At 50.5% G+C, this 544,620-nt stretch overlaps 167 protein-coding genes and 2 non-coding genes across 169 annotated transcripts; 83 read left to right on the top strand and 86 right to left on the bottom strand.

Moving 5' to 3' along the window:
• Positions 1-516: 516 nt before the first annotated feature.
• On the bottom strand, positions 517-1,413 carry J4E90_006050 (uncharacterized protein; the record flags this gene model as incomplete). Its single annotated transcript, XM_051435599.1, has 2 exons — positions 517-1,193; positions 1,242-1,413. The coding sequence occupies 2 exons, from the start codon at positions 1,411-1,413 to the stop codon at positions 517-519; spliced, it is 849 nt and encodes a 282-aa protein (XP_051290457.1).
• A 777-nt stretch (positions 1,414-2,190) lies between these two features.
• J4E90_006049 (uncharacterized protein) lies at positions 2,191-3,610 on the top strand (the record flags this gene model as incomplete). The annotated part of the gene is made up of 2 exons (XM_051435598.1): positions 2,191-2,360; positions 2,407-3,610. 2 exons carry the CDS (start codon positions 2,191-2,193, stop codon positions 3,608-3,610), a joined length of 1,374 nt encoding a protein of 457 aa, XP_051290456.1.
• Positions 3,611-5,593: 1,983 nt separating this feature from the next.
• J4E90_006048 (uncharacterized protein) lies at positions 5,594-7,335 on the bottom strand (the record flags this gene model as incomplete). The annotated part of the gene is made up of 3 exons (XM_051435597.1): positions 5,594-6,589; positions 6,637-7,227; positions 7,279-7,335. The coding sequence occupies 3 exons, from the start codon at positions 7,333-7,335 to the stop codon at positions 5,594-5,596; spliced, it is 1,644 nt and encodes a 547-aa protein (XP_051290455.1).
• Positions 7,336-11,124: 3,789 nt separating this feature from the next.
• On the bottom strand, positions 11,125-12,422 carry J4E90_006047 (uncharacterized protein; the record flags this gene model as incomplete). Its single annotated transcript, XM_051435596.1, has 2 exons — positions 11,125-11,844; positions 11,892-12,422. The coding sequence occupies 2 exons, from the start codon at positions 12,420-12,422 to the stop codon at positions 11,125-11,127; spliced, it is 1,251 nt and encodes a 416-aa protein (XP_051290454.1).
• A 1,311-nt stretch (positions 12,423-13,733) lies between these two features.
• Positions 13,734-16,640, top strand: J4E90_006046 (uncharacterized protein; the record flags this gene model as incomplete). Its single annotated transcript, XM_051435595.1, has 5 exons — positions 13,734-14,332; positions 14,643-14,899; positions 15,020-15,668; positions 15,717-16,327; positions 16,465-16,640. The coding sequence occupies 5 exons, from the start codon at positions 13,734-13,736 to the stop codon at positions 16,638-16,640; spliced, it is 2,292 nt and encodes a 763-aa protein (XP_051290453.1).
• A 520-nt stretch (positions 16,641-17,160) lies between these two features.
• J4E90_006045 (uncharacterized protein) lies at positions 17,161-18,054 on the bottom strand (the record flags this gene model as incomplete). Its single annotated transcript, XM_051435594.1, has 1 exon — positions 17,161-18,054. One exon carries the CDS (start codon positions 18,052-18,054, stop codon positions 17,161-17,163), a length of 894 nt encoding a protein of 297 aa, XP_051290452.1.
• Positions 18,055-18,740: 686 nt separating this feature from the next.
• Positions 18,741-22,267, top strand: J4E90_006044 (uncharacterized protein; the record flags this gene model as incomplete). Its single annotated transcript, XM_051435593.1, has 4 exons — positions 18,741-19,550; positions 19,688-21,468; positions 21,622-21,743; positions 21,900-22,267. 4 exons carry the CDS (start codon positions 18,741-18,743, stop codon positions 22,265-22,267), a joined length of 3,081 nt encoding a protein of 1,026 aa, XP_051290451.1.
• A 978-nt stretch (positions 22,268-23,245) lies between these two features.
• J4E90_006043 (uncharacterized protein) lies at positions 23,246-24,965 on the top strand (the record flags this gene model as incomplete). Its single annotated transcript, XM_051435592.1, has 5 exons — positions 23,246-23,681; positions 23,738-23,822; positions 23,878-24,365; positions 24,416-24,663; positions 24,711-24,965. 5 exons carry the CDS (start codon positions 23,246-23,248, stop codon positions 24,963-24,965), a joined length of 1,512 nt encoding a protein of 503 aa, XP_051290450.1.
• Positions 24,966-24,987: 22 nt separating this feature from the next.
• Positions 24,988-26,193, bottom strand: J4E90_006042 (uncharacterized protein; the record flags this gene model as incomplete). Its single annotated transcript, XM_051435591.1, has 3 exons — positions 24,988-25,126; positions 25,176-26,052; positions 26,103-26,193. 3 exons carry the CDS (start codon positions 26,191-26,193, stop codon positions 24,988-24,990), a joined length of 1,107 nt encoding a protein of 368 aa, XP_051290449.1.
• A 683-nt stretch (positions 26,194-26,876) lies between these two features.
• J4E90_006041 (uncharacterized protein) lies at positions 26,877-32,116 on the top strand (the record flags this gene model as incomplete). The annotated part of the gene is made up of 2 exons (XM_051435590.1): positions 26,877-26,885; positions 26,936-32,116. 2 exons carry the CDS (start codon positions 26,877-26,879, stop codon positions 32,114-32,116), a joined length of 5,190 nt encoding a protein of 1,729 aa, XP_051290448.1.
• Positions 32,117-36,067: 3,951 nt separating this feature from the next.
• J4E90_006040 (uncharacterized protein) lies at positions 36,068-37,303 on the bottom strand (the record flags this gene model as incomplete). Its single annotated transcript, XM_051435589.1, has 1 exon — positions 36,068-37,303. One exon carries the CDS (start codon positions 37,301-37,303, stop codon positions 36,068-36,070), a length of 1,236 nt encoding a protein of 411 aa, XP_051290447.1.
• Positions 37,304-44,455: 7,152 nt separating this feature from the next.
• J4E90_006039 (uncharacterized protein) lies at positions 44,456-46,108 on the bottom strand (the record flags this gene model as incomplete). The annotated part of the gene is made up of 5 exons (XM_051435588.1): positions 44,456-44,983; positions 45,149-45,174; positions 45,253-45,854; positions 45,902-46,002; positions 46,049-46,108. The coding sequence occupies 5 exons, from the start codon at positions 46,106-46,108 to the stop codon at positions 44,456-44,458; spliced, it is 1,317 nt and encodes a 438-aa protein (XP_051290446.1).
• Positions 46,109-46,409: 301 nt separating this feature from the next.
• Positions 46,410-46,944, top strand: J4E90_006038 (uncharacterized protein; the record flags this gene model as incomplete). The annotated part of the gene is made up of 2 exons (XM_051435587.1): positions 46,410-46,842; positions 46,892-46,944. The coding sequence occupies 2 exons, from the start codon at positions 46,410-46,412 to the stop codon at positions 46,942-46,944; spliced, it is 486 nt and encodes a 161-aa protein (XP_051290445.1).
• Positions 46,945-47,284: 340 nt separating this feature from the next.
• On the bottom strand, positions 47,285-48,160 carry J4E90_006037 (uncharacterized protein; the record flags this gene model as incomplete). The annotated part of the gene is made up of 3 exons (XM_051435586.1): positions 47,285-47,780; positions 47,872-48,005; positions 48,065-48,160. The coding sequence occupies 3 exons, from the start codon at positions 48,158-48,160 to the stop codon at positions 47,285-47,287; spliced, it is 726 nt and encodes a 241-aa protein (XP_051290444.1).
• A 2,020-nt stretch (positions 48,161-50,180) lies between these two features.
• Positions 50,181-51,527, top strand: J4E90_006036 (uncharacterized protein; the record flags this gene model as incomplete). The annotated part of the gene is made up of 1 exon (XM_051435585.1): positions 50,181-51,527. One exon carries the CDS (start codon positions 50,181-50,183, stop codon positions 51,525-51,527), a length of 1,347 nt encoding a protein of 448 aa, XP_051290443.1.
• A 246-nt stretch (positions 51,528-51,773) lies between these two features.
• On the top strand, positions 51,774-51,869 carry J4E90_006035. The gene has a single exon. It is a non-coding gene; the product is annotated as a tRNA-Val (tRNA).
• Positions 51,870-52,416: 547 nt separating this feature from the next.
• Positions 52,417-53,407, bottom strand: J4E90_006034 (uncharacterized protein; the record flags this gene model as incomplete). The annotated part of the gene is made up of 3 exons (XM_051435584.1): positions 52,417-52,768; positions 52,837-53,145; positions 53,211-53,407. The coding sequence occupies 3 exons, from the start codon at positions 53,405-53,407 to the stop codon at positions 52,417-52,419; spliced, it is 858 nt and encodes a 285-aa protein (XP_051290442.1).
• A 718-nt stretch (positions 53,408-54,125) lies between these two features.
• Positions 54,126-55,913, bottom strand: J4E90_006033 (uncharacterized protein; the record flags this gene model as incomplete). Its single annotated transcript, XM_051435583.1, has 1 exon — positions 54,126-55,913. The coding sequence occupies one exon, from the start codon at positions 55,911-55,913 to the stop codon at positions 54,126-54,128; it is 1,788 nt and encodes a 595-aa protein (XP_051290441.1).
• Positions 55,914-56,480: 567 nt separating this feature from the next.
• On the bottom strand, positions 56,481-58,459 carry J4E90_006032 (uncharacterized protein; the record flags this gene model as incomplete). Its single annotated transcript, XM_051435582.1, has 2 exons — positions 56,481-58,093; positions 58,147-58,459. The coding sequence occupies 2 exons, from the start codon at positions 58,457-58,459 to the stop codon at positions 56,481-56,483; spliced, it is 1,926 nt and encodes a 641-aa protein (XP_051290440.1).
• Positions 58,460-60,563: 2,104 nt separating this feature from the next.
• J4E90_006031 (uncharacterized protein) lies at positions 60,564-62,475 on the bottom strand (the record flags this gene model as incomplete). Its single annotated transcript, XM_051435581.1, has 4 exons — positions 60,564-61,692; positions 61,742-62,106; positions 62,159-62,266; positions 62,323-62,475. The coding sequence occupies 4 exons, from the start codon at positions 62,473-62,475 to the stop codon at positions 60,564-60,566; spliced, it is 1,755 nt and encodes a 584-aa protein (XP_051290439.1).
• A 469-nt stretch (positions 62,476-62,944) lies between these two features.
• On the bottom strand, positions 62,945-64,688 carry J4E90_006030 (uncharacterized protein; the record flags this gene model as incomplete). The annotated part of the gene is made up of 4 exons (XM_051435580.1): positions 62,945-64,162; positions 64,214-64,480; positions 64,529-64,623; positions 64,676-64,688. 4 exons carry the CDS (start codon positions 64,686-64,688, stop codon positions 62,945-62,947), a joined length of 1,593 nt encoding a protein of 530 aa, XP_051290438.1.
• A 794-nt stretch (positions 64,689-65,482) lies between these two features.
• On the top strand, positions 65,483-66,082 carry J4E90_006029 (uncharacterized protein; the record flags this gene model as incomplete). Its single annotated transcript, XM_051435579.1, has 2 exons — positions 65,483-65,542; positions 65,603-66,082. The coding sequence occupies 2 exons, from the start codon at positions 65,483-65,485 to the stop codon at positions 66,080-66,082; spliced, it is 540 nt and encodes a 179-aa protein (XP_051290437.1).
• Positions 66,083-68,028: 1,946 nt separating this feature from the next.
• Positions 68,029-70,381, top strand: J4E90_006028 (uncharacterized protein; the record flags this gene model as incomplete). Its single annotated transcript, XM_051435578.1, has 2 exons — positions 68,029-68,217; positions 68,267-70,381. 2 exons carry the CDS (start codon positions 68,029-68,031, stop codon positions 70,379-70,381), a joined length of 2,304 nt encoding a protein of 767 aa, XP_051290436.1.
• A 3,912-nt stretch (positions 70,382-74,293) lies between these two features.
• DBP4 (ATP-dependent RNA helicase dbp4) lies at positions 74,294-76,796 on the bottom strand (the record flags this gene model as incomplete). The annotated part of the gene is made up of 2 exons (XM_051435577.1): positions 74,294-76,615; positions 76,674-76,796. 2 exons carry the CDS (start codon positions 76,794-76,796, stop codon positions 74,294-74,296), a joined length of 2,445 nt encoding a protein of 814 aa, XP_051290435.1.
• Positions 76,797-77,091: 295 nt separating this feature from the next.
• On the top strand, positions 77,092-77,791 carry J4E90_006026 (uncharacterized protein; the record flags this gene model as incomplete). Its single annotated transcript, XM_051435576.1, has 2 exons — positions 77,092-77,164; positions 77,223-77,791. The coding sequence occupies 2 exons, from the start codon at positions 77,092-77,094 to the stop codon at positions 77,789-77,791; spliced, it is 642 nt and encodes a 213-aa protein (XP_051290434.1).
• Positions 77,792-79,824: 2,033 nt separating this feature from the next.
• J4E90_006025 (uncharacterized protein) lies at positions 79,825-81,368 on the bottom strand (the record flags this gene model as incomplete). The annotated part of the gene is made up of 2 exons (XM_051435575.1): positions 79,825-81,147; positions 81,204-81,368. The coding sequence occupies 2 exons, from the start codon at positions 81,366-81,368 to the stop codon at positions 79,825-79,827; spliced, it is 1,488 nt and encodes a 495-aa protein (XP_051290433.1).
• Positions 81,369-87,016: 5,648 nt separating this feature from the next.
• DBP10 (ATP-dependent RNA helicase dbp10) lies at positions 87,017-89,806 on the bottom strand (the record flags this gene model as incomplete). The annotated part of the gene is made up of 3 exons (XM_051435574.1): positions 87,017-88,551; positions 88,599-89,183; positions 89,239-89,806. The coding sequence occupies 3 exons, from the start codon at positions 89,804-89,806 to the stop codon at positions 87,017-87,019; spliced, it is 2,688 nt and encodes an 895-aa protein (XP_051290432.1).
• Positions 89,807-89,980: 174 nt separating this feature from the next.
• On the top strand, positions 89,981-90,998 carry J4E90_006023 (uncharacterized protein; the record flags this gene model as incomplete). The annotated part of the gene is made up of 3 exons (XM_051435573.1): positions 89,981-90,059; positions 90,112-90,344; positions 90,393-90,998. 3 exons carry the CDS (start codon positions 89,981-89,983, stop codon positions 90,996-90,998), a joined length of 918 nt encoding a protein of 305 aa, XP_051290431.1.
• A 157-nt stretch (positions 90,999-91,155) lies between these two features.
• J4E90_006022 (uncharacterized protein) lies at positions 91,156-91,845 on the bottom strand (the record flags this gene model as incomplete). Its single annotated transcript, XM_051435572.1, has 4 exons — positions 91,156-91,373; positions 91,423-91,518; positions 91,575-91,681; positions 91,736-91,845. The coding sequence occupies 4 exons, from the start codon at positions 91,843-91,845 to the stop codon at positions 91,156-91,158; spliced, it is 531 nt and encodes a 176-aa protein (XP_051290430.1).
• A 215-nt stretch (positions 91,846-92,060) lies between these two features.
• J4E90_006021 (uncharacterized protein) lies at positions 92,061-93,037 on the top strand (the record flags this gene model as incomplete). The annotated part of the gene is made up of 5 exons (XM_051435571.1): positions 92,061-92,101; positions 92,155-92,215; positions 92,274-92,659; positions 92,710-92,821; positions 92,873-93,037. The coding sequence occupies 5 exons, from the start codon at positions 92,061-92,063 to the stop codon at positions 93,035-93,037; spliced, it is 765 nt and encodes a 254-aa protein (XP_051290429.1).
• A 1,114-nt stretch (positions 93,038-94,151) lies between these two features.
• Positions 94,152-98,795, top strand: J4E90_006020 (uncharacterized protein; the record flags this gene model as incomplete). Its single annotated transcript, XM_051435570.1, has 4 exons — positions 94,152-95,244; positions 96,044-96,544; positions 97,242-98,276; positions 98,329-98,795. 4 exons carry the CDS (start codon positions 94,152-94,154, stop codon positions 98,793-98,795), a joined length of 3,096 nt encoding a protein of 1,031 aa, XP_051290428.1.
• A 767-nt stretch (positions 98,796-99,562) lies between these two features.
• Positions 99,563-100,577, top strand: J4E90_006019 (uncharacterized protein; the record flags this gene model as incomplete). Its single annotated transcript, XM_051435569.1, has 3 exons — positions 99,563-99,869; positions 99,959-100,271; positions 100,388-100,577. The coding sequence occupies 3 exons, from the start codon at positions 99,563-99,565 to the stop codon at positions 100,575-100,577; spliced, it is 810 nt and encodes a 269-aa protein (XP_051290427.1).
• Positions 100,578-101,666: 1,089 nt separating this feature from the next.
• J4E90_006018 (uncharacterized protein) lies at positions 101,667-103,333 on the bottom strand (the record flags this gene model as incomplete). The annotated part of the gene is made up of 5 exons (XM_051435568.1): positions 101,667-101,911; positions 101,991-102,222; positions 102,273-102,753; positions 102,806-102,915; positions 102,965-103,333. The coding sequence occupies 5 exons, from the start codon at positions 103,331-103,333 to the stop codon at positions 101,667-101,669; spliced, it is 1,437 nt and encodes a 478-aa protein (XP_051290426.1).
• Positions 103,334-105,334: 2,001 nt separating this feature from the next.
• Positions 105,335-107,331, top strand: J4E90_006017 (uncharacterized protein; the record flags this gene model as incomplete). Its single annotated transcript, XM_051435567.1, has 5 exons — positions 105,335-105,785; positions 105,839-106,019; positions 106,067-106,433; positions 106,486-106,609; positions 106,670-107,331. 5 exons carry the CDS (start codon positions 105,335-105,337, stop codon positions 107,329-107,331), a joined length of 1,785 nt encoding a protein of 594 aa, XP_051290425.1.
• Positions 107,332-110,569: 3,238 nt separating this feature from the next.
• On the top strand, positions 110,570-111,640 carry J4E90_006016 (uncharacterized protein; the record flags this gene model as incomplete). Its single annotated transcript, XM_051435566.1, has 1 exon — positions 110,570-111,640. The coding sequence occupies one exon, from the start codon at positions 110,570-110,572 to the stop codon at positions 111,638-111,640; it is 1,071 nt and encodes a 356-aa protein (XP_051290424.1).
• A 1,411-nt stretch (positions 111,641-113,051) lies between these two features.
• J4E90_006015 (uncharacterized protein) lies at positions 113,052-114,781 on the bottom strand (the record flags this gene model as incomplete). Its single annotated transcript, XM_051435565.1, has 5 exons — positions 113,052-113,393; positions 113,469-113,825; positions 113,878-114,029; positions 114,122-114,374; positions 114,458-114,781. 5 exons carry the CDS (start codon positions 114,779-114,781, stop codon positions 113,052-113,054), a joined length of 1,428 nt encoding a protein of 475 aa, XP_051290423.1.
• A 1,336-nt stretch (positions 114,782-116,117) lies between these two features.
• Positions 116,118-117,232, bottom strand: J4E90_006014 (uncharacterized protein; the record flags this gene model as incomplete). The annotated part of the gene is made up of 3 exons (XM_051435564.1): positions 116,118-116,265; positions 116,319-116,933; positions 116,988-117,232. 3 exons carry the CDS (start codon positions 117,230-117,232, stop codon positions 116,118-116,120), a joined length of 1,008 nt encoding a protein of 335 aa, XP_051290422.1.
• A 1,586-nt stretch (positions 117,233-118,818) lies between these two features.
• J4E90_006013 (uncharacterized protein) lies at positions 118,819-123,066 on the bottom strand (the record flags this gene model as incomplete). Its single annotated transcript, XM_051435563.1, has 4 exons — positions 118,819-118,858; positions 118,909-121,173; positions 121,225-122,914; positions 122,967-123,066. The coding sequence occupies 4 exons, from the start codon at positions 123,064-123,066 to the stop codon at positions 118,819-118,821; spliced, it is 4,095 nt and encodes a 1,364-aa protein (XP_051290421.1).
• A 1,560-nt stretch (positions 123,067-124,626) lies between these two features.
• Positions 124,627-126,315, top strand: J4E90_006012 (uncharacterized protein; the record flags this gene model as incomplete). Its single annotated transcript, XM_051435562.1, has 1 exon — positions 124,627-126,315. The coding sequence occupies one exon, from the start codon at positions 124,627-124,629 to the stop codon at positions 126,313-126,315; it is 1,689 nt and encodes a 562-aa protein (XP_051290420.1).
• A 527-nt stretch (positions 126,316-126,842) lies between these two features.
• On the top strand, positions 126,843-127,903 carry J4E90_006011 (uncharacterized protein; the record flags this gene model as incomplete). The annotated part of the gene is made up of 2 exons (XM_051435561.1): positions 126,843-126,848; positions 127,010-127,903. The coding sequence occupies 2 exons, from the start codon at positions 126,843-126,845 to the stop codon at positions 127,901-127,903; spliced, it is 900 nt and encodes a 299-aa protein (XP_051290419.1).
• A 2,764-nt stretch (positions 127,904-130,667) lies between these two features.
• On the top strand, positions 130,668-131,294 carry J4E90_006010 (uncharacterized protein; the record flags this gene model as incomplete). Its single annotated transcript, XM_051435560.1, has 1 exon — positions 130,668-131,294. One exon carries the CDS (start codon positions 130,668-130,670, stop codon positions 131,292-131,294), a length of 627 nt encoding a protein of 208 aa, XP_051290418.1.
• A 1,270-nt stretch (positions 131,295-132,564) lies between these two features.
• On the bottom strand, positions 132,565-135,262 carry J4E90_006009 (uncharacterized protein; the record flags this gene model as incomplete). Its single annotated transcript, XM_051435559.1, has 3 exons — positions 132,565-134,623; positions 134,674-135,113; positions 135,164-135,262. 3 exons carry the CDS (start codon positions 135,260-135,262, stop codon positions 132,565-132,567), a joined length of 2,598 nt encoding a protein of 865 aa, XP_051290417.1.
• Positions 135,263-135,788: 526 nt separating this feature from the next.
• On the top strand, positions 135,789-137,138 carry J4E90_006008 (uncharacterized protein; the record flags this gene model as incomplete). The annotated part of the gene is made up of 2 exons (XM_051435558.1): positions 135,789-136,122; positions 136,171-137,138. 2 exons carry the CDS (start codon positions 135,789-135,791, stop codon positions 137,136-137,138), a joined length of 1,302 nt encoding a protein of 433 aa, XP_051290416.1.
• Positions 137,139-137,286: 148 nt separating this feature from the next.
• Positions 137,287-138,327, bottom strand: J4E90_006007 (uncharacterized protein; the record flags this gene model as incomplete). The annotated part of the gene is made up of 1 exon (XM_051435557.1): positions 137,287-138,327. The coding sequence occupies one exon, from the start codon at positions 138,325-138,327 to the stop codon at positions 137,287-137,289; it is 1,041 nt and encodes a 346-aa protein (XP_051290415.1).
• A 1,416-nt stretch (positions 138,328-139,743) lies between these two features.
• On the top strand, positions 139,744-142,141 carry J4E90_006006 (uncharacterized protein; the record flags this gene model as incomplete). The annotated part of the gene is made up of 2 exons (XM_051435556.1): positions 139,744-140,007; positions 140,060-142,141. 2 exons carry the CDS (start codon positions 139,744-139,746, stop codon positions 142,139-142,141), a joined length of 2,346 nt encoding a protein of 781 aa, XP_051290414.1.
• Positions 142,142-143,006: 865 nt separating this feature from the next.
• Positions 143,007-143,390, bottom strand: J4E90_006005 (uncharacterized protein; the record flags this gene model as incomplete). Its single annotated transcript, XM_051435555.1, has 1 exon — positions 143,007-143,390. One exon carries the CDS (start codon positions 143,388-143,390, stop codon positions 143,007-143,009), a length of 384 nt encoding a protein of 127 aa, XP_051290413.1.
• Positions 143,391-145,658: 2,268 nt separating this feature from the next.
• Positions 145,659-152,378, bottom strand: J4E90_006004 (uncharacterized protein; the record flags this gene model as incomplete). The annotated part of the gene is made up of 7 exons (XM_051435554.1): positions 145,659-146,591; positions 146,638-147,404; positions 147,452-148,124; positions 148,171-149,107; positions 149,159-149,285; positions 149,336-149,639; positions 149,691-152,378. The coding sequence occupies 7 exons, from the start codon at positions 152,376-152,378 to the stop codon at positions 145,659-145,661; spliced, it is 6,429 nt and encodes a 2,142-aa protein (XP_051290412.1).
• Positions 152,379-153,527: 1,149 nt separating this feature from the next.
• On the top strand, positions 153,528-156,210 carry J4E90_006003 (uncharacterized protein; the record flags this gene model as incomplete). The annotated part of the gene is made up of 5 exons (XM_051435553.1): positions 153,528-153,692; positions 153,770-153,867; positions 153,918-154,131; positions 154,179-155,036; positions 155,083-156,210. The coding sequence occupies 5 exons, from the start codon at positions 153,528-153,530 to the stop codon at positions 156,208-156,210; spliced, it is 2,463 nt and encodes an 820-aa protein (XP_051290411.1).
• Positions 156,211-157,738: 1,528 nt separating this feature from the next.
• J4E90_006002 (uncharacterized protein) lies at positions 157,739-158,277 on the bottom strand (the record flags this gene model as incomplete). The annotated part of the gene is made up of 2 exons (XM_051435552.1): positions 157,739-158,169; positions 158,271-158,277. 2 exons carry the CDS (start codon positions 158,275-158,277, stop codon positions 157,739-157,741), a joined length of 438 nt encoding a protein of 145 aa, XP_051290410.1.
• A 286-nt stretch (positions 158,278-158,563) lies between these two features.
• Positions 158,564-159,349, bottom strand: J4E90_006001 (uncharacterized protein; the record flags this gene model as incomplete). Its single annotated transcript, XM_051435551.1, has 1 exon — positions 158,564-159,349. The coding sequence occupies one exon, from the start codon at positions 159,347-159,349 to the stop codon at positions 158,564-158,566; it is 786 nt and encodes a 261-aa protein (XP_051290409.1).
• A 2,468-nt stretch (positions 159,350-161,817) lies between these two features.
• Positions 161,818-164,871, bottom strand: J4E90_006000 (uncharacterized protein; the record flags this gene model as incomplete). Its single annotated transcript, XM_051435550.1, has 2 exons — positions 161,818-164,816; positions 164,868-164,871. The coding sequence occupies 2 exons, from the start codon at positions 164,869-164,871 to the stop codon at positions 161,818-161,820; spliced, it is 3,003 nt and encodes a 1,000-aa protein (XP_051290408.1).
• A 794-nt stretch (positions 164,872-165,665) lies between these two features.
• On the bottom strand, positions 165,666-168,550 carry J4E90_005999 (uncharacterized protein; the record flags this gene model as incomplete). Its single annotated transcript, XM_051435549.1, has 5 exons — positions 165,666-166,409; positions 166,510-166,749; positions 166,798-167,289; positions 167,344-167,841; positions 167,888-168,550. The coding sequence occupies 5 exons, from the start codon at positions 168,548-168,550 to the stop codon at positions 165,666-165,668; spliced, it is 2,637 nt and encodes an 878-aa protein (XP_051290407.1).
• A 1,323-nt stretch (positions 168,551-169,873) lies between these two features.
• J4E90_005998 (uncharacterized protein) lies at positions 169,874-171,048 on the bottom strand (the record flags this gene model as incomplete). The annotated part of the gene is made up of 2 exons (XM_051435548.1): positions 169,874-170,043; positions 170,094-171,048. The coding sequence occupies 2 exons, from the start codon at positions 171,046-171,048 to the stop codon at positions 169,874-169,876; spliced, it is 1,125 nt and encodes a 374-aa protein (XP_051290406.1).
• Positions 171,049-171,930: 882 nt separating this feature from the next.
• Positions 171,931-173,600, top strand: J4E90_005997 (uncharacterized protein; the record flags this gene model as incomplete). The annotated part of the gene is made up of 3 exons (XM_051435547.1): positions 171,931-171,942; positions 172,052-173,435; positions 173,485-173,600. 3 exons carry the CDS (start codon positions 171,931-171,933, stop codon positions 173,598-173,600), a joined length of 1,512 nt encoding a protein of 503 aa, XP_051290405.1.
• Positions 173,601-174,881: 1,281 nt separating this feature from the next.
• Positions 174,882-175,644, top strand: J4E90_005996 (uncharacterized protein; the record flags this gene model as incomplete). The annotated part of the gene is made up of 3 exons (XM_051435546.1): positions 174,882-175,239; positions 175,300-175,377; positions 175,430-175,644. 3 exons carry the CDS (start codon positions 174,882-174,884, stop codon positions 175,642-175,644), a joined length of 651 nt encoding a protein of 216 aa, XP_051290404.1.
• Positions 175,645-175,901: 257 nt separating this feature from the next.
• On the bottom strand, positions 175,902-176,898 carry J4E90_005995 (uncharacterized protein; the record flags this gene model as incomplete). Its single annotated transcript, XM_051435545.1, has 2 exons — positions 175,902-176,372; positions 176,422-176,898. 2 exons carry the CDS (start codon positions 176,896-176,898, stop codon positions 175,902-175,904), a joined length of 948 nt encoding a protein of 315 aa, XP_051290403.1.
• An 827-nt stretch (positions 176,899-177,725) lies between these two features.
• J4E90_005994 (uncharacterized protein) lies at positions 177,726-178,745 on the top strand (the record flags this gene model as incomplete). Its single annotated transcript, XM_051435544.1, has 3 exons — positions 177,726-177,863; positions 177,910-178,304; positions 178,355-178,745. The coding sequence occupies 3 exons, from the start codon at positions 177,726-177,728 to the stop codon at positions 178,743-178,745; spliced, it is 924 nt and encodes a 307-aa protein (XP_051290402.1).
• A 574-nt stretch (positions 178,746-179,319) lies between these two features.
• J4E90_005993 (uncharacterized protein) lies at positions 179,320-180,205 on the bottom strand (the record flags this gene model as incomplete). Its single annotated transcript, XM_051435543.1, has 2 exons — positions 179,320-179,691; positions 179,747-180,205. The coding sequence occupies 2 exons, from the start codon at positions 180,203-180,205 to the stop codon at positions 179,320-179,322; spliced, it is 831 nt and encodes a 276-aa protein (XP_051290401.1).
• Positions 180,206-181,775: 1,570 nt separating this feature from the next.
• Positions 181,776-183,558, bottom strand: J4E90_005992 (uncharacterized protein; the record flags this gene model as incomplete). The annotated part of the gene is made up of 2 exons (XM_051435542.1): positions 181,776-183,169; positions 183,261-183,558. 2 exons carry the CDS (start codon positions 183,556-183,558, stop codon positions 181,776-181,778), a joined length of 1,692 nt encoding a protein of 563 aa, XP_051290400.1.
• An 824-nt stretch (positions 183,559-184,382) lies between these two features.
• J4E90_005991 (uncharacterized protein) lies at positions 184,383-185,183 on the top strand (the record flags this gene model as incomplete). Its single annotated transcript, XM_051435541.1, has 1 exon — positions 184,383-185,183. One exon carries the CDS (start codon positions 184,383-184,385, stop codon positions 185,181-185,183), a length of 801 nt encoding a protein of 266 aa, XP_051290399.1.
• A 1,182-nt stretch (positions 185,184-186,365) lies between these two features.
• On the bottom strand, positions 186,366-188,266 carry J4E90_005990 (uncharacterized protein; the record flags this gene model as incomplete). The annotated part of the gene is made up of 2 exons (XM_051435540.1): positions 186,366-187,503; positions 187,641-188,266. 2 exons carry the CDS (start codon positions 188,264-188,266, stop codon positions 186,366-186,368), a joined length of 1,764 nt encoding a protein of 587 aa, XP_051290398.1.
• A 1,203-nt stretch (positions 188,267-189,469) lies between these two features.
• J4E90_005989 (uncharacterized protein) lies at positions 189,470-191,695 on the bottom strand (the record flags this gene model as incomplete). Its single annotated transcript, XM_051435539.1, has 5 exons — positions 189,470-189,906; positions 189,959-191,054; positions 191,108-191,297; positions 191,356-191,472; positions 191,529-191,695. 5 exons carry the CDS (start codon positions 191,693-191,695, stop codon positions 189,470-189,472), a joined length of 2,007 nt encoding a protein of 668 aa, XP_051290397.1.
• Positions 191,696-192,699: 1,004 nt separating this feature from the next.
• J4E90_005988 (uncharacterized protein) lies at positions 192,700-194,642 on the top strand (the record flags this gene model as incomplete). Its single annotated transcript, XM_051435538.1, has 3 exons — positions 192,700-193,140; positions 193,571-193,785; positions 193,838-194,642. The coding sequence occupies 3 exons, from the start codon at positions 192,700-192,702 to the stop codon at positions 194,640-194,642; spliced, it is 1,461 nt and encodes a 486-aa protein (XP_051290396.1).
• Positions 194,643-195,904: 1,262 nt separating this feature from the next.
• On the bottom strand, positions 195,905-197,737 carry J4E90_005987 (uncharacterized protein; the record flags this gene model as incomplete). The annotated part of the gene is made up of 1 exon (XM_051435537.1): positions 195,905-197,737. The coding sequence occupies one exon, from the start codon at positions 197,735-197,737 to the stop codon at positions 195,905-195,907; it is 1,833 nt and encodes a 610-aa protein (XP_051290395.1).
• A 339-nt stretch (positions 197,738-198,076) lies between these two features.
• J4E90_005986 (uncharacterized protein) lies at positions 198,077-199,208 on the top strand (the record flags this gene model as incomplete). The annotated part of the gene is made up of 2 exons (XM_051435536.1): positions 198,077-198,553; positions 198,603-199,208. The coding sequence occupies 2 exons, from the start codon at positions 198,077-198,079 to the stop codon at positions 199,206-199,208; spliced, it is 1,083 nt and encodes a 360-aa protein (XP_051290394.1).
• A 2,671-nt stretch (positions 199,209-201,879) lies between these two features.
• J4E90_005985 (uncharacterized protein) lies at positions 201,880-203,937 on the bottom strand (the record flags this gene model as incomplete). Its single annotated transcript, XM_051435535.1, has 1 exon — positions 201,880-203,937. One exon carries the CDS (start codon positions 203,935-203,937, stop codon positions 201,880-201,882), a length of 2,058 nt encoding a protein of 685 aa, XP_051290393.1.
• Positions 203,938-206,172: 2,235 nt separating this feature from the next.
• J4E90_005984 (uncharacterized protein) lies at positions 206,173-208,277 on the bottom strand (the record flags this gene model as incomplete). The annotated part of the gene is made up of 5 exons (XM_051435534.1): positions 206,173-206,353; positions 206,418-207,389; positions 207,539-207,761; positions 207,905-207,933; positions 207,991-208,277. The coding sequence occupies 5 exons, from the start codon at positions 208,275-208,277 to the stop codon at positions 206,173-206,175; spliced, it is 1,692 nt and encodes a 563-aa protein (XP_051290392.1).
• Positions 208,278-210,300: 2,023 nt separating this feature from the next.
• On the bottom strand, positions 210,301-211,810 carry J4E90_005983 (uncharacterized protein; the record flags this gene model as incomplete). Its single annotated transcript, XM_051435533.1, has 3 exons — positions 210,301-210,884; positions 210,933-211,328; positions 211,384-211,810. The coding sequence occupies 3 exons, from the start codon at positions 211,808-211,810 to the stop codon at positions 210,301-210,303; spliced, it is 1,407 nt and encodes a 468-aa protein (XP_051290391.1).
• A 1,498-nt stretch (positions 211,811-213,308) lies between these two features.
• On the top strand, positions 213,309-214,561 carry J4E90_005982 (uncharacterized protein; the record flags this gene model as incomplete). The annotated part of the gene is made up of 3 exons (XM_051435532.1): positions 213,309-213,698; positions 213,751-214,303; positions 214,356-214,561. The coding sequence occupies 3 exons, from the start codon at positions 213,309-213,311 to the stop codon at positions 214,559-214,561; spliced, it is 1,149 nt and encodes a 382-aa protein (XP_051290390.1).
• A 449-nt stretch (positions 214,562-215,010) lies between these two features.
• CPD1 (2',3'-cyclic nucleotide 3'-phosphodiesterase) lies at positions 215,011-215,630 on the bottom strand (the record flags this gene model as incomplete). Its single annotated transcript, XM_051435531.1, has 2 exons — positions 215,011-215,179; positions 215,233-215,630. The coding sequence occupies 2 exons, from the start codon at positions 215,628-215,630 to the stop codon at positions 215,011-215,013; spliced, it is 567 nt and encodes a 188-aa protein (XP_051290389.1).
• Positions 215,631-216,120: 490 nt separating this feature from the next.
• J4E90_005980 (uncharacterized protein) lies at positions 216,121-217,935 on the top strand (the record flags this gene model as incomplete). The annotated part of the gene is made up of 3 exons (XM_051435530.1): positions 216,121-216,260; positions 216,328-217,114; positions 217,165-217,935. The coding sequence occupies 3 exons, from the start codon at positions 216,121-216,123 to the stop codon at positions 217,933-217,935; spliced, it is 1,698 nt and encodes a 565-aa protein (XP_051290388.1).
• A 403-nt stretch (positions 217,936-218,338) lies between these two features.
• Positions 218,339-219,096, top strand: J4E90_005979 (uncharacterized protein; the record flags this gene model as incomplete). The annotated part of the gene is made up of 3 exons (XM_051435529.1): positions 218,339-218,346; positions 218,415-218,667; positions 218,734-219,096. The coding sequence occupies 3 exons, from the start codon at positions 218,339-218,341 to the stop codon at positions 219,094-219,096; spliced, it is 624 nt and encodes a 207-aa protein (XP_051290387.1).
• A 2,240-nt stretch (positions 219,097-221,336) lies between these two features.
• Positions 221,337-222,747, bottom strand: J4E90_005978 (uncharacterized protein; the record flags this gene model as incomplete). The annotated part of the gene is made up of 3 exons (XM_051435528.1): positions 221,337-222,141; positions 222,196-222,494; positions 222,736-222,747. 3 exons carry the CDS (start codon positions 222,745-222,747, stop codon positions 221,337-221,339), a joined length of 1,116 nt encoding a protein of 371 aa, XP_051290386.1.
• Positions 222,748-224,736: 1,989 nt separating this feature from the next.
• Positions 224,737-227,659, top strand: J4E90_005977 (uncharacterized protein; the record flags this gene model as incomplete). Its single annotated transcript, XM_051435527.1, has 3 exons — positions 224,737-225,108; positions 225,161-226,180; positions 226,235-227,659. The coding sequence occupies 3 exons, from the start codon at positions 224,737-224,739 to the stop codon at positions 227,657-227,659; spliced, it is 2,817 nt and encodes a 938-aa protein (XP_051290385.1).
• An 801-nt stretch (positions 227,660-228,460) lies between these two features.
• Positions 228,461-229,198, top strand: J4E90_005976 (uncharacterized protein; the record flags this gene model as incomplete). Its single annotated transcript, XM_051435526.1, has 1 exon — positions 228,461-229,198. One exon carries the CDS (start codon positions 228,461-228,463, stop codon positions 229,196-229,198), a length of 738 nt encoding a protein of 245 aa, XP_051290384.1.
• A 5,179-nt stretch (positions 229,199-234,377) lies between these two features.
• J4E90_005975 (uncharacterized protein) lies at positions 234,378-239,740 on the top strand (the record flags this gene model as incomplete). Its single annotated transcript, XM_051435525.1, has 5 exons — positions 234,378-234,534; positions 234,592-234,915; positions 234,970-235,148; positions 235,196-239,104; positions 239,153-239,740. The coding sequence occupies 5 exons, from the start codon at positions 234,378-234,380 to the stop codon at positions 239,738-239,740; spliced, it is 5,157 nt and encodes a 1,718-aa protein (XP_051290383.1).
• Positions 239,741-248,365: 8,625 nt separating this feature from the next.
• On the top strand, positions 248,366-250,791 carry J4E90_005974 (uncharacterized protein; the record flags this gene model as incomplete). Its single annotated transcript, XM_051435524.1, has 3 exons — positions 248,366-248,518; positions 248,573-249,322; positions 249,373-250,791. 3 exons carry the CDS (start codon positions 248,366-248,368, stop codon positions 250,789-250,791), a joined length of 2,322 nt encoding a protein of 773 aa, XP_051290382.1.
• A 2,299-nt stretch (positions 250,792-253,090) lies between these two features.
• NAR1 (Cytosolic Fe-S cluster assembly factor nar1) lies at positions 253,091-255,036 on the bottom strand (the record flags this gene model as incomplete). Its single annotated transcript, XM_051435523.1, has 2 exons — positions 253,091-254,875; positions 254,932-255,036. 2 exons carry the CDS (start codon positions 255,034-255,036, stop codon positions 253,091-253,093), a joined length of 1,890 nt encoding a protein of 629 aa, XP_051290381.1.
• A 2,888-nt stretch (positions 255,037-257,924) lies between these two features.
• On the bottom strand, positions 257,925-259,303 carry J4E90_005972 (uncharacterized protein; the record flags this gene model as incomplete). The annotated part of the gene is made up of 3 exons (XM_051435522.1): positions 257,925-258,167; positions 258,220-259,104; positions 259,226-259,303. 3 exons carry the CDS (start codon positions 259,301-259,303, stop codon positions 257,925-257,927), a joined length of 1,206 nt encoding a protein of 401 aa, XP_051290380.1.
• Positions 259,304-259,923: 620 nt separating this feature from the next.
• CYP10 (Peptidyl-prolyl cis-trans isomerase cyp10) lies at positions 259,924-260,470 on the top strand (the record flags this gene model as incomplete). The annotated part of the gene is made up of 2 exons (XM_051435521.1): positions 259,924-259,935; positions 259,985-260,470. The coding sequence occupies 2 exons, from the start codon at positions 259,924-259,926 to the stop codon at positions 260,468-260,470; spliced, it is 498 nt and encodes a 165-aa protein (XP_051290379.1).
• Positions 260,471-260,786: 316 nt separating this feature from the next.
• J4E90_005970 (uncharacterized protein) lies at positions 260,787-262,362 on the bottom strand (the record flags this gene model as incomplete). The annotated part of the gene is made up of 3 exons (XM_051435520.1): positions 260,787-261,328; positions 261,379-262,174; positions 262,222-262,362. The coding sequence occupies 3 exons, from the start codon at positions 262,360-262,362 to the stop codon at positions 260,787-260,789; spliced, it is 1,479 nt and encodes a 492-aa protein (XP_051290378.1).
• A 1,040-nt stretch (positions 262,363-263,402) lies between these two features.
• J4E90_005969 (uncharacterized protein) lies at positions 263,403-265,118 on the top strand (the record flags this gene model as incomplete). The annotated part of the gene is made up of 2 exons (XM_051435519.1): positions 263,403-263,561; positions 263,607-265,118. The coding sequence occupies 2 exons, from the start codon at positions 263,403-263,405 to the stop codon at positions 265,116-265,118; spliced, it is 1,671 nt and encodes a 556-aa protein (XP_051290377.1).
• A 1,629-nt stretch (positions 265,119-266,747) lies between these two features.
• Positions 266,748-266,993, top strand: J4E90_005968 (uncharacterized protein; the record flags this gene model as incomplete). The annotated part of the gene is made up of 1 exon (XM_051435518.1): positions 266,748-266,993. One exon carries the CDS (start codon positions 266,748-266,750, stop codon positions 266,991-266,993), a length of 246 nt encoding a protein of 81 aa, XP_051290376.1.
• Positions 266,994-267,819: 826 nt separating this feature from the next.
• On the top strand, positions 267,820-268,886 carry J4E90_005967 (uncharacterized protein; the record flags this gene model as incomplete). Its single annotated transcript, XM_051435517.1, has 2 exons — positions 267,820-268,317; positions 268,383-268,886. The coding sequence occupies 2 exons, from the start codon at positions 267,820-267,822 to the stop codon at positions 268,884-268,886; spliced, it is 1,002 nt and encodes a 333-aa protein (XP_051290375.1).
• A 235-nt stretch (positions 268,887-269,121) lies between these two features.
• Positions 269,122-269,497, bottom strand: J4E90_005966 (uncharacterized protein; the record flags this gene model as incomplete). The annotated part of the gene is made up of 3 exons (XM_051435516.1): positions 269,122-269,219; positions 269,327-269,419; positions 269,479-269,497. 3 exons carry the CDS (start codon positions 269,495-269,497, stop codon positions 269,122-269,124), a joined length of 210 nt encoding a protein of 69 aa, XP_051290374.1.
• Positions 269,498-270,831: 1,334 nt separating this feature from the next.
• Positions 270,832-272,466, top strand: J4E90_005965 (uncharacterized protein; the record flags this gene model as incomplete). Its single annotated transcript, XM_051435515.1, has 3 exons — positions 270,832-271,038; positions 271,098-272,022; positions 272,081-272,466. 3 exons carry the CDS (start codon positions 270,832-270,834, stop codon positions 272,464-272,466), a joined length of 1,518 nt encoding a protein of 505 aa, XP_051290373.1.
• Positions 272,467-274,184: 1,718 nt separating this feature from the next.
• J4E90_005964 (uncharacterized protein) lies at positions 274,185-275,623 on the bottom strand (the record flags this gene model as incomplete). Its single annotated transcript, XM_051435514.1, has 2 exons — positions 274,185-275,303; positions 275,444-275,623. 2 exons carry the CDS (start codon positions 275,621-275,623, stop codon positions 274,185-274,187), a joined length of 1,299 nt encoding a protein of 432 aa, XP_051290372.1.
• A 393-nt stretch (positions 275,624-276,016) lies between these two features.
• On the bottom strand, positions 276,017-277,168 carry J4E90_005963 (uncharacterized protein; the record flags this gene model as incomplete). The annotated part of the gene is made up of 1 exon (XM_051435513.1): positions 276,017-277,168. One exon carries the CDS (start codon positions 277,166-277,168, stop codon positions 276,017-276,019), a length of 1,152 nt encoding a protein of 383 aa, XP_051290371.1.
• A 475-nt stretch (positions 277,169-277,643) lies between these two features.
• J4E90_005962 (uncharacterized protein) lies at positions 277,644-278,843 on the top strand (the record flags this gene model as incomplete). The annotated part of the gene is made up of 1 exon (XM_051435512.1): positions 277,644-278,843. The coding sequence occupies one exon, from the start codon at positions 277,644-277,646 to the stop codon at positions 278,841-278,843; it is 1,200 nt and encodes a 399-aa protein (XP_051290370.1).
• A 908-nt stretch (positions 278,844-279,751) lies between these two features.
• Positions 279,752-280,792, bottom strand: J4E90_005961 (uncharacterized protein; the record flags this gene model as incomplete). The annotated part of the gene is made up of 1 exon (XM_051435511.1): positions 279,752-280,792. The coding sequence occupies one exon, from the start codon at positions 280,790-280,792 to the stop codon at positions 279,752-279,754; it is 1,041 nt and encodes a 346-aa protein (XP_051290369.1).
• Positions 280,793-281,087: 295 nt separating this feature from the next.
• Positions 281,088-282,949, top strand: J4E90_005960 (uncharacterized protein; the record flags this gene model as incomplete). The annotated part of the gene is made up of 4 exons (XM_051435510.1): positions 281,088-281,174; positions 281,232-281,304; positions 281,353-281,396; positions 281,447-282,949. 4 exons carry the CDS (start codon positions 281,088-281,090, stop codon positions 282,947-282,949), a joined length of 1,707 nt encoding a protein of 568 aa, XP_051290368.1.
• A 344-nt stretch (positions 282,950-283,293) lies between these two features.
• Positions 283,294-283,919, top strand: J4E90_005959 (uncharacterized protein; the record flags this gene model as incomplete). Its single annotated transcript, XM_051435509.1, has 2 exons — positions 283,294-283,366; positions 283,420-283,919. 2 exons carry the CDS (start codon positions 283,294-283,296, stop codon positions 283,917-283,919), a joined length of 573 nt encoding a protein of 190 aa, XP_051290367.1.
• A 68-nt stretch (positions 283,920-283,987) lies between these two features.
• Positions 283,988-284,905, bottom strand: J4E90_005958 (uncharacterized protein; the record flags this gene model as incomplete). The annotated part of the gene is made up of 1 exon (XM_051435508.1): positions 283,988-284,905. One exon carries the CDS (start codon positions 284,903-284,905, stop codon positions 283,988-283,990), a length of 918 nt encoding a protein of 305 aa, XP_051290366.1.
• Positions 284,906-285,439: 534 nt separating this feature from the next.
• On the bottom strand, positions 285,440-287,287 carry J4E90_005957 (uncharacterized protein; the record flags this gene model as incomplete). The annotated part of the gene is made up of 1 exon (XM_051435507.1): positions 285,440-287,287. The coding sequence occupies one exon, from the start codon at positions 287,285-287,287 to the stop codon at positions 285,440-285,442; it is 1,848 nt and encodes a 615-aa protein (XP_051290365.1).
• Positions 287,288-289,329: 2,042 nt separating this feature from the next.
• J4E90_005956 (uncharacterized protein) lies at positions 289,330-290,814 on the bottom strand (the record flags this gene model as incomplete). The annotated part of the gene is made up of 2 exons (XM_051435506.1): positions 289,330-289,560; positions 289,615-290,814. The coding sequence occupies 2 exons, from the start codon at positions 290,812-290,814 to the stop codon at positions 289,330-289,332; spliced, it is 1,431 nt and encodes a 476-aa protein (XP_051290364.1).
• An 801-nt stretch (positions 290,815-291,615) lies between these two features.
• On the bottom strand, positions 291,616-292,827 carry J4E90_005955 (uncharacterized protein; the record flags this gene model as incomplete). Its single annotated transcript, XM_051435505.1, has 3 exons — positions 291,616-291,911; positions 291,969-292,200; positions 292,261-292,827. 3 exons carry the CDS (start codon positions 292,825-292,827, stop codon positions 291,616-291,618), a joined length of 1,095 nt encoding a protein of 364 aa, XP_051290363.1.
• A 371-nt stretch (positions 292,828-293,198) lies between these two features.
• J4E90_005954 (uncharacterized protein) lies at positions 293,199-295,282 on the top strand (the record flags this gene model as incomplete). The annotated part of the gene is made up of 5 exons (XM_051435504.1): positions 293,199-293,261; positions 293,315-293,485; positions 293,542-293,778; positions 293,834-294,482; positions 294,531-295,282. 5 exons carry the CDS (start codon positions 293,199-293,201, stop codon positions 295,280-295,282), a joined length of 1,872 nt encoding a protein of 623 aa, XP_051290362.1.
• Positions 295,283-297,069: 1,787 nt separating this feature from the next.
• J4E90_005953 (uncharacterized protein) lies at positions 297,070-297,359 on the top strand (the record flags this gene model as incomplete). The annotated part of the gene is made up of 2 exons (XM_051435503.1): positions 297,070-297,190; positions 297,244-297,359. 2 exons carry the CDS (start codon positions 297,070-297,072, stop codon positions 297,357-297,359), a joined length of 237 nt encoding a protein of 78 aa, XP_051290361.1.
• An 805-nt stretch (positions 297,360-298,164) lies between these two features.
• Positions 298,165-300,696, bottom strand: J4E90_005952 (uncharacterized protein; the record flags this gene model as incomplete). Its single annotated transcript, XM_051435502.1, has 4 exons — positions 298,165-298,225; positions 298,277-300,212; positions 300,549-300,566; positions 300,615-300,696. 4 exons carry the CDS (start codon positions 300,694-300,696, stop codon positions 298,165-298,167), a joined length of 2,097 nt encoding a protein of 698 aa, XP_051290360.1.
• Positions 300,697-301,274: 578 nt separating this feature from the next.
• SEM1 (26S proteasome complex subunit) lies at positions 301,275-301,649 on the top strand (the record flags this gene model as incomplete). The annotated part of the gene is made up of 3 exons (XM_051435501.1): positions 301,275-301,419; positions 301,469-301,571; positions 301,622-301,649. The coding sequence occupies 3 exons, from the start codon at positions 301,275-301,277 to the stop codon at positions 301,647-301,649; spliced, it is 276 nt and encodes a 91-aa protein (XP_051290359.1).
• A 259-nt stretch (positions 301,650-301,908) lies between these two features.
• On the bottom strand, positions 301,909-303,270 carry PGK1 (phosphoglycerate kinase; the record flags this gene model as incomplete). The annotated part of the gene is made up of 3 exons (XM_051435500.1): positions 301,909-302,675; positions 302,724-303,144; positions 303,205-303,270. 3 exons carry the CDS (start codon positions 303,268-303,270, stop codon positions 301,909-301,911), a joined length of 1,254 nt encoding a protein of 417 aa, XP_051290358.1.
• A 700-nt stretch (positions 303,271-303,970) lies between these two features.
• Positions 303,971-307,444, bottom strand: J4E90_005949 (uncharacterized protein; the record flags this gene model as incomplete). Its single annotated transcript, XM_051435499.1, has 8 exons — positions 303,971-304,042; positions 304,091-304,609; positions 304,747-304,863; positions 304,913-304,967; positions 305,662-305,727; positions 305,779-306,886; positions 306,935-307,201; positions 307,261-307,444. 8 exons carry the CDS (start codon positions 307,442-307,444, stop codon positions 303,971-303,973), a joined length of 2,388 nt encoding a protein of 795 aa, XP_051290357.1.
• Positions 307,445-307,627: 183 nt separating this feature from the next.
• J4E90_005948 (uncharacterized protein) lies at positions 307,628-310,132 on the top strand (the record flags this gene model as incomplete). Its single annotated transcript, XM_051435498.1, has 4 exons — positions 307,628-307,774; positions 307,826-309,064; positions 309,115-309,942; positions 309,998-310,132. The coding sequence occupies 4 exons, from the start codon at positions 307,628-307,630 to the stop codon at positions 310,130-310,132; spliced, it is 2,349 nt and encodes a 782-aa protein (XP_051290356.1).
• Positions 310,133-311,143: 1,011 nt separating this feature from the next.
• J4E90_005947 (uncharacterized protein) lies at positions 311,144-312,625 on the top strand (the record flags this gene model as incomplete). The annotated part of the gene is made up of 4 exons (XM_051435497.1): positions 311,144-311,473; positions 311,522-312,006; positions 312,059-312,432; positions 312,483-312,625. 4 exons carry the CDS (start codon positions 311,144-311,146, stop codon positions 312,623-312,625), a joined length of 1,332 nt encoding a protein of 443 aa, XP_051290355.1.
• Positions 312,626-315,445: 2,820 nt separating this feature from the next.
• J4E90_005946 (uncharacterized protein) lies at positions 315,446-318,577 on the top strand (the record flags this gene model as incomplete). The annotated part of the gene is made up of 4 exons (XM_051435496.1): positions 315,446-315,690; positions 315,937-316,112; positions 316,164-316,672; positions 316,850-318,577. The coding sequence occupies 4 exons, from the start codon at positions 315,446-315,448 to the stop codon at positions 318,575-318,577; spliced, it is 2,658 nt and encodes an 885-aa protein (XP_051290354.1).
• Positions 318,578-319,521: 944 nt separating this feature from the next.
• J4E90_005945 (uncharacterized protein) lies at positions 319,522-320,202 on the top strand (the record flags this gene model as incomplete). Its single annotated transcript, XM_051435495.1, has 1 exon — positions 319,522-320,202. One exon carries the CDS (start codon positions 319,522-319,524, stop codon positions 320,200-320,202), a length of 681 nt encoding a protein of 226 aa, XP_051290353.1.
• A 382-nt stretch (positions 320,203-320,584) lies between these two features.
• On the bottom strand, positions 320,585-322,472 carry J4E90_005944 (uncharacterized protein; the record flags this gene model as incomplete). Its single annotated transcript, XM_051435494.1, has 4 exons — positions 320,585-320,633; positions 320,702-320,885; positions 320,956-322,163; positions 322,264-322,472. The coding sequence occupies 4 exons, from the start codon at positions 322,470-322,472 to the stop codon at positions 320,585-320,587; spliced, it is 1,650 nt and encodes a 549-aa protein (XP_051290352.1).
• A 1,060-nt stretch (positions 322,473-323,532) lies between these two features.
• Positions 323,533-324,770, top strand: J4E90_005943 (uncharacterized protein; the record flags this gene model as incomplete). Its single annotated transcript, XM_051435493.1, has 3 exons — positions 323,533-323,578; positions 323,630-324,526; positions 324,580-324,770. 3 exons carry the CDS (start codon positions 323,533-323,535, stop codon positions 324,768-324,770), a joined length of 1,134 nt encoding a protein of 377 aa, XP_051290351.1.
• A 2,471-nt stretch (positions 324,771-327,241) lies between these two features.
• Positions 327,242-329,079, top strand: AMT1 (ammonium transporter Amt1; the record flags this gene model as incomplete). Its single annotated transcript, XM_051435492.1, has 6 exons — positions 327,242-327,355; positions 327,427-327,491; positions 327,554-327,808; positions 327,861-328,535; positions 328,590-328,833; positions 328,897-329,079. The coding sequence occupies 6 exons, from the start codon at positions 327,242-327,244 to the stop codon at positions 329,077-329,079; spliced, it is 1,536 nt and encodes a 511-aa protein (XP_051290350.1).
• An 846-nt stretch (positions 329,080-329,925) lies between these two features.
• On the bottom strand, positions 329,926-331,035 carry CKB1 (casein kinase 2 regulatory subunit; the record flags this gene model as incomplete). Its single annotated transcript, XM_051435491.1, has 1 exon — positions 329,926-331,035. The coding sequence occupies one exon, from the start codon at positions 331,033-331,035 to the stop codon at positions 329,926-329,928; it is 1,110 nt and encodes a 369-aa protein (XP_051290349.1).
• A 639-nt stretch (positions 331,036-331,674) lies between these two features.
• On the bottom strand, positions 331,675-333,992 carry J4E90_005940 (uncharacterized protein; the record flags this gene model as incomplete). The annotated part of the gene is made up of 3 exons (XM_051435490.1): positions 331,675-332,862; positions 332,908-333,806; positions 333,872-333,992. The coding sequence occupies 3 exons, from the start codon at positions 333,990-333,992 to the stop codon at positions 331,675-331,677; spliced, it is 2,208 nt and encodes a 735-aa protein (XP_051290348.1).
• Positions 333,993-334,277: 285 nt separating this feature from the next.
• Positions 334,278-339,547, bottom strand: J4E90_005939 (uncharacterized protein; the record flags this gene model as incomplete). Its single annotated transcript, XM_051435489.1, has 5 exons — positions 334,278-336,242; positions 336,291-338,741; positions 338,788-338,876; positions 338,929-339,135; positions 339,403-339,547. 5 exons carry the CDS (start codon positions 339,545-339,547, stop codon positions 334,278-334,280), a joined length of 4,857 nt encoding a protein of 1,618 aa, XP_051290347.1.
• Positions 339,548-339,971: 424 nt separating this feature from the next.
• Positions 339,972-340,596, top strand: SPM2 (Ubiquitin-conjugating enzyme spm2; the record flags this gene model as incomplete). Its single annotated transcript, XM_051435488.1, has 5 exons — positions 339,972-340,044; positions 340,098-340,177; positions 340,229-340,354; positions 340,403-340,482; positions 340,536-340,596. 5 exons carry the CDS (start codon positions 339,972-339,974, stop codon positions 340,594-340,596), a joined length of 420 nt encoding a protein of 139 aa, XP_051290346.1.
• Positions 340,597-340,978: 382 nt separating this feature from the next.
• On the top strand, positions 340,979-341,932 carry J4E90_005937 (uncharacterized protein; the record flags this gene model as incomplete). Its single annotated transcript, XM_051435487.1, has 3 exons — positions 340,979-341,027; positions 341,081-341,241; positions 341,291-341,932. The coding sequence occupies 3 exons, from the start codon at positions 340,979-340,981 to the stop codon at positions 341,930-341,932; spliced, it is 852 nt and encodes a 283-aa protein (XP_051290345.1).
• Positions 341,933-342,024: 92 nt separating this feature from the next.
• Positions 342,025-342,835, bottom strand: J4E90_005936 (uncharacterized protein; the record flags this gene model as incomplete). The annotated part of the gene is made up of 3 exons (XM_051435486.1): positions 342,025-342,587; positions 342,638-342,718; positions 342,769-342,835. 3 exons carry the CDS (start codon positions 342,833-342,835, stop codon positions 342,025-342,027), a joined length of 711 nt encoding a protein of 236 aa, XP_051290344.1.
• A 175-nt stretch (positions 342,836-343,010) lies between these two features.
• J4E90_005935 (uncharacterized protein) lies at positions 343,011-344,165 on the top strand (the record flags this gene model as incomplete). The annotated part of the gene is made up of 1 exon (XM_051435485.1): positions 343,011-344,165. One exon carries the CDS (start codon positions 343,011-343,013, stop codon positions 344,163-344,165), a length of 1,155 nt encoding a protein of 384 aa, XP_051290343.1.
• An 894-nt stretch (positions 344,166-345,059) lies between these two features.
• Positions 345,060-348,650, top strand: J4E90_005934 (uncharacterized protein; the record flags this gene model as incomplete). The annotated part of the gene is made up of 4 exons (XM_051435484.1): positions 345,060-345,091; positions 345,143-346,049; positions 346,099-346,214; positions 346,259-348,650. The coding sequence occupies 4 exons, from the start codon at positions 345,060-345,062 to the stop codon at positions 348,648-348,650; spliced, it is 3,447 nt and encodes a 1,148-aa protein (XP_051290342.1).
• Positions 348,651-349,565: 915 nt separating this feature from the next.
• Positions 349,566-350,964, top strand: J4E90_005933 (uncharacterized protein; the record flags this gene model as incomplete). The annotated part of the gene is made up of 3 exons (XM_051435483.1): positions 349,566-349,736; positions 349,808-349,919; positions 349,970-350,964. 3 exons carry the CDS (start codon positions 349,566-349,568, stop codon positions 350,962-350,964), a joined length of 1,278 nt encoding a protein of 425 aa, XP_051290341.1.
• A 584-nt stretch (positions 350,965-351,548) lies between these two features.
• Positions 351,549-354,716, bottom strand: J4E90_005932 (uncharacterized protein; the record flags this gene model as incomplete). Its single annotated transcript, XM_051435482.1, has 4 exons — positions 351,549-351,652; positions 351,706-352,419; positions 352,474-352,782; positions 353,402-354,716. The coding sequence occupies 4 exons, from the start codon at positions 354,714-354,716 to the stop codon at positions 351,549-351,551; spliced, it is 2,442 nt and encodes an 813-aa protein (XP_051290340.1).
• Positions 354,717-355,775: 1,059 nt separating this feature from the next.
• J4E90_005931 (uncharacterized protein) lies at positions 355,776-357,316 on the top strand (the record flags this gene model as incomplete). Its single annotated transcript, XM_051435481.1, has 2 exons — positions 355,776-356,899; positions 356,953-357,316. The coding sequence occupies 2 exons, from the start codon at positions 355,776-355,778 to the stop codon at positions 357,314-357,316; spliced, it is 1,488 nt and encodes a 495-aa protein (XP_051290339.1).
• A 6,664-nt stretch (positions 357,317-363,980) lies between these two features.
• Positions 363,981-364,760, top strand: J4E90_005930 (uncharacterized protein; the record flags this gene model as incomplete). The annotated part of the gene is made up of 1 exon (XM_051435480.1): positions 363,981-364,760. One exon carries the CDS (start codon positions 363,981-363,983, stop codon positions 364,758-364,760), a length of 780 nt encoding a protein of 259 aa, XP_051290338.1.
• Positions 364,761-365,606: 846 nt separating this feature from the next.
• On the top strand, positions 365,607-365,702 carry J4E90_005929. Its single transcript has one exon. It is a non-coding gene; the product is annotated as a tRNA-Leu (tRNA).
• A 990-nt stretch (positions 365,703-366,692) lies between these two features.
• J4E90_005928 (uncharacterized protein) lies at positions 366,693-367,545 on the bottom strand (the record flags this gene model as incomplete). Its single annotated transcript, XM_051435479.1, has 2 exons — positions 366,693-367,137; positions 367,193-367,545. 2 exons carry the CDS (start codon positions 367,543-367,545, stop codon positions 366,693-366,695), a joined length of 798 nt encoding a protein of 265 aa, XP_051290337.1.
• A 1,488-nt stretch (positions 367,546-369,033) lies between these two features.
• Positions 369,034-370,716, top strand: J4E90_005927 (uncharacterized protein; the record flags this gene model as incomplete). The annotated part of the gene is made up of 3 exons (XM_051435478.1): positions 369,034-369,409; positions 369,460-369,977; positions 370,033-370,716. The coding sequence occupies 3 exons, from the start codon at positions 369,034-369,036 to the stop codon at positions 370,714-370,716; spliced, it is 1,578 nt and encodes a 525-aa protein (XP_051290336.1).
• An 853-nt stretch (positions 370,717-371,569) lies between these two features.
• Positions 371,570-373,477, bottom strand: J4E90_005926 (uncharacterized protein; the record flags this gene model as incomplete). The annotated part of the gene is made up of 3 exons (XM_051435477.1): positions 371,570-371,731; positions 372,371-372,835; positions 372,884-373,477. 3 exons carry the CDS (start codon positions 373,475-373,477, stop codon positions 371,570-371,572), a joined length of 1,221 nt encoding a protein of 406 aa, XP_051290335.1.
• Positions 373,478-373,997: 520 nt separating this feature from the next.
• On the bottom strand, positions 373,998-374,708 carry J4E90_005925 (uncharacterized protein; the record flags this gene model as incomplete). Its single annotated transcript, XM_051435476.1, has 1 exon — positions 373,998-374,708. The coding sequence occupies one exon, from the start codon at positions 374,706-374,708 to the stop codon at positions 373,998-374,000; it is 711 nt and encodes a 236-aa protein (XP_051290334.1).
• A 372-nt stretch (positions 374,709-375,080) lies between these two features.
• On the top strand, positions 375,081-376,107 carry J4E90_005924 (uncharacterized protein; the record flags this gene model as incomplete). The annotated part of the gene is made up of 3 exons (XM_051435475.1): positions 375,081-375,431; positions 375,486-375,709; positions 375,765-376,107. The coding sequence occupies 3 exons, from the start codon at positions 375,081-375,083 to the stop codon at positions 376,105-376,107; spliced, it is 918 nt and encodes a 305-aa protein (XP_051290333.1).
• Positions 376,108-376,414: 307 nt separating this feature from the next.
• Positions 376,415-377,607, top strand: RHP51 (RecA recombinase Rhp51; the record flags this gene model as incomplete). Its single annotated transcript, XM_051435474.1, has 4 exons — positions 376,415-376,492; positions 376,543-376,622; positions 376,672-376,739; positions 376,787-377,607. 4 exons carry the CDS (start codon positions 376,415-376,417, stop codon positions 377,605-377,607), a joined length of 1,047 nt encoding a protein of 348 aa, XP_051290332.1.
• Positions 377,608-382,347: 4,740 nt separating this feature from the next.
• J4E90_005922 (uncharacterized protein) lies at positions 382,348-383,744 on the top strand (the record flags this gene model as incomplete). The annotated part of the gene is made up of 2 exons (XM_051435473.1): positions 382,348-382,350; positions 382,404-383,744. The coding sequence occupies 2 exons, from the start codon at positions 382,348-382,350 to the stop codon at positions 383,742-383,744; spliced, it is 1,344 nt and encodes a 447-aa protein (XP_051290331.1).
• Positions 383,745-389,309: 5,565 nt separating this feature from the next.
• Positions 389,310-390,375, bottom strand: J4E90_005921 (uncharacterized protein; the record flags this gene model as incomplete). Its single annotated transcript, XM_051435472.1, has 2 exons — positions 389,310-390,177; positions 390,233-390,375. The coding sequence occupies 2 exons, from the start codon at positions 390,373-390,375 to the stop codon at positions 389,310-389,312; spliced, it is 1,011 nt and encodes a 336-aa protein (XP_051290330.1).
• A 678-nt stretch (positions 390,376-391,053) lies between these two features.
• J4E90_005920 (uncharacterized protein) lies at positions 391,054-392,392 on the top strand (the record flags this gene model as incomplete). Its single annotated transcript, XM_051435471.1, has 3 exons — positions 391,054-391,660; positions 391,797-391,831; positions 391,952-392,392. 3 exons carry the CDS (start codon positions 391,054-391,056, stop codon positions 392,390-392,392), a joined length of 1,083 nt encoding a protein of 360 aa, XP_051290329.1.
• Positions 392,393-392,660: 268 nt separating this feature from the next.
• J4E90_005919 (uncharacterized protein) lies at positions 392,661-396,471 on the bottom strand (the record flags this gene model as incomplete). The annotated part of the gene is made up of 3 exons (XM_051435470.1): positions 392,661-392,873; positions 392,931-396,178; positions 396,336-396,471. The coding sequence occupies 3 exons, from the start codon at positions 396,469-396,471 to the stop codon at positions 392,661-392,663; spliced, it is 3,597 nt and encodes a 1,198-aa protein (XP_051290328.1).
• Positions 396,472-397,646: 1,175 nt separating this feature from the next.
• Positions 397,647-398,859, bottom strand: J4E90_005918 (uncharacterized protein; the record flags this gene model as incomplete). Its single annotated transcript, XM_051435469.1, has 3 exons — positions 397,647-398,012; positions 398,067-398,592; positions 398,645-398,859. The coding sequence occupies 3 exons, from the start codon at positions 398,857-398,859 to the stop codon at positions 397,647-397,649; spliced, it is 1,107 nt and encodes a 368-aa protein (XP_051290327.1).
• A 198-nt stretch (positions 398,860-399,057) lies between these two features.
• J4E90_005917 (uncharacterized protein) lies at positions 399,058-401,208 on the top strand (the record flags this gene model as incomplete). The annotated part of the gene is made up of 1 exon (XM_051435468.1): positions 399,058-401,208. The coding sequence occupies one exon, from the start codon at positions 399,058-399,060 to the stop codon at positions 401,206-401,208; it is 2,151 nt and encodes a 716-aa protein (XP_051290326.1).
• A 1,645-nt stretch (positions 401,209-402,853) lies between these two features.
• On the top strand, positions 402,854-405,659 carry J4E90_005916 (uncharacterized protein; the record flags this gene model as incomplete). The annotated part of the gene is made up of 2 exons (XM_051435467.1): positions 402,854-403,127; positions 403,180-405,659. The coding sequence occupies 2 exons, from the start codon at positions 402,854-402,856 to the stop codon at positions 405,657-405,659; spliced, it is 2,754 nt and encodes a 917-aa protein (XP_051290325.1).
• Positions 405,660-405,852: 193 nt separating this feature from the next.
• On the bottom strand, positions 405,853-407,556 carry J4E90_005915 (uncharacterized protein; the record flags this gene model as incomplete). Its single annotated transcript, XM_051435466.1, has 1 exon — positions 405,853-407,556. The coding sequence occupies one exon, from the start codon at positions 407,554-407,556 to the stop codon at positions 405,853-405,855; it is 1,704 nt and encodes a 567-aa protein (XP_051290324.1).
• Positions 407,557-409,736: 2,180 nt separating this feature from the next.
• J4E90_005914 (uncharacterized protein) lies at positions 409,737-410,882 on the top strand (the record flags this gene model as incomplete). Its single annotated transcript, XM_051435465.1, has 1 exon — positions 409,737-410,882. One exon carries the CDS (start codon positions 409,737-409,739, stop codon positions 410,880-410,882), a length of 1,146 nt encoding a protein of 381 aa, XP_051290323.1.
• A 3,259-nt stretch (positions 410,883-414,141) lies between these two features.
• On the top strand, positions 414,142-414,540 carry J4E90_005913 (uncharacterized protein; the record flags this gene model as incomplete). The annotated part of the gene is made up of 2 exons (XM_051435464.1): positions 414,142-414,295; positions 414,347-414,540. The coding sequence occupies 2 exons, from the start codon at positions 414,142-414,144 to the stop codon at positions 414,538-414,540; spliced, it is 348 nt and encodes a 115-aa protein (XP_051290322.1).
• A 1,239-nt stretch (positions 414,541-415,779) lies between these two features.
• Positions 415,780-416,510, bottom strand: J4E90_005912 (uncharacterized protein; the record flags this gene model as incomplete). Its single annotated transcript, XM_051435463.1, has 2 exons — positions 415,780-415,788; positions 415,851-416,510. 2 exons carry the CDS (start codon positions 416,508-416,510, stop codon positions 415,780-415,782), a joined length of 669 nt encoding a protein of 222 aa, XP_051290321.1.
• Positions 416,511-417,172: 662 nt separating this feature from the next.
• J4E90_005911 (uncharacterized protein) lies at positions 417,173-417,802 on the top strand (the record flags this gene model as incomplete). Its single annotated transcript, XM_051435462.1, has 1 exon — positions 417,173-417,802. One exon carries the CDS (start codon positions 417,173-417,175, stop codon positions 417,800-417,802), a length of 630 nt encoding a protein of 209 aa, XP_051290320.1.
• Positions 417,803-418,194: 392 nt separating this feature from the next.
• Positions 418,195-418,957, top strand: J4E90_005910 (uncharacterized protein; the record flags this gene model as incomplete). The annotated part of the gene is made up of 2 exons (XM_051435461.1): positions 418,195-418,249; positions 418,299-418,957. The coding sequence occupies 2 exons, from the start codon at positions 418,195-418,197 to the stop codon at positions 418,955-418,957; spliced, it is 714 nt and encodes a 237-aa protein (XP_051290319.1).
• A 799-nt stretch (positions 418,958-419,756) lies between these two features.
• On the top strand, positions 419,757-420,792 carry J4E90_005909 (uncharacterized protein; the record flags this gene model as incomplete). The annotated part of the gene is made up of 2 exons (XM_051435460.1): positions 419,757-420,162; positions 420,218-420,792. 2 exons carry the CDS (start codon positions 419,757-419,759, stop codon positions 420,790-420,792), a joined length of 981 nt encoding a protein of 326 aa, XP_051290318.1.
• Positions 420,793-420,956: 164 nt separating this feature from the next.
• Positions 420,957-422,113, bottom strand: J4E90_005908 (uncharacterized protein; the record flags this gene model as incomplete). Its single annotated transcript, XM_051435459.1, has 2 exons — positions 420,957-421,799; positions 422,102-422,113. 2 exons carry the CDS (start codon positions 422,111-422,113, stop codon positions 420,957-420,959), a joined length of 855 nt encoding a protein of 284 aa, XP_051290317.1.
• Positions 422,114-422,809: 696 nt separating this feature from the next.
• Positions 422,810-425,587, top strand: J4E90_005907 (uncharacterized protein; the record flags this gene model as incomplete). Its single annotated transcript, XM_051435458.1, has 3 exons — positions 422,810-422,984; positions 423,041-424,308; positions 424,361-425,587. 3 exons carry the CDS (start codon positions 422,810-422,812, stop codon positions 425,585-425,587), a joined length of 2,670 nt encoding a protein of 889 aa, XP_051290316.1.
• A 368-nt stretch (positions 425,588-425,955) lies between these two features.
• J4E90_005906 (uncharacterized protein) lies at positions 425,956-428,826 on the bottom strand (the record flags this gene model as incomplete). Its single annotated transcript, XM_051435457.1, has 6 exons — positions 425,956-426,190; positions 426,246-426,743; positions 426,799-428,224; positions 428,277-428,318; positions 428,415-428,598; positions 428,650-428,826. The coding sequence occupies 6 exons, from the start codon at positions 428,824-428,826 to the stop codon at positions 425,956-425,958; spliced, it is 2,562 nt and encodes an 853-aa protein (XP_051290315.1).
• Positions 428,827-431,590: 2,764 nt separating this feature from the next.
• On the bottom strand, positions 431,591-434,727 carry J4E90_005905 (uncharacterized protein; the record flags this gene model as incomplete). The annotated part of the gene is made up of 9 exons (XM_051435456.1): positions 431,591-433,029; positions 433,087-433,111; positions 433,176-433,198; positions 433,716-433,796; positions 433,847-434,091; positions 434,139-434,254; positions 434,389-434,499; positions 434,558-434,660; positions 434,711-434,727. 9 exons carry the CDS (start codon positions 434,725-434,727, stop codon positions 431,591-431,593), a joined length of 2,160 nt encoding a protein of 719 aa, XP_051290314.1.
• A 1,381-nt stretch (positions 434,728-436,108) lies between these two features.
• Positions 436,109-437,896, top strand: J4E90_005904 (uncharacterized protein; the record flags this gene model as incomplete). Its single annotated transcript, XM_051435455.1, has 3 exons — positions 436,109-436,193; positions 436,506-436,871; positions 436,926-437,896. 3 exons carry the CDS (start codon positions 436,109-436,111, stop codon positions 437,894-437,896), a joined length of 1,422 nt encoding a protein of 473 aa, XP_051290313.1.
• Positions 437,897-438,123: 227 nt separating this feature from the next.
• Positions 438,124-439,596, bottom strand: J4E90_005903 (uncharacterized protein; the record flags this gene model as incomplete). Its single annotated transcript, XM_051435454.1, has 4 exons — positions 438,124-438,381; positions 438,431-438,794; positions 438,844-439,336; positions 439,440-439,596. The coding sequence occupies 4 exons, from the start codon at positions 439,594-439,596 to the stop codon at positions 438,124-438,126; spliced, it is 1,272 nt and encodes a 423-aa protein (XP_051290312.1).
• Positions 439,597-440,231: 635 nt separating this feature from the next.
• On the top strand, positions 440,232-442,127 carry J4E90_005902 (uncharacterized protein; the record flags this gene model as incomplete). The annotated part of the gene is made up of 2 exons (XM_051435453.1): positions 440,232-440,467; positions 440,516-442,127. 2 exons carry the CDS (start codon positions 440,232-440,234, stop codon positions 442,125-442,127), a joined length of 1,848 nt encoding a protein of 615 aa, XP_051290311.1.
• A 1,315-nt stretch (positions 442,128-443,442) lies between these two features.
• On the bottom strand, positions 443,443-448,653 carry J4E90_005901 (uncharacterized protein; the record flags this gene model as incomplete). The annotated part of the gene is made up of 4 exons (XM_051435452.1): positions 443,443-447,643; positions 447,701-448,012; positions 448,064-448,187; positions 448,245-448,653. 4 exons carry the CDS (start codon positions 448,651-448,653, stop codon positions 443,443-443,445), a joined length of 5,046 nt encoding a protein of 1,681 aa, XP_051290310.1.
• A 3,422-nt stretch (positions 448,654-452,075) lies between these two features.
• On the bottom strand, positions 452,076-452,468 carry J4E90_005900 (uncharacterized protein; the record flags this gene model as incomplete). Its single annotated transcript, XM_051435451.1, has 1 exon — positions 452,076-452,468. The coding sequence occupies one exon, from the start codon at positions 452,466-452,468 to the stop codon at positions 452,076-452,078; it is 393 nt and encodes a 130-aa protein (XP_051290309.1).
• Positions 452,469-457,997: 5,529 nt separating this feature from the next.
• On the bottom strand, positions 457,998-459,449 carry J4E90_005899 (uncharacterized protein; the record flags this gene model as incomplete). The annotated part of the gene is made up of 1 exon (XM_051435450.1): positions 457,998-459,449. The coding sequence occupies one exon, from the start codon at positions 459,447-459,449 to the stop codon at positions 457,998-458,000; it is 1,452 nt and encodes a 483-aa protein (XP_051290308.1).
• A 459-nt stretch (positions 459,450-459,908) lies between these two features.
• J4E90_005898 (uncharacterized protein) lies at positions 459,909-461,148 on the top strand (the record flags this gene model as incomplete). The annotated part of the gene is made up of 2 exons (XM_051435449.1): positions 459,909-460,133; positions 460,195-461,148. 2 exons carry the CDS (start codon positions 459,909-459,911, stop codon positions 461,146-461,148), a joined length of 1,179 nt encoding a protein of 392 aa, XP_051290307.1.
• A 581-nt stretch (positions 461,149-461,729) lies between these two features.
• Positions 461,730-463,527, bottom strand: J4E90_005897 (uncharacterized protein; the record flags this gene model as incomplete). Its single annotated transcript, XM_051435448.1, has 6 exons — positions 461,730-462,121; positions 462,173-462,404; positions 462,457-462,763; positions 462,818-463,178; positions 463,229-463,267; positions 463,407-463,527. 6 exons carry the CDS (start codon positions 463,525-463,527, stop codon positions 461,730-461,732), a joined length of 1,452 nt encoding a protein of 483 aa, XP_051290306.1.
• Positions 463,528-464,078: 551 nt separating this feature from the next.
• Positions 464,079-464,807, top strand: J4E90_005896 (uncharacterized protein; the record flags this gene model as incomplete). Its single annotated transcript, XM_051435447.1, has 1 exon — positions 464,079-464,807. The coding sequence occupies one exon, from the start codon at positions 464,079-464,081 to the stop codon at positions 464,805-464,807; it is 729 nt and encodes a 242-aa protein (XP_051290305.1).
• A 1,881-nt stretch (positions 464,808-466,688) lies between these two features.
• On the top strand, positions 466,689-467,812 carry J4E90_005895 (uncharacterized protein; the record flags this gene model as incomplete). The annotated part of the gene is made up of 2 exons (XM_051435446.1): positions 466,689-466,771; positions 466,840-467,812. 2 exons carry the CDS (start codon positions 466,689-466,691, stop codon positions 467,810-467,812), a joined length of 1,056 nt encoding a protein of 351 aa, XP_051290304.1.
• Positions 467,813-467,962: 150 nt separating this feature from the next.
• J4E90_005894 (uncharacterized protein) lies at positions 467,963-469,583 on the bottom strand (the record flags this gene model as incomplete). The annotated part of the gene is made up of 3 exons (XM_051435445.1): positions 467,963-468,240; positions 468,311-468,884; positions 468,963-469,583. 3 exons carry the CDS (start codon positions 469,581-469,583, stop codon positions 467,963-467,965), a joined length of 1,473 nt encoding a protein of 490 aa, XP_051290303.1.
• A 3,405-nt stretch (positions 469,584-472,988) lies between these two features.
• Positions 472,989-474,758, bottom strand: J4E90_005893 (uncharacterized protein; the record flags this gene model as incomplete). Its single annotated transcript, XM_051435444.1, has 2 exons — positions 472,989-474,366; positions 474,520-474,758. 2 exons carry the CDS (start codon positions 474,756-474,758, stop codon positions 472,989-472,991), a joined length of 1,617 nt encoding a protein of 538 aa, XP_051290302.1.
• A 334-nt stretch (positions 474,759-475,092) lies between these two features.
• J4E90_005892 (uncharacterized protein) lies at positions 475,093-475,983 on the bottom strand (the record flags this gene model as incomplete). Its single annotated transcript, XM_051435443.1, has 1 exon — positions 475,093-475,983. The coding sequence occupies one exon, from the start codon at positions 475,981-475,983 to the stop codon at positions 475,093-475,095; it is 891 nt and encodes a 296-aa protein (XP_051290301.1).
• Positions 475,984-476,482: 499 nt separating this feature from the next.
• On the top strand, positions 476,483-477,067 carry J4E90_005891 (uncharacterized protein; the record flags this gene model as incomplete). Its single annotated transcript, XM_051435442.1, has 3 exons — positions 476,483-476,520; positions 476,567-476,747; positions 476,801-477,067. 3 exons carry the CDS (start codon positions 476,483-476,485, stop codon positions 477,065-477,067), a joined length of 486 nt encoding a protein of 161 aa, XP_051290300.1.
• Positions 477,068-477,590: 523 nt separating this feature from the next.
• On the bottom strand, positions 477,591-478,215 carry J4E90_005890 (uncharacterized protein; the record flags this gene model as incomplete). The annotated part of the gene is made up of 2 exons (XM_051435441.1): positions 477,591-478,085; positions 478,135-478,215. The coding sequence occupies 2 exons, from the start codon at positions 478,213-478,215 to the stop codon at positions 477,591-477,593; spliced, it is 576 nt and encodes a 191-aa protein (XP_051290299.1).
• A 1,923-nt stretch (positions 478,216-480,138) lies between these two features.
• On the bottom strand, positions 480,139-482,160 carry J4E90_005889 (uncharacterized protein; the record flags this gene model as incomplete). The annotated part of the gene is made up of 1 exon (XM_051435440.1): positions 480,139-482,160. One exon carries the CDS (start codon positions 482,158-482,160, stop codon positions 480,139-480,141), a length of 2,022 nt encoding a protein of 673 aa, XP_051290298.1.
• A 562-nt stretch (positions 482,161-482,722) lies between these two features.
• J4E90_005888 (uncharacterized protein) lies at positions 482,723-483,121 on the top strand (the record flags this gene model as incomplete). The annotated part of the gene is made up of 3 exons (XM_051435439.1): positions 482,723-482,728; positions 482,780-482,820; positions 482,887-483,121. 3 exons carry the CDS (start codon positions 482,723-482,725, stop codon positions 483,119-483,121), a joined length of 282 nt encoding a protein of 93 aa, XP_051290297.1.
• A 258-nt stretch (positions 483,122-483,379) lies between these two features.
• Positions 483,380-486,601, bottom strand: J4E90_005887 (uncharacterized protein; the record flags this gene model as incomplete). Its single annotated transcript, XM_051435438.1, has 1 exon — positions 483,380-486,601. The coding sequence occupies one exon, from the start codon at positions 486,599-486,601 to the stop codon at positions 483,380-483,382; it is 3,222 nt and encodes a 1,073-aa protein (XP_051290296.1).
• A 3,313-nt stretch (positions 486,602-489,914) lies between these two features.
• Positions 489,915-491,369, top strand: J4E90_005886 (uncharacterized protein; the record flags this gene model as incomplete). The annotated part of the gene is made up of 1 exon (XM_051435437.1): positions 489,915-491,369. One exon carries the CDS (start codon positions 489,915-489,917, stop codon positions 491,367-491,369), a length of 1,455 nt encoding a protein of 484 aa, XP_051290295.1.
• Positions 491,370-491,446: 77 nt separating this feature from the next.
• Positions 491,447-492,198, bottom strand: J4E90_005885 (uncharacterized protein; the record flags this gene model as incomplete). Its single annotated transcript, XM_051435436.1, has 3 exons — positions 491,447-491,554; positions 491,633-491,814; positions 491,874-492,198. 3 exons carry the CDS (start codon positions 492,196-492,198, stop codon positions 491,447-491,449), a joined length of 615 nt encoding a protein of 204 aa, XP_051290294.1.
• Positions 492,199-492,762: 564 nt separating this feature from the next.
• Positions 492,763-494,022, bottom strand: J4E90_005884 (uncharacterized protein; the record flags this gene model as incomplete). The annotated part of the gene is made up of 2 exons (XM_051435435.1): positions 492,763-493,574; positions 493,836-494,022. The coding sequence occupies 2 exons, from the start codon at positions 494,020-494,022 to the stop codon at positions 492,763-492,765; spliced, it is 999 nt and encodes a 332-aa protein (XP_051290293.1).
• Positions 494,023-495,135: 1,113 nt separating this feature from the next.
• On the top strand, positions 495,136-496,715 carry J4E90_005883 (uncharacterized protein; the record flags this gene model as incomplete). Its single annotated transcript, XM_051435434.1, has 2 exons — positions 495,136-495,560; positions 495,611-496,715. 2 exons carry the CDS (start codon positions 495,136-495,138, stop codon positions 496,713-496,715), a joined length of 1,530 nt encoding a protein of 509 aa, XP_051290292.1.
• Positions 496,716-497,017: 302 nt separating this feature from the next.
• Positions 497,018-498,001, bottom strand: J4E90_005882 (uncharacterized protein; the record flags this gene model as incomplete). Its single annotated transcript, XM_051435433.1, has 2 exons — positions 497,018-497,214; positions 497,266-498,001. The coding sequence occupies 2 exons, from the start codon at positions 497,999-498,001 to the stop codon at positions 497,018-497,020; spliced, it is 933 nt and encodes a 310-aa protein (XP_051290291.1).
• Between the last annotated feature and the right edge of the window lie 46,619 nt (positions 498,002-544,620).

Genomic DNA, 544,620 nt, shown 5'->3' with positions numbered 1-544,620 from the left:
AACCGTCTGCTAGCACAGACCTCTTATAACGAACGCACGCCCCATCGTTGTGGCAGAGCCCAGCCATGACGCATCTCTACAAAACCACGGACCCATGAAATGTATTTGCATCGGTGTCAAATGTCAGATCGGATGGTGGAGCGGAGACACATGGTTTCTCTTCTCTTTTCGCCATTGGAGTTTGTGTGAAGTACTATGACATTTCGTTTCTGGGATCGTTGGGAAATCAGTTCTCTGGTTACTTTACGTGGTACTGTCAAATTTGAGTCTCTTCTTACTAGCTGCTGTTTTGACTGCATGTGTGTGATGATCCGAGAAGTTGTTCAGAACTGTCCATTGCTCTATTCACATGTAGGGCTACATTGCGCAAATCGTAATACATGCCAGAACGCCAATCATCCCCTCCCAGACCCCTCACGCTACCCATGCAAGGCGATAAATGTTGATAGCTTGCTGATGTGGTGTTCCATGTCAAATGGCGCCCATTTCGTTACTTAAGTGGAATACTCTTGTCGCTCAAGACGCGGGTGCAGCCTGCTGCCCACCTGCCTCCTTGGCCGCTGTGATTGGCGGAAGCAGTCCCTTCTCAGCCCAGAGGTCGACCAGCGGCTGCATGGGCTCGATTTCCTTGTCGCCGATCAAGTTGAACAGCTTGCCGACGTTGATGAAATGGATGAAGCACGTGTTGAGCTCCTTGTACGCACTCACGTTCCAGAACGGGTCCAGCCAGTGGCCGTGGTAGATGTGTGCATAGCATCGCATCATCTGGCGGTAGATACTCTTGATGTCGCCCTCGAAAGTCTCAGGGAAGCCAGACGACTTGCCGAGCCACTCGCGCCCGGCGAGTTGGGACATTGAGGCATTGGAACTGGTTGGGCCGAGAGGCTGTGGCGTTGAGGTTGGTGTCATAGAACCAGATGCGTAGGTTGATGCTCCGATAGAGATGGCTGTGGTGTCTGTGGGGAAGATGTTGGGGTCATTGATCTTGCCCACGATCCACTTTTGAACGAGGTTGATGTACTGGATTGCGGGGATCTTGATGGGCTTCTTGTTGTTGTCCAGCCAGGTGTATGTGTGGCCACTAGCAGACATGGTAGGGCAGGTATCTGGGTTGCAGACAGGCTTGCCTGTCCGGTCGTCTGTTACCTTGATGATTTCAATCATTTGCTCGAGTAGCCTGTACTGCTCGACAACTGGTCACATGCTTAGCGATATCGGGGCATTGGAAAGTATAAACGTACCTTGATGTGCAAGCCATTCGCCCTCTTCGACTAGCTTCGGCTTCGCAGCCAAAGTCATAAAGTTACCCTTGACGATCAAGTTGGAGTACTCTTCGCGGAAGAAGAAAGGCGGTCTGCGGGAGCCAGACGGCACGGACCCGTCCGACGGAGCACCTTGGCTTTCGAACGACATGGCAGAGGAAAGAGCTGGAGAATGGGGCATAGGCGGTTGGCCTGGAGGTTGTTGGTTTGTTGGTGAAGCCGAGTATGGAGTGGTTGGCGACGCGGAGCCACCTTTGCCCTGCTGCTGTTGGCCCTTGTTGGATCGACCAGCCAATCCTTGGCGACTATCGGTGAAGTTGTTAGAATGAGGAAAAGACAACTTCAGGCTCCGACAGACGCAAGTTATAACACAATAAGACGGCAGGGAGATGCCGAAAAGTGGTGCATATCAGAAAGTGAAATCGTGAGACGACATGCAGCAAATGCCTGAATGTTTCAGGCCGTGGACTGGGGGTGGGAGGCGCGAGCATTTGAGGAAGGGGAGCATGTGCCAAGCAACTTACACGTTTGCGAAAAAAGAGGCCATGATTTGCGGATTCGTGGAATTTAGTGTGGGGGGTACGGGGCGGATACGTCCAATGCACCTAGAGAGGCCGGCTTATGAAGGTATGCAAGAGGATTGAGGGGGAGGATGTTGGTGATACGTCTCGAGCGGGCACGCTTTTTGGGCCCACTCTCCTAAGGGCTGCATCGAGAAGGGGCGGCACGCTAGCATGGATTGGGATAGCGCGATTCTCATGGGTTACTGGTCGCAACTTTGTTCATCGCGGCCATCAATCGGTGCGCGTACCTTTACCGCATCTATCTCGTCAATTTACTCGCAACTCTAGGTCTACGGTCGCATCGCTGTCTTGAAGAGTCTGGATACGATACCAACAGAGGTACCAGCAAACCACCAACCGCGACCATGTCCGACGCGGGCCAGCTCTCCGACGAAGAAGTCAATGGCCAGGCAACTCCTGCTGGGAACGCCGACGATGGCACGCCGCTAAACACTGTGGAGGATAACGGTCTCGAGGATGATGAAGATGACCTGTTTGGCGACGGAGACGGAGATGCAGGTGAAGATGCGCCAGCGTAGGTCGCGAAGAATCCAGTCCCAGTGTTAGACTGACGTGTTTAGTGAGCACCGAAAGCTTGATGATGCAGAGCTCGATTCAGGCGACGATGAGGGACGGGCAGATCGCGTCAGGGCACCAGAAGCTGTGGAGGAGGTCGAGCAACAGACATTTGCATACATGGACGCCGACCTGGCGCGACATCCCGTTCCCGAGCCCACCGACAACGAGCTTTACCTTTTGAAAGTTCCGCGCTTCTTGTCTTTCGAAGACAAAGCATTCGATCACAAGACCTTCCAGCCGCCGACCACAGACCACCACTCCAAGCTCACCGCGTCTGAGCACTTCTCAGCCTACAACACCGCCATGACCACGGTCAGATGGCGACGCTCACCCTCGAATAACGCCGTCCTACAGTCCAATGCTCGGATCCTTAGGTGGTCAGACGGCTCCCTAACCCTTCAACTTGCGACCGACCCTACAACCCAGTACGACATCGATGCGAACACCCTAGCCCCACCGCAAGTCAACCCCAAGATTCCCACGCCAACGGCTGTCAAAGACGAGAAGAATGGCAAGACAAGCGCGAAGAAGGAGAGCTACACATACCTGGTTGCGCCGTACGAGGAAGCGAACGTTATGCGCGTCACGAACAAGCTTACGGCATCCCTCAATGTCGTACCCACGTCGAACACAAAAGACGCCGCGCTGGAAAAGCTGCAAAACGACCTTGCCAAGGTCGCAGCAAAGGGCCGAGACGATGCCGACCAAGCCATATCGTTTATCAACGTTGACGAAGACCCCGAGCTCCGCCGACAGCGTGAGGAAGCTACATTCAAGGAGAAACAGAGGCAATTGCGCGCCCGCGAGAAGCACGAAGCGCGCCAGGCAGAGCGTGCAAACCGCACTATGGGCCGCACCGGCGGTCGCGCATCAGGAGGTCTCGACATTGACGGATTGGAAGACCGCCCAGCTCGGAAGAAGAACGCGCAGAAGGGTGGCTTACGGCGTGACTGGAGTGACGACGAGGACTACGGTGGCCCCAGGAGGAATCGCGAAGACGACTACGATGAGGAGGATGACTTTATTGCCGCTAGTGACGAGGAGCCGGAGATCGTGGACGACGACGATGATCCAGATGAGGGTATTGCGGCGAGTCCCAAGCGAGCACGGGGTGGTGTTGCTGCCGACGATGACGACGACGATGAGGTGGTTGTTAGCCGGACGAAGCGGAGACGTGTGGTGGACGACGATGAGGACGAAGAGTAGACTTCTGGAGGTACGCTGCCTCTGAAGACAGTGCTATTGCAGCACTCGTCCTCTAGAGTCTCGGCTTGGATTCAACAACAAACGCGAGGGAAATAGGATGTGGTGGATTGCCTTCACGGTTTGGTCGCGAGATGTATAAGCAGAACTATTGGAGATTGGTTCATCTACGATCATCAGCATAGCCAGGAGTTTGGGGTCCTCCATGCATCACTTGTACTATTTACATTATTCACAAAATACAAGGAATGGTATCATTCAGCATTGAGCTCTTGTTGCAAGCTACACTGATGGCGTGCAATGCAGCTGATCCTTTCGTAGTTCTACTTTTGCTGGCCTTACACAAGGTATCCCTACTCTGGTATACTAACATTGTGCAAGGCTGTAAGCTTTTTCCGCGACCACACTCTTCCTGGAATATCCGGTTATATCAGATAGTCGCTTGCCTAATACACACTAGTGTACTGCATACTCGATTCGTGTGCATGTATGCTCATACCTGCGTCTTCAAGTTGAGTCACTTCACCTAGGGATAAGTGTAGCATTCAACTATCAGAAAGTGCTCGTTTTTACACTCGGCCAACATGTCCACACAACCTTTACGACTAGGATGGATAGGTCTAGGATCAATGGGTCTAGCCATGGCGACCAACATCCAGAAACATCTTATACAACACAGTCTACCACCACTGAAGTACTGGAACCGAACTCTCTCACGGGGTGACACCCTGAAAGAAATCGGAGGCACGCCCTGTTCGGGGGTCAAAGACTTGGTTCAAAACTGCGACGTGATATTCATTTCCGTGAGTCATTCTTCATCAAATACCCAGCGTAAAGATATTGAACTCATAACTCAAAGGTAAGCGACGACACAGCCCTCCAAACCATAACTTCCACCATCCTCTCCAGCGGCTCCCTGACCACCAAAACCATAATCGACACAACAACCGTCCACCCCACCACCACATCAACCATAACAGCGCAGTTCACCTCCACAGGCGCATCCTACATCACCGCCCCCGTCTTCGGCGCCACACCCCTCGCCCAAGCCGGACGACTGCTGATGGCCATTGCGGGCCCCGCATCTGCCATCACCCCCATCCTGCCCTTCCTTGAAAACGTGATCGCACGCGCGGTGATTAGAGTGGGTGAAGAACCGTCTCAAGCGCTGCTGCTGAAAACAACAAGCAACTTCATAACCGCAGGACTCATGCTTCTCCTCAGTGAAGCTCACGTATTGGCTTCTAAAACCGGGCTGCCTGCTTCCGTCCTCGAATCCTTAATCGAAGAGAACTTCGGGATGTACGCACATGGCGTTTCGAAACGCTTGACGAGTGGAAGTTACTTCCCCGCGGAGGGCCAGGCGCCATCTTCGGGGTTGGAGCTTGGGATCAAGGATGTGGGTCATGGGGTTAGTCTTGCGAGGGAGAATGGCATGAGGTTGGGGATTGGAGAGATGTATCTTGAGGCTGCGGAGGAGGCGAGGGTTTATGGGGAGGAGAGGGGGAGGAGGTGCGATAGTAGTGCTGTTTTTGGGACTGTGAGAAGGAGAGCTGGTTTGGAGTTCGAGACTGAAGTGGTTAGGGAGAGGGATGCTAACGCAAAGGAGAGAGATTAATGTAAAGACCCGTTCAGTAGGTAGCTGAGGATGCGTTGGACTAGGATTTTCTCAACGAGTGCTGGTGAAGTGATATGTCTGGAGAAAACGAAAAGGACACCTATTGCAAGACAACTTTTGCCAATAGGGGATTGCTCAACGTCAGAAGGCTGGCAAGGCGTACGCAAGGTCGTCATTGCAGAAGTAGAGGCAGAACGACAAGCTGCGGAAAGGACGGGGGATGACTTACTTCAAGCATGGAGATTCGTGATTGCGTAAAGTTTAGAGCATGAACAACATAATTGAGATCTATTCTCAGGACAGCTACCATTTATGGTCTATGCAAAGATGCGTAAACAAAGCCTGTCTATACCCAGCCTATCTACCATCTACTGCGCACCGCTTTCCGCAGCTTGTCGTTCTGCCTCTACTTCTGCAATGACGACCTTGCGTACGCCTTGCCAGCCTTCTGATCTCTTGACATGGCTGACTCTGCGCGGCTTGTCCTCGAGACCCTTGAACTCAACTGGCAGTACCTTCTCTTGGAAGTACTCCTTCTGCTCTGGCAGCGCGAGTTCGACCGCATTCGCGAACTTGGCTGGGTGTGCTGTTGCGAGCGCAATGTGGTGTGTGGATGGAGGCTTGGACACCTCAGCTGAGCGGAGTGCTGCTGCGATACCGATGGCGGAGTGTGGGTCGAGGACGTAGCTCTTTGATGACTCTGCGTTGAAGACATATTTGATCATCTCGAGGGTCTCCTCGTCGCTGACGCGATATGAGGCGAAATCGGACTGTGCTGCTTCGAGGATCTGCTTGTCGACCGCGAAGCCGCCGTTCGTCTTCAGGTCGTTGAGCCAATTCCGTACATGGTCGCCGGCTTGGCTCCTTCGTTGCGATACGGCGTCTGAGTTTGAGCTGTACACGTCGTATGACAGGAACCAGAGCAACCGCTCGAAGTTGGACGAGACGAGAATGTCCATGGCTGGGCTCAGCGTCTCCTTGACTCCGCTCTCGTGCGCCTTGGCGCCGTCCTCGGGAATACCACCCTCAGCCTGCTTTCCATGTACGGGGTTCTTCTCGTACTTGCCAGTTTCCCAGAAGCGGTGTAGGATGTCGTTCGCGTTTGTGGCTATGACCAGCTTCTCGGCTGGCAGGCCCATGCGCTTCGCGAAGAAGCCGGCGAGGATGTCGCCAAAGTTGCCGGTGGGCACGACGAAGCGGACGGTGGAGGCGGGAAGGAAGGACTCCTGCTTGATGAGGTCGAAGTACGAGTAGAAGAAGTAGGTGATCTGGGCGAGGATACGGGCCCAGTTGATCGAGTTGACGGCGGCGAGGTGGTGCGTCTTGTTGATCTCGGGGTCTGCGAAAAGCGCTTTTACGAAGTCCTGGGCGTGTTAGTTGTGTCTGGGGGTATGATGGAAGATGCGCCTACCTGACAATCGTCGAATGTGCCGTCTACAGCCAAGTTGTGCACGTTGGCGTCCATGACGGTCGTCATCTGCGCTTCCTGGATCGGGCTAACCTTTCCATGCGGGTGCATGATAAAGACCGACACATCCTTCTTTCCGCGCAGGCCGTAGATGGCTGCTGAGCCAGTATCACCACTTGTCGCGCCAATGACGGTCAAATGCTCCCTGTCGCGTCCGGTCTTGCCCTGGTTCTTGCGCACGAGGAAGTACTCGAAGAGGTTGCCGAGGAATTGCAGCGCGACATCTTTGAAGGCGAATGTAGGCCCGTGAAACAATTCCAGCAGATGTATGTTTTTCTCCTTGTCGAGTGTGACGGTGGGTACGACATCTTGTGCGCGGAATGTGGAGTAGCTGCGGTGGATGATGTCCTTCAGGTCTGCGGCCGGGATCTCGGACGGGGAGATGTAGAGGGAGAAGATCTCGAAAGCGAGGTCTGCGAAGGAGAGGTTCTTCCACTTGGACGCCCAGTCGTCGGGCAGCGTGGGGATTTCTTCGGGGATGAAGAGGCCGCCGTCGGAAGCGAGACCCTTGAGGACAACTTCCTCGAAGGAGAACTATGCCCTGTTAGCAACCGTCTGAGCGCATTCTCGCCGGGTCGCTCTCACGTCATAGGATCCTCCTCGGGTACTCAGGTACCGCTGCGATGCTGTGTGGGAGGACATTATGTGTAATACCAATCAACAATCTAGCGAAATGCAAAGGCAAAAAGTGTAATTGGTGACGGCTGTCGTGTATGTCCCAAAAGCGATGTAAAGTTAAGGTCCCCGTGGGGAAAAATGTTGTGATGACTCCGGGATCGCAGTTGAGTCAAGGGACCGCGTCTCGCCCTGTCAAATTCCGGATCGCCTGCACGCGTCGACTAGGCCGCTGCATGATCACCATTGGCGTCGCCGTAGTCTGATTGATGATTGTCTACGAACGGAAACACACTGCGAAGGCATTTGTGTTTCATTGAATGCAATTGCGTTTGTCCTGCCCCGCCACACGCACAAGTCCAACCCCGCCATGCGCGGTGCCTGCGTCAATGGCGATGTCGGCGCCAACGAATGACACCATCGGCGAAGGCTCAACGTATACCATGCGTTACATTTGTAAGGTGATTGATCGCTGTTTCGCTAGAGCCAGATCGAATCTCAATGCTTTGCTCACGTGAAGCTCGTTTTCATGAGGTGCACGCATAACTAGGTACTCATCGTATTACCCATCCGAGGTGACGCCGTTCGACGATAGAAGAATTTAAAGGCGAGTAAAGTGGCGACGGATACATCTCGAAACCTTTGTAGTCATCGTAACCCTGTTACAATATGACTCTTGTGCAGACTCCATGGCATTCGAATCCATCAAACAGCGCGGTGCCCACCTTCATCCACGCCAATCCCCTCACTATTACGCTCGTAGAACCTGCCGACACGCGAAATACAAGATCACTGTTCATACTAAAACATTACATCGCTCGACCGACGCGGGAAAACAAGCGGGTCATGATGGGAATTGCGCGAATAGCAGTGGGCGCCTCAAGGTAGCGACAACAGCGCAGGAAGCTTTGCTCGACCAGACACACGCCGGAAACTGTCGATTAAGTACACCCTTGCACCATCGAGCTGCGACAGATCACTAAGCTCAACGAGCCTCCGACAAAGAATACCACCTCCTGACTCCACGCATCCGCCACCGGTATCCCCAACGAACTACCCTATTATGTCGTGACAGCCTACATACCCCTACTCAGCTCGGCCAAGCGAGAGGACTACAACAGACCCCTGGAGCAAATACGGCGGCTTGTACTGCACCCAAGCAGCTACAGATCTGAAATAAGCTACGACAGCCTACCAAACCCTGTTGGAACCGGTCAAGCGAGGGCACTACAACGAGATCCAGGTTCAAGTACGGCGACTTGTGCTGCACCCAGGCAGCTACAACAGCTTACAGCACCCTGCTCGAAGCGGTCAAGCGACGGGACTACAACAAGATCCAGACACAAAAACGGCGACTTATACTGCACCCAGGCAGCTACAGCAGGACTGGAATAAGGCGCGAAGCCTTTTGATCTCTAGCGAAGCGATGAGGCTACAGGAGGACTTTGGCGCAAGCATGACGGCTCATATCCAACCCGAGAGACTACAGCGAGAGACTACAGGGGAGTCTGGCACAAGGACGACGGCTCACATACGACCCTGATGACCTCGAATCGACTCTGGCGCAGGCCATAATAGCTCATGAGGTCTTGCCCGGCCTAGTGGAGCAAGGGGACTGAAAGAGGACTGTGCCTTAAGGACGACGGCTCATATGCAACCCGGGAGGCTACATCAAGGATCTCTTCCTCGAGCCACCAGCAAGCTGGAAGACCCGATGAAAAGCACCTAAGCGGCATTTAGGCCGACAAAGGAGGAGCAGTTGCTTGTTGGCACATGCGCTCCAGGAATTCATGTCAAAGACAATACCTCTCTACTTCCCAAAGGCGGTTTTTAGTCCGTCAATTCGTTGGAACACTGGCTGTGGGCGGTAGGCTTGTGTTTCCTTGAGCGGTTGGCTTTGTCCCGACTCGTAGCGGCATTGAAGCCGACTGGGTTGAAATCTAAGTGGCGCCTTGCGGTACCAGCTGTGTCAGTAGTAAAGGCGGTTGAAAGCCCTATACACCACGCTGGAAACGAAGGAGGCGTTCAATAGGTGTAAAGCAGCCTACCTGTTTGCCGCATACATAGACTTATCATGTCTTTGAGGATTAACCAGAGCAGAGCCTGGCTCACCTCAGCGTACGTTTGGATTGAGGAACTGTCGGTAAAGATATATCGGATACCTCAAGCCTCTACTTCATTGTAGGCTGCTCAACATGTCTTGGAGCAATTCTCTCTTGTCACGACCCATTGTTTGCATGCTGTATTCTAATAGTAATACGTGAAAAGACTGGATGGCGGTAAGTTCAAGGATGTACCTCTCAGAATAGCCGAACTGGTGTCAAGATCTCTAGCAAACCTGCTCAACTAGACGTATACGTTGGCTCAATATTTCCCACTCTCTGCGTTCATGATGGAGCCGGTAGCAATTCAATACGTTTTGTAGGTCATGAACGCAAAGTCAAAGTACTGCGAAGTCTCCGGGCTCCACTATCCGATGAGAGAAAAGTCAACCTGGTTCACGGTCCATGAAGAGGTCCCGTCCATCTTGGAGTGGGGCTAAGAATGAGATCAGATGCGCCAGGCAGTCCATCACGCTGGATATCGGCCAAATTTTTGATAGTCAGTGAGTTGAATGTAGGAGTAGTAGCGCGAATACATCCGGGCTATACTGTGGTTGCTGCATACATAGAAGCGCGTATTTGCAAACATGCAGACAATGATACGGCCTGGAGGTACACAGTACCTTTCGTAATGACACTCTATTACAGTAACGCATAATGTATACGTCCGGGGTAGAGTTCATAGCCAGCAATGTGTACAGCTAGAAGCAGCTTCTTCGTAATCTCAGAGCGGGTGATGCCGCTCCACAGAGGTATAACGAGAACTGCTGTTCCGAATGTGGTCGGTGAGGCTGCTGGATGAGAGGCGATATCCGGCAGTTGGCGACTACTGAATGAAGAACAGCGAGAGTGTAGTGGTATGAAAGCGCAGCACATCTCTGAACGTTGAAAATATCGTGCATTGCTCTGTACAGCAGCCGATGACGAACTTCGTCCTTCCTGAATCACAAGCTTCCGAAGGTAATCACTAGATTTCTGGTCATGAACATGTTGACAACGTGAGGTGTGTATATATTTACTTTGTGCTCAGGAAACGACGAGCGTTATTGTCCTTTGGTTGCGCACGGCCAGTCGGCAGCACTCCGGCAGCCCAGCTAGCAGGGCCGGCAGAACGTCGGCGGCAAATTCTCGGCTGCCGCCCCACAAAACTTCGAAAATGTCGCTTTCGGTCTGTGCGGCGCTAGCCAGCGCCAAGAAGTCGTGTCTATATCACCAGCGTCGCACCCGTACCCAAACCCTCTCTCCTTCATGTCGATCATTTAAGTCATCCCAACTCCCCTACGTTTTTCAACCACTAATAGTAGCGCAGACTTCATAGAATCATTTCTAATAGTATGCATCCTCTTCTGAGTTACTCTAAGTAGCCACAGAATCTCCAACCTGGTTGATGACTATCAGCCTCGACATCCAAGAGTGAGGCTTTATGACTGCTTCGGCGGTCATGGCGATGATCTCAGCTGACTGGTTGTGTGCTTCGGCCGCACTGGAAAGCAGGATGTTGATGGCAATCTGACAGGCTTTATTTATTTTCATTGATCCTTTCTGGCTTGCCAGTTGGTCAAGGAAGATATCTCACACCCTCCCATTACAGTTTGCAATACCGGGCTCACATTGCGCCCTCATCATCACATCAACGAGCTTGGAGCTATTCGACGGTGGCAGCAATGCATGGAAATCTATCAATCTATCGAATCCGGATCGCGCCTTCCGCTTCTCAACACCATCCGTACTTCTCATTCGCGACCCAGTCAATCTTGTCAGCAACCGGTCCGTCGTGTTCTGAAAACCACTGCAAGGCCGCGATGCTCTCTTGGTCTCTCTCAATGAGGTTCGCAGCCGGGTCCAGCTTTTTAGCAGCTGCCAGCGCCGCCGGCGAAGGCGCCCACATCTCCACGTTCTCCATCTTCCATTTCTGTGCTTCCTGCTGGGCCATCGCCATGAGGGCCGCGATAGCAGCTCCATGACCTTGGTTCTCCGATGCGCCGTTCGTGCTGCTCGAAGAGCCCTCGAAGCCATCGTCCTCAATGACCAACCGTAGGATATGCAGTGTGTTGCCCTTGGCCTCAGCTGGGTTCTCATTGTACCACATCCTTGTCCAGTAACACCAAACGCGCTTGCCTTTCTCCGTACCGACGACCGCGCCTTTGATCTCGGGTTTCTTGCCGTGTAGCTCGTTGCCGACGAATTCTTCACGCGCGTGGTGCCATTGGATCGTCTCGATGTTGGGAAGTATTGCGACTGCAGTGTTGCTATCCTTGGGTCGCGACTCTAGGCTCCGGCGGAGAAGCGCTTCGTCGATCTTGCATAGTTCCTCCAGATCCTGCGCGTACAGTGGCCGGGCGGTGGGTAAGCTGCTTGTGTCTTGAGATGTGCTCGCAGGGATAGAGACGTGTGACGAAGTAAAAGGTTCCCAGCCGAACTTGGCGTAGTATTTCTGTCTTTGTTAGCAATGTCCGTTTTCAGAATGTCAGAGCTACTCACTGGCCCGATGTCAGAGTATAGGATTGAGAACAGAGACTCCTGGCCATCTTCTGTCTGATATGTTCTTAAGCTCTTCCCAAGCTCCGTTAGCATCCTGCTCGCATACGAGGTGCCCCCCTTCTTCCCGCGGAGAGGTTTTGCGCAGAATACACTGCCGACCCCATGACAAATGACCTCCTTGAGTTCTCCGTTCTGCCATACGAGCGCCTTCTTCCGGATTGTTTCGCAGCTCGCTAGTGGTAGTCGGGTGCCTTTTGGTAGTTTGGTGCCTGCATTTGGGTTCCAAGGGTCTTCTGACACAGTTTTGTCAGGGTCAGCTAGGATCCAGTATGAAATGCCGCCATCACGTGTTAGGGTTGTTTGCGAAAGTGTGGCCTCGCGACGAAAGTATGCAGGTTTGGATAGAGCACCGCGCCATTCGTTCGCGTTTGCGTTGAACTGTATCTGCTTTTCGGCTTCGGTAGGGTGAACGAGTTCTAGGTCAGGAGAGTCACCAGCCTTGAGGTTTTCGAGAATGGATGCGATGGCCATGTTGTAGTATTTTATGTAAGGTAGATGTATGTTGAGTCTTGATCTAATAGGTTGTGGCCTTTGGCGAAGATAGCTAGGGTCTTATATCCAGCTATCGACTACGCTTGTCGTAGGGCGTGACAGGTGTGGATTCGGTCCTGCTCAGCTGCAGTCTTCCAGATCAAGTGGCAGTAACGATTCAGGAAAGAGTAAATAGCGGGTCCGAGTTACGTCGATTTCGCTGTAGGATGCGGATAGCTAAGGAAGAAGAGGAAGTTGGTACCTGTAGTTCTTTGTCTAGTCAAGGGCGCCCCGCGTTTTGGTGGCCCCATCCCGCCTTGAGCTCCGAGTGATCTTATAGCTGACTCCATGTGTCCCCCAGGCATTCCGAGCCAACATCATGTTGCTCGCGGCCCGAGGTGTGCCGTGGCAAAGCGAGGGTTGGATGTCACAGCTTCCCACGGGTCATGTGCGCCTGTCCGATTCGCGAGTAGCTCGGGCCTTGCATGAGGCCAGGCAGTAAGGCGGGAGTTTGCATGTCATGGTCTCAAAAGCTTTGCGCGTCCATTGGCAGCATCACCAAGACCGATGGCAGACATTGCTTCTTCTCAGCCCTGTGCGACGCGCGCGCAAGCTCGTGATGATGCGGTTAGCGGCAGTTGAGCTAGCGGAGCCCTGGGGCCGGCCTGGAGCGAACTGCACGATCATCTGGGCGAGACGCCCATCTCCCGCCCTGAGAGCGGCGCAGCATCCTTTCACGACGACACGCCATTTCTGTTTCGCTGAGCGCTGGCGGCACTGTAATGGCTTTTCATTGACATGCGCTGGTGTGGCACATAGCTACTGCCTTTGCTCTCTTACCTGACTGGTGCCCTTGCCCGTTCCGCTGGCTCAGGGCTGGCCGCAATAGCTCCTCGATCTCCCAGCGGCCTGCACCTGGAACACCCAAGTCTCACTCCGCTGCGAGCTGCAGTGTGAAACCTGTCACTCTCATACTTTCGCTTGTTCCTTTTTCTTCCCTTCAGCTAGTGCCTATCAGTCGGTGAGAGGCCTCCTCCGACAACTGGTGGGGTGAGCGACAAGGCTACGTCCGTGTGAATTGAGCTGGTCTGAATCACGTAAACACCACACGCGTTTGCAGTTCCATCGCCCCTCACTCCTTCCCCAGGTTCTCCGCTAGGTACAAATTAATGTTTATTATTTGGTTCTCCCCATTCAAGGTACCCAAGAAACTCTACATCGCTCGGTCTAGACGCACACCCGATAGCAACCCTTCAAGGTGGAGGTTTACTCGTCAACTAGCCTTACGACTATCACGACAGGACACTTGCGATGGCTCCAACTGGCATTCATCGCGATCATGAAGTTATTGATTTGCTCTCCGATAGTGAGACGGAGGACGAGGGTCTCGCAAGACACGAATTGGAGGCCTTCGACGCACGATCTGCAGCAGAATTCGCTCTTGACTTCCCGGATCTGGATGATCCTATCGCAGAGTTCCGCGCAGAATTCCAGGCAAATGACCGTCAAGTGATCGATTTGACCGACATTCCAGACATTGACGTTCCGCCGTCTGACGCTGTCGTGGCAGAAGACGACAGACCACCGCCAGAGGGACGAGCTCCCGATTGGGGTGAGGACATCGCATTGGTCACCGAAGCTGCCTGTTTGCAGATGGTTGTGAGCGTGCTGCCGGACATCTCGGTCGATTACGTCCTCAAATTGATCCAAGAAAAGATGACAGACACCACACGAACAACCGCACAATGCGAGCATTTACTCACGGAGTTATTGGAAGGCGAGCCGTATCCAAAAGAATCAGATGACGCGAAGAACAAGAAGAGAAAGAGGGATAACGAAGCCGAGGGTGAGTTGAGCACCTACGAGAAGGGCGAGCGTGACCCCGAGATCGGCGGTTATGAACATGACGCGTAAGTACAACTCCTTTACGGGCACAGCCCTATGAGCTTTATGGTTCAGTGATGTCTGAAAGCTTCAAGAGTCGGGGTTGATTGGCAACCATCATTCCAGGTGGATCGTGAAGCGAGCGTTTTATTACACCTGGAACCATGGAACGACTGTCGTGGACGTTGCACTTCGCCTATGGGCCAGCGCAGTAACAGCAACACAAACAACAATTCTGTAGTCATCCGCTACATTTTTTACGCACCTTCAACGCCTTGCGTCGTCTTTATACCTTCTCACCCCTTTCATTCGTTGTACTAACGATACTTTCCACAGAACAGAGCTACTCAAAGACGAATTCCTCACTGTACCCGTGCGGCATATCACGACCGTTCTCAAACAGCAGAAGACTCTTTACAAGGCCTACGGTGTCATTGAACAGCAAGTGCGTAACTACGGACAAATTGCCAGGACATATTCGAAGATAAACAAATCACGCATCAAGCGCGGTATTGAACTCCAGTTGATTGAACAAGGAAGTCAGATACCCAAGGAGTTGCACGCAGCGAAGAAGAAGAGCGAAGCTGAAGCTGGTAAGTGGAATGTCGTGACCATGACCTTCCAGGAGATCAATAGAGGACTTCGAACCCTATGTCTCAGAACAGCGAAGATCGTGTGGTCTCCTTCGTCTGCTCCCTACTGACAGGTTACAGCCAAACGCCAAAAGGTCAAAGACGCGGAAAAGGCGGAAGAAGACAACTTAAATCGAGCGCAAATGAACAATGAAATGGGTGAATGCGCATGTTGCTTCAACGACGTTCCTCTCAACCGCATGATAAGTTGCAACGGAGACACTACCCACTTCTACTGCGTAGACTGTCCCCGTCAACAAATCGAGACGCAGATGGGTCAATCTCGGTGCAGACCCAAGTGTTTCGGAGTCGACGACTGCAATGGAACGTTCACCCGGCGACAGTTGCAACAGGTTCTGAGCGACAAGACATTCGAGCGACTCGAGCATATGCAACAAAGAGAGGACTTGGAAGCGGCGGGTCTGGACTTCCTCTCGGAGTGCCCGTTCTGCGACTTCAAAATGGAATGTCTACCGGTTGAGGTTGACAAGGAGTTCCGCTGTCAAAACCCCAAATGCAGCAAGACGAGTTGTCGCCTTTGCGAAAAGGAGTCTCACATCCCACTCAGCTGCGAGGAATCTAAGAAGAATGGCCAAATTACCCTGCGACACATTGTCGAAGAAGCGATGTCAGCAGCCTTGATACGACACTGCAACAAATGCAAGCACCCTTTCGTCAAGGAACTTGGCTGCAACAAGATGACATGCACGCACTGTAGGAACGTGCAATGGTAAGTCACTAGCCTAAGAGATCCCGATATCAGCTGACAAAAGCCTAGCTACGTCTGCTCTAAAAACGTAACAGACTATAACCATTTCGGCGAGTCTCGTGCAGGCAAATGTCCACTACACGAAAACGTCGAAGACCGCCACGAACAAGAGGTCAAGCGCGCAGCCGATGAGGCCATGGCCAAAGTCCGAGTCGATAATCCAGGCCTTTCAGATGCAGATTTGATGGTCAAGGTCTCCGATCGAGTCAAGCAAGCAGAAGATGCACGAAAAGGTCGAGCAGGCATAGAAGCGCAAGCCTTCCCTTACCACATGGTTGGAGAGCAGCTCAGGCGAGCTCCCATGGTGCCCCCAGTACCTGCGCCGCCGGCTCACCTCAATGGAATAGCAGCAAATGTCGCCCCAGCAGATCGGTACGTCCACCCTCATCCAGTCATCCCGGCCATGCCAGCCTTTCCAGCCATGCCAGCCTTTCCAGCCATTCCTGCTATGCCTGCTATGCCTGCTATGCCTGCCATGCCTACCATGCCTGCGTTTGGATACCCCGTCCAACCATTCCCATTCTATCAACATCTCTATCCTGCTCAGCCCGTTCAGCCCGTTCAGCCTATGGGTTTCTACGGAGCCATTCCACAGCAGCCATATCAGCCATACATTCAACGTCCGATCCCAATGATCGCGCCATGTCCAAGATGTCACTTTTTTCATCCGTCTAACCAATATTGCTAGACCTCGGTTGTTCAATGCCCTCTGGGCCATGCTCCCACCCAACCCCCTCCCGCAACTTGGCATCGGGAGGGGACAAGTCAACGGACCAGGCCAACCAGCCCGCCTTCCCGAAGCCAATAGAGTTGATGATCGGATTAATGAACGGGTTCGCCAACGCAATGCCCGACCGGAATTGGGCGGCCCTCGTCGAATTGCCAACGGCGAACAGGCGCAGCGCGATGCTCGCGAGGCTTTCCGCTTCCTGAACAACGTTGGACTTGGCCAGGATCAGCAGCAGATAGCCGTGCGTCAGAATTTCAGAGCTAGACAGCAGGAGCTTGCAGCAGAGCGCGCGCGGTTGGGTGTTGGGGAACAAAATCTTGATGCTCTGCTTGAGGCTCGGCGGGTAGCGGCTGCGGCGATGGTAGCTGATAGGCGACGGCGTCGTGGCATGGCGCCCCAGGCTCCTCACAGATAGCGTGTTTTCGTTTGATGGGATTCATTCTATAGCATAGCATGGAGGTGGCATGGTGATCCAGGTATCTGCCTCTATCGACGTTGAGGCGGGACCATAAAACGCAACTTACTCGCGATAGAAATTCTGAAGGTCTATGTAGTAAGCCGACTTATCTTTGATGTAGAGAATATCTTGAATTCCGTCTTCGTAGCACACCTCGCTTTCACGAAATATAACAGCTTGCATTGACTCTTTACCAGAGGCAGGGAACATTCCATACTCAGTAGAGCATTGTAGTAATCAAATTCGAGTTGTTCAACCATCTACTGTCAAAAACTCGAGAAGCTCGATGGTATACTGTCTTCTGGGCTCTCAAATTTTGCCCTGCCCTCTTCTATCCAGTTCTCAAACCTGAAAACACCCGCCTGTACACTGCGTATGGGCGTGACCTTGGCCCCACCCAGATCTCTCCCTTCCTTCTCTCTCATTATCCCCAACTCAAACGCTTCCTCATCAAACACGTCCCTATCCCTAAACAGCGCACCCCTCCCCGTCTTCTGCAAACTAGGCTGGACCGGCTGCCAGACCTGCGGGTGTCCAACCGGCGGATCGATATCGCCCTCATCCTTGAGTTCCATACTAACATTGAAAGTGCACCCTTCAGGCAGAGGCTCCAGTCTAGACGTCCGCATCTCAAGCTGCAGAAACGCCGCGCGAAACTGCTCGCTGATGTTAACGTCCACACCCGTATCCAACGGCTTCGTCTTCTTCCTCTTTATAGTCCCATCATTATTGTATTCTATCTCCTTTTCCTCTTCCTTTTGCTTTCCCTTGCCCTTCGTCTCCAGCATAGGCCCTCCCTCAAACTCAATATCCAACATACGATCTCGCCGTTCCACAACAGGAAACTCGCTCACGTCGAACATGTAGCGTTCCATTATCTTGGCGCTACCTGAGCCTTCATCGTACTCATCGTAGGTGAATATGACGATGCCGATTCTGGAGACGACGCCCTTGAGGAGCTCTTCGCGCACGGCGGTTATGGCGTCGGTGATCCATTCGCAGACCATGGGGTGCCGCGATTGGTAGACGATGGCGTTGTGGAAACGGGAGCGAGCGAAGGAGGTGGTGGGGTAGATTTCGCGGTGGTGGAGGAGCGTGTGCGTGTAGGCGGTTAGGAAGGTGGTGAAGTGGTTGAGGGTTTCGAGGTAGGTTGCTGGCATTGTTGCGGTAGGTATGTGTGGTAGTAGGAGTGTGATTGTTCTATTCGTGGACGGAGTATGTATGCGCCTCAGGTACAAGATAGTGTTGTGCACTTTGAGTAGTGGATTGTAGTCATGACGCAGACGCGTCTCGTCGCGTGAAAGCCACTAGCGTATCCACGGATAACGGTCAAGTCTGTGGTAGGATCGCTCATCGGTATGGCAGACGTGGTGCGTATGCTGTGTCGAGTGCCCCTGGCATTGTTGAGGATAACAACGTGGCAGCAAGGGGAGGGTTGGGGAGAGGCGAAGGTGTAGGTAATAGTCGCGTTTCCACCGACCGGGAACTGGGAAGAGGCATCGTCGTCACCGCCTGTCGGGCAATTGGCCACCTCGCCCTTCGTTATAGCCCAGCTGCCATACTCCGCCTTACTCCTGTATCAGTCTCTGACGTCTATACCCATCTGCTACGTATATGCAGTCGTCGCGGCTTATTGCTTCAGCTATAGCCTCCGCTTAGCCACCCCACCACCCAGAGATTCACGGAGTTGCCCCGCATCTCCGAGCGCGTTCTTTTTCCTCGCGCTCAATCACCCAGCAGCACCCATCAACAAACGCGTCAACGCCCGATCCTTCTACCTCGCCAGCCGTTTTGGGGAGCGCTAGACGTGCCGACTAGCTCTATACGCGCATGCCCCACGTTGACCATGGAGGACCAACTAGTCCAGCTGCTATCAGCAACCCAAACCGCCCAGGAGGACACGCGCAAACACGCTGAGCAGCAGCTGCTCTCCCTCTACGGCCACCAGGAGCTCCCCCTCGGCCTCATTGGCATCGCCTGCCATGACAGCGTGCCGCTCAACATCCGCCAGGCCGCCGTCCTGTACCTGAAGAACATTGTGCTGGCGGGATGGAGTTCCAGCCTCGACGAGTGGAAGGGCCAGGCGCTCGTCTCGGAAGAGAACAAGGCTGTATTACGGCAGCAGCTGCTCAACCTCGCTACCCAGGACGGGCTCGACCGCAAGCTCAAGGCCGCCGCGGGCCTCGTCGTGAGCAAGATCGCAAGCGCCGACTACCCCATCGAATGGCCAGATCTCCTCGACAACCTCCTCGCACTGATACCGAACGCGACCGAAGGCCAGCTACATGGCGCTCTCAGGGTGCTCGGTGAGCTGGTGGAGGACTGCTTCAACGAGACGACCTTCTTCCAGGTCGCGCCTCAGATGATCAAGGTCCTGTTCAACGTGGCCACCAGCGAGCAAACAAAGCCGACGCTGAGGGCCTTGGCTGTGAAAGTCTTCCATGGCTGCTTCGATATCCTCGAGATGGTGCTGGAGGACCACAAGACAATGGTGAAGAGCTTCGCGGATGAGATACTCAAGGAGTGGATTCCCTTCTTCGTCAATGTCCTCAACAACAGGCTACCTGATCCGCCGTCAATCGACGAGGAGGACTCGGATGCGCCCAACGCCCTGCTCTACAAGGGACAGATCGCGCTCAAGCTACAGTCAGTCAAGGTAGGTCGTGTCAAAAGCTGAACATCCTGGAGGCTACATCGACGTTGGGTCACCCACTTTGCGTGTTCTCTTGATGTAGTCTCCAGGCCTGTTCAGTTTCTCCCGTTTGAGGTGTTTCCGATACTAACAGCTCGCAGGTCCTCATGCGCATACGGTCCGTCTTCCCCGCTATCCTCTCGCCGCAAAGCATCGTCCTGTTCCAGGCAACCTGGCAGGAGCTATCGCTGCTAGAACCCGCATACTCCCTCATGTACATAAAAGAGGATCGTCAGAGCAGGCTCGAAGATGCCGATGGTCTGCCGTACACGTTGGACTTCCTTATTCTAGAGGAGCTGGACTTCATGCAGGCGTGTCTTCGTGCACCCCCGGTCCGCGCGCAACTCGAACAGGAACTCCAAAACCAGACACCCGACAACTCATGGGTCACACAGGTCATGAAGCTGGCCGTGGCGTATGCACAAATTACTACAGAAGAGGAGGGCCTCTGGGATGTGGATGTGAACATTTTCCTGAGCGAGGAGACAAGCGTCACCGCGAACTACACGCCCCGCACAGCCTGTGGTGACCTCGTCATCAAGCTTGGCGAGTGGCTGCAAGAGCCTACTGTCAACGGCTTGTTGACCTACACAAGAGCGCTCTACTCCGAGTCTGAGAGCTGGAAAGCTAAAGAAGCCGCGCTTTACGTGCTGAACCAACTGTTGAGCGATTTCCAGGACGTGGACAAGCAGATCAGTCCAGATGCTGCAAGCGGCTATGTGGACTTCATTCGGTATGCCATGCAGCAGCCCGACGCTTTCCTGAGAGCACGCGGTTACCTTGTCGCTGGAAGTTTGACAAGGACATCCGGAGACGCTCTGCAACAGCTCGGCACATCCTTCCTCGAAGCATCCCTACAGGCTATTCCATCTGACGAGTCCGACGTTGTCCAAGTGTCGTGTATTCGGGCTTTGCAATACTATCTCCAAGCGCTCCCACCTGCGACAACACAACCCATGCAAGCACCTATCATCATGGCCATCAGCAACTACCTGGCTGCACAAGATATGTCAGAGCTTAGCGACAGTGAAGACCTTATGGTCACTCTCGTCGAAACACTCCGAGACGCTATACTTATTGATACGCGGATATGCATTACAGACAATGGTCTCGACACGCTCTTCCGAATCGCTAGTCATCAAGCTAACAACTTCCAACTCACCATGCTAGTCACCGAGGCCTTCGAAGAGGTGACGGAGACTATCGCGCGAATGGGCGGGGATGCGTACGTTCAACTGTGCGCAAGGGTGCTTCCATCACTTATGGGTGCCTTTGATGTCGGAAGCTTGACCGAGGAGAATGCTTTATGCAACTTTGCTGCTGATCTTCTGGCTGTCATGGCTGAGCATGGACCAGAGCCGCTACCCGCTGGCTTTGTCGCTACGACCATGCCAAAGCTCACAAGAGTCTTGCTAGGCTCTGCCGATGAGGAGCTGCTGAAGTCTGCCACGACTGCCGTAAAGAACATCATCTCGCACGATCACCAACAGCTCTTCGAATGGCGGGATGACACCGGAAAGGCAGGTCTTGAGGTAACTCTCATCATCGTCTCACGTCTGTTGTCTTCGTGCAGCGACCATGCTGCTGGCGAAGTCGGTGCGCTTGCCGCAGAGGTAGTAGAGAAGGCCGGTCACGAACGACTTGGACCTTACCTAGAGCAACTCCTACGAAGTGTCGCTGTCCGTCTAGGCCAAGCAACACAAGCACAGTTCATCCAAAGTCTGACGCTCGTATTCGCGCGTCTAAGCTTGAACCATGCCTCAGAGGTTGTAGACTTCTTGGCTGGCCAGGACATCGAGGGTCAAAACGGGCTTCAGGTTGTGCTAGCCAAATGGCTCGAAAACTCCATCAACTTCGCGGGCTACGACGAGATCCGACAAAAGTACGTACGAACCTCTCCGGAAATCGAGCAGTTCTCTTACGAACGGAGAAAGCCTGTTGGAAGGCTTGAGATCGTTCGGAATAAGTTGAACTCCCCCTTTTTCCTTTTATGTTTACTCGATGACTGTGCATAATTGCTGACTTTGGTTTGTAGTGTCATCGCTCTTTCAAAACTGTATGATTTGAAGGACCCTCGTCTTGCACAGGTTCAAGTGCAGGGTGACTTGATACCGAATACCGATGGCCGCATCATGACCAGGAGTCGCGCCAAAGCTAGTAAGTCTTCTCTTTTCACGTTTACCTCCCTGTCTTTGCCACTGAACGCAGTGAAAGTCATGTTGTGGAGCAAACTTGTAGGCCGTAGTGTCGTTGTCGCGAACCAGTGCGATAAACTCCTCTTACGCCCATCCACAAACTGACACACGAATTCAGATCCTGACAAGTATACCATAGTACCCGCACCCCTCAAAATCCTCAAAGTCCTCGTCGTCGAACTCCAATCCGCCTCTGGCGCACCTCTCGACGCACAAGCAGCTGCTGAGCTTGCCGAAGAAGAATCTGATGACGGTGAATGGGAGGACGAGGCGAACCCTTTCATGGACCTTGGCAGTGGTTTCAGCAAAGAGCAGCTCATGGCTTTTGCTGCTGAAGAGCCGGGCGGTGGCCGTCAGCGCGACGATGAGACGCAGGGTTTCCTGGTTGATTTCTTCAAGCGTGCGGCGACTACGCAGGGCTTTGCGGAGGAGTTTGGGCAGCTTACTGAGGAGGAACAGCAGAGATTGAGGGATAGCGCTGCATGATCACTGGATTTGTGAATGTGCTGTCAGAAAGACGGGTCAATGGTGTCTCCGGGGTGTCGTGACGCAGTCTTACTCGGAGGTATCATCTTCTCGTTGCTGTGTGTGTCCGACAGGAGATACCGCACTGCCGGGATTAATAGATAGGAGGGTTGGATGAAAGTCATGATTCATAGATGATAGTATGAAAAGTCACGCTTAGCAGCGACTGGCTATACGTGAGTATAGCTAATGGTATCAACGTATACATACAAGCAACGCAGTTACCCGCGTGAACCTCACCTCGTGCAACTTGTTAGATACCAATGACATGAGATGCGGCCGCCTTCTGTGGGAACTTGCTCCAGGTCCCGAGAGGGCTTGGAAATACAAAACATGTTGGTTATTCATGCGGAGTGCCGCGACAGGAACAATGGCCTTCATAGTCTCTGTAAGTGCCTTTGATCTCAAGCTTGATGTTCTCATCATGACATGCAGCCGCTCTCTCCAACTTCAATGAGTGTGGGTGCTTGCGATGCGCGCTAGCCTGTCAAGACATGAACTAAGTGGGGCAGTCTGGGGTGGCCGTGGGCTACGAATCGAGAGCTTGTCCATCGTGCAACACACCTCAGAGTACTCATGCCGCGATCACAGAAGCATTCCCATCGTTCATGAATGCAGACGGTGAGCTTGACAGTATTCGATTAATGCCGATAGGGGCAGCCGAGACTGGTGCCCCCCGTGGAGCCGGTGCTGCTAAAATGTGTCGCAACGCGGCGCAGTCGCGTTACACACACTCAGCATGCCGTTTGCCTAGGAACAGCCTCGGGTAGAGGCACGAACAGCGCGTCATATGATCTGCTCTGGTTGATCCCTGGAATGGCGAACAGCCAGCTGCAGCGTGTTGCCACCAATCGGTACAGCATGGCGCGCAGGGCCAATCGAGAGATAACACACCAAATCCTTTGGATGCAGTCATAACCGACCATCATCACAGCCTCTATGGCCGCTCCAACAAGCACACCCGGTATGAACGAAAAGCCTACGATTGTCGCTCACATTCCAGAGCAGGAGATAACACCCGACACACCACCGTACTCCATCTTTACTCCCGGCGAGAAACGATGGATCGTCTTCCTGGTAGCATATGCGGGCCTCTTCTCCCCTCTCAGCAGCTTCATCTACTATCCCGCACTGTTCAGTCTTGCTGAGGATTTGAACATCACGTTGACAATGGCCAATCTATCGATCACGACATACATGATTGTATCTGGAGTAGCGCCTTCCATCCTAGGTGACATGGCTGATACCATCGGCCGTCGACCATTGTACCTGGTCGCTATACTCACATATACCATTGCCAATGTGGGGTTGGCTGTTCAAAGATCGTATCCAGCGTTACTAGTGCTACGGATGCTTCAAAGTGCTGGCTCGAGCGGTGAGTTTCTAAGCACATTCTCAAGCTGGCGTGCCTGCTGACATATACGTGTTCAGGTACGATATCTTTTGGTTACGCTGTCGTTAGCGACATTGCCACTCCTGCTGAAAGAGGCGGATTTGTCGGAACAATTCTACTGGGGTATGCTATCATCCCGCTTTGGACATGCCAGTTGGTCCTGGTTGACATCTTCTAGCCCGAACGCAGCGCCCAGCATGGGTCCTGTCTTAGGTGGCATACTCGTCCAATACGCTGGATGGCCTTGGATCTTCTGGACCCTTGCGATACTATCCAGCATCAACCTTTGCATACTCGCCGTTACGCTACCAGAAACCGCTCGGAAGATTGTAGGAAACGGATCAATCATGCCTACACGACTCTTAAACAGGTCTTACCTAACGCACGCAAAGCTCAAGTCGAACAACTCATCAACAACAAGCTTTGGAGGCGAAGCTCACGTTCAACCGATGCGATGGCCCAGCCTCAAGCCCTGTTTCAAAGCACTCTGGCAGAAAGAGAACGCATTGATCATGCTCATCAACGGCTTATTCTACATGACTTACTGCTGTGTTCAAGCGTCGCTATCAACCCTGTTCATAACAATTTATGGCTTCGAGGAACTGTATGCTGGCCTGATATACATCCCATTCGGGGTTGGCTGCGTCTTGGCTTCCTACACTTGCGGTAAGATGTCTCCAGCACGCTCATATAGACTGGTAGCTAATAGTGATAAGGCTATATCATGAACTGGGAATACCGCAGAGTCGCCTCTGGTTTGGGTTTCGCAATCGATCGAACACGCGCCGACGATCTTCTAGACTTTCCTATCGAGAAGGCTCGCTTGCGCGCCACATACTTCTACATGAGCGTTGCAGCTGCGACGACAATCGGCTATGGATGGGCTTTAGATAAGCATACGCATTTCGCCGTGCCACTGGTTTTGCAGTTCTTCATCGGCGCCTCAATCACCGGTGTGTTCAATGTACGTATGTCAAAAAGCGCACTAGATCACTGTTCTCACATCCCTAGGCTTGTGGAACTTTACTTGTCGACGTCAATCCGATTCGACCTGCAACAGCTAGTGCGGCCGCCAATTTGTTTCGTTGCCTTCTTGCAGGCGCAGCTCTGGCAGCCTTGGACGTCATGATCTCAAAGCTAGGAGCTGGATGGACCTTTACCCTATTGACAGGGCTCACTTTACTATCTGTACCCATGGTTGTTCTATTACAGCGCTCTGGCAGGAATTGGAGACAGAAAAGCCAGAGTCAGTCATTACATCACTAGGAAATCCTGGCCCATTCCTGGTTTATGTCGACAACGCAGAACTTTCTGCACCTTTCCACATGGCTGCAGGCACCTCTTTCTGCATTTTACTCTTTGAAGGCTCTTCTCCGTGTGGATATGGTGCGTACTTGTCGACTAAGTAGCACATGTCGTTGTAAATCCTACGACTATGTGAGTACATTCCATCTCACGCTCTTGACTATGACTTACGTTTCTCTGACGATGGATCCAGGATTATGCGCTGAGTGGATGACATCCATCTTGATACAGTACAAACGATTGCGGTCTTCGAACTCTTCCGCCGGCTCACTCACGGTCATGTTGCGCAGATACTGTCGCTTATACTCTCGCGATTTGATCTTTTGATACTCACATCGCCACATGCCGATCTCCATCTCATGATGGGCGTAGTACGCGCCGGCATCGAAGATGTAGATCTTGCCATTCGAAAGTTCGGTTCCAATATTGCCTTCCCACAAGTCTCCGTGAATAAGCGACGGCTTGATCTTGCGGCCGTCCTCTTCGAGCGCTCCTAGGAGCCTTGGAACCACATGGCTTAGTATACGGTCTGCGACTGTGTCGTACTCCGGCCACGGACTACACTCCTGCTTCTCGAATACGAAACAGCCTCGAAGCAGTTTGGTGAAGAAGCTAGTCCAACTGGGGTCCCAAGCCAGTTCTTGGGGGTATCTACCATGGCAGGTCGTAATGTGGAAGCCAAACATCCCAGTCGGAGATTCACTCGTTCTATGGAGTTCTGCAAGCTTGGCGCAGAACTGAACTGGATCCGGCATGTCGTTGGTCATGTTAATGAAGTCGCACAGAAAGAAGTACGTCTCAGGCGCTTTGATCTTGAACTTGCCCCAAGTCAGAGGCCTGGGAATGAATTCCGGTAAAGACTGATAAAGAGAGCTCATTGAGTTGAACTCTCCCTCCATCATCACGCGACCAGGTTCCTCGGTCGCAATCTTGAGAAAATACTTCTTCTCTGTTCCGCCGGAAAGCAAAACGTTCAGGCGGGCTGTGACTGTCCATGCGGAGGAACCATAGCTATGCGCTGACAGAACCTTGCTACCCTCCGGTAGAGCTGTCCAAGACTATGAGCTGTGGACTGAAATCCTTCCTGTAAGGACTTACCTTGAACCACACCCTCGTCGAGAGGGAAATCACCCTCAATACCAGCGCTAGGCCCTTCCTTCTCCGCAATCGAGTGTACTGAGGTTGACATGCTCCTTAAGAGTAAAGCGAAAATGGTACAAATGTCTGGAACCGTCTGCCTGCGACTAAAAGCAAAGCCTCTTATTACACAAGCATGTATAATCCGAACAGCGACGATAACTCACTTACTTATCGCATGCAGTCACCCGCGTCAGTGGCGATCCGGTCAGCGGCTAATCAAAGAATTGATTCGCTGCAATAGATGAGGAAGTGCTCGAGCCGAACGTGCAGCATGGGGGTGCGCCGCAGCCTTGCAGCAGATACGGGATCATTGGCCACGCGCGCGGGGTCATGGATGCTGACTACATCATCAGGCAACAGAGGCTGCAGTCATGCTGTTCTTTTCCTTACTCGTCAATATCTGAACCCGCGGGATGCTCATACCGTCTGTAATTGGTGGGCTTCTTTCCGGGCCCGTCTAGCCTGTTGCCGAGGACGGGATACCACTGTAGATGTCCTGGACGTGGATTAGCATCAGCAAGTTCCGCATCCGGCGAGCGGCTGACTATCCCTGCGGTAGTTGTATTGCCTTTGGCGGGGGACTTGGATACCCACAGCCCCAGTCGTTCGTCGTACCATTCCTGATCACGATTCACGTCATTCACCCTACCGCACCCAGGGCCGAACTGTGGACATTTGCCGGACTCGGACAGAAAAAGCGGGTGGGATTTACGACTCTTATGAGGCCCGACCATGGACCGAGTGAGTGACATCAACGTGTCGATATTGCGACAAAGTCTCATTAACTCCAGTTACTGAAGAGAATCAGCAACAAGTACAAAGGTCGTGGCCAGAATGAACAGATCGGCACCTTGAATGATCCGGCAGCCGATGTCACCAATGTCGAAGCCGCCCAGCGTCGCCAAAGCCTAGAGCGCAACAGACATTCGGGACCTTCCGATGCGATCGCGGGCGCACAGGAACCAGAGTCTGCTCACGCTGATGTTGTTCAAGATGGACAAGTCGGTTTCCAAGATGGAGTTAGAAGAGGACGACTGCATAGCAACAGTCAGGTTGTCTCATCTAATCTTGTCGATTCTGAACGCCGTCGCAGCAGCAACCTTAGCCCTCATTCAACCTCATCAGGACTTGAGCAACGTTCAAGTAGCTTCCAGAGTACTACGTCAAGTTTCGCCGCTGTGAACTTGTCGCACGGATCTCACACAAGATCGAACTCCGCACATAGACGTACGAATCCTCTAGGACTCACTGTCATTCACGAGCCCGAGTACGGACATTCGCTAGACATCGTCTTCGTACATGGTCTGGGCGGATCTAGTCACTCTACGTGGTCCAAGGACCATGATCCGAATTACTTTTGGCCCCATCTTTGGCTCCCCACTGAGCCTGTCATTGGCTCAGCACGGATCTTAACATTCGGATACGATGCAGATTGGAAGTCGACCTCATCGCGTACAGTGCTCAACATTACAGATTTCGCAAAAGAACTGTTATTTGCTATGAAGTTCACAAAAGACGAGAACAGGGATTTAGAGGATCTAGGTCTAGGAGATGTCCCAATCATCTTCATAGTTCACTCGATGGGGGGTCTCGTAGTGAAGAAGGCCTACATTCTGGGTCACGGTGATGACGAGTATTCCGAGATGGTCAAATCCATCAATGCTATCATTTTCTTATCCACGCCGCATCGCGGCTCCAATCTGGCCGAACTACTCAACCGCATACTCTCGACCTCACTTCTCAGGTATTCCCCCAAACAGTACGTCGCAGACTTGCAGAAAAATTCGGCAGCATTAGAAGAGATAAATGAGCAGTTTCGGAAGTTTGCGCCGAAGCTTCACATTGTTTCCTTCTACGAGACCCTGGAGACCGCTGTCGGTCCCAAAAAGATCAGGATATTGGAAAAAGAGTCTGCCATACTTGGATATCCGGGAGAAATATCGAGAGCTATGAATGCAGACCACCACGATGTTTGCAAATACCATAGTCCTCGTGACGCAAATTACATCGGTATGCGAGATGTGTTGAAAACCTTGGTGGACCGCGTGCGGCACATGGGTATCAGCTTCCGGAGATCTTCTTCGGCCTCCTCAGACGCTTCCGAAGCCGTAGAAACTCTCCTCTCCATTCAGGACTCACCAAACAACGATTTCAGCTTTTTCCGCGATCAATGGATGCCGGGTACATGTGAATGGATACTTGAGGAGAGTATATTCCAGAAATGGATGCAAGATACTACCCAGAGCTCGGTACTTTGGTTGCATGCGCTACCAGCTAGTGGGAAATCAGTACTCTCGTCGTTCATCATCGACAACATCAAAGCAAGAGGAGAGACGTGTCAGTATTACTTCTTCCGGTTTGGCGAACAAGCCAAGCGATCAGTCAACGGTTGTCTCCGATCAATAGCCTTCCAGCTGTCTCAAGATATACCCCAATACCGCAGACGTTTGAGAGACCTATCGGAAGATGGACTACGCTTAGAGAAGACAGACGTCAGAACTGTGTGGAACCGACTGTTCGTTACGGCACTCTGGACATTGCGACAAACGGCCCCATTGTACTGGGTCATAGACGCTCTGGACGAAGCGGACTCACCTCAATTACTACTTGGTCTGCTCAATGGCTTACGAAACTCTGCAATACCCATCAAGATATTGGTAGTAAGTCGCGAGACCCCAGAGTTGCGCTCTGAGGTCGAGCAGCTGGGGATGTCAATACCGGTCGAGGTCTTTCCCATAACATCCAAGTCCCAACAGGATGTTCGAGCCTATGTCGAGAGCCGTATGACTGTACCAAGGTGGAATGAAGAAGTCAAGAAGGAAGTAACAGACCTGATCTTACAGCGCGCGGAAGGCAACTTTCTCTGGGTGCATCTTGCCATCAAGGAAGTACTCAAACGTCACACCAGCGACGACATCAGGCAAACATTGGAGAACATGCCCGCTGGTATGGAAGGCATGTATCATCGCATGGCCTCTGATGTAGCTAAGAACATGAGCCCGACAGACAAGCAACTTGCACAGCGCATACTAACATGGGCGATGTTTTCTCGTCGAGCGCTCAACTTGAGAGAGCTGGAACAAGCTCTCCGGCCATCTTTCGGCAAGATTCTCGATCTTCGCAGCACCATCACTGCCACCTGTGGCTTCTTTGTGGTTGTGGACATGAGCGAAAACGTCACGATGATACATCAGACTGCGCGCGACTATCTCACGCACGCACCTGAGCTGGATCTATACATCGATGCTACGCAGACTCATCTTGAGTCCTTTCGTCAATGTATGACTTGCTTGATGGATACTGGAGTCCGCGGCAAACTCAACCAGACCAACGCAGAACTCAAACGCGACTTCATTGACTATGCAGCAACATCCTGGCACTTTCATTTGGGGCTTGCTACGCGTATCAGTTCTTCTGCCTTGTCAATTCTTGTGCAATTCCTGCGCAAATCTCATGTGCTCACCTGGATCCGCATACTTGCGTCTCTGCGGCAGCTCAAAGTCCTCGTGTACGCCTCGCGAACATTGACGGAGCTGATCAGTAGCAAGAGAAGCACAGATTTCGAGCTTACCCTGGATGACGATCAGCGAGATCTACTGCGCTTCTGGGCAGTTGACTTCACCAAGCTCGTGGGGAAATTTGGTTCTACACTCTTGTATGATCCCGCGTCTATCTACAACTTCATCCCAGAGTTTTGTCCTCGGAGCTCGATGATACACAGTCAATTCGCGAAACAGAGGACGTTTCGCTCCATATCAGTTTCCGGTATCACGAACCAAAGATGGGATGACTCGGTTGCGCACATGTCAGTCAGGAGACACCGACTTTTGAAGCTGCTTTGCTCTCGTGGCCATATCGCTGCAGTCGCCACAGACCATCAGTCACATGGAGTAACGCTGATCTGGAGTGCTGTCAACTTCGAAAAGAAGCTCTCGCTCGTTCAAGGCGAGTACGTCACAGCATGTTGTTTCGACCCCGCCGGGACGAGGTACCTTTCGTGTGGGGTATCGCATACCAAGATCTGGGAAATTCCATCTGGTCGCCACATTCTCACAATCGGTAGTCCCAAAGACACCACGGTCCTGGGCGTTATCTTCAGCGAGGACAAGACCAGGGTACTGGCGGCGTGCGAAAACAAGACTATCCAAATGCTGGCGATAGATACGCAACGCCCAGAATGGCAACAGCTCAGTTCCTTGCAAGAATCTGATACCGCTAGTCTGGGCAATGCCAACTCACCCTGCGCCATGGTCTTTAGCCCTGATGGTACACAGATCGCTGTTGCCTATCGCGGCTTTCCATTATCAGTGTGGTCAGTTGAAGACTGTCAGATGATCGGAAGAAATTCTCGGCCTGTCGAAGGTAGAGGCTTCAACGGAGTAGTTTGGTCAGGAGTTAATGAAGTATCCTGGAATGCACGCCATGGTAATATTCTTGGGAGGTATAGCGATGGATGCGTCTTCAAATGGGACCCATACGAACAAACAAACGAGGAGCTACGTACACCTGCTAGCCTGCTCCAATGTAGTCCCGATGGGCTATCGTTTGCGACATGCGACAACAATGGGGTGGTTCGGCTTTTCAACTTCCAGAACTTTGCTCTGCTATACCAGTTGAGATGCGACACTACCCCAAGAGCTCTGGCTTTCAGTCCAGACTCTCGTCGCTTCTACGAGATACGCGATGCTGTATGCACTGCATGGGAGCCAGCAGCACTCGCTGACTTGCAGGAGACGGGCGACATATCTGAGGACCAATGGGAGACGCAAAGTGATGTCTCAACACTCAACGACTCCACTCAGATCGTTGTACAAGAAGATCGAATCACGGCTTTGGCTGTGGCTTCACATAGCAGATTCTTTTGCGCCGGGAACGAAGCTGGGGAGGTTCATCTGTTCAATGCGGAAGGCATGAAGACTCTGAACGTCTGGAACTCCCCAAGATACATGATGATAGACTTGCTAGTTTGGGATGACAGCGGTGAGCATCTAGCCATTGGGGAATTGGGCGGGGACGTCAGCGTCAAGAAGATCTCACCGTTATCGACCACCGACAACAAGACGACATGGAAAGTTCAACCGCTTCTCAATCTCACCATGTCATCACAGCTAGGTACTGCTCAGCAAGTACTATTCAGTCCGGACGGAACCCTTCTTCTTATGGTTAGGCAACACGCTGTACAAGTATGGTCATTGGACGAAAAGAAAATGCGCGTTCAACATCAAAACGAGAGCGACACAGGCCAGCATTGGATCAACGATTCTAGCGACTCGCAATCATTACTTGCCTTCAACCACGTTGGCGTGAGGCGCTTTTCCTGGATCACCCTAGAGCCAACGAAACTGATACATTACGATTACAAGTCTGATAACAACATCACCGGGAAGACTGGCCAACTATCAAACGCCGACTCCGCAGAAGAAGATCGAATTAGAGTGAGCGCAGGCCCAGAGTCAGGCTACCAAACCGTGCACGTATATCCAGCTCAAGATCGATCTCACATCGTCGTGGAAAGGACGTTGAAGCCTGGTTCTCAATCTTACACGATGCTGAAGGTTTCTGAACTCGATTCAATTCCTAGGCTACGAGAGAATGAAACAGCAATGTGGTCGGTTCCGAACACGGCTATGCGACGTATTCCAGACGAAGTCACGAAGCTAGTCGAAGTCTCGCTCGGCGTGCTAGCAAAAGACAGATTCGTCTTCCTTGATCAAGATTTCTGGATCTGTACCTGGAAGATTGGATCTGTTTATGCAAAAGACGAGCCAGCAACTTCAGGAGCTGTGTCGCCCTCAAAGCACACGCAGAATGCGGAAAACGCGGGTATGGTTAAGAAACACTTCATGTTGCCGCGTCATTGGCTCAACGAGGAATCTTTGCCTTTACTTCGGTTGGTTGAGTCTGGCAAATTGTTCTGTCCAAAGGGCGATGAGGTCGCTGTGATAGGTACTCGATTAGCTCTCGCATGGTAAGCATCTTACGAAATACATGGATAACGTTGCACTTTCGAACCATTCAGAGCATCGGTTATCTGATAGCTGTCTCTGTTCACCTAGGGTTAATACCTAGAGATAGTGCTGACTACACTATTTCCCACTGCCTGTCGTGTAACCACACCTCTCCCCCTTGCATCGCTATCGATCTCCATCCGGTTAGTTCAATACAATACACTCATCACATAAGCCGGGAATGCAGCCTCGTCTTTTATCCCGCTCGCATGTGATGACTGAAATAGAAACAAACAATCGGCACGCTAGAAGGGTGTTCGCATGCGCAGTGCATGCAGTTCACGGCACAGGAATAGCAAAGATAGTACCTGATAAGGGACGATCTGTGACGCACAGTAAGCCTATACAATGGAGGGGTTGTTTGGTATGGACAAAGGACTATTTTGACAGTGCCTTGCGGCAGGGTGATGGGAATGGAATGGGTGTTGGAGGGGTAGTGGATGCATGGAGGGGTGGTGTTGCGGGCGCTTATGCGCAGTGAGGGATTGGTGACGCTGGCGAGAGCACGTGGGAGGTGGAAGGGATATCGCTGTCCTGGCCTGGCGGAAGGTTGCGCTTCGGATCGAGATTGTTTTGGTGTTGCTACGTTGGTCGTGGGGGGTACTTCGCGGTGTACCCGCCAGGTTGACAGTCGTCCTTGGAACCCACGTCTGCGACTTGAGGTTACATCATACCTGCCTTGTCACCTGCCCATAGCCCAGCGGTTAGTGTTTCTCGGTGCAAGTGCCGCTGAAGAAATAATGCGCGTATGCATACGCCTATCCGAGTCTGCCTCCCAGCGCGCATTTCTCCGGCATTTCTCAAAAGAACCCCAATCACGCAGAGGATACAGCGCTTAATGGGCCATTTCGCAGCCCGAAGCCACCCACCAGCAAACCAAAAGGCGCAGCTGACCACACCCACGATGCATACAGCCAGGTCGCTCATTCGTCAATGTAACGAGAACAGAACGCCAGAGGGAGCGGTATAGACGTGGCATGTCTCTGGCTCAAACTTTTCGACCCCTCCACACCCCTCACCATGAACGTACTGTACCACACAAGCGACGCATCGGCCGCCTCCGATAATTGTAGCCAGAAACTTGTCAACAGCCACGATCTCGATGCTCGCACAGTATGAATGATCTCGCATTGACCGATGTATGACGATAGACGATCTTGTGACCACGCGTCCATCTACCCGCCATTACAATTCCCCTGTTCCGCTCCGGCACCGTGACGCGGTAGGTGAAAAGAAAACCTTGGAAGTAGGCGAAACAGTGACATAGGCAAAGGCGGTTCACGCGGAGTGGCAGCGGGGTACAAAAGTGGATAAGCAGGAGGGGGAGAGGAACTGGACGGGTGGGTCTAGGCGGGGTTTAGTCTGGCATTCGTCATATGCCGCGGCTTGCCTGATGTACTCGCTTCGCTTGCTGCTTGGGTGTGCTTGGGTGCGAAGGGACGTGGAATAGGGGACCGGTTCATGCACGATGGCACCGGCCACGTGTTTTGAAACACCGTAGTCGCTCGCCGATGGGCATGGCCTGTGTGTGTATATGTCACGCTTCTGCATGAACTGCTGGTAGGTTTGACGATAGCGATAGTGTAGGCATCAGGTGTTCTGCGAGGCATGCACATGCACCCCGGATTCGCGTTTTCGCGACCCATTGCATTGACGCGATTGGGACTTTCAGGCAAAGTGCTCGCCCATGGTGATGTGATGGGCTTGCCTGTTTAGCGGAATGATGTCGTATAGTTGCGACGGAACGCGATCCGGCGCGACGGAGAAAGGTCCAGAAGCAGACATGTTTGCTGGGACGCAAAGGTCATCTGGAAAGCGATCGCATGTGCTACGCCGGAGTAGAACAATGCTATTCGTTCGTTGGAGCGATTCGCACAAACGATCCAAGTACCACACTCATTCAGCCGTGGAAAGCACTGAGCACAAAAGAAGGAAGATGCGATGCCGCACCCAATTAACACGGCGCACCCCAACAGCGCTCACTCAGCTCGTGACACCCACCAAAACCGAAAAGCTAAATGACGGTAACTTAGCAGAGACTGTCGTGGAAGCCGATAGCCCTGGTTCTAGCCAACAGATCCCGTGGAACCCTTCCTGCCCCAACCTCGCGTCTTTTGTCATACACGGAGTACTAGCCACCCACCATCCTTCCCTTCCATCCGAGCCTCCCGACGACGGGCGATGTCTCTGTGCCTGTCGATCCCAAAACGCGATATGATGCCAATCCTGCAACTCTATCAAAACTGTTGCCTAATCACCCCATGTCAGGGTGCCCTTGCGCAACGTTGACTCGTGTTATAACCGGGGATCAAGGCAGAGTGTGCCTATCAAAGGAGTTCCCGTGCCCAGGGATAACGCGACGCCTCTTAATCTTGAAATGGGAAGGAACGCGTGCGCTAAGCTTCGGGATGGGGTGGCATGGAACTTTATGAGGAAGGCGAGGCAGGGAAGGAGCCTGATAACGTTGAGCCGCATATGTGCCCGCTATTAAGGGGTGGTTTACTGTGTTGTCATGGCCGCGAGAGACCCTGGATGGAGGGACGGTAGGTAGATTCGCTGTAATGTCATCGTTGCGTGCGATGCGCGCGAGCTGTAGGTACTGTGCGACGGCCATCCCAAAGCCCTCGGCCTTACCACCCACAACGCATTCGTAAATAGCACTTTGTGCACACATGTCTAACCCAACCATTCCTCCACGCAAACGTGAGCAATGCCCTATTTCTTTTCCCGGCCCGGATCGATATCAAGATAGCAAACCGCTGTCGTTCCACTCTACCAATCTAGAGGGCCAGCGCCAGGCGGGCACGAACTCATCTGCACGCCGTCGGATTGGATAGGTGGCAATCCTTCCCGCCTTCACACGCCACGTTCAAGGCCATGGGGGTCGCGGAAAAAGCAAACATCGTGACCTTGCCTCTTTGACGCAACCTGCAGCAGCCTTCCATGCACAGCGCTTCTTCTATGGTAAGGCTGAGGACAGCCCGAAACAGCCAATGAAGTTGGCCATGTGCATGCGCAAGCGCCCGTTGGCTGCAACAAGGCACCATCGTGCGTGATGATTCACTAAAAGGACTGTGATGAGTCTGCGACTCACAGTGCGACAGCGCCTCCTGGGAGCCTGGGAACGTGGCAACCCAGGCAGAAGAGGGTGTGTGAAAGCATGTGAAATTCAGGTGTTGCAGACGCAAAAGCATGTGTCCGAGACTGATCTGAGGTGTTCGATAGGGTTACTTGTGTCTCAGATTGCCCATGTGTGGCTGGCATGCAGGGGTCGCAGCTTTTGGAGATCGCCGCCGTTGGAAACTTTGATAATGGCTGTGTAGGAGAATGCGACGCATGCGGGTTTGATAGGCGGACAGGGCTTGTGAGTCACGGAAGAAGCAGTTGCACGAGGACATGGGAAGTAGATGGTTCGATAATAAGTAATAAAATTTGTAGATAGCAATAGAGTGGTAAGTGGGTATAGCTAGTTTTGACCGTGAGGTACCGATCTTTCTGATAGAGATGTTCCGTAGAGAATCTCTCAAATCTAGTGGACTAACCCAGAAGACAAAGTGTAGTGGTATCCCAGTACCCCCAGAGTAACAACCTGAACACCATGCGTGCCCGAAACCCAAACAGCAAATAACGATAGTAGGCTAGAAAAACAATACAAGAGTAAGAAGGGGGATATCATAGTAGAAAGCAGACTTTTTCCTGTGACCCGCCCAATGCGTGAGAAAACCCGGTAGTGTTGTACATTGTTGTGAACGTGCAAAGCGAATAAGATGCAGCAAGATTAACAATTACGAAATGCAAGAAAGGGTATCTCGCGGTAACATCAAATAATGCGCAAAGCAATGACGGTAAGGGAAAGGGTATACCAAGACAGAAAACGCCAGCGCCAAAGCGTCGAGGTATGAAAGGTAAGAGATCCTAAGCAGATGGGTATCGTAGGATGTCCTCGCAGTTGGCATCGAAGCGCATGGACCAGAGACGCATTCCGGTCATGAGCTTCTCGGTCTTCTCTAGTTCTCGGTCGCGACCGAAGATGGATTCGACAAACTCCTTGCCGCTGTTCTTGCCCATGGAAACAGGCTTCTCCTTGCCGCTCTCCTTCTTAGCGGCCTTCCACATGTAGTCCTCGCAGACCTTGAGGAGCTTGGCGAAGCGGACCCAGAGGCGTTCGCCACTCTCGAGGAAGTCTTCGACCATTTCGTGGTTCTCCTTCTTGCGGATCTTGGGCATGGTCTCGTCGGCCCTCTTGACTTTGCCGGCGAGTTGGATGAGCAGGAGCCAGAGCTCGCCTGCCATCTCGGCGAGGGGGGTTGCGGGGCCGTAGTGGAAGACAGTCCAGTCGTAGATCCACTTGCCGAGGGAGTTGGCGTCGAAGACGGATCCTAGGAGCATGATGGGTTCTTCTGTGGGGTCCCAGTTCTTGTACGAGTAGCCGGCGGGAATGCCAGCGCGGCGCGCATCTTCTTCGGTGGCCTTAGGGCTGGTCTTGGGGGCAGCTGCTGGGGCGGGCTTCTTGGGGGAGGCGGCTGGCTGTCGGCTGGTTGCTGCGGAGGCGCGTCGTGGACGGCTGCTAGCCTTTGGCTCTGGATCATAAATAGGGACCTGATCGTAGTAATATTGATCAGCATCCCTCCCGTACATGTCGTGGCGCGCATACTGTTCGTATGGCGGTGGTGGATAGTCGTAGACGTCGTAATCGCGCTCGTAGCCGTATCCTTGGTCGTCGAAGACAACTTTGGTGTAGACGTGACGTGCCGACTGCGACGGTCGACGCTTCCTCTCGCGATTGCTGCGCTTGAGAGGCGGGACGTCTGTGTCGCGGCGTTGCCGACTTGGAATATTGTAACCGAAATAACTTACATATTCAGGGGTGCCTCTCGGCGTCGCGTATGTGCGCGGGTCTGCAGCGCCATACTGAGGCATGGCCCCTCCACGAGGTGTGGGTGCGTACGAGTAGTTGGACGGTACGGCGTGCGATGCCCGTCGGGAGTGGGCCGCAACCTTGGGACTCGCTCGTGGGGTCGCCATCTGGGGCGCGTGCCGCGGCGAGTAGTAGGCGTTACCGGGACCGGGCGACATGGGCGGTGTCGTGCGGAAGTGGTCGTAGGGCATGTTGTAGCCCGGGGGTGGCGTGGGATACTGTTGTGCGTACATGTTGGTGGATATGTCGCTGTGCGGCTCAATGGATGGCGGCGGTGAGGTTCGTGTGCGGGATCGATGGGGAAGGAGCCCAGGCCGGTGCCTGCTTCACCTGGGGATGTGCAAACCGAAGGCGGGTCTTCGTGGGCGTTGGTAGTGGGCGGATGTGAATGGGGGTGCAGCGACGGAGGAGAGAGAAAGGGAAATCCGGCTCTGTCTACTGCACATTGGGTGTAGGATCGTTTAGTTGCTAGAGGGTGCCAGAAGGATCCAGGGTGGAGGATCCTAATCGAGTGTAGACGTTGACGTCTGGTGCTTGGTAATATGTGGTGATGATGCTCGAGTGCGCAAACGAGGAAGCGACGGCGGGCTGCGCCTGCTTTTGAGACGAGCCTCTTTCGCTCTTTCCGCGCGCGGACCACTGTGGATGCCCATCCACCCTAACGCCGCCCCCTGTCGGCGCCATGCATGCACTACCACAGCCCAAGGGACCCCGGCTGTTAGCAGTCCCTCATCTACGGGTCAGATTGACCATGGCACCATGCTGTGCCTCCTGCCCATATTGCCCACGAGTATTCTGGGAAGCTAGCCCCGAACCCTACACTGTCCAAGCCGCTCTCTGACTCTTCTCTCGCACTCGACGGGACGCCTTCTACAGTGTGTATGCATGTATGAGCTTCTCTCCCGTTGATGCCTAACGAGCATTGCGCCCAGCCTGTTTTATATTTGTTCTGTTTTGGGTGTGTAATATTGGAAACATCATGTTGCTCGCTATATACCCGTAATCCTGGACCCCCTCAGAGATGCCCCTTCGAGCGTGGCTAGCGTAAGCAGCGCAACTCTGTACCTCCCTTCATTTGCTGTCCTACATGTCGTGCAGCATCGTCTTCGATCCAGCTGTCACCGTTTTCAGCGTGTTTCGTTTGCTGCCGAACGCTCTTCAAACGGCCCTCCTTGCAGCCAACAAAGCTCCACCACACCCTTTCACCCTCCAGATGCGTCGTTGGGCAGGACTCGCGGCTCGCTGCAGCGCGGATGCAAAAACACGGCCCATTCTGCCTGTGCTTCTCTGGCTGCGAGCACCTGCTGGCACCGGCGCAGCTCCTCCCACATGGTCGTCGTACGCAGCTAATCCTGCCGTGACCGACCAGCTACCGAGCGACATATAGCTCGAGTTGATCTCCAGACACCTTCCCAGCGTCGCCATCAGCTCGCGACCATTTCCTAAACGTACCCATAGGCAAACTACCTTTTGCCTAGTACCAACGCTACATGGACCATCGTCGCGGCACACGGCTGGTAGGTTTTGGCTGGAGTCCTTCCCTCCGAAACAGCGGAAGGTCCACCATTCAACGTCGTCCCGCGTCGCTTGGGGCCGATTATCACTGTTAGGGAGGCCCTGTCCACTGCTCAGAGCCGCACTCTATTGCTCGGATCCCTTCTCGAACTTCCCTCTGCTCATGTACCTAAGCTAATTTCCCGCCCGTGAAAATTTTCTCGAATGTCTCACAGCCTCTCCAACTCGCTGGCCTGGGGCGCGCAGCTGTTTACCGCTACTTCGTTGTCTGCAGTCGTCTTCCAAGGCATATGGTACTGTCGATGTCGGGCCCACTCGCGGCTGCATAGCGCTTCGGCGGCGCCGTTTTGATTCGATCAAAAGCGTCAACAACAAAGTAAATGGTCGCGGTTACATGGTTTGATCTCCCCGCTCGCACCTACTACGGCTCGATAAAGCAAGTTCGCAGCGCAAGTACCTCGCTCTTTCAATTTGACTGGCTCCGGCGGAACGCCTGTATCCGTGCTGTGCATGAAGCCTGCGCCTTGGACGCATACAGCCTGGTATCTCCCGTCAACACGCTCCTTGTAATCTCTCGGCACACAGTTCTCATTTGTATTTTGACCCCGATACTCGGTCCTTATTGGACTACATCGGGCCTTGTCCTTGGGGCTCATCGGGTTGCGTTCCTACCGAGCTTTCCCACAATACTTTCTCGAAGTGTCAAAATTCCCAGTACCCACTTTGCTATCAGACAACTCACCTTGCGTAATCCTTCGCACCCACCAACATCATGCGTTGCTATGACTCCCCATGACCTGCAGAACTGTTTTCTCCGCACCCGCATGCTACTATCGTCATGGACTGATTTCAGAACGAGGCTTTCTCACCAAGTGGACCTGCGAGATACGAAGCGCCGTCGATTCTACACCGTATTCCCACCTGTCTCCAAGACGACCACTAGGATGAGACAAACGCGGCGGTATGGAAGCAACTGCGACACCCGCGAGTACTAACCACAATCGCTATGACGCATCACTCAGGTTTGCGCAGCCCTATCGCATGCAGTTTCATGTCTGCAGCGCTGCGGATTCGCCAGGCATTGCAGGCAACCATGTTAGTTTGCCACGACGCAAGCTGAGCACCGCTGTCGACGACATGCGAGCGCTCTAGCTGCATGACGCACTTCCTAGAATAAATTCCTCGAGCCCAACGATTCGCTCGTGTATTGCAAATTCAATACACCGTAATTGCGAGTATCCGCAGACTCGACGATGTGTGGCGGTGCACACGCTTGGCATGGACGCTCCGAGTCACATGCGCACAACGATTCGCGTTGCAGGGGTGTGGCAAGCGAAACGGTGGATTCCCCTGTGGCGGAATGTCGCCTCAACATCGCGGACGTCGGACGAATTATCACAAGCAACGCGCAATACACTTTATCATTGATCACTCTAGGGGTCCGGACGCGTTCGCGATGGGGCTCGTCCGATGGCAAACATCACCATCGCCTTGGTCCGCTTCGTCTTACATTTCATTGCCATCGATCGGCCAGGTCACCGCCGGCGGCCTTACTGCGTCTCCGATTTGACCGCTTCCGTCAAACCATAGCGAATAATTGAAACACTTAGCGACTCTCGCCACACGGACGATGACTCTTTCGACGAAACAGCTCGAGGCGATCACGCGAGCAATCCAGCTCTCTATCCTGTGAACACTGTTGATATATTCGCCACACATTTCCATTGCAATAGACTCCGCGCTTCCGCAGCCGTCCGCTCATCGAAAAAGCACCACTTCAGCGGTGAGTCATGGTATAGGGAAGAAGCCTGTCCGTTTAGCGAGCCACATGGAAACCAGGCTTCTCCCAGCAGCGCGCTGCATTGACGAGCAGTTTAGACAGGTGGACTTTGTCCTGCGTCATAGCTTTCGCCCACCGCCATATTTGCTTTCAAGCAAGGTTGAAGCATGGATAGTGCATGAGGCTCCGCGAGAATGACAAGCCAACCCCGACGTCGTCCGTCCGCTGCGTGCGTCGTTCAGGCAACGCGTACGAGGTCCGATCAGCGTGTTGAGGTATCGATAATTTTTTGGTCAATCGTCGGTGAGAGGGGTCCTGCGTCTCCGCCTTCCGCTTCGCTGCTATCGTGAGGCGGTAGATCCAGTCTCATGCGTTTGCTTTTGCCCTATCGTGGTAGGCGTCGCTGTGATATCGGAGGACGATTTGCGTAGCTCTCCAATCGCTACACATAAATGCTATTGCGCCACCCCGGGACTGCGATTTCCATAGCCGTCTTGCCGATGCTTGAGACGCGTATAACGGTCTTGCTTCCTTTTGCGGCTGCCGGGCGGGTGGAAAAAGGACAGTGCTTCAGCTCTACCGTGCCTGCTGCCTAGAGAGACTATCTCAACGACATCGACTGCGGATGACGAGGCTTGCGTCGATCGACGTACGATCGGATAGACTATACAAAACGGTTAGTCAACTCGACCATACAGTCAAACGATCTTCACGGATATTAGGTATGCCGCATGCATGTCTACCGTCGAAAAGAGCCGCGGAAGGGGTGTTGAGTTGCCACGAAAAGCAGCCATAGACTACGCTTAGTGTTTGGTACCTGAGCCTCTGCACAGGTACTTGCTGCGCCGATGGCTGACCGTTCCGAGGGGTAATCGGTACCTGATCACAGCCCAAGGTGTTTATCCGATGTTGACATGGGAGCTTGTACTTCAAGGTGATGTACCCGCCCGGTATACGGCCCTTTAGGGAGGGGTTAGAGTTGTCGCGTGAGGGGACTGACTTGCGCTTATGTACTGCATCGCGAGGCTAGATGCGACCTCCGATTATTGGTGGTGTAGGAAGCTTTTTGCTTGTTGCCTCATTTTTGTATCCAGGTATTCTGTGTTTGAAAATTTTCGACCTGCTTACTTCTTGACCGCTTAGGTAGATCTTCACGACCAGGACGAAAGGATTTACGTCTTGCTACAGCCCTGCGAATTTACTTCTTCTGAGTAATGGTACATGCCAGTGGTATTCCTGTTGGTACCCACTCTGCAATATCTGAGTAAGTTTTCTGGGCTGGTTTTGGGCTTCGACAATGCCTGGAATCAGGCTGTGAGGTTTCAGAAGCTTTATTCTGGAAGACAAGGTCGTGCTGATAATTTCATTCACTCTTGAGGCATAACAACACTATTCAAGCTCGATGAAAAAACGTGTATGCGAGATCGTCCAGAGCCTTTTTGTACCCCGATCACCGCTGAGAGAAATGCGTCTAGAGGCCTCGACATTTCTCAAGGTCGTTCAATTGATGGAGCTCCCTCATTGCCTTGATTATGATAACTGGCACTCGGGTACAGCGCACAAAGTTTCGTCCGGATTGTCACAGAGCTTTCAATGGTTACTTTACGTACGTAAACCAAATCCGTCAACTATGCCCAGCACGATAATGCACGACGTACAGCTCGGTGTTTTGTTCTAGTCTTCTTCCATGGGTAAAGAGTATCCTGTAGTGTAGGAGCACATTGGCAAGTTTTGCCCCAAGTACCTTTACCTTACGTTTTCGTCGTAGGTACAAGCCAAACTATTAGGTTCCTGGTAGTATTCACCCTTGTGTGGTCTAGCTGAGTGCTCAGCCGCAACTTCGGGATGGAGGACTTCCACGTGACGGCGGGGCAACTTTAGGCTCCCTCGAGGCTGAACTCATACCTTGCCTTTCAACCTCAACTCTCTGCGATACGTTCTACATAGTGATCTGGTCTACATTTTGCCCCAGTCTTCCCCTTACGTCTCGCCATATCAAAGGTGGCGATGTCCTGCCGCTCACAAAGTGGCCATTACAAGTCAGCTTTAACTGATCGCTTCACTGATCACGCACGCTTGCGACCCTTCGATATCCATAACGCTCAACCGTTCAAGCCAACTCCCCTTCGCAACCCTCACACACAGTGTCGGTACTTATATCTGCTTCCCAAGCAATCCAATGTCATCTTCAATGGACAAACTATAGTCCGTTGCGAACTCCGAACGCAGACGTACGCACCTTTTTACATCGGTTTATCGTACACATGGGGCGATCCTCAGTCACAACGCCCAATAGCAGTCGGAGACAAGGTTTTCCAAGCTACCGAAAACCTTGCAATTGCTCTAGAGCATCTACAAGAGGAGGACAAGACCATAGTCTTCTGGATAGACGCCATCTGTATCGACCAAAGCAACCTGGACGAGAAAAGCGTACAGGTTCAGCGAATGGGCAATATTTTCGCGTCTGCCGCTCTTGTTGTTGCTTGGATTGGACCTGCAGCAGATGAGAGCGAAGTGGCACTACGAGAATTGATTTGTTACATCGATAACTATACGGATTCTCATGGAAAGCTGAAACGAACATTTGGCGAAGGATTTGCAGCTCTACCTCTTGAATCAATCAACGCTTTTTTCGATCGCCCATGGTTCAAGCGCGTATGGGTCGGCCAAGAAGTTGCGTTAAACAAACATGTTATATTCGTCTGTGGCCAACTCGACATTGAACGAGACGAACTACTTGCATGCTTCACGAACTTCGCGTTCTCCAGAATTTCATTGGGAGAATCCAAAATCCCTGCGAGTTACGCCAGATTTAAGGCAATAAGGCCCCTTCCTTTACACGACTTCCTGATCCACGAGCATGCCGCTATTCACTTGTCTTTTGGCAGTAATCTCGAGTCCTCTGATCCAAGAGATTTCATCTACAGTTCATTGGGGAGGATCAGTAGCCTTGGAGATTGCGTGCTCGATGTTGATTACACCAAAAGAGTCCAGGACGTATATACAGAATTTGCTGTAGCTGTGATTCAGATTGGGATGATCGACTGGCTGAGCCAAGATTGGCGTCCATCGGTGAACTACGAGGATCTTCCATCGTGGGTTCCCGATTGGTCTAATACAGAACTATGTCGCAATCCTCGTGACGACGTGTTGCTTGAGTACAATATTGTGGAGGTTTACGGGATCGAAAGAGGTGGCAAAGCTCTTAATATCTCCGCTCGACGCATCACTCGGATCAGTCGTATTGTTTGGAGCCTACAACCTCAGCAAGAGACATCCGCTTTCGATCTTTCAACTCCTGCGATGGCCACCCAGCAAGATGAAGAGAGAGTCATGTTATGTCTGGACACGATCCGACAAGCGCTTGATGACAAAGAGCGATGGGGCCATGAGGATGCTGAAAGGGCTGTATACGAACTCTCATGTGGTATGTCAATGATGAGGTATTTCAGTTACGATGATACGACATTGGAAGGCGATTTGTACGAGTCATATAAAGCTTTCCGAGGCTTTGAGACTTCACCCAGCGATGTCGCAGATCCAGATAAGTGGCGAAGAGATGAGAGCCGTGCCTACCTGAACGTTCTTCAAGAGTCGAGTGTCAAGAATTTCTTTGTGACCGCTACAGACATTGTTGGTACAAGTCGGGATGAGGTACAGCCTGGTGACTGGGTATGCGTACTCGGAGGTGCTCGTAATGTATGGGTACTTCGGGAGGTAGAAGGGGGCTTTTATCGGATTGTTAGTCTTGCTAATGTCTTTCCTTTGGAAGATGTTGAGAACAGCGATGCGCCGGTCGAGACCATCACTATCATATAGTACGATGGACTAAGAACACTGAGAACGAGATTCTTCATATCACGTATCATCCTGCGTACAACATAGACATCTCGCATTTCATAGATAAAATACAACAGTGTCATACGGTGTTCTCGTTATGATACTAGCAACTGCAATATTCTGATATGAGAACGTCCCAAGCCCTGCCCTTCCCTTCGCCTTCCAGTGATGACCATCCTCCAATCCTAGTATAAAACCGTCTCAAACCCTTCCCTATCCGATGATGACCACTCTCATAACCCTCTTCTTCTCACGGCACGTAATCCTTGTCTCCTTCATCATGGTGACTTCCCTCGGCCGATTCGGGTGTGTTGGTCTCGGGGGTCTCACATGAACCGCTCGTCTCCGGCGTGCTGTCTGAATGCTTCAGCATCCGAGTCTTCTCGCGTGCCATCTGCTTCCTCTCGGTGTCACGGTACGGTGGCTGTAGGTGTTCAGGAAGAACCCCCTTCTTGGTAGGGATTTCTTGTGCGACGCCTTGAATCTCTGCAACGACTGCATCGTCTTTCGCCTCCGGGTGAAGAGCAGCAATATGGCCCATCATGTCGTCGAGTTCCACCTCCTTCTTTATAAGGTCCTGTAGCTCCTTCCGCTTGGGGTCGTGCTCTGAGATGTTGTCGACTTGGTGATTGATGAAGTAGGTGAATTTGGCGAGGTCTTTCTGTAGCGTGGCGGTGTGAGCGTATGTCCATTTAGGAGGCGGAAGTTGATCAGTTGACTGCTCGATTGACTGTTCGGGTGACTGTGGAGCCATTGTGCGGAAGCTCTTCGGAAAGTCCTGGACGCAGCGGTCACTCGTTCCCTAGTGCCTCTGTTCCTCGTCAACAAAGGTCCTGACAAGAGACATCCGCGCCTCAGAGGATAGACGCGGAAGAGGTCTGTCCACGCCAACCTAGGAAACAACTGAACACCCTGGAGCCTACGTTGACGTTGGGCCACCTACTTTGCAGGTCTTTGTCTTGATGTAGTCTGCAGGCCTGTTCAGTTTTTTTCCTGTATGAGGTGTGTCCACACGACAGAAGCCTCGGCAAGCTCAAGTTGACGGACCTGCCTGAGTACCGTATCCTCCTCTTGGAGCGAAGCCTCGTCCGCCGCCTCTTGCGGGTCCTTGTGGCTGACGAACAGGTTTCTCTTGTGTGTTCGGTGTAGATGGGCGACTGATACCAGATTCTTTCTTCTGTATGAATACGGAGCCGGGCTTTGGGGTGTAGGTAGGGTCGAAGAGTTGGCGCGCAGGAGCTGTATGTGCTGTACGTGCGGGCGACTGCTCGTTGCTCGATCTCGGTTGGCTGTCCCTTCCACCGCGTCCTCGTCCTTTCCCTCGGGTAGCTTTGTTAGGGGAGTTGCTGCGCGAATCCTCTGCGGCGGAAGCAGCTGGTGAGCCGAAGATGCGCTCTCGTGCTTCTGCGTACTTGCGCTCCTTCTCTGCTCGTTCCTTCTGCGCGCGTGCTTTGCGCTCTTCGAAGTCTGCTGCTGCTTTCTTCCGTCGCTCCTCTTCACTATCGTCGTCGTCGAGGCTCATGCCTGCCATATTGCGGGAGAGAACTTGAGGAGTGGGCTTGCGTGCAAGCATCGTGACTTTCGGCTTGAAGGTTGCTGCGACGGGCGCGGGGTGGACTTCAGGGTACCATTGAGGCTCTGGGTTTTCGCTGTTTCAGTCAGGTCGCGTCGCTAACAATGAAAGGTAGCAACCTACGCCGCCTGCCAGAGCTGCTTGTTGAGCTCAGCGTGTTGAGCTTTAAGTTGCGCTTTTGTGAGCTTCTTTGGCTGCTCTTCTACGGGCTTCTCATCTTCTTTCTACACAGTGTGAACGATTGCTATCAAAGAAGAGGGGCATACGTACGTCGGCGAGTGATTCCCAGTCGTCCTCCCAAGCATCGGCGGGTGTGTTCTTGGGCGCCATGATCTCTATGTGTGGTGCTCTGTCTGGCGATAGTAGAGGGGGTATTAGTTCAAAAGCCTGAGTCGCGTGGAGGAGTGATCAGTTCCAAGGTATGATGTCGCCAATATTTCGAGAGTCCCCACCTTGACCCCTGCGGCGGGCCGCGATTAGCTCCTCCACCGCTATGTCATTCACTGTTGCCTTCCACCGCGACGAACCACACGCGTCGCAAACCCTTTCACCGCCGCTATCGCCCTTGAACTACCCCGGCAAATTACTCAAACATGTCTGGTAAGCCTACACTGCGCGCCAACCACTCACCATGGCCAACAAACGACCGCGCATCCAGCTAACCCACCCCTCAGACCGCGACGGCGACTCCACCATGCAATCGTCCCCCGCCAATGTTCCCTCGGACGATGAAATGTTCCCCGACGAAGCTCTTCCAAACCCAGCCACACCGCTCAACGCCAACCTCGCAGGCGTAAACGAAATCTCACCACCAAACTCACAATCCACAACTCGCGAGACTCTCGGCGTCAACTCAAACGGAAAGCGACCACTGTCTGGCGGTATGGCGCAAGCAGCGACGAGTAACGGTGCGGGTGGGAGTGGGACACATCAGGATGCTGAGACAGGTTATCAGTGGAGCAAGCAGGAGGACCAGCCGGGCTATGAGTGGAAGAATACGAGGGCGAGGGAGGAGGAGGCTAGGGCGTTGGACAACATTGTTGACAAGGGCTCAATGATCAGGCGTAAGTGGCTTCTAACCAACCACGAAGAAGTATGCTAACAGATATGTAGTGCGATACGGTGACCCGCTCGATGCTAGCATACCCTCGAAGACGAAGCGTTGAAGACAGTCCATGAACATGCTGGAAGAGCGCTGAAACATACACGCGAAGACTATGGTCACGACGGGGGCTGCGCAAAGCATATGGTATCATGGTTGCAAGTTGCGCGTGACACTCTGGGTATCCGACGTTACGAGCCATACGGAGATGAGCAATGCGACGACTTCATGCATTGAGATCATTGGTAGGCTTAATAGCTTCCAAGTAGTATCTCAGGAAGAATAGAACATATTCAAGTCCATTTCTCGACAATTCTTGTGCCAACCAATACTTCCGACCATCCCATCCTAAACGCCGCCCATGCAGTGATATCTTTCCATCCAGACTCAGTACGTCTAACTTCTCAATCGCTCTCATTCCCATCATCGTCATCGTCATCATCCTTGTTGTCCTCCTTCTCCTCCAGCGGATCCTCCGTCAACTCCTCCCCAACCACCTCCTCCTCAATCTCGTCGTCTTCAACCTCTTCATCCTCCACATCCTGTGTCTCGTCCCCCTCTTCTTCCGTAACCTCTCCATCCCCAGCATCTCCACTCTCCCTTCTAACCCTCTTCGTCGCCCTCTCACCATCGTCCGCACCCTCCATGACCACATCCCCGTTTGCCGCTGACTTGGCCGGTGTAGAGGTAGCTGCATCGGTGGAAGCAGTAGTGCCTTTCTTCTCCTCGCGCACCTTCTTCCTGTACGTGTTCCGCTTATCGGCTTGTATCGACGTGAACTTTGTGACTTCGGCTTCGAGGCGGGGTAGCATAAAGGAGAATTCTAGGTCCGTCATTGCATCGAAGACGTCTTTCGGCATGACGGTTTTCTTGCCGCTGGCGAGGGCTTTTTCAGCGGCGCTGCATGCTTGTTAGTGAATGTCCATTTATGGGAACTCGCATGCCATTGGCGCGTAAGTCTTCTGTCGCCGGGAGAGAGAGGGGATCGTACGTTGATGTGATGTAGTTAACAAACACAGTTGCGCTCTTGCTCATAGCAAGTAGCGCATCTTTTTGTATTTGGGTGTTGGGTGGTAGGACGCCTTTTGCCAGGCGCTGGACTATAGACTTTGGCAGGTTTAGGTCCTATGATCGCGTCATTAGTACTAGTCTTTTCCAATTGATCTCAGTCGCATGCGACGTACCTCAACACCCAAGCTCTCCTCTCTGGGTACTGATCTAGGTGGTGCGGGACTCTCTTCGTTTGACACCGCCGATACATTGCTCTTCCTAGGCGGCATTGTGTCGTGTGATGCTGTATGTGAGGACCTGAAGACGACGTCTTTCGAAAGATGGCGAGTATGCGATTGCGGGGCGGCTATCTTAGGAGTGGTGAGCGTGAAGGTGCGATGCGATCGTGGATAGTTTTAGTGGACCCTGACGCGTGAGCACGCGTTGAGGTCTGGGCGCGACTACCGAAAGACGACTGGAGGCATTCCTGCGTCACCAGAACCACCAATATCACATACTTGGAGCAATCTGTGACATGAAATAGGGCTCGATGTTATGCCCCTGAGCTACAACAAAAGTAGCACACGAATCAAGCTTGCGCAAAAATTACACTTTTGTGAGTTTAGGTACTCCAGATTTCGCAACACCTGGTAGGCGCACACAAGTTCTGTACGGAGCAAAGGCTACCGAATTCTATATACAATTTGCTGGAAATTTCATTGATTGAGTGACGTTCTTCACGCATCAATATCTGGGCCAGACATCAGTTGGTGCGCATCATTTCTACCTCGACGCGGCCAGGTATGCCCAAGCGATGTTGGTATCAACACCACAGACGCTGAGGATGAATCGCATTTAAATCGATGCAGTCTAGTTTGTGTCTTCGAACTGTCTTCTCATCAACACCAACCTTCGATTACTAGAATTACGTGTTCTCAGTGACGCTTTCTCATTTCCCTCAAGTTTCTTGTAACTAAATAAGGTTTGGGGGTAGCGTCAAACACAAATCTAGGTGCGAACAGTATGGAAGCAGGATTTTGCGATCCTAAAGACCAAGGCAATCAGTGCAATGCCAGCCGCATGTTCAGATGGCACGATGGCTCCCGAGGTCTTGTCCCTTATCGATACCTCGCCACGTGCGGCTCTAGTGCGATCTGAAAACCCCACTAAACTAAAGCCCAGAGTGGTCCTTCCTCCACATCTACACCAACGCTACGCCGTCGCCGGATTCAGCTCACAACATTCCTTTCATGTTCGCCAGAGGCGCACTTCCCGTGTTTACGCCAGGACGCCGTTGTCGTGGCACGAGGCGAAGCGGGCAACAAACCCGCCTCCGGAGAAGTGAGCAGCTGGACTCTCGTTCTCCCCGAGCAGCGCAGGCAAATCGGTCCGCCAATCGTCGTCTTGTGGAGGCCAAGAGCCATTCGAGCGTACCCAATCTCGAAGCGAGCACCTACCGCGGCGCCGTTGCTTGATGTGGCACGCCTCGAGAAACCCCGCCCATTCTCTGTTTCTCTCCAAACTTTTGACCTTGATCCCTCATAACAGCCGGTGCAGTGTGCGTCGCTAACAGATCGCTTGATCTCCAGATTTTGGATCGCGGAGTACATGTGGAGACAACCATTCCTCTGCTACCATGTCGAAGGTTCTTCTACAGATGCTAGCGGGGCGGATCTGGGGTATCAGCGTGGCTGAATCCAGACTACCAGCCAAGACAACATGGCCTGCTTGGCTGCATCCCGCTGTCCAGCACTCTGCGGAAGAATGGCTGCAAAGAGCTCTTGGGTATTCGGGCCTGTAAAAGTGATGCGGCGTAAGTTGGACAATTCGTGGACGATCGATATGATCAGGATAGGGATGAAACGGGTAGCTTGGTTCACGATTACGCCTACCACGAACATCCTTTCCATCTAGGGTTTGACAGCGCAGCCCTAACAACGTGTGCGCATATATCATGCCTTCAACCCAAAGGCTTCAAGGTAGATCCTTGGCAACCAGATGACGTTCGAAATGGCAAGGTACGCGCGAAGCCAACGGTAAGCAACATATAGGCCCAATATTCTCATGCACTCAGCCTCCCTTTCTTGGGCGGATTGCACCTTTCACCTTCCGTTATCACTATCGCAGTTGCATGCCCAGCAAATCCTCTCATCCTTGGCATACCTCCTACCCCGGCAAACGTTCTCCTAGTCTGGATTGCACCGATAACCGCGTGCCTGAAACCTGAGCGAATCGTCCACACCCACCCGTCCGCTATTAAGCCCTGCGAGGTCCCTGCATTGCTGATCATCTCTTCTTCTCCCCAGCAAAATGACGGTGCCAGCTTTGAGGGTTGTTATCGATGGCGATAGCAGCAAGACGTATAGGAGCGGAGAAAAGGTCACTGGAAAGATATGTTTGGCAGTAGAAGAGCAGGAAGACATTGAGTCGCTGAAGGTGGTTTTTGCGGGTAGTTGTGTCACCAAGACATCCAGACCTCTACACGTGAACTCGAAAACCCACCCATCTGCACAAAGGCATGATTACGAGGAGAAGATACGGCTCTTCAACCGCGAGAAAGAGCTGGTTTCCTGTCGTAATCTTGGACCGCGGAAGTATTCATGGGACTTTGAGTTTGTCTTTCCAGAGTCGACCGAACCCCAAATGAAGGGCATGGTACGCGGCTGCAACTATCTTCGCGAGCCACATCCCCTTCCGCCGTCCTTTCAGCTCAAGACCAGTGGGCCAGGCGGTGCGGCACAAATATCATACTTCGTCCAGGCCAGACTCATTCTCAGTGGCTCGACAGAGACTAAGAGGTGTAAACATATACTACGATACCATCCAAGAACGGTAGCGGACATACCACGAAGGGCGCAGGTCAAATCTTCTGTGCTCCACGGCCAAGTCTGGAAACCGAACAAAGAGAAGGATGGATCTCGAGTCAAGAAAGTCTTCTCCGGCGTCTCTATGAACTCAACGCCACGGATCGTTCCCACGCTGAACCACCCCGAAAAGGTGTGCCCAGGACAGCATATGCCGTTGTCACTCAGCCTACTCAACGCGCGCGACCCCGCCAACCATGCCGAGCGGGAATGCATCATCGACTCCTTAACGGTCACCATCTCAACATACTCAACGACAAAGTGCGGAAACACCGTAACGGACCCCGAGGACGTTGTATCCAAGCACATCACCTGCATATCGCGGACCGGCATGAACAGACCAATACCGTTCAACAAAACGACGACGTTGACGTCGAACTTTCGTCTCATCGACGACACAGAGTGCGTGCCAACCTTCAAGACATACACAATAACCCGGCGCTACGCCCTTGCTATATCCATCGGCATCAAATACAACGATCAGCACTTCACCATCCGTTCCAACACACCCCTCGAAATTCTACCTCGCATACCCCGCGAACGCCTACCACCGCCAGAAGACAGAGAGGACTTTGATCAGCTACCAGAGTACACACCCAGAGAGCCATCGCGAGAGTTTGCGCCAGATTACGAATCCCTATATGCGCTGTCGCGAACGCCATCCAGTTCGCACTCAAACCCATTGTCCTTGGCGGGGTCAAGAAGTTCAAGTCTCTTCTCCGGGGGCTCAGCACCAAGTTCTGCAGTGTCAACACCGGGTATGGAAATCGAGCAGCCTGTTTATCGTTTGTAAGTGTTGGAGTGTAGTTCGCTGTCGCGATGTGGAGTTGGTGGGGCTAGGTCAGTTTTGATAGGACGCCATGTTGACGTTTGCCGAAACTTTTCCCTTCCCGCGTTCGCACCCCGTCTTACCTGTATGGATAACTTTACCTCATAGATTTACTGCTCTTTTTGAGTAGAAATGAAGCTGTTGCTACCGTCGTACGATCAAAATTTTGGGGTCATTTATTTTCTAAAATCCCATTCTTGCATCAAACAAGGCTCGTTGGTGTAGTTGGTTATCACGTCAGTCTAACAAGAGCTTCACAGCTCGTTAGGACACTGAAGGTCCGGAGTTCAAACCTCCGATGAGTCAAGCTCGTCGGCGCTCGCAAGAGTGCATCGAACATTTTTTGTTTTTGGTGGTGCTGGGGTATCTTTTTTCCTTTGCAACCGTACTTTTTGGTCGAGAATGCGTTCACGCTAGATGGGCGTAATGCTAGTACAATGAGAACTACGAGAGTCTCTCTTTTACTTAGCTTTCGCATAAAACGCCGGTTCAAGGCTGGCGTCAGTCCAAAGATTTGGCTTCGTGGCTGGATGGAATGCAGCAAATACAATGCACACGACTAGAGTCTCTTTTACCTGGCTCTCAGACAAGCCATGTACGTTCCTGTGTGAGCAGGTCCTTCTTGTGCAGTTTTCAAGCTCAGTGATAGTCCAGGTGAACAAGTGATCAAAAAGAGTGTTCGCAGCAACATCACGCCGCACAATACATTGAAGAACGAACCGGCCGTGGCCTTTCCGCATGGAAAAGCAATGCGTCTATACTCTATATGCGTACACATGCTATTATCGACATGTACCGACACTTCTCGCACCGTCTATATTCACCACATACACACCCCTTAGAGGCAATGCACTTAAGCCTTAACACCGCACTTAAGATCAAACTTAGTCTTGCGGTCCGCAGTCATAGCACCCCAAGTCGTCTCATCAGCGACCTTTCCGTTATCACCAATGGAAGCAGGCTTCCAGGGCTCGTCAAACGCCTCAAAGTAGAAGCCGTTGAAGCCCCAGTCGAGCAGCGCGCAGAAACCGGTTTGGTAAAAGTGCTTTGCGTTGTCCAGACCACCCTTCGCCTCATCGTAGTCGGTACCAACAGCCGTGGGCCAGCCAGTTTCGCCAGTCCAGATCTCAGGGGCCTTCTCGCGGCCGCCGGCCATTTTCTCGATGTGTGCGGTGGCTTGGAACATGTCGTCGAGGTAGACGTGGCTGCAGTCATGTTAGTTTACAGTTCCTTTTCTCATGTGTATGTGTATGTGTAATGAAGGGATGCGTACGTAGCGTTATCGCGGCTGGCGCCCTGCCAGAAGGCAAAAGCGTTGACCATGATGATATCGGCGGTGCCGATGATGGCATCACCGGTTCCGTCGGCGAACTTGTTCCACGAGTCTGCTGTGCCGACCTTGATGCCGGAGGGCAGCTTGGACTTGACCGTCTTGATCTTGCCGGCGAGCTCCTCGCCGGTGAAGTTGCCGCGGTAGAGCGTCTCGGAGCCGACGGTTACGGCGTAGATGGTGTCGGCGTATTGCTGGGCTACGTCGGTGATGGCCTTGAGGTCCTTGTTGAAGGACTCCTCGACATCGGGCCTGTGGTTTCACATGTTAGTATACTTGATCGTGATAGTTGAGGTTTGGAGAGAGGCGAAGCTTACCAGATACCAAGAACGACCTTGAAGCCTGCTGACTTGGCGGCCGGAAGAGCGGTCTTAGCCATATCGCAGTCCGAGGCAGAGTAACCACGGACAATGGTCGAGCCAGAGTTATCCTTGATAGCCTTGAGGTCGGCCGAGTAGTCTGACTGCGTCTTGCACTCTCCGCTTCCCATCTTCGTTCCAAGGGCCCATCCCATCTTTCCCTTCTCCGCAGCCGAGACAACTGCGGGAGCAGCTGCAAGCGCAGCGGCAACGATCGAGAAACGCATCTTCGATTATAGATAGTAATGTAGTGGGTGGTGCGAAAGTTGCAAAACGGGCGGATCTATGCGGGAGTGAAGAGTTCGACTGAGGCCCGTAATATGAACAGCAAAAGAACGAGTGTAGGTATTTACTCTCCAACCGAAGAAAGAATGACCGTGACGTAGAGTCGTGGGGATATTGGTTAAAGAGAGATGAAGAGGGAAAAGAAAGGTCTTGGTGCCTGGGGTTGGAAGGGGATGATTCAAGGGGGCCGCGCATCCACGCGCTAGGCTCGTGTGTGTTCCTGGTTTAGAAACATCGGCCGCGGTCAGGTACACCAATCATGGCGTGCGCCGCCACATGCTTGACATGCTTGAAGAGTGGGGCTGCGGAGTTGCGGCATGGGCTCTATGGGCGTCGAGAACATTGAGGGCGTAATGTGCGTAGGGGGTTTGGGTGTTGTGCAAGATGGAGGGTGAAGTGTACGCTGATTGTAGTTGGCGATGGTCTTTGTTTTTCTCGCCTATTCTAACGTCGCGTTCGCGTCTTGTTGCGAGGGTTCACGCAATTTTGCCGATCACAGCATGTGTCTTCCATGGATGTTGCGGGCACATATGGGACTAATACGACAACAAACTTCCTCCATCATATTCAGAGCTACATACGCGTCACCTACCCCCTAGATAGCCGAAAGGGATGCGCTTCAGTGTTCAACACAAAGTCATCCAAGCTAATCAAGTCCGTATCGGCAAAGCACAGGTAAAAGTACTTGAGCGTCTCGGCCATCCAGAAACTCTCCATGTAATCCTCCTTCTTCGATCCGATGACTGTAACGTCCAAGATTGCTGCATTCGCGAGTTCGGTGTCTGTTGCACTGGATACGGCTTCGAACATCTGCCATGCTGTCTCGCGCCAGATGGGATCGCCTGTAATACGCCATAGTATGAAGACTGATTCAATGGCCTCGGGACGCAGGATATAGCGGGGATCTTTGGCAGTGGTGAAGCCTTTGGGTAGATGGGGTTTGTGTTGTGGCCGTGCTGCTGCATCTACAGCATAGCGCTCTTCGTCCCAAGCGCAGGGTTTGCGATGATCGGAGTTGGGGCATAGAACCATGTTGTACCTTTCTGGCATGATACCAGTGGGAAATGCCTTGTAAGCATATGCGCAGCCGCGGGCAAGCTTCGCTCCAGTATCGAGGTACTCGTCGTTATCGAACAGGCGCCCGCCAAGCGCAAAAAGACCACCAATAAAGCAAGACAGATGCTCGCTTTCAGGGTCGAGACTAGGACCATCCGCGTGAACGTCCACATTACCAGAAATCAGAATGTCCTCCTTCCCTGGTATCATAGGTGCGAAGAACAAGCTGTTCATCGCTGTATCCATAAAAGCGCGTGACATGGCCTCATATTTGCTCGAGCTGGGTTCCTTCGAACCAAGCAGAGCGTGCGCCTTTGGCAGGTACTCATACAGGGAGTCTGCATTCCCGCCTATCGTGAACTGATACCCAGAGACGACGTCCTTCGCGCTCATGTGTACCATCATGGGCCACATGCCCGGCAGCTTCGTCGCATTTTGACTCTCCGCAAAGACATCCATCAGATTCGACACGGCGGCATAGTACTTGTCGTGTCCGGTAATCTGGCTCAGCCTGCTGAACTCGAGCGTAATGGTACCAGGACTAGCACTGACCACTTGGTTCTCAACTATCAAACCAGTGCCTTGCTTCGCGTTTTCGAAGTTGATAAAGTCGACAGGCATGCCATTCTCGGTGTTGAAAGCGCCATACAGCAAGTCGCCTACTTCAATTGCCTTCGCCTTCAGCACCTCGTGTCCGCTCAAGTCGTATGCAGCGAGGAGCCCGCCCAGATACCGTATACACGTCTCGAACGTATTGACAGTTGGTGCCGTAGACTTGCCAAAATCGATCGTCGCTACTGCTTCGACAGCTTCGTAGAATTCATCGCGCATACCGAGCATCCAAAGGGTGTCTAGTGAATCCACCAGAGTTGCAGCCCAGCCAGAGAACTGGTCGACGTACTCCCCACTTATAGGCTTCAGGGCATCCTTCATCCATGCCTTGCTCCTGTAGCTTGCCCAGCTCTTCTCGAACACTCTCTTCACGTATCGTCGTCTCCCTTCTTGTATCGTATGTACATCGTGCGGGTCGGGTTTGAACTTGTGTTGTATGCGAGGACGACCCGTGAAAGGTGGAGGAAGTTTCGGGCTTTGTGGTGGTGGGAAAGTGAAGTTCACAGAACTCCAGTCGAAGCTACTCGGCGTCGCAACGATATGCGGAATCTGAGATGGATCGTTCATGTGGCGCGCCAACGCGGCGGTGGACCCATGATCGTGTACGGCATGGCGAGACGGGAAGGCTTCGTCTTTAGGGAGGAAATAGTATATCCAGCAGAGGATGGAGACGCTGAGGACGACGTGTCGAGTGCGCACGCGTGGCATTGCTGATGCGCGCTCAAGGAAGGCGTCTAGAAGCTAAGTGAATATACATAGACGCTTTCCATGGCCAGAAGCGATGGGCGAGATGCGCGGGGGAAGGGCCGATGCGATTGCATATTGCGCAACGTGTTACGTGTCTAGAAGAGTGCTGTGCGGACGGTTTCTGATACGACACTTGCATGCCTTGGCCGCGGCTGATGATGATCGCCGAGGATGAACCATGCAAGGGCGATCTCACCATCCCAATGAGGGAATGACAGGAGTTGTGTTGCAGCATACACAGTGCCACGTTTTGACAAGTAGACGTTACACGAGGCAATGTGTATCTCTACATTCATATGTAGTACTTGGTCAAGCATATTGGCAAGATGCGAGAAATCCAGCCATCCTAGTGTCACCACTACGCATGTAAGCACAATCACGAGAAAGAAGCAAAGGAGCATATTCAGAATATCGTGGATCTTGTATTAACTAATGATAATAGGAGAGGGGTATACAATGCTGATGCCATGCGTCAAAATGCACCTTCAACTTTTCGACCGTAAAAACGCTACAACAAAACACAAACATCTATTTCCTGCTACTCGCCCGGCTGTTCGTCCTCGGCCTAGTAACAAAGCTTTCCCTTGTGTTGACGCGGTCGATATCGAACGGGTTGGGGTTGAAGTCGAGATCCCTGACTGTTCTCCGACTTCTTGTTGAGCGCCCAGTCTGAACCTTCTTGAGACCCTCGCCATCAGTCTCCTTCTCAGTCTTCATCTCCTCGAACTTGGGTGCGGACTCTTCCTCGTGTGCCTCCTCCTCAACTTCCTCTTGAGGTGTAAGAGTGTTGGCGCGCGAGGTGTCCTCTGATTCGACACCCTGGGCTTGTCGTGCGGCCTTTGCGGCTTGTTGGTTGCGAATGCGCTCCATGAAGGCCTCGGATTGTGCGGCGTACTTGCACTTTTCGCGGATGGTCTTGCCGTACTTGTAGAACAGGAAGGGAAGCGGGAGACAGGCGACAGCGAGGAAGGCGGGTACAGATGAAGCCCAGTGGATACCGAGGCCCTTGTACATCTGCGAGGTGAACAGAGGGAAAGCAGCACCGAAAATTGAACGGATGATACCGTTACCGGCCAGGACGGATGCGGCGAAGATGGTGTACGAGTCGATGAGGTAGTTCATGATGGACAGGAAGATGAGCACCATACCGAAGCCGAATGGAATGGAAGCGACGACGCTGGCGGCCCATGGCAGATCAGGCGAGTTGGTCCAGGCGAACCAGAACAGACCAATGGGGAGTGCAATACCGCCGATGATGCACATGGGCAGACGTGCCTCTGGAGCTGCGAATCCGCGGCCGGACTCGTTGACCTTCTTCATGTACATCTTGTTGTCGACCGTAATGACGTATGTGATGGCGAGTAAGACACCGATAGCGACAGCGACGAAAGGCAGACCACTAATACCCTCGTTCCAACCACGGCCGATACGGTAGACGATGGGGAAAGCGCCGAAGAGCATGTAGAGGATACCGTAGATGATGGCGTGGTAGAGAGAAAGGAGCAGAACGATGGGCTCGCAGAAGAGCAGGATCCAGGGACGCTTGAGACCAGTTGCGAAAGCCTCTCCGAGCGAAACCTTGCCTTGATCAATATCAGTGCGGGAGCGGTAGACCTTTCCAGAAAGCTTCGAGAGCTTCTCAGCACGTTTCCTGAGCAGGACGGGAGCATATGTCTCAGGGACGAGGAAGGAGGTGACGACGAGAATGACACCAGCCCAGATAGCCATGAGTCCATTAACCCATCTCCAACCTTCAGTCATGCCCAAGAAGCCACCAATAATCGGACCGAGGACGGGACCCATAAACGGCGCAGCGGAGAAGATTGACATGGCCAGTCCGCGCTCATTTGCGGAGAAGAGATCGGCAATGACACCTCCAGCGTTGGTAAGAGGACTAGAACCGAAAGCGGCAGCGAAGAATCGGAGGATGAGCAGGCCGTAGATGGTGGGCGCACCGGCGGCACCAGCGTTGAAGGCCATGAAAGCAGTGTATGTTCCGACAAAGACAATTTGGCGACCGTACAATTCCGAGAAGGGAGCCCATAGCAGAGGGCCAAGGGCGAATCCGAGAACGAAGAGCGATACACCGAGTGTGACGATTTCCTGGCTGACGCTGAACTCAGCCATAATTTGTTGGATGCCTATCAGATGTCAGATGTTGTTCCATATCCATCTCGGGTTGCGCAATACATACCTCCAGAGAAAGCCGATGAACAGAACGATACGACGAGAACCGAGTTGGCGACCGCAATGGCCATGATCCACTTCTTCGTCTTGGGCCAGGTCATTGGATTCCTGGGGTCGTTGTCGATCCACTCCACAACATAGGGATCCTCTTCTGTTCCCTCGCCCTCATAGTCGTAGTTGATGATCTCCTTGGTCACAACACCCTGATCCGTGATCATCTTCCAATGCGAGATGCCTTCTCTTCCAGACTCGACGTCCATATTGCTTCCGCTACTGCTGTTCGCCGCAGAGCGATCGGCGACCTGTTGGTCCTTCTCCATTGTGACAATGCTTTCGATTCGATGTGACGGTGTCGTAGATTGATCGATGATATTCGTCGAAAGGGTAAAACGGAAGCGACGTAGGGACGAAGCCCAGGTATATTAAAAGGATATCTAAGGGAATAAAATAGACGAAAAGTAACCTCGGAGTAGGAAAGTAGGGAGATCACCGCGGGAGACGCTACATATAAAGGACCACACACACGGCGGGCGGCGCGCACAAGTCATGCGATGCAGCGGTAAGAGAAGCCACTAGCAAATGCGTAACCAGGACAAAACAAACCGGGCGACTGCCCAACCATCTGGATGCGTCCCCATTCCCGACTCGCGCGCACCGCTCCAGAAATCCGCTTGCAACGTGCGATCCATGAGGCGATGACACCATGATCAAAAATCTCATGTCTGCTCGGCCGAAGCGTTGCGCTAGGCTCGAAGCAGCCACGTCATTCGAAAGCTTGGCCCGCGGAGCCAATCACAGCAACTGAATGCAGAGCAGGCGCCGAACACGGCAGGGATGGCGGCGCTGGGAAAAGGTGCCGCTATGCATGTTGCAGATCGCGGACAGTGCGTCATAAGGCTCTGACAAGGGTTTTCGATCTCGAAGGAGAATGTACCGAGCTGCCGAGGTTACCCTGTGGGTGTTCCAGGATTTACTTTTAGAAGCTCGAGATTTTCGTGCTGTTTCCGCTGTCTGGAGTTAACGTGCGGATGGTGGGCGGAGAGTCGGCGTCGGCATCTAAATTCTCCTCTCCTCCAAGATACGAATCTGAAAAGAGGGGCGTACGCGTGTTTGTTTCCATGGATATGGAGATGCTTACTGATGGTTGAAGCTGATTCATCGTGAAGAGTTGCTTAACTCCATCACCACGACCGAGGTGATTCAACAGCGCAGTCTTCACTAAGCATGTATGCATACGAGGCTCATCTCGTCTCACACTCGCTACATGACACCGAAACGGTACCTCGCACGATAGATAAGATGCGGCATTGATTCCTCAGCACAATCCGCTCCGCTCCACCCTGGTCGCTGGTTCGGACCAAGATGTGCTGTCCCGATTCCGACCCGGAATTCGGGGTATAATCGCATCACAGTCTCATCGTCACGTAGACCAAAAATCCATCTGTTGGATAGCTTCACGTCACACAAACATTGCGTTCGCCAGGCCGACCCGACAATGCAAATCACGATCTCAACGGCCGTATCCTCACCCTATCTTCTGGAAATTGCTCGAACGCCCCCGTGCATTGCGGCTCCAAAATAAGGTTGCAAGGTTCGCTTCGAAACGAACGGGGCTCCCGATAGCTGGTGGGTCGATGTCACGACTCATGCAGGTTCTAGAAGGTGCGTTGAGCCGCGTCGTGAGATTGGACCCATCTCTCAACGTTTTCTGTGTTCTTGTTGCCGAGGCACATGTACATGTTGTTGCTTTGGATAAGTCGTGTGAGGGTTGGAGTCGCGTTTCTAAACGTAGGCTCTCACCCCGTTCTTGGACGAAAGTCAAATACCCACCTACATCGCGTCACGCTTTGTCAACATTCAGTTTGATAGCAATGCAGACTACAGCGCATCTATTCAACGTCTTCTTCCAATGAAATCCTCTAGTCGCTGAAGTCTAAGGCAGCTGTCTAGTATCCGCAATTTCGCCAAGTTCAAGCCACAGAAAAGGTAGGCCAACTTTATACAGTAGACACCTTAATGGACATGCCGAACCGTGCATCAGCATCTACATTTGTAATATATCAGGCTTTTACGACGCCACTAGAGCTAGTTGTACACCGCAATAGGGGTGTTTCCCTTGTAGACTGTTGCAGACCTGGTGTTTCGTTCTGTGCTCTCAATGATGGAATTTATGAGCCCCTACGAACGAGCATTTGTCTGCCACGATCCATTAATTTGTGTTTTTCATATGTATTTGCAGTATCATATGCCAGAACCACACATGCAGACTTGTGACACAATTTCTGATACATGACTTATGTCATTCTTATTCTATACAAATCTTTCCCTTTTGTCATAAATCGTTTGTATCCAATCCAACGCCAACGCCAATGCTAGCTGAACATGCGATGCTTTTCTCCATCAATCGAGACTGCGTAATCCAACTTACACCTCGTTGCTAGGATATGTAACCTTCTCCGTAGGCATAAACTCCTCCTTAATCGCCCTCATATTGACGAACCTCGCGAGCAAGTTCGCACTACCAGCCTTGTCATTCGTTCCACTAGCCCTCGACCCACCGAAAGGCTGTTGACCAACAACCGCACCTGTGCACTTGCAGTTGATGTAGAAGTTACCAGCCGCATCCCTCAGCTTCTCAGACGCGTACTTGATAGTCTCCCGATCCTTTGCGAACACAGCGCCCGTCAACGCGTACTCAGATGTGTCGTCGATCTGCTTGATGATGTTGGCGAAGGCGTTGGGCGCCGCGTCGTCATAGACGTAGGCTACGAGGACGGGGCCGAAGAGTTCGCGGGATAGGAGGGGGTGGTTGGGGTTCTTGGTACGGTAGATGGTAGGGTGGATGTAGTAGCCCTTGCTGCTGTCGTACTTGCCTCCAACGACGAGCTCGAGCTCGCTGTCGTTCTTGGCTTCGTCGATGACGCCGGACAGCTTCTTGAAAGACGCTTCGTGGATGACGGGGCCGATGAAGTTGGAGAAGTCGGTGGGCTCGCCGATCTTCAGGGCTTCGACTTCACGGACGAGAATCTCTTTGAATTCGGGCCAGGCGGACTCGGGTACGTATAGACGGGAGCAGGCGCTGCACTTTTGACCTTGGTACTCGAATGCACCGCGGACGGTCTGGATAGCTGCGTTGTGGATGTCGGCATCTTTGTGGACGAGATGGAAGTTCTTTCCTCCTGTCTCACCAACGATCCTGGGGTAGCTCTGGTACTTGCCCTCAGCCACACCGTTCGCGATCTTTCCGTATAGTTGACGGAATACCGCTGTGCTACCGGTGTAGTGCAGAGATGCGAATTGCTTGTGGTTCAGGACTTCCTGGGTTACCTCCACAGCATCACCGGGCACCCACTGGATCACGTTTGGTGGAAGGCCAGCTTCGATGAGAATCTGGTAGAGAAGCCAGTTCGAGGCGATCGCAGATGGGGATGGCTTCCAGACAACGACGTTGCCCATCAGGGCTGGGGCTGCAGGGAGGTTACCGCCGATGGCTGTGAAGTTGAATGGTGACACTGCGTAGACGAAGCCCTCGAGAGGTCGGTACTCAACGCGGCTGCACCTGTTAGCTTCGTTCCCGAGCTATAACCAGATACTTGACTTACTTCCAGACTCCTGGCGAGTTGTGCGTGGGCTGGTGTCCGTATGTGTCTTCCGCGTACTTGACGTTGAACCTCAGGAAGTCGCACAGCTCAGCCGCTGAGTCAATCTCAGCCTGCCACGCGTTCTTGCCCTGTCCCACCATGGTCGCAGCCATGATCTCGTATCGGTACTTTGTGGCGACGAGGTCGGCCGCCTTCAGGAACACGGATGCGCGTTCGGCGAAGGGAAGTGCCTCCCATGCTGGCTTAGCAGCTAGGGCTGCGTCTATGGCCTTCTTCACATCGGCTGCGCTGGCATTGGAGTATTTGGCGATAACGTCGGCGTGGGAGGAGGGGTTGTTCTGAGTGAGGATTGAGGAGTTGTTGATCTGAATGGTGTTAGAGTGACATGAGACTCGTATGTGCGTGTGGAAGGCCTACGTATTCTCCTCCTACGGCAAGAGGTACTTGTACTGGTCCTTGCTTCTTCATACGTGCAACCGCATCTTGAAGCTTCTGGCGGTCTACCGAGCCTTTGGCATAATGTTGCTATAATTTTGAGTCAGCAAATTGATTCTGAGCATATACAACATCTCTCATCTTACGTTGGGCTCATTGTTGATAGTGGGAATCTTGAAGTTTGCGAGCGTCCCCGCATACCGTCTCGATGCGATCTGCGCGCCAGCATAGGCTGCGGGCAGCGCATTCAAAGTCTTGGAAGCAGAGCGCAGAGGCTGAAGACCCTTTGAAGAACCCATTGTGTGTGTGATGATAATTGTGACTGTCCAAAAATCTAAAGGGACGCGTCGTTATGTATCTTGAGCTATGAAGCTTGACGTGATGGAGCTCTCGGTTTCCGTCGGCTCTCACCCCAAAGTGTGGGGCGGCGAAACCTACCTATGGGAGCGAACATATCGCCGAACACTCCCATCGGTGTGGGGTTGCAGCTTGGAGAGAACTTTTTCGCTTGTACTATGGTACGATGCGGATCCGATATCGCAGAAACTGATTCGGTCAGTAGCGGTACACGATCTACATACGCTCATCGCAAGGCTTGCATCGGAAGGCTCTAAAATGTCTAGGATCAGGAAAGTAAGATCGTCTTCATGAACATGTATCATTGTTAGGCCCGATATCTAGTCGGAACTTTTTCCTATGTGCGAGTCAAGTACACTAGCACTACAGCCTTACGAACGCCATTTCGCCATAACAGTCAACACGAGCTGCCTACTCCTCCATAGCCTCTGGTACCGCCGTATCATTTGAATCATCACCCCATAGACCATCAAGCTTGAACTCTGCAGCCCATTCCTTGACGATCTCCTTCTGATCGCCAACGAGTCCGCCCTTCGTAGCTGGTGCAGTCTTGGTGGTATCAGGCTCGGCAGGTGTGTACTTGGGAGGGCTGGTCCATCCTTGAATGCGACCATCTCTCCAGTCAATGATGACGGTTTGTGCCGCGGCGTGCATGTTGGGTACACCGCCCTTGCCCAGACGGCCTCTCTTCCTTGCCACTTGAACCAAGAAGTCGGTCGTCCTGTCGTTGCCCACAGCGTGTAGGGGAGGTAGATCGTAGACTGCCATCAATTTCGAGAAAAGCTCCTCCGAGGACGACAGTCTCTTAATGAGCAGACTGACAGCGGGAACAGGGTCGTCAATCTCTTTCGGGGGTACGGCGTTTAACAAAATCAGGCGCGCCTTCTGTTGTACTTTGCTGTCCTTGGAACCTTCGGTGTTGGGGAAAACGATACCAGGCGAGTCGATAAGTTTCAACTTGTTGTCGATCTTGACTTCGCGCAAACTGGTGGTAACTCCCGCCTCAGCACCGGTAGGACATCCAGCAGCCTTGCCGCCTACTCTCGACGTCAAGGCATTGATGACGGATGATTTGCCAACGTTGGGAAATCCAATAATTCCAACGTGGACTGCGCGCTTCAACTGACGGGACTCAGCGAAGGTCTTGAGAGCCTTGAAGAGTGTCTCGGATGTTCCCTTGATTGAGAGGTCCTTGTGCTCGAAGGTTTGCGCGTTGGGCGCAGATTTCGACGCACGTAGAGGAAGAGTAGGGAATGAGCGACGTAGATGAATCAACCATGCGCGTAGTACCGGTGGTGGGACCAAGTCGATCTTGTTGAGGATGAATATCAAGCGCTTGCTTGAACGGTCGGCTGCCATGACGGCCTGCTCCACCTCTTTCGATCGCGTTCCCATTGGGTCGCGAGCATCGAGCACGTACAGAACAACATCCGCGGCGTCGACGACCGTCTTGTACACCTTGTCGAACTGTTTTCTTGACGCATCTTTGCGGACCTTGACTGCATCATCGCCATCCGACTCGTCGTCATCGCTGTCTTCCATGGCATCTGGGTCGTCGTTCTTCTCGAATTCTGCGGCGCGCGCTTTGGCGGAAGCTAGGAGAGCTGCCATAGGGTTGAACTTGTTGTCCTGCATCTCATTAGTACGGTCGCGCATCGTATACTAGCCACTTAGACTTACCACCTGCATCGAATCCTCGTCTTCGCTGTCGTCAGCGAGTAGTTCGTCGCCTTCAGCGTCGAATTGCTCAAACTCTTCGTCGTCCTCCATGACGTCCTCGGCGGTTGCGCCCTTCTGTTGTTGCTCCTTCGCTAGCTGGCGTCGGCGCGCATTGTCTTCTTCCTTCCTCCTGCGCTGCTCCTCCACTTCTGCGAGAATCTTATCTTTGTAGGGAAACAGGTTGGGAATGCCGGGTTCCTTCTTGGTCTTGGAGCGCCATGTTGGGTCCTATGTGCGTCAGAATGCGAGCGCTGTAGTCGCGCATGGTGGCAGTACCTTCTTGGCAAGCTTCTTCGCCTTCTTCTGCTTCGCCGCTGAAGCCTTCTCGATCTTGTGCCTTAACCGCACGGGTACGCGCTTCGACTTTGGCTCTACAATGATCGTTAGTTCTATAACGAGGCTGAATCCTGTGAGAAGCCTTACTTCCGACCTTCATATTGAATTGTTGGCGTGGTGTATGTTATCGCAATCGTCCACAGAAAAGTTCTGGCCGATCCAGAAAAAGTTCGGCACGTGAAAAGTTCTGCCGCTTGTGTCCGCCTACCTAGCTTTGGCCCCACCCCCGCGGCGCTGGCCATGCTCAACCCTTACGCTCTACAACAACACAAATGAAAATAGCTCCATCTGTAGCCTCTATTCATCTTCTGGAACGTCAAGCGAAGGCCAGTCTTCGCGGCTGTTCTCCAGCGTCGCGACTAGCATCTTTTAGTTGTCGTCATCATGATTGGCTGCATCATCGGCAGCTGTCGGATCCGATACCGGAACGAGTTAGCGCGATAATGTATTCTCTTTCCCACCAGGTGTACATCTATAATAGTCCGCTCGGGTACTTCACTATATCATTGCGACATCTTGACTTTATTGACTGAGATCCAGCTCATCGCATCTCTAACTTCAAACCATGACTGTATCGGAGCCTTCCTTCTCGGCACCTGCCAAAACAATCCCCTTCCATGGCTTGGTAAGACGCACGCTCACTTGCATCGCAAATTGATACTAATATCTCATCACCTGCAGCTCTTTGATATGGAGTGCGTTATACTCATTGAAAGCATCTTACCAGTCAGCTAATATAGGTAGTGGGACTATCATCGATTCCACAGAGGCCATTGTAAAACATTGGCACAAGTAAGTAATAGCCGAGCATGCTCACGTCTACAGGCTTACATGTCTGCATCAGGATTGGGAAAGAGATAGGTGTCGATCCTAATGTCATCCTCGCTTCATCACATGGTCGAAGGTCGATCGACGTCCTTCGGATCTATGAGCCAAAGCTCGCAAATGAGGAGTGTAAGTGCCATATCTTCACTTTGACAAAAGCACGCATCTGACAGATAAGATATCTCCCAGGCAGAGGGGTTGATTCCGAAAGAATTCGGACAAGACGCCATTGAGATTCCCGGTTCACGAGCTCTGTTGGACAAGCTCGAAGAGCACCTTGTCCCATGGTCCATTGTTACCTCAGGCACGCGACCTCTTGTGCAAGGCTGGCTCGATGTCATGAAGCTGGCGCACCCCAAGAATCTCGTAACGGCAGAGGATGTGCCCAACGGCAAGCCAGACCCGGCGCCGTACCAGATGGGTGCAAAGAAGCTGGGGCTGCAGGAAAACAAATCTTCTATCATTGTCTTCGAGGATGCGCCTGCAGGCGTCAAGTCTGGAAAGGCAGCAGGGTTCGTCGTGGTGGGACTTTACACCACACATACGCTAGAACAGCTGATAGAAGCTGGCGCAGATTACATTGTCAAGGACATGCGCAGTGTCACGCTGACATCATGGGACAAAGCAACAGGGCAAGGAGACATACAGATCGCAGATGCCTTAGTCTAAGCGAAGAGAATCAACACCGACTGTTACCTTACTCGTCTTTGTGTGGGCGATTCAGTATTTTGCCAGGATCGTGAGCCTGCTTGCTCGACATTTTCAGGTTTACTGCAAGCTCAGCTTACACCGGTGACTGAGCTGCAGTCAGACGGTTTAAGCTTACGATAAGCCGTAGATTGGATGGAAGATGAGGTCGGAGACCGATTGTGCGGCGAAGCAACAATGTTTGGAGGTTGAAATCTACTTCATGCGTGCACAGCCTCGCGACCCTTAAAGAGCATGCAGGAGTGTCGCTTGGAGTGCTAGCCTTGTTCGACTCGCCGTGTCATCCTCCCTGTACGGGAATCACGGAATGCAGCGCATCGCATGAAATACTCCATTTCGAGCAGTCTGCGCCCCATCGAACTGTTTTCTGGAAAGACGACGGCACCACAAGCTACTGCAGTCGAAGACGTCAGCTGGGTGTGCCGTCTCTGTGGTGCGACACGACCAGCTGGCGTAGCAGACTCGCAAAGAAGACTAAGTTCAGACGGGTTGGCGAGGACGTCTGATAGTCGGCAGGGTGCAGCGCATGATAGGGACGCCCTTGCAGCACGAGGTTTTTTGGTTTGGGCCAGCGGGTCCCCCAGCTGGGGGCGCACTGAGTCTTCCGAGCTAGGCTGGGATTATCCGTCGCCCAAGTCAGTCAACACACGAAGTTTGTAGGACAAGCTGGGGCCAATTTGAGTTTCGCAGGTGGTACGGAAGCCCCTTTGCTGCAAGGTACGCTCAGGAACCGTCGATATGTTGCCAAAACATGTGCGCCGACTTCCGAGCCAGCAGATCAGCGGCGCGATATGCCCCTTGGCCATGCGCCCGGGGGGCATCTCGTCACACAGATGGTCGACTCGGACCGGAAGCGGTTACTGACAAAGAGCTACTCGGCGAGTCGTGAGAGGCACAGGATGTCGGCACGACGGCGAGCGCAATGTTGACGCCATCAGCTCAAAACAGCGCTCGAGCCCGTTGCCCACGTTGAAGCCATGCCGGCACCGACGGTGACTAGACATTTGACGTGGAACGTGGTTGAGCAGGCAGGCTGCGTTGGCATTAACCTGCACTCTCACACGCTCATGTATATTCTCCGAACGGGGGAAGGCCCAAGCTGCAGCACCATCCATCGCCTTCAAATCAGTGGGACATGTCTCCCGCCCGAGGGCGGATCACAGCCGCCGCCGCAGCTCGCTCCACCGCCGGACCAATTGGCGTGAGGCAGGAGAGTGCCCCTGGGCGCGCTTCACGATTGCGCGCCGGGGTTGGGCGTGCCGGCCAGTGCTGTGAGTCTATGTGTATGCGAGCGTGTGGCCGCCCTCCACGGAGCACGAGGGCGAGCAGGTGCAAGAAACAGAAGATCGAATCATCCGATGCGTCTTCTCCAGGATTCAGGTGTGCTGAGCGGAGACGACGAGTGTCACGAAACTATTTTTGTGCCGGAGCAGCATAATGCATGCTGGGGGGTTCAGTGGCTTAGCAAGTTAGCACCTCCGACCAACCAAGCGGCACCTGGGCAGCCAACAACCTGATCGCTCCTCCTGCTCTTCTTCTCCGTCGTCGTTCGCTTCGTGCCTTTCCCTACCGCGCCGTCGCGCTGAATACCCTCGTTTTTCTATTGTAGATATAGAGTCTACTGCTGTTGTTTTCGCTCCCCTTCGTAATCGTCGCTCGCTACCATTACTGGCATCTTCCCTCGACACATATCTATCCCAGCGCCGACCCGTCTCGGTGCATCCCGTGCATCCGTGCTCTACGCATTATCGCCCATCACCAGCGCCCCAGATTCCGCCGTCCACAGCTGCACCCACCTGTCACTACCCGAACGCGCCCACGCCGACGACTTTATTGCAGCCCTCGTCGCCCTTGACTCTGCGCCCCTCTGAAGCCGCTCTGCCTGTATTGCCGCTGTGCGCGCCGCCATGGATTCTAGCGGGGCCTCGACGACGGCACCCTCTGCTCCCAAGCAGCCTGGCAGCGATGTCAAACCCCGCCTCACCAAGGACCAGCACGACATCCTCGAGCAGCACTTTCTGGCGCAGCACAAGCCCAGTACCAATGTAAAGAAGGAGTTCGCGACGCGCCTCGGCGTGCCACTGGACAAGATCAACGCAAGTGTCCTGTCATGATGTATGCCTCGCGTCGCTAACACGACTGCAGAATTGGTTCCAGAACCGCAGAGCCAAAGTCAAGCAGGACCGCAAGAAGCTAATGAACCAGTACAACATGACCATGAGCCTTCCGTTTGGACACCAGCACGTGCCCGTCATGTCTAACCACTACGCGCACCCGCAAGAGCAGCAACATCCGCATATGCTCATGCAGCCGGACTTTTATCCGAACGCTGACATCAGCCCTGCAACGCTTCCCGTGCAAACGGGCGAAGGACCATCAGCCCTCGACCTGGGCCCTCAGCTCATACTGCAGCACCCGCACCAGCACCAGCACCAACACCAACACCAACAGCATCAACAGCAGCAGCAACAACAATACGACATGCAAAACGCCCTCCACGCAGTCCCGGAGCCCGACCGTTCCGCATCGTACCGCTCCAACGACCTCATGCACTCGATCATGGCTGCGACCAACGGTGCCTACATGCACAACAGTGGCATGGGTCTTAATGCGCAAGAGCAAGACTTCTCTTACGACAACAACGGTGTCAACGGGCTGCCCAATGCGTACTCGAGCGACCTAGGTGCCTTTTCGGTTCCCGCGTCCATGCCCAGCGACATCGCACCTTCACACCCGGAATTCGACAACTTCGCCGACTTCCAGATAGACTACTCGGCACTTGCTGCGACCAACACCACCAACTCTACATCTGCAGAAGCTCAGCAAAGTACAGGATCCATCTCGTCGGACGCGTCCCCATACAATGGCACCCAGTCATCTGGCACCACGCAATCACCAAACGGGCCAACACCCCCATCCATCGCCTCTTTGAACTCGGTTTACACCGGCTGGACAGAAGATCCCTCGCAAATGGCACAGCCCAAGCAGGTCGAGGAACCAGAGGATCAATTCGCACCATACAGTCTTGCTCAGGCTTCAGCCTCCGAACAGACGCTTCCATTCTGGCCCCAAGATGGCTCAAACCAAATGTACCCGCAGTCGAACTTCTACCAACAGCCAAACTCGTCTGCACACGCCATCCTCACTTCACCGGAACAAGCACGGAAGCTCAGTGCTGCGCCCTCTGATCTCGACATTCCACTGCACTTCCGCGAGGATGCGTTTGCCCGAAGAAACTCTTCAAGCAGCAATCTGGCCAACAACATGGACGCGATTCATATCCGAAACGGTACTCCGGAGGGTTTCCAACAATCAGATCAGCACTCAAGCATCGCTGCGAGAAGACAGAAGCGTCCAGTCAACCTGAACTCCAGCGCAATGAGGAGCGCCTCGTATTCTGCCCCCATGCCATCGCCAGGAGGCAACAACGACAAAGTCATCCGCCGAATTCGATCAACTGGAATTGCGAACGCTGGAGGTCGTGTTCAGAAATCGCAGCCAGGTTCAGCGCAACGCTCACCTATGGCTATGAGCTTCTCGGATGCTGCTGCGTCGCCGAAGTTCGCACGAACGTTCTCGACTTCGAGCACCACCACAATTGGACAAGGCGGTAGTCTAGCACCACCAACTCCACTGACACCACAAGATTTCGGCAACTATTGGGGTGGTGCTGCCGTGATAAGACCGCATTCCGCGATGCCGGATCACAACAGCCCAGAGAGCATGCACGCGAACTGGTCCAACGACCAATCTGGAAACGTGATTGCGAAGAGCACTTCACCGCCATCTTCGTCCATGGATTTGCAATCGCGCTTTGTAAACGACGCTTTGTACCGCGACACACCGCCGCAGTCAGCACCAGCGACACAGCAGCACTTCCCTCGAACGTCATACATGCAGCAACCCCAGATGCGTGCAGCCTTCCATTCCACGACCGATCTTACGATTCAACAACCGAAGCCCTCACACTTCAGGCGACCATCGCTACCTGACACAGCTCAGACGCAAGGCGATGACAGCAATGTCCAGTACATGCAGGGCGGAAACATGTATGATGACTATAAGGACATGTCATTGAGTGGCATCCATCACAACGTTCCCTTCGCGCCCCAAGTCTCCGCCATGCCCGACTTCCTCGTACACCAGTACACACCACCTCAAGGCACGGATCCGCATGGAAACCTCATACGGCGAACGACCGAACCCCAGCCCAAGAGCTACATCTTCGCCAACCAGGGACCAGGGGACTTTAGAGGGTAGTAGCTTCAACCTTGATAGCATCCTTATCGCAACGTTGACCTTCGCTTCTTGACTATACCCGGACTTTTCGTCGATGCGTTTTTTATTCTTTGCCAGTCTGTTATGGCGATACGGCATACTCTTTCCACTTTATTTCTTTCACTCTCTCATTCATGGGCACACATGAAAGCATAATCTTAATACGGCACACAATCTTGGATACTATCACGATTTGGCGCAGGGCGTTGCCACCAAGGAGTTAAAAGCGTTTACTTGATCTCACACCCCGGATTCCTTTGTATTTACGGAGGACTGGATATCACGAAACGTCGTTTTGCTCAACGTAGTACATTGTTTTTCCTTTCACTCTGTATGTTTTTCTCATTTGTTCGAAGGCTGGGAGGGCATGGTGGCTTCTGTGTCTTTGGATATGTCTTGTCTGACGGGAGTCAGCTGGAGTAATGGAATAATGAATCATAGGGACTGGGTGTATTAACACCCCATTAAGTCTAGAAGAATGCAGCTATGCAGACTTGCAAATGGAATCAATATGCTTCGGCATGAGTTCACACCTCTTGGGCTTCGTTCACTTCCGTGCAGTCTAATCTTGACGGTTAACCAAACAACTACACTCTCTACATCAACATCCGCATTCGTCATGCTCATATCGTTCCCACACGCCCAGCCACATTCCAACCCACGATCCAAAGACCCGGCAATCCCCTTCGCGCAACCTTCCTTCCCCCCGCGGAAACGTCCCTAGCAGCAACCCACACCCCCTCTACCTCGCTACTAACCGTTCGCATAAACCCGTGACGTTATCGTTATGTCGTTTCCCTCTCTCGATTTCCCTATTTTCCTTTTTCACGTCGTTCCTTTTGGCGCCTTCTTCCGAGCTGCGCCGCATCAGCCAACCCCTGAGCCCCTGCATGGCGCGAGCGATGTGGGCTAATTTTCCTTACCCGCGGACGTTGGGTGTGGTTTTGAGAGGCATTACTCAACGGACCAAACTTTTGGAGGGTGGATGCCGTTGCTTCGTGACGGGCCGACCGTATCGATACGGTAGGGAAATGCGCCGGAGCGATGGAGTAGGTAAGAGGAGGGTGGATGCTGTGTGAGATAGTGGGGAAAACGTTGGAATGCAGGAGTGATCATTTCGTGCAGTCGCTGCATGCATTAGTGAGTGATGGAGAATTCTTTGTGCATTGCATAACACTGCAGCCGCGGGAGGAGAAAAGCAGTTGTCTACAAGCAAAAGGAATGTAGATGAAGCATAGAGGGAGGATGAGGTACCCGCTACCCGCATATGGTCGGCTGCAGACACTTGTGCTAGGTACTTAACACTGCTTCTTCCAGCTCCGCAACCACATCCGCTTGCTTTTCTTTCGCATCGAAGCCTCCATGCAAGTAGGATGGACTATGTTTGTTTTGCTTCGGTGCAATTTCTCCGCTTCTTGCTCCTTCATGCGTTCCAAGGTTGTGATTGTGATAGTGGAATTGAGGGAGGTGGCACGGTACCGCGGAGATTGACCGAGGCGTGCACATTCTTGCTCATTGCTGTAAATCATGTGAAACAAACGGGTGAGGACACGTTGTGCCGTTAGCCGTTTAGATACGTTCACGCGGTACCTGGATCGCTATCGTCATGTCCTCAGCGTGGCTTACAAGAACAGTTGAAACACCAACCCCCAACTAAAATCTCCGTAACGATCGCGACCATTCCATCGCTTAGAAGGCAGGAAACAGCCGGCGAGACTATAGCCCGAGAGCTCTAGCCAGGAACTTACCCGCGATCGGACATAAGTTTGCACTTCCGTACCGTGGTTCGTGACATTCTTCGGTCCCAGAAAGTCAAACACGTTGAAATTACGATGGGCAGTCTTAGCCGAGCTGCATGTAAGTGTACTCTGGTACGCTATTTCGGAGCGAAGGAAGCCAGGCCAGGTTCAGGAACGGGAAATTAGGTGTGGAGTAGTTTGTCTTGATGATCTACGCTCGCGGGTGTGGAGAGCTGGAACGCCAAAGCGACTATTACCGGAGGTGCATATCCAGGGATGGATGGCAATGAGATCTTGGGAATGTAAATTTTCGAAATGTTCTGGACGAGGCAAGTTAGACGAGATCTGTCATGTACGTCATAGTATGCGGTTCTACACTCTTTCTGCAGGATGTTTGCTGTTGCACACTACCTAGGTACCAACATCTGGTATCTCCACTGCACCCGCATGTCTCATTGCAACTCTCGTGATAGAGGATACAGCAGGATTACTGTGTCTCCCATACTCAATCCTACCCCGTGTACTTGTTGTTGGCCTTCCACACTGATCCGGTCTTTCTATGTGCTGCTTTCATTCTTCCATCTTCCATTACAGGTTCACGACCCTAGCGATAGATACGACTATACTCCACCTTTCCTTCACATACGACCACAGGCCAAGGATAAACACTGGATCCCGTTCGCTCTCCACACGTTAAGCCTTTGACCGGCGACCTAGTAGTAAGGTGGGTGACCACTTGCGAATAATCGCTGTTGTATGTTTTTGACTTTTTTTTGCCTGCATGAAGGCTGCACAGTAAGGGTAAAAAGACTTTTTTTTGTATGTAGCAGGAACTCCCGAATGCTTCATGGTGGTCACGTTGCCCCAAAGTTGTGAGTAGAACTGGCGGTTTGCTAACCATTGCTACTTATCAAGAATGGTAAGACATCCGGCAAGTTCAAAGCCGAATTTCGAAGTCTCTCATAAGCCTTACTTCCAAAAATGCATGTCAATATACGTCCAAAGACCCAATCCAATGTCATGCACTACCTCCTCCCTCCCAACCTAAACCCCCACACTCGCACACCAAAACTCGGCCACACAAACCGTCGTCTCCCCACTATCCCCCACAACCCCACTTCCAAACCGAAACGTACTTACTCCATCCCTAAAGCACACAAACTCCTCCTTGCCCCCATCCGTACCACTCAGCGTTGCCGACCCAGCTAGTTCACTCTTCGCAAAAGTATCAGCACTCTGACTAATCTTCGACTCAAACACCCCAGATTCGAGATCGACACGCCGTGTGAAGCCGGCCCATTGGATGGCGCGCGAGGATGAGACGGTGCCGATGTCGGTGGGGGAGGTGCTGGAGGCGGGGCCGGTATAGAGGATGGCGGAGGAGAGAGTGGAGTCTGAGAGGAGGGAGCGGGTTGTGCAGGTGCTGAGGTAGATGTTGTGGGGTGTGCCGATCGGGGCGGCGCGGGGGTGAACTGGAGTACTGGTCGTGATGGTGAGGAGGGAGGATAAAGCGATGAGGAGCGGGGTGGGAAGATGCATTATGAGGGATATCTTTCGGGATGACAGAGGCCACAGAGTAAAAGTAGAGTAACACCACACGGGGCTGTTATAAGATGTTGCTTTGTATCCGATGCCTTACATCGGTCGAAGAGACAAGAAAACCCAGGAACGCAGGCCCTGTATATAGTATATACCCCATGCTACTCTTATATCCACCGCCTACACCAAACACGAGCTGTACTCCCAGATATTCCCTCGTACCACCGCATTCCCAAGATAGAAACCCACCAATGCGCTTTCATCTACACGTCATATAAAGCCTCGTATTGTAACCGGGAGACGGATGGAAGAGGCTCAACAAGTATGTATTTAGCCTACCGATCCAGCACTATACAGTGCATGCGAGGTTGTATACCGGCAATACCAACTGCATGGTAAGCCACCCCTGCTAACGGCCGGGTACGAGTTTCGGTAAGGAAGCGTCGTCCGGGGCGAAGGGATGGGTCGACCGATTGGACGTTTTATAGTCGTGGTAGATGAGCCGACTTTTCAAAGCCGCATAATCGTAGTTGTGGGAAGTGTAAAGCGAAACCTTCAGTGAGAAGTCGATAACCATATGGCATTACAAAAACATCTACACGCCGATGCATGACAGCTAGTTCAGCAAGCCTGCAGCAAGCGCCTCCATATCCTCCAGCGTCTCCGGCTCCTCCACTCTATGCGCCGCCTTAGCCTTCTTCTTCCTCCTCTTCTCAGTCTTCTCCTCATCCTCGGAATCAGACTGGAACCACTTCTTCTGCTTCTTGGGCTGCTCTTCTTGTTCTTCGTCTTCGTCGTCACTGTATTCTGCGTCCGCCCTGAAGTTTGCCAGAAGGTCCTCACCGGGATCGGGAAGCTCGACACCCGCATCGTCACTATCGTCACCAGCTTCACCAGCTTCACCAGCTTGCTTAGCCCTCTCTCTTTCTTTGCGTTTGAGCAACTTCTCCTTCCTCTTCGCTTTGGCAGTCGCTTTGTCTTCGACATCGGCGGCTTGAACGACTTCTCGTGTTGCTTCGATGAACTTCTGGCGTTGCTCTTCTGGAAGACCCTTAGCGCGCCATTGCTCTTCGTCTTCGAGTTCGTAGATTTCGTGCGGGTTGCCGTCGTCGTCGTAGACAAGTTTCTTTCCCTTGTCCATGAGCTTGGTGAGCTTCTTCTTGGATTGGAGTAGTTTTTCGCGGCGGTTGCTGTCGACAACGATGGGTTGGGATGCACCAGCAATGTGAACAAGGCGACCACCGGGCGGAACTTCGGGAGCCTTCTCAGCGTCAATATCGCCAGCATCGTCGTCCGCTGAAATTCGTCGTTTGACGGCCATGAAGTCGTCGTCGGCCGCGTTGTTAATCGCTCCAGCACCACTGAATTCGTCCGCTGGGCCCTCGTCATCTCCATCCCTGACCAGTTTCCGATAATGTTCTCCCAAAACATCCTGGTTCTTGCGCTCGAACATGCGATCGTACTTGGTTCGCACGGGTTTGTCTGCCTTGGCCGTCTCTTCAGCATCCGAAGAGTCCGAAACCTCGATCATTTGTCTCGATGCCTGCTTCTTCTGTCTGCTGTTGTCGTCCTTCAAGAACTTGATCTTTGGCGCTCCTGGCAGACCTAAGCTAGAGGCGTATGCTTCCAGATTGTACTCTTTGAGCTTGAAGACTTCCTTGTCTTTCTGTAGATATATCGACTTGACGTGCGTCATGAAGGCCTTTTGGCCGAGATACTTCAGAGCTGGATCCTGGAAGCACATGTTCTGTAGCTGGTCCTTGATTGACTGACGCTTCTTCTGGCGCACGTTGATCATTTCAACGGGTACCCTCTTGGCCTCTAGACGCTTCAGCATACCCTCCTCTTCACTCGGTGCCAAGAATAGCACTCCCCGTCCCTCCCGGTTGTATCGTGCTGTTCGACCGACGCGGTGGATGTAGGTATCGACATCGTCGGGGCAGTCGACCTGGATTACAAAGTCGACTGCTGGGAAATCCAGTCCTCGGGCTGCGACGTCTGTAGCAAAGAGGCAGGAATGTTTCGCCGCGGAGAACTTTGCTGTTGTGTCAAGTCGAGCTCCCTGCTTTTGACGACCGTGGATGTGGAGCAGAGGTATACCAGGCTGCATATGACGGAAAGACTCATAGACGAATCGAACGGTCTTTGCAGATGAGAAGAAGCAAAGAATCTTTGACTTCTTGCTCGCCTGTATAAAACTCCAGAGGGTGTCCAGCTTCTCTTCGATGGGGCAGACTATGTAGTTTTGCGTAAGGCCCTTTGGAGTTGCGCTCTTGTCTTCGGCGTGTACGGATACGTATTCCGGGTCTTGGAGGCTCAAGCGCGCAAGGTCGGACACCTTCTTTGATTGGGTAGCCGAGAAGAGCAGCGTCTGTCTTTCCTTGGGAAGATATTCGACGATTGCGTCCACGTCGCGCTGGAAGCCCATGTCAAGGATTCGATCCGCTTCGTCGAGCACCAACATCTTCAGGTCGTCCACACTGAAGGCTGCTGTTTGCGACAAGTGCTGCAACATGCGACCGGGTGTTGCGACGACTATGTTCATCTTGGTCAGAGCCTCCCTCTCATCCTGTAAGCTCTTTCCTCCAATAAGCAGACCTGCCGCAAACATGTGTCCATGTCGTCCGATCTTGCGCAGGACGTCGAATATCTGGATGGCGAGTTCTCGAGTTGGGGATAGGATCAAGGCGCCCAAGCCGGCGTCGGGGCCAATGTGTTGCAGGCGGTACAGATTCTCTAGGACGGGAATGATGAAAGAGAGTGTCTTTCCGCTGCCCGTCTTCGCAGCACCGAGAATGTCATGTCCCTGTAGAGCTAGGGGTATGGCTTTGGCTTGAACGTCGGTCATGACGGCGAAATGCGACGACTTGAGGCCTTGCTTGGTCGGGTCGGAAAGCGGGAGGTCGGTGAAGTCTTTGTAGTTGCCATGTTTGGGGTCCTATATATGCAGTCAGCTTATTGCGCTCCATGTCTTTTGTATATCGGCGCGTTCGTACCAGCTGCTGGACGGCCTGCTCCAGCTTCTCCACGTCCACATCGTCGCGCTTCCTCTTCTGGAGATTCTCCCTCTTCTTGGGCTTGAAAGGCCGCGTGCGACCAGTGATGCCAGATGCGACCATGGCGGCGCGATATCGAGTCTTCGGCTTGCTTCGGTGTTGATGTCAACTGGCGCATCGCGAGAGAACTTTTTGGTGGAGAACTTTCGGCCTCGGTGGGTCCGTGCGCATCGCCGCGGGGATTCACGCATTCACGCGCCATCGCATCGCGAGCTACTATTTTCACTTTCACTCCTCAACACCACTGGACAGGGCTTAGTGCGACGTGCAGAATCCGGCTTATTCATTTCCCGACCTCCAATCGACTTCACACTACATCATCTACACTCAACTCCAAGCAACGCGTCTACAATCCACCATGGCGGACGATGATATCGATGCCCAGCTCGCAGGTCTGGGTAAGGAGCTTGACAAGGACGCTGAGATAGACCGTAAGTTGAGATCTATGCTCATTTCTTGATATGTAGCGACTTAGACTAACAAATCCAGGCATCCGCAGCGTCTTCAGTCTCGACGCCTACGCCGTCCTCGGCCTGCAACCCGGTGTCCCCGAATCCGACATCAAGAAAGTCTACCGCGCCAAGTCCCTCCTCATCCATCCCGACAAGACCAAGAACGAGCTCGCCCCCGATGCCTTCGACCGCCTCAAGAAAGCCCAGACCGTCCTCCTCGACGAGAAGCTGCGCGCCGAGCTAGACGAGAACATTGCCGATGCGCGCATGCTGCTCATGCGAGAGAAGAAGCTCACAGCCGACGACGAGGAGACGCGTGGCGAGGAGTTTGCGAAGGAGTGGAGACAGAAGGTCATCTGGGTCATTCGAGACAACGAGATGAGGAAGCAGAGGCAACAGAAGGCTGCCATGAGAGAAGAGGGACGTGCACAGAGGAAGGAAGACGAGGAGATCAAGGAGCGCAAGCGGAAGAGGGAGCAAGATGAAGCTTGGGAGAAGACCAGGGACACGCGCATCAACAGCTGGAGGGAGTTTGCACAGGGAAAGAAACCAGAGGCCGCGGATGGTACAAAGAAGAAGAAGAAGAAGGTCAAGGCTCTGGGATGAGCACCTCCAGTGTCTCCTCTGTATCCCGCATACAAGATTCGCTGTCCCAGAGGCGGTAGCCATCACAGATGCCCGGGATCTAGCGCTCTGTCGCCTGCGCCCGGTTATCTCAAAGGTCAGCAGCCGGCACCCTTGATCCATACTTTCATAACCAAGATACCCATTTGTTCTTACCACTGCATACACAATAAACACCTTGCACTATTCACCTCAGTCTCTGCACGTCATATTGAATGAGTCTCGCCCCCAAAATCCTCATCTCGGCTGTCACCCTATCTCGCGTTCCGCCTCGCCTGGTAGGTTGGAATGCGCGAACAGCGTGTTCGTCGCCAGCATTAAGGTTTCGCCAAACTACAGTAGCTGTTTCACATATCGAGGCTTATAGCACTACAAGCGCCACGGGCCGTAGATCTACATGCTCTGGACAACCTCATTTCACATTGCACTCTGATCGGGTACTTTGGACAGGGGAGAATGGGTGAAGGAAGGACTCAAAGATCCTTCATATTCTCTCATGCCTATTCCAAAACTGTATGATACAACCAAGAACCTCATAATACCCAGCAAATTCTGCGCTATCTATCTCCAAGTGTCCATCCAATCCTCTGCAACATTCGAGAAACCAAATGCGGGTATATCCTCCACCTGGCCTAGCAGCCAATACTTTCCCAACCGAAAAAACCCCCACTCCCCCCATAACTATAACTATCTTTAGAGCTTGTAGCCAAACTGCTTTCGCTCGTAAATGCGTGGTATGTACAGGTTCACATATATACTTCCGGACTTGTATCCGGGCCTCTCTTGTCGAAAGAGAGCGTGGTACCTCGGCGGTGAATGGTGATGAGGTGGACCAAGAATAGAACTGTAGTTTGAACCATACGTGACTGTTGTTGTCCTTGTAATCTCCCGTGGTGTTTGTCGTCGGTTCAGACATCCGACAGGTGGGTGGTATAGATATAGTGGTGTTCTGGCGGCTGAGACGTTGTTCTGTCTTCCGCTCCTTCTGGTCTTTCACGCGAATCCATGTCTTGCCCAAGGACCCAAATTGGCCCCCCACTCGCTACTCCGCTGCCCACCAGGAAACGACAAGTACTCCCGCTCACACCCAGGACCTCCAATTCGTGCGTAAACGCGTTTACTATACAAATGAGGCGGGAAAGCGACTCAGAACCCAGTCCCGGGTTGACGATGAAACACCAACGCGAGGGCACGGATCAACAGTGGTACAAGACGCGAACGCACCGTACGACGAGTACTTGGATAAGAACCGCAAAGACCCGCCCACAAAAGCAACGCATACGAAGAGAGAAGACAACAACACGCACAACAACGCTGTCAAGACCAAACCAGGTTTCCAAGCCACCCATCGCCGTAGCGACGAGGGATATGCGACGTATAACCAGAACAGAAGCAGAAGCCAACCAAGGCCAAACGGTAACGTACGCACGTCAAGCAATGCTAATCGCGACGAAGACAAGAGCAGTGATATCGATAGAAAGAGCAGGACCATGAGCGCGCTGTCATATGCAAGAGATGACGAATGGGCAAAATCCCAAAATATGGCTTGTTACGACAAAACATCGCAGAAGAAAAACAACACGAGTGGGTAACCAACGCCCCGAAATGCAAGGACAGCAAACAACGACTACCGCAAGCAGATGCAACTCAAGAAGCGACAAGTAAGATATCGTGAGGAAAGAATTGTCGTATGAGATCAGATCCATGTCGTCGTCCCGTCCGTGTGCAACATGCGCCATTCCCGCCTCCGCTTCGCAGAGCGCCGAGTTTCAGTTTCAAGTCAGACAAGGGAACCCGACTGTCGGTACCCTCCGCACTTCTACCGCCAGCCACGAGCCACGGCCAGCCTGTTGGAAACACGCATGATCCCTTCTTTTCGCGCGAACCGCAATGACCCCGCTGCACGCACCAATTCCAATCTTCCTCACACCGGCCGACGCGTCTCAGGAACGGGAACGCATTGCAACGTCAATCAATCGACCTCCTCCTGGCTTTGACGACTTGACTTGTCTGGTCTAGTCGAGCACCTCATGTATATTCAACCGCCGCCGCTTGCCCATGTCAGGCGACTCGGGCCTCCGCTGCTCGGCGCTACTGGACGGTGAGTCGTGCGTTCGCACACGCTCGCGTTCCGCAGCGCTTGTTTCGACGTGGAGCGGAGAACCAAGCGGCGCGGGCCCTGTTCGAATGGGCGGCAGGTGGAGGCCTTCGAGACGGGGAGGCCGGTTGAGCTCGCGGAGAGGTTCGGATGTTGCGGCAGGGGGGCGCGCTGGTTGTGCGTATGGCGAAGGGTATGCGCTGCTGGTGGGCTGCGGCGGGACTTGGTAGGTCGGGAAGTAGCCCGATTCTGGGCCTGCGGTGGGAGAGTAGCCGTACGAAGGGCTGCTCTTGTAAGAGCTTGGACTGAATGTGGGGAGGGACGTGCGGATGGAGGAGATGTTGATGAAGGGCGAGTTTGGTCCAGAGCTTGTTGTCGAAGTTCGACGCTCTTGATGCGGCGTGAATTGCGAGACTGCTGTCGGTGCGGACATGGCCTGAGAGGTATGTCGCGATGTTGAGGGCGCTAACTGCTGCGTTAACAGAGTCGGTCTCGCGTGTCTTGGTGGTGAGCACACGACGAGCGTCACAAAGTACAGAGACGTCCTGGCAAGCCGGATTTGGACCGACAGCGACTGGTACTGTCCACTAGCCGGCAGACGAAAGCTGAGGTACATGGGCCGATTCGTGTACCCCTGGGTGACATGGTCAATGTCTTGATCCTGGACCGACTCCATCACCGCGCGCATGGGATCTTGTCCGACCGGGGTGATGGGCGCCATGTACGTCGGCTCACGTTCGTCGCGCTCATCGCGCAAATCGTTTCGCAGCTTCTGCATGCTCTCATTCTGTCGCGCTTCCAGAAGCTCGCCAAGATGCTTGCCCCTGATGTCTCCGAGGAACGATACGAGGTCCGCGAAAGCCTGGTTTGCTTTTTGTATCACCAGGTCCAAATTTAGGTAAACGACAGGCAGCTTTTGGTACGCTAAATTCGGTCCCACACCGTAGGGAAGTGCCTGCACTCCGCTGTAGTCACCCACGCTGTTGGGCGTGTCCCGGGGCGCAGACGCAGCGGAATGGAGCTCCTTCTGATGCGCAGTACTCTCCAGACTTCGTTGAGGTTCGAAGGGTCGATATTGCTGAGATACTGGGTAAGGCGCTTGATGAGCGTGAGGTTCGGAGGTAGGTGGCGCTCCTATGAGCTGGCTAGGTGGTCTTCCGTCGTCTGATCTAGTGAACTCTCTGTCGTCTCTCAATCGTGGCCTTCCTCTCTTTTTGTGCTGCACATCTTTGCATGTGTCCTGTTTGATGCGTTAGATCACTCGCCAGAGTTTGACTTCGCGCCGCAAAGACTAACCTGCTTTCCAGAAGCGACGCAACGGCCACATGGGCGTTGGACGTCGCAGCTGAGATGTGCCTTCTTGCAGTTAACACAAGCTGACGCAACGTGCGCTTTTGTGCGTCTGGCTGGCTTCGTCGGTCTTGACGGTGGTGGTGCGATCATCGCGCCCTGCTGCACCATCGGGCCTCCGTGCTGGACTCCAGCATAGGGGGGCAGGCCGGTGTTTTGATAGCCATACCCGTAGTTATGCGGGATGGCATGAGGGTAAGATTGGTGCTCGTGAGCACGTCCGGGTTGGTAGTGGAGTGCTTGACCCCTGTGCTGGGGCTCTCCAGGGTAAAGTGGCCGCTGTAAGGGAAGAGCATGCGCTCCCGACGTAGACCGCGGATCGTACAGCGATGGCAGAGTCGGCGGTTGAGTCAGGCTGTCCTGTCTCTGAGATGATCCCGGCGGAGGGTAAGAGAGGCGCGCAGATTCAAGCTGTGCTGTTCGACGAGACGGGGAATGAGATTCTGACATGGGCGGAGACGGGTAGCCCTGGTGCTCAGACCTGTTAGGACTGAACTTCGACCGGAACTTGGCAAGGCCGTCTTCAGGTTCTGAAGGCCGCCCGAATGGCGTGGTAAGGAGTGAGGTCGGACCAGGTAGCACCAGGCTCTGCATAGTTTGACCACCGCGCGCTCAAACGCCGCGTAAGCAGCAAGAGCACAATGATTAGAGGTAACGCTGGAGCGAACAAGTGGGCTGTCTCGCACGATGCCCTTGGATATGCGAAGTAAGAGTGCACGGCAGGGAGATGTTGGTGTGGCAGTATGATGAGGCCTGCATGGCGTCCCAGGTAAGCTAGTGCACAAGCGAGGAGAAGATCAAGACAATGACCAGAGGCAGGGCATTCCCTTATGGTTGGACAGTCGCCGAATTGATAAATGCTCATGTCCAAACAAGATTCAATACAGGGTGGCGGCATTGTGGGCCATGAAGAGTTTGAAGGAAGACACGGGCTGAGAGGCAAAAGAGAGTACATGGAAATACCTTTTGATAGTGGGCGAATGGGGTCGACAACAGCGATGTGTCTGGTTAACTCGGCGTCAGAATGGAGACGGTGTCGGACCTGTGTCGGCCTTGTGTCGACGGCAGCGGCAGGCAATGGGGCGGCGAGAAAGAGAAGCGGCGAGGTGGTGGTGTTGTATGGGGTGGGACCAATGAGGGAGTGGGATGGCGACTCGTCGTGGACCAGAACAGAAGTCGACTCGGCGGACATTCCCCAGTAATAACCACAATCGGTTATGGAGATTCTACTCACAGATCTTTGCTACATCCCTGTCAAGTCGTGCAGGCGGGCCATCCAGGAGAAGGGGGCCACGATGAGTTCCGGGCAACGGGAGCAGGGAAGGGTGCGTCTCGGGGACTGCTACATGCTTCCCTCGTTCGGCTGATGGTTCTTCGACATTTCTGCTAGGCCGGTTTCCCAGTCGGTCGATGCACCCGCGGAATCACATATGCACGGCCGCCAGCTGTCTGCGTGCATGGGCGGTGCGGGTTGGGGAGCCTTGTCAGAGGCCGCTCAACCCCCTGTCTTCCGCACCGTCCTCGAACCGGGGTGTGCTAACGAGATATGGTCGCGCTTCTGCGCGCTATGCACCATTGTTTTGCAGCCGCCCAGGCAAACTTTCAATTGAAGCATAGCATAAGTCGGCGCCCTTAATCCTCGGCGTGCGCTTATGTGCGACCCAGTAATTGCCTTTTTGGCTGCGTCCGGCAGCCACGGCGCCCACGAGAGGAGAATTGACGGCCAGCTAGAGGCCCTACAGCAAGGCAGTTATATTCACCCACGCGAGCCCTGCCACCGGCCGCCGCGAGGTGAGCAGGCCGACAGGTGTGGCTCCCACTGACAGGCCCGCGGTTGTGGTGCACTATCAAGACGCTTGTCACTGTCAGTCGCGCTTCCGGACCCTTCAGACCAACCACTTGCATTGATCGCCTCGCAGGCCTTTTCGCACCGACCGACGGTCGCAGCGGAACATCTCGCCTCGTAGCGGCTGCGCTGCATGGACTGCCGGGGAAAGCTTGCTCAGGGTCTTGCTGTCGCGAGCTGCAAAAGCACCACTGCGCGCTGATGACGCACTCCGCTGGCGCAAACTCTATCGCGACTAACAAAAAATTGGACACACATCCGATGCCACGATCGACACTCGGATATGGCTGACAGGGCCGCGCCTGTGTGTGGAGTTTCCCGTCGATGCATTGGAAGCAGTCGCTCTTTTCCCGAAAAGCAACTCGTCATAATCCCCTTGAACAATCGACGCTGTGGGGTGTCCTGCTTCGTCATGCGACACGCTACGTCTAGTGGCATGGCGCTGGCGCTGTAAGCTTGTATGGCGCGGGTGATGGATCTGGCAGATGCAATGTGCTCTGGTTCAGAACGTGCAAGCGACGGTAAGCTGCATCCGTGGCACCTGGTCCCCGTAGTAGCTGCTGGATAGTCTTCTGTACAGTCTCTGGAGCATGTCAAGGTCGGGATGTGGCGCACACGCTTGGTACCTTCTTCTGCATGCCCAGCGCCGTGTGCAGGACAGGTCAAACAGCGGACTCGGTGCATTTGAGACGATCCCCTCGACCTGCAGAACGTGGCCGGGCGGTCCAGTGTTCCAGCCGCCCGAGGTGGTGTGCCTCGCCGTGGCGTCGAGTGCTGGGAGCAAAGCGTACACATAGTGCCCATGGTCAGACTAAGCCAGTGGTATATCATGCATCCGTTATAGGCGTGGGCCGTGTCGCATTGGGATAGCACACGCAAAATACTCCGGTGGGTATATCGATCGCACGCTGGCGCTGTTGACGATCTGCCCGTAAACTGCCCGAGCGACGACGGCATGACCACCGATATTGCTCGTCTTATTGGAGTGTGCGCAGCATTGACGATGCGGGGCCGAAACTCACAAAGTAATCGCAGCCAGCCAAGCATGTCATGACAAGTCGACGATGCTGGCAAGATGAGGCCTTCCATGCTGCTGCCGCCAGGTGTGTGAGCAACGGCACCAGCGTTAGTGTTCCGACTGCCCCATGACGGCTACCCAACCGCTCTTTCGCATGTAGAAGGTGGAACGGCGACTGCGGCAGGGCAAACTTGTGATGCTGCACCACGGACGAAGGCCATATTTACCGGTGATGCTTGACCCCAACGCGGAATAGCGGTAAGCTGAGCCGACTGCCGTGGAGATCGATGCCGCGTCTAGGGCAGAGGTGGGTGTGTATACCTCTGCACTAGCTGGGAATAGCGCATCCTGCCACCAGCATTGTATACTCGTCCTCCCTAACCCTCATCATCTCAATTTGTAATTGTCTAATGACTTCAATACTTGCGATCTGCAGCCACAAGGCATTGCACATGTCCCGTCACAAGGGAAGTGCAGGGACGCAACGTGCTCGCCAGTAAACCTTGTCCGCACATGTTCACTCTGCTCTCTGCGGCCTGAACCGAGATCACGATGCAGGGGGCATGACTCGAGGCCGGGTCCTGCATGAGCGTTTCTTCTTCCTCCGTCGGGGCAGGTCATCCGGATCGTACAATGACTAGCCACTACGGCCGAGCAAAAGAGAAATTTCCATCCTGTACAAAAGTGTCGGATCCGCCCAGCTTTTCGAGTGGGTCGTGATTGGCCCCCGGCGCGGAAAATATAAATCCAACCGACAAGGCAACGCGAGAAGCCCAGGACTAGACCTTGCATTTAGCCTCGTCGAGGATTGCTGAGGTCCAAAAATAATCACAGATAGCGGATATTTCGACGTTAACAGCAGGTCTTATATCGCCTGCAGATTGCTCTCATCTCTCTTTACGGTTCCCCGAGGCTACGGCATGCGCATAACGGCCTGTCCAGGGTCTCGGGATTACTGTCCTTTCCCGGCGGGCCCTGCCGTTTCGTTGATTCAGGTGCAGGTCTCTGTTGAGCTCCGTTTGATGCCAACCCTGATGCGATCATCTGCAAACTGATGGAGCCGTGTCATGGTGCTACAATGCCAGCATCTCGAGTTTGCATCGCAGTGTCTAGAGCTGATAAGCCACGAGTCAGCCGCTTGGCCAGGACCCGAATATCACGACAGGCCTGCGGGCGGGATCTACGAACCGGTGCTCAGGACACGTTGTGCCAAAAGTAGTCGGCTACCAGGGACCCTCGCTGGCCTCTCCGTTTCCCCTGTGGTCCTTGCATGCTTGCCCGTCGCTGGTCCCATTGTCGATTTGCGACTGGGTGCGGGCCGGGCAGCTCCCTGGCTGGTCTCAGTGCCCAACAGGTGTCCAACTAAGACGTGTTATCGCCGATATGCTCCTCGGAGCCTCTCTGACACATGCATTCTTCGATGCGGCTCACGCCTGGCTTCAAGGCACCCTGCAGCATCTCGTGACACAAGGCAAGCGAGCCCTGCAGGATTATTCGCTCACCCCTCGACGACCTTGGGTAGTCTCATCAGGCCCGCAACGGAGCGAGAAATTTCCGTCCGGTAAAGTGCTCTATCAATACCCAAGAGCCGTTTACCGAGATACGAAATGTGACTACGCCTACATCTACCCGACTGGCGATAGCCTAGACTGCGCCTCTCCGACGACAGCCACGCCGCAGCCGTTGGTGCGCAAATGGCTCGTTCAGGCGGATGATTTTCATCGAAACCCACAAAGAGTTTCGCAGCGAGATTGGCCCTTCCGATTTGGGCTCTTGCGAATATCAAAAAGCCGTTGACGTGAAACAAAGTTTCTTATGCTGTGCCCTGCGCACCGCGGTACGGAGACCGAGCCCACGGGTGCAGTAGCAGAGAGGGCTGCCCTCAACACGCCACGCATCCCACCATCGCATGGCAAAACGCGCTCCTGTGCGACCATGCAGAAAAAAAAACACACAGTGGCGGCTTCTCGAAGGCTGCGTGCAGAAGGATTATTGAAGTCTGGCGGCGTTGGCACTAAACAGGGGCTGGTGTGCACCCTTACAGTGCACTCGTCCCGGCTCGCAGAAATCTCCTCGAGGAATGACGTGCCTGCCCACAATATGCCATGGGTACCCGAAGAGGCCCCTATCCCTGCTTCGGACCTTAATCACAATGGCGTGAGATTGGGAGGCGCTTCACCCAATACGCGGACTTATACGCGGTCGCCTGTCAGTGTCAACACTACCCGACGTCAATAGACGCCGGCAACTCTATCCTAGTCGACAACGTGTGCATAGTTTGGACTACAGCGTGACTTGCAGCTTGTCAGTCCCAATCCGACCACACTGGTGGCAGCTACCGCGCCAGCAAATAAACCTTGGAGCAAACCGATACATGCTCGATACAAAAAGGGACTGCGTCGCACCGAAAGAAATCGTGTCTAAACTTTTCAATCTCGTCGACCACGACGATGCGCACAAAAAGCCACTATCGAGTCAATACGCGCGCTGTCCGAGGATGGCAGGATGTTCGCCCACTGCCATGTCGCAGGGCCCCGATAAACTTTCGCCAATCCGCACCTCTGTGGCACAGCAAAGCAATGCCAACATGGAGCGTTACACAGAACCGACGGGGACGCGGGCTCTGGAGAAGCAAATATGGCCTGACCATGCGGGTCATAACGGCCTTTCTTCGCACAAATATCGAGATCTGGCCAATTGCTAAAAATCTAACGCTTTTTCTTTTAGTCGCCACATCGTACAGCTGTCAAATCGGATTGTTTTCACCTCGGTCCGCGCACAATAATCGAGGGCCCACGGGTATTAGTTCGCTGACACGTGCCTGAAGAAAATCTTATAGCCGATTCATGTCGTTGGGCATAGGGCCCGGGTATTGATTCAATGCATTTGTTGAACTCAAAACTTCCGCTTCTTGGAGGGACGAGCATTCTTTGCTCGGCGATTTTCCTGCACCTTGCGGTTCTTGCGCACAGCGTCCACATCTCTGAGTTCGCTCTTGGCGCCTCCATCCTTCCATGCACCGATGCGCTTCTCCTTCGCTTCAGCCACCCTCTTCTTCTGGACGTGATAATCATCGCGGTACCGATCAGCCTGCTTCGGAGCCTTCTCGGCCTTGTGCTTGTAGCGCGGGGCGTTATTGAAGGATCCAGCAGACCGGTTGGGGGCTTCAATTTCGCCCACTCGAGGCATCTTGACCTTGTTCGCCTTGCGCCAGTCGTCGAAGCGACCGCTGCGGAAACTGGCTGCAATCTTTTGCCCACTTTCTCCTCGAATCATCTTGGCTCCCTTGGAGCCATCCTCGTCGTTGGTGCGGTTTACGTACTTCTTCGACTTTTTGTCCCAACGCATCTTCGACTTGGCCGCATCTGCGAAGCCCTGAATCTCATCGTTCACAAGTGACATTTCTGCTGCCCTTGCTGCTGACACGAAGTTGGTGTTGCCGGCATCTCCTCCGCTCACTCCATAGGCCTTCTCCTCTGCCATGTTCTCCTTGGGAGTATATGACATGAAGAAGTCATCATTCTTCCAGCTGTCCTGTTTTGACTTCTTGGAGGATGGTTGCGAGACAGACACCTCGAGCCCATCAGAGTCTGAGTCGTATACGCCATCAGCGACTTCAACCTCGTCTTCTTCATCCTCTGATGCTTCTTCACCGTTTGACTGTCTTGCAGGTGCTTGAAGTGGGTCCATATCGTCCGCGGCTCGTTTGTTGGCTGCTTGCTTGGCTTTTTGTCGTCCGACTTGTTCACGCCTCTTGCGCATAATTTCGGCTGTGTCACTCTGGGTACCTCGTTTGCCGATCTCGAATACGGTCTCCGCGGGCCTGAATGATTGAATTCGTGCAAGCATATCCTCCTTCGCTTTCTGAGCACTATGCGCGTCATCGCTGAAGAGCATATGCGTCTCTGCAAAGTTGGGAGATGCAACCAACTCCTTAGCTCGTCCCACACTTTGTGCACTTGCCTGGTTGCGTGTTCGTTGATATTGGCGCTCACCCTTTTCGGCTACGCTTAAGAGAAGCGCTAGGTCTTCGTCATCGGCGAGCTGTTTGTTCACAATCTCGACAGACGATTCCAGTTGCCATGGTGCCAAGCTACCGACGACAAAGTCTTCTGCATAGTTTGGCTCTTCGTGTGACCTCCCGACTAGGAGTCGTTTACCGAGGAAAAGCTGTAGATCTATGAGGTAGGGTAGGTCGACATGTCTGCACAGACTGTACGCCCATCCTTTCCTTCCAGCTCGAGCGGTTCGTCCGACTCTGTGTACGAAGATCTTGGGCTGCGAAGGAAAGTCGTAGTTGATGACGTGGTTGATATGGGGCATATCCACACCACGAGCAGCCACATCGGTGACAACGAGAATGCGAGTCAAGCCAGTGCGGAAGTCCTGGATCTGCTCCTTGCGCGCTGTTTGGTCAAGGTTGCCGTACACTTGTGAAGTTAGCGAGAGCATCACATAAGAACATACGATTACGTACCGTAAGACACGGCGTATCCCGCATTGCGAAGAAGGTTCGCGAGATACTCCACTCTGTGCTTTGTTGCAGCGAAGATGATGGTGGACTCAGCGATCGGGACGTCCTTGACAAATCCGTCGCTGCGCTTCCGCTTCTTGCTGTTGGCAGCTTTCTCTGCATCTGCCTTGGCCTTCTTTGATGCGTCGGTCTCGCCTACCGGCACCTTGATGACATTGTCAAGGAGGTGAAGCAGCGCGCCATCACGGTCACCCGACTTGATTGTGAAGTAGGCACTTTTGAGATCTGGAGAGATCTTGCTCTCAGCATCGAGACGGATGAGCTTTGGCTCTTGTAGACCTGCTCTCGCGAACTCTACGAGGGATTTGGGGAGTGTCGCACTGAACAGCAGTGTTTGTCTCGAAGTGGGTAGGGCATGCAGAATCTCAGCTAGTTGCGCCGCGAAACCCATCTCGAAAAGGCGATCGGCTTCGTCGAACACGATGTACTTTACGGAGGACAGATCGAGGCCCATCTCGACCTTTAGATGCAGGAAGCGACCAGGGGTAGCGATGATGATGTCGGGGTTGGTGGTCATGGAGCTGAATTCTGCGAACATGTTAGTCTCGTTTTTCTTAGCATTAACCTGCCCGTATACACGTACGCTCTTCAAGACTGTCACCTCCAACGAGCAGAATAGTCCTCAAATCTGTGCCGCGACCCAGCTCCTTCACGACCTTCAACGTCTGCAGTGCCAGTTCTCGGGAGGGCGACATGATGATTCCTCGAGCGCCTACTTTGGCAGAATGCGCCTTGAGTTTCTGGATCATGGGGATGACAAACGCGGCCGTCTTTCCGGAACCCGTCCTGGCCATACCCACGACATCTTGCCCATCGAGCATGAGCGGAACGGCCTTGCGCTGGATCGGAGTTGGAATCTTGAATCCCTTCTGCGTGATGGCCTTGAGAAGCGCCGCGTTCAGCCCCATGGCCTGGAAACCTCCACCTTTCTTAATTGACTTTCCGACATTCGAGGCTTTGCGATTCGAGGCAGCCTGTTTCGCGGCGATAAAGGCTTCGTCGTCGGATCCGTCATCGTGCCCGACGTCCAGATCTACGCCCAGATCTGCGTTCAAATCCGCCTCTTGCTGAACATCATCACCGCCAGCGAGGGCATCGAATATGTCGAACTCGGTCTCGGAGAGCGCCGGCGAGCTCGCGCGGGGAGCCATGACTGATAGATGGTTGGTAGGGTTCGGAGGCGACGTGATGCACTTTGCCTACCTGACGTCTGAAGGTCGCGCCTCCAGTCTGGCTGTTGGAAAATTTCGGGCACGGGCCTCTCGAAATCTTGGCGGCAGGGATGAGCATGGCGCATCTCGTCGCTAGCTTCCACGTGCCCCGCGATGAGGCAGGCGCGTCCGACGCGTTTTGCCCTCACCGAACTTCTGCCATCGCGTCACCCAACCCACACCCACGAGATGAGTATGCAATCCCCTTCTTAACACCATTGAACCCTTCGTTCTAACCTCTTTAGACAATTACGGCGGCTACGAAACCTCGTACAGTACCACCTCTTACGGCGCTGGGGGTGGTGCTGGCGGAGGCGGCTTCATACCGGGAGAGGGTGGTAGTACACAGAGCCCTGGAGGTCGGCAAGACCGTGCCCAAGATACCCTGCGACCCGTCACCATCAAGCAGATACTTGATGCTCAACTCGAAGCCGGCAGCAACGACGTGTTCAAAATCGACGGCACTCCAATTACTCAGGTATGCACGAGTTCCATGGTCCAACGGCTATACTAACCGCTTCCTAAGCTCACATTCGTCGGTCAAATACGCAACATATCCAACCAGACTACAAACACAACGTATAGGCTCGACGATGGCACTGGCAGCGTAGAGGTCAAGCAGTGGGTCGATTCCGATGCTGCAGAGCAGACCAACCCTACCAAAGCGAAACTTGTTGAAGGCGCCTACTGCCGAGCATGGGGCAAGCTGAAGAGCTTCAACGACCGAAGATCAGTCGGAGCGACCGTAATCCGTCCAGTCGAAGACATGAACGAAGTCTCCTATCACCTGCTTGAAGCGACCGCGGTACATCTATACTTCACGCGTGGGCCTCCTGGCAGTGCGCAGGGTGGTGCCGCTACGAATGGCGCTGGAGGACAGCAACAAGCGGGAGATGGCGCTAACTACGGCGGCGGATATGATCTTGCCGGTTACACTGCGTCGGCGAAGAGGGTGTTCAACCATCTTAAGACCACTCCTCAGTCCAACGAGGGTCTTAACCAGCACGAGATTGCGGCGCAACTTGGTATGGATACAACCGATGTTGCAAAGGCTGGTGATGATCTATTGTCGGGTGGTCTGATTTACACCACTGTTGACGACCAGACCTGGGCCATCCTCGAGGCTGATTAAGCATGGTGTTTGCAGGCGCGGGACCAAGTGTATGGGCGAATAAGTAGGGGAACAACCAAATATGCTAGTAAAACACTAGCATAGGCGTAACGATTCATCATGATATTTCACATACTGCATTGAAAGCATCCGCAAGATACAATCTATCAAACACGAATTACTTCTCTGCATTCGTAGAGAGAAACAGTATGCACGTCGCAACGATCGCACTTGACACCACGGTGAACACGACCTGCGTCTTCCAACCTGTCTGCACGAGCGCCCGCCGCGTGCTGTACCGGGAGACCGTGTTGATGTAGTTCGACAACCCAGACAACATGCACGCTATCGAAAGAAGCCAGAAGACGATTCCCAGTGGCAACGCGAAACGTTTTTCTGTACAGAGTTGTAAGCATGATGCGATGAGATTTTGCTATTGACTTACCAAGTGGAGTGGGCTCCGACTTGAGATGGAACGACATGACGATGGCAACAGACACGATGGCCATGTACACACTAAGCTTCAGCCATGACAGGAAAGCTGTGATATCTGTTAGCTACGCAATCTTCTTGTACTTTCAGCAGATCCTGACATACTTCGTTCGTTCGCAGCATGATCCCTTGCATCCGAAGACACGTTATCGAACAGCAGCACACCCATCCATGGCCTCTCTCTGAAGGCTACTCGATCGTAGTCATTGTTTCTGAGGCGCACGTTAGGGCTTGAACGAGAATTACGTAGACTAGGTTGCACGCACTGTTTAACTAAGATGGGCTGGCCTCCAAATATCTTGTAAAACGGTCGGTACGGCTCGGCTAGGATAGACTCATCTGCATCGCTCATACGCGAAGCATCTCGGAAATCCATGTTTTTCGGATAATATGTAGGACCACTTGGGGTTGCGATGAAAACGCGCTATGGCTAGTGGTATGGGGATGCTTGGTCGGCAGACGAATGAGTGTGCTTGTGTGAGACGCCGCACGGACCCCTGCCGATGAGGTCACTACTGCATTTGGACATCTCCAGGGTTTGTGAGAGTTGATACCATCAACACAATCAACGTTTATCGCATTTCAGCAAAAATGGGTAACGAGAAAGAGCTAGTTCTTTTTGGTGGTGATAAGTAAGTGTTTGGGTAATGCACTGTCGCTTTGAAGCTAATGCATGCGCGTGCAGAGGTTGGAAAGCTTCGGATTGGACGGACAGTGATGACCGTGTGAGAGGAGGAGCGTCTCAGGTAAAACCCATCTCTCAAAATGAATGAAATAATTTGATAACTAATGTATGATTACTAGTCCTACCTTACCATCAACGACTCTTCCGCGCGTTTCCACGGCAATCTCGACATCACCGCTCTGGGCGGCGCCGGCTTTGCCAGTCAGCGCACTACCGGCGAGGATCGCACCTGGGATCTATCTACCTACGATGGCATTTATCTCGATCTAGGAAAACACGACGGCAAGAAGTACACACTAACGCTCAAAGACGAGATTCTGCCGCTTATGGCAGATGGACGGGAGCAATCAACTATCAGCTGGGAATACGACTTTGAATCGCAAAGCGAGCTTGGGTTGTTCGTGCCATGGCGTGCAATGAAGCCTACGTATCGCGGGAAAGAGAAGAACGATGCAAAGCCATTGGATTTGAAGAACGTCAAGCGGTTTAGCATCATGATGAGAAGGTAACAGTCCACCACGCGATCACGAGATGGCGGCAATTGACAATCGATAGTTTCTTTGGTACGCAAGAAGGCGATTTCTCGCTCACTCTCAACTCGATCAAGGCTGTTGCGCAGCCAGACGACATCGAAAGAGGCATTGTGAGCGGCGAGAAGGGCACAGGCGTAAGACTTTAAAGACATTACAGTATCAGATGGTAGCTAACGCTACGGCAGGGACAGGAGCCTTGGTCGTGGAAGAACTCCAATCTTGTTGGTCTAGCACTTATTCTGGGTTCCACGTGGGCGATCTCTTGGGGATATTGTTGGTGGAAAGGATATGACATGGGCATCATGAGGTTTGGACGGTGGTGGTCTGTGGTGAAGAAGGATACATTATAGGTTGGAAGTACGCAAGTCGTTACACGAAGCGTGAGGTCCAGGCCTGACATCGTATTGGGGGACGAAACGGACTCCGTTGATCTTACATATCAGTTCCTACACAATTTTGTCGAAGACAAATATCTGGATGCATGGTCAGAGTTGGGAACCGTGGCCCGGAAGACTCGATGTGTGAGGAGCAAGTCGCGCCGCCTGCGGGTGGTGCAGAACCACCCCATCCCCCTCTACGCAACAAGCTCTCATGTCGATGCGTTCAAGTGGTCGGAAATTTTTGTACAGCGAATTTCATCCTTCTTGCTTGTCGGTAATTTGTAGAGCGCTATGGCCAGTGGAGGTACTTGAAGAAACGCTTGGCTGTATGTTTGTGAGACTAAGCTTGAGTAATCATCAGCACATTTGACTGCACAACGAAGATATCCCGGAGAATTGGGCCTCTCCTACCCTTGACGAGAGATTAGAGAGTGGGCGTTTGTTAGCGCAGTGACAAGAAGTGCGCAAGAAACGTCCCGCGGACTTAGGATGCTTGACTCCGCTAGTGCAGGGAGACCCACTCCAGCGTGGACCATTCAGCCTGTTCAGGGTGAGCTCCTTCCCAGATCAAAGTCGCTTCCACGCCGCAAAGAAGAAGCGTTCCTCCAACATCGCTGCGAGTTTGGACAAGCACTGATGTTCATGTCACTCGAGATATTCCGATCCCTCACCTGCACCTCGTCCTCCAGCTTAAGGTTGCTGACTATTTTGGCCCCATCGCCACTACATCTCCAATCACCAATTTCTCCGCTGCCAAGCGAGGGACCATGCCAGACCTTCCCAATTTCGTCGATGATGGGCAAACGTCCGCTCGCGGAAATTCTCAACCAGGCGCTCAGGACCGCAAGGTGGAGAGACCGGGGCGCTTTGAGGCTGCATGAACATGGATTTAGATTGCATCAACTGCAGTAGTGCCAGCCTTGAGGGGAAGATGTTCAATGTCCACAGACGCCGCGCAGTCGCTATAAAGAGCGACGGGCGAACGGTGTCAGATAAAGTATCCGCAAGTGTTCCCGTTTGTCTCCTCAGGGTCCTCGATTTGTCTCCGATATTCCCAGCTTGTCGATAATACCGTTTCGCAACCATGCATCTTACGGCTCTTACCCTGGCTTTGGCTACCACCGCCGTCGCGGCGAGAAACTCCACCCAGCCGTACTCGACATGGATGGCAACTTCCTTTTTGTCCAAGGGCCAGAAGGTCGACAACCACTACGTCTCCTCCGTCATTCGCGAAGGCATTCAGAAAGCCGCCGTGACGCAAAACGACACTGCTCTGCTTGAGTATGCCTCCGACGCGGTCTCGTCTGTTGTCACCTCGAACGGTACCATCAAGGGCTGGAACGCCACTTTCTACACATTGGACGATATTCGGTATGGCAACAACATTCTCTACTTCTGGAACTCGGAAGGACGCAAGGACGAGAAATACGTTGTTGCGGCCAAGGGTCTCCGAGAGCAGCTGAACCGATGGCCGCGCACCCCCACCGGCGGCTTCTGGCACAGGGCCCCGACTTATGAGAACCAGATGTGGTTGGACGGCATCTACATGGCTGATACCTTCTACGCGACCTACACATCGTACTTCGAGCCCAACAACATCACAGCCTGGAACGACATCGAGTTGCAATTCGACTTGATTGAGGAGCACTGCCGAAACGAGACAACCAACCTTCTGTACCACGGCTACAGCGAGGACAAATCGACTGTGTGGGCTGACCCAGAGACTGGTGCCTCCCCATACGTCTGGGACCGTGCTCTAGGATGGTACTTCATTGCGCTGGTTGAGGTTCTAGAGGTCTTCCCCAAGACACACAAGGGCTACTCTAAGCTCGTCGACTACTTCGTCACGCTCGCCTCCGGTATCAACGACGTGCAAGACACCAGCGGCGGATGGTGGTTGCTCATGGACCCGGAACTTGCTGGAAGGGAAGGCAACTACATCGAGTCGAGCGCAACCGCCATGTTCACCTACGCGTACATGAAGGGTGTCAGGCTCGGTTTGTTGGAGAAGAAGTACCAGCAGACTGCGTCCAAGGCGTGGGATCTGATGTTGGACGAGTTCATCCAGTACGAGAAGAACGGCACCATCAGCTTCACCGGCACGGTTACTGTGGGAAGTTTGAAGGGCGATGCGTCGTACGAGTACTACACTGGTGTTGAGACCCTGACCAACGATGGTAAGGGTGCTGGTGCGTTCATGTACGCTGCCACCGAGATGGAGTTGGCTGGACTCGAGTAAAAGAGGGTATTTAAACTTCGTTGTATATATTATAGGCATCAGAATTGACTCCAAGAGCAAGTTTTTACATGAAGTCGACATAAACTTTGGTTCAGTAAGCACGATCATGGATGCAGCATGTTTCTCGCCGTGACCTCGGAACCATACGCGACGCTATCCTTATCAAGCCAAAGCGCGCGGCATCTCCCAAATCCCCAAATCCAGCAAGCAACACCAACTACACGATGCGAAAGTACAACCTCGACTTTTACCAAAGGCCCTTATACAAACATCTCTTCCAAGCAAGAAAACTGCCCACGCTGTGATTACACCTCGGCAAGCAGCTGCCGAAAGGGCCGTCACGACTCCAAAAATAACCCGTCGAACGCGGGTCCCCTGAGCAACCAAGTGGAGCCATGAGCCACCGCCCCGAGCAACGCGCCACTGCCTCATGTCAACAGCTGGGCCTTGGAACCAGAACAGGGCAGAGCCATGGCCTCATGGATCTTGCTGGAAGTATCGTGTGACGTGCTTAGCGGCTAAGCCGTTGGCACTGGCTCTGGCTCTGCGGATATTTCTTGACCGTTTAATCGTCCCTGTTTGCTAGATCACTAACACTTCTCCGACTACTTACCTGTACATTGCAGTGAACAAGAGAACGTTGGTACTCGCTGTCAGACTACTACAATACCTACGACTGTACCCAATGTAAGTCCTTGAACATCCTTCATGCATCACCTTCCTAACCACCACTCCAGTAATCCAGCCTTCAAACCTCACCTCCACCTCACCCAAAATGTCCCTCATATCCTCCGCCGCCTCTCCAAGCGCAACAAGCACCTCGTGCACCACAGCCGACTTCTCCGTCTTCCCCACACAAGACATATTCTGCGGCGTAGGCAGCACAACGGGCGTCGCGTCCAACACCTCCTCCGCACTCAAACAATGCTGCAAAGACGCACCGGTCGAGGAATTCAACGGCTCCTGCGGATACTACTGTCTTAGTTACGAACAGACGGTTGCTGATCTAAGGACTTGCTTCATGGACAACGGGGTTAATCCGAGGGATATCCTTTGCTCGGGGAATAATACTGCGAGTGCGACGGGCACGCCTAGTGGTGGTGCGAGTCGCACGGGTAGTAGTGGTCCGGATGCTACGGGCGAGGATGGGAAGCCGGATACGGGGGCTGCGGTGCATGTGGGTGTGTCGAAGACTGCGGTGGGTATGCTGGGCATGCTTGTAATGTCGGCGTTTGCTGGTGCGCTGTTGTAGGGTGCTATCGCAGTGATGATGGATGTCTACGATGTGGTTGCTGCTTTACCTTTCTCGTTCAAGCATAATACCAGATAATTTCTTACTCTCCACATCTCAAGTCTCCTGATTACATCTTCTCGAAAGTTGTTGCAGAAGCGTGGCTTACTCACCATTACAGGCTGTTTTCGTTGTGCCTCCTGCTTACACGAATGACCGCCAATCACCGCTTCGGGGAGACGAGTTTCGCGTACAATGGTTGGCATACGCATGCCTTGGCGGTTGTGCATTATTTATCGATCGATGTCTCCGTATACGGTCTCATCATGCGATTGGACTTCACACTACAGGTCATGGGTGTCTATTGCCTACCGACACAGTGGTAATGCAACTTACCCCGCCAGACGTGTAACCAGAGCCTGCATGTAGAAGAGAGCGATCATACGTCTAGTGAAGAAACAAAGGGTATATATGGCGAGGTTCGACGCCATTTCAGTCTGCCTTGTTGGTGGGACAACAACGTGTTTAACCCACATCTGAACCATGGGTACTTTAGCTGCAATAAGCATCGCCATCTCAGTCATAGGGCTCTACTACATCCTCATAATAGGACGTCGAGAAGCCCATCTACCACCCGGTACCTCCCTCTCCATCCCTGGTCCCATCCTATCCCATCCTATCCCAAAGCTAACCCACCCATCTAGGCCCACGTCCCCTCCCCCTCCTCGGCAACGTCCTCGCCATACCCACAAAAAACGCCCAATTCCAATTCACAAAATGGGCCTCCCAATACGGCGACATCTACAGCCTCAAGCTCTTCCACACCACCACCATCGTCCTCAGCTCCCGGCGCCTCGTCCGCGAGCTCATCGACAAAAGGGGAACGACATACAGCAGCCGCCCACCCTTCGTCTTTGCAACAAAGTACATCGCGCGCGATCCCGCGAATATGCCTCTAGTGGTCTTCATGCCGTCGGGCGAGAAACTGAGGTTATGCCGCAAGTTACTGGCGCAGTGTTTCAACGAGGCGAAAGTAGAGAAAGAGTACATCGGACTTGTGGACGCGGAGGCTAGCCAGATGCTGTGTGATTTTGTGAAAGAGCCCGAGGAGTTCATGGAGCATACACTGAGGTTCGCGAATAGCACTATCAAGAGTCTAGTTTACGGAACAAGAACGAGACATGCGGAGCAGCTGGAGGAGTACAAGTCTTGGTTTGACAAGTACGTTGCGTTGCTTGAGGTTGGTGCAACACCGCCGGTCGATTTGCTACCGTGGTTGGTGCATGTGCCACAGGGGCTGTGGACAGGACGCTGGAAGAATTGGAAGGATAAGAGCGAGGAGACTTCGAGGGCGGTTAATGCTGCGTTTACGCAGATGGCGGAGCCGGTGTTGGAGAGGAGGAAACGGGGTGTGCGTGCAGCGACTGTATATGACTATGTGCTTGATGAGGGCGAGAAGGGGATTGATCTTACGAGAAGAGATTTGGATGTTTTTGCTGGGTCGCTGATCGATGCCGGGAGTGACACGACGGCGTCTGCTATACGAGTCTTCATTCAGGCGATGGCTAGGTATCCGGATGTTCAGGAACGAGCACACAGACATGTTGATGAGGTGGTGGGAAGCTTGCGATCGCCCGGGTGGAGCGATGTCGCGAGGTTACCCTATGTCGTGCAGATTATCAAGGAGGTCATGCGATGGAGACCTCTTGCGGCCTTGATAATGCGCTCTACCACCGCTGGTATCCTTCACTCCGCTCGGATCATGAACCAACCGTGGCTAATGTGAAGCAGATGACACGATTGACGGCTACTTCATCCCGAAGGGCACGACTGTTCTCATGAACGTCTGGGCCTTGAACCATGGCCCATGCGATGTCGACACTTGTGAATCCCCAATGTCGGTTTTCAATCCCGATCGCTACGAAACGCGTACGCACACTTCAGCTCAGTACGCAGCATCTCCCGACATTGCCTCACGAGATCACTTCACGTTCGGTGCTGGTCGTCGTATTTGTCCTGGCATGCATCTTGCTGAGCGCAGTCTCTTCGTTGCTATTGCGAAACTACTTTGGGCCTTCGAGTTCAAGGAGAAGTCTGGGAAGCCTATTGATATCGATCCTAACACTGGGTTTATGGATGGTATTGTGAGGACGCCGAAGGATTTTGAATGCGAGATACGGGTGAGAGAGGGACGCGAGGGAGTGCTTGAAAGGGAATTTGCGGAGGCGAGAGATGTGTTGGTGAAGTATGAGTTGTGAGAGAGTTGTGATTTGACGTCGTGTGGCCCGAGAACCTTGGAAGCCTGGAGACAATGTCGTTAGCCCTACAGCACCTAGGATGCTAGATTCATGTCGCATTCACCAGAACAACCACTAAAGGCGATGCCCAGCTAGAAGGTCACATTATCTCATAAAATGTTTACTTGTCAAGAAATAGTAGTATGCGTTCGACAAACCTGAGCAACGCGATACGAATTGCACCCCATGTTGGCTTACGTGAGACAGCCACGATATCACAGCCAAGTTGCATCGTGACATCCAGCGCCAACATGCTCTTGATTTCTACTTGTCGAGGCTCTTATCCAACCCATTCAACGGTATATCACGGCGCCTGAAGTTCTCGACCTGCATGAGACTGCCCAATCAAGCCTTGAGCCCACCACACTTGCCGTGCATAAGAGTGTGCATCGTCACCGCCGTCCAGCACAAGATGTCGTGCTGCAACACACCGCATGGCGCCTGCCCATACATATCCAGGCATTTGAAGGCGCAAATGCTGTCGAGCATCCCACCACACTTCACAGCTTCCCGTGCGTGAATAGGCGCCGAACGTCAACAGACATACCTATCGCTAAGGTCATCACATCATCATTTCGCACGTTTCGAATCAACAGCTATACCTATAGACAGAAGCCGCTACGATATCGTCGTCTCGGCATCTCTCCGAGCCTAGCAACGGCGCACATCCCTATCGCCTTCCCTGTCGCACTCTCCATCGCAGACGATCATCATCGCCCGACCGTACCATGCCTGAGGACCCGCGCCCATCCTCAAATGAAGAGAAGAGACTGTCTGGGCCCCCCTATAGTATCAAGGGGCAGCTCTTTGCTATTTCCGGGGCAGGGTCAGGCATCGGACGTGCGACGGCTACGCTGCTGGTTGCGAGCGGCGCAAAGGTCGCGCTGGGGGATAAGAACGAAGAAGCAGTGTCGCAGCTCGCGAGGGAGCTTGGGGCGAGTGCGATATGGGCGAAGGTGGACGTTACAGTCAGGGAAGAGGTAGAGCATTGGCTGGCGCATGCGCCAACGAGGTTTGGGTTGAAGCAAATCGACGGTATGCCAACGTCCTGTCTTCAACGCATGAATGTGTCTGGCGAAGTCGACATCTGCAGGAGTGCTTTGACTGACGTGGGCACAATGTAGGCGCAGTGAACCTCGCAGGCATCTCAGGTCGACTCGAAACTGCGGCAAAGTTCGACGCCGCCGACTACGAGGCCGTCTTCGCAGTCAACGTCCGAGGCACGTTTAACTGCATGTCAGCCGAGCTGCGCAACATGCGTGTGGCAAGTTCAGGTGTGCCAGGCGGGTCGATCGTGAACGCTGCGTCGATAACTGGGCTTGTCGGCAAGCAAAACTGCTCCGTCTATTGCGCCTCGAAGCATGCCGTCGTTGGGCTCACAAAAGCTGCTGCGAGGGAGCAGGAGCACACTGGAATTCGCATCAACGCCATCGCACCGTAAGTTCTTCTTTCCACCACTCAAAGGAACTCTCTCCGTGTTCTCCTAGGTCGTTCTCGCGCGCGCAATAGTGCCACTGGAGGAGAGCCGGTCGCTGACGTTGACGCTACTTTAGAGGCTTTGTCAACACACCCCTCATGGACGCCCTCGATACAGAACTTGGCTTCCAACTCCCGAACAACGCCGTGCTCGGCCGACGCGCCGACCCTATTGAGATAGCGAAAATCATCCAGTTCCTGCTAAGCAGCGACGCGAGCTACGTTACTGGCTCTGTGTGGCAGGTCGATGGCGGCATGCTGTGTTGAGTTGAGATAAGGGAAAAGAAAGACGTGCAGACGCGAATTGGTGTTGCAGAAGCGAGAGTGGGTACGAGAAGAGGTCGCTATACAAGCTCTGGGGTTAGTTTGGGTTTCTGCGATGGGTGTGGAGTATTCCCACTTTGGGAAGACGACGACGGTGGAAGCGAGGCAAGCTTATGCTTACTTGCCGAGATGTCATACAACTGTCTTTTTCAGCCTTACAAAAAGCAATGTGATTTCCGTCGTTGAGCTGGGTACACATGCCGCAGACCCGTACCAAAATTAAGAGAGTCGACGTTAATGCGAGTCCCGCACGCATGTGCTATTCTGGGAAAGGGTACCTAGGTAGTTGCAATTCGTTTTCCTCAGATACACGAGAGGCGTTGTGGAGTTGGAATTGTCAGCATTGAATTGCTTTTTGGTTACTATCGATAAAGACGCGCCGACACTTTCAATGATGGCATGATCAGACAATGCACGCTCGGTTGCGGACTGTTGTTAGACAAGCGGTAGTGCTCTACTTACGCGTCAAGTGCCGCTGCATACCCCTTCTAACAGGGCAGCGATCTGCACCCCAGCCGTGCTGCTTGCGAATCCGCGGCTCGGAAGGTATTGCGCCAACCTTAGAGTTTGTAGATCTCGTTTTCGTGGCAGGTACGGCTAGAAGTAAAAAAGCAAGAAAGCAATGAGTCGATCTCGGAGAGCCTGCCTAGTGTCTTGCTGAGTTTCCCTGGCTGGGCAAAGTGCTACTTTCTTGCTTCTTGTCGCCTGAGTGAGGTTGGGGAAGAGGGAGGGTTGGAGCAAAGTTAGACTAGTATCAATGCCGCGGACCCGAACCAAAAGTCGAGCGAAGGCGTTGACCCGGCCCAGAGATCGTGAGCCAAAGTCCATACCACCCCCATACGTGCGGGATGCACCGACGTCGAACCAGTGCTCAATGTGGTTTTCTAATCATCAAATGCCATGACATCGAAATAACGGCATGGGCAGAAAATAGTAGCCTCGAACGCAGTGTTAAATGACTCGTGGTATTTCATTTCACAAGCGCGAAACTCTAAATCAACAGAATAGTTCCCCTGCCAATCACAGGCGCCGTCATCTCCCCATGGACCTGAAAACCTTCTCCCGACGAGGATCAGTGGGCAAGGCTTGAATGACGACAGAGTCGAGCTCGCGATTCGATCCGTTCGAGCCAATGCGATCATGGTACTTCCACTCCGACTCCGTGCTTCGGATGGAGAGCGCATCCGGGGACTTTTGTCTCCTGTCGTTTCCCCGCACGCGATCGGCAAGGTTCTGGGATGCGGAGATGAACCAGGGGAGTCTGCCGGCGGGTTTGACTGGGTTCCTGAGTTAGCGGCTGGTATTTGGTGATGGGAAAGTGCGGCGAGATGGGATGCGCGATGTGATGAAACTTACTAGTCCAGTATTCACGATTATCTTCGTCTTCGGGAACGATGTATCCGCCGGATATAAGCTTTGTCAAATAGATCATGCCGTTGAGCGCCGTGTACACCATCAAGCCCGCAATAAGACCGTAGGCTGCGCTGTATCCGAATGGGATGAACATTACGGTTACGAAGGCTGGGACGGCGTCGCCGATGTATCGCCAGTTGATGGAGGAGATTTGTCGCATCATCAGGCAACCAACCTATATTTACGTTAACGCTAGCAATATGGAGGTGGTGCCAGGTGACTTACGAGAACCAAAGTGCTTCCAGTAGCCCATGGTGGGATCGAAGCGAAGATAGGTGCGAAGAACATCGAGATGAGGAAGCAAACGCCACAGGTCATGGCAGTCAGTCCTGTTTTCCCGCCCTCTGCAATTCCTGCTCCACTCTCGATGAAGGCAGTGACGGGTGAGCAGCCGAGAAGTGCACCCATGGAGATGCAGAATGCGTCTGTGCAATAGGCTATCGTTGATCGCGGAAAGTCGCCAGTCTCTGCGTCCACCACTCCGGAGAAACGTGCCATGGAATAGAGCGTAGCTGTGCAGTCGATAATGTCAACGTATAGGAAAGTGAAAAGAGCGAGTGCGAAATGGCCAGGTGCTGCGTTGACGTTCCAGTCCAGGGCGTTCAATGTGCGGTTGATGGGATGGAAGTCCACGACCTTCTTGAAGAACTCGAAGCGGTTATCGCCGACCTCAGTGTAGGGGAAGAAAGTGACTGAAGTGCCTCGTCTGTATGCATGTTAGCCTTCTGAGCTTGACTGAGATGATGAAAAAAGCTCACGGCCATGAAATGATTGACACAAGCAAGATAGCTAGAATCATGGCGCTCTTGACCTTGTATGTCATCAAGTAGGCTGTCAAGATACCACCGCCAAGGATGCCTAGCCACATCTGCCAGACATGTTAGCAATATTTGATGAGCCGGCATCATATGACCTACAGTGGGTGAAGTCATCTTGTGACTTATGCATGAGCCAAACTCATCCTTGTATTGATCAGGACACCCCGCGATATCAAGTGGGGTACTCTTTGAGCCCGCAATGGCACCAATGCCCGCGTTGTTGCTCAGTCCGACTTCTGCAAGAAAGAGTCCTATACCACATGCCGCGGCGATCTTGAGCGATACTGGTATGATCTTGACGAGCCATTGTCGCATGCCAATCAAGGACAAGAAGATAAATATGAAGCCCTCTGCAAAGACAGCAGTGAGCGCAAGGTTGTAGGAGATGAGGCCTTGGCCATGGAAGCCGACGATCTGGTAGGCGAAGTATGCGTTGAGGCCCATACCCGGTGCAAGACACACGGGCATGTTGGTGAAGAACCCAAAGAGGAAAGAGCTGAAGCCGGCTACGGCAGCTGTAGCGGTGATGAGGTTGCGGTTCAAATCTGAGCTTGGATCAGCTGAAGTTGTTGAGAGTGTAGACGTTTCCTACCCTGCTTGCAAATGAGGTATTCCGTGTTCGTTAAGCACAGAGGGTCTGTGGCATCATTGCACACGCAATTACCGCCTGTATCAGCGAGGATAGTAGCCTAGGCTCGTTAGTATTTTGCGAGACATAATCCTTCGAGAGCTTTACATTGACCGCGATGATGTATGCCATTGTGAAGAAGGACGTAAGTCCTGCCCGCACTTCGGTGGTGAACTTCGTATGCAGGATCTCATCTTTCTGTGAAAACAGTCAGTCATGTCCGAGATATTACTACAACTGTCAACATACATGCCCGCAACCGGAGAGACGGAATATCCTGCCGAAAGTCGACCGGCCGACGTAGACATTGAACGAGTGGATTGAGGAACGTATGGACTCCATGTTGCAGACGTGAAGTTGGTCGCCAGTTGGGGGTTTCAATCTCCAGTATAAGAGATGCAGTGATCGGCAGCAGATAGCCCTGCGTTGACTATATTTGTGTCACGCACGTCCAGTATAAGCAAACATGAACGATTCGGAACGAAAAGGTATATGGTATTGATCAATCGCCAATGCGATCGCTTAAGGTGGGGCCATAAGCAAAGGGCCTTCCCGAAATGCAATGAAAAGTATCGACGACAGGGCGAGCTGGCTAAACATCAGAGACACTCGAGGCAATGTGATATCAACCGTAAGGGATGGGCGGGAACGACGAGGGTAGGCATGCGGCGCGGCAGGGGAAAAAAGCACGATCTAAGAAGCTTTTGGACGGAGTGACGGCATGACAACCTAAGAGGGCCGCCGCAAGCGTAGTACAAGTGAATTGAACGGCGGCAGGAGCGTTGTCATGCAGCTGAAGCGGAGACTCGTGCAGCGTGCTGGAGTGTGGCAGTCTAGGCTCGTACTCTGGTGGCTTGACGGAAGCGAGTCAGGGGCCGGGGAGCCTAGCTAACGCTAGTCAGGCACGCCCGATGTCGATCAGACTGCATCATGACTGGCCAAAGGGATGATGTCTGGTGCCCCTCCCGCATCTGCAGCAAAATGACGGGGCGACTAAAAGCCTTAGTAGAACCTTGTGCCTCTCCCTTGCCGATTGCTTCTGACAACACAGACAGCAACTAAGGGCAGATCACTTACAGTTCACGCCGCCCTGGCGGTTCAGCGGCCTTGCAGCTGATTTTGTCCATGGCACCGGTGTCCGTCTTTGATCCCACGGAACTGATCAGAGGGATCAGCTGTGATCGTCGGCCTAGTTGGGGTTGCAATTCGTAGCCCGCGGGTGCAAGTCAAGGTCGGCGGCATCATATCGGTTATTCAACCTAGCAGCCGTCATGTTGGCATGTGCGAATCGTATCCAGCCACAAGCGGTTCTGCAAAACCTTGGGCGGAGACACCGAAAGTTGGAAAAGTGAGCCCGATAAGCCAGCCAGTCGCAATTGCTGTACAACCCGAGTATTTGCTTTTTCGGGGAAGAACCGAAGGCAAGAGGCGTTGCTTTGCACGCTCATACCACGTGTAGGTGTATCTTTCCCCAGCAGTATGGTCAACAACCCGAAAGCTCACGGTGCGCTTAGTGGTTTTGCGCCGTGGAGGAAGCACGGCAGAGCACTAGCGCATGAGTTCGGATTAGGGAAGCCTTGATAGTAGTCCTAAAAAGGTCAATAACGCCACGGTCCGAGTGGTGCGACAGCGTTTCGATGCCGCGGAAACATGGGACCGTTGCGTAACTCGCTTTACGGTTGCGACACCCTCCACCCAGGTACTTGACTACTTTTCCGTCGAGAGGTGCGGCTAGCCTTGAGTGCTGGATAGCCTTCAGTCGATCATTCGCTCCCACCCCTTGAAAGATCGACTTATAGTGGCCCCGCTGCACTCCGCTAGACTCGCCACTGTGATCAAACATGTTCGCAACCGACTTACCACTGGATCAAGAGGCGGAGTCTGTTGGAGCGCGGAGGGAGCGAAAGACCAAAGAGCGATCCATCAGGTCAAACTCCATCCATACTTCACGAACGTCCACTAGTTCCGCAAACTCTGGCTCTACCGACCGTGAGCAATGGTGGTCTTCAGGCCTGAAGAAAGCAAAGAGTATAAAACCCAGGATACTACGACCATCAACCGGACAAACCACAGATTCTCAGAGAACCGCGAAGACCGTGCCAGCCGAGTTGGACTTGACCCGCACGCACAAGCTCAAGGATCCCGCGCTGCACCCTAGCTGGACATACACAGGCACTATTCCTGCGAAACTTCCATCTGGTGATTCTCTGCATCCGCAACAGGATGAAGTACAGGAGCTGGAAGGTGAAAAGTCCTCTCGAAAGACAGACTCTACGAGATCGCGCGTCTCACGTAAGTCATTAAGCATCAGCGTACCACGATCATGTGCTGAAGACATATTCCAGATGACCGAAAGCGCTCGGTGAGGACTCCGCCGGTAGTTGACAGCAGCGATGACGCAACGCAAGCAAGCCGCGTCAGTCCTAGATCTTTTGTTACGAGCAGAACTCGTGCCAGTTCCGAGACCCCTGAAGATAGAAGTGCCCCGCCAATGTCAATGCCAGGAGCGAAGAGGGTTGACAGCGGGTAAGTAATGTTTCCACCAACGTCGGTCTTATGCTTATTGTCTGTAGGTGGCCACAGTCAGCTGAAACCGAAGCAATGCCCAAAGTTGAAGCACTCGAGCTGCATGACAGCTTCCAGGAGAAAGAACACGACGACGCTAAGCATGTCTCAAAAGCGAGCGGTGGCGCAAATTCCGAGGTCTCCTGCAAGCCTCTCTCGCAATGGCAATGTCTCACTCCACGAGGGGTACCTTCGGAAATACAGTTGCAGTCGCGGTTGACCCCTAAGAAGGTTGCAGTCGCCCAGAATACCACACCGGACCTCGGCCGTTTTACACGATTTATCCGGAGAATGGAGGGAGCCGGTCCCAAAGTCATCCTGGACCGACTGAAGGAAGATTGGCAGTGGAGCACAGGCGGAGACGTTGATGAGGAGGTACGTGTCGTCGTTATAACTCTGCACAGACCTTTCCTAATAGTAGAAACAGTTGGTCCTCGAGAAACAATTGTGGCTGTTGACGGGGTTCCAAATGCAGAATTTGGGTCGGGAACGGACCCTGCCGAAGCCCGAATGTAACACCGGGAGGATCCTTGAACTCTACGGTAATCTCTGTAAGTCCATGTTGTGCCCTTGCGTTACGCTGCTGTGCAATCTCTAACGGTCGATGTCAGCTGAGGTATACCAACTGTCGGCAATGCATCCGTCCCAAACAGTGCACTTCCTCACTACCAAACCCCAGCGACGTGTTCAGTTACCGGGCAACGTATCCTACTTGACAGTGCGCAAGCTTGGTGCTGTTCCACTGCCTTACCCAGAGGACTACTTCTCGCATATAAGAGCATCGACGTTGCCATCGCTGGTACCCTCTGCCATATTACCGGAACTGTTCAGCGAATGTCACAAGCTGCTCGCTACCGGTGGTTTCCTAGAGATCAGAATCATGGATGCTGCCCCGGTACGCAAGACTACCGGCCCATTGATGCGAACCTGGATCGAGGACAGACTCTCCGTCAATCTGGAGCGAGACTTCAGATGCTCAAAGCCATGTTCGCTGGTCCCCAGTTGGCTGACAGCTGCCGGATTCGAGATGCTCGTTCAGGAAGACAACCAGAGCATGACGCTACCGTGCGCTATCGACTCGGATACTGCCAATGTGAACGAAGAGCTTTCCATGATCATCGGCCGGGCCTTCTGGAAGGACATATGGGGTAGCTTCGTAGACGACGCTCAAGACGAACCGAAGTGGTGGTGGGAAGACGAAGAGATCGTTCAAGAATGTGTAAAGCGCCAAACCTTGCTCGAGTGCAGGACGATCTTTGCATACAAGCGATGAGCGCCGTACTTTGTGGCACCGTGGTTGATACAATGTAATAGTACTGAAGGTTTAGCGGGATGGAAATGGCGTTGGTGGAGATATGGGGCGTCTGTACGATAGGATACCCGACGCGTGTTGCTGTCACTACCGCTTACGATTATACCGCCTTTAGACCTGTAGTTAGATAGCGATGCATTTGGTACGCGTACATTGATGGTTGGATGTGCGAGCCGATCAATGGAGCCCTAGTTAATCCCTACCCCGCGCTACCCATATGGGTATTAGCGTCCTCACACGTGACAGCGTGCCTCCTGGGCATTATCGTACCTTGGTAATAATGGTTATTACTATCATCTTATTCTTTCTCATATCGAGTCGCAAAGGATGGAACCCGCTGTGTACCACCAGAAGTCGAAATCCGGTAGCCGCTTTGTTTCGCTCCGCCTCCCCCAACCGTCCGTGCCACGCCCTTCGTTTCAGCTGCAAGGTCCGCGACGCGTCGTGGCTACATGATCAGCACTATGTCGGCACAACCGAGACTTCTCCTGCACATCTCTTTCATTCCACAGTGCCTTCGGTCTGCTTCCCCTACAGGTTGATTAATACTTGCATCACTCCTTCATAATTTAGCGTAGCCCCTACACAATCGTGCGGAAATCTAGATCGGCCCCCGATCGATATATCCGAATTACGACCGCTGAACGACATCAGCAAACATGTTCAGTTCTCTAGGGACAAAGATAGCCCTCCGAAAAGCCGGACTGGGCGGTGTATCGCTACCAAAAACCGACGGCTTGTTTGGGAATGGCAACACGAAGAAGGGGAACACAAATGGCGCCGAGGGAGGAGACACAGGTTTCGCCAACCCATTCGCAAACGTACAATGGGGTGTACCAAAAGCCCTACAATCTTGGACGACACCTCCACCACCGCAGAACCCGGTGCGCAAGCCACCAAACATAGGAGACCGCGCACAAAGCCATCCTAAGTTACAATTTCCTACAGCCGATGGGCGGCCGACTATACTGCTGTTCCTGAGGTTTTGCGGATGTCCTTGTGAGTAGTCATCATCCCAGAGGCTGTATTCGGATGCAACAGTAGAAGTTAGACATTTGCTAATAGCTGCAACAGTCTCAGAGAAACTCTTCCTCACGCTCCGAACCCTTGCGAACAAGCACACTTCCATCCACTTCGTCGCAATATCGCACTGCACACCTGCTGCAACTACAGAATGGGTCAAAAAACTCGGCGGGGCCTGGAATGTAGACGTAATAGTAGACCAAGACCGGGAACTATACGCGCTATGGGGTCTAGGCATAGCGACTTGGGGTCATGTTCTGCATCCCAGGAATGGCTACAACCAGGTCATGCTCAGGAAGAATGAGGGGGTCTGGGGTCAACTGGTTGGAGAAGGCGCATGTAGATGGCAGGTTGGAGGCTCATATTCGGTGGACGGGAGGGGTGTGGTGACATGGGGTGGACCGATGCAATCAGCAGACGAGGCGATACCATTCGAACACGGCGTGATGTCTCTTGGATATGGAGAGACGAGGATATAATGCCAAGGCACATATCGGAATTGGGGACCTCTTAGATGGGTACCCAGGCTGCCTGGGTTCTACATGAGGGCATGATCGATGCACATGAACGCTCATCCAGATGGGAATGGTCTACATCTTTCTTGTGCAGTACTTGCCGGCTTCGACTTGGCTCTTCCAGAAGAAAAGCGTACAATCAACAATCGAAATAGTGACATACTTGGGCAAACATCTTAGGGTTTACATGACTACAAAATCAGCTTCGGTTTGTTGGACAAAATTTATTATCGGACTCTACTGAAGGTCATGACTGCTGCGCCTGAAGAAAGCGTCTCGGAACAGCTTCAAAATTGTCAACTCATCGCCGTATTGCGAGCTGAAGCGATTCGTGAGTAATGAATGGCCTATTATGCGAAGTAAATATAAACGGAACAGGAGAGTTGACGTCTATATAGGACACATTGCTGCCATATTCAGCCACGACTATCCCAATTACCACCATTTCGAAGTCCTGACTGGTGCAAAGACCATTGTCGACGATAAGGGCGAAAGACAGGCTATCTACTCCACAAGAGCGCTAGTGTACCTAGATTCTGGTTGCAGCAAGTGGGATTTGGTTGCTGAAGGTGGAAAGAGTTGTTACACACCTCTGGAGGCGATGGAGAACTTCCTCGGTGGGGCCATGGTCAGATTTGAGGAGGTAATAGGTAAGTTGTTGCCATACATCTAAACAATTGCGATACCTAATGGAGCGGTCTAACTTTAACGTAGCTGAGCGAGAGGGAAGCACTATACGAGAGTATAGTATATGGAAGTATAGTCCAGATCCGGATGAATATCAAGATCAAGCACATTATGCTTGGTAGAGAGGAGGACACAATTCGTAGTTACGTTCTCGTTGTTATTTGCTGCGGATGTATTTTCAGCCGTGATGAATAGCACCCTTCGCTGCATAGGAGAGCCTATGATATACATTCCTCATGCGTGATCCCCGGGTGTTAGATGTATTGGATCTGGCGTAGTTATCCTGCCAATGTGGGGTTCATACTAGCGTGGTGCAGCAACGGCGCCTTCGGAGCAGTCGCGTCCTCACCTTTCATCACCACACCACATCTTCGTACAGTCTGACTGCATCAGCTCATCAAACATGAGATACCGGAATTAGATTTTGAGAATGGCGCTGTAGCAGGGCGCGATACGCCAAATCAGGGAGACTTGACGACCTGTGGGTTTCCTGGACATTTCCTCCCCACCACAGGCGCTATCCACGGGTTATCATAACCACGGCGTTCTCATACAGACTATACAGTGAAGCAAAGACATGATACTAAGTAGGGTATGGAATTTCGGAGAGGTGAGCTTGCTGGATTCAATCCGGAAACTTTCTCGGAGACATTCCGTCACTACCCCTCTAATATTGATCGGGGACTTTACCTAAGATACTATGCGCCACACAGTCCCTTCTTTGCATATTTCCAAACAGTCTGTACCTTAATGGTGAGCATGTTGGACAACGAAATTGTATCGGAGCGTTATGCATCGGAGCTTTATGCCGCGGAGCTGGTGTTCGTGGTGTATAAAGCAGGCAAGTTCGACTGATCTCAAACACAACACCCACCGCAAGCTCACATCGTCTTTTACAGTCATACCCAGATACTCAGGACACCTCTTCTCCCTATACATTTGCCTCCACAGCAACATATTGAAGCCTCATCAAGATGGCGCTCCGATCTCGACCCCAGATATTCGACGTACTCATCATCGGCTCAGGTCCTGCAGGACTTAATGCGGCGCTCACTTGCGCAAGAACACGCACCAAAGCCCTCGTATTCGACAACCAACAGTATCGCAACGAAGGTGTCACGCACATGCATACTGTAGCGTCCCGCGACCACTTCAACCCCAGAGAGTTCGGCCGCATAGCCCGTGAACAGATCGAATCCCGATACGATAGCGTATGGTTTCAATCCGCTACAATCACCCATGCATCGAAGAAACAACTGTCGTTGCCAGATCAGAAGGACTTGTACGATGGCTTCGAAGTCAAGGACAGTGAAGGCCACTCGTACGAGGGCAAGAAGATCATCCTGGCCACTGGTTCGAAGGATATCCTTCCCGACGTTCAAGGTTACAAAGAGAACTGGCCAGACCACATATACCAATGTCTAGCTTGCGATGGCTACGAGCAAAGAGGGAGTGCAGTCGGCATACTGGATTTCGATAATCCCGGATACGCACATATGGTCCAAATGGCAGTCCCTCTAGAACCTGTCTCAATTACCTTGTTTACCAACGGACCCATCAAGAAGGAAGCGCCAATGCAAGACGCTTTGAAGCTCGCAAAGGCTTTCGGTGCAACGCTCGACGAGCGGAAGATCGTTCGCATGGTGAACAACGGCCCAAGTCACATAGATGGCGTCACAATCCATTTTGAGACTGGAGAACCAGTCACTCTCGGTTTCCTCGTTCACAGACCTATTACGGTCAATCGCGCGCAACATCTCATCGAGCAGCTTGGCGTCGAGACAGTGGATCCAGCGATGGGCGGACACATCAAGATCGCAAACGCAATGTTCAACGAGACCAGTGTCAGAGGTGTGTTTGCAGGCGGTGATACTATGGTCATGATGAAGCAGGTTGCGATTTCCATGGCGGATGGACTCAAAGCTGCCGCAGGTGCAGGAATGCAGATTGCACAGGAGAAGGCTAAGGGTTTAGCCAAGGCTTTTGAAGAGAGGGAGGGTACGATCGAGGGAGAGAAAGATAAGGCGGAGGTGGCTTCGTACTAGAAGCGAGGGCTAAACAATAACCATAAGTTGAAGAGGGCCCGATCTTGTAGTCTTGGAAATCAGCAAGTGGCAGGTAGAATGGTCAAGGTGTAATCAAGTCGCTTCCCTGAACGTATAGAATGTATTTTCCCCTTTTAGATTCATAATGCATCAATTCAATGTCTATGTGTTAGTCGAGTGGCTGGTCCGTACCCTGTACCTTCTTCAATCGCATCAAAAGCAGGAGCATTCGTATCCAGCGCACCATCCCTCGAATACCCCCAGCACCACGACACTTGCCACGTTTTCCACACTCGCCATGTTCAAACTCTCAGATGCCCACATGTTTCCTCTCAGCTTTCTTCCACGTAACATCTCGAGTCCAAACCTTCGATCGCACCAGAACCGCTCAGACAACTCTAGTCATGTTCATCGCTCAATTCTCTGACCTAAAAGCCCGCATCAACGACCTTATTGTTAAAAGCACGTCCATACCTTCATCCTCATCCGAAACGTCTTCTTCCACTAGCAACAATGCCAGCAGAGAACCGGCGCCCCCGCCAAAATACGCCATCAAGAAACCATCGATACGCCTCTTCCCTGAGACACAAGCGCCACTGCCGACGATCAATGTTGTGACAAAGCACAGTCACGCATTCAATAGCTCGAAAGCAGCAGGATTAGACAAACTGGAGCAACTACAATTCGCTGAAGCGGTCAGAGGGTGGATCATCGGTACGTGCGCACGTAGTATCATCTACAGGTCTGCCCCAGATGGAACAAAAGAATGAAGCATGAGGCATGTTGAGAACCATGAACCGACCAGCTAACAAGTTATCGATAACTAGAAACTGCGCCTCTTCTCGTTACAGAAAGCTCCAACAACACTACTTGCTACAAGGTCATATTCACCGCAAGGAAAGCACGTACAGAGATGCATACAGCCCTTAGGTCAATGACATCTACCACTTTGTACACCGCGAAACTGTTCGCCGTCACACCAACTACATCGGGGAATAGCTGGAGGCTTGTTGAGCAAAGCCACGAAATGGATTCCCTGGTCGATGCGATAGACCACCTATGGGACAAAGCTATGCATAGGGTGGGCCGTTCGACTGGTAAGTCTCTCATATTTGTCTTTGTAGGGAGTGTGGGACGTCGAGTGCTGATACCTGGGCAATTGGTAGGTGTGATGGAAATTGGCGCGGTGGTGAAGGAGGGTAAGATGACAAGGGAAAGAGAGGAGAAGATTGAGAGGAAGAGTGTGGGGTGGTAAACCAAGCTAAGCTTTGGCGGGTATGAAATTGTTGGTTCGAGGATGGCCAAAATTATCCATTTCGCAAAGCGTGTCAGTAGCTTCCTTGCATATCCCAATTCCATCACACAGCAAACATCTCTAGAGCCTACAATCCTCCCAACACCCTCAAATATCTCACTCCTCCTTCTTATGGATCCTCGGTAGACCCAACCAAAGCAGTAGAATCACGCCCAACAGCGCCAGAATAATCGGCTGTAGCACCTGTACACCCTTGGCTTGTGCGATAGCTCCAACTGCGAAAGGGAAGATGGCAGCGCCACTTCCGCCAAAAGCCGCCGCGAAGCCAATAGCACCGACGTGCAAGTGGCGCGGTAGTAGCTTCGTAGCTGCGACGACTACAGCCGGGAACAAGGGACCGAGGAAGAAGCCCTGAAGAGCTACGGCGACGGCCGAGACATAGAATTGGGGGACAAGCCAGAAGATGAGTTCGAGGGCCATTGTGAGGGGGAGGTAGATCTGAAGAACCCCAGTTAGCACACATCAGACAAGAAAGAAGGGAGGAAGGAATGAAGAAACCGGAAACAAACTCACAGTAATAGCCAACTTCTCCCCCAACCTCGGCGTAACAAACCCCAGCACAATCCTCCCCACCGTAATCCCCATCCAAAACCCCGTCGCCACCATGCCACTCGCAAACTCCTCTCCATCCCTCACTTCAAGCATAAACTTGACAATCCAGCCACCTAGCGCAACTTCAATACCCACGTATCCGAGTAGAAAGAGTGCGCAGAGCCACGTGACGCGTGCGTGGGGCAGACGGATAAGCGCTTCTTTCATGCGGTTGTCTTTCGTGCCGCTGGTGCGCGGGTTGGCTGCGCGGAAGGCGGCGCCGGTTTCGCGCCAGAAGGCGGTTGTTGAGGTGGCGAGTTCGATGGCTGCCATTGCGATCTAAAGGTGTTAGAGATGGGAGAATGAGGAGGGATGAGGGAGGGGACAGTACCATGACGTAGTAGAAGGTGTACCAGGGTAGTCTGCTTCCTTTTGTGATCATAGTCGTTGCTATCAAGGGGGATAGAACGGCACCTACGCCGTAGAAGGCGTGGAGGAAACCGAGAACTTCGTTTGGGTTCGCCATGTTGCCGATCCAGGCATCTGTGGGTTGTATTGTCAGTCGAAATGTTCTGTCTTTCTGTTCTTCACCTTCTCTTTTATGGGAGCAGAGAAGAAGAGATTAGAATACTCACTCCACGCCGCATCAGCAAGTCCATTCCCGAACCCAGCCAACATGAAAATAATGACGAGGACCGGATACGGAGGGTGCACCGCAATAACGATGTACGCGATGAGATGGCACGTCGGCGCTATAACCGCAACGCCTCTCTGGCCGAACTTGAGGTGAATGCTGTTGTTCAATAACGCGGAAGCTGTGTAGCCGACGAGTGGAGACAAGAATACTAGCGAAATGACGACGAAAGTCAGACCGTAGTATTCTTGCAACTGAAATCGTTTGTTAGCACGCGCTTCTTTCCCCCTTCTCAAGAGTCGCGACTTCTACACTCAGAAGAACGACGTTGACTTACATAAGGAATCAAAGCACCATACGCCGCATCATTACTCCCCATAACGACAAAACTCCAAAACGCCGCCATAGTCTTGAACAAATTCGATCGTGGATGGTTCCATCGTTCCAATTTGGCTGGCGCTTGTGTCGTTGGCGACGGCAGATTCTCTATCGGATCGCTTTCCCGAGCACCTTTTGTGTCTGAGAGTCGCAGGCCGCCTGTACTGCTCGAACTAGCGATCTGTGCATCTTGAGGTTTGGAGATATAGCTCGATACGTCTTGGAGTTCGATGGGCTGCTCGAGGCAGGTTGACGAGGTGCCGTTTTGGTGGTGCAGCGCCATTTTTGGGTTGTTGGGATGGCGACGGTTGACAGACTAGTTGCGACCTACTGTCATTCCAAGGGACGGCGTGGATGAAGAAGAAGTTCGATGTCGAAGCTTTGGAGTCAGAGGGATATAAAGCCAAGAGTAGCGGTAAAAGTAAAAAGGGCTGACGAGATACGCGCAGATACGAGCTTAACCCAAATCCTCCAAAGGCAGGTATGACGTTTTCCACCTTCAAGCTCAACAACCTCAATACCAAGAAGGGCGCACGACAAGACAACAACCACTCGACGAGGCCTTTATGTCCCCGATCTCAACTTCAGGCCCATAACCTCGCAGTCTCGCAACTATTACTCAAAGCAGCGGAAAACTGCGAGTAACCACTCCATCTAGACGATATCTTTTTAGCCACCGCCGACGTTCTCTAGCACACGCGCACAAGGCGGGGAATGAGTGGGATCCCCACACTTTGCAGCCGGTCCGACATACGGCTAATCAGCAACGAGGTGGCTAGTGGATCGAACTGCCCGGGTGGCCAAAAAGGGAAGGGGACGGTTGATCTTCGGAAGGTGCGAACTTTCCGTGAGTAAACCGCCGCTAGCTATCTTGAAATTACTACAGTACAACTACGGCCATAACTAAAGCCTAGAGATCTGGTAGAGAGATGGAGTATGACACCGCAACTTCGAAAACATACACATGCGTTTGAATGTCAAGGCGTGTTATTAATCACATTGTTACGGACCAACTCAAACCCGACTAAGACCTCGCACCAAACCCAAAGCGTCGACAAACTGCGAGGACGCTGAAACCAACACAGTCACAGCTGCAAGACAACTAGTCGCGTCACTCTACGTCGCAATCCACGTCGCAAAAACTGTGACATGTCACTTGTATCAACCGCAGTTCCAGATGTGAAAATCGTTAATCGTTCTCATTTCATGCTATACCTGCTATTATTACCTCCATTTCTGAGCTGATTCGCGGAATCGACGCTCACCCGTTACCATGCATCCATCCATGCTGGGGGTATCCTGTTGTCTCTTCTCTCGTGCTCTCTGTCTCTCTACAACTGCCCACCACTGGCCACATGCTGAAAAGGAAAGAAAATGAATAGGAAAAAAACCGTTCTTGAGATCAACGCTTGTATTTCAACGACTGTGAGGAAAGGTAAATCGTCCATATACACATACTCGCTTTCGACAGTCGCGCCCTTCGCTCCTGTAATGCTTCTGCTCGCCCACTGGCCCCTTGGTCGTTCAGCCCCTGTCTTTTCTCTTTTTGGAAATGATGATAATGAAATGGGAAAGACAATGCGTTCTGAAAGTTCGTCTCGTCATGTGGGTGAAGACGTCTATGAGGGCTGGATAACGGAGGGGCCGGCAAGGACCTCGGCATCGGCAACGGACTCGCTCTTGGTGATCATCATGTAGACTTCTCCCTGGAGGCCCTGGGGAACCATGCAGTTACCATCGGCGATCTTGGTGAATTGGTTGCCGCCACTGTGAGATGTTAGATTGTGAATCATTGTAAGGGAGTGTGTGGAGTAACTTACGGTCCGACGAAAGCGCAGAAAGAGGCACCGGCAGGCTGAGCGGGGTCGGCAAGCTTCAAGTTCTGGCCAACGGTAGCCTTCTCGGGGTTCTGGAGAGCGATGGCAGGGAAGGCCTGGATGTTGAGGTTGGAGCCTTCGGGGCAGGACTTGATGAACTGGGCGGCGAGGGTGAAGACGGCGCGGGGCTGGAGAGCAGTGTCGAAAGCGGCGGGGACGGGCTCGGCGCCGGATGCGATGCGGATGAAAGCCTGGTGGCGGGCCTCGACAGTGACGATGGAACCAGCGGCGGAGAGGATGTCGGACGAGTTGACGAGAGGAGCGGCACCGAGGTAGGCGGAGACACCGACGGCCTCAAGGACACGGGCGGTCTTGACCATGGAGTCGGCGCTGGTAAGGGCGGCGTCGAAGTTGTATTGGCATGGCTCGACGGGCTTTGCGCCGGCTCCTGCGATGGCGGACTGGAGAGTAGTGACGTGGGTGGCCTCAGTCTGGCCAACACCCATGAGGGACTTGACTTGACCTTCACTCAGACCGAGAGCCATGAAGTCGGACATGGAGAACTTGGCGAAACCCTGCTTGTAGTATTCCGATTCGAGATGCTCGGCGGTCAGAGCGCTGTGGTGATGGTTAGATCCAGCTCATTGTGATCGTTGATTCAAAGCTACTTACAAGTTGAGGATGTCGACATCGCTCAACATTCCTGCTGCGGCCGGTGCAGCTGCAGCCGGTGATGCGGCGGCAGCCTCGCTACCAGATCCAGCGGTCTCAGTGATGGCAGCTGGCGCAGAGGAGGTGGCAGAGGCGGCAGCACTCGACATGGAAGCCATCTCTTGACGGGCGTAGTTTGCGGGGGCGGCAGCCACGAGAGGCGCCAGGGCAACGAGGCCCTTGAGGATGGTTGATACGCTAGGCATGTTGGTTGAATTAGGTTTGTTGGATTGTTTTCGAGTAGACAAGCTCGTAAAGAGAGACCGCCAGCAAAGACTTGCTTTGAATTCGATTATTAAAAATTGTCTAAAGTCCAACCAGGGACTGAAAGAAGGTAAACCGTAAGGAATGTGGTTGATTATTAGGTAGGAAGGTAGAAGAAGCTCGTTGATGATCCAACTGAAAACGAGTATGGAAACAAGGTGGGCGGCCAATGGACCTTATACAAGCAGCTGCAACTCCTGGGCACCATCTGAGACGCCATCTTAAAATTCGGAGTACGGATGTTGACCATGTGGCGGACGACTGCCTCCCGCTGGCGCACTGGCCTCCATACTGGATCCGTGACCCTACAAGCTTCAAAGCTTGGCAAATCGACCCATTGATCGTCCAGGAACTGCTCGCTAGCAGTGTAGCAACCGCTGAGGAAGCCCGGCTTGTAGCGATGGGGCTCGTGGTGCCGGCATGTGATGTAGCAGGTCCGGGGCCCTGCGACGCGAAACGGCTATCATGAAACCCTACAAGTGCCAACGCCTGCGCGGAGGCAGTAGAGCCGCCCTCGAGAAAACCTGGGTACCGTAATAGTGCATGGCGATTAATGGCGGTATTCTGACTTTCCGACCGGATCCGTGAGGTGGCTCACCATCTGAGGCTTGAAGCAGTCGGGCTCCTCATCTGTCATGACGCTGGTGGGGGGTGTTTCCAGCAGCAAAGAGCTAGCGAAACGTTTCAACATCAAGCTACTGATCGTATTCCATAGCGCAGTCATGATTGTAAATACTTCTATAAGGGTATCGTGGTGTCGTGAGCGTTTGCGTGTTGCGCCGAGAGAACTATAGATGGGTCGAGAGGTTAAGAGCGATGGATTAACGGGTGGCTGAGGCACCCAAAACGTCTTCACGTTGCCAAGCCTCATGGAGAACCACTGCTATTTCGGCTGCGGTTCAGGCCGTCAGGCTTTCGTTCGCTACAGCAAACACATGCAGGTACACAGACCGCCTCCGACAGGGGATGGGAAGTCGCAGATCCGCTGGTCAAGATTCGGATTTCACGGCATCGACCTGATGCCGTATAGCGCGGCTTGTCACATTCGATCATGCCGAGGAGAGGTCACGATTCGATATGTTTCCACCTCAAACAACCAATCTTTGTCTGAGGCCGCGTTTCCAATGTAGTAATCAGGATGTCAGTGAGGGGCACACTGTTGCTCACTTCTTTGCCTTGTCGCCTTGTACGGCTCTTGAGCAGCCTTATCCAGGCCTGAACGAGATGTGGGGAGTGGGTGTCAATGCAGACGGGTACCAAAAGCAACCAAAGTGAACTACGCATGGCCAGAGGCGCTCTCGCAGGGATAAACACATTACTGTACTACGGAAAATTACTGTGTATAAGAGCTGCAACGATGTATCGCGACTGCCGATATCATCGTCGCATACAGATAAACAACACACAGATCGCCGTTCGTCTCTTCCTGCACAACCTAGTATGTATCCTCCATTCAATTTTTTATACCAAGTCGACATAAGCTACCGAAAAGGCCGGATACCTGGTTGGACTGAGCGAGACATCTCGTCTACAAAGCGTAGGGGTTGAGAGATCGGATGGTCAAGCAACTGAAAGATAGGTTAGTGACGTTCAGAACGTAGTGATGGGCATTACTTACGGAGGGCTCTTCGTCAGATCCGTCTTAAGGATGACTGGGACGCGTGTCATCTCCCGCACATCCTGGATGTAGTCGCCGTTCTGCTCGCGCAGAGTGAACCAGCTGAGGTACTTCTCCTTGTTGGTCAACTTGGACTCTGCAGCATCACCAGCGCTCTGGGCGATCTTCGAGTCGGAGTTAACACGGTGAGGAGCACCAGCAAGATCGCGGCGGGTAGGCGATGGAGGCATGCTCTGAGTTGGGCGGTCAGGGTTGAGAGAAACGCCGGCCATGTTCGAGTTGAGGTCGTTGGAGTCGTCGTCATCGTCGTCATCATCAAACAACGCAGCCTCCTCGTTGGTCGACATGGTTCCAGTGTCCATCTGCCTGCGCTGGGCCTCTTCCTGCTCCCTCGCACGTTGCTTAGCAGCCTCGGCATCACGCGCCGCAGCCGCAGCATTGGCGGACCTGAGTGAGCCATGCTTCGGCCTCTCGTCCTCGGGAATGTAGTTGGACGATGGTACGCCCTTCTCCCAGTAGAGCTCAAGGAGACGCTTGTTCTTGTCGAACTCGGCCTTCTTGAGAGGAAGCTGGTCACAGTGGACGCGCTTCTCAAAGCCCCACTCGGGAATAAGGACATCGAAAGCGGACTCGTACACGCAAAGGACGATACCTTCGGCGATGAGATCACCCCCCCTCTCCTGCCTGACCTTGTCCATCTTGCGGCAAGCCTCGATGTGAACGCTCTGCTCCTGGGCAGCATGGGCGGAGTCCTTCTTGGTGTTGCACATCTCGGCGGTCTTGGCCAAAGCCTCGATGTCTTCAGTGAACTCAATGGCACCGTTGGAGAGGACAGCCTCCAGCTGGCGGTGGACAATGATGTCGGCGTAGCGGCGGGATGGGTTGGTGAAGTGAGTGTAGAGGGGAAGGTTCAAGGCGTAGTGAGGGTACTGATCCTGAGGCAGCCTGCCAGCAACAAAGTACTTGGCACGAGGCATCGACTTGATGACGAGGGTCTCCATACCCTTCCTGATGTCATCGTCTTCAACCTCGAACAAGCTGTTCTGGAGAGTGCCACTGCTCTCGGTGTTGATGTCGTAGCCAATGGCACCCATACGCTCCGCGATGGTCGTCAAGCGGCGGGGGTTAGGCGGAGGTTGACGGCGCAGGAGAGCCTTCTCCGGCAAGCCAGTGGCGAGCTTCTTCGCAACAAAGGTGTTGGCGAGGTGGCTGAGCTCCTCAATGCACTCGTGGGCAGGGGAAGAATCGAAGATGTTCTGTTCGACGGGAACATTCTCGTCGTCCAGCTGGTACATGAGGCGCAGAGCCTTGACATCGCTGGAGCGGTCGCCGAAGCGAGCCTGGCGGAACTTCTGGGAGATGTGATGCAGCATCTTGATGTCCTTAGCACGGGCTGCCGAGACTGGACCGTCGTTACCGTTGATAACGGTGTCGACCTCGTCGTAGGACAGCTTTCCAGAGCTCTTGATCACAGCCTTGCCGACCCAGGTCTCATCATCTGAGATTTTACCAGAGGTAGGATCGACCTTGAAGACGACACTGACTGTGTAGCGCTCTTCGCCAGGGTTGAGGCAGCAGATGTCGTTCGACAGACGCGGCGGAAGCATGTTCACTGTGCGGTTCATAAGGTAGACCGCAGTTCCACGCTTCTTGGCTTCACGGTCAACAAGCGAGTTGGCCTTGATGAAGTGGGCAACATCAGCAACGTGGATACCAATCTCGACACGGCCGTCATCAAGGTATTTGAAGTGAATGGCATCATCAAGCTCCTTGCTGCCGTTGGGGTCGATGGTGAAGGTCTCCTCGCTGCGGAAGTCGCGGCGACTCTCGAGCGCCTCCTCGCCGTCGTTGGCGACGGACCAGTCTTCGAAGCCGACGTTCTTGATGACAGCGTCGGAGAAGTCATCGGGACCAAAGTTGTTGTCGCGCAAAAGTGCGTCGGTTTCCACCTTAAGGTCACCCATGACACCGAGCTGCTCGACAAGAGTACCGAAAGGATGCAGAGAGGTGATGGGCCATCGCTTAATGCATGCGACAAAGATGCGGTCGGCGTAGTCTTGGTGCTTCTCGACGAAGTCACGTGGGGCTTGCTCGGTGGGAATGGCGATCAAAGGCACACGCTTGTCTGTTGGCTTGAACCAGACAATCTTAGGCTTGTTCTGGGTCTCTGGCTGGGAGCGACCGGAGTTGCCCTCGCGAGCCTGTCGCTCAGCTTCCTGCTTCTCCTTGGTGGCTTGGCTGCTGGGGCGCAGGAGTCCAAGGGATCTGTAACGGTGATTAGTGATGTACTTGAATGAAGATAATGTGTTTGCTTACCCTGAGAACATCTGTCCAGCAACACGCTCGATAACAGCAACAATGTGACCTGCGTACAAAGGCTTGAGCTCATCGTTGATCTCCTCCTCCTCCATGAGGAGCAAGCTCTGGCCTTCGACTTCAACATCGTCGTTCTTCTTCTGTGTGGGTCGCTGGCGGAGACTGCCACGTCGGCGGATGCCACCCTCAGAGCCAGTCTCAGGTTGGGTAGTGGCATCGTTGACGGCGATACTACCGCCGCGAGGGTCTGCGTTGTCCTTGCGCTTCTTCTTCTCTTCCTTTTCGCGCTTCTGACCCCAGACCTCGTCGACGTCAAGAAGTTCGACAGCGACCAGATCTCCTTCGAGAGCTCGGTTCCTGTCTTTGCTACCGCAGATGAAGATGTCAGCATCCAGATCAGTAGTTGTGACATAAGCATCGCTGCGGTTCTTCTTGTTGACGCGGAGGATTCCGGCAACGAGTTGGCCGTCGCCGAGGAGAGCGGGCAAGGTGGCCTGCGGGAGGTAAGGAGTGAATAGCGTCTTGCGCTGCTGCTGCTGGTTTTGCTGCATGCCCATCTGCGGTGCATGCTGGCTGCCTCCGAGACCGCCGCCCTGCATCTGGGCGGCCTGGAGAGCCTGTAAATGAGCGATCTGCATGGGGTTTAGCGGCTGGCCGAACATCTGCTGTTGCAGGAGAAGCTGGGCCTGGTTGCCCATTTGCATCTGAGGCTGGCCGCCGTACTGGAAGTTGCCAAGAGAACCAACGGACTGGTTGACCGATCCACGAGTGCGGTGGCCAGGCTGGAAAGGAGCGGCATTGGCGGTCTGGTTCATGTTGAAGTTGCCCATGTTTTGGGACTGGTTGTCTTGCGTAGGCTGTTGCTGGGTGTTGTTCTGGGGCTGCCTCCAGTTGCCCTCGAAGTTGCGAGACTGGCTCCTGCCATGGCCTTGGCTGCCACGGCGCTGGAAGTCAGACTGCTGTCCGTTGTTCTGGTTGGTAGGGTTCTCGCTGGTAGCTGGGAAGGAGAAGGAAGGACCACCACGACCAGCACTTCCCCCACCGCGTCCGACAGCCATGCTCTGGCTGCGGCCGTGGGCACCTCGTCCACCACGGGCGGAAGAAGTGTCGTTGGAAGCGCTGTTTCCACTGGGGCTGGCATCACGGTTGGAGCTGCCCTCGGTCGAGCCGGGGATGGGGAACTGGAAGCCCGAAGTCTTTCTCTTCGATTCGGCCTGTTCGGCAGCCTTCTTCGCGTCGGCGAGAGCTAGCGAGTGACGGCGGGTGTGTCCGGAGCCGCCAGCACTGCCACCGCCTCGGCCACGAGGGTTGACGTTTTCCCTACCCTGGCCACCCTGTTGTGCACCGAACTCGCCGAAGCCAGACGAACCGGAGGAAGGAGCGGGGGGTGGGCCGCCCATGCCGACTTGGGGCAGGGCGGACTGGTTGCGGCGGTGGGCGCCAGGCTGGGCTGGTGCGCCCATGGGGACAGCGAGGTGTTGCTGCTGCTGCATTTGCTGCATCTGCTGGGGGAACTGGTAGTTGTTGACTTGGGGCGAGACATTGGGCATCTGGCCCTGCATCTGGAAGTTGCCGAGCTGCTGCTGCGGCTGGATCATACCCATGTTAACATATTGCTGGTGCGTGGCGGCAATCTGCTGCTGCTGTTGCTGGAGGACCTCGATCTGCTGTGCGATGGCGAGCTGTTCCACTGAGCAGCTGTCAGCAATGGCCCAAAGTGGCTATCGGATAGCTCCACGTACTCATCAGCGGTGTCAGCTCTGACGGACTGCGGCGATGCGCAATGTGCAGACGACGACCGGCGGGACCCATGGGACCCTGCTGGCCTTGTTGCTGATCCATAGTGGATAATGTAGTGTGGATGATTCAATGCCCGCTTGCAGTGTATGCTGTTGGAGAAGAGACGGTCGGACACGAATTGGTCAAAAGTGTGATGGATTTATCTGCGGGCAATCAGCATGGCGGGTTGGATGAGGTCTGCAGCGAGCGAGCGAGCGAAGGGATGCAGGTGGTGAGAGTGCAAGGAGGCAGATGGGGGACAGATGCAGGGTCGGCAGCGGCATGCTTCAGCGAGCGAGCTAGCGGGGGACAACTCACGTTGGGGTAAGCGTGCTGGTTGGGCGGTGCTCGGGGCGAAGAGGATACTCTCGTAGACGATGATTACTCGGGGTGGTGCTCTGCAAGTCAGAAGCGGGTGGTGTCGTGTTCAGACAGATGTGTCGTTGGTCTAGGAGGGTTGATAAGGAGGGTCGACCAGATCAAAGAGCGCGGTTTCCCTAGGACGGGCTGTTGGTGGCAGTACAACCAAAATGCGGGCGGAGAGAGTGCTTCGAAGGAGGGAGCGATCGGGGCGGGCGGGCAGGAGGGATGCAGGAAGAGAGGGCAGAGGGCAGGCAAGAGGGCCGTCAGCGTGCTCGAGGTGGTGATGGCTATGGCGGGACTTGGCCAGCAGCACGGTTTGGGCAAAGATCGCCTGTTCTTCCGCAAACGAGCGAGCCTGGGAGAGGTCTAAGCGGCGTACGTCACTTGCGAAGCCAGATATGCAGCTTCCCGCGCCGAACTGAAGGAGTGCGAAATTAACGTAGATACAAGCAAGCGCCGGGCCGTGGGGGCTGAGGCGCTGCCGGCCGCGAGCTGGTATATATACCGCCAGCAGCAGTCGGCATGCGTCTCAGCGCGCCCCAGGTGAAGCATCACGTTTGGGTCTGTACGTTTCAAGGCAGGCTTAGCCGGCGCGCGTTTCTAGACACGAACAACAGTCCGCTGCAGCGTCGCGGGAGGGCGGCGCAAGGGTCGAGGTTATATTGATGGATCCACTGCGCTGGGGTTGCGAGCTTGTCATGTCCGGCATTCGATAGTCCAACAATCTGACAGATATGCTGGCTTCGCGCGCCATGCCTCGCTGAAACTCGAGGACAGGAGTCACATCTTTCCCCAGCTTGTCACATTCTGTCAGTGAAACGGCCCTCTCCAGGGCCTGCGCGTGCCCTCACAGCGTCGCAGCTTGGCGGGTGCAGTCCCACCAGCTTGGGCACAGACGCCTCTTGTGAACTTTATGAAGGCGCAACATGGCGTGTTTGCCCACGTCGCGACTCAGCGTCCTTGACTCCATCTCATCTTAATCAATCGACGGCCCAGGTGGAGCTGCGAATGAAGCTACGTCAGACATCGAGCGAGTGCTTCGACTTGGGAAGAGCGCGACCCGTTGATGTTCCAGGTACGCTAGCCAGCACTACAATGGAGCTGCGTAGCGCGGTGAAAGCTGCTGCAGGGATGAGCGATGTCACGTGAGTCGGAGCTGGTCGCTGCTAGCTTCCGACTAGACTTCTTTGACCGTCGCGCTCTCACCAACCACCTTTTCAACAACTGCACCCTGACCCCAACTAACAGCACGGCGCCAGAATGCCCGCCAGATCGGGCACCTCGTCGTCGAGCATGCATACCGCCACCTCCTTCAGCTCCAGCTTCATGGACGCCTCGCCCACACGCCAATCGCCAAATCGACGCAGCAGTCACCGCCAAAAGCGCGAATCCCTCATCCGCGACCCCTATGAGAGCCCGGCCAAGCAATTAGCCCTCGAGTTCAATCTCCGCCTCAGCATATCCGACCGGGAGTTCAACGAGAAGCTAGACCAGGCTGCGAACGAGCGCGCGAAACAACATGCCCAACAACTCGCCTACGCTGCCGAGGAACACGAGCGCGTCTTCAGGAGCGCGAAGCTTGAGATCGAACGCATTGCCCTGGAAGAAGAGCAGGCGCGCCTCCGCCATGAAGAGGCTCAACGGCAGGAGATTGAGCGCCTGAAGCAGGAGAAGGCCCGCGAGCAAGCCGAGGCTCAGCGAAGGGCTCTGGAAGCAAGACAGCGCGAGGAGGAAGCCGCCCGTCAAGCCGCAGAACACAAGCTCAAACTGCAACAGGCCGATGCCCGCATCAAAGCCCAGCAAGAGCAGCAGGCGGCCGCTGAGAAGCAGAAGAGGGAAAAGGACGAAGCTGATCGGAAGGCTGCCGAGGCTGCGGCCGCTGCAGAGAAGGCTCGACAGCAAGCACCACCACAGCAGCCAACCGCCCAGCCCACCCCCGCGCCAGCTCCCACACAAGCAGCTGCACCACCAAAGCCATCCACCGCCGCACCGGCAACTAGCACCAGCGCCGATCAGATTCACGCCAAATACCTTGAACTCCACCAGCGCATGAAGGCCTTCCGCAAAGCTTTTTGGGAGGAACATAAGAAGCCAACCTCCCCACTCAAGGGTCCCGTTGGTGATGCCCGACGCGCCATCCGCACTCGACTTGGCCAGATCACAGTGGAGCGCAAGGACAGTGTCGCCGCCATCAAGCGCCTCCGAACCGAATGCTTCGACATCGCCCTCACAACACCCGGACCCATGGTCGACATCCGACAATACATTGTCTCCCACCAAATTCCCCAGCTGGCCAACGAGAACGAAGCCGCATACCCGGCGTTCCTGCTCTACGTCTGGATCTGCTTCGAGAAGTTCCTTGTAAAGCAGTTCGAAAAGGAGGCCGCCAACACCGACGGACGCATCATCCAGGAGATCGGTTTGATAGCAGCCAGCTTATTCGGCGACCAGAAGTACATGTGGAACGGCCTTCCTCTCATCGACATTGCGCTGGCCAAGCTACACAAGGCCTGCCCCCCTCTGTTTGGCATCCGCGGTACTATGAACACCAAGGAAGGTCGGTTGCGCCTAGGCTGGCAAGAGGACTCAACCCCGGAGACATATTCGCAGCGCATGCGCGGTATCGGAGCTGGCTACGCCTCCATGTCCCTCCGCTCATTCGCCGCCAAGGCGCCTGCCATCGCCATGTCAGAGTACTGGCGTGCCATCTCTTCGATATGCAACACACCCTCCGAGCAACTCTGGCCTGGACACTTCGCCGTTCTCAGCGGCCTGATCCGCGACTACCACAAGAAGTTCATCCAATTCTACGGCGTACCTGCGCGTGGCGTCCTGCGTCGCGCTGTCGTCGACCTACCCGTCCGTGCACCAGAGCGCTGCAAAGACGCCGCGAGTACCATTGCCGTGTACCGCGAGACTTGGAAGAGGGAGAAGTTTTCGTTGGATTAGAAGAGGAATAAAGGCGTGTTGACGCAGACGGAATAGCATTGGGGGCTCTCTCTCGGAAATCGGCAATTTTTTTCATTGTCAACGATCTTTTGTCAATCTTGCATGGGACGGCGCATATCATCAGCAGTATGACCTATGGTCGTGGGTTGCATCTTTTCCTTTTCTGGTAGTTTCTCTTTGTCTCAATGGATAAGGAAGTCCACAAAATACATGCGTAGAACAACGTCCTTCGCGACAACGAAATAGTCTCGCTCATTGTCTTACCTACAGCGAGCATGAAATGATCAATATCGCCCTGTCCGCCGCCCCTAACCTTCGTGATACTACACAGCTGAGCCTTCACATTGCAAGACTCGAGCTGTAAAAGCCATAGTTGTGAAAGGTGACAAGACTTCTGAGTAAGCAGTGTTTTAGTTCGCACATTCCATCTCCCCTCCCCTACAAGAAGGACAAAACCATCACTTCGCCATTCCAGTCAAAAACATTCCAACACCACTACTGTCATCAAAATGGGTACTCTTGTTGGCATGCCCGTAACTATCCAAAAAGGACTTCGCTGGAAGAAGGACCGGTCTTCAGGAGTGATGCCCGAGTGGACAACCGACCCCAGCATTGAGGACATCACAACCCTCGTGCGACGAGAGCTGAAGATCCCGACTCCAGACCCATGCGTAGTTCAATTTTCCTAACCCAGAACAACTTCGACAAGGATTACACCGTCACATGTGGCCGCGGCCAAGAATACATCCTGCGTCTAACTGTCCCTGTCGACGCACGATCAAAGACTATGAGCGAGGTGGCTACTATCGAGTACATCCGTCATCACACTGAGGTTCCAGTACCACAGGTCTTCTGCTACCAGGCTAATACCGACAACGAACTTGGACTTGAGTGGATACTCAGGGCGCGTATGCCCGGCCGCAAACTGGGTGATGAATGGGAGGGCATGGACTATCTCAAGAAAGAGCAACTGGTGCGTAAAATGGTCTCTGTTCACGCGCAGCTCTTCCAACAGCGGTTCGATCAACTGGGCAACTTGTACCCTGCGAATGAACTTCCTCATTTAACCACGCCAGGCCTGGATGATATCGCTTTGCTTACACTGGAGGTCTCAATCCTCTCCACGAAAGTCGGCCTAGGCAAGATCGTCTCCGCGCCCTTCTTCTGGGGCGCACACATCGACCACAACGTCCCGCGCGGCCCTTACAAGCGGAGTCAAGACTGGCTTACCGCACAACTGCAGCTCAGCCTCTTTGATCTTGACGACGAGTCCAAGCTTGAAACGTCGGACGAAATCAAGCGCTCGATATACCAAAATATCATCGATTCTTATCCCGGCGAGCCTGACGAAGCGGCTACCGCCATATGGAAGAAACAAATCGATAGGATAAATACAGATCCGCACCTTAAGTATGCCCGTGGAAAGGTCGAAGAAGCTAAACAGCGAGCCCAACGCCTGCTTAAACTTATGCCAAAGATTTTCCCCGAGGAGAAAGATGAAGAGGTATTCGTGCTTCACCACCAAGACCTCCACGCAGCCGACATCCTCGTCGACTCCAACGGCGCCTTAACCGGTATCTTCGACTAGAAATGCGCGCACACCGCCCCCCTATGGCTCGCATGCCAATTACCTGCATTCCTAGACTTGACCGACTCTACCGCAGCATTGTTCGCCTATCTCAACATCGAATATGTTAATGAGGAGTACAAAACGCAAGTAAAGCTTCAACAGTTTTTCCTGGAAGAGATGCAACGGATCTGTCCGGAATGGGTCGATGTACATGAGGCTAGTCAACTGAAAGTGGGGTTTGAACAGTGTGTGCAGCATTTTGGTAAGGCGGGTGATGGGAAGTATATTGAGAGGTGGATTGATGGGGTGGAGAAGGAGGGGAGTGCGCCGATGTTGAAGGAGATTGTGAGGGCTGAGTGGGTTAGGGATTATGTTCATGGTGGGTATCCTTTTGCGTCCCGGCTTTTCTGGTATCGGGTTATGGGATGGGAATGTATCTGATGGTCGAAACACGTTAAACTACCTAGGTAGGGAAAGCCAGAGTACCCTGGAGCCTACAACGACGGAGAAATAGAGAATGTAAAGTTTTGAGGAGATCGGTGAAGTCCATGCGTCTCAGGACGTCCCCATTTCCATCATCAGTGTGAACTTAAGGATACAAGCTCTCGGTCCCCCTCTGATACTTCCTCAAGATGTCTATCCATGGACTGCCTGGGAAAATATTTCTATCAAACGGCTTCAACCCCATCTTCTCTTCCAAGTATCTGGGCCAGTGCATAGCATATTGCCCACTAACCTCCAACGATCTCTCCACCTTGAGTTGTGCCAGCCCGCGTACAAAAACGACGCTTTTACCTAGCCCAACACGCGAACCCTCCGCGTCCAAGTAGACACTCAGATCCTGAATTTTGGTTGCTTCTCGTTGAAGTTTGTCGAAAAGTAAGCACCATCGCTGAGGACTAGGTGCGTGGTCGGTCGCGTCGACAAAGACGGTAAGGTCAGAGATGACAGCAGCGTCGTTTGTCTCGAGCCAGGTCATGAGGGCGTCAGGTTGCGATACGTTGATAGCGACAGATTGGAGAAGATCATCAGGTGTAGGTTCAGTCCCCTTTTGCCAGGAGTAGCCTTCCTTGCGATGGAAAAACATGCATGGGAGGGGGTCCATCATGAATATCGATGATGCAACTTTTTTTTTTGAGATAGAAAGAGACGGAGAGATGTTAGGTGTGGGTTGACGTAGAAAGAGGGGAAGTAAAGATCAACATGACTTCATCAACTCTTGCACCTCGAGAATGCCATGCGGCAAACCCTAATTGGTTGTGTGAGGTCTCACAACCATAGACGGCTGCTAAGTGAATCCCTACGAACAGCGAATATTGCCTTGAACTCTTGCCCGCAGCTGTACAGTAAGCACCAAAAGAAAACATTGATACCAGACTGTATCTACGCTTTCACAGTTATCGGTGTAGAGCGAGAAAGCTAGCGAGATTTGACCGCAAAGGCGTGACATGATCCAGGAATAGCACCGCATTTTAGCGAGAACGCTAGTTGGGTCAGCCAACATCGCCCATCGTCCCGCTGTTGTTAGGCCAGCCGTCGTCAACACCACACCCGTTGGCCAGCAAGCTCCCACTCACCAGCCAGCGCACGCATGAGATGAGGGTCTGACACCACCACGCCGCATAGTCGCCGCAGACGCGCCGCAAATACTCTGCTTGTGGCGTCCAGTAACCACCAACTCCCATCCCACGATCTCTACAATGACGCGCCGTAGCGGGAGCTTGACAACTCGCATCATGGCTTTCCTTTACCGTAACAAGTTCGCCTATTCTCACCCCACAATTTGCCCACGTCGCCGTCCAATCCTCCTTGGGCTTGGCTCAGGCAGACACGCAGAGGAAGTGTAAGGCGCTCAGCCTTGTGTCGATTCATGATTGTTGCTGCTCATTTCTTTTAGCGCAGGTGGCTGTGCTTGCCTAAATTTCGAAACGTTGATCCTACAGCACAACCCTTTGGCACATCACTGTCTTTGTAGAGGCCCTCGTATTGGGCCGCCGAATCTGTGTTGATGTTGTGTGGCAGGAAGCTGGAATGGGGAGTTGTTCAAAAGAGCAGCCACTCAATTTGTATGGTTCCACGAGCTGAAGTGATAGCTTCAGCTGCGTAGACAGAACGAGCGAAACCGCTCGGACGTGGCTCGCACGCGGTAGAGAACCATCCCCAAGTGGACTGACAGTAGATGGGGCCCCGACATGCACGCCCGTCACCGCCGTCTACGAACCCGTGCCACCACCAAACTGCCACACAGCTCCTTCTGATTCCTCGATTAGACGCGGTAGTCCAAGCTTCGACGGCCGTTCTCGACGCCCATCATTCGTTAGGCCTCTTGTTTTGCGCCAAGCTGCTCATCATACCACAGGGGCGCAGTGACTTTTCTCCGAATTCATGGGCCTACTTTCCCCACAACGTGCTGAGGCTGAGCATATCTTTCCCACTTTCGAGCCGCATACTGGACGCCTTCTCACGGATCCAGCGCCATGGGCGCAGGATCTAAGGCCGGTGCGTGAAAGGTTTCATTTTACGGAGAGACTTATGTCTGCCTGGTGCCCGGTACCAGTTCATAGCAATAGCACATAAGGGATTACTCGAGCGAGTTCGTCTCAACAGTCTCATAGCTATATATCATCATATTTTCGAGGCGTAGTAGTTGTTATTTCTTCATCGCACCGCCACATCGCCTCCTATCTAGCACTACATATAAGCAAAGAGCTTCACCATCCATCTGAAGCATCACCGACCGATTCGCGTCAAAGATCCATCGCCTACACGAACATACATCACCATGTCTCCTATACCAGTAGACAACAACCTCGTCGCAGACGAAGACCTAGCTTCAGTACCCTACTCAGGATACTGGACAAAAGCCAACATCGCCCTCACCGTCGTCTTCGGCCTCATCTTCCTCGCCATAATCCTCGCCTGCCTAATCTTCTATCTCCACCGCCGAAGCGAAAAGAAGAAGCTCGACAACCGCAAATCAGACACAGCCGGCCTCCTCGCCAACGAAGACAAGACCAGCATGTTCAGCCGCGTCCGCGCAAGCAGCGTCACATTATACGTCGACTCGGAAGCGGACGCGCGCAACAAGAGATCGAGTACGGATACCATGCATCTCGTCCCACTACAGGTCACGCCGAGTGAAGAGACTAGTGATCCCATCGCCGATAACACGGAGAGCGCTGGTACGGGTGTTAGTGCGATGAGTCGCCAGAGCAACGGTACGCTTAGTACTATGGTGCTCAGTCCCATATCGCCGAGTGGTGACGAGGGTGACATGAGTTTACGGCCGGCACCGACGGGGCGCGCACGCAGTACGAGTACAGCTAGTCAACGGGCACGGTATTACGAGTCGACGCCTATGATTGCGATGCCACAGATTCCGAAGATCATTCATACGACGTCAGAGTAGAGAAGGGGTAGGGGCATACATGTAGACCTTTAGGGTAAAGGGTCAAGGGGAGGTTTACGAGTTGAAGGTTTAAATGTCTTACTTTCTCATTCTGTTGTTTCGCGATTCCGCGGTCTTTTCTGCACAAGCATTATTATATACCCTGTCTACGCTCCTGCACTTGTCATAACACGCAGTCGAGTATTATCTAGACACTTCTATCTCATCTCTTATGAAAGCAAAAAGTTGAATAATCTATTTTGATCTTATGCCAGGCCGTTAACTAACAGTTGACTTCATCACTATATTACGTCTAGCATATACTACTATGTATACTCGCCCCCAAATTCTTCTTCCCGGTTGCCTGGTCGTTGTTGTATGTGTTGGCATCTCGGCTCACTCGGAGTGAGCACTAACGACGCGCATCGATCCCCAGCCCCGGTAAAAGCTCTGGTCTAGGACGAGACATGTAAGCTTCAAATGACATCATACTCGATGCTGAATTCACCCCAGAGCTATTTGACTCTATGAGCAGAAAAGCTCCTACATGCTTATCAGGGCACAAAGCCGAGAATGCGTTCTGTGCCGGTCACCTCAAACCAGCCAGTTGAGAGTCGTTAATCTCGCAACAAAGGACTTCGCCTTACAGTCAATGTCATAGATATCATACCCGAAGTACATCCCAAAGAGCAGCACGTCCGATCACGTCTGGACAAACACCCTCTACATCACTGACGCATATCCAAAAGCCATCTCCAAGGCGATCTCGGCATCACCGATCAACAGCCCAAACACAGACCCACGGCACAGTTCAATAAGCGGCGAAGTTCACACAGGGGATCGCTGTGCCACAAAGACCTCTTGCATGGCCCGACTGTGCCGTACGCGTTACCGCACCCTTGGGTCGAGCCAAGAGAATGTGCCACAGGGGATATGTTAGCCTTGATAACAATGAACGGAAAAAAGGGGATACGCAGCCACACATGATATCACCGTGGCGGTGAAGTAGGAAGCTGAAATATGTGCACACAGTAATGAGTCAACGTGAAGCTTTCTCGATATACATGCTAAACCAACGCTCTACACGCTGCCCCATCCGTAGACCTATCGCTAACAATGCAACACAAAACAATGACTAAACCGCTCAAAACATACCAATACAAATACCCGCATCCATATCGCGACCGCACGAAGCGAGTCTATACAGAATGTGAGCCCCGGGACCGGCTCCCCGAACTCCCATCGCTCTTAACCCATCATCAGCCGTTGAACAGTTGCGACAAGCGAAGACCTACTTCTTCGCAGCATTAACAACCTCTTCACTCAACTCCCACTCCGGGTCCCAATGCACATACTGCGTCATAGCCACAGCGAGTAGCCACTCCGTCTTGACAATGCGCGGAATCATGTTTTCACGCTTAGCCAACTCGCGGAATTTAGTCCAGTTGGTAAACTCCTTCTTGTCGGCGTCGGAGATGAGGTACAACACGTCTCCTTCGTCTTCAACCTGGTTCTGACTGACCTCCTTGTCAGCGAGGTCGAGTTTACGTTTTGACGCGGAGAAGACGGTTGTCGGCCTGCCCTTCCAGAGCACACATTTTCCGCCGTTGACTTCGACAATGTCTTTGTAGGTTTCGAAGCCGCCGCCGACTTTCTCTGTGCAGAATACTGTCCAGCCTTTGAGGAGGCGCTGCTTGTTCTGCTTGGCGCGCGAGAGGGCTTCGGAGAGCCGGAAGTTGTTGGCCTCTTCGAAGTCTCTAGCTTGGAGGAGGTGCTTTTCTGCCGGGGGGAGCTTGTTGTTCTTCAGCGCGAAGTCGAGGTAGCTGGTTGATACGAGGGTGGGGGCGCAGGCTAGGGCTGCGATGAACTTCTTCGTTCGGACGGGTTGCGGGGCGCAGACTAGGTCTACCTTCTTGAAGTCGTCGGTGATGAAGAGGCCAAGCTCTCGAAGGCGCGCTTTGTCTTTTGATTCCTTCTCGGGGTTGTTGGCCCATCGCTCGTCTTTTGAGATCAGCATGCGGAACTTGATGGGCGCGAGCTTCTCCTTTTTTGCTCGCTTGTTCTTTGCTGGGATCTCTGTGGCTTCATCTTCTGTCTCGTCGTCATCGTCGACTTCATCGATGGAGCGTTTGCTTGAGACTGATTCACGGCCGCCCTTTGCTTGCTTCGTTCCCTCGTCGATCTCATCTTCTGCCCGTCGTCGTCCACCGTGAATGACACCACCCTTGCGCTTCATCTCCTTCTCGAACTGTGCAATATCTGGCGCGGCGTCGTGCATTTTTGCCAATGCGCGGTCTTTGGCTCCCCGACTGCCAGGCGTCTGGTTCTCTTTGCCATCGGTACGCCGAGGTGGCAGCGGTGTTTGTGCATTGCCTCCGGATTTCGCCCGCTTAGGCTTCTCAGCAGGCGGACTGCGAGGTGCTGGAGGTTCACTTTGTCGCGGTGGTACGCTCGATGCTGGCACGTCATTGGTCTGCGGTGCTGCTTTGACGGCTTTTGTGGGTTTGACTTGCTTTGAGAAGAAGATCTTCTCAGTAGCCTCGCGATCGATTTCTGTCTGACCCAACACCTCTCCAAGGTTGGTCCGGGCTGGGAAGAATGTGTAACGGCCCTCAGTCAGCGGCATTTCCCTGCACTTGGCGTAGCTGTCTTCCAGCCACAGATGATTGACAATGTTCACGCCCCACTCCGCCGCAGCCTCGCACTTCTCGCTGTTCTTGTGCGCAGCAATAAGATGTGTGTTGTCCTGCTTGAAAGTCTTTGTGAACTCCGCACCCGTAGCCTTGATCAAGTTTTCCAGGTATATGCGGGCCTCGCCAGTGTAACTGGATATGCTAACTTTGTACTTGTTGAACCCCGGAATGCCTTCCCGTGGCCGCGGATAGTGCATCATCCGCTGCATGGGATTTGTCCAGATACCGTGTGTGATGAGGTAGTACAACCAGCCCAGGTTTCCGACGTCTTTTCGCGCTTGCGACGCCTTGACATAGTCTGGGCCTTCTCGGTAGTTGCAAACATACATGTCTGCATCATCGATTTTTGAGGTTACACTGCCGCCTCCAGCCTTGATCATGCCCGTTATGATATTCCTGAGCTTGGTGCTGATGTTCAGATCTTCACCAAGCTTGACACGCTTTCCGTCGAAGGCCTTGATCGCGCGGGGTGCCTCGAGGTGAGGCGGAGGCGGTACGGGATCGTTTTGAGGGTCTGGGGTGGCTGCGTCTCGAATGTGCTGGCTCACGCGTGTAGGAGGAATGGCGCCTGGTTTCATGTCGGCGAGGATCTCGGGATCGGGAAGTGTATACGGTCGCTCTGATATTCTACGGCCAACTTTGAGGCAGTCATCGAACCTGTGTGGTGTTAGATCAGTTCAACGACCATGCCCTCAACTCAAACCTACCAATGGGGCAACACAATTGACAACTGCAGTCGTTTACTAATAGCGAGCTGACACCGTGGTTCGCTCACATCCAGTGCAATGAGATGTGTCACGAATTTCGAGAGGCTCGGTGCGAATTGCCCGCCCAATGCCAGTACGCCACCCTCGATCGCTTCCTTGTCTCCGCTCGGTATGTCCCCACAGCATATGACTACTTCGCTCATGAAGAGTGCAGGATCGGGGCTGTATGTTCGCGGGTTCTTGGCCTTGTTGGACTGGAGCGACGCGTCTATCCATGTTGGCTTGACCACATGTAACATGAGATCGAGGGCGCGGTAGTAGTCGGGGAAGTCGGCCGTCTCCGAGACAATGTAGCTGATTTCCTCCAGGTTGTCTATGCGGCCTTTGGTTACATTGAAGGGTACGATTGTTCCGCGAGCGCCTGTGATAGCATCTTCGATCTATGCCGTCGGTTAGCAATACTTCTAAATTGATTAGACGCGTCGCATACCTGGCGCATTCGCTCTTCTGAGAGGCCGTTGGGGTATATCGTGAAATTGAGCTCCTCGAACAGACCCTGCGAGCCCTCCAGCATGGTGGTGTCTTCCATGGCTGCGACTTAGGGTGTTGTGTTGTATGTGTGGACTGTGGGTCGCTGTCGATGTTGGATTCGAAGGCGCGATGCGACACGGCTACACGCGAACTTTGGAGGCACGAACGCGTCAAGGCCCACGTGACGCCCCACCAAAACACTTCGACGCTGGATCCGTCATGACGGCGGAGTCCTGTCCAGACTAGTGTCTTTTTGCAGTCCGAAAGAAGCGCGCGTTTGCGCAATGTCCATTCGGAATGATCCTCAAGCGCGAGTATCTCTTTGGCACTTCTATGTGGAGGTTCTGTGGGGAGAACAGAAGCCGTGATGGACCTCGGCATTCCCCAGATTGCGCCGGCTGCTAATCACGACACCTAGAAGCATAGGCGCCTTTCTGTGATCTAAGCGTATCATTCCGTTCTACCATCTCGCTGAACACGTACAACATTTATAACATTTTGACCTGCATATACTTGTTGTCCGAATCCTCCGATCATCCGATCATCCGTCATCTCATTATATCTCGGCCGCAGTCAACAGGAACATGTCTTCAAAGCACTTTCGTATAGATGAGCACAAGCTAGAAGCATCACATATCCGTGGCTTCCCACGCTCCACATCGACGAAGCAGGAAGAAGTCCTACATCTCGCCGTCAAGCAATACACACCTCTCGACAACACGAGCCCGAAACCTGGAGACATCACCATCATCGCAGCGCATGCGAATGGATTCCCGAAAGAGCTGTACGAGCCACTATGGGATGAGCTCCTGAAGAGATGTCAGCAAAATGGGTTTGGCATCAGAGGAATTTGGATAGCAGATGTCGTGCACCAAGGCATGAGCAGCGTTCTGAACGAAGATAAGCTAGGCAATGACCGTATGTACATTTCTTCAACTGCGCGATTGATACGCTAATTCTACGTAGCGGCATGGCTTGATCATAGCAGAGATCTACTTCACATGGTAAACATCTTCCGCGACCAGATGCCTCGCCCGATAATCGGCGTAGGCCATAGCATGGGCGGCTGCCAACTCGCCAACCTCGCATTGCTGCATCCACGTCTCCTCGAGACACTAATCCTCATCGACCCCGTCATCCAAGGCAAAGTCTCACTAAACGGCAACGTCGGACCAGCCGCCGCATCATCACGACGACGCGAGCGCTGGCCCTCACGCGAAGAAGCAGCCAAGAGTTTCGGCAAGAGCAAGTTCTACCAAACGTGGGATCCACGAGTCCTTGATCTCTGGGTGCAGTACGGTTTACGAGACGCACCAACAAAGTTGTTTCCCGACGCGAAGAAGCCCGAGGTAACTCTGACGACGACCAAGCACCAGGAAGTAATGACTTTCCTACGCCCAAACTTCACCGCAAGACCAGGAGACAAGGAACCGTCATCTGCGGAATTCACATTGAGCAACCCGAAATTGAACCGGAGGACGCATGCCGATATCACGCCGACTACTGAACCCCAGACGCCCTTCTACCGGGGCGAGAGCACCATCGTCTTCAACCAGCTACCATCAATCCGGCCATCGGTATTCTACATTTTCGGCCAACACTCTTTCCTCACTGATGATGCCGTCATCGAGGATAAAATGCGTCTGAGTGGGTCCGGTGTTGGCGGCAGTGGCGGACGCGCTGAAGGACGAGTAGCGAATGTCACGGTGCAAGATGCTGGGCATCTGATTCCGATGGAGAAGGTGGAGGAGAGTGCGGATCATATTAGCAAATGGGTCGGCCAGGAGATGAAGAGGTATTGGGATTGGGAACGCAAGACGGAGGAGGAATGGGATGGGAAGCAAGGCGTGGATAGGAGTGTGTTGCCTGAACGGTTTGTCGAGGAGTTGAACGCTTTGATTAAGCCGAGGGAGAAGAAGCCGTCGAAGCTCTGAATCTTAGACTGGTTGAGATGCAATTGGCGAGATGCCTTCAGAATCCATCTGTCTGGCCCGTGTATTGTGGATATTTGCATGGATAAACTTTCCCTAGCACTTTCACATCAATTCTACCGACACCTCATACCCCAACACTCATACATCTTCAATCTTTCTTACTCTCCCCCCTCTCCGGATAATAACCCCCCGCAAATTCCAGACTCGCCCCCTCCCACCTCTCCGTCTTGACCTCCTTCCACGCACTCCACGGCCACCACCCCTCCCTCACCCATATCCTCGCCTCAATCGTCGCAATAAAACTCTCCCTACAAAAGTTCGCCCGATGCCCATCAGGAAACGGACTCGCCAGGCCGAACCAACCCGGCTCCTTCGGCGCACGCGCCTTGAGTTCCAATTTATGTGTGTAATTCGACACGGATATCGAAAAAGTGCGGGTGTCCCAGTCATTCGTGGCGCTCATGAAGGGGCTGAGGAGGTTGAGATACGAGACTGAGAAGGGCGGTACAAAGTCCAGATTGAGGGATGGAGACCGGTATCCGAGCATGTAGGCGGTGTTGTACATAATCTTCCCGCCCGCGAGACAGATGCCGCGTTTTTCTTCGTTGTCCCAGGCTTGCACCCACATGTGTGCGTCCGGGAAGCTGTTCGCCCAGTTCTTCTCTTGGTGGATCGTCGCACGGCTTTTTCTGTCCTGTGCTGGGAAGGCATCGCCTAGAGCGGGTATGTCGAGGGTGAACGTAGCGGGGGAGCAGAGAGAATGCACGTGCCAGTGGAGTGGGAAGGGGAGGTGCACCATCCAACCTTCGGGTGTGCTCTTGTCTTTTCTCCATGGCATGTAGTCCTCCTCGCATTGCGCTTCGAGCGACCAACTTCCATCTTCGGCGGCAAAGTTGTAGCTTGTGCGGCCGTTGCCCTCTGTGCTCATCACTCCCATGCCTGGTACGCGTAGGTCGAATGCTTTGGTTTTTTCGTCGGTGGTCACGCGCTCGATGTTGTCGACGAAATGCTCGCGCTGGAATATTGGATGGCCTGATGAGGGGTAGTATGTGAAGGAGACCATGTGTGGGCGTGATTTGGCACCGGGAACGGAGCATATTATCAGAGCGATGTGCGAGCCAGATGCGAGATCGAATTTGGAGTAGTAGCCCTCGAATTGTGAGGATGGGTGAGGGGCGAAGTGCTCCATGGTGGGTTGCCAGTAGATTGGAACCTCAGAGTGGTGGTTATAGAGGATTATCGACTGTATAGTTGCGGGTTGTTTGTGTTGATGAGTTGGCGTGAGTAGTGATGTTGGTAGGTTGGTAACTCATGACGTAGGCAAATATTCGGGTTGGCATCTTGCATCCAAGCCATCACACATTTTATGTTACACATGTCCCAGCGATAGATGCTGCTGAAATAGTACACCTTAGCGTATTCTCATTCACTACGTTCGAATGCGCCAGCTATCGGACTCGATATATGTACCCACAACTACAAAGTTCGTGCAACTTCCCTTTCCACAATGGATGAGAAGCACAAAACCTTTCTCATGCATTTCAAGTGGTGTAATTGCAGAGCTACTTGACTCCATAGTAAGATTGTGCAAAGGTTTCTTGGGACTTTGGAACCTCAGACAATGGCAGCTAGGATGATGTCCGCTTACGTTGGTTGTGCTACTCGCGTGAAGCTCTTCGTTTAGAACGTCATGCACCGCAGCAACAACATAGCAGTTTCTCAAACACTCAGGATGTATCCTGTTCTGGTATCTTCGCTGTGGTATACGTTTATACCATGTCTACAAACGTCAGCGTATCGGAAGGCGAAGTGTATTGCATGGAGACATACATCCTATCAAAGGTTGAATCCATTCGGCCCAAGGCTCGCATGATCATATGTACCGGAACATGTTGTTCTTCACGCTTCTTTTCATTGAGGCGGGCTTTCCATCCTCATATTCGATGCCGGCTTCTCCTCCCTCGCTGTCATGTCCTTGCAGCTTTGCCATCACCTCGGCATCGAGCTCAGCTTGTGTCTTTTTCTTGGGCTTTGTCTCATCGGACAGTTTGGTATCGACCTTTTGAGTATCGCCTTTCACTGGAGTTGAGGTGTTGGAGCTCGCATCGGAATAATTCCTGTTGTATGTGACTGAGGGTAAATTTTGTCGGCAGGACGCTGTTGAGGATGGTGTGGTGAGAAAATGCATGGGAACGCGCCCCGTGATTTGTCGTAGAGACACCATCGCGGCGGGAATATGTGACCAAGAGAGGGTGTAGTGAAATCGTAGCAATAGGACTATGGGAAGATGGAGATGATGGATTTACGTCACTGTGACCGCGGTCGTCTGGCGCACGTGAAAGTCTGGTGCCTGCGCCGCGACTGCATTGTGTGGATCGCTCTGATGACTTCCCTCCAGAGGAGGACCGCGCATTAATATCACTAACCGCTGGTCTCAACTCCACGTCGTTCTGCAAGCTATCCGGACTTCACTTTGCTGTTTCCACGCGGTGCTTGCGACTGCCAAGACGCTAGTGGCTGCAGCCCATTTTCAGTTTCGCGATCGAGGATACCATCGCTCACGACACGCGCGCCAACCCACGATACCCCCCGGAAGCCATCCAACATGGTCGTCACATCTTCCTGGTCCAACGTCGAGGACGAGGTCTTGAAGGCCGCCATCAGCAAGTATGGGCTGAACCAGTGGTCGCGATGCGCCTCGCTGCTGTCCAAGAAGAGCGCGAAGCAATGCAAGTCGCGCTGGACCAACTGGATCGACCCCGCTATCCGGAAGACGGACTGGTCGCGAGAGGAGGATGAGAAGCTCCTGACTATGGCCAAACTCCTCCCCACCCAATGGAGGACTATTGCGCCCATTGTTGGACGAACGGTACGCTGTCGCGAATATCCCTTTTTTCTAGTATCATGCTAACTTTCCGCAGGCTACTCAATGTCTCGAGCGCTACCAAAAGCTGTTGGACGAACAAGAAGCGAGGGAGTCTGGCGATCTTGGACTGGCGGGTCCGGAGGGTGGAGACTCAGCTGCTCCTTCAGCAGACGATGTACGTCGTCTTCGCCCCGGAGAAGTCGACGCCTACGCCGAGAGCCGACCTGCGAGACCCGATGCGGTCGATATCGACGAGGAAGACAAGGAGATGCTGTCAGAGGCGCGTGCGCGTCTGGCAAACGTCAGCGGTAAGAAGGCCAAGCGGAAGGCCCGCGAGCGCCAACTTGAGGAATCAAGAAGGCTTGCCTTGCTTCAGAAGCGGCGAGAGCTGAAAGCTGCCGGTATCAACATTAAGATTACTCCGAAGAAGGGCAACCACATCGACTACAACGCCGATGTACCGCTCGAGAAGGAAGTCCCCGCCGGCTTCTTCGACACCACAGAAGAAATCGACCGCAACGAACAACAACGAGAGGCCTTCGATCCGCGAAAGCAACAGCTTGCGAACAAGAGGAAGATGGAATCGCAGGAAGACGGAGGAGGTGACAGAAAGAAGAAGAAAGATGAGAAGTCAGGAGGTCTTGCAGCGTCGTATGCTAAGGCCGCACAAGCGCAGAGGATACGGGAAGCAGAACAGAGCAGCAAGCGACGCGGTCTCGTGCTTCCAGCGCCGCAAGTCGGAGAGGCCGAGTTGGAAGATATCGTCAAGATGGGAACGACTGGACAGCGCGCAGTTACTGCGGGCAGCAGCGACAACATCGCAACACAGGGCCTGATCGGGAACTACTCGAACGTGATTGGCAACACACCCATTCGCACGCCCATGGCCCCCAAAGAGGAGGACTACGTCGCGAATGAGGTGCGGAATGCCCGGATGCGAACAGAGACCCAATCTGCTTTGCTAGGTGGCGACAACCCAGATCTCGTAGACGACGAAGCACCCGCCTCGCTATCAGGACCCGCCTCACGACACCAGATTGTGACACCAAACCCCATGGCAACGCCTTTCAGGCAAGCAAATGGCGGAGCCGGAGAAACACCCATGCGCCAGGGACCGGGAGCGACACCCATGCGAACACCACGCGATACACTACGCCTCAACGGAGAGGAGAGTGGCATGCAACTTGTTGGCCAGACACCCCGCGATATCAAACTAAGGGAGCAAGCGAAGCGGCAAGACCTGAAGAGCAGGCTCGCTGCGCTGCCAAAACCCAAGGAAGAAAGCTGGGAGTTTGAGCTTCCCGAAGAGCAGGCAGATCACATGGAAGTCGAAGTCAGCGAAGAAGACGCTGCTGAGCGCGACCGAAAAATTCGTGAAGCACGCGAAGCCCAGGAAGCCGCAGACTTCGGCAGGCAAAGTCAAGTCGTGCAGAAGTTCCTTCCAAGGCCATCGCTGGTCGATATTGATGTCATGATGAAGCGCGCATTGGACCTCTCTGACCCTGTCGAACGCGAAGTCGAAATCGAGATGGCTAAGCTCATCGCGAACGACGTCCAGAAGTTCGGCGATGGCCGAGTAACTGGTTCAGTAACACGTCTCGATTCCATGACCGATGATGCTCTCCGAAATGCCAAGATGGAGCTCGCGCTTGAACTTGCCATGACCTCAGACAAGGACAAGAAGGCCTTCCACGCCGAGCTCGACAGTTCCTGGACCACGCTTCACGGTTCCGCAATGCTGCCCGGCATCGCAGGCTACGAGGAAGACGAGATCGACGAACACCAACTGCTCGTCGAAGCCTTTGACAACGCACAAGAGTCCATCATTGAAGCCGCGGAACGTGCGAACAAGATCGAGAAGCGATTAACAACACATCACGCCGGCTACATCAAACGATCAAATCTACTACGAGAGAAGATCAGTGGCGCGTTCTCAGCACTCGAGCGTGCAAGGGACGATTTGAACACAGCGAGGACGGCGCAGTACAGCGAGCAAGATGGCATCGCACGCAGACTGGAGAGCCTGCGCGAGGAAGTTCAGTTCGTTACTAAGAGGGAGAGGGAAGCACAGGAGCTGTACAGGAAGCGAAAGGAGGAGTTGGACAACTTGCAACAGCCTGTCAATGGCGTACACTAAGCGGTTTTGTGGGCAGACACTTTGGTCTAAGCCTGTGTTTTGATATGATTAGGGGAATGGCGGAGGGTTGGTATGCATTGGCGTGGCGTTGGAAATTACACGGCAGATACATATTTTTTGAGACTGCTTTTGGAGAGTGAATGTCAATACTATGATACACCTCAACTGAAGTGTTACTCGTGATTATGTAAATCGTGCTGATCTATCGACGGAGATACCAAACTCACAACTACTAAACGGTTCGTGGCGTCAGGTACCAAGAATCTTATTTCTTTGACTTGCACCCAATATTTAAGCTCTGCTCTAAGGGTATACATACATCATGTTACATTCTGCAAGCACGTTGCCCGACATGCCCGCTAGTACCTGTACCTAATATCCGAAAATGCGAGGCTGCCCATGGTCTCGCCATTGACAGCTCACAAGCTTTGAGCTAACACCGCATGAAGGCCCAACGCTCCAACTCTCAGAGCCTCACCTGCATACTTCGCACGAGCGTCACAACAACAAGATGCAAATGCGCAAATTGCAAAGTTGATAATCAATGTTGAAAGAAAAGATTTGATCGTATTGCATAATGTCTGCCGTGGTAAAGTACCCCCCAGTCCAATCCAGTCCATTGGGGTATAAGAAAGAAGCAAACCAAGCCAATGTCCATGTCGAAGAGATGACACGTACAAAGAGAACGCCTTTGACACGTCACCGTGAGTACCCAATCTAATCGAAAAAGCAAGACCCATCCACACACGCACACAACGATGCGTGGTGATGGGAAGATGAAAACGCCCCATTAAACAGTTCAGTCATAAACATGTTCAAGCATAACCCAATCGAACAAGCGCCAGCAACAACAAGTCGTATGCGTCTAGCACTTCCCGTCCAACACCTCAAAGATGCCGACAACATGCACCTCACTCGCGCCGCGACCCATGCTCGGTCTCGGCTCGAGGACATCGAGTTCGGTTTCGAACAAGTGCTTCTCCTCTTCCATTTCGAACTCGTACACGCTGGGCTTGCGGCGCACGGCGAGGAGTTGGCGGATGGAAGAGCCGGAGGAGCGGTGGCTGTGTGGCGATGAGTTGCGCGTCAGCGGCGATGTGGTGCTGGAGGTGAAGATGGAGGAGGGCGATGCCGAGCGCAGAGAGTTGCGGGTGGGGCTGAAGGCGGTCTTGAGGCGGCGGAGGGAGCCGGATGTGCTGCGCAGGGGGGTGAAGGATTGGAAGCGGTTGGTGCGGCTTGGAGAAGGCATTTTGAGTGGTGTTGAGGTGGTGGTTGTTACGTCGGAGTTGAGGTTGGTGGAATTGCTTTTCTCAGGCGACGGTTGCTATGATGTAGCTTCCCGGTATTGTTTGAGCGAATATAGACGCGGAGTGTTTGTCGGAGTCCGATTGCAAATGAAGGATGTTTCGAATAGAAAGTTCCAGCTGTCCTTACGAAGGAGGTAATGTAAGGAATGGCAGTCGTAGGGATGTGATAGGACAACGAGTGTTGGGTCCTTGTCGATCGGCTTGCGAATCAGAAAAGGTGGAAGTGGAAGTGCAAAGGGGAGATCAACTCTGTTCAAAGGGTATATATGAATGTAGATTGGGAGATACAGTAGTGCGGTGGTCAAAGACACTCGCGCACAGTCTGAAAAGCGAAGGTAAGTTAAAAGGAGGAGGAGTCGGGAGATGGAATGAAGAAGGAAACTTATTCCTGTAGTTTTAGTCGAGAAAAACAGGCGGACGATGGCGGATCCTTAAGCATGCGTGTCGCATGTTGGCACTTCTCTGTGCCAGTGCGTGTTACGTCCCAGAAGCTAAAACCCTGGAAGGTGGGACATGGGACTGCTGCAGCGGACATCCCTGTCAGGAACGCGTGAATTGAGGGGTCGAGCCTCGTTTGATCACCCGTCTGGAAACAAGCGAGCGGGAGTCGTCGACTGGCGGCCCATTGGGAGTGCCGCGGAATGATTGCATGGCTTCATTTCAGAGAGCAGCCTGCAATCGATAAGAGATTAGTTGGCAGTGGGTAGTCTGGGGATCATCCTCATTACACTGTGGAGCTTCGTCATTTTGTCGACTTTGTTGGTGGCTTCACACGAGATTGTGAGGGCTGCCCGGTGCTATTCTTACGTCGGCGAACTGCTAGTGGCCATGTTTTTGTTGACATGGACGTTGGTGGTGTTGCTTTTGCGCCCGACACGACGCGTTCTGGCTGCTTGTTGTCATCATCGCCCGGCGCTCTGCATCGTCTCGCCAGGGAGGTGTCCACCATCACGTCCAAGCCATAAACTTGTTGAACAGGCACGATGATCGGAGGGCTTTCCGCTCGCCCACGAACCTGGAGCCGGACGAGCCGCTCCCAGTTTGGCCGCTTCAGACGTGAATCACCCTGGCTGTTGTTTCTTGCTTGCAGCCCGCCAGCCCATAAGTAGGCATTACCCAGCACTTGAAGCTCGCAGTGTCTCCATGCTCAACCGGCCTGTCTCGAGACCGGGTGCTGCGTGTGTGATGCGAGAATCTGCGACAGGCGAGCGTATCCCGATGCGGCATGGCGCGGTTCGCCCAGCTGTCTAACGGCAGACCAGCGTTTCAGACGCATCGGACGTTCAACAAATGCAGACGCGGTTGTGATGCTCCCGTGTGATGCTACAGTGTGGTGTGTCAACGCTGGAACTTGTGGGTGGCGAGCCAAAGATAGGTATGCATTGTGCTCACTGTTGGTGACGTGAGGGTGTCTGGTACACACCACACTTGAACGCACGTCAGGTAAGAGCTCATCGGCGAGGAGCAGATCAACGTTTCAGGTCTGCATGCAACATTCATCGAGGTGCGGGGCGATCGTATATCACAGTGCGCTATAATCGCGTGGTCCTTGTCGGGTCTAGAAGAGACGGAAGAAGCTCATAACCAGCTGTAAACAAGGGACTGGTTATTATGCCTTCCAATGCCGACCGACGGAAGGTACAATTAGCGTCTGTCACCTGCGTGTGTTCATGCTGTCGGGTTATTCTTTGAACCATGGTACGGTTGGCTTGGACGAAGAGACTATTGTATGTGTGTTCACGATGCACGTTGAGTAGCGTACCGGACATCTCGTGCGCTATCCTGTGAACTAATACAAACGGCTCTCGTATGCCCCGTGTAGGAGTCGACGGAGCGATGAGAATGCGCACCATTGGGAAAGATATGAAGCTTCGTGATAGTAATATCTAAGGTGATTTGATCAATCGCTCAACGCCGACGCTATGCAATGCCAAAAGTTAACTCCACCGCCATTACACCATTACAGGCCGCATCCCCATTCCCAACCGAACCATCAATTCCACATTATGGTTGCGTGTTGGGTTGATGCCGGCCGCTTACGTATCCAATCATTCCAGACGTTCATGCAACAGACTCCGTATCGTACGCCATCCTGAACCATCCCGTTTTGGCTCGACGTGTTGCCGAAGCCACACCAAGCCAGCTTGATCGACGTGATTGACACCTGCTCATGCTTGTCTTTAGCGTTCATATACAAATCTTCTCGGACGCTAACTGCGCCGCCGCTGAGTGAAACTCCTTCTAATCGATTCGCCCCATGCGGAATTGTCAAGCACTTCCAAAACATCGGCCGCACTAACTGCGCTATTTGCTCGGCTGCGACTATTCGCTTGCCCAGGATCGACTTCGAGAGGACTAGGTGGCCGACTAAGTGCCGAGGCAAACTGCCATTCTTGCTCGCTGCCAGACATGGAGAACGGTGATGGCTGCGGGCTTCCCCGTGTAGGTGAGCCTGTCGGTGTTTGTTGTATGGAGTTGGTTCTGCTCCTTGTCCGGTCGTAAGGGAAGGCCGGTGGCGAAGTAGACGCACCAGCAGAGTTGCGAGGGGAAGGTGCGTAGAGATCTTGAGGTGAGAAGAGGGGACTTGGAGGTCCGGAAGATTGAGTTCGCTGGGCATTTGTGATGTCCTCGTCGTCGATGAAAATCTCAGGAACGGTGAACTGAGGGACTGTTGCCATACGTCCTTGCTTCTTCAGGTCCATGGCACGACGGAAGCGCCGTGCCCAGTATAGTGTGTCGAAAAACCCTTTGACCACGTTACGGCGGACAGCTTCTTCGATTCTTTGTAGACGAGCTCTGCGTCTCAAGAACTCTTCCAGTCTCAAGCTCTTGTTGTCGTTGATGACTTTGTGATGAGCCAGAATCATAAGTAGTGATGAAAACCCAACGCCTCTGTCGGGATCGCTCGACACAAGTACTTCCTCATAGAAAAGATTCATACGTCTTCGTCTGCGACGTATCTCCGCGACCGGTAGCTGGGCGAGACACCGGTTCAGTTTGTCCAGGTCGATCTCCTTGGTTGGTTCACGGCCTGACACAGGAAGATTGGACTCCCTTCCGGGTGCTACCCCACACTCTTCGATCAATCGATTCACAGTGAAGTCGCAGTCATAGATACGCATTTCGAAAATACCGGAAAGTTCCTGATATAGTTAGTCTTGTGCTTAGATACGACAATGATGAACTTACACCCAGAAGCCTGGGGAACACTTCTCTCGAGATGTAGCCCGTCCCGTTCGGATCGTACTCAGCCCAGGCTTGTTTGAAGCGACGGATTTCCTCTCGGCTGATGACTGACAACCCACTACTCCGTTGATACACGTAACTGAAACTCTCGTATATCAACGAGACGAACAAGTTGACGAAGATGTACATGCTCAAGATGTTCCAAGTGATGAAGAGAGCTCGCGCCCACTCAGGACTACCGCAGTCGCTGTCGAAGTATCTCTCGCCCACGGTGCAGTAAGGTTTGTCAACGTTTGCAAAGTCCTCCATGAACTCATTCCAGCCCTCGCCACCACTCATCACAAAGAGAAAGACGAGTGCTTTGGGCACAGTTCGGAAGTTGATGTTTCCAGTCTCGCTAGCTCCAAATCTGGTAAGACCAAAAGTCTGCGTGAGGGCGATGGCGTATACCAGGAACAGAACGAACCATGTGGCGAGAAGGTTTGCGATGGATGCGAGACTTGCTGCGGCAGTCTTGAACAGCTGGTCGAGTTGGTTGTTCCGAGGGATGAGCATGAGAGCGATGGAGACAAGGAAGAGCTTGTGCAGCTGGACGAAGGGCCTAACATCGTCTTTCGCTAACACAAGAATCGATGTCACGAAAGTCCCCGCAACAGAGAATATCGAGTATATGTCCCATGCGCTTCTCCGGAAACGGTGCCAAGAGCGACCGATGATCCGGATGACTATGTTCGCGATGAAGACGATGGTGAGCGCCAGGAAGATGTAGTCTAGTCATATTAGTATTAGGCCATGGACTCGGTGGAATGGAACTTACCCCTAGCTACCTCCCATGGACCATAGCCTGGGTACCACTCCAAACACAGCAGCAGGAGGTGCAGTATCAAAACGCCGGTAATAAATCTCTGCCATGGTCCGGTCTTGGTGACCGCCCTACGGTAACACCACTCTTCCCAGCTCTCTCGTACCTTGGTAGACGAAGGTCGCTTGGATGGAGCGACTTGACGAAGGAGCTTTCGTAGTTCAAGCCAAGAGCGCTGATCTGTCGTTAAGAAGGCGACACCAGTCTGTTCCGTGTAGTTGCGCATGAAGACGGAAACAAACAGCGTCAACACGAAGACAGCTCCGAGCAAGTTGAAGACAATGAAGTAGACAGAGTTTCCCTGCGATGCTCTGTCTGCTGGCTGTGTGTAAACTCCGGTGATACTCATTGCAGTCCACATATTGTCTGTCCAGCCTTCTTGGGAAACAATCTGGAACAAGATGAAGAGGGCATCTCCGAAGTTATCGAAATCGTAATAGGGATTGGCAGCTTGGCGTGGGGCCAAAACCTCCCAGTCGAAAGGCTTGCTGTTGTATTCTCCGACACAGTCTCGGAGACTAGCGCCTCCAGGGAAGTCACCATCGTTGCAGGACTGAAGTTGACCGACGAAGAGGTTCAGACCGTAGATGGCGAATGGAATCAACAGACTCAATGACACGAAAGCAGCCTGGTCATCATTAGCTCTGAAAAAATGGAGGTTGCAAGATGCTTACCGAGAATAGTTTCCACCAACCGCGAACGATGAGCGCGTGAAAGTGGTTACGTGCACTGTCGCTGATGTTGAGCAAACGTAAAGCCCTCAAAGCTTTGAACGCGCCCACGGTTCTAGTGACTTGGCCTTCGTTCAAGAACGATGTGCCAACATTGACCCAAAGAGTGATCAATACGATGCCATCTATGAAGCCCCAAGAGCCGCGGAAGTAGGCGTTGGGAGTCCAAAAGAAACCATCGGCAATCACTTTGATCAGCGCCTCGATGCTGAAGAGCACCGCAAAGCCCATGTCTACCCACACGAACCAGTTCTTGACGCTGAACTCGTGGGTCATGAAGTATTCGCGTTGGTACAGTGGCGTTGTGATACAGGCCAACAGTACCATGGCGATAATTGCAGCATAGATGAATGCCGAGAATGCATACCAGACAGGCACAGATGGGGCAACTCCTTCGATACGGTCACCACCGCGGCCAGGGCCCACGACACGTTGACATAGCTTGCGTATGGGATTGTTGGCTCGGAAGATGAACAGGGAAACGTTGTAGTTGGGGTGGTTTCGTAAATACTCGCGTTGAGCCTTCTTACGCCTCTCGGTAGCTGAGACGACCTCCTTTGCCATGCTTCTCGGGTCAAGATCCTCATATGCGCGGCCGAAGTCGAGAGGAGCGTAGAAAGGGTTGGGCTCCCGGTGTATAATTCGACGCTGGAATCGTTGCCAGATTGTGGACATGGTTCCCGATCCCACTATAGTCTTAGCTGGGCGGATGCCTGGTCGCGGGTCTTCTTCTTGTGGGCTTTCGCTACCGTCTGCCTCGTCGAGAAAGTCACGGACGACCGCATCTTTGAGCAGCATTTCTGTGGCGGCGTGTCCATAGTCGAGTGGATCTCTGCGTCGTGCCTGCCCGAGTTTGAAGATGGATGACAGAGATAGATTTCTAGAATGGGTGAGCTGGTATATCAATCACAGGGAACAGAGTCCAACATACCCAGTGGAGGAAGTGAGACCATCTTCCTTTTGCTGCAAAAACGCTTTGACTTGCTGTAAGCGCTTCTCATCCTCAGACACATCGAAGTTCTCTTGGATGACAGCAATAAACATGTTGAGGACAATGACTAGCCTTTGGTTAGCCTTTGCAGTAGATTGAAAGTCGAGTTGTACTTACAATTAGCGAAAATGAACCACATGATACAAAAAGACGCTCCAATCCATGCTGTGCCAAACGGCTTCTGGTATTGGGTAACAGTGTACAGGATACTTGTCCAATCTTCACTGGAAAATATCTGGTACATTCCCAAGAAAGAATTGTAGATGTCGAAGAACGGTACGCGAATCGTCTCGCCATCATCGTCTTCTTCCGGAATTTCGCCGCGGAGCAGCTTTGAGGCGAAGATGGATGCTAGAAAAGTCAAAAGGAACACAAAGAGAATCAAGTTCAATAGACCACCCGCGTTTCCGAACACGACTGTCTGGTATGGCTGTTAGCTCAGGAGTTCCCAATGGCGGAGAGGGTAACCTACGATGAGGTCGCGTGTCATTGGCACAGCCAAGACAACGCGATAGACACGAAGGATCTGGAATATCGACAACCAGGCGTAGGCTTTTCCATTGTGTGCATGCTTGATGGCTGGTATCTGTATGACAGCTGTGATAATGGCGATCATGAGGTCGATGACGTTGCGCCTACTCCTGAAGAAATGCCTCCAGTCCACAACAATTCGTATGAGAATCTCAACGAACAGTATGAAGGTGACGACAATTTCTGCGGCATTGATGAAAAAACGGCGAAAGTCGCTCATGTTGGCGCTTCTCATCATTTGCGCAACGAGGCCAAAGGCTATGACAGCCACCCATACCCATAGAGTCCTGTCGTAGAGACGTTTGAGACTACTCACGCGCTGTTTCTCGTCGTTCTTCTCTGCATCTTCATCTTTGATCTCCACTCCGGTGAAAGCACTGGTCTTGCTTTCTTCGCGGATGATTTGGAAGGAGGAGGTGATGACGGCGATCAAGAGAGAGATGAGCCACAAACTCAGGATTAACAGCCCTACGATGAAGAAAAGGGCACTGATGAGGTAGTCGGTATCAGCTACCGTGTAGAGTAAGTCGGACCACGTATTCGACGACATGATGACGAATACAAGCTCAAGTGACTGGAGGATGTTGTCGAAACTCTTCGTGCCTGCAAATGGGTTGTCATTCTCAACGCAGACTGAGCCCTTTGGACAAAGAAAGCCTTTGCCGTCGTCAGGCCCGGGTGGCATGCCTGGAGCCGGTATGTATGTTAGGGGATGATAACCTTCACGGTTATCTAGATGGCCACCGCAGAATTGGGCATCGTTCGTGAACTTGATGTTCCTATCCGCTGGGTCTATCCACACACAGTTCCTGCGCAGACTTGATTTGAAACTCTGGACACCGACGATGGAAAAGAGAAGCCAGAAGAATCCGATGAGGAAGGCGACATTGACCAGCAAAGGCGCAGCCTTCTTCAAACTTCGGAGAATGACGGAGGTTCCGCTAGTGAGGTTCAGAAGACGGATGATTCGCAAACAGCTCAACATGTCGAAGACAAGTATGACTCGACTATTGTCAATGTTCCACAATCCTAGGACAAAAGCAATCCAGTACGAGACCACCGCAACGAAGTCGGTTCGATTAAACGAGTGCCTGAGATATGCCCGATGCGCGAGGCGAGTACGTACTTGGTGACGTGCATCGCCTACTCCGATGTCGGTGTGCATCTGTGCAGTAGTGAAGGACCGGAGCACGGAAGGCTGCTGGGGGTCTGCAGCAAAGTCGGTGTTGGTGCCTGTTTTTCGCTGTGAAGGTTGTCGGTGGAGACCCGAAAATAGCTGATTTGCTTTACTCATGACAGCCTCGCGCAAGCCGACCTGGCGGTTGATGGTGCTGTACTCGACGGGATTGATAATGAAACCAGAGACGATGATGCGGACAATGACCTCGAATGTGTATATGACGAAAAGGCACATGAGAGCCCAGTCGATGCCATTGAAAGTCGAGATTTCCTTGCTGTGCCCAGTGTTATAGACTGCCTTCGTACGCGCATCCACTGCTAATAAAATCGTCTGAATCACGATGAGAACGAGTAGCAGTGGCTCTGTGACAGGATGCACAAGCAGGTCGCAAAGCCTGATTCTCAATTTGCTGTCGGCGGGAAAGATGCCAAGACTCTTCCCGCGCAAGGGATTTGGTGGATGGTTCCATGATGCGCTTGGCGTCCTTGAGTACACGATCGGTGACGGCGGCTTCTCGATTGGTGTGGAGGGAACAGGCGAGGTAGGACCGTCGTTGGAGTACTCGGGTAGCGGTGGAATGGATAGAGGAGGTGCAAGGCGTCCTTGGTGTATGGTGGATTTCCGCTGGATGGTTCTCTCAGCGACCTGAGAGTCGTTGCTGACATTGACAACACGCTGGGACATGTTCCGCATAATAGTCCCAGCCCTATGTAGAGGCGACTCGAAATTGCCAGGCGATAACGAGCGCTTCCTTCCTCGTGAGTCGCGCACGTTGCCAGCCTCCACCTGCCCAATGTCGCCGCCATGCCGGGCTGTCGGCGAGGCATCACCAGGGCTGAGAAAGTGCACACTCTGGAAGCTGGATCGCTCATTAGGAGTGGAAGGAGCTGTGGCCCCGCTTATCGGCTGGAGATTGCGCGCGTCGGTCAAGCGGGCGGTATCGTCGTAGGTGGGGGAGAAGTAGTCGTGGTCTTCCGAGGTAGATCTGTCGACGTATGGTTCGTGCCCATAGGGTGTGTGTGTGTAGGACATGGACGATGCCGGCGTCGGTATTGGTGGGGATGTGTCGCCCTGGAATTCCATGCCCATGCCGAATCCAATGGCCGCCTGGAATGCGCCCGCGTCCAAGGGCGAGCCAGGCTCATCGTCTTCCACGACCCTTCGGATGCCATTATGCGAAGGGGGCAGATTGGTGTTTATGTGCGGCGGTGCGAATCGCGTAGGGCTGGGCGACACCTCTACGATGGGCGAGTACTGAGAGTCGCGGAAATGCCCCCCTGTGGCTATCGCGCCGGTCTGTCTGAGTAGATTGCGCCCGCGGTCGCTGAGCGTCCGGCGGTGTTCTTGCGACGCATCTTCTTCGAAGGCGTCGGGTGGGCGATTGAGGTCTTGCAGAGGTATTGATTGGTGGGGGTGACTTCGGCCGTGGTTGGGATCCGGGTAGGACATCGGGACGTCCTGTCTGATATGCGGCGTTCAACCCAGCATCTGAACCAACTAGCTCTCCCAGAATGCTATTGCGCGATCATGCAGGCGTCAGAACAAACGTAAGCGAGTGTCGTAGCGTAGAGAGAGCGTGGCAGCGATGGCGAGAGCGGTAGGTGGCGCGTAGCAGTCCAAAGGGCGCGTGTGGTGTGTTTGGTGGGAAAGAGTTGGTTGAAATGCGGGATGGATGCGGATTCCCAAGCACGGACAAGGGTGTAGTGAGCGACCAGGATGCGCGGCTTAGGCTAGGGCTGAGGGTTAATTTTAGTTTAACGTCTACGGTACTTGTCGTGTTTGGCATGTGTCATCGCTATCCTGTAGACGGTGCCATTACGAAGAACATGAATCTGTTATGCGATTATTTATACGGCATTTGCTCTCCAAGTCAAAGCGAACCACCATACAGCATGAGTAACCAACACCACCCAGGAATCCGAAACTGCTGACGGCTTACCATGCAACGTCTCTGGCCCCTGGCGTGGAATCCTCCGGCAATGAGCCACACTTGGTGGAGCTGTGGCTTGTGCACTTGCGTGAGCCACGCGGCCTTATATCGTCACCTCCTGTCATCATGGCCGTGACGATGATAATTTCGGTGGCTTGGTGGAGTCCCAACCGACGGCCGGTCGAATTGTCCATTCTGTCACGAAAGACCGATACTCTTGGAGTGCGCATATCCTGTAAGACGGGTGCATTAAGGTTTATAGGGACTGGTCTTAGTAAGCAGCTACATTCATGCCATGCACTCGATATGCCATTGCCATTGCGATAGCTCTGCCTGTGTAGTACAAGCAAAGCCGCTGTCTGCGTTCTTCGTCATCGTCATGAGTGTTCTGTCTCTGCCAGATTGCATGTGCAAGGCTGGGCCGATGGCGCCTTACCGCTTTGGGCCTCCCCCGGACTCGCCGACAATCGACGCGCGACATTCATCACTCACATCACCAAAAAGGGACATCGGCACTCGCATCATCGCCCTACCCACGAGCCCGCCGACACCACGACAGCATTACCCATCGCCATCTCACAACGCGCATTTGCTAGCCACCATTTCTGGCCTCTACACCATATCCACACGTAACTCACACGCGTCGCCGCACGCGAGGCACCGCAGCCATGCCGTCTCGAAAACGCGCCGCCGACGAAATGGAGGCCGAGGCGCCTGTTGAAGAGCCCAGCACACTGCAAAAACTGCGCAACATGTGGCAGTTTGCAAATCTGGCCCAGTACATCAGTCTCTTCGGTGACGCGGTCAAAATCGACAAGGACTTTGACATCGAGGTACATGCCCTTTGCGCCTGGCATCCCAGCCCGGCGCGCATATGTTTTACAAGGACCACGAGCTGACACACGTGCAGGAATTGGAATCCGAATGTCTCCAACCACAGCCATCCGACAAACTCGCACAAATTGGCCTAGCGCTGCTGAAGCACGTATCGTCACACAAGGGCTTGACGTAAGACCTGGCCATTGCGCATAGTCTCGATAGTACTGACATGATGGTAGACCCGAAATCTTCGATGAATACACCCGCCGACAGTATGTCGCGAAAGCGCCCGCCCGAAACCCCTTTGGCGAGGAAGAGGAGCCCAACAAGTTCCACGACTTCGACGTCTTCACCAAAATACGCGTCTTGCAACAACTTTCCGTATGGACGCTCAACAACCCGAACACAATAAGAGAGAAGATTGGAGCGACGGATAGCGAGCAGACACTATGGGTAAGCATCACTGGGATTGGTGCAGGGCAACGACTAACATGCCACAGCGTATGGAGCCCACGGGCTGGGACTCGCAAGAGCGATCGCTATTCGTTCTCGACGACAACCGCATGTACCGAATGACCGATCCACCACCTCCTCCCGAACCTACGAAAGCCAAGGCCAAATCCAAACCAAAGCCCAAGAAATCGAGAGGTTCAAGAGCCAGCAAGCGACAAAAGGCGTCCACTCCCGAACCCGAAGAAGCTGAGGAGGAGGAGCAAGCAACTGAAGAGCAACAGCCTCAAGAGATTGACGACGGTCTCGGCGGCAAGAAGTGGGAGTGCATTTGCGTCACCTTGGAAGACTACCAGGAATACATGAGCAGCATCCGGAAGAGTCGCGATCCAAACGAAAAGGTTCTATACAAACGCCTTCAGGAAGACGTTATGCCTGTCATGGAGGGGCTGGCAGAGGAGCAAGCAAAGAAGCAGGCCCGCAAGATGAAGGAGTTGGAGAACATGCAGAAGCTTGCTACAGCGAAGCGCTCGTCCCGAATCTCGTCGCGACTCGAGAAACAGAAGGAGGTTGAAGAAGCCGAGGCTGCGGAACGTAAGAGGCAGGAAGAACTTGCGATGGCCAAGGCGGAGCAAGAGAAGCAAAAGAAGATGGAGGAGGCACAGGATTCTCGCAGGATGACTCGTGAGCAACGGCTGAAGGAGCGTGAGACGGCAAAGATTCTGAAAGAAGAGGAGCTGCGTAAACTGCACGAGAACGAACAGAAGCTGGCCTCAAACAATGCCAGGCTATCGGAGCGACACCTGAAAGCCATGATGAAGAAGCATGAGAGTGATCTCAAGAGGCTTAACGAGGAGGAAGATTGGTTCTTTGACTGCGAGAAGTGCGGCACTTACGGCTCCAACCTGGTGAGTATTACTGCACATCGACCATGCATTCCGCTGACTTTAGTAGAACGACAACACCCCACAAATATCGTGTGAGAAGTGCAATGTCTGGCAACACATGAAGTGCCATGACATTACAGAAGAACAGGCCGACGATTCGAAGTTTACGTTTGTTTGCACTGCCTGCAAGCGTAAAGAGGGAGAGGCGGACGAGCCGAAACTCCCTTCTCTCAAGCTACGATTGACATCTCAGTCACCACGAAACCAAGCAGAAGCAAATGGCAACGGCCCCTCTATGTCAACGAACTTGTTTGACGCAGTACAACTACCACGACCACAAGCTTTCCAGCCCTCCATGCATCCCGCACAGCCATGGGTCGATGGCCCGAGTCTCTCTCCCCGTGGTCAAGCTCTAGGTCCACCTGGCATACAAAGATCGGAAGCCGCATATGGATCACCCACCAAGGGCGCGAACGGTAGCATGTCATCGCCAATACGATCTCACTTCTCGTCTCCTGGGCACAGAACTGGCAACGGTCCAACATCGTCACCTCCACCGTACAACCTCGAACGGATACCGAGCAGCCCAACAAAAAGCTTCCACATGCCACAGCCACAGCAGAACGGCAGCTCTTTCGGCGGTCCCAACCCCTTCAACTCGAATCCATTCGGCCCACCACAACCCGCAGCACCGTATGTGCGGAGCTTCAGTCGCCCAGCATCAGCAGCAGGCCCAGGCGGCTCACCAGTAAAGCACTCACCAGCCGCCTCCCCCCGTCCAACCAACGGCCTACCACCAAGCTTCAACTTCAACAGCCCGCACTCCTCCTTCCCACCCAGCTCCGCCAACCGCCCCTCCTTCTCCCCGACCAAACACAGTTCGCCCGCGCCCCTCCCAGCAAACATGTCCTCCCCGGCCCCAGCACCAATGCGCATAGCTCCATCACCATCGTCCCAAATGCCCGCGCAGATGCTCCCAGACCCCATTCCCGCGCCCTCAAAACATGACGCCATGCGCCCGGTATCAAGCCATCAAATGTCCGAGACGCCTATCTTCCCGCCCGTCAAGAGCCTGGAACCGCTTTCCAGTCCGACCATCCTTGATCCGCCCGTCAAGAAGTCGAGTCCGGCGCCGAATAGGATTCTTGACGTAACAAATGGTTCGAACGGATATGATCATGGAAGCAGTCAGTGAGCCTCTGATGCACCCAATGCAATTTCAGGTCGGAGGTTCTGCACTTTCTCTCATGGCCAAAAGGATAGGCCTCTTGTTTCAGCAAGGCTACGTCAACCCTTTACACCCTGTTTCCTTTTGCCTGCTATCCCCTGTTTTTCTTTCAGCAACCGTTGCGGCGTTTTTGGGTATCAAGGGCAACACGTCAACTAGACATTTCATAACAAGTCTGGCTCAGGTCCATCTCTTGCATAATTAGGGTATATGGAGTGGGTGGGGTTGGGGCATGTCGACGGGACGATGTTTTTCTCTGGCAAGAAAGCATTGGTGTGGGTCATGAAAAGACGGTTGCATGCATGGAGTATTTTTGCTTGGTTTTGAGCGTGGTTTCTTGCGGCTTATAGCTTTGTTTGACTCGGGGCGATGGATTGATTGAAAGGCCCTTTTGTATTATTAGATGTACCATTGAGAATGGAAAATTGAGTATATTGTACAGTGAAGTTATTTTGATCTGTCTAGTGGGACAGTAACCTCCTCATTTCCATCGCCTTTTAGGTACAACGACTCCTCACTCGGATATCCATGGGTAATATCCGTCATCATCGTCTTCATCGCTACTCCCCTCATCTTCCTCGTCGCCATACAACTCATCTCTACTCATGTACCTCTGATTACTAACAATAACGTGCTCAGCCAACGCTTCAAGTAACACATACCGATCTCCTGCTCCACTTCCAATGCCTTCTCCTGCACAACTCATCAGGCTCTCATACTCACATCCAAGCTCATCGATAACAGCTCTCATCTGCTCTCTATCCACGTATTTCCCCACGGCACCCCAGTCAGAAACAAACATCTCTTCCCCTGCTGGAAGGCCTTTCCAAGCCCGCCTTAAAACCTGCACACAGTAGTGGAAGAACAAATAACACTCCCCCGATCTGTTTCGACTTCCACAACTCGGAAAAGTCAACTTCCACCCATCAAATTCACGATACTACCGATTGGACTGATCCGCCCAACGCAAAGCGCAGAGATCCACTATCTTGCATCCAGATTCATGCTGCGTCTCAATATCATAGCTCTTAACCTTGTACTCACGCGGTGTTGTACACATCCACTTCGCCGCATCATCCGCAGAATTTGCATCGGAAACGTCAGGTACAACAGCCGACATCCCCGTGTCGAATTGCCTTGCAATTCTAAGACGGAGGGGTATGCCGTTGTTTGAAGAGGAGGAGGTGCCAAAAAGTGCAGTATCCACTTCTCCATTGTTCTGGGCCGCGAAGAGGGGCACGAGGGCGAAGCAACACTCCATATCGTATCTGGCCTGGAAGATGTCCCACATGAAGTCTTCGTAGCGGAGTCTGTACGTTAACAGTTTTGCTCGCGGATCTTGCATGCCTTGATCTCCGATGGTATCGGCCCGGAAGTTGTACGCTGCGAACGCGGCTTCGGCGTCGGACCGCGGTGGGGGTGGTGTATAAACTGGTATGAGCGACTTCAGTCTAGTACTCTTTTCAGTCTCGACTGCTTCTGCTGCAGTAGCACATCATCGCTCATAGATCTTTCCCTTTAAGCCCCAGGCCATCATACTCTCGTTGAACAGTCGTGCCTTGTCTGTTCTCATGAATTTGACTCCAGGCCCAAATTCCTTTCTTTTACGAGCGATACGATGGTCGACTCTAGCTCTCTGGAGCTGGTATAACGATAAGTCCCGACCCAAAACGGCGTATTCTATTGCTTTCTCCCAATACTTTGCACTGCTCATGTGTTCAAAGTTGATTTCTTCGCCCAGTTTCTTCATTCGCGTCCTGGTGTACGATACGCACCCAGTGAGGGATTCCTGCTCTTTCCGAAGGGCTTTGAGAGTCCTGAGCCGTTTTGAACTCGCTAGTTTGGACGAAGACGTTAATGAAGGCATGCCTAGTTGCGTGTTTGTGAGTTGGAACTTGAAATGGATGTAGCGGTCTAGAAGCTGGGCTACGAATGGTGTGCACTTATATCGTGGTAAAAACGTGTATGACTCCTATGTAAGTATAGTGGTAGTACCGAGATAACGTGAACTCGAACCGTGGAACTACCTAACATTTCTTACGCTAATCTGGTCACAATACTGTGCATAACAATCACCTGACACTCTTATAATATTCGAGAAATGAGGGCACATATTGTGTTCTCCTAGCTGCGTGACGTTATCTTCTTATGCTCGTGTCTACCTAATCACCCTAGAGCCTACATCAATTTTAGGTCACCTACCTCGCCTGTTTTTATCTTAATGTAGTCTGCAGTCCTGTTCAGCTTCTTGTCTTGGATGAAGGCCTCCGTGAATTGATCTCGTTGTTTCTACCTAGTACCGCCCAAGCTGCGTTCTTTCCTAAGGCGCTTTACCGTATACGATTTGACCGCTGTATGAAGTCACGTCTCTGGATGGGTTGGATGATCGACTTCGCCGTTTTCCCCGTTCCTCGGATCCAAGTATCCTTCGCGGCGGTTTTTCCGATGAGCTCCTTTTACGAGATCTCACGACAACGTTTCTGGGTGGAGGGTAGTGGACCTTGTATGCTGCTTCGCAAGTTGCCTGATTTTGGTTCTTACGGAGGAAGTGTTCTAGGCTGACTTCCCACGCCTGATCGATGATGATCTTGTACGCCTGCTCGACAGTGCGACCTGGCTTTTCAGACATGATTTGTTCGACCGTGATGCCAGAATTATTGCTGGATGCTTTGTGTCCACGAAGGAGATGCTTGAAAGTCATTCCATGGAAAGCAATGCCCTCCCTGAAAAGGTTACCGACTTCTTTCTTGACAAGCTTTTGCGCTTTCTTGGTCCATTCGAAGATGATGTCGTTTTCCCACTTTGTCGTTTCATCCTCTGCAATGGTTAAGGTATCCTGCAGATTCTTCTCCTTCTCCTTCTTCTTTCTTACGTCCTCTTTCTGACTTATCCTCTTGCTCTTCGTCACTCTCTTTGCCTCGTTTTTTCTACCCTTTCCCTTCTTCTGCATGTCGTCTTTCTCACTTCCCTCGCTTTCCTTCTTCTCCAGCTTCATTTTTCCTGTCTTCTTCAGTACCCAGACTACGGATGACTGATCGGGAGTGATAGTCTCGGTATAGCCAGCCGTGAGTAGGCAAGTGCGTTCGGTAACCTCTTGCCGACCCATAGCCAGAAAGACGCGCGCAGTGAAATGTATCGTCTGTCGGTGACACGGCTGGACTGATTCATCCTCACCATTTTCTGCGTCTTTTCCGAGAAGGAGCTCTCGAGCTTTGTATCCTTGGGTCCATATGCCCCCAATCCAAGAGTGATTTACATTCCCTGTAAACAGACATTAGTACTGAATCCCCTAGCCTGCGCACCTCCACGACACACACACACCTTGGCTTAACGTGTAACTCAGTGAAGGCCATCCAGCTCCGGGTGGACAGAGACGTTTGTACAAAATTTTGCAACTGATTATCAAATCAGGAAAACATCTCTTATACTGAGCCAACATCCAGATCAACGTCAGGTTTGCAAGTCCACAATCGGGCCAGCCGCCGCCAATGTCGGAATGATCCCCAGCAAACCAGGATTGGCGAATACATGTCTTCTGTTTCGGTATGTGCTTCCAAAGTACCGGATTATATATTTTTCGTCGCTCATGCAGAGCTAGCGCCTGGAACGCAAAACTCATTTTGGCAGGCACCCTATCGTTCACGAATGAGAGGGTGGAGGAGGAGCTAAGAGCGGATACAGTATCCCAGACCCCACAGCTTGCAATGGTAACAGGATAAAAAGCTTGTTCGCTTCTTTCTTTCTTCCATTCCTCAATCTTGGCTTTGTCCTGTGATTCCCAGTTATTGTAGATACGTTCAAAGTTCTTCGTTCGGAAGGGTTCTTCGAGCAATCCTACGTCTTCAATGAGGCAAGCCAGACAACGAACCGCAAATGCGCCCCTTGAGAATCCGAGCAAGTGAATCTCGGCGTCTCGATTGTTCTCATGGTTTTCGCAGAGCTCGTTGTACATCTTGTGGATGATGGAATAGATATCTGCAATTCTCTATTACTTGCTGGCACCAGACGCATACTTTGTGGCTTTGAAACGCTACTCTGGGTTCACTCACCGCTTCCAGTAGCCTGATAACGTAGGTCGCTTATATTGGAGAGGCTCATTGTACTGGCATCTGCGGGCGCATGTGTCCCAACTCCTGCTTGATACATGTGTTTGACGAATTTCGAGCTCTTCACACATTGCCTGAATCGATGAACATTCTTATGTTGCGTAGGTTCCCAGTTTCTAACCGCATCTTGTCCTGTTCCATCGCAAAGGACAAATATCCTCATCGGCGGATTTGCAGGCGGCTGTTCTCCGCCCATCGTACGTTCGTATTCAAGATACAAAAGGCGCTGATAACGACTTCTTCCCGATATTTAGGAGGCAAGAAAACAAAGGGGAAGAGATGAGAAAGCAGCGTTACCAACTCTTCGTATCATAAGCTCAGAGCCTTGCGACTACCCCTCTTTCCTGTTCTAATCCCAGTCAGTCACAACGCTGTAAGCAGATCTGGCAAATGAGCAGTTGAGTTTATACAAATTCACGCAAAAGGCTCGTCTGGACTTCTAGGCGTTGATGTCGTGCCACGTATGTGTCCAATACCTACCTCAGTGCCTACCTAGGTACTTATCGTGGAGTCTGCCGAAGTGACTATTACTCAGCCAGCCACCACCGGGATTGGGAACTCTTCGATGACAGAGAGCCCAGTATCGCCTATTCCGATACCATACATCTTGGAAGGCGAATCTACGGAAAGGTGCACCGCAGCTTGTGAGCGTTGCGAAGGCAGGGCATTGCCTGAGTAACGCCTATACGAATGTAGCTACGCCATACCATGGCTTCTTAGCGCAAATATCCTTCATCTAAGGTAGCGCGGCTCGATTGGTGGGGACGTCCATGTGCGTCGCGACATCCGGATGGCAGGTGCGGGGAGGAGATGCAATCATGCAACGGTCGTCCTTCCAAGTTTTCGCGCACAATGATAAGCAATTTGATGTGTGATAATAGAAGTTAGTGACCTTATTGCCGTGTTGGAAGAGCTGCGCAAGTCGGTGTTTGTAAGAAGAAAGTCGGGTGGTCAACCAGCGCTAGGCTCCTGCCTCCCCGGAGTGAACACAATGACGTCACGCAGCCGTGAGAACACGACGTGTGCCCCCAGTTTCGATTATAACAGGAGACTACTGTGTATGTTACTGAGACTGGATAAGTGTCAGAGATGTTGACCCGTTCCACGAAAGTCACGATTTCATGCATACCCCACCCAGCATGTCCAGTTCTAACAAGACTTGTAAACATCATTCTCGTATTACGACTCCCCAACTACCTTCATGCTACCCAAAACGCCCAGACAGCGCCATTCTCTTTATCCAAAACACCAATGTATGCGAACAATATGCAAACACGCTCAACAGTAGATTGTCACACACAACAGCAGCGGCAGACGCAAAGATGTGCACGTAATGCAGCCTGGATCAAGCCTTCAACCTCCTCTCCTCACACCTAACACAAACCGGATCCTGACTCTCTCCGCGAAGGAAATACCTCCCATCTTCAAACGGACCAGAGCAGCACTATCACACAAGTTAGCAAAAACGTCACTTCACACTAAGAACAAGACCGGCAAGACTTACAACGCAAACAAAGCACCCCACATGCCACTCCGCCCCCAGTGCCTTGACAACCGTATCGGTAACCGGTTTCCTACACCCCTTACACTTCGTACTATACCGATGCGTATGACAATTAACACACCAAGCATACCCATCCTTCTCTACAAACGGCGTGTTGCTATCAAACGGATCGCCACACTGGGCACAGAAAAAGTGACCCGCATGCCACTCGGCGCCACAAGCCACAATAACCTCGCCTTCAATAGGTGTCTTGCAGCTCTTGCAGCGGGGCGAAAACAGCTCGTGGAAATCGAGGTGGCAGTAGAAGCGGGGCGTTTCGTCTGTGCCGTCGTCGTGCTCGAGGCGCGCCATGGAGTCTGCGGTGGGGTGCGAGGGCAGGTACGGGATGTCGGCGCCGGAGAGGCGGGCGCGGATGCGCGAGACGCGTTCGGCGTGTTTGTTGGAGGGTTCTGGGTAGAAGGCTACACATTCGAGGTGCTCGCCGCATTGGTAGCAGGCGAAGCATTCCGGGTGGAAGCGCGCGCCAGAGGCGGAGACGATGCGGCCGGCGATGGGGAGGGCGCATTGGGCGCAGAGAGCGCCGGTGCGGACGGTGGTTGGGGTCCAGTGGGTGCGAGGGGTGGCTGTGCCGTTGTAGCTGTGAGACTTGTTTTGGGCGTTTGGAACTGGCAGTGGTCGTGTTGACGCGGCTGGGCCGAAGCCTTTGGGTGTGTTGACGTTGATCGAAGGCACTGAAGGGTTGACGTTGATCGAAGGTACATTGCTGTTGCGTCCGCGAGTCGGAGCTGGGGTCTCATTGACGGATATGGTCGGAATGTCAGGAGTCACGTTGATAGATGGTGCAGTCGCTCCCCTTCTCAGCGCGGGCGTCTCGCTCACAGAGATGCTGGGAATTGGTGGAGCGTTGCCTCTTGATCCACGGTTTGGCGCCGGTGATTCGCTAACGGATATCGAAGGGACTTCCGGTGTTACAGAGATTGAAGGTGTTGTAGAGCCTCGTCTCGGTGTTGGAGTCTCGCTGACTGATATGCTGGGAATAGGCGGCGTAGCACTCGTTGGCGGAACGTAGGGGCCACGGTTGAACATGTTCTTCCTGGCCGAAATCGACGGGGTCTCGGACACGGAAATAGAAGGAACTGGCGGCGCTGGTGTCGTCCTCGAACACGCAGGCGCTGAGTCAGATACATTGATACTAGGCAGAGGAGCAGCAGAAGGACGAGTTGGTATATTGGCTTTCCTTAGCGAGCTGGTGAGCGGCAGAGGTCTCGTTTGGGCTGGAGGGTCCTCGTAGATGTTGATGGTAGGTTTGTTTTTCAGGTTGAACCGTCCGGGTGCGGGCGCGGAACCAGACGAGCTGTTAGCCTCTGGAGCCACAGGCGGTCTTGGAGTTGTGCTTCGTTCTGGTACGTCCGGTGCGAGGCTGGTTTTAGGCTCGGAAGGAACGTTGATCTCTGGAACTTGCGGTCTTGGGGTGATGTTTCGTTTGGGCACTTCTGGTGCGAGACTGATAGTAGGTACGACAGGCTCAGTTGCGGCGTGCTCCAGTGGCGGCGGGCCAGATTTGGTTGTGTTCAAAGGTTTTGGTGCCAGATCGGGTGCAGCAGATATCTCTTCCTTCATTTCAATCACATTCCAGTTCTTCTGGAAAGAAACGATCGGTCGTCCTGGAGCATCTGAGACAGCTGTAGGAGTAGGTAGCTTCGCACTACGGTCCTTCAGACGAAAGCCTGTAGCAGCACGCAGCTCGTCGCTCCTGATCTCCTTGCCATCCTTCATCTTCACCTCGGGAACATTCTCCACGTCCGCCTTGACATCTTCTGCTGGCTTCGATTCTGCCGAGTTCAGGGTATACGCTGCATTTCTCGATTGGGTCGGTGGGTTCTTCTGTATCTCATAGCGGTCGAAACGCTTCGTCGCGATGGCAGGATCCGTGCTGGACCTCACCAGTGGGTTCCCCTTGATTGATTGGAAACGCATAAAGGGATTGCGCCGTATGCCTAGTGGTAGTTTTTCGGTCTTGGGTGGTTCGGCGGCGGGGGTGGGTTTAGGAGCAGGCGGTGCTTCCTCTTCGGGTTCTTCGTATATCTGGTCGTTCGGGTTGGAGAAAAGACTACCGCTGATGGTTCGACGGGGTCCGCTGCTTCTTCGTCGTTGCTTGAAGTCTGGAAGGTCTGAGATGGCTTTGGCTAATGCTGGTGACTCGCCGTTCTTACCCTTGATAATGCCAAAGCTGCTCTTGGTAGGCGACGCGATTCCAGCAACTGATGTATCGGCATCGCCTGCACGGCCGTTGCTCTGCAAGCTGCTACTCCGGCTCCCTGACGCGGCACTCCCCATCGAATGTCGCTTCCGCAGTTTAGAATTGGCGCGTTGCAGATCCTGATCCTTCGGCTCGACGCTCCGACTCCTCTGCGCGCTGTTCTTCCTGGCCAGACCCGGGTATGCATACGGTTTGGTCGGACTGGCCGCGGCCGCATGGGGATTGCAATGCTTCCAGACCAATTCGACGGCTTCATCTCGTGCGGCCTCGAATATCTTGCCCTCCTCCTTTGCAAGTTCCAAGTCCTCCATGGCCACGCGTATAGCCCGTGCCTCGTCCTGCTCTGCCTGGCGCTGTTCCCTCTCGCGGTATTGCACGCTGGGTGTGCGCGATCGTGACGAAGATCGTGATGTCTCCCGCCCGCGTGGTGGCTGCACTAGTGGCCTTCCAACACTGGCTACGACTCCATCTAGGCTCGCTTTGGAGGTTGTTCGGGTATGCGACTTCGGTTCGTGCGAGGAAGCGGGACGTGCATCGGCGTCGACGACAGGGTCTGTGAAAGTACGCTGTAGGGAGGAGATGGCAGTCGAGTCGGACATTCGGTTGCTGGATCTATTCGACCATGTGTTGAAGTGTGCAGGAGCAGGTCGAGCTCCGGTGGGACGAGCGGGGCGGTTTGTGCGAAGGTCTTGAAGATAGCTCTCTATGCCAATCGTCAGTATGGCAGGTGCGAAGGCATCGCTATATTTCTTACTCATTTGGGACGGCGAATAGTAGGCTCCAGGCCCTGGTGACGCAGCACCTTCCCTCTCCTTCGACGTGAACATCGCGAATATACGTCGGCCTCGGTGTTTACTGCTCTGTTTGCTGTACGGTTGTCGGTGCACCAGTCGGGAGTGCCAGCGTTTTTGCCCAGAGAAACAGGGATAGAGAACGATATGTGAAGAAGTGAAGATTAATTGTACGACCCGACGCAGCGAAAAAGCGGTGGTGATGTGGTTGCGATGCTGCACGTAGCTTCTCGATCCGGTTGCCCAGCAACTGCAGGTGTGACGCAGACCGCCCCCATCCCTGCAAGCCTCATTATCCCCGGATCTTCAGGGTCCTTTCATCGAGAGCATGGCTAAGTATCGATTGCAATCGATATGATATGTTAGCTTCAAAAACAACGAGTTCGCCTCGATAATGACATCTGTCAACGCGTTCGCAATTTCGATCCGAGGTGGTTCCGTCGATGTACATGTCTAGCCGCGTGCACGGATCCGGGGGAATGTCACAAGGACCCAGGATGATACCTGGGTATGCCAGTTGCAGTGTTGTTTTTACATGATAGTATACAACGTTCGTTCTATCCGCCCTCTATAATGCGTAGATAGCACTACGTCATCTAAAACCGTCGGCAGGCGATTTACCAGAAAGCACGCGAAGCCAATGTGTGCGTGACCTAAAAGTCGAGCCCACCCATGTCATCAGCCTTAACACCAAATCCAACTAAAGCGAAAGTGGGTATCCTGCTATTTCAATGTACACATCCCCCAAACAACAAATCCCATCATATCCCGGCAGCTTTCGGTTGATTCTCATGCCCAGGGCCAACTGAATCCCATCCCATCGTAACGCTTTCCAACATCGAATCCCAGGACGCGTCTGCCATGGGCGTCAGGCCTGTTCCCGCGTTCAAAGCTGCATATTCCCATTCGTTACCCATTACAAAGCCATCAGTATAAGCTTCATTGCCCATGTTGTTGGGTAGATTGAAGCCATTTGTTGGAAACGTTCCGCCATCAGCTGCGAGGTCTGGAAAGACGGTGCCGGAGCCTGGTCCTGTCATCTTTGGAGATGCCCGGTATGGGATGTTGTGTTCGAGTGGCTGGCCTGGCGAGTAAGAAGATTGTGATGTTGAGCCACCTCTTGATTGTGAGCTCATTGTTGCTGGGCTAGGCCGGTCGACGTCTCTATCACCTCCGGAGAGGTCCATCTCATTATCGTGGAAAGCGAAACCGCCGGCGGGCGTGAACGCTTGAGCTGCAGTGGTGCCGAAACCTCTGTTCGACTCAAATTGAGACGGTAAGTAGGCCTGGTTCTGCGCGCTCATGTCGATACTATTGATGTTGTGGAGATGAAATGGCGGACCAGGTATGTTGCTCGAGTATTGCGTATTGGAAGTCGGTGCCGGCGTGATCGGATTGCCGTTTCCAAACGTGTTGGCGGCTGTGGCAGGTTGATTCGGTTCGCGTATATTGATTAACGGACTGCAGTTGATTTGCGGATCAGAATGGATCGAAATGATGGTAGGCTATGGGTCAGGAATTAGTAACTTACTTGGGATAACTCTGACTTAATCGACTCCCAATCGTATCACTGTGTCCCTGGAGCACCTCTGGGGTTTGACTCACTTTGCGCGCAGGCTGCGTGTATGGCTGATGACGCATGCCCTGTAGACCTGCACCCTCTAGATCAAGATCTAACTGCACTAAGAACGACTCTGTGAGTGGGTTCTTCCGTCGAAGAGCTTCCATCGCCTGCAGGAGGAATTGTAGCGAGGAGGTCATCTGTTGGTCCTTTGGCCGCGTCTTGAGGTACTGGACGAAAACCCTCGCTGCCACGTAAATACAGAAGGATATAAACGGGTTCATCTACTCAAATCAGTAAACGCCAATCGTTGGCCGTGACTAAAGACTTACTGAACCAAGGTCCATATGACTGATCATACGCATGATAGAAGCAATCTCTGCTGCTGCTGTTACGCACCGAATCTTGCTTTCATTGCTGACACTTGCTGGTAGCCGGTATTTGTCTGCTTTGAAGATGGCTGCTTGGTGAAGACATATTGCCGACGTATGTATGCACATGTTCGTGAACACCACGTTGGGGTCGGCTATACCAGTTGGTAGACGAATATTATCCGGCAGACTCAGCGATGTCTGCAGAAGTATACGCTCGATGTTTCGATGTCGGTTCCAGAAGCCGCCATTGATGTCTTCGTCATTGTCATCTGGCATTGGTCGATGTAAGTGAAGCAAATTGCGGCCAAACATCGCAGCTGTCAGAACGATACCGCCGAGTGCTTGAAGGTTTTGCACGCCATTAGGATTCAAGATTTGGTCCAGTGATCCAGTATCCATCGGTTTACTCTTTTCAAATGCTTCTTCGCTTGCTGGTAGGTTTGTCATGATCTAAGAAAACAGTCAGGCTTTGCAGTAGTATGAGCACGAGAGGTCTGTCCTTACGTCTTTCTCATCGTAGGTCATGGGCCAGCCAGTTCCAATACTCGCGTATCGATCAATGCAAAAGGTTAGCCAAAAGGTTCTCCGCCGTTCCTCACGCTCGGTCCAATCCTTGGGTGGAGCCAGGCATTGCTTTACATCTAGTCCAACTCCGTCCAGGCGATGCAGCTGCATCATCTGGGCTAGTCTTGAACCTCTCCCGGATGACATCCAGGCTCTTGGGAAGTACATCTGTCTGAACTCGTACGTAGCCATCAAAACCCATGTCTGGCAATGCGCAAGGGTGATGGTCGACTCTCCGTGGCCTCTCATCTCATCCATCTGCGCATATTTCCTAGCACGTTGATAGAAATGTTCTTGTAACGCCTCGTACTTGTCTGTGATGGAAGCGGCTAGGGTCCACATGATGTATCGCAAACAAACCGGCGGGCGCGCTTGAGGAGAAAGGTTCAGTGCGGCCATAAACCGTGGTCTGTGTATGACGGGCAGTGTGAGATGAATCTTGGAGAAGTATATTTGATATCTGGAATAGCGTCAGCGCAACCACCATGCTACGGGCCAGGTTCTGCTCGTACAAATCGTCCATGATTTCTTGGGGAGGTAAAGGTTCCTCGAGCCCAAGCCCTATCATCTCCCACGAGGTCTCCCGCCCCGCGTCGTTCCCTGGTATACCGACATTCTGAAATGGACTTGCTCCAGTAATCCCGGGCCGACCGGCCGCTTCAATATGGCCTGTTGTGTTGGGCACATCTCCAGAATTCGGCAGCGATTGATTTACAGTGTTCGCGACGTATGCGGAAGCGGCGTCCTGGCGCGGGGCGTCCTTGCTCGAGTCGGTCGTGTCTTGTGTCTTGAGGAGGGTCTCGACTTGCTCTGTATCCCATGAGTCAGTACCATCCACCAGCAGAAGTATGCGCAACTTACGCAGCCGTTGTTCGAGCAGCTTGACGTAGCCGCGCTTGGGTCCACTTTTCTTGCGTACTTCGTCGTATGCACAATCGTGGTTCAGACGTTTACAGGTCGAACATGTTGGCCGGGTGCCGTCGCATCGCAACTTCCGCTTCCTACACAGAACACAGGCAATCCTCTTGACCTTGCTTGATCCATCCTGTTGCGTTTCCTGACTGTTGGTAGCATTCGGGTCTTGCGCTTGTTGGGAGAGGTCGTTGAAGAACGACTCGTCTGGCGATTCGGATCCGTTGGAAGCCATGTTGGCGAATCTTGCTGGTCTTTGGCAGTCCAGGAGGAGTCTTGGATCCACGTTGGCTCAGACGAACCGCCCCCGCGTAAGCACGGCTCAAACGGATGAGGGTCCTCTGTCAAGCCACGATTTCCGTTTGATTGCGAGATCTTAATCGAAGCTACGTCGGCAGTTTAACGGTCGCTCTAAGCGTCGGTGTCGGTGAAGACCTTGGAGTCTCGAATGCGCGCGGGTAGGCACCAGCGGTTGATCAGCACTAAGAGCGCGTTATGCCTCTAAGGTGGGTGTCAGAGTAGGATGTTAGAAGTGCATGTGCTATTGGGTGTAGAACAGGCCATGGCTGAGCTACGCTCATGTACCTGGTCTCACCTGCAAGGCCGTCCGCGCAATGCGTGTTGCCTTAAGCGTGAGGTGATGTGCAACGTCGAGCATATGGACTAATTATGGCGGATCTCCCGAGTCTTGGGATTGCCAGCAAGGACCCCCTACCGTAAGTTCGCAGCTACATAGACGATTACTGATACAGAGAGTTTGCTCTCTAGGTCCTGATAGCTACGCTGGAGCCCATGGTGTTTCTTTGCGTGCCCTGTTGTACATGTGGTTGTTTCGTGGCTGCAAGGTGCTGTATGCAGCTTCGCCAGAGCGGCATGGTGGGGCAGTAGTCCAGCCCAAGATGGATCAAAATGCGACCGATCTACGCGCAGCGTCTTGTGTCATCAACCCAAACATGGAGACCAAGTGTCGGCCTGTCAACGGTCACACCAGTAGTAATCATGAATTCACGTACTTGAACGGTGCGCGCAGAGATAAGAATGCTCAAAGTTAAATAATGATGCCACCTACTGTTCATTACACGACTTGATGAGCTCGTGGCAGGAGATCTGGTTCTGCCCAGGCCACAAGCAGCCAAGTGATCTATGCATGCCCAGGAAGCCGTGGTCGTGAGATTGCAGAAGAGCCGCAACGTCCAAAGTTCCGACCCCCGAGCTTGGACTCTGCTGGCACACGTCAGGACCTCAGATGCGACCGAGAGAGTCCCCGAGCCTCGAGTATTTGATGAAGGCGAAATTCGAGCAGATGATGCCGAATTGCTTGAACAGGGGATGCACGTTTGGTTGTGCGATGCGCATGATGGGGTATCGGTAAAGCACTGGGGTAGCCAGACCAGCTGGAGTCTAGACAGCACAGCTAACATTATGCATTTGCTGCTGTTGTGCAAACATGTCGAAACGCAACTGGGTGAGTACTGATGTATATTGGTAGACGGCATGGCATGCGACTACAGTATATGGTACAGCTGCATCTTGAGCATATAGTACACCGGCGGCCACCCTACCTCGCCCTCCGCTTTCCTTGGTTGCGGGGTTTATCTTGGACGAGGAATGTGTGCTTGTTCCTCTTGTGCCTCGTTTTGTAACCTCCCTTTGCTGGAGTGCCCCACGGACTGACGGGGTGCACGTTACCCTTTGATTTACCACGACCACCACCGTGGGGATGATCGGCTACGACATGTTAGAAGACTGCAACTGAAGTGAATGATTCGAGAACTGACCTGCGTTCATGGCGAGACCACGGACCTCTGGTCGCTTTCCGAGCCACCGTGAACGTCCGGCCTTTCCGAGTGATGTGAAGTGTGATTGCGGGTTGCTGGCAACGCCAATAGTGCAGCATGCGTCTGCGCTGACTTTGCGGATTTCACCGCTCATCAAGCGGATGATAACGTGCTTGATCTCTGAGTTGTTGCCCTTCTCCACCTCCTCCTTGTTCACGATGATGGCGTATGTACCGGCACTGCGACAGAAGACACCCCCACCTTTTGTCTTGGTACCAACGTTGTATACCTGCGAACCGAGGGGCACCATGTGGATAGGAAGGCAGTTTCCACGTGCGGCTGTCTTCGCGGCCAGCATACCGGGATCAATGCCACCACCCATGCTGTCAATCAGGTCCTTGGGAATACCTGTCCTGTAGCTCTCGACCTCATCGCCCGCCCTCATGCCATCTGCGGCGATGATGTACGACTTCTCTCCAGTAGCCACGCGGGTGATGAGGGCCAGATGCGAGCTCCGGTTGGGGTCGTACTCTATCCGCTCCACCACATGCTTGCCGGGTAGGTATCGCTTGTAGTCGACGATGCGTATCCTCCTCTTGTGGCCACCACCTCTGTGTCTGACCGTGACCCGTCCTGTGTTGTTCCTTCCTCCGAGATGCTGCCCCTTCCGTTCGATGGTGAGCTTCAGGTGCGGTCGTCCCTTCCACAGGTGGTCGTTGACGGGTCGCTTGAGATGGCGCAGACCAGGCGTGCGAGGCTTGTATGTGCGCAGAGGGATAAACTTCTCCTTGCGCGAGCCTTCCTGTTTCAGTACTCCGGCGTCGGCAGCCACGGTAGGCTGTATCGCTGGGGGAGGTTTAAGGTCGATGGCCTGGACCTGTGCGTAGGTGCGGGCAGACAGCAGCGCCCGGCCCAGTCGCGAGGGCTGGAAACGACATATCCGCGGCTGCAGCATATCTGGGAGTGCAGCTGGGGACGCTGGATGCTTCACGCTGGTGCAATGGACGCCGGCTGGATGGCGTGCAGCTGCTCGTCATGTCACGAATAATTCTCAAACCCGCCGCAATTGGCTAGGCCGGCCCGGGTGGGTCGGGCAGGCAGGGCGCGATGTCCCAGCAACAACGTGTGTCTGCTTCCTCGCCCACCACAACACGCTCGTCGTCTTCGCCATCTTTACGCTGCACTTGCCAGAACCCCCATCTCACAGCCCAGCTGCTCGCCCGCGACCCATCTTACTGCACGGGCAAAGTTTACGCGTTGGGGCCTGGTGTCATCTCTGGTAAGTCCACTGACGCGCCTGTGGGGCGTGCACTGTTGCCCTCTGCCAGCCTCGAATGCGATTTTGGCGCGTGGGACGTGGAAGCCAAGCTAGCCTGCCCTCGCTCAAAACACACAACATACCTCTCTTCCTACCCACAACACACCTTGGTGCACATCCTCTCTCGCCCTCCCCCGTCCTCTCCACTCCCTCTCACGATTAATTGCAGCTGGACCGTTACCCTGTCCACTCAATTACCACGCACCGAGCGCTCCAAGGGTTCGTCTCTCTCGCCCGTCACGTCACCGTCGCTGCCGCACCCCATCGGGCGTGTCAGTCCGGCCAGCTTTCGCGAGCATCAACCGTGGTTCTGTATGCAATATCGCTGCATGCACACCGCGGCTCTCGATGCTCTCGCGTTGGCAGCCTCTACGCGCGCTTTTTCAAGCTTCACCGAGCTCTGCTGACACCTCAAAACAGTGTATCAAAACAAGTCCTACAGCCGCCATTCCACTCTCAGATATACTCAACACCAGGATACCTCTCTAGCCTTGATCAGCATACATAATATTGCTTGCAATGCCTCCCGCTGTACGTCGTCGCCCTTTCACCTGCTCTCGTCCCATCTGCTCTCGTCCCATCTCCCATCGGCGCGAAGCAACACGTCCATCACGATTCACTCTACTAACGCGTGTTACAGGCTCGATCTCTCAGGCAGCGCGCCGTCACCAACGAGAACGATGAGAACGCGGCTACGACACGCTTGACGCGTGCAAAGGCCGCCAACCTCGGCGCCAACGAGTCTGCTGCCGACGTGCCCAAGAAGACTCTCCAGGCGAAGAAGTCTACTGCTACTCTAGGCGCGAACGGTGCTGCCACGCGTAAGCGTGCTGCCCTCGGTGACGTCAGCAATGTCACCAAGACCGACGGCCTCGGTGCTGTCGCGAAGGATGGAAAGAAGGTCCTGGCCACCAAGGGCGCAGTCTCCAAAGCAGCACAGCCCACCGGCATCAAGAAGCCATCGCGGGCCAACTCGACGCGTTCCATGTTAGAACCCAAGGAGAAGAACCTCGCGTCATCCGAGGTGAAGAAGCGCGGTGCCAGCGGCAACGGTATCGCCGGCCAACCAGCCAAGAAGCGAATGCAAATTACCAAGACCGTCAAGGAAGAGGACCCCGAGGAGGAGCTCAAGGAGGAAGATGAAGAGGAGGCTGAGAACGTTGTCCCAGAGGAGAACGTTACCGAGGAGAAGGACACCAAGGCTGCCAACGGCACCAAGAAGGAGCTCGAGCCCATCACAGAGGTCTTCTACAAGGGCCCAGACCTAGACAAGGAGGACGTCGATGACCCATTGATGGTTTCCGAGTACGTTGTTGAGATCTTTGAGTACCTCAAGGAGCTAGAGATTGCGACCATGGCCAACCCGGACTATATGGAGTCCCAGACTGAGCTTGAGTGGAAGATGCGCGGTATTCTCGTCGACTGGTTACTCGAAGTTCACACTCGCTTCCGCCTCCTCCCGGAGACTCTCTTCCTTGCTGTCAACATCATCGACCGCTTCCTCTCAGCCAAGATCGTCCAGCTTGACCGTCTTCAGTTGGTTGGTGTCACCGCCATGTTCATCGCGTCCAAGTACGAGGAGGTCCTCTCTCCCCACGTCCAGAACTTCCGTCACGTCGCCGATGATGGCTTCACCGAGGAGGAGATCCTCAGCGCCGAGCGTTTCGTCCTCGCTGCCCTCAACTACGACCTGAGCTACCCCAACCCCATGAACTTCCTCCGCCGGATATCAAAGGCCGACAACTACGACATCCAGACCCGCACACTGGGCAAGTACCTCCTCGAGATCGGCTGCCTGGATCACCGCTTCCTCGCCCACCCCCCCAGCCAAGTCGCTGCCGCTGCCATGTACCTTGCCCGCCTCGTCCTCGAGCGTGGCCCTTGGGACGAGACCCTCACACACTACGCCGGCTACAGCGAGGAGGAGATCCAGCCTGTCCTGCAGCTGATGATCGACTACCTCTCCAGCCCTGTCATTCACGAGGCCTTCTTTAAGAAGTATGCTAGCAAGAAGTTCTTGAAGGGTAAGTCATCGCATACTCCACTCTGTCGTTCACAACTAACATTCACCAGCATCCATCGTTCTACGCAAGTGGGCAAAGGACTACGTCGCTGCCTACGGTAACGCGCTCCAAGAAGAGGAGGAGGAGGCCGCCATTGTCCCCTCCAAGACCAAGAGCCAGCGCTAAGACTGTTCTCCTTCTTTAGGCACTTCCGGTCTTTGGCTCAGGAGTCGCAAAGCTATTCATTACCGCCATGCTCACTGAGCAGCGGATGACGATGTTCGGTTCGACCGGGAGCAAAATTTACGATTGCATCCAAGCCAACCCCTTCATGTTTACATCTTGGCTAATACCATCTTCCGGTCGGCGTTAATACATGGGATGCAAGTTGGTTGCACAATTCTGTTATGGTTTCTCTTGTCTTGTTTTGGAACATGGAGTCGCAGGCGTTCATCCCCCATGCACGGAGGCGCAAATCAAGGGTGCTTGCCTTTTCACATCACTCTTAACTTCATTTCTCTGTAGCGGCTCTGGATACTCGCTCATAGCATTAGCGATCGATATACCATGAATGGTGTGATATGGGAGAGGCTATTCCTTGGTGGATCTGCATGTGGTGTCTGTGGGAAATATGGGTCATTGGGATAGCAAATGTGAGGCAGCTCTCAGAGTGTATGAATAGTCTGAAAACGCACTGTTTCGCGTCAAATGGAGACAGAAATTTCAATGAGCCTCGCTTTCGTCTGACGTGACGTGACTTTACTCTGACATTGCACGATGATGCCATACATGCTGTTAGCCATCCTTCCCCAGCCATCTCATGCAAAGACCCACACCTAAACACGAAGAAGCGCATCGCGTCGCGCGTCGAAGACTCGTAAAATACACGATACGTCACGACCGTGTTCAGACGCCACATTTTCCTTGCTTTCTCGCGTTCTGCGTGCATTGACACCAACACGCGCCCGCGTTGCCGCTCCACGATCGCGATGCAGACGTGCCCAGCCCAGCCCGGCCATGTCGCGTTCCCGCGATCAATGTGCCTCGGCAATTCACGTCGACATCGGCGCTAATCTGAATACGGAGCTCACCTGGATGCACTGCGACCACAGCTTTGCGCGTTGATTGCGTGTTGATCGATCATCAATACGGGGAAGACCCTGATTATCGTTTTTATCTTTCGTCGTCTTTTTTGTTCGATTTTGAAGACGTTTGAGTTAGTGGAGGTTGTGAATTGTGCTGCCACAACGACTTGCACCTGCGTTATCTGGACAGCGTTACCGGCCCTTCACCTACCTACCGGAACAAGACGTGGATATCCATATCAACAAACGGCATCGTCAGCACCCGTTCATCAATTATCATCAACATCCATCAATTACTATTCACCGTTCCGACTACTACATCCCCACAAACCAGCACAACCAACGCTCCTAGCAACCAACCAACACTCCCACCAACGCAGCCATGCAAGAAACGGACCTCCACTACCCACCCCAAACCTGCCCCTTCTGCACCATCGCCGCCGCCTTCCCCTTCCCCTCATCATCACCCTCGTCTATTTCCCCGAGCAGTCCACCGCCCACTCCCTCTCTATGGAAGAGCAGCAGTACCCTAGAACAAGACTTGTTAAAAGAGAGTATACCAAAAGAGGAGGAGAGCGATCCAGAGAAAACGAGTCCGAGTAGTTTTGTGGTGCTGAGGAGTAGGGATGTCGTTGCTTTTCTGGATATCTTGCCGATGACGGGAGGCCATTTGCTTGTTACTACGCGTCAGCATAAGGTCAAGGTTGCGGATATGGAGGCTGTGGAGAGTAGGGAGATTGGTACGTTAGGAAACGAATCTTTTGGGTAGAAGAAGAGTGATATACTGACTATGTGACTAGGTTTCTGGTTACCGATACTAGCACGGACGGTGGCTAAAGTAACGGGCGTGACGGATTACAATATCGTGCAGAATAACGGTATGTTTCTTGCTTCTTTTCCATCTCCTCGTATTCTAATATGTACTTGCAGGAGCACGTGCAGCACAAGTAGTACCTCATGTACATTTCCACATCATCCCGCGTCCGGAGACGATGCCGGAGATCAAGAATAAGAGTTGGACTATGTTTGGACGGGGTCAGAGGGATGATTTGGATGATGAGGAGGGGGCTAAGATGGCGGGGGAGATGAGGAGGGTGTTGAGAGAGGAGGTGGAGAAGATGGGCACTGCGAGTGCGAAGTTATGAGAAGTTATAACCATTTTGAATCGATTCGTTTTGGACATGAGCGCGTGGATGTATAACTATTATTGAGCTCATTATTGCTGCTGTTGAAGCGCATAATTCATGTTCAGTATCATCAACTTTGAGAAACTATCCAAAGAACGCTGGGTATCATCACTCTCTCCCTGTCCATCCATTACATTCATCCTGCGACTCCAAGAACGCCCATTCCAAACACTTGCGCATTCTTGATCCACCACATCATTCATCAAGAAGGACGCTTACTGGCTCTTCTTGGCCTTAGTCTCATCCGCAGGTACGAACCTCTTCCTAACAGCCTTGATCATCTGCGAGAACCAAAAGAAGTTGAGCATGCTCAACGCCGTGTTACCCACCAAGTATACACAGACCAGCCACACGGGCAGCTCGCCAGCTGTGCAGTTTCCGGGTCCCTCGAGACCCATACTGCTGTTGGAGGTTCCGTCGCACTTCTGGGCCTCGAGCAGAGAGCTCATGAGTTCGGGCTTGGGCATAGTGAGCGCCTTGTAGATGTCTGAGTAGATCATCACAGACTGGTATGAACCCCAGACGATGCGACAGCCGAAGAAGGTAACGAGGAGGGCGATGCCGTTGTAGAGCTGGAGCTTTGAGCCAGTCATTCCGAGCTTGTCGCAAAACCAGTGGACGTTGAGGAACGGGGTGGAGAGTTCGTAGAGGACGAAGGAGAGGCCGTAGTAGTTTCCAAAGGGTTTCTAGAAAACTGTCAGTATGTGTGATGCTGTACGGAAGCAGAGAACGTACGAAACCAATGCAGGTCACGGCCAAAGCACCGATCGCATGGATCAAAGAGCTTACGCCAGCAATGTTGATGTATTGCGCGGACACTTGGAGATCCCATAGGAAGTACCCAGCTGCGAATCCCTGCACCATACCGCTAGCTGGCGTATATCCCCAAAGTCTACCCCTCCAGTCCATCTCGTGCCTCTGTTCATCCTTGAAGATGACCCACAGCGCAGCGGCGCAGATGAATAGCGCTTGAATCATAGAGACCCAGTGGATGTCCCAGTTGAGTCGCGTGCGCTTATTGAAGCTCCTGTATACATTCGGGCAGACGAGTCGCGAAACGGCGGGAGAAAGGACATGGAGGATGAGATGGTAGCCCAGGAAGCCGAGGAGGATCTCGTGGACGTGGTACGGAAGCGTCGTCAGGCTCAGCTTGTCGGCGAACGACTTGCTAGACTGCACGAGCAGCGAGGGCGCAGGAAGCGGGTCCCGCATATTGGGTCTGAGCAGGATATCGACTAAAGACATGGTGTATCAGTTTCGCTGTGCGCAACGGTCGCAAGAGCAGGAACAGGGAGAAATACTGGACTCTTGCGGCTACATGTTCCGCCTATATATACTCGGCGGTGGGGCGCAGTGATCTTCGAGGGTTTCCTCTTGCGTCTGGAGTGTCTCGTGTGTCCTACATTGCATGCCTCGGATGGGCGTTTTACCGTGATCACTGAGTCGGCACATGCGGGGCTAAGGCTGCTGCGATCGAAGCTTAAAGCTTACCCTGACGGCGCTAGGCGGGAATTCGCCGGCGTCCTGCATGCACCACTCCGCGACTCTATCGGTCCTGCCATCGTCATCCCTATCCTCCTCTTCCACAAACCTCACCTGGTCAGCACAACAAACCTCACTCGCCTCTGAGCTCCTATACATCTCGCACAGCGCTGTGTAGGTTCATCCGCGCCCTCCGAAAGAGCATGGCGGCATTAGAAGGCTTGCCCTTCAGAAAGACTAACGAACCATGGCGTCTCCAACAGCGACCTCCAAGGCTGCTGTCATCACTCCCAGCGCCCTGAGTTCTCTTCTTCGCTAGGCAACAGCCCTTGTTGCTACCGGCACCGGAGAAACATCAACGCCGTAGCGCCCGTTGTCCCGCAAACAGACCTTACCGCCCAATATTTCTGCCGCCGACGACTCGAGCTCCTCTTCACCACAACAACAACAAGTTGCGCGTCTCACCAACGTGCACCTTGATCAGTTGAAGCCGTTGCTGAACCTGTTGCCGAACCTCATTTGGCGCGAACTTGTGCCGTGACATATTCTAACTCAACATGTCCAGTTACGCTACAGACCTAGACGACTTCATGGGGGGTCGTGAGGCTGTCTCACGCTCTCCGTCGGCACCCGCTGATCGCACACCGCCAGAGCCGCAGACCACCAAGAAGCGCAAGGCCGAGAAGGAACCCGAGGTTAGTAACGTCTCAAGCGTTTAGATCAATCGCTAACATGAGACAGACAAACAAGAAAGCCAAGGTCATGGAAAACAAGGCCATCTGGATCTCCAACCTGCCGCTCGACACCACGAAGACGGAGCTCGAGGAAGAGTTCTCACGATACGGCATGATCGACAAGGGCGCCAACGGCGAGCCTCGCATCAATCTTTACAAGGATGATGAGGGCAAGTTCAACGGCACTGCCATGATCGTATACTTCAAGAAAGAGGCGATCGTCAATGCCGTCAAGCTTGCGGATGACTACCCTCTGCGCCTTGGCGAAACCAAGCACGGCAACATCCGCGTTGAGCCTGCCAGCATGGACTACAAGAAGGAGAAGGATGGCGATAAGGTGGCATCGAAGCTGACACGTTCTGATCGTAAGGCGTCAGAACGTAACAGGCAAGAGCTCAACCGGTAAGTTCGCCAGTCTGGTTATCCTCAATCTGTTACTAATAGAGATATAGAAAGCTCAACGAGTGGTCCGACAACGAGGAAGAGGTTGCCCAAACCTTCGTGGCCAAGAAGAACAAGTGGGCGAAGACCGTCATCATCAAGGGCATGTTCGACGTGGACGTGATGAAGAACGACCCGGATAACTATGGCGATGTCTTCGATGATACGATGGAACCCGCTAAGGCGATCGGCGAAGTCACCAAGGTCACGATTTGGGACTTGGAACCTGAGGGCATTGTCACCGTCCGCTTCAAGGAGTTCGAGGACGCAGAGAAGTTTGTGGCCTGGAAATTCGGCGGCAAGAGATACGAAGGGCGCGATCAAGAGCTTATGCTTGCCGAGGACAAGCCGCGCTTCAAGAAGTCTGGCCGTGGCGATATTCCTGACAGCGATTCAGAGTAACCACCTGTCAAAGCCAAGGCTTGGACAGCTCTCACTTCGAGTTGCGCATGCTTTACTGTATAGCTTTGGACGAGTAGGATACGAGATGGAGGTTGACACGTGGACGGGGAATGATACCCTCATGTACTACACATGAATATGAGCCAAATGGCCATCGACTGCAATTGAGCAAGTCACCAACGTCACCATCTCCCATTGATCAATCTGAGTGATATTGCACAGTGTTTTCACGCACGCTAACATATATATACATTGTCACAGAAGCGCCCTGATGAAGTTACGTCAGAACATTCACCGGAGACAACCTAAGACGCAAGAACAGTATTTGCAAATCCGTGACATTCTCATATCTAGCCCATTATCAAACTACATTATTGAAGAAGTGACCCCGTGAACATGACCCTATACACATGCGAAAAAAGGGTACCAAAGTAATGGACCCTCGCGTGTCTGGCGAAAAGAAGCGATGAAGCCGATCTAGCGACCCATCTGGTATCAATGACATTGAAAAGAAGAAAAAGAAGAAAACTCCATGATGCACCTATGCTCCCATCTAAGCACGGATGTTGCTCATTTACAAGACGAGCGCGGCAGCGGCGGCGAGCAGAGCACCAGCGCCACCAGCGACCTTGACGGCGGCGCCGCTGAACTCAGCTGGGGCTGAGGCGGAGGCCGAACTGGGAGGGATGGGCATGCCGGTGGTGGGCGACATCATGCCAGTGCTGGTGGCGTTGTAAGCAGGCGAGCCGGATGGCATGGCGAAGCCAGATGAGGCACTGGTAGGAGGCATGGCGTATTCAGAGGACATGGCTGGGGCGGAAGACATGGCAGCAGAGGAAGAGGCAGCTGGATAGCCCTCACCCTCGCCAGCAGAGACCATGGTGAAGTTGGCGCAGCCGATACGGGTCTTGTTGCTGAGGTGGACAACGAAGGACAGGGCGCCGAACTGTGATGTATTAGCAAATTGGGTTTCCAACTTATAGGGTATGAGCGAAACTTACGAAAGCAGGGTCAGAGGGCAGAGTAGCAGAGTACAAGTCGGTGTACTCGGCTGAGAAAGTGGTCTCAGTAGCGTTTCCGTACTTGCCGCTCAAGTCACCAGTCTGGCAGGTCTCAGGCTTGGTGGCATCGCAGGGAGGAGCCTCGCCGCGCATGTACGGGTCCAGATGAGCGCCGGTACCAGTGCAATTGCCGTCAGAAGGAACAGGCTTAGCGTGGAGGTGGTACATGAAGGGACCGCCAGTCTCGGGAAGGCCAGCGAAGGAGACCTGGAACTTGACGCCCTTGCCGTCGGCGCCGGTGGTGGCCTCGATGGATCCGGTGAGAGCGCTGCCCTCCTTGGCGGGAAGAGTACCGACGTACTTGGCGCCCATGGGGTTGCCCATTACGACGGGAGCGGGAGTGCCTTGGGCGGCGACAGCGGTGGCCGCGGCCAGAACAGAGATGATTGAGACAAGCATTTTGAATGTGTGGCTGGTGGTTTCTTGTGAAAGAATGAAGTTGAGACTCGACTGTGGGAATTGTTTAGCGAGTGCAGGCGGAAGAGTAAGAGTAGATGAGCGAAGTAACTGAGTGATCGGGGAAATGAAGTGGAGGCGCCAAGTGTGTTTATATGAGATCCGCGCAATTGAAGTGCGAGAGGGGAAAGCGCGATAGAACCTTGTCGAACAAATATGCAAACGGAAAGTTCCACGAACGGCACCCGGGTAGGAATGGAATGGGAATTGGGAAAGCGCAAACCGCTCGAGGGACTGTGATTACATACCGAATATTATAGCGAACGCTGATAAGCAAAGCGAAAGACTCTGTTGGCAGACAATGAACTGTAGGAAAAACCAGTGAAGGGGGCTTGCTTGCAAAGGGGATGATTCCTCAGGAAGCTGGCGGCTGGCAAACACTATATAATCTTTCCTGCCGGGTAGAGGCGCAGCAGGCACCATGCACCGGTGGTTGGGGCGTCACACACCAAGAAAGTCCCATCACGCATCCATCTGATCCAACGCCCATTTCCCGCAAAGCCTTGCGCGCCGTCACTTGCACGCAAACCCACTACGGAACCCTCTTTTCTGCCGGTTCGCTCCGGCTGATTGGCCGCCGCGAACAAAGACTGCCTTCGTTATTGCATGAAACCAGGTGTTGTTTGCCGTTTTTGCGCTAAAGGATGCGCGCCCGCTTCGCCGTTTCGAAACACCAAGACGCATGGGCGCTTTGCCGGCCAATCATTGCGGGGGCGGGCCTTGTTCCTGAGGCCAGGGCTGAGCCTGGTGTGGAGTTTGTCAGACTTGGCCCCAGCCAGCTCAGTTTTCTGTATGCGCCAATGGGGGCTACATCTTGGGGCTGGGAAGTAGGAGTCATACTGCCACGTAGGCTGGAGGCTACGAAGAGTTGCAGTGTTTTTGTCGTGTCGTCGCTTGCTGATGCAGATTCTCTGAGGAAGAGAGGGTCAGGCTGTCGCAGATGTCCTTTCTGCCGCCAATATACCAAGCTTTGACTACTGCAGCGCTAGTCGGATCTAACAGTCTTGGTACAGATCCAAATTTACCCCATACAGTGGCATGGCGCTTGCGTGTTGCACCCTTTCCACTAGCCGAGTCCCTAAGGGAACAAACATTCCACACAAAACTCTCGTTGTCGCGCTTATCGACGCAAATAGACCAAACATGCGTTCCTGGCGCGGGTGTATCAGATGCGATTTACTGAGGCAGAGAGGCGGTGGACAAGGTTGCACGGCACGGCAAAGACGGGTGTGACTCGAGATCGAGATGAGATGAGATGATGTAGAAGGAGGAGGCGTGGGAAGCAGAGGAAATTGACGAGAAGCGGTTGAAGTGGGAAAAGACAGGGTTGCTGCATCTATCTGATGCAGAGTGATATGGAAACATCGAAATTACATACTCATCATTACTCTTTCGCATATTGCGCAGGACGCTTGGGTACCCTTCTTACTCAAATACCGGCATCCATACGGATCGCGGCATGCCCGGTGGAGAACGATCTGTTCCACGTAAATTTAGCGCATCGAGGATGGGGCTACCTCAGTAGATCCAATTCTTTCCGAACCTTGTAGCTGACTCTAGGACAGCACCAACCGATTATTTTCGCTGCACCGGCAGCGACCAGATCCGCTGCGACATCCTGAACGGTTTTGTATGCCCATGGAGCTTCTTCAAAGACAAGGTCTTTCTCGTCACAGATAACCCACGTGCCTTCTGGGTCTTCTGCATTCGGCTCCAAGAGGTTGATGCCTTTGTACTTCTTACCCAGGGTCTGGAGAGCCTTTGCCCGAGACATGGCTCGTCCTGCGCCATGGGCCAGCGAAAGTCCGTTTTTAAGCCCCCATGAGTTGGCTTCCGAGAATGTTGGCTGGAGGATGAGCGTGGCGGTGCTCCGGGAACCGGGCAGTGGAAGGAGACCGAGCGGCAACTGAGTTTTGGGGTCGTATGTTGGGGCTGCGCCTTTTCTATGGAGAAAGACGTATTCTTTTGGAGTGTTTTCATCGCCAAGTGCTATTTGGTCCAGCGCCTCGGTCAGACTGCGTTCAGGCGTAGGTTCCTCCGCAGCTGAAGAAGGGGCAGGTGGAGGCCAGGCCACACATTCGACGTTGTTGTGCCAGATGTCAACTACCTTGCGCTTCCTCAGTGCCGCTTTGGCTGTCGCGATCATCGTTATGCCCTCTTCGCCGAAGTCGCTTGCGTTCGAGTCGCCCAGCTGCCAGTCTTTATTGCCAGGCTCAAGACATGCAAGGAACCGCAGGGCAATCAGATCTCGGTTCGCCTTTGCCCACTCGCAGGCCTTGTTGTGCTCCTCCAGGTATGCATTGGCGTCCTCGCTATCGTCCGGAAAGCTTGTGCGTGAGTCGGTTGTGTACTTCTTGAGAATGCTACCTCCTAGTCCTCGTGATCCCGAGTGGACTAGCAGGACGACATCATCTTGATGGAGTCCATCGTCCGACTTGGCAAATCCCGATTCCTCGACGACCTGGATCTCGGCAAAATGATTCCCAGCTCCTATGGTGCCCAGAGCAGCGTCCCACTGTTTACCGGCGGAAATGCTACAGTTGTCTTCGTCCAAGAGCCATTTCTCTCGATAGGCTTGGTTGCGCCAGGCACCCTCTAGTCCCCGAAGCTGATTAGCAACATTCTTGCCTTTGTTCCCATCAACCTGGCTTCTGTTGAGTGTTGTTTTGTACCAGGCCATACCACATCCGATATCGCCACCGATTAGAGGAGGATGGATCCATCCCTTGGAAGCAAAGACTGCGCCGATGGGAAACTTGGTGCCTGGGTGGAGATCGGGTTGACCAACGGCGTGTATGATACCCGGAAGCGTGCGCGCGGTAGTCTCAAGCTGAGTTAAAGCCAGCGGTTCAATGAGGGTTGCTTCAGATGCTAATATTTCAACTGGGCATTGTGGATTTGCGTCGGCTATTATATTGTGTCAGTAATTGATCGTAATACGGAAGGGGATAAGCACAGATATTGAGCGCAAACTTGCTCAAACGTCAGTGCTACTTACCATGCACCCCTGATACTTTCCTCGCACCAACATAGTCTTCTCCCGCTGAGACGAGCAATACGACATCGTTATTAATGTTGCTCTTCCAATCTGCTTCAGATACAAGCTCTTGCCCGCTGCGTCCGACAAAGACACGAGTAGGTTTCTTTACACGCAGTTTTGCCTGCGCACTCTTGAAGACAAGCGCTCGGACAGAAGACGAAGCTGTGGGGTTAGTGGACGCGGAAGCGGGTATAAGGATTGGGCATTTCGTTGATTGGTTTGCATTTGATGCGAGAGTCAGACGTATGGCGGGCATCTTCGCACTGTGGTTGAGATTTTGGGTCTGGTGGAGTAACACGATCTCGAAAGGGAAGCGATAGTCGTTCGTGATATGGACATAGAACGAAAGTTTGATCACAGAGTCTGGTGACAGGACTTTATTTACACTGCGCGTTCGCAAATGGTTTACCTAGCGCAGCGCCGCTCACTTCGACTCATCTTGAACTATTCGAGCACAGCCACAATGTCTTTCACCACAACAAAGCGTAGCGTAACGGATGCCTTGCCCCAAAAACATCGAACAAGCATAGTGCTAATGCACTTCCACATTGATGGTTAGATAAGTGCTTCACGTGACTGCGCTTTTACCTCACAGCCGCCGACGTGAAGCTATGGTTGGGATCGTATACCAAAAACGCAGGCAAGGTGTGGTAAGCGGTGTAAGCAGAAAAGCAGGGCCAAAGTAAAAGGAAGAGATCATCAGGGCCCGCCGTCCCGTATCGCGGGCGTGGACGAGAACGTGCCATGTGCATGACGTACTATAGTCCGATTGGATGCTTGGACCGCGTTGCCGTTACAACGCACCTTGCTTGGCGCATACCACACAGCCGCACCGACTTTGATGCCCACGACATCTCGACACCTGCCAGCCCATACTGCGACCGTCCATTGCACTGCGCTTCCAATTGTGAGTTACTAATTGGCACACATCGGTCCCACGCTCATGCAAACAGCGCCCAGCCACTACTACATCGATAGCCGTAGCCGTCCCAACAACAAGCCGGCCCCGTACGACATCACCACTCTCCGGCGCAAGCCGTACACCTTGCCTCACGAACGACCAACATCTATAATCTCACAATGCGCACATTCTTCGCCCCGCTACTGCTTGCGCCGCTCGCCGCGCTCGCCGCACCCGATGTCTACGGCGACTTCGAGGCCGCCGTTGCGCCATTACCGACCCCCGTATACGAGGCCATGGAGACATCTCCCGCCGACGGCAACCTCGAACTGCTCAAGCGACAAGGCAATGCGTGCGCGACTTCCTACTTCAACTGCGCCGGCCTTGGCGCGCCAGGACTCTGCTGCCCACGAACAGCCGTCTGCTCAGCCGACCAGGCAGGCCACGTAGCATGCTGTCCCCAAGGCGTCGCCTGCACAGGAGCCATCGGCGCAGTCCCCACCGGCGCGAACCCCTCGGCCACCTCGACCGTCTCCTTCGTAATCGCATCCACAACCGGGGAGCAGCCCTTCGTGCAGGAAACAAATGGCGCAAACCACGGAAGCACGGTACAGAACCAATTCTACCCTTTCCCGTACATACCGACGACTTACACCAACGCAGCTGCCTGCTCGTCCGCTTATACAAGCTGCCAAAGCGATGCTGCAAGTTGTACGACTGCTCTAGCCAACGGCGCGGCTGGCGTCACCATCTCGGCCCCCAACGGCGGCGGCGCTACCATTACCGCGATTCCCAGTGTCGGCCTCCAGTCCGCTCAGAGCATCTGTTCCAGTCTGAGCAGTCTGGGTTGCTCGCAGCTTACCGTCGAGGCTTGTGCGGCTTTTGACGGTCAAGGGAATGCGGCGAAGAGAGCGCGGTGTGCCGACTACCTTATGACAGCGGGAGTGGCCGTTGGAATCGCAGGGCAGCTGCTGAGATGAGGAAGAGATGAGCTCGTGTCTTCGTTTCTTTGTGGATAATACGGTGGTTTCTGATGTTCATGAGCGGAAAATACGAATGTGCTTTGGCACAGGCTTGCTTGTGTGGATTTTGCCACGATATGGCGTTCGTAAGGAGTTAAGCGGTACAGCATGCGGCTGAAATGTTTGGTTACTCAAATCTGTATATGCGATCAATGAGATTACATAACTTTTTTTTTTCATGTTAAACCGTTCTACTATGTTCCGTATTGTCATGCTCGGTTCACTGTTCGGACAGCAATCTCTCTCGGCCAGTATCTGATGGAGTAAGACTACAAGTTACTCTAATATGTTCAGCTAGAAGACACTGCTGCTAATAACGAGGGAGTCTTAGAAATATAATCTTCTGCATTGTACAGCAAGACCTTAACAGAGACATGCAAGTATAGAAGGTAAGAGAAGAGCGAGCATTGCGTGAGCGGTAATGTTGGACTGGACACTGGACACAAAAATATGGTAGTCCATACATAGCACTATATCCTCTTCTCACCAATCTCCCTTCCTGTTCATTCCAACGCTATTCCAACGTGTTCAAGCACAGTAAATACAGCAAAAAAGAAGATATCATGAACGCGGCTAGACTCGAACCAGCACCTCCCACACGACTCCCGCGGCGGTTTTTAGTCCGACACACGCCCTTTTCGCGGTCCTGCAGGCCCGACAGAACAAGGGACTACTCAGTAGTGGATTACTTGGCGTGGACGTCTTGACCATTGGACTACGCATTCTGGGTTGGTTTGATTGATGGTGAGATGGGTAGTTGGAGTGGTTGTGTAGGGATATATTGGGTGAGGTCGACGGATGATGGATGGCATGGGTTTGTCTGGGGAAGTGGTGAGTGAAGTGAGAGAGAACGCAGTACGATGTGTGAGTAAGAACGCAAGTAAGATGAGAGAATATGTTGAGAACGTTTGCATTCTCTGATTCGTAAAGCGAGTGTCGTGTTCATAAAGACATAAACCTACAATGGTTTCCCACGCATGGGGAAACCGGGTATCAAGATCGTGTGAAACAAAAGCCCATACAAGGCCCTCTCTTTCCTCCTCCTCATCCTCATTCAAATATTCCATCATCCTAGTGTCATAAAGAGCGTGCCAAAAACCAAATAACCAAACCAATGCTTTTCAGATCCCACCTCCCAGATCACACCTGATCCCGTGGCTCAACCCCCCTAACAGCAACCCCATCAATCCCCCCAAAACTACTCCGCGGACTCTCACCCCCAACATCCTTCCCAAACTCCTTCTGCCTAAGTTCCCAACTCCCCACCCTCTCATGCCCCCTCTTCCCATCACCGCCAAAACTAACAATACCCGCATTATCCGTCGCAGGCGGCGCCCCATTCCCCGCAAGACTAACATCCGGATCCGACGCCAACTTCGCCGAGCCCTTGAAGCCACCAAGATCCGATTTCTGTCGAAGGTTGCCACCAAGACGGTGCTCGACGCGGTGGAAGCGGAGTCCGGTGAGGAGCATAGCGAGCGCGAAGAGGAGGCCTGCTACGACGAGAGAAATGACGGCACCGATTACGCCGCCGACGACGGGGGAGACGCCGTCTTTCCTTGGTCTTTCGTGGGCAGCGGGGACGACGAGCGTGACGCCGCTGCCGTCTGCGCCGCGGCAAAAGAAAGCTCCTGTGCTGCAGGTTTCGCACCAGTCGCTTAGGCCCTGCATGGAGATGGTGCTGAAGAGTCTTTCGAACTCTGTGTATCGCATGTCTGTCTTGGAACGCCCGTTGTTGAACATGGAGTAGGATTGCAGTGGCTTGTCGTCTGCGTCTGTGCCGTTGTGGAAGTAGAAGCGTACCCAGAGGTCGTCGGGGTCGCTGGGCATGGCTGTGTTGGAGCTGGTGCTGAAGAGTTCGAATATCATGGCGGAGCCGTAGGGTGGGATGGATTTGAATTCGGCGGACTGTGTGTCGAGCATCATTAAGGACATGAGGCTCATCATGGCGTCTTGTTCGCCGAAGAAGAAGGTGAGTGGGCTGGGCGTGCTGATCTGGCCTGCGCTGCTGAGATCGCCGGCGCTGTTGTTCTTGCCAGATACGAGCATGTCGAAGGTGTTTTGGATCGAGCCGGCGAGCGTTTTGCCGCCGATGGCTCGGTTGCTGGTGTCGGAGGCTGAGGTGTTGCCGTAGAGATACCAGGCTACTTCGTCGGCGCGGGATCGGAGCGTATCGTATAAGCCGGACTCATTGTTTGCTAGGGTCTTGTAGATACTAGCGTTGTGCATGTATTGGTATGATAAGTAGTCTGCCAGTTCAAGTGCATACATATATGACCTGTGTCAATGTCAGTATTTGAATCACATGACAGTACTGAATAAGCTCTGCACCAGAGAAGGTAGGGCAGGGGTAGGAGAAGACCATAAAATAGAAGGCGAAAGTCCAAGACGTATTCCGTCTCCAATCGTACTTACAGTTCATCTTGATTGACGTGGCCTTCGAACCAATCCAGAGGGAGGTTCTTGTACAGTTCACTGTTGTCTGCCAAATACTCGGCATCCCGGTATTCTTGAGTCGTGAAGTATTTCAGTGCGTCGGTTTGTCCTTGTGGACATTGTCCAGCTCCAGATACAAGTCTCGAAACTGGGTCGTACACATTCGCAGCATGAATGCTAGCGTACTGATATCCGTTGAGTGGGTAGTCGACCGAAGTGCCGTCAGCGAGGACACCCGTGTTATCACCAGTTGCGTTGCTGATGTCATGTGGTGGGTAAAGACCTTGCATGAAGGCTTGCGCCGACGAAACCAGGTATGGCGCATCGAGAGTCTGAACCCAAATCTGGTCGTTGTTCAGGACATCCTCTGATAGTCCCGCAATGGACTCAGGACCGGAAATGAACTTTGATCTGAACTTTTGACCGAGCGCATGCATCTGATTCGCGCCGAAGCTGGTAAGAGTCTGGGTATTATTGCGCAAGATGGGTGTCCGTTCTCCCGTGCGAACGAAAGCGAAAGCAGCAAGTGTATGTTCCGAGTCTGAACTCTGGGCGCCAGCCAGCGAGGCCGAAGCCATTGCGGCGACGATGGTGCGTGTGAACATTGCGAGAGTATGTTGGTGTGGTACCTCAACACCAAAACGATGACGATGGTGCTTGCTGGTGACGATAATACCAGCGACAAGGCTGAACACCAACTGAACCCCGGGATCACATCTCTACTTATTCCCTGCGGCAGCTCGCATGCAGAACTAGATACCCATGCTTATTTCCAAGGCAGCCAGGCACCTTACCCGCCAGCACAAAGAAGCGAACAGTCCGTGGCCCCCAATAACGATAGCGGCTGAACGCCTAATGTAAGCGACGCGGAAGAACTCACAACTCTGTACGCGCCGCATGTAGGGCCGCGGCGTGACTGAAGCTGCAGCCTTGCTGAACAACTATGACATGTTCATGACTGCCTCGAGCCAAATATTGCAGACGGATAGACATCCGTGCAAAGGCATCATCGATGCATGAACCAAAACTTTGCGGTTCCTTGGTTACACAGCATCCGTTTTAGCCGTATTCAACGAGACCATGGTGGATGCCAAGACTATAGGTATGGCTTTGGGGCGCATCGAATCCTGCAAAAATCAACGGGGTGGCTGGGTGCTGACAGCGGGAGCCCAGATCCTATGAAGAATGATTCTCTCGCACGAGTGTGTTGGCCGCTATCCTACGTCCAGTTAGCCTAAGAGATTTACTAACGCTTCTCGTGGTCGTGACCGGGATACCGGTGAGCGGGACTCGGCACATCAGGTACAATGAGGAAACATACGATACTGCCACACCATGTTTTTGTGGGTCAACGGTACAGAACATGAGTCTGCCTTACTTGCATTTAAGCCTTGATTCAACCGGATGGATAATTTTCCTTCTATCGTGGGCGACTTCATCTTCCAGATGTCGCCGTGTCAGGATTCATGTTGGTGAAAATTATTGCGGCGAACAGACGAAGGGTTTGCTTCTTCGAGCGGAATGTAGGGTGGCTAAAAATGGATCAGAGCACTACGTTAGGCCGCCCACAGGGCTGAAAAAGTGCTGCCGACCCATCCGTATCAAGACATGGCACGTGGCACGTGGAACTCGCATTGCTTGTTCGTTTGACATTAAATAATATATGTCCGCCAACAGCGGGCGGGTATTGCTACAATGGCCCTACGATGCTGCGGAAGACCTTCGTCTACCACGCTCAAAACGCCAGTTTGGGTCCGCAATCAAGCGACTAGAACCGGATATACCCTTGCCTTTTCCAAACCATGACTCTACAACGTAACTTCAACACGGCCCTCGGCACCTGGCGCACCACCAGCCTGCAGCGAGGGCAGGAGGTAGGTGATGTCGTCCCAGGGATGTCTGTAAAGACCAGTGCGCAGCCTCTTCTGGTCAAGGAAATGGGCAATGAGACCGATACTTCGGCCAAGGACGAAGAGACCGTTAAGGACACCCATCTTCAGGTAGTCCTCAGCCTCCTCTTGGGTGAAAGCACCACCGTTGCGAACAAGGTCAACGAAGCAGACAGCGATGCAGCCGTCAACGTTGAGAATCAGGTTGTCCTTCTTCGATGTGGTCACCGACTCGACGGCAAGCGCGTAGTCGAGCAGCTTGGTGCTGGGGAAGTTCTTCTTGACGTACTCCTTGACGAGCTCGACACGAAGATCGGGGTTGTTACGCGACTTGATCCTGTGACCAATACCGGGAACTGATAGACGTTAGCTGCTGTAAAAATATGGCTTTCAGCTTAGGCGACTTACTGAGCTTGTTCTCCTTCCTCATTGTGTCAACGAAGTCACGAGGGCTGAGGCCCTTGTCAAAGGCCTTGCTGAACTCCTCAGCGGCGCCGTCGAGCGCACCACCGAAGCGCGATCCAATGGTCAAGAGACCAGAGACCAAGGCACTGATGAGGTCCTTGCCAGCACGGGTAGTGATGATGGTGTTCATGGCACCAGACACAGCTGGACCGTGATCGGCAGTCAACATGAGAACCATCTCGAGGAAACGGCTGGCGTAGTTGGGCAGGCGGCGACGGAACCACAGCAGTGACATGACACCACCGATACCGATCTCCTCCCTGAAGACATCAGAGATGGGCATACCAGCGTACAGAAGCTCTTGACCACGGTCGTCAGAGATGGTGGAAATGAAAGCAGCGGGCTTTCGGATGAGACCGAGCTCCTGCGCCCATGAGTAGTCGATGGGGATCTTGGGTACAACGGGCTCAGGCTTGGGCTTGATGGTGCCGTCCTTGACGAGCTTCTGGTAGACCTGGGCAAGAGTGCCGGGCATCTCCTCGAAGGTCTCGGGGACGTAGATGCCAGCTTCCCTCATGGTCTTGTTCTTGGTTGCCGCAGTCTCGAGCTGAGAGTTGGCGAAAGAACCAGCGTGACCGAACTGGACCTCGGTCTTGAGCATACCAGCAACGGTACCGATGGCCCACGCAACAATGGGCTTGTTGACCTGGCCAGACTTGACAGCCTCAATGACGCGGTATTCCTCAACACCACCAACCTCACCGAGCAGGACAATGATCTTGCAGTCGGGGTCGGCCTGGTATCGGAGAACGTGGTCGATGAAGGTGGTACCGGGGTACCTGTCACCACCAATGGCAACACCCTCGAGCACACCATCGGTAGTGTTTGCGATGATGTTGTTCAGCTCGTTGGACATACCTCCGGACTTGGAGACATATGAGACGGAACCAGGGCGGTAGAGCTTGGAGGCAACGATGTTGTCCATCATACCACCAGTGTTACCGATCTTGAACGCACCGGGCTTGATGCCTCCGACGGTGGCCGGGCCGATGATGGTGATGCCCTTCTTCTGGGCAACGTGGAGGATCTCACGCGCACGCTAGTGCAAGTCAGTGGCTGTTAAGAGTAGTTTTTGCTGCGGTTGGAACTTACTCGCTCGGGTACACCCTCAGCAATGATGGCAATGCACTTGATCTGAGGGAATTCCATCAGCTCCATGGTAGACTGGAAGACTGAGCGCGACGAGGCGAAGTTGACAACGGTGTCAACATCATTGTGCTTGCCAACGGCCTTCTCGACTGTCTGGTAGACGGGCAGCAGAGTCTCGCTGGTTCCCCAGTACCTGTGTTGTGTGAGTCGGATGCTTGGCGGGGCATGTCGGGGTATTGACGACTACGTACATTTTGCTGACGAATTGACCGCCGAATGTGTAGATGATACCGGCGACGGAGGGCTGCTTGCGCTTGCAGATGAAGTCGAAGTCGAGCATGCCCTGGACGGCACGGGGCTGCAGTCCGCTGTTCACATTGTGTTAGAGCCGCGCTCCGGTATTTTGCAGGCGTGGTGGTCTTACTAGACGAAGCATCGTGTCTTGGGATGGAAGAGTGTGTGCGAGGCCGGGGGGCTCATGGGCCGGCTGGGGGCAGCGAAACGACGGATGTTGTCGTTGGCGGAGAGGCCGTCGCTCGAGGTGGCCGCCTGCGCTGGGACGCTCCCGTTGGGGGGTGCTGCGGAAGGCATTGTGAAGGTCGATTAATTCTAGAGAGGCGGGAGGGTCAGTCTGGCTCGGAACGGGCGTTGTGACGAGCAGATAAGGTTGGCGGTCGGGGTATTTCGCGTGGGAAAAAATGCTTCGGAGCTGTTGGGGCAGGCACGCAAGAGCGGGCAGGTGGGATGGAGCTCAACAAGGGCTAGGGAAGGAGCGAGCGAGTGACTTACCTTATGGATGCAATGCCGTGCTGAGGGCAGAGCAGAGTACTTGGATGGATGGGGAGAAGGTTGCGAAGAGGGAGCAGCGATTCTTTCCGAAGTTTGGCCCTTACTTTTGGCGGTGTTGAGCTGGAGAGTGATATCCCCTGCACGAACTAGATGCGTGTGGCGCTAACCCCAAGTCCCGAGCGGTGAACGGGGACCCGAATGTCTGCACCGCAGCGTCGCACATCGGAATTGGGGGTGTTGGTAATAGATGGGGCTTCAATGCACCGCGCTGGCGCTTTCTGGAAGGTGTTATCGCGGAAAATCCCCCGGGAAGCGTGTGTTCGGGTCGTTGATATCTCGTCGTGGGTCGTGTAGGGCATCCGCAGCTCCTGTACCCCTGGTGGGGTGTCCTCGCCGTGATAGGCCCGCCGTGCGCCCAGTGCCTTAGCCCTGCATCCGCTGCCCGCCCTCAGTGCTCAACACGCAGAAAAAACATCAGACCGCTTTCTCAAGCTCCTCCCAAGCCGTCTGACAACTCAATCTTGCCAGCAGTTCCTCTTAACCCTCTGCAGACCGTGTGTCAAGCCTCAACAAATCCAGGTACGTCTGCCCACTCCCCAGCCTGCCACTTCGCATCTTTTGTCCCGGCCCCCTCACCATCTTCTCCGAACATCTTCGTCTCCGGACATTGCATAAGGCCCCATTGCCATACCCGAGACTTCTTTCGGGATTGCCTGCCAGCCATATCTCTTGCACCCCATTGTCTCCACGCGAGCCGCCCCTCTTGACATTGACACTCATCCATCGCAGTTTGACCATACACCACAATGTCAGCCAAGTCTATCCTCGAGGCCGACGGCAAGGCCATCCTCAACTACCACCTCACCCGCGCGCCTGTCATCAAGCCCACTCCCCTGCCCGCGTCGGCCACACACAACCCCCCTTCCAAGCTCGCATCACTGCACTTCGCCGCCGATGAGGACATCAAGGGCGTGCTCGACCAGGCCGAGGCCACATACCCATGGCTGCTGACCCCCGGTTCCAAGTTCGTCGCAAAGCCAGATCAGCTCATCAAGAGGCGAGGCAAGAGCGGCCTGCTCGCGCTGAACAAGACCTGGGCTGAGGCGAGGGAGTGGATCGAGGCGAGGGCAGGAAAGGAGCAGCGTGTTGAGACTGTTGATGGTGTCCTGAGGCAGTTCTTGGTCGAGCCTTTCGTTCCCCATCCCCAAGACACCGAGTACTACATCAACATCAACTCCGTGCGAGAGGTATGTCCATTTCAGTTTCCGCCTTTTTCTACAATCATTTCGTTATTTCGTTACGTCGTATCTCGTGCCGTTTCGGGCGACCGTGTGGTCTGGCGCATGCGAAGGCGTGCAAAAGGCATACTCGGAAGCTCAGAGCGGAATGCTGCAGCTCGAGTGCAAGCGGAGCGGGAAGCGTGCTTAAACCGGGCGCACTGCCTGGTTTTGTTTCAAGGCCGGCCGGACGAAGGGAACGACGGCCGACCCACTCCTGCAGAGCACCTACTCTTCTGCGATACGCACGTCCACTTTCACATGCAAATGTGGCTGCAATTTCAGCGCTTTTGCGCCGCTACCTATGCATCGTCAATTTACGGGCCCGTGGTGTTGCGGCTCTAGCATCGGCGCCATCTTGCGATCTTTTGCCGATCTCACCGCTAACTTGTCCGCTTAGGGTGACTGGATCCTCTTCACCCACGAGGGTGGTGTCGATGTCGGTGATGTCGATGAGAAGGCTGAGAAGCTCCTCATCCCCGTCGACCTCAAGGAATACCCCTCCAACGAGGAGATTGCCGCCACTCTCTTGAAGAAGGTGCCCGAGGGTGTACACAACGTCCTCGTCGACTTCATCTCAAGGTTATACGCCGTCTACGTTGACTGCCAGTTCACGTGAGTTACTCAGGCACCTGTCACCTGCCTAATACATACTAACGTAACCAAGATACCTTGAGATCAACCCTCTCGTCGTCATTCCCAACGAGGAGAAGACCTCAGCTGAGGTTCACTTCCTGGATCTCGCTGCCAAGCTTGACCAAACTGCTGAGTTCGAGTGCGGTGCCAAGTGGGCTATTGCTCGCAGCGCGACAGCTCTCGGCATACCAGCTGCTCCCCAGCAGAATGCTAAGCAGACCGTCGATGTCGGCCCACCGATGGAGTTCCCCGCTCCCTTCGGTCGTGAGATGAGCAAGGAGGAAGCGTACATTGCTGAGATGGACGCTAAGACTGGTGCTTCCCTCAAGCTGACCATCCTCAACGCTACCGGCCGCGTCTGGACCCTGGTCGCTGGTGGTGGTGCGTCCGTCGTTTACGCCGACGCCATCGCCTCTGCTGGTTTCGCCGGTGAGCTCGCCAACTACGGTGAGTACTCTGGTGCTCCCACCGAGACACAGACCTTCCACTACGCCCGTACTGTCCTCGACCTCATGCTCCGTGCTCCTCAACACCCAGAGGGCAAGGTTCTCTTCATCGGTGGAGGTATTGCCAACTTTACCAACGTCGCCTCGACTTTCAAGGGTGTCATCCGCGCTCTGAGGGAAGTCGCACCTCTCCTCGTCGAGCACAACGTCCAGATCTGGATCCGTCGTGCCGGCCCCAACTACCAGGAGGGTCTCAAGAACATCAAGGGTGTCGGCCAGGAGCTCGGCCTCAACATGCACGTCTACGGCCCCGAGATGCACGTGTCGGGTATCGTGCCATTGGCTCTTATCCCTGGCAAGACTACCGACATTAAGGAGTTCTCTGGTTAAGCGTGTGCTTTGTATATTAGGGTCGCGGGTGTAGACTGGGACTGCTTACGGCTCATGACTAGACAAGAGTTAACGTTGGGAGCTTTGCATGAAATGAGTGTTCGACGAACCCATTAACCTCGTCTGCCTTGGCGAAGTGGCTGGCGGCGAAGGAATATAACATTTAATACTTCCATCTATTGTGTTCTTGTTTTGTTGAGGTGAGGTTTGATGGTTTATGGTGCGTCAGTGCACGTTGTTGCTCTTTCCTGGAAGGAAGGCACGACATCCCCTCTCACTTTCCCTCAACACAACGACACACCCGTGCATGCGCGCGTTCCCTTGGTCGATAGCAGAGCTCACATCCGCCCCACACGACAGACGCAGGAGGTAGATACGACATCCCATCCCATATATAATCGTCACAATTTCGCGATCGCCCATCACAGCACAAGAACCCCAAAGCAAAGCAAACCAAGCAACAACCCAGTCCTGCAACGTCTAGGGTGAAACCAGACCTTGCAAGACTAATTGCCTAAGCCCTTAAACAGGCTGAAGCAAAGCATCGTGTACTGCAGTACCAAAACATAGGACAAGAGTTCGAGCACTCGTTCACTCAAGTCTTGAATAGAGGACACGGGCGTTTGACCATCGAGTCAGGAAACGTGTTCTTTATAATCTTCATACTACAGCCTTCAGCAGCAAGGGTAGTTAGAGGAATTCCCCTTGAAACACAGGTTTGGCATACGTCGAACTTGTGGATTGAGATCTTGAGACTATAGCCTTCGGGGAAAGGGTGGTTGATGGAAGATCGTTGTCTTGTGGCGTTGAGTGAAGGGGTTGGTTGTTCTATTTTTTTTGTTGATTGTGGTTAGGTTTGCAAACAGCGGATGTAGAGATTACGCTGTGATATATTCCTTCTACGCTATACACGGGGAGAAGTTAAATAGGTCTGCAGCCTACATCAAGATAGAAACATGCAAAGTAGGTAACATAACATTAACTTAGGCTCCAGACCTGAGGATTGTTTGTTCTTCCTTAATTAAGGTGCTACACTTGCTAAAGCGAGTCTCTATATCGCCCTTCAGCAGCAAGATAAACCAGCATGTGCGCATATGCTTCATTTTGTTATGTTCAGACGTGTGAGGGTAGTATTCAAAGTTCGTATTGATTCAAGAAAGTGGAATATGCAATGCTAGTACAGCAACATAGGAATAACGCAATGAACGCTTCATAACCATGAATCACAAACGCCCTTCGCCATGCAAAAAAAGACAAGACCATTATACAGCAACACCCCTCTGCTTCCACCCGCCTGGGCCCCTCCAAGCGAAGAAGATGAGACCCATGGCAATCCACACGCTGATGGTCATGGCCCAGAACGTAGACGCATAGCAAGCCTTTCCATGGCAAAGCACGTCCTCGGGATCCTTCTGAACACCCGCTTCACCATTCTCTGCAGCTTTCTGATACACCGTGGCGTAGACAGCACCCCAGAGCGTAGCACCGGCAGCCGGTGTCATGGCTAGAATGCCCCAGTTTGTACCGAAGTTCTCCACGCCCCATACTACTGAGACGACGATAGGTGTAAGAGAGAAGACGGCTCCATACCCAGCACCGATGAGTGCGGAGACGGCGGCAAAACGGGAGGCATGGTTCTGCACCCACCCACTCGCGAGGAGAAGTTGTCCGAGGGAGAGGATGAAAGCGAAAGCCAGGAGGAAGGTTATGCGAGAGACGGTGAATCGGCGCGGCTGCTCGAGGGATGGGAGTGACGATAGCGAGTTCGCGATGGAGTCTGGTCCACGACGGTGGGAGTTGCCAGACGAAACCGGGGCGAGGACATCGGAGAGTGTGCCGGTGATTAAGCGAGCGAGTGTGGAGGTGATGGCGACGATGGAGACGTGGGTGGCAGGCGAGGTGTTAGTGGCGACATGCGCAGGCGTAAGCGTCTCGATGATGGTGCCTAGGTTGTTGATGAAAGCCTCACCAGGGCCAGTAACCAGGAAGAAGCCGCCTGCGAGCCACCACATGGTAGGGTCCATGATGTACCGACGAGTCTCCTCGTTCAGCAGCCATGTCTTCTTGCGTGCCTCTTCTTCCGCCTTGGCCTTCAAACGCTCAGCTTCGGACTGGAGGAAGTCAAAGGTCGAGTCGGAGAGGTCCTGCGTCTCCATAGTTCCGTAGCCGTGATGCTGCGCAGCCTGAGTAAAGAACTCGTCGCGCTGCAGCAGACCAGATCTTTCGAGCTCGTCTACTGCCTCGTCGATCATCTCTTCTTCGTCCATGATGCGCAGCGCGAAGAAGCCGACGGCGCCCACGCAGAGGAGGAGTATGCCGAGGAAGAGGAAGAAGCGGTACACGTCGACGTCGCCTTTGGTGCCATCCGGGTTCCTCACGTACAGCAGCCGGCTTCCAACCTGACTTTGCCACATGCCGCTGAGTCCAAAGGCTGCGATGGGCACTGCCAGAGCCACACCCTTGGCGTTTCCGCGTCCAAAGTTCTTCGCGCATGTTGTTACTGCAGACAGGTACATGCAGCTGGTGCCCATGCCGACGAAGGCGAAGGCCAGCACCATGACGCCGAAGGGCCAGCCATGACCGCCTGCAGATGGCGGAGGGCCGCTCTTGAAGGCGAAGGCTGCCAGCAGATATCCCGAGCCGAAGAGAAGGCCAGCGATACCGGCAGGCACGCCAGGGCCCAGACGGTCGCAGAGGTATCCGAAGATGGGGACGAGCAGGTAGAGGCCGAGCTCGGCGCCGATGGAGACGATGTTGACCTGGACCTGGGTGTAGTGCAGCTTGGACTGGAACAAGTGGCCGTAGAGGGAGAAGGCGGTGATGCTACCAGCGCAGAGGCAGATGACGATGGCCCAGACGAAGCTCAGCCATCGTAGCACGGCGCGCTGCATCTTGACGCGGTCCTGCTCGTAGATGCCTTCGGCCACCTGCTCGAAGAAGCTGCCGGCGTAACTCGTGTCGTTGCTGCGGCGCTGGGATTCGGTGTCGTCGTCGGGGGCGAGCAGCGGGCGACGGGGCGAGTTGGGCGGGTAGTCGAGCTTGTCGATGGTGGTGATGGCATTGCCGCTGTTCCGCTTGGACCTCGGGGGTGACATTGGCGGCCGGTCGTGGACGTGTGACGAGGGTCGGGTGGCTTGGTCTACCGTAGCATGGCCCTAGGAATATATATTAAGAGTAGAATATAGGAGATGCCACGAGACTGCGACAGTATATGTCTGCCCGGACCCAATAACCCAGACGTACAATGCTCTTGCGGACCGGCGGTCAGCGCACGGTGTTGTCGCGCGAAGTAGCCCGCGCCGGGGCTGCAAGCAAGTGACGCTGCAGCCGAATCGCCGGGCCCGCTAGTTCGTCGTCGAAACAAATGCGCAAGAAATCCGCGAGCAGCAAACACCTCGCTGTCGCCCCGTCCCAAGCACCACCATCCAATTGCCATGGCGCCCCAGCAGGCCCTCGTCAACCTCTCGCCCGCTGAGCTGTCGTTCCTGCGCTCCACCCTCTCACAGACGCCGCCCATCCGCCTCGATGTCACCAAGGGCCCCCGCGACTTTCGCTCTATGCGCGCTGAGTATGACGTACTGCCCAGCGCAAACGGAAGTGCGCGCATCGCCCTGGAAGACGGGACCGAGGCGCTCGTAGGAGTCAAGGCCGAGGTGGAGAGGTCACGGCAGCGCCCGACACTGGACGAGCCCGAAGATGTAGACATGGGAGAGGGCGAAGAGACGGACGATAGCAAGGGCAAGGGCCAGAATGCCTGGGTCGAGATGAGCGTCGAGGTGCCAGGCTTCCGCGAAGACGACGCTCTGCCTGTGTTCCTGTCCTCCATGCTCACCGAGAGCTTGCTCGCCAGTGGAGAGCTCAAAGACCGCCTGTACATCAACAGACGGTTTCACTGGAAGCTCTACGTCGATGTAAGAAGTCGCGATACGCCTCTTCTAAACACACTGCTAACAGCCCTAGATCCTGCTTCTTTCACCCCCGCTCTCCTACCCGCTCGCGCTGCTTTCCATGACCACCCATCTCGCCCTCCTCACTACCCTCCTACCAGCCCTAAAGTCGGAAAAGGACGAAGATCCCCTGTTCGACGACGACTGGGATGCCGCCGTGCCGCTATACCCCAAGCAGGCGGGTACCAACAAGACTGCTCCCCAGCTAGGCAAGCCCCCAGTCATCATACTAGCCATGGCAGTGGGCCCCAACATCATCTTTGATCCCGCCAAGGAGGAGCTCGCAGTAGCAGATGCAGTCCTCGCGATCGCATGCACAAATTCAACAACCTCGTCAACGGGCGCGCGCATCGTCTCCATCCGGACCATCGACCCCCCGTCCCACCTTACGCCCCCGGGCGTACCCAACTCGATGAACTCAGCAACAGGCGGTACTGCGCCCACCTCCAGTGCCGATGCGCTCACACAAAGAGAACTGTTGGCGACTTCAGGTGTCTGGACACCGCCCCGAGGTGGCATGAAGAGAGGTTTGATCACACAAGTCACAAAGATGGTGGTTGAAAACGGAGGAGTCGCTGAAGAAGTCATTGGCGCATTGGCATCAATTGAGGTCGGCTGAAGAGAGCGTGACGCCTACACAACATGCAGCGACCTTCAATCAAGGACTCAGTGGGCACTTTTGAGACTTCACGTCCAAATAGGCTTACCGCGCCGAGGAGTACGTCAAGGAGGATCCCGGAGGAGTGTTGGAGCATTTGGCACAATAGTCGTCTCACGACAAGCGTGCTATGCGCCGCTTCATGTGTACTTCAATGCTCTGGCATTGCGTCATCAGACGGCCCGTTCAAGAACAACACGGTCTTGGCTTGGGAAGCCATATAAACATATATCAATACAACACGACATGCCATCTTGATCCACTATCGCAGTATCGTATGTATGATGCATAGTCCCACACGGAAAGGCGGGATCATAGTGCGTTTGATGGCCAACATCGGCATTAATAGTGGAACATTACCCTTGCAGCGTATCAGAAGAACAGACCGTCAACCTCACTTTCCTTGATACGCCTCGCAAGCCGTCAAGCAAACATCGCCGAACATCCCAGCCCCCATGTGTTCTGCTTGCTTTTGTCGGCCCCCATCCCGCGTCAGTCAGCCACATTCGGCTAGTGTAAATGACATGTCAGCTGCGGCTTCCACGTTGTCGTCGTTTCCCGTTCTCTCGATCGATGCTGCCATTCACACCGCTTCGGACACGATATAAGAGAACACCGTACCATTCAACCGTCGCGGAGACACAAGAGATATAGAGTTGCACCGCAATTACGTTACACGATATAACCCCGCACCGTCGTCGCAAGGCTGAAGTCTAATAACACAGCCCGTATCAAAAGCGCTAACAACGACACTGGATGCCCTAGAGGAGTCCAGATCAAAAACATAAAAGTTCCAGACGGAAGCAAGGTCATACATCTCGACAATCAAGCAGAACAGAAGCCATGATGGATCTTCACCACCAATCCCACTTCTCGGCCTTCACGCGCTTCTCCGAAAAGCTCAAAGACACCACCAACCGGCGCAAACAAAGCGCCTCAAGCCACTCCATCCGCAACCCTTCCATCAGCGGCCTCCCCGCAGACGCAGACACAGCCTCCATGCGGTCTTGGGACTCGGAACTCTCACGAGACAGCCGGCGCAGCAGCATAGGAAACTACGCGGACCGCGTCCGCCAAATGTTCACTGCAGGTTCCACGCACCCGGGCAGCGGCCAAAGAAAACGCATTACAGACCTCCCTGTTGAGGTGCTCCAGCACGTATTCATCCACCTCGACTTCTGGGACTTACTCCGCTGCCAGCGCGTATGCAATGTATGGCGGCAACTCATCCCCGGCGACTCCCCTTTACTAGCGGAGATGCTGTATCTGAAGCCGTCCCGCAGTCTGCAAATCTACAATCTCGTCCCCACAACCTTCGATTTTGAACTGGATGTTACGCCGCAGAGTATAGAAGACGGGGTGCAACCGTCTGGCACCCGGTTCTCAGTCGGCGTGCGCAATGAGATTAGTCTGATGAGGAGGTGTTTGGGGCTTATACGGACGAGCCAAGAGATTGTTTTCCATCCGGTTGTTATGGATTTTAATGTTTGGATTCAGAATGAAAGGGTATTGGGGTGCAAAGAGGGGTCGTGGAGGGATATGTTGGTTTCTATGCCGCCGCTGAGGGAACTTACTTTGAGGCATGGGAGGAAGAGGAGTGTGGTCAAGGTTTTGACTGTGGGGGATGATGAGGACGGGGTGAGGTTGGGGGCGCTTTTTGATGCCATGGATGAGTGGAGGCGGACGTTGAATTAAGGGGTAGGTCGTGCTAGCAGTGGAGATGCTGGTTCATCTTGCTGCTGGACGGCGACAAAGGGACCTGCTTTGGCGAATGTAGATATGTAATACCATGTATTCTTCTTAGCAATTTTCTCGTGCAGAGGCTACTGAAAGTGCGATGCAATAGATGCAAAAAGAGAAATGCAAAGCAGAAGATACGACAGCAGGCGCTGCTAACTACTGTTCTCCGTATGTGCGTGCATATAGGTTGGTAGGTAGGTAGATAAAAAACAAAAAAGAAGATCTAGGCAAAAAGACAAAAACAAAATACCAGTGGACACCCCAACCCGTCACCCGACTTCCAACCCTAATAGGAGTAATCCAGCGCCGCCGTCCCGTGGTGAATACTAGACTGCGGAATTGCTTCCCTCGTCAAGTTGTATTCATTGCTTAGGTCCCTCCAGCATCACTGGTTACCCAAGTGAGTGGATTAAAGGACACCACAGGACTCGAACTGGGCTCCCGTTAAAGTATTGACAGTAAGCCGGATTTGGAAACGGAATGTCTTCTGGCTGAGACCCGTTACAGGTGGCAAATTTTGGAATTAAAAATTATATATTGATAATACAAATCACAGATGAGTATGCAGCCCAGAGGCTGCATAGTCGTCGTCGCTCTGCGAACTTGTGCGAAGGTTGTGAGCTTCTGGTAGCCCAAGCGAGGAGACTGCGGGGTAAGAGTGGCCTCTAAAAGTGGGGAGTCTTGGGCCTTTCCGCCCACCTACGACACAGGTGCATCATTATGAAAACCACAATCAAAACGCGGACATGAGTTGAACGACATTTGGAGAGGAACTCCATGTCATGATAGCTACGATGCAATATAATCGACTTGCACAAGTCACCACAGATGCGTGGGTATCTATTCTGCGCCTCCCAATGCGACACCTCCGCCCAGTGATGGAGACTCCGACTCACATCTTCAAAGCACGTACTAGCTTTTGAATCTCGATCCGCACATCTTCGCATCCTGGCCGCTTCCCTTCCTCTCCTTGCACCATGTCGCTGATCAGTTGCTGCACGTCGTCGCCTACATCACCCAGACCTTGCGCGAAGCCATCCGGAAAGACCCCTCGGCGCAGCTCCGTAAGAGCAGATATCCGCTCCATACGCGTGTCGAACTTTTGAATCATCTCAAACGCTACGACACCCAGAGCGAAGACATCGAGCTTCTCATTAATGCCACTGCCTGTGTGGGGACGGTAAAACTCCGTACCCACAGGCTTGAAGGTATCCGATACAGTGCAGCTGTCGCTCAGCGCCGCGACAAGCCCGAAGTCTCCGATGCGCGGCGTCATGTGTAGGTGATCACGCTTCGGGCACGTAGTGCAGCTCGAAACATTGACGGATCCGTATGGGGCGTGGCGCGCTCGTGAGAGCGATATGAAGACGTTGGCTGGTTTGAGGTCGCGGTGAACTACGCCTTGTGCATGGAGGTATTCGACTCCGGAAACGATGTTGTCCAGTAACTCCAGCGATACGCAGGGGTGGAAACAATGCTGTTCGATCGCGTGTGTTGTGGGTGAGTGTTGATCGGAAGAGAGGAAAGCGGCAAGGTTGGTTTCGCAGAGGCTCATTTGCACATTTAGTGTCAGGACTGGTCCAAGGCTCTGGTTTTGGATCAAGTGGCGGGGTGCATCGCTGTTCGATATCATGCTGTCCGACATCTCGGAATGCGACTCTTGAGAATACGGCATATGTAATCTGGGTATATTTTCAACATCATCGTCCTCTTCTTCGTCTTCGTCAACATCTTCCACGGCGCTCATCCTGGACTTTGTCGACGATATTGTAGCTATGGTGTTCTGGCTTGCCTGGCTACCCCGACGTTTCGTGCGTCTTGTCTGCTTCAAAGTCTCTTTGTATGATATATGAACGTTCTCGTTCCTGGTCTCGTTCACTTGCTGTCCAGATTCGCTGAACTCAAATATGATTCCCGCGCTATTGCTGTGTTCGGTGCTCGCGAAGGGATTGTCCATCGTCAGGCTATCTAGCTGAGAATGCAGATCACCCGAGCCTGGTGAAAATGACGGAAATGCTGGTCGATCATCCAAAAGACGGTCGTTGCGCAACATCGTGACTTCCGGCGCAGTCACAGGATCTGCCGGCATTGTGGTGAACTCCAGCCAAGCGTTGTGATACCGAACTATGTTGTTATGATCGAACCGAGCGAGCGAACGAACTTCCTCAAGCATGCTTTCCAGTTCTTCGGGCCCATGCTCTTGTATTCTTGCAACCCTGGACGGGCTCACCGGTATCCTCTTTACAGCATACAATGAGCCATCTAGTTTGTGTTTGGCTTTGAAGACCTTGCCGTATCCGCCCTTCCCTACAATTTCGAGCTGCGAAAACTCCCGAATGTAGCGGTCCGTTTGCAGATGAGGATATCCACGTAGCTGCAGCTGTACGGGAGCTGATATACCAGATATAACATCGAAGCCAAGAGATGGTTGTTGAGGTAAGGGTGGATGGATCGCAGTTCCTGGTCGCGAGACGAGCGCCTGTGAAGTTCCTTCGGGGATTGGCGCAAGTTTGCTAAGGTTGCCCTGGATCAATCGATGGATTCCCTGATTCGCAGTTGCTCGGTGACCCTGCATCTCATCGCTCGCGTAGGCGTCGTCTACATTGTTGGAGATCTGACGAGCGATTTCCTTATAGGCGTCTCTTCCTACTCGTTGTACTTCCGGATCAGAGGGATCTTTTCCTAATTGCTCCGCAGCTTGCTGAATAGTCTGCTTTTCAAGCATTGAATGTAACAACAAATCTCGAACGTTTTGTGCTGAGTTTTGCCGAACTTCTAGAGGAGGCCGATGGGGCCCAAGAGACGGATGTCCAGAAGTAGCAGAATCTAGAGTTTGGATTCGTGACAGGACGCTATCCTGATGCGACTCGCTTGCTTCTTCGTATTCGCTCTCATCATCAGAAGTTGCCGAACTTGACGACGAATCTCCTGGCCTGCGGAACATGGACATTGCGAATGGAAAGAGGGGTCGTTGTGAGTCAACACAAAGCCAGGCCAGCTGTTCTCAAAGGAGGGTAGTCGAGTCAATTGAACAATTTAGAGCATTCGATGGCCCTTAGACGAAAAGACGCGCGCGCGGGTTTGTTGTTAAGTTGTTAAGACGGTTATGGTAGTGTGTTGTTCGGTGTAAGCTGCAGCGTCGAGCGAGACCAACTCGATGCCAACAGCTGTACCAGCAAGGACCCCATCAGTACCTAGGTACGCGATGTCTAGGCAAGCATCGAGCGTCACGGAATCTCATGGAAGCGAAACGTGGCACTTTGAATTGAAGGCGGAGAGCACGTTCAAAGTCACAGATTAGATCGGAACGGAAGGGCGCAATCCCAGGAAAGTGGGTCCGACCCGTGGACGGAACCGGCAGGGTCTAGCGCGTCATAGCACGTGCCCAGGCGACCGCGAACAATTCACCTACGTGCACGCGCTTTCGACCCTTTCGGACGTGTTTGTGGCTATATGACCTTCTAAGCTGCTTCTTTGCAGACTATGGGCATTATGTCGCGTGCAAACCGTCCTCTACACTCTCAACTCCTGCGAATACAAGGCTGATCTACAAAACCTTGGGCATCATGCCGCGTCAGCTACCTTGGGCAAGCAAGAGTGGCGGAAGTCGAACCCAAGCCAAGCCAGCATCATCGCGGAAAGCTACGAAAGCGCGCGCTACGGCTGACATAGATGACGACTTCTTCGATGGCACTGTGCTGGCAGACAGCAGCAGGAGCAGAACGAGATCAAATGGGTCCGACGATGACCTTCCCGGCCTTCCAACAGCACCCACAACGCCACGGACTAAGACAAGGACCAAAGATGCATTGGGAAGGAAACGTGGAGGGTCATCATCACCACCTCCCATTGATGAGCTTGAGGCGCCGCATGTTGAGAAAATGCACAAATGTCTGTCGAAGTTCGATCTGCGCGACGACGAGTGGATGATGGTGGAAGACGAGTTCCTGGAGACAGCAAAGCTCTTCTCGCGACACTTGCACATCGCCGAATACGAGAAGCTTAAGGCGATGATCGAAGAGAAGAAGAAAGAAGCTGCTGAGGTTACCAGGCCCGTTGTTGCAAATGCAAAGAGGTCAACTAGCAGCGAGATGAAGGAGAAGGCCAGGGTCCAAGAGCTGAAGCAGAAGGAAGCGATCCGCGACGTGTTTGCGTCGCAGGAAGACCAAGATGAGCAAGAAGGGCGTAACGCACTATCAAGCCGGTTCAATCTCACATCTTCGTTCATGGCCCCAAGATACGTTGCGACATCCAGGCCTCACCCAACGCCTAGCAAATACGCAGCACAAGATAGCGACTACGACAGCGACGATCTAGACGCACCGCGCCCGTCAGCAAAGCCCGTTTCCAGATCCACCACCACACCCACCCCAGTCCGCAACAGCAGTGCAGCAAAAGGGCAAAAGTCTGCCTCGTCTCCTGCACCCAATCCGAACCCCGTCTTCGCTAAGCCTGCGCCACCTACACCTGCAGCAAAATCTCGCTCACGCATAAGTCGCGCAACACCCTTTGATATGCTCGACGATTTGGTACCGACGAAGAAAAGTAGGGCATTGTCGGGGTCTTCGCCGCAGCAGCCTGTTGAGACATCGCATGCAACGCGCGCATCAAGTGTCAGCAAGTATTCCCAATCCTTCGATTCCGCGGACGATCGCGGCGGTGCTAAGCTTGGACGATCAAGTGCTTCGTTCGATGGAATTGCGTCGGTCAGAGATCAGGGCGGCAGTGGTGGTAACAGCGGTGTCAGTAAGGAGACTTCGGAGCGCATTACCAAACGCAAGGCTGAAAGGGAGAAGAACGAGAAGGAGCCAAAACGGAAGGCTGCAGATTTAGATGATGTACCGACATTCTTGTTTTGAACAGTTGGCGCTCACTATGATGCGTGGGGTTTTGACTAGGTGGTCTTTTTTAGGAGTTTATCGGGGGAGTTTATGATGATACCCTAGTTATGACTTGATGTATGTTGTTGAGAATGGAAGATATTGAGCTACAGTTCAAGGATATGGTTTCTTCATGTTCGTTAATATCATAAATTCTCGTGGTAGTATCATGAATTCTCGTATAGACCACCCACATGGGCGTAACGCATCCTCTTCCAAGAGCAGTACGCAATCGCCAAAGCAAAGCAAGAAGCACTAGTTTGAAGTACCCCAAAGGGCGCCATGAAAACAGTTGCAACAAGAGTCTATCCAAACATCTTGTCCAAGACACGGTTGAAAGCATTAGTCTCTGGCTTCTCCACAAAAGTACGATGGTACTCCTCAATCTCCGCGAGATCAGTCACAAGATCCGCTTCAGACGGTGAAACCCACTTAGTCCTCTTGAGAACCTTCCAGAAAATGAAGAGAACGGGGAAGGCAAAGACCCTGTATTTCATGTCAGTATTGTGTCATGGTAGGAACAGAAGGGGGTGATGGGGTGGAGACTTACATCAAGTATGAGAACAGGAAATCAGCGACAGCCCACTTGCCATTCAGGAACACAGTATAGCCACCGACAAACGTCATGATGAAGGTGCATACAAGGCCGTACCATGCGGCGTAGGGCTGGCCAATACCCTTGTATGGCAGCGTGTCTCGATCGAGACCCTGTGCCTGACACGCCTTGTGGAACTTCAAAAAGGTGAAGCACATGACGCTGAAGTTGATCAACTGCGATGCCGTCACCAAGCTGACGAACCAGTTCAGCACGACAGCGGAGTTCTCGCTGAGCTGGAGGAAGGACAGCAGGGCAATCAAGAGGACGAAGAAGACGCAGTAGAAAGGTACACCTTGCTTCGTGCACTTGGTGAGGAACTTGGGCGCTTTTCCTTCTAGAGCGAGACCAAAGAGCGAACGGGACGCGCAGTAGACGTAGGAGTTTCCGGCGGAGAAAGCGGAGGCGAGGACACCAGCGTTGACAACGTGAGGTAGACCTTCGATACGGAGTCGGTTCATGGCGATGACGTAGGGTGAAGCTGCTGCACCTGGCTTGCCGTCTCGGAAAGCGGCGATCAGCTCTGGATCGTTGTAGGGCACGTTGATACCGACAGCCAGCGAGCCGAGCACGAAGAATGTGGTCAGACGGTAGAAAACGGCGTTGTAGGCACGGGGCATGACTTTGCGCGGGTTCTCAGTCTCTCCTGCTGCCATGGAAACGTAATCTGGTCCGGCAATCGTAAAGGAAGCCTGGATCAGGCACTGTAGGAAGCCCAGGAAGCGACCGAGCTGACCTGGTTCATAGAGTTCTGTGAAACTACCAGGGTTCTTCCAGTAGCGGAAACCGTACCGATCTTTCTCCGGGTTGCCGCCCAACATGGAGATGAAGGTGAAGATGAGCAGGCCGATGATGAGGAGGACTTTGCCGATGGCGGCCCAGAACTCGGTTTCGCCGTACCATTTGACGGCCATCATGTTGATTACGCTGCGCTGAGGTTAGCACTTGATCTGGATATATCCATTTGAAGAATCCAAGGCGAAGGTTAAGCACACAGCTGCATGGCAGCTCCAACGTAGACGCCAAAGTACCAAACGCATGAGTTGCCAGCACCAGGATGTGGGGTATTAACGTACGCATAGAGCACGAGAACGATCGCGATGATGGCGCCTGTAGGCACGACATCACTCCAAAAGCCGATGATGACATTGCAAGCCACAATCTCAAAGGGCACAAGAGCAGCTTCGAACACGAAGAAGTTCCAGCCAGCCGCGAAACCGAAAGCATCATCCACAAATCTTCCGGCAAATCGGATAAACGGCGAAGATATAGGGAGGAATGTGACCATCTCAGCGATACCTGGGTAATTGCATTAGCTGGTGCGCGGCATTCTTAGCGCGAGCGATGGAAAAAGGTGCTTTGGGGTATTGGATAAAGCGCATGGGCATTGTCGCAATGGGAAGAAGTTGTCGCTTTGGAAAGTAAGGGATGGAGAGTCTCACTGAGCGTCACAGCCAGAATGACAGTACACCTTATGAAACGTTAGCATTAGCTCATCGCCGTGGATGGCGAGGGAAATATTGCATACCATAACGAGAATGCAATGAACAAACTTCCAGGTCCTCCGTTCATCAAACCTCGGCCAATCTGCACGTATAAGGCAGTACCAATGGTTCCTCCAATACCGATAAGCTGGATGTGTCTGCTCTTGAGCGTTCGGTGCGTCTGATCGGTGACTGCCTTCACAGATCCGACAATACTGGGATGACGGGGGCCGACATCGTAATGATTCTTTTCCTCGTCGGTAGCAACATAGCCCGTGTTCTTTACCTCGTAGGGTCCGCCAGCACCAAAGTCTTGGCCGTAAGAGGCCATTGTATTCGAATGTCGAAAACCTCAAGGCTGGGCTTCAGTGTATAGATTTGAGAAGCAGGGCAAAGTACTGTACTACGAAAGCCATGTACCAATAGCCGGTTGAGTTGTCTTATAGATAGCAGGCAAGGCTGAGGGTCGTCGTGCAAGATAGCAGAAAAGTCGGGGAGCGACCTGTTAAATAACCCTCTCAGCTGCCCTAGCGAGCGCGAGTGGGAACCCTGCATGAGCTTCCTCGTGGTGAACGCTGTAGATCGCGCTAGGCAGACTGGGCATTCACAATATCCCGCTTCTCCAAAATTCGGGCCTAACGTTAGTGGAGGGCGAATTACTGATGGGTGATTTTGGCGTTTGCCATGGCGGGGCTGCAGTAGGCGTATTTCACGTCCTCGGTCCTTCACTGGCCAAACGGATGCTCACCCAGAGTGATATCGATGGTCGGTGAACCCTTGTCTCGTACGCCGCGTGTTGGGTAAAATCCCGATAACGTCGTTTGTGGGTGCAGGGATTGAGATACCCGGCATCGCTAGACCAGCTGTCTTTGAGCCCCCAAGCGGGGCCTGAGTACATCGTGCAGCAGTGTCACGACATACGGTACCCTCAAGAACGTTACTTCTTCTTCTGTCGTGCATTTGAGGCCTCTTTCGCATGTCCAGCTTGCGCAACAGCTGTTATCGAACCATACCTATCGTCTTCCCTGTCGGCCTCTCCGAATCCTTCCACCCAGTTTGTGGAACGAAAACCCCTCCATCTCTTGAGTGTATCTTGGCCTGCGCTTTTACTCCAATGACCGAGTCCGCGTCATTTTCTGAACGGCTGAAGCTATCTTGGCATTCCTGGGCTGGCGGGTTGGCTCCAGGCTTGCTTCGAGGCTTTGCGTTGTCTCCGTTGCCTGCAAGAGGCTTGTTCATACCTCGGAGACAGCCACTAGCTCGGACCCAGCCACCTCGTAGTCCTCAAACTGACAGCCGCCCGCTGCGCCGAAAGGAACTAGAAGCTGCTTGCCGTGAGTCGAGACTCTGACTCGGTAGATACGTAAAATCGTGTGTCGCTTTCTCTCCCCGCGGGGACGAAGATGCATCGCTCGACTGTTGTTACCATGTGATGCTACAACGCCACGAGAAGGCGTGATGGCTGTCAAGCTATCAGTCCTGCGTCGCTTGAGCCAGCCTCTTTCTGCATCCAAGCAATAAGCGATACACCTTCGTCAGATAAGCCTCAGCTTACCGGTGAATGCAGAGAGACGCGTTACCAACTGTCGCTGACACTTGGCGGTGTTCCTTGCTCATGCTTCGCCTCTCTGAACGATACAAGACGATGGCTTCCACCTGCTCACTTAGCAAACCGATATCTCGATCGCCAGGGTAGATATTCATGCTGTCAGCAGATGTCAGATGTTGTTCGCCTGGAAGAACGCGGCGCGCATACCAGAGAGGTCCAAATAGGCCAAGGATACCTCTGCCATCCTGCATGTTCGAGATGTTGCGTCCAAGGATTCATAAAGCTTGGAGCTACGTATACCGAACAAGCAATCTGGCACATCGAATCTGCCGTCGCCTTCCTACTGTGTCGATATTCCGCGTTCTCGGCCTATGGATCGTCGGGCGACCAGCCGCTTTTCTCATGCGAGGAAGGCGCGACATTGCGATGCCGGGTACCGTTACGACAACATTCCAGTATGATGTGAGCAGACGCTTCGAAAATAGGAAAGAGAGCTTAGACGAGAATTTACAGCAGCAACAAGGGCGGCGGCTCTCTTAACAGCTGCAGGTGCCGACCTGGGATCATGAGGCTGTCGCGCTGTCATTGGTCAATCTGAGAGCATGCCCAGGTGTGGTTTATCCCGAGGTCGCCAAACACCCTGGAGCCTACGTTGACGTTAGGTCATCGATTTTGAATTACTCATAATGTAGTCATTGGACACTAAGTATACACGTTAAAGGTACAGTGTCTGATAAAACCAACCCTCCCCAATAGCGCCTTCGCTGAACTTTTGCATGTGTGATAGTCGATAGCAATACAGTCGCTAGAGAGAATCCCGGCCAAGAGGCTTACGCTTGACAGAGGGACTGGACGCAATCTTTGGCAGGTCCGCAGTGACATCCTTCATCGTCATGAAATCCTCATCCCCTTGACGGCCCAGTTCCCGGTTCAGCTTCTCTACGGTCGTGACTTCGCCCAACCAACGCTCCCCAGTTTTGTGATCGAAGTGCACTGGCTGGACCAGGCCGCGGTAGCGCGACATATCGTCTAGGGTTGGTGGGTAAATGATGGTTGTCTCCCTGCGTTCAAAGCCCTCCTCAGTCATATATGGCTTCCCCTCGATGATCTGCGGTTCTGTGCGCCATTCGAATGGAGTTGCCGGAAGGTTCGGCTCCTTCTGAACGATATCCCACCATCTGTTCTTGCCAGTGCGGTTCGGCAATTCGTCTGCGGATATTTCGATCAAGCCCTCGCCATCAGGGTTGGGAATGAAATGACGGGGTGGAAGAACCTCGGTCTGGAGAACGGGCTGCAGTCGATGATAGTATGTGTAGTTGTGGATCTCGCGGTGGATCTGCTGCTGGATAACCTCGTGTTCGTGTGGTTTGATGATCTCGTGTGTAACGGCTGTCAATTTGTTAGTCATGTCGTGACTTTGGGAGGATCAAAGCTTACCAGGGGCGACCGTAGTGTCTCGATCCGTGTCTACAGTGTTGTTGAGGTTCACAACACCCGCAAGGATCGCTTGCTGTTTCTCTTTCCAATCATGCGCGCCATCCGTGCCCTGATAGTCCTTCGTGATCGCGAGACCCGGGAGAGGTTTCACGGCCAACGCATCATTGTTGGTAAGTCCTGGTACAGGCTGGCCACTCTTGCTCAATCCATGTTTGTCGGAGGAAGAGCGCTGCTCGCGCGATCGAACGTCATCATCCAAGCCGCCGTTGTTGATATCGTGACTACCCACTGCATACTTGTCGGTGGGAGCTTCGGTTGGCACTGCGCGTATGGTGCGGCCTGGACCGTCTACGTCGATTGATCGTCTGACTTCGCCATGGGGATGGTGTAATGTGTCTGATGTTATGTTAGCACTGAGTCGCCAATATTGTAATTGCGCTCTCAAACATACTGGGTAGGGCCGGAAGAGCCTTTGATCGCTCGCCATCTGTCGATGGCCTATAGCGCAGATGCCTATCTGGAACGCTGGGCTCGACATTTGAATGCTCTTCGGAAACAAGCGCAGGAAGGTACGATCTGTAATCGTCCGCCATAGAGCCATTGGATCCATTGGAGCCCGTGCTAGGAGTTGCTACTGCATGGCTCGCTCGGCGATCGTGATAGGCAGAGTCGCGTGGTTGACCTCGAGTCTCCGGGTGAGAGACATCATTGGGGGCCGTGGGCTTTTGCTGCCGACTGCTAAGAGGTGATGCTGGGTGCTGCTCAGTGCGCGGGCTAGTCTGATCAGGATGCTCGTACGACGCTCGAGGGGACTGAGTGGGCGTCGACTTCTTCCTCCGGTGGAGAACGGACTTGAGCTTCTCTTCGATCTTTTCCATCGTGTCGATGGGTTTGTGAGCAGAAATGGACAAGTGGATGTGGGAGCTATGTGAGATGCCGATCTATTGTCTGTTTTCACGAGGCACGGTACTCATTGTTAGGGTGGATGACCTCACAGCACTTGCGCACAGTTGTCCATTCAAACTTTCCGGCAGGAGCAAGCCGAAGTCTGGAGAGTGTGCATGTCAGCTAGCTAGGGTGTATATTTGGAGCTTCCAGACATTTTGTCGCAACGGTTTGCGAAAAAGTATAGCTTCAGTGATGCCGTGTCACGACGGATGGAGCTGGTGGCTTGAGTAGCACAGGCCGCAGTCGTGTTCCCGCATGTTGGCGGCCTGCCCGGAGCGGTCCAGACTTGTCCCTACGTGAAGCTTTCTCATCTCGATTGAGACTGCTCGAGCTGCCCGCACAGCTTGTCGCATTTGGCCCACGGCAACGGCATGCGTGGCGACTCAGCATGACGTAGCCAGCGGTACTTGAGTTTGGCGGTGTCTGGCTAATGAGTCGGGGTACCGGTGGTACGAAATCACACAAAAGCAAACAGCATCCATTGCCACTTTGGTATGTCACAGCGGAGATCCAGGCGGCATGACGACAGGGAGGGGGAGTCTGGTCGCGGGCGGCTCCACTGATGATCAGCTTAGCGTACCAAAGGACGGGCGATCGTGTTAGCCTGCACCTAGATGCAGCCAGGCCTTCGGTATTTCCGAGACACACGCAGATGCAGGCGGGCTGTGAGAGGGGTCAATGAAATTTGCAGTGAAGAGATCAACTTTTGAGATTTCCTACGAGGTGTTATGAAGTTCCACCGGGAAGCAGCACGGGCCTGCTGTCACAGAATGGCAGGAGCACGACCCTAGCGCCGATCTCTTTGACACCAACTGGAGATGCCGGGCTCTTCCTCCCCGAATTGTCATAGCACTTGTACCCTTTGAGCACCTCATCCAGAGAGTTGCGACACTTTGAATCCTTCGTGAAGCCCAATTCCTGTTTGGACACGCAGCATGACTACATCATAGCGGCTAGGCTGCGGTAGGCGTGGAACGACACCACTGGGTGCATCATAGTGGCCATCTCCATTGTCAAGCGTACCAACGCCGTCTTAAGCGCTATCCATGTAGTCTAGCACCAGTGAACTAAGGGCCCTGACGCATATCACGTCGCTGTGGCGCCCTGTGGGCCAACCAATCGAGGCTGCTGTGAGCATCGATCGAGGCCCGTATAGCCTCAACCCACTGTTGCTGCCCCATGATGATGGCTCTTACCCTTGGGAACAAGGAATTCGGCCTGCGACTGCCGACTTTACCTGGAACTGAACCCCCCATTACGTCGTCGTGCATCTGTCCCACTAGCGCCCTCACTGTATAAGAAGGCACTGCAGCGCCTTGGGAGCATCATCATCACACCACACACAACAACTCCTCCACACTCACCAACAATCAATCCACTACCACCAAACCACCCTAATCACCCAACAACAACCACACAACTATCAAAATGGACAAGGCGAAAGCAGCTATCACCGACTTCATGGGCCGCTCCGGTCACCATGACACCACTGTCCACGAGGCAGTTGCTCCCGCTGTCCAGCACGAGGTCATCAAGCCTCACGTACACGAGGAGGTCAACACCGCCATTGACAAGGAGGTTCACCAAGACCACTACCACCGCACTGTCCAGCCCGTCCAGGACCGCGAGGTTCTGCCAGAACAGCACTCTGCTAAGCTCGGAGCTGTTCAGCACCGCGAGTTCGACCACCGCGATGCCGATGCCACTAAGAGGGCTCTAATCGACGACCAGGCTCGCTTCGCTGACGAGCGCCGTGTCGAGGACACTACCCACAGCCAGAGCGTTGCCCCCACTGTTGGCGGAGAGCACGTCCACCACGTAAGTTTTCAAACAAACAACAACAACCCCCACCAAGACTGACGTCATCTAGCACATCCACGAGACCATCCAGCCCGTTGTTCAGAAGGAGACCATCCAGCCCAACGTCGTCCACACCACCGTCCCCATCCATGAGGTTCACCATAACAAGGCTACCCACCATGAGACTACTGCTCTCCCAGCCATGACCATGGAGCAGTTCAAGGCCAAGGGCGGAGCTCTTACTGGCCGTGAGGAGCGCTACGACGAGTTCGAGGGTGTCCCCAAGAACATCGGCGGTGCCGGTGGCATTGGATCTGCCGCTGGTCTTACCCACAAGACTGGCGGTACCCACAGCCACGAGCACGCCAGCCACGGCGACTACAACGCTGCTCCCAACCACCACTCCGGTACCAGCAACCCCCTCGACCGCAACAACGACGGCAAGGTCTCCGCCAAGGACCTGACTGGCAGCCACTCCAACACCGCCCACACTGACCGCGGCATGGCTGGCCAGGGCAACCTGACCGGCTCCTCCACCCAGGGAGGTGTTGTCGGCCACGGTGCTGACCGCAACCACGACGGCAAGGTCGACAGCCACGACCTCCACGACCCCGCTCGCAGCCGTAAGTTTAGCACTCCAATACAATCTCACGACCTCATGCTAACGTTTCGCAGACAACGAGGGCGCTACAGGTACGAAAGACCCCAGTGGACATGTTGTCGGCGGTACCGATCAGGGCAATATGGAGCATCGTCCCAACGAGGATGGTAGCTTGCCTAAGGCCCTGACCGAAGACAAGTCCAGAGCCGTTCCCCACTCCCAAGCCTCCGAAGAGGAAGCGAAGAAACTCCTTGAAGAACATCAAACCAACACTAAATAGGTCACAAGAAGCCCTCTATCATGGACAAGCTCAACCCCAGTAAGTTTTGCCAGTACTCCTCTCTTCGACCTTTCATCTGACCATTTTCCACAGAGGTTGATGCCGACGGTGACGGCAAGGCCGGCTTCATGAAATAGATGCATTCTGCTGCACTCTGCACCACGCGCGATCATCACGACTGCATGCGAGATACCAAGGACTATTTCCTATGACATTGTATAATTAGCCTAGTAATGAATTAATCACTACAACCTCCACACACGTCTCACTTATTCATGATACCTGAATCTTCAATGGGACTGAATTCTTACTGGAGTGTTGATTGTGGTCATGACACCAGACACACTTAGATACATGGATGGCCTTCCTTTCTTCGACCCAATCTACTCGTGAGACATGTGCAAAACACATTCCACTGGCTATGATGTGGTGACTTGTATGTCACTACATCAGAACACCCTTTCACCTATTGGCTGCCACTGATCAATCGACTTGTCGGTAGGTACTATCACCACCCTGCCGCCAGTCCAACCTCCGAGGTCTCCTGTCCCGTCAAGATTAACACCAAGCAAATCCACTGATGCCAGACCTGCGTCGTCGATTTGAGGAATGTCGTGACTACAATAATTAATCCTAGTGCATACGTAGATGCCAGCAGCTGTACTTACTACATCAAGCTCAGATGTGGATTGTACTCGTCCTCGGCCCAAGCTTTCGCCTTGCTTTCCTCTTCAAATCCATCGACTTGCTTCCGGGACTGCTTTGCTAGTTGCTTGATCCCATCAAGCTTCTCGCACTTGATGTACAGTTTCCGAAAGAAGACGTCTTCGCTGCCCAGACGTTCGAACTTTACAATCACATCCTTGATAGGCGGCAGATCGAGTGAGTCGAGCCAGGCCTGAGGATCTGGCTCATGCTTGGATGCTGTTATCTCTGAACTCAGAGTGATATGGGGAATGAAGCGGTGAGGCGAGCCGAACTGCTTCGATGTTTTGTCGATGAGACAGGGTAGGACTGTGCTCAAAGTATGGTTCGCTGGCGGAAGCAGCCAAAGAGATGAGCCGGGCATATTGGAAACCTTTTGGATAAGTGCAGAGAAGATGCAATGTCAAGTCAAGCTTTCGTGCCCTCCCGAGGTCTTCATTAAGAACCCCGCATTGGTATTGCCCCGATGAATTGCCCCGATGCCTCTAACGCCACGTGGCTAGTGTCGCGGGTAGCTTCAGCCACACCTGGGCACCCTGACGTCTCCAGCTGACTTGCATGTGAAAGCGCGCATCAAGTCCGACAAGCGTTCCCACTTGCTCGATAGCACCACCTCTCCGCCGACGCGACGAATGAACATGCGACTTCTGCCACCGCGGCGCTGTCAGCCGATCACTATCCCAAATAGCTCAACGCCATGAACGAAGCCCTCAGCGTCGTTTCGGGCGCGCTCTGGAGCTTCCTGCTGTGCTTCTTTGACGTGGCTTTCTTTTGGCAACGAGTGCGTCAGCTTCCCTCTGCTGTTTCAAAGACCGTTCTGGATCAATTGATGTGTCTTCGGATGTAATGCTGATATGTTGAAGAAATTATACGCGTGGTGGGTGCAGAAGAGCCAGCGGGATCTGCTGCTCGAAGCTGTGAGCGATGCGCGCCTGTTCGAGGAGTGGGAGGCTGCTGCGTATAAGCTGGACGAGGTGCTCGACTACGACATGTGGTAAGCAGTCCTTTCGTCCTATCCTGAATAGGCCCATCCCAATGGACAGCTGCTAACAGATCCACAGGCGACAGACTGCCATAAGCAAGGACTACGACCATCGCCTCATCCATCAGCGCCTCTCCGCCATCTACGAAGCTCAAGAAGATAACGATATCCTCGGCCTCATAAACCTCCTTCGCAGCGGTCTCGTCCGCAACCTCGGCAATATAACCGCGTCGAACCTGTATAATCGCGCATACGCGGGCACGAAGCTGCTGATCGAAGACTATGTCACCCAAGTCGCATACGCCATCGAGAACCTCACCCAGTACCCTACATCGAGAAACTCGGACAATGGCTTGACAAACCAGGCGAAGCTGGATGTTCTCCATGACACAAGGCAGGCGTTCGGCAGATCTGTCTTGGTGCTGCAGGGCGGACAGGTCTTTGGCATGTGTCATCTTGGTGTTGTGAAGGCGCTCCATCTACGTGGATTGCTACCACGAATCATAGCCGGGACTGCCACAGGTGCTCTGATAGCCGCGCTGGTGGGCGTGCATACCGAAGACGAGCTATTGGAGTTCCTGACAGGCAACACCATCGACTTGACAGCCTTCACCAATCGTCCTTATAGGAAAGGCGCTGGGGGGACTGCATGGATAGGGACGCTCATACGTCGTGCTAAAAGATGGTGGAAAGAAGGGCATTTCTTGGATGTCGGTGTCCTGGAAGATGTCCTGAGGGCGAACGTTGGTGATCTGACGTTCGAAGAAGCATACACCAGAACAAAGAGGGTGCTGAATATCACCGTCACAACTACTAGTGGTGGAGGTATACCGAACCTTTTGAACTACCTTACTGCTCCCAATGTTGTACGTGGTCCGCTCCTTCTCCATCCCGAAGCAGCTGCTAACATTCCCAGCTCATCTGGTCTGCAGCACTTGCCTCCAACGCCACGGCCTCCTCGACTCTGTACCATTCCGTAACAATGATGTGCAAAGACGAGGAAGGCAACATCGTGCCTTGGTCTCCAGCTTCGAAAACCACCTTCCGTCCTTACACACACGCTTCGTACCGAGACCGCGAATCCCCGCTCCATCGCATCGGCGAACTGTTCAACGTAAACCACTTCATCGTCTCGCAAGCCCGACCATACCTCGCACCTTTCCTACGCTCAGACTCACACCATCCAAATCCCAAACAAGACGGACGCTGGCGCCTCAGCATGCCTATACTTCGTCTCGTAGTCCTAGAGATACAGCACAGATTACAACAAATGGATGAACTGGGTCTGCTCCCCCCTTCTATCCGTCGTTTCCTCCTAGACGAAAACATCCCAGGCCCAAGTCTCACGCTGGTACCTGAACTCACACCTAGCGACTTCTTCAAGCTGCTCGAGAACCCTACCAAAGAGGCGATCGACTACTGGATACTGAAGGGAGAAAGGAGTGTATGGCCAGCAGTGACGGCACTCAAGATTAGATGTGCGATTGAAGTTGAATTGGATAGAGGATACCAGCTTGTTAGGAGGAGGAAGCCTTTTGATCCTGTTTTACCTGCAGGTACTGGGGGCTTGAAGAAGAGTGGGAGTAGAGGGGAGGTGCAGACTGGACATGGTTTTGGGGATGAGAATAGAGAGAGGGAGAGGAGGCATAGAGCGAGGGCTGCGAGTTTTGGCGGGAATGGATTTTGAAGGGCATGTAGTTGGATCTAAAATTTTGCCGTGTAGCCGGCTACTGTATGCAAGATTTATTCTGGAAGCACTTTGGAATCGATGTACGCCCCACGGGCACAATCGGAGCATGTCTCGCGCGCTATACTTTGGCAGGAACTGCTGTTACCTACATGAGGCATCTTACCCACTCTCAGCCTTACCCGCTCCACCTGCAGCGTCGGTCAAGCTTCGCACGTCATCTACGCTAAAAGAATTCGATGTTTGCTGAGGACCCAAATATCGTGTTGAGGATACCAATCAGCCATCCGCCCGTCAATTGACACTTTAAAAACATCTTAAATCTGCAGCAAACTTCCACTTCCCTTATTCAACCTCTTCATACCCCCCATCAAAACCAAAATCTCAAGTCTCGACATACAAAATGGCAACGTGAGCCCCACCATGACTACCCCGCCAACTGCGCGCAACTCTGAACACACAAACTAATTCTTGGACAGCAACATTACATGGCACCCGTCTCTCTCGCGCGACGAGCGCAACAAGTTCCGCAAGCAAAAGGGCTTCACCATCTGGTTCACCGGTCTTTCCGCATCTGGCAAGTCGACAATTGCGACGGCGCTTGAGCAGCATCTGCTGCACCTGGGATTCGCGGCATACCGTCTCGATGGCGACAATGTACGATTTGGGTTGAACAAGGACCTTGGATTCACAGAGAAGGACCGAAATGAGAACATCCGCCGGATTGCTGAGGTACGTGACTATGCGCAATCTATATCCTCAAAAAAAATGCACTAGCTAACATCATTTCTACCACAGGTCGCAAAGCTCTTCGCCGACTCCTCCACAATCGCCATCACCTCCTTCATCTCACCCTACAAAGCCGACCGCAAGCAAGCGCGCGACCTCCACGCCGTCACCACCGGCGAAGACTCCCCACTTGCCTTCGTCGAGGTCTTCGTCGACCTCCCGCTCGAAGTCGCCGAGGCGCGCGACCCCAAGGGCCTGTACAAGAAGGCAAGGGAAGGCAAGATCCCAGAATTCACCGGCATCAGCGCGCCGTATGAGGCGCCTGAGAACGCCGAGATCCACATCAGGAGTGATCAGAAGAGTGTGGAGGATAGCGTAAGGGAGATTGTAGAGTACTTGCAGAGTAAGGGATTATTGGAGTTGCAAAAGTAGGAGTTTCACATTTAGTGGTATGAGCCTTCTGAAGCGGATGGCGAGGACCGAAGTTCCGTCGCGGGTTGACTTCAGAGCTGGATAACGAATTGAACATCACTGACGGACTCTACTCCGGAGTACTGTCGACGCATGAGCGTCCATTGAGTTTTACAGGACGTCTACTGAACAACGCGTCTCCAGACACAGCACAGAACAGGATAATCACATGGCTGACACTCAATGCACAGTTTAGGATCTACTCGTTAAGAAACATTGGACAACGGGTTCTCTCTCCCCAGGTCAATAGCATGAGAAGCTGTGTTTCATGACCCGCTGTACCCGCGCACATCACAACCCCAGATAACTCTATGGTTACTATATGTATACTTACATCTCAAATTCTTACCAGAGACCAGGATGTATACCAAATATCCCGTTCGCTCTAAGTACAGCACCGGTCTAGATACCCAATCTTTGGGGCCAGACTAGGGATCATACAAAGGGATTTCCAATTCTTGATACGGCACAGTTGCAGCTTACATGAACCATGATGCTCACATATTCCATGCATACCATCATGACAAAAACCGTTTGATCCCTGTATCTGCGGCTGACACCCGAGGGGCTGGCTCTGGGGCTGGATAGCGTGCTTCAGATGTTATTGGAACCTGAGACTGAAGACAGTTGTGTTGAGGAGCGTTGAGCGATACCTAAGGTTGTGAGAAATCGACTTCTAGTGTACACCAAGAGGCACCATCACCATGGGCTACATGATCAGTAATTCCCAAATTAGCAACACAGACGATTGCGCAACGAAGCGTGGAAGGGAGCATCAATCTCCGACGCACAACCCCAATCCTTCTTTCTTACCTTTTAGCCCCACCATCCATCCGTCTACAAACGGCTATCGCAGCCATCGAAGCGACAGCAAATCTCGGGGGTATCGTACGTCTTCGACCCACGAGGCAAATAACGCCATAGCAAACTGACTCTCATCACACGGGGCGAGATGTCGGCATCCCGCATCCAACACCGAGTCCTGGAAAACTCAAAAAATCCTACGTACCCTCATCTCCGCCGGCCTCATTGGACCCAGTTGCACCGGTACGCAAACCCGACCTGCGACCTCAGTCATGAAGTTGCAGCGGAGCGCCGCCGCGGCCCTGCAAGCAACAAAGAGCGACCCCACATCAAAACGCTATATGTGAAATCGCGCTAAGATCTGTGAAAAATAAGATGCCGTGTTGCGCCTCGTTGTTTAGCGAGGCATGATCCTCGATCCTAGTCTGCCTAATTCCCTTTCTAAGGTTTTTTGCGTGGGATGACGAGTTGGACGTTCTTGGCTTGGGGGCCCTGTTTTCCCCATATTTTCGCGGAGTTGACACGTCGGATGGGAATGGTTTGGGGAGTGTGGTTGAACTTTATTCGTGATTCGAGCTACCCGCGGAGGTACGGGACCTTGCGGATGTTCGATAATGTTTTCGAGATGGGGTGATTGGGGCGAGGGCGGCGTCTGTGTCAGTTTGGACTGGGGAACCTGGTGATGAGCGCGTTATCGGGGTCGGTATCGGTAATCAGCTTGGGGTTGCTCCCGGAGTTGGCATCTCATCTTGGTTATCGTGACGTTGACGTTGATAGTGCCCAGGTGAGGTTGCGACGACTACGATGCCTAGGAAGTGAGGCGACGGGTTGCCGCTGTGAGTGTACTAGCGCGGTGATTGAAAGCGGTCTGGGCGTACACGTGGTTAGTATTCGAGGGCATGACAGCCGACCAAGCAGACAGTCGAAAGCAGCAAAAGAAAAGCAAGGCTGTAAATGCGACGTGAAACGCTGGTGCACTGTCAACGGCCGTGACGGGTGGCGTATGGCGTCTGCCCGCATTGCCCGCATGGGCGCGTGGTAAAAGCAAACACGACTGGGGTCCAAGGCATGACGACTTCAGGGAAAGCAAGCATATGGGCAGGGTAGCGGTTGTCTAGACAGGGTACCGTTCCGATTGGGGTAGGAGGGGGTACAAGACCCTGGTCTCTAGTGGCTGGAACGAGTATTGGATCAAGAGAAATGGGTCGATAGTAGTGCTCGAAAAGGGAGACGTTGAGTGTGACTGTGATGGCATGGTAGCAAAGGCGCCGTCAGCGCTTCGGCATCAAAAGGAAATCCTCCGATGCCTGTCTATAGGGCGCCTTTGTATGTGATGCAATGCCTGGATTTCTTTTCAGTATCAACGGCGGAGTAAGCTGCGCTTCTCGGCCCTCATTCTACAACCGTCCGCCGAGATCCTGCTTGAGCACGTCTAGTATCCTCTTACTATCAACTTCCTCGTCCCCTCCTCCCCCGCTACTGTCCCCTGGCATGCGCCCCTCACCTTCTTTCAACCGTTTCAAGATCTCCGGATCGAGCTCCTGCATCATCTCATCAAACTCTCTCTGTTGCTCTCCCTCTAGCTTCGTGTATTCTTCCTCCAACATGTAGTCTTCGGGCAGCTTCTCCATACCAGCAGGGAAAACGTGGATAGTCGGAAACTCGAGTATAGTACGGCCGTGCAGGCTTTCACCCAGCGATTGCGAAGGGTCTAGAGGGATGAGGACGTGGCGGTTTGTGCTTGTGCGGGGCTTTAGCAGAAAAACCCTATGTTGCCCGCTGCCCATGGACTGCCCATCAGTGCGAGTATCTCCAGGACGCGTCTCGGCCAAGTCTGCTTGTCTTTTGGTGGGTTGTTGTTTTTCTTCTGCAGCAGGGGTTCCTCGTCCGGGGGTGACTCCCTCTGGCCCCGCATTGTTGACCTGAAGCTCAGAATTGACTTCATGCTGCTCGATTGGCTGGTCTTGGTCCGGTGCAGTAGGCGCAACGTCATTTTGAGGCAGGTGTGGAGGGTTTGATTGAGAACTTTGGCTGGCAGGAGCCTCGTTGTTCAGCTTTCTCTTCTTGCTTTTAGCACCACTGCCTTGTTGTACGAAAGGTTGTGCATCTTGGATCGATTGTGTAGAGGATGTCTCGGTGAGCACGCGTCTCTTGGTCTCGTCAAACCATTCGACTGTCCATACTATGTTCCGTGTAGCCTTTCTGGACACAAAGATCAGCAGTGTTACGTGTACGCGTTGATAGTGGGGGGCTTACTTTGTAGCAGACATGTGCGACTTATTCTCTTTTTGTCTGCTCATGCCTTTGGGCGCCCGCATGATCTTGACGCCAGCAGCATTCTCAAGCTTGCCATACTGAACACCCATTCGCTCCCTGTTGGACAGACCATCTTGAGGAGTGCTCTCAGCGGTGGTTCCAGCGACCCTCTCAGCTTTTTCGAGGTTCCGCTCTATGCTAGAAAGAAAATTATAGTCGTGATCAATGCCCTTGGGGGTCACCAGATCAGACTTCTTGATGAACTTTGTTGGGTCGCGCTTCCCTGAGCATTGTGCGTTCTGTTGATGACGCTTGTAGCATGGCAGCGAGCATGTGCGTGCGCCACACCCAGGACATTTGTACTTGGATTTATTGCTATGGCTAATTAAACGTCAGCTTTCTCTCTCATGCATGCCGACGCGGCTTCGTTGCGCTAGCTAGTGTCACAGGAACGCGGCACACCTCTTAGGACGATTGCTAGCGAACATCGAACTTTTGGGATGTAACAAGTGCTACGGAGGGGTAACTAGTCAGACATACCAGATACTGCATAGTTCGTTGAGCAACACTGCGTCTGTCATATCGCCCGAATAGTGGAGACGGGGAACGTGATATCAGATCACCAACACCTAGGCTAGAGGTGATCGGATCTCGCGCGACGGCACGAAGGGGAGTCACTTTCGCACGGTAGCGGAATAGCCGTACGCGTGAACAGGTGCAGGGAAGGTCAGGCGGTAGGTGCTGTTGAGCGACGCGACGATGGTGTGGCGTGCAAGGCAATGATGGGTCGTGGTGGAAACTTTCGCCAGTCGCGTTGTGGCTGAAGTCAGATATCGTCGCTTTCCGGTGGGGAACGTCACCAGAATGCAGGAGATTTAGTGATTGTCTTGCAGATCTACTCTCCGAGCAATCTCGCACCGTGGTTTAGATCGCTGCGCGCTGCACGCAAGACTGCTAGCAGCGAGGAAGGTTTATGAGGTTGGACTAGCGCGACCACAAAAACTCTGTTCACAGCTTCGTCCATCTAGTGCAGATCAGTCGCGACGGCTTCCATCTGCTCGGTTTCTGTACCCCTATGCGAAAATTCCTGTAAACATGGAAATTTGCGGCTTATCCGTGGCCTTCGACGAACCATGGTCGGAGCAGTGGCACGCCGCCAGCACACTCGCCGGGCTGTGGTCGACTGGGAACCCTTTCCTTAAGACATCGGAGTATTCTCCACGCCAAATTGCATCGAGGTCCACCCACGCGCAGATCAAACAAGTGGTCGACTGCGCCGATTATGCGCTTGCGCTCGTCTACAGCTGTTGAGAGGCAATCGAGTCGTTCTCGCTCTGTCCGGCTGCAACACGTCTTGTCCATGTCAGCTTGACCGAACCTGGGCGAAGGCGCCCGATTTGCCAGGCAGCTTGAGTGCCCGGTGTTTCAGCCTCACCAATTCCAGCTCTCCGCAATTCTCAACGGACAGCTCAGAAGTCTGGTTCTAGAGGGTCCACGACACGCGAGGCTACTGTACGTGGCCACCACCTTTACCGGACTGTGGAGCCGATCGAAGAATCTGGTCGACAGCTCGACGGCGCGTCTTGGACCTTCTGCAGAAAGGCCTCGCACTCCCACGCAGGATCAAACGTGCCTGGCGGCGGGCCTAAGAGCGATCTTCATGTACCGCCTGCTGGGCAGCCACCGATAGCCAACAGCCGTCAGGGGTTTGCCTCGCCAATTTCTAAGCACTTCCATTCGCGGTCCGTCCGAGCTGCAAGTGCGGGAACTCTGCTCATGCATGCTGATGCGAGGATGCACGCTGCAGACGTGCTCATCGTGCACAAGGCGTGCGAATGATTCGAATCCAACCCAATGCGGTATTCAGCATAAGACCAGTCCGTATGGCGCTATTGCCACCAGCGGGGATTCTCTGCTGAGGCCGCTGCGGACTCTCGGTGACCGAGTCGTGGTACCAGAGCTCCGGTTGCTGGACGTGGCTGCAGGAAACGTTACAACAGTGCAAAGAGCGAGGCGACATAACAGTGTACTGTGTATAAGCCGTATCTTTGATTGCGGCCCTTGCTGCCGTCGCGCCCGCTCGAGGAAGTTGGGCGAGCCGTTATTCAAGAAAAGTGCCCCTGACAGCGCCGTGCACCGTGCTCCGAGACGGACCCTGCGAATGGGCAGGGATATGCTTCTCATTTCCTCGAACCGAAACTTGTGAAAGCCACCCATGCTAGTCTTCGGGTCGTTCAACCCCCAGCATCCAGTCCGCGCGCTGCGGCAGAGCTCCCCAAAAGCCATGATTCCCCCTTGCTGCTACCCTCCTCTACTGCCCGCAGCAAGGTGACCTCGGAGCTCTCAATTGACGGAGTGCGTATAGTACTCACGGTCCGCTCTCTCTTGTTCTCGCGGGTTGCCTTTCGGATACCTTTCACGCATCGCCTCATGTTCTCACAGTTATAGCTGTCATAATAATTGCTGGATTCATCCGCCTGCCGTTCTCTACACCCATACCGCAACGGCCATCTCGATAGGACCGACATCGAATCCGCCAACATGGCACCTTCTTTAAGTTTGCGACCACGTACAGGCGCCAGCGAGCGTCCTCCCACGAGAGACAATGCCGACCACAGCCTCATCATCCCGAGCCGGACATCGTCGCTTCATTCGAGGATCACCCAACCGCTTCCATCGACTTTGAACGTCAAGCAGGGCGCGCGGAGCCCCAAGACCCTGACCCATGCCTACATGGTGTGTGGTGTTGGTCGCGAGCCATCACAATGGGTGAAGGCGCCTGCGCCCTCTCAGGGCAAGATTGGCCACATGAAGGGTGCTGTTGGTACCTTCTGGCTTCCTGAGATTCTGGGAAGCAGTCCAAGACTGGAGCAGGATAACGAGATCGCGAGGTCTCTTCATGCTGCCATGCGAGTACGTCTATACAACAATGTCATTGTTAGCGCGCTACTAACCACGCACACAGGCATGTTTCCCCCACGACGTCGAGATCTGCACTGGCAGGAGCCAGCCGCACTGCGTACACCACTCCTTCGTCCTGCAGCAAGATTCCTCACACACTCTTTACGGTATCGCACTGCGCGTCTGGTCTCGCGCTGATGAGAAGCGCGCTGAGACTATTCGCGACCTGCGCAAGCGAATCGAGCCCGACTTCTTCGACAACCCAGACGAGACATACTGGATCCCGTACTGCCTGAGCTTCCTCTCCCGATACCCCTTGTACAACCTACTCGGCGACTACCTGCGCGGCATGTGGATTCACTGGAATAAGGCTACCAACCTTTTCCATGCCGAGGAGGTTTCACGCATCCTCAGCTTCCCAGCTCCTCGCCTCAACGACCTGGTCCGCATCGACATGAAGGATTACGCGCTGTGCTACCAGTTCCCATCCTCGCCTACCGGATTTCAAAACTTCGCCATGTGGCCCCTCTTCACGTGTCTCTCAATTCCCAACATTGTGGGTGTGATAGAGGCTGCTGTATCGCCCACACGACGAATCATCTTCACCAGTCACTACCCCGCGATGCTCACCATCGCAGCCGAGACAGTCCGTTTCTGTGTCCGGGTGTACGAGTGGAGCGGTCTGTATGTACCCGTCGTTCATGCGCGTCACGTCAAGGATCTCGTGCAGGAGCCGGGCCCATACATTCTGGGTGTAACATCAGAGTGCCGATCGCTCTTCACGGCTCCCACAGATGCCCTTGTCGTCGACTTGGACCGGAACTTCGTCCTGACTTCAAGCCCGCCTACCGCTCTTACCGCCGGCCAGAGGACCAAGATGATCCAGCGTCTGACTCAGGCTCTCAACGGTGAGGTTTCACCAACCGGAGTTCCACAGCATCTGCGCTCGGCGTACGGTGGCGGCAAGCTCATTCCCGCGGGTCAAATCATTGTGATGCGTGGTGAGGTTGAGAGCATCCAGGACCCCGACTGGTGGACCCAGGATGCTGTCATGTCGGTCATGGACCACGTGTGTGAGAAATTGGTATGTATCCGGTTGTGCATAGACTCATCGTACCACACGCTAACATCACCGCAGGGCCGCAACACTGGCGTTAAGGCTATCTTCGGTGGCTCTGTCAAGAAGCCGCTGATGACCAAGGTGTCGATGCGCCACCTCAACGAGATCGTTCGCGAGCGCAACCAGTACTCCCGTGACGCACAAGAAGCCTGGACAGACTTCATCAACCTCAAGCAGCGCCTCGACAGCGAGCTTGGCAAGGTTACAAAGCGCAACAACTTCTTGGTCGAGGAGCTTGAGAGCTGGAAACAACAGTTCCTCAAGTTCCAGGCTTTCGCCGAGCAACTCACCAAGGAGACCCAGGATCTCAAGGTCAAGATCGAGAACCACAAGCGTGAGAACCGTCGTCTTACAAGCCTTATCGACCAACAGAAGGATGATGCCGCAAGGCTCACTGTCCGTCTGTCCGGTACTGAGAAGCAACGTGACGACGCCCTCGAAGCGCTTGTACTACAGCAAGAGATTGCTGAGGAGCTCGAGCGCGAGAGGAAGAAGAACAAGAAGGAGCTTGGTGCTCTGCAACATACCAACGGTGCCATCCAGCGCCAGCGCGACGAAGCGCAACGGGTTGTGCTCCACCTTCGTGCTCTTATCGAGGGTCAGACCCACCACATGGAGCACATCGTCAAGTCCCTTAACCAGGATGACATGTCCAACTATATGGATGCCGGCTTCGAAGACGTGCCTGAGGAGGATGAGGACCAGGAGGAGTTTGAAGACGCGGCGTCGCGCCATCAAACCCCCCGTCACTCGATCAAGGACAAGTCTGAGGTCGGTACCATCCGCGGCGTAGCCGGTGTTGAGAGCCGCCAGGAGTCAAGAGCCAGCACTGCGCAGGGCAAGCACCTCGACGGTGAGGACGTTACACCCGACATGGAGCAGCGTCTATTCAACAACCCCGCACGCAACTCCAAGCGCTTCTCAAATCAATCAATGGTCGACGTCGCCGACCGTGTCCTTCGGGACAAGACCGACGCCATCGCCTACATCATCCGCAACATCTCAGAGCAGTGCGCTGCAGCTGTTGAGGGTCTTCAGCTCGCACAGCGTGCTGACACAGAAGATGGCGACAACCACAGCGACCGCCGCAGCAGCGTTGGTCAGATGTCATCGGCCGGAGGCCGCGCGCAATCGACTATTGGCAGCGAGTACGGCGACGAGGACAACATGCTCCGCCCCAACCGGGGTTCAAGCATCCCCCCAACGCCCGATCTAAGCCATCGGTCCAGCACCTCCATGTCCATGGCCAGCGCCAGCACAACACCAGATCGGACGAGCCTACAGCACCGATCGCACGACATCCCTGTCGTACCAACACGCATCATCGAAGACGATGACGACGTAGACGGTAACAACGATCTCGACGCTCACATGGTTCCCGTGTCCAAGTACGCGCAACCACTGCAGCGACCCAACACCGCTGTACGCCACAACATGCGATAAGCTAGTCGTCGCCGCGGCTTGCCGCCCTTCTTCCTCTACTTTGTTTTTATCATTAGCGATCGAAACGAGATTAGCATTGATGCCCTTTTCCTTACCATGTTACCTACCCCCGGCGTTGAACGGCTAGGGACCCTATTTTCTTGCTTTGCACTTCGTTACTCTCCTTGAGAACACCCCCTTGTCCGACGACCCCCCTTGTGTACTTTGGGTCATTCCTTATGTTTCAATGAGAAGAGTTGTTGTCGTCGTTGTGGATCATACCCGAACAAAGATGGATGGATGGAAGCAACTCCAGTATGTGGGTATCAGAGCCTAAGAATCGGTAGTGGTGGAAAAGCGCTTTCTGGGAGGATTGTATTCTCCAAGGGAGCTGTCTTTTTCTTCCATTGCGCTAGGCAGATGGGCAGATGGCTCTTGTGTATGTCTGCTTGTAATTTGTTGTTTTGTTAGGATAATACCACTTTCTCCTTATGTTCTGAAATACATATGATCTACCTACATTACGTCTCTGTCTGCCATGTGTGAAAGTTCCTTCATGTTCTAAAGAAAGTGCATCCCGAAGCTCATGCCTGAGCGTTGTACGAGAGCATCATCTCTGTTTCAGTATGGTGCGATTGGTCGTTTAATCCTTCACTCATACCATGCACAGTCAGAACACGCGTCATATTCGCGCCACTAACCACCACCATGCTCACAGTCATCAGATGAAGTCATTCACTCTTATCTCATGGCAAGCTATTAGCCCGCAACCCTGCTCTTGTCACACTCCACAAACCCATCGCCGCACTCAACCAGCCAAATATGGCCGCCATCAACGATCCCACCATCGCCCTAGGCCCCGACTTCAAGAAGCTCTCCGGGCCCGAGAACTTCACCGACTGGTTCCAGCGTTTCAAAGACATCGCGAACATCTACGGCTACAGAGAGCACTTTAAGGGAAGAGCTGAGGTAGTCGCAAAGCCAGTGGCGCCCGCCTTTTCCGCACTCCAACAAGATGATGATGATGTGGTACAAGAGACTCCTCTAGTGGACTGGCAGTACCAGCTCGCCGTCTACCAATTCCAGCTACAGAAATGGAAAGACTATGATCACGCCTCTCGCTCAGCTTTAGCCCTCCTACACGCGGCTGTTGAACCCCAGTTATGGAAGGAGCTGAAAAGGCCCAAGTCACCCGCCTCTGCGATAAAGGCCATTAAAAGGAACTATGAGACGAATTTACCAGACGACATTGCGTCGGATCGGGCTCGTGCTTGGATCAGCTCTCTGGAGCTGGAAGATCCTACCGCGGTTCGCCAGTTTCTCAATGACTTCGAAGAGCGCTATGGAGACGTCCGCTTCACAAACCTCACCTCCGAGTATTGTATTATGAGCATCAGTCGAGCAATTCCCAAGACCACGCGGTATTCATACGTTTGCTTCTGTGAGAATCAGTGGAGATATTATTCCTTTGGCAGGACTACGGATAGAGAACTCTTCAAAGAATTCCGTTCTCTCCTCCTGAAATACATGGCAGACAACTTCTTCCTGGGGGTGATGTAAATTACTAAGTTCATCGAAAGCATTCGTTTTGCTGGGCACATAGATTTACTTCCTCAGTGCTCTAGAGCGCAGATTACCGATTTCGGTCCTGTCACGTCATACAAAGAAAAAATCGAACAGGTGCTCTGCTGTCTACATTAGAACAAAGGTTAAACTTTACATGTGATCTACAGCAATGTAGACTTCTAGAAAATATGTGTTTAGTTTTTATTATTATACAAGGTGCTGTAACCCTGTCATGGGGAATACATGATCGCATAAGATCGAAATGGGTGGGTCAGCAGAGTGAAAGGAATGTGAAAGCTTCTTGGTCGATTCGAGATATTCAGTCAAATTATTGGTACTCACCACTTGTGCTAGGGTCTTTTAATTAACTTGATCAGAATTGATAGTTGTGCTCTAGTATCTAATTATGTCTATCTAGACATACTGTCGATGAAGACTATATACCTTGCAACAATTTGGAAAAACTATACTAGGCCCTTGCACACTGCGGTCTGCACTTTGAGAAGATGTTTTTAGCTATCTCTCACACCTATGCAAAGCAGTTACAGCTAGATGTAGATGCGCTTTATCAGCATAAAACCAAGCAAGATGCTCTTACCACAAAGGTATAGATATCTTCTAGTTTCCAATTTGCTCTGGTTTGCGAGGGACTATTGAGTGGATAGTGCATAGAAGTTGGACTAGACCGCGGACAGATTGCCTGACTTACATTGTCACAATGAATATAGTATGTTTACTCCACAGACTCTTCTCTTGTGGTGTATTGGGACCTTCACGATGTATGGTGGTAGCCTCTGCTTAGATAAACCGTGCCTACTGTATCACCTTACACTCCAGCTCTCTATTTATCGCGTGCGCAAACTACGCAGAGTAGTAACGTCTCATAGAATAACGTACCAACAATACAATCCAAACCTACACTTTCCATCATCCCAAAACCACTTCCATATTCTCCGATCGTCGTCCCCTTCGATCAAGTACCCCGGATCTACAATACATAAAAACCGTTATGCAATAACCGATCAATTATACATGTTTCATGCACCTCGCGGCAAAGGAATTAGTTCGCATAAAAATGTCAACACCTTACTGTAATCATACTCTTCGCACCGAGTCTACTGCGGCTGTGCGGGAACGCAGCGGTGTGATCACGTTCAGCGGGCTGCAGACGCGAGATGCAGTTGCATGACTCGTCGTTGGCTTGCGTGCATTTTGGGCAGGAACCAACGTTGGATCGACGGGGAGCAGGAAACAACGGTCAGACATGAGAACGCGGTTGCGAAAGGCGAGCTAAAAGAGAAAGGGTTTGGAGATTTGGAGATTGGAGTAGGTGGGTACGGTATGTGAGATATTTTGGTCGTGGGTTGGTGGATGGAGACGGTTGACGGGAGTTTAAGCGGATGGTGTGGTGTGTCCGTGCTCGTGCTGATGGCAGGCCTGAACGATGTCTGACAATTCAGGTGGTGAAAACGTAGTATCCATAGCAAGCAAAGATTTGGTTCATTGTCGATATGGTGGTCTGATGTTGTATGCATGTTGAAGTTGGTTTCGATCGTCAAGGTGCCGGTGATGCTAGGTCGTCGTCGCATTCATGGTTCCGACGTGTACGTATAATTTGTAGCGCATCCCTTACATCTTTTAGTAATCTGAAGAGCGTGATGTACGCATCTAGTGATGTAAGCAGATCCTGGTAGCAGTAGATTTGACCGCACTGCGCGGAGGGTTTCGACATTGCATCCGCAGCCGCAGCCTAAGATGGATAACTCCCTGTGTTCATGCATCAATCTAGAACTCGGCCTTGTTCTGGCTGCATGCAACCGCAAAAGGTTATGAATCCAACGGTTTTACCGTTGAGGTTTGAGAAGTATGTTGAGGGGGGTAGTCCTGCAATGTCAGGTCTCTAGGCGGGTCGAGCCGAGATGTGTCCGACGTCTCCAAGAATGTAAGTGGCTTGTTCTAGAAGAGCTAACTTTAGAAAGTATTGACCGGCTGGTAGTGTAGCAGATGTTACAGCCTCATGCCACGTCTTGCTCGACGTTGAAAGTGTCAGAAGGCCACGTAGGCGGCGTAGCTATAGCGGACGTTACAGGAAATCGACGGTATGTCTACTCGCATGAGACCGAGCTCGATTGAGTTCATAGTCGATCGCAGTTTGACGTACCCGATAGCCGTTGCTATCATCCCGGTTTGGAAGATGCTCGATTGGTTGCTCGCATCCCGTCGCGGGCCCTAACAGTTTCCCGTAAGTGAAGGACCACAGAGCGGAGTCAACGGCTCGGGTGCATTGGGAGACGGGCCGTAATGGAATGACAATTTGTCAAAAAAGGACAGAATATGTGTGGCGAGATGGAAGAGAAGCGAATACGGCGGGTGGTAATCTTGACTCGGTGTCCGAATGCACGTCGAAATAGAGTTCAGACGTGGGGCCAGGTTGCAGTAGCCGACATCTCGCGTGTAGCGCACGTGTAAGACGGTGAATGTCTCGGAGTGGTGGAAAGCTACACAGCGCTGTAACTTTATTGCTGGTATTACCCCGCACTCATTGCAACGTCGAAAACTGGCAAGCAGAGTATAGAACGGCCTTACCTTCATGTCTTAAGCTCACGACATAGTTGCGTCGAGCATCTCCACTTCCCGGCCACGTGCCGGCTTTGCAGATTCTGAGACGAACGGTGGACCGGGGTTGGCGGTATGCAGCTAGCCATGGTATCTTGAAGAACTCGTGGCTCGGGTGTACCAACTTGGAACTTGTAACGATAGTGGGTCCTGATCTTCCTTCGGTCCTAGTGCGGAAAGGACGAGAGACAACGGCATCAGCCGCGCTTTTCGTGCTGGATAGTACTGGACAAGTACCTGTTGCATGACCTCGGGGTAGAGCTCGATGCGTAGAGCCATACACAATGATATTGGTGACTATAGCAGTCAGCTTATCTCCAACAATCGACGACAAACTCCGCAGTGGGGTCATGATCCGCGAAGAAACAAGGCATGTCGTGCATATGGGTCCCGTAGTCGCGAATTTAGTATCTATAATAGCCGGCTGCTATTACATTGTGGATAACAAAATTAGTAGGCAAGCGGTTGGGCATCATCGCACTTACTGTACTGCCGGCCTGCTCGGGGCTCAGTTACTACCGTGGGAAGGCAGTAGCGACGGCAGATTCTGCGGATGTGCTCGAGATGTTGCTATGACTCTTGCTTGAAGATAGGCCGCTGGACGATAGTGGTTGACATCTCCGCTCATCTCCGTCTGCACTGTTAGCATTTTCTGGGCGAGTGGAATGAGGCAGGCAGGGCGAAGCAGAGTAAGTGTTGGAATATATGAAGATAAGGCGTGGGCGCTCAATGAGGAAGCGACGTAGGAGATAATGACGACATGTCTCAGTATTTCCAAGGTTGCACGATGCACAGTCACAACACGTTGCTCATCGCGGGGTCATTTACTGGCTGAGGAAGGCACGCAGGTTGTGCTCAGTTGATAGCACGCATAGTATTGACATGCCGCCTCGTCTCGAAGGGTGTCAGCTGCCGGTCACGTGGGGGTCACAACTGCCAAGGTTGTCTGTCCTGGACCATTTGCTTCACATTCAAGTTTGATTCCTAGCTACAACCTTGGAGGTGCATATAATTAACGTACAATGATGCTTGTTGATGTAAAGACGGATAAAAAGTGGCGGGAGAGTCTAGGCGATGGGACTTCCTAGTTGGGACGTAGTGCGCCTGCGCGCGTGGACATGAATCACTCAGGCACAGTGCGTCTATGTAGTCTGATGGCAAGTTCCAGCAGGTAGCGGACATCCAGGAGAATTGCGAGCATATATTCCGGAGTAGGGTACCGTCCGCGGGAGGGACTATGCTAGACTCATGGATGGTTTAGGAGTTTTGACAATTTCGCAGAAAGGGGGTGTGGTGGATGGCGAGCCAAAGCCACATGGCGCTGGTCGAGGGCGCTAGAAACAATCACGTTCTCTCGCACAGCAGCGGTGGCTTGATGCGTCTGCAGGAAAGGAGCAAGGTCAAGGGGCTCGGTAGTTTTGCGCGTGTAGTGGAGGCGGCCTTGCAGTCGATGCCCCTCTCTGACTGCGGTTTCCACAGAGGTGCTGCAGCTTCGTCACCTGTGCCAAGAGCAGGGACGGGTAGTTCGCGTAGGATTGGCAAGCGCTGAAACACGCTATTAATTGTACCTGAAAGGCCGGCGCAGCGACGCGAGGCGGCATAATGGAAGCAATTGTTTCCTCGCAAGTGAGATGAGGCTGAGGGATCTACAGCCGCATACGCTGGGTGCGGACGACAAGGCCGGGAGCGGGCTGCCGACGCATGAAAGGCATTGCGCGTGCTATGCTCGAGCTTCCATGCGGCATGACAAAGATGCGGCGCCTTGTTCAGGTTAGAGATGGTCAGAGATGGACAAGGAGAATTGGAAGGAACGGCCGCCGATCGCTAGTGAGGCAAGACTAGCCCTGGAGGTCTACTCCGGAGTAGATGGTGAAAGCTAGAGGGGCTCGAAGCAGGGGGGAAAGTACATGGAAACAAAGTTTGAGACATGATTATTCCTCCGCAGCGGTCCAATGGCTGGCAGGGCTGCAACGTTGAAGGTCTGCTCAGGTGGACGCAGGGGAAGAGAGAGCGTCGCCCGGCTGGGGTGGGACCGGCGAGCAATTGACTCGAGGTCAGGCAGCTCAGGCAGTCTTACAGGTGATTGACGCCGAGGTTATCTGGGTACGGGTCTTAGCCAGGCACACAGACGCCGATACAGCACAGGTCAGCACAGGTACGGCACACTACCTGCGCCAACCTGCAGCAATTGGCTGGGGTCCTTAGAGGCGGCCCCTGGACACGCTAAGGGGCATCTGGCGCGCTGGTAACCCGCAGTGAGGGCGTGCTGCTTGCTCTCAAAGGGCCTTCACAAGCAAAATAATCCGCGTCTTCATTTTTATCCTGGCCTTTCTTTTTGTGCCTCTCCCCAATCGCCATCCCCAGGCGCCTCGACTGCAGGCGGGTAAACAGCGCTCGCACCCACCACTGCCAGCCCCAGCCCGCGGATGAAGGCCACCTCGACACCGCCGACTGCACCCTCTGCTGGATCTACACGGCGCCGCAAAAGCACTTGCAACACCACACCCAACGGCCGGCGCACATACACCACCACAACGGCGCTGCCGTAGCCGCACACATGGCCACCTCACCACCAGGCTCGCCCGCAAACGGCGTCCCGCGGCCCATGAGCGCGATGATTAGACCGAACCGCAGCTCCAGTCGCATGAGCGTGAGCAGCAAGCCGGGCGGGAGCAGGGCCTCTGATGAGGACAGCAGGACGGCCGTCAAAGTTGGTAGGTGCATCTCAGGGTCCGCGATAAAACACTTCTGCTAACCACGGCCTAATGCAGCTGTACGCGTGCGGCCACCACTGCAACACGGCGATCCGGGCTACGAGCTCATCCCACAGCGCTTCCGCAACGCCCTCTGCCACGTCACATCGCCCTCCAGCCTGACAATAGATGCGCCCGGCGGCAAGAAGGTCTTTGTCTTTGACCGCGTCTTCGGCGAGGACATTGAGCAGGAAGGCGTCTTCGAATACGTCGCGGACAGCGTCAACTCCTTCGTCCAGGGCTACAATGTCTCCATCCTCGCATACGGCCAGTCGGGCGCGGGCAAGTCCTACACCATGGGCACCACCGGCCCCCGAGACCAGGCGGACAACGATGTCATGGGTATGTCGACGCGGAATCTACGAACGCCAAAAAATATCATACTGACTTCTTCAGGTATCATCCCCCGCGCTGCGGCGTTGCTTTTCGAGAAACTCGAAGGCACTAGCAATCGCGCGTCATCCTCAGGAATCCGCGTCCCAAGCCGTCTGTCGGGCATACACAACATGGCCTCCAAGGCGTCGTCATCGTCGTCTGCCAATCGGAACTGGCAGCTCAAGGCGACCTACGTCGAGGTAAGATAAGCCCTTCCGCCGTCGCAGGCCAGAACTGACGGATGCAGATCTACAACGAGCAACTTCGCGATCTGCTGATCCCCGAGCACGTGGCTGTCAATGAGCGGCCACAGGTCAACATCCGCGAGGATCGCGATGGCCGCATCCTCCTGACGGGACTGACCCAGATTCCTATCAACTCGGTCGACGACATGCTGGGCGCGCTCAACTTCGGCTCCGCAATCCGGCAAACCGACGCGACGGCCGTCAACGCGAAATCTTCCCGCTCCCACGCAGTCTTCAGTCTAAACCTAGTCCAGAAGAAGTCGTCACCTGCCGCGCCTACTCCGACACGCGAAAAGCGCCGATCCGTCCCTATCGAGATGATGTCGGGCTCCTCGAGCGAGAGCTGGGTGACAGTCGACAGCAAGTTGCATTTTGTGGATTTGGCGGGAAGCGAAAGGCTGAAGAACACTGGGGCGCAGGGCGAGCGGGCTCGGGAGGGTATCTCCATCAATGCAGGGCTTGCGAGCTTGGGCAAGGTCATCTCGCAGCTGTCCGCACGTTCCCATGGCGGCTACGTCTCGTACCGCGACTCTAGGCTCACGCGCCTACTGCAGGACTCGCTTGGCGGCAACGCCATCACCTACATGATTGCTTGTGTCAACCCGGCCGAGTTCCATTTAAGCGAAACCTTGAACACCGTCCAGTATGCCCAGCGCGCCCGCGCTATCCAAGTCAAGCCGCAAATCCAGCAGATCCATGACGACAGTGATAAACAGGCTGCCATCGACCGGCTGCGGGCCGAAGTACAATTCCTACGGGACCAGATTCGACTGTCTGAGCGCACGGATCGAAAGAAAGCAAACCCTCAAGAGAGCCGTGAGCGCCAGGACGAGCGCGAGACTGAGCTCCAGAACCAGTTGCTCGACGTTCAGGAGAACTACAATGCGCTGAGCGCCCGCCACGCTAAGCTAATCTCCGAGATCACCAAAGCCCGCGACAACAACGAGACGGAGACGCCTATGCTCAAGGATGCTATTGGTGACTCTGCGCTTGAGAGACTAAAACGATCTAATTCATTCGCCGAGGCTGTCGAATCGGTAGTCTTGGAATACGAGAAGACGATCCAGACGCTTGAGTCTTCCCTTTCCAACACACGCTCCTCTCTGTCCAACAACGAGAGTGACCTCCTGGAGAAGGAGACCCGCATCGCAATCCTCGAAAGCCAGAACCACCACTTGCAATCGCGCATCCAGAAGGCAATGGAACGGGACGCGAACAACGAAGAGTATGTCCAGTCGCTCGAGCGCCAGATCGACAACTCGGCGAATGGCATCGAGAAGAACGACACTATCATCTCTGAACTGCGCGAGAAGTTGCAAAGGCTTCGTGAGAACGAAACCAGCAGCGAAGAATACATCTCCACCCTGGAAGAGCGTCTGGCCGAGAATGAGCAGGAGACTGAGATCATGAGCCGTGAAATTGAGCGACTCAAGCATGTCGTTGAGAGGCAACGCAGCGTCGCCAAGTTAGACAACCTGCTTCACGAGCTCGATGACAAAGAGCATGCTGTTGAGCCTTACACCAATGGCCATTCAAAGACACCTAGCGATCCCTTCATTGAGAAGCGCCCCAAGCTTGAGAAGCGAGTCACGAGCGAGAGCATGCACCAATTTGGTACTCCCGTGGATGCGATTCCTGAGGAGGCTGACAGTGAACGTCCACTTACAGCCAGCACCAAGCATGACGGTGGAGACGAGCAGAAAGATCGTTTTGCTGTCAAGGCTGCTTCAGTCGTCGGAGATGAGCCTTCTAGCCCCGCGCAAGCTCGCTTCGTCAACGACAAGCTCGATACTGTGACCCAAGAGCTGCTCGACCTGCGCGTGGAGCACGAAGGAACGCTTCAAGACTACGAGAAGCTGGCCAGCAAATACCAAGAGGCTTTGCGGACTTTGGCCGCTCTCCAAGACTCAGTAGACGAGGCGCGCCATCGCGGAATCACATCAGTGCCTTCCTCCCGGCCAAGTTCTTTCATGGCAGAAGCGGGCGTCAATGGACTCCCAACAGAGGACTTGTCTTCCTCGCGTACATTGTCTGCGGAATTGGCCTTAGCAGAGGCTTGCAATACCAGCATTCCAGACGATGAGACAGAGGTTGGCCAAGATGAGGCCAAGGCTCGACGAGCATCAGTCGATTCCACAACCCAGGAGCAACACATTCCTGAGACCGTGTTAGTCCAGGAGCTGAAGGCCCTGAAGCTGCTTCACAACGAGAAGGAGGAGCGCATCGAGAAGCTTCAACACAGCTACTCTCAGCTGCAAGAAGAACATCAAGATACACTCGACTACGTGGAAGAACTGAAGTCGGAAGTCACAAAGGCCCAGATGCAGGCGAACCGACCATCTTCTCCATCCCTACACATGATCCGCCGCAAGTCTAGCCAAGCAGTCCTTGCGAACGATCGTTCTAACCGCGCATTCGCCTCGCTCCGTAACATGGCTTTGGATACGTTAGACGAGGACCCTGACGGCATCCAAAACTTCGAGCTCAACCTCAACACCATCATGTCCGAGCTCCACCTACGGTCTGAGCGTGTGCAGGACTTGGAGGCAGAATTGCAGTCTGTACGCAAGGAGATGGAAGGCAAGATGACATTGATCAGCGGCCTGACAAAAGAGCGCTCCAGCTTGAAAGCCGGGTCTCCTATGGATATCTCCATCGTCGCTTCAATGCAGGATCAGATGAAGCAGAACGAGGAGCATATCAGGGAGTTGAAGAACTCCCACATTCAGCGTGAGCAGGAGCTCAAAGAACAGATTGAGTCTCTCAAGGCATCAGTCAATCGATCTGATGATCTACTATCACCTCGTCAGACGCCTGAGGGCATGCGGACCGTCAACGGTGAGGAGGAACCTGAAGACGATGCTACCCGCCACACCCACCTCTCTCAGCTTAGCGATGAGGCAGCCCACTGGCAGTCTAAGCATCTAGAAGCTATCGAAGCTACCAAAGCTTCGGAGCAGCGACATCTCGAGACTGTTCGTGAACTAGAGTCCGCCAAACAACGTCTTGAGGTCGACCATGCTCTTCGCATATCTGAGATAGAGCAAACCCGAGGCGCTGAGTCTGAGGCTGCTCTGGAACAGGAGAGGGCAAAGCACTCCGAGCTAATCGCTACTTTGGAAGCAGAGGTCCATGAGCACAAGTCTACCGCTGTCAGCCAAGCTGCTCGCCTTGCTGAGCTTGAGGCCTCTCACACAAGCATCCTTCAACAGATCGAGGAAGACTCTGAAGCTCGAGCGCTCACCGAGAAGGAGCTTGACACTCATCGATCCCTTGTAACCAATCTGGAGAGGCAAATCGATGAGCACAAAGCAGCGATCGATTACCATCAGCAGGGTATGGACTCTATCCAGAAGTCACATGCAGCTGAGCTCGAGAAGCTCACAGCGGAGCTTACGACACATCGAGAGACAACCTCTTCTCTCGAAGCGGACCTTTCTCAGGCCAAGTCTGAGATGGCGACGCTCCTTGAGGGCGTTTCGGCTGTCCTTGGTGAGGAGACGGATGTTAGCAACATTCAGTCTCACATCGAAGCATTGGTCCAGGAACGCAAGTCCATCACGACCAAACTGGAGGAGGCTCAGGCCGAGCTGGAGACCCACAGGAAAGAGCTTACGGAAGCCAACAACACCATCAGTACGCTCAAGGGCAACCTGAAGGAGTTCGAGCTCATCAACGCCGAGACGATCAAGGAGCTCGAGAAGGTCAGCGAGAAGGAGCATAAGAGCGCCCGACTCGTGCAAGAGCTCGAGGATCAGCTCAACCAGAATTGGGACCAGCACGAGGCTGCCAACAACCGACTGTCGGCTCTCCAGACCGAGCGCACTCGCGAGCTGCAAGACGCGATGACCCACGGCGAGGAGCTCGAGAAGGAAGTACAAGAGTCACGCATCAAGATCGCGTTATTAGAGGTAAGCTCATCACCTTCTTGGCTTCGAAGAATTAGCTAACATGACCAGTCACAACTCGTGGACGCGAAGCGCAACTCTAACCGTGCTTCTATTGATCCTCGTGAAGACCTTCAACGATCCAACTCGAACAACTCCACTGCGCGCAAAAGCACAGCACACACATCTCTGCCCTCACCACCACCTGCCATCCCTCTCCCACCTCTTCCGCCTGGCAGCCCACCACCTCAGGCCAGTGCGCCGTCTCCTCCTACTTCGCGCCATCAGAGCAAAGACATTGCTCACGCTCAGTTGGTCGAAGACCAGGAGGCTCGCATCCGTACCATCGAGAAGCACCTGTTTGCTGAGAAGCAGCTTACAGCTACTCTTGAGGATGCTCTGACCGACCTCGAGGCTTCAAGCACCAAGACCAAGACTGATCTGGATCAGTTCAGGAAGAAGTGCGCCGGCCTAGAGGAAGAGCTGAACATGATGCGCAAGGAACGCAGCGCAGCCCGCCACTCTCTTCAAGCCGTGGAAGAGGAGCGCAACGCCCGCCTTCGCGTTGAAGCCGAGCGCGCCCACCTTGAAGCTCGCATGGCCGCCCTCAACAACGCACAAAAGAAGGGCAAGAAGAAGGGCACTCTGAACTGCTTCTAGGCTTCTCCGCCTACCCACCCACCCACATCTTTGACCTTCATGTATCTGCTTCATTGTCATCTGCTTATACCGGCGTACACTGGAAGGGATCTTTACACACCGCGCTACATACCCCCGATACACCTGCTCTACATAGTTCGACGCTTTCTGGAGCATGTTTTGTTTTCGACATGTCTTTATGCTTTCAACGATTTGCAATGCTCGCATCTCTAGCACACACTTACCATTGGACGCGGTCATGGCCGGTTGGACACTGAGGGGAACCCTTTGCTTGGTGCCTCTCTCTTCTTTCTTGCCTTTATGTTTGCATGCCCCATACCCCCCTTTTCACTTCTTCTTCACTTCAAGCCACATTACTTTTTTTTTCCTAATGTATATTTTACGGCAGTTGGCAGCTTGGATGGACCACAATTAGTCAGAGCCGGAACCGAAGAGAGGCTATCTGGATTGTACGTTGAAATTGCTTTGGTGCGTGCATAGCGAAAGAGAGAGAGAGCGAAACGATGAACAATTTCCATTTCTTTCTACCTTTCTTGTTCCTAATTCGGGCTTTTTATTTCTCTTCTGTGGGACGGGCAGATGAAATGGGATATATGTGAGAGGGAGGTTTTTTTCTGATGGATGATCCAAGGGACAACAAAATATCATGCCTTCGTTCTACATAAACATGACTTCGCCGCTGTGCCTCCTTTGACGTTGATCGTACAAACAATGCATCACCCCACCTCGTCTCGCCTCCCTTGATCTATAGAACCGACATGGTGGAAATGCTATAGCAAGCAAGCCCTTGACATATCATATCACATGACCCTCAACACCTGCACTCCCATCACACCATCACAAAATCGCGAAACCCCTTCGTCACAGTTATGACGACGGACGCGTAATTTCGCGTCCCAGCCCTAAACGCAGGAGATCGCGATTTACGTAGGATCGAAGTGGCCTCGCCGCTAAGGTTTACCGTGCCTCTTCCTTCTACTTTCCACAATAGTGCATGGCATGGTGCCTGTGCCTGTGCCGCCCCGGCCATCCTTCGGTATATGAGTAATCATGTCGTGTACCTGCCGCGTGTTTCTGTGCCGCAATCTGTGCGGCGTGGTACCTGGGTAGGTGACTAGTAGTGGTAGCGGCGCGGACGCGATGGATGCGATGGGGTGTTGGTGCGGGATCGTGTATTGTTTGTTGTTGTGCTGTGAAGGATTTACGCGGGCGAGTACGGGGGAGTTGGATTTTCGCACGGTTCGCTTGTGTTGGATTGTGTAGATGTGTGAGTTATGAAGGTGCGGCGTGGGTGTATTTGAGGGCTGCACTTGTGTTGGGGAGTTTGGTGAGGGAGGAAGATGTGCATTTGAGTTATGGATGGTGCTATGGGTGGTTCGAAGGGTTTGCTGGGCTGGAGGTGTGTTAGGGCTTGTTGCTTGGGAAGACGTTTGCGTGAGGTGTTCGAAACATTGGACAAGATGTTCAATGTATCTATGACCGGTGTTTGGTAAGATGTGGACGGGGATGGGGACAGTGTAGGTGAGGTGTTGATATCCGCAAACCTTCCAAGGTTGTATTTAGCAAAGGTGAGCACTATAGCCAGTCTTCGGAGTAAGAGATCGATTCATAGTGAGTCTTCTTTGATGTGCGCCCTCCCGAGGTCCATCAGAGGAAAAGATAGTAATCGCTTGCCCATTTCCTCGCAGTATGACAAAGGAATGGACTTTTCAAGCACGATCTGGAGCTCCCCTGGGCCTTCCTACTGTATGATATCGATGTGCTGTGTAACACAGGATGTGTTGTGCTCTTGAAAACCTTGCGCCTCTTTTACTTCCAACATCTACCGAGACAGAGAGCATTTCTCTGATATTTGAAGCTTATGTTGTCTGCGAATCGTGCACGACATGCGCGACCAGTCCTTTTATCTCGATATGCTTTCGCGGCTGGTAGTTTCCAGTCACATGGGTAGAACCAAGCATACGTGTAGCGAACTGGGGCGTATAAATCTCGAAGGCCGGACAAATCATTTTGATGCTCGAATTTAGAGGAGTACATAGCCTAGAAGAGTCACTTCAAAGGCTGTGAAGCTCAATGACCGCATGAGAGAGCCCAGTCGATTCGCGTTGCGACATAACGGTACTTGTAGGATGTTTTGTTTCTCGGTAGACACATGTCTTGCAAAGACCTCGCGTGAGATGATTGACATCCAATACACTCAACTTGCATCGCTGTGGATGGGGAGGCTGGACGAGCGGGGCTGATTACATAAGCGCGCTACGGAGGCTCGGCGCCGAGGCTCAAGCTAAAATTTCTGGAGCTCAAAACCGTTCTCTACATCATCCTCATCACCAGCACCACATCGCGCTTTATGATGCGCGCGCTTTCATTCAAGCGCCTTGATCAATATTAACGCAGCCATCGCGTATGCTCTAGTTACCAGGTAAGCCTTTCCCAGCTTCGCGACTCCTGCAGAAGATTATCACATACGAACAATCCAAATCCTACAGCACCGTGAAGGACTACACAACTCTAGAATTACAATGATGCACTCAAGCGCAGCGGCATTATCAGAACATTCATTCCGAATAGCTGCTAACAACGCTTCAGTGTTGCGATCCATATCGCGCTTGGCTTCTCCCTCTCTACTCAATCTCTTCAAAGGTAAGACTTCACCACTACTCCCATCCCCCCTCCGCAGAGTGATGAAAACACGACACGGAAAGGCATTCCTCGACCTGAATATACAATGTCGACACCCTTGCTTTTAGTTTCAGCCTTGTCTGATCCTGCTCAATGCTATCGCATGTTTGCAAAACTTCCTTGCGATCAACGTGCTAACATTGATCCTCGCAGGTACATACTCCCACACTCGATCCCTTCCTCCCTCCCGAATACACCTGGCTTCCTGATGAAACCCTGATGCGTCGGGCGGACATAACGTATGCCTTGACCGGCATCCATCAAAAGCAGGCGTACAAACCTGTGGGTGTTCGGAAGAGGCTTTACTTGTTGATAACAGCATCTCTGATTGCCTCTACAAACAACACATTGCGCTGCTTCTTTGCGGACTGTTCAACTAACAGCCTCCGCAGGTATGGCACACTCTCTTCTCCAGCAGTCGGTCCATCATTATAATGATGATTATGATATTCACACTGTGTGAGAGGCGGCGTTGTAACGAGCGTCCGTCTTACTGATCACGACAAACACAATCTGATTTAATGAGGTAAGTCTGGATCAAAGCCATCGATCCTGCGAACATTCGCTAACATGACGCAGGCTGATTCTTGATGGACTCGTACTTTTTCATCCCATCACGGATGTCGCATGTCTCTGTGGACGTACGCTGACATATCGACACCAGTGACCCTCTCACCCTCACATGTCTTTCATGCTGCATCGCTCGGTAAGTTCAATCGCATCCCAACTCGCCCGCCACCCCTAGTATGATGAACAACATGATTCGCTGTGTTCTTTCTTAATCACATTGAAGATAATATCACCTTGGAGAACTGATCCCTACACCTTACATCTGTCGCTTTGTCTCCAATATGTGTTGGACTTGCTGGCTAACCATGGACAGTAAATCATCCCAGTTGGTCGATGTTGAGCAGCTTTGCGATGCTCGAGGTGTATATAGCCAATGCAATTGTTTATGAACCAGATTTGATTCCCTTCAACTTGACCGTGATGGCGCAATGTTTCAAATATGATGGTGTTGGAATGATGATCCTTGGATGAGTGCATAGATTCTAACGGCCCACGGTGACCGCTTTTCTCACCGCATACCATCCGGTGTACCTCAACATGTTCACTCGCCCGCACCCGCCAGCTCCCCGAGACCAGATTCCCTGTACCGGCATCTACCAGCATCGTGGGTCTTGGGTGCGTCTATGCAAACCATATTAGGTCTGGTTCGCAGTTAAACGCGCATGCGATACGCGACACCTGCATGAAATGGCGGTCAAGGGACAGGATGTCCGCTGTTGTCAAAATCGCTGCAAGAAAGAGCTTAGCTCTGCAGGTACCCACCTGTTGTTTTCCCCTTCTCGCCGGTGTGAATTGCTTGCAGTAGTATCTGTTTATCTCCCGAGCAACCAAAGATTTTCGCACTTGTTCAGAGTTTGCGTTGGTGAAGCGGGGAAAAAGCTGAGGCCGGGTGGAGGTTGGGGTCGTCTCTATCAGCACTAGGTATCACTATCAGATGGGCGCACGGTTTGCTAGGTTTTCACGATGTCGACGATGTTGTCTCTGCTGCGAGCGAGGGAGATGGAGTGTTTGGAGTCTTGAAGTAAGTCACGCGGGTGATGCATTGGAGAAAGCCTATTCTGGTGTTGGCGAAACAGTAGATTGCGTTGTCTCGTATTGTGTTGTCTCTATGCTGTGTTGTCTCGTCTTGTCTTATGAGAAAGAGGTTTAGTTTTGACGCTCTAGAGTATTGGTGTGAGATGACGTGGTGCGTGTAGTGTGGGGTGTGCATGTTTCTCGGTCTGTGGCGTCCTCGCATCGAGAGACACGACTAAGACGTGCATGTATTGATGAGGCGGGGTGATGAAAAAGTTTGATATGGGAGCTGAGGCAGAGGGTTGTTTGACTTTATTGGTGTTGTGTGCTGTACCTTCAGTCACGAGACCGCATGTGAATGTGATGAGAGCTACATAGCGTATGAGTTGTTCACGTTGGAGGGGAGATGAAGCAGGTGACGGTAGATCTACGGAACGGGCAGTATCTCATGCAGAGGATATGCACAGCTTTGCGGGGGATACATCGGTGGTTCTGCTGTACACAGGTCGTCTGTTGCTCAGCTCACGTAAACACTAGCTCGATGGACCGAGGGCCAAATTGCGATCGCAACAACGGTAGTTCACTCGCAGAAGATTTACATGTCCTGTGTCTGCTTCGGACCGAAGCCTTGCGGAGTCCGTGGAGCTGACGTTGGATGTCTCCGATGAGAGATGCCGATAGGCAACGTTCGGAAAGCGGGGAGGCAGTGGTGATCCGTACACTGCAGAGACCCTGAGATGGCGAGATTGATAAAATCGGCGATTATATGGGCAACAAGAGGCTCGTTGGCCGGCTGAACTCTGGCATTCGCCGAAAGCTGGCATTGTCAGCTGAGCGCGCTGCTGATGTACAGGACGGTAGCTGAGATGTTGCGAAACGTAAGTGGCTGTTTCAACGCAATGAAATCAATAAAGACAAATATGACTGCGCAACCTGACTTCAAGGTCCAGTACCACCTACGTCGTCGTGCAGCAACCAGCGCCACAGCATGAAGCAACGACAGATTGTTCTATCGTAATCGGGAGAACGGTTGGCTCGAGGCTCAGCTACCGTTGCGCTAGCACGTTTCTTCTCCAACGTCTGTCTCCTTACTTCTTCCGAGACACAGATGCTTTTGACAAGAGGCATGGCAGCTGAAACAAAGCAAGTGTGCCGCGATCGAGCGATGCCATCTCTCTCCTGTGTCAGCGCCCGTCGTTTTGGCCAAGTCGGCGTTGCAGAACGGCCCCAGGAACCAGGTCGTTTAGGTCGGGTGCGCAAGGAGAACCGGTTTTCACAGAGGAGCACAATAGCACGACGTTGTTCACGGGTGACGCAAACGGACACGGGCTGCCCTGAGGTAGGATGCCTCCTATGTTCGTGCCGTGTCGCGTGGGTCTTTGACGTCCCGGCTGTTGTTGCAGGTGGGTGGTGCTCGGGAAGGCTGATAACGATGAGCGTTGCAGAGCCTACCGATGCGGAGTGGGGGACGAATGCGGTGTTCAGACTGATGACATTTCGGTATGCGCACCGGATAGGGTGCGGAGTATGACTTGCAGTGCACCGTACTCGTCTCTGGTGTAAGCTTGTTGGGCTACTGGGGATGGGTGCACGATTGGCTGGGTATTGGGATTTCACAACTGCCTGAATGCACTCATAACACGGAGGTTGCCAGATGACATGGCCAACTATTGTTGGCCTGGTGATACTGCCGCGCACAAGAATTATGGGTGTTTGAATAGAGAAAAAGATGGTCGTCAATAAAGCGTGCTAGTCAGACTTGGTCGTACGTCTCTGAGGTGATGGGCGATCGAGGTGAAAATTCGAAATAGGAGAGCTCGTGTCGGAGATTCTGTGCCCATCTGGCATCAGGCAGCATTCAGGGTGGGCCGGCAATCTACTCGGATAGCCTGTGACATGATCTCAACACGGGAGAAAGATTCTGGAAGAATGAGGGCCCCGTCGTAAATCTTGATGTTCCCTGGGCCCAACAGCTCGCCCAGCAAAAGACGAAACCATCGTCGAGTGCGCATGGACTGCAGTTCTTGGGTGACATTCAGGGTCCGTCGCTGATAGCGCAGGGACTGACAGGATGAACGACGGAATTGCGCGCGTCGGGAGGGAGCGGCCAGCTTGCAGTGGCCGTCGAAAGTCTGCTTTACTCGTGCAAACTCTCTCGAGACTCGAATGAGGCGCGGTCTATTGATGGGCAAAAGCAACTTTGCCGCACCTCCGCAAAGGTTCCCGCGCAGAATAGAGTTGGGCCTTGCGCTCGCTGCCGTTTGGTCGATCACAGGAGGTTACACGACGCGTCGGGCACTCCACAACGCGCCGCGCCCTGCATCGTTCTCGAAGACGCTTGAGATCATACTTTATCGATGATGCCATGTGACGCAGCCGCTCAGAATCCTGTCTCTGTTTCCATGTTTGGCAGCCGCGTCCATCGCTGTGGAGGAGCAAATCGCGAGCGCATCAAGGACGGTCCTTTCACTACGCTACTGACTCGAGCAGGGGATGAGCCTGACGGTCTATCTCGCCGTCGTTGTTCCGTGGTGCCGCGGGAGGCTAGAGGCACGCCTCGACAGCGAAACCACGTTGACGGGTGCCCACGGCGGACTCTGCCAATGGCGGCACGCGCTAAGCCCCTGACGGCCAATGGAATAAGGCTGCATGACGGCCATCCAGGAACCTGCCACAAATCAGGAACCGGCGCCGGAGCGAGGATGAAAGGGGTGGAAACGTGGGCCGCAGCGAAATGACAGCTTGATGCTTGCTTGTGCCTGTGACGTTCCTGACGCTCCCTTGGGATCGAGGGCTGGTTGCAGGAGGGCTGCCGGCACCCAGGGGGCAGCAGCGCAGGGCAGGCGGCGCGAGGGCAGGCAGAGCGCAGCTACTTGAGTGAGGATATTCTGAGAGTGGCTTTGCGGTGTGTGCGCTGTACAGAGGTGAGGCTATGTCGCGCGCGGTGAATTAGTCGTGGCCGTACATAAGACGCGTGCATGGCTAATGCACATGTATGCGCGCAGGACCAAAATGGCTCTCGTCTGCACGTCACGTCACGTGGGGGGCATAAAGGCACAATGGCAGCAAAAGTCAGCGCAGGGGGCCCAATGAAGGGCGTCGACAAAAAACATCTTGCAACAAATTCGTGCCATGGGCTGCCCGACAGTTGGGCGCTAACCGCTCCGGGCAGCCGAACGCTCCTTCCTGCTAAGCTTGGAACCACCTTCGCGCCGTCCTTCACCACTCGCCCCGAGCCTTGACTGTCAGCCCCCGGTGCTCATTTCGCGCCTATTCACTCCACCCCCCAGCGCCACACTCGCATCTCCCCCAAAAACAATCGCGTCGCCATGCTTCCTGCGCTGACCGCTCTGCACCTGCTCTCGCCTCCCCCACCACGTCTTGTCGCTGCGCATCGTGTTTCGCCCACGCGCTGCTAACTAAGCCGTCTTTGCCTCTCTCCGCCCAGCACCCGCCTCGCTGCCAACGCACGCAGCAGCGACCGCTCTCACCATAGCAACAGGCCGACTGCTGGCCCTCTGACCGCGCTTGTCCCGTCTGGGCCGCCCGATCTTCATTGTTACGACTCACAACGCTCCCCGAGCGCCGCTTCCACTCTAATCTCTTGGGCTAGCCCGCCGACTCGTGCAAAGACCCAGTACCGCACCCCTTGCTGTCTCTCATTACACGCGCCGTCCATCAATCACAGCACCCTCCTAAAGCCGGCGTGTTTTCGTTCGTGTGGCTCTGACCTCCATCACATCTCGCTCCCGCTAGATCGCTCCGTCTTCTACTCACCAAGCCGCATCACTGGACCTGGCCAGCTTTCACCCTCTTCTCGCACCATTCGGAAGTCCACATCCCTACTCCCCCGAGCGCACAGGCACGCTCAAATCTCCCAGCCCGATCATTAAGCCACCTGCGCTATGGTCACAGAGTCATTCCTCTTTCAACCTCACTAGAACATCCTAACCTGCGGAATACTACCCGTCTACCGTGGTCCTGGGCTTGACTCCACACGCCCTCCCAACCGTCGTCTCTCATTTTCTCGACATTCCCGCACCTGCATCAACCTGGACCCTTACTACACGCTCCTATCGCATCTCAAACCCTCGATACGCACTGAACTCCCCCTCCCCCTCAGCTCTCAACCACACCTCCCCTGACGTCTACCTACCACTACCACCTTCTGCAACGCGAATCTTCACATGAGATGAACTAAAGGACCCTCGAGAATCGAGCATCATCGCCCAAGGACTTCATCATTGGTAAGCCCCATCACTGCTCCATCATCACACTCCCTCTAACTTCCACAGTCCTTCCCATTGGGAGCATCTGCTATAACAGATCTTCAACTCAAAAGGGTACATTCACATCAATATGCATCCAGAATCACAAGCACAGCCACATGGCTGGGCCTCTCTTGAGGAGAGGTATGAGGTGATGAAGGAGATTGGCGACGGCAGCTTCGGCAGCGTCGCGCTCGCACGCGTTCGAACTGCGGGATCTCACATCGCTCGTCGTGGTACTCTGGTACGTACAACGTTCCACAGGAGCTAAGATATCGAGTCAACTGACGCGTCATAGGTCGCGATCAAGACTATGAAGAAGACGTTTGACTCATTCTCGAGCTGTCTTGAACTGCGAGAGGTCATCTTTCTACGGTCGCTACCACCGCATCCTCATCTGGTACCGGCTCTGGACATCTTCCTGGACCCCTACAGCCGAAGGCTTCACATTGCCATGGAGTTCATGGACGGCAACCTGTACCAACTCATGAAGGCCCGGGACCACAAGCCAATGGACGCGCATAGTGTAAAGAGCATCCTCTTCCAGATAATGTCCGGACTGGAGCACATCCACGACCGCGAGTTCTTCCACCGCGACATCAAGCCAGAGAACATCCTCGTCTCGACATCGCAACAGAACGACACATCGCATCCTTTCCGCCGCTACTCAGCAATGATGACCCCTCCTTCGACACCCCCAGCCTACACAATCAAGATTGCCGACTTTGGTCTTGCCAGAGAGACTCACTCCAAGCTCCCCTACACCACGTACGTTTCGACCCGATGGTACCGCGCCCCGGAAGTGCTCCTACGTGCCGGTCAATACTCAGCGCCAGTCGACATTTGGGCAGTTGGTGCCATGGCTGTCGAGATTGCAACCTTGAAGCCCCTCTTCCCTGGTGGAAACGAGGTTGACCAGGTCTGGAGGGTGTGCGAAATCATGGGCAGCCCCGGAGGTTGGGTCAACAAGCACGGCCAACGCGTCGGTGGTGGTGAGTGGAAAGACGGTGTCCGGTTGGCACAGAAGCTGGGCTTCTCATTCCCCAAGGTATGTCACATGGAAACTACAGTCTTAATCTCCAGCTAACGGTCATCTAGATGGCCCCTCACTCAATAGACACCATCTTGCCATCGCCACAATGGCCTGCCAGCTTGGCACAGTTCGTCACATGGTGCCTGCTTTGGGACCCCCGTGCCAGGCCTACTTCCCGACAAGCACTCGACCACGAGTACTTCCAAGACGCCGTAGACCCTCTACGACTGAAGTCCTCATCTTCCAGATTATTGGGTCGCAAAGGATCCGAACTCTCCGGCACCAACTCCCCAGACGCATCGCCCAAGCTCACGTCGAAGACCTCATCATGGCTCCGTCGATCATTGGTCGCACGTGAGAGCGCACCAGCAGTCCCGCAACACACCACACAGCAGCCGTTGTCACCGCGACCATCTCCAGCCCATGCTAACTCTGGCGATGTGAGTGGGTCAACGAAGCAGCGTCCTGCTGCCACTAAGCGAGCTACGTGGACGAATGGGGCCTCCAACAACGGAGCTCCCATCCCCATTCTGCCCTCCATCAAGCCGATCTCTCCTTTATCGGCGGAAGTCACTGCACAAGCCAATGTACGTGCTGCCAATGGAGAGCAAGCCGCCGGCAAGATTGGACGACAACTCTCTCTCGCATCACATGGCAACCACTACGCAGACGTGCATCGACAAGAAGCCGAAAGAGCATTGAATGGTCAATCAGAAGTCACTTCACCCTCAAACGGACAGAAGGAAGGTTTCTTCTCACACCTGCGGAAACGTGCTCGACGCCTTTCTGGGCGTTACCAGACTCCCATGTCGCCGAACTCTGACGATATCGAGGCCAACGCTGGATGTGCACCATGGGCTGCCACTAGCGCTAGGCAATCATTGGTGATGGACCAGTCACAAGGCGCAGCGTCTGGTTCTACCTCAGACTTCTCTGAGCTAGACAAGGCATTGCAACATGTCAGGGACAGTGTTGAAGCGCACTCCCAACAGACAGCCTCAACGAAGAGCTCGCGTGTTGCAACTAACCCAATGCTCAAACGCCACCACTCAGTGCCCCACGGTCCCGAGCCCCGGAACTCTGAGAACGCACCCAATGCACCGATCTCCAGCAGGACACGACGCGCGATGCAGAACAAATCGAACCCATCAAATAGGTACGAGACGCCTAATGAGGAAGAGGAACTGCTCAGCGAAGTTCTGGCATCCGCCACAAAGGCTGCAAAGAAGCTGGACAACCCGAAACCTCAAGGACCACGTGGTCCTGCGGCATCCTACCTGACACCGTCGCCATCAGCGAACCGTAACAGCGTGGGTTTCGGACAGTCTGACTACATGACACCCAGCAAGCCTATGGACATCTCTCAACATCAGAGCAAGAACGAGCAGCCTGTTTCCAAGTGGCCCACACCACCCGATGACGGCTCAGACTGGGCTTCAAGTGTGGCTGCCAGCCTCATGGCAGCACAGACCCGACACCGATGATATCCAACATCGCGGGACCCATACTTCTTTTCGCCTTGCCTTCGTTGCATGCTCTTGCATCCATATAATTGTAATTTGGGTCACCGCACCCGCTCTTTGTCGCTCCCTATACGACCGTACGACATTGAGCTCTCCCGTCTGGAACGGTGCACGATTACAGAAAGATAGACACAGACGCGACGCGCTGCAAAGCCCTCAAAAGCAAAGCGCACTTCCTGGGACGGTGTTACTGGCGTCATAACACATCATCGTCCTTTTGCGCAATCACCATCGTTTATCATCTCACAACGTTAACGTTGTCGTTTTCCAATATCACCTCCACATTCGCTCTGTACCACCACCACATATTTTCTTTTTTTGAATCATCATCTCGGGCGGCATCATACATCATACTTGTGGCGGATCGACGCGAGATTGTCGTCTGTTCATTTCGTGGGAAATTGTCGATACCTTGTCATCAAGTTACTTGGGTGTTACTGCAGGGATTGTCCGTGTCTGGGAAAACCCAGTGTACACCTTGCTTCTGTTTCAGCTTCTCTTTGGCGCGCCTTGTTGGCGCTATCCCGTACTATACTAGACCGAGCTTTTTCCTTTATGTGCTTCATTTCGTCGGCGGATACCCCCCAATTTGAGCATTTGGCGACTACATCATACCGTCAGCTTTTATCTCCTCTACTATATATCCTTGTTGGTTAAAAGGGAAGGCTGGGGTGAAGGAAGGGAGGCAAACCATGTTTTCTTGGGATAAACTTGGTAACAACATGGGAGGTGGGTAGAATAGTTTTTGAGCGATCAACTGGCCCTGTTTCAACTCTTCTCTTTGCGTCCCGTTTTCTACTTGCATTCTCCTTGCGTACTCTCATCTCACTATCTTGACTTTTCTTGCAAATCCACACACAACCCGTTGTAATATGTAATAGGACATATAGCCCAGGATGGCTAGTCATTGTACGTTTCTTGCCTCGCGTCTATCCACGCACATGGCTCATGGGAAGGAGTTCGATACCACCTGGCTTGTTTTTTCTCTATTATCTACTATCAACAAAGCGATTGCCGCGGTGCCGAACGCGCATCTCCTATGTACCATTAGTTAGCCATCTCCCTACCATCAATGAAAGCTGCTCGCTTGCCTGCCTCCGTCGCGGCACCAGACTGCAAAAACACCACACTACGTCTCCGCTCTCCCATCTCCATGCCTGACCCTGTGAAATCAATCTACCAGCCTCGGGCCAGCCTTGACGGTTGCGTGATCCGCTCCACAGGACACGCAACGCCACTGCGTCACTCGCCTACTCGACCACCCTCGACTAGCCAACGCATCACTCCCGCCACTGCCATGAACCCTTCTTGCGTTCACGACCAAGTGCACTAGCCACGTCTTCACGTACTTACAAGCATCTTCCCTAATCAGATCTTTCTCTCGCCTCCGAAAGATCTCCATCGGTCCTACTCGTGATCTTCAGCGTGCATGTGTATGACAGTCATTCCTTACCTACCATTGACAGCATCTTCCCAGATAGATGGCTGGATACATGGTACTGGAGTGTACAGCGGTGTCCTCGTCCACCACGGTGAAGTCGGCAGGCATACGCTGACAGTCAGCCGCAGCGTCGACCAAGTCCATAAACCTGGTGATCTTCGTCTACGCGCACACATCACCACCTCTTCTTCTGCTACACCCAAAGCACAACAGCGTATTTCCACTGCTCTATCTAACCTGCCCAAACCGAGGTGTCTTACAACGCGGAAATGAAAGGTAACACGGTAAGGTGCGGCGGGGACGGCCCGTCGCATATGCAGGTCTGTGTACATATGCAGCCAGCCACCAGCCACCAGCCACCAGCCACTACCACAACGGAAAAGGAGATGGTATGACGTCGGTAGTCGCGATTGAGATTGCGGTCGCGATTGCGATCACGAGCTCGATTTGGCATGTTCAACTGAAACTGTTTTTGCTTTTAGGAGGGGGCAGAGTCTGGTACGCATTAAAGGGGGGATATTGGGGTGGGATAAAAAGTAAGTATGGTTTATCTAGCTCGCGAGCGAGCGCGAGCGCGAGCGTCGTAGTGTTAGTTCAACACGGAAGAACTTTCCGGTAATGACTGATCTTGCGTTGTTTCATGTGGTGCTACATCGAGTTGATTGCAATCAATGGTCGAATCTATTGATTCTAGTATGGACTTTCCAAGTCTCTGTAGAGACGATGCCGCATAGCCGTTACAGTATTCCCCATATCTAAGCAACGCCGTGCAATGCTCCTGCCTATATCTAATGCCTTTGTCTCTTCGTAAGCATAGCTTTACCATCCACCACCGGCGGTAACAGCCAGCCCAGCAACACGTTCCATGTCACTCGGCTTCTTCTTGCCAACATCGCTTTCGACCTTGATGTACGAAGTGTATATCAGCTTCTGCTGATCGACGCCCGTGATATCAGCCCAATGTGCCATGAGCTGCTTCATGCGTGACCTCGATATCCCATCAACGACATCTTGGTCAGGAGAGTTTCCATTCGCCTCCCCATTTGTCATGTGTTGATCGCCGTCCCCGTTTGATCTCTCTTCTTCCGAGTCTGTACCCGAGAAGTAGGCTTCGTCCACCTTTGCCAGCCACTCTTTCTGCTCCTTTGGGCCTGGCTTGGGCGCGGGCGCATCTTCATTCGCCTCTTGAATCCCTTCGTAGACGCGCACTTCTTCCACTTCCTGAACCTTGACTTGACCACCGCCGTTTGTGCATCCACCGGGACAAGCCATGACCTCCACGTACGCATAGTCCTTTACACCCTCACCCGCAGCAGCGACTGCACCACCTGGTCTCCTGCTAACACCCGTTTTGCCGCCCGGTAATCTACTGGCTTTTGCTGGCTTCAGTCGCCGTACTAAGTTCTGAATGTTTCTGAAACCATAGAATCGTGCTGCTTTAATAATCGTTTCTGAGCCACGAACTACTGAGTATTCCACTACATCAGCATTGCGCCCTCGAACTGTCGATATTGAAGATCCCGGGTTTTGAGCTTGGTAGGTTTGCAGTATGTGGTGTAGATATCCGCCAGATGGGCCGGCAGCTGCGCTTTGGTTCTTCCGGCGCGAAGAAGGGAATAGGAATGCATCTAGCTTTGGGTCTGGGAACGGCGTTCGGTCGCTAGATGGAAGTGGTGTACGAGGAAGGGAGGCGAAGTTGATGCCACGGGCCGCTGCGAGATGTAGGAGTTCGCGAGCTGTGATTACGCAGTCGGTGTCGCGAATCTTTTCTTGCGACTGGTCATAGCTAGGTAGCCATGCAGCTGATGTTAGCTCTCCACGGCTAGCTTCAAGCTTCTTATCGAAGCATGGCATGATGGCGAGGTGCCATATCTGAGATGGCGACACGTTATAACGCTCGCTAAGAACCGACTTGATCAAAGTGCCGGTAAGAGCTTGCGGCGACTTGAGTCGCGAGAGATGCGGGAGTACGTATGGATGTGTCTTTTCTGCGTAGCATATCCATCCCGGACAGGCAGATGTGAGTATAGGAGCTTTTGGAGTCGTATCGATTGAGCCCTCGGATCCAGGCTTTGGTGTAATCTTAGATGCTTCGGGAGAGAGTGCATTTGTGACCTCGTCTGCTGCGGCAACGAGACAGGCTTCGCGCATCGCGTTGGTGTCGATAATCCAGGTGAAGTCGCTTCCTTGGTGACCGCCAGACCTCAGGCCTGAAGGTCCACTAAGGAGCTGCGCGATCATGTTTCCAGCCTCTACCTCGGAAATGTTGAAGACAGCTGCCAGACTTGCGCGCGACTGTGGTGAGACGCTTGCGACGAATAGCTTTCCTTCAGCATTTTGCCCATTCATATCTTTCTCTGTCCTATTGCTCGTGTGTCCATTCGTATGTCCATTCGTCCCATTGTGTGCCAGCCACGGTGCGCGTAACGACGGGTGGGTATCAAGCGTTGTGAGGACCTCGGTATGCGATTGCAGCGAAACCAATACGGCTTCCGCACTTGTCACACATCCTGAACAGGCGAGACAATCGGTAAGCGATATCGAGGCGGGTGGCGGCGGTTCTGAGGCGGCGGCTTTCTCTTCAGTTGTGACTTCGTATGGGTTCTAGCATCATTGTTAGAGTGCGCCCGCGCATGACGCAATGCGATAACCTGACATACCGAGTTGTCTGCCTGTTGTACGGGGAGCGTCTCTATAGGTTTTATGCACGCGACACCTGGTGATATGAAATCGTTGAGGTCGTCTGCTGAAAGAATGGCGCTCATGTTGCGCCGTGTTCTAGTGGGGGAGGGGTGGCAAGCGGTATTGCGATGAGAGTAAAAACGACCGCAGAGACAGCAAACACCAGACTATGCAGGCAAAATGTTGAGGAATGAGCGGAGGAAGAACGAAGAGCGCGATACAATTAAGAAAGTCCAAAACTCACGCCGCCCCAATGTCGCGGAGAAAGCAGTCACGCAACGCGCCGGCCTATCGATAGGCTCGCATTTCCAAAAGATTCCGAGATTACAAACCTCCGCGGCGAGTCGCCGCCACACTACCTAGGTATCCACATCTTTTGCATGCCCGCCGTCACTTCTCACGTGCTTACACATGCCAATGTCGAGTACAGCAGGGACATATATCCACACTTGGCTACATTAGCTGCCGCAATATACTCGCTCACGGAGTACAGGAGCATACAGCATGCGCCCCGCATGCTGTTCGGCAGATCGATTTAGCCTGGCAAGCCGCGCATCGAATGGTCGGAAGGAAGGCAACAAACTTGGAAATGACCAACATGAATATAGTATTTCGCTTTACTCCTGACCATGCCGTGCCACGGGAGTCTGACTTGCTCACCATGTTTTCTTTCCTCACACCTCTGCAGTGTTGCTCCTGCGTACCGCCCGCATGCGACGCATTTCCATTGATACCCTGGGACTGATGTCTTCCAAGAGCGGCACGAGGTTTGAGGTCGCAAGGAAAAGGAGTGGGTGGATGTCAGCGCCTAGACTGCTGACGACATGTGTCTTCTTCAGTGTCTTGTGGTTGTGGTTCAACATAGGGACAAGTGAAGCCCTGATACCAGAGGATTCGTCCGCCTATGTACAGGACGAGAGCTTAAGAGACATACTGAACATAACTCTAGGAGTACAACCTATTAGCTTCCCACGTTCTGCTATACACTAACACACCCAAGTTTGAGAAGATTCTCGTCCTCAACCTGCCCTTCCGGACCGATCGTCGCGATGCAATGAGTCTTTCAGCAGCAGTTTCCAATATCAAGCTCGAGTTCGTCGAAGGCGTAACAGGGGATAGTATCAACAACAAGGCATATCCTCTACCAGAAGAGAACAGAAAGCTTTCAGCAGGTATCCGAGGAAGTTGGAGAACACACATGAACGCCCTACAACAGTACACATTCTCCACCCTTGACCAGGAGACATCATTGACCTAACAACATCCAGAGTAGTCAATCAAAACCTTACTACGGCCCTCATCCTAGAAGATGACGTAGACTGGGACATCCGCGTCCGCCAAACCCTACAACGCTTCGCCCTCGCCTCCCGCTTCCTATCCTCAAACCACACCTTCATCCCCCTCTCCAAACTGCACGCCCACCGAAATACCGAAACAACACACACCGCCCTCCAAATCATCGACACAACCAACCTCGCCAAAAAGCTCATCTCCCTCCCTCTATCATCCCTCCCACGCCAATCCCACCTTACCCACACCTCATCACCACCATCACCCTACGGCGACCCCACAAAATGGGACATACTCTGGCTCGGCCACTGCGGAACCGGCATGTCACGTGCAGCCCCCGGTCAGCACTCCCAAGTCTACGACCACGCAGTCCACCGCACGATAACCCTAACGCACACCAACGACGCCACGGTACCCTCACCCCAGCACCTAAAAGCCCATCCTTTCCAAGGCGAACTAGACGCCCTAGCCACCGCTTTCCCACCACACACACGCATCTACCACCGCGCCACAGGCGGCACCCTCTGTACAGTCGGATACGCCGTCTCGCAACGCGGCGCCCGGCGCTTGTTGCATCAATTTGGGGTGGCGGGTTGGAACGGGATTTTCGACAGTGAGCTTGGGCGGTGGTGTGCTGGGAACGATCCGGATATGGGGCGGCAGGCTCAGCACGCTTCTGGCAGTGCTAGGGGAGGTGGCGGCGTGGGTGTGAAGGGGGATGAGAGGGTTTGTCTAACGACTCAACCACCGGTTTTCGCACACCATCATCCGAGTGGTGGGGAGAGTGATATTGGTGGTTTGGGAGGCGGGTTTGCGAAGGGGGTTGAGACGAAGTATCTGAGGTATAGTGTTAGGATGAATTTGGGGGCGTTGGTTGGGAGGACGGGAGGGGAGGTTGGGGCGGAGGGTTTGGTGGATCAGTGGCCTGATGGGGGAGAATGAGGGTATGGATAGGAGGCCGGTCTTGTGTATAGGCATGAAAGCGGGCCAGGCAGGGACGATTGAGTGAAGTGTCATGAGTAGTGGTTATTCTTCAACTTCTCTGCCCTAGCTATTGAGATCCACCTACTGTGGCTTTTCTTTCGCTCTTTAGATCACCTCTTCCTCCTCCTCCTCCTCCTTCTCCAATCAATGCACGGATCCTTTCCCAAAGACAAAACTTCCCGGTACCCGCCGAGGCGTTCTTCCTTTCTCCCTCCAACCTGATGATTAAAATAGGAACGAACGACTCGAAGGTATCATGAACAAACAGGCGGCCGTCCCGTCGTGCCCTTCCTTGTAACGCCAATGAAAAGCCAAAATAATGCTCCCTATAAACAATGCACAAGCTCACTGGGTATAATGACCTTGCGCCTTTTGTGTTCAAATAGACCCAATGCGTGCTGTAGATGGTAGCTTCGACATGACTCCGGGCTCCGCTGGTTGCATGATCGGTGTTGCGCCTGTGTTATATGCTATCGCCTTTGCGCGATCCAGTAATTTGCGTGCACAGTAGTGCAGATCGTCTGTCCTGGTCGGGTCGGCTGGTTGCCGGTGGCTTCATCCAACAACGTTTCGTGCTCGAGTCCGTCTTGATCCTCCAATCGCAGAGACCAAACGTGCGGAATGTCGAACACAAGTATCCTACGCATGGCAAAATCGCGTCCCTCAAAATCCTCAATGCTTTTGCGCGACCAGCTCTTCACTCAATCAGCGGTTTCCGTACGCCTCCCACAATTGCGATACCGAGTGCGCGCAAGCCTTCTGGGTCGTTGGATCGAACAATGGTACTGGCGGGCAACATGGGGTTGTCAGGTGTGACGTGTGCGGCGTCCTTGGCTGCCTGCTCAATGGCCTCCATTTCCTCTTTACAGCCTGCATGGTCAAAAGGACATACCACAATGGGCTGACGGAGCAGGATGTCTCGGGCTGACGACATTTGCGCCTGCGTTCAGTCAGCATAATCTTCAACTTGCAATTCGCCCAGTCCAGCCTACCTTGACTGTGAGGTAGTACTCAATCTTGTATAGAGTACCAGTCGTCGTAAAACCAGTAACAGCGTACATGGGAAACTCCTTCTGCCCTCTTGGGATAACACCTGCGTTGTCTCGTAGATCTTTTGCGGGGAAGACTAGCCCAAGGTTGGTGAAATAGCCCGCTTCGGGCATCCTCACTCCGACGTGTTGCTGCGTTTTTGCCAGCGTCTTGACTTTACGAGTCGGCTCATCTCCTTCGTGGTTGAAGATGATCTCTTCGTCTATGCCGACTGTAATCTTGTTGATTGTGACCTTCTTCGCCTTGCTCAGCCAGTCGGGGTTGGGACTCAATTTGATGTATACTGAGACTGGGTCCATGGGTCCATAACTCCATCTCGGCAGGCTGATGCCAAGGGTGACGAGGTGGTCCGTCACTCGTTCTGCGCTTTCGGGTCGATTGTACATGCCAAAGGTAGAGAGGGTGTCGTATCGTTGTATCGGCACGGCAAAGGGATACTTCTTCTGTTCCTGGGGCCCTTGCTGTACTGTCACGACGAGTTCGTAAAACGTCTCCGCCGTCCGACTCGGTAATTGTAGACTCGCGGGCGGGACTCTCCTCGCTACCTCCTCGCCGCCGCGTCCGTACGGTATGAAGATGACGAACGGGAGGTCCATACATAGTATACTCTCATGCTCTCTTCCGGGAGAACATCGATATAGGAGCATCTCCTTACCGACGATGTCGGTAATCTCTTTGCGCGGGGCTGCCAGATGCTTCTTCGTAACCGAGTCGGCGGACGGGTGTATGGTTTCGCGACGGTGCAATGCGATGGTGACGAGGGAGACATTGACGGGCGCCGACACTCCAATGAGTGGCCGTATCTCGACTTTGCCTTCTATTCGAGGCTATGACATGTCAGCAATGGCCAGTACCCTTGTCGAAGGGAGTCGGTCATACAGCGACTCGACGCGGCTGGATGGAGCGCAAGACGTGCACTCATAACAGAAACAGATTGGAGACACGTACTAGTGTTGCTGATATGCCCGGATAGCCAACCAGGAAGTTACTGTTTGGCGGTCCTGAGACGCGAACGAAGGCCGACATGTTCGTTTCTCGCAGCGCAGGCCTGGGAGGGCAGCGGGCGCTGCATGGGCGTGTCCGTGGCCTTTCAGAGTGCGGTGCCCTCGTCCGAGTCGCGCGTTGGAGGCTCTAGGGCAGTGATGCGCCGGGCAGCTATGCCGTGCTGGGAGCTAGGTAGCCTTCCGGGCAGCCAATTGTGGGGTTGAGATGATGTAGGCGCCTCGTATCTCGAACCCGCGGGGCTCAGCGTGGCAGTGAGGCCGGTGGGTGCGCGGCGGGCCGACGGCTAAGGTTTGCGATGTAGAAATGGGCGTGTCCTGCGTGAATGCGCGGGGATACTGTGGTGGATTACGTCCCGAGCGTGGTAGGGCTGTCGCCGGGTGGAGCTTATGCGGCGGCGCTTATGATGAGGTCGGCCGTCTGCCAGTGTCGCGAGCAGAGGAGGCAGCGTGGGCAGCGGGCGGTAGCAATGATGATGACAGCGAATGCAGGGCGATTGCACACAGTAAGCGCAGTCGGATAGACGCGCGATGTTCTAGGCGCGACGAGGTGGAGGTGGATGGGCGCTCAACTTCGAGGGTCCGATTCGTGCGCCATCATCGCTCCTTCCAAACCACAAACACGACTGATCTGCACCCACCACCATGTCCGTCACAGTGAGTCCAACCGCCTGCCTACTGCAAGCTTGTTGCTAACAGTGACTAGCTGCATACGACAAAGGGCGATATAAAACTCGAAATATTCTGCGAAGCCGTCCCCAAGACCGCCGAGAACTTCCTCGCCCTCTGCGCGTCGGGCTTCTACAACTCTTCACCCTTCCACCGCCTGATCCCCTCCTTCATGGTCCAGACGGGCTCGCCAGCCTCCGACCCAAAGTCCAAGACTTCCACATCCATCTACGACACGCCAAACCAGCTCTTCGAGGACGAGCTTCGGCCCGCGTTGCGACACAATGCGAGAGGCATCTTGAGCATGGCGAACAAGGGACCGAATTCAAACGGCTCGCAGTTCTTCATCACGTTTGCGCCTGCGCCGCACTTGGATGGGAAGAACACCGTCTTTGGAAAGGTGCTCGAAGGATGGGAGGTACTGGATGACATGGAGGCCGTTCAAGTAGACAAGAAGTCAAGACCGCAGGAGAAGATGGAGATCAAGAATATTACCATTCATGCAAACCCGCTGGCAGGATGAACAATATTTTACTGGGCACAGCGGTAGTAATGCGACTCATGTCAAGCTGGAAGCGTAGTGTCTGATTGGAGCCTGAAGGATGTCGCGTCATCTGCAGAAAAAGGAAGCGCGGATCAAGATCTGAGAGAGCCGACCATTCACACTATCGGCGTTGGGCAGAAGGATTTCGAGTCGCTATAGGCATCACGAAGCATGGACGCAGGGAAGAGTTGGAAGAAGATCATGTCACACTGATCATGGCTGGCGAGGCCTTGGTATCTACGAGCGCCGACCTAATGCAAGAGTCAAGGAAATCTAAGAGACATCGAAGTTAGCCCTACGCGCCATTGGTCGTTGTCCCGTTCGCTGCCATGCTAGCCGCATGCTCCTCCTCGTAGCCCTCCGTCTTCATGTCGAGCAACCCAAGTTCCTCCTCCTCCGCCTCTGTCCTCTTGTAGTCCTCGACCTTGATCTTTGGGTCGGGCTCCGGTGCCGTGAAGCTCTGGACGTAGCTGCTGGCGAGAGGGTCTTCGAGAACGAGAGTGAACTTGTCTTCGCCGTTGATGGCTGCAGAGAGGTTGTGGAAGAAGGTGTTCCACTTCTGCTTGGACTCTGAGTCCATTGAGTCTCCTCCACCGCCAGCGTCGAAGATGGAAGATTTCAAGTCATCGCGTACTTGGGTCAGTAGACCTTCGATCGTGGTGAACCTGCCACCAAGAGTACCGGGTTCAACGCTGAGGTTGAGCTCGAGACAGGACATGGCGCATGATTCGGCCTTGAGGATATCTCGCGACAGGTCTTCCTTGCTGTCAACGGTGACTGTGATACGACGACCCAGCTCAGGAACTTCGCCTCCGGTTTTGACCTCGTTACTTCGGTCTGCATTGCATTAGCAGGTAAACGTTGATTGTTCCATGATATAAACTTACATCCGCAGTGATCGCATACTGTGCTCATCAGGACCACCTGCTTGAAGTGGGGAATGTTGACCATCTTCATGTTTGTGGTGCACGACTTGGTGCATCCCGGGCAGCTGGCAGGGAAGGAATAGACCTGGTTCTCCACAATGTCGTCCTCATCCACGTTGTTCACCATTGGGGCGTGAGAGGATGGCATCTCTGGATACATTTGCGAAGCGTGGTACTCTGGTCGGATTTCTGTGGCGGGCGCTTCACCGCTGGCGTCTCCGCTGGTGTCGCCCAGACCGAGCGCTTCGTTTTGCGCCGCCGTTCGTGGGTATTCGTTGCGAGAGTATTTTCCTGCGCCAAGTACACTGGGAGGTTCGATTGACGAGTTGCCGGCAGGGTCGTCGATTGTGATCTTGAACGGCAGCTTCTCTCCGGTGGCCATCTGCTTAATCGTGGTGATGACTCCCTGTAGCTGCTCGTACACCTCTGGCACCACCGCCTTCCTCTCCTCCTGCTTCTGCTCCAGGTCTTGTGCTACCATTGCGAGTATGCCTTCCACATTCGTCAGTTGTCCGCGCCCTTGTGGTATCTCTAGATCGATGTCCTCAATTCGGAACACTGCGGTGTCGCTCTTGATAATCTGACGGCTCAGATCGTCGGCCGTTTCGACTTTGAGAGAGAACTTGATGCCTCGTTGCTGGATCTCGCCGGCGGGTTGAACCTCGGAGTTCTTGAAGTGGCAATGCGGGCATGAGAAGGACATGAGGACGATCTCGCGGAAGAAGGGGATTCTTGTGAGGAGGAGGCGCGTAGTACCCTTTAAAATATCAGCTGAATTTATCATTACTTTTCAAATGCACCTACATCTTCGTGACAGTTCATGCACATGCTTTCGATCTCGTCGACAACCTTTGTGTCGTCGTTGTCTCCCTGGGCGCTCGCCTCGGCGACCTTGCGGCCCATATCCTCGAAGAGATCCTTCGCAAGGCTCTGTTGCTGTGCCATGTTTGCAATCGATTAATGTTGGTGTAGGGTGGTGTTGGACAAAGTAATTTTGCTTGCGACTGTATTGACTTTCGCAAGTTCTGATGACATAACTCCTCGAATTTTTTGAGCCCCGCGCTTGCATAGCGGGGTGTCCACGGGTCGCTAGGCCCTTCCATGCAGGTGGGCTGCATTCACTCAGCCCTACGGGACTTACAGCGCAAAGTCCATGAAATCGAGTCCGCCCGTGCCCGAGTCTTGTGTCTTCTTCTTTTCAAGCATAGCTTGCAGGCCGCCTTTGCGTGCCCTCTGTCTTTGCTTGCTGCTTGCATTAATCGTCTTTGGGGCTGCATCCTCTTCTTTCCTAGTCGTAGTCGGAGCCGCGGACGTTGGGACTGTATCCAACAGAGACCGTGATCTCTTGACCTGTCTGCCAGGCCTTCGCTGAAGCGTCTGAAGTGTCTCTCGTTGGCATCGCAAGCAGGTATACTGAATACTTTTCTCGGGCACCGACGACTTTCTGCCAGTGCTTTTGCGCTGGTCTTTGTTCGAAACTTTGCACGACCATCCTGGAATCATGACATTCCCGCATGCGCCGCAAATACTTCGTCGGAGGGCATCCGTCTCCTTGCTTGAAATACCGACTTCAGCATCTTCGATTAGCTTGTTGCATGCATTACCTAGAAACGCTGCTGTTGTTGGCGAGGGAATTGCGAGGAGATGAGCGGCTTCCTGAAGGAACTTCGCCCTCAGCTCTGTTTGAGTTGCTGAAGCCATGTATTTAGAGGACCTGAATGATCTCTGCGCAGATCTTGAGAATCTTCCTGCAGGTCCAGTATCTACACGTGCTCGCTAGCTTATCATAACTCCGACCCCCGACGCTAGTGCTGCAGGGCCGTGCTCTTACTTTCTTCGACAGCAGCATTCATTGCAATGTTTACTCTGCGCGTATTGCGATTTCTGCGCTATTGTACTGCGCAACAGAGCTCTAGTAGCAAGTCTGCGATCGCGCTACTAACAAGCCTTGCTCTCACTAACTACCAGTTCACCAACCTCCAAGTATGGCCGCCCCAGAACTGGTAGAACAGCAAGGCGTGCGCATAGCAGTCGAAGGTTGCGGCCATGGAGTGCTACACGAGATCTATGCGTCTGTCGCAAAAGCTTGCGAGCTAAAAGGCTGGCCAGATGTGGATCTCCTAATTATTGGCGGCGACTTCCAGGTACGTCAACCCTTCATAATGCTCATCCAGTGACTGACTTTGTAGGCTGTTCGAAACGCGTCCGATCTCAAGGCAGTATCGATGCCCTCCAAGTACTACGCCATGCACGACTTTCACGAGTACTACTCAGGCTTGCGCACAGCCCCGTATCTCACCATATTCATCGGCGGCAACCACGAAGCGAGCAACTACATGTGGGAGCTCTACTACGGTGGGTGGGCCGCACCAAAGATATACTACATGGGCGCAGCCAATGTGATAAGGCTGGGACCACTGCGCATTGCTGGTCTGTCTGGTATCTGGAAAGGCTACAACTACAAGAAGCCACACTATGAGCGCTTGCCCTACAACAGTGACGATGTTCGGAGCATCTATCATGTTCGAGAACTCGACGTGCGGAAACTGCTTCAAATACGGACGCAGGTTGACATTGGACTGAGCCATGACTGGCCGCGCGGTATGGAGTGGAAAGGCAATTACCGGCAGCTCTTTAGCTGGAAGCCGGACTTTGAGCAAGAGGCCAAGGACGGTACTCTTGGTAGTGTTGCTGCAAAGGTAGTCCTTGAGCGCCTGCGACCACCTCATTGGTTCAGCGCCCATATGCATGCTAAGTTTCCCGCCGTTTGGGACCACGCAGAAGTTCCGACTGCTCCGCCACCGCAAAAAGATGCTGATAGTGCTATCCCGCGAGTCGTAAACGACGGCGAGATTGATCTGGATGTATCAAACGAGGAGCCAATACCAGCACCTAAGAATGATGCCGAAATTGATCTTGACATGGATTTGGACGAGGACGAGGTGGTCCCTGTACCAGTCGCAGAGCCCAAGGAGCCTATACAACCTGCTGATATGGAGAGCGAGACTCAAGTTCCAGAAGACATTCGCAGCCTCTTGCCGGAATCATTCTCACGTCCGAAGGCTGAGACAGTACAGACCCTCCCCTTTCCTGAAGATATAACGAACAAGACGACCAACTTCCTCGCACTAGACAAGTGCTTGCCCAAACGGAGCTTCCTGCAATTGCTGGAAATACAACCACATACACCTGCGGAATTGCAACGGCCTCTGCGATTGCAGTATGACAAGGAGTGGCTTGCCATTACTCGTGTCTTCGCCGATCACCTTACTGTAGGGGATCCCTATGCGCAAGTCCCTGCAGACAAAGGCGATGCGGTCTACCGACCTCTTGTGGAGAAAGAGATAGCTTGGATCGAAGAGAACCTTGTTAGAGCTGACAAGATGATGATACCTGAGGATTTTACAGCAACTGCGCCGACATACGACCCCGCACTAGGCATACATGTCCAGGCTACCCCGCAAGAGTACAGTAACCCGCACACTCAGTCATTTTGCAACTTACTGCAGATCCCAAATGTGTTTCATGCGTCAGATGAAGAGCGGGCACAATTAGCGCAACGCGGTCCGAGACCGGAGCAACAGCGGTCCAATCGAGGCGGGGGAAGAGGCGGAGGTGGACATAGAGGGGGTGGGCGTGGCCAAGGGCATAGGGGACGTGGGAGGGGCGGAAGGGGTGGTCGTGGTCGGGGAAGATGGTGATGACTTAACCATATGCCTGAGCCGATACGAAAGTTTGAACGATGCAAAGGAAGTCGTCATCCGTCCAGCTTATCCAGAGCCGCACTACTCAAACTTCAAAACAGTCTAGCAGAGTGCGCAAATTTCGTGGACTTGCGATATGCTCCACGATACCAGTGTAGCCTCACGATGGCTCGATGGCCACGACATTGTATACATGACAAGTGCAATTGGTGCCCAAGACTAACAAATTGCACACGCGGCTAGCGTCGTGTGTCCGCTTATATCTGCAACTTAACCTCGAAAAGTCGGCTCCGCTGCCCACTTGACATGACGGATGGCGCAGAAGTTTGGGGTCTACCGTTGTCACAGACCCACAAGGGTCCGGGCGCCGGACAGTTTGAATGAGGACCCTGCACGATGATGTCGACTAGCTGCCGAGTATGGCATTTCGAATACACCGCAAACCTAGGCGAGGCCTCTCGTTTGAAGCTTGTCCTGTTGTCGCAATCGTTCGCTGGCAAGCGGAGCCGGGCGGCGCTTTAGACAAGGCCGTGGTTTGGAAACTATAGCCAAAGTGGTGGCTGTAATATTGGATGGCTCTCGTCCTACGTCAGAGGCCCGGCCATACTCGCGATGGACGCAGCGGACCCGACGAGAACACCGCATGCGAGCTGCCGTCGTGCGGACACAGCTTCAATATAACTGCTGCGGATAAAGTGCTCAGGCTCGGTCTTGCCTCGCGACTGCCTGGGGATCGTGCTGATCGCAGGCATGTTAGGCGCAAGTTTATTTGACACGGCGAGCCGATATTCGCAAGCTGTGGCGAAAGGGTTGCGCGTGCTGAGCAAGAATACCCAAGGCTCACAAGGTCGCCGCTGTCGCGCTGCGCATGACTGGGTAGAGGCTGGAGGCGGCGGGTCGGATGCGCAATCCTGCCAGCAGTCGTGCGAAGACGTCCGTAATCTGGTTGACGCTTCCAAGCGGCTTGGGAGAGCCCTTACGGATATGTCAGTTCTGCGAGCGCTGCTATTTCCAGTACGCCCACCCATGGGACTGTGCGACTGGAGACTTGTCGCACGCGGTTACGCGCCCGTTATGGCCGCACGAAGACCGTGTGGCTGCCAGCAGAACGCTGTCCAGAACGTTTTGGTACGTCATACCCTGCCCTTAGCGCCGCCGTTATATGCATCGAGGCTTCGCGATCGGCGGGACAGACCCTGGATCGCACTGTAGCAAGTCCCTGGCCTCGTGTGCCGTCGACACACGGACCCCGTCCACCTGCTCGTCCACACACGCCCTGAGATATGTTTAAAAACCTTTCGCCGCCCTTGCATGCCTAGGCTTTGTTCATTACTTCGGCATATATCGTCTACCATCGCTTCGAGCTTTCACCCTTTCCACTCTCGCTACTACACTATTTCCGGTATCCGCAACTGCCTGCTCTCTTGGTATACTATATCCGGACATTGCCACATCGAAGTCTGGAACATATACCATAAGCCACGCTCGACACATCACGCGTAGATCATATCAGCCACCCAGCACTATATATCGATACTGGTGCTATAAAGATCTGCATCTCCCCACATCCATTCACACACAACGACCGTTCACCCACTCCAACACTTCACTACCACTATCGACGCAATGGCCTCTCGCTTTGTCGAAAACCTCGAAGAGGTCCCGATCAGTCACCCCCACCTCAACGTCTCACTGGACGACATCCTCGCAGAAGAGAGCCGCAAGAGATCCTCTTCTCAGTCGTCCGCTAGCTCAGACCCTCGCCGGTCAGGCAGCAGCTCTACACCGAGTCCTACATCACCCACTGCCACCGAAAGCAAGCTCAAGCGCGCCTTCACTCTGGGCAGCAAGAAGGGTCGCCGAACCTCCTGATGAATGAAGTTCGACGCGCATCCATTTCATGCGTCAACACTCCACATGCCCATTACGAATAGCTATGAACAACGGTTATCAGACCATAACGACACCACCAAGACTTTCTCGACCAAGCGTTGGAAGAGAACAGTCATCGCCTGACGAGCGCCCAGCCGTCAGTCAGCCTCCGCCTAGCCGACACCCGGATGAATATTGAAACGTCATCACAACAACATCCATAGCGTGGTCGCTAGTGCCACGACAAGCACGCGCCCCATAACACACGCGCCCCATCGTCGTCATCCTTACACCGCCACAATGTGCGCTTTAGTGATGGAAAGTTACGATGGAATTAGTGCTTGGAATACCTGGTAGTGGAACGGAATTGTCGTTGACATTATCTTTGCCGGAAGATTTCTGTTTTCATACTAGCCGCGAATCGCAGCACACATGTACCTAATAATCATACACTTCTTCAACAACCATGTGCTTGATGCGATAGTCTGTCAATCTTGAGACATATGATGAATGCAGATAACTTGATCATGCTGGTCAGCCATCCAAAAGCAGTCCCACCCTCATCGCTATGTTGGCAGTACCGATGCCCACAGTTGTACTTGCACTCACTGGCACGTGTCCTTCTTATCTCGCCAGCTTGGATCGCAACTACTCAGCACTAACTGCGCAACTCCCTCTCTCAGAAGTCTAGAAGAAAGATGCATCTGGTAACCTTGACCGGTGCCAACTCTTCAAGCCCGGACGTCCTGTATCCGCCTCAACCACCTATTACTACCCACCTCCTCCTCCTCCTGGCGACCCATCACCAAGCAGACCTCAAGCCGCCATGACCACAACAACAGCCGCCTCCTTAATCGCGTCCCTAGAATCCCACCTTGCACCCACCTTGGTCTTCACATCCCCACCAACATCACCGAGTCAACCGTCACTCCATCTAATCGCCCAGGCTACCCTCACCAAGCTACGCAACATAGGCCCTGGCCGCGTGAAAGACATGCGTACTCTTGGCCACTCGAAACAAATCATCAGCCACATCCCCATTGCCGCCGCACCGCCGATCTGCAGCAAGATCAACGATACGATGCACTCGGCGGTCATAATGAACGGGGAGAAAGTCGCTGCGTTGAGCATGTTGCCTTCAGAGGGCAAGGAGGCGGCTAAAGAGCTGGCGAGGTGTGTGGGTAAGATGAAGTTCGTGGGCGGTTGTATTGGGATGAGTCGGAATATCAAGTTGAAAGAGGCGGAGTGGGAGGACCTTTGGGATGTGGCGGAGAGGTATCGAGTGCCGATTCTGTTGCGGGAGATGTGGCCGGTGGGATCGGAGGTATGCTGCTTTTCCGTTCTTCAGATATCAAGAGGAAGAGGAAGCATGTAGACTGACATGCGCAGATACCGGATTACCAACACAGTTTCCCTTCTTCGGTATACGCGCCTCTCCTGACACATATCCATTCGTCGCAAACTACGTCTCCTCTCCCGCTGTTACACCTCTACCTCAGCTGCGTCTTCGATCGCCACCCTGCTCTCCGTCTCATACTCGCGCATCCCGGCGCGCTACCCTCGCTCATTCCACGCATCGAGATGCTGCTCACCACTATCCCCTCTGCAGATAAACCGAAGCGAAGTTTCCTAGATGTCTGGCAACACAACATCTACCTCACGACAGCGGACGCACAAGACATGTCGAGTCTAAGAGCGCTACTGGAACGGATACCCGTAGACAGGGTGTTGTATGCGAGCAACTACCCGCTTGAAGAAAGAGGGAAAGAGTTGATGGAGGAACTCAGGGAGAGCGGGTTCTTGACACAGGTGGAGTGGGACAGAGTTGCGTGGGGGAACGCGGAAACGGTGTTTAATTTGAAAGGGGCAAACATGAAGGCAGGGAGGAGGTAAACTACGTCTGCAGTGTGCGACGACCTAAATTGCAAGTAGCGAAGACGTAGAAAACAGTCACCTGGCATGCGCAAAGGTCATTGATAGCTCATTCCTGTGCATTCATGATATGTGTATATGAACGCCCTGCCAAGTCATGACTCTCAGCCTGTGGTATCTTTCATGTCAAATCGTCGTCGTTGCCGCATTGCCGTGTCTCTTCGCTTGCTCGCTCGCTCGTGGGTATGTCGGGCGCTTATTTCTTGCCGGACTTCTTGATGCCCTGGGAGCCGGTGTTGAGCGGTCCCTTGCCCTTGCCGACCGTCTTGGCTAGGTCCTCACGCTGCTTCTTCTCTGTATATTGTCAGCACGTCTGTCCTTGTTCTTCGGAGCCTTGTGGTGGCGCTTCGGGGCCGATCGTAGTATAGGCGTCGGAGAATGGGATCTAGGGCGTTACGCACCAGCAGCGAGCTTTTGCTTGTAGGCGAGGTCATCCTCGTCGAGCTCGACGGCCTTCTTCTTCTTCTGCTTGTTGTGGATGGGGTTTGTACCGGCTGTGGTATTCTGTCAGCCTTGACCCCGCTTCAGTTTGCGCAAAAGTTAGGGCGCTCACCTCCTTGTCCTGAAGGCATCTTGAAAAAATCGGTTGGCCTGGTAATCCGGTCTTCGGTGTGTAGGTGGGAGGGTGGAGAGATTTGGTCGGGCGTCGAAAACGTTAGGCGGTCGCGGGCGGTGGGAAAGGGTCTCGACGCCCGAAAAAGTGGGATGCGCACAGCCACAGAGCTGTGGCGGATGGGCACACGTGATCAATCACGTGTTGGTCCCAGAGCTGGGGAAGCTGGAGCTCAACTCAGCGCTGATGAGGCTCATCTAGCGACCCGGGATACCGCGGCATGTCATATGCACCTGTAACAGTTCATCACCGAAAACACATGCGCGTCGCGTGGTGTTGCCCGAGAACATCTTAGGGGCATATTGGCTTAGGCTCGTTCGTTTGTTGGCTCCCCGCGTGCCCATCTCTGGAGGATGCGATATGATGGTCACCGCCCGCAACCAATGTGCCGACCCACCCGAACTCCACAGCTGGCTATCAAGCGATGTTCTCTAGCATGATTCATGTGATACCTACTCTCCGTTCACAACATGAAGTCGTCCATAATGATCCGACGCTCTCTCTACGACTCGACTGTGGCATCAGCGCCACACATGCGCTTCTCAAGAACCACTCTCGCAGTTTTAAGCCTCAATTAATCACAAAATAAGAGAGCCCAGGCGGCAGCCAAAAGCTTTGCTTCGCTGCGTCTTCCTTGTCTCTGACTTGGCATGCTTGCGTCCACGAGGAAATTCTACCCATTATCGACATTGTCGCCGGCAAACCTAGCTACTCACGGGCTAGATGGCGCACTAAACACCATCTCGGCATGAGTCGGTCTCGCTTCTCCTCAAAACAACGGCGCCTCAACACTTAGCTCTATTACGCCCATTCGTGGAAAAACTCCACGACGCCTCTCCGTCCATCAGATGGACAAAATCTCTCCATTGACACTCCCGTCCCAAGCCCCAGATTCCCCAGATTCAGGGACTACGGAGAACGAAGTGCTAGGCGTGGATGCATTTGGCACTAGAGCAAGCTTTGGAGGCGGTCTGGGCATGTTGATTCGTGGTGATATTCTGGATAGAGGCGTCTGGTAGCGGCGTAGGCATCGGATCCTGGGTGCTGGAACTGGCGCTTCCCCGAGCCCATGGGGTTGACATGGGGCAAGATAGTAATCCACAGGGTGGCTTCTCATGTGGCATGTATATATGCCCATCGCAGTCTCCGCTGATTGCTCTCCACTCCAGAGCTCTACGAACCTCTCGCTGTATCCGTTGCGGAATTCGAGCTGGACGCCTTTGTCAATCGCTACCAAGTCGAGCGCTATTGTTACTTTCGTTTTGGGAGAAATCCTGAGTGACTACCGTCAAGATGGTCGACAAGACTAGGGTGTACAACTGGTACATCTCGCTCGTTGCAGCATCATGCATGGTGCTCTACGGTTACGATGCGTCCGTCTTCAACGCGTTGCAAAACTCGAAGCATTGGATTGCCTACTACAACAACCCCGGACCCAACATCATCGGCGCCATCAACACATCATACACAGTCGGTGCTGTCGTAGCTGGTTTCTTCATGGTACGTCACGTCTGTATATCATCAGTCCGCAAAACGTGTACTAACTTTGTTGTGTGCAGGCTGGACCCCTCGCTGATTTCGCTGGCCGTCGAGTTGGTATGGCTGCTGGATCTGTATGCGTCATCATCGCGACCATCATGCAAACATTCGCCCCCCGCGGACAAATCGGTGTCTTCATTGCTGGTCGTGTCCTCATCGGTATCGGACAAGGTCTCGCATTGACAGCTGGCTCTATCTACATCGGAGAACTTTCGCCCCCTGAGATCCGTGGAAAGATCATGTCATTCTGGCAGATGTTCTATTCCGTTGGCTCCTTTATCGCATACTGGATCTCCTTCGGCACCTCCAAGAACCCCCAGAAACTTGGCGAGTGGGACTGGAAGATGGTAGTCATTTTCCAGATGATGGTGCCTATCCTGATCCTCTCCCAAGTTTTCTTCATCCCGGAGTCGCCCCGTTGGTACGTCCAGAAGAACCGCAACTACGAAAAGGCTCGCCGCTCGCTTCGCCGTGTCCGTGCTACCGAGCAGGATGTCGAGGATGAGATCACCACAATCCGCGAGGCTATCGAATTCGAAGCCGAAGCAATCTCCTCCGGCTTCTCTGCTCTGTGGAAGGACAAGTCTGTCAGGAAGCGCATGTACATTGCGATGATTGTCAACGGTGGTCAGCAGATCACTGGACAGGGCACACTCAACTCTTACAGCTCCATCATCTACAAGAAGGTCTTCACGAGCGCCGACACCATCTCCCTGATCAACGCCTTGAACGCTACTTTCAGTATCATCTTCACCCTCAACGCTACCTGGACTGTCGACCGCTTTGGACGCAAGTTCCTGTTCATCGTCGGTGGTATCGGTATGGGCATTTGCATGCTTATCGCTGCTACTGTGGAAACACAGACACCTACTCTTCCCAGTGGAGCAAAGTCGGAGCCAGTTGGTATCGCGATCGTGTTCCTCATGTTCCTCTTCGCTCTCTTCTGTAAGTCACACCCTCTCAGTACCATCTCAACACCAACACGCACTAACAACTATCACAGACAAGCCATCCTGGGGCGCAACAGTATGGATCTTCACCGCCGAGATCTTCTCCATGAACATCCGTGCGCAAGCCGTGGGCATGTGCTCGCAAACCCAAAACGTCGTAAATTCCATCGTCCAGCAATTCTTCCCCGTCTTCCTCAAGAACGAGGGCTTCTACGCTTTCTACATGTTCGCCGCCATCAACATGCTGCTAGCCGCATTTGTCTGGTTCTTCGTTCCCGAGACTAAGAAGGTTAGTCTCGAGGAGATGGACGCAATCTTTGGTGGTCAGAACCATGTTGTTGAAGGCGCGGCCATTGAGGAGAAGGACCCGGCAAGGCATCACAGTGTTGTTGTGGACAATGACGCCAAAGGTGCTACTGAGAGGGTTGAGAGGGCTTGAATTGACGATTGATGACTGTTGTTTATTATGCGGTTGGTCCTTATGCTGAGGGAGTCATATAGTACATGGTACTGCGATAGCGTACCAAGGTTTAATGCTAAATCTTTCAGCCCACCAACACCAGGGTTGCCTTTTGAATGAACCGTCACATATTTTTCTAGGAGATATCTCTGCTACCGTGGTCCGACTTGACATAACCTTTTGCGCAGTATTCACTATGGCTCCCCAGAAAGTCTCTCTTCTCTTCCCAACGTCACGAGATTAAGCTTTCAACCCTTCACATAAACCAAAATGTCAAGCCCACGGGAAGCCGCGGACGCAGCTAGATCCTCCCTCCAACAAGCCAGCACATCAATCCTCTCTCAAGGTCTAGCATCAATACCATCTTCACCAGCCCCCCTCGCTGCGCCACCAAACCCCTCCACAAGCAATCCACCACCACATACCCCATCTCCAAACCCAGATACTTCGAACCAACGCACAGCCCAACCTCAAACTGAGCAGACTGCCTCTGTCCCCGCCCCTCCACCAGCGACACATCCACACCCACCAACTCAGGCCCCAAACCCAACCATCACAACCACCACAACCACGACTACCACCGCACGCCCACCAGTCCAAATCTCCCAACTCCCCCACCGCCAACACCCCACATCCTGGCAACCAGTCGCCGCACGCATCCACCACCGCGACGACGACGTGCGCAGTTACTGTGCACCAGGAAGTAACGGGTGGGTGGAATGGCAAGAGCGACGCGTCGCAGACAGTCAGGCCGAGATTGGCAGGATAGATTATAGTTGGGATGGAGGTGAAATTATTGATTATGCGGAGAGGACGAGTTTGAGGAAATTGAGGAGGGTGAGGACGGCGGAGTGGATTGGTGGGTTGGGGGAGGGGCATGCGGAGGGTGAGAAGAAGGAGGGAGGGAGGGAGAGGGGGAGCTGGGGAGAAGGAGGAGAGTGGTGAGGAAGAGAAGGCGGATGTGGGGGATGGGGAAGAGAAGGCGAAAGTAGGAAATCGGGAAGGGATGGAGATACACGAGGAAGCGGAGATGCGGAAGGGCATCAACGGAGCGGAGACAGACTCTGAGACAGATTCTGCCGAAACAGTAAAGGAGAAGGTCTGGAAGGGGAAGGAGAGGGCGGTAGAGCAGGACTCGGAAGGTTCATGTTTTAGTTGCCTGGGGGCGCAGGGGAGGATTGAGGAGCAAGAAGGCGATGCCCTGAAAGAGTGCACGAGAGGGCAGAAGGACGAAGACGATGATGAATTGTCGCAGACAGACTCAGACAAGTACCCTGAATGGGTAAGCAGTTGGAAACAGGTCGTGATGGCCTCTAGAGCACAGGTTGGCAGTCCTGCATATAGGGCAGCCGAGCAACGGCTCTCTGATACTAGGCTCTCGTATCATCGCGAGGACCAGACTCAAACTTTGCGGCCTACATCACATTGAATGAGCAAAGAAATGGAATCTACGGGTGTATGTAGCCAGCAGAACAATGTATGACTATTAGCTAATACCTGATTCATGCTACCAACGATGAATGGATGTCTGAGCAATCGCCAATACCCAGTAATTGGTGTGCGTCAAGATTGGTAGCGAGGTAACGGAATAGTGGATCATGCTGGGTTTGCTGCGTTGTTGCGGGCGTCGTGAACCGAGGGTGCATCTGGATTGGTGCTGACCTATACATTATCATTAGTAGCAAGACAAATCAAACTCAAGGACTTCTGCGTACAAATTCGCGTTCTCCACCCTCGGTCACTATCAGCCGGCCTTCATATCCTTCTAAAGCCCCGTTGGCGCTGGTTAGATTCCATCCGCTGTGGGTTTCATCGACTCGGTCCAGCACGAATGTTGTGATCATAGACGCATTGAAAACAACCTCGTTCACGACTTCGATCCACAGACCTGCGCGCAGAGTGGTTCTTGCGAAGGTAAGGGTTCTGAGTGTGTCCTTGTGTCGGTTGATCAGTTCACACAGATCGCGCTCCCTAGCGTATAGGCCTTTGAGCTCCATGGAGCGGAGCTTCGGCCATGTTGCTCCAAGACCGATCAAGTCTATGATAGAGCGTCCTTCTGGAATGTTGCCCCCACCCCACATCAGCTCGTCAAGATACCTCCAGTTCAGTATGCTAAAAGAAAGGTGCCTCAGCTCTTGAGCAGCCTCGAGGAGTTTGGCCAGGTTCTCGAGCTGTCGTTCAGGAGGGTCAACCACAGTCATAGTATGTATCATCTGACTCGGTATGTTGAGGATAGACAAACTTATGTCTAGCTTAACCAAGTTTCGGAAAAGATGTTTGCCAGCGTTCAGGTCGTTGGCGTCTGGGAAACTGAACATATTCAAAGAGAGCTCAGTGCGAGGAAGGCCTTCGCGAGGTGCTTCGATCGTGAGCTGTCGGATTCCAGTGTAATTCGACAAAAAAACGGCACCAATAAGTTGGCGGAAAGGGTGATCCGAGTCAGTGGTACGGTTGTCTGTGAGCGCGCCTGGAAGAGCTCCTCTTGGTAGCAGATCGCGCAGTGTCTTGACCTCCATAGGGATGGTGTGTTGATATGGCGAGTAAACAATGGACGAGATATTCTGCATGTTCTCAAGGCCTCGTGCGCATGATTGTAACAAGACGCCGTCCTCCTTCATGCTCTCTTGCTCCTTGTGAAGCTCTTGGTATCTTTTCCACCTGGTTCGCATTGCGTAGAAGGATCCGGACTGGAATTTGCCGCTAGCCTCTTCGGCTCGAGAATAGTTGCGATGGTCTTTCGCGAGATGCTCATCGTATAGTGTTCCATCGAAGATGATCTCTCTTACATAGCCTGAGTATATCGAGTGTAGTGATACCTGTTCGTGTCATTAGCCAATATGCCCATGCTCTGTCTACTTGATACCAAACTGTGGTCTTGAGGTATACATGAGGCTAACACTGACTTTCTCATGACGAAAGATAGTGCGGGTACCTCCAGGGTTCGTTTTGAACTTACGTTTTGGAAGGCGCCCAGCGCTTGGTATCTTGCACAAGCAACGATACTGCGGAAGAGCGCAGGCGTAGCATTGTTTCGGAACGTTCTACTCACAGCTCTTGCGGATTTGACGTCGGCAGCGTGAAGGTAGTCGAAGATTTGGATTTGGAGTTCGGCTGGCAACTGCTTAAATTGGCTCATCTTGGGCGATAGTGACTGGTAGTATTTGGCTGCTAAAAGAGTCTCGATGTGTATGGCTGAACTTGACGTGCTCACAATGAGAAGCAGGTCTATCGATGTATCTAAAGGAATGGTGGTTGGGCTGAAGGAGTAAGGCTGAATGTGTTTGCTACCGAGTGAAGTAGGTGCATGTGGGCAGGCTAGGCTGCAGCTGCAGGGCGAGGACCAGAGTGGGGTCACCAATGAGAGGGCGCATGACGGCATGCTGCACATGGAATTTGTTCGCGATAGCCATTGCAAACGATGCTGTATTGACCACAGCGGACTTTGAAAAGTGAACGTCAGGGATTGATTGTTGCTCATCAATTGGGCAAAGTCACATGTCGCATTTTCGAAAGTGTCGTAGAACATTGTTCATTGTTTCCTCAACTTGCTGAGTGCAGCCATGACGCCCTCGCTCATGTTTTCCTCTTCTGCCTGCTTCCGCTTCACTGGTTTTGGAGCAGTGGGTTGAGTCTCATTGCCTCGTGGGACTGCACCCAACTCTGCCTCACGCATTGCTTCTTCATCGTCCTGGTTGAGATCTTCAGCGATGCGATGATCGGGCCGTTTGTCTGCATCCGACCCTGAAGTTGCAAAAGGAGCGGATCTCTCCAGCTCCAGTGCAAGAGGCCCGGCATCGTCCACCCTGCGATGTGCTGTATCATCAGCATCCGCTGTCGGCGGCATCTGGCTTTCGCCTTCTGCCATGGAGATGTCGCGTGACATGGTCGCTGCACCGCTGTCTTGACCGACGGTTCGTCGCGCTGCCTTCTTGACCCGAAAGGGCTCCCTGACGGCGTTGCACCATCGTTGAACCTTCTTGTCACCCCACCCTGCTATTAGGCCAATTTCCTCAGGCCCAGCGTTGATTGCAGTGCGGATGCTTCCAAAATTAGAGACTAAGCCTACTGCATCTGTCTTGTTGATGCTGCGTGGTACGGTGATGAATTCGACCATCTTCTCTGAATAAGTGCCTGCTTGCTGAGCGCGAATGCTGGTCGGTGCAGCGTTCTCGAATGTCTTGAAAAGTTCCAGATAGCGACCGGCTTCCGGTGCGCTCCAACATAGCATGACTGTGACGTTGTTGACTAATGACGTCTTGGATAGCTCTCTCAATGGATCTTCATGATTTTCAATATCGACCATGGTAAGGAGGATGCGCAGGCTGTACTGGCCCTTCAAGTCTCGGATGCGGTTGTAGATATACTCGGGATGCAGACGGTGGTACTTGAGCGACAGGAAGAGGGCACATGTTGTGGCACCGACGACATAGTCGGCGGGAATGTCAGAGTACTCCCATGCGACGGAGCGCACGCTGTTGAGGATGGGGTTGCCTTTCTGTCGCGGCGAGACCAGGATGGCGCTGGGGCCGGATCGCGATGGCAGAGCTTGGGGTTTCGGCTGCTGGATCTTGGGCGCATTGCTCGGCGCGGGTGGATTCGATGCCTCGGGGCGCGCAGTCGGCGCTGCACCAGGTGAGGCGGCCGCAGCAGAGGCACCGGCGCGCGGCCTATTGTCATCCATACCGACCAAAGAATGGCGGTGCAGGCATTGAAGAGCGGGCGAGCCTTTGTTGTCCGGTTGTCTTGTTGTTGCAGCGTCGATGAATGGTTGACACGCCCTAACACGAAAGGCGGTTTTAGATGGCGGACCATGGGCCCCGGCACGTCACGTGAGCAGTCGAGACAGCGCTGAGCCCAAACCGCCGGTCAACCCCATCATCTCCTTCACATCTTCGCACCCTCAGCCGCCCACAACCCTCCTGCGCATCCCGCCACGCCCACGCCCCGCCCCATCGCCCGCAGCCCATCGTCGCCAGCGCCGCCGTCCGCTCTCTTCGCATGCGCACCATCGAGTAGCGCGCCCACCTTGCTGCCGCGGTCGACCCGCGCGGAGGACGCCAAGCGCTTCAGTACGAGCCCTCCTCTCACCCACCGCTGCACGCTCCACGCACGCCGACGAGCTCTCCCCTCTCGCTCCACCCCCGAAGACGGCCTCTATGTCGGATCACAGCGCGAAACGGCAACGTTTGGACTCGATAGGAAGATTCTCACCCGCCAGCCCGCCCTTTGACGTCGCTGCCAAGGCGAGCGGCCAGACGACAAAGACGCTCATTCACCCTCGAACGCCCACCTCGCCACCCTACTCGATGAATTCGCAATCCAATGGAGGCTTCCCCACGACAAACTCCGCCGTGTCGGACCGCTCACCGCAATCCTCCCTGCCCATGTCGACCTCGCTCTCCCAGTCGGCAACATCGGCATCCAACCAGCACCCCTTCCCGACCCCCGCGAGCACTGCCGGCTTCATGTCGAGCGCCAATATCGACAGCGATGGCGATGCGACGATGGAAGAGAGCGCGGACGATGACATAACGCGGTTGCGTCACCACAGGCTGTCCAACCACAACCGGCAAGCCGAATCGCCATACACCGAAGACGGTCGACTCAAAGCTGCCCAAGGCATTTGCGGCAGCCAATTGTTCAAACTCAGCAGCGAGAAGATTGAGATAGCACGGCCGCAACCCTCGCAAAATTTCATCTCACTCTACAGGCTCAACCCGCTCGCCAAATCTGTAGCCCGCAATGACCCGGTAACAGGCGAGAAGATTAACAAGCTTCGCAAGTCCTACGAGGGCCATATCAAGCAGATGCAGATCGCCGGCAAGCCAAAAGCGACTAAGATGGACGGCGTTTTCCGGGATCTGCTGCTAATGCCTGAAGAGATTTGGCAGTCGCAACATGTGCAGAACAGAGAGCCCGAGAAGCAGGGTCTGACAGCAGACGGCACAGCATTGAGTTCAAACCTCAGCAGACTTCTCGACGACGCCTTCGCAGGCACAGCTCCTGGACCTCTCCCCAACGCAGAAGCTGCCAAATACAAGGCCTATCTCGGCACAGACGATGCCGTAAAACCCAAACCACAGGAAATACCACCACAGCGAGCCACATCCTTCACATCCTCCGCACCAACACCGACCAACCATATGAACCGGGGTGCAGTAAGGCCAGAGCGATCAAGCTCGAAGCGCGGCTACACCGATGCCGCATTCCAAGGCTACGGCGAGGGCTTTGGAGACGACTATGCAGACTCCACCGGAGGCGAAGACACACCCGGCGGCAACATGGCGAACAAGCGACGAAAGCTCCAATTTGAACGAACATCACACTCGGTCGAAGTAGGCGGCGCACGACGATAGCGACGTCAGATTTTCCTTTCGCACATATCAACTTAGCAGCATCGGGGTTACGGATCTCTCTCCACAATCGGCGTTTAACGGAAAAATCGGTTCACGAAAGCAACGGCGACATTGAGCTCGACTGAACATGCTTCTCCACACCAACCCTCACTCTCACACACACACCAAACTATTCTTTATTGGCATAATGCGCGGCAGGAGTGAAGCGAGCGAGCGATCGATCGAGCGAATTGGGATATGACGACCACGACATTCCTATACCTCTCCTATATATACGAGGAACCAGATTGGGGCGCCCAGGACGTTTTGAGTTTGTGTCTTTTTGTTTGTGTGTGTCTGCGCGCGCGCGCGCGAGTTCTGTCTCTCGAAGAAAGAAGGGGAGTCCTTTTTATTTTCCACTACAAATCTTTCGAAGTGTGCATATTTGGGCAGGCAGATCCCTCATGATACCCTTAGGACACCACGCAGCATATGTGGATACCTATATAAAACGAATCGAATCGTAAAGTATAAATCAAGACTTGACTTTTGCGTGGTGAGGACTGATTTGAAGTCGGCACTCATGATTTGCCCTACGATAATTATAATGCTGATGTAACACCGCTGGGACAAAGGACCGCTTGAAGACATCACCTCCTGTGAACGGCCACTATCACATGGAACAGTGTGGGAGTATTTTGTTACGGTACTTCATGAGTACGTAGTAACTATCACAACAGAGTCATTCGAAAACGAACATGAAAGAATGATTCCATTATATCATGCTTCTCTGATCAACGAGTGGATCGATCATATCAACTCGATCTGGCACGCATGTAAACCATGAAAATGCTACATTTCAGACTCATACGTCGACCTCGTATATTCTGCGTCAATGGCTATACACATAATGTACACTGCTCTCGCAATCACTCCTTCTTCTCCTCTTCGGGACCCTTCTCCTTCTCCTCCATATCCATTCTCCTTCCCTCAACAGTAAAGTACAAACTCTTGCTCGCGCCCTCCAAAGCACCAGTAAGACTGCCACCAACACCCTGCAGCATATGCACAAGCTGAGCTCGGAGTCCGTCAATACCTCCAGCAATACCACCAACCCACTTCGTGCCGTCCACATCGAAGACCTTGCCCTCTACCCTCGCTCCCAAGAGCATCAGCTTCTGGAGTCCAGCTTGAACTGCTGGTTCGTAGTAGTCTGGGTTCGCTTTTCGGCTCGGAGCGGGGAAACCAGGCTTCGAAGGCGAGAGGATGGACAGGACGGTCTTGAGGTATTGCGGCGCAACATCGGGGAACGCTACGACAGCGAGGGGCCCCGAGAGCAGAGGCTCCAATTCCAGCTTCAACTTCCTATTATTCGCAATCTCGTATGCCCGTCTCGACAGGCCGTGTGTGAAGCGCTCGTCCTCGGCGTCATTACTCGTGTTCGGTATCTGCGCGCTCGTCGGTGTCCGCGGGTCCGTAGGATGTTGCGCATGATCCATTGTCGAAGTTTCCGGGTTGAAGAACTCGACGACTCGCAGTGCGCTTGCGAAGATGTTGGTCTGGATGACCTGCATCTTAACCTCCTCTGCAAGCGTCTCTTGCCCGTTCTTCACTCTCTCGGCATCCAGCTTGCGGAGGGCAATGGCTAGCTCCCGCCTTATGCTCATCCATTCTACCGCTTTCACATTGTTGTGCTGGAATATCAGGATCAGAGGGGAGGATCGGAGCAGCGATTGGTATTGGCGGTGGAGTTGGGTTTTGCGGACCTCCGGTGGCTTGTGAGAGGGTGGTTGCGTGGGTGGGTATCGTAGTACTGGCGGCGCGGCTTTGTATGTCTGCTGGATTGGGGGCGCGGGGGTGGTCGCTGCTACTGTGGCGTAGGTCGCGATTGCGGGTAGAGAGATGGGGTGGGTTGGGTTCGAGGTGCAGGCGCGGAGGGCGCGTGGCCTGATGCGTATCCGTGGAGGCATTCTGGATGTCGATTAGTACCTTCCCAAGATATACTGTCCCAGTATAGGAATCGCTATGCTTACGTGAGTTGTGGTCGTGGAGCAATTGAGAGGTGGGTTCGATCTCCAAATATTTCCATGCGCTTTGGGATTCGAGGTGGTCTGTGCTCATCATGTTGGAGGCAGATCTCCCGCTGTTGTGCACCACTTACGGAACATGCAACATTTCCACTCTTTCCTTTCCGTCTTAAAATCTACAGCGTGACTCCGAGCTCTTTGTTTGAAGTTGATCGAACATCGTCATTGTGGTGCGCGCATGGCGGCGTATATTCGTAGAGCTGCATGGCAATCGCGAACCCAGCGAACACCAATACAAGGCTTTCGACATGCTAGATATATAGCTGTAAGCTGTCCCAATAAAAGTTCGTGATTTAGATGGCAACGCTGATGATTGGCTTAGACCGACTCAAGAAATCGATTATCCAAATTCTGGGCACCAACCGGTGGTATATCACCCCAGGACGGCGAGCAAGGTGAGGATCATCGGAGCGACTAGCATACATTGACTAACGACTCTTCAGATGAGTCTCACTCTCTTCTCGTTAGAGGTGGCTTTCTCCGTCAGGTATACATCTACAACCTCTTGACTTTTAGCACTTGTCTCATCATGCGCAGGCACATTCGGGAGTCTTTCATCTTCTACCCCTAGGTTTACGCGTTCAGAATAAGCTTGAAGCGCTAATTGACAAGCACATGAGCTCGATTGGTGCTTCAAAACTTTCGCTCTCTTCCATCACTACAGAATTGTTATGGAGGCAGTCTGGTCGCTACTCCGCGAACTCGGAACTCCTGCGCATCAAAGACAGAAGAGACTCTGGCTTCTTACTATCGCCAACTCATGAGGAAGAGATCACAGCACTTGTAGCCAGCATGATACATTCATACAAAGATCTGCCACAGAGGCTGTATCAGATCGGACGCAAATACCGCGACGAACGAAGACCAAGACAAGGTCTATTGCGGGCGAAGGAATTCATGATGAAAGATCTCTACACATTCGATCACTCAACAGAAGCTGCGCTCAAGACTTACGAAGAAGTCAGAGAGGCATACAACAATCTGTTCAACGAGCTCAGACTGCCGTACCTAGTCGCCGATGCCGATTCTGGCAACATGGGAGGTAAACTGAGCCACGAGTATCATTTTGTTTCTCCCAAAGGCGAAGACAACGTATGGTCTTGCAACTCATGCGACTACGTCGCCAACGAGGAGCTTGTGGAAAAGAGCGGCCAAGCTGTAGCGTCATGTACCGACAGCTGGCTGGCGTACACGGGTATAAGCGTCGATAAAAAGACAAAGATCAACGTGTGGATACCACGTCCATCCGAGAGTGAGACGGATGTAAGACAGAGACATGAGCATGTCAATCTTCACACTGTCAAGAAAGCACTTCCAGAGGAGATCGAGCTGGACACCGGTATCGAATCCTCATCACTCGCTTCTCTGCTCCGAAAGGGCAGAGATACCATCGACCTCTTCGACCCCTCCCTTGCCTTTGATAAGAACGATAGGTCACTCTCAAATCCTCTATCTTCCAAACTAAATCTCACGCCCGTCGGAACTGGCGATCCATGTCCTCGCTGCTCGGACGGAAAACTCGACGTCCAGAAAGCCATCGAAGTAGGCCACACCTTCCACCTCGGCACCCGGTACAGCAAGCCCCTCAACGCAGTCGTTGCCTTGCCAGACCAAAACCTCTCCTCTCCAATACAAATGGGCTGCCATGGTATCGGCGTTTCGCGCATCATCGGAGCTGTCGCATCACTACTCTCAGACCCCAAAGGACTGAACTGGCCAAGGGCGATAGCACCCTATGAAGCCGTCATCCTCACATCTCCAAAGGTTGATGAGAGCGACGCAGCAGAAGTGTACGACGCAATCTACGGTGAAGGTCGGAATGGAGATGTGGATCTTGTGATGGATGATCGAGCGGTAAAGAGCTTAGGGTGGAAGTTAAAGGATGCAGAATTGATTGGATATCCGGTCGTCGTTGTCTTAGGCAGAGGCTGGACAGACAGGAGAGAATTAGAGGTGCAATGCCGGAGATTGGGGTTCAAGAAGGATGTTGGTTTGGGTGAACTCAGGCAAGAGGTCTTGGGATTGCTGGATCAGTTGTAGTATACCTGTACAAGTAAGGCTTATCTGATTTCACGACAGGGCTGCGCAAAACGACATGATCGTCGTTGCACAAGAGCCCAGGTGCAGATCATATCGATGCTATAAATACGTGCTTCAGCCCATGTAGATCTTGGAAGATCTCGTTCGTTCTACTGTTGTTCCAGAATATGCAGCTAAGGCATGCTGATGCATCCAAAACACCGCGCTAGTACGTCAGCTCTGTACCCCAAGCGCCTATATCTACGCCTCGTGAACAGATCACTTCGGACAGCTTCTACATTACCCTGCAAACCAAGTTCTGCTTCTACCGCATACCAGGACCCATCACCTTGTAACTATCCACAATGAGCGATCCATCTAGCCTCGTCGTGCCCATCTTGCAAGCGATCGCTACCATCGCCCCGGCCATATACACAGGTATATTAGCCTCAAAATCGTTCAAAACAGCCACTGACAATTATGTCTGGTAGGCTTCACTTTCGCATACAGTCATGTCGTCATGCCACCCCTCATCACGCATGCCCCACCAAAACTGCTAGCAAAGCAATGGCTTCAAGCCTACCAATTCGCACCCATCTTTGTCGCACCTCTCATCTTATCCGGCGCTTCAACCAACATTCTCCTCGCCTACCTTTGCAATGATCAATCTTCTTCCGCAAGGCTCCTGTACGCTGTTGCAGGACTTGTAAATGCTAGTATCATCCCGTACACAGCCCTGTACATGGAGCCAGGAGTGAATGGCGCCGGAAAGTGGAAGGCTCAAGAGACATTGCGCGATGAGGGAGTTGTTTTGAAAGGTGTTGGGCAGGGTACAGATAAAGATACGGCGAGTGAGGCCGCGAAGAAGTGGGCTGAGAAAGTGGATATGAAGACCATTGCTGAGACGTGGGCGAGGACGAATGCGTGGCGTTATGGTATCACCGCGGTTGCTACCGTAATCAGTGCGACGGCTACATCTATGCGACGTTAAGGTAACTCGTTTACGGTATTATTCTTCGATTCATTCTATCAACTCCATTCTCCACCACAACCTCCGCATCAATAACCCCAAGCACTCATCCGATACTTCTCCACCGCCTCCAACGCCTCATCCTTCCTATACCCCTCCCCCGGCCACCCAAACTTTCGATAAATCCTCTTGAATACCTTCACATGCTCCTCGTCATGCTCGTCCATCGACGGATCCGCCGTTTCAGGCACCGGCCCCTCATCCTCCACCTCAGGCACGCCCTCGTAGAACTCGCCTCTTACGGGTACGCAATCCAGCCTCCGGAGCTTGTCCTTCATATCGTCGAAGAAGTCTTCTATCCATACACCAGAGACGAGTTGGCAGCGAACTATGTCTTCGTGGATGATGCCTTTGTGTACGTCGAGGAGGAGGATTCGACCGCCGGATTCGTAGCCCATGGATAGGAGGAGGATGTCTTTTATGTCGACGTCGTCGGGGTCGTCGCCGTAGTCTTCTTCTTCGTCGGAACTGTAACCTTCGTCATGCGGTGCGTTCTCGTCGTCGCTATTGATTTCTTCGTCTTCGTTTTCCTCTTCATCCTCGTTGGTGTTGTTCTGTTCATCTTCATTCGTGTCGTTGTTCTCCTCTTCACCCTCCTCGTCATCCTGCTCCTGCTGCTCTTCTTCTTCCCTTTTCCGCTCCTCCATCTCTTCAATGCAAACTTTGAGCCCGTCTTCTCCATACGATACATCATAGCGCTCGAAGTCCTCTTTCGTGTATGTGGAGTAATCTACTACGTCGCTCTTGTAGTGAATGTTCGTGATCATCTCGCCGGCCTCAGCCTCATCAATGTATGGTAAATGCTTCATGACCTCAATGACAACATGCGATTTGTCCAGACACTTTGTCGCCTCCGCAGTAATGTTCGGCCAACCACCCAGAGGCGGATGTTTCAAAGCTGAACATGGTATGTAGAGAGTGGTCAAAAAGGTGTAATAGTCGTTCATTATGGCGGCTAATTGGGTGGGTGGAAGTCGTGGGCGCTTGTGGGATGCCATGTTGAAATCGACTCCTGCCAACTCCTTGCGTTGAGGGTTGGAGCGAGGAACATGGTACTTTAGTAGACATCTCGCTGTGCCGCTGGTAGAGAAGAGGTTAGCACATTCGAGGTTGCCGCCTAATGCACAGACGCGATGCCAACTTAACCGACGACAACAACTCGTATTGATACTTGGCGACATGTTCAGTAGCTCACTAATTGTTAATTTCCTGTGAAATTGGTCAAGATAGATGCCTTTGCCAGGCTGCAAGACCTCAAAAGCAGACGTCAATGGCTCTGGAAGCGGGTAAATGCAGATTCGCATTCTGTATCTCGATATTGCGACAAATATGTTACACGTACTCTTCCAGACATGGATGTACAACTGTAAAGGCATGTCTCGCTGAGTTATCATACATTCGGACTATATTGTACACATGCATCGACGCATATACGGTAATAGACAAGCAGCTGGCGTACCTGTAGCCAGGAGCAAAAGCAATCATGAATGTTGTGATCGACGACGCATGGCTCGGTTGGGACGTTTGGGATATATTATCCTTGCAGATGGGGCGGACGATTCCCCTGGCTCCTTAGAAGAGTCAGAAGACTGCATCTCAGATTCCTCACGAGGTTTCGGTTGAGGGGCGTCGGACGCTTCTGAATCGTTTTGCGTGATGCTCGACATGAACCTGTCCGTGTCCGATTCGAAGAATTCGTTTAAAGCAGATGGCTTCTCCGCCTGGCCATCCGCAGCAGAACGGCGTGCACGAGTTGTGCGTCCGCTGTGCTGCTCTAATGTTGACGCATCTGCGGTATCGGCCGTTTGCCATACGGTGTTATGCGAGTTGAGAATATCTCTTTCCAGTGATTCAACATCCTTGGTGCGCACTTGTATGTTCTTTTCATCTTCCATCTCTGTGGTGGCTGCGTCTGCAAGATGGGATTCCTTCGGCGAGTCTGAACGTCTTTGGACTGGCTTAACGTTGTTCATACCAGTCTCTAGTAGAGGCTCTGCTTTCTCTAGTACAGTGTCTACTATCTCCAGTGCAGGATCTGTCTCTTGTGGTGTAGGATTTGCTTTCGTTGCCGTCGCAGCTTTCGGCTCTGGTGAAACACTCACCGGTGCCTGTGTTGTCTCTCGACTAGGTTTGATTGGAACCTTTGAATTGGTCTTGCGATATGTCTTCTCCTGTTCTTCTCCTTGGCTGTGGCCTCGAAGCCTTGCTGACAGGCGGTGAAGCCTCGTCGTTTCTTTCGATTCGTTTTTTACTAAACCAGCATTTACCTGGTACCGTACCATTCGCTTCAACCTATGCGCAAACGTTCCCTCAAAGTCTCTCTTCTCGCTTATTCTGATGCTGTCGGCGCATTTTCGTACCGCCATGTCCCATGCTATTCTCATGATGCGTTTTTCACTGCTTTTCAAGCCCTCAGATGATTCTATTTCTGCTGGAAACTTCATCGATGCGACAAACTCATCTGCTTCTTCCTCCGGCGATAGTTTGGTGCCTAGGGTGACTACCTTGTCCTGGTTCTCGACGTGAGATACTGGCAAATCTTGGCGTTTAGAGACTGTTTTCTTGTCATCGTGTTCTAAGACATCATTTGATAGGTAGCCTTCTTTCGATAGCTTGTTGGCAGCTACGACCGCGCGTCGTTGCAGTTTTGAATCTGATCCCTGATTGGAATTCTGCGATGGTGCTTTTCCCTTCGAGGCTGGACTTTGGCGTTGCGCGTCTTGTCTAGCAAGTCGGCCCAGATCCTTTGCGTCACTTGGGTGACCATTCGTGCGATATTCGATCACGGAATCGGCTAGATTTTTCGAGGCCTCCGCATGTGTGAGCGCAACGCTGCTTTTCTTCTTACTTCGAGGCTGAACTGTTCCCGAGTGTCCATCGTGTATTTGACTTTTGGTGGACATATTGTCTTCTTGCGCCTCCTTTCTAGGCTGATCTGCCACCTGTTTTTCCGCCAGTTTTGCTGCTTCTTTCGCTGCCAGTGCTGCCTGATTGGCCTCCAGCTGGGCTTTTCTAGTGTAGGCAGCTTGGTTCGTCATATAATCAGAGTACTGTAGCGCCGCAAGCCTTTTACTGTCCAGACGATCCTGGGCCGTAATCTGCTCTTCTAATCCCTTGTGACTATCGAGCTTGATTCCGGTGACAACTTCCTTAACGGTTTCGATGTTGTTTCCAGAGTCCAAGTAGATAGCACCAAGAACAGCTTCGAAGGCCTCGGCAACATGATTAAATGTGGAGGGTTGCCGATCGTGAAGAAGCAGATTGTCGTTTATACCGAGTGCGTATCCTTTCTTACCCAAACCAACTCTGCTTTCTACATCCGGCTGCATCAAAGTGTATTCCGCTATTTGCAGTATTAGCTTAAGCAACAGAGCTATTTGCAGTACATACCAGTGGTATTTCCTGTCTTGAACCAAACATCGCATAGAGCTAAAGAGATAACTCGATCACCGAGCAATGCCAGGCGGTTGTTTTTGTCTATGTGATGAACGACCCCATTGAAATAAAGCGGTGTAGTCGCCGAAGTGGTCTTGAGCGCTTCGATGCAAATCATCTTGTCTTTGAACTTGTAGCCCATGATCCCTTCAATACGGCCCACTCTCGCTGCAGCGTCAAGCAGATCATGATAGGCGTACGGTGGGGGCATATGCCAATGCAACCGCTGGGCCTCAAGCGCCAGGTAAACTTGATCTCTCCGATCAAAAAGGTCGGGTATACGAGCTTTTCGACCGAAATGTTCAGCTAGCGGGCTGCGCGTCCCATATAACAACCTTGCAATTTTCCACATGTTTTCTGGTCGACGATCGTAGCCTAAGAAAACCCTCAAATGGTTTGTGAATGTGTCGGAGCGGCCAAAGAGCTTTGAAGTTAGATGATGACGAAAACGCCTCAATCGCAGAAAAGGTTTCCGCGGCATCATGACAGAAGCACGCAGCCTATACTACGGAACGACTGGAGTATGTCAGCAAAGTGCTCTGTTTGGTACGCGACATCCTGATTGGACCACAGGACACGCGCCACACGGTGCGTACCAGCGCAACGTCAACATATAAACGAACGGCCCATGACCAATTGCCTGGAATTGGGAGTCTGGGGAGAGATACGCTCAATGTAGGTGAGCTTGGCACTTGATTCTGATGATATCCATGGAAGGAGTAGTGGAAATTAAGCAAGGGTCCATCGGCGCTGGGGACGAAAATCTTTAGTGCATGACCGCACAGACAAGCCTTGCCACCTCGACAAGTCACATATTCCTTAGGCAGCACAAAATTTCCATCAACAACTCTGGTAATTGCAGCAGGAAGCATCGATCGCAAACGAAACCCCGACAAATAAAACACGTGAATTGTAAAATTGTAGGCAGTCGCATAGTCGATGTAGAGGTGGCTACTTTCAGCGTCCCGATGCACCGACGCCACCGTTCACCAAATCAGGACTATCCGAACTGTTATGCGAATAACTCTTGTCAGATGCAGTAGAGACGCGCCTTTTGTTGATCAACGTTATTAAGTTCTCGGAGAATCCTCGCTGAAGCCATGTAGGAGCCAGCCTCCGTCTCATTCGCGCACAGCCAGCAATCACGACAGCGAAAGGATTGTCAGACCCAACTCAACACAACTCAACGTCTGCTCTGCCAATCTACCTATCCCGAAAAATCCAGAAGAGCGCAGTTGTAACGACGATGGCTACAGACACGCTCAATGCCCGAAATTCCGCCACAGCGCGCAATGCTTCAGAATGACTGTTACAGCGGATCCTACTCTTCAATTCCTTTTCTCGATCGAGTCTTTCACGGCGGTAACATCGATGGGGTACGACAGGCTTCTTAGGTACCCCGTCGCCAACACGCATCGTGAAGCGGGTGTGTCCTTTGGGCATTGCTGACTGTTGAGTAGTCACCACTTCTGCAACGAGAGCGGCTGCCGATATCTTGAGTTGAAGGTAATTGGCTAGCGAATGCAGTAGATATATCATAGGAGATATTTTGGAGTTGGGGCGACAAGGGGAGAACAGATTGACGACGTAGCCCATAATATGTATTGAAGGTTAGTTCATGTCCTTCGTTGCGCATGAGACAACCGGTCACAACTGCGCTATGTTGGGTTACACATGTGGTATGGCCCAGTCCTACAGTCATGTATCTGTACAATATCAAGCATTAGCGCAGACAAGTTCGACCAAAGACAGCTGTCAAGTCGGGAATTATCCATGTCATCGCACACGATTACCATACTAATCGCGACGTCGTCGCACAGAATTTGGAAAGAATTGTTATGAGAAGAAGAATTATTCCGTTGCCGAGCCTCCTGGCCAGGCAAATTCATATCACCAAGCCACACCCCTCTATCTAAATCAGCACCCTCTTCTCCACCTATCTCTTCGCCGGCCGTACACTCTGCGGATTGTGAAACACATCCAACGGATCAACCTCCGCCTTAATCCGCTCCAACCTCTCAACATTACCACCCCAATACAGACTCGCGCTGTTCTCACCCAGTGCAGGATCCACATATCCTGCATACGCTCCCTGGTTGTGGTTGGGCAGCGCATCGAGAACGACATTGTTCAAGCCGTTGAGGAAATTGCGAGTCTTGTCGCTGACCTGTGGTGATGTAAGTACGCTTGCTAGACTGTTTGAGATGAGATGGGGACTGACCTTGCCAAAGAGATTAACAGCATAAGCCTGGTGGTAGAACAACGCGTCACGATGACCGTAGGCTGTAGCATCAGGCGCAACGTCGTTGATAGCGCCGCCCTCAAGGTCCCAGATGATGAACCACAGTGCACCGCCTTTGTCTGCTTCGTCGATGTACTTGAACAACTTGTCGATGGTCTCGTCGGGTATGATATCTTTTTCGGTGTACGAAAGGGATTTCGCGTAGAAGTTGGATGGTATTCCGCCAACAATCTCTAAAGCGATGTCTTCGCTCCAGTGGCCTACTACACCCAGCCAGTCTTTTAGTTCTATCGATTCCAGAGCCGAACCGGTTGGGAGACGAGATGTGATGTTCAGACTGTCGAATTCGGCTTGGCTGCCGAAGAAGGTGCCTGTGATGATGGCGCCGAGCTGTTCGGTGAGGATGTACTGGCTCGCGAACTTCCTGGAAAGGGCCGGGTCCGATATGAGCTTCTGCCACTGCTTGAACGCTTCAGCCTTTGATGCAGACGAGCCGCCGTGGAAGTTGTAAGAGTAGAGGACTGCTTCGCCGGGCTCGGCCTGCGTGCGCATCTTGAACTCTGTGACTATGCCGAAACCGGCTGCAGCGCCTTTTGTCGCGAAAAAGATATCTTGGTTTTGCTTCTCGGAAGCACGCACTACTGTCGAATTCGCCAAGACTACTTCCACCTCTTCTACGTGATCGAGAGTGGAGCCCCACATGCGTGAAGTCGGTCCCAGGCCACCTATCGTTGCATGACCTCCGATTCCGACTTGTGGACAAGTTCCATGGGCTATGGCGCGTTTACCGTTGTCGTGTAGTCGCTCAGTGACGTCGCGAAGGAGCGTACCGCCACCGATTGTGGCCTGCCAGGTAGACTTGTCCATGGAGAATTGCTGGAAGTTATTCATGTCGACTACAATGGTGTTGTCTTGACCTCCGATACCGTAGTTGGCGTATGAATGTCCACCACATCGTGGCTGAACTTTGAGGCTATTGTCGACTGCGCATTTTACAATCGCGGAGACCTCGTCGGCCGTCTTGGGGTAGGTAACCGCCGCTGGTGTCACCGGAACACCGAGGTTGTAGGGCTTGACGTGTGAGATCTGGTAGAGTGGTGTGTTCTTGAAGGCGACATGATCCTTTCCGATAGCTTGCTCCAGACACTGCTGGACGGCCGAACTTTGTTGGTTTCCCATCGTTCAGTGGGAGGCGCTCTGGTCAGAGGAGCTGCTGCTGGCAGAACTGGACTCCGGTTCGAATGTTAACAAAGCGAGTGTTTGCCAGGTGAGCACTTGTACATAAATGTGAATGAGTTAAGCCACCACTCTCACCTGCTCCTTAGCTAGGCCGCTAACGGAACCTTACGAAATGAAAATAATGAATGAAGCGAGAGTCGGTCGAAAATGAAATTTCTTAGACAGATGGCCAAGTGCCTAGATATTTCAAGAGAACTGCTGACATAGAGTGTGGATCACACGTGCTCATCGTTGCGCTGCTATCGTGCAAACACCCGCCCGAATCACCGAAATTGGCAAATAGGCCCGGTTGTCAAACCCCTGCTTTACTGAAAATGTGTGACCGGCGGCTTCATCCGTGCTATAATGATCACCAGTATGATCGTAATTTATCTACGAATACTGGAGACCAGGGTTAGGTAAGGCCGTTGCGGGGGTTGAATGGCCAGCCTTACCATAGGCGTCTAACGATAACTGGGAAGGCGTAACGGTGCCAAGAAAACGTTGCATGCCCCAGCCTCAGCCTGTCGCGCGGACAAGACATGAGAGCGAATCCAGCGGTTGGTCTTGTGCCGTTATGCGACGACTGAGATGTGCGTTGTCTCTGGAAGTTGCGCAAACTTGGAAGTGGCGAATGCTCGAAGCGACCCCACCGCCTTTGACCTCTCCACGAAGTGACCAACTACTAATTCCCACCGATCAGAAAGCGATAGGGCGCCCAAATGTGTGATTCGGTTTCATGTGCACCGCTGTTCTTGGCTCTCAATACCATATGCTTCTCGTCCGATGGTGTGGTATGACGTCTGCCTCCTCCTTCTCCTTCTCCTTCGCAAGATCATACAGGAAGAAGTCAATGAGAATAGCGTTGACCTTGGCGTCCGGCTTCAGCTTCAGAATCTCTTTGCGGAGAAGCTCTACAGCCCAGATACTACAACCTCGGATCTGCATCTCCCAGGAGTGGCCAGACTCGATGGTCTCAAGGCGGCGTACCTTGTTCTCGAGAGGCGGGCAGTACCAGATAATACCTAGTGAGTGTAGCATTTGAGGAATGCGGTAATCTGCAGATGCATCAGTCAGCTGGAATATAAATTGTGCCAGAGGCAGAGATGTCTTACCTGCAAACATTGTGATCTTGTCAATGTCGTTGAACTCGCCATATCCCTCGCCACCGAACGCAGCCCACAGATCTGCAACGAAGATTTGGGCTCGCTTCAAGAAGCGCACATTCTTGTTCTCGAATCTGCCTTCATCTCTGAAACAGTTGAACTTTTCGGCGAGTAGATTCACAAGGCCGGCAGCGGAGTTGTTCGCGTCTTCAATAAGTGTGACGACACTACCGTCAAATTCCTGCAACGTCAGTCATAAGTCAACTTCCTCTTCTGTGTTGGTGATGCATCACAAACACACCTCCTCTAGGATTTGGCCTGCTTCTCTTAGACATCGCATCCTTTGCTCGAACATGGGGATCTCCTCGTCGGTGCCAGAAGAGAATACAGTTCGCAGTACTTCATTCGAACACAATTCTTCGTCGACCCAGAATTCCGGACTAGTGATGGGTATGTCTTGCTCCAACGCTCTTTGCAGAATTGCAACCAGACTCCAGTAGCCAGTCCATCTTTTTCCCTTGTAGACTACTGCGAAGCGCTCCTCGTCGCTCTTCTCGCTCCAGAAGCTGAAGTTGAGCAGATCCATCGTGAAGATGAAATTGACAGTGCTCTCGTCTTTTGCTTTGGGGTGCAGCTCATGCTCTGACCATGTTTTGGTGGAGTACTCCCGCCTCTCCATCTCGTCAAGCACAAGTTGGGCAGCGACCTTGGTAGAGCGCATGTCGAGGGCAACGTCCATGCTGTTATCGCAGATGAACTGGGCATTTTCCAGAACTTTTGTTTCTGGCGGACCTTCCTCTTTGGCACCACCACCCCAGTGCTTCCGCATGAGGTCTAGCAGCTCATGGTCGACTTCGTCGTCCGACATGATGATGGATGACGGTGTGCGCTAGCTCCGGTTCCGGTAGTCGTGATGAATGAGACTTCTGCGGCGGCTCGTATATGTCGTTAGTAAGCTCCACCAGGCTCCCAAGCAAGTTTTTTGTCGTAGCGAGCAGCAGCCAGAGTGTGTCCCGGCAGTCCAGAGGCCCACGATCCACTCATAGGGCGCTCGTTTAGGTGCCAAGCTTCGGAGGCTGAACGCGAGCGGCGCAGGCCCAGTGGAGCGGCGCTACCAGCTGCACTGACGTCTCTCACCTGTCGCCTTCACCTGAGACGGGCACCTCGCCAACTTTCGCATGTCGTAGCCTCGCCCGCACCACAACCTCGCTCGCGCCTACTCCCACCCCCGAACCCGCAATGGCACGCGACAAGTTTGCTCGACAGAGCCTCGGTGGCACGCTCCATCAGCGCATCAAAGAGGTAGCTGCAACCACGCGCAAACATGGTATCAGGCAGTCGCTAATGCGCTCTAGTCACGCGTCTTGATGGTAGGAGCTGGCGGCATTGGCTGCGAACTCCTCAAGAACCTCGTCCTCACCGGCTTCGGCGAGATACACATCGTCGATCTCGATACCATCGATCTCAGCAACCTCAACCGCCAGTTCCTGTTCCGCAATGAGCATATCAAGAAGTCCAAAGCACTGGTACGGCACGATATCAGTTACAAGCAGGTCAAAGGCCTTGCGCTGACAGCTCATAGGTTGCGAAAGAGTCGGCCGGCAAGTTCAATCCCGACGTCAGCATCGTTGCGTACCACGACAACATCAAGGATGGCCAGTTCAACGTCGCGTGGTTCCAGAGCTTCGGCCTCGTCTTCAATGCGCTGGACAATCTCGATGCGCGGCGACATGTCAACAGGATGTGCCTTGCCGCCAATGTGCCGTTGATCGAGAGTGGCACGACTGGCTTCAATGGCCAGGTCCAGGTTATCAAGAGGGTGCGCGACCTCAATGCGACTACGTTACTGAACGATTGTGCTAATTGTATTATAGGGCGAAACCGAATGCTACGACTGCACGCCAAAAGCCGCGCCCAAGTCCTTCCCCGTATGCACCATCCGAAGCACACCCTCGCAACCCATCCACTGCATAGTATGGGGCAAGTCATATCTGTTCGCCGAAATCTTTGGCACCTCGGAAGACGAAGCGCCCGAACTAGATCACAGCGAAGATGCCGACAACGCAAGCGAAGTCGCGAACCTGCAGAAGGAGGCACAAGCGCTGAAGCGCATTCGCGATTCCATGGGTTCCCAGGATTTCCCGCGACTCGTATTTGACAAAGTGTTCAAAGAGGACATTGAGCGGTTACGGAGCATGGAAGATATGTGGAAGACCAAACGGGCGCCAGAGGCGCTGGACTACGACGCGCTCATGCAGGAGTCGCTGGGTGTGGGCACGGGAATCGCGCAGCAAGACCAAGTCACATGGAATGTAGCCGAGAATTTCGCCGTCTTCGTGGACAGTATCAAGCGACTCAGCACCCGGCTGGAAGAGACGCGCGCAAATGCCGACGTTGGCAATGCGGCACCTATCCTCAGCTTCGACAAGGACGATGTGGACACGCTGGACTTTGTGGTTGCGAGTGCCAATCTGCGCTCACACATCTTCGGCATCGAGATGCGTTCCAAGTTTGACATCAAGCGTAAGAAAGCGCTCACACAATGCTGGAATAGCTGCTAACACGTCACAGAAATGGCTGGCAACATCATCCCCGCCATCGCGACAACAAACGCCATGACGGCCAGTCTCTGCGTCTTACAAGCCTTCAAGGTCATGCGCGATCAGCTCGACAAAGCCAAGATGGTCTTCCTCACCCGCAGCACCGAGCGCGTCATTTCAAGCGAATCACTCCGACCACCGAATCCTCACTGTGCGACGTGTGGTGTATGCTATGCCACCCTGCACGTCGATACACCGCGCGCGAAGCTAAGCGATCTGATCAACATGGTCCTGAAGGAGAAGCTCGGCTACGGAGAAGAGTTCAGCGTCAAGCGCGATTCAGATATACTCTATGACATGGACGAAGACATTCATCTCGACAAGACATTTGAGGAACTCAACTTGAAGAACGACACCTTCCTCACGGTTTCTGACGACTCAGAAGAAGACGCAAAAGTCGATCTAGTGCTCTGCATCATACACACAGAGTTTACCGAGAACGCGAATCCGATCAGGTTACCCGATGAGATCAAGATTCCGACCAAACCCAAGGCACCTGCGCCGGAGACTAACGGTCATGCGACTGTCAACGGCACCGCTACCAATGGTGTCACAAATGGAAGTACGAATGGCGCTGCGAAGCGCACAGCCAGTCAAGCAGGTCTAGAGGACGACCTCGTCCGAAAGAAGGGCAAGGTCATGGAGGAGTCGCAAAAGAAAGACGACAGCCACATAACCATTGAGGACGACAAGGACGGAGCAATTGTCATTGATGACGACTGAATAAGCCCACAACAAGAAAATTGTTGCTGGCCGCATCTTGGCGCATCGTCCTCACCTTGAACCTCATGATTGTTTTGGCCATCTGCAGATGATGATTGGAGTATCTGATATGCTTCATTCTTCTTGCCCTGCCATTGGATCATCAGCGCTCATTCGTCTTTGACAGCCATTCTACTCTTCCCACCACGAACATCAGTCCAACAAACCGCCCACTACCGAAGCACAAACGGCATATAGATTTTCTTTTTCTCTTGTACTATACACCAATCAGTCGCATGGAAACGTTTGGCATGGGCGTCTTTTGGGAGGACTCACTGGGTATATACCTCGGTCTGGATCATCTGGTGGAAGGAATCACATCTGGAGAACGCCACTGGGCCGTCTTGCAAGGCCGGAATGGCAGTTGAATGGGAAAAATACCAACCAGCGTAGTAAAGTTAATGGAATCAGACGGCAGATAAGCCGCCATCCAAGTTCAACACACAATTATGTGCATATCGGTTTTCTGCGAGGAACAATGCTGCGTGAGCGATTTCGGAGGGCCTGCCGAAACGATTCAACGGGATGCGTTGCTGAAGCTCAGTGGCATTCAGGTCTGGCCGTGGTTAGAGCACGCCTTAACAAACAACACCGTGGCATGCGTACCTTTTGTCATGTCTGTTTCCACGTATCCAGGTACAATAGCATTGACCCGCACTTTGTGACTCGCATACTCTGTAGCCAAAGCGCGAGTAAACCCCAAAACGCCCGCTTTCGACGCCGCATACGCAACGGCTCCGTAGCCGCCTTGCAATCCCAGTAGCGAACTGACATTGATAATGACAGGATCTTCATCTTCAGCTTGACTTTTACCTCTCAGATACCCATTCCTACCACCCGCATCAGCAAGTCAACAACGTGGCTACTCAAACAGAAACACAAACACAAGTAGTAGGAGTTGCGATTGAGTTTTACATACCGTAACAAAAACTTCGTCCCCAGCATCATAGAAGTAAGATTCGTCCGAATGATACTTTCCAGGTCCTCTTCATTCAATCCCGAGAAGAGCTTCGCCTGCGTGACACCCGCACAATTCACAACCACATCGATGCGCGAAGGATGTGTCGAGAACGCCGTGCGCTCTGGCTTGGGCAGACGAGCGATGAAAGGGCGCGAGGGGTGTAGATGCCAGAAGTTGGAACCTAGGGATATGTCGCCTGCGATGTAGCCGTGTTGGTATGATACTGGTTCTACAGGGTCATGTGTCTCGGGATTTGAAGGTGTATCTGGTGATGAGGTGGATGGGAGGGGTGTTAGGCTTGCTATGGCGGTTTTCAGATCGGGTTCTGAGCGTGAGATTAGGGTGCAGCGGTATGCGTTTTTGGCGAAGAGTTGTGCGATTGCGAGGCCGATGCCTCGGCTGCCGCCTGTGATGAGGACGTGTCGTGGGCGGTGCGCCATGGTCATGAATTGGGCACTTTGCGTTTGTGGAATGCGGTCAATCCGTCTGTGGGGAGGGAATTGCCGTTGGGTTTGAATCTTTGTTCAATTGGTCTTCGTAGTGGCTCTCTTTCACAAGAAATTAAGACGGTATAGTCTAATGTAGATGGGTGATGTAAGCCATCCACCCCCCATCTCGACGTTCGCCCACGCGAGAAAACGTGACAGCGCGCGCTGTCCTCCGCAACTTCCCCGCGATATCCACCGTCTCTCACACAACTTCCCACTCGACGCTCCTATATACAACCGCCCCGTCTTCAGACCACATCCAGAAGCTCTCGGGCTTATATCCCATACCGCGCATCACAATGGCCGACGACAAATCCACCGAATACGTCACCCTCGTCTCAAACGACGGCTTTGAGTTCAAGATCCTCCGCTCAGCAGCATGCATAGCAGGCACGATCAAGAAAGCACTGGATCCACTTTGTGAGTCGCTCTTCCCGGATACATGTCGTATGACCCGGCTAACGCATCAATAGCTGGCTTCCGGGAAAACGCACAGAATCGCGTTGACTTGCCTACGATCAAGTACGTCTACTCCAACCATGACTCCCTCCCATTCTCGCTCCGTCCCGCTACATCTCCACCAGATTAAATATCCTAAGAGAAGAGGCTAATAGTGGTATCTAGTGGTGTGGTGCTAGAGAAGGTCTGCGAGTACCTCTACTACAACCAGAAGCACGCGGAAAGCAAAGACGTGTCGGATATGGACATCCCGCCCGAGCTTTGTTTAGAGTTGTTGATTGCAGCGGATTATCTTGATGGTATGTACGTCTGCGGATGAAAGGAGATTCTGCTAACGTGTCTAGTGTGAGATCATGATTGAACATCCGAGATACGCTTCTATATCCATACACCCAGCGCCCGTTACCGACCATAGCGAAAGGAGGAGGTTGTGACGCAGGGTCTCATACATCGGTTTGAGAGGTGCGGTGGAAGGTTGACGTGAGATGGGTCTGGGAGCTGCTGGGCACTCTCATGCCAGAGTACTGGAGGCAGCGGAGACGTCGAGCACATGAGCTTTTCAGGCGATATGTACCGTGAACGTAAGCAAGGTATCGTGTTTTCTAGCTGCCGATTCGCCTCTTTCTAGGGCATCTCTGCTGTTACCCAGATGCCGCTGCTGCTGCTGGCAAGTCTCGACTTCTAGTTGTTCTACCATAGAGACGAGATGAGGAACTAAGTAACGTCTCGTAGAGCAGCTTATAGATAGTCGACAATAGGCTTAGTGTGATACTTAGCCATGCGCATCTATCAACACTGCTCTCATGTCGGAGACAAGAGGATGAACTATGGTGTATTCATGCCCTTCCATCCCGTTCTATCTTTCTACATCCCTACCATCTATATGTACTCCCCATACCTACAAAACCCGAAAGGTTCCTCAACAACATCACCCTCTAGCACTGCACCCCAAACTTCCGCAGCGTCTCCTTACCCGTCGTAATCTTCATACCAATCCTATCCAAACGTTAGCCACATGCCACACACACCGATAAAAAAATCACATACCTAGCATCCAAATCAAACCCACCCATCTTCGTAACCTCATCCAACCAATCCTTGCACTGCACCAGTATCTGCGGATTCTTCTCCGGATGCCCATCCGCATCAGCCTCGCGCCAGATATTCGCGGCCATCTCGTAGCGCGCACACGGCGCAGTCCAGTTATCTTTGAAGTTACCCGTGATGAGCAACTTATCAACAGGCAAAACCTCTTTCTCTAGGATGGCCTTGGCTTCAGCTGTTTGGTCCATGTTACGCAGGGTAGCGGCGCGCAAAACGTGGAGAATGGATTTCTCGTCTACGCCCTCCTTGTCCCAGTGTGGGTTGGCTGGTGATTCACTCCAGGCCAGGTTGGCGAGGGAGACTTGGAGGTGATCGTCTCGCATGCGCTTGTATCCGTTCCAGAAGTAGATCATTTCCTCGAGTGGGGAGACACCGACCGCGTCGACGATGTCGCAGTTCCACTCTTTGGCGCGTGCTTCCCATTTCTGGATCTTGCGAGCGACGAAGATGTCGAAGGGGAGTTGGCGGGCCATGAACTTCTTCTTTCCGACGTTGGGCATGACTTTCTTCATGTACTCCTCTGCCTTAGTTCCATATTCTTTTGCCTTTGTTGGGTCGGTCGTCTTGTGTTTTCGGTAGAGTTCGACGTATGAGGCGGCGATGATGTGGTAGTACAGCGCGTGGGACCAGTTGTTGAGGCCAATGCACTTCTCGAAAGCGAAAGCGGTAGCTTCGTAATCGTGCATGTACATGTTGTTCAAGCTGCGTTCAAACCACGTGAGCGCCTCAAGCTGTTTTAGCTTCGACTCGCCCACTTCGTGCATGAACTGAACAGCCTCTTCCAACTTCTTCTCGGAGGCGAGCATCCTGGACTCCTCAAGCAGCCAGAGATGACTCTTGGGGTACCTTGCGCGCATGTATCGGAGCAAAGCCAGACACCGTTCCTTCGGGTATGCTCCCTCGCCCTTTGTAGGAAGTATGTCGCAGAAGTTGGTGAAGCCATTGATATATCCCATGAGCACAACTCCAGCCATGGCACCGTGAATGTTGTGGAATTTAGTCGCTTGCCACAGCATTCGCATTCCTCGCTCCCTATCACCCTTGAAGCCAACGATCTTCAGTAATCCAGCAAAAGACGGCGGGATGAACGAAAGAATAAGTAACAGCATGCCGAAGCAAAAGTTGGATCCGGAGAGGATGAACACATCGACTGGGTGGTTGCTGAATGACGCGATGTCTGCATCAGCATCACCCTCATCGTTCAAGGTAAGCTTCTCGAAGTATTCGATAGCGTCTGGTAGCGAGTTGGATGGGTTCTCGTTCGTGGTAGGAAGCCCTGGTGCCGAGCTTGCTGCGACATCCACCTTCTTTTGAGCATTGTCTAGCTCGACAGTAGCACCTTTGTCAGCGGCGACGTTGAGATGCCCCATATATTCCACAGGCGTTTCACCGCCAGCGTGATCTTCTGGAGCGTCCACGAAGTCGACATCGTCATCGTCGTCATCTGTGGCCTTCTTCGCAGCCGGTCCAGTCACTGTAGTAGTCTGCTTCGGATTCGAAGTCGACGCTGCAGCGGACGGTCCGGTAGACGTAGGACCCTGAGAGCTCTTCAGAGCACTGCTTGCCACATTTGATCGAACCGAGCCCTTCGAAGAGGGGCGTGATCCCACCGAGTTGACGCTGCTCGTACTCCTCTCTGCCAGAAACTTTTTCTCGTTCTCCATAACACCCTCCAGCGCAAGATATGCTTTCCTCAACTTGTAGAAACTCTTGATAGCCTCCGTCAAGCTCTCGTTGAGCACGCCGACAACAGCACTCATCAGCTGTGCCTCTGCCTGACATACCGCATACTCGGTGCCTGGCGGGTATATAGGTGATTTATACGCATTCGGATCCTTGCTAATACGGCGTTGGTGTTCGTAAGCGGAGTTTTCGGCCACTGATAGGGCATTTGCAGCTGTCGACCATGTCAGTCACTGCATCTCCTTGACATCATGTTGAATATGCGATCAGACCTTCGCGTACGATTTCCGGCTCGAAACCCAGCGTCGCCCGTATGAAGACACACACACCCGCTCCGAGCTACACGATATAAGACTAGAACCGAAGTATGGGCCCGAGGGCTGGAAGGTAGGTGTGTACCTGGTGGAATGGACTGGATCCTTTGCTAAGGTGTGCTTCGGCGCTTTCGATATCATCGGCCATGATATAGGTGACGGCTGTGCTCGCGTGTGATTAGACTTGTCTGCGCCACTGTATTGGGTGGAGTTCGTACCGCTCATGGCATCCTCAACTGTGTTGTATTAGTACCTGCCTGACCTATGCATGCTTTTGAACTTACTCTGTGCCATTTCGCTCAAGGAATCTAAGCTCTTCGAATGCCCAGGCGTATGGCCCTTGAGCCAACCGCCGACTTTGAACATGCTGGATAAATAATCCCGCGCCGCGGAGAGACTGGTCGAAAAAAGGTTAACCAGAAGAGGCCGAGAAAGAGAGACACGAGAAAGATCGAATGAAGAGAGGTAGTAAGTATATCCAAATCTCAGCGTAAAGCGGATACGCCAGCTAAGACACTGAGCGCGTGTCTAGACACCTACTAAAGCCCACCAGACGGGCGGTGCTTACAGCTTCGTCCGGCTACTCGGAGCTAAAGTACGTGTACGTCATGTTCATTATCCGTACTTTGCCCTCCAATGCACCCCAGGCCCGGCTTAAAAAGAGTGAATGAGGTGCAACGGCGACAGCAAAGCACCACCATGCATCACATGGAACTTTCTCGGAGCCAAGCAGCAACCTCGACGGACTCGTACCCCGCGAACCCAGTTGCCAGGTGCACCACGTGACGTCGCGCTAAGCCTTGCGGACAATCGCCGCCGCTGCTCCTCCGCTGTTAGAGCCGCATCACCAAAGCTCACCAAAGCCACAACACCGCGTAACCACAACTCGACTCACCCAACCGTACCGTAACACATCGCCGATCGCATCTCCCGAAACCGCCATAATGTCCGGCTCAGCACAAGGCAGCAACGATATGAAGAAGGCCGTCGTCAACGACTCAAAGAACGGCGAGCAACCACTGGCGCCCGAGAAGAAGCCCGCGACACAGCTAGAGGAGGATGATGAGTTTGAGGATTTCCCTGTAGAGGGTATGTTGGAATGGTTGAAGGGGGATGCATCAAGCTAACGTGTCTACAGACTGGACTGAGGAGGAGACACAGATCCCCAACGGCAACACACATCTCTGGGAAGAGAGCTGGGACGATGATGACACGAATGACGACTTTGCGGTTCAGCTGAGGTAGGACACTTGTCTACTGGAAATGTATTATAGGTGCTAACAACAACCAGGGAGGAGCTTAAGAAGCTGGGCAAATGAGCGATACCTATAGTCGACACGAACATACGCGATTCGAACGGAAAACATGACGACCCTTCAAACGAATGAGGATATGGCTAGCTCGAGACACATACATGGTTGCAAAAGTGAGCCCAAAGACTCCACGCATCACGTCCATAGGCCATGCGGTGGAATGCGGTATCTTTATTGAACCGAAAAGAGCTATAGCTACAATCATAACTTCGAAGATATACCTTCCCTCATCTTGAGCTGCCGTTCACTTCTATGAGTGACTGGTTTACTTACTTGACAGGGCGGATACACCGGGCAGGTCCTTGCCCTCGAGCAGCTCGAGCGACGCACCACCACCAGTCGAGACGTGGGACAGCTTGTCTTCTACGCCGTACTTGGCGGCAACAGTGGCTGTGTCACCACCACCGATGATGACAATCTTGCCGCTTTGCGCAGCATCAACGGCAGCATCGAGTGTCGCCTTTGTGCCCTTGGCGAACTTCTCAAACTCGAATACACCGGCGGGACCGTTCCAGAGGATGGTCTGCGCCTCGCCAATGGCCTCCTTGTACAGCTTGATCGACTTGTCACCACAGTCGAGACCCATCCAGCCATCTGGAATACCGTCCTTGTCCTCAGCGTAGCCAGTGTTGGCATCCTTGTCGAACTTGTCGGCAGTGATGTAGTCAACGGGCAAGACAATCTTGACGTTGTTCTTCTTCGCCTTCTCGACAAGGTCCTTGACAGTCTTGCTGCCGGCCTCGTCGAACAAGCTGTCGCCGATCTTCACACCCTCGAGCGTCTTCTTAAAGGTGAATGACATGCCTCCGCAGATGATGAGGCTGTTGACCTTGCCGAGCAGGTTGTCGATCAGCTGGATCTTGTCGGAGACCTTGGCACCACCGAGGATGGCGAGGAAGGGGCGCTTGGGCTCCTCGAGCGCTTGCGCAAAGTAGTCGAGCTCCTTCTTGACGAGGAAGCCAGATGCCTTTTGTGGGAGGTCGACGCCGACCATGGAGCTGTGTGCGCGGTGGGCAGTGCCAAAGGCATCGTCTGTAATCCGTTAGTATGCTACTTGTATAAATCGCCGAGGACACTCACTGATGTAAATGTCACCAAGAGCAGTCAAGCCCTTCCTGAACTCCTCAACCTTGCTCTTGTCAACCTTCTGCTTCTTGCCCTCGTCATCCTTGTAGCTGCCCTCCTCCTCGGCGTGGAAGCGCAGGTTCTCCAGTAGGATGACCTGGCCGCCGCTAGCGCCGTTAACGGTGTCCTCGACCGACTTGCCGACGCAGTCGTCTGTGAAGGTTACGCTCTTGCCGAGTAGCTTCTCGAGTTCGGGAACAACCGGCTTGAGACTGTACTTTGCGTTTGGCTTTCCGTCTGGGCGGCCGAGATGCGACATGAGGATGACGGCCTTGGCGCCATTGTCGACAGCGTGCTTGATTGTGGGAAGAGCGCCGACTATGCGCTGGTTGTTGGTGATGTTCTTGTCGGAGTCGAGAGGGACGTTGAAGTCGACCTGGTGTGTCGCGATTAGAATTGAATTTGTACTTCATACCAAAGTTCTGAATATACTCACTCGGATGAGGACGCGCTTGCCCTTGAGGTCGACGTCGGCGATTGACAGCTTGTTAGAGAGAGACATGGTGGGTGTATAGTAGTACTGTGATGGTGTGAGTTTAATGAAGTCTTAGATGTGTCAATCGAAGTGTACAACTGCCAGCTATATACCTCAGGTAAAGGTCCACTTACGTCAATGAGTTGGAGAAAGGAAGAAGCGCGGGAGGTGTTCAATGTTTGTTGTCGAGCTTCAGATCGTCATGGGCAGGCTTGGTGGGGTGTAGCGGGGCAATCCACGGGTTCTCCTGCATGCAAAGCTTCGCGCTCCTTATCGAACCACAAAAAAGCAAGTTGACGTGACCGGACTAGAGAAATTAGCTGATGTAAAACACATTTTGCTGTCCGCGCGTCTTGGGGCGTGCCAAAGTGGGCAGCCAAGGTCGACATCCCCCGCGGCCGAGAGTACTCAGTGGTGTTGGGGGTATCGTTGCAACGCGTTTTACATGATCTCTCCACATGAAGAGACTTGGTAAAACACAATCCAAGCATATACGCAAGGTAAACAACATTTGTGCATGATGATAGTTTCATTCTGTATCAAATTCAAGACTGTACATAACACATCGACCGTATCAAAGTCAACTAACCTGACGCCGTGCAAATGCCCAACCAAACATGCTAACGCGCGAGACGCTCAAGGGGAATCACCCGATGCCACCGTGACCAGACCTTATGTGTACGTATGATATTTAAACATGGGAATTCGTTCGCATAACTGGATAGGCTTAGGCTTCGTCGGCCGAGTTCGTCAAAGAGAGGTAAGCTGTCCAAGCAATACCCACGGTAGATACAAATGGCTGGCACACGTCAGTCGCTAGCATCGTAAACTGGAGCAGAATACTTACAATCTGGAATTGGATGGGCATGACTCGGAAGTTGATGAGCTGCACAGCCGGCCAGACCATGTAATTGGCCTTGAGCGCAGGCACGTATACGTCCTGGAACTTGCGCTGCACAGCACGCTTGCCGCCACCCTCGGCAACAGTCATGAAAGTGAAGAAGGCAGCCAGACCAGCTGGGGCGAACAGGAACTGATCAAAAGCCACGCGCTTGAGGGCTGGCAACCATGTCGCAGTCTTTGAAACAGGGAAAGTCCTGGACAGGAAGCCGAACCACCTGTGCTGGATTGGCGACATGAGGAAACCGTAGGACATGAATCTTGTGGTTCGCTCGAAATCGAAAGGCGGGGGGAGTATCTTCGAGTCGGGGATGAGGTCGTTCTCGTTGAACGGGTTCCGTCTGTCGAGCTCGTGGATTTCAATCGCCAGGAAGTCGTCCTTGCCTGGGCCGCCCTTCTTGCGTACTGCGCGCTCCCGCACGGCGGTGAGCGTCTGGGCTACTGTGTCCGCGATACCACCCAACACCTGCACATGGTGTTAGCCTCCCTATTTCGTCATGTCTGAGATATGTCGGCGTCGGCGCAGAGGTCGCAATAGTCGGTGTGGCGGTCGCGCGACATGCCACTCGATGCGCATGGTGCTTATAGCTATGGAAAACGTACGGCGTTGGTGATCATGGTGGTGAGTACTGGACGCGCCGCATAGTACTGGTTGTACTTGCGCGTGAGCATGCTGACGGCCGCCATTTGGAGCAGGAATACTATCGAATGCAGCAGCGGCTGGAAATAATTAGTCGACCATCAAACAGTATCAGGACGGGTGGCTCACAATCTTCCCGTATATCCAGCGGCTGTTTAGCTGGTAAAGCAGTCTGTGTCTGGTGCTGTTCATGTTTAGTATGGGTCCTGTGAAAAGCTCTAGGTGTAGCGTTGCTCGAAGATCGCGATGACGTTGATGAAACGTAGCCGCAGGCCCGTGTGCGGCTATAAGTGGTCCTATCTGTTGCGGCTCAAAAGCGCGATAAGGAAATAGGGCAGGCGACAATACTATCGTGATTAAGAGCGGTTTGTGGTAGGAAGTGTAGCAGAGGCATGCGATGCGCAGCCGCAGCCCAGGGTTCAGTGCGGAGGTGCTGCAACAGTGGCGAGAGTTTCACGCCGGGACCAATGACGAGTTTCAGACATCAAGCGACGGCTGGCATCAGCCTAGTTCCGCGCGCCTATGGCTCGTACTATCGAGCTATGTCCAAGACGTAAAGTTGGGAGCCCGGATGTCTAGCACTTTCTCTTGGACCGAATCCGGTGGTGGCATCTGTGCTCCACTCTGCTGAGCGCCTGCTGAGCTCCACAGTGTGTCTCGGCGTCACAAACACGACCCCGTCCATGGTCTACTACAAGTAACGGCGCAACATAAAAGGGTGACACACTATCTGCATCGCACGCTTCATTGACTGAAGATAGTCTAAGCTATAGGAAGTGTTGCGAGCTCACGAGGCTACAGCAACAATACTTGGTAAATCATGAATATCGACAGCTTCGTTGCTGACCAGATCAACGACTCGTATCGATTCCACGAACAATACTCCTGCTGAAAGCGCAAGAAACTTGAGGTCGGCCGTGTAGCAGGAGCCGGGTGAGAGTTGCCTGATCATGTTAGCCATTCGTTCTATGACCCTTCTGCTTAATCCGACTTACCCGAGCCGTATGTCGGTTGTCAAGCAGATCAAGTCCGCTGTATCGGTCCTCGCACTCTTTTGCTTAGCGTACACGACATTTTCGTCAACGACCGCCGTTCCAAACAACTCTTTCTTGTCCGCTCGAGGACCGCCTACAGAAGAGACGGATGGATGTGACTTGTGCTTCCCCGAGTCTCTCGGTCTTTTCGCGATGACCAGAACTGCCAGCCTTCGCGTTTTGTCCGATCGGTTGACTATAAACACATCCCACGTGAAGATCTCGCCAACCTTGACACTAGGCGGCCCAGACACTGTCAGGGTGACATTGACGTCGTTGTGGGAAGCATCCTGTTCGGGTTGATCTTGGGCATCTTGAGTGACAAGGGCGTCGGGATTGGCTGCGTTCGCGCTCTGTGTTGTAGAGCTACTCGGCCGACTAGCCCTGGCCAAGTTGAGCGCCTGTTCTGACGGAAAGTCAACGGGTGTCTTCCACTCGATAGCAATGTCTGGGTGGCAATGATCGGACATTGTGACATTTGCCTCAACATTCAACGTTAAGTAATGACCCTTGCTCCCGAGTGCTGGTGTTCCATCGGTACCAATATCAGGCCGGATCTTGTACAGAAACGTTAGCTGATCACCAGGTTTGTGGCTCGTCGTGGTATCCAGCTCTTCGTTCAACTCTTGAACCTTGCCTCCATGCAAAGCCAGGCTGACCTTTTTGATTCTGACGTCGTAGGTAGCGAATTGAGCGACTTCCAGATCTAGAGAGGCCATTAAAGACAGGTCGCTTATTGATGCTTGAATCCTCGAATAACGTATCCTCCATATCAAAGGCGGCAGCACACGAAATAGTGGTCTTTGTCCGTTTCGAATCGGTCGAGCCATTTCCTTTGCAGCAGGGGCAGTTGGAGTGACCTTGCTGATACGCATTGCTGAGAGTCGTGGATGGACACCGACAAGAGCGGGATCATTCTCGAATGACTGCAGCAGGTTTAAGGGTGTGGGTACGCCACTTGGGAGATAGTCATCCTCTGACGCGTCTTTTTGAGGCTTTTCTTCTGGCTTGAAGGAGGCCGTGGGTTGGAAGTACACTGCAGGCTTATGAAATCTGCCTTGTGGGCGAGCTGCTGTTGATTAGATACGATCTATGAGAGATTGGCTGATTGTCTCACCTATGAAAACATCCACCTTCCAGATAACATAGGTATGAGCACTGTCCCCTTCACCATGGTTGACAACCGTAGGTTCATCTGTGTGATTGATGGTACCTGAGAAGATGACTTCTTTGGGAGGCGTAGATTTTGGATCTTGATCAGATGGGGGAACCGTACTGAATGCGAAGGCCTCTACGTTGATCACCAGTCTTGCAAGGTACGACTTCAAGGTCGCTTCGTCTAACAGCGGTGTTTGGAAAACAACATATACGGCTAAAAGTTCATCTAAAGGCCTGTGCATGAGTAAGAGAGGTGCTGATTGTAGGGAATTGTTGGAGACGTACCGAGAAGTAGCACATTTCGTTGTGCTAGGAACGGCAATATGGAACCATTGTCGTCTGCTGCACCATCCCAAGAGTCGATCTCGCTCTTGATGTCGATGTCGGAACTCGCAGGCACCACAGCTTCCAGCACTGAGCTCTCGGCAAACTCGAGGCTCCTGCGTGGTATCACCTCATCGTCTGCCATGATTTCCACAGGACAATCGAGGTGAAGGTAGATGTGAAGGAACACGTGAATGTGGTGCCTGAACTAGGGGTCCTGCTTTCGCGCTACCCAAACCGTCCGTGCGCCAGTAAGTTCCACAACTTCTTTGCAGACAGGCGTTCTGACTTTACCCATCCCCACGCGCAACCATCCACAACCGGCGCAATGAACGGCCCACCCTACGCGCCGCCAATGGCTCAAGCTTCTGTATGGTCAGTCGCGACAGCAGCCGATGGCAAGGAGTACTACTTCAACAAAGCCACCAACCAAACCACGTGGGAAAAGCCCGACGAGCTCAAGGACGATGTAGAGGTACTTGATCTCATGATCATTCGACAGCGAGACAATACTGACGCTAAGAAGCGCGCAATTCCCGGCACCGGCTGGACTGCGCACGTAGCAGGCGGCAGGCGATACTACGCAAAGACTGGCACGAGCGAGACTACGTGGGAGATTCCCGAGGTGGTCCAGAAGAAGATCGACGAGTACAGGCAGAGCTTGCAGAATCAGCGCCCGCCCCCTGCCGGTCCCGCGGGATGGCCAACAGGACCAGCCTCGAGCGCGCCTTCGTACGACAACAGACGCCCCGAACGCGACGAGTACCGCCCTGACCGACACGACCGCCGCGATGACCGTGACCGTGATCGCGAGCGCGACCGTGAATCTGGCTTTGGCGGCGACCGCCCCAACATCAGCTTCACGACCGGCACCGAGCTGCAGTTTTCTACTCCGCAGGAAGCCGAGGCTGCTTTCATGAAGGTGCTCAGGCAGATGAAGGTGCAGCCCGACTGGACCTGGCAGCAGGCCGTCCGCGCCGGTATCCACGATCCCAACTGGCGCGCCATTCCCGAGCCGGAGAAGCGCGAGGAGGCCTTCAAGAAGTACTGCGAAGACTTGCGCGCCCAGGAGAAGCACAAGGAGCAGGATCGCCAGGCCAAGCTACGATCCGACTTCACCGCCATGCTGCGCTCGCACCCCGAGATCAAGTACTACACACGCTGGAAGACTGCTCTGCCCATCATCGAAGAGGAAACCATCTTCCGCTCAGCCAAGGACGACAACGAGAGAAGGACTCTGTTCGAAGAATACATCATCTCTTTGAAGAAGGCGCACGAAGAGGAAGAGGCAGAGAGCAGGCGCTCTGCAATCGATGAGGTCATGGGCTTGCTGAAGGGCTTGGACCTGGAGCCGTTCACGCGTTGGCAGGCAGCTGAAGAAAAGTTGGAGCAGAACAACGAGTTCAACAGCGAGAAGTTCGAAACTCTGACTCGAATGGATGTCTTGAACCAATTCGAAAAGCACATCAGGCAGCTCCAGCGCGAACACAACGACAAAGTCCAAGCTGAGCGACGCAAGAAGCACCGCGTCGAGCGCAAGAACCGTGATGCATTCCTCGAGCTTCTAGACGAGCTTAGGAGGGACGGTTTGCTTCGCGCTGGTACCAAGTGGAAGGACATTCACAGTCACATCGAGAACGAACCGCGCTACACAGCCATGCTTGGGCAGGGCGGATCCTCGCCACTCGATCTATTCCGTGATGCTCTGGAGGAGGAAGAGGGCAAGTTCCGCACCCTGCGCCGAAGGGCGCTTGATGTACTGGAGGTATGTTGAACCCCAACTCCCCACTAAAACTGGACTAACTGTGCTACTAGCAACAACGCTTCGAGGTTACCACGTCGACCCCTGTGGAAGACTTCCTTAACGTTATGCGAAAAGATCCTCGCACCGCTGATATTGACGAACAGTCCATGCATAGCATATACAACTACGTCCTTGCGAAGGTCAAGAAGCGCGAGGAACAAGACCGCCAAGACGAAGAGTACAACGAGCGCTCTACTGTGGACAAGCTTCGCTCAGTCATCAAGCATCTTGACCCACCGGTGTCGCTGTCAGACACCTGGGAAGTGGTACGTCCCCGCGTTGAAAAGACAGACGAGTATCGCGCACTGAAATCAGATACCCTCCGCGAATCGGCTTTCGACAAGTTCATGTCCCGCCTGAAGGAGAAGGAGAGCGATCGCAGAGACCGGAGCAGGCGCGATGGCCGTGATCGTAGTAGGGACAGGCGTGACCGAGATCGTGAGTATCGCAATGGTCATTCTGACTCTCATCGTCGTCATCGTACACGAACTCGCTCACCTGAACATGACCCGTATGCTGCAGAGCGCCGTCGTGCGGTGCAGGACAGGGAGGCGCGCTACAGGAACAACGACAGTACAGGCTTGTCTCCTCCCCCGCGCCGTGAGCGCCGAGACGACGATCGTTACGAGCGTTCTCGTCGCAGCCCTGGCGGTGATCACTACGTACGTGAGCGCCGCGAGCGTGAAGCCGAGCGTGAGCGATCCTATGTCAGCAGGGCCGACCCTCGTGAGGCCACGGTTAGTCTGCTAGACTACGGTGACAGCGGTGGTCGCACGTCGTCTGCTCGACGCCGTCGGGAAAGCGACGAGAGCTCTTCCAAACGCGATCGTGAGACAAAGGTCCGCAAAATTACGCCCCATATATATTGAGAACACGACACTAACCTCGTCACAGCGTGCTCGCTACTCTCCACGCCCTGACCGCAAGTCCAAGACGCCTGTTCCTGAGGCAGCCAGCACGATTAAGAAGGAAGAAGAAGACCGCGCCCTCCGCAGTGGAAGCGAGGAAGGTGAAATTGAGGAGGATTAGAAGTTCTCGCTGATACACCCGTCTCGTAGGATACAGACGACTCTTCACCGTCCCCAGCCAGTCAACAACTGGAACTACATGTGAGTAAGTTACGGTACCTTGTTTCTGACATTCATTCGATTACTCGGCTACGTTACCATTACACCCTTAGCTTGAGAGTATGTACCATAATCACCTCGTAGAGTGCGTTAAAAAAAATAGCCAGAATACTACCAGTCTCTATGATCTTGAACTACCATATGTTTGATGTGCGTTCTGATATCAGCGGCAATGGTCTGCTTTGACGACGATGAAAAGTATTAATATCCAACAGTCGATGCTCATGCTGTACGAAGTGATTGCAGTCGTTGCCAATCTGCATACTCCAGACTATATTTGACTGGTATCCCAATCCGGAATTTGGTAGTCGAGTCGACACTGCAAATGCATACTGGAGTGGATTATGGCATTAATTGGGAACGAATTCTATGTTGTACACGATGCCTGCTGGCTTGACATAACAAAGTTTCCGTGCTTGTTTGACAGAGGTCGCAGCATCCGAGATCTGTACTCTGGAGGCATTCATGCGTGCCTACATACGTGCAGTGACAATCGTTGTGCAGATGACCTGTGGTAACTCTCCAGACGCCCGCAATCGACGGCTTTTGGCAACTTGCCTGATTCGGACTACATGCCAAACAGCGCGCAACACCAATGTCCAAGCCCTCGGGACCGAAGTTCGTATGTAAGCGCAGACCGACATAGTCTTTCCATTTGTCCCTTTAGCGTTAATTGAAACTGTCTAGATTTCTCGGGCCAAGGAGCGTGGCTTGCGCCTCGATCTGGTAGTCGTCGGTTCATGACATGTCAGAAGCGTGTAATCCTGGCGAACCTCGGCTGGCCTGAAGCTACCCCGGACTCCACTTCTCCTCTCCATATACCGAGCGCAACACCATCATGTAGTCTACACGCAGCAGAGCCCCGTCGCTCGCATCTTCTACTCTACCTTCGGCTCGCCTCGACAACATCGCAATGTCTTCCACAGCTTTCGTCCCGTTCTCCGAACCGCCCTACATCGTCGGCCTACCATCTCCATACTACAAGGAGACGCATCTGAGATGGCAGAAAGCGTGTCGCAAATTCGTGGACGAGCATCTCCTGGAGAATTCTCTGGCATGGGATACGGAGGAGACTGTGCCTGAGCATGTCTTTGAGACGTTCGCGAAAGCAGGCATGCTGCTACCGACACTACCTGCCCCGTTGCCAGTGGAATGGCTGAAGAAGCTCGGAATTCATGACATCCTGGGTGTCGTCAAGGTCGAGGAATGGGATTATATTCATACCATGATCTACGCCGATGAGGTAGGATTTCCCAACACCCAGTTTGAGCGCAACTAACAGCCGTACCAGATGGCGCGAACCGGCCTTGCAGGACCGGCTGGGTCTCTTACCACAGGAATGTCCTTCGGTGTACCGCCCATTATCAAATACGGCAGCAGGCAGCTCCAAGAGCGCTACCTCCCCGAACTCCTTACCGGCAAGAAGCGAACTTGCATTGCCATTACCGAACCCGAAGCCGGATCAGACGTCGCAAACATCACAACGACCGCTACAAAGACACCCGACGGAAAGCACTACATCGTCAACGGAACCAAGAAGTGGATCACAAACGGAATTTGGTCAAGTTACTCTTCGATGGCTGTTAGGACCGGTGGCCCTGGACCCACAGGTCTGTCCATGTTGGTCGTGCCTTTGTTAGGAAACCCAGGAGTAAACATGCGCAGACTGAAGGTTGGCGGTCAAGTCAGTGCAGGAACGACCTTCATAGAACTTGACGATGTCAAAGTGCCGGTTGAGAATCTCATTGGAGAAGAGGGTATGGGCATGAAGTACATGTAAGATAACGAAAGTCTCAAGAAGTACTCTAGCTAACGGGAAAATTCACAGCATGACCAACTTCAACCACGAACGGCTCAGCATTGCGATCGGCGCAACCCGTCAAGCGCGTGTCGCCCTCTCCGCCGCAATGGAATACGTCCTCAAGCGCGAGGCTTTCGGCAAACCACTCGTCGAACAACCCGTCGTACGCCACCGTCTGGCAAAAGCCGGTGCGCTGCTAGAGTCACAATGGGCTTGGGTCGAGCAATTCGTATACCAAATGGTACACCTACCAAAGGCGTCAGCAGACATCGAATTGGGTGGCCTGACCGCCATGGTCAAGGCACAAAGCGGCATCGTGCTGAACGAATGCGCTCAAACGGCGCAATTGCTATTTGGCGGAAATGGATACACGAAGAGTGGACAGGGAGAGTTGATTGAGAGTGAGTATTGCGAGTATCGGAATTACAGGCAGTAACTAACATGTTCTTAGGGATATACCGCGAGGTTCCAGGTATAAGGATACCAGGTGGTGCGGAAGACGTCATGCTGGACTTGGGTGTGAGACAGCTCGTCAAAAATTTCAAGAGTAAGACTAAGGCGATGGAGAGGCCGAAGGGATCATCGAAGCTTTAGATGTGGTAAACATCAGCAGCATCTAGACTTAGACGGTCATGCAATCTCATTTGCGAGCATCAGGTGTTCCAAGATCATTACACGATACCCTTGGCTAAACACATTTTCCTATTTGAGTTCTATGCCGCAGTCCAAGACCCAGATATGGTCTCTTATTCGCAACGGTAACTCGGGCTTTCCTCAGCGAGAGCTGAATGTCTCATATGCCTTTTCTTGACTTGACACGGTATCACGTCAGATGGTGAAGCCCCGAGTAGAGCTGGTTGACATATAAATATATCGTGCCATAAACCATTTCAACTCTACACTTATTCATTGAAGCTACTTTGACATTGACGTTGCCTGCTTCTCCAGAATGAAGTCCGCCATCATCGTCTCCGTGCTCTTAGCGGCCGTCTCCCTAGCAGCGCCAGCGCCAGCCCCACCTACTCTACCTATTTGTTCATGTGGACCGCCACCGATCTGCCCGCTGGAATTGAAGGCTGTATGTACAATGTTGTGCCGATGAAGTGTAATTGTTCTTTGCTGACGGCCTGACAGGAATGCGAATGTAAACAGGCAACGTTGGATCGATGTTACCCAGTGAGAGGAGAACATGGTACTTGTACGAGCGACCTTGTAAGTGACTACTTAACCGTTCCATTGCCTTGGTTGTTTTTCGTTTGTGCACTTGCTGATGCTGAGCAGAAATGTGAGCTCATCTATGGTGGTGGGTCAGAGGAGTCGTGATTGGATCGCATTGGATGAGATTTGGTCATGTCTGCCATGTGATACTGAGATGGAAGACACATACAACCGAGATACATCTTGTGGGTTTCTTGCCAAATTCAGACCACCTTGTGTTTCCAGCTTGTATTCTTTTGTCAGATGAGACCATCCACGCTACTTCTAGCTGAAGCGTGAACCAGCCAGGTTACTTACTAGTTACCGCACCGATGATGCGCCGACCTTGGGATCTTCACTCCAGATTCTCAAAGTGGAGCTCAAAACTTAGTGGTTCCGTACAGTGACAGTCCTGCATCTTTAGTCGCCCGACATGACATAGCCTCGTTGGCTTTATTTGAATGCCTTTTTCCGATGACCTGAGCGGAAATTGATTCCGTCCCAACGGCCGAAAGCTCGCACGAGGATTGGATAGTGAATATTAATCATGCCTGCAACGCATGCCTTTCCCAAAGATGCTGATGTGGCGGTAAGCCCCGCATCGAACAAAGGAGCTGGAGGGGGCAGTGAGATCTGACTCTCCAGTGATGACACGGTTGGTACATGCAGAGACATTGAGCCTCAGCCATCGGAGAACGCTCATGAACCAGACCATGTCGTGCGACAGTTACTTTCCCTGCAGATCATGTCGCGTGGGACCGCTAAAATGGTGTCATTAGACGTGCGCATCAAGGCTTGACCTGGTCTTCGCTTCTTTCCAATGTAGTAGTAAGGATGATGGGTGTAATGCCCCAGATGTTTGAGTGACCGGGAAAGTCACAGGTACCGACGGGTAGGCTCGGGCTGCGGCCGCGGACGCTCGATCACGATCGCGATGCAGAGAAAAAATTGAGCGGGAGGTGCATGAGGGTGCCGAGCATCTAGGGGCAATCTGGAAGGATGGAACGTGTGCATCACTGCAGATTGGTGGTTGCGTTCTCTGCCTCATGCAACAGCATGGCGTCGTCCGAGACTTCACCGAGAGGGGAAAGGGCGTGTTCCCCGCAATTTTGGCACGCCCAGAGATCAACCTCCAGTCGTTCGCTACGCGTGCCATTTTTGACACCTTTACCGCAACCACTGACCATGCAGCTGGAAGAGCCTTTGCTCCGAGCGCCGACTGCATGATGCGCAGCCTCTCAGAGTTTGCCTTCACGTCATCCATCGCAATGTTTTCCCGTGCACCGAGCGCTGTGTTTGTTGTTAGAGCGGTCAGCCAGCTCTCAGCAGATCAAAAAAAGACGGCAAGCACCGTGCCCACTAAGGTTCACGATGCAGATTTTATTGGGGTGTACTGGGGCAGTGCGTCGGGGCAATGGACCTGTCCGTACGATTGGCAAAAAGCCGCAAACATACTTGGACGCCTATGTGTCCTCACGTGCACCCGAGACGGCTAGCACTTCGGCTATAGGATCCAGAGCTGTCTGGCTTGGTCATGGCATTCCGCTCATAGACACCAATCGCGCCGTCCCTGGGATATTCATTTCCGCACTCTACAGCGATGATCCTACGCCTGGCTTGTCCTTGCGTTTGTGGGACGCAACGTGAATCGAAAGTGCCGTGCACCCCACAACAATCATGACTCGAGCTTGGGTGTCAAAGACACCTGGTACTCGCGTGCCATACGTCCGTAGTAGTCGGAGGGAGCGTGCTCTTGGCATTCACAGGCTGCCAGTTGTACAGGCCATCGTCGGCTTGAGCGAATGCAAGAACCGCGGCAACTTACCCGTGCACAAGGACTGGTCAAGCAGCTGACGTTGCGGATACGCGTTTGTATCCAGGAGCGGGCTTTGTCCCGATGACATCCGAAAGGCATCGGCGTCTTAGTCGCCAAGGATAAAGCGCCGACCAGCCGCATCTGGGGGACTGGGGTACTAACTAACGATCCCCAGTGGGGACGGAGGCGGCGTCATGAGCGTTAAAACGCACCATGTGAAGCGCGGCTTGTCTGTGTGTCCTAGCACACGACTAGCCCTGGCATGCAATCCACTCTCGCGAATTGTGGTCTTTATAATCTTCGGACCCCCCCAGGCCCCTCGCGTGTGGTAGGAATTGTCAACGCTATTTGCAACCCATCGTGCCTTCAACGCAGACTCCAGACATCCACATCTCGTAGCCATGTCTGATTACTCTGCATCTCCGTCCGACCATCACAACGAAATCCAAGCACCGAAACGAAAAGCCACCGCGGCCGGCCTCGATGGACATGGAACCGGGCGTTCAGTAAAGAGGAGGGCTTCAAAAGCGTGTCAGTGTTGTCGAGCTCGCAAAGTGCGATGCAATGTCACGGAGCATGGCGCTCCTTGCACAAACTGCAGACTGGACGAAGTCGAGTGCATTGTGTCGGAGAGCAGGCGCAAAAAGTTAGTTCCACATTCCCGTGCAATATCCGACGTCTCCACAAACAAAACGCTTTATCGTTTGATCAACAATTTCGATATGGCATGTTCCATCGATTTCGTCATCCAACGTCGGCTGGGAGCTCGGTATTTCTGGCCTAGCCACTTGTGCTGCGCTGCACCTATCACAATCACCGAGAGCATTTCAGCCAATGGCTGTTGATGCACCCACACCAAATGTGCGCCTCGTACGACTACTGACAGCTGCAGGAAATGGAGCAAAGATGACGACCAAGCCACAGAAAACGCAAGCGCGACTGCACCTGCGACGCGCAAAATCGCATCGCGTGACGCGCTGGACGGTGCGCAAACCTTGAACCGAAGCTCGTCGCGAGGATCACATGAGGCGGAATCAAGGCGAGATGAGCACGTGCCTCACTCAATATGTATGATTACTGCATCACGGCATCAGTCGTACTGGGCTAATCTCAACACAGACCAAAGTCATGGCCATCGTATCAACTCCGTCACCAGTATCTCAGATATCCAGCGCCGACTTTCCATCACGTCACAAATTAATGGCTTGCCCACACTACCATTTTCGCCGTTTTCCAATGAACCACGAGCACCCTTCTTTGGAAGCATACCACAGAAACCCGCCCCTGGAGAGCTACCCCGATTCATCAAACCTCTCCCGGCGAAAATCGGACCTGACGAGATCGCCTATCTGGAGAAGAAAGGTGCCTTGACCGTACCAAAGGGAAATCTTCGCGGTGAAATGCTTCGCGCATACGTCGAATTTGTCCATCCCTATATGCCACTTCTGGATCTGCATGATTTCTTGTCGATGGTTGACAAACGAGACGGAAGCAAAGGAAAAGTCAGCTTGATCCTGTTCCAGGCCGTCATGTTCGCCGGATCGGCGTTTGTTGATATGGAACACTTGCGCACAGCGGGCTACGCTACTCGGAAGGACGCGCGCAAAGACTTCTTCCAGAAGACTAGAGTAAGTTGAGACCCTTCTTCGGATGCCTTGGCAAGTCATGGGCTTTGGCCGACTAGACCCAAACACTATCGGGGTGATTCGGACACACCGATTTTCCGAGGACATGCCGACATGTGAAAATCGACGGACCTACAATGGGCCGATAACATGTGAACACCGTGCTAACTCTGCCACCAGATCTTGTACGACTTTGATTATGAGTCCGATCGCGTTTCACTAGTCCAAGCACTGTTGTTGCTGACGTATTATTACGAAACTCCCGATGACCAGAAAGACACCTGGCACTGGATGGGCGTCGCTACATCGGTTGCTCACACCATCGGATTACATCGCAATCCGGACAACACCAACCTGGACAGCAAGCGCGTGAAGTTGTGGAAGCGGATATGGTGGTCAACCTACATGCGCGACCGACTTATTGCACTTGGCATGCGACGCCCTACAAGGATAAAGACCGAGGACTTCGACGTGCCCATGCTGACGTTGGATGACTTTGAGATTGCACCTCTCCCGGATTCGATCACTTGCCTGCCAGCTGACTGCCGTATTGCGAGGGATGTGGATGCGCAGCGACAACTAGCTATCATGTGCATTGAGAAGGCTAGGCTGTGTCTGTGCATATCCCATGTGCTTTCTAAGCAATACTGCGTATTGAACAACAACCACGGCCTGCAAAATGACCGTACAACCATGATGTTGCTACCGAAGAAACTAGATCCCGAGACTAGTGAGGTCAAGGCCTGTGATGAAGAGCTCCAAAAATGGGTTTCGGAGCTTCCAGAAGAAGCCAAGTACACGGACACACCCAGCGGCGAAGCAGCCATCGATCTTGCAAGGTCTCTACTACACATGGTCTTCTTCACCACGTTGTCAGCGTTGCATCGGCCCCAGGTTCTACCAAACTCACAAGGCGGTCCAGCCAGCGCTCCAACAAAGGAGAATGTCGAGTCCGAACTGCTCGATGTCTCTCGCCGTAATGTCCGTCGGGCTGCTTCAGCAATCACATCGATAGCTCAGCGCCTAGACGTGGGTGGTCTTGTTAAATACCTGCCAACCACAGGTGTCACGGTTCTGTTACCGGCGATCATCATCCATCTCCTCGACATAAAGGCCCCAGAGGAGGAGACTCGTCGAACCTCTCTACGCGGCTTCTGCCAGTGCATGGCTGTTATGGGTAAACTGCGGGATCTCTACGCTGCCGCCGACTACTCAGTGGCCTTCCTGGAAGCCGCTATCCGCAAGGCAGGTATCCATGTTGCTCCTGTAGCAGCCGCCCCAGCGACGCCAATGCCCAAGCCTTCGCCGGTCACTACAGTCGAAGATCTTGTAGACGCTGGGAGGCGAATGGAGATGATCAACAACGCGACTACAGGAACACAGAACCTACGTCCTTCAACATTGACACCGCCGCCAGACAACGGTACCACCAACATGCACGCTCTCGAGAAGCAGCACGACCAGCCTAATGTCACCGATGAGGAAGTCGCTCGCCGTCTCGAAACATTCCTCGCATCTACACCACCAGAGTCCGATCACGAGCACATGCCCAGTATCACTATTGCCGACGAATCACACATGGACGGTATCACGGCTTCTGCGTCGGACTCGCACACACACGACAACCTGAACTCGATGGCCTTCAATAAGTGGAGTACGATGGACCTTCCTGCGAATCCATTTACCAACAACATCAACCACCACCAGGACGACGAGATGCTGTTCTCCAGCTTGCCACTAAACAACGAGTTCGATGACGGCGATTTCGATCAGCTCCTCAACTTGGATGCAGTCGGCGAGGCGTTCAACTTCGACGACTCAGCTCTCGACGCCAACATGGGCATCTCAGGCGGACTAGGAGATGTAGACTGGCTGAACACTGGTAACGATCTTACTGCTGAGGCATAAAACGACAATCTCGATCATCGAGCATGATGTCACGATTTTCTTTCACGGAACGGAAAAGTTTTATCACGGGATTTCATTGGATCTGTGGCATTGTTCTCTGCGAAGATATCCATTTCCTTGACTTCTGCTTCTGCGTATATCTTTCTATCAGATAATGACCAAGGGAACTGGATTGGATTGGATTGGGAAAACATGGTTGTCGACGATCAGGAAAGACGTTGGCTCCTGGAACATGTGATCCAGCATGACGTTATGACATGAAGTACACACATGATCTCTCATTTCAAGCTTTCCTGACCATGCAGGTGACTGTGAATCACGATGCTTATACTCTAACTAGCTCAGCACACACACACCGTTTGATATGCATGTCTAATGCACAATGGCAAACCACATCTACATCCAGAAGACCAACGGAGTCTAGTCCGGTCCAGAGTTTACCGTTGACTAGTCGTGGTAATCGGATGGGGTAGACTAAAATGGCGCGTCGGATGGAGTCTATTCGCGAAGGCTTGGAGCTAGACCCCAGGATTCTATGATCCGGAGGAAGGTCCGGAAATGGGATATCTAAATGACGTTTGTGGGGTCGGGATGATGCGGCATACAGTAGCGATTGTGTGAAAGGAGTTTTGCTGGTATTCCTGGATCGATGGATATTTACGTACCAGTAGTCTAGCTTACCTACTAACAGCAGACGGGCAAAATTGTTGTCTCTTTCCAAACCATCCACGGATCTATTAGCGGTAGCGCTAGCACACTCAGTTACTATCCTACACGAGATATCTTTCAAGTTCTTCGAGATGTAATCAATCAATGTATATTTCGTGGTCGCGAAGGCGGCTGAACTTCAAGTGCCAGTCCCGTGATGCCACGGTTGCCTAATCCTGAGTAGTAGGAACTTCGCGCGGGCTGCGCTCAAGTCCTGTACATCTCCATCCCACACCATGACCACTTTCCATCCCTTTCCACGGCTTCCTCTCGAGCTCCGAGAGCAGATCTGGAAGGATACCGTCGAGCCACGTACCGTCGACGTGCGGCGTGTTCGAGATAAGTGGTCTCAACCCTACCTAGGTAGGTATGGCCAACTGGTCTCGTCTACGCCCATACCAGCCATACTACATTCCTGCCGGGAAGCGCGAAACCTTGGATTGTACAAGCGTGTCCACTTTGAAGTTGACGTGGTAAAGAAATTCGAAAACAACCACGCGCCGGAAGTCCTCATCGAGAAATTCTTCACGCCGGATGAGCAGCGAGAAGAGCTCGAGAAGGCAGGCTGCCTCAAGACTGAGCAGCGCTATGTCTGGCTGGATCTCGATATCGATATGCTGGACATCGGCCGTTCTGCGTTCTACGATTACAGTTCCATCGCATCAGCCGTCAAGCGCCTCAAGTTTGAGCGAGACGACCCGGATGATTCACCTGAAATCATGGAGTTTGGTAGTGTGGAGGAGATCCACATCGTCTGCCCAACAGGGTTCTGGGTGTGGGCTGGGGTTGTGTACCATTATAACTGGCCCTGCGCTGAAGAAAAGCTCTTGTTTATTGAGGCTTTCAGTGGTCGAGTTGCGCGTGCCATGGAACTTGAAGATGTTTGTAGACAGGACAATGAAAACGACGGGTATTGAGGCTGGATGCATGGTCTTGTCTTTCTTTCTGGCTGTCGCAAAAGACAGAATTTTGTTGGGAGTGAAGAATATGGGAAGGCGTAACTCTATTAATGGAATACTGTCGATTACGTTAAGACTTTTCGACAATCTTGTGAACCGACGCACCAGAGTTCTCGACCAATTTCTTCATATTATCAATTATGCCAGACGATTTAGCCCTGTTCTACCCATACCAACACATCAAGCCAAGGCAGCCTTCCTGACCATGTCCCCCACCTCCCTCACATTCCTAACAGCCCCCTCCAAAACCCCTCTCACCAGCGCCCCAATATCCCTAACCCCCAACCCACTCCGCCAAAACCTCCACGCACCCCCAACAGCCAACACGACCGCCAACGCCCTAACCAGCCTCCTCGCCCTCATCCTCACAATGCCCTTGCGCGTATACTCTATATTCCAGTCATTCCACTTGACAAAAGTACACCTCCGCCAAAATTCAATCTGGGTATAGGGATACACGGTCGAGTTCCAGCCGTCGCCGGTGAAATACCAGCTTGAGCAGCCGCTCTGCCAGACGGTGTTTTTGAGAGCGCGTTGCATTTCGGCAGTGTAGGCGACTTCGGCGGAGTGCTTGACGTCGATTGTGCGGGCTTCGTTGTGGAGGAGGAGGCGGATGAAGTTTAGGGAGTAGTTTACCATGTCTGGGGTTTGTGTTAGTAACGTTCTTGGTATGAATAACGGTGAGCGTTAGTTGGGAGGGCTTAGACGTACTCTCACTTGCCATGACGACGCTGGAGTGCCCAGTTGCAGTGTTGGGTCCAAAGATCATCATGAAGTTGGGGAAGCCGTCGACGGCAGTGCCTTGGTAGGCTTGAGCGCCTCCTCGTTCTTCCATTACTTGGACGAGGTCTTTTCCGCCTTGGCCGATGACTTTGAGGGGGTGGAGCCAGCGCGTTGTGTCGAAGCCGTTGGCTAGGACGATAACATCGGCGGGGATTTCTCGCTCGGGGTAATCTTCTTCCTTCGCGTCCTTTGGATACGTTGCCCCCGGACCGATGACAACACCATGCTCTGTGACTCTGTTCATCGGCTGTGTAGTCAGCTCGATCTTTGGGTCGTTCAGGCTGCGGAGCCATCGCTTGTCGAAGATGCGTCGTTTGCAACCCACGCCGTAGTCTGGTGTCAGGATCTCCCAGTACTTTTCTGGAGTGCGTTTGCGCATGTTCTGGAGGACCTTCTCTTCGTAAAGTTTCCGCTCTTTGTTAGCGTATGGTGTGTTGGGGAAGATCTTGAGGAAGCCTGATTCTGCCGTGGCGAAGATGATGAAGCGCAAAAGCTCTTTGAGGCCCGGTACGTTCTTCATCAGCTTAGGGCCGTTCTTCTCCCACCACTCGTCACCCCCGGGCGCGTGGACAGCTGGAGTGACCCACGGTGGTGATCTCATCAACTGAGTGACCTTTGTAGCGTTGTAAGGCGCGTGGGGTAGAGGAGGAACGAGTTGCGCGCTGCTACATCCAGTGCCAACAACAACGACGTTCTTGTCTGTGAAGTCGACGCTTTCATCCCACCTCGCCGAATGGAACATCTTGCCCTTGAAGTTCTCAATGCCCTTAATCTCGTCAGGCCAGCCCCTGGGTTCGACCAGTCCTCCCACACAGCTAAGCACAACCTTGGCCTTCACAACTTCCGTCTCCGAGTATACGGCATGCTCGCCTTTTTCTTGCGCGATCTTCATGCGATCCTTTGCTGACAGGTCGCCCATGCCTGAGATCATGCGACGGAGAGTGACCTGCCATAGCTGCTCGTCTTCTAGCCATTTACAGCTTTCAATATCCGTGTTGAGCTCGAATTTGTCCGTGATGCGGTATTTCTCGCATACTTCGTGGTAGTAGCGTACGATTTCTTTGCCAGGCGGGTGGAACGAGGACCAACTGGGGTTTTGGGCGAAGCTGAAGGAGTAGAAGACGGCGGGTATATCGCTGTGTGGCTGTTAGTCTCGTGTTTGTGGCACGGTGGCGGCTGAATACAGAGACCCTGGTTGTGACCACCTGCATGTCTTCGGGGAGATCGCGGACTTACCAAGCGACACCGGGGTACCGATTGATCCACCAGGTTCCTCCAATGCCTGCTTGCCGATCGAATACGCGAAACTGATCAAATCCAAGTTGCTGCTTCAGCTGGCAGGCCATAGCAATGCCAGATGCGCCTGCACCGACAATGATGACGGGGTAATATGTGTAGGCATCCTTCTCGTAGCCATTAACACGTCTTATAGACTCGGTGATCATCTTCGCAAGCAGTCGGGTTGCTGAGAGGCTGTATACGCAGACGTCCAAAGGTTCGCCTTGAGCTTCAACGCAGCGTACGAGGCGTGATTATGAGTCCGACGACAGCTTCGTCGAGATTAAACTTTAGCCGGGCGCCTTATTCGGTGGTCGAGCTGGTGAAGACCTCGGAGAGTCGATCGCATGTGAAGATGAAGTTGACATGACAGCAGTTCCTTGATGGAGAACCATCTTGCCAATGGACGGGACGTTCGTCCTCCATAGTGCATGGCGTGGGGCGAAACTATGTCCTGAGCCTCGGTAGATTGGCATGAACGCGTTAGCTTTGCGAGATGGCACGTCATGTAACGACGGACATATCGGCGACCTTGGTATTCCGCGATTTGTCCTGTCTCTGAAGGATTCACATGTTCATGACCATACCTCCGCACAAGCTGAAACTCGCTTCCGTCTCTTTCTGCAAGACTGCATAGCCGATAGGTCAGCCAATTGATACCTCTTGATCCTCTCTCAAGGTTGAGTAGCAGCGCTCTCGAGCCATGGATGAGAGACGTTCGCTGTCAATCTTGTAATTTGGCAAATACAGTACATCCATAGAATTCAGGCCAGGCGGGAAGTCACGTCGTTTATGTATGCAATGAGGCTGAACAATATATGGGTCTGGTAAGCCACAAGTCTATGGCTGCGCCGCTGGCTGACATGTAGCCAATAACAAGACCCGTTCTACAGAACAAGCTCGATGATCGTTTTCTTGGACAGAGATCTCTACAGGCTGCCTTCAAGTCATGTAGTGGTGCTCAATAGTTACCCAAACAAGTAGGAGGTCTTGCTTGCCCAGGTGTAACGCTCTCACGTGCTGACGCGGGTAGCGCACGGGCGCATAATGTTAGGCGGTCGCGAACTTCCGAGTTGACCTCATCAACTGAATTCAGCAACAGCTAGACCCTCTACACCAACAAGTTGGACCTTTTGAGGAAGATTTGTTCGCCTTCCTGAACCATGTACTGTCCTTGAATAGGAAGTTGTCACCTCGAATCTGCGCAGAGAAGGACGTTCCAGCGCAATGAATACCATCGACGGTTCCGACCGTCACGTCAAGACAGACGAAGGCATGCTGCTGGAATACCTCAGCTAATACGGACGTGACTAATACTTCCCAGCCCCGCCGCCGTCATTGCTTGCGATCGTGCTCGATACCAACCCGCATGCGTGGGCGCATCTATCCTCGACCCTCTCACTTTCGGCCGCCCTAGCCAACATCCTCGTCTTCATCAACGCGCACTTGGCCTCGGGAAACGCCAATGAAGTTGCCGTGATAGCTTCACATTCGCATAAGACGACATTTCTCTATCCAACTCCTGCGGAGCCGCAGCCTCAACTACGGGGTGGGCATACAAATGGGCATGCACAGACGAATGGACATGGAAAGGACAAGGAAGGCCATATGGCAGAGAGTGCGAACAAGTACCGGCCGTTCGCAGTTGTAGAAAGTGCCATCCTACGCAACTTTGCCAAACTACTCAACGAGACGAAAGAGAGCCATCTGGAAGCAACACCAACCACGCTCATCGGTGGTGCCCTCTCAATGGCCCTTACCCACATCAACAAGCAGACCATCCTGCATGCTCCCACGGCCGCCTCCGCTGAGAGCACATCTCTCGCGGCACTCGCCGACTCGGAAAACACCCACGTCGACCGCGTGCCCCTCACATCTCGCATCCTCATCGTATCCGTATCCGGCGACCTTGCCAACCAGTACATACCCGTCATGAACTCCATCTTTGCCGCACAAAGAAAGCGAATACCTATAGATATCTTGAAATTGGCTGGCGACACTGTGCTGCTGCAGCAAGCAAGCGATGCGACTGGAGGTGTATACATGAAGCCGGATCGCCCAGAGGGCCTGCTACAATATCTGATGATGGCATTCTTACCAGATGTAACAGCGCGGACAAGTCTCATAGTTCCCAGCGCCGGCGGTGTCGATTTCCGTGCGGCGTGTTTCTGCCATAGGAGGGTTGTTGACATCGGTTTTGTCTGCAGTGTGTGCTTAAGCAGTAAGCCAAATCGAACATGCCATCCCAATCAACACAGTGCTAACCTCCATCAGTCTTCTGCAACCCGGATCTTCCTGATAACCTGTGCCTGACGTGCGGCTCCTATCTATCGCTGCGCAGTGCTGTCATGAACCCGCCGGCATTGATACCACGCAAAAAGAAAAAGAAGAAGAAGGCCGGGACGGATTCTGCAACACCAGGGGCAAACACTCCTGTAGGATCTGGTACTCCACTCCATGGTTGAGATACTGATCTCGGATCTGGAATCCATCCCACCAGATCCCATGATTTACCGCGTTACACCTTTCTCGGACGTGTATGCATATCTGCTACATTCCCCGGCCCGTGGCGTAGGCTAGTTCCACCGAAAGACGCAAATTTGCCCACGTTTTGGGGGAATGTGGAGACTTTGACGGTAGGCGTATTGAGCCACTAGGACGGCTGTACGACAGCCTTCCCCTTCGAATTGGAAATCGTGCCAGCATACTTTGTTCTCCGAAGCCTCGCCTACGCAAGTGGCTCTATGATACCACGCGCGCTTGCAACTCTATGTGGGGAGATCTCTCAACGCAGTGTTCAGTTCACGGCGGCATGATCCTTTTGCCGTCGACACAGACGTTTCAACAGCCATGCGTGCGGTATTAGTTCTGCTGATTACTCACCTGCCAAAGCGTCGGCCGAGCCCGTAGCATTGGAGGATCATTTGGCATCCGAAAGACTCGGTGCAATTAGTTGGCAGCACAATCAAGCCCAAGAGATGGAAACATCTCCGCGATAATGCCTAGAGAAGTTCCTCAAATGAAAGCTCAAGAGCCTTCCTGACGAGACCAATTGGAAGCCTTATACCCACATCTCAACAGTCTCAGCTCATTGTCCCTGTTTCTCACGTACCAATAGCCATGATCTCGGTACTTTGCGGCCATATCGCACCCTACCAACTGCCATATATGAATACTCACTGGCAAATGGACAGATAGGGCAGTGACAGGGTCCATAATTCAGGCTGAGCATCATCGTCGCCTGCACCCAGCCGCGACAGTTATCGGTGAATCTCAGGGATAGCGGCGCATGGCGCAGGTAAAAGCAAGATGGTTCAATGCAGGCAAGACGATTGCGGTAGACGAGGCGAACAATGAATGCAGCAGCATGGTGTGATGCTATTCTAGACTTGGACATAATTATGGTGAGATGACGCCAGGGGTGAGGATCCCCGTTGGACCTGCATGTTGCATCTGATGGATGTTGGAGGCGGCTGCGGAGGGAGTCGCGGGATGTGGGTAGCGTCGCCGGCAGGCCTGGGCGTGGGATTGAGAGAACGGGGGAGATAAGGGATTCCTGGGCCATTTCCGACGGCATCCGGAGAGACTGAAGTCTGAAACACTTGGGAACGAACTACTTGTAAACTCTAACAGAGTGATCACACCACAAACCGTAAGCTCAAGACACCAATATCCCTTATCCCGTACTCGGGAACGACATGCTGCATGGAGTCTCTGATCGCCATGTCTACGCTAATTGCGCACCTTACCGAAAGGAGACTCGCCCAGCCCCGGAAGATGTCAGGCCAGGGATGGCCTGGACTTGTTTCTAAACTCCAAGCACGAACGCAGCCTATCAGCCGCCCTCACGTTATCACTACCCTTGCATCAACAGCTCTCCCAAGCTCTGAACAATGTTTTCGAATCATTGCGCTGATAGCGAACGAGCTGTGCAGAGGGGGCTCAGTTAACGCATTGCCTGATGTGACCCCAGGACTTGGTAAGTCTGACAAGATGAAGCGAATAAGTGCATCCCATGTCGATCAAGAAAAGAGATACCAAACCGTGGCACAAGATCACCGCGAGCTGCTCCACAGGGTGGTGGAACCAAATGATCGCATCCAGGCCTTGCGGCAATCGATCACACACAGCCCTGAGGTCATCCCACACGTGTGGTTCGACAGCCGTAACAGGCCCAGCGCCTCTCAAGGGCCTCCGTCGTTTCCGCCCCGTCCCAAGTGTGGGCGGCACCCTGCAGTTCTGCATTTTGGCTTAGCGACGCACCCGTAGTCGGACATTGGCTGACAGGGCCTGGCTTGGGGCGGCCATTGCCCATCCCAGTGCCCACCCGTCAACAGCAGCTATCAGACACCCCACCGCCCGTGGCGTTTGTGCATTCGGGAGAGAGGGGGATGTTCATGCCGGTTTGCTGGGAGATTATCAAAGCGGCATCGCCTATTCCACTGCGGACGGAAGCCAACTGAAGCTTGGATGCTCTCTTGTTTCTCAGGCATACCCATATAGTCCACCACCGACCCCTCGGTTCCATTGATTGTTGGTCGTGAGCGTGTCCACCACCCAAGCCACTCTCGCCTATAACACATATTTAGCACCGTTTGCACATGCAACTTTTGTTTGCGCGTTCCTCCTCCCAGCGGCGACACCTTTACTTTTTGGCTTGTTCGAGCTACGCAGATACTGGGGCGGACGCCAAGGTTCAACTGCAGTCTTGGAGATCCCTGATCGTGTAGCGATCGTCCAATCCTCACTTTGCTTGCGCACGCGCACCATCCCTTCCCTTCTCTACGAACCCATCTTCTGGAGTTTTATATCGATCCCTCCTACGTCTTTTCGGATTTTCGTCACAAACTGCGCATACAACATACACATACCGCGATACATTACAAGAAGCATTTAAGTCGCAAAGAGCGACGAGGACCCGGGAACACACGACATCATGGATCCAGTATCTTCGGGATTGGACCCCACACTCCCTCTGGAGCCGTTTGGTAATACCACAGATGCCACGGGCGGCGATTCGAGGTTATACAATCTCAATGTGTTCTACAACGTGAGTTATTCTGGCTACGGGAACTTGTTAAGGTTTTGGAGTAACGCGGGGCTAACCTGCCATGTTTCTAGCCCGGCGACATCGCTTGGATGATCACATCAACCGCCCTCGTGCTTCTCATGATACCGGGTGTAGGGTCAGTAAACCATTCTTCCCGGCACATGCATTATCATGTATACGGGCCTAACAGAATTGCAGATTCTTTTACTCCGGATTGGCGCGAAGAAAGTCGGCGCTATCGCTACTATGGCTGTCTGTCATGGCGACCGCGGTCGTTTCTTTCCAATGGTTCTTCTGGGGTTACTCTCTAGCCTTTTCGCACAAGGCTGGCAAGTACATCGGCGCGCTGGATAACTTCGGTTTGATGAATGTGTTGGGTGCGCCTTCGGTGGGAAGCCCGCGGATTCCCGATCTCATGTTCTGTGTCTACCAGGGCATGTTCGCTGCCATCACGTATGTTCACCTTATATTGGAATCGTGGGGTCTAAGCTAACTTGATATGCAGTGTTGCACTTGCCGTTGGAGCCGTGGCCGAGCGAGGACGCATGCTGCCTTGCATCATCTACATGTTTGTCTGGACGACGATTATCTACGACCCGATTGCGTGCTGGACCTGGAACCCATCCGGATGGGTCTTTCAGATGGGTGGCTTGGACTTTGCCGGCGGAACTCCCGTCCATATCGCTTCCGGATGTGCTGCCCTCGCCTACTCGTACATGCTCGGAAAGCGAAGTGGTCACGGTACCCAGGAGCTCAACTACCGTCCCCACAACGTCACGCACATCGTTATCGGCACCGTGTTCCTCTGGGTGGGCTGGTTCGGTTTCAACGCTGGTTCCGCGCTGTCCGCTAACCTTCGCGCTGTTATGGCCGCTGTATGCACCAACCTTGCTGCTTGTGTCGGGGGTATCACATGGTGCCTAGTTGACTACCGTCTCGAACGCAAGTGGTCAACTGTTGGCTTCTGCTCTGGTGTTATCGCTGGTCTCGTCTGCATCACTCCTGGTTCCGGATACGTTCCAGCCTGGGCTGCGGTGGTGTTCGGTGTATGCGGTGGTGTCGCTTGCAACTACGCGACTAAGCTCAAGTACTTCCTGCGCTGCGATGACGCCCTCGACATCTTTGCGGTTCACGGCGTTGGTGGTTTCATTGGAAACATCCTTACTGCCTTCTTCGCTGCGTAAGTCATACACGCTGTCAGTCTCGATATATTCCATGACTAACAACCACATAGTGACTACATAGCGCATCTTGATGGATACACCGTTATCGATGGTGGATGGCTCAACCACCACTGGATCCAACTCGGCTACCAACTCGCCGACTCCTTCACCGGCGGCGCCTACTCCTTCCTAGGCACCTGCCTCATTCTCGGCGCCCTCGACTTCATCGGCCGCTTCATCCCCGCCTTCAGACTGCGTGCAACTGAAGAAGAAGAAGCCGCCGGTATCGACGACGTCGAGATTGGCGAGTTCGCTGTAAGTTTATGTCCTAAACAAAACAACATCATCTGAAGAATTGCGAAACTAACGTATACGCAGTACGACTACGTCGAGCTCACGCGCGAAGTCAAAATTCCCGACGACGACATCATCGATGAAGGCATGTCGACGCATTCCCTCGAAGGACACGGCGCAGGCATGGCCATGACGAGCCACCACGAGAAGAATCAAGACTCTGTTGATTCGGCGAATCAGCTCGCGGAATGGGCTCATCGCGCATAAAGCCTTTGTTGTTGCTTTGCGTTTTCACTTGTTAATCGCTCTATACCAATTTTCTTTCTGTGCACGTCGGTTTGACATGCTGTGTATGTGTATGTATGTATTTCAGAAGGGTATGGATGGATGATGTAAATGATTGGTTTGATCTGGATTGGTGAGGATGGGTAGCCTTAGCTATGACTTGAGGGTAGACGGTAATAGCTCTGCTTGTGTAGATGTTGAATACGCTATTAATGACTCCGTTCTGCGTATACACCGGTGACCACTGTAATCGCCGTATACACGTGCCCTCAACATGAACAGCGTATAGAATCCCCAATGGCATACCCAACCATTCCAGCAACACCACTTCCACTCACCATAAAATCACTCACAGCACCAACTCCGCACATCAAGAAGCCGAACAGTAAACTCCTAAGATTCTCATTTCGGCATCCAAGCTCATCGACTCACATACCAAGAATCTGCTATAAAACCCCCCACTCCACCACCCTTCACACGTCTCTGAACAATACTTGAACAAGAAAAAAGAACTAACCTCGACGCAAGAGTCCCAAACCCACGATGCTCCTTTCCTTTGTAGTGTGAAAAGCGTGAAACTAGTGACGATGAAGAAAGAGAGAAAGAAAGAGGGACGTTCTTTGCAACTAAGCCAAACTCAAGTGCACATGATGCCCCCCCTCTCCATTTTGACTCGCGCCCTTTTCTCATTTGCGGGGGGTTGCAAAGGCCATAGTAATGTGTATTGTGTGTTTCCCCGCCATCTGGGCATCAGCCCTCTTCGTACCATTCACCATGTCTTATCACGGCACGCAGGGGGTCACGACTGACAAAGCGCGGCTCGGACATCTAGCCCGCCGCTGCGCCGACACCGTTCGTGTCCATGGGGCTGCCCCCTCCGGCGTTTGAGCCGTTTGTCGGCCGTCGTCGTGTGCGGATTGCCTTCTTTCTTCGGTCTACTGGCGCGCCTTTGCCGCCTTCTGCTACGTCGACCATGTTGAGGTCGTCGTCGTCGGGCCGGTCTGCGTCCTCGTCATGTTCTTCCCAGTATCTTCTCGTCTCGTCGAGCTCGGTGACGTCCGTGGGCCGCATCCGTAACCATTTCATCCGCGGCCCTGATCGTGCGCGCTCGCTGACGCGGAAGCCGTAGATGCGCGGTTCGTAGATGCTGCCTGTGCCGAGGCCGGGGGCGAGGTTGTGCGGTGCGACGCCGTTGATCGAGGTGACGTTTGAGGGTGTGGTATTCCGCGACTTGCCGTCGGTGCTTTGCGATTGTAATTGTTGTAGGGCATCGACTGTGTTTGATGCGTTGTTGCGCAGCCCGCCGCCAATGTCAAGGTCGGTAAAGGTCATGAAGAAGAGCGAGGGGAAGGTGGTGCCGAAGAAAGCTCCGTCGACGGTCTGGAAGCGCGAGTTGGGCGGGGTATATACGTCTAGGCAGGAAGGGCAGAACAGCTTGACTGTTTCGTGGCCAGGACTGTCGTTGAGGCCGACTGGCAGGACTTTGCACGAGTTGCAGTTTACGCGCGGGCAGGTGCCAAAGTGCTGGAGCTCGTACTTTTCAGCCATCTGCTGTATGCCTGGTCGCGAGGTGATGTAGCGCTGATGTATGAGGCCGTAGAGCAGCTCGGCGGAGCTCTCTATCACACTAAGATCAGAGGCTATGCGGAGATGTCTTCGGTCGCCAGCCCGTCGGTAGCCCGGTGCTCGCTCATCGCCCAGTATCTCGTCTTCCTCATCCTCTTCTTCCTCCTCGTCTTCCTCGTCCTCGTCGTCCTCCGGCTCCACGTCCAGTATCATCTCCAGAGCTTCCTTGTACATGGGCACCTGCGATTGCAGGCCCGTCAGGTTGAAATCATCCTCGATGAAGTCTTCTGACACCTCAGCGAAGTACTCGTGACCCAATAGCCCGCAGAAGGACGCGATCCACGACTCGGCCACCTGCGAAGAGGACGACATGCTGTCTGGGGTGTAAGGGCGTCGGGGCCGCTGTCTAGACGCGGCTCAGGTTATGACGCGCAGCCGCAATGCGTGCGTGGATACGAAGGGCGAGGGGTTGGAAAATGCGAATGTGGGGGTAATGGTTCGCGATCGAGACAGAAGCGAAGGGTGCCGGGGAGGAGAGCACGGTTGAGTGTGAGGGTATGTTTCTTTTGCGAAGCTGCACTTGCAGCCTTGTTATCGCATGTGAGTTGGCGTTGGGGTAGCGGACAGGGAAGGGCTCGGCGAAAGTCGTAATCCAGGTGAGGCCGGTGGGGGAGGGGTCGAGCGAGCGCAGAGCCTGATGGGAGAGCGTTAAAGTTTCTGTGCGCCGAATTTGCCTCTCTATCAGTACGGCCGATCGTCAGGCGTCACAGGTGTATGTTTGAAGCTGTGTTTTGGCAGGTGAAGATCGCAGGTTGCCCGAGCTTAGCGATTGGGTACCACGTGATCTAGCCAGGCCCTGCGAACTTGCAGGTGCTAGGTATAGTGCAGAGGAATCACGAATGTACTGATACCTACAGAATATTATTTCAAGTACGTAGTGAGTATTACAAGAGCGACGTAAGTGTCCATGATATATCAGAAGAATGGTGGCCCAATAGCTTTGCCCGGGCATCAGAACAAGTCCCTCAGTATCCTCGCCAGCTCGTCATTCTCATGTGAGAAACCATTCACAAACTCTCCATTTGAGTTGGGCAGCTCACTTCCTGCGCCCCCAAAGCCGTTGAGGTTGAAGATGCCCCCAGCAGCCTCGAACAACGTCGTCAAATCGCTAGCCATTCCATGCGGTGTATCGAGGTTAGGTCCATTACGCCCATTCGAGAACAGGGCAAGATCATCCATCGAGTGACCTGCAAGGCCCGCCATTGCGACAGCGGCGGAAGAGTGCGCATCGTGAGTGTCATCGTTGCGTATGACTAGTCCGAGACGGGGTCCAACTTCCTTGATCGTCTTGATCGTTCTCCACAAGCGTTTCGAGACGTATGAGTTCGACGAAAGACCACGGACAAGCTCAAGCGCCATGTAGAACTCGTCGCGAGACTGCTGGCTGAATTCGGCCGGCGCGTGAGCCACAGCCAGGAAGAGTACCGCTAGCGCCGATATCAGGAAGTAGTTGAACATGGTCTGCTGGCTTCTGTAAATGTCTGAAGTTTGGTTGATATATGTCAGTATACGGATGGTATCTTTGGCGACCTTGACTACGACGTGTGCAAAGTCGAGGTTCTCCATGATGGTAGTTGCGGTATGTAATACTGGGCGGTAGATGAGGATGCGCATCTGGTTGGCTCGCAGGTAGAGCACGACCTGCAGACGATGGATGACCCGTGCAGGAGGGTCAACCTGTCTACCACTATCCGGGTGGACAAACTTCAGCGTCTCCGGTATACTGCGGTGCCAGTTCAGAACCTGGAAGTCAAGAAAAGAGATATCATCCTTGTTGATCTTATCCTGGTGTCCTACATCGGCGACAGACTTCCATACTTTCGAACCGATGACAGAGTACTGGATCATGGCATTGAGATACGGCGTGGATTCGTGCGTTGATATATCCGGTTTTGGAACATTAGTGTCAATATCCGCGTCTTGCAGAGCAAAAGGCATGCCAGTGCCGAAGCTCCACCGACGGTCCAGCACGTAGATAGTCCAGAAAGTCCGGATCGCCGCCGCTTGCTCTTCAGGATCAGGGAAGAGAGCCACATAAGTGTCTCGACGATGTAAACCCAACTCCAGACAGTGTCGTGCCGCCAGGCCAATCACTCGCCATGCCATGGCTTCGTCGTCCCGAGTGAAGTGATACATAGCCTAGGTCTGTAAGCAGAGTCCAGTTACACCGAACATACTACTTACTGTCAACACCAGCAGGTTAATTCCATGGAGGCTAACAGGCTCAGACAAGGCCTTGTCAACGATCTTATGCACGTTCTCGAAGAGCCTCTCGCCGAGAGGATCCTTCCCTCCACCTTCAAGAACCAGTGTGATAGCGAGAACGAGCTTCAGTACGCTGATCTGATCGTCCACCATTGCGTCCGACCCAGGAAGAGCACCTTGCATCAATCCCGACCTAGCCGCTGCTTCTACAAAGGTAAACAGCATCTCGGCATAGCGCTGCAGTCTATCGACTTCCAAGATGGGGTACATAATACCCATCTCCTCGTGCCATACATGCACCAAGCGGATAGCCTCGTGCTTCGAGATGGACCATATGGGGTCTTTATCCGCGTGTAGGGCGCGTTTCGGCATCATAGCGTTGGGTATGGGAGGCGATGCCCTGGGTGTCGCGTCGCGGGTCAAGATGCCGTCGTCTTCGCCTTCCTCGCCAGCGTTTATGCCCATAGTCTTCAGGCTCGACCTCGCCACCCCTACATTGAATGCGTTCGACGTCGGGCCGTGGAAGCGGGGGTGCTTGCTGAAGGATTTCGATCGTGAGCGGGCGGAGGGGGGAGGCAGCATAGGCGTCTGCTGGTAGTCGGGATTGAAGGGTGTGCCGATGGAGCCGTTGCTCTGTACGTCGACCTGGGCCCGGAGCGCGCTGAGGTTTTGGAAGAGATCGTCAACCTGCTGCTGGAGAGAAGTTATATGCGTCGACATCTGCTTGAACTCGTCGCTGTCTTTGAACGAGTTGCAGCAGTTGGGAGCGTAGGCGCACTCCAGGTTGAGATTGCCGCAGCGCTGACATGGCGTCTCGCCATTGCACTTGATCTTCCTCCTTTTGCACTCATTACACGCAATGCTGATATACCTGTTGCCTGAGACGGGTAGACAGAGTCAGTGTCGGGTCACATGCCATCTCATGCACGACGGGCTTACTTACGCTTCGCGCGCTGGACGGGCGTGCCATTCTCGTGTTTCCGCTTTGCGCTACTGCCGGATTCGTTTGGCGGACTCATGGTATCGCTCGCATTATTCCTGTCTGCTGGCGATGCGGCGCTCATGGTTAATTCCGCCTGCGCGCGAGTGTTCCGCGACAAGAAGTTAATGTGTGGAGCTGTTAGATGTCTCCGGTGTCTGTGCTTTTGCGGGGATGGAAGCCCTGAAGGATCCGCTTAGCCCGAGCCGCTGTACGAAGTACGAAGGCGCTCGATCTTCTCAGGGTTTACTTTGAGCCATTACCTATTGAAAATAAGGATCTTGGTTTCATCAGACAACCAGGGCATCATATGTGCATAGTAGCTTTCAAAAAAAGGGAGAAATGCTCATTTGATGGCTTAATCTGCTTCTCAATCATCGTCTAACCCAAACTCCTCTCCAACCAGATCAGTCAGCTGCGCCAAGTGTTCAAACACCTCAGCATCCTGCCTAGCTACCCTCGTCGCTTTGAGAAGCAGCGGATACAGCCTATGCAAATGTCTCCTATGTTGTGACCTGACACCCGGAGCATCAGGTATAGCCTGCGGCTCGCTTTCCAACTGTTCCAGTTGCTCTAATACAAAGAGCAACTCGCGTCTCTGCGACTCTGGCGCCGGCATACGACCGCGAAGGGGCTGGTCTGCGATATACGTCTTGAGGGGAAGTGCGCATCTCAAGATGAGGTATGGGGCCGCTGCTTTGGCCAGCCAGATACGTTCGCGACTACTATCGTTCACGGCGACGAGATTGAAGAGCTCGGAAAGACAGACATAGCTCATATCTGGTCGCCAAGTGTAGTTCAGCTCGGCAGTCTGTCCAAGACGTGTTTTGTAAAGCTCCTCCAGTGGAGAGGTGCTAATGTCAGGTAGCTCTCCGGATAAAGGACTGTGTATCAGAGATGTGCTGAAGAGATTGCGCGCATAGCTTTGCCGGAGACTATGTGGGAGAGAAGTCGAGCCCAGTGGTAGGGTAATTAGGCTGCGAAATTGAGCGAAAGATTCAATGTCGAACTGTTCGTCCTTCTCTAGAGAGGCGGGTGCATTAGGCAACGATTGTGCACGCGTGATGCAGTGCGCAATATTGACAAGGGTGGTCCAGATATCCTGATTGGAGTTGACGTGTGGCAATACCGACTCAAGTATAGCTGTAGATGTTGTTGTAGCCTTTTGCCATAAGGTCGGTGCTCGACCCTCTCGTTGCCACACGTACTTCTCTTCAATCGGTTGCGCCAGACTGGTAAAAGCGAAAGACAGTGCATCAGTCATGTACATCTCTTTCAGCTCAACATGTTTGACGACGATGTCTTGCAGCAGCGTCATTGAGGCTTTTGAGAGTGCGACAAAGGTTGGCCCGCGCTTTTCCGGGAACTTAGCCAAGGAGGTGTACGGCAGCGTAATGAACCGGCCCAACATACGTATCAGATACGGTGGAATATCGTTGTCTTCTTCCGTTTTGACCATCCTTAAGCATTCCATCACCCGATTCTGGAGAGTGGTCATAGTGTCCAAATCCGAAGAGTAAGCGACTTCGTCCGAGTTGACAACGCAAGCTTCGAGGTTCGCGAGCATCAAAGGCAGATCCTTGTTAAGGAGCCGATCAGAGAGGCGGTAGATCGCTTTGAAAGCCTCTGCATACGCAATGAAAGCGTCTTGGTTGTCCTCTTCGTGTACCTCTTGCCAAGCGTCTGAAGAGGAAAAGTAGCTTCTCCATACCGCTGCAGTCTTGAGAAGAGGATCGGTACTCCATACCTGAGCAGTTTCGGTGGAAGAGAGAACACCTGTCATTGTGGCGAACACCGAAGCCCCTAACGCATGCGAGTGGTATTCGAAGTAGCGGTTCAGGAGTTCCAGTAGCTCTGACCATGCGTCACCAAGCTGAGACGTATCCAACTTTTCCATGTAGGTAGTGTTGAGAACGGTCAGGGTCTGAAGAACCGCCTTTGTAGTCTCATCCCATTCCTTGTGGTCGTCTTTGCGTGAAGTTTGTATCCGAATATCGTTCTGGACGTTCAAGTTGGCCTCCACCATACCGAACAGGATTGTACGAAGGCAAAGCAACCAAACTTCCGATGACAACTGATCAGAACAGTTCTCGAAGATCCGCTGTATAGTTTGGATCGCAGAGTGCCGCACCTCAATGCGTTCATCCGTTGTGATGGATGAGAGATTTAGCAGAACTTGAAGCCACAATGCCGCAGTCTTTCCTTCTCGTGAATGTGTGCTTACGGCATCTTCGACGTCGTTCTTGCCACTAGTCTGAGTAACAACCTCCACCAATGAGGAGAGATCGGTCCGTGACTGTAAGTAGTCTGACACATTCCAAAAGAAGGTGATCGCCTATAACAAATTAGACACTTATCACGCATTTAAGAAAGAATCACTCACGGTGAGAGACATGTTCAAATCCTCTCTTTGGGAGCAGAACCTGCGCAAGAGTTCTAAAAGCGTCGAGAGGCAAGCATCCGGAACAGCAGTCATGAAATCCGAGCAGACGAGATTGGCTGTCGCAAATGCCGATCGAGCAAGAGACCTTGATATAACGTCTGTAGTGGAACTTGTGGCTTGACTGTTTCCAGAGGTCTCGACGTCTTCCGGGTTTTTCTGCGCCGATGGCAATTTTTGTGTGAATACGCTCATCAAGCTCTCAATGACAGAAGTCCAGCCAGCAACTAAGGACTCGCCGCATTGCTCAATCACGCTCTTGAGTGCTTCTAGAGCTATTAGATGTACCCGTATATCAGTGTCGCTGATCGTGTCTTTGTTGACCCCATCATAATGATGGAGGTCGGTAATCTGCTTTTGCAGTGCAGCAAGTATGCGAGCCTGTATCTCTTCGCGTTGGTCGTCGGACATGGAGAGCTCGGCGATCTCCCTAACTGTCCTTGCTAAGATGTCGGCTGCCAGCAGCCTTGTAGGCGTCGCTTTTCGACTGTCAGTGGAGTAGCGTATAACTTCTCGAATCAGGATGTCCCATCCACTATCAGCGGGATCATATTGCGACAATCTGCTTTCGTTCAATGACGCCAGCTCTCCAATTTTGTTCAACGCAAATGCCGAGTCGCGAGAGTTAGCATCTGTATTGAGACCGATTCCCGATGCGCTACCGAGACGCCGATGTGAAACCTGAGGACGGCTGGAGGTAATCGGTGTTCTTTGTCCGCTCTCTGATGATGATACCCCGTTTAGCAGTGAGCAAAGCGCTTGTAGTACCTCGGAAAAGGACTCATTAGGATAGTCAACTGTACTTTCAAAGAGCCTGCGCGCAGCACTCTGGACGGCTGAGGTCTCTGCCTCTAATTTCTCTGTATTGGTATCCATGTCCGCACGGCTTCCAGATCCAGATGCGCGACTGCTGTTCTGGCTCGACAACGCCATCACTAGATCGGCTACTTGTAGCGTCTCAAAGACGATAGACCATGCTGACTGTAGCGTTGGTCCTAGTGCAATTGCAAGGTTGAGTAGAGCCCGCAGGCACAGTAAGTTGCGAGGGCCCAGCGTGGGGGCTGTAACATCGTGTGAAGGGCGCCTGTTCTTGTCGGTGGACATTGAGGAAGCTTGGCTCACAAAGCTGTCCACACTGAGCATCCCTCTCGCATTAGAGAAGATCCCAGACTTCTCATTAGTAGGAGACGAAGCGTTGGCTAGCAGCAAGTTCGATGGGACAGCTGCTTTACCCATAGTAGTGAGGAATGCATCTCGTGGCGTTGAGAGTCTGAGCAGTCCGGCAACCTGAGTAAACTTTTGTATGGCTCGGATCAGAGCCCTGTAATAGTCCGTATCAAGCGTAGCATTAAGGAATGTTGAGCAGGTTGCAAGTACTGCAGGCCAGCATTCAGTGACCAAGTTGGTCGAGGTCTGCACGTATGAGTAAGCCGGGTGATCGGTCAGATCCAGAGGATTGACTGGTATAGTCTTTTTGCGGAAAGAATGAGTCCTCGAAAGCTTTCGAGTGTTTCGATCTGGCGATGCGACATCCGTGTCGTCTTCATTCATTTCCTCGGCTTTGGTTTTCTTCCGGCTTCTGCTCTCATGATGTACAGTAAGAGGAAGAACGAATTTTGCGAGGCTTTCAGAAATGTTGGTGATACATGTCAACACCAGACTGTAGATGTACGTTTCGGGTAGTGCAGGTGGATCGGTTTTGTCGAGGTGTTCGATGCACGGAGTTTTGAGAGAACTCCATTGCATGCTGATGCCAGAAGGACGAACATGGTTGCTAGTATCGCTCACAGAACCACCTATGACGCCAGCTAATGCGCCCGCTTCAGCGACAGCTTGATCCGATACCTCTTCTTCAAAACCAGCGGCAGCTGTTGACTGCTGACCTAAGCCAATCGCGGATGGCTTTTCAGTCGCAAGGCGCACGAAAGCTGCTAGGTTGTCTCCAAATATGTTCTTTTTTCCGCTTTCCGCATCAAATAGGGCATAGATTGCTAGGAGAAGTCTAGAATCGGCGTAAATGCTGCGGAACACCTCAAGACAAAGAACTCTCTTCCATGCCTGAGAGGCCTCAGGATCGAGCATATGGTTCAAAAGACCGAGCGCAATCTCGCATTCGGAGGGAAGCGTGTCAAGATGATACCGAATGATCAGATGTAGTATCCGGATGATGCGCACAGTCACCGCAAAGGACAAACGATCGGATAGAGAGCGGATGATGAGCGGCATTAACTGCGTTCGCATAATGTAAATCTGTTCCGGATGCGTCGTCATGATCTTGTTGTGGTTTGATAGGATTGCTTCGATCAGCTCCAGCGTCGAGGCTGGCGGTAGCGAAGCAAATCGCATGAAGACTGGCTTCTCTCCAACGATGAGTGCGATGAGATCGGTAAACATCTAAACTTCGTCAGTAAAGCTACTGGCATTTAAGAAGATCACAAACCTTGTAGGCATCGTTCGCTGCCGGTCTGACTGAGACTTGGCCATCATCGCCTTTCACCTCGGTCACTGTGGGAATCTCTAAGGCTTTCTCTTTGCATTTGGTCAGCCTATAACACCTATGTCCCTTGACTCAGCATCATACCATCTTCGGACGCAACTCTGTCGAATACGACAATCACCAACTGTTGCAATGTGGCTGCAGCCGTGTTGCTGACAGCAAAGTTCTTCGCATTCTGGAGACTTGAACATATTTGCAGAACAGCGGATAATGACTCGCTGCGTATTTCCGCGGGATAGTTCTGAAGCAGTGAAGGTAGCGCCTGCAGTATCTTCAGCTGGATATCATGACCTGACAGCGTTAGCTACGTCTGAAGCATCCTGCTCGGTCTTTTTACTTGATGGTACAGATTGCTTGAACGCTTCAAGCACTTCTGTTAGCCGTTCCCGTGGCAATGCTCGCGAAACGCTGAGTCTTTGGAGACATGAAATTCCAGTAGATGCAAATTTGGCATTTTGGGTTCCGCAAGCAATCAAGAAGGGCGAGATGAAATGTGGTCGTCGCGAGAGATCTTGATTCCGTCAACACGTGCAGATCAAGTGACAGTAGGCATCTCACCAGCCGAGAGTTGGGCTTCTGAAGTATTGGAAAGCGACTTCAAGTCCTTCAAGGCCGTCTCTGCAGCATTGCGTAGCTCGGTATTCTTGCGTTTTGCATCCTGTATGAGGTTGCCTAGTTCAGCCGCCAAGATTTGAGCTGTCATTCTTTTGGTAGGAGCCGAAGCATCTGGACGGTCCTTCCAGGCAAAGGAGTGACTTGAGAGTTGGGTATTGGGTTGTTGTTCTGTCGAATCGCTAAAGGCAACGTTGTCGCGTCTGGGGCGACGGGCCAAGCGATTCACGCGTGCCAGGTGAGACCCTGGTCCACGGGTGCCTCGTCATAACCATCGACGCTAGCGGGCCCGGCAGGCATGTTTAGACAAACATCTATCCTGCTGCCACCCAGAACTTAACAATTGCGCTTGAGTCGAGTACACTGCCAGCAATCTACACTCTAGCTACATTAGCTACAAAGCTCAATCAAACTATCCACAACCGTCAACAGCTACCAATATCGCATAGCGGGGTCCATCCCACTTCCTCACGCGCCACACCTCTGTTCAGCCTTTACACATAACTACCGCTACTATGGGCGCTAAGGTTCCGCGCAACTTCCGCCTGCTGGAAGAGCTCGAGAAGGGCGAGAAGGGTCTCGGTGCTGGTATGGTAGATCTGTGGTATAGCCGTGGGTAACAGGGTACTGAGAGTTTACAGAGGCCTGTTCATACGGTCTTGATAATGGCGACGACCTGCTGATGTCCGACTGGAACGGTACCATTCTCGGCCCACCACACGTATGTGCTCCTTTTTTCCGCGTCACAATCTGCATACTGACCCCGTCGCAGAGCGTCCACGAGAACCGCATTTACAGCGTATCGATCCACTGCGGCCCTGACTACCCCGACACTCCTCCGGAGATCAAGTTCACAACCAAGATCAACCTACCCTGCGTCAACCCTCAGAACGGAAAGGTGCGATAGTCGGAGGCGTAGATGCTGGGCGCATACTGACAATATCAGGTCGATGGGTCGAAGCTGCCATGTCTGGCTCAATGGAAGCGCGATTTCACCATGGAGACGATACTGATAGAGCTCCGAAGGTTAGCACACCCATAAGCTGAAATTGATTTGCATAATACTAATTGCGCATCAGGTATATGGCGCTGCCTCAGAACAAGAAGCTTCCACAGCCACCTGAAGGCGCGATGTTCTAGAAGAACGCGCACAGCCTGCTCCAGAAAAGATCTAAGGATCAGGCATGATATGGGCATAAGATATGATGCACGAAGGAAATGAATGCGCATGGAACGGAGTTATGGTCTGCTAGCGTAGCCATACAGCCTGACAAGAGATCAGGATTATCAACAACTTATATTACTTCATTTTGCTCCTGTCTCGTTCTTTGCGGAGTCTCTGAGGAAGTTCTTACAGCAGAATATTGAAGTCAGTTAACAGCGTGGCGAATATCGAGTACCTGCATACGCGCAATGTCGTCTTTTGGAAAGAGGTGGTGCGCACGTGATATCTAACATCCCAGCCCAAATCCTTCGCGTTGCGGCGCAGGCCTCGGACCTCCACCACCGAGCCATCTCATGCATGCCCCGATTCCTCCAGCCTAAACGGTCGACACAACACCGCGTAGCAGGTTAGACACTGAGCCTTTTGGTAAATACCAATGAACCCTAACATCGTTTCTAGCAATCGCTCTTTATCGAGCCTTGCTGTCGCGATGTTCCTCCGCTCCGCTCCCAGATGACGACCGAGTCTCTTTGTTCAACGCCATTCGCAACAAGTTTCGGCGGAACAGGAAGATACAGAGCCCTTATCAATTAGGTCTGAGCTTCAAAGCTGGTTATGAGGTTGGTCTATGTTACTGCAGCTTTGAATTCATCAATTGACAATGTACAGACACTCGACCATCTCGATGCCTCCGCTACTGGCAATACAGCCAGCGCAAGCACTCTGACGCAACTGATCTCTCAATTGCCCCGCGGTCTAATACGCGCCCCTCCCATAAGACGGTACGAAAAGACGACGCTGCCAGACCCTCCCAAAGAACGGCTTGCGTGCCTTCCACCCGAGAGAGCCGTCCTCAACGTGCGACCCTATGCAAAAACCTCTGGATCCCGCCGCGTCCCTATCCTCGCCTCCGCAAACGGCGTACCCTTCCTGCGCCTCACGAAGCCGCAACCTCCAGCACTGAGTCGCGTCATCCAACAGCGACTACGGCGCAAGAACGAGCTCTTCGACACGAGGGTCCTTCTGGAAAACTGGTGGCTGCCCATATGCCAGCAGGAGGACGTGTGGGACGTACTCATAACCGCGCAATCGAAGGAGCGCGAAGATACTGTGAAATGGCAAACTGCGGTTCGTGATTCATTGAGGGCGAACCAGGAAGCACACCAGGCGGACATCAGGAAGGATATCTTGATGACGAAGAAGATGCAGAGGATCGTAGATATGGAGACTGAACTTGCGCTCAAGGAGGGACAGACGATTGTGAGGGGAAGGAAGAGGCATCCTTTACGCGTCGTCAAGCCGGAACCATGAGCACAATATACTATATTATGGCTTGCTGTATCTGCGCATCGCAAGATGGGTATATGTTCGACCTGATATACCATGCCAATGCACTGTAGTCACTATGAAGCCGCCTCAATCTTCAACTTCCCTACATCCACTCCGTCTACACCATCGTCATCGTCATCATCATCATCCACCTTGCCGACCAAGCCTCGCTGCCACAGCTCCTTACCCGTCAACTTCTTCTCTTCCTTGACAATCCTCTTCTTCTTATCCTCCAGCTCCTTCTCCTCTTCCTTCCGCCTCTTCTCATCCTCCATCTCCTTCCTAAACCTTTCTCGCCATGCGAGGAACGTCTCTCGTGTGACCGCCTCACCCTGGAACTTCTTGTTCTCTTCCTCCTCGGCTTTGGCCTTGGCGATATCGACGAGGGCTTGCTTCGCGTTTTGGCGCTCCGTTATGAGCAGCTCGGCGCTGTCTTTGAGGACGGTTACGAGGGTGAAGACCATGGCCATGCCGAGGTTCTCTTCTATCGTCTCCGTGAGCGAGTCTAGCAGGCGTTGCTTGTCTTCCTGTATGTCGAGGTATTGGTGTCGTGGCGCGTTGGGCGGTTGTGTTACGTCGAGTCGGGGGGCTTCGTCGGGGTAGTTGGGCGGGTAGGAGACATTGAGGATGATGACAGCTGGTGGACATGAGTTTAAGTCTGTCTGTAGAGATAATGCAAGCGCATACGTTGCTCTTCTTCTGTTTCAACGTCTTCGTGGCGGCCATCGTCGAGCGTTATTGCGATTCGGAACTCTGTCTCGGAAACATCTGCGGAGTGTCAGTATATAGTAAGAAGATGTTGCGCAGGAAAGCGCCACCTGTGATCTCGTCGGGAAAGATAGACTCGAGCACCTCGCGCTCTTCTTTCTGGTCTTCGATACCCATTGTGTGAAGTAGTATGGAAATCAGTACAGTGATGGCATCTGCAAGTGACGCTGAGGCTGCTCTGGTGGGGCGCGCCTTCCCCACGTTAGCTCCGTCCGACCGCCGATCTCTAGAAATTTTTGGGAATCTTGGACCGCTACATCATACATCCACAACACCACACACATCTCACATCATGGCGAAAACGAAACCTACCGATCGCAAGGCGAAGAAGAGCGCAAAGAGCGGCGCAGTAAAAGAATCGAAGAAACCGAAGGCGTCACCAGAAGAACTTTTGATTCAAGCCGCTACCTTCTTACAAACGTCACAACCCGAAGAAGCGCTGGTCGCCGCACGAAGAGCCCTCAACCTACTCCAGCCCGGCACATCGAAACCCTCCGCTGCAGCACTACCTGCACTGAACCTTCTCGGCGAGATCAACGTCGAACTGGGCGACCCAGACTCTGCGCGCGAAGCCTTCCAAGCAGCAATTGTTATCGACCCGGAAGGCGCGAACGATGGCGCTGAGAAGTTCTTATGGCTAGCACAATTAAACGAGGAGGGAGGCGCCGAGAGTGTGCGGTGGTTCGAGAAGGGCATTGAAGTGCTGAAGAGGGAGATCAGTGAGCTGGAAGGCAAGCGGGTGAAGAAGGACGAAGTCGAGGAGCTGCTGGAGGAGAAGAGACAAAAGATAGCGAACTCGCTCTGTGGTATTGCTGAAGTCTACATGACGGATCTGTCCTGGGAAGAAGACGCCGAAGCGCGATGCAACGCTGCCGTCACCGAAGCACTACTTTTCGCACCCGAAAACCCAGAACCACTACAAACGCTCGCATCGATACGCATCTCGCAGCTCAAGCCCGACGAAGCAAAATCCGCACTGACACGGAGTATGGATCTTTGGAAAGATCTCGACCCAGACAATCCCAAGGTCCCAGACTACTCAACTCGTATCAGTCTTTCTCGCCTGCTCATGGAAGCTGAGATGGAAGACGAGGCTATCGAAGTGTTGGAGCGGTTAGTGGGCGAGAACGACGGCAGTGTCGATGCTTGGTATCTGGGCGGTTGGTGCCTGCACTTGCTCGCGGGAAAGCAAAAGACCGAAGGAGAGGAAAAGGTTGCAACACCACTACTGCGTGCCAGTCGCGATTGGCTGGAGAACTGCCTCAAGCTCTACAACATGCTGGAGTGGGAGGACGAGCGGCTGAAGGAGCACGCCGATGAGATATTGAAGGAGCTCAACGACGTACTCGGTCCCTCTACCGGCGAGGAAGATGAGGACTGGGAAGACGCCGACGAAGATATGGATGATGATGACGATGACGACAATGAGAAGATGGACGGCACGTGAATGTGAAAGTATAACTTTACAGGCCGGCTTGGCCGTGTTGAGGCCGCCGGTGGTCAGCGATACGCGGCTCCGCTGTGAATGGGACCGAGATTGGGGATATCGGGCAGCATGGGCAGCAATGTTGGGATGTTACGATCGACGTAGTTCAGGCTGAGCATGCTGGGACATATCGGTGCATTATAGCACAAGCTGGATGTAGTGTAGATTTATTTGATACCCAGGGTGCGTGGATGGACAGCAGACGCGCGACCTGAGGCAGGCAGTTGGCAGCACCAGCGTGGGACGGGGCCCCTGCATGTGGGATGCCGCCGCGAACCTATGTAGGATGGGCACTAGGATGCTGTCAGCGGTGCCGTGACAGCTCCTGAATAGACGAAGCCACACGCCAATCATTCCCCGCTTTGCGAGCTACTGAGGTCGCGTCCCGCTTCGAGGTGCGAACGCGAAGCAGCGGCGCATCGGCGACGTCAACAGGACTTGTGTGTAGGACGAGTCGTCGCATGCGGAGCGAGTGCGCCAGTCGCTTGCAGGGCAGGCAGCCCATTGGCGCGCTGCGCTGAGGGTGTAACACCAAGGTGCGGTGGATGGGATGAGACATGGCCTGCGCTTGGCAGCTCTGTCGACGTCGCCGGCGCCGCCGCCAACGCCACGAATAATCAATCATGCTCGTCGAGACCAAGACCGCCCTGGGGAGTTGCCGCAAAGTCAAAGTGACGCTGCGCCATCGCCCTCGCCCGCCGACGTGGTGCCTTTAGATCCCAACCCACAAAAGTCAACGCGCCCTCGCCGGCCGTCCCTCGCGCCTGCTCCGACAGATGCTCAGCAAGCCCCACACCCGTACACATCGCATTCGACGGAGAGTGCGTCGCAAACCCTCGGCCGCCCGGGCATGCCATGATCTGGTATCTTCTCTATCCGCTGCGTGGGTGAGTCGCTGCTGCCCCATACCACGCGTCCGCCTCTAAACGCTGCTCTAGTACCACTGAACCACCACGGCTCGACACCTCGCACCCCATCCGCCGCGCGTTCCAGGCCCACGGCACTGCCACGGCCCGGCATTGGCTGCTCTCCATTGTCCTGACCATCACCGTCTCCGTCCTGCTCTGCTACCAGGCCGTCTTCCAGGCCGACAGCTCCGCCGCCGCTGCCCTCCGCAATCTCCCCAAGCATGTCTGGACATCGACCACCGAGGTCGAGGGCGAGCGCCCCGCCGATGTCGTCGTGCGCCAGGTCTGGGTCCACGGCGACTACATGAATGCAATTGCCCTGCCGGTGCTGCGCGAAGCGATGCATGTCCAGGAAGTGCTCATCAACGGCGGTTTTGACACGCGAGAGAGCGCTGCGTACGACGACCAGCACATGCTCCAGCGCGATGCCCCGGGCTGCCTCGTGGCACCCGCCGGAGAGAAGTGGGGCTGGCACTCGCCGTTGATGTACTGGGACTGCTCGCTGAGCGCGCTCGAGAAAGACGACAACCTCCTCGATACCATCAACGCCCATAATCGCATCCGCTCGGCACTCAATGTCACCCTGCGCCCGAGCACCGTCTTTGCCGGCAAGTCCTTCTCGGCCACCAAACTTCGCGCCGCGGATGCGTTGGTTATCACGCTGTTCGACCAGACCAACTCGAGCTTGGGAGATACTTGGGACTCACGGTCGCGCCTTCTGGCTGATAAGCTGGACCCAGACTGGACCATCTTCCCGCCCGACGGCCAGGTCGGGCGGAGTCGACTCTACGAGTTCCGGTTCAAGCCGATGACTTTGAACGACGACTTGTTCTTAGCAGCGTCCTACCTAGTGACCGCAGTCTATGTCATATGGAGGATGATGCAGCTGCGAGCAGTCAAGAGTTGGTTTGGTCTGCTTGTAACCATATGTGCCAAGGTATACTCACTCCCACATGCTACTACTTCCACTGCTAACCACCGGGCAGATGTCCATCTGCGTCATCGCCAGTTTCACCCTCTGTACCTATCTTGGAATTGATTTAGCGCGAATACCCCGCCCATGGTTTCCTGGAGTTGTCTTTTGTTTTGGATTGGGAAATATGTGCGTACACTGTTGCTCCTCCCCAACCTGGCTGACACAACTAGATTTCGTTTGATTAATGTCGTCCTCGAGACACCCCCGGAGATGCCCCCTCACCAGCGAATCGGGAACGCGCTCGGTGAAGTCGGACATCTATCTCTTGCCATTGCCTTCCAAAATCTGGCCCTTTTGTACCTTTGTTCCCGGCTCGTTTCACCCTGGGTAGCCGACTTTTGCGTCTTCGCTGCCGTCACCCTCGTATTCGACCTTGTTTTCCACTTGACCTTCTTTGTCGCTGTTCTCAGCGTCGACGTGCAGAGAATGGAACTTTCAGACTCACTGGACCGCGCCGATCTCCATCAAAACAACAACAAGAAAGGAACGGAGCGGCAGTCTTGGCTTGGAGCGTTGTTAGAAGGTACCCTGCCACTCAGCACGCGCTTTGCTGGCACAGTCGCGATCTGTTCCATTATTCTCGCTATTAACTGGCATTTTTTCGACAACGACGGCAAGCAATTATCCATCGATACGCTTCGCCGAAACCTCACAATGAGGAGACGGAGGCGCACCCCTGACAGCACATGGAGCCCACCACCAATCAATCAGGCTAGGACACCCGCTGATTGGCTTAGGATTCAAGATCACAATACTGCCCGGGAACTATTTGGATTCATCAAGCCGGGTGCTTCAAGCTTCATAGCCCGTATTTACGACCCCATCCTCGTGGTTGCGAAAGGGGCATACGGGCGCGACCGACCTCAGCCGCCGCTGTCTTTCACCGATGGAGTCCGCCGCTTTGCGCAAGCACATGCGTTTCCGGTAGCCTTGCTCGTCGTTACGTTTATCGCGACTGTAACATTATTTATGAACTATCTTCTCTGGACTGGGCTCCCGAAAACTTCTGAAGAGACAGAAGATGACGAAGTCACATTGTCTATCAAGACATTGCCGACGCCGCAGAATCTAGACGTTGTGCAATTGGCTTCTTGCTCGAGAGGCCATCTTGCCAGCATATCTCTTGACCGGAGCACTGCACTGTGGCTACATGGCCGCGGAGGTTATCTGCATACAACGCTGCAAACAGCAACGATGAAGCCAAAGCTCTGGCCCATATATGCTACGGCTATGGACGATGGTGGCAACATCCTTGCGATCTGTGCAGACACTGGTCAGATCGGCTTATGGGACATCCCAGCATCACGATTCCTTCTGTTTCCCAAGGTCGATATTCGTGGACAGGTGCCCGTTCTCTTTACCTTTGCCTACCTCAAGACACGTTTAGATGTCGAAAAGCTCTACCTTATCATCATCACACCAGACGGACACCTGACCAGGCTCGAAGCACGTACAGGCATCCACTATACCAGGCGCATATCAAGCAGTCCCATCGTCTGTACCACAACGTCCACCTCACTCAAGGGCGACACCAGCGTCGTGTTTGTAACTAAGCCTGGCGAAGTGCACATCCTGCCGCTTATGGAGGAGGGCAATACCATGTCCGAAGTAGTCGCCGGGCTCGACCCCGGGCCACCTCCAGGCAGCAATCCCGCGAAGATTCGATGTATAGAGGCTGTTCCTAGTCTGGGCCTCATCTTTGCACTCCGCGACGAGGAGGCTGAAATATTCGACTTCACGAGCCGAGCGCTCGTACACTCTTTCCAGATCGGCCACGTCAAGCCGCACTCCTTCAGGGTCTTGTATCCTATGCGACGGACATGTCAATGTGGAGCTCCAACAGTGAACTCGCTTGCTGTCGCATACACAGAGCAAGACACAGAGCACATGATCATGCAGAGTTTCTCCCTTGACGACAACACGTCGTCACAAATATGTCTCGGAAAAGCGCTGGACAGGGAAAAGCACGGATGCCGTGGGCTCGACCATGCAAAGGAGGCCGTACATTATGTCGAGCCTGTCGGAGTGTGGGAGGCAACGGATGCGCTCAGTGTCGTGGGGATCAGGAGGTGTTTGCAGTCACCTACGCCGTCGTCGACGACTTCGGGCACTGATGAGTCTAGTCAAAGCGTGGATCCAGTGGCGCTCGCGTCGGCGCTCAAGCAGCGAGCTCAAAACCAAGGCAGTCCGAAGGCCACCAAATCCTTAAGGGGAGTCTTTGCCAAGGGCAGTCGAAGAGGCTTCGTTGGCGACAGTGACACATGGGAGGCCTGGACACTCTCAAGCACAGGCGAGTTTCGCTCACGACCACTCGTTCCGGATGACCTGGACGGCACCGCAGAGGTCCCTTATGAAGACGAGCTTTTCGTAACAGCTCCTGGGCCAATGACTAGACTAGGGAAGCGTAGCGTGGTCGTCGGCTTTGGTAACACTGTGAAGGTCATCACATTGGGCAAAGAGTCGTTCGATGGCTTGACAAACCTCCAGAGTAACGCCATGGATATTGGCCTTGGGTCGTACAAGTGGAGGGCCCGCAGAGGCACTGGCAGGAAAGTACAGTGAGAATTTGCATATGTTCGGCGCAACGGTACAGGTGGGCTCGGGCTCTGGGTGGTGGGTGTGATCTACGTGCAACTTCAGCTCTGGTGTTAGACTACGGATATACCCTATGCGCAGTAAGCGCGGCGTTTTCAGAGAGGCTCTTTCGGCCTTGGCCTCAGTGGGGAGATTAGCAATGTACCATATGATTGTTCGCAGCGACTGGAGGCTTCACTCGAGCGTCATGGAGCCAACGTGTACATCAACCTGTGGCAATGCTCCATCAAGCAGGTGGTTTGCCGACACCCAATCGGCGGCATGAAGCGCACCTATAGCTTGAATAGCGAGAGTCGAAGCCCCGCAGTAGACGTCGATGTGCATAGACAGCTACAAGTCGTACATACCGAGCCGGCTATCCGCCTAGGCAGACGGCAGTGGTGAGCAGGCTGCATCGCCGTGTGTAACAACGAGCGACAGGATCAAGCCTGGTTTGGACCGCGCGTTGGGTGCATTGCATTGATGTCGGCAGGCCGAGGGACGTCATGTGGCGTGTGGCTGAGGCGAGCAGTCGTGCAAGGGCAGGGTCCTCAGACGGTGTGGTTTTGCGGGGCTAGAACAGGGGAAGAGCCCTTGAGAAAAGGGCCCACGCGACCCCCGTGGGTAGGCGATCGAATCGCGGCACATGCTCAGTCCAACCCTCCCTCCATACAAGACATCCCGACCGCCCAGAGCCGCAGGTGTCTTCCTTTTTCTTCTGCGCGCAGCCATTGCTATCCCCAATTGGTACGTCATGGCCCCCTCCGACTGCGGGTGCTGGTGTTCAGAATTTACCCTTTCACATGCGCCGAAGCCACCATCTATGTCCTCTCAACTCCTCCACCGCCCAGCCAACACCACACTGCACCATGAGACTAACCATGGCATAGTTCAAACATCATTATGAGTAAAGCACAATCACCATACGATTCACTCCGGAACATACCGCAGTGCTACGACAACTCGGACTCGGAGAAGTCGGCCCTCAACCTCATACTTGCGCTGCGGCCAGAATGGGAGGAAACCAAGGACACAATTGAGTTTGTGCGGTTTACCGATGGCATTACGAACACGGTATGCATATGCTCGCAGCCATGAACTGGCCACGGCCCCCTTTCTCCACGCATGGCTAAGACGACGGATAGCTTCTGAAAGCGGTGAACAACCTGCCCGGCCTGTCCAAGACCGAGGTCGACGACGACGCGATCCTGCTGCGAGCATACGGAAAGGGAACAGACGTCCTCATAGACCGCGAGAGTACGTGACCATGCACCGCCGCCACGACCGAGACTAAACAAGAAAACTAGAGGAAACCCGCTCCCACTCGCTGCTCGCACGCCACAATCTCGCACCCTCTCTGTACGCGCGGTTTGAAAATGGTCTCCTATACAAGTACATTCCAGGCGACGTATGCACGCCTGAAGATTTGCGACGGCCAGACATATGGCGAGGAGTAGCACAGAGGCTGGGAGAATGGCATGCCACATTACCTATATCGAGCATTAGCAGCACATGTCCCGCGCCCGCACAACTCACATCTCACAACAACAAGCGTGCGTCTCTAGCCGCCATGGCGACCCTCACGCCAGGCAAGCCCATCCCGAATGTGTGGACAACAATGCAGAAATGGATCCTCGCGCTGCCGACCGACACAACGGCGCAGGCCGAGCGGCGCGATGAGCTCATGCAAGAACTCGAAAGCTTAGTAGCGTTATTGGGTGACACGCCCGGTGTAGGCGGCTCGAATCCGTTTGTCTTCGCCCATTGCGACCTCCTCTCCGGCAACGTGATTCTCGAGCCTACGCCGTCCTCTGCCTCTGCCTCGCGCCGATCTAGTGCGTCGAGCGGGTCCGACTCGCCCGACACTGCAGCTGCATGCGTGTCGTTTATCGACTACGAATACGCGACTCCTGCTCCTGCTTCCTTTGACATTGCAAACCACTTCGCCGAATGGGGCGGTTTCGACTGCGATTACAACGCCATGCCCACACGCACCACTCGCCGCGCTTTTCTCCGCGAATACCTCCGCAGCTTCAACGCGCACCAGAATAAAAGTTACAAGGAGGAGGAGCTCGAGATGCTGTTTGAGCAGGTCGATCGCTTCCGTGGCGTTCCAGGGTTTTATTGGGGCATCTGGGCGTTGATCCAAGCGCAGATTTCGCTCATCGAGTTCGACTATGCGAGTTACGCTGAGATAAGATTGGGTGAATACTTTGCGTGGAAGAAGACGCTTGATGGGGGTGTGGAAACGGAGAATGAGCGTATGGTGCTAAGGGAGAAGGTTTGGGCGTCAGAAGAGTAGGCGATGGTATGACGTTCCCGGCATGGGCATGCCTAGGAGTTTGGAAGAGTGGAGAAAGCTGGTTCGGCTGAACATTCAACATGCGATTTTCCTTATTGTTCCATAGGGGCGGGCGCCTTTTTTTTCTTGTTCGCTATCAGCTAGAGCACTCACCTTGTTCGCCGTTTTTTTTTTACAACACGCTTAGTACGTTTAATACCAACTTAGAGCACGTTCGTTATGGGACTGTTACCAACTTGAGACTCTGGAGCCTACATCGATGTTAGGTCACACACTTTGCAGTTTCAGTGGGTGGTGGTGGTGGTGGTTAGTGGAGGAGTTCGTGATGTTATCGAATAGGAGGAGAGTATATAGAAATGGTATAGAGGTAGAGAAACACGACAGAGTTGGAGGAAGGCGTTGCATCATTTCTTGTGACTATGCTTAATATCATTGGAAACCCACAGACGCTTACAAAGACCTGAACGCTCCATGATATACCCCTTATTTACCCATTCTTCCACACTATCTTATGCGTCCGAAATCTGGGTTGCGCGCAGACTCGATCTTGCCCAGGGCGCACACCCTGTGCACCGGCACAGTATTCAACTACCAAACCATCCTTGCCAGAACGATTTCTCAACAACCTGATTGCCAGCAGCAGGTTCCGGCGAGGAGGGTTGCTGATGTTCCTCAACATTCTGTACGACTACCAAGATATATGTCAGTCCAACATCTTTGCAGGATTGCATGAAGACTTACCTGGCTGGTAGCGGTACCGCGAGACGATAGCATTCATCTCTTTCTCGATTCGTTTGTAGTCAAAAGCATCCAATAGGTTCCAAACTCGAATCATAGCTATGATGTCCTCATGCACCTTGCTGCAGGGACCTTCGTTGAACCATTCAGCGGATTTGTCGATGTCCTTCTTTTCAACCTCTTTTTGGTCGTTGTCGCATTGCCAGAATGCATGGTCCAGGATGATTATGGTATCAAGAGCGCACATGAGCAACGCTCTGCCGAACTGGGGTGCGGATACTATGGACACAGCTGCAACGCTCGTGGCAACTACAGCTCCAGGCACAGCTCCGAAGCCTGACCCTACCATGACGGCACCAGCGCCACCCAAAGCTTGCGTAAACAACTGCACCACGTTTGCAGTAGTGTTGCTGACCAGAACGTTGGCCATACATCGCCAAGCGATGTCTCCGCTGATGCCGTGGAAATTGAAGATACCACTGATTGCGCTCACAATCATTGGTGCTACCACTGTGGTTGAGACACTGCCGGAATAGGCCATCGGAACCGTGCTCGTTCGTACGGCGTGCTTGTATAATCGCAGAGACTCTTTTATAGCTGCTTCGACCTTTACGTCGACCAGGACTCCCTGTGCTTGAGAAAACATGGCTCTCACTTGGTTGTTCTTCAGATTGCTGGATGTGACTTCAACAAGATTCTTGATGGATTCCGCATCCTCTGCACTATCATCAGCTCAAACATCCTAAAAGACCAAAAGCATTCAATGCTTACGCTCGCTTGTGAAGATTGGACCGGCCATGCACGGATACCCTTGAGAGGTGTCCACGAATGCCTCCTTGATCTTCGCTTTGAACAGATCAACACGTTCTGCGACTCTGGCATCAACGAACCTGCGACGCTCCTTATATGTCAGTTGGTCGTCGTTCTCCTCCTCGGGCACTTGGCCCTTGTACGTCGCCCTGAGTAGATCCACTTTGGAGCATATCACCACGACAGGGATGGTACTCTTGCACTCGTTCAGCACTCTGAAGAGATCTCTGTCGGACTCGCGGGCGGGTCGACTTTCGCGTTCGGATCCGGCTAGTATACAATACCTGCTATAATTAGCCTCCACGAAACTCCATAAAAAGAAGGACTTCATACCAGATGGTATGGACTCTCAACGGGAGATTAGGCTCTCTGGATCGGGTTGTCAAGAAATTTTTCACAGCGCTGGCTTCCTTGTTGGAAGCTCCGGACTGGAAGCCTTCCGAGTCGTGAACGATGTATGGAAGATCTGGTCCCGTAATCTCTTCCTCTACATCATGCTTTTGGTGTGTATTGGCATTGACCTGAGACTAGACCAAACAATTAGCAATGAGAGCTGCTTCGCCGAAGGGGACGTACAAGGTTGCCTTTGAGGACTTTGTTTATTAGCGAAGACTTTCCTACCCCGGCATCACCACAAATCAAGATACGGACTTTCTCGAGCCGTTTCTGCATGGCCGGTGACGAATTTTGCCAGAAGATTTCACCTTCATCTGGAATGGCCCGGTGACGAAACAAAGCGAGAGATTTGGAGAAAGCCCAGCCGCCAGACACATGGCTGATGCTGGGGTTCTCATCGAGCACTTGATACACAGATGGATGGATGAAAGTCCCGACAGGTGCTACAGACGAGAGTCAGCTACGATAATCGGATAGAATGGGGCATACATACAAGTGGGGCAATAGCCCATCAATACGTGTTCGTCGAATATGCATCGAGGTTTGATTGTCCAAACTAATCTGTGCGCAGGACCCCAGTACGAGCTGTTGATCTTCACCTTGAACTCGTCCTTGCGGTTCTCATGTATGTCGCAGAGATCCCAAAGGCGAACACTAATTCCATTTTCAAGTGTCAGGGACGTTTCTGACGGCTTGCTCGAGGTCTTTTGGCGCTGCGATTGTGGCGGCATGACCAACTTCACGGGATCGTCCATGTAAGGTTTAGGAGGCTCCTGGATGTACGCTGTCTCTTTGTATTCCAGCCCAATTGGTCGAAATCCAAGCGTGAGACCAAGAGCTTCGGCTTCAGAGAGCACCCACTGTAGTGGATAAAGTGACAGACCATCCTTGGAGTTCGCGCCTCCTAGGTCCTCATGTGTACCAACAAACCAAGCCTGTAAGATTCTGTGTTTTGACGATGCTGCGTTGATATCGGGTGTCGCCGTCTCTGGTTTGAACTGCTCTCTCTCCTCATTGAGGGCCAATGCATGACGGTAATGCTGAATGTGGGGGTGGGGCAAAACATCGAACAAGCCATGGTCTGTGAATGCCTTCACAGTGTCGAAAGCCCCAACAAAACGTACTACGGGAGGTGTTGTACTGCGGATGAAGTGATGATGGGTCTGTCCGTTTACGTTTTTGTTCGGCGCTCTGACATCGGGGTAGAGCTCCAACATCTCTTGGTAATGCTTTGAGAAATCGTGCAAGTCCTTGGGTACATGCATGTAACAAAGGAGGTTCGCCACGGCACGAACTGTAAATGCGCCACGGCTGAATCCGAAGAAATAGATCTCGTCGTTCGGGCCATTGGTATTGCGACAGCAGTAATCGTACACTTTTTCGATCTCGGCTGGAAGTCCAGACCCAAAGGCGCCCGAGAACAAGTTCTTCATGGCATTTCCCTTATCTCCAAGACCATTGAAATACATTCGTTGCTGTTGCCACCGTTTTCCTGTCACCTGGTCCGTAACAGGGCCTTCTTTCACGGATGCAAAGGCTCGAAACACCGTGCTGATATTCCCTTCTGGGCTTCCGAACGTGCCATCTGGCCCACCCCAGGTTCCGTCGACGCAAACGATCAAGCGCGTTGGTAGGGGCCCGTCCTGAATCTTCTCCGCAGGTGGTGCGGAGGCCATCGAGGGGTTCTGTTGCGCTTTCGATTCGAGGAGGACAGAAGACGGAGCGTAATGGTATCTCACGGCAAGTATGACCAAAACAGCCAGACATAGCCAACCCCATTGAGAACCTGTCTCGGATGCGGCACTCATGATGGGGAAAAAGTTGTAAATTTTCAGTTTGCTCAAATGATGTGAGGCGATGAGAGGGAGCGCGACAGCCCCATGCCACAGTCAGTCTGATCTATACCGCTCGATAGCCATTCTCATTTCCTAGGATGTCTGGACCCGGAAACACTAGAAATGGCGTCTGTAGTGCATGCCAGTGGCGCTCGTCCTTCTCCGGCTGCCGTGTGCTGTGGGCAAGGTATTCGTCGTTCGGAGCTGTGTGCAACAATGGTTCGTGTGCCTGGGCCGTGTCGGCTCAGCCTCACCTGAAGCAATTATGAGCAAGCGTCTAGAGCTTCATACACTAATTCTTAGTTCCAGGAAGTCGCCCATTCTACCGCATTGTGGCTGCGTGTTACGAGCGACATGTGCTACCGGCATTTGAGAAGCGACGTCCTCTCAAGTCACCCATCTTTAGGAAAATGCTCTTGCTGTACGGATAGCATGATTTGCAAGCTTGCAAACTGCACTTTCTCTGGGTATGTTGTATACGTTTGCGGCGAAAGAAGGAAGCGGGACGCGCCTGGCCGTGCCACGCCACATGTGGGGCGGACTCGCCTGGGCAGACATCGCAGGGCTGGAGGGCTGGGTGGCTGGTCAGCCGCAATACAATAAACCCAATGCATAGAAGGAAGCCTGGCTTGCAGACGCCTTGTTTGGGGTGGCTTGCAGAGCACGCGTCCTCACGACCGGTGCACTCGCATCGCGCGCTCATTCGTTCTCTACCCCGCACAAATTAGAATGTGTAGCTCCGGACCACGAATTACAACACGATCGCGTTGAGTGCTGAGCAAGGTATGGGCCGGTGGGCGCCTCGATATGCGGCGACAGCCACGATGGCTTCTTGAGCGCAGCTGAGCCCAAACTTCGGCACAGTTCGCGGCTCGCTGTTTACCTAGGTATGCTCGTGACGCAAGGTGAGGCCGATGTCTCCGATTGTCGATGTTAGTGCGCGTACACTGGCTTTCCCCCGGGACATGAACAGAGTTAACAACCGTAACGTCTCTTTACATTTGCATAGTTCTTCATCGACTGAAGCCTATTATGGAATCTATGTTTTCGTCTAATATCCGCGAACACGGCAGCATACCGTGGGACGACAAGTACATGAAGATTGGCTCCGGCTACGATCTCTACAAACAGCAGTCGCTGCGCTCGCCTTTTTGGCCATGTCACCCTTCCTCTGAACTTCCAAGTACGGAACTGCACACTCTGGAGATCAGCAGCAAGATATTGCGCGATGAGGAAACTTTACTTCAATACATGACCTCTGACACACGGGCACTTGCATCGGTCTTTACTGTCTTCAACCTTAAAGCCTCCCTGGAGACACTCAAGACCGCTCGATGTAGCAAGACGTCCATGACAGTGATTAAGCGTTGCACTATTACGCTGCCTGCTGAGCATCATGAGCATTTGCTTGAGCTCTCTGACGAAGCAGAGTCCTGTTTTGGGCGGCTGAATTGGTACGGGGAAGACAACGCACAAACCTTCAAGACAAGGTACGGCCAGTACTGCATCACTGGAAGAACTCGACAATCCACGTTCTTTGCCGTGAGCACCTACTCAGCCGATACACAGCAGGAACTCGACCAGTTTGCCAGTAGGCTTTCGGCGGACTTCAACGGAAAAACGGTGTCCGTCGAAGCTGCATCTTCCTTCGAAATGGGTTCATCCCACAAATCCGCTAGCATCAGGGAAACGCATGAAGTCGTCGTCGTTGGATGCAGTTCGCGGAACTTGCAACACCGGCTCCACACAATCGATATTCAGAAAGCTTGGGTCGACTTCCTTGAGCACTACACGCCTATACCAGTCCTGGCGCAAATTACACACTATGCCAATATCGACATCAGAATCAAACATCCGCAGGGGTCGCTGTCCATCCCAGAAGACTTTCGGAATGCAGCTGAGCTTGCCCAGCTTCTCCAGGTTGCAGCTCGGTCCAATCGTCTGGTCGGCGCTCGAGCCCTAGAGATATCTGTCCAGTCGACGATTTTGAAGCTGGCTGATCTACACGTATACGCGGAAGATAGTGACGAGGCCCTTCAACAATGCGTGGCGACTCTAAAGAACGTCCGAGAAGAGCTGAGTGGAGTGTGGGATCGACGGCGAAAGGTGGCAAAGGTGATGACTGAAACAGAAGGCCAAATTGAGAAGTGGAAGTTGTAAGCAAATTCCTTCTTCATAAATGGCTGCCATGAGACTGATTGACTTGTAGAAACAAATGGGTGAAAGCCCACCACACCCCACAATGGAAGATTGGAATCTGCCCTGATGATGTGCACGAAAGTCTCCGCAATGAAGTCATAGAGTATCGAGAGGACTGGGACCCTGAGAGTAAGCGTGATGGTATGCCCGTGTGTCTCAAGAATGAGGTGTCCATGTGCCTCCCTGGACGCCGAATTGTTGGAGCACAGGTTGAGAGTGGTTGGCAAGATGATACCAATGGATGGTGGCGAAGGACCTATGGGTCTTTGGGAGAAGACACGCTTGCTATTGGTTTCGAGACTCAACACTACCGCGGTGGTAGCTGGGCTTTGATTGTATGGGCGGTTGACAATAATATATACATGGAAGCCTGATAGTATCTTGGACAGGGTCATGAAGTCGCGCTAGGTACATATGGATTTCGGAGGTTGTGAGTAGCTCGTCTGCGTCGCGTCACCGCAGTACCATGGGACGAAGAGCGGTGGAAGCAACAAGGTCTTCAACCGTGAGTCTCAAGTCAGAACGCGCTCCTGGTCCACAGTATAATGCTAGCATCATTCGTAGCCTGTCTATCGCCTGTGATGGTTGCTCGTCATTTCGCTTACTACATCTCCTGCAGAAATGCCCATTCCTTCACATACGACCATAGGACAATGAGAATTAGGCTTCCCGTCCGCTCAGCCATATACAAGCATTGTACCGGCGGATTAGTAGTTAGGTGGGTGACCACTAGCGAATCCCCGCTGTTGTATGTTTTTGCAGTTCTTTGTTGATGAAGTTGTTTTTTTTTGCATGTGGGGCGGCCGCGCACACTGAACTTGAAGGCCCGGTGGAATGAGAGGCGCTAATGAAGTCTGCCCTTGGTCGGAAAACGCGAGGCTGTGTTGACGAAGTTTCGGCCGCATGTCACGCCGAAGGAGACGTCCTTTCCGGATTGGAGGAGCTTCCATGCTGCCATAAGCTCGTCGGCCAGAGCTTCTCTCCAGGGCCTCCAGAATTGATTGAGTTTGGTATGTCCACCAGTAAATGTCACCATGTACCTCGGAGAAGCGATTCGTCATGCCGTACTGAAGCTTTTGGAGGTGGATTACTAACTCGAACTGGAGTGCTGAGGTCTGTAGCTACGGCAAAAGCATCCTCACGTCGCAGGCCCAGCCATCCAGACCCACGGAGATCAACACAGGCTTGATGCCGGCCTCATTCGCTGCCTGTATGTTGCCTGTATGTCGCCTGTGATGGCCATAGTAAACTTGAAAGCTCGATGGAAGGCAAGGCGCTGATGTAGATTGTCCTGGGACATACTTTTGTTTATTCCCAGTGATGGGAGCTGTCTTGTTGTGCAGTTTGAGCAGCGGTGTAGTACAGCTGATACGTTGGTAGATGGCAACGCGGTCCTGGCGACGTGATGCGCAAGAATTGCCCTTCCGACGATTGGCAAGCCATCATGGATGCTTGCTGTCCCAGCTTGCCATTCCTTTGGGGGATATGATGAGCTTCTATCCACGATGATAATAGAAGCGGGCTGACGCGACTCTGCTGCTGTGGTCAAAGGGAAGCGGTAGCTGGTACTGCTCTTGCATAGATCAAACGACGAGGCTTTTCGATATCTCGTCGAAAGCCTCCCAGTTTCAAGATACGTTGACGAATACAACCATCTTTTATGTTTCGTACGTCACGCCAGAAAGCACCCTGGAGGTACTCGCTAATATTCCCGTTGATACACTCATATCAACAAGGACTATGTATACGCCTGAAGTACACACGAAGGCGCAGACAAAAAGGGACAGACTCTTTGTATCTGCCTAGGTGTCTCTCCAAGGAAACTGTTGTTATACGCAGGTGCTGGGATATATCGCGTGACAGCCTCGTAACAGCTGTGCAGTACTGCAGGTCCACCAGGGTAGCCATTCCACGCGGCATAGTGTGCGAGGTACTTTCTTCCAAGCTGCGGAAACCCTTCTCTAATTGTGGTTGTACCGTCTTTCCAGCACTGCGGCGGAGCCTTGGAAGATCGGTTGATATGACACTTGGAGGGGCGCCATTGGCGGCGTCGGCGGTCAATGAGAAGCGGTATAACGTTTCGCGATCGGATGGAGGGCCTCCCTTGCATCGGTCCTCATGCATGGCTAGGTCGTAGAGGTCGGCATAGAATATACCACAGTCGTTTTTTTTCGCACTTGAGTGAAGATGAAATCTCGATGCTGTTTAATCCTGTGGCTTTGTGACGCAGCTGAGAAGCTGTCTTCCACAGCAGGAGAAGGAAGTTGTAACAGCCGTGGAGCACTGCGGCCACATTGAAGGACGTCTAAGCTGCATAGTGAGCTAGGTATCTCTTGCCAATGGAAGGCCATCCTGGAGGCTGTTGATTCCGGCCTTCCAGCTTTCCGGGGCTTTCGCCGAAGAGCGATTGACGACTTTGACGCTCGGAGGCTCCCTAGCAGCCGCAGTCAAGGCAAAGCGGTATGATGTTTTACGCTCTGGTGATGACCTATCTCCCTCGCAACGATGTTCATGCATTGCTAGTTCGTAAAGGTCGGCATAGAAGCCGCCACATTCGTTTTTCTTGCACTGGTATGGCCCTCGGTTGTACTTGGTGTGGCTGCGTGTGTGGTTCGCCAACCCTGTTGCGGTACGGGAGGTATGCGTACATCCGATTCAACATTGTAGCCATCGAGACCGGGTACCTTCAGGCTGCCGTCTAGAAAGGGTATTCGTTGGTGTGAATCTGACTTCCGGCGCTTCGAAGCCACATCGTCGTGCGACTTGTCGGGGCGGGCGCTTGGTGAAGAACGTATCGATGCTTCTTTGCATGGAAGTATTAATACTTTTTCGCTTGGATAGTCATGCCGCGTCGAAGTGAAACGAGAGGTGGCCAGAACTTGTGTCGCAATTTGCAGCATACGTATCACTATATCTTAATAACTAGTGAGTTTTCAAGATAACGTATGCTCCTGCCCTAAAATATTCTCCGCGGAACGCCACAAGAATTGTAGCTACCCCCCGTTGTGGGATGGTAGTTATGTATGACTCGCGCTTGCGCGACGGGCTCGCCGTCTATCGTGATTCATGCATATCCAGTTCGTAAAAGTCGGTGTGAAAGTTTCTACAGCCCTCTGCGCATCACTGGTATGGGCTGCGGCTGTCTTTTCGGTGAGCGCGCGTGGTTTGCTGGCGCCTTAGCTGTCGGGAAGTCTTTATCGCAACCGGTGTGTGGTTGCCATGGGCAAAAGAAAGTAGAATTTGGCGGTAGACTGCACTGCGAATTTTTCTTGTGGCCGTTCGCGTTGTTGTGACTTACGAACATCTCCGGGTCCACTGAACAGGGTGTGAGGAAGCCGTGTAAAGCGTTCGAAGGCGAAGAGGCATTCAGAGGTATTGCCGTTTGGGCGCGACAGGATATTCGGGCTGTGCACACGGCGGAATGTCTCGAGATGTTCAAAAGATATGCGACTCTTGGTTGTAACTTCTTTTGTCCTTGTCGTGGCTGGCTGAGTGCAGTTTCGATAGAGTTGTGCGGGCCATCGAATAAGACAACAAAGAGTGGAGTGGAGTGGAGGAAGGAGAAGTCACTGGCGATTTGTCTGTCTTGAATCTGCGCTAGCGCTGCTGCCTAGTGGATCTGAGTATGCAAATCTGGTGACGGTGATATCCCGGGCTTGCTAGTAAAGTGAGCAGCCGGTTCTCGCGCGAGCCCTATGTCGACCTATCAAGTGAGTGTAAGTATGTCCGCGGGCTCATTGTTATGGCTGACTCTTGCCTTCGCTACACTTGTTGTATCAAGTTGTAGTACTTCGGCAGCATGAAATGAGATTGTGGCCGGAATGGGAAGCGAGATACGTGACTTTACTCTCAACAAGGCCCCAAGCCCGTTTGTAGGCCATCAATCCCAGTTCAGATTATTGATGACTCTCCGTATATGCTGCGCTCCCAACGCCTCGCAGCTCGTCGAGCTGTCGCATTCAGGTCTTCCAGCGTGTAACTGCCTCATCTCATCGCTCCAGGAATGCTCGCCGTTGTGCCAAGTCTCTTGCCTCGCTTCGCTCTCCTTCACCAAGTCCAACAATGGTCGTGGGTTGCTCCCTCCGCCATAGATCTCCGTCTTGAGTGCAGTCTTGACTAGTCTCCTCCAATCCTTTGCCTCGATCTCAATGTTGAACCCCATCGGGCAGTCAAGGGTGCCTGTGTGCAAATGTTGCAAAGCCTGACTGTTGTCGCCGATACGAAATGGTTTCTTCTGACCAGTCTCTCCCATACGCGCGGCTTCGCGATCGACCTCATTCAACACCTTGTTGAAGCGTTCCACTACCGCTTTCATCACAGAAACTATCGACTGTACATTCTGGATCGCAGAATATGATTCTTTTGGACATTGCTTACAATGTATCAGATCCGAGAGCGCCGACATCGCTTTTCGTAAGGGTATGATAACTTGGGGAAAGTGAAAGGTACAGACAGCCTGTAACTCGGTGAGAGTTAGCCATGTCGTTGTAAGACACGTGCACTGCCCTGAATCCGATTGATCGGGAACTGGGTCGGGAAGACTAGTTGGCTGGATGTCCGGTGGCAGGTCAGACTGGAAATTCCATAGTGCTGGGTCGAGGGGCGGGTCCAAATTGTACCTGCAACAACTTTAGCATTGGTCGAGACACATCAAGATAGCTTGACATACATGTTATCAGACCCAGATGCCGTCCCAGACGGATCTTGAAAGGTAAAGTCATAATGCTGTGGCGTCACGATTCCGCATCCTGCCGATCCATCTGACGATTGCACGTCTTGCAGAAGTGAAGGAGAAGTCAGGTTGTCCAGATCTAACAAATTCGGAACACCAGAGAAGTCGTTCCAGACGTTGCTGAAGTCGTCTTGCACTACCGCAGGTAATCCCGTTATCTCGTCCGGTTCGTCCTCTCTCATTCTTTTTCTGGGGCGACCCATCTGCTTTTGCGGCGAATAAATACAATCAATCTTTTCTCTCTCGCAACGAACACATCTTGGAGTGTGGCCAGAGCATTTCAACTTTCGTGTCCCTGGGCATAGTTGAGCGTCGCGCGGGGCAGATGGAAGCCTAGCTTGAGGTACTCACGGCACTCGTCGCAAGCCGCATGTAGTTTTGCCGCTGGTTGCTTATGCTGCTGCACCATTGTAGTGTTGGGTCACGGAGATGCTGAGACCAAAGAAGCAATAGCGCTGAAAGTGGAGATGTCAAATCCAGTATCAGAATGATGTTGTGGTTCAGCATGGGATCGGTGATCGTACTCGGAGGACGCCTAAATTCGCCCTCTGTATGCACATCCCCATGAAGAATGGCTGCGCAGACTAGCCCCACCTTGATGACGGATAACGTGTTGGATTGTCGAATATCGACACATGGGGTTCGGGGTTCTTGTCTCCACGCATGTTAGGTAAGCTGTTTGATGGTCGACTATTCCAATCTGAAACATAGCTATCCGCGGCCGCATAGGGCCGATTTGATTGTGCGTAACCTTGGAAAATTCGCAGTGACAGGCGGGTCACACGTGAGTTGGCACTGGTAGAACCAAACACAACAAAACCCGTCAGCTCTGAAGGAAAAGCAGGTGCAAGCGCTAGCCACGGAAGTGAGGCTACGTGTGACAGGATTCACGCCGAGCCGCTCTCATTGTCCAATGCCATGCTGTGCTGGGCTTTTTGCAGCAGGTCGGAGGCTGAGTACGGCCCCGAATATCGATGGGATTGTGCGAGCCACCCTGCGACCCAGCGCGCTGGATGTGGCAGACAACCTTACTGTTTCACACATTCTACACCGCTCTTGACGTGGTATCTTGGACCTTTCCCAGAGCCTACGCGCAATCGCGCAACTGCGCAACTGCGCAGAAAATGTTAGTGAAGGCACCAATATCGCCAATCAATCTGAGAACAGAGGCGCATACCGCGCGCATCTGCCAATCTACGATTGATGGAAAGGGCGCAGCTGCTCCGCCTTCTTTTTCCATCTCGCCCGTCTTGGGTTGGCTCTTCGTAAGCACCTCCACCGGTTGGAATACAGAGTGCAGCTGACCGGGGTACCCCATGTCCGATGGCGCGCGCCCTATTGTAGAGGCGCACAAAAACTGATGCCTGATTGCTAGTGGTTGCGACTCTGGGGGACGGTACTGTTACCATGGTCGCGAAGTTGGACGAGTTTTTTCTGTGGGTAGACGAGCGACCCAAAGTTCTCCAGCCGTCAGGAACAGACGCGATTGTACCTGGGATGCCATGGATAGGCCGCGCAACAGCATCCAAGGGTGTAATCGTGCGCGCTCTGTCGCGAACGTGATGCCTGGTTAGCCGCATCGGGCCCTAGGGCTGATGGAAGATGGCACCGGCGGGACAAGTCATTGGTTGGGAGCCACCGACACTGCTGCACCTTTTGTGAGTCACAGAAATCGGCCCTTCCTGGCGCCGCGCTCGCTTCGGGTTACTTTTAATCCCCCACTTCCCTCGCTGCCTGAATTTCTCCTTCCTACTCACCTCATCATACTACACCACGAAACAATACACAAGACAGTCACGAACAATGGCTGCCTTTTAACTTCCCCCGCATCTCGCCGTCCGCTAACCGCCGACATATCAATACCCACTATCCCCACTTCCACTCCAATCTCAGAGTCTTCCTTCCCGGAACCTCTGAACTCAAGTCTCGCCTCGCGCAACTTCAGTTCGCCGTCTTCCCTCCCGTTCGACTTCACGTCGACCATCACGGCTTCTCAACAGTCATCATGGCTTTCTTCACCAGCTCCCCACGCCTCCCGGCAACCACAACATACGAGTCAACAAGCATTCGCCCATCCGCAGTCGGACTTCGTGCTCTACGATCAACCTCAGGTCTCCCAGCGGCCTCTGCGAGCACCGAGCGCGCCTCAGCCTGGGCATACGTTTAACAACGGCCAGCACTTCTACGCAAATTCTGCCCCGTCATCTACTACAGAATTCCAACAGCCACGGTTACGCCAACGTCCTCCGGTTCCACTGTTCCCCAGCTCTAGCAACAACATTCCTCAACTGCACAACGTCCCAAACATGGCAGGTACGACGCACGCTTTCCCCGCTCTCGATCGCGAGCTCACGTTCCCCGCAGACTTGAACAGCAACAACTCCTTCGACTCGGGCGCAAGCCTGATGTCCAACTTCAACAACGGAGGCTTTTCTATGGACCAGGTGTCCGCATTCACGGCGATCAACGATCCTTCCGTTGCCGCCGGGTCTACGCGCACCGTGTCCCCCAAGGACATCTTCAATGATGGCTTTGGGTCTGCACCCCCTTCTACGGCGTTCACAAACTTAACTTCCCCTGATATTGGTGATTCCCCCTTCATCAACGATAGCTTCGAGTGCTCCCCGATGTTCAACGGCGAGCCTGTTATTTCCGACACGAGCGACTGGTTCTCCCTGTTCCCCGAGCAGGAGACCAAGATTCCTGATACTGTCTATGCACCTGCTGTCTCCATGCCCATGGACCGCACTATCAGCAGCCAGTCTATGGAGCGATCTGGTTCTTCAAGCACCGGCTCTCCCCTCGTTTTGGATAACTACTCTCGACGCAAGTCATCTGTCACCAACTCACCCGCAACAAATGGCATCAGCAAGTCTCGTCGGCGCAAGGGTCCTCTGCCCAGCATCACCGTCGACCCTAGCGACAAGATCGCTCTGAAGCGCGCACGCAACACCCTTGCTGCTCGTGAGTCGCGACAACGGAAGTTTGACCATGTCAGCACCCTCGAGGCTCGCAACTCTGAGCTCGAAGCTGAGGTCGAAAAGTGGAAGAGCATTGCTATGGCTCATGGATACAGTGGACAATGAATGTCCTCGTCTCTCTCATATGGTTCCCGGTGGTCGTAAGGAGCTGGTGAAGAAACCAGCCTTGCCTTTCGGCAAAAGTTTTCTTATCCGTGTTGTTTCCCGCGGTATTTCCTTTCGCTTCTGTCGCCTCCCCGTCACTGGATGGATGGTGTTTCCGCGCTTCTGTCCTTATGTTTTATCGCCGGTGTGCAGTCTCCCCCTTGTGGTTTTCGATTGACTCCGCCTGGTGCAGGTGGTAATGTGGTGTGGTTCGTTTCTGATGCATTCATAGTTGCGGAGAGCTTTCGTGCTGAAGTCTCCGGGATAGTCTCCTTATATATATATTTACATGATTCACGAATGACTCTTTGCCGCAGTGACTCTTGTGATGTTGTATGACTCAGCCTTGGCCAACTCAGACTGTGGCAATAGTGACTGTTGCCTATGACTCCCACTGACGCATGTTGGTCGTGACTGATTAGGTGGCCTGTTCGCTTGCACGACATGATGTGCACTGTTGACGTGATAGTATTGCGACGGTACACTTCGGTAGGTCGTCGTTTTGTGCTAGTGGTGAACATAGCCATCTCTGAGAGATGACTGCTGTCCAAGGCATACCTAGATACCCCTGACTGCACCTGGCCATAGTGAATGGTCATCACGACCTATCTCATGTCGATCAATATTCCGTCTTCATGTGTTCGCATGTGGGATCCACTCGCTTGGTTCGCAGTCCATGGTGGGGTATCTCCACCTCACGAACAAAGGCTTCGCCCATCCTCCGCCCATCCTTAGTGCAACTCAACCTCAACGGTCGCTGAGTATATAAACATACAAAAAGCAGTGTTCTGCATGAAGTTATCAAATGGCAAGATGGCCGAGTGGTCTAAGGCGCTGCGTTTAGGTCGTTCTAAACATCCTCCGCAGTCTTCACGGGCGTGGGTTCGAATCCCACTCTTGTCAGCACTTCTAATGGCCCTATCTTTTTGCCTGCATCCATGATGTGGGCTTACCTTTTTGCTCATGTCAAAAGCTGAAGGTGGTAGCTGGCTCATGGCTTGCGCTGGCGAGTATGCACAGCAAGTGCGCAGCGCAGATAAGGGCCTATCAAACGCATGGAATGCTTTGAATGCAGTAGACTGCGAGATCTTCTTTCTCTTTTGCCTTGAGTCTGCAAACGAATCTCAGCTCACAGCGATTTTTGTTAGCTCGCTTACGCCAGGTCTTCCCATTCTTCATCACACCCTCACGACTGCTCAACCTGGACCATCTTCTACAATACTACGGTCGCCTTCCGAGCGCACGCCTTCCGTCTATCAGACCGCGTTATCCCGCATAAGGACTCTACACAAACGCAAACATAGGCTATCACGCAAAAGCAGCGTCGACTTTACCCACTAGGTAAAATGCCTACTCAACCCGACGACTTGCTTCTGTCGGTATGTTATCGCACCCTTTCCATCGTGTCAGGACTTCCAGGGTTACCTAGGTATCGACAATGCGGCGTGGATGCACCATTAACTCAGGCTAGCTCCAATCCTCCCTCCGCAATGCGCTCGCGACATTCGGCCCAAACAGCACTCAATATCGTAATATCAAGTTGATGGTGGATGAGTATATGGCTAAGGTCGCTATGGAGGGGCTTTCCATTTCTTCGAGCGAGCCACGTCAGGACGATGAGAAGATGCAGATGGGTTAGAGCGACGCCGTTATCGATATCCACTTCTTTCAATGCGCATTTTAGATACCCTCAGCTACCTTCGAGACCAAGATTGAACACCGGTGTCGTATTGCAGCTATCTAGGTACTGGTCCTTCTACGGGTGGTCCCTTTCATCGGGCTTGTGCCAAGCCCGCGACGGCGTGATCATCAGGAACTCCCGTTCGAAGCAATCCCTTCAACCTCCTTACACGTCCTCGCGATCACATTCCCGACCGATTCTACGGACGACAGCTACCGACCACCATTCCAGCCCGCATTCGGCGCGAAAAGGTCTTCCATGCTGTCACCATCGCTTTTCCCCGTCTTCGAGCCTTGAACGCTGTATGACTTGGTGACGGCAATACGATGATCCGGCCTGTCATCAGCATGCTTAGTCGCATCTGTATCTGCGTCTGCACTTTGTAGTTCATAACTCTTCTCCCCGCTCCGTTTCACGAACATCTTCAACTTGCGAATCCTGGATCCATCTCCGCTTCCGCTTCCACTCGAAAGGGCCAGTATCCAGGGCATGTACTTCTGTATGAAAGGCTTCAGTAGCGCAACGCATGCGCAAATGACTCCGCCGTTGAGCTCGACCGTGGAGAAGATGCATGCCTTGGCCACGTTGTAAGTTGCATCGGGATCGCTAATCATACTGTAAACGTAGATGATGCGAACGGTTGATATGACGACGACACTACAAAAACTGTTAGCACAGAACGCCAGATGGCGCATTACCCGAGGCAACTTACCCAGATCCCAGAGCGAACACGAAGCCCAGTAATATCTTTTGTTTAACAGGTAGTTGCAGGGCGCGCAACATCGGTATCGGCAGGCACAGGATCAAGAAGTCTGTGATTATGTTTATACAGGCCATAAACAGGTTGAGGTCTGTAAGGCACTTCTGGTCTGAATGGGTCCGCGGATTGCAGGGTCCGGCGGCGACTATGGTGATGGCCACGGAGTATCCAGTGACCAGGACTGCCAATGCGTAGATGGCTGCTTGGACTTTCTGATCTGGATTGAGTCGGTAGTACAAAGCTAATAACGAGAGTTTAGCTAGAGCTGGAGTCCAGACATACACCACCATGATACCGACGAGCATCTTCGTATAGCCCAACATTTGCTGCATAGTCACATTCCACATATGTTGACCGAAGCCATACTGGAACGCTACATTCGAGGTCAGTTGCGTACTCAGAGTAAGCAGAGGGGCAGGCTCACTTCGGAAACATATGACCATCCATGCGACGCAGCCGCACCAGCTGAGCACCACCAGCGCATCGTCCAAGCCGGTCATATGACGGATGAATATGCGCGTATACAATCGCAATCCGAGCACGAAGGTGGAAAGTATTGTCATGACTGCATATACCACGACGATTCTCTTCTGAAGATCCGACCGTTCACCACTGAAGTCTGCCTCAACGCCAGGTGGCGCAGACAGAACGCCCGACATGGTCGTAATTGCGGTCATCAAAGCCGGAGAATTTCTTGGATTCGTAGAAGGAGTCGGAACTTTGAAGGGAAGGCGTGATCGCTAGGACCTTGGGTTTTCTCCCGGACATGCATCGAACTTATCTTACACGCAGCCTGAGTTACCTTGCCAGGTGCCAGCGATCTTAAGACGGGGGTACACGCAAGATCCTTTCCGTACAACCTTGCCGTTCAACAGTGAAACCGTAAGATGCTGGCGCATTCTCGGCAACGCTCATGGATATGCGCATCTCCCGAAATTGCACGGTTGGAGGCTCGAATCGAATACCAGATAAGATATTCATGAAATCATGGAATGAGGAACCATGTCCTGTTCTCCCATTCAGCCTATGCGCTCTAAGCGAATGCAGCCCTGCCGCCACCTCGCCTAGCAGACACTTATGTACATGCTTACATTTTTCCAGGCCGTCTTTGAACAGGATAAGCGCCACTCAGCAGCACCAAGTCTGATCTACGCACCAAAGTCACACACGTCGCGTTACGGCGCAACCGCATCCAATAATGCGGCGCTCGGAGAATTGAGGCTACACCACATGCTTCCTTTCGCAGACGACTAAACGGCTTTGGTCCGCTAGAGAACTCCACGATATCGACACGTTGGAAGACTAACTAGACGTGAGTTCGCACCGAGACGCTAGTCGGCTATGTACGATAGTGTGCAACAAAACCTAGTCATCCAATGCTGACCCTTGCACACTAATTACTATGCGGCAAGATTCCTGTTGCGGAGCACCAGCTGCAGTCGCAATCTACGGTAAGAAGGATGAACAGAGACCTGGCCATGTCCCAGTTCATAACCCGGGGCTGCCGATCGCGTTCTCGTACCAGTCTCCACGTGTGACTCTGGGCTTCCGAGCAAACGCGTCGCACATGCAAACCTTCCACGTTTTGTACTCCCGATAAAAACAACACACACTGAAATCACAACGGTGCGATACTGACTCCCAGGGCTCCCTTATTCAAGGGGTTGTGGTATGTGGCGGTCGCCTTCAATTGATAGCAACCGAGAAATAGCCCTCGGCCACCGCGCCCTAGCACTCTATACACTGAACTTTAGCAACCCCAAACAAGATCCCGGTGCCATCCACAAGAAACCATGGGCTCGGTTCCTACCGCTGTTTTTGTGCTCGCACCTTTATCGGCGGTCATCCTGCACGAGTTCATTTTGCGACGAGTGGAAGTCGACCATTTGACCCTTCAGATCCTTGGCCTAGCGATTACCGCATACTGGGTTCTATCATATTACACTGGATTCATCGCTGCGACACTGGTGACGAGTTCCTTCTGGGTTCCACTATGGCTGTACATCGGAGCGTACCGTGCCTTCTTTCACCCACTCAACGACTACCCTGGACCTTGGGCTGCGAAACTATCGAGATGGTGGGCCGTCAAGCAGACATATGACAGCAGCTTGCATTACCATCGAGTCCTTCAGCGGCTGCAAGGCCAATACGGCGATTATGTTAGGACGGGTCTGTCCAACCCGTGTACTTCCTTCCACATCCAGTGCTAACACCGTCAGGGCCACGTGAGCTCACGATTTTCGATACAGCTGCGATCCAACCAATCCTCGGAGCCCAGTCACAGACGTCAAAAGGACCGTTCTTTGACGTCATGGAAAAGTCGTTGCACCTCAATCGCGACAAGGCGTTCCACCGCCAGCGCCGCAGGATCTGGGATAATGCGATGAAGGCATCGCTTTCCGACTACGCGCCTCAAGTCGAGAACTTCACAGACCAGCTACTTACAAGATTGCGCAATGAAGAGGGAAGGTCGGTTCCGCTGCTTGTGTATGCAAGCTACTATAGCTACGACGTCATGGCAGCGCTGGCCTTCGGCAAGCCCATGGGCTTCATCATAGGCGAACAAAGCGACGTCGCTGCGAGTATTCTCGCTACTATGATGGGCAGCGTCCAGGCTTTGGGATACATGTATCTGATGCCGTGGCTAATGAACACAGTTGGTGTTCTTACCTCATTCGCCGGACCCATGAAGGAATGGCGAGACTGGAGCGTCAGCCAGATGAAAGCGCGCATGCAGGTACATCTTCCCGTCTTTAAGCTCGACCGAAGCCATTGCTAACAACCTCCTTTAGGTCCGAGATGCGAAGCCGGACCTAATCTCTCATCTCATCACCTCCACGCCCAAAACACCTGAGGGTCGCGAACTTCTCTACGGCGAATCACGCCTCATAATCTCCGCTGGCAGCGAGACCACGTCCACGGCCCTAACCTTCCTCTTCATGCATCTCGCCACACACCCACACTACATGGCCGCCGTCCGCACCGAGTTCCTCTCCAACATCAACACCTACGACTGCCAGCGGCCCATGCCAATGCTAGAAGCTTGTATCCAAGAATCGATGCGCATGTGGCCCTCCGTCTTCTTCGGCTCCCAACGCATCACACCGCCACAAGGTATGAAGATAAACGGTCACTTCATCCCAGGAAACATGATAGTACATATCCCTATCTTCCCGCTGTTGCGCGACGCGAGAAACTTTGTTGCACCTGATCAATTCATACCTGAGCGCTGGACTACGAAACCGGAATTGGTACTGAACAGGCACGCGTTCATTCCTTTCTCAACAGGTTCGCATAGCTGTGCTGGGAAGGCTCTGTCGTTGATGGAGTTGAGGAGTGTGATTGGGAGGGTCGTGGCGGAGTTTGATGTCGTGCTTGATGAGGGGACGGATGTGAATGCTTACTGGGAGGGCATTCTGGATCACTTCACTGCGGGTGCGCCGCCGATGATGGTCAGGTTTATGAAGGCGCAGTAAGTGCGTGCGGGATCTGGTATAGAGGGCGTTTACGGCTCATTTGTCTTTTACGTCAAAACGAATCCTATCTAGCTGCAGTGTGGGAAACCACCGAGAAGTCTACATTGCTGTTAGTCGTCCCAGAATTCCTATTGTGTACTACCTTGATCTTGCCTGCGACTGTACACTTACTGCAGCTGCCTGGTTTTTGACTTGTTAGTATGTAGCGGCGTCCGTCCGATGACGATCATGGCACGACAAGAACAGACTTAGAGGATAGGCGCTCGGGATTGAAAGGTGTGCTGTATGTGCGCATGCCGTTTCGAGGAGACGCCTAGTTGATGTAGACCCTGGAACGAAAGCGGTGAGGGCTGCGGTGGGGAGGTCTGGCGCGTCCGATCGCGTTGTCGCGTTCATCGCGCGCTCGAAAATATCATACCAGTGCCTCTCAAGCCTCGCCGCACAGCAGGCCTCGACCACCCACCACTACCATCCCAATCCGAGTCAGTATGGGGGGAAAGCGGAAGAGCACCGACGATCCGAAGCAAAGAAGCATTGCATTCTTCTTTACGAAGCGTCCGCGCAATGAGGCCTCGCACGACACTAATAACGACCCGAAACCTTGCTTGTGCTTAGGTTGACCTAGAAAAAGCTAAACACCCTAGAGCCTACATTGACTTTAGGCTACCTACTTTGCATGGTTTTATCTCAACGTAGTCTGCAGAAGTGGTTAGTTATTTCCTTGTGGACCGTGGTAGAAGGGCTCCCCGCCTTCATGTGACAGAAAATCCGAACCTCCACGATCATTAGACAGATCGTCACCTTCAATTAAGACGGTCGGGGGTTTCTCCTCTTTCTAATTCTGCTACTGCTGCTACTGTTGGTACTGCTGGTCCGGAGGAAACTCCTCCTTGTCCTTGATCTTGGACTTGACATCGTCGAGGGTGTCGGAGGGCTCAATCTCGTCATCCGCCAAAAGCGGCGCATCGTCGGCGGCGGCGGAGTTAGCGGCAGCGAGGAGACGCTTCTTCTGCTTCTTGTCGAAGTTGTTTATGTCCAAAAGAGCAAAAGTTAGTTACGGAAAAGAACAGGAATCTTGCGAGTGCGACGACGGTACGGTTTCGTGGAAATCGGGTTTAGTGTATCTGTCAAATTCTCCCATTGATCCTTCCTTCCATCATAGTGCGTTTTCCACGTGGACTGCTAGCTTCTTGTGCTGAGGAAGTCACGACTGGGCTACCCCAAACGCAGTCCACCGCATCTTGCGACCGCCCCATTAGATGGGACCCCGAGCTCGCCGGACTATGACCTCGATCTACGCTCGAAACGTAATTCTTCAACGTTGTCAAAGACAGCAGCTTGCAATCATATTGAGATCGAATGCAGTAGTAGCTTTGCAAATTTATAAGAGCTTGCAATCGCTCTCTCAGTCCTCGTGGCGCATCGTAGATACATTTTGCAAAACCGGGCGCAGTCTTGCAAAAGCGAACCAAACCAGCAAAGCCACCACTGTCTCAGCAAGTATCGCGAACCTGAAAACGCCAATACCCAAGCCATCAATAACAGCGCCGATAGCAAAAGGCGAGAGTGCAGCTCCGACCTGCCCAAGGGAGGCCACAAAAGACACAGCTGCAACATGTAGCTCAGCTGGTAGCAATCGTGTAAGTACAACAACGCCAGACGGGAACATTGGACCCATGATAAAACCCAACGTCGTCATCAAAGCCACAGATGCGGCCGCAGATGATAGAGCAGCGAAGAGTACGTCGATACCGATAGCGATGAGGAAGTAAAGACCAGTCGCGCGACGCACTCCTATCTTATCCGTAGCGAAACCCAGAGTCAGTCGCCCAACTGCCATGCCAATCCAGTACCCCGAGGAAGAGAGGCCAGCGACATAAGCGGTAGAGTGGCGGCTGCGCAGCATGAACGAAACGATCCAACCCGATATTGCTGTCTCAATGCCAACGTATGTGAGGAAGTACGCTGCGCAGAACCAGGTAGCTCGGTATTTGAACACGGCCTTGACGTCGACCTTGGGGTCATGAGACTTAGATTGGTTGCTTTCGCGATAGACCGATGCAGTCTCGTTGCGGAAAGCGAATACCAAGACCAGGAAAGAGAGAGCGCATGCTCCAGCCTATACTCATCAGCAAAAGCCACCCATGACGAGTATCCGTCGACTTACCAAAATAGAATACCAAGTCCACCACATAAACCCCCTAGTAGTCAGAACCGTAACAACAAACGGTCCCAGCGCCCCACCAACGCTGTAACTCCCATGCAACAGCCCAGAAACCGTATTCGCCTTCTCCATACTCCCAGCCCACGCACACCAACTCCCATCTAGTAGACCCGTACCCAGTCCTTGGAACGTAAACGCAAGCAACAAAAGACCGAAAGTAGGATGCGTCGCTGCAGTCGCCGTAGCCAAGATCTGCAGTAGCGGACCAGCTACTGCAATTCCCCTTTGCCCGAAGCGGTCATGGACGTTATCGCTGCATTGTGCTGCAATGACGTAGCCGATGGGGCTGACGAGGAAGATGGATGAGACTTGCAGGTCTGTGAGGTTGTAGTGGCGTGAGAGGAGTGGTAGGACGGCGCCGATGGAGGAGTTGAAGAGGCCGAGTGTGACGAAGGAGTACATTGCTGCTGCGATTTTGAAAACAAGTCGCGTGTCCATTGTACTGTCATTCGCATTTTCGGTTTCTTCTGAGTGGCCAGTGGGTCTAGTGACGACGATGAGAGGCGAGGTCTCGTTGTCGGCGCGTTGATGGGCCATGTTGTTGCTACGTTGCGCGTTCGGGACGCGTCACGGGGAAAGGGGAGGCGGTCAGTGTCAGCTTATCACGAGTTCATTCTTGGTTCAATGCGGATGGGAGTAGTCTTGAGGTGAGTGTTAACTCGAGATAGATGGTATGTTGTTTGATAGTTACTTTTGATGGAAAATGCGGTCGTTGTACGGCGCTACAAACAGGTAAGCGCCGCCGAGCGCCAGCCAATGACATCATCAGCAAGTCGCGTCTTGCGACCTTCTCGTCTACGCGCAGAACAGCCGTCCTCGTACATGTGTCGAGGTGAATATCCCAGTATGTAGCTCCATGGTACCAATAGGTTCAAGGCGGCTTGTTGGCTATGTCGGCATCGGCGAGGTACAGGCTTGCCGGATCGCATGTATGTGTATCTGCGCAAGCGCAACTACTATCATATCGGGCCGGCGTTGCAAGTGTCATATCGACGATTGCGCTCGTTTGAGCTGTATGCGCTGCCCTTGAAAGGTGGCTGTCGGGTGCAGCGACGACTCAATCCTCGTCATCCGATGATGCATAGCCCAGGCCGAGCGAAAGTGTGTTCCCCGGTTTGGATGTCGATTGCCCTGCTGGTGGCTTGACAGTGTTTACGGACGTCGTCGCAGGACTCTTCGAGCCATTGGCACTCGTTGCGGTAGATGACACGTTTGTCTTGACGCTCTCAGACTGCGCGGTCGCTTTTCCTTCGTCCACAGATTTCTTCTCTTCTGGTACGGAACTCGACTTCCTCAGCTTCACACCCTTCAACAGACCACCTTCAGCCCCCTTCTTCCTCTTTCGCCCAACTGCTGCCCATTGCGGAGCATCCTCATCTTTGGGCGCCTCTGAACTCTCTTCTTCAAGACCTTTCGCCTTCCTCTCGGCTTCTTCCCTTTGCCTGCGGAATATATCCAGTTGTTCGAAAGTCTCCTTCTTCACATTGAGCTCCTCCTGGCGCTTCTTTTCCAAGACGGAATCCAGATAGTCGGCTTCCTCATCATCTAGAGCAACATGCAGCTTGTAACGCGCCTTTTCCTCAAACTCGGCCTGTTTCTTGTCTTTGTTGGCTTGCAGAACTTCGAAAAGGCTCTTTCCATCCTGTTGTTTCGCTAAGTCGGCTTTGGCGCGCCGGGCATCCTCAATCTCTTGCTGGGCCTTTTTCCATTCGTCATCGCGCTCGACTTCTTCACCCGCTTTGCCGCCACTGACGAATCCTGAAGACATTGCGGTCCACACTTATACGGCTAGCGCAGGATGCTGAGGGCGGTGCAGTGGATGCAGGAGTTGAACGGCAGAAAGGCAAAGAAGTAGAAACTGTTCCGGCTTCCTCATAGGCACTAGCGACAGGTGGATCGTTCTCCACACCCCACCAGTTTAACCTCACCCGCGGGCAAATCGCGACCTGATACGTGGAGGTTTTATGCCGGTGCTTAAAGTTGCTCGGTGGAGATAGCGATGCAATGGGTGAATGTTGGCCCTGACGTAGGAGGGGTACACAACGCGTCGGCTGTGCCCCTCGCTCAGCTCACCATTCAAAAGTTTGCGCTTCCTGCCACTTTCCCATCCTCCTACATCCCAAACTTTACCTTTCAATTTATGATTCGTACTCTAGCAAGAATGGCACCCAAGAACTGGACCAAGGAGCACTTCACGCTCAACACTGGCGCAAAGATCCCCGCTGTCGGTCTCGGCACATGGCAATCAAAGCCTGGTGAGGTTCGTGAGGCCGTCAAGGCGGCTCTCGAGGGAGGATACCGCCACATCGACACCGCGCTTGCCTATGGCAACGAGAAGGAGGTCGGCCAGGGTATCAAGGACTCTGGTGTTCCCCGTGAGCAGATCTGGGTTACTACCAAGCTTGACAACCCATGGCACAAGCGCGTCGAAGAGGGCATCAACACCTCTCTGAAGGACCTCGGTCTTGACTACGTCGACCTTTACCTCATGGTATGTTTGTGAAAGTCCAATTTCTCATAAGACGAAATACTTACAAACCTCCAGCACTGGCCCTCATCGACCGACCCCGATGACCTCAAGAAGCACTACCCCGACTGGGACTTCAAGGACACCTGGGCCGAGATGCAAAAGCTCCCCGAGTCTGGCCGCGTGAAGAACATTGGTGTCTCCAACTTCGCCATCCAGAACCTCGAGAAGCTGTTCGCCGACTCGCGCACCAAGATCACACCCGCCGTCAACCAGATCGAGCTCCACCCCAACAACCCCTCGTAAGTCAATCACCAACAGCTTACCCATGCGCACGTCAATTAACAGTGACGCCAGACCCAAGCTCCTCGACTACCTCAAGGAGAAGGGCATCCACGCCACCGCCTACTCCTGCCTCGGCTCAACCGACTCTCCCCTGTACAAGAACGAGAAGCTCAAGAAGCTCGCCGACAACAAGGGCAAGTCCGTCCAGCAAGTTCTGCTCATGTGGGGTCTCCAGCGCGGCTCCAGCGTCATCCCCAAGTCTGTCACAGCATCCCGCATCATGGGTAACTTCCAGCTTGATGGCTGGGAGCTGACGGACGAGGAGATGAAGGAGATCAACGCGCTGCCTGAGCGCTTCAAGGTCTGCGGTGACTCTTGGCTGCCGGTCAAGGTCTTCTTTGGCGATGACGAGTAGGTCTTTTGAGAAGACCGATGGCTTTACGTACAATGATACCATGAATGAACAAATCGATGACAACATATGATCTTGAGCTGCCCAGTGCGTGGTGCGTGCGTGATGCTGCGGAGTAAAGTCGGGAATGAGCGTTGGAGCCTGTTCCGGGGTTGGGTGGCGATTCGTCATGTGATCTCGCGTTTTGGCGCTTGCGAGACGCGCCTGATCTAGATTCCCGCTCGCCACTCATCCTTCCCTTCTGCACAGCACATTCACAAATCCCGTACAACCACCTTTCCATAAAATTCACCGTCTTTAATCCGTCAAGATGAGCGCCGAAGAAGAGCAATTCGAGGACAGCACCATGGGTGGCCCCGGAGCCCCCACTCCCGTGTCTGCGCTTGAGGTAGGCTTTCTCCGTCTTTGGGCGCGCGACAGACACTGACAAAACCTCAGGGAGTCAACGGATTGACTGCACGCGACATCAAGTTAATTGTCGAGGGCGGCTTCAACACCGTAGAGTCTATTGCGTATACGTATGTAGACCATTGAACAGGAATTCGCCCCAACTCTAACGCCAGGCAGACCACGGCGAGCGCTCGAACAAATAAAGGGCATCTCGGAACAAAAGGCTTCAAAGTTGCTTGCAGAGGGTACGTGGCAATGACCCTACACCATCGCCTGTTGCTTACTTCAATAGCATCCAAACTCGTCCCTATGGGCTTCACCACGGCTACCGAGATGCACTCCCGCCGCAGCGAATTGATCTCCATCACGACCGGCTCAAAACAACTGGACACACTTCTGGCAGGAGGTATCGAAACAGGCTCCATAACGGAGATATTCGGAGAGTTTCGAACGGGAAAGAGCCAGATCTGCCATACCCTAGCCGTTACCTGCCAGCTGCCGTTCGACATGGGAGGTGGTGAGGGCAAATGCTTGTACATCGACACAGAGGGTACCTTCCGTCCAGTCCGATGCTTGGCCGTCGCAAATCGATTCGGACTCTCAGGCGAAGAAGTTCTGGACAATGTCGCTTATGCGCGCGCATACAACTCGGATCATCAGTTGGAGCTGCTCAACCAGGCCGCACAGATGATGACGGAAACACGATTCTCGCTGCTCGTTGTCGATTCCGCTACCGCGCTATACCGTACAGATTTCGCTGGACGTGGAGAGCTTTCTGCCAGGCAAACGCATTTGGCCAAGTTTATGCGCACGCTACAACGGCTCGCGGACGAGTTTGGCATCGCCGTTGTAATTACGAACCAAGTCGTCGCGCAAGTGGACGGTGGACCAAGTGCCATGTTCAACCCAGATCCCAAGAAGCCTATTGGAGGTAACATTATTGCGCACGCAAGTACGACTCGTCTCAGTCTGAGAAAGGGCAGGGGAGAGACGCGTGTGTGCAAGATCTACGACAGTCCGTGTCTGCCAGAGAGCGATTGCTTGTTTGCAATCAATGAAGACGGTATTGGTGACCCCAAAGAGAAGGACCTGGAGGAGAGGAACAACAGGTGATGAGGGAGATGAGGGAGATGAGGCGCGAGGCGCCATGGAGCCGTAGCGATCTAGAGCTTTTGGTTTTACACGATTTACGTTTATGCAGCCGTATGATATCCTAATACATTACCTGAATGAATGCGCATTATGTCTATCAGTACTATTCGGCCTATCTCGGGATTGAATGGCCATGCTATGTGGGGAGTGAGATAAGTGGGTTGCGTTCAGGGTAGCCTGCGGTGATGGACAAAGCGTCCGTGCACCAGCCAGCTTCGCGCATCCATCGTCGCGCAACGATTGTTTTCGTGAGCTTCACCTCCGCGCGACCGCCGCAACTCGACCCCAAACGCGCGCCGAAACCTCTCAGCCCCCGCAACGACAGCCGAACCCCCTTCGCATGCGAGCACCATGGTCCAACATGGAGGCACGTGTCTCTACAAAGAGGCGCGCTTGAACATTGAGCCCGCCTACCCTGGCTCGACCATCGCATTCTCGATCCCGTCGCATTCTCCCTTCAGCACACGATCCAGCGTAAAGCGCAGTGTAATCACAGAATCCTATGCGGACAAGGACGAGGAAGACTTCATAAGGCGCCATCTCGCTACAGATGGGTCCATGTACTTTCGGCAGCACCATGCCTACCCGCGCAGCTTCCTCTGGCGGGTGCTGGACAACAGGAAGATGCTCGAGATCCAGGCGACCGACTTCGATCACGACTACACCGACAAGTTCGAAGCAAACCTGACGCTCCTCTTCCAATTCCCCGCCCCAATCCGACCCTTCTGCGTCGCTTTCGCTGAGCCCACCGACCGCGATGCATTGACCGTCTTTGCAATCACCACGGGCAACGAGCTCTACACGATTACCCTGCACCGCGACTTCTTCGCCAACCCCGCAGCCTCAGAGCAGGACTCGGAGACGTGGTGCAAGAGGTTCGAGCCGGCGCTCTTCAGCGGGCGCATACCCTACCGATTGGCCGCCGCGAGCGCAGACGAACTGCTAGTCACACTCGACGACGGGGCCATCTGTCGCTTGATCTGGGACAAGGCCAACAACACCTGGGACGGATCACGGTACCAGCAGAGCAATTGGTCGGTGCGCGGTCTTCTCTCGTGGAAAGCGCAGCCCACGGTTCGCTTCGAGAACGCAGACTTTGCTGTATCAGCCGCGGCCGCCGTCGCGATATCACCAGACAGCAAGCACATCCTCTCAGTATGCCTGGACCACTCCATCAGAGCATGGAACATTGCGTCAGGCAAGCCAGGCGCGCACATCGACCTCCTGGGTGCCGACGACTTCGCGATGGAGAAGTCTCATGGCTCATACTCCATTGGGCCTTCGCAGTCAATGCTCATGGCTGTTGTGAACATCCCAGGCGGGGTAGGAGGCGCATTATACCACGTCGTTACATACTCGCCAAAGCAGCACCAGTTCAAGTTTTGGGGCGTGAGGGATGCAGATGACCAAGAACACGGATTTTACGACGCTGCGCCGGACTCAGACCTCATTCCGCCGATCGACGAACTTATGAACACGACTGTATGGACGCTGGAGGAGTTTCACATCATTCCAGGGGCTAACACCTGGAGGGGCTCAGAGATTTGGATACGCGCCAGGTCTGGACCGAGCAGCAAAGTCTACTCCCTCAAATTCGATCTCACCGACTACGCCGAACAACGAACACAAACGTGGAAGAGTGATTGGGTGTCTGTTGATTCGGGTCCTCTGACCGTCGAGGCACTGAAGGTCAATCCCGCGAATCCAAGCGAGCGGGAGTTGGAGCCAGAACAGGATCTCTCGAATGAGTGGTACGAGTTTCTGTTCTACCCAGGCCGATTCTCGATCGCGACATTAGAAACAGCGTTGCGCATATACAGGAAAGGCTTGGAGGGGATACGGCACCGGTCAAATCGAGTTCACAAAGGGTCACTGAAAGAACGTCTGGTTGCCACGCTTGTCGCCCTCGCCATTGAGCGCGGTCATGGCGAAGATTTCAGTAAAGACCTAACAGCGGAGTGGCAGGCATACTACGGCTTGGTGAAAGACTTGCACAAGCGGAGGGGAGAATCGTTGTCGCTCAGTTACGACCGGGCTACTGACAGGCCGTGGCTAGTGTTGAGCGACCACATCTCTGCGATCAGGAACTGCAGCGAGTCGGAAGTCACTACACTGAATGCAGCAGTCATCTCAGGCTCGCGTACCCTGAGCAAACCTCTACGGCAAACTCTGGATACATCGGAATCTCGCGACGTGGCACGTCTGCTGAATGCCGCAGCTTCCTTCCGCCAACGACTACCATACTTCGTCCAGCAGAAGGTTCAACGTCACATGGAGATGGACCTACTTCAGAGCCGGAACATCACGATCTTAGATCGCATGGAATGGATCGAAGGCAACAGCGAGCTTTCTCAACATGTGACCGACGAGGATGTGACCACTCTTGTTGAAGAGCTCGGTATGGAAGTCAAGGACCTGGGTACGGAGACTTTCCTCCGCGCCATTAGGAAACTGGATTACGAGCATGACGGCAGGCCTCAGTCGAGAAAGCAGATCGCGCGGTACGGGCTGAATGCGTTGTCATGCGTTTCCAAGGAGACTCTGGAGAACGACCACAATGCTTTGCTTGATCTGCTTGTCCTGCTGCTGTTCATGTTCATCGAGCTAGAGGGAGAGACACACGAGGAGTGGGATGCGTCTGAGGTATTTGCCGAGCTTCTACTGCGGTATAAAGACTGCATGGTCGTTTCTTGGTTGGCCCGTACAGTGTGGTCTCACCAGACTGGAACAGGCTTAGCATCCGACAATCTCAATCGCATGCTGAGCGAGACATACAAGACTGGTATGAAGTTACCCATCACCCAGACGGTCCTCGAGGGCATTTACGGTAGTCGTGCCTTTGAGGTGCCACTACCAAAAGACCCGAAGGCGGGTCTACTTACTCACTGGAGTCGCGGCTGGTTGTCATTCATCTTCGAAGAACATGACTTTGAAAACGCGGTAGAGGATATGATGGGTATACTCTTGTATCAGCAAGAGTACGAGCTCGCCAAGGACTTTTCCAAGTTCCTCACGGAAGGACACTGGGCGTCGTATCTGAAGGGACGACTGTACCTTGCACTGGGCAACAAAGAGCTGGCTTCTGTGTGCTTCCAGAAGCCTGCCTACTATCTGGGTAAGTCTTGGACATGCGATTCTGCCATGAACATACTAATCTCTGTAGCTCTCGGTCCCATGTTCGACGTGGCGGAGGAAGACAAAGCAAACCTCATATCAGAAGTGGAGCGAAACTCGTTCTCCGAAGGTCTGGCGCACTATTACAGTCATGTCATTGGTCTGTTCGAGAAGGCCAAAGCGTACTCCTACGTTGCCGACTTTGCGAAGCTGGGGCTGCGATCTTTGATGGGCCAGGAAGATGTGGAACTGAAGACGGACCTGCTCCAACGGCTGTTCACCGCTTCGATACAAACATCAAGATTCCAGGATGCATATGGTGCGCTGATCAGGCATCGCGACACGGCCTTGTAAGTCGAAGAACAGCTTCCACACAACTTCGTATACTAACTACTTTCCAGGAAACTCTCCGACCTGCAGACGCTCATCACATCCATGGTAGCTCAATCGCAGACTACCGAGCTTCTCAAGTTCCCATTCGTCGGACTAACAGATTCGGTGGACAACGTCCTCACATCCCTCTGCCAGAAGACACTCAACATCGCATCCGGCCCACCCTACCACCAGATCCTCTACTCATTCCGCATCTCCCGCAACAACTTCCGCGGCGCCGCATCGATTCTCCACGAGCGCCTCCAGCGCCTCAAGACAACATCAACCAAGATCCACGACCCAGCCGACGAGTCCCTCACACAGTGCTACCTCATGATCATCAACACACTCTCATCGGTCAGCAAAGAAGACGCCTACATCCTAGCCGAGCAGCGCATAGAAGCAACCGGAGGTCCGCCGCAATGGGGCATCGGCCAGGGAAAGAAGCTACTTAGACGGCAGATCATCACCCTGGATACCCTGAGGAAGGAGTATCAGGCTGAATTGGACAGGATCGCGGCGATTGAGAGTGGCCAGTTTCCTTTTGTGGATCCGGTGGATGATATGGATATCCTGTAGGGCTTGCTGGGTGTTATAGCGCGGCGTTCTTTGGCGGCTTTGCGGGATTGAGAAAGGGATGGGTGGGGGGTTATGTAGATTTGCTATCTGGCTGGGTCTGAATTGGATCGTGGAGTGGCTAGACGTTATTATGAGAATCCAGATCTTGAACAAATCATGGCTATGTTGGTTGCAGTTTGTGAATTGCCAGTGTTTGTCCTGTAATCGATAGAGAAGGGACGCAGCGGTGCGACTATCTTATATTGCCCTCTTCTAATTTACATCTAAGTGCGATGCAATAGTCTAGTTCTTCTCTTCTGTTCTATAGTACTGCAGTAACGCAATATAGATAAGTAACTTATAACTTAAATCTATATATACGTATCTAATTAGGTCCTTAGAAAAGAGAAGTATTATTAACACAAGAGCTTGATGGAGAAAGTGATTAGGTGGGAGTGAGTTGCAATTACGCGCTAGAACGCGTGCAGATGCGGGACGTCGCGAACCTCCAGGTAGGTGCGTTGCAGCCGCTGGAGGACAGCAGCCATCAACAGCCACTTCAGACCCTCACGCATCCGACCATAGCGCAATGATTCCTTGTCCTCATCCTAATTCCTTTACAACGACTACAACAATCCTAAACAAACCCCCGCAGCCATGGTACCACCCGCTCTCTTACCCTGCGCGTCCCCCCGACTAACCCAAACACCCAGAACTCAAAGTCACTGCGCCGCCTCGCCGCGGACCACGGCTCCCTCCACACCGCCGGCCTCCCCCCAAACTACCTATTCCCACCGGGCTCCGACGACTCGTCAGACCTAACGACGCTCGACATCCTCCTCGCCGGTCCTGTCGGCACACCCTACGCAGGCGGTGTATGGCGCCTCCACCTCGATATTCCGCCCACGTACCCCACCGCACCGCCCACAGCGCAGTTCCGCACGCGATTATGGCACCCAAACATCGACGAGGCAACAGGCGCCGTGTGTGTGGAGACGCTGAAGAGGGACTGGAGTAGCACGCTCAAGCTCCGCGATGTGCTTGTTACGATATCCTGCCTACTCATACAACCAAACCCAGCGAGTGCATTGAACGAAGCAGCCGGGAAACTAGCGGTCGAGGACTGGGATGGATACTGCAGGCGAGCCAAGCTCATGACAGACATCCATGCTGCGGTGCCGAGGGATATTGAGAAAGACGTGAGGGAAGCACAGATGCGAGGCGAAGATAAAATCATAGAACCGGACCAAACCATCGCGAAACCACACTCGAAAGGCAAAGAAACAGAGCGGGTTAAAGTCACGCCTTCCGGACCGAAACTCACGCGCATGAAGAGTGAGGATGAGGAGAATACGAGGAGCAGGAGGGGCGGGACGCAGGATGCGGAGAGTGGGACTGAGGACGATGCTGTGACTGAGCGGAGGGAGGGGACGAGGAGGAGTAAGGTGCCTGAGTCAAGGAGACAGGGTAATATCTTTGGGATCAAGGGTCTGGGCGATGGTATGCAGCTCGACTCCCCACCGCAGAAGAGGATTTTTGCTGTGCCGGGTGCGCATACACCGCCTGTTTCTACTCCGAACGAGAACGGGAAAGGGAACGGGGAGGGAGAGGGAGAGGATAAGGATCCGTTTACGACTGTGACCTCGAAACGGAATACCCACCCCGATTCTTCTACTGCGACAGGAGGAACAGCAGCAGTAACACAACCCGACACCGAGACGCCCGACCTCCTCAAATTCTCAACTCAAAACCCCTTCGCCGCCATCCAACCCAATAACCAAACTCATCCCCTCTACAGAGAGTTTTCGTTTAGTTGGGAAGATGCGATGGTGGTGCATGACGCCGGTGTTGGTAAGAGTGGTGGTGGTGGTGGTGGTGGTGGTAGTGGAAGTGTGAGTGGGATGAGTAAAGCGGATGTACGCAAGAGACACGCCACGGAGGAGTTTGAGAAGAAGGAAAGGTGGGAGATGAAGAGGTTTCGTAAGGCGGGCGGCGATTTGAAGAGGTTTAATCGGGGGGATTGGGGGGTTAGGATGGGGGTTGGACGGCTGTAATGGGAAGGATGGGTGGGTGAGGAGGGGAAGGAAGGAGAGAGGTGTGGGTGATGGATGGATGAGGAGGGGTGTAATGGTGGTTTGCATAGCGATATGGCGTTTTGGTTCATGATGGATGATGAGAGTTCACGGCGGTTGCGATTGTTGATAAAGATGGGATGGTAGTAAGGTGGTAGTGCGTATACCCTATGAATTACACTCTACGATCAGCGAGGTACCTTTCGTGATTTCAGGTTCTTGAGTTGTGTGATGATGATCATCACCATCACCATCGCTTTTGCACTCCGCAGCGCTCACGACTTCCTAGGTGCCTCGCACGCGTTAGACGGACATGGAGGAAGTGCAGGCACAGAAGTCCAGACATCGTTTTTCTTTTCGCTGTTTTCGGAACATCATGAACCAGCTCTTTATTTTTAGTAGCACCTGCTGTTGTGGTGTATAAAGAAAGGAAGGAGACCATGAGTACGATGACAGTGCTTTTATATCACACCCATCCCCTCTCTCTTCGACCCGTTGCTCATCCGTGTAGAGGCTCATCGTTTCGATACCGCAACACAGCGACCACACAGACAGCCATTCGTTTCCTTAGTGGTCATTTCCGATCTCATGCGTTCTCCTTATCCTCACTTTGGAAATTGCAACTCGCATGTCAAGCGTCGCGCGCTGTTTTTTGTTTCGAGATAAGAGGAAGAGAGGGCAAGACCGAACACATGCAACTAATCTTGACTCTTTTTTGGAAGGAGCCGCCGTCTCCATCTGGATGTGGACATTGTTCTTTTGGAGAAAGAGGAGGAAAGTTGTGGATGAAGAGGAGAGAAGAAGAGAGGCTGGTGGAAGAATTTATAGTTGAGCGAGGACGGCGGCGTGCACACATAACACATGGGCGACATCTTTTTGGTATAGTGTAAAGCTTTTGATGATATTTTGGTATTGCTAGTATGGCTCGAGGCGAAGGCCGGGACACATGCGATTGGTAGATTCGGTTTTTGGAAGAGAGGCACAGTCTCCATGTTTATCTGGGTGTAGCCTTTTGGAAAAAGAGGAGGAAGTTGGAGGATGCAGGAAGTGTAGTCCCGCAAGCGCAGAGGGGTTTTATGTGCTAAGGCAGAGAAGGCGGCGTCCACATAGTACACATCCCGCATCATTTCTGGCGCAGGCAAGCTCGTCGCGGTGGCTGGACGAGAAGGACAGAACATGTGGATGTCCTTGGCTAGTTTTGGAAAGAAGAGGCAGTCTCCATGCACATAAACTACTGCCATTTTAGAGAAAGAAGGAAGACGCAATGTGTTGAGGGAAGTGTACTCCAGTCGCGAGCAGAAGGTTTTATAGTGGAACCACTCGTCGTTCGTTCTTATGTTCTGCTGGTGGACTTTCTTTTTGTGCGCTCATGATGGTTTTGGACGAGGGCAGCTGGTCATGGGAAAGATCTTGGTGAGTTTTCGAAGAGCACAAGAACACTCATGAACGCTTCTGGATGCGGTTTTGAGAAGAGGAGGCGCAGTCTCCATGCGCATTCGACAAGCCACTTTTGAAAGAAGAGGCGAAGTCCTGCTCTCATAGTAGGCCATAATGGAGATTTTGGAAGAAGAGGCACAAACACCATGATGTGTTAAGAAATCATGTTTTGGAAAGCCACAATACAAGTGTGGATGTAGAGAAGAAGAGAAGAGCCGTCGCAGACGGAGACTTTATAGATGGGCGACGCACGGTCAGCGCGCACACATCGTAAGTCATGTTTTCTTTTTTGATGTTTAGATAATCTGTCCGCGGGAGAAAGACACCGCCATGCCTTGATCTCAGGATTGATTTTGAGAACGCGAAGGAGGAGAGGCAAACACATCGGTGCCTTGGTAGTAGATTTTGAGACGCAGGCACACAGACCCATACAAGACCATGATTTGCTTTTTGAGAAGACGGATGTATGTTTAATGTAGAAGAGAGCGAGGCGCAGGCACACAGGCCCATGCACATCTCGTCTTTAGCTTTTGAGAAAGACGGATGGATGTTGGATGAAGAAGGGAGAGAGATACAACAGCCAGAAGATTCGTTTTATAGACGGGTCGATAAGACGCTGCTCACATGCTCACTATCGCTGAGGTTTTCGTACCCGCATACTGTTTTCCCCTCGCGCGACCGCGCTTTCATGCTTTGAGCCGTTCAATCTTTTGACAGCGCAGAGAAGAGGCGAACACATGAAACTGTCCTTTGAACCGTTTTGAGACAGAAAGGTGACTGCAGTCATGGAACGTTTCCATATAGCTTTGAAAATGCAGAGTAGAATGTTGGATATCAGGCACGAGACACTTCTCATATGTCGTGGTGGTATTATCTTCGAACGGCAATATGTAAACATATGCATGTATACATTCCGCTGCGACCGCCAGACATGATAGCTACAGCCACGCATTTGGAGGGTGTTGTGGGCTTTTGTTGGCTTCTCCAGCCATGAAGTAGGCCATTCTCAGTTTCAGAGAGAGCGAGGCAGGAGAAAACATGGATAATGGCTTTTTGGCTTTTGGAAAACAGCCGCAGCCCACATGACCATAATTGCTTGACGTTTTAGACAATATGAGGATTCAATGGGGTATTTGGATGGACGGAGATCGAAGCAGCGGAGAGGTATTTATACCTCGAGCGACTAGGAGAATAACAGCGCAGAGCTGGCGCCGGTCATAAGCTTTGGAAAGCAACGTATGAGCACTGGGTCGGCGCTGAAGCGCGAGCTCCCATAAGATTAATTTTGTCGAGTTTCGGAAAAGCGAAAGAAGGAGTCGGCCATTGTATTTGGGAAAAGCCTTTTTGTGGAAGAACAGCTCTTCCATGACGAATGCTTGTATCTGGTTTTGGTGTCGCAAAGTGCGAAAGTGGATATAAGAGGGAAAGACAGCCAGCACTTCGGGAACTTTATATATAATCCCTAGGGTCAGATGATCTAGGAAGTTTGAAGGGTTTTGAGTGTGTGAAGAGCGCAGAAGGCCAGCTACTTCTTCTCATGTTCATCTTGGGTACGTTTTTGAGAAGTCGGAAGACACGAAGACTCATCGATTGGACGGGCGCAGTTTTTGAGAGAGCCGGCGAAGGCAGAGGCTCTCCATACGACAGTTACATTGCGTTTTAGGTAGTGTTGTTGAGAAAGTTTGTTGGTGAGGGAAGTCGCAACGAAGGGCGGATTTTATAGCCGGTTTGCAGGCTCACGTGCAATAGCGCATTGGGCGACCTCGGGAGACGCAATCATGTCATGCGTTCTCTTTGGATTTGCGTATGGGATAGTTGATATGGCGCATGATTGTATCGCTCCCATACAATCGATCAGACTGGCTTTGAAAATGGACTGGAAGGGAAGAACACATCGATCTCTTGACGGATGATATTGGTGGAACACTGGCCACAGGCCATGTACTTGTTTGTTTATCCGTTGAAACCTCGAATTCAGATGCTGGTTATGATGTTAACGAGAAGGTCAGGCCGAAGTTACGCATTTTGTAGGAGTGATGCGGCTGGTCTGCGCCCACATTGGCGGTGTCGCAGTGAACCGGTCCAACTCGCGTCATGCGGAGAGATTCCGAAGTTGCCCGTGCATTGATGCACGCTCTGATATTGAAAGCCTGACATCATTAGCTCGACGTCTAAGCTACTCCCCACCGCTCCAAATCATCATATGTAGCTTCATAACCTCCTTGCTCCCCTTCAATGTCACTGTCCCAATACCCATCATCGCTGTCGTACCCCTCCTCTTCGCTGTCACCCTCTTCATCGTCGTCGTCGTCCTCTTCACTTTTTTCGTTTCCATCATCGCTGTCATCACCATCCCCATCCTCCTCACTACTCCATGGACACACCCCGGACTCTTCATCACTATCGAATAGGTCCAGCATTTCGATGCGAATCAGCTTGCCGAACGAACGATACTGCCACCGCTTTCTGAAATCGGGAAGACTGTAGGTGAATCCTCCTGAGTAATGACCCATCAATGAGTCTCGTATCATTTCCTTCTCTTTGTAGTGTTTCAAGGGATTCCATTCATCATGGACACCCATGTCCTCGGCTTTCTCCTACGACAGCGCATTAGCATTGGTTCTTCCGCAAGACATGGGCATGGATGATATAGAGTGATCTTGCTGCGTACCTGCTCCCATTCTTCCTTGCTGAGGTGAAAGAGATTCTGCATGGGAGTTTCGTGGGTCTTGCCATCCTCCTCACATTCACATCCCCTGTCGTTGTCGTAATCACCGGAATCTTCCTGCCATGTGATCACTACCTTGACTCCACGGTGTATCAAGTCATATACTGGCTTGCGAATGGCTTCTAGAGTATTTAGGAAAACGCGTTCGCAGTCCAGCATGTCTTTGAGTTCACTCTTCCTCTGTGGAGACTGGGTGTACTCGTAGCTTTCCATGTACAAGAGGATATGAACGGTCTGTGACATTGGAGAAACCCCCAAATAACGGGAGAAGTTCTCCTCGAGCGTCTGGTAGAGCTCAGTGAGGTCTGCTTTCTCTTTCGCCATATTCTGTGCTGGGTAGCTGTTAGCGGCCGTTGAACCAGAAAGGTCAAATGCAGATGTCTCACCACGCATATCCTCTAAAGCTGATAGTCAAATGCAACATGGAAAAGCAATTGTATGGATAGACATTGAGGTCGAAGATGTCGTTTGTAAGCTGATCATGAAGTTCTCTTGTATTGCAACAAATATGTGTGAGACGATAGCAGACTGTTGCCGCTTCACGCGCGAGCCCCCTAGGTACGTACGGTGGGCTAAATATGCGTAGGCTTGGTTTGATATAGGCATCCTCGCCAGTCTCGCGAGCTCGTAATTGGACCGGATCTGGGTAGTCGTCGTCGATTAGGTACTCATATATAGAGCATCGCAACTTCTGAGGAAGTTTGGTCCAGATTGCTGTCGCTAGACTATAGCAAGCTTCCCGCTCACGTCGTGCTTCCGCACGTGGGTCTATTGCACGGTTTTTCCTAGGACAGCGTGAATACCTAGGATATCGCAATCGCATGTAAATGGCAATACCTTGACGGTCTAGAGGACTCGCCCTTCTGTCGTGTGCGTTTAGGGGCACTGCGTTTGGGAGGTATTACCGCGTTGCAAAACGCGTTTTGCTTGTATGTTTCTTTGAGAGCACCTATGCGAGACGACCTCTTTCCGGGCTCTCGAGTGAAAAGCCAACCAGCCCCTGCCACTGTTGCGGGGCACAGCAGGTCCGTGCAGGTTCGAGATCTGCAAGCAACGCACGCCAACATATCAAGGTCATCACAAACAGGGAGAATGCAACTACTCAAGTACTCCACGTTCTTCCTCGCGCGTCTTTGGACTAAAGCCCAGCATTACCAACCTTTTCTAGCTCCAACAAGGTGAAATGTGCCGGAAGCATAGGTGAGAGTCTCAAAGTCTTCATAGCCCCATCTTCTCCTCAACTGAGGTAGCATTTGGGCAAATTCGTCCTTGTAGATGGTAGGGCCGTCTGCCAGCATGCTTTGCTCGATGAAGTTCTGGCGAGGGTTATAGTGTCCAAATTGCAGCATGTGCTCTTCCTTCTCCTTTCGCCATAGTTAGCCTTATTTCCTGTTCATTATGTGCACACTGACCTTCTCCCAATCTTCTTTAGTGAGGTGGAATAGTCCTCGTATCCTCCTGTCTTTTGGTGGCCGACGGACATTCATCAGGCATAAGATTGTAACCGAAGAGCCGGAGTATTTCAGATCGTAGAGAGATTTCCTCATCGCCTCCAACACATTAAGAAGGCTGCGCTCCACATTCAGAAACCCGATGCGGTATGGATCTCCATCGGCTGGCTCCATGTCGCTCTCATCCGGTTCCCCTCCCCAATGCCATTCATCTTCGCTGGGCATGATCTGAACAGTGACGTCAAGCTTAGATTTCTCCACAATCAGCGAGAGCCCGGATTCTAGGTCATTGTGTAGCTTCTCGAGATCCGATAGTTCATCGCGGGAGGGCTCCTCGGGGTTGATCGACATGGGCGGGCATATGTCAGTGAGATCGATACGGATGAACAAGTGCCGAATAAACTTGTACGGCAATATACCCAGGCCGAACAAGTCCTCCACTAGTTGGGGCATGAGATACTGTAATCCCGGAAGCTTGGTAGGGTGGTCTCCATACGAATGGTAGGATTGAGTGCCGGCATCGAAGACGTTGGTAGCATAGTAGCGTTCCGCGGCTTCGCATGCAACCTCGTAGCCCACATAGGATGGGCAAAATACTTTATAGGGTTCCTTGACATATTGCTCATCAGATGCCGTGCTAAGACCTTCCAGACCTTGTCTAAACCAGAATGTGTCCTCCTCAGCAACAAGGTACTGATACACTTCATCGCGTAACTCTCGGGGCAGTTTAACGTGTAATTTGGACGCAATTTCACGGACTTGCTCTCGATCGCGCCTTGCCACTATCTTTTGTTGTTCCCTATGACAACGTTAATCAGGTATGATTCAGCCTTTTGGAGTGCAGGCGATCGTACTTGGATGGTCTATCGCGGTTGTATGGCTTGTCGATGTACCGCACCCAAGGCATCCTCCAACACTCAATTTCTTCCGGATTCAACGGATCCGAATTTTCCTTAGTGAGATCCCATGAGTACTCTGAGTTCCAATCTAAATCCATATCCGAATGTTCGTCTCAGTATTCCGGCTCTGGCTCGGAATGCCGCTGATAAGGGCGTAAACAGCCCGAGGATTGTCAAACGTCAGCTGGATCGACGCGATGCAAGAACTTCAGACTACATAGGTAATATGTATACTGGAGTGGCTGCGCTTCTCCATCGCCGTCCGTACCTGCGAGGATGGGTAGCGGGGCATTGATGATACCAAAATAGCTTCTAGATATTTAGGCATATCGAGCTCTCCATGGCTTCCTCCAATCATCGTTTGACGCGTCCACGCATGGCCCCCTTCATCCCGAGGTCGGCACGGACCATGCTTCCAGACCGCTCACCTCCGTTCATCGCGGGGCGTACTCTGACAGACCTATTTTCAAGCAGGAGAAGCAAAAAGCCAGCGCAGCGATGCCTCCGAAGGGCCATCATCTCGATGATGCGCGTCTGGGAGATGGGCCCACGAAGCCACCCAGGTATTCCCATTCCTGCATCGTCGTCGCCACCTTCCGCAAAATTCACGCCTGTGCAGAAGGAAATATCACAGAAAACAGCTATCTACTGCCCAACTCGAGCGACAAGCTTGCCGCCGCTTCGCAACAGCATTTCATGCTAAAATCCCCCGGAACATACGTGACATCGTGTACATGCACTTCATCGAAAAACCATTCTTCTGGCCCGTGGAAGATATGGAGCAGCGCAAGAACGCCTACGTTGAGCACCAACATCGTATATATAGCGCAGCCTACGTGGGCAGAAAAGTCGCCAGCGAAGCAGTAGAATACTACTATTTCAGACAGCACCAGGTCACCAACGTCACGAACTTGAAGAAGACGCTCACGAAGGATATGTTCAATCTCGGCGTTAAACCGTACGAGTTTATCCGAGTGCTGCACATTTACCTCAATATTGACAAGGTAGTCACTCGATCGAAAGTGGACTGGAAGGGCTGGCTTGTCGAGGAGGAAGATCCAGAAAAAGCGATTGCGAGGGAGAAGAGACACCTCAACGATTTGTATCAGAAACTGACGTCTGGCTTGTCCCTCATTGTGCGAGGAAGACGTCGTTGGCCGGTGAAGATCATGATCGAATTGACAATGGGCAGTTATCCAGGTGGCGGTGCTGATGCGAGGACTCAAGATCAAGTCACCGCTCGGCGGGACTACGAACGTGGGTTCTTGAACGTACTGGAGACGATACGCAGACCGGTGTATGACACGATACATGCTGGCTTCGAGGTCGAAGTTGCATGGAATGGGAACAAGGCTTTCACCGAGACTGCTCTCTCCGAAGAACGTAACAGAAATGAACGCGACGGTAGTGAAAGTGAAGATGATGGGTACGGTAGTGCTTGTAGCGAAGAGGGTAACCACTGCTTCTGTTACTATTACCCCCCGAACAGTACGAAAAAAGATGTATGATCAAGAATTAGACTTCTTCCGCCTCAGTAAGGAGGAATGGGAAAAGGTTGGTACACTTATTGGACTTACGCCACACTCCCCCTCATCTCTACACAAAGCTCCACCTAAGACGCTCCTTATCCATATACCCCCATCCCTCTCCATCCCCCACTAACCACCTCCTTAGGAAAAAGCCTCACAAGTAACCCGCCACGGTAACTACAACCCCAAAGCGCACTACAAGCCCAAAAGCCTACTACGCTACACCCGCGATATCAACAAATACTACCAAATGGACTTCGCCAAAAACCTACCCCAGTACCGAGCCAGGTGGGGCTATGAATCGTTCGAGCGGCTGCTGCATCTTGGAAGATGGAACGTCCGATGGAAACGGTACGACGACAGTTCCGATTCGGGAGGCTATCCAATGCCAGTGCATACGAATAGCAGTGCGTATAGTGATAGTGAGCGGCCGGATGGTTGGTATGATAGGTACGAGGATGAGTATATCTCGGGAGAAGAGGACGAGGATGATGATGAGGAGGATGGCGGAGATGTGTACGATCACAGCGACAATGAAGCTTCCTACGACAGCTTGGATGAATGGGCACTGGCCCAAATCGCGTAGTGTATATTTCCGATAGCTAGAACCATTCACGTGTCAATTGTGGCAGCTTTAACAGCATATTACTTTTGGTTTGGGACTTCTTACGATCGAAGATCTGAGTGTGGAGCATGGAGGTAGTAGTCATGAGCGATAGCATAGTCGCGCCTCGCAACCAATCGATTAAACGGAACAAATCCAAGCCCGTTGAGGGACTACCTAGGGATCAAACACGCTCAAATCTATGAAATCCAACGCTAGCCACCCATTGTTGAAAGTGCGTCCCCGCAGCTCACACTACTCCGTTCGCGGCCGCCTTGCTCTCAGTGCCGTTCTGCAAGACCTCATCCGCCTGCTTGATCGTAGGCACCGATTCGGACGGAACTACGAGCGACGCGCCGTTGACGACGCCGTTGGTGGAGTCTTGGTGCGGTGCTTGGAGGCCTTGGCGGACCTTCAGCACGCTGTCGACGATGACGGCGTCGATGCCTTCGTTTCGTTGGAGCTGTGTTGCTGTTAGTAAATGTTGCGTAAAGTGAAAGCCCGTGAGGGAATGACTTACCAGGACGTTCTTAGGATCGTTGTTCAGTATGCCATACGAGACGCACACCAAACCACTTTCCTTCACCACCTTGACAAGTCTCGGGCACATGACCAAAGGCTCAGCAGCGGTGACGACTCCCAGCAGATTCCAACGGCTAGCAAAGCGGATGCCTTCCTGTAGACTGGCCGCTCGCACATCGCCCACGGGCAAAGTTCCCGCGTCGGTAAGAAAGAGTACCGGGATTGAGGGCTGCTTGAAGGACAGCATCAGGCAGACGTCGGGGTTGAACGATGAAAAGATAATGTTCCGTTGGCCCATCCTGTCGTACACCTTCTGCAGTACTGTATCGACGAACTGGTTCAGCTCAACAGCGTACTGGTCCATCTCTTCATCCTCTGTCTCGTAAAGCATAGGGTACTTGAACTCGACGTTGAAACCGACTGATTCAGGCAGCTCATCGAACATGCGGTCGAGAGTCGTGAATGAGGACTGGATGGATGTGCCACGGTTGTTGCCCTTGAAGCCCTTCTTCATAAAGTCGCGGGTGTACTTCATTCGCTCCGCGAGCTCGTTCTGACGATCAGTGTGGATGTTGCGCTGTTTCGAGTTATCGACTGAGTATGATCGAAGTCTCCGGGTGTTGGGCTTGTCGTCTGTGCCATTCGCACCGTTCAGGACAGGCACAGTTTCTGGCGATCCAGCGCGAGAGGATCGTGGCTTCTGGCCCTCGCCGATGTGTAGGAATTGGTCCAATGTAAGCGTGTGTACGGGTGCATCGATACCAGTCTCGCTGACCAGGAAGTCATGATAGATAACCGGCACATGATCCTTAGTTAGCTGAACGTCGAACTCCACGTACTCGGCACCCAAGTTGGCAGCGGAAATGAAGGATTGAATCGTGTTCTCGCCAAGTTGTAGCGACGTGCGTGAGGCGGTGTTCTTTCCTAGACCGCGGTGGCCGATGACCATGGTCGATGCGGCCATCTTCTTCCAGTAAGTGTGCTGTTCTGTGATGGACATGCTTGGGTGGTGGAAAGGCGTAATGATCAAAAAGTTGAAGTTGACGGTGCCAATCACGTCAAGTGTCGAGGCAGCCACAATTGGTACCTTCATGTCTCCCTGGAGCGAGATGCGCTTAGATCCAATACTGGTCTTGATAGTCGACAACAATGCCACTGCTCGTCCCACTACACGCTCTTGAGAACCCGCATATGTTGGGATAATGTCGAAAAGTAGCTTGACTTTAGTGGCATCGCTGGTCATGAAGGTAATTGGCTCAGTCGCAATGTTTTCCTGGATGGGCAAGTCAATGACCGAGGGTTCTCCGTTTGCGCCAGACGCATTAACAACCACAGACAGAGCGGTATCGAGTTGCGTCGCATGTGCATCGGCAAGAGGGATATCGTCCAATTTCACGGCGGGCACATCTTTCCTGGCGTCCATTGAACCAAGGCTGACAAGAATCATTGTCTCTTTGGTTAAGTAACGATGGCCAAAGGTCTTCACGGGTTCGGGCGCCTTTTGAACAGGCGTATTGGTGTCTCGGTTTAGATTCTTAGACCTTCGCTCGTCAAGGGAGGATTGTGTAGGCGAGCCAGCTCGAGCAATACGCGTATCCTTAGGCGCGACAAGAGGCGGCTCTGTCGCAGGAGCAAGTTCCCCTAGTCTGATCGCTACCGCAATGTGACCACGGAGCGTGGCGTGCTCCTTTGCTGTCCAGCCAGAGTTGTCGCACCTCTGAAGATCAGCTCCGGCCGCGGCAAGAATCTCTACCATGGAGAGATGGTCGTCGACAGCAGCGATGAACAGTGGCGTCCATGCAAACGTCTTCTCAGCGACATCGACCTCCGCCTTGTTCACACTAGATCCACCCAGTAGAACTTTGGCGCACTCATCGTAACCGTAGCGTGCCGCCATATGTAATGCGGTCTCACCGCCCTCATCCCGATAGTTCACGTCCACACCCGCTTCAACCAGGAGCTTGACAATGTCTACGAAGTTCGACCGGGTTGCTAGTGTCAAGGCTGCTCCTGATCTTGCGATAGTCTTGCGGGATGTAAGGCGTTCTTCCGTGGTACCGCGCCAGTTTTCCGCATCGAGGAGGGCTTTCGTGGTGAGCGGATGTCCGCCCATTACGCTGAGATGCAAAGGAGCGTTACCCTCAGCATCCTGCCAGTAAGCGGAGTCGATTCCCTGAGCGACGTCGAATTGGCCCCAGTCTTGCATGTGCTTCATAACGACCTGGCAAATGACGACAAATCCATATTGCGCAGCATAATGGAGCGGGAATCTGCCATAGGAGTCGCGAGATTGAAGCGCGTTGCGTTGCTCAGCCTGGAGCTGATCGAGTAGGTAGACCAGTAACCGTACCGACTCATCGTTCTCGCTGAGTAATTGCGTTGACTCTTCTTCGGTGGTGGTGCAAGGGCGAGGTTGGCGATTGGGATCCGTCGCAGGCACAATGAAGTTGCGCGTCTCGCTAGAGCTCTGGAGAAGGGTTCCATCAGCACCAAACGTGTCGCCAGTCTTCGATCGGCCGATATTGATGACAAGTCGGTGGATGCAATTGCGCTTGTTGATGTCGTCTTCCTCATCTAGTGAGATAATGTCCTTGAGTAATCTCTCGATACATGACTTTGCCCGGCATGAGATGGCGCGTTGCAGGAAGTTCAGGAGTACTTGCTGGAACGAAGCACTCGAAATGCCATTGCTCGCAGCAGCTTCTGTGAGTTTCTGGTTGAGATCTTCGACCTTGTCGCCCCGAATAGCCGTATCCACAGCGTCGAGCAGGCCCGCGGGAAGGTGTAACGAGCGACCTGGAACTCTGCCCAGAGAGGCCGCCGAATGGGAGGAGCCCGTGTCATCGAACGTCTTGATGTCGCTCAACCCTGATAGCCACTCGTTGACTGCCTTCATATCCTGATTTAGAGGCAGGTTATGCGCAAAAGGCTTTGGGTTGACCTTCGACGCCAAGTAGCGCTCCTGCAGACAAACTGTCTCAATCTTTTTGTCCAGCTTCTTTGTGATCTTGATGAAGCCTCTACGATTCACCTCTCCATACCATTGAAGCTTCCGCATTGAACCGCGCAGCTCGAGCAGCGCACCCATGAGATCCTGCGCTTCATCCTTGTCGATGCCATCGGGCAATTGTGCGACTCGTCCGTAGCGGCCATGTAGAAGCCTCAATCGTCGTGCGTTTTCGGCGTATTTGCGGTTGTAGAAGTTGTCAACGTCTTCGAGGTTGCGATCGAGCGAGAAGAAGAACTCTGGGGTGAATGTTAGCCACGTGTTCTGCAACTTGAAGTTCGATGGTCGCAATAGGCTTGACGCGCTCGTGACGACTCCAAGATGTCCACAACAGCTTGGTGAAGCATAGCCATGGAGTATTTGGTATGAGTCTTGGCAGAGTTGATGTCTACTTACCAGCAAGATCTGGAGCCGAGCCATCTTTCGAAGCCTCAGCAGCGTTCTTGATGAGCTTCTTGAGGCCCTTGTAGTTGATATAAGACGCCGCCCATTCCGGGACCTGGTTCCTTGGTAGGTTGTGTCCGAACTTCATCCTGGGGGCGAAGCAACAATCGGTTGACAACTGGATCCGGGTAGAGCTTGATATTGAGCGCGAGGGTAGCTCTGAATCGTATATAAAACTAGCTCTAGGCAGGCGAGGGCGGCAAAAGGAACGAAATATAGGCAGCGGTAGGATTGAATGATCGGCAGGGCAAGAGCCAGAGAGTCAATTCCATGCGGCCTGCGCAATCAACGCGTTAATGTTGAATCTTTAGGGTGTGCTCGAGGCGTCCATTCTCATTGGAGGAGACGGAGCTCGACAAAAGCGCGCCTGCAACATGGTTAAACGGACTGTCAAAAGTAGGGAAAGCCGTAGCTCGAGGCAGGGGAAGTACACTGGAGCGGCGGAATCGCTGGTCAGTGTTATCGGTGCGGAGCTGGACGGGTGAGTGAAAGACGTTGAGATGAAAAGAGACGTGGTTGGTGCGTCGCAGTGATCCCCAATGACGTATGGCGACGGAGCGCTTTGTTCAGTCACTCCCGCCAGCGCGCGCAGAATCTCGTCTGCCTTTATACTCGCCGTCGCTGCAAAGCTTTGAATGTCTCGGTTCAGCGGTGGATCCCTGCCCCAATTATCACATCCTAATGCGTCACGCTTCAGCGCCTCTCGCATCGGCGGGTCACGGCGGTGTACCATGTATGTTTGTCAGCTTGGCTCGCGACGGACATTGCACGCGAAAAAGCTTCTTCTTGGCACTGCATAGAGCAACTTGTGCGAGTATGAAGCGCGACACAACTAGGCATGGTGCTGGTAGCAATCGTGAAGACTCTGGCGCGGGTGCACCGCGGGGCCAACATGGGTAAGCATACACGCGACTACCTTCCATGGCGGGATGCATGTCATTAGCAGTGCATGGAAGTGCATATGGGGGCACGGTAGCTGGTCCGGGTCACACCGCATCGAAGACTGATTAATGTGGATGGTGGGGTTGCATTGATACTGGCTATGTACTCTCCGCGCCATTATACCTCAGTGACTACACGGCACGTTTAAGCGTTGTGCTGCAGCTCGCTCCGCTCTGGGGAACCTGGCTTCTCCAGATCCCGCCCGAGCCATTAGACCCCTCCCGCTAGCCCACCCATCGAGCGCCAGGGCTTCCACGATAAGGACTAGGCGAATAGCAGGCCTAGGCTGGCCTGGAGATTATTCCTGGACCATCAGGTGGTTTACGAAAAAAAGAAGGCGTTGCCCTCGTTATCCTTCCGCTGCACCTTGGACAGGTCCTTGTCTGGTGCGTACTCTGTCCATGCGCTTGCCGGGAATATGTGTTTGTTGCGTTCGTACCACCGCCTGTCGACGACCTTGGTTATTGCTGGGTCTTCGCCGTAACCCTCGAGTTCATCGTCTGGTATGCTGGACTCTTTGCTCTTCTTCTTAAGGGGCTGAGCAAGCGGATCGTATGTAGCGGGATCTGCGCCCGCGTCTTCGTCGGTCGCGCTCGGGGTGGCTTTGGTGGGTTGCGCCGAGTAGTCGAAGATGGGGCCGTCGAACCCGGTGACCCTGTTGAACAGGAAGTGATAGATCTCGTAGTGCTGACACAGGGTTAGTTGGTCGGTCGATAGGTAGTCTCCAAGTTTGATACTTACATGCGGCAGGATAACTTCACCTCTCACAAGCATCAAGTCGTCCACACTGACCCTAGCCCAGTCTCTCCGACTCTTGTCACCGCCTACGCCTAGCTCTGCACCGACCTTCCTAGCTTTGTCTAAGAACAGCCATATCTGTTCGCCCTTCTTGATCCTGCATCGTCCACCTGGGACGTTGGTGCCATCGTAGAAGACGAATGGTATCACCACTTCCGTCGCCTTGACTGCGTCGCGCATAACGATGAAGTCTTGCCGCGCCAATTCTGCCTGTTGCGCTTCGCGTTGGAGGGCCGTCTTGGTCATGACGCGGGGTTTGAGGCCGATGTTCGAGTTTGCGCCTAGCTTCTTCTTGAATACTTTTGGTTCTGCTTCCGGGCCAGAAGTGTCTGCGGGTGTGCTTTCGCGTGGGGTGGGCGTCTTGGAGACATTGGATTCGGTGTCTTCGTCTTCGTCTATGCCAAATGATAGCTTGCCTTTGCCGCCTACTTTGCGCTTCTTCTTGAAGACGGGTTTTGGCGTCGATGCCCTGTACTTTGCAAATTAGCGAGTACTTCCTAATGAGAAGGGACCGCTCATACCCGTCTGTGGGTGTATTTTCACCCGAACTGATCGCAGTGTCGCCTCGCTCCTTCCTGTCCAAAGCGTCGGCGCGTCGCTTGCGATAGTCGTCGAGGTTGACCAGGCCGACAGTTTGCGCCTTTAGCAAGTCCTCTGCTGTCGCGGCCTGCGATGTGAAGCGGGGATTGCCAGACGCATCTGCGCGATCGCTTGAACTGGATGCAAATCTATCCATGTTGGCAGAATGATATGTGGTGGCTGCGACTGCCAGAAAGCTGGTGGTGGCTACCGGAAATGGGATGACGCGCTAGCAGCTCGTCCCGTGATTACGCGATTTGGCGCGGTCACCCGGAAAGATCCCCCCACTCCACTCCATGGTAGTCTCGCCTCTGCGACCCAAGCAATTACCTGAAGACACACGGCCTGAACAACCATGTCGCGCATTGTACAGGATTCCGATGAAGAGTCGGACGGCGATCTCGAGGGCGACCTCCCGCCGCCCAAACAAGCAGACGCGTCCAGACAGCCACTCAGCAATGACACCCACGGCACGGGATCCACCGGTAGGGCTGAGTTCACGGCACCATGGCATCAGACCGAGCTGACATGCAGCCCAGAATCTCTGAAGCGAGCCATTGAGAAGGCGCATCGGAACCATCTCCAGTCACAGCCGAGCCAGGAAGAGCCTCAGTCATCAGTGTCATTGCCTGAACATCCAAACAAGAAGAGAAAGACCATAGCTGATCCAAGTCCGCTCAAACCATTTAATGATGTGTCTGCTAAGAAAGGACCCGTCACGTATGGGAAGGCACCGAAATCCATCTTCGGTAGTTCACCATCATTCAACGCTCCACCTGTGGGCCGAGCAGACGTGACCCTCGAATCAACTCAAGAAGTACCATGGCTCCCAGAAGGTACTGTGCGCGACAACTACGCCCTTCACGAACCGGCCATGTTTCCTGAGCCTTCTAGTACCGTTCCCAACGCTACTATGACCCAGCAACACATCCTCGATGTTGTCAATGCACCACTCACGATAGGACAAGAAATCGACAGTGAACAACCTCGTTACATACCTCCACCAGAGCCGTCAATACCCTGGTCAGATCTTATGAAGTTCACGCCGGCAGAGGCTACGGAGCAGACCGAATCATCTGATCGTGACCCGCCTTCCAATGATCCTCCCTCAGCCACGCCAGTCCGGACGTCACAGGGAGGCTATGATTATAGCGCATCCCAACGAAGCAGGCGCGGCTCTGGTGGTCCTTTGAAAGGCAGCCCTTTGAGGAACGAACTTTCCCATAATGGAGCCGGTGACGCCGGCCGAAAGGCGACACCTGTTGAAGACAGCTCTGCCGATATCTGGGATATACCATCATCTGCACCACAGAAGACTCCGCGCGGTGGGCGCAAGGAAGTCAAGACGACACCTCGTCGTTCAAAATCCGCACAAGTGCCTGTTGCCAGCTCCGACGACGATCTTGCGACTATTGGCCTGCCCAAGGAGCAATACAAGCCACGGCCCAGCCGCTCGAGATCGCTCAAGGTTGACGAGGAGCAGCCCATTGACTATTCCGTCCGCCCCGAGAAGGCCAAAAAGGTCAGCAAACGACGACAGACGACGGCTACAGCCGATGCCAGCAACCCTACAACACCTGAAAAGGTCCGGCAGATTTGCGACATGGGATTTACACCTTCAACGACTTCTGGCGCCCTTAAGCAAAACAACGGTGACGTCATACAGACCATCGACTGGCTAGTCACTAACAATGTTGGCCACGACGAGCTTGCACCACCAAGTCCACCCAAAACCAAGCCGGTCATGAACAAGAGCGACGAAAATCCGGCGATGGACTCTGAGGCCATCCAAGATATTATGCGCAGTCTAGATCAGTATCAACGGGATGATACGCAGGCCGTTGCGCAGGACGTGGTTCATGTTGCGGTGGCGAATGATGCCGTACTACCAGAGCCTATCGACCTCACAGAAACTCCAACTTCCGATTTGCGCTCGCCTACGAAAGTTCAGGTAGTGATACCTAAGAAGTCACCACTTGCCGTTTCGAAGCAGCCTCCAAGCTCTGTCACTGCTTCGAATAAGAAAGCAAAGCGCAGGAAAACACCATCAGATCAAGCGGAGAGCGAACCTGCCGAGACGGCCTCTGTTATGCCTGAGGTCGCGCCCGCGAAGAAGAAGGCGCGTGGTCGTCCCAAGAAAGTCGCGCCTGTCCCTCCACCCGTACAGCCTGAACCAGAGCCATTGGAACAAGCTGTGGAGGTGGAGCATCAACAAGAAGTTGTACAAACGACCGAGCCCGGGTCCATCCCAGAAGAGATAGAGCAAGACTCTAATCTCACACGCAATGGTACCGGTGACGGGAAATCGCCAGACGCTACGAATACCACGACTGCCAGCCATTCAAGACCACCAGCGAAACCCTCTCCAGCTGCGGCGTCAGAGACTCCAGAACGGAAAATAAAACCTACAACTGCATCGCCAGCCAACACGGGCAAGGTGCCATACCGTGTCGGGCTGAGCAAACGAGCGAGGATCGCTCCTCTCTTGCGCATTGTGAAGAAATGATGAAGCACAACATACTTCTGCTTCTGCGTCCGCATCGTGATCCATGATACTATACCTCTTATCCAGACATGTACTTGAACTTAATGATACCCACTTTTACTCGGCCTTGCCGTCAATTTCCACCTCTTCGTAACATCGTATACAAGGACCAGCTGAAGTTTTTCTAGTGGCGCTTCTGCCTTAGCCGAACCACAGCTGAGCAACTAAGAGATGCAGCTATCCAAAGTCACTACCGTGGAGCTAAAGTGAACAGCGCAGCCGCTTAGCCGCTTCCTCGCAGCGGCAGATCTGTATAAGACAATCAGCTGCTCTACACTGTACTTACTGGTCACGTTGCCTTAGCGAACTCTCCAAACGTTTTACATCGCATTGCACATGCGATTTGTTTGCCGGTGGTTCATTGCCGCGCGCGGCATTATCGATTATTGAGAGCGGACGCCAGCGCTCGCTTCGAGCTTGGCAGTGGAAATGAAGGCCCTCAGGGGCCTCCTAGCATCGAATCGCGACCAGCGGACGACCACCGGGGCGTTCCCAATCCTGCTCTCCTGAGCTTGGCATTCAGGCGTTCGTCTTAGGGCTGGACGAAATGCGATTCGAAGTCTCGTCGTACGAACGGCGTGCATGACGATGTACCGTTACTGGTGCGCTGTCGCTTATTCCCAATACCACGGCACGAGGTATCGCAACGGCCGTTGACAACACTGACATCGCTGACAGCACGAATCACGAGCAAAGTACTTTCAGACTGACAGTGATAGACATCTCATCGAATTTGCGAGTGATATCCTACGGTCACCGATCATACCAGCAGCGAAGGCCTCAATAGAGCCCTCCAATTTCGAAGCTCTCTGATGGGTGCCGCGTACCGAGAGAGCCGAAAGCAAACGGCCTCTGATTCCTACGCGAGACGCCATTGAACGCCACATCAAGCCAACAACGTGAAAAGCACGATGTTTTGGTGATGCCAAGTACTCCTCTAGCCTGTTGTTGAGTTGTGCCCCGCCGGCGATCATCCCACTTCAGTATATCCGCGACGGGAGCCGGTCAGAACCAGCATCGCGGCTCATATATTTAGACCCCAGCGGTTTGATGGCTTGGCCTCGTCAGGAACAGGACAGGTTCGGGCTCTGTTATCCCTCTTCGAGATTGACATGTCCCTAGGATTTGGAAGCTGTTAAGCCTCCAGATCTGCCAGGCTACCAAGACATACCATCACATTGGGGACGCAAGATCATGTTGTAGCATTTGGTGGTGGCTTGTACTAGGCGCCTTCGCAGTTGTCTCAGTACCATGCCGTCTCCACACTCTCTTCGTATCCCACGAAGGTTTCCCAGGGCCGCGCTCTTGGCTGCTGATAATAGTGTGCTGACTTCTTCCAGTTAGTGGGCTCCACTCCTCGTAGCTACGCCGCCACGAGTCGCCCTTGGAGGTGCGTCTATGGCATTGTGTGATATAAGTACATCGGGCTTCTTCTCCTTACGCTCTTCACTCGTCTTGCTCGTCTTTGCACGCATAGCGACCGTCACTCGTTTTTTCTTATCGACTAATTCTAATTGACGTTACTGTCAACCACACTCGCTTTCACTATTACAACCGAAGTCGATTACAACTATTATACTAGTGCTGTAAACATTAATTCGCCAAGATGCGTTTCTCCCAAGTCGCTGCTGCCTCTTTGGTAGCACCACTCGTCGCCGCTCATGGCATGGAGGGTATGCCAAGGATCGTTGGTTTGCCCAGGCAGTTGAGGGCCAGCAACCCTCTTGCTGGCTACTCAGGCGGTCATGCTGCTGAGGCAGGACCCGTCATTCGTCCCCGCCAGTCCACCGATGGACGTTGTGGTCCGGATGGCGGCAACCAGAACTGTGCGGACAACGAGTGCTGCTCAAGCGCCGTACGTATACTGGATGAGACACTTCGTATGTTAAGCGTGGACTTACAGAAGAACAGGGATACTGCGGTACCACCCAGGAACACTGCCAAGCGCCCGACTGCTTGTTCAACTTCGGTCCAGCATGCGGTATGTCAAATTCTATACCCTGCACGATGGACCTGTTACTAATGTTATGAAAGACGCCAACAAGACTCCTGCTGGAGCAAGCACCCGTAACGACCCCCGCCCCCAGCTTGGAAGCATCCCCTACGGCGGTGAAGGCATCTACGTCTGCAACAACCCTGGAACCGTGGCAATCACATACGACGATGGTCCATACATCTACACCGAGGGCGTTATGAAGCTGTTCGAGGCACGAGGAGCGCACGCCACCTTTTTCATCACCGGTAACAACATTGGCAAGGGCGCCATTGACGAGAACTGGGCGGGTGTCATCAAGAAGATGTATGACAACGGCCACCAGGTCGCCTCTCACACATGGTCCCACCAGGACCTCAGTGCTATCACTAAGGAGGAGGCTTACGACCAAATGGTCAAGAACGAGATGGCTATCCGCAACATCATTGGAAAATACCCCACCTACATGCGCCCTCCGTACTCTTCTTGCACTGGAAGCTGCCAGGAAGTTATGGCCGATCTCGGTTACGTTGTGTCTTACTTCGACCTCGATACCGATGACTACAACCAATTGACCCCCGAGAAGATCCAGGTCGCCAAGGACAACTTCAAGAAGGGCATTGATACCCGTAACGAGGGATACTTCGATGGCGACAGGCTTGCTATTGGTCATGATATCCATCAGTTGACCGCCGAGAACCTCACCGTATACATGCTCGACTACCTCTACTCCCAAGGTCTCAGGGCTGTCACCATGGGCGAGTGCATGCAGGACCCCGAGGAGAACTGGTACCGCGACTCTACTCCCGCTCCTCCTAGCACCTCATCTACCCGTACTTCATCTTCCACTGTCCCCACTCCTACCGGCCCCACCTCCAAGGACGGCATGTGCGGTGCTGCTGGTGGCTCTCAATCTTGCGTTGGCTGGGTTGGCGTCGACGGTCTTCTCGGCGAGTGCTGCTCTCAATACGGCTACTGTGGCAACACCGCCGACCACTGCCAGACTGGCTGCCAAGCTGGTTTCGGAAAGTGCGGCGCCCAGCCCAGTGCTTCTCCCTCTGCTTCTGCTACCGTCACTGCCAGCGTCACTGGCCCTGTTCCTACTCCCACCGGCCCCACCACTACCGACGGATCTTGCGGTGCGGCAAACGGTGGCATGACTTGCATTGGCTTCAACGGTCCCGCTGGTCTGAGCGAGTGCTGCTCCCAGTACGGATACTGTGGAAACACTGATGTCTACTGCGACGCCGGATGCCAGGCTGGCTTCGGAAAGTGCGGTGCTCAGGCCGTCAGCAGCGCCGCTTCTTCCGTTGCTGCTAGCACCAGCCCTGCTCCCTCTTCCCCTGCCGATGTCAGCGCCAGCAAGGACGCTGTCTCCTCCACCGCTTCAAGCACCACCGTTGATGCTAGCTCGAGCGCCAGCCAGGTCTCCTCCGCAGCCTCTGCTACTCCCACCACCTCCGGTGAGAAGTCTCGCGATGGCTCATGCGGTGGAACCAAGGGATACACCTGCGTCGGCTTTAGCACTCTCGAGGGCGTGAAGTCTGAGTGCTGCTCTGCTTGGGGGTACTGCGGTACCTCTGAGGACCACTGCGGTGCTGGTTGCAACCCCGTCTACGGCAACTGCCCTTCGGCCTCTTCTTCGTCTGCTTCTTCTTCTGTTGCTGTCTCCAGCGCCAGCGAGAAGTCTGACTCTGCTTCCTCCACCGCGTCTATTCCTACGTCTGAGGCTATTTCTTCTTCCGTTGCCGCTTCAGTCTCTGCTTCGGCTTCTGCGTCCGTCTCTGAGTCCGTTTCCGCTTCGGCTTCTGCGTCCGTCTCTGAGTACGTCTCTGCATCAGTCTCTGCCTCTGATTACATCTCCGCATCGGCTTCAACCCCTGCATCTGAGAAGCCCGAGGAACACGACTCCACCTCCGTCGCTGCTTCTGCTTCCTCCACCTCAGTTGCCGAGTCTGCTTCCGCGTCCAAGGACAGCTACCCCACCAGCTCCGCCGTCTCTGAAGTCTCCTCCGCCTACCCCAGCTCCACCCCCGGAAACTCCGAGGCCGTCCCATCAAGCAGCCCGGCCGCTTCTTCCGCCTCTTCCTCCTCCCCCGCCTCCAGCTCCGCCACCCTCCCCAGCAGCGCAGCTTCCACCCCCTACGCCACCTCCACCATGACACCCACTCCCATCCTCCCCTCCTCCTCCTTCTCCACCGCCATCGTCCGCCCCAGCTCGACTTCCTGCTCCACCACCGCCACACCCACACCCACCAAGCTGCCCGTCTCCTCCAACGGAAAGTGCGGTGAGCATAATGGTGGCCAGACGTGCGCGGGCTACAAGACGCTGTTTGGTGTTGAGATGGGTTGCTGCTGCAAGCAGAGTGGGAGGTGCTCGATTGATCCTTGGGCTTGCGGGCTAGGGTGCGATAAGGGGTATGGAAAGTGTTGGTTTTAGGTGATGGGTATGTGATGAGTGTGCAAGGTTGAGGCCTTTTCTTTCTGTTCTGGATATACCTTGTTGAGATGATGAGTGGTTTGTTGTTGGTTATGTATGTATAACATGTAAAGAAAAAATGCATGATGATGAAGACGGAATGGGTACCATGAAGAATTCAGTCTATGTGGCGGTCATGTTCATGACGCATATCTCATTTCCTAGCCGCGCCAGACTCGGAGCGTCCCTCATCTCCGTCACTGCCCTTTTCTGCTACCATATCTCCAACCCCATTGTCGCCCTGCTTTTCGCCATCGCTCTTCTTCTTGTTCTCACCCTGGCCTGTAATCTTCCCGTCCTCGTCGACATCGCTATCACCCTCTTCGCTGCTATCACCCTGATCTACTCGGCCCTGCTCATAATGTCTGTAACCAAGAGCGTCGTCTGAACGGGGATTCTGGATTCCTTTCATAGCTTCCCATGCATCGCGAACATGTCTAGACCAGTGGTGGCTGTCAACGTCGATCCATATGGGCCACGGCCTTTGGTATCCTGAAGCAAATAGTCGCTCTTTTTTGTATCTGCCCTCCTGTCGCCAGACGCGCATCGTTGTGTCTAATGCAGCCATACTTGCCACAGATTCGCGGAAAAACTTCCTTCGGCTCTTGCGTAGCTCCTGGACTCCTGCCAGACGATAGCCCCAGCCAGAGTCCCAGTCTTCCAAGCTGAGCGACAGCTCAACTGTTTCAAGGTTAAAAGTACGGGCTACTTCCAGAATCGAGTCGATTCGTTCGTCTTCTGCACTCAAAGATACAACGTGTAGAGCTTTGAGACTGTCGGGTAGGTACTCTTCAGGGCGTGTAAGGGCCAACGTTTCCGCACGTCGATTGTAGACAAGATCATGAGTTGCTAGGAGGTGAGCGTCTACCTTCAGTTCTGATAGATTGGACAGGCCCTTGAAGCTGCCGAAGGTTCTCGGGGAAAACTGGGCGTCTCGATCCCAGTCGTTCTCGAACCAATGCAGAATCTCCAGGCCAGGTAAATGTGCTTCGATTATCTGGGTTATCAGTCGAAGATCGTAGTCTTTCCACTCACTCTCGTAGCTAATGTACAGTCCGCGGACCTTCAGTTCTTTGAGGTTGCCGACTTCCGCATACGAAAGAAGCTTCTCAAAGTCAGTTGGACTAGCGTCGACGTTCTTCATCTCCAGGATTCGTAGATTCGTATCGGGGCTCCGATAGGGAAAGTACATGATTCCAGGCAGGTGAGATCTGTATCTGTACTTTATGCTCAAAGATTGCATCCAAGGGAACACAGGTGCCGCTCTGCATGCACCTCCGCCTATACAAAGACTCTTCAACTTGCCGAAAGGTTTGATTTCTGGGCTCTTACGACGAGGTCTCCATTCATGTTCCAGGAGCTTCGTTGTGATCAATAGTGTGTTAGTCCTGCATCCGAGATCTAGGTGCTCGAGATCTGGGGCGAGACAAAGGATGAGAGCCAATGCGCCGTCGCATGTTTCTCCTCCGTCATAGATGCTACCGAACCAGCGAGTGATGACCTCCCAGTCCAGGTCCTTGCCGATATCATCGACCATGTCTCTTACAGTGGTGATGTTATTGAAGAACTCCCGGTAGTATGTATCGTTGCCGAGCCCGATTGGACGTGCGTTCCACTCTTGGTACAGTGTAACGCGTTTGATGTACTTTGCTAGATCCGGTCGGTGAACGATAGTGAGAAAAAGGACAGTAATCCGAAAGTACTGATCTTCATCGAAGACAAGGTCCTTGTAGAGGAAGGGCTCCGCTATCTCGCGGTAATACTTAGAGACTTTCGACATCGCATTGAGATCTTTCCTCTCTACCAACCGCCAAAGGATGTTCTCGTCCAGCTCCGTTGATAATCCTTTCATTGACATTCTGTACTGATTCCAGAGGGCAAGCTCAGAACTGCCAGATGGAAAGATAAGAGAGGATGGATTACCTACGTTCGCAATTTAAATTGAGCGAAGCGTGCTTGCAAGTCGCGTAACAAAGGTGGAAGGTTGTTTGGTTCTCATCACATGCTCAAACTCATGCGACCAAGGCGGTTGCTTACTGAGAGCTTGCTCAATTGTCAACCGACAACATAGTAGTATTGCACGAGATTGGGTTTGTTGACGGCCATTGTGTGGCATGTGGTCTCTCCGATCAGAATGTGAAGATACCTAGACTTTAAGGATTGCGATCTCTCATTTGATGAGGAGTACCTTTTGCGTATGTGGTAGTTATGTATTTCGGGAGTCATAAGTGGCTCGTCTCGCTCTGCGTCATCGCAGTACTATGGATGGGATGGAAGGGAACCAGAATATCGAATCGGTGAAGATACCTAGATGGCAGGGACACAACGTATCGGCTGTCGGATCCAATGCTAGAGACGCCGTATCATGTATGTTCACCCCGGATAGTTGGTCAAAACAACGTGAATGAGGTCTGGAAACATCTGTAGAAGTCTTCTTTAGCCGCTATGATGGAACGCAATGTTAGACATGCTGAACGAGGGTCCTGTATATCGAAGGACATATTCCCCAGACACTCGTCATGACCCTTGCCATATCGAACCCGACGGTGCTTCTAATGCATGCTGCGACTCTGAATCACCGGTCTGCTCGCGCGTGACTTACGATAGATCAAAAGGAGTCGTTGAGCTGCCAAGTTGTGGCGCCCAGCGTCGTACACCGAAGCAATGCTTGTCTATACAAGCCGGCGAATTTTTCAGGGGCCCGGCCGACAAATATATTGGTCGCAATATCGTTGCCGTTACTATAGCCGGTTCAGCAACACAACACAACACACGCGTGGACATCGAAAACGTCATGGACATGTCAATCATACTTACCCCTCAACAACCCGTATCGCCAGATCCCCAAGTCCTCCAGACTCCGCGCCAGTGAAGAAGATACGAGATTGTGACAAACTGCCCAGGTGAAAGTGTTGCCAGCTACGCGAAAACGTGCTCGTATGGCCGTCTCAGCAGGACGTATTCGTCGTTGGCGCCGCATCTCAGAAATATTGAATCGGGGCTATTTTGAGACTTAGGTGCATCGGTTAGCGCCCGGCCATGTGGGGATGTGGCTGGTGACCCATAAACCCTGTCATGTTTCGTGATGACGGGCTACAACTTTACAAAGCCAATAATCTATTCACCCCTCGATTGAACGGGCATTCATTTACAAAGACTCTTTTCATCCCACGTACTAAGAGAAGTTCTCGTTGACATAAGACCCTCACAACACCCTCAAGGTCATGAGACGATTCCGAGTCGTCCGGAAAGTCGGACGGTCAAGCCACATCAAGCTTGGCGCCTACGTCGAAACTCCCGCTGGCACATCACGGCACACGGCTATTGAGACCCCCGAAGCAGCCTAAACCAGGGGCGGATCACAACCTTCTCCCTGCGCCACCTATAGGAATGCGCTGCAAACATTACACGACCCCTAACCCCCTGTCCTTTACGGTCCAAAAGGCCAGAAGCAGTGTGGCTGAGTGCAGCACCACCACCGCCAACAATGGCGTGCGTTGGTGTGATGTGTCGCGCGTTTCGTTTCGTATATCCCTCTTTTTCTTTGCTGCCTTTGCGGCCCAGCTCACTTACCTTAGTGCCTTGACTCCAGTTCGAGCGCGCGGTTTTTCTGGGCTTAGACATACTTTAGCGAAGGTAGCTTGGACAAGCTTCGCGCCTGTTTAGAGAGAAAAAAGCACGACTTGTGGGCGGTGTTCGAGACTGTCCTGACTGGTGGTGCCGTGTAAGCGGAGTAGCGAGCGGCTTTACTGCACGTTTTTAGTATATGAGCTTGCGGAGCCCGCGTTTGCGCTGACCCTTCTTGATTTTTAGGTATCGTCTCTTTACATCGTCGAGTTTTGTTGCAGCATTGTCGAGCGCTTTCACGTTTCTTTCTTCTTGTTCGTTGCTGATGGCTAGGTGACACTCGTTCGCTATTCTCTTCACGTTTACTAGTCGTCGATCAACCGTGATCCTTTTACATATTCATATCCTTGTTTAATTATTCGGATACTGTCACTACATCTACGATACGAAATTCGAAGGATACCGTACGCCATGTCATACCTTCCACCACTAGGAGCCCTGCTCCTGCCTCTCACGGCACTACTCGCCCAGTCTGCACTCGCTGCCAACCCTTACACCAGCTCCATGAACGAGGCACCCAAGGACAACAACCCAGACTGCGACTGCTATGTCGTCCAGTCCGGCAAAGACTCGCAAACGCCAGAGTACTTCCAGTACTACCGCTTCTACGACTTCCGAAACCTCCCAGGCGCGATGAGCGAGTCACCACCGCTTCTCAACGATAGTCAGATCGCGGGCATGGCGAACACATGGCAGCCAGATCTGTTCAACAGCGATGCTTGGAACTACGATTGGGGCATCCAGAACTGGACCAAGCCTGCCACCGAAGACTTCCCCGTACCGATGAACAACTCCTTCGCGAACATCTTCCTCGGCGAAGAAGACTCCACATCATACCTCGCACTGCGAACGTCGCGTCTGGATGACTACCAGACGGCTGGAGAGATTGAGAACCAGCAGAAGAACCTCATGCACGTTTCGATGCGCATGTATGGTCGTGTTCAGGGTGCCAAGGGTGCGGTGGCAGGGTTCTTCACCTTCTTCGACGACGACAACGAGTCCGATATCGAGATCCTGACCGACGATCCTAAAGATCAGATTCGCTACACGAACCAGCCTTCCGTGGGCGAGGATGGCAACGAAGTCGCTGCTGCGTCTGTTGGCCCCACCGACCTCCCCCGTTGGGACGAATGGCAAACCCACCGCATCGACTGGCTGCCCAAGAACAGCTACTGGTACCTCAACCAGAAACAAGTCGCAGCAAACACATACTCCGTCCCCCGCGAGCAGAGTTTCCTCGTCCTGAACATGTGGGGTGATGGTGGAGAGTGGAGTGGCGAGATGGATGTGGGCGATAGCGCCGAGTTCCACATTCAGTGGATCGAGATGACGTTCAATACCAGTGGACCATATGAAGGAAAAAGCCAGGAGAACAAGAGGGATATCACCAATTTGTTTGGAAGAAAGAGAGCGGAGAAGGGATGTAAAACCGTGTGCAAGATCGATGACGTGAAAGAAGTCGGTACGCCTGAGGTTGATAGCGGTGCCATGGGAATGAGTGTTTCTTGGGGACTGTTGGCCGTTGTTGGTCTTGTGTCCGTCGTTGTCGAGATGTAGAGACTAGATGTGCATGAATAACTGTAATATACCCAAGTCTATATAAATTGCTGTCTACCGTGAAAAAACGTAATTAGGAGATACACCTGCATTGCTATGAAATACCATGTCACTCAACTGCATTATGCCCGCATTTTTGCTCTAGCACGTCCAAAAAAGCAATGCTCAAGTCTATCCCGTGAACAAGTTTGCATTTTACCAGTAATAATTAGGTGGGGGCGAAGCTTTCCAATACCCGTGGTCCATGTCATCTTGCATCTCTTCTTTGGTTTTACGAGGTACCTCGCACGTACTAACTTCAACGTAATATCGCCGACCACCTGGATAATCAAGATCTGATTTCCTGCAGTAAGCCAGTGGAGATGTTACTGGCGGTATACATCGTCTGTTGTTATACTTCGCGAAATCTTCGAGCCCAGAACCCGCCTTTTCTGGAGCAGCTTAGCTTCACGAATTTCGGGTCAAATGGAGATTGATGTTCACTTACCAGAGGATCTGTAGGCTATTCTCATGGTGAAATCGAAGGTGATGGGCTCCGCAGCCCTTGCCACGTCTTCTTGTAGGTTCACCAGGTTTCTGAGGTGGCGTTCAATCATCCCCCAATCCCCAGGGTTTAGTTGATGCGAATGGACGTGAATGCTCTTCAAATGAGGAAATTGCCCGCTTCGGAAAGCACTGAACAGACCTGCAAAGTATGGCCACAGATCCAAGGCATATGGCCTGTAGGGTTCGTCAAGCCATAAATGCTCAAGGGTATTTGGAAGAGCATCTTTCAAAATCGGCGATGTTTTTATTGACCACCTGTGCGGAAGATGGTAGCCGAGAAGAGTGTACGGATTGGCTCGTAGGGAGGTGAGTGAACTCAAGAGGGTGCCCATACGAAATATACCTGGGCTTTGGTAGAGATCGCGCGAATTGAGTGCCAACTGATCCCCAAGCGACAGAGTGACCAGACTTTCGGCATGTGCCAACAGGGCTGTGCCGACGTCTTCATAAAACTCGGTGTCGCAGGGCGGCCTTTGACATGGAGATACCACTTCGAATTCTGTGAGCACCTTGCAAGCGAGTAGCATTTTCGCAACTATGGAGCCGCTGAAGTGCGGGGACAGCAATGACAGTCTGGTGATGGACGACGTGCGATCAGGCCACACCCAAGGCTCTCCCATGAACGCGGAGTCATTGGTATCTGGCCCAATAGCCCACGAGCGTCCGGAATCAGTCTCACCACAATTGCCGATGGTTAGGTTGGTCAGGCTTGGAAGCAGAAACAAAGGTAGCGCATTACGAACCGGCCACCCGACACCGCTCTGGTATACGTCGAGATGAAGAACCTTGAGCCTCTCGAACCCACCCGCGTTGGCACTATGGACGATGCTGTTGAGCAAAAGACTGGAGCTGCCTTCGTCCAGTTGTGATTTTGGGAGCCGGAGCCAAAGCCGTTCCAGATTGCATGCAGCAAGAATATACGGGGTAAGTAGTACATCTTCTCCCAAGATAGCGCGCTCAAGAAGGTCGTGGTCAGAGGCATGTGCCTGATTGCTATTCATAGCCGGGATGAGTTCGCCGAGCCACTCGTAGCCTTCTGGCGTGTATTCTGGTACGTCGCTCACCCCTTTGTCAACATCACTTCCATCGCCATCCAGCATCTTCTGATGCCGTCTCTGATAGCGAATGCATTTTGCATCGTAAGTCACACGTTCCTCGACCTCTTCGTCATCGAGCTCGTTCTCGGGTCGCAGGTTATGCCCCGCCCAAAAATCGCCTACCTCAAAGCCGTCCTCCATCTTCAGTCTCAGATTCTTGATGTACCCACACAGTTCCACGTTCTTCAGAAGAGTACGTGAGAACTGGCGATAAGCCCGGCTATCCATGTTGCCTGCCCGCTCAATGGATTCGTAGATGAGCGATTTCGCAACATTTCTGAAGCTTCGGCAGACGCAACACAATGCCAGGAGGTCTCGCGAAGGAGCGGGTACACGTGGCGCAGAGAAGCATGTTATCGGCGTGTGCAGGAGACTGAAGATCTGGAGGAGCAGCTCGTTCGGAAACTCGTCCATGACTGGAAGACAAGACGAGAAACGTAATGCGCCTAAGGTGGGGATTGTTGACCTTAAAAGTCAGGAGGGAAAATCAGGCAGCAGTATGAGTCAGACGCGCTTACTGTATTCTCTTCTGCAGCCAAGAAGTCGCGTTCATGGAATGTCGCGTTTTCGGCTAGCTCGGTTTTCACGCGCTGCTCGCCTGTCATGCCCTTGCCGAGGATGCAGATGTTCTCCCACTCCCCAATCATTTGCGGCTTCTCGCTCAAGCTGCGTCAATTCGAGACTATTCTTCAGCTCGGTGTTTTCCGGTCGACTTTCAAACGCATGCGGCAGCTACGTAGAAGCCACAACGACCAAAAAAGTTAACGAACAACGAGGCGTTCCCACGTCCGGACGACTGAAGCGAGATGCGATCGCTTTCGCAATAGCTCGGCCGCCTCTGTGATGTGCGCACATGGCTTCGCGCATAAGACTTGAGACGAGAACCTCATAGCGTGTGTATTTGTTGCGCGATGCCAAAACGTGGCGTTCCCAGCTCCAGGCTGGAAAGCCTCCAGGGTCCATTTGATGGCCGAGAAGGCGGGGTGCCCGAAAACGTGGAGGGCAAGGCCGCGCCAAAGGCGAAGCAGTTTAGGTTCGGTAAATGTATGCAAGGGCGCAAGCGAAAGTGTGTTGATGCGTAGAAAGTATGAGTCTGGAAGTCACGATGTGGACCTGTCAGATGGTGAGGATGCTGGCCCGTCCCGCCGCCGTCACCTGCGTCTGGCCGATTAGGAAGTACCGAGAATCATTGCGTTCAGCTGCCGACGCGCATTCAGCGCACTTAGTCCCACCCTATCACTCCTTCATATGGATATAGGCGAAAACGACGCAGCTGGCTGCATGTTCGTCGCAACGACTCATGGAACCAGAGAGCTTCACGAGTGCTCCGCAGTTGTTTCGAGTTTGGGCTGGCTGACGCTGATGATCCAGAGCAAGCCATGTGCACAACACGCCTTGTTGGTTGGCACCTTTGCGAGCGGGGTGTCATGATAGGAATAGTCGCATGAATCTATGCCCAAGGCGGCGTCATTCATCATTGCGGAAGAGCTGAACTTGCGCAGTATAAAGACACCCTTCGTCCATCTATCTTCCCATCAGCAGCCGACAGGAACTCATCACTTCAATATCATCCACCCTCACAGCACTCAATGTACACACAGGAACAGTTCATCGCCATGCGTTCTCTCGTCAAAAAGGGTAACACCATCCATGTCCCCGCCCATTTCCTGGGTGGTGAGAAGAGCGAGAAGATCACCCTGAACTGGAGCCAGTGGCTAGGATCTCACAGTGAAGACTATTATGTCTGCAACTACACCGTCAAGTCCGGTGGTACGTAAGCCCCTTCACTCGCTTGGTGGTCTCAGACTGATCAGAGACGAGTAGACGACGCTAGTGGTCTCATCTTTGTGCAGGCCGACAAGGTTGATGAGTTCAAATCGAAGAAGACAGACGGAGAAGATCTCACGGTCACGGTCGACGAGTCATTCGAGTACGGACAAAACGTCGATATGACCAAGCGTTTCCTCGTGTTTCACAACACAGACAACAGGCCCTATCAGGTAATTGAGCTATGATGCATTAGCATGAAGACAACAAGTGGTTGACTTAGTACAGCACCGTTTTGTTGAAAATTGCCACACCCAGATGGCAGGGCACGCCGCCGACTACGCTAAGGAATTAGGTTTCGGTAGTGTAGCAGAATGTGGTGAAAACTTAGGCAAGAACTTTTTGGGGGATTACTTGCACAAGTTCTAGAAGGTCAAGTTTTGGGATACCAACAATCTTTTGAGCGCTACATAGTTTCAGAAAGTTCATAAGCATCGGCATTGTAATGGAATGATAGCACTTCGAGACACATATTGAACTAGCTTCATGCTACAGCTTGTTGTACTTCGAGCGGAGTTTCTATGCTTCTTCTTAGCTACTTGTAGCATACATCAATCCCTATTATCTACGTGAAGAGTCGACTCCACAGCCCACCATTCTTCGTGTATCGTATGCTCAACTTCGGCCAATTCATTTCACTGCCTTACTAGCCAATTTATCGGTACCTGAGATCGCGCCGACAAAAACCGCTTTGCGATCTTCCAAAGTTTCCAGTGTTACGCAAGTAATAATCCCAGTTGATATGCTCTGCTACAAAGCCGGGACCACACAGCAGTATCGATTCGCAACCTTCTTCTTGTCGATAGATTCGCAATGACGTGCCAACGTCGTTCAAAGCAGACACCAATTCAAGAAGGAACTTTTTCATGCTGTCCTGATAATTCCGGGGGGACCAAATTTCCATGTCAAGAAACAGGTCAAAGGTCGAAAGACCAAGAGATGTGGCAGTCGTAAGGATATAGTTGCGCGAGGGAGACACTTTGGAGGCCTCCTCTAGGTCATGTAGCAACCAACGCGGCACTCCCGTGATTTTGAGGGTCTTTAAACTCTCCGGGAAGAAATTCGTGGGGTGAAGAAGATGCGCGGGTGGATCGTAGATGTTGCCACTGTTTGATCGTATGTAGTTGCAGCCGAGGACGAGTTCTTCCAATTCATTGAGACCTGCGAATCGACCGAATGGTTGGTACACCTGGTACTGTTTTCCTTTTCCTTCTCCGGTCCATCCGAGAGTCTTGAGTGATGGAAGGAGGTGCTGCAATAGGTCGCTTAATCTGCGGTAGTCGTACATGTTCCCTTCCACGAAGTGGATATTTCCCATCTTCAGGTGCTCTATACCATGCATTTCCGGCAATGCTAACATGCGATGGAGCTGATCCGTTTGCAAAGTGATATGCCGCAATTCCAGGTTACGCAAGATTGCAATCCTTTTAGACCCTCTGTATGACCACTGCAGGTCATGGTGGGAACCATTATCGCAGGAACTCCGGTCGCCGCTGACCTTCAGGGTCTGGACAGGTGCCAATATTGGAATAGACGCATCGTTACCAACGACTACCTCTAGGCTCTTCAACCTTTTCAAAGGCCAGACTCCCAAGGACGCGCTTTTGGTGAGTCTTTGCCAGCGTGCGGGGCAGACGGCTTCGATGATCGCAGAACTCATGTTCATCAGCCGGAGGTGTTCGAGGTTGGTTGCGAGACAGAGTATGAGAGCCAGCGAAGCATCTATAGTCCAAATCTCTCTGGACACATTGTAGTACCACGTCACGTCAAACAGAGGCTCTTTCAATGGGTACGCAAGGTCCCTGAGAGCCTTCTGTACCTCTGATGACTTTTTGGAGAGGTCTTTGCTGACCTTCTCGATGGTATTGTTCGGATCGTAGTAGCTAAGATAGTGAAGGTCTGCTTCCCATTGCTCGTTAGCAATATCGAAGGCGAAGCTCCGGATGTGCTGTGAGAGCTCTCTGCGGCTGATAAGAGTCAGTAGAAGACGTGGTACGGAGAGGATGTTCGAACTGCGTACTTGGACGTTCCCGTAAAGATACGGCTCCGCTATTTTGCGATAGTACTTGTTCGTAAGCGTCAGGTTGTGAAGGGCGTGATGCGGGAGGTATTGTATGATCATCTCGTCGATTTCAGTGGAAAGGTCCGAGAGCGACATGGTTGGGTAGGGATTGCGGTCGAGAGGTAATGTTGCGGAGATGTTGGAAGAATCTTTTGGTCGTTTCGTGCCTCTAGAGAGTGTGTTGCCTTTGCGTAGAAGGTATGGAAAAATATGTGTCTTTGTAGGTGCAAGACCTTTCCGATGAGAATTTATATATTCTCGTTCCAAGGTTCTTCTAGGCACCAGCAGCTGCACATGACTGGAGTAAATTCTGGTTGAGATGTTGTCGACACGTCATCGGAACCGAAGTTCGAGAATGAGTCGAAGCGCAACTCCAAGACCGACGTGTGATACTCGCTATCCCTAACTCGGGCGAGCCTTCTCACCGGGGCACGTACCCGAGAATGAGGGTGAGCGCGTGTAAGAAGGTCCGTGTCCCTAATACAGCAGGTGCGTCCGTTCCAGTATCGCTCCTTCCACTAGCAACGCGCAGGTCATTTCGCAAACTACCACTGACCAGATCTCTAAAGATTTCCAGCTCATCCTCATACACCGCCGGCGCGCAGTCGCGACATATCACTCGTTCTCGCGACTCATCGGCAATAAGCCATTCGCGACTTCCGAAGTCAATACTACACCCATCCAATCAGGTGCTCTCGCGTGAGAAGTATCATCAACACAAGGAACTTCCTGCTCTCGCTCTCCCTTACTCGCCCACTATGGACCGTCTCTCAACCGAGCTAGGCGAAAAGATCATCCAGCACCTAGTCGGAAAGGAAGCATCGGCTCTTTCGATGACATCAAAGTACTATCGATCGCTTGCGGAACCACAGCTCTACCGAGAGCTCAATTTCTCGACCAAGCAATGCATAGACTTGATGTTGTTGTTTGAGACGCTTGTTGATCGTCAAGACCTCGCAAAGCACATTCGTTCCTTCACTATGACCATGAACGGATCGCCAAAGTTTACCTGGATCTTCGACGCTATCTTCGCCCCCCGCTTCCGGAGTAAGATGAATGAGTACGAGCAGGTTATCAGGGAAGTTATTCCATCATCGTCAAGAGGTCGAGCCAGGCAATGGCTTGATCAGTTGTGTCCAGATCAGATGTATCCAGGAGAGCCTATGATCGACGGACAGCTCGCGGTTATTGTCTCTCTTGCCGAGAACATGGAGCATCTGATACTAGATTTTGTCTACCTTTCTAGTGTTCCGATCACCGGGTCAGTCCTCGAAATGTCCTGGGGCAAAGTCAGTGGCGCCGCTCTGAGTAGCGGAGGATACAAGGGAACCGCCTGGAGGTTTAGCAAAGGCTCCGCCAAGCGTGCGGAGGGCCACATACCCTCTTGAGATGGAAGCGAATGGTCTATAGCGGACTGACGTTTGGTGCGAGGCCGATAGAACGGAGAGACATTTGGGACGGAGATGATGCATTTGGGACACGCTGCTTTTCCTACTATTCAACGCCGAAGTGTGGCATTAGAACAGACATCTTGGTCGTAGCAAATACGATAGGACTAAGGCATTGCTGAAGAATGTGAATGGGACATATGATGTCAGGAGTTTTGTTGACAACATGGCTTCGAAAGTACGAAGCCACCCGTGGATTAGAGAGAGCCGGGTGATTACGTCACGGCGCGGCGATCTCCACCCGTGGACGCCTCGGCCATAGCGGGGTTAACTTTTGGGAGCCGAGCTGCGAATTGCCCAACACGTCAACGTTAGCCATCATCCGCAACACCATGGAGGAATACAAGGCCAAGTACGCTATCCACGAGGCCTGTCGGGAGGGTCAAAGTGCGCATCACTCCCTCCTATCTATGAGCCCAAGCCTAATAGTCCCCAGCATCCCGAGTCGATTCCCTCCTCGCCGCGAACCCCAAGCTCGCAAACCTGCGCGACCCAGACGATCGCCTACCATTACACTGGGCCGTATCCTACAACCACCTCGCTATCGTTCAAACACTCGTACAAAGCAAGTCGTTCGACCCTGATGTCACGGATGGCTCGGGCTGGACGCCACTCATGATGGCATGCTCGCGGAAAGACGCAGAGCCAATAGTAGACCTGCTGCTCTCCAAAGACGCCGACGTAAACGCGAAGAACAACAACGGTCAGACCGCCCTGCATTTCTGCGCATCGAAAGTGAACCTCGACATCGCACGCACATTGCTCGCACAGAAGCCGCCAGCGTCAGCACGGATAAAAGACAAGAGAGGGCAGCTTCCGTTACATCGAGCAGCGGCGGTTGGCAGCGTGCCGATGATGAAGGCGCTGCTGGATGCAAAAAGCCCGCTGAATGCGACGGACATGGATGGCATGACGGCGCTGCACCATGCGATGAGCGAGGGGCACGGGGACGCTGCGTTGCTGCTGCTCACCATGGGCGCAGAACACGACAAGAAGGACACAGACGGCCATGTACCGCTGGACCTCGCGCCAGATGCGAAGACTAGAAGCTTCATACTGCAGGCAGCTGAGCGGGAAGGTATAGAACTGCAGTAGGCAGGACACATCTCACGACATGTAATGTTGCATTTACGGAGTCAATACGATACCCAGGGTCACGGCGCATTGAGACTGTCATATCTATGAAAACATTCATAATTGAGCTACTGTCTGCAAATTGTGTTCATACCTTGTACCATCTGTAGAGCTGCCTGGTCGGTGGGGTGGCACGAGCTCGTGATGACTACTCCCGAGGTCCCGACCTCGACATGCCTTTCTTTCGCAGCCCCTCGCACCCCGCGTGTTCTGCACTTCGGACCTATTGCGCAATCGCACCCATCACCTGCATTAGCCCCCACGCTCCCATCGGCATGCCATCAGCGGGGCCTGACCTAGCGCCTGTCCGCAGCGATCAGTCTACATTCCATGCCTCGAGTCCCAGCGTCTGCACACGCACGGATGCGAACAGGCAACGGCATCAACTATCAGCTCAACTGTGAAGCACGCGACAAACTCTTGTCAGACGTCGCAATCGCAACTCCACGTGGTGACGTTACTTTGCTCCTGACGCGTGCTCATCCTGAGGATGATTCGCCATCATGGTGCTAATCGTCACCCATCATGGTCTTCACGGTTTGACTATATAGCTGTCGTGGGGACGATGTACCGAGGCTAAATCCGCGCCGTTTACTCCCTCAAAGACGTATACAGAAAGTACAGTCTGGACTGCAGCTACCCCAGAAGTATAAGTCGCGACCGCATCGATCAACTCTAGGTTTCTTACCTCCTCTCCTAGCACACAGCACCACACAATCACTCTCTTATTCAGCACGTCATACACCCATAGTATAGCAGCATGGCTACCTTCTCCGATCCATCGACGTACCTGAATTTTCTCATCTCTCCGCGAATCCCTCCAGAGCTGGTCCTTAAGACTATCCAGCACCTGCCTTTCAACGATGGCTCGCTCATTACCACTATCCGGAGCGCACATCCTAGACTTCGTGCCATCTTCAGGAATTACGAAAGATCCATCACTGGCAGCTTCATGAAGAAAGAGCTCCGGCACGCAGAAACAGACTTCAAGTGTGGAGATGATCGGCTCAACGTCGACTGGCTGGCCGATTGCGTTCACAACTACGATATTGTCGATGACGTTATGGACGCCCTCTGCTCCGAGCACAATTTCAACGCAGTCTTACAACACAACGTCCCCCTCGCAAATGCCGGACTACTGCTATTATACCGCCTGACATCAATCGGTCAGTCCACCCGCCAACCCCTCTCCAGCACAGCCTCAGCTAACCTCCCTCTCAGAAGACCACGCAGACCGCCTAACCTACATCAAATCCCTCCCCCGCGACCCCCTGGTTGCAATCTACCTCGTCCTCCACCACGCCACCCTCTCCGCCCGCTACCACGGCTCAGGCTGGATAAATCAACGCACCTACGGCCGCTTCATGGACGCAAACCAAGTCGAACTACGCAGCGAACTAGAATTCTGCTTCGCAGAAGCGGCGCTGTGTCTCGGTCCGGAGTTCATCTCAGACACACTCCTGCACCACGATACCTCAGATGCAGAGACTACGTTACTGAATTTCTACCATGATCATGGCACGCATGATTGGGACTGGCCTTGTTGGGGGACGGCGAAGGGCGAGTTTGAACCGCCCAGGACGCAGGGGCCGCAGAGGGAGGAGGGGAGTGGCAGGAGCTTGTTTACGACGATGTTGGAGAGGTTAGCGGAGTGCATGGCGTGTGAGTTGGGGGATGTTAGGCCGAGGGTTGAGCGGCAGCTTGAGAGTGCGGAGCATGAGTTGGCGTATTTGAGTTTAGCGGGGAAGGCAAGGTTACTAGAGGGACGGGATGTGGAGGACGTCGATGGTCGGTAGGACAGGGTGTTTCGGTCGTCTTTTGGATCGGACTGGACTTGAACGGCATGTTCAATGGCATTCCTAGTGAACTTCTAGATTTTGGTTACTCCTCATGATGCAATGCAATACGAACAACACAAAGCTATCATCTCCCACTCCATCGTGAAAGACATCCCAACACCCTAAACCAACTCATTATAAACATCCGTCCTCCTCTTCAACGGCGAATCATTCCTCATACTCCTCACAAACTCAACATCAATCTCCGCACACGCAATCTCCCCCTCATCCTTCCAACTCCCCCCCTCCCCCTCATCACCCCCCAACTCCGCCACAATCTTCCCCCACGGATCCACAATCATACTATGACCCCAACTCCTCCTCTTCCCCTCCTCATCATGCACACCCACCTGCGCCGCAGCGATAATATAACTCTGCGTCTCGATCGCACGGGCACGTATCAAAATCTCCCAATGTCCTGCTTTTCCAGTCGGCGTCGTGAAGGCGGCGGGGTATAACAGGACTTCTGCGCCGCGGGCGCGCAGGGCGAGACCGGGTTCGGGGAAACGCAGGTCGAAGCAGATTTGCATGCCTAGTTTTCCTACGGGGCTGTCGAAGGGGTCGCCCAAGTGGACGCCGCGTTCTACCCCCGCGGATTCTTGCATCTGGGGCCCGTCTTTTACGTCCATGTCGAAGAGGTGGAGTTTTTGGTAGCGGTACTTTATTTCGCCCGAGGCGGTGATCCAGATTAATGTGTTTTTTACTTTCTTGCCGTCGTCTGTGGGCTCGTGGATGCCGACGGAGATGGGGAGGCTGTATTGTTTTGCGGAGGCGCAGAGGCCTTGGACGAATTCGGAGTCTTGGACGGATTTGCAGAGTTTGAGACCGCCCGAGGTGGTTAGGTAGTCTGCTGCTTCGGGGAGGAAGAGGGCGGCTGCGCCGGCTTCGTGGGCTTTGCGGCAGAGGGATTGGGCTTGTTTGAGGTTGTCGGCCATGGAGGCCTGGGAGCGCATCTGTCCGACTGCCTGGGGCTTGTTAGTATGAGGGATTTATGGTCGGGTTTGTAGAAACAGTCCATATCGACTCGCGAGTACTCTCTTGAGCGGTGTGAAGATGTGGCGGGATGTTGGGGAACACGAGTTGTTCTAGATAAGAGCCAACATTGAACAAGATTTGGGATGATATATGGAAGGTACCCAAATCAAGAGAATGGATTACAAAGCCTCAAATCTGTACATTGACGGTACTGGTTGGCAACGATGGGATGATGGACATTGAGAAACAGTTTAGATGGCAAGGAAACGAGAGATAACTGGGAACAACTTACTGCGAGAGGCATCTTGAAGGTATTGATTGGTTTGATTGTGTGTGTTTGAATATGTGGAAGGAATCAAGGTACCTCTGATCTATATGAAGACAGCAAACAGAACTAAAGAAAGAATACCGCTGTCGCCACAGACGGCAGGCGCGATGCCACTAGAGGCTAGTTCAATCGTAGCAGTCATCGTGAGATGCATGTTGCATCTGGAAACGCATGCCAAAAAAGCATATGGCATGGTGACAGCATGGAAAAGTGAAGATGTCCATAGACCGATCGACATGCGGAAGTCCCCTGCATTAAGTCTTGGTGGTGGGAATTGCGTCAGGGCAGAGAGCGGAGTTGCGGAACATTTGGTCGGCCAATCGGCGTGCGGCTGGCATGCTGCAACCGCGCCCGTCATCTCGAGGGCTTGCGCGGCAGGAACCTTGGGAGCAAGAGGACACGCATGCGATTGGGGCCGCCTTCCGATGATACGAGCTGATCTAGCTGCGACGACTAATTTCGCCTCACTGCCCTCTACGACATTCACCTTATGGTCATTGCTGTGACACCCCGCGAACCCTACTGATCGCGTACGACCTACAACAGACCAACCTGGCCTCTCGCGCAATTGAGCTATGAACAGACACAGGCGCCGAACGAGTGCACGCTGAACGCTAGCGAAGCATCGTAGACGACGGATCGCCCCAGGACACATACAGCTGTAGAGGCAAGATGAGTGGGAAGAACTGGTGGAACAGCGCGATCTCGGGCCTCGAGTCGCGCCTTGACGGTATCCTGGCTGAAGATGGCACCACCACCACCACCAAGCCGGCGGGCACAGAGGCAGGCGCCAAATCAGACGCGACAGAAAAGGCAGCGACGGACAAGAAGCTTGCGGTCGAACCAGGTGGGTGGCCTTGGAGACACTTGCTGTTACCAGCTTTCAGAGGGCTAACGACACAGGCATCTCGCGCACCTCGTCACGAAGCCGACCCAATTCTCGACTACAAGACCGCCTAGCCAAGGCCGTGAACAAGGGCTCCGAAGCAAGAACCTCGTCGGACCTTGGATCAAGACCCGCGAGTCCAGCCGTGAATGCTGTCACCGCATCGCCAAGAGCCAGCATAGACTCGAAAGCGCCCGAGCCAGCGACGGAGGCGGTAGCTGTGAAAGAGGAAACCACAACGGTGAAGGAAGATGAGACGTTCAAGCCGGATGAAAGTAAGGTCGAGGAACCTCCACAACCCGCCTCAGAGGCACCTGCGCCCATAGTCTCTCCTCCAGCGACTTCACCACCGCCTACGCTTCTAGTAGCCGAGCAACCGACCTCGACGCCCGTTCCCACCATGTCCATGCCCTCGATACCCTCCATCGTCACCCCGCAAACCTCGTCTCCCCGCCAGTCCTTCGACAGCGACCCGTCGCGACCTTCAACCGACGTACTCCTCCCAGCGCTGGCTACCGAGACCAAAGACCCCGAAGAAGTGCAGGCTGAGCTATCGCTGCTGCAGAAGACATACGAGGAGACGATGCAAGACAATCGCGAGGAGCTCAACTCTCACCTAGAGCGAATCGATGCTTTACAGTCGAAACTCACATACCTCTCCGAGCAGCTTGCTGCCTCTGCAAAGGCCGCCAAGTCCGACTCGGAAGCGACCCCAGTGGACAAGAAGCTGGCGGACAAGGATGCACAGATAGCTGCGCTCATGGAAGAGGGGCAGAAACTCTCAAAGACGGAGATGAAGCATCTGACCACTATCAAGAAAATGCGCGCGAAGACAATGGAGCAGGACAAGGAGATTGCGACTCTCAAACAGCGGCTGACAAAGGCGGAAAAGAGCATCACTGAGCAGTCGGAAAGGGCACGGCGTGCAGAGGCGGCGGAAAAGTCTGCGCAAGAAAAGCTGAAGATTGTGGGTAGGATCGAGAAGGACATCGAGACCATCAGAGCTGAGCGCGAGGAGGCTGGACTTACCATATCTGAGCTGCGGAAGCAACTCAACGATGCGCTCTCACGGGCCGAAGATGCTGAGAAGAGAGCCCAATCTGGAGCGCTGGAAGCAGAGAAGAGGGCCACTGCGTCGCTCAAGGAAGATATCGAGAACGTCCGGATAGAAAAGAAGCTTGCCGAAGATCGCGCGAAGAGGGAGCTTCAGGCGGCCAGGGACGAAGCGAAGAGCCAGCAAGAGAAAGCAAAGGTCGCCGAGCTTGAATTGCGCGGCGAGATTGCTGTAAGTTTTGATGGCCTGTTCGAAAACCAGACGGACACTGACCGAAACATAGAACCTGGAATCTAAGCTCGAACTGCTCCGCAGCCGCACAGAAGAGGCGTCATCATCCGCGACTGGCGACTCGCAAGCCAAGCTTCTGCGGCAGATTGAGACGCTGCAGACCCAGTACTCGCTGGCTTCCGAGAACTGGCAAGGTATCGAGACCACTTTGACGTCTCGTATGGCAGCTCTTGAGAAAGACCGCGATGAAACGGCAAAGCGCGAGTCTGACGTCCGACGAAAAGCAAGAGAAGTCAACTCGAAAGCACGTCGACTGGAAGACGAGCTGGAGAGCATCAACGAGCGAGCTAGGACGTTCGAACATGACTTGACAGAACAGCGTACCGCAGCTCAGAAGCTCCAAGCTAGGCTCACACAAGCAGAGACGGCAGCACAAGATGCGCGAGCCGAACTTGAACGAGAAAAGAAGGTGTGGGAAGTCGAGCTTCAACAACGGCTAGAGGACGAGAAGAACAAGTGGAAGGTGGAGATACAGACGCCGTCTCTGCTAGGTGATTCACATCATCTACGAACAGACTTACCTTCGATAGCGCAACGCCGGCATTCGCCCGACCCACTAGGCATATACAGCCGGCGACCGAACCCTCGCTCCATCTCCAGCGGCATGGACATGCCCATGATGTCCCCCATGGACCGCATGTTCGACGAAGCCTCGCGCCGCCCCTCTTCCTCCCGCCACAACAAATCCAGCAACGCAACTAAAGTGCGCACCCCCGAACTCGGCACCCCCCAACGACAAGACTCCATCCCATCAAGCATGTCCAACCTCAACGGCGGCCTGGAAACACCGTCAATCCACACCATCGACCACGACAACGACCCCTTTGAAAACACATCCTCCCCCCACCGCACAATAAACGACATGATCAGCGTCTCCACCGCCGGCGCCGGCCCCTCCGTTCAACTCGTCGAGCGCATGAGCGCCGCAGTCCGCCGCTTGGAATCTGAAAAAGCGACGCACAAAGAGGAACTTGCTCGTCTGACTGCCCAGCGCGACGAAGCTCGCGAAGAAGTTGTTAAGCTCATGCGTGAGGTTGATGAGACGAGGAAACAGGGGGAGAAGGTAGGGGATCTGGAAAAGAGGTTGGGTGAGATGGAGAATAGGGAGATGACGGCGTTGGAGATGCTGGGGGAGAAGACGGAGAGGGTTGAGGAGTTGGAGGGCGATGTGAGGGATTTGAAGAAGATTTATAGGGAGTTGGTTGATACGTTGAAGTGATGGGCGTAGCATACGGGTATCTGTTCAAGGTCAGCAAACAAACTTCCCAGGACTGCTCTAGGCCCCTAACTTTACCGAGACCAAAATGTGACTAGTCCGTCGAAATCCTCTTCAGTCAAGCTACCATCATCTACGGAAGCCTCTCTGCGTATTTTTGATCTCGAGCGAACGGCCTGTCTGAAGAGCCTTTTCGCTTGATTCTGATCCCCATGCTGGTAAAGGATCTTGGCCTTCAGGAAGGTCGTCCGAGCTATCTCCGCTTCGTAGGAGCGTGGAGCTATTTGCCACACTGCCAATGCATTGTCCACAAAGAGTCTTGGTATCACATCGTCAGTGCGGAACCAGTACAATATGTTCACTAGGAGTACTCACTTTGCGTTCTTGGTATCGCCGTGACGCAAGCAATGTTTCGCTACACGATGCGATACATCTGCGTAGCGGTGATGAGTCTTGCCAATCGTCTTGAGGTATTGCTCCAAGGTGCGTCGATGATACGACTCGCTTTCTTCCATTAGTTGCCGGGCAAGTACTGGGTCTTTGCTAGCCACAGCTTCGCTCTGCGACCACTTCACATTGCCCATACCATGCAAAAGCCTTCCACAGCTAGTTAAGTTGGCGTCAGTAAGCACCAAGTTGGAGATGGGTAATCTCGACTTACCGGAACGATTCCGTGTCGTCGATCATGCCGGTCAACTTCACTCTCCCTTCCAATCCGCGTAGCAAGGCCCGAATCGCACCCTCAAAGTCACTCTTCAGCCAGAATGCGCAGGCTAAATTGGCGAGCGGCAGGGTTGTCATTCCCAGGTTGAAGTCAGGAAGATTCTCATAAGCACTCAGGGCGTGCTCAAGCATCTTTATTGCTCCGTCGTAATCTTGTGTAGCAATGAGACTGACACCCCTCTGGTTGTAGGCGATTCCAAGTCGGATGGAAGGTATATTCGTTCTTTCATACGTCGCGATTGCGAGTTCGAGGCCTGCCTTCGCATGTTTTACGCAAAGCGAAAGGTCATTCGTCTCGTTGCCGGCCGAATTGAGGGCATAGTGTATGTCTAGGGTCAAGCCTGTGACGTCGTCTCCTTGGAGCATCCCACATAGCTCGAGCGCGAAGAGCAGGATGGGCTTCGCTAACTCTGCTTCACTTCGCTCCGTATCAAACCTATAGTGTCAGAACTTCAGAAGTTTGAGAGAAAGGGCTAGAAGCTTTCACTTACCAGCCTACCTCCGAAAGCAACTGTGCCATCTCGAGGTTGACTTGGATGAGACCTCCCTTGACTTTATGCTGGACATATTGCATGATAGATATGATATGAGGGTGGATGGCAATGCACTCTGGCCACCGTTTCGTGGTTGCTCGTTTGTCGAGAGGTACTTTAGGAAATGCCGCGTTCAACAACACAATGAGGTTGCTGAGTATCTGACTCTGTCTTTCGTCGGGCAGTTTGGCTCGCACGACATCCTGGAGTAATCGATGTATCCGAAGGTCGCCTTCCTGTTCGTTGTGATGCACCAAAGACGCACGCAAGAGCCCGCCTCTTGCTTTGAGCCATTCGCCTTTCTTTTGCGGCAAGTCCTGCATAAGCGCTAGAGAGCCACTGAAGTTGATGAAGATTCTTTCCTGGATACAATCTGGATCCAAGAATGCCAGGTACTCGAGGAACGTTCGAGCATCTTGCGGTAGCTTCTCCACCGCCCATATCGTTGCGAGATTTCCGCGGGCGGTTGGTCGAGGAAGGTCGACAGCCATTTCATGTAATTCGGGAAGTTCCAACTCGTCACTGTACCAAGCCAGGAACTCGTTGTGCTTCACGAATGTGCTTCTGATGATTCCCGCCATGTGAACAAGACCAAGTGGAATACCCCCAAGACGTTCTGCAATCTGCTTTGCACCTTGCGAATCGCCAGGCGCAAGCTTGAGAATAAAGCTAGTGGCTTCTTCCGTGGTGAATGGTTGGAGATCATAACCGACTGGACTTATCAAGTTCGTGGCGAGAGCGCTCTTGGACAACGGATTACGGCTTGTAATCAGGACTGACCCACTTCCAAACAATGGTTTCAACTCATCCAGGACCGCTGGATCGTCTGCGTTATCCAATATTAGTAGCCAAGTAGCTTCCGCTTGAGAGATACTGTCGCTCGAGGCATCAAGAAGCTTTCGCGGACTGGCAAGCCATCCGCGAGCAATACTTCGGTTAGCGAAATGGTTGATCGGCTCATTCGTATCAGCGAGATCCAGCGCCAACGCGATCTGACTGAGATCCTCTTCCAGCTTCGATTTCTCATCTGACCGGATCCAGAATATGGCATCAAACCGAGAACGACGTGAAAAGGCGTATTCAATGGCGGTCTCCGTTTTTCCTAGACCTCCTATGCCGCACAGTGCAAATACTTTGAGCTCTTTGTTGTCCGATGAAGAAGTGTAAAGCACATCAGGTAAACACACTTCATCGATCTTGGCGAGCACGTCCTGGCGCTCATGGAAAGTGTCGTTCTGCAAGTGACTTCCCACAGAAAAGCACGGCAGCCGGGCCTCTTTGCGCTGAATAGCGAGATCTCCTACGAGCGGTAGCAACTCCCAGTCCACTGTTGAGGAGCCTTGTTCCGCTTCTGCTGATTGCTGTCCAAGCCCATGCGATAAAGCTGAGTTCTGTCAGCTTCATACCCCAGAGCCGAACTATCCAGATGCTCTTACCTTTCGTCGCTGCCTCGTCTGGCTGACCCGAGTCTGGCGACCCTGGTAGATCGACTGTCTCTGCTGGTGAACTTGGCGACGAACGACCTTTAGGTAGATGTGATCAGCGTTGTATCCACTGTGATACACTCAACTTACTGTATGTGAGTCGCGCTTCAGCATTAGCCTGAGCGTTCTCCAAGATTCGTAGGAATAACTCCAGAAGCTCATTAGGCGCATCTTCATTTTCACCCACCAGTCGTACTAGCTCTTGATGACCGAGTGAAAGCCCTATCCTTTTCTCGTTCATGGCATTTGTTCTAGTGAGGCTTTCATCGAGCAGCTGTATCGGTATCTATTAGTTCACTATCTCCGCTCTCGAGAGTGTACGTACAACTGAAGACTTCCTCCTCTTCCACATCGATGAGGGTTTACCATGCTTTGTGGGCACAAGTTCGAAGACGGAAATGATGTCCACACGGAGATTGACGTCTTCAAATAGTGTAGCGTTCAATCTGAGACCGGATGTGTCCTCCAAAGAGCTGAGAAGTCTCCGCGGGATGTTGGGCATGCATGATCTGAGGACTTGCTTACTTCTCTCGGATAATACGGCGAGGTCTTGGGACTTGTGCGGTGTTCCCAAAAACAGGATCCCACTCAGCATATCAAGGAAATGTCGATGTTTCTGGTGTTGCTGATTTGCGACTACAAGCGCCTATATTCTGCGGTATCAATACGAGCAATGTTATTTGAGGATATGATGGACACGTAACTTGTTTCACGATTAATCCACCCAGGCTATGTGCAACAAACACTATTGGTCGGTTGCGATGCTATTTGATTGTTAGATTCTATGTGGTTGATACCGACTGGAGACTTGCCTCTGCCGCTGTCCGTACGTCTTGCATGCACGTGAGAAGCTTTTCTCCACAGTCGAGCAGACTTCGCCATGAGAAATTGTCGTCCAGCCGAAGTAAGTGTGTGAAAACTAGTATTCTTGCAGAAGTCTTAGGATTCTCCGGACAGTTCGTCCACGGTGGATTGATGACAGCCCACGAGGCTGGGTCGTGATTGCCAAAGCCTGGCACTAAGATCAGACTGAGGGGAAAGCGATACCGTTAGCACCATTACTATTCGAGACACATGCTTCTACTTACTCTACGGCGCCATGGCCCGACAGTACTTGGAACGACATCGCTGTACGTTGGAATGTGGAGCTGTGGGTCAGGATGCGGTTGCGTCACGGCGAGGCACCTGGGCATATAGCTATGCCGAATGCGTTACGACACGACGCCACGGTGGCCAGCTGCGCTCCCGCACGCATTTGGCCCTTTCCGGAGGTAGACCCCGCGCTACAATTCCAATGCGAATTGATTACACATGCGATATGAGCACGATTGGCTCGTGTCGAGAGAACGCATTTTGCCGCGTATAAGACGGCGCGTAGCCCGTAGGTTCTCCTGGGTTTTTCCATCAAGACTTCGCTATCGTGTTTGTTGGTGAAGTAATTCTATAGCCTCCGCGATGTTACAAGCAACTGCTTATTTCCTGAAGCGAGACCCACTATGGAACCAGGAGAAGCCGTACACTCTTCGTTATCAGCCCGCCGCTGACCTCCACCTCCCAAGAACTAATGCGATCCGTGAAACGCACGTCATCGACATACACGATATTCGCGGCGAGGATAAGCCGCCCGAGATGGACAAGCAAGGCTTCGCGGTGCTCCAACTGCAATCACAGCTTGAATACGTGGACTATTTCGACGAGGCAAAAGTGAGGCAGATATACTATGCAGAGTTGCAGTCCGCACTGAAAGACATGTTTGGCGCGACGTGGGTACACGTTCTGGAGCATACTCTTCGGCAACGTCATCCTGAGTTTCCAATCTCCACTGGGTCGGACTACAATTCATACCAGCCTACTCTGATGGCTCACATTGGTTCGTGGATCTAACCTACTCACCGTCATTGCTGATGTTACCAAGACTCGACTCATGACTATACCATGGAGGAGGTAATCAAGGCAAAGGGACCCGACGCGGCGCGGGAGAAAGGGAGATACATGCTAGTGAAGTATGCCTATCAATGGAACGGCCTGTGAACCTCTCCTGATGCGGGACAGTTCTTGGAAGCCTCTCAAAGGGCCGCTGTACGATTGGCCTCTCGCTTTATGCGATGCGAGCACGGCAAACGAGACTGAGGATTTTGTGCGTGGAGACATTGTGTACACGACGCATGTGACGGAGAACTACCGGCTACACCATTCGGAGCAGCAAAGGTGGTTTTACCTTTCTTGTCAGACGCCTTCAGAGCTTCTGATCTTCAAGCAGTCCGACTCGAAGGATGGAGCATGCCCAAGTATGTTCGAATAAGACAGCTCACCTTTCGAATACTGACGCTAGCGACAGGTGTACCTCACACGTCATTTGAAAATCCGGCAACGCCAGTATCGGAGCCACCGAGGGAAAGCATTGAGACACGCAACATAATATTCATTAGAGACACTTGAGCAGCGAGGTTTCTATTCTCTACGAGCACTAAACGGTCGTGAATCCCCCGAAGCTATGCAAATTGCTTCGACGCGCATCTTCGATGGCGGATCGAGTGATGAGAGCTGCCTGCAAGTAGGAACAAACTGTTGGAATAATGTTAGCCATGATCTTCTGCCAAAGAAACCACATACCAAATTACTCTGCTGAATCGTCCTTTGTTGGGGTAGGATGAATATTGCCAGCATTGCCATCCATCACAACAACTTGTCCTTTCGCGAACCCGTGCATCGTGCCTGAATCAACCTTCGCCGGGGGCCAGGAAGCTTTCCAAGGTTGCTGTTTTGGACCGTTGGCACAAGGCATATCTCTTCAATGTCAGTTTTGAAGGGATCAATGCAGCACGACGCCTCACTGTTGAATTGTACTTTGTTTATGGAATTGATGTTTTGTGAAGAATATTTGGGATGCAGGACAGATGAATAGCGGATTTTGAAAGTAGGGCAGACCACCTCTTGTTCAGTGAGGGGACTGTCACTACCCGCGATTCCACCAAAAGGAACGCGTGTGACACCTACCCCGCTCTGAGGCGCATAGATCAGGCCAATAGGATATGTTGTAGCAGTACTTTCTCACAGCCTGATGTATCCAATATCGCAGTGCATGTGATTGCGGTCTCCATGACCAATTATGCCGTTCATTGCGGCCCCAGACACCGTTGCTGATACCTTCCTGCATACCAAATTGGTCCCACTTGAGCGTGCTGCATCTGCACAATCGACGTTGTCAAATCATCGCCGCTGGTCATGGAAACGCCCCCAATATGACCGGCACACCACCGCCCAGGCTATTCGCGCGACAAAGTGTTATGCAATACGTTCTGTCGCTGAAGACAGGCCGTCAACGCACCAAGACCGCTCAGAACCGCAGTCAAAACGAAGACTCGCTGTATCGCATGCATATAAGCGGTTTTGACGGGAGGAATGAGCGTCGGATCAAGTCGTGATATCTCATCGAAACTCATGCGGATGCGTTCCACTAGTTCATCGACATTGTGATAGTGCTCCAAATTGCGACGAAGAAGGTCCCGTAAAGCATTCTGGAAGACTGCTGACGATACCGTCAGGCCGAGTGAAGAGCCGACTGACCGGAAGGCAAACGAGGCAGATGTGATAGCCGCTTGTTGAGCGCTCTTCGCAGAGCTTATCAAGGCAAGCAATGTGGTGACCAGCATGATACCAAAGCCTAGACCGTATATGCCAAGTGCTACCATGACATAGCCTTGGGGCGTTTGCCATCCGAGGAAGAGCAACATGACAGATGCGGCGACGAGCAACACATGTCCTAGTATGTTGAGCTGTACGTATTTTCCAGTGTAACGCACGGTGATTCCGGTCGTAAGAGCGCCCAGAGCGGTTCCAGCGCTATGAGGTACGAAACGAAGGCCCGTTGACATTGGGGATAGGCCAAGTAGCTGGAGGTAGATAGGTATGTAGTACATGATGCCAAAGGATGCCATGTAGGTGAGCAGGTACGTGGCGCAAGCTGAAGCTATGGTTCGATCCGTCATCAAGCGGAGCGGAATGACGGGTTCAGTAGCGATGCGTAACTCGTACCACATGAAGACACCCAAAAGGATAGTACCAGCTACCAGTGTCGTGATCACCAGCGCATGAGACCAGGGCAAAATGTTTCCACCGGTGTTCACCGCGAGTAGAAGTAGTACTAGGCCGAAAGTAAGGGTCGTGGAGCCAACGAAGTCAACTCTACGCCATGCGTGCGTTTCAGTGCTCTTGACGGGTACCTGGACGAATATGCTGACGAGTATGGTGCCTAAAACGAGGAAGGGGAGCTGAACCAGGAAAGCGCTTTTCCAGCCGATGATGTGATCCAACCACCCTCCTAGCAAGCCGCCCAGACCTGCTCCAGCGCCCATGGCGATGTTATTGATGCCTTGCACGACGCCCCGTTTTCGAAGTGGTACCAGATCTGACCCGACAAACGTTGATATTGCGACCATGGCTCCTCCACCAGCTCCCGCAACTGCACGTCCAAGTATGAAGACCCACTCATGTTGAGCTATGCCGCATAGCAACGTGCCGATGCCGAACAGTATATTACATACGAGCAGGCCAGCGCGTCGGCCAAAGATGTCTGTCAGGCGGCCACTGATCGGCTGCGTTGCCGCGGTCGCAACGAGAAAAGAGGTTCCGAGCCACGAGAGGGTTTTGAGTGAGGAGAAGGAGTCGGAGATCGGGGCAGAAAGTGTTGCGACGATGGTGGAATCTGGGATAGGAGTCAGCTAGTGCCCGCCGCTAAACGTCTTGAGGTTAACGATCGTACCCAACGCAGTAAGGACGACACCAATCTGAGCGCATTAGTAGAACTCTATGTGAAGCTGCCAGCACGGGTGTAGAATTTGTAACACTTACCCAGATGCTCCCTAAAACTAAAGCTAGCTGTCTGTTAGTGGGCTCTACGATTGCGGTGTCCGCGACGGGTGGAAGGAGTGGTTGGGACTCGGCCTGTTGATTCCCCTCGGACATGTTGCGCGATCTGGGTGTAGGAGACGAGGGAGGGGGGTGCCTGAGTAGGGCTGTCAGGTATGTGGCTTGGGGCTGAAAAATCGCGACGTCACAGAACCATAAGTGGTTAGCAAGCTCTGCATCGAAATCCCAACAATTTTGCTTGCGCAACACAGCAAAAGAAGTAATAAACGACAATACTTTCGGCGCACGACGCAGACTCCCCGCTTGTTATGCATAAAGCGCCTTTCGGCGTTCCAGCCTTGCAGGTTTCCAAAGGCTGCTACCTAGGTACTATCGAACATCGACGATCCCGTAGAAACGCGCATAGGTCTGTTGGAGGCTTTCAGGAAATCTCTCATAAGAGCAACGAGTGCTAGGTCAGTACCTACAGCAGCATAAGTCAACTTTACCTTCACCAGTCGATTCAGAAGAAAAAGAACTCACCAGGATTTCCTACTACCGATATCGCAATTGGGAGCTTTTCCTCGCGCTCACTCACCCGAGATTCATACAGGAATTCTGCAACTACACGGGCTTATCAGTCCAGCCTCTCATACTACAGACACGTGACCTACTTGGAACGACAATCTCGGGAGCCTCGATTGTGGGTGAGATATACAGCGCATCGAACGCGTTCTGCTTGCTCGGCGGCTCTGTCTTCCGATCTCTGTAGTTTGTTGCAACTTCAGAGACTGGCAGTATCATCAGGGTGTCGTATCTGTCCGCTTGGAACACTTCAGAGAGTAGCCAGTCTCTGTAAGTGTCGAGGCGAGCCACAGCATCCTCGTTCTCTTCTCTCGTTACTGTTTTGGCGACATCCCTAGCGTGAAGTTAGATCATGTCAATATCCGAAACAACGATGCGCACCATCTCCACTGTGTGTATTCGTTGGCGTAAGGTTCCTTCTGGAACTCGCGCCTGTACGTTTCGCGGAATTCGTCGAAGCTATGATAGAAGTCGTACAAAAAGGTTCTTGTGGCGACCTAGGGCACGTCAGCATCGATATCACGACAACTCAATGCAGCCAGACCTCGCTCAAATAGCCATCTAGTGAATCTTCATCCACGGATTCTGGGTGCGACCTTTCCCATTCCAGTGATAAGTCGATCTCCGTGACTGGCGCTTGCAGATAGTCGCTGAAATCCTTGACGAAGCTCTTCACGTGCTGCATCTGTACTTCATTATCGACTGGGAAGAGGTCCACCGGATATAGAAGCCTTTTCGGCATCTAATCATGATCAGAAACAGCCGACGGTATGATTGCAACCCGCCCAGATTAAACTCACATTAGCCTTGGGTTTTGCGATGTCGCAATTGTCGAGCCATACTTGGAGTATGGTATCCAGCTTGTTGATATCGCGAGCGAAGATACATTGCGTGTCGAAGCGACTGACGATCAGCGAACCCATCGCATCAATCACGCAATGGTATGAACTTACTCGAAAGTAGGCACCATTCCTTCGAGTGGCAGACGTCCTTTAGAAAGGCGCAGTGCAAACACGCCGTTCACAAATGCTGGGCGACGCCCGCTTCCTGTAGCTACTATGCTTTAGGGTCGAATCTTCCGCTGAGACTTTGACTTACTATCAGATCCAAGGGTGAAGTCCAACCACGCGTAAGACGCAAGGCCCGCTGCGCTTCCGCTGCTACTGCCAGCCGGTGATTGATAGCCGTCTCCGCGGGGGTTGAACGGTGCTTGGTAGTCTATGGCCTCAGTCGGCTCTTCACGTCCAATAAAGGAACTCAACTTTAGCATCCCGACCAGAGTACAACCTTCGCTTAACAATCTCGTGATGCATGGAGCGGTCACTTCCGCTCGTTTCGAGACCGCATAGTACGGTCGGCTGCAGAGTGAAGTTTTCAAGCCAGCGACGGAGTACATGTCTTTTACTGCGAATCTCATACCGCTCAGTCGCAAGTCCGATCCTTGCTCAGTCAGATTGAGAGCTCTCGCTCGTGACGGTATGGCAACGCTCAGCGTCTGATATTGGTCGCTACACAGCCGCAAATTCTCATATCTGCTTGGTACAAGGTTAGTACATCATCCGTTAGAATGCGGAGTACACTTCACTTTTCTTCTCGACCTGGATGAATTGCGGCCATAAAAGCACCATTTGTATCATCATATAGTCTAGCCACCTTCCAGAGGTCGTTACCATGCAGCAAGTGAGGACCAGTTTCAATGTCACAGCCACTTTGCAAGGTCGCAAGCGTGAGAGTCTGTAGCCCTCGAGCGTTCAGCGCAGCTGCGACCCCGACGTCGAGTTCCGGGCTTGAGCGGCCGTGAGATGCGACCACAACATGTTGAAGGAAGCTTGAGCTGGTCACGTCATCTTCGGCCTGGACTTCCTCTAATTGCTGTATGATTTGCGGGAAATTCAGAGGCTGTGTTGCTGGGATCTTCAAGAGAAAGCAGGGCTGGAATTGCGCATCTTGTGGAGGCGGTGCATTCTCGAAAGTCAGTCTCCAGTGGCTCTGGGACCAAATGGCGTACGATGTCGTGTCGAAAGTCAGATTAGGGCTGACGGGATGGGGTTTTTGCGTTTCAGCTGTGTGTAATAGAGCCTCCCAAACTTGGAAGTTCATGCTGCTAGCGCGCGCTTTCGATGCCGATGCGCCCATTGCGAATTTCACATGTGGGGTGGTAAGAAATAGGTTGGAGGTGGTAGGAGAGCGTGTGTTTGGGGGTAGGTGGGCTGTGTAATGATCCGATTGCCCCAGCCACGACTCTCGCTACACCCACGTAACAGGCTCGTACCGTCATCAGCCGTGCGACGTATTCTACAAATGAGTTCCTGCCGCGTCTTCTGTACAGCAATGGAAAGCAAACCGCTACTATGGCGACTACACCGCTGCCATCCCCATCTCTTCCTGCAATCACCGATTCGGACGACGCTACTACAGCCGAACAGAAGTATGCCAGTAAGGCTGTCGCACGATCCAAGGCAGGCGGCAGCCTCTACTCCGGAACGCACTACCAATACATTTCGGAGCTACTGTTTTCGCAGTATCAGCGCTATGCAAACGAAGAACACAAGCGTAGCCAACCTGACACAGGGTCCCAAAGCTACGTTCACGCGCTAGTTCTATCTCGTAACAGCGAGATCAAACGAGAAGCTTTTACCTCTGTCCAACACTTCAGACAGTGGTGTCAAGATTATGCATCTGGTCATGGCTCGTCTCGAGTAGTCTTTCTACATGGACATGCGTCACGACAGTGGCTTAACGCGATAGGGAGTGCCCTCAAGATCGAGTACGAATTTTGGTATCGCCACCTCATCTTCCGATCGTGCATCAGCCGACCAGATTATGGCTCTTTGCCCAATTTACCTTCAAGCACAGGTCCTTTGCTCCGGCTCCCCGTTTACACTGTGGGGTACAAGCGCAGGAAAGGACAAACAGGACAGCAGCAGCTCGACAAGAGGCGAGCTACGAGTCGTTCGTTAATGCAAACATACAAAGACATGTTAGCAAAGTCGGAGGAGAAATGGGCGATGGGTGATTCCATGGTTAGAGAGTTCGATGTCTTGGATGACGATCACTGGTGTTTGGAACAGCAAGTATCAGTATCTTTGAGCAAGTCCAAGGGCGAGTGGAGTCGTGAGTGCCAGGCAATCCTTCTTAGAGTCTTAAGAGTACTAAATTTGTACCCAGTGCTTCTCTGGCTCGACAACGGTCGGGATCTAGGCACAAGCCCGGGCGGTCCATGGTCATCAGCGCACTTTGCCCCTGACGAACTTTTCCCCGCCATCCAATTCGAACAACACGACCGCTCAAATGGCACATCCTCAAGCAAGCCCGCTCGATCGAATACCACAGGAGCACCAGACTCTACATTCTTCCAGTCCATCTCATGCTTACCAGCTGAGTATACCAAGCGGCTCAATACCGAACTTGCAAGAACAGACGCGTTCTATGCTGTCAGTCCTCTCATGAGGTTCGCCGCAACTACGCAGAAACAAGTACTCAACATTGTCGAAGGTATCATTTTGAAGGAGATGGACCCTGCAGTATTCTTGGATCAAGAGACTCCCTCGATGGCCAACCTTCTTCATCTCGAGCGTCTACTGGGTCGCCATATTGACGCTTTGAAAGAGACAAGAGGCATCATTGCATGTCGTGGTGGACATGCCTGGCCAACCGCAAGCGAGAAGTCCCAGATCAAGGAGGCCAAGAAATCAAGAGAGCAATTAGAAGGAGATTTCGACCATCTGCTTGAGAGGGCGAAACTATTGAAGGACCAATGTACGCATGGTCTCAGCATCATCATGACCAACACAAGCATTCGAGAAAACCAGCGAGCAATGTTGCAGCAGCAGGGCGTAATTCGGCTGACGCGTTTGGCTTTTATCTTCATTCCTGCGACATATGTCGCAGGTTTGTTCGGGATGAACGTTCGGGAGCTCGATGGTAATACCGTCAGTATATGGGTGTACTTCGTTGCCACCGTTCCTCTGCTCTTGGTGTCTTATCTCTTTCTGACCGTCGACGTGTTGGACTTGGGACGAAAATCTTGGGAAGCTTTGAGTCGATTTGCTAGCCTGGGTTTACGGTCGGGCAGACATGGACAAGCCAGCCAAACCGAGTCGGCCAGCGCAAAGACAAGCAGCTCAACAATCGTTTGAATGAGCATGCGAAACGTATTTGTACCATTGTACTACCAGAAAATGTCATCAACGCGATATCGTACAAGCCATGTCAAGGCAAAGATTGTATACATGCCATTCGTTCGTTCATCTCCCAGGGGTATTCAATTCTCCGCTTCTCATCGTATCGTAAGATTGCATATACACAGCAGCCGACAACATCACTCTCCTCCGGTCCATGGACACAACATCGGTATACGCGTCTTCTACAAGAAGTATTCTCCGCGACCTCCACGACCCGCGGGGACGGCGCGCTTATGATCTGGAACCGCAGAGAAGATTTGGAACTCGGGCTTGAGGTCCTCGCCTAGGTTCATGATGGAGGCGACGTTTCCGCAGCGGTAGCAGTAGTTGGGTGCGGACCAAACGGTGACAACGTCTTTGTCTTTGAAGTGGTATTTGTAGCCTTCGTTGACTAATTGATGGGCGCGTGCGATGAGTTGGAGACCGTTTACGTGGTTGAACTGCAACAGTCAGCGATGGGGTAATGGTAGAAGGAAGATGAATGCATACCTCTGAAGACACCTTGTCTCCAAAAAGCCAGCCGGCTCCTCGGGGTGAGACAGCCCACGTGTCGACATCTTCCGGATCACTCCATACGAGATCACAGAAGGCTCCCTCGTGAGGGATTTCTTGGGCTCGCGCAACAACGCGGATCTGGTCTAGTGTTCTGATTTCCGGACTTAGACCGCCGTGTACGCAGAGCACCTTTCCGTCGACGATAGCGGCTAGGGCAAGGAAATCGAAGACTTGGCAGCAGGCCTTCCATACCGAAGCGTTGCCGTATTTGGTCTGACATTCCTCGTAGAAACCGTAGACTTGGGTGATTTGTCTCGACTCGTGGTTTCCGCGGACGAGAGTGACGCGGTCAGGGAATCTATTTCAATTAGTACCGTTAATGTAGTTCTGTGTGCCAGTTGACCTACTTCGCCTTCAAGCACATGAGAAGGGTAAAGGTCTCCAGACTGAAGTATCCTCGGTCGACAAAGTCACCCAAGAAGATGAAGTTCTGCTGGCCATTTCCACCCACTGTGTTCTTGGTAGAGTCTGCGTCCGATGCCGAGCCAAGACTTCGCCTGTCGTGAACGCTCCTGCTTCGGCCGCGTTCCTCCTCCTCTTCGTCGTCGCCCTCTTCATCGCCATCGCCGCCAGGAGGACTTGTTGGCCCAGTGTAGTTGGGATCGCGCTGGAATCTTCTCTTCATCTTGCGCTTGACCTTGGGGTCTGTTATGCTGGTAGGAGGCTCGAGATCGGCGGGGTTGATTGTGCTTGGTAATGTGACTGGCGGTGCGAGGGGCGCGGCAGGGGAGTCGTTGGGCATGCCGCCAGCGACACGGAAGAGCTCGAGGAGATCGTAGAATTGGCCGTGGATATCTCCGCATACTGTGACGGGTGTTCGTACAGGTTGGATGTTGGATTCTGGTAGACGTAGGTTAGTCTTATATATGGATATAGATATCATGCCGCACAATAGGCATGCTTCTCCTCCCTTGCGTGGATCATGCGGCATTGTTTCACTCACCCTCCATCAGACATTCCTTGACAATTTCACATAGTCGCTTCATGTCGGCCTCGGGCAGGTACTTGCATTGCTTGGCCTGCTCCAGCCATTCATCCGGCCCTGCGCCCTTTGCGAGGCGCGCGGGCCCTGGCTGTGGTACGTCGCTATCTTTGCCCATTTTTCAGTCGTGCTCTAGCTCAGAATGAATAGGGGAAGCTCGATGCGATGCGTTTAGGTCGGGATAGGCGACAATGGCGGCGGGAGGGAGGCGGGTCGTGTGCCGATGGGGGTGCTGAGGGATGCGCTATAGGGTATCATGGGTCAGCGTGGCTCGCAGTGATAGTGTGCGCAGTCAGCGGCAATTCGCTGCGTCGTGGGCAGCGCGAGGTTCGGGGTATTGAGGATATATCGGCGTGGTTGAGGTGTAGTCGAGACGCGGGCGCCGGTGGGGCAGCTGCCGCCCCTCGGCGCTTGCCGTTGCGCCTGCCCTCGCCCACTGTCTCGTGAAGGCGCGCCCGTTGTCGCTGCGTCATTGCCGCAACTCTCACCAAAACAATCGCCGTGTTTGGTACTGCCTTCTCGAGTGGCCATTCAATGTCCTCATCTACGAACCGGCGCTCCCTCCTCCACCTCACCTCTGCCCAGCGACACGCGCGATAAATTCACCCGGCACAGGCTCTTGAATACGACTACAACCACGGTATATACTATGTTTGTGTATGACAAACAACCATCACTAACAGCTAACTATAGAGAAGAAACATCTACTCGAGCATACCGACTGTACCCACAAACGAGCATCATCGCGCTCTCATGGCCCCTCCGAACAACCCCAACGGCGTCCTGCCAGTCACACTTCTCCAGAAGAACGCCCCGGCCCAGTCGCCCCGTGGACCCAAAGCAGCCCAGCCTCGCCTGAAGCTGATATGTCGGCGACTTCCTCCTGGTCTTACCAAGACCGAGTTCATAGAGGCCCTAGGCGACGAGTGGAAGCTTGGTGCTGGCAAGATCGATTGGATGAATTACAGAAAGGGCAAGATTTCTACTGAGTACTCTTACCTTCTTGTCTTTTAGAGACGGCCTATTGACCCCCTCAGTGCCGCCAAACCCTCCAAGCCAGCGCGCGCATACATCCACGTTACCAAGCAGGACCACGTCAAGGCCCTCGGCGACCACGTGCGCGCCATTACCTTCCACGATGCCACCAAGTCATGGCAGGACCCCGCCCTCGTCGGCCCGCCTACGCTCGAATACGCTCCGTACCCGAAGATGCCTGGTGGCCGCCGTAGGAACGACAACCGCCAGGGCACCATCGATCAGGATCAGGAATTCAAGGACTTCCTCGAGAGCCTCACCAACCCCATCACCAAGCCCCCGGCCGCCGACAATGAGGGTCAGAAGGAGAAGGTCAAAACCACTCCTCTGATCGAAGCGCTCCGGGAAAAGAAGGCTAACAGGGAGAAGCCGAGCGCAAAGGCAAATCGAGGTCGTGGAGAAGGCAAGGATGATGGTGAGAAGAAGATACTCGCCAAGCCAGGCAAAGAGAACGCCCTAAACTCGGGAGATAAGAATCGCCGCATAAGCAAGGCTGACAAGGCTCAAGCCTCTAAGGAGGCTGTCAAGATCCTTAACAAGGAAGCGTCATCCTCCAAATCTGCCTCAGCCTCGGCGGACAAGACCTCTGCCAGCCCAGCACCGGAGCGCAAGCGTGGTAACGTCGCACTCGCAAAGTCGATGCTGCAGCGTGACCTCGGTGTAGGACCTGTCCCAACTCGTCGACGTGGAACGAAGCGCGAGGTTGGTACGCCTGCGCCCGAGTCCAATGCGCAAGCAAAGGAGACCAAGGCAGTCGAGGAAAAGGCCAAAGACTCGCCTGCTTCACAACCAGCAGCAGCAACTCCGGACAAGAATGCGCAGGCAAGCAGGAAGGAACGCCCGACTCGAGCAGAACGCCGCGCTTTCAAGGCCAATCAGGGCGACAAGCCCAACGACAAGGCTACTGCCAGCGATGTAAAGCCCCAGACGCCGTTGAAGACTCCTGCGCCGCAAATCTTGAAGAAGCCTCAGGCTCAGACTCCGACGGCTCCCAAGGGTCCAGCTGCTTCACGAGCTCCACCCACCGAGCCTGCCGCAGCCAGAAACAGCCCCGCTCCTACACAGTCGCACTCTACTCCAGCAAAGGCCGATGCGGGACCCGCCCAGGCGCACAACAATGCCCCCAAAGCAGCACCAGCTCAACCTGTGCCCGCACCCACGAGCAAGCAAGCGTTCCTGAAGCATGCCAATCCCAGCCAGGGTATCACCGAGCCCCTCATCGAAGAAGTCATGAAGACCTTTGGAGGTATTGACAAAGTCGAGATTGACAAGCGTAAGGGCTTCGCCTATGTCGACTTTGCCGAGCCGGATGGTCTCAAGAAAGCCATGGCCGCCAGCCCCATCAAGATCGCCCAAGGCGCTGTTCAGGTTCTTGAACGGAAAGAAAAGGTCGCCAGAGCTCCTCGCTTCAACGGTCCACCGACCGGGCCTGCTCGTGGCGGCGCTCGTGGCAACTTTGCACCTCGTGGAGGACGTGGTGGTCGTGGAGGTGCTAGAGGCGGCGCACATGCTGGTCCTGTTCCCGCTGCGGGTGCTGGCGATGCTGCCTCGACTGCCCCAGCTGCCGTTGCTCCCGCTCCTGCACCTGTCGCCAATACCAACACCGCTACGTGAACGGAACATGCATATCCACGTGACAGTGACGAGACATCAGCATTTCGACGACATCCTAACGAATACGGGCGCCTTCTATACCGCAGTCCACACAACATAGATTGAGATGACATATCTCTATGCTAGGTCTTCAACTTGCATAGCCTTACAATCATCGATATCGGGGACCTCAGCATATCGGATATGCACATGATGAGACATACGTTTGGTGCCACGGATCAGTTGACCAAGAGGCACGGCGATATGGTTTGGATGTATGCGATACCCCATCTACTACATGGATATGAGTACGAGGCGATGGGATGTACGTCGGGGGTCAGCATGACAGGAGGTTAGCGAAGTAGTAGATACATCAACAAGATGCATGTATCTATTCACTTGGTATTTCCTTCAACACTTATCCCGTGCAAGATGTAGAGAGTGGATAGAGTTAGATTAGACTGAAATAGACTAAAGATGTCCTTATTAATCCTACTCTCGTACCCTGACGATAAAAGAGTGTGTTAAAGAGAAAGAGCGAGCTTTTGGTGCCGTGAGGCGCTTATCTTTGGTATATTGAGTAGGAAACAACGCGCGCGGTAATCAGTGGCTGAGCAATTTCGTGGCAACAGTGATGTTGTATAGACATGGTGGTGGGGTTGAGTCGCTTTGGGCAAAAGTACGGTGCGAGAACGATAGCAGGGCAGAGCAGAGCAGAGCAGAGCAGAGCAGAGCAGCAAAGGACAGACGTAGCAGGCCAAGGTAAGCAAGAAAGCGCAATCATGAAGCATGTACATTAACGTTGAAGATGAAAGATTTCCAGCTCTTTTCCCCATGTACCATAAACCACAGACCCGTCAATCCGCCTAATGCGAATTCTCTCTCCCTTTATCCTCATCCTCCAAATGCAATGCTAATACCCGCCCGCCTTGTTCAAAACACAAAACACAAAATGCCAAAGCTAACTACATACAAAAAAAGGGTATCGACATAATCCGCCGCGAAGCGTTAGTGGGAAAAGATAAGGTAGTTTTCCCAGATCCAGGTCTTTGGCTTGAAGATACAAAACATGTGTGGACAACAAGATAAACTGAACTGCAACCCAACTCGCTAAATGATACTACGAGAACAAGAAAGACAAGATAAATAGAGCAATGCGGTAATGACACGCTTGATGATGGTAAAAGATGCCAAAGGAGGTGGTGGAGAAGTAGATGTTGTTATCAACGGTCAAGGTTGCCAGGGAGAGTGTTGAAGATGCAAAGGTTTGTCGTTATAGTAGGCCGTCTCAGTTGTACATGGTATATGAGGAAAAGGGTGATGAAGGCCTAAGAGCCTAGATCATGGGGGTGTTTTCGCCGCCCTGGTATACACCAGCTTGGAGAGTGTTGGGAGGCATATTGGCGCGGAGCTCCTTGGGGTTCCTGTAGAAAGGCTGACCGTTGTCCGGAGGAATGACTTGCTCCATGGGCTGGGGCATCGGTGGTGGCGGCGGAGGCGGAGGAGGAACCTGGTTGAAGTACGAGTCGTGGTGGTTGCCCGAGTCGCCAGGAGGGGATCTCGTGTTTGGTCCGCGGGGGAAGGAGAACTCTGGTACGCTCTCGTAGGGGGATCGCTCAGCGCGGGTCATAGTGATAGGTGGGGATTTGGCGCGCTGAGGCCCACGGCTGGTGCTACGCATGCGTTCAGTTACGCGCTTGAATGTCATACCCAGGTTTTCGCTCACACTGCCGCGTCCCCGACGGTGTGCATGTGGGGAGCCTGTAGCGGAAGGGTTGGTAGGTGACACTTCCATGGGCTTCTCGCCCGGGCTGTTGCTGTCGATGGCAATGTTGATCATACCGATGCCGTTGCCGTTGTGGCCACCAAGGTTTAGCGGTGGTGGTGGCGGAGGCGGTGGGGTTGCTAGGTGCTGGAGCTGAGACAGTAGAGGAGGGGCTCTGTCTTCTTCCTGGTCGATGATGATGACTTGGTTCTGACCCTCGTGAATCGTCTCGGCGATGCTTGCAGTGATGGGCGGCGGGCTATGGCGCTTGTAGTTGGGCTGAGGAAGGACATCGGGCATAGTGTTCTGGCGAGAGTGACCGCGAGATCCACCTACAGAGGGGCGTCTGCCCATCGGGAAGGTAGGCGAGTTGTAGGTGCTGGATGGGAGAATGTCCTGTGGAGGTGCCGACATGGACCTTGGAGGTGCAGTAGGCTGACCAAAAGTGGTTGCGGGAAGTAGAGGCCCAATGTCGTCTGTCTCTCCAGAGTGCGAGTCTTGGAATTGCATGTTGTCTGGGATACTTGGCACTGCTGGAATGTCATCCTCATCATTCGGGTCAGCACTCATGTACCTGGGATGACGCATGGCACGAGGATTGGCGGGAAGACCAATTGGTACAGATGTCGTTGATGTTGGTCCTGCGCCGCCGATTCTCTTGGTCATCTCCGGGTCCGCTGTTTGGCTTCTCGTAATTGGATCGCGATACATCGACATTGAGTTTAGCATGTCATCAGTGTTCGACCGCTCGTGAGACACTGGTCGGAATGCGAGATCTCCAGGATGGGGAATGACTGGAGCGGATGGCCGGCGAGCCAAAGACAGTCTGCGCTCTTCCAACTCACGAGCGGCCAGGGCCCTCCTTGACAACGTGGTAGGGCGCATGCGCGACGCACCCGAACGCCCTGAAGTCAATGAATCAGGAGAAGCATCGCGACCGTAACCTCGTGTACGGCTAGATTCCCTCAGGAATGGCGTGGGCTTCCTGCTCACGGATCGGTCTCGTGGCGCGCGGCGCTCTTCGGAGGCTTCTCGACGGCTGCTCATAGCACTGTCAGAAGGCCGGCGGCTACTGCTGCGGTGTCGCTGGCGAGGGGGCTCATATCCAGCAAATCCTTCATCATCGTCGCGCTGCATGGGTTGAGGAGAGACGGGGGAGTGTTCTCCGCGCTGAGCGCTTCGTCCGCGACCCTCAGCTGCACGACGACTTGATGCGCGGCTAGCGCCTCTGCTTCGGGCCCGTACGGCACCTTCAGGAGATTCAGTGCGGCGAGTAGCTGCCTTGGACGAGGATCTTGTCTTGCTGACTCCCTGTCGTGCCCGGCTGCGTGCAGTGCGGGTGCTGGCAACAGATTCTGTGACAGCCGGAGAAGCAATGCTCATCTTGTAGAACCTCTCATCATCGAAATCTTCCGTGCTAGTTCCCATTTCCTTCTTCTGTGAAGAATAGATACCTGCGTCTTCAGGAGACATTGGCACAGGTGAGGACGGGGAACGCTTCCCTTGACGAATGTAGCGAACACCCGATCGTCCGCGGTTCTGTGACTCCTCACGAGTGCGACTACGGGTGCGCGCAGTGCGCGAAGCTGGCCTCTCTTCGTTTCTGGAGTTGGCACGGTTCTGAGAATAGTGGTTTGCTTCTTCCAGACTGCTGATGTACTGATCAATGCTGCGTGCCTTGGCGCTCTTGATGCTTGCGCCGGTGAGAGGTGGGCTGAGTCTGCTGTTGCTGTAGCCTGTCTCTGGGCCTGTTTCAACTACAGCGTCCGGCATGTCAAGGTGAAGCTCTTGAATGTTACGACTGCGTGAGCTGCCGCGAGACTCGGCACGTTTCTTCTCGAGAACATCGAACACTCCAGCTGCTGGGGAAGGTAGGTGATCGCTCGATTTTCCCGGGTTGAAAGTCGCTGCGGAAAGGACGAAATCTTTGGAGCCACTTGTTGCTCGGCGTGTCGAGAATGGTAAGGTCTCCGCTTCGCGGCCGATATTGTCAATGGCAGTTCTTGGATGAGACTCGTTACGCTGACCTCGATCCGGGATGGCCAACGAAGCAAGGACTTCGTTGTTGGTAGTCTTGCGGCCAGCGTCAGATCGCGAAGGAAAACGCTTCCTGCTGTATGAACCTGGTGTGGCAGTTCGTGCCGATGACGGCTCCCTGGAGGCGTCACGTGCAGCACGACCAAGCCATCCACCATGGCCTACAGCTGGGCTGATAGCTGATTCTGCGATAGGCGTGACACCGGCGTTCATGGGTGTCTTTTCGTCCTCTTCTCGGACGATCTGCCTGGGTTGAGGTCCGCGCGTGAAGTCCGTGACGAGCTTGAGTGAGGCCATCCTGGCCGCGACTCGGCTACTGCCAACACTACCACTAGGAGGCGACAGAGGGGGGCTCATTTGTGAGCCTAGAAGCGCTTGCTTCTGCGCAGAGAAGACGGCATCCTGCGCACGTGGTGAGAACCAAGGCTCTGTAGTTTCGAGACCCATGCAAGAGAAACATCGCACAGCCAGCTCCGCTCTGCCGTGTTGAACTGCATGCTCTCCCCATTTGCGGACTAGGAAAGATTGCCTCTGCCAGTCAGTTGGGAATGTCAAACATGTTAGCAGAATGGCCTCCATGTAATATTTCCGAGACACGTAGACCTCGATGGCGTCGTTGTATTCACCCAATCCGAGGAAGATGGCCACGGCGGGGTGGATGTCGCCCTTCTCCAGGAGACGCTGAACGAAGGCTTCACCGACCTTCTTTTGCGAGCCTTGACCCATGTTGCTCAGAGCCAGCAACATCCAGTCAGACGAAGTCATTGACTCAGAACCGACCATGGAAGCCATGAGATCAGCGCCGAGGTCACCAAGCCATTTCGAAAGAAGGACTGCAGCGGCGGAACCGGGAGAATGACGTGCCAGTTCGTCCTGTACTAGATCCTCGATGTCCTGGTCCCAACCAAACACGACCTTGAGCATGTTGAGTCGAAGATCGTCTGGGGTGCGATCTGGCCCAAGATCCGTGGGGCGGAAAGGTACGTCGCTCAGCCTCATTTTGGTGAACGGGAAGAGATCCATGTGTTGGTTCTTCTTGGATTCTTCCGGACTTCGCAGGACCTCTTTGCGGAGAGCTGAGGAGCCGTACCGGGATGAAGATGCAGCTGATGATATCGATCGGATGGAAACGCTTTCGCGTGTTGAAGTGCCAGCAAGGGATGACGTGCCGGACGAGAAAATGGTACCGGAGCCGTTCGAGCTCTTCGATCTGGTGGATCTCTGCGACGCTGAGCCATGCGATGGTCTGTCGTATCGGTAACGGGGAGCGCGGCCGCTGCCAGATGATCGGGAGCTCTGGGAGCCCCGGCTGGACACAGGACTGAGGGGACCAACACGATCGCGACGCTCCTCTTCTAGCTGGTCCATCTCTTGGGCAATCTTCTGCAGCGGTGACATGGCGACACCCTCGTCGGCACTACTTTCTGAGTCGGCAAGCATTAGTGGGAGCGACTTCGATGGGAGAGCAGTAAGTGGTGTCTCCATCTGCTTTTGCTGTTCGTCCAGAGAGCTTGGTGGAGATGGAGGCGTGTTGGCAGGCGCATGCTGAACGTTAGCTACCATGGTGGCAGGTCCATTGCTGGGGTTGATGTCGTATTGTTGGATGCTCGAGTTGCGTCCAATGGTGAAGAGGGTGGCAGTAGGACCGTAGTTGCAGATCGCAGCGATGCCATCGGTTGTCGGCACAGTTTCGTACGACACTCTCTTGGTACGGACATCCCATGCGCAGGTTTGACTATATATCACGTGTTAGCATGGAGGACGAATTGACAGCGCATGCCAAGATACATACCCTTCGGTGTACTGTATGATCCTGCCGTTCTTTGACCAGGCAAACCAGCAAGGTCCGGGCTCTCTCTGTTCCTTTTGGTTGAGCACACGGATTACACATGGGGCGTCACTGCCGTGCTGGGCCTTGGGAACACTCCATACTCGGAGGTCGCCGTCTGATGTTTGGGCCGCCAACATCTCGGACTTTTGCTTTGATGAAGAGCCATGCCAGGCGAGACCCGCAATAGGCGAAGGGTTCCTTGGGGTGGTGAGAGTATGCAGGATGGTGAAGGATGGCTGCAGGGTGGCAATGAGGATTGAGCCATTGAGATACCTGCAGGTGTTAGCATTGATGCCCAATTCACTGGATGTCCCTTGTACGCACCCAATGGCGAATGTTCTGCAGTCTGAAGCTGGTGCGAGTGCGGTGATGGGGTCGAAGATGGTTCTGGCAGAGAGGTGTTCGGATGTGGAAGGCTCGAACAGGATGATGTTGCCCTGCGCGTTCCCTATGCACATGTTAGCACCCGAACAGGCAATGGCGACTGCCCGATCCCGTCACTCACCAAAAGCAACATTTCCATTTCTCATCCACGTCGCGACGCGGATCTGCTCATACGACGCAAATCTCGCCACCTCGTCGCCCGTGAACAAGTCCCACACAATTGCAGTTGAGCCGGCGTCGTACGAGACGACTAACCGGCCTGCTCCCCTTTCGCTTGTTGTGTCGACTGATATCCACGATACATCTTCCCGATGCCTATCAAAGCGGCGCTCTATCGCCAGTGTGTCGTGGTGGAGGACCAGTATTACGTTGCGTTGCGCATAGAGCAGGAAGGAGCCTGTTGCTGCACAGGGCTCGAATGCGAACTCATCTTGGCCCGGCGTCGGGGGTTTGAGCTTGACGTCTGTGGACCGAACCGAGTTGCTTTTGATGGAATTGGAATTCGCGCGCTGTCTTAGTCCAGTCGACATGGTGAGGGCTGGGTCTATGGGTGGTCGTCAGTCGGGTCAGGTCCGCAAGGGCCCGCGAAGCGCATAACGTTGAAGACGATGGCGATTTGGGATAACGGGAGTACAATCAGGAGCTTGCACAAGAGCGAGTGTGAAACTGCAAGACGTCAGGGGAATCCAACTCACTGCAGAGAGCAAGAGCGCGCTAAACAGCAATGCGCTGACAGCTCCACGGCGTCTGGAGGAGGGTACCCTTTGGCCCCGCCCCGGTCTCTACAGGGATCAAAGTTGAGGCGGTTAAACAGAACTTGGGTACCGCTTTCGTCTTATGCGGCGGTACAACAACGTGCAGCTGAAGAGACAGACAAGCAAGCAAGCAGCGAGAAGGTAGAGAAAAAGCGACAACAGCGCAGGCGATGTGTGAGTTGAAGCGCGTGGACGCCCGCCTATCACTAACGGCGCTTAGAGCTCCAAAGCCCGACTGATACTCGCTCGAAATAGTACGAATGGCATCGGTTGGTGCCGTCCAGCCAACGAGCAGCATACCCGGCAGCGAAAGGCGTTAACGGGCTGGGGTTGCGCAGCCTCATTCGCTCGCCAGCTGTGAAAGGTCGACATTGGACCTTCGGGGACTCGACGAACGAAGCAGACGCATGCTGCCATCCTGGAAGCCAAGTTGGTGACACCGCACGTTAATGGTTAGGTTCGCGCCGGCGTGCCTGCGTGGGTTTACAGACCAGCCTCTCAGAGGGCTGAACGGCACAGGGACGAAGACGCGGAAGACTGGGGTCGACAGAGTACACGAGATGCCCGCCCTCATTGGCCAGCACATGTGCCTACCGCACAATCATCACACTTTCGCGCTCGAAACCAGCGTATCAGATCGCGGTGCGGCCGCCTTGGACCGGCCCGTAAAGGATGATCCCTACGTGCTCAAATATGCGACATGCCTCGTCGACTCGATGCATATAACGACTCTCTGTTCTCGACGCTGGCATGACTCTTCTCAAAGTACGGTGACGGTAGCGCCATCACGACATGTTCACAATTTTCTCTCCTGCCGCTTGGCCAGCCGTTCGCATACTGCGCGGCCTTGACCGTGGCAGCTAGCGCATCGTGCCCAAGCTTTTTGCGCAACGCGCTCAACCCGCAACGCTCGGGAGCGGATATGTAAGTTGGTGGCACAAAGGTCACGGTCCCTGAACGACTATCCTGCACAAGCCATGGCCCGTCCCGGAAGAAACATCAACACCTCGCGCATGACGTGCGAGACCCCAGGAGATGGTAGTTCCGACTTCACATTCAAACCCAGCCGCTTGTATCGCGGGGGCATGGTAACGTCTTGCAATCCATGCCCGACTAATGTGTTGATACATACATATACGGCCCAGGAACCACCACCCTCTGTCGTTGAACCAAGCACAAAGCATAACGTGCCGCTGCAGAGGCAGGAGACACAGAAGCACACGTCGCTAACCAAGCACAACCGATCTACTCCCGCCCCGTCAGCTTCAAGCAAGTCAAAGCTCCGCCGATCTGGCATGCGAGCGTCGTTCCCCGGTCGTGATATATGCATGCCAGTTCATAGTGGCTACAAAACCCTCGTGTTTCCTCTCGGCATGAAGAAACAATTTAGCAAAGCTGCTTCAGGCCGTGTCATTAGCTCTCGACAGCGTCTTACACCGTTCGAGCTATACCCAACGGTATCGCAGAAACGGGGGTGGGTGTCATGAAGTTGGGCACACATTGCCTTAGTTCCGTGATGAATTATTCACACTCCTTTCCGCTTCAAGGCTTGCTGCAAGCGAAGCGCCCGACTAAGGATCTTCATCCCGGACTTCTCTACACCGTCTACCAGCCACACGCATTTCGCCCCTCTTTTTGAATGTACTGTGTACTCTGCCCCACGGCATTCGCAAGACTACAGCGGGGGACGCAGAATTACAGAATTGTCTCGCACAAATCGCGTGTCGTTCCTGGACAGCTTGCGTGCGGACTAATTTAGGTGAGGCAAGCATGCAGCTTATCAGCACTGCAGGTCCAGCTAGACTGTATGGTGATACAGCATGACCGATATGCTGATCCGTGCAAGAAAAGAATGTTCGTCCAGTACAGATGGATCCCGCGAGATTTGAAGCAAAGCTTAATTTAGGACATCTTCGCGATATATGGGAATATTGACGATGAGGAAGGGAAGGATTCTGAGGCATGTTTCCAGGGAGCGCATAGTAAGGGATTGCCGAATTGGGACGGTAGGGCCTCCCAGCGACAATATTATACTCAGCATGCGAGACTCTGCAAAATGACGTTGCGTGTACAGCGCCCAACTGGTCGTTCTGCAATTTGCTTTTTCGTTCGCGACTCGAGCACACATAGGAGAGGGAAAGCGATATTCCACCACGGCTTCGGGTTCGCTGCATGATGCAGAAGAAACATGGTAGAACTACCGAAGCCCGCTCTGGGAGCGCCACACATCTCAACAATCACACACCAAAATTCAGCTAACGAAGCCCATCACATCCCCATCACATCGCTATCCTATTTCAGGGCGGGCATCACGAAAAGCGCAATCTATTTGGACATGGCAAGGATATGTTTCTTGTTGTCAAGGTAAGACGAGCAGTAAAATTCAAATGGGGTATCTATCTAAACGATGGCTGAATGGTGGGGGTATCAATAAAGGAAAAACAGGCGAGAGAGCTTATCAGCCACAATAAGCCTCGCTCCTTTTGCGCACACAAGCGCGCATACATATTTCGCATTCCGATTTGCGGAAGCGGGGGGTATCGAGAGAAAGAAAGGCCAGGTCTGGCAAAAAACGCCGCAGAACCTGCAAATGTGAAGATCCGTCACAATGTCGCTCCTCCAATGCGATTCTTCTGTCGCTCTCCAACGCGTTTGGAATTCCTCCTCTTTCTGCGTGATCGCCAGGATCGGCGCAAGAACGCGGTCCAGACGTTTGCGCACACAAACGACGCTGGACGATGCAAGTGATGAGTGCGCGACCCCAGGGCCGTCTGTCGTGTGGTGGACAGCGACGGTGGGGGCGTCCACGTTCACACCGCTGGCAAGCAACAGTGTGACTGGGGCTGACATGTGGGAGAGGGGAAGGTTGCATCCACCAGCTCCTGTAACATGTCGCGGTGTTTGAAGTAAGATGCGAGAACACATGCCATGTCAGATGGCTGAGGCGCGACACGCGGCAAACTCAGGTCCCGGTGAGGGATGCTGAGTGAGGCTGACTGTGGCAACTGACTGACTGCGAGCTCATGTGACTCACTCAGCCATGCCAGCGCGCTGCTGACGGGAGCCAACGCGCGCGCCTACAATGGTGACGTCGATGTTGTCAAGATAAGTCCTGATAACGCCGTTAGTCCTGCGACGCGATTCGATGCATGCGACTTAGACTTACAATAACACGAATGCTATCGGGCGATGCTTGCTCATTCAACCTGCTCTGGTGACTCGGAGATGGGAGTCATGGGCTTGGAAGTGCGACGCTGCTTGCCGCTGCTGCGGCGGCGCTCGCTCTTGGGCTTCTTGGGCGCGTACAGTGGTGGCAAGACGGGGAGTGCTGTCGCCATGGGGTACTGGCGCGGTGGAGCGGGCGCCTTGTCGAGGAACGGGCAGGCAAAGTCGTCGTCAAAGTCCTCACCAAAGAGGTCTGCGTCGCTGATGTAGGATGAAGGTGCGCTGCGGTGGTCCAGCGATGGGCCCGTAGGCCATGATGGGTAAGCACATGTTGAGCCGCGGGATGATGAAGAGCTGGTAGAGTAGTTGCTGTACAGCGACGATGTTGGTGAAGCCATGTTCCTGGGCGAGATGCTAATAGGCATCGACTTGGATGGCGAGGAGGATGGTGAGGAGCCTGGAGAAGATTCGAAGTGCATGGTGGTGAGGGTGTTGGTGGTGAGGGTGAATATTGGTATGTGTATAGCGTACGGGGTGGGTCGTTATTGTATATACACACTTGCGGGCACTTTCGGCACTACAAGATTGCAGTGTGTTTTCGTGGTTTTTTCGTCAGTCTAGTGTCGCGGCAACTGGACCGAGGTGCAGGGGCGGTTGATGATGTATGACGCCGATGTGGGTTTGGGGGCAGGTGGAAAAACAGGGTTGCGGGTGCTACTCCGGTAGCGTCGGGCTGCGTCTCGGAAAGCGATGTGGGAGATTTGCGATCTTGGATCTAGCGATGCGACGGTGGGTGGGCGTTCGGGGGGCTCGATTAAATAAAAGCCACGGGGTTGCGCTGGTCAGGCGTTCGAGTCAGGCAGAAGCAATGGTCGTGTGTGCGTGTGTGTCTCGAATGAAGATCAGATGAAGGCCTGGCCGTGGGGAGGGTTCCATATATCCTCCGCCGTAAACAATCAACTCTCCACGCCTCGCTCCGGTCCGCATGAAACGCTTTTATTTGGCGCTTTATGATTTGCCTTTTGTTATGTGTCGGTGAGCGACCGCTCTTTGGAGGGGGTGCACTGTGGTTGGCGGAGCTTCCACGCAGCTCAGACCGCCCCTTCACAAAGGCTGCCATTTCTGGCTACCGCAGCCGTCAGCCCCGTATGCTCCGCTGCGCCTGTGAGTCCATCCCGGCTGTCGGGGCATGAAGACCGTGACATGGCAGCCCATCCTTCGCCCTATCGCCTGGCCATCGCTTGTCTGCGCTTGTCTATCGCTGGCCCTATCGACGTGCGCACATGCAAAATGCAACGATGACTCGTCCAGCAGGCAGAGTCTGCTGCCTGCTAAACTCTCCAAACCTGCCTCGTCACCTAGACAATACTCTAGAAACCTGGCTTGTTTAATCATCGACGTACGCCATCCAGAAAAAGACCTGAACAAGGGATGTGACAGTGACAGCGGTTACACACCCCACGACTCAATTCGCGCCACGCCCGTCTCCGCGAGGATAAGATTCATCGCATGCCCAGATGCAGTAAGCTTAGTATCAGAGGATCATCTCGGGGATGGCATAGGGAGACCCTAGCTGCCCTCCCCACGCTTTCATCCGGCGGCTTCTGACATCCGCAAAAGGAAACCCAAACGCCTGCCCCGGGTTGCTGTCCGCTTCTCCGTGCGTCTTGTGAAATGAATTATATCGATTGTTTTTTGCGCATGCTGCCCAAACAGTCATCTGGCTGTTTGACGCCCTGATTCAGGTGTCGCAAGTGGCCACCTGTTTTGCCCCCGTCCCTGCGCCGACCACACACAAGCAGATCCTCGCCGTTTCGAAACGAAACCACTCCACAAAGCTTCCCAAATTGTAAAGAAAGGAAGAATGAACCCGCGGAACATGTCCTTCCCTTCGCATCGAGGTTTACCCGGTCAAGCTCATGGGGTGCATTAGTCGCCATCACATGCATCGCGCCGATCTCAGGGTCCTCCCCACTCGAGCCCTCCGAGACAATTTCTAGCCTGCGGGTCCCCTTCACAACCTCACCACCAGTAGCGTTCCATAGCCGGCAGTTACTCTGCGACGCGCGGAGCAAAGTAGCATTGCCACCAATTAATGTAGCGAGGTACATGCCGGCCCGGCATACAATGTACTCTTTCACAACCGCCATTATCGCGCTGTGAGACGCCTCGCAGGAGTCATACTTGCAGCCGCTGCGGATCCGTCTTGCCCCCGAACAAAGTCCAGTAACTTTGTGCGACCTGGATGCACGCATTTGGATCATGATAATGCGAGGAAACTCCAACGCTTACGGCTGACCTGCAGTGTGCGGGAGGCTGAGAAGAGATCTGTAATGTCCGTCGCATGCAGTGAGCACACCCTCTCGTTCGCATCGTTACTGCAACGGTATCCCCAAATAAGCCCTTTGTGCCTATAAATTCGCAAACACCATAAAGGAAACGGAGCACAAAGGTCAGCGCTGTCGGTTACATTGTTTGTGTCTGCGTTCGGCTGAATACAGCAACATAGCACCCTGCTTCATCTCCACGTTTTCGCGACCCGTTCAGCCTGCACACTCTGCCGGTAATCTGGGGTCGGGTGAAGAAAAGCGTCTGTGCTCGCTCAGGAAACTGGGGATCGTGAGAGTCCGTCCGCCTAGTGTGGAAGGTTCTTCCATTCTTCCATGCGCCGCCGTTCAAAAGGGCTCGTGCACGCCTCCTCGCGTCGAGCAACACCCATATTGCCTCTGCCGAGGTTCCATTTCACCCTCACACCACGGTCACTTTCTCGCCGTGCTGACAGTTTGGTCACTTTGGCGACTCGGTCAGAAGGTCGGCCAGCTGTCCAGACCACGTTCCCGCTACTCCTAGCCCGCCAGCTATTGCTGCACAGAATGCGGGCGGGCGACCAAGCTCGGAAGGTTGTCAATAAACTTCAACTAACCATCCAGGAGGGTTCCCCTGTTTGTAAGTGCGCATGCAAGGCACCACCTGGCTGTTTGCAAAACCTCGAGCACGACGCAGGGTCTGCCGACCCATGAAACAGCACCTGTTCATGACGACGTTTGTCCCACAACCAAGGCCGACAAAGCAACTGTGCCGCTGACCCCATCCTCGACCCCATACCAACCCCGTATCACTTGCCTTCATCAAGTCGCGATGCCATCACCAAACTTCAAAAATGACGTCGTCGGGCAGCAGAGCCGCACTACGTCGGCCACGGCGTTATTATTTCCTGCAGGCCTGCAAACATGAATCCATCGCCAAAAGTCTCTGCTGCGATATCCACATGCCAGTACGAAGTCAACAAATTCCATCTCGGTGAAACTGCACGTGAGTGGGCCGGTAGCATCATCGTGCTTATGGTGCGGCTACAGCCTTCGACTAGAAGCCCGTCATTCCCTTACATGGAAGGTCCGATGTGGATCCGAACGATAAGACGACTCAACTGGGTAAAAATCTCAGCGTTCCGAAGTGGAGTAACAAAACAAGCAACTCCGACATGTTTTCGTGAGACTGCAAACCCACGATTCATGGGTGCTGGCGAAAACCGGCCGGGTGCTGTGGCTGTGGAGCAGGTGTTGTCGCTTCAGCTCATGCAACAATACCGTGCAGTGGCGGTGAGTGGATCCATGGTGAAGAAATCAATGCGGCCGCGGTTTGAGCGGTACGAACGGTTCAAGCGAAGAAAACACAGATTTCAGGGCTTGCACTATTACTTCGCTATCGAACGCGCAAGTCCAGCAGTCCAGAGCCATCTTGCAAATACTACCAGACTCCTTGCACTTTCCTCTTTGGGAAGTGCAACCGGCAGTAGCTGTTTGGCAGGAATGAAATGTACCATGGGAATCTCGTAGCCTAGACCGCCGTTGCGATCAGCCATCGCCCTGCATCGAGGCTGCATGTCACTAGGTACTCGACAGGCAGGTAAGGTGGCTTCTGACAGAGATCATCCGTGGTTGTGTAGAATACACAGTGTTTAGTCGCTTTCGGTTGGAATTCTTCCGTTTAGAGATGAGGGGAGAAATTCCGGTGGCTGATGTTGAGCGGAGAATTACCTGCAGCATGGAGAGTGGACGTGGGGATGCACATGCTAGACTGGTGCGAGATCACTTGTCGAATTGTCGACCCGTGGAAGGCGGAAATACTGATACGCACTCAGAAACATCCCATTGCAGCGGGATGTGTGGGAGTGACTTCTCGCGCTGGCGCTGCAGTAGAGCGCGCAACTACATTGATCTGGCAGCTGCGACTGTCTACGATAACGACGATCATATCGTCGAACTCATGGTGCGACAGTTGAGTCCACCAACATCTATTTCGCCATCTTTGATAACGTTTGCGACATGCGTTAGGCGTTCGTTACACAAATGCAGATCCCACGATGGAGGGGTAAATATCTGCGAAACCTCTCCAAGGCTCTCTTACAAACGCACAGTCACCACTCAGCATGCCAGGCAGTCCATCACTCAGCCTTACAACCCCAGCAACTTGCACACCACAAGGCTTACACAGCGTCCTTCTAGCCCACCGCAACAAAATCCAATAACACCAGATCAAGCTTGTAGACAAAGGAAACCCTCAAAGCGGTGACTCACCGCCTGGATACTGCGTCCCAACACCGCTCACCTCCATCTTGTGCTTCATGCAGTGCGACACCTGAATGCAAGTATGCCGATCCTTCGACTTCCGTAGTCGGAGTCGGTATGCATCTGTCAGATGAACGACAACTTGCGAGGAAGCAGGGCTACGAGATGGGTGAGCCCTACAAGACGCCCTGGCCCTTCGCTTTTCTACGCCCTTCATCGGCGACGTCCTCCAGCGTGAAGCAAGTTTGTAGCCTGTTTGCCCTGGTAAACATGAAATCCGCCGAGCGGTCCATTTCTGCCTCGAAGCCCTCTCCCGCCATGCACTGTGAAAAGGCAGCGACAAAGGCGCTTCACCCAGCACTACCTAACTCTCCTTCTTCACGGTACAGAGTTCACAGCGCGGCAGCACCCCTCCGCTCATTCGCCTACTCGATAAGGCGTGATGCCAGTTAGTCTGGATGTCGTGCATATGTCACTTGTTTTAGTTTTGCCCCAATGGACCCCACGCGGGGCACACACTGCCCAGGTGTGTCCATCACATCACGAGGGCGTAGGGCGCTTGCAGTTTCCCCACGCCACACCGAGCTTGACATGTGAATTCGCCTCACGTTCGAGACTGTTTGTGCGTGCCGCGGTTATTGGTGTTGCTTCGGCATCTGAACTGTTGTTCGTTGTTTCAGTTGACGAGAGCGAGAATACTCCGCTTTCCGAGGAAGTCGGGGTCATTATCTCAGGGACGTGGGGTTGCATTTGGGGTTGTGGTGGTGGGGTGGAGCTGGTGGGTATCGAACTCCACAGTCCACACACTTTTGCCTCTTGCTCCATCTATTTCTCCAGTATGCGGTGGAGATATAGTGGGTTTTTTCAAGACCCTGATCTCTTCTTAGCTGGTTTCTTGAGATATGGGATTTTCTGGATGAAGAAGCTGGTGGGGATATGGCGTCATGGTGGAGACGCAAAAGGAAGGAAAGGGTCTCGGCAGTTACTGCTTCGAGTATACCTGTTGATCTGTGGGTATGGCTGTGTTTGTCTGAGTGTGTGTTGAGACGTGTGCTTAACTGGCTGTAGATATGAACGGCGGGTAATGGGATATCGCTGTGATGTAGATCTACTTTTACGGATGAGTAGCTCCCCGGATGATCTGTGTTTCCGTTCTTATTACACTATACTACAATTACTATCCCGTCTTTTGACTGAGTGCATGGATGATATGCTCTCTTCAGAAACCACAAGGTCAGAGCTCTAGCACAACGTACACTCCCACGGAGCATGGTCGTCCGGGCCAGCTAGCTAAGGGTCCTCGCGCATACCCCTCAATGACTGTTTGCCACCACAGATGCCATGTGCAAGCAGTATGAAACCCAGCTTCGTAGAGGCCACGGTGCTTCAGGCCGGGGCCCAGTAACCATCCCAGTTATACTTCAGTACCTCGTTACCCCAAGACGTCCATCCACTGACAAGGTACCGAGAGAAGACCTCAAGCGCGCTGTAATCAGTCGAATCCGGCAGAAAGGGTTCGAGTAACTGCTTCAGACACGGTTTGCGTGAGTGGATATCTGGCACAGCAGCAATGACTCTCCTCTTGACTGTTGGCGCGTGTGTCATTGTTGTCCACGAGTTTGGGGCTGCGCGACCTAGCAGGAGAATCTCATAGGGCTTGCGCATGGCGCTATCAATGTCGAACATGGGCTCGCCTTTGGTTGTTGTCTTGATCCATACCCACTCCTCGATCAAGCCCACGTTCCAGGTTTCAAAGAGTCCACCGGGGCCGAGCACATGTTCCCTCAGTGCTGCCTTGTTCGTGATCCAGACGCCGACCAGCGCATTGTGTTCCAGATAACTATCGATATCCATGCTCAACAGCATCTTCTTGAGGTACGGCATGCCGCCAACTTGTTCATACGCGCCCTTCCGCTTGGCTGAACGATTGGGCCATGGTGGGTCCAGCAGTACCAGGTCGAAGTGTCGTGGAAGGGTGAACTCGTCTGTAAGCTCACGGAATGAGGTACGGAAAGCATCCGACGCTGTGGAATCGCTAAGGAAGAATGTGGATCGGGGTGGTATTGTAAAACGATACTCAGGACCCAGCTGAGGAGGTTGCGACGTATTCTCGGCGATGGATAGCGACAGGGAGTGGTGGTTGGGGTTGTGGAAGGCGCCTGTCCATGGTTCGGTTTGTGCGTCTGGCGAGACCGTTTCAGCGACCTGTGTACTACTCGCGGTCTCACGTGCAGGACAGTACGACATCATCCACTTTGGTGCCACAGTGGCCGGTTCTGCGACCTCGGAAGTCGCGCCGAGAGAAGCCATCATCTGCTGCAGATTGAATGCGGTATCGTCTTCCTTGCTCTCGCTCCATGAAGCCCACACCTTCATCCGAGATTCGAGGTCTTTTTCGGAAATTTGATCAACGTCCATTTCTTCATCTTTCCCGCGGAATGGTTCCTGGGGCATCAACTTGCGCTGTGTGCACCATGGCCCTGGAACCTGTGCACGGATTTGGCCGAGTGCATGTTCAGCCAGAATTTTGTACCGCAGGTCGTCAAGATGCAGAGACTGGAAGTCGTGTTGGGAGGCTTCTGCCACTGTCGCATGGGGCGAACTACGGTGCCCGACATGCTGCGTGCTCACCGCGCTTCGTGCTTGATTCTCGTTCGCTCTAGGTTTCTTCGCTTTGGGTCGGTAGTCCTCCTTCGGTTCGATGGGCGCTTCCAAAGGCGTAGTAGAGAGTAGCACTCCCTCGCGGTCGCCTTGTGCTGCTGCGATTGACGTCGGTATGTCGATCAATATGACGTCCACCTCCGCATTCTGGTAGATAATTGGATTTGACGAAGCCATGATGAGAGATGATCGAAGAGAGAGAAGAGTAATGGAAAGTTCCTACCAATTCTATAGTCTTACGTCATAGCTGCTCCCCGTTTGCAATCTCAACGACAACACGCCAAATGGTCATCGCGTGCTATCATAAACACATTTCGCGTAGAATATCTGATGTGAGATCTCGTGATGTTGTCGTGGTGTTGCATGGAAACCATTTCCGAAGGGTAGCGTCGGATGAATGGTGTGGGCGAAGTACCGGCCGAAAGCAGCAGATCAGCCTCGGTAAACGTCATCGCGGCATCTCAAACACCAAACCACACAACGGCGTTGCTTTCTAATCCACCCACACGCGACCACGCCCCGCCCCCAGAACACGCGTCCTGTCATAGCCACGCGAAACGACGACACCGAAGGTAGCGCAAACACACAAACACACGATATTCATGTCGCGGTAACCCCACGCACGTCTGTTCTGGAATGTCCACGGATCTCCTCCGCTATGACGGAAGCAAATCGAATATCATGACCACGACTGCGGCGCAAACAAACAGCGCAGGCACTACATTACCCGACCATGACGCCGCCATGACGGCAAAGAGGGAAGGAGGCGCAAATATGGAGCCGAAGAGGCAGAAGATGGATAGGAACAGCATGGAATATCTGATCAAGAGTGGACTGGCGGGTGGATTCGCAGGATGTGCTGTATGTCAAGAATCCTCTCTACGCGGAGAGATTGGTTGAATATGATACTAACAGTGTATAGGCAAAGACAGTAGTAGGCCCCCTCGACCGCGTCAAGATCCTCTTCCAAACCCGCAACCCCCAATTCGCAAAGTACGCCGGCTCCTGGAGTGGCTTCCCGACCGCAATACGCGACATCTACGTTAGCACCGGCGTGCGCGGGCTCTTTAAAGGGCACTCGGCAACCCTCCTCCGCATCTTCCCCTACGCGGGCATCAAATTCCTCGCCTACGAGCAAATACGCGGCCGCATAATAAAGAACCAGGCGCAGGAAACACCCACGCGACGATTCCTCTCGGGGAGTCTAGCAGGCATGATGAGCGTCTTCCTCACATATCCACTAGAAGTCATTCGGGTGCGCCTTGCCTTCGAGACCAGCGAGCAAGGCCGTAGCAGTCTCGCAACCATTGTACGCAAAATCTACGCCGAGCAGGCACCACGCGTATCGCAACCGAAGAACCCCATCACCGCAACCGCGACACACGTCGTCGAAAAGGTCACACCGCGCTCTGGCCTCTCCAACTTCTTCCGCGGCTTCACACCCACACTACTCGGCATGATACCCTACGCAGGCGCTTCCTTTCTCGCTCACGACTCCATGTCCGATCTCCTGCGCATACCCGTTCTCGCTCCGTATACCACGTTACCGAACACCTCGCGCGAGGAATCGAGTACCACGAGTCACAAACCCGCGCAGCTGCGGTACTGGGCTGAGCTGACGAGCGGCGGTATCGCAGGCTTCTTTTCACAAACTGTGTCGTACCCTCTGGAAGTTATACGGCGGCGCATGCAGGTTGGTGGTGTCGTAGGCGATGGACACAGGCTTAGTATACCGGAAGTCACGAGGAGGATATACATGGAGCGGGGTTATAAGGGATTCTTTGTGGGATTGACGATTGGCTATGTCAAGGTCGTTCCCATGGCTGCCGTCAGCTTCTATGCATATGAGCGGGGGAAGTACTATCTGGGTATATAAGAGTAGGATCCTCCATAGGCACAAAAGAAGAGGGAAGAGATCGTTGCAGGAGCAAAGAAGCGACCCCTTAGCGGCAATCGCGTGCGCTTGGTGAAGGGTGAAGACCTGTGACACAGCACTGTCATAGCAATGTCTTATCAAAACTATTAGCATTCACCACGTCTATGACAGTAGTAGCGCGAGAGTGTCAATAACAGGGATGCAGGAACTCGTCAGCGCAGTCCATGTAAGCCGGCAAAAAAGATGGGCAAAAAAGAAGGTCAAAAACATACAACAGCGGGGATTCGCTAGTGGTCACCCACCTAACTACTAATCCGCCGGTATCATGCTTGTATATGGCTGAGCGGACGGGAAGCCTAATTTTCATGATCCTATGGTCGTATGTGGAAGAACTGGTACGTTTGGGCAATGTATAGTCAGTGACACCGGATAGTTGCGTGACAACGCGTCTCCATCAGGTCCTGTCAACTGTGCACCGCGAAGCTATGTTTCCATATATGCTGCAAGTTTGCTTTCGTCTATATCTACCTGACATGTATTCCCTAATACTCTCGCCTTATTCCAAGCTACAATCATTCACATCATAGCTGAGCCATGACCTGCTGGCCATCATCCCATGAAGGAGGAATCCCAAGAACAGTCATGACCCTCGCAGTATTGCAAAATGGCTTCTGCGCACTCTCCCCACATCTCTGCTTGTACTCCTCAGCGAGCGCACTGAGGCTCGTATCCTGGAGTCTCTCAATCCGTTCAGCGGTGGTGCGGAACGGTTGAGGCAGTGGAGGGAATGAAGCGGCAATGAGGGGCTGGCTGTATTCGAAACCAAGCGACTCCAGAACAAGAGGCGTGATGTGAGCAGCTGAACCCAACACACGAGGCATACCGTGTCCCGCAAATCCGGCGGCAATAAAGTGACCCGGCCGCTGTGGCACCGTACCAACAAACGGAAACGCGTCTGCAGATTCGGTTTGCACTATTCAGTCAGCCGAATGTACTTCAAGTTCACTGATATGACATATCTTACTTCCAGTCCAGCAGCCGCCTTCGTTGACTTCCTTGCTGAGCCCCGCGGGGACTTCATCCGGCGAGCCTGCGACGTCTGAGGCACCCCAAGATTCGTAGAATGCAGCTGCTCCGGCAATCTGCTGATCCTCTTTATCGTTGGGAAAGCAATCTCCTGGCTTGTGGACAAGAAGTTGCCTTGCTCCTCCAATGATGATGGTGTTGTAGGGTGGAGGGAGCTGGAGATGGTAATTCTGTCTTCGTCAGCGGGCCGTCGATTGTGAAGACAGCATCTGTGAGCCTTACGTTGACCATTGAGTCCCAATGCTGGGCACCAGTATGCTTTATGAACCCCGGGGGCGCTTTAATCGCGGCAATAGCCCCTCTGTCGGGCAGTATAAGCTTACTGAACTCAGGAAGAAGATGAGAAGCCCATCTGTTTGTCGTGTGAACGACGGTTTTGGCACGAATGGTTCCGCGCTCAGTCTTGACTGTGATCCAGCCGTCGGCGTCTCGCGCTGAGACATCCATGACTGGAGTATGAGCTTGCAGATTGAGATTGCCTTTCTGCAGAACGATGCGCAGAAGCGCGTGCACCAATTTGTACGGCCATCTGAGGCGATGTCAGTAGGTTTGCGTGGGAGTAGTACGATCGAGAGGAACCGACATTTGCCCTGCAGGATGCACCACTGCAGCCAGAGCACCCTTCATCTGCGTAAACTCCTCCGCGTCGCGTGCGTCTTCGATCACTCTGCATACTTTGACAATCTCGTGATCGTCACCATGATCCCTCCGCATGTCATCAAGTGCGCCCTTGAGCCTCGTCCAGGCCTCATCGGTCATAGCAGCATCGAACGTTTCTCCGAACTTGAGACAGACCTCTTCCGCGATGTTTTCTTCCTCAGTTAGATTCTTAAATGCCGGCAGATGAGCCATCTCATGTTCGATAAGCTCCATGGCACCATGGGGGCCAAATCGTTTCGACCATTTCGCATAGCGGGAATAAGCATGCGGCCTCAATTGTCCTCCTGTTCGTTGTTAGGCATTTCTCCAAGGGGCAAGATGCAAGTCCCATTACCATTGCGTCCGGTGGCACCTCCGCAAATGTCACGAGCTTCTAGGAGAGTCACATGAGGCTGCCTGGAAGCATTTGCTGTGTACTAATCACTCGTCAGACTTAATGAGCCGACAACTCGTTGTGGTGTGGTCACGAACTTTGTTGATCCAGTAAGCTGTCGAGGCGCCGGCATAACCACCGCCGATTATTGCCACATCGGTTTCCTCTGGTAACGCCTCGCTGGAGCGGAAGTTGCGCAACGGCGATTTCGCAGCCTCGATCCAATAGGATTTGGTGGGGTTGGCAGTTGGTAAAACCATGTTGAGGAATTGAGAATGACAGACTACTTTCTACAGCTGGACAGAGAGCATGTTTCGCACGGCAATCCACATAGTACACGCTTTCATACCTGTAGTCCATCACCGCTATTTCGCAAATCGACCGGGTACCGTAATTAGCCCGGTCATCGACCTCGGGAGCTTACAACTTCGATCTAGAAAGTTCGAGCTCGAGAGACAATGATACCGGTCCGGAGACCTGCTGAAACTACTGCTCATCGTTATCGTACCTAGGTACCTGTGTGTCAGTGGCAGAACCGGGTAAGCGAACCGGTCGCGATCCGGTCGCGATCGATAACCACCTGGGCACCTGGTCCGAGCGCTGCGGCAGTCACCTCGACCGGGCCGGCCTTCTATTAGCCACTGGTACCGTTACCTAGGTACTCACGAGTGCTAAACATGAGAGTACTGGGCATGACGCAGGGGCCTGTTCTCCATAGGTCTTTTACTCCTTATGCCAAGGCGACACATCTTCCATCAACCACTGTAAAGCTCTTTGATTTTGATCATCACACACCACATCGACAGTCAAAATGACACAGCCTCCCAAGCATGTCGTTTTCGACGTCGTCGGCACCTGCGTATCCTTCGACGCCTACTACGAACGCATAGACTCAGTCTTGGGTACAAAACTTCGCGAGCACCACATAACCGCGCAACACTTCGGATACACCTGGCAGACAGCTGCTGAGCTGGAATTCACCTTCTTGTCCATCTCCGAAAGCTACAAGCCTTATAAGGATGTTCTCCGAGGACTATTCTACCGCACCCTTAGTCTTTGTGGCATCGCCGATCCTCGGGCTGTAGCCACTGAAGAGGAGCGGGAACAGTGCATCGAAGGCTATTCCGCTTTGCAGCTGCGACCTGGCTGTCGGGAGACGTTCCAGTTGCTGCGCGACAACGGCTTTACCGTCTGGTGCTTCACCACCGGGGACGTGCAACGAGTCAGAGGTTATTTCGAGCGCGCCGGTGTAGACATGCCGTTGGAGAATTTTGTCAGTTGCGACAACTTAGGCGTGGCTAAACCCGCTCTCCGCGCCTATGAGTCTGTATGGAATCGATTCGGAGGAAACGATGTGAAATGGTTTGCTGCCGCGCACATGTGGGATGTCGCAGCGGCCACAAAAGTCGGTTTTCGTGGAGCATGGAGCTCGGTGTACGAGAAGGAAGCTTGTCTCGACGTTTTTAGTGATGTGAAATTAGAGGTGGTGGCTGGAGGTCTCATGGAAATGGCGCAGCAGATTGTAGAGAAGTCTCAATGACATCAGTACTACTACTGCGTCTATTCCAGCCCGTAATGACATTAGTAAAGAATGTTCGTTTCCACATGCTCTTTGTCCGCTCCCAGCATTTTGCCCGAGGTTCGCCATTATCTTTTGTGAGGATGCGGGTATCGCCGTCTGTGATAAGCCGGGCTTACTACTAACCGATAACGGACAAGCTTTGTGCGGAGCGTTCCTGCAGGAGGCTGGACGGCTTCAACGTCGCTGCATTGCGCGTCATTCGGCTGTCTTATCGCTCGCGCTTCAGTGAGGGGGCGTCGTTGACAGCTGTGAACTCACAACGTATGCTAAAAACCCTTCCGCCGACTCAATCCCTTCAGCTCATACCTAGTCAGCTTGAGCTATGGACGTCGAGCCTCCAAGACCCACCAAGAAGCGTCATCTAGCGGCAGAAGAGCGACAACGAGCAGTTCGCGCGTAAGACCCACCACTGTCTCGCCGAAGAACGTGAGGTAGAGTCTTGGCTGACAAGCATCGCATAGGTGTGATGAGTGTCGCCGTCTCAAAGAGAAATGTGAGGATGGGACACCTTGTAGACGCTGCCGCCATCTGCGCCGACCGTGTAGATACAATGTTGCACCTGCTGCAGTGGACAAGCGAGGACCGGGCCTTCTCGCCTCGCCCAATGAGCTGATGGACCGCATGCGATGCATGGAATTCATAATCAAACACCATTTTCCCAATCTCGCTCTGGACATCGTCTCTCTACAACGCACGTGCGATTCCCTGTCTTCGCCCACTCCACCACGCGACCAGAACGCGATCGTACCCGAGTCTATCGAGCTGTCGGCGAATGCCCAAGTGTCTGACAGCCCTGATATTGGAGACGAGGATTGTACCATTGACCGCGTAGATGGCACGACAGTCCGTACGTGTTTCGTAAACCCCCTCGTAATGGCTCAGGCACACTGACGAGAGCTTTTGTCGCTGTGCAGATTACTCAGGCGAGTTCTCTCATTGGAACTTTTCTATGCACATCAAACGCAATATAGACGATCTTATGGCCAAAGCCAATGTGCAGGTACGTACTATCAGCCTAGTCTATTCCTTTTTGCTCACCATCGCTGTCAGAGTTCAGAAAACGTAACGCGGGTACCAGATTTCATTCGCGTCGGCGAGGCAGATCCAGCATCGACTTCCATCTCGGACGTTCTTGCTGCCGTGCCACCCCGTCCGGTTGCCACATTCTTGACCAATGTCTTCTTCAATCATGCCACCAGCGTCTACTACTATGTAGACCGACGCTGGTTCGACGACATCCTAGACAACATATATACCAACCCCGTCTCATTACGCTCCAAAGATGTTACTGCAATATGTGTAGTACTGATGGTGCTGGCAGTCGGAACCCAATACGTCCATTTAGAATCGCCCGATCGCCACAACACTTGCAGCACGCGTGTTGCAACGGACGCCGAAGTTCAGAGTAGTTGGGAGCTTGAGATTGGATCCGGCTTTTACCGTCAAGTCGCAAAGCTGCTTTCGGAAGTCATCCACGCTGGCTCGCTGCTCAGTGTGCAGGCACTTTTGCTTCTCGGCCTATATTCCTTACCCATTGATGCATCTGGGCTGAGTTACATCTATTTAAACTTGGCTATCAAGGTAGCCATACAAAACGGAATGCACCGAAAGGTCTCGCGCAACGTCCTTGATACGAGGACCAAAGAAATCAGGCGTCGCATTTGGTGGACAGCGTACTGCATGGAAAGGTTTGTTGGTTCTCGACTGTCCGATACCACCTCGTCCTCCTGCTCACAGATTTGACCTACTAGAAAAATTGGTATATACCACGGCCGCCCAATATCCATAGTACGATCCGACATCGATGCAGATCTACCCCAGAGATCTGAAGCAAACCTCATGGATGACGACCGTTTCGATGCTCAAGGTCTCCTGGAGTCGATCGAGCTCACAAGGCAAGCTGAAGCCTTCCACCACGAAATGTAAGACCAGACCAAGACTTTGTTAATACACAGAAATAGAACCCAGTTAACTAACTATGTATTGCTAGATCGTGTCTCCGCACATGTGCGAACGCTGAAGTCGGGGTGATTTTGGACCGTATCAAGCGCATGAAGGCGGATCTGCGAGGGCCCTGGTCGCCTCCTCGCGGGGGTGTATTGTCGCCACCCGCGAACCACGAAGCAGAACTACCAAAAGCTCGCGCATTGGTCCATTCTCGACTGGAGTGCTGCCTCTTGCACATGTTTATCGGACGACCCTTTATCCTCGCGCACCGTCACGCGCGGACCAATGCACATTCCAAGGACGCCAATGCCGCATCCCCAGAAGTACGCCAGAGGAAAGCATCCGAGTCCCACTCACAGTGGGACTTCTTGGTCCAAGACTGCGTTGCGGCCGCGAAGGAAGTTATCAGCACATGTCAAATCATGCAAACGGGCGACATGGGCCTTGCAAAGTCGTCATATGCCGAATACAGTTCCTGCCGCGCGTCCCTGCTGGTCTTGATCGCCTATAGCATATGTTACCGGACGAACGAGTTCGCAAACACCCTACAAGTAGGTCTTCAGGCGATCAGAGAGATGGCTTCGGCGGGCGATTCCGCGCGTTCAGAAGTGTCGCTCCTAGAGACACTGGAAGCGGCGCTGCATCGACTTCACGTTTTCAATCCATTACCCAGTCAACCTGCGGTCACGGAAGCAAATGATGCAGCTGAAGAGGGCTACAACGGTCTTCTTAACTGGTATAAGAAAGCAGAAAAGTCCACAGTCCCTCGTTTTGGGCCTCCAGCATCCGGACATGCAAATGTACAGGCAGCAACGGCGCAGGGCCCAAAGATAACACCTAACAGAACCGATGCAACAGTGGATACCATGCCAAGCTATGTACCCCTTGATGGCTATCCGTTCGATTTCGATCTACTTAACTCGGATGGAAGCGAGGCGTTCTTCACCTCAGACTTTGGTGACCATGGTAACGCAGAGAGGGAGTTCTTTGAGAGCCTTTCATGGTTACCGAAGTGACGTTCTGCACAGGCTAGAATCGCCAATGTATGAGCGATGAAGCGTATCAATTCAACTCTTTTCGCTAACAGAGTGCGCGTAAAAGTCAGTGGATGATTCATCGCATTGCAAGAGTGGACAATTCAGGTCCCAACTCGTCTTATCTCATGGTCACAACCGTGCTTGAGCAGGCTGGCTTTCCGCTATCTGTTGCCACATCTTGAGAGACACATGTTCTTTCTGCTGGTACCATCTACTCCTGGTGATGCGGTACGGCACAGGGAGATCCACATTCTCTGCGTCACCCGTGATGACCATGGAAGCGATGGCTTTTGCACAGAAAAATATCTGCGGCATACCGTGCCCGCTGAATCCTGCGCACATATACTGGCCGGGTTTCCCGCAAACTGGCCCAACATAAGGGAACCCGTCGTTGGAATAGCCCATAACTAATATGGAAGAAGATGAGTCAGTTCCGAAACATTCAATCGTGGGCGCTGGTGCAGACATGACACTTACTACCGGTCCAAAGCTCTTCTGTGTGTGCACCGCTGTTCTCCCACCCGCGGAAATGCCGTTGCATGTAACCGTCAAAGTAATGTCGCGCGCCATCCATCAGTCTGCTGTCGTCGGATACATCAAACCATTCGTCCAAGTCTTTGTAGTAGTCGCGCCTTCCGCCCCCGACGATGATACTGCCGTCCGGCCGAGGAATCATGTAGTCGTACTCATAGTCGGAAAACCGCATCATATAGCTATCAGTCATTCTTGGTGCATTCTCGGCCGCCAAGCGCGCTACTATGCCTCTCACTGGGACTACTTTGTCCTTCATCTCCGGTACGAGAGCAGACGTGTAACCGTTCGTCGCATAAACGAGAGTGCTGGTCTTGACGGAGCCGCGCGGTGTATCCACGACCCAGTCATGATCTTTTGTGCCTCCAGCGGCTGCCGAGACGGATGTTACTGAGGTGTGTGTTTGCAAGTTGACACCCATAGATACCGCTTTCTCTAGCAAGTGCGCCACAAGCCGGTAGGGCCACAGACGAGCGGCGCTATATGTGTGACAAGACTTTGCACCCCATACGCCGGAAACCTATGGGCTTTGTCAGACCTCTCCAAAGAGACAATACAACGAATCGCATCAAGATGTTCATCTCCGAACACTACATACCTCTTCTGCTTCGCTTCCTGAAGTAAACTTTATTCCTTTCGCAGTTGAGATACCTGCTTTAACAGTTTTCGCAATGTCAGCTTTGATTTTATCGCGACCGGCTTCGTAAAAGCAAACATCCGTGACCCTGGTCTCTTCGAAATCGCAGTCACAATTCTCACGCTGAACAAGTTCTTTGATCGCGTCGACCTGACGGGACTCGAATGTAGCCACGTGCTCCGCAACCGCTTTCCCATGCGTCTCCAGTACGCTGGCGGCTCTTGACAAAGGATCTGGTTTCAAATGACCGCCTAGATTCCCAGAATCAGTACGTGCGATGTTGAACTGGATTCTCAAGGGCATATGATATGTACCATTACGTCCGGTAGCGCCAGAGCAGGCCTCGCGTGCCTCAAGGATAAGTATTGATGGAAGTGGACGGTCGCGACGCACACACTCTTCGACTATGTGATGCACAATCGATGCCCCAGCGTACCCCGCGCCAACGATTACAATATCGACCTGCGTAGGAAGATGTTCAGTGCTGCGATGGTTGTCGATGGGCCCAACTTGTTTTCTCCAATAGGAGGGAACAGCATCCGCCACCGGAAAAGGTTTGACGCTGGAACCAGGATGAGACATGTCCGAGATGTAGTGTGTGAATTGTATGCATGTATTGGTGGTAGTTCTACGGGAGTATCCTAAGTGCAAGGTGGGCTATGTAGGTACTCACGCTTAGTCATTCACAGGGCAGGTTCGCATCTACTGTACTTAACCCGTGGACTTGCGTACTATTGTCAGACAGATAGGATGCGTAAGCCCAGAACGTTGGTGCTTGGCTTCAAGTGGCTGCGCAAGGCGGTGATCATTAGGCAATTGCGACCGGGCCGGTCACCGGTCCGGTCACCGATAAGGTCCCAGTTAACTTTGCCGCCCAGCAAGCAAACACCCGTTCAGAGCAGCGCAATCCGGTCTAGAAGCTATTGTCCGTGTGATAGCATTTGCGGTGTTGGAAAAGCACTCCGGTCTTATCTTTCGTCAACAGCGCTGCCTCAGATGTGGGATGATCGAGCAATCCTGTTGGACGCATACATCGGCAACGGCTGCTCGCGTGCTAGAGAAGGAGTGATGCGAACAGGTATTGGAGAACGGTTCGATTGGCAGAATACAACTTTAGTGTGATGGCACAAGCTGTATCATGATAGATGTTCTGAACGACTTGATAATTGCTATCTACGGCGGGGCCCTGAAGACGCTTTCCCAGGTCCCAGCTCGCGGCACACGCGTCTGCTCTCCTTCTCTTGAGAGCCATGACACACCACAAAAGCTTCAAAAAACTTCATTCCGTGGTGACGTTACGCAACGGTCTCCTGGGCATCCTTGTGATCAACATGACCATACTAGGCACAGTAAGAACCAGCAAACCACAGTTCACATAGATTGGGACCACAGGAGCGATGCCACTCGCAGAGCTCAGACCATATGAAACTGCTTGGCCCGCCGTCTCAAACGCGCGAAACAAGCCTGCCACCCGTGAAGAATCACCCATGTCGTTGGAGAATGTGCCGAGAATCCAGTATAGTGTCAATTGCGTCCAGTAGCCGCTCACGAAGATGATAAGGTATGGCACGTATGCCCTTGCCCATCTACCAGTTTCTCTATCGTGAAAGTCAGTCTCAGTCGCACTGGGGTCTTTCCCTGTAGGATAACTCACGATCCGTAATCCAGCGCCGTTTTATTGCCGAGGTAGTGGTACTCGAAAGCGACCCAGATGAAACAACCGGTTTGTGGCAGAATCCACAGCGAGAATGCAACCCATGCTTTGGGCCGCTGGGGCCACCGCTGGCTGTCTAGAAGTTTGCCAAATATGACAACCGACGGAATGGTGATGGCGGCTGTACTGGTCAGCATGTAGTCGGCCGTTCCCAAAATCCATACTTACGGAGAAGAAAAGATGATAGAGCGCGTGCGCGGACCGAGAAGTGTAGCGAGAGATAGGTACCCATCGTCCCTCCGTAAAAGAAAGAGTAGAACGCGGGCAGAAAGATCAACCAGACCTTGTTGCTTTGTAGAGTACTCCACAGAGCTACAAATTCTTGCTTCCAAGTGACCCTGCCTGACATGGGAACCTTGCTGCCATCGCGGCGACGCACTCGGGGTGTGGGGGACAGTGACAGCGCCCAAAGAACTCCAGTGCATTCTGCTATTGGTTAGTAAATGTGCTTTTAGAGCAGATGCCTAGTATCCGTAACGTACCGAATCCAACAAAGACCAGATATGTCGCCCATGCAATGCCTCCAGCAGAGGCTCTGTCTGAGTTAGTGGAAAAGTTTATCGCACCACCGATCAAGCTTCCGGAGCTTCGCATAGCCGACCAGATGCCTGTCAGAGATAAGTGAAATGATCATACTCCACGTCGCACACAGGTGCTTACCAAGATATAACCCCCTCTCTTCTGGCCTTGGGTAGCATAGCATGGCTGTCGTTTCGCCGACGTAAAGAAGCCCACCCGCTAGACCGTTGATAACCTGGCCCCATCAGTATGTTTCTTTTGCATGGATGAGTTATGATCGTACATTGGCGGCTATGAGGTACCAGTCGACGCCGAATCTAGCATTTACATAGTACGCAGATCCTTGGAGGGGCATCGTGAGAGCCGCATTGAAGCACGCCCATTTGATCCCGATCCTATTGATGATGGGGCCTCCGAGGATAGTACTGATGAAGCTCATGGCGTAACTCAACGAGGTTGCAAGATTCGCTAGCCATGGCGTTGACAGACCGCCTCCTCCTAGATTGGATATGGCATCACCCATGGCTGGGCCAACCAAGGAAAGCCTTAATCATGTTCAGCATCCGGATGGTAGTCTCTGGGAGGATTACTCACGCTCCGAACATCACCATCTGGAATAGCACGCTCCGGTAGAAAGTCGACCATTTCCAAGATCGCAGAAAGTCGTAATCGGTAACTTCTTCCTGCGATCCGATCGCGATGTCCTCACCACCGTCATGCTCCGTGTCCTTCACTTTGGCGTCTTTGGTGTCTTTGGTCTGCGAGTAATCCATCACAAAACCTTTACTGAATCCCGTTCATGATACGCTTCTATTTTATGTAGAACTCTTGCATGCTAGAGACTATCGGCCGGCAAGCTGATTAGGAAACGGTGCCCCTTGTTTGCTCCAGATAAGCATTGCACCGGCCCGGTCTGTAGCGCGACTGATTAGACATGGTGTTGTACGGGCGACAGAGTACGTGCTTATCAAACATGGATGAGCATGGGGTAGTAGCCGTGCCCGGCCATCGCGCTCTTCTCAAGTTGCTCCGGACCTTTACACAGTCGCTATCAGCATATGGATGCTAGACACGAGAGCGAACGTTGCAACGATGCTTGTGAGCTCTAACAAAGCTAACTGATGTCTTCAGAAACACAGCCGGAAGGCAGCTGCGCGCAATAGAAGCGTTGCTGGGAGTGACGAGAAGCGCCGGTCTTGGAGTTGCGGGGTGTGGGGCTACCTCCACTCTTCTAAACACGCGCACCAATCAAGCCACGAGTATTACTGTACACCCCTTTCTTCCGATAGGCGGGAAGGGGAGGCATACAAGTTCCTAGCCCACGACCGCGAACATGCGCACAGCTAGGCGACATGTCTCAGGAGTACAAACGGCCGTTAACAGTCAATTGTGGCTACAGTGGTGGGGTGCCAAAGTGACAGAGTTGCGTTTCCGGAAACAGTAAATTGACCTCGGAACGGACGCATACTGTGGGTCGTAAAATGCGCGGATGTGGCGTATTCCTTTCACGATGTGGGTTGCTTGTAGGCTCGTTGCTTGAGTGATACTGCGCTCATCGTGGTCATTGGCATGGGGTCGAACATGACGATGCAGGATGTCCTTGCACCTACCAGGCTTGCAGGCATCTGAGCCTCATTTGCTCCCCAGGGTTGCTGTTCAGATGCATACGGTGGCCAGTCGGAGTCAAGTCTGCGTTGTGTCATCATTGTTGGCGAGCTCTAACTATGTCGGCATTGATTGAGATCGAGTCTATTCTATACAGATGTAACTGAGGAGGTCAGGCTTCGGACACTGATCGGGCCACAATCGGTATCGATTGTGGTCGTCTGCAAACTGACGCTAATCTTGAAGGCATGCTTCGGTTTGACATAAACATGCCCGCTGTTCAGATACGGGAGCTTGGGTAATAGTTTCACCAAGTCTTCCCAGAAAATACCTTCCTTACCAGCTTTGTCTGCGAACAAGAATCTCGTTTCGCGAAGATAATCCTTCGCGAGGAATACTATCGGAGCTTTGTCTTTATGAGCTGGACAGATAACCACTATTTCGGCCGTGTATCCCGCAATCGTTACGCTGAACTGAGCAGCGAGTACCAACTGGCTAACATTCTGGTCCCAGGCCTTTGGAACCAGAAAGGTCCTGTCCAGATGATCCCATGCATGCAGCGGGGCCACCGACCGCATTCGGAGATGTTCTTGGACGGGAATATGCAGGCCATCGTGACGGAAGGACACCAGGCGGGTAATCGAGTGTTTAAGGAAGGCATCCGTTGAGAGGTAGACTGATTTTATGAGCTCCTGCGCGGAGTATGTGATGATTTTGTTCGGCAGCCTGGCTAAAGGCAGCCCGCCAATGCGGCAAAACAGCCCGGGACCGCATTTCCGGAGAAAGATTCCTATACTACTGTCGTCTTTCTTCGATTCCCCGACCAAGAGGACGTAGTGTTTCGGAATGTCGGTGTAACCGCGCTCACCGTACCAGCCGTATATCTCGAAGTCGCCGCCAAGTAGGAGGCCGCGGTTGGTGACGGAGAACTCGGCTAGTTGGTGTTTGTGGACGCTCGCGGCGAATACATCCTCAAATGCAGCCGGTGAGCTTGCAAAGATCTCAACGAGGTCGTTGTTGTGATACTCCGACATGCTGTTCCAGGCGAAGATGCTGAGGTCGTTGTCGCGCTTGATGATCTCTTCTTGCAGACGTCGGAACGCCTTTGTACCCTCGCCGTAGATCAACGGCATGTTGACGTCAAAAATACCAAGAAGGCAGTACGCCATATCTTCTTTCCGTTTTGTCCTCCGTTGCGAAGCCCATGACATGCGAGCAGACACGGATTGCTCAGCTATGATGTCTCTCCGCGCGTGCGTCAACACCGCCTCGGGTATGTTTGTGAACCTGGATATGGCGGCCGCTTGCTCGTGTTTGGTCCCAACGAACTTCCATCCTTGAGCGTAGAACTCGACGATGCCTGGGGCGAGCAGTTCCTGTAGCGTCCAGCCTCTGGTGAACCATCGGCATTGGGATAGTCCTCCTTTGAGTATTGCGCCTTCGGGGAAGTCTTCGAGGTAGGCGTAGCAGACGATGGCTTGTCGGTAGTATTGGAACATGGAATTGATTGACTCTGTTAACTCTGCGCTGCTGGATTTGTCGACTGTAAATGATGATGTTGCTGTTAGCGGATATAAAAGAGCACGGCTTCCAGAAAGCTATTTTGTAGCAAGAACGGCTAATCACTCACTGTCAACGATCTTGTTAGTTGATTTCTCTTCAAAGGTATGAGCGACTTACCTGCAGCATGTATCGACCCAGAAGTATCTTAGATTGTTTTTCAAAGCCTGCTCCGCGCAGTAACGAATCTTGCGATGTCCTTCTTTTTGTTCTCCAGTTCCATCTACCATGTCGCGATAGCTGACTTCCTCGCTATCTGGGCCCCAGGTATGTGAGAGAATAGCGTATGGTGGTATGTCATCTTCGATGAACTCTACCAGGCTGAGGCGTTCATCGTCGGCGATGTGCAGGAGGCGCATTGTATGGTGAGATACGCGTTACAACTGTGAAAGAGACATGTGCATGTGTGTAAAGTATGGAATTGATTCAAGATCATAGCGCGCGGACCTAGGAGACGGGATGGACGGAGGACTAGCGCTGATGAAAGAGGTTACGGCTTGGACGCCTAAGGCCGAATCCACAATCCTGTGGCGGTGCATGCTTGGCAAACAGCCGTGCCTCGGAAGGTTATGAAATATGGAGATGTGAACTGAGAATAGATTCGTATCCCATTCTCCATTACTGGAAAATTTGAGTCTCTGGATTACCGCTTTGAGCTTTTGCGATGCGACGAGATGACAAGCCCAAAGCCACTCATAGCTCGCTCTTCCACGAATGATCCTCCGGCAAGCCCAATTGCCTTCGTTGCGCATTCAGTATGTGCTGCAAGAAGATCGGTTTGATGCTGAGTACACCAATAAGACTCAACAGCAGCATCAATATAACGCCCAAACCAACACCCAGAGCTACAGCATCCTGCTGCCTGCTCACCTTCCTGAACCACGCCTTCGTATCCTCCACAGCGATGTTCTCGTCATGCGATCGTCGCGCGCTCATCATACCCGGTAGGCCATCGAGCGAGCGGTGGTTGAACTGCTTTTGGTAGTCAGCGAGCTCTTGCTTTTCGAGCTGCTTTCGCGCCCAGTTGTCCATCGTATCCCGCTGCTTGAAGCCGTTCTCTTCGCCGTCTTCATGATCGTGGTCCACATAGGCAATTGCGTCACCCGCTGCTTCCTCTGTGCTTGCAGTCTTTCCGCTGTCGATCTGAGGCACACCGAATCCACAACTGGTCTGAACTTTCTGGATCTTCAACACGATGATAGCTCTTGCGCCCGTGACATCGACCTCATCGCCGTTCTCTGACGCCATCTTAGCGCGCAACTGTCCGTAGTATGGATCCCACTTTTCGACTACCCTTCCTTTGCAGAATAGTCGCATAATCTGTGGCGAGGGGCCGAAGGAAGAGAACATTACGGTGACACGGCCATTCTCGTAGACGTGAGAGATGGTCTCACAACCGCTGCCGGTCGCGTCCAGATAGGCGACGGTGTTCGGGCCGAGAACAGAAAAGGTTCTTGACGGATGGCCTTTTGGCGAGATGTTGACGTGATCTCCAGCCCATGGCGCACTGGCCACGAAAAACAGTGGTTGACTAGAGATGAAGTCGATGTGGTTCTCGTTGAGAGATGGGTAGAATTTGACCATGTTGAAATGACGGAGATTAGGAGCAAGTAGCGGTCAGGATTGAACGGAGTGGCCAAGGATGGGGTGCTGCTGGACAAGGTAGCCGGCAAAGATTTCGTTTGATAGATTGACTATGTGCAAGAAGGGTCGTAGCAAGTACAGGAGTTCCTGCGGGAACTGCGTTCGATGGTCGTCTGAAAGTGGAAAGGGGAGATCCAGGCTTGGAAGTCGTGATGCGTCGACTCGTCTAGTTGAACCGGGGAGTGAGAGTGTTAATGCAGTTACACTCTATCAGACGAAAGAGATGGAAATTCGATAATGTACACGTTCTTGTATGTTTGCAGCGCAATGCGTGATTAAGATTTGGAGCGCAAGAAAGCTGCGATGCACGGTAACACGGCCTTACCCTTTGCGTGCTAGCTCGAAAGCAGCTCGCGTGTCAGTGGGGGCGGGGCGCATCGCCAGAGGCGCAACGACATGCGACGGAAATCTATCAAACGCTTACATCAACACTGTCAACATGGTGCTCGCACTAGCATTGAAAGCAGAGCTGAACGGGTGAGTCTCCTCAACTTCACTTGTCCACTTTACTAAGCCCTTCAAGCGTCACCGATCTCCGCCCCAACGATACCGAAGACGCGCCCTTTTTCTACACATTCAAAGTCCAATGCACGTCATGTCGCGAAATACACCCCAACCCCGTCTCGGTCAATCGCTTCGAGATGAACGAACAGAGCGGCAGCAAGGGTGAAGCCAACTTTGTCTGGAGGTGTAAGAACTGTAAGGTCTTTCTACCCTGCGCCCTTCTCTGTACTTCAGCCACTGACATTACCTGTAGAGAGAACATTCAGCGAACATCACAGCCGCACCTACCTCCTACGAACAAAACGACCCACCGAAGAAGACCAACATCCTCATGTTCGACTGCAGAGGCCTAGAGTTCGTCGAGTTTATTGCTGAAGGAGAATTCCTCGCGACAGGCACGGAATCCGGCACCAAGTTCTCAGGTATTGAGTTACCTGACGGCGAATGGTACGACTACGACGAGAAAGCCGGCGAGGAAGTTAGCATCACGAATGTCGAATGGGAAATACGTCGCGCGTAAATTGCGCAGGAAAGAGGAAGAGTCATACGGCCGCTTGTACAGATTGGAGCAATGTACACCAGACGTGGTATAGTCGAGCTGATAGGACAAGAGGAATGCGAAGAGGTGGCTATAGTACATCATGACGGTACCGAGCGAGTCACACGCCCAAGTCAGGAGAGGTGGTCTATGTCTACACACAATACGAAGACACATGTACATCAATGACGACAGCAATGCTCAGCAAAGACTGCAAACAGCGGTGCAACAATTTGCGTACGTTCAAACTGCACATCAAATTTTCGTGAACAGCAAAGCTATCGAACATAAGTATATTGGAAGTACTAAAAAGGCACACAACCCTACGGATATCACAGTTTTACACCCCAGCTACCAGCCACAATGAAGTAGCGACGGTGGAATCTACCTCCAAACTCTACCTACAAAAACAGCCACAAAATCCTACGTGGGAGCTACAAAATCGTCAGCGTACAAGGTCAACAAGGAAAGCCGAAGCAAACTCACCATATAAAGACCAAAACACTCAAGACCAGGTAACGACCGTAGTAGCCTTACCGAGCTTGAAGCTATCCTTCGGTTTCTCCGCCTCACGCTTGCCCCACGTCGTCTCCGAGTCCGGATTGCCCAGGGTCTGGCGCTTTTCCTTGCCCCAGGTGATAATGGTGCTTGGCTTACCAAGCTCGATGGTATCGGCAGGGTCAGTCCCATCCCTCTTACCCCAGCTGACCTCGGAGCTAGGCTTTCCCAGATCGATGGTGTCGGGCTGAGTGACTGTGTCGCGCTTCGCTGTACTCCATGTCACAACTGTCTTGGGCTTGCTGATGGTGAAGGTGTCTTTGGGTTCACTCCAAGTGACATCGCGTTTCTTGTCTTTGCTCCAGATGATCTCGCTGGTTGGGGGGCCGAGCTGCACGTCATCTGGGTTGGTCGGCTCGTCGTCGCGCTTGCTCCAGATGATCTCGCTGGAGGGCTTGCCGAGTTGGATGTCGTCTGGGTTGGTAGGGCTGAGGGTTTGTGCCTGCTCTTTGTCAGCTTGGATGTCTGTGATAATGTCGAGGTCGAATTACCTCAGCTGAAGGCACAGGTGCGGCACTGCTAACAGCAACCAACACACCAGCAGCAAGAACGGATACGAATCGGTACTGCATCTCTACTTTCGTCTGACTGTTTCTTAACGTCGAGTACTATTGTTGGGAAAAGACAAGAAATCGGTGGGGCTCGCTTGCAAGGCAGGAAATCTCAGGGTCTGGGGTTGATATATGGAAAGAGATACATGAGATCTACACGGAGCCGGCATACCACTCCATTTATACGCATCATTTGAACCAAAGTTTAGACACACTTTTGCCACTTTGTAGCTGCCCGAGGTGGTAGGTGAGTAGTTGATGGTCGAGGCTGTTGGATACGGTTCGTGCAATTTGGGTAAAGTACTTGTGCTTCCTGTTGTGGTTAGGAGATGTTTGGTCCAGCCAGCCTCAAGCGAGTATGCAGATGAAAGGATATGCGTGACTGGGGAATTGAGTGTGGGGTGATGTGAAGATACGACATTCCAGAGGACAACACTGGCTGGTGCTGCTAAGTATTTGTCCTTGAAGTCTTAGCAAGGACGTTGCAGACAAGAGAGATTGGGTGGACATCTACTAGCTTTCCAAGTCAGTGGCCAATGCTTTTCGAATGTCGTTGTAACGGTTGGGCTTTCAGTTCGTTCCATGCACTTCTTTCCCTCTCATGCTTGAACGTGTCAGTACTCAGCATAACGGCGGGCCCTGGGCGACATGCTGCTCCTAAGTTATCGTTATCGCGTCTCAAGTATACATCAGTACTTGTTACAACGACCCACGCTGCAGCTAATCTCGCTGTTGCACAAGAGTATAAATGCAGGGACTCTCAACTTTCACGACACGTTCTAGCCCAACCAACACCTTAATCTGCGTATTCGGCATCTAACGGCTTCCCTGCAGAGATATCCCTGCGTACGATGATTAGTACTCAGTAAGGGTTGCGCTGCACATCCGAGTGCCTGGAGCCTCGTCGCACCAAACGCAAAGTTGCGGCAGAGGTGCCATCTACCGTCAATGCAACATCTCCCCGATAGGAAGGGAGCAAGGGTACGTGCAACAGAGTTGCCTGGCTATTTAGAAAAACCTGGAAAAGTTGTGGGAATGCTCCAGATGTCTAGAACAAACGTCGAATGTGTCGTTCGACAAAACGTCTAGATTGTCTCTCCTGGCATCGCACTAGACAAACTCTAAGGATGAGGGCCAGCGAACAAGGTATCGTAGCGGCTAGGAGCAACGGCTTGCAAAGTCTGGAGAAGGTGCCTTTACGATCGATTGGTGACTGAGCAGCGATGAAAACGCTCCGTAAAGTGACCATGTTCCAACATCGCTTGTGGAATGATCTCCATAGTGCGCCTTTCTATCTTTAGACAGGAATGCAGCATCGCCCGATACGACTGCCTTTTTGGGCTAGATCAAAGATGTGGATATATCAAACGCTCCCAGTCATAGGAGCTCTGTCATTTGGAATAAAGATCAGGAGATTGTCGGAAGAAATGGACACGAGAGGACGAACATTTGCACACCAACGGAGGGAAGCATTCCAAACTCGTAATAACAACGAAACATGACAAACACGAAACCGCTGCCGCCCGTGCCGAAAGTCCTTTTCGAGCTGAGTTTGTTGGTGATGAGTAGCAGCAACAGTGATGTTGGTGACAGACGTGCTGAAGCGAAAAGGATAAATGAGGCTGCGAATGCATTTAATCTAAATAAACGAGCTCTCAAACAAAGAAGTCCTCGGCAGAGGAACGGTCTGGTGACACCTCGGAATTGGAACACGATAAGGTTCGTTTGGTAGCAGCTCGTCATTGTGCCAAACTTTCGGGTGTGACGGCGGCAGGGGTGAGTTGTGTTCGTGTCGGCTTTGCCAGATGGGAGATTTTCATCACAGCTGGACGAGAGCTTGATGGAACGAGATTGTTTGTTTTCATCTGTAAGTGGCGCCATCGTAGGGCTATGGTATATACACTGGTATACATGTAAAACATGGTACTGTACACAAGGCAGCCTCTAAGGCTCCGGATCTTTCGGTCTTTCTCCAAACTCCCGCTCCAACCATGACGCCCAAACCTCCTTAGGGTCGGCTGTGTTATCCGCGATATCCTCCGTTGAACCAGCTGCATCATGCGCGTCAGAATCGTCAGGCTCGCCTTGAACGAATGTAGTGTTATCGTCCCCGTCTATGCCTTCTAGCGCATCCTTTACATCCGCGTCTCTTGTGTCCTTGATGTAGGCGGAAGCGGCAATCATGACGTTATCTGCAACCCAAGCGGGAGCGAGCTGCAGTTTCTTCTTCTTTGCCACATGTTCGTTTCTTGAGGCGAGGTTGAGGATCTTCTCACGGTCGAAGCCTTCGGTAGAGATGTCTGTCAGGATCTGGTTGAAGGCGACCGTGTTGCCGGTAATGGAGCACAAGCCTATCATTTGACCGTATGCTTTGGTCATGTCTTCATGATTCACTCTAGTCTTGATGCTGCTAATCTCCCCCCAAATGTATAGGCCCCCTTCCCAGTCCGCGCGGCGGAGACAGTCGTTGAGCATTCTCGTCAGACCTTGAACGTCGAGACCCCAGCCGTCCGCTTTCATCTCGTAGTAGATGTCAAGCGCTCGGTCGAACCCTGCGAATCGCATGACACCAGTTATGAGGGAACTAAATACCATGGGTGTTGGGTGGACCTTCTGGTAGACCTTCTTTTCATCTACCCTCACGAGCCGGCCATGACTGGCTTCGTTGACGTTGACTTTGGGAGTTGCGAGCATAAGCCCGTCGCCTACACCTCTCATCCTGGCGACAAACCTCGAAAAGTCTTCAGGGTTTCCATGCCTCAGGGACGCGTAGTGATTGAGTATTTCTCGACAGGTAATCTCGTTCGGACGAATCTTGTTGTAGTTCAGGGCGGGTATCACACAATCTATGAGGTTTCGACGTCGCCACTGTCGAAAACCTACCAGCAAAGTGTTGAATGTCTGTAAGTCCGGTGAGGCCGATGAAACGAGGAGGTTGTGACAGATCTTTGCAAGCACGACAGCTTCTTTGCGGTCGTTACCGTGTACGTCGCTTTCAAACAGCTTTTGGATGCTCTGATTCATTTGGATCGTGATAGCGTAAAAGTCTCCATCCACGTCCTGATAATATTCCGGAATTCCTGGATGATCTGGGTGAATTCGAGCTTGAGCAATCACGTCTGGCGGACTATCAACAGGAATCTGATGGAGGTTTTCAAGAGCCTCTAGGATGTTTTGGCGCGCTTGCTCACGCTCCACAGCATTCATGGCTATGACGTCCTGGATCTGCTGTGACAAATTGTCGGAATCCACCTCCCAAGCCTTGTCGAATCTAGGCACATTGTTTTTGTGCAGTAGTTCGTGTATAAGGAGACCGGTGGAGAGTTCCTGCATGGCCAGCTTCTTCCACGAGTGTCGCCTTTGTAGGGCGTTTACGCGTAGTGCGTCTGGCGCCCACAAGGACTGGGGCGGCAAGTTGTAGCGTATAAGCTCAGGACCGGTATTTGTTGGGAACTCCAGAAGCTGCATACCTGGGAACCTCGAGTCGAACCGCAGGTCTTCCAGCTCAGCGTAATCGCGAATTTGTGACCGGATTTCTTGATTTTCCAAGATTGGATCCTCATCCAATTCCATGCCTACAATACGCTCCAATGCGCTCCAGTCGAAGTCGTCCGGAAGATCATCAAAGGTCAAGCCATGGTACCCATGCCCCAAGGTCACAGAATCAGTCGCCGTGTCTATGTTTTTCGCTCCGTCTACCGGCGGCCCGTCACCAGTAGATTGGGCTAGTGAGGAAAAGGCCTTCTCCCATTGTGTGTTCCGAGCGGCTTTCGCTCTCGCATCGATGGCCAGCCCCGCAGCGAATATGGTCGTGTATACGAAGGTCGACGTAGGTGTGCCGATTGCCCGCGTGCGGCGAAGAGCAGTCTGCCCGCTGCGCCTAGCGAGAGCGCCGGAGAACGAGACGCATGAGATGCATCTGCAGGTACCCGGGTTCGACGTTGCCCGGGACCAGATGGCTCGCATTGCTACCGGGGCATGCTGCGCGAAGAGTGGAGGGGCGACGAAGGACCGGGTCGCCGGCGGGGGGACGAGGCGGCGCACCGTGGTAGGCGCAATGGTGCTGCTGAGAGTAGGCAGCTACGAAGGTCCAGCTGGAGTATGGCGGCCGAACGAGTGTGACTGGAGGTTGTGGTGTCGGGGTTCCGCAATTGTTGTACTCGTCCGATCATTCGAAGAGGGAACAATTTCTTAGCGCGTCCGCTAGTCGCGTCGCTCTACATCTTGGACAGCAGGTAGGCATGGGCGTGGAAAAACAGTGGCGGCAGGTGCATGACTGATCATGATTGTGAGCTGAGTCTAAGACAGGAGAGTGCGAGTCTCAGTCATCCTCGAATGCACCTTCCACCCTGAACCACCATCTGTTGCGCGGCTTCCCCGCGGTGAAGCACGGTGGCCAATCGGCGCTACCTTTTGCCGATGACTTTCCAAAGCTGCAGGCACGACCGCCATAGCACCACGACTATCACTGCTCTACCCACCAAACTCACGGCTACCCGACAGCAAGCCCTGAGATAGAGTCGCAAACATGGCTGTAAGCTATCCTTCCTGTTCGCCAGTCACGCGCAAAGCTAACATCCACCAGGCAGTCGCACCCTTCAACCCGCGTCCTTTGCTCCAAAGCTTGTACGTCGCACGCCTTCACCTCTCGAACCACCCTCATTCGCAGAACACGCGCTAACATACGCGCAGAGTCGACAAAGACATCGTCGTCAGGTTAAAGTGGGGTGAGACCGAGTACAAGGGAAGACTCGTCTCGGTGGACCTCTACATGAACATCCAGCTCTCCAACACCGAAGAATTCGTAAACGGCGTCAGCTCCGGCACTCTCGGCCAAGTCCTGATAAGGTGTAACAATGTTCTGTGGATCGGAAAGGCCGAAGAGGTGGAACCCAAGGCGACAAAGGATACGGCCATGAGCGGTTGAGATGCCCACGAGGGCAGACACACGATGCGCGAGACAAACTGAATATCGCAATACGAGCGCTCACCGGGAGCGTGTAGAAGCTGTCTGGGCGCAAAGACCACATGCGCACGCAGTAGGAAGGCAGCAGGTGCGCTCCACGTAGTATGCGCACTGAAGATACCACAGAGCAGATAGGCGCACAATTGGAATGGGTAAAAGTCAGGATACCAAGCTTCGGTTGTGAGGCGCTACAATGTCATCGACTATTCAAGCTGCCAGCTATTCGATCTCCTCTATGACCATCTTCCTCTGACCCTCCCCATTAGCAGTCTGAGGCTGGACGTTGAGCCCTCGGAGGTTTCCTTCTAGCCCAAGATCCGGTCCCAGCCTCAGGCCTTCATCTCTAATCTTATACAGCTTCTTCATTCTCATCGTTTGGAGACCCTCCACAACGTTCGTAGCATGGTCTCTTACGAGCTCGTCTGCGTCCTCATCACTAACCCATTTCACCACTCGCTCGACCTCTTCCTGCTGCTTCAAGTTCAGACCCACCGCGCTTTCCTGTCCACTCTCGATCCCTGCGTCAATGGCGCGCAGCAAGCCCATCACGACGAGCGCAGCCGAGCGGCGCAACAACGCCTTTGACTCGTCTCGTTCCATGGCAAGAACTAACAACACCATCTGCAATGTCGCATCGACAACAGGCTGACGCAGAACGTTCAATCGATGTTCCATGACAGTAGAAAGCACGCTAAGAGCAGAAGCGCGGATACGAACGTCTTCCTCGATACCAGTGTCCTCCCATCCACCGACAATTTTCTGTAGTGCTTCATACTCCGCTTGTACCTGCGGATCTGCGCCCTCGGGCTCGAGAACATTGGGTATGGGTCCACCCCAAGCAGCTTCGCCTTCCTCTCGAAGCTTTCGTTCACTATCCGCGAGTTCGTTACGTGCCGACAATGTCTGTGTCCGTTGACCACGCCGACTCGCCAACGAAAGGCAAGCTTCCGTGGTTTGCTTTGCGCATCGATGCTGTAGCGCGCTATGCTCAGATGAAGCCCAAAAGTCGTCTTCTCCGACAAAGTTATTCAGCACTTCTCCGACCCGTAGCCTAAAGTCCAGAGCATTTCTCAGCTCCCGCTCTTTCTCGTCGGTCTGCTTCCCCCGCGTTAGCTTCAGTGATCGCTCGTCTATGTCGATAAACGCGTCGACTAGTATGCCGACCACGGGCTTTGGGACGCGTGTGGCCAAAGTGACAAGGACGGGTATGGCGGCTAAGTGGACGTAGGACTCTGGGTCTGCGAGTGAAGCTGATAGGAGAGTATGCGCGAGAGATGGTACGTCGATAGCCGGAAACGCGGTGGAGCTATTCAGAAGCTTATGAATTGTGTTCAACGCCCAAGTTCGGTTAGGCGGATCCGGTGACTGCAGCTCGGCGAAGCAAGTCTGCAAGGTTTTGCGATGTTCGTTCAGTGGATCGGTTGCTAATCTCTCTGTCGACGACGGCGTTGTCGGGGTGGGAGCGATAAGGTGGAGAGCTGTAGCGGCAGAATTGCTGATGACAGATGATGTGGCTGACTGCGACTGCGAAAGGTATGCTAGCGATGGGAGAAGTGCATGCAGAGTTTCGGTCACTGAGGGCGTCTTCTTGAGATCCGACGATGCAAGCAGTGTGTTAAGGATACTTAATGCGAACGACACCAAGTCTTCGTCTCTGGCCTCAATCTCTTCACTCTCTTTCGTCATGTCTTGTTTCCGTACAATGTTGTCGAGCATTGCCCTCTTCGATGTACGTAGTTTCTCTGACTTAGCTTTCCGAGTTTTGTGCTCGCTCACGTAGTTCTGAATTAGCTGTGCGACGAGATCGACGATATGCTGTGGACTTCTGGCAAAGTGCTCCTGGAAACGCTGTGCTAAAGCTTCCGATAACTTCGCGTCAACAAGCGCTGAAAGAGGATCGGCTTCGTTATCGTCGTCGGTGAGCGACTTAGTCACAGGTTTCTCCGGTACGAGCCACCGTTTTGTGGCGTTCACGAAGATGGAGCCCGCTGTGTCGTTGGCGATGTTGGCTTCTGTCAAGAGGGTAATGAGAACAGTGACTCTATTGTCCAAGTCGCTAATGCGTCCGAAGATACCTTCCATCGTTCCTATTCCTCCACTCTTATCTGTCGTACGGGTGCGAATCTCGACACCGCCTTGAGATCCAGGCCCGAATGTCCAGTCTCCATCGCCATCCCAGAAGAGGTTCGTCGCGATATTGTCGATCTGTTTGGTGTCGCAGGCAACCTCCATGTAACGCGAAAGATTGAGACTTGGGAGCATGCTCCATTCTTTGTCTAGAGAGGGTCTATCTTTTGCGTAGTTGAGCAACGCCCAAAGCGGAAGTATGATGGGATGAGTGAGACGACGGATCAGTCCGCCATGAGAATACGATGAAAGAATCGTCTTCAGTCTTCTGAGCGCCGTCTTGAGTTCCTCTTCCGACACAACGGTCTGCTCAGACTTCGATGCGCTGACATTCTTTGGGTAGATTGCTTGGAACAAGGGCTTCGCAAACGTGTCCCATCCCATGGTTCCCGGTGCGCCGGTCGTCTTCTTACTGAGAATGCCACCAGCAATGATCTGCCCAGCGGCTCGACTGAGCTCTTTGCCCTCGCTACCATCTAGGAGATGCAATAGCTGGGGAGAAATCCTCACGAGCCATTCGTCCTGACTGATCCCGCTCGGTGGTAGAACCAGTAGCTTCGAAGCTTGCGAAACAGCCTCTAGTGGTATTGGTATCTGCGATTGAGAGCCCGATGCGCTCTGAGGTACGTGAGAGTTCTTCGATAAGTAGGACAGCGAAAGAAACTCGATGGTGTGGCGAACGCCTTGGGTCCGGAGGGGTACCAACGAGAGCTCTGAGGATATGACAGGTTTGAGCCAGGTAGGAAGAGGCTGCTGGAGGAACGTAGTCAAGATAGGAAGAAGTCGTGATGTTGGAGTGTCCTTCATGATCTGTTCGTATGTTTTCGAATACCTTGACTTCGCTGTCTCAGACGACGTAGGAGAGTAGGAGAGCTCCGCCACAGCAGAGATGATGTCCGGGAGAACTCTCTGGGATAGAAGTGGTTGTACACCCGAGCCCTTCTGCTCCACAATAGACAGCAAGGCTTCAATGACGGCCCCTAACGCGTCCATATCGTGATTTGGAGGCGTGAAGATTACAGCGGTCAGGACCGACCTTGGCCGTTGGCTGAATGCAACACCAGGAGACAAACGTGGGATTACTGCGAGAATAGTGATGAGATCTACAAGACCGTACACCACACCGGCGAGGGAAGCATCGTAGGGTGCATTTGGATCTGCGGCTAGGTCTGCAGTGTTTATGGCCTGGAGATGGACGAGCGCTTGTTCGACGAGAGTATCGGTAGGCACGTCGGCACTGTATTTGCGGTCCTTATCGACAAATGGGCCGATGAAGTTGGCTGCCGCATCCACTGCATCTTCGACCGCTCCCATCGTGCTTAGCGAGGCCGCGAAGCTGGGCGCGAAGCGCAAAGCGCTGAGCGCGGCTGTGGGTATAGTGATGGTTGTCTTGCCGGAGCGTGTTGCTCACGATAGATGTGCGTGATCCACCAAGAAAGCTCTATATAGTCCAACGTTGTTCTCTAGATTTCAGAGAATTCGCCATTTATTGTTACGTGAGATGATGCGATGGAAAATGGCAACGGGCAGGCGGAGAAGGATATTGCTGATTTGTCAGAGAAGGATGGGTCTCACGTGCTAGCGTCAATTCGACGCGAGGCAGGCACGATCTCTTGGCGCGAGGCGACGCGTCTTCGCCCTGCTCCTGCCGACATGAATCCAACAACCACCCCGACGTACCCATCGCCACACGACGTTCATCTCTATTCAAACGCTACAACTTCTCATCGCGTCTCGATTGGATCCTGATTTATGCACGCGTCACCAACATCGTCTGACCATGTCAATCGCGGCGGGACTGTCGCGCAACGCTCCCTTTGGACACAACTTCTTCTCTCGATTGCTTGCAAGCACCCCACAAGTCACTTCCCCCACAGTTACCGATGTCTGTCTTCCATTTGGAATGCGGTTCGTCCGCACCTCACGCACTTGCGCAGTCAGCACACGCCCGAGCCTCTCAGCATGGTCTCAATGGGTCGTTTGCATGTTGTCTGTGCGCCTTGATGGAAACATCGGGGTTGTGTGTGAGGAGGGCAGGCTCGGATCTTAACCCTAATCATCTTCCGGTATTCGATGTGCTTGTAACACAACGGATAGTATCGCGGTCATGTCGCCGACCTTCCGACTAGCCCCTGCATATTGGTCTGCTCGCGTGGACCTACTTACTTGGTGTGCAAAAGGAAGACTCGAGGTACGGGAGCGGGAGCTCAAATTGGGATGACATGTGCCTGTCGGGGTATTAAAGTCCTCGTACGAGGACCACGTCGGCATCTCATCTGTACAACAGACTCTGGTCACGAAAGATAGCTTCACGACGAATGCGACGAGGCGAAGAGGAGAGCTCTGAAGTCAGACGCCGGTCGCCTCACTAGAGGATCGACTTTGGGTTTCATCATCGCGTCTAAATCACAGTCCCTTCGATGCCGAGAGCCATACAGGAGCTGCAACACCTGATGCCAACTATCGCCATGTTACCAGCAGACGTCATGCCTACAGCAACGGGACAGAAGAAGAGCGCGGCCCTGACATTGATCGAGCCAGACATACAGACACATCAACTTGTTCGGCTTCAGCTGGCGTGAGATCCACTCGTCGGAAAGGCGAAAGCCTAGCGAGGTCTCGATACGTCGCAGGTTGGTGTTGTCAGCTACGGCGGGCCGTCACGCTCCGGATTCGATGTCTTGACGTCCGAAGCACGAAAAGTCTGCTGTGTCTACATGTGTTGGATCAAGTACGTGGCGTTTGTACTGCATGGCAATCTGTTCGAGCCGGACTTGTGTATGGCGACGAAGTACCCGTGCATCTCGCCCACAGGGACGAAAGTCCACATCAGATCTCCAATCTCTTCCTTCATCTACTACGTTACGAAGCCGGTGTCGCAGTATCACCACTTGACACCAGTCACTCTAGGGTGATATCTGACCAGTCGCGTTAGTCGTCAACACGTATGTTCAGCATACGTATGAATTGACGAGCGTCTACCCATCCGATCGAGCAGTTCTATTTCTGTTGCGATCGTCAATGCGGCTTTTGAGGATGTCCTTTGTCCGTATCATCATACCCTTCGTTTCTCAAGAGAGCGGAGCGGAAACAAAGACTAGTCTCAGGAAGTCTTGTCACTACGTACAGAGAGAAGCATCTTGGCTCAACAACCCATGATGATTGTGTCCATTGGTGAGTGTTGCGTGTCTGTTGTGCTAAGATGACTAGGATCTTGTTGTTTACGCAAGCTGGAGCACGGAGACGATGGTCTTGCAGCGATGAGAGGAGCTGCTAGTGTTGGAGTTGCGACTGCCTTCCATGGAAACACTATCACATCAACAAGACCTACAATATCGGATCCATCGCTTTGCGTTCTTTGGCTTGGCTACACGACAAGAGAGCTGAGCATGAGGGCTGGAAATCCGACGACAGCAATTGGTGGACAATGTGAGCCATAACGCAGTGCTTATCGAACCAGAAGATGAAGATGGGACCTCTCAAGAGTGAGGCTCAAGGTCTAGACCTGTCTGTCGACATTTTCGGCGACAAGTTCCTGTGGGCTCTTCATTCTTCCAACCAAACACGCTTCGCGGTCTTGTCACCACCCTTCTTTGCTACAGTCTCTTGGCCTACGCCCTGGATGCATTATCGCTTGGTTACCGACGTCGGTCCTTGAGATGCGATTGGTGTGAAAATGGGAGAGCGTGGTGTGGTGTCATCGTGGGTGGTTCGACGGCTGTCCTTCGGGATGGCCAACTCTTTTTTCGATAAGTCTTCTGTCTTGGGCGGCTAATACTACGCTAATTAATGCAGGTACCGAAATCGGCCCTGGGCTACTCTAATGCTCGTATTGGGGCTTACAGCTGCAGCGGGTGCACCCCTCAGGTGTGTCAGCCCTTGGCCAACCGAGCTCGTACGCATTCAGCCTATACAAACACGCTACAAGAACGAGTCACCAAGACCGCCACATTCCTCACGCGACCCTCCTTACTCCAAATACTGTTCAGCAATATCTGTGGACTTGGAGATCAGACCCCAAATTATCGATCCCGAGCTTCCAAGCGTTGTCATTCTCGTCAGTTTGGGCATATGGTTGGACCAACAATCCATACTCCATTGCTTGGCTCGAAGCCTCTTCCACATGTTAAAGGAGGAGGTGAAGTCTCGGTATCCACCGTTGCTGGTATGCACCAATAGGGAACCGGTTGAGGACGAAGCTTGGGAGAGATCACCAGGGAATGATTCGAAGACACGCTGCAATACCGCGCACTCGACCTAGTACAATACAACCCTTATTTTCCAATGCCAGACCACTTGTGAGTAAGCGACGGTGCTTACTCTTTCGAGAAGACATTCGCATAGCCGTTTCGACAATGATCGGCTCCTATACGACCTACGCTCAATTGTCGGACAGAAGCAACGTATGATTCGTGCTTGGTTGTGATTGCACGCACATGTATCACTCCAGATGCACCCTTCTACACCCTTTCAGAGCCGTCTCAGAACACGTCATTGGCAGCTGTGTTGTTGTAACGTTAAGTATAAATCGAGGTGTACATCGTGACAATCTCAGCAGCACTACTTCAGAGTCTCTGATCTTGAGCTCAACATGTTGCATTTTCTCGTCCACCTTCTTTTCGCGTTCATGCTGCCAGCTTTGGCCCGCGGCGATACTTGTTCATCAGTCGCTTCTCTCGGTTACATCACCGTCACATACCCCCTCAACCTGGCCTACATTGAAGAACAAACCCAGTATTGGTCTACTTCGTGCTCTGCTCTCCTCCCATCCTGCATCATCTTCCCGAGGACGGTGGAAGAAGTCTCGACCGTGGTGCGAATCCTCGCCAACACTACTGAACGCTTCGCCGTCAAATCCGGTGGCCACAATCCCAACAATGGATGGAGTAGCGTAGCCGGGGGCCCACTCATTGCTATGGAGCATTTTGATCAAGCCGATCTCGACCGCAGCACAGGTATCGTCGACGTAGGTCCTGGTAACCGGCTTGATGGCATCGCTGCTAAGCTCCAAGGCACGGGCTGGACGTTTGTCGGCGGTCGCATCGGCAACACTGGAGTCGGCGGACTAGTACTTGGTGGAGGGCTCAGCTACATGTCGACGCAGTACGGATGGGCTGCGTCAAGTGTCCTCGAGTACGAGATTGTCTTCGCCAACGGCACTATCGGCCACATCCGGAACGACAATCATCCAGATCTATTCGTCGCGCTTAAGGGAGGTGGTAACAACTTTGGCGTCATAACGAACTATAAGCTGCAGGCTTATCGACAGGGCGACATCTGGGGCGGCAACCTGGTGTTTCTGCGCACGCCGAGCAAGGACAAGCAACTACTTCAAGCAGTTCGTGACTGGACAGAGTACAACGAGGATGAGAAGGCTGCAGTCATAGTCACGGCTGAGCGAGCGAACCTTAACGTAGTCGACTCTTGGATAATCTTCTTGTTCTATGATGGTCCGACGCCCCCAGCCGGACTTTTCGATAACTTCACCGATGTCAATCCCTTACTTGACACGACCCGAACGCGCACCTACGCCGATCTCATGGCCCTAAGTAACTGGGTCGTGATCAAAGGCAACGTCGTGGACATCGCCACAGAAACAATACCCTTACCTTCCCGCGCCAATGCTGTCGAGGTTATGGAAGGTCTGCACAAGCACTGGCGCGACGTCTCTGATACCACATTACTCGTACCTGGAATCGTAGCATCAATCGCATGGCAGCCATTCCCAAAGAAGATTGCGCAAAAGGCTCGGGAACTAAGTCCTGATCTGATCGATGCTGATGCAGATGTCGATCGCATTATCATCGAGATGAACTATGCTTTCACACCGCCGTCATTGTATGAAAAGATGGCTGACACGATGGAAGCGACTTATTCTGGCGTGAGAAACAGGGTCCTGGCATGGCAAGCAGAGGGTAAGCTACCGGAAGCGTATTTGCCAATCTTCATGAACTATGGGTTCTTTCGGCAGGATTACTTTGGGAGATTGAGGCCTGAGAGCCGGGCGTTGGCGAAGAGGGTTACAGATGCAGTGGATCCGGCAGGTCTGTTCAAGTCACGCACTGGGGGCTGGAAGCCATGAGCTTGGAATGATGATGATTGTTTCGAGCTTTTCGCTCAATATTGGGCGAGGTAATTCCTCCGAGAGCTGCTGCTTCATCACAGATCTGCTGGGGGTCGCGTGATCTTTGTTAGATGATCCCCATTCAACTCTTTCATGATCTTGCCTAGACCTTCGTGACTGTAGTCCTTCTCATTCCACATGTCCTGCCTCGTGTTAGCAACAACCCTTCGAGCTCAATGAGAGGTTGCGCAGACGTGCGCTGTTGAATGGTTTTCGCGTACCTTGTGATACCGCACCTTGCCCTCTTGATCGAGCGTCAGTGTAATCAAGCTGTTGACCTTCTTCGCAATCGGCATAGGTTTTGGAGTGTACTCCTGCTGCAACTTGAAGATGATCTCAACAGGCTTGGAGGAAATAACCTCCGTCTTGATCGTCCGACTGCTCTTCATGAGTTTCGGGATACCTGTCAGGTGTTAGCAAAGCGTGTCTCCTCAGCTTCATTTAAGTCTAGACATTGCTCACCATACCACTGCCCAGCGATCTTATACCTCGTATCGCAATAGCTCCATGGGTCGTCGTATACCGCCTCTTTGCCATACACCATCATGTCTTGTTCGCTAGCGCTGCCAGAGTATAAGTTGCAGATAGACTGCACTATTCTCTCCCTCGCAGGCTCCAAATTCATCGAATTTTCAGGATGTGGCTCATAGTCGACTCCCGAAGAGCTGTTCTGCGACTCATCGGCGTTGTGGGTCAATGCGACCGGGTCGGGTCGCTTCTCGAAGTCGTTCTCGAGGCGTGCCGCGAGTGTGTCCTTTCCGGACTTGCCCGTAACTGGAAGTGTCATATTATCAGCTGGAAAGAAGATTGTGAAGCCGTAGGGATTGTACGACTATTTGAAAAACATCTACTTCTCATGAACAATGTGTCTTGACGTCATGGCTAGCTACTTTGGGGTGTGGCTGCGCGATGCGAGACGTCACGGGCCTGTCAATGAAGCCGTGCCACAATCTGAACTTGAGCAATCACCGTAAGAGCGTGCCAGAGAGGTATTGAACACTGTGAAGAAAGACCAGGCCAATGCCATTGATCAAGAGCATGTGAGAGTCGCCAGAGGTACGCAAAATATATCCTCACATCGTTTCATATGAGATGCGCAATGTCTGATATGAGCCTCCTGTCGTTCACAACAATCGTCATGTCCCGAGAATGTTCTTAATATGACCCTTTCGTGTTGAGTCTCTCGTGTTGCTGTCCGATACATTCAAAATGTGGGTAGCATCTTACAAGCTGGAAGAATGAGTCGATGTCGTAGGCGATGCTACGTATACCTCTGGGGCTTGTCTTGGAATACTATCTGCACTGCATTTTGCTCCGAGGACAGTGAAAGTTCAGTACTACGAGAATGGCCCTAACCTTCGATATGGATAGGCCATTTCTCTACAGCTTCATAGAGCATCAGCAGACTGCCCATGAGATATACTGCGGGTGCCCATACCAGAGCCAGTGTACTCTGATACTCGCACCAACCTGTGCTACAATATCCCAGACAAGCACTCCAGATCCAACCTATGCTACCCACCAGATTTGTCATTCCAACCCACCACCCGACCATGCGCGGCGCGGGCTTCCACCACTGGCGCTGCACTTCAAACAGGTATAGTATCGAAGCGACCAGGAAGCAGATAGCCCCAAGCAGGAAAGAAGGATAGTATAGCCCATAGAGCACACCTTGCGGGAGATTCTTGTATACACCCGGTAAGGTGAGGAGATTCGTGACCCAGTAGATGGCTGTACCGATGAAGAGGATGAGATTTGCGTTAAAACCGATCTCTCGACGATAGTGAACGCGAACATCCTGCCACGTGGGCCACCATTTCCAGGCTTGCTCAGGCCCTGACTGGGGACGTGCCTCAACCTTGAACGTCTTCGTGTGCATTATTCGATGCTTCATGCGGTCGGGGTTGTGGATATGCGTGCAGTTTCGACGGTCGGGTTGGAAGCCGGAAGGGTTCTCCGTCGCTTTCTCTTCGTCCGGAGACGTGAGCTCGATGTTCTCGTTGTCGGAGTTCAAGCTTTCCTTGAGCGCCCAGCCAAAGCAGTCGCTCTGGTTGGCGTTCACCGCTTCGACTACGAGGAGCATGCCGCCCAGCAGAAACAACATTCCACGGAAGAAGGATATCGCGCCGCTGACGGTGCTCGGGTCGGCGGCGAATCGCGTATCTGGATATGCGACTGGAAGCCATTGAAGGACGCCAGACGTGATGGAGCATATCGAGCCGACAGTAAAGACGACGCCAACCCACCACGAAACGTCCCACCAGGCTACGACTGTGATCATGCGCACAAGCGCTCGAAGAAGGCGCGTAGTACGTGCGGTGCGCGAGGGTGCTTGACCGTGACTGAGGAGGAGGATGTGCCGGCCTAGAGCAGAGACTCGTCAGTTCTGCCCTCGGCTTATATACGAAACAGCTGTGTACGCACCCTTTCGATTCTCGCGACTCCACCACTCCCATTCCGTCCCGCTTGCGTGTCCATCTTCGTTGTTGACGGCATAGCGCCGTGAGTTGGCATTTTGGAAGTTCAGGACCTTATGTGAGCTACCGTGAACGTAGTCTAGCTGCTGCGACGAGTCCTGGAGACAGTCTTTGTCATTGCTGGGGGCGGACATGGCGCGAGGATTGCGCGAGAAGAGAAGACCACGATTGGGCTATCCCTTTGTGAGGCTTCATGTCTTTCCAGGTTCGTCGTCGCCATAGCTTCTTGCATCATCTTGGGCCCCGTGAAACGTGTCCTGAAAGCGTTAAATCAACCCATCGACGACAAGATGATGATGCGTGATGTCATGGTGTGGAGAGTTTCGCGTCGATCTTGGCAGGGAAGCTGCCGGCTAGCGTCTGGGGTTTCCACATGTCGCGGGCCCCCCAACTCTCAAGTTATTGACACGACGCAATCGCGATCACTCAACATCAAAACGAGCGCGAAAGTCCAGGCGATACCCTCTTTCACTTGTGATGAGTTTTTTCGGTCTGAAGAGTCATCTGTGACCCGGTGCGCGATTGTAGCCGCATCTGGGCACGTATGAGCATGTTTCGTGAAACAAACCAAGCTACCGGAGAACACCCATATCAGTAATCGGTCTTACATTCCTAGGAGACAGCGTGCACGAATAAAAGTAATGTCAAGGAGCCGAGTCAGAGGGCTCGGGATAGTGCGATGCGATGTTTCCTGCATCTTACGCTCATGCCCCTTCCTGCATTCGTCGCCCATCAATCCCAAGGTCGTCGTGGAACATCGGCGGACCATGCAGTACTCGCAGTACTTGCACTGTACAGCTAAGGTTCGATCTTTCGAATGACACATGCGCTCTGGCATGCTCGAGGAAGTCCGGCAAGTTAAATCCTCCCCATGGTGGAAAAGCACTCGCAGACGGGTCTCCCATGTTCATCGCGTCTACATGAAGGTGCCACGCGTACGACAACTCTTGGCTTTTGTGTATAGTCCGCTAATACATCCCGTTGATGAGATTCGCGCACTCAAGCCGATAGAGAGCTAACAATGGCTTCATTTCGGGCGCATGGCAGGACGGGTGCTTCGGCGCCGAAGCGTAATCATGCAAACAGCTTCACACCAATGGTTTGAACAACGCGGAAGGCGATGGGATAGCTGATTACTGACCAGACATGAGGTAGAAGACATGCGTTGTTTTTCTGGATATAAAGCGGGTGCCCTGATAGCCATAGTCCCTACCACGCTTATTACACACAACTATCCACCACACACGATGCTTCGCCCCCATTCCGTCAGGCCTAATGGTCTACTCGCTCTCATCTCGAATATCGCACTTTTTGGATCCCTCTTACCAGGTGCTGCAGCGCAGGATGATGCCACCAAACTCAAAGACTGCCTAAGTAGCTCCTCCATCTTAGCCTCTTTGGCGACCTTTCCCGATGCTACGAACTGGGATACTATTACCTCCCCATGGGCACTGCGATTCAACCCAGAACCAGCCGCAGTTGTTGTTCCCCACAATCAAGACGACATCGCTGCTGCGTTGGCATGCGCCGTAGATGCGGGTGTCAAGGTCTCACCGCTAAATGGAGGACATTCCTATGGAGCTTATGGGCTGGGTGGCGTGGATGGAGCGCTTGTGATCAACATGGAGCGCTTCACGGAGACTACATTCGACGAGGCGACTGGTTTATTCACGTAGGTGTCCGCGCAATTCACTTCAACTTACTCTGTGCTAATGACCATAGCTATGGCGGTGGAAGCCGAGTTGGGCCAGCTGCAACATGGCTTTGGGAGAACCACGGGCGTCACTTCCCCCACGTCCGAGCTAATTGGGTAGGCCTTTCTGGGTCATCCATCGGTGGTGGCTTTGGAACCACCAGTCGTTTTCTCGGTATTCCTATGGATAATCTCGACAGCGTCAAAGTGATGCTATACAACGGCACAGTGGTGACTGCTTCCCGCACGGAGAACCCAGACCTGTTCTTCGTTGTTCAAGGCGCAGGCTCTTCCTACGGCATCATTCTGTCTCTTACAACACGCACTTGGAAACCAGAGTTCGACATTGTCACAAACTTCACGATTTCACTTGGTGCTGTCGACCTTGACACAGGCGCCCAAGCCCTGATCGATATCCAGGATTGGGCCATGACTAAAGCACCCGATACCTTCGCTCTGCGATGGCAACTGGCAGGCGAATGGAATGGCAGTGGGTACTTCTATGGTAACCCGGACGAGTTTGATGCTCTCTTCGCAGGCCTGGTCGAACGTCTCCCAAACACTACAACAACCACTGTGCAAACGGCGGATTTCTGGGCTATGGAGAACTTTGCCGTCCCACAGATCAACGGGACTACCGACGCCTTCCCTCCGCGCAGCATGTACCTGCAAGCACTGGTTCTGCGCAAAGATCAGCCTTTCACCTTCGAGTCCGCCAAAGCGCTCTACCAGTACACAACACTCGCCTTCAACCGCACCGACCTGACTGAGTTTGGCTTCTTGGACTTATGGGGTGGCGTGTCTAGGGATGTTGACGACTCAAAGCAGGCGATGGCTTACTCCAACAACCAGTGGCTCATCCGCTGGGAAGGACGTCTTGCTAACGGCCTAACCCAATGGCCTGCTGACGGCATTGAGTATATGCAAGCTGGTTTCCGACCTTTCCAGGATCAGCTGAAGAAGGAGGGTGTACCACTAAGGGGCTTTGTGAATTACAGAGATACGGAGCTCTCCGTTGACGAATGGAGCGTGAGGCTATACGGGGACAACTTTGAGAAGATGAAGAGGATCAAGTCGAACCTAGATCCGCAGGGTATCTTCACCACGCATGCGCAGAGTATTCCATCGTCCTGAGTTATGGACAAAAGGGTTATCGAGGGTAGCCTCTGCTGAGTGGTTCATCGGACGCGAAGGCCTGTCACGTCCGTATCTAGCATTTGCATGTGTATAGGCAGTTGACTGTCAACGAAGTCAAGTTCGGGTCATTCACGCTTGAGGGCGATTTGTAAACATCAAGTAAGAGGTACTGCTACCAGTTCTTGACAACCTTCGATGCGCACAACCGGCGATTCTGATTCATTAAATTTATATTATATACAAAAAGATGCACTGTCTTGAAGACCCCATGTGGTCAACCATCAACAAGCGCTGAGTGTCTAGCAAGTCAGCTCGAAGAACGGCGTGTTGTTCTGGAGGGGCGTAATAGCGAAAGACAGATCAGTTTGGGCGGCGTTGGCATCCTTCAAGGTGTACCAGAACGTGGTACGGCTGCCGAAGAGCGAGCAACCAACTTCGTCCCAGTAACGCTTTGAGTTCTCGAGGGAGGCAACAGCGGAGCCAGAGTTGGGGCCAACTATATATGTGTTAGTATCGTAGTCCAGAAGAGTATTGGGGAACAGCTTACTTCGTGGCCATCCGGTCTCGGTAACCCAAACAGGCTTTCCATCAGATACGCTCTCAGTCTGACCAAGACCGGCGAAGAAATTCTCACGTGCCAGGTCGATCGAGTTGGGCCTCGTGGTCTCGAAGTAAGGGAACGAGTTGTGACCAAGCCAGTTCACGCTGCGCGCAACACCGCGGTTCTCGGGCAGAACCCAGGCAGTGAATGTGTCGACATGGCCGATAGGCTTGCCCTCGAGCGCGGTGCCACGGATCCAATCGCGCATCCAACCGATGTAACCCTCGATCTCAGCACCAGTAGCACCAGCGCCAGCATTGTTCTGTACACCTTGCGGGCTGCTGCGGTACAAGTCCTCAGACCCTACACTGATGCCGATGATCTTGTCTGTGAAAGCGGTTCCAAGTTCCCTAGCGCCACGGATCAAGGCGTTGAGTTCGTTCTCGTATGCCGCACGTCCGGCACTGGCCCAAAGACCGACCAGTAGTTGGGTGTCGGTGTCGATGGCTGCTTGGAAGGCAGAGATGGGATCGGCCACGGTACCGCATTGAACTGAAGTGTAAAGACGTGCTGTGTTGAACCCCGAGGCTCCAGACAGGCTCTTCGCCTCATTGAAGAAGCGAACGAAGTCGTTGTAGCCGCGGCATGATCCGTCTGCGTTGGTGGCACCGTAGTTGAAGCCTTTGCTTTGGGCGACGGCGGTGGTCGCAAGGGCGAGGATAGACGCAGCTTTGGCCCACATATTGAGAATTAAGAATAGGGTATTAAGTCTAGTAAAACGAAGGGATACAGATGTAGAAGCCAGGGATGGAGCGACCTTTTATTCCTCTCTACAGCTGAAGTTTAAAATAGAACGTTTGCCCCTGCGCATCATCGCTGGCTGCATGCCAATCCAGATGACGTGGATGAGGCTCGTACTTTTCTTTGCCAAGCGTTGTTGAATGGCGATCTGCCGAGCGCCAGCCTGGGCTGGAAGCTCTTTCGAGAAGTCTCCCTATAGACGGTTGCGCGAGGCCTCGTCAACACAAGCAAACAAATGACAGTGCGACGCAAGCTGCTGTGCGTTTGCGCCAAAGAAGTTGGGCAAAGCTGGGGAAAGTCGCCAGGACGACAGCTAGTTCTCGTGATGATGCAGCCCTCGCAGGCGACCGTCGACATGTGCCATGCGCATTAGCACGAATACGATCGATATCCTGGGCAGCCGAATCGGATTTGCGCTGGTCTCGAACGCGCGGTGTGGTGAGGATGCGGTCAAGTCGCAGCTGCCCAGACGGAAGATGTGGGGTAGGGAATCATAGCGGCGCGAGGGTGCGGACCAAGTTGCATTGCGGACAATTTCCCGCCGGGACAGCCTCGCTGCCCTTCGCCCTTCGACATTCTTTACTAGTCGTGGCTCCAACGAATTATCGCTGTGCGACGAAGTTTGCCAACTGTCATTCACGCAGTCTCGGAATAAAGGCTGCGGGACAGAACTTGGATCATACCTAGGTACATGCAGGAACGCTGACCTGAGGCGGTGCGGTGGCTCACCGGTTGTCTAGCGAGGCATGGGCCTTGCTGAGCCTGAGCATTCGCGCACGGTGCGACAGACGTCGTGCTGCTGGTCTAGAGCCTTTCTTTTTTTTTGAGGGCTCCTGAACAAAAGATGAACTTATTCTCGTCTTCCATCAGTGACGAACGGTGGCGGTGCTCAGGTGTCGTAATGTCGCGTTGATCGCGCTGGTGCCGCCAAGGTAAACGTTGCAACATTCCACTCACGGAGACGATAATGACTGCGATAACGCAATGTTGTTCTATGATACCCACCACGCGAGAGGTACGGTGAATACATTTGGAAATGAACGCAGCAAAAAGCCCTATCCTGTTTGTGCAACGTCGCGGCCCTTTTCGCATGAAACGCACTTGGCAGAGACATTTGCTCTATAACATAGGTTCTCTCCACTACTCTTAATAAGAGTCTGAAATATGTCTACTACAAGTTCTAGACGTAACACTACCTATCTTTATATACTTAATAGTTTATTAGTAAACTAATAATTCTATAGCCTATAAACTAGTTCTAAAAAAGTAAGGTCTATTACTAGTATACTAAAAAGTATATAACTTAAGGTTTTATGTACTTTTAGAAGTAAATAAGCTATAGCCTAGAGTTTTAGTACTACTATTTTTAAAGTAGTGAAAGCTATTAAATTTTAGCTAGCTATAAAGCTATTTTAATACTAAAGTACTTTAAAAAAGAATTTTAATACTAATTTTTAAGAAAATTATAATATAATTATAGATACTTATTAGCTTATAACTAATAAAGTGATATATTTTAAAAATTTCTAGTTTAAATATATATACTAAAATTATAGTAAAAGCGTACTTTTTCTATTTTATAAGTTACTCCTAGAAATCTAAAAATTAATTAAAGATATAAGTAGCTTAAATCTAATACTAAATATAACGTAAGTATATTAAATAATTTATAAGTTTTTTTATTAATTATAAGAATAAAACTAATCTCTTACTAGGTATGTTATTTTACTTACTAGAGCTCTACTAATTTACTTTATTATTACTTTATAAGTTCTTTTAAAATTGTTATAAAAGATAGTATTTTATTAAATTATATAATCTTTTTTATTATTATTATAACTACTCCTATTATATATACTCTTAAAGCCTACTTTACTAATAATATACTACTTACTAAATCTATTAATAGTTATTACTTTATATATATCTTTTATTAGTACTTAAAGTAGAAAGATTTTACTATTATTTTTTACTAAGACTTTATATTTAAAAATCTTACTAATAAAATAGAGTAGTTCTTTTATAAGCTAAATCTAAATATTATAAACTATATAGTAGCTAAAGATATATATATTACTAAAATTCTAAAAAAGCTTATTCTAAGTATACTAATTATAATTAAGTACTCTTTTTAGAGTAGAAATACTATTTATTTTTATTTCACTAAATATATTATTAAAATAAAAGTAAAGCTATATTTAAGTAAAATATAAAAAGTTATATTTGCTAGTAGAAGACTGTATTAGAAAAATTTAAAAAGAAAGTAATAAGAAATAAAATAAAAATAAAAAAGTATTTATAAGTTATTTTTAGTTAGTAAATACTATTATATAGATAGTAGTAGTATTAAAGTTCTACTAAAGCTATTAAAAGTATAAGAGATAGTTATTATATTATAGTAATTAAAGAATAGAGAAAACGTTATAGTTATATTTAATAGAGAATAAATATAGTAGTTCTTTTAGTAGTATTTATACTACTATATATTATATTATTTCTAGTTATTTCTAGCTATAGTCTAAAATAAAATGTTATATAGGTAAGTATAGAGTTAATCTATAATATAGACTAGTAATAAACTTATTACTAATAGTAATATATTCTAAATTAATATTAAAATTATCTAGTAGCTCTAAAAGAGCTAGCTTAGAGTCTTTTAAGACCTTTTAATATCTTTTAATATCTTTTTACTACAAAAATAACTCTAAATTAGACTTAAGGTACTAATATACTTAAAAGTAAAAGTATAACTAAAGATATAGTATCTAGTTAAAGAAAAAAAGAACTTATTAGTAAACTAAGAATCTTATAGTATAAGCTAGTCTAAAAGAAGTAAAGTCTATTATTAGTACTTAAGAAAGTATATTTTTATAGAGTATAGAAGCTTATATTTAAAAGTGTAGTAGTAAAACTAGTAATATTATAATAGACTAAATAGCTATTAGGCTTAAGAGTTAATATAGTTAGAGGAAGCTAGATCTAAATAGTATTTAGATAAGAATAATAATAATATCTATATATATAATATATTTAATTATATTAAGTACCTATTCGAATAGAGATACTAATAATTTTTCTACTATATATAGTAACTAATATAAAACTTAAATCTATAGTCTTAGCTAGAATAGAGAAAGAAAGTCTAAGTATACGCTCTATATTCTATTGTTTAAAAAGATAATTCTATAAGTGCTTAGTAAATAAAAAGCTAATAATAAAGGTTCTCTAGTTATTAACTAATAAGACTAAAGGTATTAGACTAATGTTAATTAGAAAACTCTAAAGAAGAGAAAAAACTTACACTATATAATATATTAATTATAACTAAAATTAAAAGTTTTATACTTATATAATAACACTATAAGTATACTATATCTACTATCTTTATAAGCTTTAATTAGAGATAAGATAGAAATATATAAAAACTTAATTTAGCTCTTCTTTTTCTTAGAAAAGTAAGAAGTAGGTATTTAATAAGCTTTTATTATAGACTAAAAGTCTAAGTTAAGCTAAAACTAGCTAAAGAAGTTTATTTTATAGATAGATAAAAGTAATAGATTAGTATTAAGCGTATTAGTTATAATAGTATTAGTTTAGTTAATACTAGTACTAGTCTTAGCTTTAATTAAAAGCGTAATCTTAGATAAAATAAATAAAGTAAAATTAGCTACTAACTATTTAAGCGCATATAAAGAGTTAAGTAATAGTATAGTATTATTATTAGTATTTATAGTTATAAGTTAAGTAGTAATAGTTATAGAATTATTTATAGTTTTAGGCTTAAAAGTTACTTTAGTAGTAAACTCTTACTTAGTAATAGTTAGTACTAATATAGTAAGAGTAGTAGCTTATATAGTAGTAGTAAGCTTAGCTATAAGTATAGTAGTAGAAGTAGTAGAGCTATTATTAGCTTTTAAGTATTATATCTAATTTAGTAGTAAAACTTAGCTTTACTATAGTAAGCTTTTACTCTTAATTAGTAGATATAGTAGATAGTATAGTATGTATAGTAGCTAACTTACTTTTAAAGTATACTAGTAAAGTTAAAGTAAAGAGAAGAAAGCTAAGTAAAAGTAAAGTTAAAGAAAAGTAAAAGTAGAAGAAAATTTTAGAAAATATTACGCGTAAAAGTAAAGTTAAGTATAGTAATTACTATATATAAAAAAAAGTTATAATATTATTATTTTTATAGCCTAGTTACTAAGCGCTAAAAAGCTCTTAAGTAAAAAAGTAAAGTTATAAATATATAGATTCTAATAGTAGTGTAGTATATATAAACTTGTAAATTATCTTTATAAATACTTTAGGAATATTATAAAGATAGTATAATAGCTATTATAAGAAAAGCTAATATTATAAAACGTTAAAGGCTTAATAAATAGCTACTATAGAAGAGTAAAAGTTTAATTAAAAGAAAAATATAAATTAAAACCTAAGAGATTATTAGCTAATAATATTAAAATTTATTAAAATTAGTATTCAAAGGTACTAAAAAAATAAAGAAAGACACTATACGTAAGTAGAAGAAATTAAATTAAAATAAAAAGAGCTCTAAAAAAGATACACTAAAGGAAAAATAGACTAGAAAGATTTTATATTTACATTTCTAAGTAGAAGTTTAGCGTATAGTTTATTTAGTTTAAATAATTAAAACCTAGTAATATAATAAGTAGAAGAGAATATTTATAAGCTATTCTCTTTTTTAAACTTAAAAAAAAAAAGACTTTATTCTTAACTATAGAAGAGATATAGTAGTAAAACTAGTAATATAATAATAAGCTAAATAGCTATTAGGCTTAAGAGTTAGTATATTTAAAAAAGTAAAGTCTAAATAGTAGTTAGACAATAATAATAATAATAGTTATATATATAATATAATTCATTATATTAAGTATCTATTCTTATAGAGATACTACTAATCTCTCTACTATAGAAGTATAAATGTTAGATAGACTAAGACTAAAACTTTTAGTACTATTATCTTTAGTTTAGTAGTACAAGCTTTAAAAGCTTACGCTAGTAAAGTAACTATTTTAGAAATACTAATATTTATTTATTACAAAAAACATTGTATTATAATAATTAATCTTAATAGCTTATAACTAACTAAAGTATATTTTGTTTACTATAAAATACTAAAACATTTAGTAAGTATAGTTATATTCTTACTACATATATACTTTTTATTATTATCTTACTACTTGTAATAAATTAAGAATTTAAATCTTAGTAGAGATAGAAATACTAGCTTACATTTAATAGTAAAGATATATATTTTAAATAAGCTTTTAATTATATTCTAATATGTACTTTGTTAGAAAGAGTTTTTAGTATTATAGTAGAGTAATAAAAAGAAAGAGACATTTGGAAATTATAGTCTTTAAAGCTATATATCTAGACAACTAGACTAGCTAGAACTAAAATTTATAGTATTCTAGAAAGCTAAGAACTTTCCCTTTAAGTAAGCGTCTTTCGAAGTTTACTTCGTTAGTTAATATAAGAAGAAAAGTAACGTTAAATTTAGAGTAAAAAAAAACTTAGTTTAACCTAGCTATAACTTTTTAAATACTATAGAAAAACTTCTAAAAAGAAATTATATAATACTAGATTATATAATGTTTATATAAGGAAAATCTTACTAATAGTTTTCTTATTTATAACATTTTTTAAAAACTTAATAAAAAGAAGTACGCTATAAAAAGTTGCTAAAACTACATAAGCTTTTTTTAGTCTTATTCTATATATTTTCTTCTTCTTAATGTTAATTTTTCTCTTTTTTATATTCTCTTTATACTAGTAGAACCTTTAAAAATTAAGAAATAAATTTATGCTCTATCTTTATAATAATACTCTACTAGTACTATTAGTACTATACTAGAAAGGTTTTCTTTAGTCTATTATCAACGCCTTATAATATATTAAAAAGAAAAAATATAGTTCTACTACTCTTTCTAAGCCTAAACTAGGCTAGCCTTTAAAAGTTTCTAAAAAAGCTACTAGAGTAGTTAATCAAGATCTAGAATATAAATCAAAAAAAATAAATTAATATATATTGATAAAAAATATTTTAGACTTCTTTACTAAGTCTTTATAATACTTATTAAAAATAGAGAAATACTTTATTTCTATTACTAAGAAAAAGCAGCTTTTGAATAAAGAAAAAACTTTATTTAAAAGTAAATATACTAAAAAAACTATTAAAAAACTAGAATATAGAACCTTAAAGAAAGTTATATTTTTAAGTAAGTTTTTTATATCGTATAGGACTAGTACTAAGAGAAAAAATAAGAGAAATAAGCCTAAATAAGTTTCTATAACTAATGTAAGTAGGTTTTAAAAAATCTAAATAACCTAGCTTATTCTCTAGAAAGTCTAGTATTATTCTAGTTTTTTAGATTACTTTTAGCAAGCTTACTAACTAGGTTATAGCCTATAATATTACTATCTCTATTTAGAGAGCTATCTAGATAAGTACAAGATCTAAGCTATATATAAATAAGGCCTTATAAAACTCTAGAAGCTTTACAAATATAAGATATGTAAAATAAGTTCCAACTTTTATAGTTAAACCTCTTTTTAAAAGAGGAAAGAAAGCTTTTTTTTTATTTTAACTCCAGATAACTATAACTTAGTTTATTCTAATTATTTATAAAAAATCTTTTTCTTTTTATAAAGCTAAAATTGTTTTCTATCTAGAGTAGAAATTTTACTAAAATCACTCTAAGAACTATAAAACTCTAGCTATTTTTAATTAGTTTAGAAGAAATAGAATTTCTCTATTTAAGTATTCTACTTATAGCCTAAATCGGAATTTTATAAAAAGTATCTAAAGTTTATTAAAAAATAAGCTAGTAAAAAGGCCTACTAGCCTTGTAGGCGTAAAAGCTAGTAAGAAAGTAGTAGATTTATTTTCTACTACTATTCTAAAAGAGTAGGTAGTAAAACTACAAGAATTAAGAAATAACTATACTAAAAGCTTTTTTACGTATTATAAAGAAGTAGAAAGAGCTAAAAGTTAGTATACTAAGTACTAGTTACTAGATCTAGCTAGCTTCTAATATAAAAAGCTTAGAAAATAACTTTTTAATCTAACTATTATAAAAATAAGTAGAATAACTTTTGATTTAAACTAGTGATAGATAAGAGTATATAAAGTAGTATATTTAAATTTTAGCTAAATTAACACTATTAATAAAAGTATATAGACTAAAATAAGCAAAGCCTTTTAGTATACTTAAATACTACTAGTGTTACGCTAGTGTAAGCTTATAAAGTAAGATTTTAAAAGCTTTTACTTAAAGAGAAAGTTCTTAGCTTTCTAAAATACTAAAAATCTTAGTTCTAGCTAGTCTAAGTTTTTAGATATATAGCTTTAAAAACTTTAACCTTTTTACTTTCTCTTTCTTTTTATTACTCTACTGTAGTAAGTTTAAAAAACTTACTAGTACTAGTCATTTTACTTTACTACTTTTATACTTATGTTAATTTTATCTTTATTATATATTATATTAATTACTAGAACTTCAATAAATAACTATAAAGCTAGTACTGAAAAGAAATCTTTTATTAGACTATTCTAGTAATTAATATATAGACTATTATGAGAGCTTTTAAAGCTTATTTTACTTTTCTTTCTAAATCATATTTTTAAACTACTAATACTATTATACTACTATAAAAGCTTCTAATAAGTAGACTAAGAACTTTTATAGTTTTTTATTATAGCTAAGTTTATAAGTACTTTACTACTATTTCAAAAGATATTCTTCTTAAGCTATACTTTATTATTAAAAAAAAATTAGAATAGATATTAAATTACGAGTATTACTTTCTTAATTTAAAATAAACTGTTCTTATTACTTATTTCTACTATCTATACTTAGAACTTTTTATATAATATTAGACTATAGATAGCTTTATCTATAGAAATTAAAATAGCTATTATATACTATAGTAGAGTAAATTATATATATTATATATTATATAGAGCTAGCGCTTAATAGCTTATAAGAGCTACGCAGTATATAAAGAATAAAAGTACCTAATCTAACTATAATATATTAAGAATAACTTTCTTTTATAAATAGTAACTAATATATAACTAAAAAATCTATAAGTTTATACTTTAGAATAGTTAAGAAAGATATTTAGCGTAATAATTTAGTAGTAATATATTTATATAGTCAAATCGTCTATCAAGACTATAAAATAATATATAATTATACTCTAGTAGCTAAGACTTTTACATAGTAATAAATATATTATTATTTAGTACGTAAGCTCTAAAAGCTTATTAAAACTATAATATAAATATAAAATAGTACTCTAAGAGTTAAATAAGTAGAACTATAGTTATAAAAATATTACTATAGAAAGGTAAATATTAGAAATATAGTTATAGAAGCTATTATAAAGAAGTAGTAAGAATAGAATAGTATTAGGCGCAGTAATCTATAAGTTCTAAATAGTCTTAATAAAGAGATAGACTCTATAGAAAGCTATATATAGAGTATATTATAGCTATAGCTTTTAGAAAAATACTATAGTAAAATAATAAGCTAATAAAACGCTAATATAAGATAAAAAGTTAAATTTAGATACTAGTAGAACTATATCTATAGGCGCTAAGCGTAAAAATAGCCTTAATAAAGTATTAGAGTATATTCTAGTTTTATTAAGGCTTTAGCTAAAAAGACACTATAAAAAGAAGAACTAATATATACTATAGAATACTGTTATAAGTAACTAGTAACTAATATACTATTAAGTTCTACTATGTCGATAATAGTAGCTATTATTTTTTAATCTTTTATTAACTAAGCCTACTTCTATAGTTGCGTAATAGCTTCTTACTAAAATACTAAAATTTCTAAGTCTTTTTATACTTTATAAGCTATAACTATAAGTGATATTATAAATACTAATTAGTCTATTAACTCTACTAGAATTTTATATATAGAAACTAGCTTTAATATATAAGTAAAAGATAAGAAGAGGATATTTTATAATATTAACATATAGAAGATAATATAGATTATCACTCTACGTATTAATACTAAATTCAAGAGCTATACTTATATTAATAAACCTTACTTTTTTATAAATATATTACATGTTTCTAAAGTAAAAATATAATATCATTTCTTAAGAACATTAATAAGTAAGCTTTCTTTTACTAGTAGACTATAAAAGAGATATTTTTACGCCTTTCTAACTATTATAACTAGATTAAAAATAATATTATTAAATTTAGTATACTAGAGTTTAATAAAGCTAAGAAAAATAAGAACTAGACTTTAGTTTAGAATCTACTTAAAAATTCTTTTAGAGCCTAGAATAAAGTCTAGTAAAATAAAATAGAGAACTTATTAAGAGCTTAGTACTAAGTCTACTTTATTATACTAAATCTCTCTTTATAGAGCTACTTAGATAGCTTTTAATCTTACTTTACTTATTAATTAGATATAAGTATGGTAACTAGTAATTTAAAACGCTTTTACTTAGTAAAGAGCTTAAATAAAATATACTTTAATAAAATTCTAAGTAAGTTTAAGATCTCTATTTATAGCTCTTTTAACTGTTAGTATAACAAAATTAAAATGTGTTTTAGTAAGATATTCCTTTATAAAGCTAGAATTTTAAAGTTTAGTTCTTTTTTTACTAGAAAAGCTCATATAATAGAACTACTATAAAGAAAGTTTAGAGCTTTATTAAGTTTAGTATAGCTATTTACTTTCTTTTATTTCAACTTAATCTAAATACTTCTTTAATCTTTTATAACTATAAGTACTTATTCTTAAAGTAAATAAAAAGCTTAGATACTACTTAGATATATAGCTTTATAAGATAGGATAAACAACTTTAATAAAATGTTTCTAAAGATTAAGCTTAATAAAATAAACTTTATAACTTTTTCTTAATAAATAAAAGAATCTAACTTTTTTTTAGACCTTAACATTCTTAAAGAAGTATAATTTACGCTAGTTATAGTTATATTAGAATGAAGCTTAGCTTGTTAATTACTTTCTTAGACTAGTATAGTATTAAAAATAGATGTCGAAGCTTAAATAATTAGTTAAAATACGCTTTTACAAGTAACTAAGTATATAATAGTAAACTTTATAAATCTATAATTTACTATATCTACAGTAAGAAAGAATATCTAACTACTTTATACTTAGATAAGAAAGCGCTAGTGCGTAATTACTAGATATATATTAGGCTTAATAAGCGCTTCTACTAGAGAACTATAAAAAGACTATTAAGTAAATGTTTATACTAATAAAAGTAAATCTATAATATAGTTAGTAGTAGAGAGTATTAAGATCTAACTATAGCGTAATAGATACTTAGTTATAAACTTACTTAGTGTTTTTTTTTTTTTTTTTTTTTTATTTTTTTTTTTTTTTTTTTTTTTTTTTTAGAGTCTATTAGTTTTTGCTAGTTAGAGTATATTTCTATCTTATGTTACTTTAGTTATAATAGCCGTAAGTAAGACTAAACTTACTTACTATAATAAACTTTTTTAAGCTTTTAGTCTAAGACTTTATTAGAGCTACTAGTAACATAATTATTATAAGTAACTTTTTTTAAAGTTTTTAGTCTTATGTTACTAAAAGTCTTTATTTTTAGCATTTAAAAAAGTAGCTCTTAATAGACTAGCTCTAAAAGAAATTTGCTAAGTTAGTAGTATAAAGTATACTAATTCTAACTAATTAGTTTCTAATATTATATAGAATATAGCTCTTAAAAATTTATTAGATTATACTTTAGTAGTATATGATAATAAAAATAAAATTGCTAACTAGTGTCTTTTTAATCTAGTCTTCTTTAATAACAATATAGATATAACTAATTACTCTAATATAGAAAAGTCTTCTAAAAACTTACTTAAGAAGCTCTAGCTTCTTAACTTCTTAGTAACTAATCTAAATATAATCGTATTATAAGTTTTTAGAACTTTTATCTTAGTAATGCTTAATAACCTATTTATACTTATACTAGAGATCTAGAAGCAATTTAGTAAGCTCTTTTACTAGACTAGAGATCTTCTAGCTCTTTCTAATAATACTAGTTCTCATAACTTATTAAAGAAGCTAATTAACCTTTAGCTTAATAACTTTATAGTTAGCTACTCTAAGTACTTTTTTATTAAAGTAACTAATATATTAATTACTTAAGCTAGATTACGCGCTATCTACTCTAATAAATAATTAGATAGCTTATTTATATTTTCTTAGCTCTATATTTATAAGTTTGTTATTATTTCTATATATAATAGTAGTAATTATAATAATAGTTATATAATCTTAGAGTAACGTAAGTATATTAAAATACATAGTTTTAAATGTATATACTATAACTACCTAAGAGTACTAATAACTATTAATAGTACTAAACTCTTATCTCTTCTAGATTAAAAAGTAGAAGTATATATGATTTAACTATAGATTATATAAGTAGTAAACTTTATTATTACTTTTATATCTATAGTAATAGTATTCTTCTCTATATAGGCTACTAAGAGTACCTTTAAGTCTTTTCTAAGTATAATTTAGTAAGCTCTAGTAGCTATTAGAAATATTATTATTAGTTTTAGTAACTTTCTCTATACTAAAGGCTAAGAAAAAAATAATATAAAGTAGCTTTAACTAATAGCTAGTACTAGCTAATATAAAGTTACTTATAAATCTAATAAGCTATTAGGTTGTACAATTAAGTATATTAAATAGCTTTAATAAGCTCTAAAATTAACTAAGAGTACAAAAGTATAGTAAGTAGTAGTAGAGCGTATCTATATTTCTCTAGAAAAGACTATATAACTAGGCCTTTACGCTTCTCTCTACAAAAACATTAAATAAAATCTTCTTTATATACTTAATAAGTTTATATATATTAGCTATAGCTTTTAAGATACCATTAAGTATTTAAAGAAAGAGAAACTTATAATTAAAAATAATAAAAAAGTTCTAGTTATTATAGTAAACCTAAATCTTAAAAATAAAGTTAATAAAATACTTTAGAACTTAGTCTATCTTTACTAGACTAAGACTTACTAGCTCTAAAAAGTAGACTAGGTATAGAAAGATATTAAAGCTAAAGCTACTATAGAAGTCTACTTTAAAGTTAAAATATATAAAAGTATAAGAATAAGAAAGTATAACTAGTTTATAACTCTACTATTATACTCCATACTATAAAAAAATAGTTAGATTAGTAGTAATATATAAAAGCTTAATAGCTACCTAATCAAGATCAAGACTAAAGATAGTTCTAATAGTTTATTAAGAACTATATAGCTTCTTTTCTAAAAGAGAAATCTATTGCGCCTAAGCACTTAAATAAAATTAAAATAGCTCTACAGCTATTACTATATAAAAGAGGTATACTTATTAAAGTTTTTTTATTATTATAAAGCTATTCTAAGCTTTAATTTTTTAGACTTTAGCTACATTTACATAGATATTATACTACTAGTTTTAATTAATAGTTTTTTTTATAAAGTATAGAAGGAAGGTAATTTTTTTATTCTAAGAAAACTTAGAGCTAAAGTTAGTAAGATAATTTAAAAACATTTAAATTATAGTACTCTTAAGTACAGTAACAGTCTATATAGTAATCTTTAGTTCTTAGTTAAAAAAAATACTAGAGAAACTATTTAATCAATAATACTTAAAAGATAAATAAAGTAACTATTTATAATACTAATTTTTTTCTTAATCTAAATAAGTTTTCTTAAGAGTTTACTAGCTATTGATTTGTATTGCTAATTAACTTCTTTTTAAGTTATAACTAAGTAGAGCTTTATAAGTTATTAAGACTACCTATAGTCTTTTTTATTCTTAGCTATAGCTTTCTATAGTAATATACTCTAATGATAAGTATAACTAACTCTATTACTACGTCTATATAAGTAGTAATAAAGATTTTTTAAAATTTAAATCTATACATTTATATACTACATATAGATAATATTATAGTAAATAAGCTAAAGAATAATTATAACAAAGAACTTCTTAAATTAAAGATTTAAAGTTTTATTAGAAAGTATATTATTAATATTAATAAAGTACTAAGAAATTTTAAAATAGCTAGTACTACTATATCTAGATTTAAGAGTAATTAGTGCTATAATAGTATAGAAGTTATAGAGTATATTATAAATAAGTATAGATACTATTTAGCGTAAAAGAAAGTTTTAAAAATTACTAAGTAGCTTATTTATATCTTTACTAAGAATATTTATATATACTATTGTATCTATATAGAAAGCTTTACTAAGAGAGTATTAGCTCTCTTTTACTTATATTATAAGAATAGTATTTTTTTTTTACATAAAGAAAGCTACTATAGCTATAAGTAATCTAAAATACTATATTACTTGAGCTCTAGTACTAATATGAACTAATTACTATAAACTCTTAAAACTTCTTATTATTAGTATAAATAGTAGTAAGAAAGACTAAAGTATAATATTATAGTTAAAAAACTTAATAAAATATTAATACTTTAAATAATATAAGTTAAGTATTTAGATAGTTACTAAGAAAAACTTAAACTCTAGTAAGTGTAAGTATAAAGCTATACTTCTTACTTTAAAAAAGTTTTACTTTTAGATCTATAGTAAAGATTTTATTATAGAGACTAATACTTAAACACTAGTAGACTAGCTTGACTATAGTACTACTAACTTATTATAGTAGAGAGATTAGTAGTATCTCTATTAGAATAGGTACTTAATATAATTAATTATATTATATATATATATGTAGTTGTTGTTCTTATCTAAACGCTATTTAGACCTAGCTTTCTCTAGCGCACTAACTCTTAAGCCTAATAGCTATTTAGTCTATTATTATATTACTAGTTTTACTACTATATTATTTAAAGCTTTAATTATAAAATAGCTTATACTATTTAATCTATAGAAATTTAAAGTTTACTATATTAAAAGTAGGAAAAATATAGTTATAAATACTCTTTCTTAGAGACTAAAGCTAAAAAATAGTTTATACTCTAGAAGTCTAAAAATAATATAGAAGAGTTTATTAAATACTAGCTTAAAGTAATAATTCTATCTAGCAACTCTACTTATTATTAGAACTTATAATACGCTTATTATATAACTAATACTAATATAAAAGTACTTTATAATTTATATACTAAATACTTTTATAATATTATAATCTAGCTTCTAACTTTATAAAACTTTAGTAACTTATTACAGTTAGAAGTATATAAGCTAAGACAGTAGAGAAGAAAGTTCAAAGTTATTAAGAATGTATTATACATTTACTCTATCTTCTATAAGCTATTAAGATAAGTAGTTAATATTTCTAAAAACTAAGCTACCTTTATTATAGTAATATATAATAAGTTAAACTACTATAAATATTAAAGTACTTAGCGTAAAGTATAGTACTAGTACTTCTAGTCTTATATATTTAATAATATTAAAGCTTTTATATATAGCTATCTATAATACCAATTCTACTTAGTATAGTACTTTAATAAGAAATTCTACTTTATATAAAAACCCAATAAGCTATAAAAGTAAATTATAGTAGATATTATCTATATATTTATAAACTTAGCTAGAAAGAAGTACTTAATTATAGCTAGAAATTATATATTAAAGTATCTAGAAGCTAACACTCTAGTAAAAAACTTATCTACTAAAGTAGCTAAGTTTCTAGAGCAGAATATCTTTACTAAATAGAGTATATCTCTATTAAGATTTCTATAGATAAAAGCTCTAAAAATAAAAAATTTATAAAAGATATATATAAGCTATATAAAGTTAACTAAGTTATTACAACTATTTTTAATCTATAGACTTAAAGTTTTATTAAGCGTAGCTATAAAAAGCTTTCTAGTATACTTTATAAGATAAAAAAGAATTAAGTATCCACTCTATACTTAGCTCTATTATTAAATAGAGTTATAATAGAGGGCTTAATAAAAGAGACACTAGCTTACTTAATAATAAGCTATAAGTATTTTCTACTAGTAGAGCTTTTTATCTCTATATAGTAGATACTTCTCTAGACTACTATTAGAGATAATACTAACCTTATTATACTTTAGGCTAGGTAGTTTAAATACTATAAGAACTAGCTTTAGAAAGTAGTTAATAGAACTATATATTTTTAAAAGAATAGTAAATAGTAGTTAAATAACTAAGTAAACTAACGCGTTATCTTAATAGAATCTAAAAACCTAATCTTACTTTATAATACTTTTTAAGATATTAGTATATTATAGTTTTAAAAGCTCTAACTTTACTAAACAAGCCTTTTTTATATTATTAGAATTATAGATAAAATAACTTACTTTATTAAAGAACTTAATAGTATACCACTTAAAAGTATCTTTACTAAAGACTACTTAAAGAGGTTTATTTAATAGAAATCTATAAATATAAACGCGTTACTTAACTTTAAGAATAACTTAAAGCTATTTAGAAAATCTAGTCTAAAAGCTTTATATAACTATATAGCGAATGTTAGTAGCTTTCTAAAGTAAAAATGATTAAAGTATATTTTTTATATAAAAATAATAACTAAGATTAGTTTTCAAAGTATAATAAGCTTAAAGATAAAGTAAGTAAAAAGAAGTTTAGCTAAGAGTTAGCTAAAATATAAAAAGAAGAAAAAGTAGTTAGTAAGATAGATAAGTATAAAGTAGTTATAGATTTTATGAGTTTTTTTTAAGTTATTAGAATTCTTTAAGAAAAAGTAAGAGAATAAAAAATTAAGACTCTTATAAACACTACTAATAGACTTAATAAGCTTTTAGACCTAGAACTAGAAAACTATCTAAAAGCTTTTTACTATAAGCTTCTAAATCTAAAATAAGTATAAAATAAAAATATAGTTATAGTAATTATACCAAGTACGCTACTTCTTTTTCTTTTTTCTATTTTTATTATTAGTAGGTAGAAATACTTTGCTTTTATTACTATACTTTAATAGACTAAAAAAGTATACTTTTTAGTAAGCTAAAAGCTAATAAAAGAATAAAAAATATAAATTCTAAAAAGTTGTAATAAATTCTTTAGAGAAAGTAAATAGAGACTAAAGTAAACTATAAAATAAACTACTCTAAAAGAAATCAATCTATTAAAGAGAAGAATAAGTACTACATTAGAGAAATTAGAAAAACTACTAGAGCTAGACGTATTAAAGCTAATAAAGATATTAAGTAAGAAAAGGTTAAAGTTTAAGAAGTTATAAAGGTTAACAAAGTTATACTTAGAAGAGCTTACTAAAGTATAATATAATAGCTTAGAGAGACTAGTATAAGTAGTAGTAAGATTCGTAGATAAAAGTCTAGAAAAGAAGCTAGTTTAATAGATAGTTTTTATAAAAGAACTATAAAAGCTAAAAAAAAAAAAGTAGCTTAAAATAAGCTAAAGAACTAAAAGAAGTATCTATAGAAGAACTAGAGTTATAAGTAAGAAAACATTAAACTCTAGAAGTAGACTTAATAAATTTAGAGTTATATAAATCTATACATAATTTATTATAATTACTATTATTCTCTAAAAAAGGAGTATAGTTCTAAAGTATATATAAACTAAGAGCTTAAGCTAATAGTATATTCAAAGCTATACTATTAGGTAATATAATTAAAAAGCTAAGTATGAAACCTATAGACTTAGAAAATCTACTTAGGCTACTATTAGTTTTAATACCTTAGTAAATACTAATATTAGGTACGTAAGTAATGTTAAGCTCTAGACGCTTTATACTAAAGAATTTATACTTACTATCTTTTTAGGTAAACTAAAGTCTACTAATAGTATAGTTAGTATCTAAAGCTAATTAGTAAAAAGCTTACTTTTTATTTATAGCTAAAGTAATACTTAAAGAATTATAAGCTATTTCTTAAAGTTATTTCTCTATCTAAGTATATATATTCTAAGTAGTAGCAGATTAATAAAACTAAGTATTATTATTAAGAGTTATAAAAGACCTCGCTTTAGAAGATCTTAATAAGGCTATAGCTATAGTATTAGAAGTCTAGTAAACGGTTTTAGTAAGATTAGTAATCTTATTAGAGTATATTCTTCTTTTAAAAGTATAGAAAGTAGCTATACTACTAGTAAATAGAAAGTTAGTAAAGAGCTTAATTTAACCTTTAAAGAAATTATTAGCTTTTATTAGCTTACTTAGAAAAAAAAGTATATTCAGTAGCTTTAGAGTTTATAATAGCTATAGTAGTTTAGACTAGTTTTAGTAAAAGTAATGAGTTAGCGTAAGCTTTAATAAGTTATAGAAAGAACTTACTAAAAGAGTATAAGCGCTTATCTTTAACTTAGTATACTATATAGTAACTACTTAAAAGCATCTTTCTATTGTAATCTAGAACTAAAGTATAAGTCTAACTTCTATATTAATAGTTATTATAAGCGTAGTTAGTATTATTAATATTATCTAAAGCTATATAATAGTAGACGTTATTAATAAAGTATAAAAGAAAAGCTATAAATAGTTTTTATAGAACTTAATATTATTACTAGTATTAATACTATTCTATATAGCCTACTTATAGAACTTCTGTATCTTAGCTAAAGTAGTAAGCTTTAAAAGATTAGTTATATTACTATTAGTATCTAGTGTATAACTATAATCTTAATAGTAAAAAAAGTTAAATAAAAAGTTACTAGAGTTTGCGCTAGTAGTATAGAGAGTAATATAAAAGCTACTACTAGTTATACTAAATTTACTATTTAGAAAAGTTAGCGCGTAAATAAGTAGTAAAAGTGTTAGCTATATTATAAGTAAAACTACTATTAGTAGTTATTATAAGAAAATAGTAACTAAAAGAATATTAGCTAGATAGTACTTGATAATATGTAAAAGTACTTACTTATTCTTATTAGTAATATAACTAGAGACTTTTTCTTTAGAGTAGAAGAAGCTATAAAACAAGTATTACTACTATAACTACTACTAAAAAGCTTTTTACTACTAATACTACTACTACTACTACTCTTATATAAAGTATTAAGGTTAAGACTAGAAATTATAAAAGTAGTTTTATTAAATAAAGATATAGTATAGAGATAATAAAAGAAGCGCTTAATAAGTAAGTAATAGTATAGAATAAAAAGAGTGAGAAAGAGATAGAGTAACAAAGTAAAAAAAAACACTAGATAAGTAGTTTATATACTTCTAGAGAAAAAGTAAAAACTAGAATATAAAAGTATATATAACTACTAAAAAGATTTTTAGAAACGCATAGTAAATAGTAAAAGAAATTCTTATCTTACTTAATTATAGTATCTATCTAGTCTTGATAGATATATAAGCGCTATATTACTAAATACTTATAAAGTAGTAAAATAGTAGATAAGATAAAGGTAGAGTTTACTAGACTACAACTATTATATTATCAAGCTCGCGTAGTTATATAGTAGTAAATATTATTTATAAAACCTTTTAGAAGTATTTAAGATAAGTAAACTTATAGAAGTAAAAATACTAAGTATATTATTTACTTTAAGTACTTAGAGTAGAGCTATTAAGTTATTAGAGCTAGCAGCGCTATAGGTTAACAATCTACTAAGAGACTTATTTAAATAGTTGCTTTAATATAATTGTAGCTTCTTTATTAAAGCTAGTAGTTTCTTTGGTATTATAGTAACTTCTTTAGAAACTTATTTCAAAAGTAGCTTAAATATAATAGTAGCTTAGTTATTAAAGATAGTAGCTTCTCTAGTGTTATAGTAACATATATAGAGACTTATTTAAATAGTAGCTTAAATATAATAGTAGCTTCTCTATTAAGAGTATAGTTTACTTAGAGACTAATTTAGATAGTAGCTTTAATTATTAAGAGCTTCTTATACTTAGCGCTTTTACTTTACTACTATATACTTATTATAGTATATTTTACTATAACACTACTTTATTAAAGCTACAAAATAAGCTTTAGTTAGGTAAAAAGTATAGTAAAGTAGGCGTAAAGTACTTTAGAGAAGTTTACTAACGCGTTAAACTAAGATAGAATATTAGTTAGAGTAGTAGCTAGCGCTAAGTTTAGAGTTAGAAGACTAGAAGCTCTCTAGTAAGAGAGTCTACTCTAGCTTGAATAGATTACTAGTTCTTTCTAAACTTTAGTTTTTCTTTTTAACTATTTTTAACTATTTATATAGTATTAGAGCTCTTAATAAAATAGTTAAGGTCTAGCTATATAGTTAAAGCTAAGAAACTAGAAAATAAGAAATAGTAGAGAAAAATAATAAGAACGCGTAAATATATCTCTATATATTTACTATTAGATTAAACTAAGCTAAGATATAGCTAGCTATAAAAGTTTTTTACTAGTCTTAATAAGCTAGTAAAAGTAGCTAAGGTTTTTCTTATTAATATAAATTAGTAAGATAACTTAGTTAGAGTTAGAAAAAAGCAAGATAGAGTTTTAAATTAGCTTATAGCTATAATAAACTATTAAAGTAGGTAAGAATTAATTATATATAATTAAGTATTACGTATATTAGTATAGTTACTTAATAAAGCGAAGCTCTTAAGAAGAGAGAATATATAGTAGAGTAAATTACGCGTATTATGTATTACGTAGAGCTAGCACTAAATAGCTTATTAAGACTACACAGCATATAAAGAATAAAAGAACCTAATCTAACTATAATATATTAAGTATAACCTTCTCTTATAATACTAGCGTAGAGCGTTTATTAGAGTTCTTATAAAAAGTAAAAATAGATAGTAAAAATTAAAAATAATAGATTATTAAGTAAACTAATACTATCTAATAAGTATACATTACCTAGAACTAGTATATTATACTATCTACTTATAAAGCTTTTATATAATCTTTCTAAAAACGTAGCTAGAATAGTAGTCTTCTAAAACTAATAAGAAAAAATATTACTTTATTTAATCTATTCTAAATACTTTTTGTAAAATATAATTTAGTAAGCTATTTAGTAATTTTAGTAGACTATATTAAGAAAAAAGAAGATTTTATAGTAAGCTAATAATTCTGTATTAAAACTAATCTAAAGAAGAAAGATTAATAACTAGTAATTAAATTTCTTTCTTAAAATATTTAAAAGTTCTTATAATAAGATATAGATACTAGATAACCTTATATTCGAAGATCTAGTTATACTAGTTCTTAATATTAGATAAGAAAGAAGGTAGTTACAATAAAATATATATAAAATTTAGTATTATATTTAAAAATATAGAAGTAAAGAAAAGATTATCTTAATTTATAAAGTATACCTAGAAAACTTTATTTAGATAGTAAAGCTTCTAAAAGCTAGTTTATATTTATACTAGGTTTATTAGATATAATAACCTTTACAGTACTATTAAAATTTCTTCAAGAATGCTAAGTATTAGTAGAAAGTTATACTACTACAGTAAATAAATCTAAATAAAACCTTTTACTACTTTACTATTTTAAAGAGCTTTAAACTTCTATATATATAAAAAAAGAATATGTACTAGAAATAGGAGCTAGAAGTGTAATTTTAATATCTAGAACCAAAACTATATTTAGAATTTATTAGAGAATTCAGAATAAGAACAGTTAGTTATTAAAAGTTGAATAAGTTTAAAGTAAAATAAATCTATATATAAATTTCTTTTAAGCTTAACTACTATAAGTGAATATTTGTATTCTTCTAAATCTAGTGTTTTATAAGTATTACTAGATAGTAATATATTTTTCTTATATTCTAGAAGTACTTAAACTTATAGATCTACTTATATATTAGAATAGCTATCTAGTCTAAAGTTATATCTAAGTACTCTATTTTTTAGATAAACATATTTACATAATATAAATTTTTTAATAATATTAATTTAAATTACTACTACTTATTATAAGATTGTAATATAAAACTTAATCTACTGAAGTAGAATAATATTTAAGGTTATAGTAGAGTAACAAAAAGAAAGAGATATTATAAAAGTTATCTTTTTTAAAGCTCTATATCTAAATAATTAGACTAGCAGGCCTAAACCCTTTCTAATGTTAATGAAGAAAAGAAAGTAAACTAATCTTAAGGTATTTAGTAGTGTAGCTTAGTAAGCCTGTAGACAATAATACATAGGCTTAGAGATTCGCTTAAAAATATAGCTCTTTAACTTAGAGTGTATGTATTTAGATAATATTAAAAAGTATAGTTTTTTAATCTTAGTAAAGTTTATATAGTTTTATTAATCTTATACTAAAATATTTAAGTAGTAGCTATTGCAAGTAATTTCTAAATTACGATTTTAAATTTTATCTTTAAAGAAGTTTACCTTCCCTAAACTTATCTTAAAAAACAATATTTAATAATAAAAGTTTAATAATACTAGCTTAAAATTATAGTTAGATTCTAAAAATAGTGATATTTCTTTTTTAGAACTTAATTATACTATATTAATATTAAAATAGCTATATAAAGCTGATTTTAAAGAATAAAGTAAAATCTACTAATATAAGTAGTTTCTTTAAGTATATACTACAAGTTTATAGAAAAAAGCTTCTAGAAATAGAAACTTAATAGTATAAGAATCTTATACTTTAAAGTACTATAACTTAGCTAAAAATAAAAGTAAAATGCTAGAATTTAATGTCTAAGCTATATATAATATAAGTATTTATATTAGTAAGAAATTATATAATAAAGATAGAGTTTTATCTCTAGTTTTGTTTTATATCTTTTAATAACTTTCTGTAAGATAACTTCTAAAATTCTAAAAGAAAAACTTTAAATAGAACAAAGTACAAAGAATAAAAATAAATAAAGAAATTAGTAGTTTTAAGCCTAGTTTTAAAAATATAGCTAGTTTAAGTAAGGTTTTTGTATTACTCTTATTATAACGCTAGTTTACTAGCGCTAAAAGCTTAGTAAGTATAGATTCTAGTATACTAACTTAAAGAGAATGTTCTTAGCTTTCTAAAATACTTAGAACCTAGTTCTAGCTAGTCTAGTTGTCTAGATGTACAGCTTTAAAAAAGATAACTTTTTTAATATCTTTTTCTTTTTGTTACTCTACTATATAGAATTTTAAGATTGTTTAGTAAGATATAGTATTAGAACTTAGTTGTACTAATATATTTAAGAGTATAAAAAAAATATTAAGAGTAAGTATAGCAACTAAGTATACGTTAAGTAGATAGAATAGAGTAATATCTTAAGTTAACTTAAGTTATATACCAAACTATAGTAGCTAAAGAGATAAGAGAGAAAAAGCTAATTAAAAGTATAGTTATAAGAGTATAGTAGTAAAAGCGTATAATATAGTTAGAAGATATTTATTTAATATAAGAAGATATGTTATCGAATTGTTTTTCTTTAAATATCTTTTATTCAAAGTATAACATCTAATAAAATGAAATATTCTAGAGAATATCTACAATATATCTTAATTAGCTTAGTAGATAGAGAATATACTACTAAACTTATATAAACGCTAATTAAGTAGAAGAAAATTAAAGCTATTTTAAGTAGTATAATTTAAACATCTAAATAAAGTAGCTATTATAAAGCGAAAAGGTATATAAGTAGCTAATACTAAAAGAAATTAGCTTACAATAAAGTAATAAGGTATTGTAGTATAATATATTAGTTAAGTCTTATATTAGTATAAGTATTTTTATAGTAAAGTAATAAGTAGTAGAAGAGATAGTAAGCGTAATTATAGTAGCTATAAATAGAATAGAAAGTATAAGAGTAGTAATTATAAGTTAAGTAGCTAGAACGTAGTAGAGATTTAGACTAATCTAAGTTATATATTAAAGTATAGTAGCTAAAGAGCTGAAAAAGAAGTATAGTTATAAAAGTCTAGTAGTAAAAAGCGTACTTAAAAAGAACTTTATTTAGTATAAAGAGAATATATTCTTAAACATCTTTTATCTAAATATTCTTTTAAAGTATAAAGTATAATAAGGTAATATAGGTAATTTCTATAAAGTATTTTAAGAAGCTAAATAAGTAGAGTATATACTACTATATATATAAGCACTAATTAAATATAGAAAGGTATAAGCTTTTATAAGTAGTAGATCTTATAAATCTAATTATTGTAACTATTATAAGAAGAAGAAGCGTAAAGGTAGCTAATACTAGAGAAATAAGCTTACTATTAAATATAGAGCTTATAAAGTTTTTTAAGAAGATTATTAAGAATATTAGAGCGTAAGGTACGTATATATATATATATATAGGGTATAGAAGTAAGTAAGTGCTAATAGTATATAGAGAATAACAAGTAGTAATAATACTAGTTTTATAATATTACTAGTAATACTATTTCTATAAAAGTAGCTAAATTAAAAGCTATACTAAGTATAATAATATATACGTATAATATAATATAATATATATAGTACGTAAAGTAGTATATAAAGTAAATATATAGTAGATAAGTATAAGTATAATTATAAGTATATTATAGAAGTACTAGCTAAGTAGCTACTTAAGATATTTAACGCTTAAAGTAGAGTATAGTCTTAGTAAGCTTAAGAGCTTAAGAGTTAAGTAGATATATTAATATAGATTATTCTAATTTAGACTAAAAAGTCTAGATTAAAAGTCCCGAGTATAAGAAAGTAATTCTTAAACTAAATAGTTAAAGTAAAACCTTTAATCACAATTTAAACAGAATAATAGAATAATTACGATATATCTTAATATACTAGTTTATTTTTAGTATAAAGCTTCTAAGTACTATTTTTAAACTATATCTATACATTCTAAACTTATCTATATAATAATTTCTTTATTTTCAAGTACTAGATGCTATATACTATAATTAATGAATTAAGATTTTATAACATTGTTATTAATTAACTATACTAAGTTAAACTAATGTATTAAAGCTAGTATATATAGTATAACACTTAATATTATCGATTTAAATTTAATGCTAAAGCTTCATTATTTCTCTAGTTATTTTAAATAGAAGCTTTAGTAGAAAGAATATTAGATATTACAGTTTCTTTATTATATAATACCTTTAATAGTATTCTATTAAATTTAAACTTTTTTTTTGCTTATTATCTAGTTGTAATAATAAGTAATATCTATATTGAAAAATTAAAGTAGACTTCTTAAGTCTTATTAAGTAGTATTTACTAAGTAAATGAATATTAAATAATAGAAATAGATTTAAAAAACCTTTTTCTTTTTTTTTCAAAATCTTATAAGAGAATTTTAAATTGAATCTAAAGTCATTTATTAATAGTAAATAGATTGCAACTAGACTAAAGTATAAAGTAAGTTCTCTATTTAACTTTAATATTAAGAATCTTATAGTAGTATCAAAGCTTAATAGTTCTATAGATCTATAGGTTACTTTCTTTCCTTTTAAATATAGATTATAATAAGTATATTATATATAAAAATTATCCTCTCTAGACCTTAGAGATAGAGCCTACTGCGTTATGTCTTATAATATTATACTATACTATAAATGATAAACAAATAAACTTTAAAGCTATTAAAACTAAGTCTAATAGACTTAAACGCCTCTTACTATCTACTTATACTACTTTTTCTTCTTATATAACTTTATAACAAAGACTTATAATCTATAATTACTTATTTATAACTACTAACAGTATATAAATAATATCTAGTAGTTACTACTATATTATATATAGTCTCCCTTAAAAGTAAGTTTTACTAGTACTACTACTTCTATTATAGTTGTAATTATCTAAAAGCTTAAGAAAATTCTAGAATTAGTAGTAGTAATATATCTATAGTGCTATAAAAGAGCTATATATTCTTTATAGCCTAATACGCTAGCTAAATACTCTAGAAAGATCTTAAATATATCTATAGTCTATACTAGTTACGCATTCTACTATAAGCTTATTAATAAGCTATTAGTATTACCTACTTATTTTAATTATCTATTTTGCTTATATTATTAGTCTAATTATAAGTTTATAGTTATTATTGTTATTAATATTAATTATTAGCCTATATAGAAGCTGCTATAGATATAGCCTAGGTAGAGGTAGATAAAATAATAGTAGAGAAAGTAAGAGACCTTTTAGCTTTAAATTTAAATAGCTTCTCTACTATAGTTAGAATAAATAGTATCTACTTCTTACGTTAATAAATAGGTACTTTATAGTTTATAAAGTTTTTTCAATAGTTAGTCTAGCTTAGATTTCTACTAGTAGTAATAAGGTCTAGCTAGAGTATATACTACACTTTAGTATAGTTCTTTACAGAACTACCTATTAGTATAATAAAGATAGAGCTAAGATAGTAGACGTTAACGCTCTTAGACTTATTAGATATATACTAATATAGTATAAAGTCTAAATAGAATCTAGAAAATAACTTAGTATAATAGTATACCTTAAGTATTATCTCTTTAAACTGGTAAATATTTATAAGATAGTTTATAAAGTTAAACTTACTTAGCCTATACTTAGTAACTACTATAGTAGTTTTAGTTATAGTAGTTATAAAGTATTCTACATAAGTCTTAGTAATAATAAGAGCTCTTATAGTTAATATAGTTACTACGTTAATACATTGTAAAGAAAGAAGATATAGAAGATATAGAAGATATAAAAGAATATATACTACTACTTACTATAATATAAGGTATTTAGAAAATATACTTATATTATAATTCTATACTATATTACTTAACTACGTTATACTTCTAATTCTATACTAGTACAGTTAACAAAGCTATAGATATTATAAGAGTAATGTACTTATAGTAAATACTATAGAATAAAATATTAAAATTATTTTAGTAATATAAAGTAGGTACTAAGTAGAAAGAAAATTAAAACTTATATAAAAATGTTGTTATAAAGTTACGAACTAGGTATTATTACTATATTATATATTAATACCTAAAAAAAATGATATAGACTAAATCTATTCTTATATAACTAACTTTTATTTAACTATTACTATAAAAAGCTAGTAGTATTAGAAGAAATAAGTTTTAGAATTACTATAAAAAGAATTTCTATATTAATATATATATATAAATTCTTTCTTAAGTAGTTAATAACTAAAAGAAGTCTAGAATTCTATTTATATTTTTCATTACTTAAGTAGAACTATAGCTCTTCTACTATTTTTATAGAAGCTCTTATTTTCTAGAATACTAATAACATATTTTATATTAATATACTATAAATAATTATCTACTTATCATTTATTTATACTAAAAAGTCTTGAGCTTATACTATAGCTTTCTATACTAAGCTTTACTACTTATTCTCTAGTAGCTTTATAGTTATATATATTATAGAAAATATAAAAAACTTTTTACTATTATCTATGATACTACTACCTTAAAGTAAGATTAATAGAGTTCTATTTCTTTATTATTATCGCCTAACTTCTAGTAATCTAGACTTCTAGAGTTTCTTTACTGTAAATGTAGTAACTATTAACTACTTCTTAGAATAAAGCTTATCTAATATTAGCTTACTTTTAGACTTAAAAGTTATACCTAGTAATATATATAATATAAAGTAAAAGAGTAAGTAAGTACTAATAATCTATTAACGCTTTTTATTCTTGAATAAGTGTTAAGCTTTATAACTTAAAAAAGTAAGCTTACTATATACTAACTAGACTTTATTAGAGAAGCTATAAGTTAAACTAAGTTAAAGAATAAAGAAGTTATAGTCTAAAGTACACAAGCTACTAAAGGCTAAAACAGATTTATATTTTACCTAAGTTCTTTAGCGCTAGAGTACTAATAAAATATTTCTTAAGTATTATACTATTCTCTCTAGACTTACGAAAAAAAGCCTTTAGTGTACTTCTTTAAGATTAAGTAATTAAGTTATTCTCTACAAAGTAGAGACTTTATAATTAATAGACTATAGAATAAAAGTAAGTAATTTAATTAATTAGATCAAGATAACCTAATTATAAAGGTTAGTGTTTTATAGACTTACTATAGTAGGTTATTATAATATATTAAATTAGATTACTGCTATAAGTAGAGCTAATAAATATCAAAACTTTAGATAGCTCTAAACTTATAGTAGTAAACTAATGTAATATATTACGTCTATCTACTACTTAAACTTAAGATAGAAGTAAAAAGATTTTAGATAAAAGTAAAATAACATACGCATAGTATAAGGTATATTATAATTACTTACTTATATGAATAAGCGTATACCTTATAAAACTCTACGCTGGTAAGCTCTAAGGCTTATGTCTTAGGAATTTAAGGCTGCCTTTAGTATTAGCTAGAATTAGAGTAGCTTTAACTCTATATAGAGTTATTTTAGATTTTATATAATAACGTAATAACGTATTACTATATTACTATATAGTAAAGTTAAAACTCTCTTACAAAAGTCTAGATTTATAACTTATAATACTTATACTTATACTACTACTAGTATAATATTTACTATACGCGTAGTTATAATAACAACCTACTTTTTTATTTTTACTTATAACTTAGTATTATCTTAACTACTAAGTATTACTAATATCTACTTTAGATAATTATACATCTTTAAAAGATAACACAGTAAGCCTAGTACTAGTATAAAGTAAACCTTAATTCAAGATACTTATATAATACTAATTTAAATACTAGTAACTTATATTTACTATAAAATTTCTTATAAGCTTAGATATACTAGCTATAATATACTATTCTTTAGTTTACTAACTATTTATTTTACTAATTATTTATTTTACTAATTATTTATTTTACTAATTATTATACTTTCATTAGTATAGTCTAATACTATAATATTATAAGAGAAGGTTATACTTAATATATTATTATTAGATTAGGTATTCTTTTTTTATACGCTTCTAAGCTATATACTAGCGTAACTATTATTAGCTATATACTTAAAAAAGTCTTTCTTCTAGTCTAGAAAATTCTAGAGCTTACTATAGGTATTAAGCTTTATAAGTATAGTATATAGGTTCTTTATTTTAACCTAAAGGTTTATTAGTTTTAGATACTCTTAAATACTAGAAACTAGGTTACTAGCTTACTTCTTAATAATTAATAGTATATATAGTAGCTTGATACTAGTAATAAAGCTAAGAATTAATCTAAGAGACTTATTTATAGTACTAAGATAGTAGAGAAAAAGTATAGACTTATCATAAAGTCTAAAGTTAAGAAAGAGCTAAGTTAGCTAAGTGCGTAGTATATATATATTATTCTAGATAAAGTTCTTAAGAAGAGTTTAGAGAAGCGTCTTCTAGTATTAATTATAGTAGTTATTTATATTAATTTTCTTAGTTTATTAAAGAAGTTGTATTATAAGTAGTTATAATAAGTATTATAGGTTATATAGAATTATAGTAAACTTAGAAAGTAGCGTAAGATATATAAGTATATCTCTCTATAAATACTTATCTACTTAGTAAGCTATTACGTACTTTTATTATATATCTTATCTCTAGCTATCTAATAATATATTATTTTAACTCTAAGACTTTAGTTTACTAAACTTTCTTTTCTTACCTTTTACTTTTATAGGTATAACGCTAATTATACTATTACTTATAGCGTTACTCTAATTTAAAAGTAATTACGTAATAGTTTATTACGTAATTAATCTTACTTAATAAGAGCTCTAAGAGTCTTAAAGCTTAAGATAATTACGTATTAACTACGTAAGGCACTTAGAAGAACTTAGAACTAAATAAGATAAGCTAGAATACTTTCTTAGATCTTTCTATCTAATACTAGAGCCTATAGAATTATATATTAAGAATGTTATTAACTCAGAGCTCTTTTAGGCTAGATTAGAAGTTTAGATTACTACTATTTCTATGTATAGAAAAACTAATCTTTCTTACTATATATTTCTTAAAAAAAGTATATTGTAAAGTACTAATTATAGCTGTAAATATATAGAATAAAGATAGAATAGTAGTATACTTATAAGAGTAAAAGCTTAGAACTTTAAAAAAAAGAAAAAGAAATTCTTTATACGCTACGTAGCCTTAATAAGGTATTAAGCGCTAGCTTTATATAATATATTATATTTGTAATCTACTCTACTATACTATATATACACTACTTTCTATAGCTAATAAAGCGCTACCTCTTTCTAGCTAAAAAAAATATAATTTATTAGATTTTAGATTATAAACGTCTTATTTTAGATTACTAGTATTCTTACTAGCTTACCTAGCTTCTTACTGAATATATAATACTTTTTAAACTTTCTTTTTATAATTACTAAAGTTTAAAAATATAGAGCTATTTTAAAAGTATAATATATACTTATAATATGTTTATCTACAAAGACTTATTTTCTAGCAGTAATTACTTTGGTTTACTCTTTACTAATTTAATTTAAGCTTTTTTCTAGCTTTATATTCATAGCCTTACTTTATAAGTCTTTTATTTTAAAGATTATTGATAAATCTAAAAGATTAAATATAATATTTCTATAACAAGTAATACTTACTAAGATAGTATATTCTATGATACTAAGTATTATTATTAACAGAACTAAAGGCTTTGTAATAAGTGTAACTACGAAGTTTAGTATTCAAAGTTTTAAGTATATAGTATATTTATTAGTATATTTTTTAGAAGTATATAAAGATAATAGAAAAATACAAAGCTAAAAAACGTAACTTCTATATATTAAGCTTTCAATTATTCTTCTTTACACTAGTTTTCTTTCTACTATAATTTAGCTTTATTAACAACAAAAGTTTATTTACGTAGTACTATAGTTTAATACTACTTTTACTATAATTTTCTTATTACTTTTATACCTAATAAAAAAGCTTCTTTTTAAAATAATATAATATCTTTTATCTTACGCTTTTAACTTAAGGCTTTCTACTATTACTATTAGTATTTATCTTAGAAGGCTTTTATTATAATTAAAAAAAGAAACTTAGAAACTAAAGTTCTATAAGGTATTAGCGTACCTAGAATACTAACTTAATAGCTATAAGTAGTTACGTAACTTGCTTAGTGCTTAGTACTCTTAGTAAAACTAAGTACTACTAAGTAAAAAAATACTTATTAAGTATATAGCTCAGTATATTTAAATTTGTATAAGACTTTAGTATTTAATCTAAGAATTATACTTCTTTCTTAACTTCTTCAAATATTATATTATTTTACTAAACGTACTATTATACTTTTATACTATTACATTAATCTTCTAATTATACTAGTATACTAACTTATTCTACCTTACTTACTTACTCACTAAGAACTAACTCTTAGGTTATCTTAGAATAACCTTTATAGCTTTCTTAAACTTTTATTTCTAAATAAGAATATATTTAAATATGTTTTTAGCTCTATAGCTTATTTATTACTACTTTTAAGTCTACTTAAAAGGCTTTTAAAAAGGTAAATCTATTTAAGTATATTCTTATAATTATTATTAAGCTACTATATTTCTAGTATATATTAAAAAAAGAGTATTCTTAAATTCTATAGTTATATAGATATATATGTAAAAACAATAATATCAAAAAAAAAAATGAAAAAAGTAATTCTTTCTATAGCTATATATCTAGATAATAGATAGGCTAGAACTAAAAACTTATTAATTTTCGAAAGCTTAGAACTTTTACTTAGCAAGTAATTAAAGAGGTATAGTAATCTTTAATATATAAAAAAAACAAATTCTAGTTTAATCTAGCTATAACTTGTTAATTAGTAAGTTTTAGGTTCTAAAGAAATATTATATAACACTTAAATAATTTATATTAGTTTAGCTAAAATACTACTTATATTTTCTTATCTTAAGAGCTAAAACAGATAAAAATATATATATATATATATAAACTATAAAAGGATGCTAGTATTAAGTAAGCTGTCTTTAGTCTTATTTTATATTTTATTTTACTTCTAAGTCTAATTTCTTATTCCTATAAGTTCTTTCTATACTAGTAGAACTATTAAGACTAATAAATAAGTTTATACTCTATTCGTATAATAATACTTTACTAGTTCTATTAGTACCTTACTAAACAAGTCTTCTAAGTCTGATATATATACCTAATATTATTATGAAAGACATTATTACCTTTACTATTCTTTTTAAGTCTATACTAGACTAGTCTATTACATAATTTAAAAAGCTACTACACTATTAAATATAGATCTAGAAGATACTTCTAATAAGGTAAATTAATATAGTTTAGAGAAAATAATATATATTTTTCTACTAGAAGTTGATGATTATTACTAGAAGTAATAAATTACTTTATTCTACTTCTCAGAAAATGTACCTTTTACATTAAGAAAAAGCTTAGTAAAAAAGAAATTCTAGTAAGAAAACTATTAAACTTTAAGATACTTGAAACTTTATTAGATTAAACTTTTAAATAAGTCTTTAATATAGTATTTATATAGTACTAGATAATACTATATTAGAAAAGTAAAAAGAAGTAGAAGCTTAAAGAAATTGTAAAACTTATATAGGTAAGTTTAGAATAATCTATATAAGCTTAATTATTCTATATAAGATCTAGCAATTCTCTGGTTTGTAAATTGCTAGTAGCTAGATAACTAACTAAGTTATAGTTTGTTATTTTGCTATCTTTATTTAAAGAGCTATCTTATTAAGTATAGAATCTTACTTATATATACCTAAGAATTTGGAAAACTTTAGAAGCTTACATAAGTATAAGATATATATAGAAGATCTTAACTATTATAGTTAAACGTTCAGTATAATATAGATAGAAAACCTTTTTCTAATTCTAATCTTAAATAACTTTAAATTAGAAAATATACATTCTTTATTATTGAATTTATTATATTTTCAAAGCTTATCTCTTCTTCTTCTTAAAATAGAGACATTACTAAGATAATACTAAAACACATAACACTTTAGCTACTAGAAGTTAGCTTAGTAGAAATAATAACCTACTAGCTTTTAGTAAGTAGAATATAGTAAGATAGTATTAAATTTATTTTCTACTTAAATTACTAAGTAGTAATATATCTGTCTATATATAATAGTGTCTTAAAATAAAAGTAGAATTAATTATATAAATAAAACGCTATAAGGTAAAGATAGTAGATCTTATTAGTATAGTTAGAAACCATCTATATTGCGCTAGCTAACGCTTATTTAATAGAACTTTAAAGATCGGTAATTATACAAAAAGTTCTTAGCTTTCTTAGATACTAAGAATCTTATTCTAGCTAGTCTAGTTATGTTAATATATAGCTTAAAGAAGAGTGTGTTATACATTATTTATAAATATTAAAATAGTATATTTTTCTAGTTATTTTAAAAGTAGTTTTAAATAATACTAGCTATATAGAGCTAACTACAAGCTTCTTTATATTCATTTATAGTATAGTAATATTTACGTCTATAACTATTACATAGATTAAACTAATAGAAAGCATAAAGCTAAAGTATACTATTAGACTTTAAAGATTTAGCTTTACAGCTATTTTTTTTTCTTTTATTTTTGTAGACTTCTAAGCTTTTACTCTTATAAGTCTACTACTATTCTATTTTTATCTTGTGTGTTCACGGCTGTAATTAGCTTTATAGCTATACTAGGTTCTATATATATTATTAAATATGTAAGAAGTTTAAGCTAAAAAATGACTTATTATTTATAAATCTACTAAACTATACTACTAATAAAGTCTCTTAGTTTACAAGCAGCTTATATTAAAGATAGATTAGCTTGATTCTATTTGTAGTAATAAAGTATCATCCTAATATAGTATTTACTATCTTAAAGCTCTTACACTTTTCTTAAAATTTAAGTAGATTGTATTAAAGACTAAGTAAATAAGAATTGTGATATATAAATTATATTTTTTAATACTCTTTAAAGTATAGTAACTAAGAAAAGTTTTAATTTATTATTATTAGTAATGTATTTTATATGAATTATGATAATACTTACTTTTTAAGTAAATATTAATACTATATTAGATCGAAGTTTCATTAAAAGATATAGAGTAGAGTACTGTTGCTATATTAACTATAGAAAATATACTTATTATTTCTAATTATGTACTAAAAACTACTAAAGCGCTTAAATAGTAACTTGAAAATCTAGTTTATAAACTTAAGAGAAGTAAATCTATCTATTAAGATAATTTATTTACTATTGAGCTATTTATTTAATATATAATAAGGATAACAATACTTATTATAAGTATGTTTACGTTATAAATACTTAGCTATTATAGAGGAATAATAAAAAGCTCTATAAATTAAAGAATATATATACTAGAAACTATTTATTAAACTAGATTAATAAGAACTTTTCTATTATAAGAGTTAAAATATTAAAGTAACTCTTAAATACTATACCTCTATAGAATTAAATCTTTAAATATCTATATAAGAAAAGACATCTTTACCAAAGCTAGAAGTTTAAGATTTTTTTTAAAGCTGAAGCTTTTCTAATTTAAAGAGCGTTTAGTTTTAGAACAAAGTTTATTACAGAATTAGTATAGTAGAAATAGATGTTTACTAAATAATAAAATAACTAATATTATGATTATTAAAGTATATATATTATCTAGCTATAGAGAATAGAGACTAGTTGTTTTTCTCTATAATAGTTATAAGCTCTTTAGCTGCTTTAATTACCTAAGTAATGTTTCTTAGATTACTTACTTAGGTAAGTAATCTTAGGCAAAATTGTAAAAAGAAAAAATATGTCTAGATTAGCATTATATTTGTCTAGCTACCTACTTATTACTATGAAATTCTATTTTATAATAGAAAGACTTAGTATTACTAGAAGTTAAATATATATACTTTCTAAGTAGGTTAGACTAGTACTACTAGCTAATCTAGAGAGTGTATTAGAGTATATATATTATCTAGCCGTAATAGCTAGAGATTAGTCTTTTGTTCTATAATATAAACTAACTTAAGATATCTATATAATATTTGTAAGATTACTAGTAATCTATATTCTATATATAATTACTCAGAAGTCTAGCTATATTAGCTATATTACGCTATTCTCTAGTATACTAACTATCTGTTCTATTTATTATTACGCGTTTATTAGTATAGTCTAATACTATACTATATATATACTACTTTTTATAGCTAGTAAAGCGCTATATCTCTCTAGCTAAGAAAAATATTACGTACTATGTTCTAGATAAAGTCAAACTTATCTTAAGTTACTAGTGTATCTACTAACTTAGCTAGCTTTTTATCTAATATACGAAGCTAATTAAACTATTTCTCTATAATTACCTAAATAATATAAAAAAAACTATTTAAGGAAGATAGTATATACCTATAATATATAAAGCTATAAGCTGTTTTCTATTAGTAGTGATTTCTTTTATTTACCTCTTATAATTCTAATAGAAGCTCTTTTTTAGCTTTATTCTTATAGCTATATTTTATAAGTTTCTTATTTTAGAGTCTCTAAAAAGAACTAAAAAGTTAAATATACTACGTATATAGCTAGTAAAGTATACTAGAGTAGTATATTTTATTACTTTAGATTGTTACTATTCTAAAAACTAAAGCCTCTATTATAAGTATAGAAGAAGAGTTTATTATAGAAAGTTCTTTATATTTAGTAGATATATTAGTAAATTTTAAATATATATGGAGGTATTAAGAAAGATATATAATAAAGAGAAGTATTCTTTATATAAAAGGTTTTGTATAATCTCTTTTAGGCTACTATTCTCGAAACTATATTTTAACTACATAAAATATCTCTAGACTTATAATACTATAGTTTAGCGCTACCTCTACTATAGTTTTCTATCTACTTCTATAGGTAATAGAAAGGCTTTTATTTAATATTATACTACGCTCTACTTTCTACTCTTTCTACTTAGACCTTTTTATTATAACTATTAGTATCTATACTTTAAAAAGCTTATTTCTATATTAAATTCTAGAACTAAGAATATTTTAACTTTTCTACAGTTCTATAGCTTCTTTATTACTACCTCTAAGTATACTTCTAAGTCTACTAGAGAAGTTTTATTTACTATTACTTTCTATAAGTGTAATATTATTATTATTATTATTATTAAATCACTATATCTATAGTAAATGTTGTAGAAAGAGTTTTTTAAATTCTATACGCATATATAGTAAGTACAAAGTATTTAGAAAATATACCTATAATAAGATTACTATATAGAGTTACTAACTGTATATTATTATTTTACTCTGTATTAACACTCTACTATAATAAACTAAAAATTAAATTTATTCTTATAGCTGTTATATAAATTAATTTAATATTATTATAAAGCTTAAAAATATAATTAAGACTTTAAAGTAAATTTAAGTAGCTATAGTAAGTATCTTACTAGCTATTAAGCTTCTATTAAAAAATATAAATAAGTACTAGTAATAAACTAGGTAATTACTACTTATTAAATTATTTCTAAGTAAAGAAATTTATAATAAGATAAGTTTTATAGAAAGCTAAGTAAAAAGCTTACATTTATATAAGTTAAAATACTTCATAATAGTAAGGTAAAAGATTCTACGAATAAATTTAAATTCTTACTTATTTATCTAGTATTAAATATATTAAAGGTTTAGATACTAGAAATAACTTTTAGAATAACGTAATTAATAACTAAACTAAAATAGTTAGCTTATCTAATTAATACTATTAGAGCTTTATTAGTATAAGAGAGATAAAGTATAAAACTAGTATTTAATTAGACGTTTCTACTTCTATTAGCCTACGCTATATTGCTATACATATATATACGCTATATATTTACTTAGCTTTATATATTCTTATAAAGCAAGTGAAATAGCTTAAGCGCTACTTTCGAGTCTAGCTTTAACGCACTTATTATAGTCTTATTATCTTAATTAATTTTAGCTAGTAGCTTATATAATATAGTTTCTGCGTTTAAAGACTTAAAGTCTATCGTTTTTATAATCTTATTTAGATACGCTTCTAACTCTACCTACTATTAGCTCTATATATCTATATATAATATAAGAATACTTACTAGTTGTAACTTGCTCTAAAGTAGAAAAAAACGTTATCTTATTACTCTTCTATAGTTCCTTTAATACTTCTAAATATTAAGAGATTTAAAAAATATTCAAGAAGACTTTCTTACTTTAAATATCTTATAAACGCGCTATATACTTCTCTACTACTAATCTCTTATAACTAAACTACTTTTCTAGCTTTTTCTTTTATGTTAGTTTCTTAGCTACTACACTTTAAGATATAACTTAAATTAATTTAGAATACTTACTACGTTCTAGCTACATAACTTATACTTACTATAATTACGCTTTTTATTTTATCTATAGCTACTATAATTGCGCTTACTACCTCTTTTAGACGTTTCTAATAACTAGCTATCTTCTACTAAGCTTACTATACTAAATTCTACGCTAAAACTAAAAGTTAAAAAGAAAAATACTAAAAGTAGTTATAAAGTTACTGGTTATAAAAAGTAACATATATAACTTAATAAGCTAATAGACTAAAGCTTTGAAGTAGTAATTCTTTTTATTTAGATTAAGTTATAAATTCTATTCTTTTATTTTACTATAATAAACTTAAGTTTAAGTAAAATTAATAAAAAATCTAGTGTACTAATGTAAGTACTAAAAAGAAAAGAAATGTAAAAAAGCTATAAAAAGTAGCTATTTTTATTAATAACTAATATATTAAGAGAACAAGCTACTAGCTGAATTCTTTTATATATACTATTATTTAAAAGGTATAAATTAGAAGTCTAAGTAGAATATTATTAAAATGTTTCGTAAACTAACAAATTATAATAAAAGAAAAAGTACATATCTATTCTAGCTTAGTAATTAACTTAAGAACAATAGTATAAGAAGTATAAAGTTAAAAATCTTAAACTTAAGTAATATTTAAGTGTAAAGTAATCTTATAAAGCTATATTCTTAAACTGTTTAATAGAACTAAGAATTATAAAGCTAGCTATAGAACTATAAACTTATAAGTAATAGATGCTACGCTTAGGAAGTATAAGCTAAATACTATAAAAAAAGACTTTTCTAAATTCTAAAAGTGAGCTAGACTATAAAGATTATTACTCTTATTTCTATTATTTATAGTTCTTGAAGCTACTTCTAAAAAGAATTAATTTACGAAGTAAGAATAGAACTTTATAAGAATTAAGAAGTTAAAAGCCTAGAAGTAGCTACTTTTAGTAGAATAAAGAAATGCTTATGAGTTTAACTTATCTAGCTATCTTCTTTAATATTAAGCTAAACTTATAACTTGTAGTAGTTTCTAGAAAAGAAAACAAAATAGATGTTTCTTTTATAGTAACGCTTACTATAAAAATTTTTATTCATATAATAATTACTATCTAGAGAGTTTTGAAACTAGAAAGGTTCTATACTATTACTATATCTAAAATAACGAATAGTCATTTAAAGTATGCTAATACCTATAATATATAGCTATACTAGAAATATCCTAGAAAATTATAAAATATTAGATTGTTAGAAACTATAGTCACACTTTCAAAGAATTTAAGTACCTACTACTATATTATAGCAAATAAAAGGTATTCAAAAACTTTACCTATATTAAGATTATTATATAGAGTTACTAGACTACGTTTTATTACTCTACTCTAGATTAACTTTCTACTATAATAAAAGAGTTTAAGTAAACATTTTACTTAGTAATAGTTTAAATAGTTTTAAGAGCTACTTAGTATATCTAATTTATAAAATCTTATTCTTAAAAAGTAGTAAAAACAAGAATCTCTTGTCTAGCTACTAGTAGAAAAGCTTATTATTTCTAAGCTAGATCTTTATTACTATAGATAGCGCTAGTAGAGAAAGTAATTAATAAGTAGACTCTAGTAATAAATAGTATAATTACTTAGTATTCTACTAAATTATACCTATATAGCTATAAACACTAACTTATAACTTATTTCTCTTTTTTAATACTTCTACTCTAACTATTCTTAAAGTTCTAAAAGGTTTTATAACTTAGAGTCTTCTTAGTAGTAGAATTTTATTTATTAGTTAAAAGCTTTATATAAGTACGTTTAATTTCGAAATACTTACTTTTGTACTTAGCTTAAGTAATTTAATAGTGTATACGCTAGTAAGCTTTACAACTTCTATAACTTAATATTAACGTATCTAATTTATACTAGTTTAGCTAATATAGAAAAGAAACATACTCTTATTAGTAAAAACTAATAGACTTTCAAAAAAAAAAAAGTTTAGCTATTAAGAAGAGTTATACTATTGAAAATACTACTAATATAGTAGTAAGACTAGTAATATAATAGTAGGCTAAATAGCTATTAGGTATAAGAGTTAGTGCACTAGGCAAAGCTAGGCCTAAACAGCGTTTGGACAGGAATAACAACTAGATATATATATATAATATAATTAACTACATTAAGTACTTACTCTAATACAGATACTACTAATCTCTTTACTATACTAATATATATATTAATTTCTATACTCTACCTAATACATATAATACTAGAGTTATCACTAATATTAAAAAGCTATAATTAGTATTATAATAGCTATAGCGAAAACAGAAATAGCTATTATAAGAATTAAGGTAGTAGCTACAAGTAAAACTCAAGCTACTACTAGCTCTTACTATAAATTATATATTGAATACTAATAGAATAAGTAGAATATTATACTAGTAGTGTTTGTACATAACTATATATAGTAAAAACCTTTATACTATAAGCTAGTATTTATAATAGTATATAAGAAGTCTATAAATTAGTATTACTAAAAATTATAGAAACTAATAGTTTTGAGGTTTTTTCAATAAACGACTTTAAAGTTTTAATTAGCTTATTTAGTATTCTACATAAAGTCTTATCCATAGTAATTATATTCTTTTTATTCTAAGTCTAAACCTAGTTATTAAAGTATTATTTTGAAATTTAGTTACTAAGATAGTTTTAAAGCTATTATTAAGTAAGAAAAGAATTTTAATATAGTAGAGAAGATAAATAGACTTAATTTCAAAATTTTATAATACCTCTAAGTTTTAAAATTACTAATATAAGATTTATTTAAGCGTGTCGTAGCTATAGCTATACTAAGTAGTACACTACTAGGTTAGATAACGTTATTTTAAGTAATTATTAGTAATATTGTTATTTCTAAGTTAAAAATATCTTTTTAAATTTTAGATTTAATTACAAAGACAGATAAAATTTAGTAAAGCACTTTATAACTTATAATAAGAAGTAATAAGCTTAGAAGCTTTAGCTTAGTAGTCTAAATTCTTAGTAAATTATTTTTATACCTTTTACTTTTTATAATCTTACTAACATTTTTTTACGTACTAAAATTACTAATAAAATCAGATTAGAATAAGCTAGATTATAATTATAATAAAGAATACTACTAGTTTCTTACATAATATAGCAAGAAATTTTGTTACAATTTATATTGATTTAATCTAAAGAAAGAAAATGTTTATCTTTTAGCTAGAGTAGGCGCTATAGTAGTAATAACTTATATACTTTTATCGCTAATTAGCTTATTAGTATAAATTCCCTTACTAAGTTCTTTTAGACTATAACTAATCTATATTTAAGTACTTAAGGTTCTATAGATAAATATTTAGTATTCTTACTAAAAGTCATATATAAACGTAAAAATATTAAATTAATTTATTAATTTTTAGCCTTACTATGTTAATAGATTAACTTAAGAAAATAAAATAGGCTAAGCGCTAAACTATATAGAACTACTATAGTTATTACTAGCATAAAGTTTACTACTATCGTTATTACTAGTAAAGTTAATACTACTATTATTATTAATAAAGCTAGTTTACTAGCGTATATAGCTATAAATTTAACTATAGATGTAAAAATTTACTATAATAATAGTAAGAATTAAAACGTAAGTAGAGTAAAAGCTTAAGTAACTTAGATATAAAACACAGAAGTATATAAGCTTAAAAGTAGTAAGCCTATAATAGCTATAATTATTTAATATATAGCCTATAAATTTAACAGCTTAAAGCGTTTTAATACTATAAGAAGTATAATTATAGTAGAAAAAAAAGCCTAAAAGCTAATAATTATCTAAAAAGTCTTTAACTCTAGTCTAAGCCCGCACTAGTATAAGAAGCTAGCGTAGCTTATTAAGCTATTTAATATAACATTAATCTTATTTAATAAATACTTTAAGTCTAAATACTGCTTATAGATGTATTTTTTTCTGATTAAGTACCTAAATACTTATTACTATTAGCTTAAGTTTAAACTAATAAAAAGTAATCTCTAACTTAATTAAAGTAATTTGTTTAATACTAGACTAGATTTACATAGGTAATAGCTTACTATAATTAGCACTAAGAATTATTAAGAGCTAAAAAAAGGCTACAGTATACCTTTATACTAAATTTTTGTAAGTCTAGTCTCTACTAAATCCTAATAATTGAAGTAGATTTAAAAGAATTATTTCTAGTAGAGAAGACTAATTATTTTACTACTCTAGAAAGTATACTAGTATAAGAAAGTAGTTTTAACTAGCTAATAGTAGAAATGTAATTACTAAGCTCTATAACTTATAGCTAGAGATTTTATTTTATTTCCCTTATATACTAGTAAGTTAAACTTTTTTCTAATATATCTAATTTTAAATTTATCTATCTAGTTCTTATATTAGGGAAAGTAGAAACTTCTCTTATAATAGTAATACAAATTATATTTACTTTTAGGTTTTGAATAGATATATATGTCTTTTCTAAAATAAGTCTTAATACTTTACTAGAATTACTAAAGCTTAATCTTTTTTTCTTAAAGCTAGAGTTTATAACTAACCATGTTACTAATAGCAAATCTACTAAGAGTAAAATCTTTTTAATAATTATTAGAGAGTTTATTATAATAGATAGTCTTTTAATTTCTAAAAGCTAAAAAGTGTTTAGCTTTTAAAAGGCTGTTAACAAATTACTATAATATCTACTAATATATATATATAACTTTAATAAGCTCTTTTAGAACATCTGTTTTCTTTTATATAGACTATGTACTATAATTTTTAATAAGTAGAGACTTGATTTTCTCTTAAGTCTAATAAAGAAACTATATTAGATATTTCTTACTACTTACTATTATTAGTAATAAATAATAATACGTATTACTATATATTATCTGGTTCGCGTAACTTTTAAGCTTATTACTTAGTTAACTTTACTTACTACTTTGTTTAATAGCTTTAATAAGCTAGTAAGGTCTTACTATTTTAAATTATATAGTTATAGCTCTATAAGAAAGCTTAGTACTTTTATTTAACTTATTATTACTTTAAGAGCTTAGTAAACATTCTTAAATTAGTAGAGGTAGATTAATAGTACTAAAAAAGAGCTCTATATTCTTTACAGTCTAGTCTACTAGCTTAAAACTTAAAACGAATCCTAAGAATATTAAAATTTATTCTACTAGTAGATCTACTATTTAATAGTTAGCTATTATACTCTATACTTATTAACAAGCTAATAGCTTTATTATTTAACTTCTTTTATCTATCTTCCAATTTTAATTCTCTATCTATTAACTACTAGCGTATATAAGGCTGCTTAAGATATAGCGTAAGATATATAACTAAGTAAAGTATAGTAGAAACTATAGAAACCTTTTTAGTCTTAATCTTAAAAACCCTTTTTCAAGAAATAAAATTTAGAGTATTTAACTCTTATATAGATAATAGATTTTTCTATAGTTTAAAGGTTGTTTTAGAAACTAATTCTACTAAAACATTTACTAGTAGTTCTTGAGTCTAGATACTATAAATACCTTATATTAGTATACTTTTATATAAAACTATATATTAGTATAATAGAAATAGAGCTTAAGTATTACAGTTAAGTTCTCTTAGATATACTAGATATATAGTATATTATAATATAAATTCTAAAAACTATTAGAAAGAATCAAGTAAGAAAATATATTCTACGTAGAAACCTATTCTTATATTCTATCTATTTACTATATTTTTTCTTTTTTATATCTTTTTAGTTCTTATATAACTCTAAAAGCTTTACTTCTTCTATATTATTAGAGCTCTTAATCTAGACTCTCTAGTCTAATTTAGAATAATCTACTTATATACACCTATTTAATATAGCTCTTAAGTCTACTAAAGCTATATAGCGCTTTAAGCGCCTACTATCTTAAGTAGCTACTTAGCTAGCACTTTTATAATATACTTATATTTATACTTATCTACTATATATTTACTTTATATACTATCTTTTATACTATAGAATATATTATTATCTACATATACTATACGTATTATATTATATTTAATATATATACTAACATACTAAATATAGCTTTATATTTAGATACCTTTATAGAAACACTACTTATAATCTTATAATATAATTACTATTACTATTATATGTAAATACTTATACTAATAAAATAGTTAAGTAATATATTATATGCGTTTTCGTACTTAAGTAAGAAGAGAATACTTTTTTAGATTATTTTATACCTTTAGCGTCTTTATAAATTTTACTTTAGTATTTCTTATCTTCTACTAGCTAACCTAAATAATTAATACCTTTAGTAGATTATTCTACTTTTTAATAAATGTATTCTTAGTATCTTTTAATTTATTTATCTTCTATTAGTTTACGCTATATAGCTATATATATATATATAAATACATATACGCTTACTATATATTTACTTATTTCTTTATATTTTTTAAAGACTATCTAAATAAAGTAAGCTATTACTATAGCTTTAGCTTTATTATACTAGTTACCTTTTTATTATTCTTCGTAATCTTAGCTATCTCTCTATACGTAACTATTTCTACACTTAGAGACTCTAAGTCTATTTTATTTATAATCTATATAAGATAGCTTTCTAGATCTAAATATATATAGTTAGCTACTATATATATATATACACTATAGAGTTACTTACTAGTTATAACTAGTTTTAGTAAAGAAGAAAGTGTTATTTTATATAATACTTTTAAATATTTGGAGATTTATAAATTTTTAATATAAAATACTTTTCTTACGTTAAAGTTCTTCTTAATACTATACTTTTTTACTACTACTCTCTTTTAACTAAACTACTCTCTTAACTCTTACTTTTAAAGCTTTTTCTTTTTCTCTAGCTCTTTAGCTACTACGCTCTAATATATAACTTATTTTAAGCTAGAATATCTATTATATTCTAGCTACTTAAGTTAGACTTACTATAATCAAACTTTCTTTTTTATATATAGCTACTATAAATACGCTTACTACCTCTTCTTTGTATATTATTATAATACACTTAAAGTTTATTATTTTCTTTTAGTATAAGACTAAAGACACTTTACTAACTTATGTTAAGAAAGACTTTATAGTTGTAAATATTTAAATATCTTATCTAGAGCTTTAATATTATTTAGTAGTATCTAGCGTTTCTTATATAAATAAATAAAGTAAAAGTAAAAGTAAATAAAAGAATTATAATTATTCTATAAGCTAAAACCTTTCTCTTACTTAGAAAAAGTACTAAAAAATTAATCTTAAGCACGCGTAAAGGGTTAGGTAGTGCTAGTATCTGCTTTTTAGCATAATATATAATAATAGAAATTTATATATTAGTTAAATTAGTTTTATTTAATATTAAACTTTTATATAAGATATATAATATAATCCTATATAGATAGTAAGAAGAAAATTCTAATATAAGGCAAGACTTTATATACTATTTTACTACTATACTTATTATATAATAAAGAAGTAGTTTAATATATAAGGCTTAAACTATAGTAGTTTTTATAGAGTTTAGTTACTCGCTATACTTTCTTATTACTCTTATTACTTATATAGAGCTAACTTCGCTATTTTAAAAGCTATAGAAGCGTTCTATATACTCTAATTAGCTAAAAATAATTTAGTTATAATATATATTTATCTTAGCTATATTTTTTAACTACTATAACTATTTTTTAAAATTAGTATTACTTACGTACTTTCTTTTTATTTATACTAATAGATTTTAAGCTCTTAATACTATCTTCTATACTAGAATCTACTATTTTCTCTAAATAGAGTTGTAGATTTATGTTTAATATTAAATATAAAAAACATTATATCTTTTTTTATTATATCACTACTCTGTAAGATAATTTAGTAAGTTGTATTTTTTTATTATTAGTAGTTAGCTTTTAGGAATTTAAATTTAAAAGCTTTTAGCTACTAATACTACTATACTATAAAGACTTCTTTAGTAGTTAATCTATTTAGACGTATTAGTATTAATTATATATATATAATAAAATACTAACTATTAATTACTTCTTATAAAAAAGTCTATCTAATCTTAGCTTATTTCTAGGCTTAAAGGTTATGCTTAGTAATATATATATATACTTAGTTGTGTAAAATATATTCTTTCTATTAAGAAGAACTATAGTTTTTATAAGTAATATTGTATTCTTATAATAGTTATTATTTCTAATTTACTTATTTACTATAGTAGATTTTAGAAAGAAGATTATAAAGAGATCTTTTAAAGCTTACTAAAAGTAGCTTTCTTAGAATTAGCTAAAATAGAAGGCCTTATAGTAGTAATAAAGTAAAAGTTAAGAATTCTTATAAATAGTAGTTGATACTAAGTTAGAGAAGAGTAGTATCTATATACTAATAGTTAATTTACTCTAAAAGTCTTTAAGAATGTAAAAAGTTTTATAAGATTAGAAATTTTTAAATAAAAAAGAAAGATAGAAAATAGTTTTCTCTATATATAAAGTGTTTATAACTCTTATCAAGTAACTTTCTTCTATACTATAGGTTACTTACATAATAGTTCTTTATAGTTTTTGTTAGTACTATAATTTAATACTACTCTAGATCTAAAGGTTATAAATACTATTAAGACTAGTAACTCATATTTTATTAATAATTTTACTATAGCTTTATTACTATACATATATATATATTATGCACTTATAGCGCTTTACTACTTACTAATAGTTATAAATACGCGCGTAGATAGGTATATAGTTAAATTAAGAAGTAATATTATTATTTAAATTCTTAGCTAATTACTTTCTCTATTTTCTAATAATAATAATAATAATAAAAGAAGTAGTAGCAACATTATAATTACTCTACTATACCTTACGTAGTACTTACGCTATAGTCTAGTATATCTACTATTATCTAGCTTATTATACTCTCTAGTATTATACGCGTACGCGCGCGCTACGTCTAAATTACTTTTTATTTCTATAGTATCTTTATAATATCTGTTATATTGTTTATTATATTAAGTATTATATAACTTATTTATGTATATTATAAACTATTATAAGCTATTATCTTAGCTCTTAAGCTAACTAAGTAATACTAGTAACTTATAAAGTTCTATAACGCTAGCTATATTTAACTCTTAGTCTCTAGTAAAGGTTACTACTACTAATCTCTTTATAAAGTAGTAATAAACTTTTAGAGCTTATTTAGCTATACCTTAAGTTTAGCGTCTATATTATATAGAAAAGTATTCTTCTACTACTTTATAAACTTTAGTTTACTTCTTTTTAAGTTTCTAAAATAGTTATACTAAGTATAAAGCTACTTTTTACGCTAGTAATTCTTTACTCTTAGTATATTACTTAAGTACTAAAAATAAAAAAGTATACTAAACTTTATAGTAGTAATTATTATAGTTATAATTTTTATATAAGAACTTTTATAAAAAGCTTATATAATTTAAAATAGCAAAAAGCTCTTTTCTTATACTTTACTTAAGTATTATAAAGTAGTAAAACTTATTTAGTCTAGTATATAGCTTTTTATTATACGCCTAGTAAAGAGTATAAAATACTAGTCTTAGAGACTAGCGTAATAGTAGCTAGTGCTACGCTGAATATATTAAGAGAGATAGATGTCTTTAATTATATGTATTAATTAAAAAAGTTCTTTTTAATAAAGATCTCACTATTTCATATGCGCTAGTATATATAAGAGAATTAAAATAAAAGTTAGATACAATTTTATATACTATTTTACTACTATACTTTCTATAGTAGCCTTATATATAATACTTAAACTATAGCAATAGTTATATACTATAGTTATAAGCTATAGTTACTAGCTATAGCTACTAGCTATACTTCTTTATTACTACTATTATTTATATAGAGCTAACTTACTTATCTTAGAAGCTATAGAAGTATTCTAGACACTGTTTTAACGCTACTAGTTTAGAGAATTTAGATATTAGCTTTATAATATAAAAGAATTTAATATATATAAATACTACTTGAGTATTTATTAAAGAGATAGAGTAAAGTCTTAATTATAGCTATTATTACTTAAGTAATATAGAATAAAAAAATACTTTAAATAGTAAAAACTAATAGACTCTAATAGAAAAAAGTTTATGTATAATTATTTATAAGTATAGCTATATTAGCTATATTATACAACTACTATACTTACTATCTATATTTGCTATTACTTACTTACTTATTCTCTACCTATACTAATAAGTCGTTAGCTTTTACTATAGTTTTTTATACTAAGTTTTACTATTTGTTTTTTAGTAGCTTTATAAGTATATACGTTATAAAGAATATAAAAAACTATTTACTTTTACTTAA

The sequence above is a fragment of the Alternaria incomplexa genome, assembly GCF_024043165.1.
Source record: "Alternaria incomplexa strain BMP 0042 chromosome Unknown scaffold_8, whole genome shotgun sequence".
NCBI lineage: Eukaryota > Fungi > Ascomycota > Dothideomycetes > Pleosporales > Pleosporaceae > Alternaria > Alternaria incomplexa.
Note: the sequence above shows the minus strand (reverse complement) of the source record. Positions and strands in the feature narration are given on the sequence as shown.